This window comes from Diorhabda sublineata, chromosome X (assembly GCF_026230105.1).
Source record: "Diorhabda sublineata isolate icDioSubl1.1 chromosome X, icDioSubl1.1, whole genome shotgun sequence".
Lineage (NCBI taxonomy): Eukaryota > Metazoa > Arthropoda > Insecta > Coleoptera > Chrysomelidae > Diorhabda > Diorhabda sublineata.
Window position 1 is genome coordinate 10,279,152 of NC_079485.1, and position 576,716 is coordinate 10,855,867.

A 576,716-nucleotide genomic window follows, 5' to 3' on the forward strand; every position below is an offset into this window, starting at 1 on the left:
AATTTAAAAAATAGTATGAAATTGAAAAAATATACAGAAAACCTATCGTTACATCTCATTTGGATCTAGCTAATAAAAAAATTATACCAATAAACCACTGGTTTTCGCATTTTTCGTGTACTGACACTGCCAACATTTTAAAGACTTTCAAAACAATTGTTTATTATCTAGTATTCCAAACTTTACCAGATGAAAGGTTGATCCTATAATAATAAGAAACTATAATTCGTATTTATTCATAAATTGACACACTCATTCGGTTATCTATTGTATCATCTCAAATCCTGATCCACAGGATGGAAAAGGAACTCCTAAATAGAATTAATACTAGAAATGTTGACATCTTGAGACCGATAAGTCTTTCGACAAAATATCTTGCAGGCTAAGAGCTAGAGAAGCGGACAGAAGAAGAATTGCGCTGTTGAAAAATTTAATAACGCAGTTTAACCAGTTAACAACTCACCTGTTCGGTAATGTTGCCAAAGTTCGAACGGCCAAAATCCGCCTATTAAATGAGAATAAGACACAAAAATTCTTGGTTCATCTGAATAATTGATTACGGTAATAATTTTACATAAATGTAACTTTTCATTCAATAATTACCCCACAAATACTCCCAAAAAAAATGATGTATTAGAAAAGAACAGTAAATTTGGGAAAAGAAACTTTGTGTTTTAAATTCAATGTTTCATCGATTATGGCTTCTTATAGAGAAAAATTATCTAAATAATATAATTTTATAATGGTTCTAATAAAAACGGGTGAATCATAGAAGATATAAACATTAGACCCAATTTATAATACTAAATTGAAAATATATGCCCAATACAAATCACGAAATGTATTTTTTCAAATTTTAAAAATAAAACAACTTTTAATTAGCCTCCATTGCCATTTATATATTTTGTAAAGTCTTATAATACCAATCTCAATAGTCACCACTTGACTAAAAATTTGAAAAACTTCAACGGTCTAATTACGTGTCTAATTCGTTGGTACCTACTCATTGTAGTATCAAGGATTTTACAAACAATCAAAAAGTTACATTTTAAATTTGTGGTCTAATATCATCTACATGTACCATGGGTAAAGTTCTTGAGAAGATAATTAACAAAAGACTTCTATAGCATCTGGAATCAGAAAAATTAATAATACCCGAACAGTGTGGCTTCCGGAAAAATCGGTCATACACGAGGTTTTTACAATAAAATAACACTGCATCAGAATATTTTTTGATATTCGTAAAGCATACGATACAGTCTGGAAATACTCAATAATTAAAACACTCTACAACTGGTCTATACGAGGCAACAAATTGAAATACATCTCTAACTTCCTAGAACATCGCCAGTATCAAGTGCGAGTAGATGGAATATACTCCCAGTTGAAGACACAAGAAAATGGTATACTACAAGTGTCGAATCTCAGTACAACATTATTTCTCATAACGATAAATTCGATTATTGCAAACTGTAAATCACCAGTAAAATGCAGATTATAAGCAGTAATTTATTGCGGAGGAAAAAATATGACAACAACGCATAAGAGCATTGAACCAACAATAGCCACAATAGACCATTGGTCAAAAACAAGTGGGTGGCGATTCAATACATCGAAAACAAAAGTGATATGTTTCTCAAGAAGAACTCAACTCCAGCCCTAAACTTTATGTTTATGAAGAAAAGTTAGAATATGTCAAAGAAGTAAACACCTAGGAAGGATACTTGATCAAAAATTAACATGGGAAACACATATTCTAACATTGCAGAAAAAATTCCAGCCTGCAATTAACCTACTAAGGTCACTAGCACTCAAAAACTGGGGTGCAGACTACTCAAGTTTACTACATATATACAAATCATTGATAAAATCCAAACTTGACTACGAAGTAATCGTATACAACTCTGCTAGAAAAACTGTTCTACAGTCACTGGAAGTTATTCAGAATACAGCACTCCGCGTTTCTTTGGGTGCCCATCGTACAAGTCCCATACAAAGTTTAATCAAAGAAACTGGGGAGCTACCACTTTCTTACCGAAGACAATATCTGAGCATCTCGTACGGTCACTGTATTATCAAATACTAGAAATCCTTCTCAACCTTCTCAACCAACTCAACTACTCCTCCTTTTTATCACATATATCTATCCAATATGAATCTGCAACTTCCAAATATCTATGATATATCATCAATAAATGCTAACCCCCCCCCCCCCCCCATGGGCAATACCCCTCCCTACAACAAACGTAATAAAACAAGGATTCCTAAAAACCTTGAGTAAATATGACAACTTTTATAAAGTATACACAGATGCTTTAAAAAATTAGAATGAAGCAGAAGCCGCTTTCTACTCCGAAAACCTGTCGAAATCCTTTATACTGTTTGCCGTTCTAGAAGCACTCGAGGAATTTCAGAAAATTGGATTCAAGAATATCCTCATAATAACAGATTCTCAAAGTTCACTAACGGCAATCTATGAACTACCTGAAAGACTGCAAACTAAATAGTAAGATTTTTACAGAGTAATAACACTTGAAATAAATTACGTGGAGGTAAACTTTTGGTGAGCTGTATATATTTTTGATTCATATCATGCAAACATATTGTTCACGTTTTTAAATTGATTATTATTCTATATTATTTGCATATATATTATTTAATAAAATTTAATAAACTCCTGGTCGTTTCTTGGATGGACAGTATAATTCGCTTCTAATATTAATGAATATGAATATAACAAATATTTAGTAATATAAATATAGTGAGAGAAATTGTGAGAAAAAAAATCCCTGGAACTGCAATTGTACTTAAATAGGTTCCAAAATATACCTATCGATTGAATACATCTTAATTATGTAGAAAAGTATCGCAGAAAAGGATACTATGCTTTAAGTTGAAACTGCTGAACTGTTTCTTGTTTTTATCCCTAATTTTGGAGATGCAATTTTTTTCAATTTTCAAAGTTTAACACTGCAACTATTTGTACTTACATTCTAGTGTTTACTACCTTAGAATATGCGGAACAATTCGTGTACAATGCCGGAAAACCTTTCATATTTCTATTTTTTAGAACAGTAACCAAGCTAAGTTGAAATAGTTATCTGGCCGTTAGATACCAGTACCAGTAATATATTGTCCTAATATATAAATGTTTAATAAATGTCTGTGTGTAGCTTCTAGAAGCAGCAGTCAATGTGCCTTGTGTATTAAAAAACTTTTCGCCTTATTTTTATTTTCTCAGATCTTACAAAATTTCAGAATCACTTTCACTTAAAAATTAAGCAATTCAAATCAGATTTAACTTTATTTAATTTTCGTATAGCCAAAGAAATTTCAAATTTTCATATGATATTTTCATAGAAGTCGTCGTAATAATATACCTACATGTATTATGTAAACTGAAAATAGTGGACTGTATTGTTTTCACATGAAAGCGTACCTATATATGAAAATTAAATATATTCTAAATAGTAACAAATGTATTTATTCATCTGAATATCTAAATCTTTGAAAACTAGAGTTAATTGTTGATCTAAATTTGTACTTATCTTGACTGAATCTAAAACATGTAGTTTTTTGCATTTAAGCAAGCTTTGAACTATTTCAAGATTTGCTCAGATTTTAATTATAACAATTTATACATGAGCGGGTCAATAACAAAATGAAAAACAGCTTTTGCGCAAAAAATTCTCTTTCGAGCTCTTTGTCTGTTTCTGAAAAAAATAATATTTATCAAGGTCATCAAAATGTGTGATATCATCTACATAGCCTGCAAAGTTCTGTTTAAACAGTCAATTTTAAGCAAATGCGAAACCCATCTTCAATACACCCAGCCATGTAATATGTCATGGCTTCCACAACCTCTCACATTTTCAATCTCCGATCGGTCAATTTGTTTCAGGTATAGAGACACCAAGTGATATATCTAGACTAGAGCGTTCAGTATCTTCCCTGCTTGACCGACCATAATTATATTCAATAAACTAAGTACTTTATCACTATTAAAATTGATGCTGCAGATTTCCCATAGTATTTATCATGCTTAGCTTTGAGTGATGGTTTTTGCCGCAACAAATAACGTTTAATAAGTTTACGAATTTCACTTTTTCTAGCTTGTTCAAAATTTTGGCAGGAATTAAATGAGTGATATTTGTTGACTGATGCAGTGTTGTCCTTTCAGTTCAGAGGCAGTAAAGTCGCGTACTTATTGACCCGCCCTAATATAAAAAATAGTTTTCTCAAAATATCGAATTTAAACTTGTCCATCGTTTAAAGGGCTCTTAAAAGTAAAGTCTAAGCAAATAAAATCGTAAATGACATAGATAGTTAACATTTTAGGCAGTTATATCTATAAATGATGAGTTATTTCACAGAAACTGGTCGAAAATTTTTTTTTGATAATGATTTTTCTAGCTAATACAACTTATAAGTAAGAATTATCCTAATAGAATGATAATCTAATTTTGTTAGATGAATATGTAATTAATAAATTTTCATAGTTGTACTTTGAACAATCCCATGCATCAGTAAATTAGTAAAATCAGTAAAAAGCAATTGAGTGCTGAGAGAGTTTAAATTTGCATTCTATATTAATGTAATATTTTTTTAATATGTAAAGCCCTACAAACACGGCGTTAATTCCAATATTTATTAATTCCAAATTAGTAGAACAAATGAAGTCATGCGTCTTATAGCGGTTCCTTACTCTACATTTCCTTGGAAAAGGAGAATTCAACACATTCAGTAACTTAAAATCGAACATTTATTTATTACACACTTAATAGTCACCCAACTACAGACACTATTTTATTTAAAAATTTTCTTTGAATCTAGTCTCTAGTAAAAAAATACAGAAATATATTTTTGAACGATTTGTATCATAAGAACCTAAAATTTAATTTTTGATATATGTATTTATATGGGAAAAATTTACCTTTTCAGGCCCTATTATCTGTAGATAAGTTTAAATTTGAACTACTTAAACGAAAGGTATATATTACATATGTATTTTATTAGTGAATAAAAATTCTTAAAAGTATATCTGGAAAAAAATATGGAACTAAAGTGTTTTAACGGGTCAATATTACATTGGACCAAACTATTTCTATTGTACCCTTAATATGCGGCCTTAAAATAAAATTTACAGACGCTCAAATCTATACAACTTATTTTTATGGCCTTAAAATATATTCTATGTGGTGAATTAGTAGATAAATAAATTTTTAATATATTTCTTCTTATAATAAAATTTTATTTGTAAATTACCAAAAATTTTGATATAAACGATGAAATAAGTAATGTATAAAAAGTGACTTAGTTCATCGAACAAAAAAAAATTATTATGTCAAGACACCAGATGCAGTAACGTGAAGTTATTATTCGAGTAATATAGTACAGTTCTGTTCTTTGAATATATTTACTTTCGTTAAGGGATCTTCACCAAAACCTAGACGTCACAATGACTTTCTAAAACACACATAATTAAGAGCATAGTCTGTTTTACGGATAACAATATTTTGATTCATAAGGAATCTAAATCTGGAACATGAAGGATGAAATGTAAATTGCAACAAAATTTTGAAATCATTCATATAGGCCGAGAAATGAAAGTAAAAAAGAAAAAACTATTATTATGAAACATTTCAAACACGTGAAATGAGCTGAGTAACCTTAAAATTGTTTAAATTCGTAATTTTTTTAAAAGGGAAGTGTTCCTGATTATAAAAGATTAGATTAATGAACGGACCGCCACTATCTTTTTCAAAACTTACTGAATATCTACGTTTTTTGTTTGATTCTTTTCTGGCGCGTCACAGATCCTTCTTTATTGTTCTAAAATAACATTCTTTGAATATTTTTCTAAATTAATGTATTGATCCTTTTTGCTTTTTATTATTTCTTATAATAGTGCAGGGCATAGTGGCGCTAAATAGATTTGAAAAATGTTGTTTTTTATATGTTTTATTCAGAGTATAACAATATGCTTCCTTCACACATACACTTTGACACGATTAACCTTGATCGTCATTGCCCGTCAGCGCATGAACTATGATCGTTCTTCCTCGTTAGTTCCAATCTTTTGACTGTTATAACTCACTGAGTAAAACTCAGTGACTATGATGATCTCTCTCGCCTAAATGATAGTACAGTTGAAAACTACTTGTAATAATCAAACGGTTCCGGTGGTAATCTGAATTTGGCAAAAAATTGGACTCGTTTTTCCCCGTTGCTCTTCATATGTATAGGAACAAACAGATTACCACACGCTAGAATACTTCATTATTAGGAGCAACCGAATAATAAATCAAAAGCATAAATAATCTAATAATATTCCGTAAATTTGATTTGCTTCTGGAAATTCTGATTATCAATAAAATTGTATTTAGGTCAGTGGATGAATCTTAATCAAATATAATAAATAAATATAATAAAAATATAATAAAAAAATAATAAAATTTTTGGTAAAATGCAAAAAACTAACAAATACTTTCGTTTCATATTCTAGGCCAGGTTTCAGATGGAACAAAAATATATGTAAATGCTATTTTCAATTTACTTCGTTTTTGTCCCATCCAATTAAAAACAAGTGTCTAGTGATAAATCGAAGAGAACCAAACTAATATGAATAATATATTCAAACCGAATTGTTGACTTTATTAAATAGGTATATGTATATTTTGTGATCTAAATTGTCTACTCAATGCATATGTAGAAATCTTATTTGTTGTCCAATAAAACTTTAACCATACTCGTTACGTTAATGTGAGAAAACACATCTATGGTGTGTTAAAATAACCATGTAAGTGTCAATGTCCATAACAGCCGTTAAGGCATCTTATTTGTTAAAATGACTAGTTATTTATAACTGTTATTAGTTAATGTATAATTCTATATGCATGTGATGTAATATTGATGTTGATTAAATATTATACTGTAACTATTGTTATTAATAGTAAAATATCCCAACCCGTAATCAAAAAAGTTTTAAATCGACATAAAAAAGTCAGCAGTGCTCATTAAATGAAATATTCAACATATAAAGTATATTCAAGGGTGATAATCGAGAGAGAAGGCCAATATTAGTTACAATAAATGTATTAATAAGAAAAAACTGGAGCAATTAAATACAGAAAATATGAAAATCTCAATAATAAAAATATTTAGTAACCCTCTAATCTTATTTTCAACAGTACAGAAGACAGCATACGTAAACTACAAGAAATGAGAATATACCAAAACCAATTTCTTGCAAAACATAACAAATTTATAAAATTCAAACGAAATTCAATATAACCACCAATCAAAAGATGATATCTTATGGAAAAACCCTGTATTCAGAAGGGATGGGATAGTGGTAACACATAAATATTGATTGTAATGTCTTATAGTCACTCCCAAATATGAGCTCCATAATTAAAAGCGTTTGGCAGATATTAAAACATTCTCGCTAACTCCCTAAAAGGATTTGATCTCCATTATAATTCAGATTATAAAAAATGTGTATATAAAGCCCTTACTTATGAACGTTCTATCCGCTCTAGAATAGGACATAATTCTGTACCAAATTTTATCTAGGAGCAGTTAATATAACGAGTAAATATTTTTCACAATACCTAACCTTAGCATGGTGTGTATCCGAACAAATTTAAATATCTTGTCTTTACAAGATAACAAATATCACCATGAAAAAACTCCTTATATTCTGCAAAATTAAACTCCCAAAAAGTTTAATGCATTACTTATCCATCCAAAAAAGTAACTGTAATTGGAAGTAATGTGAGAAAAACAATTGATTTTGTACAGAAAATCTTGAACTAGATTTTTATGTTATACACATCCATTGAATTCCTCTAGTTTCATATTATATAATAAAAAACTTTTTGGCACTAATTTTCATGAACCTTTTTCTATTTGGGCGTACTCAAGATCAGGTAAATATTCCATTACCTGAACATTTTATTACACTGAATACACTATCTGGTCCTTTTTCAGGATGTTAAAGGAATGCTTGAAAAATCAGACAGTGTTAATGCGAATGTTGGTGTAGTAGTTCTAAACAAAGTATTCAAAATTGAAGGTGCCAGAAATTTAATTTTACATTCCAAATTAAATTGATTTTGAGCTCTGGCGTGATAATAACAAAATTTTAGCAACTTTAGAATCACTATAGAGAGTAGCTGGTTGACAAATTACGAAAATTGAATTTATTTCAAATTAGGTAGGAAACAAAGTATTAATACAACACTTTTTAAGAAATATTAATAAATAGGTTGAAGTAAAACACTCAAACAACTATAATTCTTTAATAAAATAAAAATATAATTTTTAGTTACTGTAAAAAGTGGTACATATTTTATAAATAAAGTTACATAAATATGTTTATTACAATATACATTTAATGAATTATTATAAATTAAAAATATTTGATTTGACTTATAATTTAAATTATAAAACTATCCGTATAAAAATGTAATATTATACAGGGTGTTTCATCAGAAATGGACATAAAGATAAACCAATTTGATGTTTCCAAATATCCTATATTCAATACATCTTCTACACTTTGTGACTGATATATACTAAATTTAGCAAAGTTCATTTTAACTTCCGAATTACCCTATATATTATTTCAAAATTGGACACAATAAAAAGAAAAAAAACATTTTAAAATTGCTCTTCCTAATAACACGATTCTGTAAATTATTTTTGCACAAACAATCTTCTGCCCTTCTTAATAAAACACCCAAAAAGTAACCATTTGAGAAGAGAAACTTCTTAAATGAGATCAAGTCATTTTGAATAAGAGACTAGTCAAATATAAAGAGAAATATTCCATATATACATCAAATACTAATAATAGAAGCTTTATTATTGAGATGTACAACCCGAATGTTCAATCCATACTTTGTTTTAATAATTCCAGAAGATCATATTTCTCTTGTTCTTTTTCAATCTGTTCTTGTAACAAACTTTCCGACATATCTTGGAATCTCTGTCTTAGCGCCAAATTTTCTATATTTTCAATTTTTGTTTCCTGTTGTTGTCTCTTATCTTTCAAGTCTGCTATTTCTAATTCTATTTCGTCAAGTCTGGCTTGAACGCTCACTAAAAAAAATTAATTCAATTTCCATCCTGACAAGAAAAACTAGTAAATAAAATTTAATAGTATAATAGAAAAATATCAATTGAAAATGGCACTGGAAGTTGAATATAAGTTATTTATCAATTTTTTTGCTAAATGTGAAACACAGTATAAGTGTAATTTCATATTTTCAATTGTATATGTTGAGGTAGGTTATTTATTGATATTCGAGATCTCTATAAAATTAGTCATAAATCTCAGTTATAGCAAATTGTACTGTTGCATGAATAATTACTAGATTATTCATTTGGGACATCATGATGTTCAAATTGAATACATTTGATTCTTTCTCAAACCACATGAGAATCATTGAAAGACACAAGAATATGACAGTTTCTAAACTTTCAAAACATAACATGGAATTTAAGATCATTGCCTAAAGAGGATGAAAGGCAAATATTGAAAAAAGTTTTATCAGTCAAATATTTGAGACAAGATAAGCATTAAAGCAAAAGGAACATTGAGAGCTATCATATTTATGTTTACCAGTTGGCATCACCTCATCACCCTCAAATTTACAATATAAACAGGAAATATGATACATTTTATTTTTGACAAGAAGCCCTGAAAAGATTTGAAATCAAGATCAAAACAATGTATTTATTTATTATTCATTTGTATTTTAAACTCTAATTTACAACTATAAGCCCCGTTCTTTGACCAAACAATTGACAAAAAAAAAAGACTCACTGAATTATTGCATTTAGTAACTTTTGTCATTAATTTAATATGCTGAAACACAATATTACCTCTAAGATTCCCTTTGTTCTCAGGTGCTCTCAAGTATGCATCCGAATATGAGTTGCTTGAAGATGATTGTGGATAATAATCCATTTCTTGCATTAAATTTGGAGATTGATCAATCTCTCTAAACATATCACTAGTAAATTCTGTTGGTAGCTTAGATTCTGCTGAATTATTCTAAAAAATATCATGAGCTAGAAATTTATTCATTAAACTTGTCCCTAAGATAGATAATGAACATAATAAATTATCCATATTACAAAGAAGTAACAGTATTTGTGGGTAGGAGTTTCTAATTGAAAATAGTACATACCAGAACTGAATTAGAATCTGTAAGATGGCTGTCTTCTCCTGAATTTTGACTATTTTCATCCAAAACATCTAGTACATTAAGATGTGCATCTTCATCTTCTGAGTCACTAACAGCACCTCCAAATATTTCATGTTCGGCAACATTTTTTATGGGTTCTGATGGATCTTTCTTTACAACAGTCCCTTTATTTACTTTGTTTTCATCTTCTTCATTTATTACTTCCCATTTTACACTTACCTGTGAACAAATAATATGGAATATTATATTGTCAAATTATCTGGTGCTGAAATAAAAAAGAAATTCGGAAGATTTTAATGAAAATTCCCAATCAGCTTATATCCTTGACAGACATACAAATGCAGAATATTTTCTGCTGACACAATTTGAAAAAAACATCTTCCAACACTCTACGAAACTGTTTTGCAAATGGCTGACTAGAAAAATTTACAGAAGACTCAACAAATTGGCCAATTTTTTGTTTATATAAGAAAACTGATGTATCATTGTTGAATAAACTAACATTATACCAAATTCCTTACAATTATCTTTCTTGGTATATTTATTTTCAAATTAATTTTCTGTTTTTAGAAGAATAGATCAACTGTATCAATTTTAAATAATTATCCTTACCGCATCATTATCACTTCTTAAAAGTCTTTTAACCTCTTTTTCAATTTCAGGTGCTTCTACATATTTTTTCTTTAATGTTTTTCTAAAACGCCGTTTTCGTACATTTTTAACAGGAGGTGTTATCCCATGTGGCCACAAATATTTCTTATCAACTTTATTGGAATCTTTTTTCTTTTTCTGAGGTGAGTCCTCATCTGTGGTTGTCTGGTCATCATCTTCTTTACAAATAAGCATCTGACATATATCAGCAGTTTTATAAAAACCTTTTCCATCAATAGTTTTTAAGGATTCAACTATTGTCGGCAAATCCACCACTTTGGCAGACATCAGCCAATGATCTACTCTGACTTCACCATGACGCATGTCATGTTCAATATTGATAGTAACTCTATCTTCTAATGAACTATTGTTTCGAATGGCTTCACGTAAAACTCTTGAAGGTTCCTGGAACATTTTTAAGGAAGCAATAAGATGAATGTAACTAAATCTACCTGCAGCTAATTGTACAAGATTCAATTATTTAAGTGCTAATTTGATAGGAGAATTAGACTAGCTATAAAAACTAATAGTTGATTCATAAGAAGTCATTTACAACGTAGGGTTGAGTGGGGTAAATGTAAACAGGGGTAATTGTAAACAATATCAGATTTCAGTTTCGGCCAAATCGCCGACTTCCACTGTTAAATTTCGGTTTGTCCCTTCTGTCAATGAATACAAACGAATTTGCTTCTTAGACGCTTTACAGTCTGCTGTGATTATTAGCCTAAGGTGCTGCAAAAATTACGTTTTTCTCTTTTGAAGGTTATGTGAGATTAGTGTGCAGTTTTGTTTTTTTAAAGGTATGTATTGCTGTTTGTTTATTTATTGTGAAAAAAATGTCTTTTTAGCCGATTCTGCTTGTACAAACATTATATAAACAAGATTTTATTTTGTTGTTTACATTTACCCCATAAAATAGGGTGATGGGGTAATTGTAAACTATTTTGGGGTAAATGTAAACCAATAAGATATCTGATAATATCAAAGATAATATATTATTTTTCAATATTAATATATTTATTATTGTTTCAGATGCCCCGAAAATATGTGCCAAAAACCAGTGGAGTGGCTTATACCAAAGAAGATCTCGCAAATGCTGTTTCTGATGTGAGAAATAAAAATATGACCCATCGAGTTGTAGCTGAATTCTACCATGTACCAATTGCTGTCATCTCGCAACGAATCAATGGAAGAAAGACTTCAATTGAGGCAAACCGGGGGCGTAAGACTGTTTTTAACCAAGAAACTGAAAACAAAATTGTGGATTATTTGTTGTCTCGAGCCAACGCTAGATATCCGTGTGACAAGGATGAACTCCTTAATCTAATTCAGGAGTACGTAAAATCAAATATTCTGCAAACCCCATTTACTGATCCTAGGCCAAGAAGTGACTGGTATTATACTGTTATTAAGCGACACAAAGATCTTAGTTCCCTCAAAAAGCCGCAACACCTCCAAAAATGCAGACAAGATGCAAGAAGGCCATATGTTATTTATGATTTTTATAAAGAGCTAAAAAATACTTTGACTCGTCTTCATCTTTACACAGAGGATAAAACTTGCTTCATATTTAACACTGATGAATCAGGTTTTAAAAGCGACCCCAGTCCCTATTGGTGTAAAGGGAAAAGCCTTACAAAGGGTTTCTGGAGGATCAGGACGAGAATCAACAACCGTCCTCGCTTGCATGGGAACTGACGGATCAACTCTTCCACCATTAATAGTATTCAAGGGAGCTGCGGTACAGGCAAGGTGGACATCGGAGAAGACGTTTCCAGAAACTCTTTATGCAGCCTCGCAGAACGGATGGATTTAGGAACCCCAATTTCATACATGGTTCATTAAGTTCATTACTCGTGTTAAAAAAATCCGTGAAAAAACATCACATCCCCAGCAAGCAGCTGTTCTCATTTATGACGGCCACTCCAGTCACATAAGTATTAGCATTATTGAAGATGCAATTTCCAACAATATAACTCTCATTAAACTCCCCAGTCATCTTACCAACTTGCTGCAGCCACTAGACAAATGTGTTTGTGGGCCAGTTAAAACATTCTGGGAAAAGAAGCTTATTAAGTTTTGGCAAAAAAAAATATGGGAAAAGATACTGGTCGTCTTACAAGATCGCAATTTGTAGAAATGCTTGGAGATGTTTGGTCACAAGCCTTAAAGAAGTCAAACATAATTTCCCGTAGATGAATCAAAATTCCCAACAAGTTCATTTAAAAAAGGGCAGTTGGATGCTTATTTATAAATAATATCCAAAACAGCAAAAGATAATGCTGCAGAAGTAATATATAATGAAGAAGATGACACAAGATCTTGTCAGTATCTAACTACTGAAACGTGTACGACCAACTTTCAGAAAAATAATCCCGAAATGGCGAGTGAACCCAAACCAGGAATATCCAATGTAAACAAAATACCGGAAGCAAATGACGGCTTCGAAAAAGACATTAACCAGGATGCGATCTCCTAAGAATCCTCTTTGCAAAAGCTTTTTTTCAAGTCTCCATAAAACAAAGAAAATGTATCAACAATAGAGGAAACTAATTCACCTCCAAAGAAATTAGTTATTCCAAGGCTAAAACAAATGTCATATGGCGAGGTTTTGACAACAAAAGAAGATTTGAAGAGGCTTAAAGAGGCTCGGGAAAAAAATCTTTAAAAGCTCCACCCAAAACAAAGCAGAAAACAGTCAAAAGAAAAGTGGAAAATCAGGGAACATCAGAAATGAAAAATAATCAGAACAGAAAAAGGAATAAGCAAAATACATACCTTGAGAGTTCAAGCGATGAACAAAGTGAAGGTTCTCTATGCTTAAGCAATGATGACAGTCCATTAGAAGGAGATGTTCCTGATGAAGATCCAATTTCGATAACAAAAATCCCAGTTTTAGATTTAAAATGTGGAAGTTTTGCACTTGTGTAATTGAAGGGTGGTAAAAGAAAGATAACTACCTACAAATATGTATGCTCTAATGAAAATATTGTTGACAGAGAAGTAGAGGTAGTAGGATTAAAAAGTAAGCAAAAGCAAAATTTTGCAAAAATTCAGTCAAATGATGTGTTTCATTGGTGAAGACCAGATTATAGGAGTATTACCCTTTCCCACCATTAAAATGAAGGGGAAACGAATATATTACAACTTTGAAAAAATAGTCCCCATTTTGGAAAATTAACAGTTTTATGTTGCTTTTAATATTATAATGATTTCCCTGTTTCATATTTTAATAACATTGTATCTTTTTATAAATATTTGAATAAAAGAGTAAAAAAAGCTAGTTTATTGCATTTTTAGGGGTAAATGTAAACATTGGTTTAATTTAGTATGCACTGCTTAAAATATACCCTCGAATAAACCTAAGTTTCAAATGTTTACAATTAGTCCATTTCCCAATATGTAGTATGTATGGCACAACTGATAAATGTTTACAATTGCCCCAAAGGTGTGGGGGTAAATGTAAACATACATTTTTGTTGAAAATTTTGGTTGTTTACTAATTTTTTATTTTTGGTATTTTTGCTCAGGGTACCATAAAATGAAGATGTCCATTATTATGATGCCATGGTTTCAGATCCAAAAAATCTTATAACAAACTTTTACCATAAAGATAAAAAAGAAAAAAAAGTAACTTGTCAAAATCGTTTACGTTTACACCACTCGACCTTAAAAATGTAATATTTGATAAGACTAGCATCCTTATGACCATACAAAATAGTACATATATTGCATCAACAAAATAAGCTATTTTGAAAATGTGATTTAAATATAATACTCATTTTAATAATGATGTAAAAATTTTACAAAATAACCATAAATTGAAAATTGTGACAATAATTTGAAGGGAAGAGAGTATCTAAGGTTGTAAGTAGTTCAATGAGAAAATCTTATAGATCATAAACCATTTTAAAATTGAAATAAATCAGAAGAAAACTTAACAATTTCTGGAGATATTAAGCCAATATGAATAAAAAATACTTTTTTATTTCTGCTTTTTGGGCAGTAACTGTAGTTGGTAGATTACTTTTTACTGTTGACATTATTTTACTTCAACATAATCAAGTACATACCAATGGTAGACGGAGTATAATTTGTGATTCCAGTTCAAGAGGCGCTTCTGTTTCTCCCTTGTCTCCTCTATCTGATTTATGCATGTCTGTTTACTAATTTTCAATGAATTAATATATTTTTCCAAAATTTCTGAAATCCAAGACATCAATAAATGAATCCGTAACAGTACTAAGTCTTCTATATAAACATTATATTTACTATGTGTTATCATTCTTAACATCAATGACAAGAGACAGCGTTTCTAGATAAGTTCTTCTTTTCTAAATGTGCTGGTTGATCTACAAACAAATGAAATATTCTATATTTGGAAAATGTAGCCTTGTGGAGCTTATTCTTATTTTTTCCATAAAATATTTATTTCAGCTGGATCTTACAACTTCTGACACGCGTTTTTTTTGGTTTTATGAAGATCTGCTTCAGGAATAGTTGACTTTTGACTTGTTAGTTTTATTTGTTCAGGTGATTTTATTATTATTTGATTTGATTCTCTACAAAAAGTACAGCTCTCAAAAGAAAGGTAACTTCATAGTTTTTAGTAGTTATTGAAAATAATCAAATATAACATTATTACAAGATGATTTACCATTATGCTTTTATTGCCAATCTAATTTTGGCAAATAATTTCATTCACATGTTTGGATTTTAATAATAATGAATAGCTTGTTTTTATCGAAATAACGTAATAGAGTAGGGTCATTTATATTCTATAGTTCTAAAATAGCTAACTATGGAATCGAATGTAAGTGACATACACCAATTGACAATTTCTCATTAAACAAATGGGACATATTCTGACAAGTGACATGTGTATTATCAGATACACTCGGCTTTATCAATTACAATGTAGAGCTAACGAACGCGTTTTATTATATTAACGTAAAAGCAGAAGTATAATATAATGTGTAGTAGTGAAAAGAACAAGAACGTTAGTTTTAAGCTGTTTGCTGCAAGCAGGCTATAAATTTAAAATGGCGTTGTCAACAATGAGCAGGAAGATTTTGTTATAGTATTCATAAACTATTAAAACTAGTTATAACTAAATAATACATAGTTATCTATTTAATTGAAAAAAATGAACGGTTTAAGTTTGAGTGAATTGTGCTGCTTATTTTGTTGTCCACCTTGTCCAAGCAAAATATCTGCTAAACTAGCCTTCTTACCTCCTGAACCAACATATGAATTTGTTTCTGATGAAAATGGAAAGTATAGTTTTGCACTGACTGAGCGGGCAGAATGGCAATTTTCAGAAAGAGAAAAAGAAAATATAGAAGTATTTTTCACTAGAACAATCAGAGGAAATCGAATTGCTTGTTTATTTGTTAGATGCACTAGTAATGCTAGGTTTACAATTTTATTTTCCCATGGAAATGCAGTAGATTTGGGACAGATGAGCAGTTTTTATTTGAGTTTGGGCTCTCGTATTAATTGTAATATATTTAGTTATGACTACTCGGGTTATGGTGTAAGTGCAGGGAAACCTTCTGAAAAAAATTTATATGCAGATATTGATGCTGCATGGCAAGCACTAAGGACTAGATATGGTATTAGCCCTGAAAATATTATCCTTTATGGCCAAAGTATTGGCACAGTACCTACAGTTGATTTAGCTGCAAGATATGAAGTTGGAGCTGTGATATTGCATTCTCCTCTCATGTCCGGAATGAGAGTCGCCTTTCCGAATACAAAAAGAACTTGGTTTTTTGATGCCTTTCCCAGGTTAGTAACTTATTCTATTATTACTCATAATATGTATATAAATTTGTACACAAAATAATTCATTCCTATGGGTAGGATACTTTAACAAAACAACAATAAATAAGGACTTAGCCATTATGACAATGATTTTCATTTTGAGAAAACTGATGTATTATTATTCTAAGTACTATTTATGATTGAAAAATAGACCTCCACTAACTCATGTTTTGTACCTTAGGTATGTATATATAGTCTAATAATCTTCACTTTAGTTTTTAAAATGCACAGCTTATGGAAGACATTCTTATTCTTTTGCGATATAGACTTATTAACTTTTGTTTTGTGTTATTTCAGTTTGTGTTTTTCAATAATTTGAATGAAATTTGTATATGTAATTATTGTTACCACATCATTGACTCACCAGTTGAGTTGATAATATGAATAGAAAATTATTCATAAAAAAAGATAATTTCTTGAAATTTCATGTTAAAAGAATAAGTTATATTAGTTCACAAAAGTGAATACATCCTTGTTGTTAACAAGAGATTGAAGCTAACAAATAAAATCTTATCATTGTTTAGAATGAAATTTTCATCAATCTTTATTTAGATTGTTTTAAATTTGTTACAAAATACAGTTGTTAAGGCTAACATAACAGAACATGATTGACTATTATGTGACCAGCAAACTATCCAATTTCATTGTTTTTATTTTCAACATTTATTTTATTGTCAAGTACATATTCAGGTATTATTGAGCTTTATAAGTAGCCAGATATTAAAATTTTTACTCATTTTTGAGTAGCTTCTCTTTGCTTGCTGTAATTTCTTTGGATAAACCGTCCATATAGTACTAAATATAGATTAACTAATTTATTGAAGTTTTTATCTTTAAGTAATGGTAGATATTCATAGGAGGAAACAAAGTATCAAACTAAGAATATAGATTTTGTTAAATTTTTTAAAATTCTACTAACTGGATATGTCATTATATTATTAATAAATTGGTTTGTATAGTGGAAAAATATATTATGCAAAGAGAAGGCAGGTCTGATAGTTAAATTAAGAGATAAAGCATAATAAATTACAGATAAAATATAAGACTACTTTATTAGCGAGACATATTAGATGTCTAATAATAATAAAGATCCCCAGAGTACTATATCACATTTGACATATATTTAAACAAAAATTGTTGTTTTTGCATTTTTATTTTACCATTTTGGTAATCATGGAATTTATGTATTCTTCTTTCATCAAACTCATTCTTTTGGGAATGTCTATACTGTGATAATTTTCCTGATATTCGCATCTCTTTTACTGTTTCATTTTACTAAAATCAATTGTAACATTATAGCACTTCTCTTTCTTGAATAATATTAACTAAACTATATTCCATGCTTATTTTTTAAAGACAAATTCTATTTTCAATGTTCATCAAATAAATATTCAATAAGTTATGTTATTACCATTTAAAATTAATTAACCATATAAAAAAAGGATGCCTATAATATTTGGAATTTTGTTTTCATAATAATCTGCCACTGCAGTTTCATCCACAAGCTTTTCTTATCACAGTTTTCTCCACAAACATTTCTTTCTGCAGTTCTATCCACAATCTTTCAGTTCTGTTGTGTTCAAATCATCTGCTGAATAAGATTTTTGCACAATTTTGATATATATTTGGTATGGTTGTCTTGTTGAAATGTAAATTTTGAATAATATTGATGAATTTGAGAATTTACTCTCCAGTAGCATTCCATTTATCTGCAACCAAAAAATAGTCTTTTCTTACTTCTACTTTATTCTTAAATTACAAAAAATTATTGAGAAAACATAGAGATCCCTCATAAAAATTTATAAAATGTCGTTAAACCCAATTATCACAAATCACATTATTGTTGACATAACTAAATCAGTTGGCTAGATTTTTATCCAAACTATATTCTCTCAAGAGTCACATAGTTAAAAATAAAAACAATTTAATGCTAGTAACATATCATCAGATGGGAGGTTTTCTAATAATACATTTCAATCCTCATTACTACAGTTTAAATGCTCATTTCATCTATTCACACTTTCAACAGCTAGTAATTAAACAATACCTACTCATCAGATTGTTTTCTTCTGAATCAACATCTAAAAAGAAGTTCCTTAAATAAATATACGTCATAATTGCATATATGTCCACTATTAAAGTTTTCTAACAGACTAATGTTTTCGATGATCCATCTTTATATCTCTAATGACATGAGGTGTTATCAGAAGATATGGTGAATTATTTTAGAAAAAACAAAGTAAGAAGTAAACATATAATATTAATTAATTTCTTCCAAAGTACTACTCTTGGCTAGCAATGCATTTATCCTAATGTTGAATTTATGAGCATTTTTTGATAACTTCTTTCAAAATTGCTTTTATCTGCTTAAACTGACTCATTTCTACCTTTAAATATCTCATCCACTTGTGAACAGTCATCAAAGTTGCTATAATTCACTATAAATTGTAAGTACTGTATAGTTTCAATAAGCTTTTGTAAGTTTTCCAGATTTCAAAGTTAAAACTATATGCAATAGCCAATGAATTTTTATCTCTCATTTTTTTAGAAAAAATTTTTTTTCTATCACAAGTTACTAATTGACCCTTGTGAAGTTATCAACGGATTTCTGCCACCAATGATTTTTTACAAAGTAAACCAAAATTTTGCGAAAAATATTCCAATAGAGGAGGCATAATAGGCTACATAATTTTACTACCAAAAATTGAAGATTAAGTGAATAAAAATTTTTTCAATATATGTTTTTGAACAATTCTGAATTGCAGGCACCAAAAATGGAGAAAAACTATTTAACTATTACAAAGTTCACGCAATTAGAAAATAATTAACCAAAAATTTTGTTGTAAGTATTTTTTATAACGCCAAAATAAATTCATACAGTTTTCGCGCATCGTTCGTTTTAAATTCGGAGCCACAAAATTTTTCGAAATCTCCTTCAGCTCTTGCGAAGGATACTTAATAAATATTCTATGAACAAAAAATTGTGATATAAGTATTTCGTTTAACGTCAAAAAAATTTCATCAAGTTTACACTTGAGCGCTGACGCGCATTGCTCATTTTAAAATCAAAACCCCAAAATTTTTTCAAATTTCCTTCAACTATTGCAAAGGATACTCAAAAAGCAACTCATTAACAAAAAATTGCGCTTAAACATAAACTTTATGAATTTTTGGACGTTATAAAAAATATTTAAATCACAATTTTTGGTTATGTCTTTTGCAATGGTTGAAGAAAATTTGGGAAAATTTTGGGACTTCGATATCAAAACGAACGGATAATTTTTTTCTGATTGTGTTAACTTTGTAATAGTTAAATAATTTTTCATCATTTTTGGGATCTGCAATTCAGAATTGTACAATAATACATGTTTAAAAATTCTTTATCCACTTAATCTTAATTTTTTGTAGTAAAATTAAGTAGTCTATTATAATGCCATTATATCTCTTCTCTACCGACATATTTTCAATTCATTTTGTAAAAAAATATTCGTGATAGAAATCCATTGATAACTTCACATGAGTTGTTAATTGTACTTTAGACAACAAATTCTCTTCTCATTCAACGGCACTAATCTAGAACAGAGCTCATTTTTCTGATACATGAATATTTCCTTTAATGAGAGTGTAAGCTATTTTTTAAATTTTCATTTAGATTTTAATAGTGTTGAAATCCAAATGATAAATATTCAAATACAGTTGATGTGTATATAATATTATTATATTTGACTTCATTATTGTATCAAAACAATTTCAAGTAAAAATAAATTAGTGACTGAATAACAATCAACAATTTATAAATATATTTTCTGAGATTAATGCAGTATTAAAGTGTGTACACATCCTATATTAACTACTCTATTCGGTGGATGCAATGTTTTGTGATTCTGTTGTCTGTGTATTTTTAAGATTTTAAGAATGCTTGTCTTATATAAATAGCAGCTGAATGTGTACACAAGCTATAGGATGTAAAATGTCTTTAGTACTGTTATGAAAGTATTGCAACATGTATGAAAGCCAGAAAAACATATGCTTACTTTAGTTGAACACTTTCTATACAGAATACTTATTTCGTTTATTTAAGCTTACATCTTTGAACCCAACTATTTTATAGGTTGATCTATGCAAGAGAAATATAATGTGGGGGAGAAGTGTGAAATCTCGTTATCAAAACAAGATAGTTCGAATTGTATATTGGGAAAAGAAATATCATCATTAGTCTTAAATCAAGTGCAAACCATATTGGAAGTTAGAATTTTTTATAAATCTTGTAAATTGAATTGTTAGTCTTCATGATAAGAAGTGAATATAGTATTCTAATGATAGAGGGTGCAGTAATAAAAAAATATATTGTAGTATGCAATTCATTCAAAAATACGCACTTTCCCAAACCACCTCATGATGCACGAAAAACGAAGAATCCTTAATAACTTTTTTGATGAAGTAATTTTCACTGCACTGGATTCAGGGGCTAACCTCAATAACCCCAAACTAAAATCTATAGTCAATACTCAGTTATTGAGTCATATTATAGGTTTCAGGACTCGCGTTGAAATGAAGCTTTTCAGCTCATTACTTATGCAGAGTATAGTAAAGTTAATGTCAACAACTTCATCATATATATCCGTGTCAGATATGTTAAAGAAAATTACGCAACAGACAAATACAAACAATCTCACTGCAGTACGATAATTCGATACCGAATGCCGTCCCTGTACTATACCTGATCTAGTGGATTTTGTATCAATGCGGCACAGATCCCTCCCACGTGGCTTTTGCAGCAATGCGGCACAGATCCCTCCCACGTGGCTTTTTAGTTGTGGTATATAATGGTGGCTCCGATGTGGACCAATAACGATGCCGTGCCCCGTTTCGCCTCGGATGTTCACGGGATAATCATGCACTGATCATTGTTTTGGTTCAGTATTTTTCTTCGATAAATAGACTTTGATCGTCCAAGTTTTTCATTGAACACTTGATGAACTAACCATGTCTTTTCTGCCACTAAGCGTATAACTTCATTTCAATTGTCTAAAACGCATAGCTTCTCTTCATGTCAAGCTCTTGAATCTTTATTGTTAATGTGGTATCGGAGCATTAGCTTATACTGATTTTGAGAATATTTCTTATTCCTCCAGATGAAAAATAAATTGTGAGGTCAACGATTTCCTACACCTGAAGAAGCGGTTGATGCGAAATAAGATCGAAAAACTTAGCGGTATTGAATTTCTACCACATTTAACATTTAGTCCGGATCTTGCACCGTCAGATTACGATTAATTCATATCCATGGCAAAATTTTTGCCAAGGATATGAATTGAATCCATAGATGGGGAAAAGGGAGTGCGACAATAGTTTGCATCTTAGCCTAAATAATGGTTTTATCAAGGTCTCTCAGAGATTGCTGAACGTTGGGTTGAAAAACCACGGAATTCGATATTGAGGATACCTTTTTGTATGATTATTTAATAAACAAAGTGAATATAGGAAATCGACATTATTTATGAGACACCCTCTATGTATACCGATCAGGAGATCAAATTATGATAGATGTACCTCCAACTTCCCCTTAAGGCGACTCTTCGGTGTAAGTTTGAACGTTCGCGAGCGAGAATTGTTGGATGGGTGTAGATACTACATTCTGACGTATTGCACATTTTTTGGTTATAATTTTTTCCTATTTCTTCTCTTAACCTCTTTTTCATTATCAGTTCAAACCTAATGTTAATAGACTGTACTCGAACTGTCCGTCAAAATATAGGAAAGTTGTCTAATAAGCTGGTAATATCTTAACTGAAAGGGCAACACTGTTCCTGTCAGGTGCCGTTGTCATTTGACCCCTTTCAACATTTGAACAGGCTGCGTCATTTACTTGAAAAATAAATGATGTTTTAATCAAAAACTTATTTAGTGCTGATATACAATTATATTCAAAAGTTCTCTTTCCTAGTCTCAAATTTCACGCGATTATACATAAAGTTGTGAAATTTGAAAACTGGTGATGGTAAATTACGTATTCGTAAAAAATGACGTCATAAGGTGATTAAACCAGTAATTCTAAAAGGAATCATATGGCAACCTCTATCTACGAGGGTAGGTCAAACATAAACCGGAATTTTTGAATAAACGCGCGAAAAATTTAATGTCGAGAAAGTGGCTGTATTGGATGTTATTAGATTTGTATTCGTGTACTTATAGTCATGAGCGAGGGTGTACCAGTGTCTGTTCCGCAAGGCATCATTATTTGTATTTTTGATCAAAGATAATGTAAAATTCACGAAAATTTGTAGAATATTCGGGAATGAGTGCCTCTTCAATACTGAAGTGCCCCAGAAACAAGTGTTGCTGATGAGAAAGTCAGCGTTGTAGAAAAACTCATTTTGGGTTTCTTGCAGCGGTGTGAAGAGGAAAGAGTAAATTTATTGCCCCAAATATTCACAGCAAACGAGAATTGGGTACACCACTATATACCGGAGAATAAACGTGCTTCTATGGAGTGGAGGAAGAAAGACGAAAAAGCCAGTTAAAGCAAAGATTACACTGTCAGCGGGGAGGGTGTTTTATACCGTGTCTCACTGAACAACGAACTGTGAAGACGCAGTATTATAGTAGTTCCCTAGAAAACACGGAGACTATCTAGAAAACCTCTGAAAAATTTCAGTTCTATATCTTAATAATAAAATCTTTTATAGTAAAATTCCGGTTAATATTTGAACCACCCTCGTATTTTAAAAGTATTGATAAAACCTTCTCAATGACACTAATCTTGTTTGTATTTTGTCAACTATCTATAAAAATCATTCTGTTATGAATTAAATCAGTTTTTATTAAAATTGAAGCTTCGCGGATCTGTAGTTGTCAAATAATCTAACTTTATTGTAAGAGTTTCTAATTTGACGTTTTTGTAGTTGTCTACCTGTAAGTTCTTGAACTTTTTTAATTTGTGTATTGTTGATCGACAGTTCAACTGTTTTATTAGCTTTTGGTAATTTAAGAATTTTTGCACATTTGAAAATTTGTCGATAAGATTTGAAAAGTGAAATGGTACCTGCTTTAGATAATAACGTAATGGCTAAAGTAATAGTAATTCCCACTTGTCAAAAAACACAATTTGCATCTACCTGGGAAGTCAGTCATAATACAATACACGGAGTGTTGAAAAAAAAATCAAAATAATTTTTAATAAGCATTTTAAATAAACATCTTTCCATTTTCTCTTTAAAGAACGAGGTAACTGTCAACACGAATTAAATGACGCAGCTTGTACACATTTTGACCCGGATAAAGTGACAAACTCTTATTGCCCTTATTATTCACGGATTTTTAAATTCGTAGTTGGTTTCTCACACACACATTTTTTCAATTTCTCCTAATATTCTTGGAAATATTCAGTTAATCTCAGAAAAAAGTAGAATCTGTTTTTGCTACAACTCCTATTTTTACAGTAATATAAATTCACTTGCTACTTCATTAGTTATTTCTAAATTCTTTTTTTCGCTTTGCTTCGTATCTTGTTTGTGAGTGTATCATAGACACAATCCTTTTCAAACATAAAACACTTATTAAAATGGATGTATTTTTTGTTCCTGATTATTCTATTTTGATTAAAAAATGTTCACTTTAGCTACAATAATCAATTAAAATAAGCACGGATATACAATTGAGATTTTATATTAAGTCTTTTACATTTGATACTCAATATACAGAGTGAGTTTTATGTATGGAACGCCTCAATTATCTTGGAAACGGCTTGTACGTTTTTTTGTGTCAAGGATCTTGTGATACGGCTGGTATTATGGTGGTATTTACATTTTTGTCAGATATTTCCTTCTTCCGGAAAAATAATGACCTTTGTTATTTCAAATGGACCACCCTGTATATTTTTCGCTTTTCGAAATTTTTAAGAAATACTTATTATTTCTCATCTGATGTTCCCTATACCTAAATGTCATAATTTAGGAGTTATAGCTACATTTGCGTTATCTCTGCCGAAGTTAAAATAACACGTTTGAATGGCTATGACTGCTACAATAACAAATTTGACGTATCAATAAATTATTATTGTTTATTGAAAGTTACAATGGATCGTTTATCTGGAGAAGAACGAATTGATAATTTAATGATATTAGGATATGGTGATAGGCGTAGAAGTCAACAAGACACATGTGATATCTTTAATAATTTATATCCTAACCAAAATCCCATAACAAGATCTACTGTCAGTGAATTAGTAAAAAAGTTCAACGAAACTGGTTCTGTAAAGGATTTATCCAAATCAGGGCGTATAAAAACTGCATCAACTGAAAACAAATCATTCGATGTTTGTTACATTTAAAAAAAACTTCATTATAAGTAATTTTCAGACAATAACAATTTTCAAAACTACAATATTTGGCTACAACAAGATGGTGCCCCACCTCACTACGCGTGTGTGATGAGGAAATACCTAAATAATGTGCTTCCCAAAAGATGGATTAGAAGGCGTGGTTTTATCGAATGGCCCCCGCGATCACCCGACTTGAATCCTCTAGACTATTTCCTGTGCGGTCACTTAAAAAACATCGTTTATAAAACAAAACCTGCCAATATTCAGGAATTACCACAGAGATAAAAAGAATTGAGCGGTCAGGGATGTTGCAAAAAGATTTAAAAATCGCATGGCTTGTTGTATTGAAGTAAATGGATACCATTTTCAGTTATGTTTTCTAAAATTCGTGATTTTTCTATTTTACAAATGTGGATCTACTTCTAACATGACACAGACATTTAAAAATTTATTTTTCTTCAGTTGTTTTAGGTTTTTCGGGCCATGATTTGGATAAATATACTACTGCACCAGTTTCGTTGAATTTTTTTACTAATTTACTGACACTAGACCTTGTTACGAGATTTGTATTAACACACAAATTATTAAAGAATATTGAAATTAAACGAGTTGATTCAATATTAGGCTCCTAAATGTACAATATTTATTATAACTTTGGTGGAGCTATAATGTAGAAATGATGGCATTTAGATTTAGAGTATTTCTTAAGGATTTCTAAAAATACAAAATATATAGGGTAGCCCATTTGAAATAACGAAAGTTCATTATTTTTCCGGAAAAAAGAAAGATCTGACAACAATGTAGATACCATCGTAATACCTACCGTATCACAAGACCCTTGTGTACAAAAATTTATAAAAATCGTAGTTTCCGAGATAATTGAGGCATTCCATATATAAGACTCACTCTGTATCACTGTATATCATATATTCAGAATTAATTTATCTTAGATATTTATCCTTTTCCTTAAATTTAATTTAATTTTCTTATAAGTACGAAAAAAATATTTCATAATTAGCAATAAAAGCATACAATGAAACTTTTTCATAACTGGCTATTAAATGTAAACAACAATAAAAAATTCCTGATTTTTTTCTAATTATGTTCAAACAGAGAAGTGATATGAGTTAAGTTGGCTATTCTGTAGCTCGATTAGAATTATTTATTATCGTAATAAAAAATCATCAATACATTTTCTAACAATATAAAGGGAAAATTCAATCTATTCAACTAACGTATTGAGAGAAGAAAATGTTTGAAAAATTCATTTTTATATGGTATTAAATGTAAGATAAAAATATATCTGTATAACCAAATTGAATTTCAATTCAATTTGTATAATGTTGTTTTTTTTTTCTGTGAACAAAGTTGTGTCATACCTAAAAAGTATAAATAATTATTGAAATATGGTTGGATCAAATGGGCCGGAAAAAGACAGTACTGTTATTTCGACATCCTAATCTGTTATTATTTTGAAGCTCTCGAAAATATTGTTTCCGCCTTTTGCTGATATTCAGATCTATATTAAAATGTACTTCCTTTTTCCGTCAGTCTATGAAATTTCTAAAGATATAATATATTATAATATATTTCGTTAAATAACAAGTGTTAAAATTAGGTTACCTTTAATATCGATTGAAATAATATCATTACTATTCCGTAACAATAATTATTGCTTAATTTTGACCTCGAGTAAATACAAATAATTATTCGTGGACATTGAAAGAATGTTACCAAAATTAAAGATACATTTCAACATAATAGATTAAACCTTGAATCTTCGAAATCAAATTTATTATTTTTTCCACTAAACACAAGGCGAAGAAAAACTTTTTTTTCAATACGACGGCCGGTCGATACGTCCATTTCAAAGTAAACATGTTTTTGAAATAAAAAACCATTATAGCTTTCAACGTATTATCATCTTAGCTATATACTTATTCAACCTTTCTCCATTATCTTTTGTCGATGTAATCAAAATAGCTGTTTGTTTGGGAGGTGGAAATAGAGACAGGACTGAATCCGGACAGTAGGTTGAACAATTCTTAGCCTAAAACATTAATTGACATATTAGCCATTGATTGTTTTACTATTTTAAAACTAGTTGATATCCTTAAAATTGCTCGCCATTTCTTTATTGGCTGACAAATCCACTTTGGCTTTCTTTGGAGTTGTTTCACGTTATTTGTTCTAACCAAATTGGGGATCTGAATATGAACTACTAATATAACATCCTTCATAAAATACTGGTACAGTAGAAACTCGATTATCCGGCCCTCAGTTATACGGATTCGCGATTATCTGGACTATCAACTGCGACCAATTAAATAATTGAGTAATATTGAGCCAATTTATGAAATATAAGATATCAAAGAGTGGGTCACTAGTGATAGTGTCGATCAAGATCAAGATCTCATGATGAAGCCCTTCAGACTTTGGAAACAGCTCTCAAATTGTTGGAAAAACAAACAAAAAGTGATACTGTGAGATTACAACAGCTGAAACGAATTCGTGATATAGCAGCAATGAAGAGAAAAAGTATCTTACGTCAAATGCCAATTACCAAATATCTTAAACTTATTATTAAATTATTATTATTTTTGAATAATAATATCATTATTTATTAATAGATATTACTATCATTAAACTTATTTTATTTCACAAAACCCGCTTTTCTTCATACAGTTGATTATCCGTAATTTCGACTATTCGGACTTTCGATTATCCGAATCCCTAACGACAACAATTCCGGTTAATCCAGTTTCCACTGTAATTCGAAATTTATTAATTTAAATTTGATGGTACTTCAGACTGTTATTCCCAGTAAATTTTCAAATTTATGTTTTTGTTTATATTTCTGAAATATTGTAGTATCCAGGACTTTAAGTGAGGTCCCGGAAGTCCCTAAAAGTCTTTTTTTATTTTAGGTCCGTAAGTATTTCTTTTTTGCAAATTGGTCCCCGAGTCCTTTTTTTTTAATTTTGCATCAAAGATTATATATATATATATATATATATATATATATAAACAAATAAATATATATTTACCACATTGCCGCATACTTTTAATTTGACGATCGTGTTCAGAAATACTTTTTTTTCATTTGTTTATGACTGCCAGATGAAATTAAATATAAGTTATATTAGTTCGGGAGGTAGCGTTGCAATTTTTCTGGTGATTTTACTTCGATTGAACAATATATTAAATGAAAAAAAGGGTCAGCAGAATATTCGTCAGGGATACAATTTTCGGCAAGAAGAATAATAGTATGTGGAGTATAGGTACGCTAAAAGTGAAAATAAAAATGAATATTTTCATAACTAAATCAGGCCGCTTGAAATTAATAATGGAAGTTATTTCAACAATATATTGAATGAAAATAAGGGTCAGCAGAATATTTGTCAGGGATTGTCAGTTTTCAGCTGAATAATTTATTTGGTTGTTTTTCACCATAGTTAAATACCTGTTTTGCGCTTTCAATTGCCCTGCTGACGATTTCCCCACCGGCGGACTATCTGCTGATTTTTTTACCTTATTTTTTAACCTAAATAATGATCTGTCAAAGTTTCATTTGACGTAAGATAAAATGAAGTGAATTTTTTTTCCAGGCCTATGTAGTCTGATAACATATAATCCACTATTATTAATCCTGCTGATTATTGTTTCAATAATTATCATTATGTAAATAATCGTTGGATAAATTTTTAATTGGCGTAAAAACATTTCTGGAAATTTTTTTTCCACAACTCTCTCCCCTATTTATTTTTTGGATGTATCTAAACAATTAATTTTACTGATAATCAATCGGAGTAAAATGATTATGTGATTTGCAACGCTGTCTCCCGGACTATATGATTGGAAGTGGAAAATTATCACATTTAGCTACTTTTTTTCTTAAACAACTCTCAGTGGTTACAATCGTCATTTATTCATCTTGTCATTACAAAGATATGCGTTACTAATACTTTCCTTGACCTCAATTCCCAAGGAAATGTGTGGATATCCTTAATAGACCAATATTAGACACTTTCAATCTGAAGCAGAAATAAAGACAACCGTCATTGAAACCTGGGACTTGGTACTGCCCTCCAGTTATGGATACATTATATTCCAAATTATATACAAACTTTGCGAATGTATTGACTATTAACAGTAGTGACTTTATTTCGAAACTGATCAGACAAGATATAGAATAATCTACATAAAAATATGGAAATCTTCCATTCTACATAAGCTTTTTAATACATTTTATGAATATTGTGTTATCAAATACATCAATTAACTGTAAATGTAAAATATTATATCTTCACTGCTTGATTTCAGGTATTCTCTTAGCCGGTTTACACTTGGTAAGGGATTATATATAAAAATATACTCATTTATATATCATTGATATTTAAGAGTAAATGATATGTCCCTAAAAGTCCTTTTTTTTATTTTTGTCCCTAAAGTTCCTTTTTTTAAAGTTGTGTACTTAAAGCCCTGGGTATCACAAAAAATGAAATTTTTAGAACTATTTAAACCAAAAATGAATTTGGAAAATTATTAGTTGTAAGGTATCAGGTTAAAAATATTGAAGTTATTATTAAGTTCTGAGGATTTGGAAACAAACGAATTACATTTATAGATTCACATTGATTATTTATTTATTTATTGAAACGCATTTTAAAAACAAGCAACTCTATAATCAGAAAAACACACGAAGACAAACACTACAATAATGAATCATAAGAGAAACAGTGCATACCAAATTATCCAGATTTGTGTCAATTTCGCAAACTTCATATCTACTTTTGCTAGGAAATCCATCTAGGGCTCTAAACTTTGATTAGTAAATTGTTTTACCCCTGGGTCAATTGTGTGAATAAAATAAGTGGAGCTGTGTTGCTTTCCAAGTAAAACGAAAAATTCCAAAATGCACGGATATATGACATGCCCTCGTATTTTAGTTGTTGATTATTTTCCTCAGAGTTGCTTTGATTGAATGTAACCACACATTGTGAATCCTAGAATGATATTATTAAGGAATTCAGTGATGATCTATTAGTCAATAAAAAAAGGTTTGTCCTTAATATCAATTCTGATGTAATCACAACTACGCAGTTTGTCTGAAATCGTATAAAAAGAATAAAACCGTAATCCTTATAATGAAACACTATTCTCATCGATTTTTATTTATGACGCAGTATGCCAGTGTAGGATTTTCAATTGGGGTTTCCCAAATCCATCTTCGACAGCTCTTAGTTAATTCTCCGCGCAACCTTCTTTATACAATGTGTCTGTCTTTTGTTCAAAAAATATTTGACTTTGAAAAGATCGAATTTAGGTCAAAACAAAATCTTTTATATAAAAAAGTACGTTATCTAAAAATAGATCTAAAATTAAGAATGGATTATACGGTATTGAAAACATTTTCATGGAAAATAGGAATTTCCATAGAACACCGCAAGATATTGTAAATTTAACTGTTCTACTGGATTTCCACTCTTTGGGTATCCTACTACTATTAAAATCGAAATCCAAATGTGATTTAACTTGGTTGGTCCTTTTGACATAATAGTGAAATAAAGTATATACTAAAAATACAAATATAAGGGTAATTAAAAATTAAAACAATAATTTTTAAAAATGAATTGAATAAGAGAAATGATAAACAAAATCTATTCTAATAAAGGCACAAATATTCTACCTTTATCAATCGAACAATTTCAAAGATATTTTACAAATATAGTCTTCATATATCTCAGCTGTAATTCTACTACAGAGTAAGATTTAATTTCAAGTCATGTCGATAAGCAGATAAGCATCTGTATCAATAACCCCAAAGAAAAATGATTTGTAGAAAAGTCTGATGATTTAGGAGGCCACTTGATCGCACTACGTGAAGGCATTATCCAATTGTGACAACACTCAAAGTTACTCGAACCAAATCATTTGTGTATTTATAATTTATCAGAAAAATATCAGTTTTTCAGTCATTCACGCCTAAAATCGTTTCAGTATTTTTGTTTTACCAAATTGTCACTCCTCCGTTAAATTCTGTTAGTACCTCATTGTTATCATCTTCTATTTTCGTGAAGTCACCGTTAGAAGTTAGTTGATTACTGAATCGTGTAAAATGTCACACAAATGTGTTTATTCTCCCGACTTATTTTGTTATATTTGTGGCGAATATACACCAAAAAGCGAAAAAAGCTATTACACCTTCAGTTAAGAAATGCTGTCGTGCATATTTCAACCAGGATATTGACAACCTGGAAATATTGGGTGCCATACATCAGCTATATCTCATGCCACAGAAATTTTAAGGGTTGGTTTAATGGACAATACTTTTGGTAAACCAGTGATATGGTGCGAATCTGCCCATCATACAAGCGACTTTTTTATGACCAGTATCAAAGGCTTTTCGAGGAAATCGAAGCATATGGTAAAATACGCGGAGGTGTATTCTGTAACAAAAACTCCCTCATTCGGAAGAAGTTCCTGTGTCTTCTCCAATTTATGGTGTTGAAGAAAGTTCAAGAAGCTCCGAAAACGAAGCAATTGAAACAAGCACCGCATTTTATTAAACTATAATTGGAACTTAAAGATCTCATAAGAGATTTAGATTAAAAAAGCTGTAACGTGGAATCTGCTGAAGACGGGAATTAAAGTTACCCCGTACCCCGTTAGAAATGGAGACTTTTCATTGTTTCCTTATAGTTAAGTCTTAAGGCCGTACTGCTCCACAATGGAAATGAATTTCCAACACTACCTTTAGCCTACGGAGCTCATTCCAAAGAAACATACGACATATAACTAGTGTTAAAAAAGATAGTACACAGCAAACACCAATGGGAAATCTGTGCAAATTTGGAAGTTTTTGTTCTGTTTTAGGGGCTACACAAAATACTGTTGCTTTTAATGCAAGTGGAACAGCCGAAAGAGAAATGAACATTATGTAAGAGCAATATGGCAGCCAAGAACTGTTCTTCGGCAAAAAATGTGAAACATGAACCTCTAGTAAAACCCAAAAAAATGATACCATCTTTGCATGTCAAATTAGGGCCAATTAAAATTTTTCTTAAAGCCTTGGAAAATTATGGAATTGGTTTCAAATGTTTAAAATAAAAGTTTTGTTTTCTGTGTGACGGTAAAATAAAAGAAGGAGTATTTGTTGAACCCGACGTCAAAAAATTAATTATCTTTTTGAGTAACTACAGATCTCCTCTATATTCTGACTTTATCAAAAAAATGCTCAATGCATTTTATAAATTGGGATGTAATATGTCCTTGAAAAGACTTTTTACATTCCCACCTGAAGTTTTCTCCGGAAAATATGGGCGCTTTAAGTGACTAGCATGTAGAGCGCTTTCATCAAGGTATCGCCACAAATGAAAAGCGCTACCAAGAAAAATGGGAACCAGAAATGCTTGCAGACCACTGTTGGTCTTTAATTAGAAATCTGGACTCTGAATATGGGAGACATGTGAAATAGTCTAAGAAAATATGTTCCATTAGTACTTACGATTTGTCAATGTAACGTGATTCAAATTTTTTGTCAGTTTTCTTATTTATGTTTTATGAGAATCCGAACCACATAATCTTAGCAACGAGGATAAAAATAAGAATTTTTTTGTTGCCTAGTGTTATTGATGGTAGTTTTGAATGCTGCGAACAGGGTATCTGTCTAGATGGAACCAAATCTCATCAATATTAATCGAAAGTGATAAAGAAATATTTCGATTTTGTATAAGCTACAAACCTAATTTTTTGTGATTTTTAGTCTGTACAGGAATGCCCAGGTATTTATGTTTTCCGAGATGAATGTCTCACGGCAGGCGGATTATATCTATACGCACTGGAAACGTACTTTTCAATGTATGTTGAATTACTTGTTTCTGGTAGAAATATTTTTCCTTATTTCACTGCTAGCTATGAGAGGAGCTATGCAGTTCCGATTCCCTCAAAGACGTTGGAAGGTGTAGGAGTAGGACGCCACAGTTTTCAAGCGATAAAATCAGCGATCCATTGCTATGTGGAATAAGAAGGGAGGAACATATTGTTCAATTTCTATCTTCACAGACAGCCAAGTAGCACTGAAGTCACTGGGTTCGTAGAGATTAATTCTTAAGTTGATATGGGAATGTGTGTGTATTCTCTAAAAATGCTGGGTCACTATAGTAAAGTAAGGGCAACCTGGATATGGGACACAATGATCATAAGGGCAATGAAATTGCTAGACAAGATGCGCCAATAGCATTCGTTGGACCTAAACCTTCTGTGGTGTTGCAGAACAACTCAAGCGGCAACGAAAAATGAGAGGACTACAACGCTATAGTTGAAGAATTCCAGCCAGGGCAAAGACAAGCGAAACAGTTCATACTAGAACAATTCAAGGCAGAACTCGTGCTTAAAAATAAGAAAATACTCAAAACTGTTGTGAATCTGTTAACAGAGCATCATCAACTCAATAAACATGGATGGGTTTGACATTTGGAATCCTTGTGTAGGTTCTGTCGATCAGAGAATGAAACTGCAGCACATACGAAGATATATTGAAAAATTCTTAGCCTACTATAGAACTAAAAAAAATTTCAATGTCAAAATATTTTATTACTCAACATATTCTCCTCTTAATTGGATACAGTTATTACAGCGAACCTGCAACGTCTCTAGATCTTTAAAAAAAATGTTTCTTCTTGCTCTGTAAACCAGATCTCCACAGCTTTTATTACCTCCTCGTTGGAAGAAAATTTACGACCTTTTAAACTTTTTTTCAGTTGAGGAAAGAGATGATAGTCGGACGGACGGGCAAATCTGATGAATAAGGAAGGTGTTGTAGTAATTCAAACCCCAAATCACGAATTCTTTGCATGGCAACATGAGATTTGTGTGCAAGGGCGTTGTCCTGTAAAAAAAAACACCTTTTTGGATAACTTTTCACGAATTTTCTCTTTAATTTTTTCCCGTAGAGAGGGCAATAATGTCAAATAGTAATCTCCAGTTATTGTTCTACCCTTATCGAAAAAATCAATCATGATTACTCCATAGCAATCCCAAGAAACTGAAGCAAGAACTTTTCCAGCAGATTTTTGGACACGAAACTTCTCAAGTCTTGGAGAACCAGAGTATCGCCATTCTATAGTAGAAATGTACCCAAGTCTCATCCATAGTAACAATTCGGTTTAAGAAGTCTACATCTTTTTCAAATCGAGCACAGATCGAACGCGATGCTTCAACTCTTGCACGCTTTTGGTCAATATTCAAACATTTGGGGATCCATTTGAACTAAATGATTAACGCGTTCGTATGAAATATTCAGTGTTTCAGATATCCGTTTTAGCCCAATTCGACGGTCTGATAAAATCATGTCATAAACTGTATCGATATCTTCGGGGACTCAGGGGACACAGAAACTAGTCTGAGCGATTGGTCATCATCTTTAATGGTAAATTTACCTCTTTTGAAGCTTGCAGTCCAATTTTTCACTGTCTCATACGAAGTACATTGATCACCAAGGGTATTAAGCATATCTTCGTAAATCTGCTTACCTCTTAACTCTTTTAAATACAGGTACTTGATGATTGCTCGATTTTCACAATTTCGGTGGACATCTTTTCTCTTTTAATTTGTTGCGTAACTCTGGTTTATTTTTTTGACGTCAAACTTTACACTGACACTTCTTCAATAAGTTATTGTTCGTTGCTATGGTAACACAATATTTTGTTTATGCATGGAACCGGTGTAGGCTAACTAGATAAAAATACATCCTCGTACTATGTCACTACAATAATTTAAGGAGCGTGTGGTTCGCGGTACTAGGCTTAGGAAAACCAGTGGAAGTGTAGAGAAGCATAAACCAAAATAATGTAATCTAGATCTAAAGGATTAATATAGACCTGATAAGTTTGTGATTGAATATGTCACAAGCCACTTCATATGAGTCGCCCTCAAAATACTTCAATCTATACCCTCTCGTCTTTTGTGAATTTATTTAAAAATTAAATTATCCTAACTTAAGGCGCAATTAACGAACAAAATCGAGTCTCACTCACGCATTCCCACTTATTGCATTGGGAATATAGTGGAACAGTTGAATTTATTATATTTCTACGTGACGTTCATTGAAATTTACATCGGTACGATGAGACTGAGTCGGTTGAAATTTTTGCATTAAAATTTTTATTTTGCGTAACATTTTTTCAATATTTCATATAACTGAAACTGAAACATTAGGTCATGAAACAAAAAGTTGAATGTAGTATCTATAGGGTGACAAAATTGGACAATATGAGAAATGGAGAAATTCGAAAAAAATGAACATGAAGCCACTAATATAGACGACATATTGTGGTTTATTTATGTTTCTAAATCTTCTTGATTTTAAGTCTCTTCTGTTTCAAAATTAGTTTTTTGCAATAATTTTTGAAAGATAGATAAAATTGACGTTTTGACTTTTCTTTAAGTCTTATCACCTTCATTATTAGTATCAGAATAAGAATAAAATCAAACTAGTTCTAATAAATTAATTAATTTTTCCCTAGTCCTTACATCTCAAATATTAAATTATTTGTAGTTTTATTAGATTTTACAAAATAAAGCTATACATTTTACTTAAATTTAGGTCTTTTTTATCATTAATAGCTTTATATATATATATATATATATATATATATATATGTGTGTGTGTGTGTGTGTGTGTGTGTGTGTGTTTTCGATAACGATATTCCTATTTTTGTTCTAGCTATTGGGTCCGTTCCCTTACGGAATAACCCAATCCATTTTCTAGTTTAAGTAATTCATAATAGATATGTCCCTTATCAACCGTTTTCAGTCCCGTAGAAATCAAGTTAATTTTCCCTGGAGAACCAGTGAAAACAGTCACACAACTTACATGTTCAGGAAAGTGAGTTCGTTGTAGGAAATGAAAATAATAGTTGCAATTAAGAGATGCGTCATTGATATTGTATTAATGAACACAAATATTTTCTAATTTTTCTAATTTAAAAATTTATTGAGAAACCAAGGGAATATCTCTCCAATTGTTTGCTAAGTGTATTCACCCATTTCGGCACTAATATCTTTTGTGTTTTTATCGAATAAAAGGTTTCTATTACTTGAAAACCTCTAATATTATACTGATACGTTTTCTATTGTTTACAAATAGATTATGATAAATCATATCAAAGTTATTTTACGAAATATTGATCAATGCGCCAGATACTCTACACTATGGCAATAATAATTTTTTTTAATGCATGGCCTAGTACTCTGCGGTTTATTTTGTTTCATATATTATACTTTATATATTTATATTTTGAGTATAGAAATGGATGATCTATTTTCATTACATATAAGCAGATTTCAAACATTATTATCTACTATAAGTGCTCGTTGATCACCCGTCAGCTTTCTCAGTTAAAGAGTCGTGGATATAATTGTACAGGTCAAATTCACACTTCATTACATCACGATTATCACAATAATTACTACTAACACTTTAGTAACCAAAACTTCATTTTAGATTTCAATTCTTTACCGCCCGGATTGTTTGCTTGTATCGTTCGCCGCGTATCAAGATTCAGCTCACTACTCTATTTTGAGCTTCTGTCTTATATATGCTCTTGCACTTATTCTAGAATATTGTAAAAACTTCTTCCAGAAATATCTAAAACAATAGTTACTCAATGAAGATCGAGGTACCCACCATCATTTATCGTTTTCATTACGGCTGTGTATTCGTCACTTTATACTCTGTTTCCTAATGTGAGATATATATTCGAATTTATTTCACAATTGGAAGATAAACTGAGTAAAAGCAAAGACAATTCATCTATCTGTGTTATAGAATAACGCAAATTCACATATTTTGTAGGTATTTCACGATAGTTGTAACGAAAGTTAATTCTCCAAAATTATTAATGATAATAAATTGATTGTCCAAAGTTTTTTATACAGAAAACTTTATTTATGGCCCTTCTATACGTTAATTTTGTTATTTAACGCCCCTCTTTTGCAAAACAATGTATTGTCAGTGCTTCTACTTTGTCCTTAATGTGTTATATTATTAGATGGATATGATTAACTAGTATTCGTTTTGCAATATACTTTTTCGTAGTAAATTTCATTTTGTGAAACTTGTATAGGATATTATTATATTTATACACTATGTTCATAAAATAGCGTAAATTTATAATATTTCAATTTTTGTTAGAAGTGTTGAATGAAATATTATTCCAATAAATCATGATATCAAAGTTATACTATTTTGAAATTCCATTATTAGAATTTTATGTCAAAAAGTAGTATGTTTTTCTGTCGTCCAACTATTTAAATGTCATGTATTATTTCTCATTGTCATTAGTGAAAGGTGTTTGTAATTAGGTATATTCACTAACCAAATGAATAAAACTGCAGTTTGGAGAATAGTAAACCCTTGGAGTTCATGGACAGTTTTGTATAAAATAATTGTGTACCCATTCGGAAAAAAGAATAAGTATAAAGTAACGCTAATATAATAGTTATCTGAAGATGATCATGACCACAAAATGCAATTTTATAACACCATACGGCCATAGGTGAATGCAAAACCTCATTTACAAGTAAGAAAACACGTTTAAGTTCAATGGTATAGTTAATCGCCACAATTGTTGATATTGTAGTAATATAGATTCTAGATAGAAAATAGAAAACAAATGTATTCGAAAGTTAATATTTGGGCATATATTATCAACACTACTTTTATTAGACCATGCTTTGTCGAAGGCAATATGATCGTTAAGAAATGAAATAATTCACGCAATAAGAACTGCAGTTGTTAACACTTAACATTGTGCACAAGAGTGAACCTGATCATCGAAATGAACTTAAAATATTTATACCAATTTGTCAAAAACAAATCCTCAATTGCGGAATTTCATATCAGCTTCTTATGATAGATCTGGCTACTGTCAAACAGAAGAAGGCCTTTTCAACTTAATTAACAAAGTTATGTGTTCCTATTAATCATTTTTGTAAGAAAAATGTTCCAATAAATTTTCTTCAATAACAGTTGAATAAACTTTAAACCTGTTCATTTTTCAGAGTTGAAAGTTATTATGTATATATAACTAACTATTAGAACCAATTCTAGAATCGCGATGTATTGGTTACCCAACTTTGTATAAAATCATCTATATCATTTTGTATTTCAAAATTATACCGTTTAATGATTAATTAATTAATCAATATCGCTTTTTGAGGTAGATCCAATCTTTTAGAAGTCATAAGGTTTAATATGCCTTTTTGGCTCATTTTTTGGGTATTTTCATAGTTGTCACAAATGGTATGAAGCATTTTCCGTAACAATGACTGAATTGACAGGTACATTAGGTAGGAGTTAAAATTATATGAATTATCCTCCCACACATACCGAGCTATGATTGTCCAACCAAGTCTTATTGAGATAAACTATAAGTCTTTTTGATTCATGAAATTCCTTAATCAGGCGTACCTATTTGTTTATACTTAAATCCACGAACAATGAAAATATACTTTACCTTTAGATTTATAAATAGACTTCAGGAATTTTAATTATTTTCCTTGAATAATTCCCAAAGTCGGAACTTTATCTGTTTGTATGAATCATAAATCTGTCTGAAAATTAATTCTTTCGCTTTATATATGCAAATTCTTATTTTTAAATTCCCACGAGTCGTGATTTTGCTTTTCATTTAAAACTTTAATACAGTTTCTTCAAAAAGTCTCCAATACGCTAGAATAATAAATTAAACAATTGACACCATTTCTTCACGCAAAAATACCATTAAAAATTATTTATATGCTAAATCTCCAATCGCTCAAACAAGTGTTTGATTTAGCATTAAGAAGAGAAAATAATGGATCGATTTACAAACTGAATATCGACTTCTGGTTCATAAGTCTCTTTTCGCCTAACTTTCAATAAAGTAAAACACTTGAAATTTGAATTATTCTCCTACCAAAGTACTGTCCTTTCTTAGCAATGTACCAACGTTGAATCCTTCTTTTGGAATGGCGTTCATCTGCTCTGTCGTGACTTTCTCAATGTCAAAACGTTTCGAAGGCGAACGTGGAAACGGAGGGAGACTTTTACCGGCCAAAAACAGCGCGTTCTCATAAATAAGAAACTCGTTAGACACTTTCTGCAAATATTTCCAGGACCAATCAACTGTTTGAACGAAAAAATTTGTCCAGTTTTACATATTTTCACTTAGCTTTGGTATTGATCGTTCATCACCATTAACTGAATCATTTTCATTGTAAAATCGCTCATCCCAATTGTTAACATCCTAAAAGGTGTCTTAACATCACCAAAACTTGCACATGAAATTTGGAGTCGCACTAGTTGAGATATATACAGGTAACTGCTATAAAAATTCAGGTCCCGTGCTGTTTTATCGCACCTCGTATATTTTCATTTTCTAAAATTATGAACTCAGTTGATAAGCTTTGTCATCATGAGAAGTGACTCACCTTAAAAACTGGTTGTATTAGGTCATTTTATTCATGCTCATTGGTTTGTGATTCACGAGAGGCAAAGTTTTTATTTCATCAAATCATAGGAATGTTTTTATTTTTACTATTTACATACTGATTGATATTTATAGTTGGTTCGCAAAATTTCTGTTAACTCTACCATATTTCCGAGATCTTCTATAAAACCTAATTGATGTACAGCATTTCAAAAAATTATTTGAATATCCTCAGGTCAGGCTTCACTATTTTAGGATTACGAACTAGATTTTTAAAACATACAAGGGGTCTCAATTTGAGAATTACCGTCCCCTTATATTTTATTCCAGTAAATATTATTACAAATGGAGAAAAACAGAACAAGAAGGTAATGAATATATGTAGCCTTCGTGGTTCAGTCCAGTAGGAGAGGTAGATGTCATCCCTTAAGGAGCTTAACGTGGCGAGGGATCAACAGGCACATAATTTTAATGACTTAATAGAAGTTATATTGACTCTTCTTTTAATAAAGGAATAAGTCTAGTCTATATTCGTGGTGTTTTAATTATTCATTTTTCTTTTACAAAAAACTGTACTTGTGGCTGAAAGTGCACACGATCTAAAACACAATGTAAACCTCAACAACTAATTTTATTGAAGGCGCGAAATTTAAATATTATTTCACATTAGTTCACACCGCTACCTCACAACAAGCAATAAATTTACTAATTCGTGCTCAAAAAATGTCTTCAAATTGCATATTATTAAGTATATTATGTGTAATTAAAATATACATAAAATGTTGTTGACACCTACATTTAGAATGGTGTATAGTCAACAACTATCTCATCAAACGTTTCATATCTTTATGAGGATATAGGAATAAATATATGACGTTAGTCGACTTTCATTGTAAAACATATTTATTCACAAACTTCACCTAACAAATTATCACTGTAATCAGTTGAATAATTTATTCCGAAAGGTATAAATAACACAAACACAATGATCATGAATCAAAAACCAGAACCAAAATGCACTGCCAATATAAAATTATTTACTTTTGCGTCATTTTTGCAAACTTGATTTCTATTTATGGTATCAAACCCATCTAGGGTTTATGATTGATTCTGTTCTAGAGCCTATTACATAATATATAATGAATACGAAACGTTTTATTAATGTTTTATAAATGTGCAAAATTATTTTATGGTATAAAATACAATTAAATAAGACAACAATATTAATTGATATAAAAATGTTTCAATAGTAACTTAGCATTAATTTTTCAATTGCTGCACTAAACGTCTTCCTTAAACATGTTAGCAATTACGGGAGAGTATTTTTATTCGGTGTAGTTACATCTGCCATCCCTTGAATAATAAATATTTAACAAATACATTCCCGAAATAGACTAACAGTAAATGTATAAAAACCTCAACATTCTTATTTTCTATTAATTGACTAAGGTGTGAATAGCCTGTGTTTAAATTGATGAAACTTCTGCATCTGTAGCTTTGGATACAGGTACACTTATTCTATTTAGCTTAAATATAAATTCTCTGCACTACTTTGTATTTTTATATACAGAGTGGATTAAAATCTGGAAGCTACAAATTATTTCGAAATACACTAAAATTTTATTGATAATTTCTTAAATATTTGGAAATTACTTGATTTCTAGTTCAACTTATATATAAAACATTCCAAATCCAAAATGGACAAGATGAGGCTAAAATGTAACCTTCAGAAATTTGCAGTAAAGAGATAGAATATAATTGAAATTAAAAAATGTTAATTTAACTATAGATTATATCTATGAAGATATGGAAGATTGTAGAAATTTTTCACATGAGAATTGAACGGAAGATATGATTTGTTTGATAGAAGAATAAATAGTGTTATAAATAATGATTACAAATAATATTTTTATAGTAGTTTTTGACATGCAATTGAATTTAAACTACTCATTAGATATTATCAAAGCTAATCAATATCGTCAGAAACCTTTTATTGTGAAAGGACTAAATTTTCCTCAGTTATTTTTTTATTCGGGTATTAAATGTAGTATCTTAATATGTGGGGTTTTAATTAAAGAATTGTCAAAAAATTGATAAATTCAGGAAAATAATTTCTCTGAACAGATATTGAATGAATATTGTATTTTATAAAATTAAAATTAGACTTAGGTACTGTGAAAGTTTGAAACATTTTATGTAATTTTGTTGTTTTATCAACTATTGTTTTTCGATGTTATAGAAATATTTGAAAATTTGATCTATCCAACTATCACATCCTGAATTTAGATGCTTAGCTATTCAAAAAGCAAAAACTGCATTGAAAGAAAATAATTATCAGGAAAAAATGATGAATAACATATTCAAGAAAAGGATAAACAGATATTACAATCAATTTAAAAACAAAACATAAAACATTTTTCCTTACCATATGTACAAGGACTTTCCCAACAATTATCGAATTATTTCAATACATATAATATTAGTATAAGTCATAGAGGACATAATACATTATCCAAATATTTCACTAAATTAAAATCTAAAACACCAAAAAACAAAAGAATTAATATTATATATCAAGTGCCTTGTACTAATTGTGACGCTGTCTACATAGGGCAAACATATCAGTATTTAGAAAATAGACTAAGAGGTCATCAATACGATAAAAAAATAGAACTGCATTAACGAACCATGAAATATCAAAAAAACATAAATTCAATTATAAAGATTCAAAAATTCTTGAAACGGAATCCAATACACGAAAAAAAGAATTTTTAGAAATGGTTCACATTCATAAGAACGAAAAAGCTATAATTGATAAAAAATATTTAAATAATTTAAGTAAAATTTGTATCATCATTTTGTAAATTCTAATAAATTTAATATATTTGAGTTGTGGAAACCAAGGAAAAATTAATTTTTCTTATTGGAACAAAGTTGATTTTATCCTTATTTTGATATTCACGATGAAGGTGATCTATAGATCAATATAAATAAGTAATTGTCAGTGTCAATATCATATTTTGATAAAGACTTAAAGAAAAGTCGAAACGTCAAAATTTATCTTTCTTTTAAAAACTATCAAAAAAATTAATTTTAAAACAGAAGAGGCCTAAAATCAAGAACATTTAGATGCATTAATATTTGAAAATATACATAAATTCACAAAAAACAAAAATCAATAAATGTGATCAAATATTTCGTGTTATTTATACATTTTATCTTTTCAACTTAATAATATTTATTTTTTCTTTTCAGTATTGATAAAGTTCCCAAGGTAATGTCACCTACGTTAATTATTCATGGGACTGAAGATGAGGTTATAGACTTTTCTCATGGGCTTACCATTTTTGAAAAATGCCCTAAAGCCGTAGAGCCCTTATGGGTAGAAGTACGTATATTATATTTTAATTTAATCTTCTCTTATACGAAAATAAGTTGTGGGTAATATTACCATGAAAGATACAAGTTGTGATTATTTTATTGATGGAAATGGAAATTCAATAAGAAAATTTGAATTAATAGTATTCAAAGTACCGCCCTTTACTAGCAATGCAATTATCGCAACGGTAAATCCATGACTGGAATCATTTCCAGAATAATTCTTCTTGAAGACTTCCATATACTATTTTTTTGGTTTTTCCGAAGTTAGAAATAGTTCATTCGGCACATTTTTTTGTTTTCTGGAGAAACCTGAATTCGCATGATGCTGTATCTAGTAAGGCAGATGTGGACTTGAAGATGATCTTCCAATTCCTTACAAATTGTAAGTCTCCAAACAAATTTAGCCTTCATTCATCTCATTGTCAATACTCAATCTTCTTTTATCACACCTCATATGACAATTATAATTTAAGCCAATAGTATTCTAGTCTAGTGGTTTAATATCATTGAACGTTGCTGTTAGTTCATAAATAAAACGATAACTAACGAATATTCTTCAGAGCTGTTGGAAAGATTCGTTATTAATTTGAAATTGAAACGACTACAACTAGAGAAGAAAAGTTACACGATTACATACACCACGTATAGACACTATGATAAGAATTCATCAATTGTGATATAAACTGCATCCAGCATATCCAAAAATTTTATTCCCCTGTGAATATTCTATCCTGAAGAAAATATCTGGGTGGTAAGACATTTGGGCCGATAATTAACTAATACATCTAATTGTAATTGCCTTCGTAGTACTTTTTAATTGAATTGAACTGTAGCTTTTGTAATATTATGAATGCAAATATTAACATTATATTACAAAAATTTTCATACGTTTTTTAATACGTCCATCTATTTGAAATTTCACTTGATATAACAAACCATATCAAAAAAATAATGTATAAAATGTCAGTTACCTTAAATGAATATTTAAGATAATATATTGATATAGACCTTTCACAATATCTGGTGACACATTCAGAAATATGGAGTTAGTCGGGAGAAACATACTTTTACCATATATTATGTAGAGTCTCTCAAGGAGGATATCATGTGGCTACAAAAAAAGTGTTAACTTCTCTTCATTAATTGTTTACAGTTTACATTTGATTTTTGAAATTTTTTCATGATGCAATTAACTACTATCAATCATTCGACTGGTATTAGCTATCAATTTAATGATTCGTATAAAATGGTGCACCCTGTATAATATGTTTCCAAATGCAATAAGTGATTTCCAAACTACATAAATAACCAATGGAAACGACACAATATGCGACAATGTTGTCATTCAATTTTTAATGACGTATGACATAATGAGGTAAAAATTTGTACCAATTTCATAAATTTCGAGTATTTTAACTGAAATGAGTACCTACAACATAATCTAATATGTATGTATAAATTCAAATACAGTCACATTGTATTATCTCCAAGGACAGAAAAAATTATTTTTCAATTTTGAATTTTTAGAAAAAAATTGGTTAATTATTTTCGATAAATAATAAATTAAATTGGTTGGTCAAATCTCATGTGCGTGTGGATTGTAAATGATTAGAATTTTATGTGTGATAATAATACATTGTATCAACTGTACCAAATAACAATAACTAAAAAGTTTTAAAATCAGAAAACAAATTGTGGAAATACACATTTTGTAAGAATTAATTTAGAAAATCATTGAATGAATTAAAAAAGCAAGTCTGCAAGAATCTTGCAGACTGGTCTTGGTCTTGCAAGCCTTTCTTTAGCTGGTCTAGCATAAGTCTCTTGGTATTGGTCTTGCAAACCTTTAGCTGGTCTTGGTCTTGCATTTTTTTGCACCAGTCCCGCTCATCACTACTTTTCCTAATAGAAAAACAGAACGACATGTAGATGGAGTGTAGGAAGATGACATTATTGACACTGTTACTTGAACCCTATAATAACTAGACAAGTAAGTCGTAAATCAAAAACCTCAATCAAAAGTGAGTAGAGTTTTACAAAAAAATCATCTGTACCTCTATCATATTCAAATGGTTCAATGACTACATCCTTGAGATGATATCCATAGGTTGGAATTTTCTAGATGGATTTTACAATCATCGATCAATGCTGTACAGGACACTATTTGCCGATGGAGCCCAATTATAAGAGACGGGATAAATAATTCCCTTAATACACTTGCGTGAGTAGAAGAAAGTCCCTATTCCATTCGAGATTGTCGTTTCAAGCCAAGGTTTTCTCTTAACATGTGGATTGGTATCATACGTGAAGACAAATCACTTTCTTGATGGTCCTTTAGGAGGACAGGTCTATTTGAAGTTTCAACACAATATTTTGCCGAATTTGCTTGCTAACTCGAATATTGTTATGGGAGGGATGTATTTTCAGCATAATGGGGTGTCCCCCCACTTTTTACTGGCAGTGAGACAACATCTAAATAATGTTAATGGCAACAGGTGGATAGGAGGTAAAGGTCCTATATCATGGGCTTCAAGATTGCATGATTTCAATCCCGTTTATTACCATATTTGGGGGCCATTGAAGCAACTAGTTTACACCGAAAATAATGATAAACGACAACAATTCATTGATAGAATTGTACTTTTGTATAATATTATTAGAAACGATCCCCAAAGTATCCGTAAATTTAATGCGAAAATTAACAATTCGGCAACAAAAATGTGTAGAAGCTACTGGGTTCCATTTCTGGAATCTACTATAAATTAGATTTATTTTGTTGCAATATTTCCCTTTTTTCCGTTATTATTTATGCGTCTTAACTTCATACTTTTAGTTATTGTTTTAAAATTGTTGCTCGATGTTGTTAGTTACTATTTTTTGTTGGTTGGTATTTACCGTTATTGTAATTTGATTCAATTTATGCATTTAAACAAAATATTGTACAGGGTGCAATATTCAATATGAATCCCTAAATTGGTTTTTCTAAAGCCGGTCCTTGAATTTCTTATATTAGCAAATGCTTGATAGTAGTGTATTGAATAATGAAAAAATTTGAAAAATCAAATTAGCGGCTTGAACACTATAACCAATTAAAACTTATGATAAATTTCACAAATCACTCTGTAAATTTATAAAGATAAGGAGTTGATACTTTTTTGTAGCCACATTATATCTTTCTTGAGGTATGGTAAAAGTATTTAAAGTACCTCATGATTTACTCTGTATAATCAAGTATTGACTAAGTGTGTTGAATGTAAGGTAATAATTATAGATTGAGCAAGATAAGAATGGCAGAAGTGGGATTCAAATTTCCTATGAGAGCGAGAAGTATGCTACATTTATTTTACTGCTTTCTCTAACCTTTTTAATTTCTCCAGAGCAGCATTTGTGATATTTCAGCGGAATTGGTCGTAAAGATGGACCCTTTGGGAGTAAACGGTTGTTGACATATATATTCTATAAACTTCAATAGAAGTTGATGTCAATTCCAACAGCCTATTTGACACGCGATCATATTTATCCAACGAGAGCAATAGAACCCATTCAAATTTGCATAATTAGCATCGGAAGCCTAGCTGATGTTATAGTGAGATGTAGATTCAAAAAATGAAGTTCATGTACAATTTTTTGATCACCAAAAATATAATATTAAGATGAGATGTTTGAATAATCTGTTTTATATATATAAATCCATACAGTAACATAAACGCAAAAGGTAGCATTATAATAATTTAATTCAAAAACTGTATATCTAAGGTCGTGAAAGTAGATTAGATAAAAGTTTGGCATCAAGTTTTGTGTCTGTAAAAATTTACAATAGGTGTTCTTCATGAATGAAATTAATTATAACAAAAATAATTTTAAACAAATCTGAATTTTCTGTTTTGGTTAAAATTCTAAATATCTTTGTGAATTTGTCTATGTTTATAGAATTTATTTCTTTGTGATCATTTTTTGAACTTTTATTCAAAAGTGTTACTCTTCCTATTCTGTTCCTGCTACCAAATCAATAATTATTTTTAGATAAAATTCTTCTATCATAGAATTCATACTTTTTGCCTAGTTTTAGCTTTATGATCTGATCTTTTAGAAAATAAACACATTTTATTTTTCTAAATGTGATATATCAAATCAGAATGCTCATAAAATTATTGTGTTTGGATAATATCAGTGTTTGTATAAAAGTATTATATTCAATCAGCCTGTAATATAAATAGAGAGAAAATCATCTTTTTAAGGACATTTGATTCTTTGTATACTTTTTCAATTTTTATTTTCAATTTTCAATTGGTCATTTAGAATACTAATGATTTTGCACAATCATAAGTGTTTCAGTTACCACCATTTGTTCAGTTTTACTATAATGTTTGTCAGTATCTAATTACACCATACTCAACAATAACTTTCACTTAAGGGTTATTTTTTGTCTACCATATGAAAAACATCATTTGCATACTGGGATATATTCAAACAGTAAGAGCCAAATTGCACAGATTGTTCAAATGGTGCAAATATCATATAACTTTCACTTAATGGTAACTAATTGACCATCATATGAAAAAACTCACTTGTATGCTAGGGTATATTCCAAAGGTAAGATAAATGAATTGCTTAATTGGTTCGAATATAGAAGCCAGGAAAAATATAAACTGGAATTTACACGGTCGGAAAAAAGAGGTCGACATTAAAAGTTGTGAAAAATGCTTGTGGGGATTTTTTAATTTGGTGTGAAAAGTACCATATTATGTCTAATATTTATAATTGTGTTTTTTGTAGGGTGCTGGCCATAACGACGTGGAAATGTATTCAGTATACTTAGACAGGCTTAGGCAATTTGTGATGGTTGAATTAGATGATAACTGACAGTTGCTAGCAGGAGAAGATGTGACTTTTAGTTCAGGTACATCTAGTTCGGTAGGTGAAAAACTACTTTAGCCAGTCGATGCAGGATCGGCAAGGACCGCCAATTCACCAGAGCCGATTTCCTGCAAAACAATCAACTTTCCATTAGTATCTCCTAAAAAATGCTGCAGTCCGTCAGTGTCGCAGCGCCTGACTGCATGTCATTGTATATTACTTGAGACAACTTGCTAGCCCATAATCTGCATTTTTTACTGTAAATGTATATATATATATATATATATATATATATATATATATATATATATATATATATATATATATATATATATATATATATTGTTAACTGTGGACTTTTTAACTACTGTGAATATTTGAAGACAATCTGTCAAGTGATGCAATATTAGAAAAATCTGTATTACATGAAAACTTAAGTTTTCTTGTCTGTTCATATCGTTGTATTGTAAGTTATTTATTTTTTAAATTCTAGGAACCACAACTTCATAAAATACAGGAACCCATTCTTCATTCATATACTAATAACTTACATTTTCAATTGATTTCTATATTCATTAATATATTTAATGCAAAGTTTTGTATTCAATAATATAATAAATATATTTTCTTCAATTATGAAAACTTCCTGGGAAATATGCTCTCGAATAGTTTTAATTAACACTTCTGGTACTTCCAGCTGCTATTAAGCTGGTATATAATTCAAAGTAATTCTTCGTTTATGGAGAAGATTTACTAACTTTTTGAGAGAAAAACCAATCTATATCTTGCTTTCCATGTGAATATTTTCATAAGCTTCATAATATATATATACATCTTTTGGAAATGGAAAATTTTCAGTTTATCGATGCAAATTGAATTAAAGTTCATAATAAAAATGTCCAACATAAACATCAAATTTACTGACCTTAAAACCTACCATTTATAAATATTGATTTCTAAATTCAGGAGTCTATGTGCAAAAACTTTCATTTTGAACGCCTTAATATTTTCAATTTTATAATTGATTCATTTATGATTAATTATACATTGATTGATTAATCTAAGACAAAAATTATTCTAATTGCACTTAAATTTTCTAGACATGATAGAAAGCTCAGAATATACCCAATAAACTTGGTCAAGCACTTCAATAGTTATTTTTCTGAAAATACAATGTATTGATTCTGAATTATATAAAATGGGTAAAGACAGGCATTGTTTGTGGTATTTGTATTTTTGCAGTATTGGAACTGGGATTAGTTTTTTGTTAAATTTATTATTTTGTTCACTGATATAATGGATATTAAGTATTGAGGTAATCCTCATATGCCAAATGAATAATACATTGAAGTAGCACGATAAAACTAGAATCTGTAATGCTACAGTTCCATTTGATATTGAAATTCTGTTAGGTTTAAGACCAGACTCAGAGATTGCACACATGTGCCATTTGTACTTACAAGAAATATTTTCCAATCGAAGCAGAAGCTGCAGCATCCTCTTTGGGATAGGTAATAATTTTAATTGATAAGAATTGAAAAATAGCTTTTATCAGTTAGAAATATTAAGGAGCAAACTAAGCCAGTGAAATAAACTTGGGGTTTTCATTAGTTTTAACCAAATAACAAATTATGCGTTAATAATGCTGGGGAGTGTATATTGTTGCATTATTTGTAATTTTAGTAGTTCTACATTATATTTTATTTGAGAGAAAATGCATTCTCGTGATTAATTTTCTCATTTAATTGAATAACTTTTTACAAATAAAAATCTTTTTTACAGTCAACTTGATAAAATTTGACATGTTTGGATTATGGAATTTAATATTATTAATTAGATTTAGCTTATTTTTGCAACAATAAATGCTAAATGCATGAAGTTCTGGTTCAAAAAAATGATTCTTTTGTTATTGAAGTAGTATTCTTATGAATTATTTTCATTCTGCGTTAATCTATATTTGCTAAACTTTTTTTTATACTTAATGGGGTATTCTGGTTTAGAAGCCTAAATTTTAGGCATTTTAGAAACTAACGTAAAAAAAATGAAAAACATTTTTACTATCCATTTTTTATGATATTTATTGACTTTTTAAGAATACAAAAAAATATAGAAAAGAAAACAGAATTTCAATAAATTAGAGGCCGGCTAAGTGGTGGCTCCAAAAAATCGGTGCACCCTTATTGATATGATTCCAGCCTTTGTACTGATCTAGAACAACAAAATTTTGAAAATTTTCAATCTGTAAAGATGTCGCTTGACCTTAGCCAAAAAAAATTTTTTGACCTTTTCGAATTTTCTAAAAATAATCCGTATTGAATTTTTCTAAAATACAAAGCAGACGCAATAGAGAGGTATATAAAAAAGATTCCCACCAAATTTTAAAGGAATTGGTCGGGTAGAACTTGAGATATCATATCAACCACTCCAAAAAAAGTAGTTTTGAGAAAAATGCGCTTGAAGTTTGAGAAACAATTCCAGTAGAATAACTCGTTCCAGGCCGACTTGGACACTACGTCACAAAAACTACTGTATCTCCGGAAATAAGGCGTTCAAAACTATGCAAAAAAATCGATTTTTCCAAACTTCTAGACCAGAATACCCCCTTAATCATTGATCAATACTAATTTTAGAACTTTTTCTTTACTAACGTATTCCTAGTTTACATACTGCCTCAATATAAATTTATTTAATATTAAAAGCTGGAATACCGCTACTAGTATTTCATCTTAACCTCCGTTAGTCTGGTGTTAGAAGTCTGTGTGTGATATAATTGAATTGATTCTGGTGCCATTTTAAGAATATCTACACAATATATTCAATTAAAATTGTGAATCCGAGCTAGTAAATATTTTTTGAAATAAATATTGCCACGTTAACAATACCTATACTGACCAAGTATTTCTAAAATTCATTAAATTGCTTAACTTGATTCAAAGTCACTTAGTTTGAAACTTCTGAATGGAATAAACAAGTAAAATAAATAATTAAGGTTGCACAATCGAACTTTACAAAACCACACATCAACATTGTCAATTATAATCACTGGTTATTTGAAACGAGTATGAAGGGGCCTATAGAAATCCCAAAGAACCAGATATAATTGTGAGTGGTAGTGAAACAATGAGTTCAGAATGAATATCACCAATGGCTCTAGAAATTCCGACTCAGTTATATGTTATTTTGTCATTACCTAAATAATTATTCAGATAGATAGATAATTTTTGTTAAAGTAATTGATGGAGAGAGAGTAGAACTTCTACAAATCTAAAATCCTTCTTACCACACTAACAAGGGGTTAAATGTACTTAATTTTGGAAACTAATGGTTTTTCAAGAAATTTGGATATTATAAATAGTATACTTGAGTTCCCTGTGATAAGTTATCTTAATTCTATCAAATATTCTTTGACCTGTATATTTTACGTTCAGAATTCTATCAAATCCAAATTTGCAATAATATATAGACTATTCCATTTAAAACTAAACTTAATAAAAAAAGTGTTTATAATATTGTTGGTTTCTTCTTCGGAATACTACATTCATTGAAATAAGAACAAGAATCGTGATTTTTTGTTTTGTATTAATATTTTTTAAGTGTATAACTTGGAAAATATAATCAAAAGATATTTAAATAAATCAATGCTAGTTTTAACTTTTTGTGTAATATCATTTTTGTTTTTAATACAGGAATTTGACTTTTCTATGAGCCAAATTGAGCAGTTAAAATATTAATTTAATATGATTTATTGGGAAATGAATTTATAGTAGATGTGTTGAGGTGGTATACAATATTTAATGAGGAGGTTTATCAATTTTGTACATTTTTTAAATCAAACATGAAAACTTGTTTAATTCTATTGCAGTATCCATTAACATATTAAATGAAGATCTCGTTCTGCTTCAAAATCCAATCTTGAAATTATTAAGCAGGATTCAAAACGAAACCACATATAGAGTATTGGAAAATATTTACCTGAACATAGAAATTTCATTGTAAATACTAACCAACTTACTACCATTTTACTAGTATAGTCACTATAAATTATAATAAACCTAACTTCTACACTAGATCTCCACTCGTTAGAGTAGAATTATGAGAAACGAAATTAATCAAAACAAGAGCGGGAAGTGCACATACAATCCATAAGAATGAGAAACCTAATATTAGTGGAATTCTCTTAAGGTCAAATAAATAAATAAACAATTTGTTGATATGAGTAACCCCCAAAATACCATTTCAATATCCATATTTTCACTTCATTTTCATTATTTACTTCAACTGCTTATGGACAAAAATATCAAAATCAACTAAATCCTGAAACTCCCCTAAGAACTTGACTCCTATAATCCCATTTCTGAGGCTTCGCTGGGTTGTATTGTTTCAAGTCATGATGAATTTTTGTAGGGATTATCCGTTCATCAACTGCTAGATATTCCTCTTTAGGTACTAGTAAAAGTTGCTGCCTAATGCCATCTAAAAGTGAGCACACTTTAAATAGCTTATGACATAGACTGCCCAACGAGATATAATTATTGTTGTCATTGGAGTGTATTTTTTTTATTATTTCAAATCTATTGCATCTCATAGTTTTTATAAATTTGTGGCTGCCCTAAAATCTTGTTCCAGTAATATCATGAGGCAGGTAATTTAACTATAGACATGAATATTACCATGCATAAATTCCTCCATATCTTGTTTGGTTATGTTAGCCCATTTGTTTATGTTATCTTGTGTGGGTTTTGAATTACGTTGATTTATTGTAGTTTGTATAAAATCCTCAGAAAATAAAAACAAGAAAAAATTTACTGGTGTTTTTCAATAAACTCCTGGTAACTGCGTTGGTTCCAATAAATTCAAAATTATTTGCATCCAAAGCCTTTGATTTTTTTTATTCCAATTTTATTGCAATCATCTATTTCGGGCATAACAAGAGATCGTCTATGACGTTGAAATTGTCTCCTCCTCTTTCCATTATCCTCCATAGGATGAATTGACACCATTTACATATATTTGAATCAGCAGTCGTTTTCATGCTTGCTTTTCCTGTGCAATCTTTTCGGCATGATGCAGACTCATATTTATTAATGGTTTTGCTTGGTCTACCCATCTAGTTGGAGATCTGCCTCTTGAGCGTTTGCGTTTTTCTTTCTCTTCTATAAATAATCGTTCCATTGTTCCTGATCTTCTAGCTATATGTCCCAGGTAATGCAGAATGCAGATACATGTGGTTTATTCTGGTTTGGTGTTCTGTCCATGAACTATTTCATCACTAAGCGGGCTGTCCCCAGGTATAGTATTAACATGCTTCTGAGACCCATAAAATGAACAGGATCCATTCTGCAAGCAAGGAAAAACGATCTCATGCCATTCGGTCAAAAATTAATAGCGCATACGAAACCATATATGGTACCGCTAAAAAATTATTAAGTTAGGTTAGAATGCATAAGAAATCATATATGGTTTCATAAAAAAGCTCCCCAATATGATAGAAATATCCAAGAAAGTAACCATTAAAAAACAGATATATTAAATAGTACAATAACAGCACCGTGTTTTCTTTTTTATCAACTTTCTTATTTAGAAAATTGTTTTCACGGACACTGAGTTGAACTTCACGCAAGCGCTTAGAAAAGTGAGGTTATAACCAAAATGACGTTAGACCATAGACAACAAAAAATATTTTCGTATTGCCAACATAACAATTAAAGTTTCCACCATGCGTATTATTATTGCTTGTGCAATATAACGTGAAAAAAAATATATTAAAACTGGTGAACCATGTATGGGTTTATATGCAGTAGAGTGTTAGAGATTTTACATTGAAATTCTTATTCTCTATAAAATATTTTAATTAATACGCGCCTACTAACTCATTGGGCTAATTTGCAATTCCCGCAAAATATGTTCCAGAATTATATAACAATCTAAGATTGATTATGAGATCGATAAGAAATCTTGAATCTGCATAGCAATGCATAAAATTGAATTGTAGCCACTTGGAGCAACTGTTATAGTTATTTAGTTTATTTGGAAGTTATATATTTTGGTTTCTAGTTTCAGTTTTTTATCGCCTTATCGTAATATTCAGAAATTTGACATGTTGCTTTTTTCGTATTTAAAAAGAACACAAATTCAACATCACACTAAAGGCCTTTCGTGTTTCCACCAATATTGGGTTTAATCAAATCCAAATGTATTTTAATATTTGGTTGTCTTTAATCATACATATCAATTTTACTCTTTAGAGGAGAAAAATGATTGTGAATTTTGCAAATGTTTATAGTGATTATTATTTATTATAACCAACAAAATTAATAAATCACTCTTTATTTTGGTTATATAGAATGATTAAGCATTACCATTTTACGATGTATAACTATACACACTGATAAGTTGGCGAGAGATTAGCAAATAGTTTGCAGTATCAATCAGACTGTTATCCAATGCAATTGTCCAAAATATTTTAATAAATTCGTTTCGCATTTAATAGCGCCATCTATTAAAACCCTTTGGGATTGAACTATTGCATTAGCCGATTTTTACTAGGAAGACTTCTGTGATCATATCTGAAAGACTTATGCGGACTAATAATTTTTAATGAATATACTAATTCTTTAAAGTAATTCATCAGTATTTATATAATGAAAAAATCATTTTCGACAATAGAACTATTTTTAGTTGAATTAAATGGTATTGCAAGAAATAACAATACTGCACAATTACCATTTGATATTCGCGAAAATTAAGAAGTGGACGACATCTGCTAATTTCTTTTAAACATCAATAGAGGTGATCAACAAAGCCAGAATACGACTAATTTTTTATTTGATAATCAATAAAAAGTGTTATTTAAAATTTTAGTCTAAATAGTAAAATAATATACCTGTTTATAGTACTTTTCTGAGATAAAAACAACCACACATCCATAAGGTTCACAAAACAATAAAAACAAGGTAAAAGTTGTAATTTTACAAATTTAATAGTTGTTAAAATCCTATTCTAGTGGCCAGTAAAACTCTTGTCCACCTTTTTGATAGTTAGTTGATAGAACAATTAAATTTCCAATTTTTAACTACTTATTATCTCCAATTTATTATATGATGTTAAAAAGGGTTACTTCAAATTTCATCATTTTCAGATTGATTCTTAAACACAACTTTTTGTTCTAACCATGCAAACATACAAGAAAAAATGAAGAAAATGCTACCACAATCACTAAAAACGCATAAAAAATAAATAGCACCAAACCCCCTTACAGATTATAATGTTGTTCACCGCTATAGAAGACAAATTCAACGCCATCTACTGACACGTGATTTTCGCCAACAATTATTAAAAATTCTGTTAGAGTGACGTGTGTAGTCACAGTTATAAATTATTGATAAGTTTAATAAACCACAACGTTGACTCACTATTTTATTATATTGATTTTATTGTGTCAAATTCGAAACATTTTATTTTGAGGATTAAATTTCCATTATTGATGTCTCTTGGTGATTAGCGACATATATGATGAAAATTCTAACATATCATATTTTGGTAACATACTTGATAACAAATACAATGTTTTTGACATTTGGTCTTGTACTGAAATGTATAAGCACACTGGTGACAATTTTAAGGAAATTATTTAGTATATCCAATGTGTTTGAAAAAACGTAAACTATAGAATGATTGAGTTTGTTTCAGGATTCTTTTTCCTAATGGTTAAACCTATGTAAACATCTCATTTGAGACACATTTATTATATTATTTTCAAGTGCATTAATTTGCCTTTGAAACTATCATACCTTAAAAAAGTTGAACAATATACGAGGCATATTTTTTAAGTACCGTTTTGGAATTAAAAAAAGAAGTGCAAAGATATCGCAATAATTTTTTTTTTTTTTCATAAAACCCGTACCTTAATCTACTTTTCTACATAACTTTCGTGAATATTGAGGCACTGTACCAAAACTGTTTTGACTTCGTTATCGTCTTGAAGACGCTGACCGCCCAGGTATTTCTTCAAGTGCAGGAACAAATAGTAGTCGCTGGGCGCCAGATCAGGGTTCTAGGGAGGATGATCTAGAATTTCACATTGAAAAATTTGATAAGATCTTTGGTCCGATTAGCCATATGTGGACGGGCATTGTCATGCAGCAAAACGATACCCTTACTCAACTTGCCACGTCTTTTGTTCTGGATTGCACGACGCAGATTTTTCAATGTCTCACAATAAGAAGCTGCATTAATTGTCTCATTACGAGGCCGAAACTCCACTAGCAATACTCCTTTTCTGTCCCAAAAAACTGTGCACATGATTTTCCGGGCAGAAATTGTTTGCTTAAACTTTACTTTTTTGGGTGATGATGAATGTCGTCATTCCATGGATTGTTGTTTCGATTCTGGTGTGACGTAGGCCACCCATGTTTCGTCACCAGTAACAATTTGGTCTACATTCATTGTGGTACCGCTCAAGGAAAGTCAATGCACTACCTAAACGTTGGGTTTTGTGCAAATCCGTCAACATTTTAGGAACCCAACATGAATACAATTTCCGGTAGTTCTCGGTAACAATGCGATACAAAACACTGTTTTCTCTCACGTTTTCGTCCACTTTCTGCACCAAATCTTCATTAACGACCGAAGGACGCGCACTCCCTTCTTCATCATCACATTTGTGCGGTCATCTTTAAATGCTCTCACCCATTTCCTTACCATTCCATCACTCATAATATTTTGTCCGTAAACTTCATGGATCTCACGACGAATATCGATCGTTTTTACGCCTTTGGCACTAAGAAATCGTATAACTTCACATTCGGCGGGACTCACGATTGTCGGAGGCACCTTAAACACTTAGTAAACAACGTACACAATGAAGAATCAGACTGTAATGGCGTCAGTGCGTAGACAAGAGATGTAGGTAACCAGCGCGCATGTACGGAACGCCGACCTTGGGGTTGCGGCGGCGGAATCGCAAAACGGTACTTACTTAAAAAATATGCCTCGTATTGTAATGCTCATATATATTCATTTCATCGGTTTTCTAACAAGTAGAAGCTTCTTTATAAGATTTTCAAAAAATTCTTTGTTTATGGCCCAGTGTAAACTACTTTTTATATCAATTGTCAATATATTTGTTATATTTTTTAGAAGTTACGTATTATTCTTTTCAGTACAATGGACTTAAATGAACTAAGTACTGGTTCATTTCTTGATCATTTTAGCAACTGTTGGAACTGTTATTGAGTTTTTTAAACAATTCACGCTAATCAGTCAACTCCATTCCATTTAAAATGGTGGTCGTTTCAGAACCTCATTCACTCGCAAAATCAGATGGAAAACCGTTAAGTTCGTGTATTGAGTCTTGCGTTTCCAGTTGGAGTACGGCTTATATGGAAAGGTTTCAACAATTAAATTTTCAAATGAAAAAATTATTAATGTTTTTAGTGATTTCTATTTCTAGCTGTTTCAACGAAGTTTATTAATTTATTAATTTGTTAGTGACCAAAGTATTGAAACTCTCTGCTGTAATAAAGCTTATTATTCAAGTTTTATATAATTTAAGTATGTTTGCAACTTTGAATTTGTCACATATGGATATAAAAACAATTTAGACTATATTTGTGGGAAATTAATATTTCTTTCATGAATCTTATTGAATAGATTAAGATTTTCCGTTGAAACTACTCAAAAAGTATTAATTATATTTTACATTACATATAAGTAGTTATGATAAAGTATCCAAATTTCATCTATTATTGAAAATAGTTTTATGTTTAATCCAATTATTAGTAGTTAGTAGTTAAGTATTTATCTTTTCGGTGCAATTTTCTGAATGTGTGTGATATTTTTTTACAGAAGCTTAAGTTTTCATGTAACTTAAAACAGGATAAGTATAACACATATTCTTATATTTATAATAAGTGTGAATTTTGTATTAATGTATTTTGTTGGATCAAATTGCAATCTATCACGTTTATACCATCATAAATGAAAATATTGTGTATCAACTGACTTTCCTTAACATCTTTATATTAAAAAATACATATGAACTTAAAGTAAATCATTATTGGTAGAAACATATTTGAGAAATGGGGCATCTCCGGTGATGCTACAATTATGAAATATGATTATATTGCTACTTTTCCATGAAGATGAAACAGTTATATTGGTTTTATACCTTGAAAAAATCTTCATTAATCTATTCCATTTTGTTAAATAATGAAAAATTTTAGTCAAAACTGTCAATATCATCTAAAAGTCTAAAATATCCTTTATGATAAGGGTGTTTGGGATGTGGACACGTGCGATTTTTTATTCGTATGCACTCGTACGATTCGTTGTCGGACAGGTGCATGATTACATAAACGCAAATTATATTTTCTAGAAAATTCCTCCTTGAAATATATTCATTTTTTATTGTTTTCAACATTTAAATATTCACTTAGTAACATTGAGCAGAAATTAATTAATACCCTAACTTGATCGGAGAGAAAAAAATCACCTTAATACTTCAGTAAGTACCGAAGCTTTCAATTAAGTTTTTCACTTAATATTAAACTTTGAAATTATGAAGCAGCATTAAAGTAGTATTCTGAATTGAACAATGTATTTAGCTTTGGATATTCCACTGTAGGTCAGAGATGTTTCATATGGTCTGAATAGTTTTTTGTTCTGATAATAACCAGACTGCTCAATATCTAACCCCATCCGCATAATATCTACAAGTGATAGAGCTGATAATATTAAAATCTTTTAATTCATATTTATTTTTGTTCCTGTGCTCAATTCTTATCTTTCTAGTAGCAGAATATTCACTTTTTCCTTTTTTTCTGTTTATTTATTTATTTGAATACTCTAGTAGATTAATATAGCCGTAAACGGTAGTTCAAAGTAAATATCTAATTTTTTTAAATTTCTGCCACTAGCTCCAGATCGACTTAATTCCAATTTTGCCTGCCCTTGGCTACTTGGCAATGATGTATCATTTGGAAACTAATTTAATGGTAGAAGGATGACTCAAAAACAAGAAATTTTAAACTACCGACTGTAAAGGAGAATTGTCGAATATGCTTTCGGAACAGGAAATTACAAATGGACAATTCTGATAAATCAAATAGCGTCATCTAAACAAATGTTTTATAATAATTACATAGGTTTGCCCCCTTCATAATTCTTCCATTGGTAAGAAAAAACTTTTTGAACATAACTTCAATATCAATTCTGAAAAACAAGTTTCCCCTTAAGCTAAAAATCTTGGAATAAATTTAAGAGCTACTTATAGAATATGATTTAAAGATATTTTTTAAGAGAAAAATAAAAATATTTCACTTATTGCTTTCTATATTTGTCTTACCACTTCCATAAATTTTACACAATTTTCCGTTATGAAAATCCTTTAATTATTGACCTTTGAATCGGCATAAAAACATGAAATTACTTCTCTAGTTAACTCATAAACAAAAAAATTGACCTCTAGATCGTACGACAAGTGACGTAAAAATGAAATTTTTGTTTTCATCCGACTAAAAAATCGAACACATCATCATCCAGTGTAACCTTACGCTTAGAAAATTGACATATTTTAGTATGAAGTGAATTAAGACTGACAGTAATTTGATATCTTGAAACTTGGTGCTTCAACACGAGTCGTTTGGACAACAAAAACTTAAGTACACCATCAAAGTTTACCCAACTTTGTACTGTGCTAAAAATCCACATTTTTTTAATAAATCAAAATCCGTTTTATGAACATGTTTATGGGTTAATATTTAAAATTTTGTTAAGAAAGTTAACATGCCATTTATATTTAACACTTATTTCTCTGCCACGATACTGCTTCTTGATGGTATCATTATGTTTTTTTAATAAAAATTCTATTTTCTTTTGTTCTGATATAATATTTAAATAAAACGTTTAACAAGGTTTATTTATATGTCCACATCTTCACTGCCAAAAAGTAGAATTAAGATTAACAACTAATACTAATTTCAAAATTTTCCAATTTTTAATTCGTATATTTCATAAAATGTGTTCATTCTAAAGTATGTGAAAAATGTGTATAGTCGTTACAGTGAGCAAGTTTTCCAAAATCCCGAAATGCCTATTCAACAATATTCTATATCTACCGCATTATTATATACTGGATATAGATATAGTGTATCATCTATCATTATATATATATATATAGGAAGTAAACGTGAAAATATATAAACATAGGAAGTACGAGGAGTATGGCATATCTGGCTAGTTTTACATTTATTTATAAAAACTTACTCAACAAAAACTTATTTATTTTACTCAATAATATAAAATATCACTGTGAATCTTCCAAATTCATTTGATTCCAACTTAAATCTACCCGTCTCTCTAAATTAGTAACTATTTTATTTTTCACTTTTAATATAATTGCAAATTGACATGAGTCTTCATGATGGGTTCCAACTAATAGTTTATAATTAAATTTGAAGTTATATGAAGTCTACCTATTGCAAGACACTTTTTACAAGGTAACATAAAACGTTAAACATTTTTGTTATATAATTTTTATTTTTTACTATATATAGATACAGTCTTTTGATGTTGTTTTTGTATCTCTTAAATCATGTTCACATCAAATATACATAGTTTATTAAAAAGTAGAAATCCCAAAAATTATGCGTCATGTGAATAGAATTTATATTTGGTTTCTACTTATTAATTTGGATTTGGACCAACGAATTGTAACAAAATAAGTCACATTCAAAAGAGCCTAAAAGAAACAATTATATTAACTATAAAACCATTCCGTATAGATCAATTGTTGATGGCTCAGACTGATTTTGGAAAATAAAGGTTTTATTTATGAAACATGTTCGATAGAAATTCCTAATTATTGTGAATTACAACGAATTCTAAAATCAAAATAGCGTAAACCTCGCTCTATTATATTTTGTCTATTGATATAAGTAAAAACGAATTAACAAATATGGCTGACCCTGTAACCTAACCTAACCTAACAGGGTACGTCACCTGGTACTGATGAGGGGACGGGTAGCAAATTAATATGTAAACCCTGGTATCCTGGGATATCTCCTGACGACTCGCCAATCGAACTGGTTACTCGCTATCTTGGTTAAAGTCAGTTTTTTCACGTCGGCTTCACCAATACTGTCCGAGACAGTTGTGGCCTCTTAATTCGGGATCGCGTAAATTTCCACCCATTGTTTAAAATAATCCATCACAACTATTATGTATTTACCATTACTTTCTGTCGTCGGAAAAGGTCCAGCGATATCTAAAGCATTCGAAATGACTTCCAACATTATACTGCTTCATGCTTTCTCTTACGATGTGGTCCATTACTCGTAGCACAAGTCGTACATTTCTTACGCCAGTCCTTCACATCGTCGGAACTGTTCATCCAATAAAATCTTTCACGGCTTTCGTCACTTTCAGATGACCTCCCGATGGACTGTAGTGTAACTTCTTCGACTACTCTCGTTCTTCGAATGACTAGCTATATTCTCAAAATCATCATCGTTCTCAAGGACTCTTTTTAAAAGACCCTCTTCCGGAACAAGGTAGTCCCACTGAGCACAATATGCATTTATTGCCGGTGAAAATCTTGACACTTCTTGCCAGGACCTCATTACCGCCAAAAGTTGTCTTCTCGTGACGCAGTAGTCCGTTCTGGTGTAGACAGAACTTCACTAAAGTATCCCGGCACTCTTTCTTGTCCTCCCAGTGGAGAGCTCTTGCTTCTTCTGTGAGTCGAGTTAGTGGCTTGGCAATATCTCCAAATTTTTTTATGAATCTTCGATAGTACGTGAAAAAAGGAAACTCCTAACTTAATGTTTATCGCCTGGTTTTGGCCTTCGCTGTATGGAGGCACTTTTCTCTGGATCCACTGCCACTCCTTCATTGCTCAGTATATGGCCTAGATAGTTGACTCGGTTTTGGAATAACTGGTACTTATTTGGGTTTAGCATGAGCTGGGCAGTTTGAAGTCGCTTGAATACGTCTTCTAAATTCTTAAGATGTTCCTTAAATGTCGTTCCCAATACCACGATGTCATTCAAATGAACCAGGTATTTTTTATAAGAAATCCTCTCAAGACGTTTTCCATAAATCGTTCAAATGTCGTGGGCGCATTACAAAGTCCGAATGGCATAACGTTAAATTGCCATAGTCCAGATCCGGTCGAAAAAGCATTTTTCTCCTTATCCTCTGGGGCCATCTCTACTCGCCAATATCCAGACTTCAGGTTCAAGGTAGAAAACACCTTGCTACTTGCTAAAGTATCCACTGTATCGTCAATTCGGGGTAGGGGATAATTGTCTTTCTTCGTGACGTTGTTTAACTGACGATAGTCCACACAGAACCTTGTAGCTCCATCCCTTTTCTTGGCGAACACTACTAGAGACACCCATGGACTAGTAAAGGGTTCTATTAGTTTCTCCTCTTCCTTCTCTCGAATTATTCTTTCAGCTTCCTCTCTATTTTCTCTTGATAGTCTGCGAGTTGATTATCTGATTGGCTTGGCATCGCCAGTATCGATTTTGTGTTTGACGGCTGATGTTCTACCAGTCTTCCTTGCTTTCGGTAAAAATAGGTCTCGGATCCTTGGCTTCTTCTCAACCATACCTTTCATCAAATATACGATTTGGTCAAGTTTGCTCTTATCACCCTCTTCATGTATGGTTCTACCCAAACATGCCATCAAGTTCTCTGGTGCTAATGGATAAGCGAATCGGAGAAGTCAGGCAATTTCTACCTCGTACTCTTAAAGAGTTTATGTCAGCGGCAGTGTCTGTTATCAATGATAAAATTTCGGCAGAAATGTCGCTCTTCATGGTCGAGATGTCGTCTTTCATGTTCGAAATCTCCACATTAGTAGAAACTGACGAGATCAAGGAAGACTCGTTCGGCTTTGATTTCTGTTACTTTCAGGTCACCTAGTCTCTTAGTCATGTTTATGTCACTATTTATTCACAATACTTCACACCTGACACCAATATAATGTTGTTCTTATTTATTTACACTCTTTCTATTCGTGGGATAAATTTATGAACACTGTATTTTACTCACTCGATTTATTTAAACATTTTATACTACACTTAACTAACGTATATCATAAATAACTTATCATTAATACTTAACTAACTTATATAATTTATTTAAACTCTCTGTTTCATTCTGTTACTATGCCTATTTATTATCAACTAACTCACTCCGCTAAACAAACTCGTTCATATAACCAAAAAGAAATTCTCAAAAATTCTAGAAAATAAACAAACAACCACTAAATAACAAGACCTTCCTAGAAATTATATCAAAAGAAACAAAGTAAATAAATCGCCGGTTATGATAAAAATAAAAATCAAACGAATCCCGTGTATATCAAACGTGTCACGACTTCGACGAATTCCAGAAATCCACTACAACCGGATAGGACGGGCTCCAGGGCCGATATCGCGGACTTGTTCGTAGCATTATGATACAGGCCAACAAATGGTACCCATAATTTTTCAACTTTATCAGATCAATTTTTGAGGTGTTCTAATTACAGGAAAGTTACCTAAAAAGTACTCAAATCAATTTCTATCTCGATTTGAAGATTTCACTAGTTCTTCATCAGATCCAACTTAATATGTGGATTAGAAGAGTCGATTCGGTTATATAAACCTTAGAAACAGCTCGACTTGAAGATCTATTTTTCAACACCGTACTATACCGACACTTCACTATCTTTATTGGTGAAACGTCATTACTTGTTCTGACTTTAGGAGATAACTGGCAAGGCAATGTCCCGTGATCATGCACGTTACTTTCTTCAGTTCTAATTTATTTAGTGATAGAGCTTTTTTAGTGCAGCTCGTCAAGTAGAAAACAAATTACTTACCAATACCTTCACTGCCATCGCTGGATGGCTGGTTTAGAAAACCAGAATGGCTTTGGTCCAATGAAGGGGGCTATTCCTCCCTCTCTTTTGCTATTGATCTGCTAATCCATTGCCATGTACACTAAAATAACAAGGTACCTATACTAAATTTGACTATACTGGGAATTCCAGCAGTTGTACTGTTGTCCCACTGCGAAGTGCCCTTCCATATAGCAACGATTTTAGGTTGAAATATGAATGGTAACAAGCTTATTGGGAAGTTTAATTGGAATAAGGGACCGACTCTGATTGGTCCGTGGGGAGTTTTCCATCAATCGATGTAAAACACCATAGAGCCTGAGGGGAAAACTATTGGTCCATTCATTTCTAATATGCAAACGGGAGGGGTGATATTTTTAATTCTGTTTTGTTAACTTCCAATTAATTTCCAACTCTTCTGCCTCAAAGTTATAAGGATATTATTCAAGTAATTTTACCGTTTAATCAAGAAAAATTGCCCATTAATCTACTTTTAATTTTTTTCAAAACTAGTGCAATTGTTCTATATTCTTCTTCATTATAGTAGAATGACCAATAGAAATTGAATCATATTTGTTATTGAACAATAAAATGGTACCAATCATCTGAAGTCTGTCGAGATATATTTGTTCCTTTATTTTTGGCTAGTTTAGAAAATAAAATCTGTACCTCAAAAACTAGAGCCGATAAATAAAATCTGGTGGCATTTTTTGTAACATCGTTACAGTGAAATAATTACATGAGTTATTAGATTTTCGGCGCTATTTTTTGTCATTTTGTTGGCTTGTGTTATTTTAAATCTCTGCATGATATGATGATTTTCAAATTGTATAAAGACTTTTTTTATTGAAAATTAACCTTACGTGTAAAACACCAAAATAATCAAATTCTAAAAACCTAGTTTTAAGACAACTTATCCTGCATTTAAGCTCATTATTTTAAATTATAAATTTTGTACAAATCTATTAAATATTTGTTTTGATAAATATGTGTAGTTATGTTTTATTCCAGTCATAGATATCAATTATTTATATCCAGATGATTTGCTGAGATAATGGTCACATCTTGATGACAATATCATTTTGTTGTAGCTAACACGGTAAGTTTATATTTTTTAAAATAGTAGAGAGGAGTTATTGCATTCTCCTTATTTCTTTAAAATTTTTATATAGTGTTATATACCCTGTATATATCGGCCACTCAGATATTCTTTAACACATTCCTTGATAGATCAATAAAACACTCGTATACTTCGCTAGTCGTCCACAAGTTCTCGCTTCTATCATTCCCGAATGACTAACTTGTGTTCGATAATCTTTATTCTTATTTCACAAACATGATTATACAACAACTTTATAACAAATAATTAGTAATATACAAAGCGATAGTCACATATCTCCTTTTTTTTCCAATACAACAATATATAATAAAACAAATAATGTATATAAATCTAAATGCTAAAACTAGTACTAAATTAAACTAGAAACTTCAACTCTATGACATGGAAATCATATTTAAACCAAAGTGACTAACAGTATACCTAATTACTTACTACTTAGTTTAATTACAAAACAAAATATATACTAATGTAATAAATAAAAGACTTTATATAAAATGTTAATACTAATCTAACTAGAAAACTTTAAACCTACAACATAGTATCATATTTGAAACAAAGTAACTATTTGTATAATCAAAACTCGTATTTATTATTTTCCTCCAAACCTGAAATAAAGTACATATTTTGTTTAGAATAATTATGGTCTCCTTACAATATTTTCATATACACTAAGATACATAAGCCCATAAATCCCGGCATCCCACAGTTATGTTTAATTAAAAATTATTTTTTTCGGCTATTATTATTATTTAATTATTATTCTTAGTCTTCTGAGTTTTCTTTATTTGTTACTTGCCACTGACCTTCCACTTTCTTTAAGTGGACTATATTCCTTCTTTTTTCTTGTCCAGTTTCATTATCTTTTATAAGGATGTCTCCTCCCTTCTTATTAATTACAGTGTGAGCGGCTAAATCAAAATTAGGGGTGACCTTGTTTGATTTTATAAAATATTTTTAATATACTTTATCTCCGATATTAATATCTGTATTTTCTGATGCTTTTCGTTTTAAGTTCTCGCAGTACCTTGCTTTTTCTTTTTGTGTTTGGTCTCTGTCAACTGTGTCATCATCTAAATGCTGTGTTGTGTATCGGTACTACTGGGAAGCTATCTCGAAATTGGCGCCGAAAGAACAGTTCACTTGGAGTTTTTCCAGTTGTCGTATGAGGAGTACTGTTATACATCATTAAGTAATTAATAAGTTCTTCATGCCAATTAGTTTTAAGTGCCATACTGATCTTCAGTCGCTTCAGGATATCACGATTTTGACGTTCCACCTCACCATTCATTTGTGGCCAGTAAGGAATAGAATAATAAATTTTTATGCTATTTTCATTACAAAATGATTTGGTTTCCTCGCTGGTAAATTGCCTTTCATTGTCGCAGGTAATAGAGGCTGAAAAACCTAACCTTGAAAATATTTCTTCAAGTGCATTGATGGTATTTGCTGCTGTTATACTTTTCATGATTTTAATTTCCTTGTATCAACTAAAGTAGTCGACTACTACAAAGAGGTGATCTCCGCTCGGTAAAGGCCCCATAAAATCCACAGCGACATCTATCCATGGTCCTCTAGGGATCTCTCTTCTTTTCATTGGATAAGAAGTAGTTGGTGCTAATACTAACGTACAGTCTTTATAAGCTTTTCTGCTTGTTCATCTATTTTGGGCCACCAAACTTTTGTTCGTAACCGGCTTTTCATGACCACAATTCCAGGGTGACCCTCATGAGCGGCTTCTAAAACTCGTTGTCTTAGCTTCTGTGGAATTATAATCCGCGTACCCCTTAACAAAATTCCCTCAAATGTTTGTTTTCTAATGCCATTGTATTATTAATATATATACATGTATTTTTTTTATTATTAAAAATATATTTGTTATTTCCTATTTATGTAGGTACTTACATATTTAAATTGTTAATCCTCGTCGCCACTTTGTTATGTACCCTGTATATATCGGTCACTCAGGTATTCTTTAACACATTCCTTGATAGAAATAAAACGTATACTTTGCTAGTCGTCCACAAGTTCTCCCTTCTACCATTCCCGAATGACTAACTTGTGTTCGATAATCTTTATTCTTATTTCACCAACATGATTATGCAACAACTTGGTAACAAATAATTAGTAATATACAAAGCGATACGTCATATATAGAACTACTTCTTATTTTTGTTTTATTATTACCATATGATAAATATAATGGTTAAAATAAAAATCTATGAACTAGAGTAACTTTCCTAAGACATTGGATCGACTAAATGTATGTTAATGGATAATACTGAAAGTGTAATGTCTAGGATAGTGCTTATCTTTTTTAAAAAAAATTGTAAACTAAGGAATATTGAACAGGCTCTGAGACAGATCCATAAAAATTTTAAATTAACCTGTGTTGAATGTCTATTTTTATGGATCTATCTTGGACTTAAATGTATATCCATATAAGTCTGACAAGTTGGATTAAAGTTTATGACTATATTAAATATTTGTTTGTTGGTCGCTAATGAAAGATGTGCAAATTGATAGGAATATTCCATTGTTGTTTTGATAAGATTACAAATATTCTCACTATGAAATCAAAGGCACAATGACAAAATTAAATTTGAACTATTCTATTTTTCCAATATTCATCGAAAAATAACAAACAAATGTGGAATAAATATTTCGAATAGTCACAAAAAGTTGTTCACTAGATCTTAATCCTTTAAATTTTTTCTTCGGGCGTTTCTTGAATGAAAAGCATATTTCCGAAAGATCGGAAAATAGGAATATTCAAAATCTAAGTCATCTACATAAACAAATACGTTTACAAGATCTAAAAATTATTATATTAATTTCGAAACCAAGGAAATTCTTAATATGTTTAAGAATGAGAGTCACATATCTCAAAAAATCTACTTTCAACTTATAAAAAGAGACGTTCAAGATAAGATTAGATCTAAGGCAAAAAATTTCACCTTACGTTTAATTTAGTTCTCTATTAAATGATTCTTAGTGAGCGAAGGCGACAGGAGATCTAGCCATCCACACTCTCGATTTATATTGGGACTTATTTTCTCTGAATCTTCGTTGAGAACTGTTTTTATGATATTACATTACAAAACCAACATAGCTTGATTAGATTACAGATTTTTTTCTATTTTCATAACAGGATTCACCTTTAAAAATTTTAAAAAATGGGCACTTCTCTGCTCTTAATTGATTTTTTTTGAGAAACAGCGATGGTTTCACAGAAAATTCATTTTTTTTTATTTTTCCCCACTTTTCTGCTCTCAATAAATTCTTTTCGGAGAAATTACCTGTGTAATTGCACAAGTAAGAATTATCCTAATAGAATGATAATCTAATTTTGTTAGATGAATATGTAATTAATAAATTTTCATAGTTGTTGCATTCTATATTAATGTAAAAGGTTACTTTATAATCAACACATCAATAATTTACGAAGAATCAACAATCCGATTTTATTCTTATATTCATATAAATATTTTACCATTACGTTGTCATTTTTATTTTCTTATATAAACATATTGATAGTTGAATAATTTTAAAACTTCCGCCAAAATGTTTCAGAATATTCTAGAAGAGGTTTGGTTAGACTGACGTGTCAATTTTTTGACCTATGATATGCTGTAAATTGTTTATTACCAATTGACATATGACAGTTAACTTATGTTCGTTATGATGAAATTCAGTGTCACAACTAAATTTTTATTAATCGTTTTGTAAACCTATTTGTGTAAAAATAGTGTCGAATAAGTTTATATCTAAATCTGAAAATTACGGTGAAGATCTGGGATTGCCAATAAAGTGTAAGGAAAAGAATTTTTATAGTTACAAAATTAACTAGTCATTCCAGGTAAAACATGGCTGACGATGTTCCGGTAAATAACGAAAAATCTAATAATGAACCCAACGAAGCTCTAGATAATACTTCATCAACAAAAATTACAGTACATGTTAAAACTCCTAAAGACAAAGAATCATTTCAAGTCGAAGAGGATTGCAGTGTGAAAGAAGTATGTGGAAATCGTCGCACCTAACCTCATTTTAGTCTCTTTTGAATAAATTTAGTTTTTAATATATCTAGTATTTATAGTCATCACTAACATTAGTATTTATTACTCATGTATCATTATATGAATATTACATTGTTCTAATTCTCTTTAAAACTAACTTACAATGTGAGTTCCTCAATAATTCATATTTATTTATCTGAAACTTCAATCCAAGTTGAGATTAATATTTCTTATACTATTTCAGTTTAAAGAGGTCATTCGAAAGAAATTTACGGCCGAACCAGATCAACTGTGCTTGATATTTGCAGGAAAAATTATGAAAGATCAAGAGACTTTGAAACAACATAATATCAAAGATGGTCTCACTATTCATTTGGTTATTAGAGCGGCACAAAGATCTACACCTAATACTACGACTACCACTGAACCCACCTCAACTCGTGCACCAGGTAGTTTGATTTTAGTTAATTTTTGAGAAACCCATTCTTTACACATTAGAAAAGTTTTTTCATGTTAGTTGTGCACTAAATTGAGAATTTTACTAGTTACATCTATATGATGTAGCAAAAGTTTTGGTAGTTTGAAATTCATTTTTAATTGAGTGTGAGGAAATTTTATTAGGCAAGTCAAAATTTATGATTTACCTAAAAACGGTATACATTCAAATTGCTATGTTTTTGTTCACATGGAGAATATTAATTTCCATTAATCTGTCAGAAATCCATTTTCCCCTGACCCAAAATAGCCTGTCTTGTCTAGGTTATGTGCATTATTTTTGGTAATCTGCACTTCTGACAAAAGCTTACAGAGGTTAATAAACTCATTTTTATTTCCAATTTTATATGTATATATAATATATAATACTATGGAAATGATAAATAGTGATGAAAGTACTGAATACACTGTTTACACCAAAACTCACAATTACACTGTCTGACGTGTGTTTCGATAACCAAGTTATTGACTTCAGAGACTGAAGGTAAACTAAAATCTAATCGAGTTTCCTTTCTGTCTATATTTCAAATGAGCTGTGTGCTCTTTAAACCGGACAATAACGGATCTCTTGTCTGCCCAAGGCCAGTCGCAATCATGACATAAATATTAATAATGTAAAATTGAAAAATATATACAATGATAAATTCTTGGATGCATTTGAGAGCAGTGAAAGTGCTAGATGTAAAACTAGCTTAAATAGGGACAAAGAGCCAATTCCTCACAGCCCACTCTATACTTTAGTAGTCAAAGAATGAACATAAATATTCCAGCCAAGGAGTTTTTTCCCACTGAAATTAATTTTTGTGGGAGAGGTTGGTGGGGAAATTTAGTATAAAAAAGGTCAAGTTATTAGATTTTAGTTTACCTTCAGTCTCTGAAGATGATATCTTGGTTATTCCAATTTAGTAGTGATGAAAGTATACAAATTATTCACATCTTCCACTCTCTATGCATTTATTATTTCTTTTTCATTTAGAATTCAGTATTTATTTTGGGTTGTATTCTGTTACATCTCTAATCAGTAATTTCATATTGTAGTTAGCTCAAGTTTTTCATATTGTAGTTAGCTCAAGCTTTTCATATTGTAGTTAGCTCAAGTTTTTCATATTGTAGTTAGCTCAAGTTTTTCATATTGTAGTTAGCTCAAGTTTTTCATAACTTCCGGCTCAAAAATGTCAATTTGTCCTTCGTATTTCTGCAGCTTGTCCTTGATTAATAATTTTTCTGAATTTCCTTTCAATTTTTATTTTATTTGTTTTCTCAGATATGAACTTTTAAACAACATTGATCTTGTTCAGACACTTGGGCACTCATCCAAACTATTCTTTGGTTATCAACTTATTTCAATAATTGTTTCTTTAGTAATTTCTGCATTCTTTAACTACAATAATTGATGTTATTTTATTATTAGACTGGATCGATACCTACTATTGACTTTTTGTTGTTACCATTTACAGTAATCCCAACTCAGTACTCTTATAATGCATTTTCATACATTTTATTTGTATAACACTTGCCCCCTCTCCAAAGGTGTAGAAATGTCGTTTCTAAAATTTCTATTTTAAATCTTCAACATTAAACGCCTGCCAGACATTTTATTCATTCCAATTTTGTTATTAGTTTAGCAGTATCAAGATAACTGCAACTGGTACTCGGTGATGTCTGAATTTGGTCATGCCATGTCTAGTATAGGACCATTTGCACTTTTAAGTAAAAAAATGCATATCCAAAATGAGGCTCCTGACAATTTCTAATTATATCAGTTAGTTTAACCTAATAGCTCTGCTTTGAATTTGAAAAATATTTTTTAGTTTTCTATTCAAAATTAGTTTTTTAAAGAAATATCCTCACTAAAATGTATGCTACTAGTGCTCTTACCTTCCATAGTTTATTTTCATTTCCTATACACTGCCTTAAAACCATTCTTTTTATAATAACATGTGACTCTCCTGTTGTCTTGTTTTTTATAACAAAATTTCAACTTCTTAACATTTTCACAGTTTTATTCCTTTATTATTTTTTAGTTTTCTATTCAAAATTAGTTTTTTAAAGAAATATCCTCACTAAAATGTATGCTACTAGTGCTCTTACCTTCCATATTTTATTTTCATTTCCTATACACTGCCTTAAAACCATTCTTTTTATAATAACATGTGACTCTCCTGTTGTTTTTTTTTTATAACAAAATTTCAACTTCTTAACATTTTAATAACAACTTGATATTTATGAATTAATAAATGGGACTGAAAATTTAGATGAGGAAGACCTTGTACAATTAGTTGATACATCTTATGCATTATAAGAACTAGTGATGAAGAAAGCTCCATGCAGATAATTGATAAAGTAGGCGAAAGTTTATTTAGTCAAATTTTAATGAATACAGGCAAACGTGAAAATATGCTCTTAAGTAAAGAAAATAATAAAAATTCGAAAGGTAAAACTATTGAACATTCTACTAAAAAAAGATGTCCGTGGAACATTATTTCAGATAGCTCCAATAGCGAAAACACATGTATGAAAATGCTTTTGGAATTACATATTTGATCTATGAGTTAACTGTATTTTAGTTACATATGTATAAGTTTCTTATTGAAAATGTTCTTAGTTTGATTTTGGAACACATAGTTTTTCCTTAATACATAACTCGTTATATGAGGTCATAGGAGCACTGTTATAAGAAAATACTCTTACATGTTTTTCTACAACACGAAACTCATATACCATGTTATTAGGGGATTATTTATATAGATGTTTTATTTCTTTACAGATCCTGCTCCAAATCCATTTGGAAATTTTGGTGGTTTAGGAGGCTTGGGTAGCTTACCAAGACTGGATCAATTAGGACTAGGTACCAATATGGCAGATTTACAATCCAGAATGCAGAATGAAATACTACAAAATCCAGATATGATAAGAAACATTTTAGACAACCCACTAGTACAGAGAATAATGAATGATCCCGAAAATATGCGAACTTTATTGACAAGAAATCCTCAGATGCAAGAACTAATGGAGCGCAATCCTGAAATCAGTCACATGCTCAACAATCCAGAACTTTTAAGGCAAACTATGGAATTGGCAAGAAATCCTTCAATGTTACAGGAATTGATGAGAACCCATGACAGAGCTATTAGTAATTTGGAAAGTATTCCTGGAGGTTATAATGCTCTACAAAGAATGTATCGAGATATTCAAGAACCTATGCTTTCAGCTACTGCAGATCAATTTGTTAGAAATCCTTTTGCAGGGTTAGTGGACAATACTTCTACAAATAATCCCCAACAAGGAAGAGAAAACACAGAACCTTTACCAAATCCTTGGAACCCTCAAAGATCTAATACCAATACTTCAAATAACACCAATACTAATAGATCGACTCCTCCCTCAATATCTAGTCTACTTCAAAATTTGGGAGGTACTGGAGGTACAGAAGCTACACCTGATCCTACTAACATGCAGCCGTTCATGGAGACCATGCAGCCATTTTTGGATGCAGTGGCACAAGATGTTGGCTTAGTTGAAAATATTATTAGCAGCAATCCATTGCTACAAGATAATCCTGAAATAAGACAACAATTGAGGACTGTGATGCCACAGATTATGCAACAGTTGCAAAATCCAGAGATGATGAATTTGATGACAAATAGTAATGCTATGAATGCAGTTATGCAAATTCAGCAAGGATTAGATACACTTAGACAGACTGCTCCTGGATTAATGGGTAATCTTGTTCCTGGAATAGTACCATCTACTAATTCCGGCTCTAACAATACTTCTCAAAATAGTACTACCAGTCCAACTACTGGAACTACCACTACCACTACTACTTCGCAGCTACAAACAAATGCATTTTCAGAGGTACTAATTTAAATTTTAATTAGGATTAGATTCTAGGTATTTGTTATAATTTTCTGTTTTTGATGTTCTTTGTACGATTCTATACTTAATTATTTAGAATGGTTTGAAATAATTCTAGGCATATATCTCATGATTCGTTTTTGATTTCTATAGTTTTCTTTTATTCAATGTGAATAATAAGGTATGTTCCATGAAATTTGCAATGGTTACTTTTAGAACTACTGAAGAAGTTTTTCCAGAAATTGCTCGATGCTATGACTGGAGTATAGTCATTATTTGTCTCATCATTGTTAAGACATCTAACATAGATTGTTTTGGTAGCTTTCCCAATTTTTCTCATATTATAGCTTTTCCAATTTTTCTCATATTATAGCTTTTTGTGGATTATTTGTTATGTCTTATACGTAATATACTTTATGGGTGTGTCTACAATAAATTCTTTAACTAGAGTTTGACTATTTAATATTGAGATTGATTATCTACATTGCTGTTGTAATGTTTATTATTAATCATGCACATGCAAGATATTTATATGTTATGTATTGTTTTTAAAATATTCTTTTGCAGATGTTGGCTATGATGGGAGGACGTCAGGATAGTGTAGTACCACCAGAACAGAGATATCAGAGGCAACTTGAACAACTTACCGCAATGGGCTTTATGAATAGAGAAGCAAATTTACAGGCCTTAATCGCCACCTTTGGGGACGTCAATGCTGCAGTAGAACGACTACTGGCACTAGGTCAGCTAACTATGAGCTAACCTTTTTGAAATAAATTTCCAAATGTTTTATCATATATTCCCTTTACATTATTTTTCATTTGATAGTTTATTATTGTTTTTAAACTTTTGATTAGATTACCTAATCTAAACATCTTGATTTGTTTCGTTTTTATCTATCTGCATTTCTATCATCTTCATATGATCTCTAGTATACATTCAAGGTTTTACATTTACGAGCTTCTGCCTACTGCTTCAGCTACATTCATTATTAAGTGTTAAGGTAATTAACTTAATAGTTTCAATTTTATTAACCAGCATCATTAGCCACTTATTATTTCATGATTTTGCAAAATATATAACTAACGATTCCACTTAAAATACGAGCTAAATTAAGGCATCCTAAGATGTTCTATTTAAAACATTGTTAATATTGAGTAACATGGCAAAAAGAAACAAACCAAGATGGAATAAATGTCAACATTCTGAAAAAGTCAGTAGTAATTCTGGTATATTTACATTTATATTTCAAAAAAAATGTAAATTATCAAATTATACAGATGTAGTGAACTAAGACTGGTTAATTCATAAGTTGAACCATTTAATACAAAATTAGATATGCCTCATTTATCTTCGGCCTTAAACATGGACGATGAGCAAGCAAAAACGCCTTTGACATTCTGTGGAATTGCTTGATGTTAAAGGATTTATCCATAAAATTATACGCATTTCAAGAAACTTGTATTTATGTAACACAACAAGTTAAGCATAATCAGTTGAAAGTGTAGTCAGCAGAAATTTTTATCAAAATTGTTCTTTCAAGTAAATGGAACTAAATTCATTCTATATCAGAACAATACATTGTGGATGCCTACTATCTTGTTGGCTTTTGTCTATTTTTTGAAATTTAGCAATAAATGATTGTATACCATTGACAATTTTATTCCTTATAGAAATAATGGTATCTAGTGGTTTCATAACTTTAGTCTAATTGGTGTTTTATATCACCATGTATAACAATACAGGTTTCATTTGAACGTATGGCTATGTTCAATCAATGAAATTTTGATGTTGCACAATCTTCCATTGTAAATTGTGCGATACAATGTGTATATATGAAACTTTCAAAATTGATCATTGGTTTTCATAACATTTAATCTTAATGATTTTGAAGTAGTTTGGCAACTTATTTTCCATTTGACATTTTTTATTGTAACAATATTGAAATCAGTGTGCCAAAAGATGAAACAGTCAAATATATAATTAGCCATTTATTCACTTTATTGAATGTCCAATACTTTCAGTGTATATACCAAAAATTACAGTATCAATCCTTGAAACATCATTTTTAACGAGTGTTGATATTTAATTTTTCCGACGACCTAAAAGATATTTCGCTCTATTACCTAATGCAGAAAGCTCTGCAATTTGAATCAGTATGAAATGATATTTTCTTTCCTTGCTAGTTAATAGGGCAAAACATTAAGTATTTCATTGTTGGAAAAGTATAGTGTAAAATACGTGTCATTTTGTCTACTTGTATGAAATATCCAGTTTCTATACGTGTTTTACACTATACTATTTTTAATTAACGTTAACGATTATATAGCAATTTTGTAAATTATCCATAGTCATGTTGGGGTTTTTAAAATGCACCACTTAACGAAAATATTTTATTTTCTGCTAATGTTATTTTTCAATTTTTGTTTCATTATAATCTTGGCCAATCTAAAACTTCAAACAAAATCAAAGTTACCATTCGTATATATAGCTCCAGTTTAATAAATGAAATGAGTAAATTTTTATGAGGGATTTAATAATAGTTATGCTCAGTAATGAAATGTGGGTAATCTAACTGTTTTATATTTTATAATTGAAGTGTTAATAAATAAAAAGTGTAAAAGTTATCAGAACTAGTAATTAAAGTTCTTTAATAATTATATTGTAATTCCATATTAAAATGTATTAGTTTAAAAGTCTTTCCAAAAAATGCTGCGAGGGAGGAAATTATTGGCCAAAGTGTCTAAATAAATTGTTTTATTTTAATTAATAAATTTCAGTATTAGTACTAAGTGGAAAAATATTTTTCAGACTCTCAATGAGGCATGTAAAGGTGATACAATGGGTGTTTAAAAGGCCTGTTTTGTAATTATCCTTAGTTAATCATTGTTATGTATACTTGAACTTTCCAGTAGTAGCAAAAATCGAAATATGGTACTGTTAAAATATGTTAGATTACAATATATTTCTAAATTCAATGTAAATTGGTATATTTATATGAAATTATTAGATTCCTTTTTGAAATGAAGATGATATAAGTGGTTTAGAAATATGTATTGTACCATTTTACCCTTTCCCATTAATTTCCATTTTTGAATTACTATTTTAATTGTTTTGTCTTTTTAGAAAATTTTATTGATTTGAATGTAAAATGGCGCAATTCTATTATTTATTTTCAAATAAAAACAACTGAATGTTGATAAAGAATAATTTATTTCAATTTAGTATGAACAGCTGTATAAACCACCAGTCTTCCCAATCCCCCATTCCTCGAACTAAAGTGATAAGTAAGAATTATTGAAAACAAAATATTTTTTCAAACATTGCACCCAGTCCATACTTTGCTAATATTAGTTTAAGATCCTAATATAACACGACCTTCGCGGAGATGTTTATTTGGTAAAACGTAGTTTATACATTTATATAACATTTTTCACTGGTCTGAATATTGAATTAAAGTTAAATGAAAATGAAGATTGTTTCATTATGAACGATGGTATAGGGTTGCCTGCGAAAAATCAGTTCCGAATCCGGGTTGTCGAAGTTTGAAGTGAAATATTGATATGATGACATTATTGACAAATATATATGATTAAACATTTCAATGGGTAAAGCTGCGTCTAAAGAAATCCTGATTAAATAAGCCTATAAAACGAAACAAAATCTGCAATTCTAAATGTATGACTAAAGTCCTCGTTACCAAAGACAAGAACAAGCAAGTATTATTGAAAATGGAACGAGACGTATTTGGACCACTTTTGGAAATTGGCCTAAACAAAATAATTAATCTCTAATATTGCCTGACTTTGCCACTAACGCCATTGCATTTTTCATTTACTGTAGAGATGATAAAAACAAAACAAATAGTTGAGCCAATACATATCAACATTGAAATAATATATAGTTTTTACTACTTGCACCTAATCGGATCTTCTATAGCTCAAACTTGATAATATTGCTGAGTAAATAGCCATAAAAATATGTTTAACAAACGCAACAGATATACATTTAATTTTTGATAGCTACTTATCACGTAAATAAAAGATTCCGAATGTGAAAGAACCTCAACAAATCAAAACAAAAAAAATTTTGCAAAGCCTTGGAAATTATCGTTTTAAAGAGGCTTTGGTGCTGATTCATGGGAAAACGATCATTTTAAAACAATAATCCAAAACAAAAAATCTTATTAAGCTCAGGAAAATTTCTGTAAGAAACCTACTATGAATGTCATTACAAAGAGGCAGATACAAGGATTATATTTCATGCTTCTAAAGCGGAAGTAGTCTCAAGAATTTTAATTAACGCCTCAGATACTGATGTATTACGAAATATGCGCAAACTTATTGAATCGGAATTTTGGCTTGCCAGTTCAGTAACAAAAAAATCTAATTATCAACCTATCATTGCATGAATTGCAATTATTTATCGTTCAAAAATAAAATGTATTTCTGTTGCGTTTGTTAAACATATTTTCATGGCCCTTGATTCAGCAATTTTAACAAGTTTGATCTACAGAAGATCCTATTAGGTGCAAGTAGTGAAAACATCTATTATTTCAACCATTGACACCATTTCAGTTTTGGATTTCAAAATCTTTGCTAATGTTGATTTTGAAGTTTTTATCATCTCTCCAGTAAATGAAAACAGAGCAAGTGGCAATGGTGCTAGTGGAAAAGTCTGTCAATATTCGAGATTAGTTTTTTGTTCAGACTAATTTCCAAAAGTCTCCCAAATACGTCTCGTTCCATTTTCAATAATGCTTTGTTCTTGTGTTTGGTAATGAGAACTGACTCATACATTGAGAAGCAAAATTGCAGATTTTGTTTCATTTTATAGGTTTATTGAATCGGGAGTTGAAGAGTTTCAGAGATTGAATTTAATTTTTGTTCATAGTCTGCTGTTTTCGTGTTAAGCAGGATATCAGCTACTTCTATAGACGCAGCTTTATCCCTTGAACATTTGCATATAGTATGGGATTCATACTTTCGATTATTATGGAATTTGTCTGATAATAAAACCAGTGAAATGTTTAGCAAAATTTTCTTTTATTTATTAATTAATCATATTCTGGACTGAAATTTGTATGCATCCCCTATACAATATATTTATTGACATCAAATTGAATATAAAATACGTTTCACTAGATAAACATCTCGGAGAAGGTTGTTTTATATGGGTATCATATAATATATAATTTTGTCCTACAAAACATTTTATTGACATAAGCAAAAAATAGGGTAATTATTTAGTTTAGGTGCATACGCCCGAAATTTTAGTATGTTATACAGTTTTTTATGCGGAAAAAGAAGATTATATATATATATATATATATATATATATATATATATATATATATATATATAGAGAGAAAACATTTCTTCACATAGTTTTTATGGTTTGAACATTGGAAAATGTACACTATCTTGAATAGTTGATATTTTGCAAATTTTGATGTTCCTCTCCAACATTAAATATAATTAGTTACCATTAATGTAATGACACAAATCATTTTGTAACAATTTATTTACACGTACAAATAATCATCAATTTCTATTGGGACACATTTGTGACATTTCTTCAATAAATGCTTCAATTCTATTTGAATATGAGTAATGTCTTTTAAATAAATTCCCCAAAATACTGACGATAATGAGATCTAGTTCTTCCATAACGAGGTATGTTATCACGAATACCTCGCCAAAGTCGTTCAATATGAAGTATGAGCCTAACCTAACTTAACGTAATGTAGAATAATTTCCGCGTCCAACATATATATCTTCTTTTTCACCATAAGAAACTGTATAACATACTAAAATTTCAAGGAAACGGGCGTATGCAACCTAATCTAAATAATTACCAATAATAGTACTTTTTCTATCTATGATGATGGTTTAATTTGAGAACCTATTCTTATTGTACTTATTGAAAAATCTAAAAATGATCTGGCTGAATTATTGAAAATTTAAGAAAGAAAAACATATTGTATTTTTATGTATATTTATTGACAAAATCAATACAATGGAATGTAATGTATAAATCTACTTAATATGACAGAATTACTTGTTACAAATATTACAATGCTACTAAAGAGTATTTTGAATGTTTAAACATAGACGAAATTAACCAATCATTCACGATCTTTTCAGATGTGACCGATATCTATTACATGGTACATAGTTACACACTATTTTAAAATTACTGTAAATGATAGTCAGCAATTACCGCCATAAAATAAACAAGTAAAACCGCGGCGTATGGCGGTTGTCTGGATGTTGATTTGTACATGAAAAGAGTCGGTCCAATAAGAAAAGAACCTCTTCCACTAAGAAAAACAATTTTTGAGAAAGTCACAGCCAAACAGAAGTTATTTGAAAATTACAAACTGAAAAATATGTACATGTAATATTTATGCAGAGCTTATCTAACTCTATTAACAACAAAAATATTTGCAAATTACTATAAATATAAAACGTGCTAGAAGCAACTATATATAATTATTCGAATTTCAGAACAGCGATATACAAAAATATTTGATCATAGAAGTGGTCTTGAGAAATTTTTATTCATTAAATAATATAAACTATGGATCTTAACACTTACATTTTTATGTGCGAAGAATAAAATTTGTTTATATAAAATCTATTAATATCTAATAAACTTAACCTTATAGACAGAATTAATAGAAATGTACACCCTTGTGTATCCTATCATTGAAGAATTGGAAAATATTTACACAATATGTAAAACGAATCGATTGAACATATTCTCACAAATACTGATAAACCATTGTATTCAAAAATATATTATATCAAACAGGGTATTTCAAAATAGGAAACTTTCCCTTTAAATGTAAGCAAAGATATTTTTAACTATTGAAGATTAATAAAAAAGTTTTTAGCCATTTCTTAATGTTTTAAGTTATATTTTTTATTTTGAAATATCTTTGGTTTAAATTGATAAATCCTTGCAATGACAGAATTACTTAATACTATTTTGAGATTCTTTTTACTTATGTCTAAGTGTGACCTCCTGATAAATATCTATGATATATCCGTACATAATAAAATGAAAAAGATTCTGTTTAAATATCCTAACACAACCCTTTTATCATATAGATTTCTTATAATTACAATTTCTCATTTGCTAAATATTACACACAAGGATACAAATTCGCAACCCAAAAATAAAACAACTGAAGAGCAGAAATTATATTAAAAATATTCATTTAATATTGAGACACGGTGTTTGCTGGGAATAGAAATAAAATTACAGAGATTACTTGAATAAGTTCAACTCTTCCAGTTCTTATATTAGCTTACTTGAACCAATACCCAGATTTATCAACAATAGAGTGTCTAATACCCAGATTTATCAACAGTAGTGTATAATATTCCTTTACACCATTAATTGGAGTTTTGAGCACAGATTAGGCACCATATTTTCATTAATTGCAGATTACATTTATGAAAATCTTTCATTCCACTTGTCACTTTTTTCCGATTTAAATAAATTCATATTTTAGATATATCTATATGACAGGATTAAATATATTTTAATAATAAATTTTCATTTTATTATATAAGAATTTTGTATTTTATCACATATATATCTAATTTACCAAACCATTACAGGCTATATACAAAAAAACTTCCAAGAAACGGACTAAAGAAATGTAATATTTAACTCAACATCGTAACAATAATTCAGCAATATTTATTTTACATTATTGCTTTATTTATGCTGTACTAAATAGATTTCTATTATATATAATAATACAGACTGGATACTTTCTGCTAAATTATTTTATAATATATATAACAGGTTTCATTATGTGTAGCTACTAATGGTTGATGCGTATTGTTTGTCGGATTAGGAAAAGAAATTCAAAGGTTTAATATTAACTAGTATCTTTTGTTAAAACACAACAACAGTTTGAAGAAAAAATTAAATGATTTCCTATTTTACTGCACTGCCCATATTTTAACTCTGATGTTTCAAAATGTGGAAGTATAGGCGTTCCACTTCGTGAAATATTCTAGTCTGTATATGACTAATAAAGCGACAAAGTGAAATTGACTTCGGGAATTCTGAACGTGATGGTACTACAATTTTTTTTCTATGGAAACCTGAGGAAACTAATTGATTATTGCACCTCAAAGGATCTACAAAAAGACGAGAACTGTGATTGTCCAGCAATCTACTGAAATTTTATAGTGAAGAAGCACACTATAATATAATCAAGACTTACTCTATGTATGAAGATACTAGTGTACAAAGTTTTATTTTAATGATCAGTATACAAAAAAGGTTCTTTAAAGTAGCCGTTTTTGGAAGCTTATTTTTAATTATTCTTTTAAAGATTAAAGGTATATTTGAGTCTAGAATTTTGTTTATCTATTAGCTACAGTCATCAGTATTGATTAAGGGGGTTTATAAATTATCATTATAGATTAAAATTTGGAGCTTGTGTTACCTATCTTATTAAAATTATATATACATTGAGTACGAATGTTTTGATTAATCAAAACAATGTGGAGCAAAATATTTAAATACTTTTTCATCAAGGATTGTAACCCAAAATTTCAACATTCACACAATATATTTATGTTGCAACTGAAAATATTAAATTACTTAAACCTATGAATTATACTGTATTTACTCGTTAACTCTTATTGTGCAATGGGAATAGAGTTGAAAATTCCCAAAATATAGGGGGAAAAATTTTTGTCTATAAATTTACAAGTTATATCTAATGATAAATGAAAGAATATTTTTATTATTTGAGATTTCACCAACAACCATCAAGTTTCCTTGACTAAATGAGAAGTTATAGTTTCTGTCTTAGAGTAATAAGTTATTCCAGTCAATAAGAGGATAACAAAAATGTCAGATTTCAGTTTGTTTTAATTTTGGGAAATATTCCTTATGATAGAAAAAGTATTGAATCTGTATGTGACAGATAATGATGAATTACGCAGTCTATGAAAAATAGCAGGTACAACAAAAACTATCAAGCATAAGATCCCACTTTCTAAATTTCTTAACGAAAAATTCTTATTATGCTAAGCATATGAATCAAAATTATTTTGAGGAAAAACAGCTGATTCTAGTACTGTGGACGAAAGTGGGATTTTTAATCTTAAATGTATGTTTTCTTTATCTTCTGAAGAGTTCCTTCATTTGTGATATTCAGGTTTTTTAGAGAACCTAAATTGTCTTTTTTTGGCGGTAGTGAATCCGTTGATACATTCAACACGTCTAAGTTAACGGTCTTCGTCCTCGGAGCTAAAAAACTAGTCTGGTTCACAGTGAGCCTGGAAATCAAAATATTTTGTTTAATAAATAATGAATTGCATGTAATCTTGAGATGATAGCAATAAGCAAGCTTTGTTTATCATTTTAAAATAATTATTTTGATCTATACATATGTAAACTGGATAAATAGCCATTGTGTGTGGTTTAATGGGAAGTATACTAATACTCTACACAAAGACTTTTCTAACTGGGATTACAATAACCAAACTTTGAATTTGTAGCAGACCAGACCCAAAATAAAATTAACAGAAATGATAATGTTAATAAACAAATGATGAAAATGACATACCTGAGAAAAGTCGCTGAAAAAAACTTATTGGGATAGTATTAACATGACTAGAATAATAAAAACAACTTAAGTTATATTGAGACCTATACTGTGAATATGTAGAAAACATGAGATAAGAATGAAACAAAGGAAACAATTAATTTCCCAAAACAGAGACAAGAAAACTGGAGAAGGTTAACTAATATTTTGGACATGAGAAATCTTCAAATTAGAAATTATAGTCAACTAGAAGTAACTTTGTTAGATATAGTTTCTAGCAATGTATCATTATTTTTGTACCTGTATGAACATAGTAATTAAAAAAATGAAGAATCTAGAAATTGAAACCTAAAATTGATACTCACTGAGTATGCAGTACTGTAACATTTGAGTGAAACCTATTTCATTTGTTCTATCTTTATTTAGTTATTTTTGTTTGTTTTTTAGTTTTAACAAGCTTTTGTATACAAATTGTAACAATTTTTTAACAATAAAGCATTTCTCCCTCTCTCTCTCTCTCTCCCTTATTTTAAGCCATTATAATAGTAATGCATTACGGAAATAGAATATAAACATTTAAAGATAAACATATAACAATAGCCAAAGGTACATAGATATAAGCTTTTAGCATTTAATATAGTTACAGTTAAGCAATGATCAAAGTGAATTCAGGTAAGAAACCGAGTTTCTAATTAAACACAGAATTTCAGTTAGTCCAAATCCATAATATATCCAGATAGCTTTACTTATTTACAGAAATTGATTTAAGATTTGACTATTCATTATTCACAATTACAAGTGATTTATATTTATCATAATTCTATAATTTATCAGTCAATTCAAGGCAATTGTGGAGTGGTCACCATAAGTATTATATATTGTTTTATCATGGATGTTTGACAACAGGCCTAGAACTTTTTTGTGCACTATATATATATTTATTAAGCTATAAACTCATAAAGTGACAATTATATTTACTTTCTACAGTTATGTCTGTTTTTATTTCTTTTTAATAAGTTGTGTTCTTTTATTTCGTTTTATTTTTTATAGTTAATGCAAACTCATGACTTATTGTTCTGTATTGTTGCTAACTCACTATTATTTTCAACTTATCAACATTTCTATATCTTGCTAATAACACTTGAATGCTACAGAAAATACACTTTTATATACACTAACAAAATAGAAGATGTGACAGACATAGAAGAGTAAGGAACAATGATGATAACATGGTGAATATAGCATTGCCGAATATAAATTTTTTTAAAGCATAATAATTGAAGACTTATTATTTTACCATGACAATGTCTTTTCTCAATCAATCACTATGACTTCCTTTACAACACATAGAGTCAACATTATAGACACCTACCTTACTCTTTGGAACTCTCGCATTGTTTCATTTCTGGTTCATAAGTAGTTTCACTCTGGTATTGAATATTGAGGCTTAGCGAAACATACTCTGGTATACTGTGAAAGCTTGAATATTTGTTTTCTTTAGGAGATATACTGCAAAAAATATATGCAGATGGTGACTTAGCCTGTAGTACACCAGTGAATATAGATAGATCAATGTGACTCCAAAAGAATAAAAGTAAATTGTTTCATTGCATATGATAAACAGGGTAAAACGTCATCTTCATTTATTTATTGAAGTTTGATTTTCGTAAGCTCTTTCTATTTCCAACATAGAATTATGTGAACATCGATACTAAAGATTGGATAGTGTTATTTTGACAAGAAAATCAAAATGCATTGCTAGCTGGGTACTGGAATAGATGAATTCTTCCACAAGTCCAAAAAATTGCATTTGAAATAAGCTTTTATTTTTTTATTTTTATGGTATTTGTTCTATGAAAACAGCATAGTTTCATTAGTAATTAAGTACAGATGGGGCATCAAATCACAATATATTAAATTCGGTGATCTATATTGTATGAAAACAGTAGTTTTTAAACCAATCAAAATGAATGTTTGAAACACTCACTCAAAGATACATTTTTATTTCAATGGAATGAAGATTTAATATTCATGATTGATTTGGATGGATTTAAAACATATTGGTGATCCACTGCCTTTAATGATTTAGTAGCTGAATTTACTACTATTTATAGAAAAAATAGCTTGGAATAGTTTTAGTGTCGAAAATTTTGTACCAAAACATACAATACCTCATTTAAATGAAGTCTAATTCATACAATTAGTAGTCTAGAGTGACTACAATCTAATACAGTACAATCCAAAAAAATATATTGCAGAAATTACCTTATAATAATATTAAATAATCAACAATAAAGGTTCTGTTACTCAACTACTAGACACTAAACAACTGAAAACAATAGAACAGAAAAGTAAATGTGAAGGTTTTAGTGAATGTCACTAAAGATAAATTTGTAGCTTTTGAAAATATTATTTGTATTTTGATTTTTAGAGATATTGAATTATTTTAAATAAGTAGGTACAGTAAGTCACAGTCGTCCGTGTTTTGCAATCAAAGATGCTTTTTGACACCCGTTTAATAAGATGCATTCCAAAATTTACCACAGATGACTAATTAATCTGTTAACTTTTATACTTGAAAGAAAGTAACAAATTTAGAAGTGTGTTTTTTTGGGACATTACAATAAACCTTTATTATGTGCAACTGTGCGAAGTTCTAATTGGGGCCTCCCTAATGCGATTATATGTGTATATTAGACCAATCTATGTCAATGGCCAAAAATAAATTAATATCGTAGAATGTTTTTGAATGGTGCGTATTATAATTTAGGTATTGTCCAGACCATGTTACTTTTGTATATATATATATTTTTAACGTGTGGTAAATGTTTCAAATGTATTAAGGAAAGATTAAGCTTTTACAGTATACTCTTTTCGATGTATTAATAATGCAAATTTCATTCATGGTTAAATTGAGAATTTTTTTAGATTATTAATTTAGTATATATGTTATCATGAAGGTGTTATTAAGAGTAATCAACATAGTCGGTACTTACCTATCTAAATGGTTGTGCTGTTCAATAAACGGTGGATTAGGGTATTGCGAATGCACATGAAATCGCCGAGAGACTAGATACCCACACAAAAAACCAACGCATAAACCTGCTACACATGCAACTGCCACAATGATGTGTAAATATTCAGAAGTGTAAAATGTGAGTTTACTTTGAGAAGCACATCCTGTAGCTTTATCTCCATCAACTTCATTGCAATCTGTAGATTCCCCTTCAATCAATAAAGGATCATTTGGTTCTTTGCTTTCATTTAATGAGTTGGTATTAATTGAATTCGTGTCATATTCTTTGGTAGGATTCACATTATCTGTAAAATATTAAGATGAATCTTAGAATTCATGTTGTGATATATTTACTACACAATTTTTATAGATTTTGACCATATGTCAACAAATAACAATCATAATTCAATCAATGTGAATAAGATATTATTAAAAAATGGCAACGTACCTAATGACGTAGCTCTGCACTTGATGGCACTTCCATTTTTAATATCTTGAATTAAATATCTAAATGATGTTACAGCATCAACGCTAACACACGCTCCTTTAAGGGAATCCCAAGCACAATGAGGATCACGTAACTCCAGGCATTCACTGAAATGTTATCAATATATAGTCACAATATTGTAAAATTATGTTATCAAATACACTATCAAACTTCCTAGTTTCAGACTGGAAAATGGGAAAATATTTTGAAGCCGAGCTGTCAAATGGAAAATATAAAACAAATTTTAATAATTGTAAATTCATCTTTAAAAGTTTGTTATCACATATTTCATTATATTTAGCTAACAAGATAACTTCTAAGTTGGAATTTCTTGATCTGTAGTGTACAGACTGTTTACAGTATACTAACGTTCACAATTACATTGTCAGAATGTGAAATTGTGAGTGTTGGCATAGTGGTAGTGAAAACAGTGCGTTCAGAACAAAATAACTTGGTTAACTAAATGTCTATCATATGGTGAAAATTGTTGGAGTAGTTTCCTAAATCTTAATACAAATCAATGTTATAGAATTTTTGAAAAATATTATTAATACAATGTAGCACAAACCTGCAGCGTGAAATGTGTTCACAATGGTTCAATGTAACCAATTTCACCTCGTTATTGCTAATAGCAATGACTTTACCATATCCGGGAGCAATTTTCAGTTGTTTCACAGGAATTTTCGAAAATACTTCGTTTTCTGATATAACAACAGCTTCGGGCGGAGAGTGAGCACTTGGTATGTTTACTACTTTCAACACTTTGCCTTCATCTAAAGTAAAATATATAATACTTATCATAATGTCAGTTGATAATACCAATTGTAAATAGAAGATTATTTAGGAAGATATAAAAAAGCTATTAGTTTAAAAAGCCGTAAAGAAACAAATAAACAATGTTAGTAAAAGAACTTGATTATAGAGAGTCTTTTTAGAACAAGAATAGCTACTGGTTTGTCTTGAGGACTCTTAAATTTTGTCTTGCGGCTATAGTTAGACAGATTTTAATATTTCGCAAGTTTCTTTGACACCCTTCCCAAATTAAAAGAAAACTTAATACGTTGTTGAAGCTCCATGTGTCACGACAACGTTTAATGTGTTGTTATAGCTCCATATTTCACGACAAACAATGCAAATCCGATGTCACTAAATAAAGCAGAATGATAAGCCTGTACGAGCTCAAACTTGTCACTACTTGTTTTAACACAGAGATAGTATTAAATGCTCTATTCCTGTATTGTAAATGAATTTTAGATTGTTTTTTGATTTTTAAGAAACCTACTATGTAATAAAAAACTTAATTTATACCTGTTCCAACATAAATAACATCATATTTTTCATCTATTTCGTGATTGACCGTCCTAACTTGAGAATCTACAGTGATAGCAGTAAATCTATAATTTAAGCTGACCCTAATTAGCAAGGGTTGTCCAAAAAGAGGAGGAACAGCTTTTTCCATGAGCGGATGTGTTTTAACAAAAGTAACATATTTATCAGCTAACACTCTACTATCTTGTACGCATTCTCCAGGCCTTGGTGTTGGAACACTAGATTCAGGTAGCGGAAGCCAATTTCTATTAAATCCTTCTTGGTGTTTAAATGGACCTTTAAAAACATTTTGAACATCTTCCATGCCGAAAATGCATACAGCTGAACCAGCTATTGCATTGTCTGGAGTTGTCATAGTACTATAGATTATTTTTGTATTAGATTCGCTACCATAATTTCCTTCTACAATATCGCTTGTAGATTCTAAAAGAAAAGAGAAGTCAATCAAAGCATTCTTGATTTAGTTAAAGGTTTACTTACGTATTTCATCAAAATAAAAGGGATACTCCCCAGGTACAGAACAATTCAGTCTTGCTTTGAGGAAAGTGGTCCAACGAGGCACGTGAAGTCCTCCTTTATCATGTTTACACACCCTCGCTACTCTTGAATATATTGCTTTACCACAATTCATATACTCTATAGCTGTTTCTCGGAAAAAGAAATATATATAATCCCCATATATTAGAGAACTGACAAAATTTGGAGCTAAAATAAAAATGAACCATTTATTTCAAAATCAACAATCAAAACTACAAATTTGATTTTTTATTGCATCAATTTCATATACATTTATTTGGAAACAATTACATACCATTCAGTTGTGAAAGATCAGAAAGTTCAGTACTAAGAGGTTCTTTGTAAATCAGAGGATCTAATCCTGAGAAATCGGCTACTGTAGCTGAAAATAAGTAACCATTGCTGTAAATAGATGTGCTGTTATGATCTGGATTATAAGGACACCAGCCTACACCACCCATTTCCTTTTCAACAATCATTTGACCGTTCTGTAAACAAAAAATTTAAACATGAATATTTAGTTTAAGAAATTATGAAATTAAAGTAAGCAGAATAAAGAATGTAAATCATCATTTGAGGAATTACTAAGATAATGTTTAAAACAGAAAACAGAAAAAATATGCAAGTTGAACAAACAAAATATTCAAATTTACTTTAAAGCTGTACATAAGAAGTTTTAAAATACATTTAGTGATCAATATTGAGTATTATCTAATACAAATACAGAATTTGATGTAATTTATGAATTTTGTAAACAAAAGAAATATAAAACTGTTGAGCAAACTTCTTTTTTAACAAAGAATTCCTATGTATTAGTCTACAGAGGTACATAATAGTTCTAGAAAATTTCTAATCCTTTTGCTATACAAGGGTATTGCCAAAGTGAAGCAATAATAATGATTGTCTAAAAATATTCTGAGAAATATTTAAAGGAAATAGTTTCTTATCAAGATGAATAAATACATTTAGGCGCGACCTATGTGGCATAGTAGAGTTGAATAAGCATAAATAGGTACAACAAATTTCGCTATAAATTAGTTATACCGAAACGTCATATATACAATTTAATCTCAAAATTTTCTACTAGTAGTATGTGTTTTCATTTATTTAACTTGGAGCCTCATAAAGACGAAAAATGTCGACGCATCAATTACAATGATTTGAATATGTTATTTATTAATGAATCGTAGAATTGCAGAAAGCTTGCCAAACAGCAGGATATATTTTTAGTTATTCGGGTAGAAAAAAATACTTCCACTTTTATCCATGAATACGTTGTAATATTTTTGAAACTTGACATCTGGCATCTTATTTTTATTGAAGTACTAATAATGTTTACATATCATCATACTTCACAATGCTTATATAAATATGACATATATAGTTCATAATACACTGATGCAAATAGTCACGATTTATCGATTGAAAAATAACTAAATTCACGTTAAGTAGCAAAAAGTGCTGCTAGACAAATTTAGTTCTTACGGATTAACATTGAAAAACTTGAGAAGCGTTTACTCAAAAATGGATTGGTTTACAACGATTTCCCCCACATGTCATTTTATTATGTTGTTTTAATTTTGAGTAGTGCCAGCCATCGCAAGTGTGGAATTCTCTCATGTTTTCCCCATTACCAGTGTTTTTCACAATCAGCTATTTTGGCAGTTGTACGGAATGATGTAAATTATTAATCTCCAGTTATTCATGTATTGATATAGTAGGCATACACGTTTTTAAACTAAGGTATTAGGTTGTTCTTTTCAATATGGGTCCATAAAGGATATCGTCTCCATTTAATTATAGTTTTAATACATCTATTTAGTGAAGTTGAACGTTCTAGAATCCCTTTCTCAAATAAATATTACTAGTATATTATTTTAACGAATGAAGAATAAACGATTGCATAGTTTCGTAAATTTAGTAACATATTAAGGATGTATAAAAAAACTACATCGTTGTATAATGCCAGATGTCACAAGCAAATATGTAAACATCTCATAGACACATTACATAATTATGTCATATCACTAAGCAGTGATTTATTTCTTGTGACCAATTATACCAGTATATATTAAAAAATAATTATTCAATGAAGCAAAGTAGGAGTAATTTAGAGAGTGTGAGTGCTGAGAAAACCGCGTAAAATAAGCGTGGTCATAACAAAAAAACAAAAATACAAGTTGTAAAATGTATGAATAATTTTCATTTAATAAGAAGAATTAAATAAGTTGCCAGGAAAGAATGTCAATAAATAGTATGTGACGTGTGCTTAGTACATCTATATTTATTCGTGTTGGATAACATTTTCATCATAGATCATTGTTGTAACATACAAATGACAAAGAACCCCTTTTAATAACGTCTGTTTATTTACAGAATGTAAATATAAGGTTTCAAAATAGAAAGAGGGAATAGGACATTTTCAATACATTAGATGAATTTTTTAGGAAACAAATAAAACTGTTAACATATAAGTGAAGTTCATTTGAAAATTTATTATTACAGCAGAAACATATAAACCAAAATTAAACATTTATTCTATTTTAAAACGATTAGTTACAGGCCTCTCCGATATTTATCGAATAAAACTTGAAAGAAAACCATATTTATTATAAGAAGACGTATCACAATACCTAAATGCATTCAAATTCTTAATAAAATCAGAATCAGCATTGGAATATCAAAAATAATAAATTCTTGGAACTTGCTTATCTTCTTCCTATGCCTATTGTTTAGAAAAAATATGCTCTATCAAGGTCATAGAGGTCCTAAATAGATAAAAAAGCTAAACATATAAGAGATTTGTAATGCACTGAGATCTAACATGCCCTGCTAGAGCTGGGCACGAATGCCTACAACTTCTCATATAGTCCCATAACATAGTGAATGGATCTTTTGATAACGATAACGCTAATACACGAACACGGGTGTTTACTACCTCAGCATTTTTATTCTTTCAAGGTGTTTATTTAAGAGACACTCATCTGTTAAGAATCTTATTCCGGTGAAGGGTTTTAGCCCTCTTTCTCACCATATTATAGGCTTGCTTGTTCCCCTGTATCCCCCATGTACTGACTCTTTAATTGGTAGAACATTGACTAGTTCGTTTAGTATATGTTAGTTAGTTGATCGCTCTTAAAGCTGCTCGATTTCACTTCCTTTTCCATATATATGGAACAACTGAGGTTTTATCAGAGTTGAGAGTCAGTCCCACAACTTTGCAATATTAAGATATAGCGTGTCTATAAACTTCGTGATGATGTACTACAGTACATCATAATACCTTTATATTTTTCAGTTTTTATTTTGTGCGTTTGAGGAATGTAGTAGGAAATTTAAGACTATTTAATTAACGAAATTATACGTTATGTGACCAACTAGTTAAAAGCCAACTTCCTAGCGTTCTTACCAAGAGCCTAAAAAATGGAAATTCATTCCAGCAAATTTAAACATATTTTGTTCAAAGCATTCTAGGAGTTGACAGTTTATTTACAATAAATGAGAGTACTTTTTAAAATTGATTGATAAAATATTAACATTGAACAGAACGAGAGAGCTTGATCGGTTATAAACAGTCTTGTTTCTTTTATCTTGGTAACGTATTTTACCATATTAGGAATTTTCAAATATGGCTCGATAAATCATTTATTATACATACAAACAATGGAAATGAACGTTTTAATGCACATTTAGTAAAAATTTTAATCAAAAACAGTATGTTTGACATTGAGGTAATAGCTTAACGTTGTTTACATTAAGTAACAGATATTAATATATAGCGATAATAATTTCACGTTGTACTCGTATTTATATATTTTTTACTGGTGGCAATGTTTTTTTGGTTGGGGAAGTCTGGTGTAAATAGGAAACACAGAATCTAATAACGCTGCCTTGATGAATTCCTGAATCGATAAAACTAGGTTGTTGTTCTAATATGTATTTCAAGCCCGGAGGAAATTGTAAAAAATATCACAAAAAATTGGTATTAAAAAAATTTTAATTTGAAACGTCAATACACGGCATTGAAAACTATACTTTCCATTTTCCAGAAAGTAGTGGAGTCTGTTGGATCAATTTTGGATTGACTTCATTCCATATGTGTCGATTTCGTTTATTATTAAACTGTTTCACGAAAAACATCACAATATACAAATATGTTCTTTTTAACTGTACACACTTAGTCCAGCGAGCTCTCACACCGTCCCAAAGTTACGCAAAGGACGCTTTTGTCTTTACTACCACTTCTTTTTTTGTATTAAATCGGTTACCATTATGGAAGTATGAAAGCAGAGAACAAGCACTTGAACCGTAGAGAGTAGCCTGAAGTATGGTTAATTTATGGTACGATATAATAGAACGTATTAATTTGATACAGTGAATTAATTTTTATAGTAGTTATTACCTATAAGCCATCTAGTTCAATTAGTAACGGTTTTTGGCCAAATCGCAACATATTTGTTACCGTTTTGACTTGAGTTGAAAACAGGACCAAAGAAGTTTATGAAATCTTAAAATCGATCTATAGACATAATGAAGTAATTATTTACAAGTATTATGAGCAATTTAAAAGTGAAAATGAGTCAGTTAAAAACAATGAACGTCCTCCAATTCTTGAAAATAAAGAAAATGTGCAAAAAGCGAATAACTTTTTCCAGCTATCTATTTCATAATGACAACGCTCTGTCACTTTTGTTTCACAATTTTGGCCTCTAAAAGTCTTCCTTAATTCATACTCGCCAGATTTAGCACCAAGTAGCTTTTGTTTTTTATAGCCCTATAGAAATGCTTCCAGTGATACATTCAACGTTAAGAGCAATGTTGGCAAAAGACATTATTTTGGAGGAGATTATCCCAAATTTCACGATATTTATCTACTTTCTTTTTATAAGTTAACATATTTTTTGATCATAAAAATAAAAACGTTAGATTTTATTTCGTTTCCGATACTGCTGAGAATTATTTTTATGAAAATTTTTCAATTATCAACATACACTTTTGTATTAAGCTGTACCTAAGAACAGTCTCCATATTATTATAAAATAAAATAAGATTATAAAATTTCATAAATTGAAATTAGATTCATTTTTTGTAACGTAGATATTTTAAATTTATATTTAAATTAATGAATATACTCGTGGTTCATGTAGTGAAACGAATAATTTCTTCGCGGGAGAAACAGTTCTCCACTATTGCCCTAATCAAATCACATTAAAATTAATTTTTTGTCATTTTATTACTTAGTGTAATTTATTATTACAATGAAACTAATGCTGTCTTTCCCGTGTAAAAAAACTAATTAAAATAATTGAAAATTGAAGTACTGTTGTTAGACAATAATTAAAGTCAACTACAGACTTAAACAAAGTTAATAATAACCTTCTACATAGTTCTTGTAACATAACTTTTGTTTTAACACACCAAGCACTTTATTTTTTGCAGCAATGAAGATATTGTGTTTAATGGCATATAATTATTAGAAGCACAACAAACTGCCGTATAAATAAATCCTTATGGAATATTAGAAGCAGTCGATACATAATTTCCCGATATACGAATATAAAAAATTATTTCAGATTTTATTAAAATTGTTGTCATTGCCTTTGGTGTAGTGGAATTTAAAATCGTATTCTACCATGTAAATTGTTAGAAAGTTAGAGTGTTAGAATTTTACCAGAACCTTTTGTAACATTTGTAAATAATTTTTTCTATAACAAAATATGAAAATCTAATTTCAAGTTTTTACTTTTTACTCATTTGATTAACTGGTTGAAAACATCATGATTACAAAAACTAAAAATGGAATCTAATTGCAGATATGTTGTTTTGTTTCTGGTAATGGTGATATTATTGAAAAAAGTCAATGGTTTTCAGAAATTTAAAATGGCAATGATTCAAAATATTTAGTTAATATACAGTAAATTATATAATATACGTATATCAAGTTTCGTAAGAACTGCAGCTGTGAAAACTTTCGTAATAAAATAAATATTATAAGGGCGGGTTAATAAGTCCATAACTTTTGGAATGAAACATAACTTTTTGGAATAAAAAGTTTTTTCAACTCCTTTGAGCTGTATACATATTGCCCGATATTTTTGGAATATTTTTATCCCTTCTAAAAAATGCAGATCGAGGTTATTGGGATATTTTGTTTAAGATCATTTCATGATTGTCGTTGAATTTGTTCAGATTTGAAAACAAGAAATATGTACTAGGCGAATTTTTGTCTTGGAAACTGCACATTTGTCACCGTCAGATTGTCCCGGTGCAAAAAAGTTTCTGTACCAAATGCGGTCGATTTTTGTAAATCCTTATTAAGTCGACCAATTAATTAGCATAATATTTACCACGACTTTATGTTTTACCAAAAATTTAAGTGGATCATTTAAAATTGAAAAAAATGGGGATTCTACAATCTACAAAGGTATCTTCCAATTTTGTACAACCTCAACGAAATTTAAGAAACCAATTTTTTATCATTGAAATTGATGTAGAGTTCTCATAATATTTATGTAAGTATGTAAGTTTAGCTTTGATTCGGGCGAGAGTTTTTCTCGCAAAAATTATGCATAATAGACAAAAAGCATTTACTTTTTCGTCTTCTCAAATGACGAAATAGTCTGTTACCAATGGCTGTCTATCACATACTTAATGATGCAGATAGTTCAAATTATGATAAGAGTCAAAATAACAGATGCTTCTTGGAAGGACTAGCGTTGCCTGATCAATTAAGAGGCGTATTTATAAAAGAGTCATGGACTTACCTTATAATAAATAATGTTTAAAAAATGATAATAATATGATATTATGAAATAAACATTGGCCATACCAACATTTCTAATTGTAACTATAGTTAATTATCTAACACTATAATTATCTAGAAAAGTACTAGTAGTTTATTCACCACTTTTCATGGGTAATGAAACTTATATCCATTTGTCATTCAATAACATTCAATAATATTTTATCAATACTTTAATGGCCACTAAGTAATATACATTTTTCATATTGGGAGGTAAGTTTTCAAAATGGTTATAGAATTTATCAAAAATTGGCGTTGAATGAATTGTGTGAGTCATTTTAAGAACTGAACGAGAGCAGATTAAAAAAACTATGTGATTAATAAACAATCAACAAACAAGCCGTGGGCGTTGAATGTTAAATCGTTCTCCGACTCTACCTCCTACCTAGATTTTTTAGCAAAATAAATGTAGGTTGATATACAAATAATCGCTTCAATTGTAATAGGTCATTCATTGTTCTGAACTTAAGTGAGATTGGTCGATTTCAACATGACAATTTGGTATTTGAAAATAAAGCAATTATATAAATCATTTATATCAAAAAAATCCCTTGGTAATGCACCATAGCTCATACTAATTTCATGATGTTAATAATCTCATATAGATCACATATATTTTTCCAAAGTTACATTATTGTTACAATAAATAATTGTTTATATTTTTGATGACGGAATTATGTTATTTCGTAAGTGCGAAATAGCTATCACTAAATAATAGCTGTAAGTATCCCAAAGTAATGTTTTGCTTTTTAATTTTTGCTAAAATTAATGAGAAATGATCTAAACAGAAATAAAACTTATTTAATGGTATATTAAATCATATAATTTCCATTCATTGATATTTATATACCTTCTAGAGAAGTCATTAAACATAATTAGGTTTACGTGTTCACTTTATTATGTTATGTCTATAAATCGCTAGTTAATCATAACATAATTTTGCACTTTTAAAATCCACACAGTCCATTATTTTGAATTTGGTCCTTTTCACACCCCAAGCACATTAAAAATTATAATAGAACCGTCTGGTTCATTAATATTGAGTTATTTTTATGACATCAAAAAATTGATTCGTACTGACTCATTTTATCACTAGATCTGAAACTTAGCAATGATAAGTATTGACCATGAAACATGTACTATTTTTCATAACAGTTAAAAAATAGAGATACTTTTTTTTCTATTCAACTTTAAAAGTGAAAATACGTCTTCCGCCTAGGTTTAGATAGTCAATGGATTAATTTTTATATTTGATTCCTTTATTTTATACAATTTTTTTCATATTTATAAATACTTCTTAATTGAGATGGGCGTGGGTGAGTATATGTGTATCGGGTGAGTATATTCAAAAATAAATTGGTTTAATACACTTAAAAGGAGAATGAATTGTTGGTGAAGCTCAACAAACCTTCTAGAATAACTTCTGTATTTTCCTGAAACGATCAAGGCATATATTTTCAATCTATAGGAGGTTTCCTGATCATACTGAGAAATGTTGAGTTGAATGGAGTCTTCGTTGACATAAGTGTATTATTAAGAAGGAAATCTTCTCTGAGGCGAAGCAATGAATTTGAGATTTGTGTATGAAACCATCTAATTATTGGGAAACGGCTTGTATATTTCTTATACATTTTGGTTTAGAAGATTTGTATATGACTAATATTATAGTGATGTTTATATCGTCGGATCTTTCGTTTTCTAATGAATATAATGAACTTAGTTATTTCAAATTGAATCTCAGCAAACTATTCATTTTTATCGAAATCACAACTCTTGAACTAAATTTCCTTTGTAAGTAGTAGCTTGTGAAATTTTAATCACTGATGTTCCTTGGAAATATCTTCAGATTCATTTTCACTTGATTCAGTTTTTCTATGCTTTGATTTTAATAAATCTTCAAAGTCACCGTTTTGGTTAAACTTTTTTCCAACTTACAGTAGATCTTGTTATAGTTCTCCAAATCCGTACAAGCCGCCAACTGAATCGTTTCAGATTTAAAACTCGCTTTGTATAATATTTTAAAATAGATTGCACATATTACTTGGTTGGTTTTTTCCCACAAAAATGAACTTTCAAATGGAAGATTTATGTTATAGCTCCTTTAAAATAATATAGGTATGTATACGAGTATACAAGTATAAACCACGAGAATATTATTCTGTATTTTTGAATCGCAGCCTCAAGATAAAAACGGAAGAACAATAATTCAAAGCTTTATTCTTAGCTGACGGATTTATACTTATCATCTATACATCTTCTGAACAGTTACTATTTTCTTCGTTAGAGCAGAGAAAATTTTTATAGCCTATTAATGTACAGATATAAAAAGTGACGTGGGCGTGTGTACCACGTAAAAACGGTCTAATTAACCACTAATTATCTGTTAAATAAAAAAAAACTAATGACCATAATAAAAAGTGAGTTGCAATTAAACTAAAAATTGCACTAGATGTAGTTGTTACAGAGACTGCATTAAGATAAATTGCGTAACAATATACAAGGTGAACAAAATAGTTTAAACATAATTATAACCGTAAAAAAGGTTTTTTTGTTACTATCGGAACCAAACTACTTGCTGCTGAGAAACATTTTATTCGTCATATGAAATAATGGGAGTTCTGCTTAGCAAATTGATACAAAATGTATTAAAATTCTTACGGTGAAGAAATTTGACGTTTTCAGTTAAGAGATAATACCATATTGACACTATATGTTACATTTTTGTAAGAAAATGTTTCTATTTTTTCCATTATTACTCGGTGTAAGCTTTCCTGATAACCATTCCTGAAATCACGTTGGGTTGATGTGAGCAGTACATATTTTGAATCTGCTTAATGGATTCATGTCGCGGTTCAATCAAAATATCTTAATTTTGATGGCTACTACACTATTTCGATATTCAAGACGGAATAATTAATATTTTTTTCGTCTGAGATATAGTGAATTTTGAATTAATAAGAGCATCGATTATTCAATTAACTCGTTTCTCGAACCATATTTGTAATTTTAAATGGAACAATTTCGCAACGAAAAAGAGTTTGTTACATTTTTTTTATGAAAATTGCCGTGACAAATTACTTATTAAAAGTGACCATGACATGAACTATAGACAATGAAGTCGATCAACCTACCCATCAAAAAGATATATATATATATATATATATATATATATATATATATATATATATATATATATATATATATATATATAATAATGGTATAGGATGGGTACTATTATCCTTTCATTATTGTGAAATTATAATAAGCAAGCAAAGAAGCCTCGGCCAATGTTCGCTAAACGTTTATATACATTTTATACATTCATAGGCAATGAGGAAAATAAAGGGATTACTAAGTCATGATATTCCAATATTTAATGCCATTTAAAACGAAGATGAGTATGAATTGCGTTAATGGTGCTTTTTAATGTCAGCGATGACTGTAAGCTATGTGTAATGTTTTTTCTAATAACGCATCACGAAAAGATTATTTTGTTTAATCTACAGGTGAGGTTCTTGACGTCTTTTAATTTTACATGTTTATCTTCAGCATTTATTCGCTATAGGTGGTATAAAACTCATTTTAAATTTTTAATTGAACGAAAAACAATTACATAATCTTCACTTACTTCAAATGGTGGAACATATACATTATGTCATCACCACAACTCTTTCTCTCTAGGTATCTAATAGTTTGCTCATTAAGCATTATTTTAATCGCAACTGTAGACATGTGTCCTAGTTAAATATTAGAAAGGTGAAAACGGGTCCTTTTCTGTTGGAATAATAGAACAAGATTTATATATACATAAACCAAAACGTAATGAAGGAAAATTTCTGTAAAACCGAAAAATTGTTTTAAATATATCTTTTAATTGATTACCAAAGTTTATAAAAACTGTCAAATCAATGTTTACAGTGGCTATTTTCACTAATAAATATATGTAGTCATGCATCTTGGCCAACAAAAGGAACAAATACAGAAAGAACTAAAGAAAAACGAAGTGTTGCACTCTGCTTTTACTATGAGACAGTAAAATATATACAAATATTTGAATAATTATAATTCTGAATGAAACCATGATTTGTAAATATTCCATATTTCATTTGAATTAATATAACTGATAAATTACGCAATTTTGGTAAATACATAAATTGTAAACAACCTAATCAACACTTAAAGATTTATGTTCTTTTGTATAGTAAATTAATAAAAATAAATAGAAGGACAAATGTAAACCCAAGTGGGGAAGACGGCATTCCTTAAATACCTAGCAAAATACCTTGTAATCCTAATCGTAAGTCACCATATTTCAATTCTTTGACTTTCTCTAATCTAATTTGAAAAATATTTCTTATTGTTTGAATGAACATATGGAATGGAATATAATCATAGATTGAATATTTATCGGAAAACAATTCGGATGAAATTGAATATAAAACTGTTCAGGCATAGCATTTGAATTAATAGTTGGTGAAAATGTTGAAGACTGAAGTGAGAGTATTATAAAATATATAAAGATATCATTGGAAGCCAAAATAGTTGAAATTTTATAGGTTTACAATCAGATCACTTGTTTTATTGAGGCTATTTATAATTCATTTTCTTAAAACAATTCAAAATCGCATAGGTTCTGAAACAGTTTTGTTTTGGCAACGATTATTCTTTCTCATAATGTCCGTATCTTCTGAAGTTTATTTTTGTTCAAAAGAATATTGCAACTTATTTTACTGGGTACCTCACTATAAGTTATCGTCCATTTACCTTATAAGTGACATATAAAAATGTCTCATACAAAAGTAGCCCGAAATCAACTAAATCAAAAAATTTCACACAATAAAATACAAACAAATATGATTTATACTTAATACATGCAAGTAAGTGTGATTGCATATAAATGAAGGGTATCCACTAAAAACATTGCTTGAGATATCCACCATTATTTATAATACAGAATTCATATTCGTTTCTCAAGTTGGGAAAGTATTATTATGGTTCTCATTTCAATTCAACACTTTCATTATTATTGAGTAAGTCATTTTGTCTAAGATATGGCCTTTAAACCGTAACAACAAATTTTTCATTTAAATTTTCTTGAATTTCCAATTTAAATTAAGTTTACTCGTTGAACGGCAATCAAAAACACAGGTTTATGGTAAATGAGCTCGAAGTTTGTCTGTAACGATTTGTTGAAATATGCTGAGCAAACATTATTTTCAAAACGCGTTAGCTTTCTTATAAGGTATTTTCGGTGAAGGTAAATTAGGTAATAGGACATAAAATCACGTTTTGTATCTGTAGTTTTCGTTTAGCAGGAGATTTTCTGATCACTAAATATAAATAAAAGATTGGTTCTCTTATCGAAAAGTGCAAAACACACCTACGTCAAAGAACAAATAATAATAAAAGATGGAATAGAGAAATAGGTTAGAAAATTTCATAAATTAAAAGCCCAATTTTGACTACACCTCTTGATATAATGAATCAAAAATTTTAATACATGAACAAGAAACATTCAAAAGAAATGAACTAGATGTTTCAGAATTGAATTGAGCGTGTCTACTTTCCACAAATAATACTTAGAAGAGTCATTTATGGATAATGAAAGGAGTACATGATATTACTGTATAATTTCCGAGAGCAAAATCTTCATCTAGTTATGAACGAATAAAATATATCTAATAAGAATTAAGAAGAGGAGTTTAGCTGGTCACATTGAATAGTGATTAAATTATAGCTACAAACTAGTTACCAAGTTAAAATTTCTGTAATTGGGAGTCTTCAGGCACCGCAGTTTTCGTTGGATAGGTAATAAACAGTGTGATCAGTAATTACATATATTATTCAAGATATTACTTAGAAAGGTGTGAATTTATTCATATTATTTTTTTACTGTTTACTAGCTTTTTATACTACTTTATTAAATTTGCTGATATCCTATAAATCAGAACACATTTTCCTTGGATTTAGCTGTAAACAAATGAAGATACCTCTGCTTATTCAATCCGTCATCATTAAAGCGATACCCGTTCATTTATAGTACATAAATTAGTCTACTCACGTCATTGCATCGGTACTTTAAAAAGGTATTTAAGCCATTTTATTCAAGCAGTAGTCGGAGGTTGTTTACAATGAGCAAAAACTACAAAGGAGAATGAACTACAGTCTAACAAACTACAAATGAAATTAATCAGATACATCTCTACATTTTATTTAAGCGCCAGCGATGGACTGAACGCAATTTTTAGTTTATGTTACAAGCTACGAAAGGTAGGTGCTGTTTGGTTTACGATTGCTTCATATTCTGATATTTGTTTGTATTTTTTTTTTGAGTTCCAGTTTTGTTTAGATATTGAAGAAATAAAGGCAATAATTATATTTAATAGAAGTTGAATACTTATATCAACAGAGAAAACCACAAAGCCAATAAAGTAGGGATGATAAAGATACATAGAAAACATTTATGAACATCCACTATTTATATAATTGTAGGACACTTTTACGAGAATAAAAATCTGTTGAATTTTTGAGGTGACTACAAAACACGCAGTACATCATTTTATTTTTATTCCACCTGTCAACAGAATATTTTCTGCAATCAGACAACACAAGTCGTTAAACTAGCGAAAAACAAGTACACAAAATTAACTTCGCACTTGATAAGCATAATAGGGCATCGAAATCGGTAACAAGACTGGAAATAATCATAATCAAGGAGACGTTACAGATGATTCTGACCGTCCATTAAGTATTAGTGTGAATGAGGAAACTGTAGGTATTCACCCAGCAAATTTTATATGCCAATTCCACCATGTAGAAATTGTGTGCCAAATTAGTAATTATTCCGCTATTATCTGTCAAGTGATTTTTAGCAAAGTACGGCATCTCATTATAACGCCACTTTGTGCCATACGATTTCTATCTGTTTAGAAGTCTTTCAAGAGCTGACAGAAGACTTCCAGCATTATTACAAACAATGCGAATTCAAAATAAAATGCCAACAAGATTTTCTAATGGTTATTGAACCAATTGTTATTCTTGCTGGGACCAATAATAGTAGAAACGATAGTAAACAGTTCCATATTAACAGAAGCGGACTCAATCGTTTTTATGAGGTACCTTCAATCATAGCTTCGCAATAAAATTTTGCACTCATATATTATCAAACACATTGATGTATAAAATCCAACAGTACCAATATTTCAAATTATAATTATATTAAAATATTATGAATAACTTAGATCAACTTCACCTTTGATATTCGAATTCGAATGTTTTTATATAACTATAATGTATCGGACGAATTTCTTGTTCAGTTTGTTATACTAGTAATATATTTTCTACAAATTGCAGTGCAAGAGTATGAAGAGGATTGATCATTCTTATTGCACCAAATTTGCAGATTAAGGGTAATGAATTCGTTCAACAATTGCTATCGACATCACCGTAAAAATCCTAAAATTACAAAATAAGTTGTCTTGCTTCTTTGAAATTCTACTATTGCATTCGAGATAAATAGTAAATCTATTTCTTTAATTTGAAACCACAAAATAATAAATTACGTAAGTTTGGGATTAGAAGTATAGTCAACAAACGAATTGATGTTGTCACTTTTTATTTAGGTATAGACATCTGTTTGCTCATTTTTAGTAAGTTATCAATTAAGTAGAATAAAAGCATGCAATGTACCTATCAGAATAAATGCACCTTTACATTAAGAAAGGCAGAAACATATGATGAACTAATAAACCTGAAGAATATTCAATACTACTGTCTGATTTAGACTTTGTAAACATACGAAAAATCAAACAAAGTAATTGCGATCAAAATGTTTGTGTATTATGTCTATTTAACGTCTTTGAATGTCTACCAATAAATTTGGTACTTCAGTTTCGGACAATATCCTCAAAAATTCTTGTAGACCTAAGTTTTTTGTGAATCCCTCTGTTATAGCAAAGAACCAAAAATGTAAGACATCTACAGTCATATAAGAGATTATATGAAGCAGTAGGTAATCAGATTTAAAAATGATGTAATACACGAGACTAAATATATAGACAATAATCTTCATTTATGGAGATAAGTAATAGAGTAAACACTAAAGAATCATGCTAAGAAGAAAACAAATTATAAATCAATATTTAAAAGGACGAATAAGATAAAATTATGGAGAAACAAGGTATGTATAGTTGGAAAGTAATATATCGGAATATGGAAATATAAACTTGAATTTAAAATTATAAGCATTGATATTGAAAAAAGAATATCTTTAATCCGATCAAACTAAAAAAAAATAATGCGAAACTCAGAAATAATATTGAGACAACAAAGAAAAATGAATGCCCCTTGCAAGCCATTGAAATGAAAATGACAGGAATAGAGTAAAAATTAAATAAGAAAATGAGAAGTAATGTAGAAAATCAACAAGTGTTTCGAAAGAATGATAATAGATGATAACATTGTTATAAGAGTGAAAGAGACAGTGAAAAGAAACAAAAAGGTAGATATCTAACAACTTGGTTAATACTGAAAGGGAAAGAGTTTAAGTCAATAAAACACCATATTAGAATACAAACGAATGTATATAATGGTTATTATTGTATATTAAGAACGTACTTCGTTTGATTATAGTAAAATCAGTTTTTCTCCACAAATAAATTATTTATTTATAAAAAAAAACTTATTATAATTTAAAAGTAAAAATGACTACGTTTGTATAATTTTGAAAAAAATTATAACTATAGTCTATTTCAGTACGGTATAGAGTAATAAAATGGGGAATTCCGTCCAGTTCGGTTCAATTTCGTCGTCAGCCATAGGCGTAGGTCTTAAGTATATTTGTTTAGTTTAATGCATCAATTAAGCCGTAAATAGTGTTCACAGTATTATCAGATTAGTAATAAAATGGCGACATTTACACCAACGAAAAGATGTTCCAATAATTCTCCACTATCAGTGAATGAAAAATTTATTATTTTAAATGTACACGATTACATAAAATACGATTACCCTAAATTTACTGTAGAAGAAACTGTCGACCTATGTTCCCGAATAACTGGAGTTGGAAAGTTCACCGTTTTTAAATTATTGCGGGGGAGAAAGATAGCAGGCCAGGTGGAACCTCCCAAGAAAAGTCCAGGCAGACCAGTAAAAGTCCTTGATGAAGACACCAAAAGTGTAATTCGAAGAAAAGTTCACCCTTTTTATTTAAAAAAAAAATACCCACCCTAGATAAGATTTTAATGGAGCTTGGCCAGGATGACAGTATTCCGTTGATAACTAAAAAATTTTTATGGACAACTTTGAGAAATATGGATTTTGCCTGGGAAAAGCATAACCGTAAAGCACTTTTACTGGAAAGCGATGAAATTGTTTACTGGTGACGAAAATACTTAATCTTTAATTAATGGATTAATGAACGTTGTAAGTACCAAAAATGTGGCAAGACAAAAATATAACCAGTGCTCGCCAAGATTACATGGAAGGCCTGTCAACGGGTATGAAGGTGCCTTCAGGTAAAGGGAAGAGAATAATAATCGTCCATATTGGAAGCGAAGAGGGATTTTTAAAAGAAGGTTTGCTAACCTTTCAGTCGTGCCATACGGGAGATTACCACGAGGACATGCATTCGGATGTTTTTGAAGACTGTTTTGGTAAAATGATGAAATATCTTCTGGCTGATTCAGTAGTAGTTATGGATAACGCAAATTATCATTCTCGACGCATACAGAAGACTCCAACTTCATCTTGGAGAAAACAAGAAACTATCGACTGGTTAAACACCAAAAGTATTGAATTTGAAGATAATTTGATAAAAAAATAACTATTGGCTATAGCAAATTTACACAAACATAGTGTAACTGTGCAGCGCACACCGCCATATCATTGCGACTCCTATAGAACTTATATGGGCGCAAGTGAAAGGATTTGTAGCAAGACACAACACGACATTCAAAATGAAAGACATTAAGCTACTGTTCGATCTAGCCATTAAAGAGGTGACACCAGAGAACTGGCAAAAAGCAGTCCAGCATATCATTAAAGAAGAGGAGAAAATGTGGGATCTTGACTACTTGATCGATCTGACCGTCGACCCGTTAATTATAACGTCAAGAGGAGATGACAGTTCCTCAGATGTCAAAAAATATTATCATATTTTATAATTTAATTTCTGTATCATGTTCAATAAAAAATAAGTGTACCTAATATTATGTACATAATGCCTAATTTTTATTCTGTTAAAATAAAATTCTTTCCTTTTTACAAGTATCCTCCCGGCACGCCTTTGGCACACTATTTTCGATGTTTGTGAATGGATAACAAATGGCTAAACCCATATATTCACCCCAACCCGGGTGATAATACCTGCACTTGATAAAAAGAAAGAAATTTACAATGAAATCAATGCCAAACTATGAAAGTGGCTTAAGTATTCGTTGGGTCACTCTGTGGTCCCTTGGCATACCTAATGAGATTTTATTACACTATACCTTTCTGAAATAAACTATAATAGTACCGCACTGTGGTTTTTATCCATAATACATTATCTAAGTACTTTCTACAACTGCAAATTATTGTAAAATTGTGACAGTGATAGGTCTTTTATTATTAAATTATGTACGGTATAATAAAAAAGTATAAATCAACGTATTGAGCATTTTGATGTAAAATGATTGAGTAATGATTATAAGAAAATAATCCATGACTCAGCTATTGGAAAACCAATTTGCTGTAATAGTTACAACTGACAGGGGGGTATGTAAAATAGCTGCCAATTGAAAAAATACTGGATGGTCAGTTATTAATATGGAATTTATGAAAATTATGAATTGTTATTTTTCGAAGCGTTCAAAATGATTTATAATTAATTTAGAATTCAATTTGTTTGGGTAATCAGATGTGCACAAGAAAAAAAATAAGATTTATCCTTTCATATAAATTAATTGTGTAATTACATACTTATTTCTATTTCAGATACCAATAAAATCAATTCAATGACTCGAGAATAAAACTGACGTGTATATAAAACTTTGAATTTAAACGTATATGTGATCGATTATAATGTACCTGATGAAAAAGAAATTAAAATAGTCATCCATTACGAATTTTCTACAGGTCGACGCAATATCTCAAGATGAATTTGAACTTGTATTCACAAAGCTACTAGGTGCGTCAAATAAAATATGATTGATTATTCAAATAAACCATGTCTGCTCTTTCATTATTTGTAGTTGCTTGCTTATTAACACGCTTTTTATTACAAGCTAGTCCTCAGTGTTTGTAACATGTAATAATAATATCTTCCTGTTAATTTACAGTTATCTTCCTCTTCACTCAACTGCCGATTACAGCTTGGGTATTATTCTCGGTGCTTTTCTTTAAAACTATCAACAGTTTGCGAATAGTAAAGTAAATAGTAACAATAGGTTTAGTTATGTCTGTAACGCTAAAAAGATCAAATCGGCAGAATCATTCGTTTTATAGATCAAAACTTAGTGCTGAAAATAGAAATTTGGAGCTGTTACAGGTGGACCAAAAATGAGAACACTGCTTTTAACTAATCTAGCAGTGTACCGCTCGTGACCGCACTATGAGACAATTGCAGCGAGAAGCACATGAACTAATAATTTAGTGCTGCCTTCATAAGTTAAATAATTGTTTTAAAAAGACTTTTTTCGGTTTTTAATCGTTATTCTTAGACAGCTAAAATTGTAAGTTTGTCTTGTTTACTTCTATGGTTGTATGGATCTTTGTTTTGTCTGTGACTAACATGTACTTTCCGTACAACGTATTTCCAAATTTCTTTATTCTTTCATGTTCTCAGTTGCTTAAGATAGACTTGATACGGAATAAAGTAGTGAGTAATTGCCTTTAATACCAAGCTTGAGATGCTCATTCATAGTGTAATGAACAAATCCGTGATATGGATTATGGAACTGGAAGCGTGACGAAACGCTTCAAGAAAACGAGGTAGACATTCACTGATTTTTCGGATTCGCTTATCCATCAGCACCAGAGAACATGATGAAATGTTTGGGTATCCAGGCATCCACTGATGGCCTGCGTGACTATCATATTCGGAGGACGCTTACATTAACCCATCCCAAAAACCTTAGTAGATGTCCTCACTGCTGCTCTTGAATATGAACCAGTCACGACGGCTTCAACAAAATCAGAACCATACATGAAGAGGGTGACTATATTTTAGAGTGTAGTACTGATATTTGATATAAATACCCGATGTTTATCGAAGTCAAGACGGAAGAATATTGGAACAAACTAGATCAATACTTAAACAATATGTTTCGTTCTTTATTTGTGAAAAACTTCATAAAAACGAATGACTGAAAAGAGTTTGGAGAATTGGGTTTTTGATTTCTAGTTCAGTAAAAAAACCCGCGATACGTTTACACAAACAATGGTTGCTTTACCAACTATCGTATCGCAATCGGGTGTATTTATTCGATAAGATATACGTATAGTGTAGTAGAAAGTTGTGTTAGTCAGATGACCGACAAAATTTGTAACTTATATATCCATGTTTTTATTTGTTAATCACATAATGCAATTAATCCTGCTGATCTGGCGAAAATTGGAAGGGATTGAAACTCTGTAATCACTTGTTCATTTCAGTTTTTCAGCTCTTAATATTTTTTTGTCAAGACTAGTGCACTGGTTCCCGGTACCTAGTTTTTCATTTCTTTGTTTTTTGTTAGCCTATATATTTCGATAACAGATTCATGATTTATTGTTTCTGAAATATTTTCCATTGAACTTGCTTTATTGATAATTTTATATATATATATATATATATATATATATATATATATATATATATATATATATATATATATAATATTATCAATAAAGCAAGTTCAATGGAAAATATTTCATAATATATATTACTTTATTGTAAATTCTCTGACTATTCCTAGACATTTTTACAGATGGTTACGGAAATACCGGAAAAATTGAATTTCACAGTCACGTAAGATTCATAAATATTCAGTTTTTCTCTCAACTCAAAATATTCCAAACTCATTTAGCGTGTAATATTCATTAGTAAACCCCAGTGATTCATTCACGAGTTGGAATTTTAAATGTATTTTGTATCAAGTGTTATCTACTTACCAGAAAATTGAATTTTGTTGAAAAGAAAATGTCCGTCAGTTTGTTAGTTCTTATTAATGATGTGTGAGTGAGGTAGCAGATTTTTTGAATTTATAATGCATTCCTGTGTTCAATACTTACACCCTTAACTGGTACTATATGACTCTAAGCTGGCATTTTTCTATTTTATTATTATTATTATATATTTATACATAAAAACCACAAATTTTATTATTAAAGATATAAAGGTATAACAAAAATTGAAATATTTATATTCAAATAAAGTTCTAAGCAATGAGAAAGACATAATTTGAACAAACCTATTATAACTACTCACAGAAAACTGTACTTCTAATCAGTTTCTCTTATGCGAAAATATTATAAAAAAAATTGAAAATAAATAGAAAGGACATCAAAACATTTCTGGTTTTTTAAAATTAGAGCGCTTAACAGGTCTGTCAAGTCAGCGGGCCAACTTATAAGACAATAAATTCAGACAAGATCAAAAACAACCGTTTTTGCCATGAAATTCCCAAAATTTGCCGTTAATTCCTTTTAAAAATAATGGGGTAGCGCGCTAACTTGGATTACGAGATAGCGGGCTACCACCAGAAATATTGCTTTCTTTAGTATAACACTGCACAAGAAATATTGATAATTGCCTTTTCAGTTCGCTAGTTCGAAAACATACCATACCCAAAAGGAAATAAAGGTGTTTCTCTTGCTTAACTCTTGCGTAACTTTTCATATATGTAGTGGATATACAGAAACAATAACTTCCTCATTTTTATCATGCCTTCTCCCTGTTCCTCCCCATATATCAGCATGCCCCGACATCGGGATTCGTATGTTCTTGAATGGCAATTGAAGCGACAATTATCTATGCTTTGCGTTTAAATTTCTTTACAGAAGCAATATTCCAGGAAGTGGCTAGCTAACTTAACTATCAATGTAGCGAGCCACACCCGCAATATTGCTTCCCTATGTAAGGAAATTGCGGCGAAATTGCGAAAATGCGGCCCGGTGTCGGCAATGTTTTCTTGGACGGCAACTATCTATGTAATTAGTTTCAGTTTTTGCAAAAAGGAGAGCCATATTCTACGGAGTGGCCCGCTATCTTGATACTAAAGTTGCGGGCTACACCACTACTTTTAAAATTTCACGGTAAAAAACTACATAAAAATGGCAGTTTTTGAGCTTGTTAAAATTTATTTTTTTATAAGTTGGCCTGCTATCTTGACAGACCCGCAATTAAAAGCAGTTTATCTTCTAACCACTCGTCTATCAGTTTAGGAATGGAATTTGCGGATTTGGGTGATAAGATTTCGTATGTCATCTGTAATTTTTGCAGATTACTATGATACGATGCATATTCAATGTAAAAATTGCAAATATATTGACACATTTATGGATAATAGCTGAAGGCCAATCAATAACGTATTCATATCAGGACCATTGGCATTACTGGGATAAATGGAAGAAATCATTAATACAGTGGTTCCCCTACTGGTCTCGTTTTAAAAGGAAGAAATTATGAATATGTATATCACTTTTGTGTCTCCAGTATTACAACGCGAGTAACGCTTTTCTTCAATGAGTATGCTACGACGAAAACCTGTTTTATCTGTGGTTGTATTTCTGGCGGATGCATATAAGGATTTTATCGAACATGAAACGACTTGAAATGGCTTAACAATTACTTTCTTTGTTACCTAGAATGAAACTATCATTTCTAAAATATATAAAGACGTTGTATAAATAACACATAAAGCATTTTTCTGCCAGTGTTCAGGATTCTCGAATACTAGAGGAGTAATTATTGCCCAAAATCGCTAAAATGACATAAAATCCGTTCCTTCGCCATTTGTAGTAAACAGATTGTGGACATCTACGATATCATTTGACATTTGACATGAGTACAGGGGTGTAGAGCAATAATCCCAAAAACGCATGTAATCTTATCTACATCTACTTACTCTGAAGTACTCTTTTTCTTTTATATTTATCTTACAAACATTCTGGTTTTAATAGAACGATGTGTCGCTGGAAGGTATACAATTTGATATTGCGCAAAATATATTAACCCTTCTTTGGTATTTTGAAATTTGCTTCCTAGCTCCAAATGTTTTTTTGAGTAACCATTTGTTGGTAAAAGATATCCTTTTCAGAGTCATGGTTACAAAGTATAAAATTTCTTCCTTCTCAGATTCACATCACTAATCGTTTCGTTAAATCATTCATTACAAATTTGTATCTGAAATATTGAGGGATTTTGAAGAACTAGCGATAATTGTTATTTCAATCTATTACATTAAATCTCAGTCTTTAAGGGTCGGAACTCAGTTACCCAAAACTTAACAATAACCGATTTTTAAGGACTCAAATGAAGCAAATGAATCTTATAGATCCCGTGACCAAACTTAACGGTTAATAAGAATTGTTATTGAGATGAATGGAAATATCTTAAGTTTCCTTGAAATCATTAAAAAAAAAGAAAATACAATACAATTACAAAAAATCAATCTAGAATCAATATTATTTCAACAAAAAGAAGTTAGCGAAGATAAAAGATTAATTTACTCGTGTAAATTTTGATAAAAAAATGAAAATACAGTACTAAACGATACTCATGATCTATTTGAGATACATAGCTTTGACAACTATTTTTAATATATTCAAATAATGATCATAGTATTTTCGAATATAAAAACTTTTACAATGTCCTATCCTAAGGCGTTCACCTGTCATGATACTTAAATCAATACATCAATAAATAATCCGTCGAGAAAGTAGACAATAATTAATTAATTACATTACAAAACACAACTGAATTTTGATCTATTTTTTAAGAAATTTATGTATACCTGTTCAACATACAGAGTGAATGAATAAATAAATAAATAATGACGACAAAAGTGATCTATATTTCCGAAAATAGAGAGTTCATAAGTTTTATTATGACTGATGCTCTCAAATATGTATATAAATTATATTATGGGTTCAGATGTTAGAGTTCACTGAAAAATGTATCGAAGTGGATACAACTTATGTAATTTGATATTCAGCAGTAGGGTTAGAAGAATGTGTACCAATTTTGGCGTAACCATTTCTATTTCTTGGCTATTTAACGATTCGCGCTTCAACAGGAGACATACCATATTCAGTAGATTCGAAAATCAATATGGTTAATTGCGGTCTAGATATGAATACTATTTCATTTAGTCTCTACTCCGTGTATATATTATGTACATTAGCATACTATCCATAAAAGCAAATAAAGGACATGCTTTCGTCAAAGAAATGAAATAGCTACCAATCGGTTAAACTCAAAATTATTTCATAGAACAGTTACAGTTTAGGTTTAATTTCATTGGATTTTATACGCATGTAATATTAATTACCAGCTTCGAACTGGTTTGGGTGGGTCGGACAAGTGAACTGGATCGTAAACATGAATATTGGCCATGAGTAAAGAGATTGTTATATATAAAATAATATATGACTAACTAATAAACTCTCGCCAGAACGATTTCCGGTGAAGCAAGCAATCACAGTCACTTTTTTAGTACTTAAATTGTCATTACAACTTTTAAAATGAATATATTGCAATACCATAATATGCAGTAATCGTTTCGCAAATAGGTAAAGCCAAAATAATGTAGCAGAGTTTCATCCAAAATTCACTGTTCCTTCCACTGAGAAAATTTTTCAAATTAAATATTGCTAGTTACTGCTTTATAATACGTTCTGCTTTGTGAAGATTTATAGATCAGCAAAGTATGTATTATAACGATAGCGGTTGTTTTGCATTCACAATAGCTTTGGATGATTAAATGTTTTTATAAAGATATTTACGGTACAATACTTAGCGGACCGATATGTGAAATTAGAATTCTCAATTTTCCATCAAAAGTTTAAAAAACTGTATGAGAAATGCGAAAATAACTCTTCAAATGTTTTTCTCATTTAATATCTTCTTCAGTCAGACATTAACATCATAATAAGAATAAACATACTAGATGCATACACAATATAGGCCGGTTCAGATAGAAGATTCCGATTTCCGAAGTCGTTCAGTTGGTTTCTGGATTTATTAAGTGGGTCGATGAAAATACTCATGAATGTGAGACTCGCCAAAAACAACTTCACTTTGCATTTGTAGTAAATAAAAGGCAAAGAAAAATTTGTTCAATGACAATTTTTCTATGGACAATTCATTCATACAAATGATTTCTTGTTATTCAACAACTTTTGCACATTTTTATAATACTTATGTAACAAATACGTAGAATTATTTTAGCTATCGGACCTATGTGCACCTCAAAACATTCATATATTAAATTAGTATATGACTTATCAAATCGAAAATACCAAGTACCACATGAAAAGATTTATTGATATTACGATGTTTCGTATTGAATAACACAATTTTCATTGTTATAGTATATCAGTCATCAACTTGTTGGTGTATAGATTTTAATTTGTCCGATTTCATACCGGTTTTACCCGTCTCTCCGCTAAATTATAGAGTCTGAAAGTGCTATTTCATACAAAGTTACCTGCTTAAAAATACATCAGTCCAGTCAAATTTAACTTGATCTTATCAAAGCTACTTATTATATATAATATATTAATCAAATTTATAATTGTCTATTATTTTATTACCTTGAATATCTAATTGGGACGAATTATGGATAATTGTGATGGGTTAAAAACAATTCAAATATTTTCATTATAACATGGTTTTTTCTATATAAATATAATTTTAGAACAATAACTTATTGAAGTTAACTTTTAAATTTATTATTTGTAACGAAAATTAATTTTCGAACTGAGAGAAACATTTGGAATTTGTATTTGTGGCCCTTACTAATATTTTTTCCATTTCGGTGTCATTTTTTAAAATTAGATTTTAATTGTCAATCCATGCCCTGATTTCCCCTCGATTACATTAATTGAGAAGATATGGAATCTTCCAAAAGAGAAAACAATGAAAAAAAAAAGATAAAGAGGATATTTTTGAAGGGCAATTGGAGGAATGGTCAATTTTATTATTTCAATAGAAAATCAAAGTTTACATCGCAGGATAAGGTAATGTCTCTATTTAAAAAGTCATACTATTTTATCGAGCCTTCGAATACAGCTAAAATAAGATAATACATTAAAGGCCTCAAGTTTTTTTGTTTATTTATGAATTCATTGTCTAAACTAATACTCAAACTATTTTAAAGAGAAAGTTTAATGTACCCATTTTTATTCTTATAAGAATTCCTCTTCACGTAATTGATTATCCTGCCAACCGTTTTTTTAGTGTGATAGATAAACATTGTCAAGAAACTCTTCTGGAATACATTTGAAGGAAATTATAATTTATGTTGTCGGTTAGCTCATCGAACTAACCTCAATTTAACAGTGGCGTTTTATTTCTAGTCGTATATATGAAAAACAGATTACTACAAAGGCGATCCTCCATAACAAAGCAAATACAAAAAATTTTGCGATTCAAGTTATTGAAAAAGAGTATTCAAAATGGCATAATTTATAGATGTTGAATTTACCTTTCAGAAAAATCTTGCCATAATGTGTAAACACATTCTTTTTGTCTCATTTGCTGCCGATATGAAGTACATGCAGAAAGACAAATTTCAATTCAATTGCAGTATTATGTCCAAAAACTGGACATAATACTGCAGTTAGATCAGCTCAACTCTTATACAAAATAATTAATAAAACAGTAAAATCTAATACAATATTAATCAAATAATATTCATTGCCTTGTCACTAGGTCTTAATGTCACGCATAACACTTGACTGTAAGTTTAAATAATAAATACCTGACTATATGGTAATAAAGAAAACTATGAGTTATTTATAAGAAAACTAAATTACACTTAGACATAACTTATTCATACGATAACTGTAAAATAATTTAGGCATTGTCGAGGCCAGTGTTTTAAGCACAGATTAGAAAATTGTATTCAATTTTTATATTGAAAAAGTTTAAAAAACTATTGCTTCAAGAATATATCAGCATAGTTCCCAAATAATTTCTGTTCTTTTTTACAATCTTTCAAGTTGTTATACAATAATGTGTAGATAATACATTATTCAGTACTGCACATAATTTATTATTAAGACGTTTTGTTTAATTTAATTTTGTAACTCTTTACAGTTACAAACCATTGTTTCATAAGTACTGTGAAAATAAACTAAACGTTAAGTAAATAATCTTGAGGTTAGTAAATCTGTAATTGCTGGTTATAAATGAAGTGGAATTGTTTCAGACTTAAGGTATATATTATATATATATATATATATATATATATATATATATATATATATATATATATATATATATATATATTCAACTCATTTTATCTAAGAAGTACTGAACTTTTTTATCAATGAAAGACGTCTTTAATTGTTTTACACAATGAACTTTAACAATTATATTTATTTAATACTACATATTCAACATATTTACTTCACAGCGCCATTGCAATAGGAAATCATAAATTTTTTAAGGTTAATCATAATAAAATCTGAGCGTAAATAATTGTAACCATTTAAAAAAAGTTTTTTAGAGGTTATTCAATAGCAATTAAAATTATGACACCTGAAACCATATGCTAAGAATATCATGTTAAAAATTTGAGTCGGTTACGAGGTCACAATAGTTAATATTTCATATATAATTATCTTATTTCATGCCTTGGCTATTGAAACCTTAAAGTTACGAAATGAAAATATGCGAGCTTTCAACTTCAAATCGGTACTCGATATGTTTTTAATTGAAATAACAATTTATCGTAATGCAACGTGATTTAATTTACATATTTTGCACGAACACATATACATTCAATTTTTTTGTTAATTCAGTTAATATATTACACATATTATATTAGTCGATTTTACTCAAAACTTTTATGAATGGATTATTCGAAAAGAAGTCATGCGTAATTTTTTAAAATAAAACGTAATTCAAATGATCTATTTCTCTAAAAAATAACTTTGAACATTTTTAGAAGAATTTTTGTCATTTATTATATTTTGACCTCTAATTATTATTCTAAATTATTCACTTCTTGACTTCCCAATTTGAATAAAAAGCAAAATGGTTGTTAAAACATAGATATTTTTTATTTACATTCTTAAAATCAACAAATATTTTATAGGAATTTAAAAGGTAACTACATTCTCGAGCCGAATCAGTTTTCCCGACAAACCCACTTTTTTTGTATTTTTATAAAAATGCTAGATAGATAATAATAAATGCTAATGACTTTTGTGTCTACAACTTTTTTCGAGTAATGGGTTTCCCGCCTAAATTTAAAACAGAAAAATGGAAGACTTAGACGGCGAGGATGTTCCTCTAATAAATTTTTTGAGTCTTCTTTTTGACGCTTTTCTTCGTTATGCGTTGTGTTAAATTATATCCAAAGCATTCTTTGTGTCGATTATTTTGGCATTTGTGCCACCTTCTAGACATATTTCTTCCAAATTACGATGAGATAAATTGAGAACACAATTCAAATGAGAAATTACTAGTACCGGTGTTCCTTAATAGCGACAAATCACACCGAAAGCTATAGGGAAATGGGACGTGATATAAAAATTGGTTTCTAAGATCCAGTCGCTTGGTACTTTCACCAAAAGAAGGGGATTGGATATTCCATCAATAGCTTAATAAGTCGTTTTGGAGTCGTTTGGCATCTGCCGATATTATTATTTTTATAAAGCAAAAATATTTTATTCATTTACCAGAAAAGCAAAAGAACAAAAAAATAAACGAATTATGAAGTTTGTAAAATGTGCTGCTTCAAATTGAATATAAAAGACCACACAATGTTCAACCACAAATCAATTATGGAGCGAAAAAAAAAGAGAAGAACTAGATACCTGCAACCTACATAATTCAATGGAATAGATGTGTATTGATTCTGAGAATAACTTTCCTTGAAAATATTTTTGTATCATGAGCTATTTATCATTATTTATTTAAATTTAAATACGAAAAATATTCAGGACAATATTGAAAACACACATTACAGTTTTGAATTTTAAAATAATTTAGGAGTGAATGACAGAGTACCACATAAGTTTTCATTGACTTATTTTATTAACGAACTACGCCTTAAACAAGCAAATGATACTGTAAAAGGAATCGTTCTATTATGCAAAGACAGATTATACAACCCACACTGATCTAGTAAATCCCATAAAAGATGTATTCATCTAAGAGGTGTATTTATATTCATCTGGTTTGCCGTTGCATTACAAGACGATTAGGATAAATTAGCAATATAATTACCCAAATCGTTTATCAACTCATTTTTTACAAAATACATTTTATCGTGGATAATAAGAGTGTGATAAAGTGGGGAGAAATAATAAAGTTAAAACTATTGCCTATACATCTATCTTATATTAGTACATTCCTAGTTCCAATGGAAATGTGGTCCGTGAAAACTACTTTTAGATCATTCTTTTAATTCGAATTGACCATTGGATAAGAGCAAACAATTCCCTTATACGTATAATAACTAAAAAGGCGCGATCAAGTCCCTTTCCCTATGCTAGCACCATTGATACTATTGAGTTAAAGCTAGTAACAAATTTACCATCGAAATATATGAATGCTTCAAGAGAACATGTGCGCGCGCGCGTGTGTGTGTGTGCGTGCGTGTGTGACCTACCACCGCAGTTTGACAAAAACTCTGCAAAGAGGAAGTTTAAACGACGTTGGCAAAATACCAAATCACCTGAAAGCAAACGTAACTTAAATGAACTAACTAAGGAACTGAAGGATCTAATCAGAAACGTCAACAATTTGGAAATATCCAGTCCAAATGAAATAAATGAAAAATCTTTATGGAAAGCTAATAAAAACTTTGACCAGCCTATTCGACAACCTAATGGAGATTGGGCAAAGAGCTGCCAGATGTAGCTATGAAATTCATTACTCTCATTCTCAATGCTATTCTAAGACTGAACTACATTCCGTCGCAAAGTAGCACAAATCATACTCATTCGTAAACCTGGCAGACCGCTCGACAACACACATCGACCAATCAGTCTGCGGCCAGTTTTGTCAAACATACTTGACTACCAGTTTGGATTTGGTCACTAACACTCAACAATACAACAAGTACTAGACTAAATGAAAAAAAAAAAAAAAATAGGAATAGCCTGAAATACAAACGTTACTGTTCGGCTGCTAATACTTAAGCCTTATTTAACAAATAGGATCTATCGAGTTAGTTATCAAGATGAATTTCATCGCTACATTTTATAACAACTGGTGTGCAACATGGTAATGTGCTGATCCGCGTGCTATGACTGATCCACACATACGATCTCCCTTATAACTGCCCACACAACAGTTGCTATTTGTGCCGATCACACTGTAATATTCTCATCCCAGTCATGGCCTCAACATATCTGCAACACCATGTATACATAATCCAACATTGACTAGAAACATGGTGCATAAAAGTCAATGAATCTGAATTTATCCACGTAACCTTTTCACTGAGAATACCATGAATTAGGTTGAACTCCTAAACGATTGGTGATATCCGTAGTAAAAGGATATCAACCATATTGAGAACTACACTGTTTGACGAGAGTTTTGATAACGACTTATAGTCTTCAGAGACCGAAGGTAAACTGAGAATGATAAGTTGATTATCGAAATGCACGTCAGACAGATTCACCCGATGCCAATATTATTGATGGAATTGATTCATACGATATACATAAAAAAAATTGTATTTACTCAAATTGGATTATCATTACTATATTGAAAATCACAAGACATAGCAAGACGATTAAGTTAAAAAAAATAAATAAAACACAATTTTGAGTATCGTTTGTGTTATAATCACCTTTCCTTCAAAGAATCGAAAATTGAAGTATTCTAGAATTATGAACTAATATAGGATACATCGTTTATACGAACTTATATATTAAAAATGACAAACGGGAATAAAATGAGTAATTCGGTAGTCCACATTTAAATTTTTCGCAAATGGAAAAACAAAAAGTTATGTATGCTTTTCGAAATTCGATATGAATAAAAATGACACATAAGACTGGTGAGGAATTTCGAAATAATTCAGAATAACACTCCTAGAATTCATTATTTTATTCTAAGGCGACAAATAAATGGTAATAAGAAGTGGCGGCAAATCAAAATCTGTTCACAAGACCACAAAAAATCCTAAGATCAAACTATGAACTAATATCAAATAGCAACAAGTTTAAATAAGTATAATATTTAATTGAAGATGTCTCATAAAGTTCTAACTGTACTTTATGTAACTTAAACTTTTTTATTCTTTAATAAGCACATTAGTTTGAGGATCATATTTCGGATTTAGTAAGACATTAACTGTTTATGAAGAGTCTACTTTTTGTATTATCGGCAATATACAATTTCGAAGAAGCCACATTTGCAAAAAATAACAATAACAACTACTTATATATTACATAACAATTTTTGATGAATTTTGAAAAATATATATCTGATTACTTCAACATAACATTCTATTTGTTTGTCCTGTAACGAATGGTTAGGTTTTTGATAAATAAGTAACTTATTCATAAATGTATTTCAATTCTTAGACCATTTAATAATATCCAAAAGGAAATACACTTACATAATTATACATAAAATTACCTAATTGTCTACCTAAAATAACTTGTTACAAAAATCATTTAGCGTGAAATTTCTATTGTTAAAAAATGTCAATTTCCATGTAGTTTATTATATAGTCAATTCGAAAAGTGAAGTTTAAGGACATTTCAAGGATTTTCATAAAAAAGTAAATGTTTTTCAAGGAAAAGTTCTGCGAATGAATTACTTACGTTTTCGAGGAACAATTTTCCAGGCGTTCAAAGATCGCTTGATATATCATTACTAATTCTAAGCATCAACTAAAAAACTCACCTTTTCTTGTATAATCCTGCACATCGGTTTGTAGGAGTTAGTTCCGCACACAAGATATTTTCCAGGAGCTGTGGGGACCAATATCCTGATATAATTTTGGCAATCATCTTCTGTCTTCCCCTTTAAAATACAGAGTTGATTGTAGGCCTCTGAGGACGGCCAGTATATTGTATTGTCTGTACGTTGTGTAAAATCGTACAGTGACAAATTGTAAACTTGGTTCCTTCCTCCTAATAAAATAGTACTTTCGTCTTGATACAAGACAGTAAAGTGATCGACTTGCGATGTATTACCCCTAAATGATATACTAGATAGTTTGTTGGCATTATTGACCAATTTTGTGCTTGTGTTTGGCAACCATCCATGACCAATTTTGATAAAATATATTAGTATTAAAGATAAAATTTTTAGATGGATTTTTGAAAGGCACGTGAAGGCACTAGACGACATTTTGGTATTGACTGATTGTGTTCACTTTTGTAGCGTCATTTTTCCACCATTCTGGTCCTGAAAAGAACAATGATATTAATATTATGTTGATGTTTCTACACGATATAAAATATTAATATATATCAATATGCAATACAGATTCGGTGAAATTTATCAACACTTTTCTAGATACTTTGTATTCTTGGAAATAGTTTTTAATTAGAAGTTCATTCCTAACATTCACAACATGTATTAATTTTCTAGGAAAATTATCTAAAATTAAATTCGTTTATGTATTCAAAAATATCCAACCATAAATGTTTACTTTGGCCAAATGTAAACGCGAGTACTAATTTTTAAAACTATAAAGATATATTAAACATTTTGAAATAAACTACTTTTATAGATTCCAAAGTATCTTTGTCCTATCGTTTCATACAACAAAAATTGTCAGTATTAGAAATTTTTAACTTTCTGAACACACAAAATCGTAGTTTTATTCAGACTCATGAACCGTATAAAGTAGAAACTTTTCACTAGTGGATAAGTAATTCAAGTTCCGTTTCAATTCTCATGCTTGCTAAAATTTTACTCAAAATATGTTTAAAAACGATTATTATCTTTTTTTAAATTGAAAAATGAGGATAACAATATTAAACGTTGGAAAATATGTTTATATAAAGATAAAAATTTGACGTTTCGAATTTATGATATTGACACGTAGCAGTCATCAATTAAATTATTTGTAGTTGTATTAGATTTTACAAAATAGAGCTGTAAAGGTTTTTCTATCATTTATAGCTTTTTCGTTTTGATGAACGTGAATCATTTCTAAAAATTCTCTTTTTCGTGTATTAGATTCCCTTCCAAGAATTTTTGAATCTATGTGTTTTTGATATTTTGTGGTTAGTTAATGCAATTTTATTTTTTATCATATGGATGGAAGTTCAAGTCTTTTACGATTAAAGGATGATGACGACGATGTATTTAGAGAAGGGAAAACAAAAGTGAAACAGATACAAATAGGATACAGAAATAGTTGGAACCTTTTAATGTGTTTTTGTCGACGATTCAGTCTTATTCTCTAAAAATAAAGAAGAATTGTAACATATTTATTAAGATGTAAACAAGTATTAAATTTGAAAAAGATAAATATAAATATAGAAAAGACAGTGGGAAAACAAGAAGAAGACCTCAAAATTGAAATAGATGGAATACAGCAAGAAGTGAAGAGTTTCAAATATTTAGGCGTGGTCATATAGAGCAATGGAAATCAAGAAGCAAAAGTGAATGAAAGAATACGCGTACCAATCAAACTTTATTATGCGTTAAACAGAAATTTTCTGGGAAGAAAAGAAATAATAAAAACCATCAAAATGGCCGTGTATAAATCAATAATATATGTCCTTATATATAGTAGCGAAACTTGCTGCTTAGGAGAATAAAAATATATCTTGAAGAGAAACTATGCAAAAATGCCAATTTTTCATAAAAAAACATTAGAATACTTTTTTATGAAAACTCATATCATCCATATCTTTTAAAACGAGTTTGTATAATTCGTCTGACATTGACATTAATATTGAATCATCATTTTTAAACGTCCTTTCTATAACATTTCTATTCCACATATTTATACACATTTACCATATATAAAATCAGTTACCCCTAAACTTTCTGGAATCTTTAAACAACACAATATTAAAATAGCATACAGTAAAACACTTAATATTCAATCCATTTTTACTAAAGTAAAAGTGTTTAAATTGTGAAAAAAAGTACATTAGTCAGTCGAAAACATCACTAATCAGTCGGATAACTTCCCTCAAGGGTGATAGCTAGCAGATTATATCCTGATAGTTGTTCATTAGCGACTCAATACAGGACACAATATGAATTATGAATCTGCCAAAGTTTTGACAACCGAAAAAAACTACAAAAAACGTTTATTTTCAGAAACAACATATATTGCCCAAAATGATCAATGCATTAATAAGAAAACTGATTTAAATAACCTTAGTGTAATTTATAAATATCTTTTAGATTTCGAAAAAACATTTTCTATAAAAAATCAATGCTATTAACAACCAACTAACCTCACCTAACCTATAAATTTCAACTCCACTTATAACGACCTAACCTATAAAATTTATTGTCATTTATATTCTAGCCAATGAATATTCAACTGCATTCATAACGACCTAACCTATTGAAATTTAATATTATCCATAAATATCCCAATCAATATTAAACATCATCTACTTATCCTTATCTAACCTATAAAAATTCGTCATTCATAATCTAACCAATTAAAAATTAATGAAAACTCCTATAGTAACCAGAATCAATAATTCAATTAATCAATATTTCTATCAACGTCAATTTGAATATTGAATTTTGAATTCTATAAGTTTAAAAATTTTTACAAGCTTTAATAATATCAAAAATCACCGGCAACCTTACTTAATTATTGAAAGTAAAATTATATTATTGTTATACATATTACTTATATTGTATTTGACCATAATTTCAGTCCCAGACTATGAATACTTAAGTATTCAAAAGCTCGGAAAATATATTAAACTTAGTCCACTTTGGTGTTTCATTACCACATTCCCAATAAGAAACCGCTTCTAAACATCTTTGATTTTAGGACTTTTCTGTTTTAAAATTAGTTTTTTAAAAGGTTTATAAAAAATTGGCGTTTCGACTTAACTTCAATCTTTATCAAAATATGATACTTTGGCTCGTTGGTCAAAGATTTCCAGCAATGAATAGGTGATATACATATTTTATTCCAAAATTTTTGCGTTTTCTTTGTTGGTTGGTACTTCTAGGGCCATCCTCGTATTTTAATGTGATAGGTACCACTTGAAGTCTATACAGGTGACAGTCGGAATAGAGTCTCTAAATGAGATTTTCTATGGAACAGAAGGGTTATTCTAGCATCCACTATAGTTTGAGGGTCGGTGACGGTTGTACACTTCATACTTCAATACTGATAGATATTTAATCATTTTTAGGGAATGCCATGATGGAAGAAACTTTGTACTCGTGGGAGGATTCTATATTTCAGCAAGACGGGGATGGGTGCCATACGTCAATAAAAGACAGAGTCAAGAATAACTTTTAGAATGGGTTTCAACCAGCTCTATCGCCCATAGAAACTCTATGGCTTAAACTGAAAAAATACTTACGTCCAGCAAGATCAGTGATAATTGAAAGCTAGGCTTCGAGAAATATGCGATGGAATCATAGGACAACATGACAAGAACTTGAAAACACATTATTCAGGAGAGAATCCATGACGTTATCAAAGCTAAAGGCAATTTAATGCAAAGGTAACGTTTCGTTAATGTTTGTGAAAGGTTGTTCGTTTAAACTTTACTTTTCTATAATTATTATTCCTTTGAAATAAGTTGTAAACTAATTTAAAACTGTTAGCAAAATGATGAAAAATAAATTTTTCACGTATTTACAGAATTTCTACTTTTTAAATATTATTCTATAAAAATATTAGAGTTGAACTTCTCTCCCCACCGTCAATGTCGTTTAAGGAGGTGACAATTGCTGCCAGAACATATTATCGCATCATTTTTTTACACGAAATTCGTGCAATTCTGATTTCAAACGATAGTAAATGAAACGTTCTATTGCATGTATGTTTTAAATCTTATTCACTTAAGAAAATTAAACATTCTTGCGCGAATGAAGTTAATTAACGGTGCATAAAACTGTTACTGACGCTGTAGCTTAACTGAGTTGGCTATAATTAAGACTCAATTCATATTTTGAAATGACCACCTCATCTTTTTTGCATATTACAATACAATTTGAAAATTTGTGTAACTTTTTAACCATAATTTAGTATCATTTCATTAATATTTCTTACAATATTAATGCTTATTTTCTTGTAGCTTAACTGAGTTGGCTATAATTAAGACTCAATTCATATTTTGAAATGACCACCTCATCTTTTTTGCATATTACAATACAATTTGAAAATTTGTGTAACTTTTTAACCATAATTTAGTATCATTTCATTAATATTTCTTACAATATTAATGCTTATTTTCTTGCAATTTGTCCAAGTTTCAGTTAAACTGACGTCTTTGGATTTAATCTAGTATCTCTATATAATGTCATACGATCCATATCTACTATATTACTAAATATCATTCAATGACGTATATTCAAACTATTAGTTTCGGGTGTTTTACTGCTTCAATCTCGAATCGTCTTATTTGTGTGCTTTGATATTTTTTACTCTATCACGGCTACCAATGACTTGATTTTTTTTATCTCTCATAACTTTTTGTGTTTTTTTTTTCCTTTGAAATATTTTATATCTTTAGCAACAATACCGAGGTGATCGGCATCTTTCATTATTATTTCTACTATCAAACAGTGTAAATTAAAATCAAATATTTAGGTAAGTCCAACGAAGTTAATATAAACATCGATGGTTTTTTAGTCATTTCTGAAAATGGAATATGCTTCCTTCGCACTTGTCAGGTATCCCTACCATTGTTTATCCTATGTTATTTAATACTTAAAGTCAATAATATTTATCAACTAACGTTTCTAAAAGCACATAACAAAATACTTTTAAAAGTTAGATTTCCTGTTCACTTTTTACAGTGTTTTTTTTTTGAGAACACGGTTTTCACTTCGTTCGTTTATTTATGTAATTTACATACCATTTACATGAATTTCCTACTTAATAAATCCATAACAATAAGCAACAAAAAGAAATATGAATAGATAAGTAGGTGTATGAAAAGAAATTCTGATCTGTTATTTCGCATTTTTTCTATATCTTAAATACAACCCTGTAAAAATAAACGGCATATTATATCTGAGATCTCCAGTTACAACGATTTTGCTTTCAACTACAGACAAGTGTTTCCCAAATTTAAGCAAGATGTTCACCATTTCTTTAAAAGTTATTTTAAAATTTAATAAGCCAAAAGGCTCTTTGTGAGGTATCTGGACCTAAAATAGATAAATTTATTAAAAGGCCAGTCTCACAGAATTTGAAACATATTTCGCATTTGAAAACTAAATCTTGTTTTCCCACGGTAGGAAAAAATATCGTTACTAGTCATTCAACTGCTGTGAGGGTGGTTATTGAAAGTTCTTAGACGGTTCAGGGCGATTGAAAAGGCAAAACGCTAAGAAAATTGGTTCCGTGAAGAAAGGCGGATTGTGATTCGATTTTTATGGGTACAGTCGGCATCGTTTCTGATTTTCAATGGCGTATTTCCGCTAGGTTATCCGATGAGCCTTGTGCTGCACGAATAATGTGGATTCTGATGGGCAGCGCACAGATCACATCATTTCCGGAGACCAAAATAGGTTTTATAACTTCAGCCCCACGAAGAGTGAAATAAAGAATGGAAACACGTAAGACAAAGGAATTTAAGGCTACATCCTTTGCCGGTAAGTTACAACAACCATATTTCGAATTCATACGGTGTTATCCGGATTAATTACTTGAAACATGACCAGACAATTAACTCGTTATTGACTACGCAAGTCTATTCCAAAAGGCCGAATATGTGGTGTGAAGGTGTCACTCTTGTACATGACAATGACAGACTCCAGCAACACAGGAATTATTGTGACGGTTCAGGTAAAAATCTAGTGTTACCTCCCATATAGCCCAGATTTGGAACTCAATGACTATTTCCTGTTACCGAGGTTGAAGCAGCACCTTTCCAATGCAAATAATATGGGAAAATTCATCGAGTACTGGCTCAATACACAAGAACCTGATTTTCACCAAGACAGTTCCTTCTTTTATTTTTTTGTCTATTGTTAACAAATATTTCTCTATTCCAATCGTTACCTTTTCTTCTGCCTATCTTTTTGCTCATCCAAGATTAGTACTTTTTCTTACAACAAACATTTTTGCAATTCTGAATGATATCGAGGGCATGGGATTGAGAGGAATGGAAAACCCTCAGTTTTCAAAACAAATGAGACCATAACGTTATTTCTATCATAGGAACGGTCTTTGGATATCTACATAATATGGACGCCTAGTATATTATTGCATGTTTCATCTATTATGATATATTTGCACTTAGTCTTAATTTACCATTTACATGGCTTCAAATTTCTTCAGAAGAAAGGACCGCAGTTCAATGATTTAGTGCATTTCAATAGTAGGAAACAATGTAATACATTTTTGAGCCACACAGATGAACAAAATGTGATAATACAAACAACCTACATACAGACATAAATTAGGCAATGTACACTATAGAATGCTGATCGTACTCGTATAGTTTTTACATAAAATAAACATAGCGGAACATAATCTACCATAGGGGTTTTAAATTATGATGTGACTTTTCTTTCTTTTATAACAACAATTATGTTCTAATCTTGAATAAAAACGAGAATAACCACGTAACATTTTAAAAATAAACTAAAGATCAGATTTACACTCATTAATAAACATTTCAGTTTGCAATCTTTTTGAGAAGAAGAAATTAGATACGAAAGAATCGTAAAGATACAGAAAAAACCTTTCAGACTGATATAAGTGAAGGAGCTCTTATAAGTTTCTGTTCATGTTTTGCACTTCACATAAAACGAAGGCAGCACAGAAAAAGACGAAGAGAGGCAGGTGCATACATAACTTAGAACTTAAATTTCTTGTAGCCGGAAACCACTAAATAAGTGTACGCAGCGCAGTGACTTGTTTGTAGGTGACTCCTGGATCTTTTGAAAAATTCTCTGAAAAATTTTAGTTACTATGTTTGAGAATTTTATATTTGTAGTATTAGGGAGAGAACTCGGAGTTCGTTTCGCAGGACTACATTCCATCAATACTTTGTTCAACTTTGAGAGTTTCATGACATTTTGTATTCATTTATTTGCTCGTAATTAGGATTTTTTCACTTGATTAATATAGTTTGTTCTGACGATGCAGAAGGAAAGTTATATTGAGACAAAATTTTTAAATAAATTATTTGCATTATCATTGCATGTTCACATTACATCATGACATTAAAAATAATCACATTAAGCACTTGAAAAAGTCAGTGACACCTTTACTCACAATAAACGTAATTTTTACAAACACTTCAGTCGTACCGTTGATTTAATCCACAACAGAACACGTTCGAGAACACTTCACTATAACAACATCAACTGTATATACTTAAAACTTCATTCTAAAAAAACAAAACGACGCACGTTTACAACATACATTTTGAAACAAAAGTCTTGATAACAAATCCGTTAATAGACCATAGCGAAATGGTGTTGTCACGATTACTGAACAGTAAAAAATCTGCCAACAAAAAAAATATCAAAATAATTACTTTCTAATGTCATATTGTTGAGTATTGTGAAAAAACGTTCTATAAGAGTAGTTATAATATTATTTATTATGTAACATATGATTATAATAAGCCACCTCTGTCAAATTACATATGCTGGATCCTACAAATTGAAATTATAAGTTTTTTTCGAGTTAATAGTTTCCACTCCCTATGTGGCTTAGGATGTGTTTTAAAATAGTTCATTGTCTTCGACCGTTCAGTAATATATGATCAGTTATGTGTTTTCATTAATTTATAATTTGAAGCTTCTTTCAACGATCTTATATTTCTTGACTGATCGCAATTTCCGATACGGCGCAAATCATAATAAAAATAAAGTATGCTTCAATTATTTTTGCTATGAACATTATTTTTAAAAGGCGTACATTATCTCAAAACTATCATTTATATATTATATAGTGTGGAAATTATAAAATAAATTATTTCTATCTTTATTTTAGGAAATTTTGAAAAACGTCAAGAGAGGTGACCTTCAAATTTAAAGCGTGCACCACTAAAGAGTAGAATAGTCTTTACACTACTTTTAATCAAACATTCTGTATATTTTCATATTTTTGGAATCTCCTTAACAACCTGCTTTCAATGAACTATGTTATGTAAGATCAATTGACAGTAATAACGGGCGACTTAAACACAATTTGGTTTCCGGAATGAATTGGGACGCGTGAAGCATAGTTCACAACTCATATGAACCACGACATTGTGGTGTGTGTGCTATCGATTTTAAAAACGTTAAATAGAATAAGATATGATAAGATGCTAGAAATTCTGAAGAAGTCATCTATATATGATGAAGATATACGCGTTATTGCTTATCCCTACTGGCATCAGCCCGCTAGCGTTCTCTTAGATCACCAAAGGTACCCAGAAGTTGAAATGAGAAAAGTAGTACGATAAGGGTGCGTTCTATATCTATTGCTCTTTAATTTATACTCTAAAGAAATATTTGATGACGCTTTAGAGAACGCTGATGAAGGTGTCTTGGTTATGCTGATGATAATCTTTTAATAGCCAGCTCGTTTAAAAAACTATAGAGGTTAATAAACCATCTTGTTCTACAGATTAAAGCTTAACACAAAGAAGACTGAATGTTCAAATATATCAAGTAGAAAAATTCAACAAATCTCGTACAAAGTTACACTAGTGAAACTACATAACCGTTACAATTGCTTCACAAAAAAGAAAAGCTCCTTCGTAATACGGCAAAAAATTCAAATCAGGGGAGTGTCGTTGCACTTATATCATCGCGTGACGATTTTTTGAGCCCATGATACGCACATCACGTGTGTTCGCTTGTCTATTAAGATGGTTTAAAGGATTTAAAGTCAAAACAGTTACAAACTATAATGACGTAGTTGCAAGCATCTCCTTAAACTCTCCAAAAAGTCGTTATAGAAATAGCTTATTCACGATTTGTCTTCCGAAAGGATTTCTTCGTGTGAACACCTCTGGCACTCGCTAAACATTTTTCCCAACTTTTTCCTCTACAAATTAAAGCCAAATATCTTAGAACCATTTGATAAAGTTATTATTACAAGGACTACGACCAAACTTATGTCATATATTTTCAATATTCCTCACCCTCGGGATACGTTTTACTTCTTAATTTATTTTCAAGTAGACTATATTATCCATTGAAGTTGCAAAAGCTTCATGGATTATTGTACTTGAAGTTTTTCAATATCTAGTGACTTGCGATGTGAGAATTGTTTAAATCTCTTTAGAATGAAGTTCATTTTTTGACTTTTCTTGTATTGTGTCTTTTCGAAATAATACAGTCACTCTAACCAAGAATCTATTCATCGAAGCTCTTTTAGAAGCATTCTTACGAATCAATTCGAATTCTATTTAAATTAGCTAGAAGGTGTTTCGAAAGTGTTAAAAATGTAAGTGCTATAAGAGTGGACAATTTAATCATCATAAAAGGGAAGAGGCAGATAATGTGTTAATCAGTTAAGGAGTACGCCACTGCCTGTTTCAATTCAAATAGCCGATTCACAAAAATATGTTTTAAAAAATATAAAATCCTGAAAAATTTGGAGTACAGTAAAAGATGAAGCAATATTCATTCTTTAATACCAATAAAATCATAATTAGATACCTATTCGTTAAGACCCAACATCAATAAAAAAAATCTATATTTATTGATCGGATCAATATTTTTGTTCTTTTTAGGCACCTTGTATATGGAATCTATGGCCGAAATATTTTTTACTTGGAATCTATTATTTCGTACTTGTTTTTCTGAACGAAAAGTATATTTGTTGGTATTACAGGTAATGGGATGAGATAACTTCCGTAGAAACTAGGGTATGTCGGAGACAGAAAGATTCAGGTAGTCAAATAGTTTATTTACTGAATACAAAATCCAAAAATTGATAGGAGATCACGTTTTTCTGTTACTATTATAAAAAAACCTACCCAAAAAATTTCTTAAAGATTTGTTTTTATAAATTCAAGTTTACTTATGGAAGTACTAGAAACAAAAGGGTATAAGTATGGTGCATGTACCATGTGTCCACTCAAGTTCGAAACCATATGGAAAACTTTTTCTTTATTAATTTTAGAAAAAGTTTTTTTACATAAAAAGTGTGGATTGCAATTTTTCGGTTGTATCAGTTATTTTAAAAACTGAATTATGCTCGAAACTAAATTACCATCATTTTTCATAACATCGAAAATCGTTAAAAAGAAAATTATGTTCAAATATACACCAATATCTAAAAGATGTTTGAAAGGATGATTATAAATATTTTTCTATTGTCTACTCTACCACAGTAATAATTGTACCTATAGTACATTTTTAAATAATTTGTCATGATATTGAACGTCAAATACGTAAAAATTACAATAAATTCAAATAAAGATGTCAGATACAAATTGTTGTGGCTAAAAATTATAGAACGTTTCGGAAAGGAGCTTAAATATAACGTTAAGGGAAAAATAGCCCTAATACAAAATACTGAGAATTATGGTAATATTCAAAGTATGCTGAAGTATTCCCGATTAATAATAGTATCTGAAAAAGTGAATGGAATTAACAATAGAAGGGATTGAGAATGAAAAAAAATTATGAAGCACGGTAAGCAGTTCAAAAAAGGAGCAATGAAAATAGGAAATTATAAATTTGAAGAAGTATCGTACTTAAAATATTTGACAATGGTAACCAGTAATTGGCATAGAAGATTAGAAACAAAATATATTGGCACCTGTTAGATCTTATTATGTAAATCAGATCTTGAAAAACAAAATATTAAATAAAAATAAACAAAACGAATATTTATAAAGATCGATACTAATGTAGGGCGCAGAAACAATGAGAAGAAAAGTAGTGAAGAGTAACGGAAAGAGAGATAATAAGAATAATATTGGGCCAGGTCAGGATTAATGAAAATAAATACAAGCAACGTATGAATATGAAATAGATGAGGAACTTGAAGGGTAAGATATAGTTGAAAAAATAAAAATTCAAAGAATAAAATGGGGCATCTGTGGTGAGAAGGCGAAGACACAGTAGCTTTGTTAATACTACAGTAAGATTTAGAACGACGTAAGTAGAATGGTAATCAAGCGATGGAAATATAAGACCAAGGACAGAATCGCATGGAAAATAATTAGCGACGGTAACTGGCAAGACGGCAACTTGATTGAAGGCGAGACAATATTCGAACAGTTAGATCACTACTCCTCTAAATTATTTCTTTTGGAATTACTAGACGAACAATAGCCGTTTACAAAATCTAACATTTGGAAATCATTATCACGGTAACCATTCAAAATGTATTCTACAGCATTATTAAAAATGTTTAAAAATAATCGAATTATTAACAGCTAATCGCATAATTATTATTTAGAAACTTCACATATGCTAAAATGTACATTAAATAATTTTTTACGTGTATCAGTTATTTTAAAATATCAACACAGATGTTGGGAAACACAAAGCTTATGAAATGTGTGATAAAAAATCATTCAATTGTTCATTTGATACTAGTTTACAGTTTCCTAGACAAAAATTTTCGATTAAAAAAAATACTAATTAATATTTTTGAAATTACCTTATATATTTAAATCGACCGGCTACATTATAGGTATTACATAAAGCAACTTTATTCATCATTAATAAAATATAATAAAAGTTTCAAACATTTAATATTAATAACTTCTGTAGAAATGAGCTAAACAGATCTGGGACCGTTGATGTTGAACTGAACGCAATTCACAAGTCTACTTCGACAATATCAACACCTTGATCTATGAAGACAAATACGATAATATTTTTAACGAAACGTGCGTCACATCATGATAAACTGTTAATGTTTGTGTGTTGGAACGTTATAAAAATATATTACTCAATATTATTGTCTACTGATTTATGAATAATTACTAATTACTACTTGTAACAGAGTAGCTAATAACAAGTATAGTATCGAAATTGTTATTTCATAAAACACATTCTATTGGCACATTAAATCCTATTAAATGAAAAAAAATCAAGTGACTAATCCAGAATTTGTGAGCCATAATAGGGTCGTTGACTAATTGGTGGGAGAGCTTTTATCTGATAGATCGTATTTAAGCAAAAAAATAATTTATGGATGGATGTAATTCACTCCAATAAAAAAATACGTACATTATAATAGATTATAATTCCCATAAATTTCGTGTACTCTCAAAATTTACCGATCTTTATTGAATTCTTAAGTATACGTTTAATAAAAACCGTAAAGTTAATTTAAATGGTGTTCAGGGGCGATATGCAAAAATATGTCAATCAAAAAACCACAAAAACTTTTCATAAATGTTCAAGTGTGATGTAAATTCAAATATTTTCTACTGAACATACCGAACGTATCCTAGAGCCTCATCACCATAGAATTTTTTTTCTTATTAAAATAAGGAATGGGTGAAAATATACTGCTAAAACTTCGTATCAGATTGTGAGTTGATACTTAACATAATGTTCACGCTATCACTACACCAACACTTCGCCATAATCGACTGAATCTAGTGAGGATTTTTGCTGGGTGCTTGAGAGTCCAAACTGTGCTGCGTAAGTCTATGTATCGAAGAAAAATAGTAAATCAAAACAATGATCAGTGCACTATGCGTGAAAATATTTTGGTTTACTATTTTTCTTCGATAAATAGTATTTTGTTCCCTGTTGTTGAAGATGGAGGGTGAACCTGACAGTTTTGCGGAACTGAAATAATTTAGAAAGGTTCCCGGTATAGTATTCTTGTCTTGACAATTAGATCTTTTATTTGAAGACCTTTTTTATATCGTTGGATTCTTTCGTTTTAAATGTTTGACGTTAATACTTATTTTACTACCATTAATGCCAATATGTCATTGGAACAAGTTACAGTAAAGAAGAAAGTTGCGGACAACGCTCGTGTATACATTGTACTAGAGGCTGAAGCGAGAAGATGCTTCGAAACTCGGAAATTCTCAAAGAGATAAGTTGTCCGCAATTGTTCATATTTTATGAAAAATAAGTTGAATACGTGCATCTTTTGTCAGTTTTAGTCACAAAATTAATTAGGGTCAACTTATAGTGGGAAACACAAAGTATATCGCTGTAAAATTAGAGGAATTCATAAAGACTTATCTTAACTTATCAACTTAACATGTAAATGAAAATAATTCCTGTTACTTAATAGGTTTTGTTCGTGTTCGCTAGACAATGCATAGCAAAAACAGACGAGCCTTCCGTTCCATTCCATTTACAAAATCGATGGAGCATTTATTCCAAGTACAACCAGTTTCTTTTGGAATAATATTATTTACAGCTAGATGAGAGTATTAAATCAGTTTTCGTTATGGTAAACATAACATTAATTGATGAAAAACTTGTAGCTTCGTTGGTTACTTATAATAAATAAAATAAGCAGTATTTATCTATATTTAGCAAGTTAATGCTTATTCAAAAAGATATATTGAAATATGACTAAAAAATCAAAGTAAAAGAAGATTGTGAGAAAAAACATACCTTATAGAAACAAATAAACATGGTGTCAAAGAAATATTAATTTATAATATTAAAAGTAATCAGAATGAAATTTTTATTTGAGCAGTTCAGTTAGATGATTTAAACATCATGCTTGTTTCCAGACCCTGCCAAATAGAGCAAACTTTTGGAAATTTTTCACAAATTCTTTCGTACCAGTAGTAATAAATGCCGTTTTCCAATACATTTGTGAATTTACTTATTTACATAAAACAAACGAATTACGAGTACTCATTGTGATTCTTATTGAGGCTGTTTTTGATTAATCCATGTGGAACTTATTTTTCAAAGGTTTAGATGGTATGAATTAATTACCAATACAAATACTTCAAGTTTGTTGCAAGCTCTTATTGCGTTATATAAAGATTTCTAACCAATTTAAACAAACTCAAATTGTAAAAACCGACTATCATACTTATACTTTTTTAGTAAATAAACCCCCATCGGATAATCGTTTGATGAAAAAATTATTGTGCTACTTTTTTCAATCCAATTATCTTAGTAAAATAAGAATTTACGTATTCCTTACTATATCTAAGTAATGTTAAATATTATCTAGAAACAAGCTTCGGAAATAAAATGCATTTCCATATTGTTCACTTACAATCTCTCCACCGCCATGGATGGTGGAGAGATTAAGATGCCACGAATAAAGAGAGACAGGCAGTCATATCTTTTAATATGATGATATAAACATCGAACAAATGATGGGATTTGAAAATTGATGTAAAAGTCCAAGAGTCCATGAATAGATCAACAACGTCACGTGAATAGCAGCATGCTTTAATCATTTAATTTGGTGGAATGAGCACATGGAAGCGAAACCGATAATCATGCATACCACCGAAACAACACCAGACGAGAAGACTTTTGAGAATCACTGTAAAGACATTAAATGATAGGAAGCGAAAAAGAAGAGCATGTAAGATGAATTATGTGGATATATGGATACTGATCGATTAAATCAAGGATATGAACCGACGTAAATGGAGAAGAAAGAATAATCAAAGGTACATTGAGATCAAATGGAACAATTTTTATGTCTTAGAGGCTAAGTACGACATAGCTAAGATTACAAATCTAATAACACACTTTAGTATTTTAATAAGAAATTATATTAGTCGATAATAACCAGTATTGGTTTATGCGAATTATATTCTGATACCAGAATATGTATGAAGGCGAAGAAGGAATAGGCATCATTGCGTGAGAGGAACAAGTTTGATATCTACTATCTACGACATAGCCATGATTAAAAATTTAACATCTCAATTTAGTAGCCATGTAAGAACTCATTCTTGTCCATAATAACCAGTTTTGGTTTATGAATTGTCATAATAATAATAAAAAATCTTATTTTTAATTAATTAATTACAATCAGTATTGAGCTACTCGAATCATACGTAAGTTCCCAGTTTTAAACGGCATAATACTGTTTTCAATACATTAAGAGACAATATGTAGGAAGTGTTATATGAGAAAGTTCGACAATACTAGAATAAAAATTGAGTAGGTTTTCTTCATCAAATAGAAATAGATTATTCTCATTGTTGAATTATATCGCTAATTATAAATAAATTAGATAACGTACGCTTTGAGGTGCGTAGAAAGAACAAAAAATTAGATTTTTGAAGATTTGAAATTATTGTAACAATGATAGTTTTTATCATAAAGCAATATTTGAATAATAGAATTTAGAAGTTTTAAGAAAAATATTATGAATTTGAAATACATATAAATCTAGATTTAATATTTGAAACAAAGAACGAGAAGGCAGAAAAATAGTCAAGAAAAGGAACATGCTGGAAAATTGAACTTTTGATCTATAGTAGACTAAAATCAACTTTGGGCAATTGATTCGACATCTAGCATAAGTTGGTTGTCTTCGTTATATGATTAAGAACTGCATTTGTTCATATGCAATTAATAATTGAAAAAATTCAAAATCTACCTAGAATCTTATGTGCACAATTGTATCTTAATTATTTTCTTGTTTATAGGATTTTATTATTATATCTATTCTAATTTTTTCTCTAATATAAAGCTTAATTCAATTGTAGCTATTGGGAAATGATAATAAAGATTATTCCTTTTTATTATATTAGATTAAATGGAATGGTAGAAAATTTTCAATAACATATCGCGAGAAATTGAAGACCATAATGCTAAAAGGTGTTAATTCACTTTTCTAAGAATTCTAGATTTTTTTTTGTAAAAAGATGTCTTTTGTTGCTTAGTAAAAATCTTAGTATCTTAGTAGGTAATAGAAGTGGACAATTCCCAGTCCCAAATCGGTAAAGGTTAAGTGTTACATTCACAAAAATCTGTTAAGACTGATCTGTTAAGTTGATACTAGATAAAACTGAAATTCCAAGAATAAACAATAATTTAATGAAAATTAGAAACATTATTAAACAAAATCTTGATATAATCAGGGCTCAAATAATCCACCACTTTCATCTAAACAATATATACAGAAATAGTTATAATACACGAAATCGAAAAGGAGTTAATTATGTTAATAACAGGCGAACATTGCTTTGGTATTTTCACACTCTATTCACATGTAAACTTATTGTTTTCTACTGCTGAAACATTAAAATTCGAATCGTGACTCGATAACTGATATAAGAGATTCACAGCTTTTTAATGAAAAAGAAAAATTTGTTGTGAATCATGAGAAAAGCGAGCAGGAAGCTTCTTTATGTCTTTATACCATAAAGATAAACCTTTAAACAATTAAAATACCGTTTTCTTCGTTCTATATTTCATGTATATGTTCAAGAATTTATCCAGCATTTATTACATCCTAAAATTATATGCTTGGATTAATTAGTGACGTATACAGTGGCATTACTAATAACGATAAGTTTATCAACTACAATATAAATGTGTAACGTGAATTAATTTTATCTATTTGGAAAAATAAGTGATAATAGGGTAAGAATTCATATGTTTGCTAGGTTAGTAGAAATGCTCACTATATTCTGCCACGTAGCTCTAAGATAAGACGTTTGAGTACAGTCGTATTCAATTCTTCCTCCCAAAAATATTATCGATGGCCAAACTTATTTTTAAAAAACTTTACTAAGTTGTCCGACTTCTATTTGATCCCTAATGAGGTTACTGCTACATGCCAACAGAAAATGTTTCTAGAATACAGTATTTTCCAAGCCAACCTGATGAAATTTCTCTCCTAGTTGGACATCAGATTGCACTGCAACTCTATTTGTAAATATTGACACTGGGCAGGCAAGTTAACCCTATTTTATCTTCATCCTCTGATGCCATGTCCGTGACAGGACTTGAATGAATTCTCACTTCTAACTATGCTGTGCTCTCTCTTTACAACAGATAGAAGGAACCTACAGTGTAACGACGATTTCGAAAGTCTGTTATAGATCTAGGTATTATACTGATGGAGGTTTGCCATTGCATTACGACAGGTGGCCCCCGAGTTTACAATTTTAGATGCTGTCCAGACTTACTTAGCAGGTAGTGTGATCTTCCTAAACTATGACGACCACCTTTGTTTAAGGCCATATAAATTCGAAAATAAAAAGGTTGGGTTTGTTTATTTTCAAAGTATATTTTCTTTAGATAGAATTGTAATCTAGTTATTACATACCGTGTATAATTGAAAAATATTAACTTAGAATCACCTGTAATAGTAAAAAAACTATAAATGTTTGTCTAAACAAGTTATCCAAGATATTGAATTTTAAGAACAATAAATCTCTTTCCTAAAGTTTAATAATAGATAATTCACAAGTGTCTCAATGTTATGCCTAATTTATTGAATCTGAATCGAATCTAAAGAAAAATACTAAAATCATGGTATGAATACATTTAAATGCAATAAAATGAACTTAACCTCTAGAATAATATCATCACCTTAAATTGTTATCCTTACGACCCACATTATCTATATCTCATAAATTTGAAGTTTATTCTGTTAAATACTAATTATTTTGCAATCTTTAGTTGGAAATATCAAATAACGCTTGGTAAATTGAGTTTTTAACTTATGTTAGTGGTAAAATGAAGGTATTTTGTTAGCATTAAGATAAGTATTATTTGTACCTAGACAGAACTGGTTACCGTATCGATTGAAATTTGTGATTATTTAAGCGTTTCATAGGTTTTTTTAATATAAATGAATTGTTAAAAAGTGAGTGAATGTTAAGCTATCAACGAATAGATAGTTATACCTACTTCTTTAGCTGGAATAAGAAAAGCATTAGTTGACATATCGAATATATCTAAATACTTAATAGTTGGTCAGTTGTGTCTGTTGTGGTCAAAATATTCTACTCGCATATAATGGCTATTGTTAACTCAAATGATTTTACAATAGTAGTTGCTCGTGTTATAAATTTCATCTTCGTGAATACAATTATATGCACGTATAATAATACGCGGGGCTCCAACGAAAAGTTCTCTTCCTAGATAACTGATAAAAAATGTTTAAATATGCCGACCTTGATTTTATGTGCGACACCAATATTTCTATACGTAACGACACCGCTCTACCCAGATATAAGAAACAATAAAAAGTTCTATGGGTAATATAGGTGCTATTGTATTCATCATAATTATCATATTACACAGCACAACTTAAGAGGTGTTAATAAAAAATTTTATTAAAAGCAAAGTGAAACATAAAAGTGGAATTAATCTCTTTAGAGTATTGATTTTTACTAGCAGAGCACGTAACCTAGCGTTGGACCTCTGAAACATTTCTGGAAGAATTTCATCTGCTCTGACGTGACCTACTAATGTCATGAACGATGTAAAAATTTTTACTTATTCAATGCATTTTAAATATTATGGGAAAGAAGCCAGAAGCCGCATTGTTCTAAATTTATCGAGTAAGGGAGATGTGGATGGACTGATTTTTAGCGGCCAATCAAAAGCGACTTATCGCACGGCGCATTGTCATGATGTAGAAGAAATCCGTTGACTTTTTTACATATCTATTAGTTTATAGTTGTTCCCCTTTGGCTGTTTTTGAGATACTCTTCCTTAACTCATTTATTTCTACCGTTAAATTATCCATGCCCCTCGTAAACTGTCCCCAAAGTTATATATTATCATCAAAGACAGATTTTAACATTTTTCGAGCATTTTTGTACTTGAAATACAACTAAATATATATAATATACAAACTTTTCAGTGCTAATCTCTACAGATGTAAGTAACTGTGGCTATAAACATTCATTCATCATATTTTTCTTGCACACCTCGTATTCATAAAAAGTTCCAATGAAACAACTCGCAGTTATAAATAGCCCAATAAACATGTTCAAGGCCTTTTTCGATCATAGCCCTTTAATTTATTATCAAATTTCTTCCATTTGACTGTTACACACCGTATATATTTTCTTATTTCCCCTGGTCAATCCATTTGGTTGACGTGGTTGTATATACCCTTGAATGGATGACTAACACGCGTGTTTAGTTCGTATATATTTGATTGCCTGTGAATCATTTTTCAGGTTGGCGAATTTGATGGAAAGATAAAGTTCGAGGTTGGGCATTATAGACTTTTTGAAGACTCATCACAGTCAAATTTTCTTTCATTAGATGAAAAAAACGACTATCGTATAAAGTAAATTCAGCTACGTTACTTATTTAAGAAATTTTCTGTATTATTCTCATTTGCCAGAAACTCATTTAATTTAGTACCAATGATACCAACCGCCTCATGCACTTTACTATTAAAGGTCTTCTTCCATTAAATGTATATACACGTTCCAGCATTTTCAGCAAGCATACTTTGAAATTGAAAATAATATATGTATAAATTTTCTTCATCTCAATTTCATATCCGACAAAAGAAGGTAATTTTACTGAATAGTAATTTTGTTTCAGTAGGTAGTATTTTGAAGGCCAGTAAGGTAATAATTCTATTAAATTTTAAATTAACAATTTAACAAGAATTTGAAAAAATACTAACCATTATTTATATCAAAATAAAACTATTTGCCTCATATTTCGATCTCATTTATGACGGATGGTCTAATTTTGAGATCCCAAATTAGAGCTCAATTTTCGAAAAGATATTATAGTCAGAATAATAACTCCACAACCCCAACAGCCGTTTGCAGCTGTCCAATTATTTCTATTGAGAACTATCAGAAATCCTTCAAGTATAATGATGAATCGAAATATCTGGTAGAAATAAGGCATCATATTTAATCGTGAATTGTAATATTGTTTATTTTATAATGCTATTTATTTTATAAACTAATTTTTCTTTCTATATTATGTTAAAAACATTCAAATAATTTGATCAATCAAATAATGAGAGAAGCAAATACTGATTTGAGTAGTTTGACCTAGACCACCTCCCTGTTAATGCAAAACTTAAATTTCATAATGACCTTGATGGAAACAAGACATTAATGTGTTTTCGTAGAAAACTTCTGTGACATTTTCAGTTATATTTGAATATTTTCATATCTTTCAGTTTAGATATTGTAGCACTGGATAATTCAATACTCTTTTGCTCCTTTGACTGAGATATTATTGCATCGCGTTTTATTTCTGCTTAAGGATATTAATTTCTGCACAGTATTGTAAGTAAGAAAATTTCTTTATCGATTTACAAGGCAGATGAAAATTATTATTACCTGTATCCAAAAAAACAAATAAACTACTTAAATATTACGATATATTTAGGAACCACTGTACAAAATACTTTATATATAGAATTGGTTAACTAAGTTATCATTACTAATAACCTCAGATCGTTTTTTTTCTAACCGCAGTGTATATCGGAAGGACTGTTCCAATAGTTGTTTCGGATTAAATCATGAGATATGAATGATAACAACATACATTTTCAAGACATTTTACAAAAAATAATGAGACACAAACGGTTGTAGATATAGGATGTTGGGATCGGTAATCAAATGGTTAGAAACATAAATTATGGCTAAGATTACCAGCAACGACAACGCGACTCAACAGTTAACATAGCGGTCAAACAGTAGCCTTCGCCAACGAATACGTGAACTGGAGAGCAGCTAATTATACTTGGATCTTGTTCTCTAAAAAGTCAAGATTTATTCTTTCAACAAATGACGGTCTTGTGAAAGTTGGATGCGAATGCAGGAGGAAGTTTATGGTTTGGAGAAAAATGATCTGAGAGGTACATTACTGATATATTACAAGAATATGTGATTCCCTTTGCCCTACAGAATTCAGCAAAAACTACACAATACATGCAAACTAGAACTGGAACACAGATTTTGTTTGCAACAGAGTGCAATATATTTTTACAAAAGGATCCCAAATAATATGTCTAATATAGAAAAATATTAAAATACTACACAAAGTATCTGTTGATATTATACAGAATTCTCTTGGTTTGATGGCCTTTTACGTAATAGTATCCAATCTTTTATCAGGTGCTATTTCAGCAGATAATTTGTTTTAGCTTTCGATATCCAAAGAAAGTTTTTCAACTAATTCTACTTCTTACTGTTCAATGTACCTTATCATAAGAATTAAAATTAGGTTTACTTTACTTTTGACACACTCTTTTTCTAGTCATTTTGTGAAATTATTGGAACAAGTGCAAATGTTAATCTCTTTCGAAGTTATTTCAACTAGAAACTACTTCATCATGTGAACGCCTGTGCAAACTCTCACAGAAGGTAATATCGGTAGAACTGTAGAAACTATGTAAATGAAAGTTAGTTTCAGAAATGCTATGACAAATATTCACAAAACTCTTCATTTCTTCTTGCTCTACAACGATAATTCATCAAATGATATTGTAGTTTGAATACTAGATTTTTTGATAAATACGGATAATAGGATCTCGATAATTAAATAAGCATCTTTCATTATCTGAATAATGTATGTATGTATCGAAACTTCCTCACATTATGAAAGGTATATAAATAACGGTAAAAAATATGTAGGCGTTTTTATTATGAACGGTAATTTGAATATGAGGTTCTAGACCTACCGTAATCCTCTGATAATTGTTTACATAATGTGTCCTAATTATATTTAGATTCTATATATTCACTAAGGTTGGTAACCATATTTTGAAAAGTATTACTACTGTTATAAGTGCATAAAATACTTTTCAATTAATTTCTCTTTCTTGAACTTGCCACTTTAATGGTTATACCTAAAGAGGTATATTACGATGTTAAATTATCAGTTGTTTTCTCATTTTAATAACTAATATAATGCATTTATCAGAACTTTGCAGATTGCGTATGATAAAAACTAGTGTAAAAAGCTGTAGATGTTATGTAATGTTGCAAATGAGAATTTTTATTTCTTCTCAACTTCTAAGGAAAAGCAATTAGCAAAATGACTGTTGATGTGTTCTTCCTCGATATGTAATTTTATGTTTTATTTATTCACTTTTACGGGGAAAAAATATTTCATGATTACTACTAGTATCTAGTTACATTACATAATGGCAGCAAAATAAATTTTCTCAAAGTGGTACTACGTCTCATATAGATCGGTCAATCCATTCGTATATTCTCAGTGGTACATTGTACAATGATTTTCGATGGTGTAAAACTTTAACAAAACCCGAAAAAGTGTGTGACAATCTGCTACATTTGAAAGTAGTGATAAAAGTCTTTAAGACAATCCACGTTAAAAAGACATCCATTGTCAGAAAAAATGGCAAAGATAAAGAATATGGTTATGCATAATCGTCGTTTATCCAAGAAAAATTTAGTAGAAGCCCCGTGTAAAGATAAAATGGGTGCGCATTCGCTACCATCGGAACTTGAAAATGCCCCAAACAAAATTTGGGACGTTTTAGGAAAGATAAAAAGGATTTTGTCCGTCGCTTTGTATTTCTTGATGAGATTTGGGTCTAGCACCTTGATCCCAAAACAAAAGAAGAGGCTAAGAAGTAGTGAAAAATTGATATTTCAACTTCAAAACGAGTTTTTTCATCAAGATAACGCACGCTACGAAATTTTGAGAAGCCATCGTGAAAATTAAAGTACGAACATTTGGAACATCCATCATATTCCTCACACTTGAATCCATCTGACTCCTTACTGTTATCACATAACACGTGAAAAATATATCCATAGAACGAAAAGGCGTGGAGGTTGTATTTCGACAGTCTGCCAGTTTTTGGTAGGCCGTGGATAATTTCTGATGTAAAATTTTTGTGGGAGTTCCCACGTGTTTGATTAATTATGGGATTTTTTCGTACATGATTAAAAACACGTGAATTGTGAATAATTGAAGTATTTGAAAAATTTAATATTAAAATGATAAATATTTTTTTCCGAACAACTTGTTATGTGGATATTCACAGTAGAATTTTTATTATATCAACAATCACAAAGTTTTATGCAAACTTGTATACATTTCATATATAATAGTTTGTTAGTTATCTATTCAGCAAGTTAGTTTGGAAATTAATTTCAAAACGATAAAAGCCTTGACTCAAACATTTTTAATACAACAGTTCAAAAGAGAAAATAGCCGTTTAGTATCAAGAAACATCTGCAAGTAAATTAATTATGTAAGTAAGAATTTTTACCATTTATTTATATGACTAAGAAGATTCTGAAATTACATTAGTCATCTTATAGTACTAACAGAAGTATTTCCGCAACCAGCACAGTAACAAAAAATTTGTGGGTAGCACATAAATAACATATTATATTTAATGATTACAGAGTGTCAAAATCTCTATAAAATTCAAGAATATGCAATCGATGTCACGCTCATTTTTAAAAAAATTGATTAAAATTAACTTATTTTATAATTTTTTTTTTGGTTCTAACGTTATAAGGAATGGTAAAGTCTGCACTCAAACTTCTCTCAATTTTACATGCCTCCATAAGCAATCTGAGAGCGCTAAGTCAAGCGATTATGATGAATTAATTCTATTACTTCTCTTCGACTAATATATCAGCCACTTTCTAACCGAAAGATAGTGATGTGGTGGAAGATCTTGAAAAATCATGTTACCACCCGCATCTCTTATTTTTTGAAGCAAATTTAAGTAGAGCTCACCTCTTACATATTCTTCAATGAATAAAAGAGAATAATACTTTTTTTAGAATACTAGCCAGAAATTTATCGATTTTGATACTGTGTATGACTTTCCCTGAAAATTCTTATATTTTCAACACTTCAGTCCGTTTTTCACAAAATTCAATCCTTTTGTCGAAATTAAAATACTGTTAAAGAATTTGCATCTAAATTGGGATCGGGTAAATAGATATTTCCTTATTATTTCAGGAAATATTTCTGCTTACAATTATTACGTGGATACTTTTCAATTACTATAGCATTCAAAAAAATTGATAAACCCACAATCTCACAGAACTATATATAAAAAGTAGGAAATGTTGAAAAAATTTTTCTATATTATAACGCATACAACTACATACTACTGCGATTTTCAGTCAAGCCCCCTTTTTATTCAAAGTTTTAGGGCTAATGTACCCCCTAGAGCGTCAATATAATTAAGTTGAAATCTATCCTACAAACTGCTCCCTTCAAAATAAATGTGCCATAGTTTTGCACACTTTTGAATTTTCTGCAAATTATGATTTCAAATTGACACAAGAAATGTACTACATCCCATTTTAATAAGGAAGTTAACGAACTAAAAACAAAATAAACTTATAATGTATCTTTTACCCATATACTGTAGTTCCTATGTTTGATTATTTTTATTATTTGATTTTTTATTTTGTCACACTTCATGAAACCGTTAAGAGCGCACTTGGAGATTATAAACTGCGAACTTCAAGAAATGTCAGTTTGGTGGCAAGAGGCAGAGCTAGATTTATTTTTATAAAAAATGAAGGATAAATTAAACGTCACACAATTGAGTGCAGTAGAGTACCTATGAATTTTCTTCTGTATCGGAAAAGAGATTGCTAATATCTACGGTGTAGTCTTCAGAAATATTCAAAATCAACCAGGGATGGTTTCAAATATTTAGTATTTCATGGACACAAATTGAGTGGATTAATTATCCGTTTTACGATTGGCAGCGTTACTTGACATATTGTACGCACTTAAGACCTTTGTTCTTTTGATGAAGAATAAAAGAATCCATATCCTCAGCGTAATACATATAATATATTCATGGTCCAAATAGGACTGTAAGAGTAAACATAAAAGAGCAAATCAGATTTAGAAATTTTAAAATCGTTATTGAGAGGAAGAAATTTTAGATCTACAGAAACTACTTCCTGTGCCAGAAGCGAATGATAGTGAAATTTATTATAAGCAGAAGCTAACTGTTTATAATTTTATTATTTTTGATACATGAAATTCGAACGGGCACTGTTTTTTTGGGATTGGACTCATGATTATAAAATGAATAATAATAGTTTGATACACTAAAAAATACGCTTCAATGGCAAACTCCACTAAAAATTAAGAAAAAAAAATGAACACTTCAAATAACAGTAAAAAAATCGTGCTGGATGCCCATTAATATAAATACTTTATGTTGATAGGTATAAGTGGTCATTATAAAATTATCTTAGAAAGCACCCAACTTTTTTCACATGAAAATTATATTTTTTACAAATCACTTTACGCTTATTTGTAGAGAAATTATTTTCTAATTTTTAGTTTGTGTTTTTTCAGTTTCTTAAACTATTTATTTTTATCAAAGTTGTTCCTTCATAGTTGGTGCAAAGCACTACCAGAAATCGAATATAGAAAAATCTCTAATCCTAATCAGGGTCATGGCACGAATTTATGAAATTATTGTCAGTCATCGAACTTTAATAAGTGTGAACTTTCAAATAAATCCGACGTTTTGGAGTGCTCAAAATTCGAATTCAAATATTCATGCATACCTACTAAGCAAATATAAACGTATTAAAAAGTGCAGAAATTGCAAGTCGTATCTTAAAATATATAAATTACTACGTGGCTATGTATTCAGATTCATGCAGTACAAACAAAACCGAAGTACGACAAAATGAATATCATTTTACCATCATTTACCTCCTAAATAATATTCATTCTGTGCTTGCTACAAAATGGAGAGCTTGGCGTCAGAAACTGTATTATACACGTGAAAGTGTTCTAATTCGCTTAAGAATAAAACCGAGTTCACACTGTATATAACCTAGAATATTACAATATTTTCGATTTATAAAAAGTTCTGAATGATAGTATTGGTAATACAATTGCTTGAAGTTGGATGACTCAATTTAGAATGAATGATAATCCTAAAAGACAAATTTCACATTAAGTATCCAAAGTATAATTTTTCCGATGAATAATTTCTTGAGATCCATGTGTCAGAAAAACAGAAATCCGGAAAGAGGAAAAAGTAGTAGACGGCAACTTCTAGAAAAAATATCTTCTCTATTTGTTGTCAAATTAAAATATAATGATTACGTTGTTTATTGAAAAAATTCCCGACCACCAATTGGAAACAGTTATAGTTCTTCCAATATCAATTGCAGAATACAGTTATGCGAGGAACAATCAATATTTCATAAATAAGCACGGCACTCATACCAAATTAAGAAATGAAAAATAATATTTACTCCCCGTATAAAACTCAATAAATATCTAACAAACGGTCAGTCCACGCGGACTCTGCTTATCAAAATTTATTTAATTCATAAATTTCTTTAAATAAATAGAAACACAGCGTTCTTTAGACCATGGGCGAATGAAGACAATGAAATTGCACAGTGTAGTAAGAATAAAGACAGGTTTGAAATTAATAATGAAGATTTAGATATACAAACACGGCAAGTTATTTTAATTATATTCGAATGTTTAAAAAAGGAGAATATTCAACAATCTGATAATGCAATCATAATAAGAACTGCTGAATTAACTAGAGTAAATAAATTTTCCATTTATCGAGTAGTCACGAAAGGGGTTGCTGTGGATCATTCACAGAACCGAAAAAAATGTAAAGTAAAACTGAAATCAGTTAACAAAGCTATCAAGATTTTATACGTAGGACAATTTATAGTTTAAGGAGAATAGGGTTTCGACATTAGAAATAATACAACGAAAGGTAGCAGATTATCCAGAATACAATTACACCAGTTTAGAAACATTGCGTCAAGTTTTGTCAGTATGTGGTTTTAATCACAAAAAAACTGAATAAACGGATGGTAATAACCGAATCATCAAGGATAATTCGATGGCGACAAGATTATTTGTGCCAGATAAAACACTACCGAAGTTCTAATAGACAGACACATATAGACAAGAGCTTTGGAAAAACTATGTTGAACATGTTATCAAAGAAGAAGATGAGTATTGTGGTATCGCCCTCTTTACAACCCATAATAATTCAATCAGTTGATGACTCTAGTTCAGACGATTCTGACTACCATTATTATTTATAAAGATACTTTGGAATTGAAATGTTTTATTTGCAAAGAATTCATTTTCCTTTGTGGTTTTTGCTTTGAAATTTCGTTTTCCAGAAAAAAGCAACGAATGGGGTACAAAAAGGGCTCAGTTCACGTCTTGTACCCTGTTTAAACGAAACACCCTTACTGGCAGGTACATGTTACTCGTTTATTTACGTTTTATAATGTAATATTCATTTGTAGCAATTTAAGGAGGTATAATAATAATTTATTACTAAGTTCCAAGTACTACTACTACATAACGGCGTATAATGCCGTCCAATTAATAATGATTCGATTGCTTTTTAACGAATACTTTCTCGCATAAAATATACATATTTTTAAAAATATTTAAAAAAATAATAAATTTTTAAAATGAGGTATCTACACCCATGGTAGGTCAAACAAAATTGTCGGCAAGGGTTTTTATATAAGTTTTTATAATCTGTAAGGGATATTGGAAGAACTATACCTAACTAAAGTAGAACTTGATGAATAACATTTCATTTAAAATTGGTTTACTATTTTATAATCATTAGAGCTTGGAATGACAAATGTGGTTAGTGCTACAGGCAAATATTGATTCAGAATAACCAATCGGAGCGTCAAAATGATAGTTTTTTTTTATGTTAATACGGTTATTAAGTGCATCTGTTTCTCGAGAGACAATAATTGGATCAAAAATCATAACTTTTATAAATTAATACTAATAGAAATCAAACGTTGCTGATTCACATGAAACTATACTTAGAAGCGGCTATCCTTAAAGTTTTAACATTTTTAGTATTCAACTTTGATGCACAGTAAATATTATCCAAAATGATCATCGACTTAGTTTCACATTTGTTCTTTTCATTGTACCTTTAGAAGAAAGCTGTCAATTCTACACAAGTTTGTAGTTTTCAAATTTTATTCAAATAGTAAACGTTCGGCATATGGATATTTCAAATGACTCCCATTATGTATTACAATGTAAGGTGTCTGAGGTCTTTAGTTAAAATCGATCATGTCTTTTTCTTGACCTCCTTACATGATTAATTTGTTGAATAGTTGTACAGGCAACAATAATAATTGTAACTAGATATTATGAGAATAAAAATCTCACATATTGACTGTACTAATCCACAAATATTTTTTTATGGTGGTTGAAGCAAATAACTAAATTTATAAGCTGGCATTTTGTCTGTCTGAACTAATACTTAGCAAGTTAAAAATCTAGTAGAACTTTTAGTTATATAGATAAGACTCGGTCCTATTTGCTAAAGCACACTAAATTGCTTAGCAAACATTAAACACGTGTAGCCAGAGCTTTTAGTTGTTTATCAGGTAGTGTTAAAAAGTACATAAATCAAGCTTTTAGTCACGTTGAAATAAAAACACGTCCAATAAGAACTCAAAACGCAATGGGGATAGTAGAAATTGCAAATAAAATACTTGAGGTCAACTTATTCCCACCCAAAATGATAATGATAGGAAAAAATTTTATCTACATTTTCTTACATTATCCAAACTTATTAATGGCATCAAATATCTGTTACATACTCTTCTGTCAGTGATTTCATTATTTGCTTCAACGCTAAAATGTTATGATTGTTGATTTGTAACTCTTATTGTGTAGAAAAAAGTTACCATATCAAGCAACCTTTAGGTACCTAATTTCATCCAATACAAACTTTCATGCCTCTCTCCATGTGATTAGAAATAATTTATTAGAATATTATCTTAGAATAAAAATTTTGACACCTGGTAAATCATTTGAAGAACAACTTGAGCAAGAAGTTGAGCTCGAGAAGGCGTTGCACATTTCATTAATCATTCCATAACTTCAAATCAGGCGTGATTTATAGATAAAGTTAATAAGAGAGCTATGATATGAGGCCTTTGTAAAAAGTTGAGTTCAGCAAGTTGCACATTCTTATACGAGTATTATGAGATTTCTAAATATAAAATTATTCAATACAATTAATTCATATTTTATATTACGTAAACAAAACTGGGTTTGCTTTATCAGTTGTTTAAAGAAATATAGTTGATAACAAACAAAATATTGGCGCGTTTAGTAATATCGATATTCATTTTAGAGAAAATTCTTAATATCAGGTGAGCTTTTACATTTAGCAAAAATATCTATATACCAGATTTCCTTCTACTAAGTACTACTTCCCATTCTCCAATATCATAAAATCGGTGGCGTAGTTACCTGGTTTCTGAGTGTTCTAAAAACAATGTCCCGGGACCCTCAGGTCTTGGGTTATCTGCAACTACTTTGCTACTTTGATGGTGAAATCCATCAAAGTTGTTACACTAATGCAGTCTATAGAAAAACGTGTCCCATAACTATTGTTTTTGAATACTTATTTCGATACAAGCTCCACTTTTTTCATATGTACATGTGTTTAAGCAGCTTTCTCAAATAATATTAACTTCTGAAACTAGAACAGAAACTACCGAAGCAATGTCTTTAGAAAATAAATTCGAGCAAATCGAAATAGTTTAGATTTCATTATTTAAAGGTATATTTGGAAAAAGTAGTGGGTATCTAAACTTTTCCAGAATGAGGGGTGAAATATTGAGCAATCATACAACCTTTATCAGAAAATATAAAACAAATCCATGAAGAATTTAAAATAAACTGAAAGCTATTGAATCTTTCGCCTAAAAATTTTTTTAAGAAACGTCTAACCACATTTTATTATTATTATTTTTGAAAATTAAGTTGGTCAACACTAGATATTGCCAATTTTGTAAATTCTAAAGTAGGGGAAAATTATAAATGCTCTTTCAACTGTAACTACAAAAATTTGAATTAGTTAGTTAAATACGTAGTTATTTTACGTATTTTATTACGTTATATTAAGTTTTTTATTATACGTATTTTTTACTGAATTATTGTAATATACTAGTTATACAGATAACTTCTCTCAATGGTGAATTTTGGAACAATGACCCGCGGCGACGACACTACAATGAAAAAATCTGACGTTTTTTCTTAATTTACTTCCGTAGACTTTGGTATGTCCTTCGTTAAAATAAAGAATATGATTTAATCTAAGATGATACGAACCGAAAAATATGAAGGCATGTCTCTGAGTAATTGGATATTGTAGTTTTCTTTCAGTTAATTATTATTAATGTGACAATAATGAACTATAAATATATTTATCTAATTTTATAATTATTCTGGTATAAGATAAGAACTAATATATAAAGAAGCCTGTGAAACTAATATTTTGTTCAATCAACTGATATTCGTCTAGTACGCCAGTTAGATTGTTGTAACTATTTGTAACTTTAAATTATTAAATTCTCAGTTTGCTAAATAAATTGTTTTTAAAAAAGCAAGTTGGTGAATTGAGTTATTTAACTGGCGCAGTCTCAGTAGGATCCCAGAAAATTGTTCCTGAAACCTGTGCAAGTCTTGTTTTCAATCACAGTTTGATTGAACAATAAATTACTTCACGTTATCATATTAATAAGCCTTTTGCCCATCAAATAAATATAAAACCAAAGATTATGCATCAACAACCCAGGGAACATACATCACATCCTTCTCATTACTATCCCCGCACTCAATTGCATAACAATTATTTCAGTCAAATAAACCATAATACTAATCTAGAAACACCTTCAAGATTCTCAAGCCAACCAATAAATATTCAGTCAAGACCCGTAAACCAGCATTTCCTTACAAATCAACAAGTATTCGGAAGACCAAAAAATGGATTTTCTCCAGAAAATTCCCATAAACCCACTAGTGAACCTGTACCAATGTTTACAACTAGTAGAATACCTTCTCTTTAGACAAAAAACTTCCCTAGACAAAATCCATTTTTCGCTAACCCCCATATAATTAAAACTTAATAATAATATAGAAATATAGACCTAAACAATAGTTATTTAATTAGCCCTACAATCAGAATACCTCTTTACTATAGAAAAGATTTTAACTTACGAAAAATTGAAATTCCCGCTAACTCCGTAGTTTTAAAAAGAATCAATACCGATTAAGAAGAAAACACCAAATTCTTTATGCCTTATATAAATAATCAAATTATTGAAATCTTACCTGGCTTATTACAAGTAAAAAATAAAACAGTACCTTTAGAAATAAAAAACCTTACAAATGAATACGTAATTGTACCTTTTTATCCTGACTCCCTAAGACAAAAAGCTGAATTATTTCGAGCCGAAATATTCAACATAGAACAAATATTGAATGTAAGAATAGAACCAGAATTCGATTTAAATAACATAAATTCTGCCGATATCACTTATAATTATGACTTCTCTTTAATCAGATCAGATCATCTCAATCGGGAAGAAAAAATGGAATTCAGAAAACTTATTTCTCAATTTCCAGAAGTATTACATAGGCCTAACGAAAAATGAACTTTCACTAATAGTGTCAAACATGAAATAAAAACGAAAGATGAAATACCGATTCATACAAAATTATATAGGTATCCCTACATACACGTGTTTACATATTCAAATGACAACAAAAATCAGAAAAGAAAAAATTTTTGATAATCAAAGATCATATATATTTTTATCCAATGATCCCTCTGAAAACGACTTTGCAAAATAATTAAAGAAAACTTCATTCCAAAATCGACTTATTGCATGTATTTAAAAAATAAAAATCTCGAACCTCTAATATTGGAAGATGTAACAGACAATAACATCCGACAAGAAAAAATAAAGTTTTATCATGAAACTAAAATTTCTCATAGTGGTATAACAGAAAATATTGCTTCCCTTAAAAAGGTCTATTATTGGCCAAATTTAGAGAAGAATATGAAAACTTATGTCAACATTTGCGAGATTTGTCAGAAATCAAAATACGAGAGACAACCAAACAAATTAGTATTTAAACCTACTCCTATAGGCTATGAACCCTTCGATCATATTTCATTGACACCTTCAAACACATAACACTTATTTTTTATCAATCATTGATAGTTTTTCTAAGTTAGGTCAAACTTATCCCTTAAATACTCAAACGGGCACCGAAATAATAGATAAATAATATAATTTAATTATTACGGCATACCAAGAAAAATAACATCAGATAACGGTATAACATTCAAAAACGAAAATCTACAAAGTTTATGTTCCTTACACAATATTGAAATGCATTACTGTACACTTTGAAATCCCAACTCTAATAGTCCTATCGAAAGATTTCACTCCACCGTTTATTGAATAAACGAAACATAAATAGAAGCGAAAATATTACTATCGAACCCGATAAACCTTTATACGAAAAGAAATTCTCTCAAAACATCAAAACGTTAAACAAGTATGAGAAAATCCCTACTCCTATCGAGGAAAACAATAATGTTATAGTCTAAAATAAAAGAAAAATTCATAAAAATAATATTAAGCCGCAACGTTTCCTTCTTCCAGATGACAAAAATCTTTCTTCTATTCTTAACGCTTCAAATAGCGACTACAATTTAAATCAAGGAAATTCAAAACCCAATTCTTCCCGCTTCCCTAGGTCCCACGTACGTAACTAATACTCAACATACATTTTCATACCATATTAATATTAACAATATAGAGTTATGTTTGGAGCAGTTTAGTAAACATTGGTAAACAGAAGTAAAGTTGGTGAATTGAATTATTTAATTCTAGCACGAACATACAAAAATATTCACCACAAATCTATTTGATTTTATACGTGATACCTTGTATTTTCTTTTGGATGGCTAATAAAGTGAATTTGATTCATAGATATTATTTTCTAGAACCATTTTTTTTGTTGATTTAGTTAAAATAATTATTCTAATTATAAGTTTTTCCATCACCAGCTGTCCTAAATATAAAATTATAAAAAGATACGTAATTCAATATAATACCTGATATTATTATTTAAAAAGATAATTCATTAATAGAACATATTTGTAAGTTTCAAGATCTAAATTGAGACTCTCCTTAGGAAAACGTTTCTGTATACAATGTTCCGTGTACTACAATTTGGGTTATAATAAAACAGTCGTGTTTTTTTTTTATATAAATCATGGTTAAAAAACTACTAAATGATGTCAAAGGCGACATAGGAATAACATTTATTATGAAGCAAATACATTAGGAATGTAGTTATTAGTATGTGGTAATTATTATCAGTTCCCATTAGGCTTTCTAATACTAAATGTAAATTGCCAGGCGCTTAGCATAAAATAAAAATGGTGTACCTATGTAAAGCAACACAGGAGTGCTACTTCCGAATGTTAATGAAAATAATATAAAATAAGCGGATTATTTTAACGTTAGTAATCTACTCATTAAATTTCCAAAATCCGCATTATAAACTAATTCATTCAAACTTTTTATCAAGAAACTTGTTGTACAATGTGGGAAAATATTTCAAAATTTAATTCTAACAGTTTTCAAAATTCCAAAAACTCTATTTACACTATCACATAATAATAATTTGCTTTTGTATTATCAACACTGTATATATGTGCTTTGAAATACCTGTTTGGGGAATGCATAATTTGTTTATTTCACATTTTTCAGTCACACTCACGAACTGGAAAAAGTTTATTCCAACCTTCACTAGTGTCTGTCAACAACTTATTTTATTTAAGTATCCAATTTGTATATACACATTTTGAAATTTTTGTTCACCGTTTCACCCGGCATTTCTCCTATTTGTATATAAATTGAGAATTTGAACTAATTTACTTTCTTAGTTTTCATAGGATCACTAAATACTGTACGCATATTTCCCGATACCGCTTCACAACTTTCAACATTAGTACACCGCTAATACTACGAACTAAACACTACATCAACAGACAATCTTACAAAGGGACAAAAACCACTCCAACAGAAACGAAGTATATCGTGTTGTGTTCGTATACGATCGGGTCCTGACCAAGCAAGACAGAGTGGAATAAAGTCAAGACGGTGAAACATAGAGGCGCACGACAGTATCACTGAGGATTTTTGTTTTAAAATTATATAAGCACTTTGTTGATATGCAGTAGTAATAGATTTTATTTTCGCAATTGTTGGGTTAAAATCGGTGTTAATTGACTATTTGAATTAAACAAAAATTAATATTGACTACCTATTAAATCTTCATGAAAATTATCAACGCAATCTTTTACTACTGATACTGAACGTACAAATTATAAATAATGAATTGACGTGTTTTTTAATGATCAAAACATGGCTATGATTATATGACCCAGAAGCGTTTTATAGGACATGTGATAATTCCGTTATAAAATATTGATTTTTATCAAAACTTGTTTTGAAGGTGCACGTTTCTAATAATAGTTAGAAAATCTTATACACACGAGCAGGTATAAAGATACCTTTTCTTTAAACTTACCTCGCGCACACAAGGTGTCCACAAAGGACAATTTCTATTTACATATTACTACCTACCTAACATGGTTATAATATAACTTATTTTTCAATTTTAAGTATACTTTATCAACTTCAAGTTGAGAGTGACTCGGCGTAAGTTTAATGTGTTTATTGGCATCGCTATTAAAATAAAAAATTGGTCAGTATATACCTGTATCAGTCATTGTATGTATACTTCACTAGATCTATAAAATTATCAGTCGACGAAATACTCCTAAAAAATATATGCAAAATGAATATTATCAGTTTTAACTGGTTCGGTTTGAAGGTACCCAACGTTGTGGCAGGAAAATTCCATAACCACATGATGAGATGAGGTTATATGAATACAAACATATACTATAAATATTCCGATTCTAATAATATATGCCATATGATCTGTGACAAAAAATGTATTATCAGATCAAAAACTAAGTGGAAACGTATCAAAATTTGAAATAATCTCCTGCCTTGGTTAGCAGTGTCCTTATCCCAACATGGAATCCATGACTGTGAGTATTTCTGAAAAACTTTTATCGGAATGATTTTAATTTGCTTTGACGCGACTTTCTCTACGTCAAGAATGCATATTTTTTACTTTCGGAAAGAGGTGCTACACCTGGTGATTAAGGTGAATGTGGTTAATGGGGAAAACTTTGAGCCGTAAAAACTCTCAAATCATCGCAAGCTGTATTCTCATGATGAACAAGTAAGCTGCTGGTCCTTTTTTGTTTTTTCTTAGCACATAGTTTTGCGAACGTTTCAGTACCCCAAATAGATGCAGCTTGCTGTTATAAAAACTTATTAAGAGTACTTTTAATCATAACTCGTATATACAAAAATCTAGACTGGTTATTGTTTGTTCTTTGACAAAATGCTTTTTAAATATCACAACAGATATTATTTTTAAAATAATTTCAATTAACTATATAGTAATGCAAGAACGTTAGAAAAACTTGTGCCTCTAAGATTGTTTTCAAGTTCTACTTATTCAACGCATGAATAGACTTCAATAAAATGAGTTTGAGAACGGAAAGTGCTTCATTGAGACTATGAGATATTTATACAATGCAACAACTAATCCCAACACCATCAACCAGACTGATAACATCGCTCATTTTGGCATTGCTCTTCTCTTCATTACGCGTTCTATTGAATATCTGCGCATGTGTTGAATGGCCACTCTACTAGGTATGTGGCCTACGTCCATCAATTTTTTTTGTGTTTGTTATTACTTCATCTTTGTTTTTTTGTCCTATCTATAAACATATTTCAAACCTTATATACAGGTAATTTACATGAAATAACATCTCTTACCCGTAGCCCTTCTTTACTTTATAGAGGTTTTGTCTTCTCGTTCCGTAAAATCGTCATTGATGGATTGTTCATTAGAATTCTAGCAGAAACATAAATAGACACTTAGCGATGCTTTTAACATACAATTGCCACAATTTGTCTTCCATTACTAGAAATTTCAGTTTCAAAATTATTAATTCTGATTAGGAAAGGTAACACATTAATGCTATCTATGAAATTTCGACACAGCTCATATTCATTCTAATAAATAAATAGACTTCTGAACGTTGCGTTATTCAAATATAGCGGTACTTTATTCAAATTTTATGCTTGACAAGAAGGTGAACTGTGTTTCCTGTTTCAATTTTCAAGACTCGAAAATGATAACTATTGCTTTAAAAGCTTTTTATTTCAAGACAAATCCATTATTTCAAAGCTGAAATAATCTATAATAGTTTTTAAGGTTATGAAATTATAGTGATTTGAGATGTGACTTATTGAAAGTATGAGCAATGAGACAAGAGCATTTCTATCTAATGTCATTTATGTTAATGATTTTATAATTTCAAATTTATAGATGCAACCACAGAACTTACGTACTAAAATGAATGGATATAATATTCATCGCACGGTAACGAATTACACTGATAGTAATATTTGTTGTAAAAGAACGAGTTCCTCAATGTTCTGACCTATTTTACAGCTGCTGATACCGTATCAAATTTTTTAAAACCTATCAATCGGACGTCTTGTTTCAAGTTTCTGGTTCTTTACCCACTTCCTTGGCCAATCTGATCCTCATCCATTACTTCAATTGCTTAGTCTTTCCACTGATGGCATACCCCGTCTGACTATATCCAGTCCACTTTTCTCCTTAGTACTACTAGAGGAGTACTAGACGATATCTACTCCTTATTTCCTTATTGTCTCCATATTCATTTTTCTATTTGTTGCTGTTTTACCATGTAATATTCTAGCTGCTCTATTTACCTGTTTGTATATGTATGCGACATACTGAAAATTTGCATATTTACTCTTTGTGTCGTGGTGTTGGCCATATATAGAAGGCGTTAAAGATCATTTTCGGTTATTAGAACAGCGTCATCTGCACAATACAGGCTTCTCAGGCAGATAATTTCTTTTGATTACAGTATTAGCGTGCCTGCTAGTTGAGTAGTGTATTACTCAGTGACATCTAACCCCTAAACACTCGGTGAAAATTATAATATTTCGGCAATATTTGGCATAAATATATGTAGGTGATGATAATTTTACACTAGTCGGGTAAAGATAATCTGAGTATCTGCTCATTCTATTTTAGTTTTGAAGTCCCAAACATTCCTTAATGCAATATCTCATTCGCCATCTCTATCTATTGCCAAAAGGTCATTCTAGTTTTAGCACGACTCAGTAAAATTCTTAACCTTCAACGTATTATGCCCCACACATGTTCAATCATCAAGGTAAGTAGATGAATGGCATTCCAAACATAATATAACATTCGCTGTAAATACCCCTCAACAAATAATTCAGGGTTGACTTCGCCTCGCATTGTCGTGGTGGAGAATGATTGGTTTTCTGCGATTGGTTGCCTTGATTTTTTCCAACACTTCTGGCAAATAATGCTAATGTACCATTCAGAGTTGACCATTCTACGTTGTTCTAATAAGAGCGACATGTCCAGTTTCGGGTTCATAAGTAAAGATCTATGATTTGTGACCCATCACGATCTTATATACGTCTTTTGAAGCACTGCCATGGAATTTTTTCAGCATTTATTTGCACCAATCGCCTCGGGCATTTTTTGAGCAATTGTCTAATTATGCGGTATTTAACGCGAACAAATCTTTTTGACAACCAAATGTTCATGTAATATTGAATGTATGCGAGTGTAATTAATGCCCAAGTATGCCTAAATCTCACGATATGTCATATAACGATCTCGGAAAACCAGCGAAATACTCGACTCGAGTGACTCCAGATGGCGCTTCATCAATAAAAGTCCAACAATTATGTTGGTTTAATCCACGTCGAAAGTCAAGGAAAATAATTGCACGAAAATGTTCTCAATTTAATTCTATTTTTTGATTAAGTTTGACAACACGTTCTGAGTAGGTTCACTATTAAAAATTTCGGATTTGACATGTTCACATCAGTCTTGCCATATCTCAAAACTTAATTAGCAACCTTCGTATTACAGACAGTAGCGTAGTATTTTCGATGTAAAATGATTCATTGGAGTCAACACCATTGCCATCATTTTAAAATTTATTACGCAGAAATAGATTCATAGATAACAAATCTAATTCAACCATAACGCGAATACCATGTAATTAAAAAAATTTATAAAACGTTCCGCATGATATGTTAGATTCATCAAGCACTGTATTATAACAATAAGTAACTGATGAGTGCTGGAAATATGGGCTATTTCAAAAATAAACTATAATATTACTCACTCTTCATTATCAATTATATTGAACGCCGATCATTAAACTCGGTTGAAAGAGATAAAATTGCTAGTATTACAAACACAGTAATGAGAATTATTATATAAATATGAGGTAAACATTTCAAAGGTTTTGTATGATTTATCTACATCTAATAAACGGCACATTCAGTGAAAATAAGCAAATATATCGGTTTACGACACAATATTCAACAATACTCACCTACTATAAGAGTTTCTGTAAGATCTCTTAAAATTCAGTTAATTTTTAACATCTATGTGATGGAATAATTGAACATGTTTTTTACCTACTTCAAATTAAGTTCACACTTCGCACACTTATCAAGGACCGATAACTATAAAATAATTTTGTTAATTTGTCACATTGTCCTGATCAGGATTAATATTTATACCATACCTGAAAACATCGTACGGAAGTGACTGCACGTAGTGTGTTAAGTCAAGCTTATTGTTCGTCATTATGAAATTATTTTCGTTTAGAACTATAAAAACGAAAATAAATAATGGTATAAGAAATTGTTGTTCGAAAAAGACTAATAAAATATGTTTTTGTAGAACATAATTTTTAATGTATAAATAGAAATGACAAGAAAATTGTTGTTAGTGTTTTGAGAGGGTGAGCTATTCAATATTAATCCTGTTATTGACAAGTATGTAGAATTGTGAATTTACATTATTATTATTTAAAAATGTTCAAACTAGATAGTCTGAAGTGAGATAATATGAAATAATGGTTCATTTAATATATATTATACATTTCTAGAGCCTTTTCGGTTAAAAATATCATCTAATAATCTTGCTCTACTGGAAAAACTACAACTATTTAGTTCTGATTCGATCCTCCATTTGATTGCGTCTCTATCATTTTGATACCCTCTCCCAAGTTCTACCCCTAACTTCAATGTAGGAATCTGTTGGAGAAATCACCTCGAATCTCATTTTCTTTCAATAGGTAAAAGTTATTGAACGTTTATTTTGAAAAATAGGGTAGAAGCAAAAGTCATATCTCATTCAAGTGAGCATTTTGTAGAAATCTGCTAATAGATATGCTGAACGCATATCGTGACAATTTTCCATTTTCTTTGTAAGACAGCTGACTATAGCAGAGATCGTATAGATTTTGTTGATTTCATGAAATTCTCATCCAGATTTACTGGAATTTTCAGTGAAATTTGATTATTTCTATGGTTTTCTTCACTATTCTGTATAACGGAAATTCCCAATTATTGAAAAGGTTTTCGAAGTGTACAAATATTTGATTAATGATAAATTATTCAGTACCCTCTCATTTTTGTTTCTTGAAGTAGGTATGTTTTTCCAGCGTATCTTTAGTGTCTCTTGAGGTATAGAAGAGAATAATAATTTACCAAAAGGCCAATAATCAACATCAATACCTTTATATTATCTATAATTAAAATTTTAGTTTTCTACATTGAAGCCTCAATCTACATTATTACCAAGAAATGTTCTATATATTCTTTGATATTTGACAATATTGCTTTGAATATTATAAATCAAATGTGATTGCGTCTTTTGTGTTTCTAATCCAATTATTAATTTTATCATACACAACGTAATGACAATCAACCAAATATGAGAAAAAATTAACACTTATCACGTCCTTAATTCAATATTAAACGAATATTTAAGAATTCAATCAATCAATTGTTTACTTTTAATGATATTATGGGAAAATATTCATTGTTTCGATTTTATGTCAATATTTGATAGATGCAGGATGCATTCTTGGCGCCTACTTAATCAGCACAAAAAATATTTCTTATTCCTACCTGTTGAGGGATTGTACATTAACTTGTAATGACAAAAAAAGTGAGAACAGAATTGAAAATTGTAAGTAATTTACTACCACTACCAAATTAAGTACGATGGTTTTCCAACATAGTTCCCTTTTGAGTCTACATACTAACTTTCTAATCTTCTGAACTCTTCCAAATAATAGTTGCCGTCTAACCTATGCAATAACTACTTTGGCTAATGAAAATCTCTCCTAATGGCCTCTTTTAGCGCGTTAACTTTTGTTAACAACAGGTTCCTCTCTTCCCCGCAACCCCCTCGCCCGGCATCCTGCTACACAGAGCGCGCCAGTGGCCCATCAACAAATTACAGCAGCAGACGAAACATGTGGAGACAGAGTATTTTTGTTTATTTTAATGATGGAAAGTGAATGGAATCAGGAGCAAGTGATTAATTTGATAGATCTGTATCGAGAGCGCCCAGTGTTGTGGGACACAAGTAATGCTAACTTCAAAGACAGAAACTTAAAAAAACAATGCTTGGACAGAAATTGGCCAAGTTCTACGCATGACGAAAGTTGAAGTTAAGAACAAGATGACAAAAGTGATAGGCGAGAACCATGTCATCCTCTCGCACCATTGTCTCACCTAGAACTGCTGGCTGTGCATGAGCGTTGATAATGGCGGAGTTTTTAACTTTTTTTGATAACAAAACTAGCAGCCAAAAGAAAATGTTATTAACATATGTTAATGACTTTTGTTATTAACATCAGTTAATAACAAAAATGTTAAAAACTTGTGTTATTAACTCCGGTGTAAACGCGGCTTTACCTATGCACAATTATTCAGTCAGTGTATGAGTTTTTTTTATATGCCAATAGCCTCTGAAATATGTTTACCTTCAATCTCAGTTAGTCCTCTACTATTTGGTCAACTTTTTCGGTAATATCGTTGTTTGTCGCAGTTTTTGAATTCAGCTGCGCAAAATTTTACTATCATAAATGTTGATACAGAGTTTCCGTATACAGTGTCTACTCTTCTTGCCTTTCAAAAACAAATAGTTGATGACAAGTCAGTACTCAATTTTTTCCCATATTCAGAAAAACCTAGACAACGAATACGATTAACCAAAATGGCTGAAATTTTGGCGAGAGTCTCTAAACGCATGCACAAATATATTGCTCAAATTATATTGGCAAGTGGCGACATCTTCAGGTTGATGCCAGAACTATTTCAGAGAACCCTTGTACAACTTTCCCAAGTGAATAACAAATAGTTGTTGAGCAAACGACGTTTTCATAAAGAAAAAGTCTACAAATCGAGAAAAAAGAAAAGTTTCTAAAAATATTATGTTGCAATTTTGTTGCAATGATAAATATTTCGAGAAATTTATAAAAGCATTACTGATTACATAAATTATATGCTATGAAAATTGAATATTGTTAAGGTCAGTGAAACTACGTAACTCGAATTAACCTCCTCAAGTAGCATGGATATGTTCGCTCTCACTGTACCAGTCTAGTAATCGGTCAGAGACTGCCATTGAAATTTGCGAAACAATTTTTGAATTTGTTGAAAAAACAATAACACTTATTAATTGGAATATGTTAAAAACGATATTATATATTGCCTGTTCGGAAAATATGATTCCATTAGACAATTTCTCATTGGATTAGATTTAAATATAACGAGACAAAGTTTTCATCAACGAAAGTTTTTATATATATTTCAACTTGCACTTTTTGTACTTAAACATCACGAGTTTCAAGTGACATAGACTTCGTAAATGCTTATTAGATTTTGTGTTGAAATAATCAATTAGCGAGCTATTCAACGAAATAAGTATAAGAATCAATTTTGAGGTACTACTAATCATGATTGATGAAACCGTCGAAAAGAGAAAATAACCGTTTACTATTAAGAAACATCTGTAACTAAAAAAATTATTTAAGTAAGAATTGTTATCAATGTATTTAAATGACTAAGAAAAATCTGAAATTACCATTAGTCACTATATAATGTGTGTGTTACTTAATGGCCATGGTTAATGAACCAACAGGCCGGTCTAAGGTAGTAAATATTTAGAGACTCACATTCTGAGTATTTCATACATTTAGTTTTCAGATATGTTGTTGACAAATTTTCATTGTTGCTGCATTATTTTAAAAATTCCTCAATTTGAAGTACATAAGTATATTTTTTTTGTTTTTCTATATATAAAAAGTCTCAACACACGCTTACCTTACAAAAATGACCTAATAAATTTAACCTAACTCCAAAATTGGATAGTTTGGGAGCTATGCGGCTTCTGGAAAGAAAGCGGACGCTTCTGCAACCACTAATTATAGAACCCAGCATATTCCCCGAAATGTACCTGGGTTTTTGTCGCATCTTCAATGATCAATCAGAATCTGATTTAACATTTGGCAACACTATTTTGTGTATAAAATAATATAATTGTGTTTTATTATTTAATAACTTGTGTGATGCTATAATAATAATTTTAGTATTATTCAAAAATATATTGATATATAATATATATATAACTGACTTTGACTAACTTTCAAGTTAAGGTAAGTATATTTGACTTATGTGTCCAATGCCATGCGAATAAACCTGTAAGTAAAAAAATCTACTTAGACGACACCCCTGCAATCGCAAGTAACTGACAAAAAATCTGAACATGAAAATGTATTCTTCTTAGTAAATTCTTAAAGCTAATGGTGCTTCCAAGTGATAAAATATTGTAATATTTCTTGTTGTCATAGTCCAACAATATGTTATGATCGTTTATATGTTTTTTATAATAGCCCTAATTAAGGGTAATTGATCCTTATAAAAGATAATCTACCTGACCCATCACTACCAGTTAGCCATCAAACGTCAACCTATATACATATTAGTTAACAACAAACAAGAATTCTTTCTAAAACTTGAACGCCAAAAGTAATAAAGCCGCTGAAGCGGTCACCCTATTGCGATGAAATCAGAATCAGTGCTAGTGCGCTGAACATGGGTCAGTCTGCTGTTTGTAGAGTTTACCGTAGTAGACTAGCAACTTTCATCGAAGACGCAGTTCTGAAAGAAAAAAGTGCACATCCGAGAAAGATGACCGATTCATTGTCAGCACATCGCTGAGAAATCGGGTCCTCGCTGGTGTCCAACAAGAGCTCGAAGAAACGCAAGGAGAGGTTCTGAGTGGCTGGACAGACTTGATGGAGCTAACGTTGAGCCACAAACCAACACCAGCTCATCGAGCAGTAGCCCGTCTATAATTTGCTAGAAAACGTCAAACAATGGGACTGTCGGTTGGAATTGTTGTAATCCTGTTAATCTTCGTTGGGTAATAACGGGAGCCATCTACTTCCATTTTTTGACGATGACCTCCAAAGCGTGGAAGACACATGTGTTATATGCACGATGGAGCTTCAATACATTTTGATATTTGTCAACTACAATTTTATATTAACACTTTTAGTTACGTTCCAAAGTAGTTGTTTTAATTCTATAAAGTTGATTGCAACTTATTTTAATGCTGCTTAATTTTACTAAAACCAAACGAAATCTTCATTGATGTAGTTTTATTAATTAAAAACCGTCCAACCATTCATATATTGTTTTGTGAGACATTGTCCCGACATTATTCCAGTGGGACTTCTTATAAATGTTTTATTAATTTCTTTATCAAACGAAGGTTTGAGTATTTTTGGTAGGAATTTTCTTTGAATTTGCTTGTTTATGTCGGCAATTGAAAGTTTTTTTAGTTTTTCTTTGACAGGTAGCAGTTTGCGAAATCATCCACGATTTTGTTTTGCAATATACCACTATAACCTCTGATTGATACTTTTCTGACCTTAATATCTAGATTTACTGAGTTTAAAAATTTACCTAATATTTTAAACAATATGATGTGAATTTGCACTAGGAAAGTTATCTTCATGTTTATTACTGCTATACAGCTCTCACTAAAGATTAACAATTTGTTTCTGTATTCGTTACTAAGAATTATTAAATTCTGGTTTGGTTATATATATTGAGACTAAAATAGATGATTTATATATTTTTGAATATTTCTCATTTCATAATAATAATAGGAGCATCCTAACATTGTTTTTCAAACATGAATTATTTGAGAGAATTAGCATTTTTCTGCCACGTTTTTCAAAATAGTGCCTTCTCTACCTCAAGTGTTTTCAAATAGTTTGTGTACGTAACTTTTGTTATATTCAGACAACAATTTCAAGGCATTATGGAGAAGGAGAATTTGTGTGCATATTATAAATAACACATTCTATTTAAAATCAATGCTCCTGAATACGGTTATTTGAAAAACCTAACACGTTAAAAAACAAAATAAACTTTCAATGCATCTTTTTCCTGTGCATTTTAGTTGATGTGTTTAATTATGTGACAGTTTATTATTTCTCAACACTTTGTCACACTTCATGAAACTGTTAAGAGCATCTGGTTATTCTAAACTGTGATCTATTAAATGTTAGTTTGGTGGCAAGAGTCAGCTATAATTATTTTTATACAAAAAAATTATAGCTGAGATAAACTAATAAACTAATATAAATTACCGTAAATACTTAAAATCGGCTTACCTGTTTCCAAATTCCCACAAAAATTGTACGATTTAATGTTGGCGCACAATAAATTTGACATTATTTCTTTTCAATGTACCGATAGAAGAAGGTATTGCAAGAAAAAATAATAAAATCAGATCTTAGTTATACATAAGTTTATAATTTTGATTTTGATTCCTATAGTATTTCAACATGGTTTCGAAATATGCATACAACTAACTTTGCAACTAAAATTTTATATACTTTCCTCTACAAAATTGACCAAGGATATTTATTTGAAGTAGAAAGACATTCCAACAATTACAAGATTTTTAGTATAGAATGAAGGTAGCATGGAGTATATTTGAAAAGATTCCGTTTCTGATTTCTAATAAATTTTGTTGATTTTACCGAGAACTTCTGGTATTCGTTGTGTTTTTTTACAGCGCAGGCAGTCTCTCAATTTTAGTGCATAATCACACCTAGCGATTCGATCAATTCTCAATATTCAGTTGAACATAATAAATAATTCACGTCTATAATATATTGTTTTCAAATTATTAAGAATTATTTTCTCTAATTGGTTGCGTGTACAGATGATAACTAGTTTGGATATAGCATGTGTTGCATTGTTGATGTGGTTGGTCCCCTCTATATAAAAGTTTGTCAATTTTATATCACCTTTACTTATTAAATAATAATCTCTCGTATAGAATATTGTTGATTTTTTATAGAAAATGTAGGATTGTTGGATGAAACTTTATGAGCGATAACTGTTTTTTTTTATAAATATAGATTAATTTATTTTAACTCCCGGCTCTTAATGATAGTTTGAATTTGAGATATTGTTCGTAATGCTTACTGCCCAATTAGCTAGATGATAAAATGTAAAAACAATTGCGCGAAATGTGTATGATGCTTACGTGCAGCCTAGTTTCAAAATGCAAAAATCACAAAACTGCTAACAGCTTTTACAATACAGAAAAGGCGATTCAATTATTAAACCTGCGAATAAGTTACTAGAAAAGACGATAGAAATCGACAAGGCAGTTAACCATGTTTTTAGGAGTATAATTCATTTAATTCACCTTAATAAGCAAATGTCAATAATGACACGATTCTAAGACTTGATAAAGACGAAAAGTTATCAATAATGAAAAGAATAACATCATGAAAAATTTCATATGAACCATGAAACAGCGGATCTAACAGAAAAAAAATAAATTAAAAATGATACCGTGAAAATTATTTGGAAAATTTACAGTATAGTGAAAAGAAGAGAGGAAGAAACGAAGAAATTAATGAATTATAAAATTGTAAGGAAAAATAATAGAAAACGCAGAATGACATTCATAAAAGCTTGCGGACTGATATTGTAGAGACACATTTACAAAAAACTAGTAATGTACACTGGGAATAATAATAAGGTGAAAATCAGTAGTAGACAGAGCAAAGGAAAGAAAAGATTGATACATGTTCAAAGAGTATTAATATTAATGAAGAGAAGATAGTTAGTTATGGAGAAAACTAGTGGGAAAAAACTTAATCGCATTGATAAGAAAACCCTTTGGGGTGTAACTACAATTCCTATGGGAATGTATAGTCATCATATAAATGAAATATATTTCGTCATTCATATCTGTTTCTTATTTTAATAAAAATCAATAATTAAATCAGTAGTTGAACATCATTTACTTGCAAAGAAAATAAATTTTCATATTTATATATTACGGTAGTCACTATACCTGGTAAATTAATTGGCGAACAACAGTGATTGAGTAGCAGAGCTGACTGAGCTTGTTTTCAATTTATCAAATCATCTCATAACTTTAAATCCAGCGTAACTGATGATGTTAATAAAAACAGGATATGAGGTCTTTGTGAAATAAAAAAGTTCAGTCCAGCAATATGCATGAAATGTTTCGTATATGAGATTACATGTACAACTATTCAAAACAATTAAGCCATATTTTCTGTTATGTAAACAAATCTGGGTTTGTTTTATCACATGTTCATAGATATACACAACTGATTACATGGACAAGACATTTCTATTGTTCAGTAGAATCGATATTTTATTTTCATGTGATGTTTACACATCGCGAAAACTTCTACCAACTTTCGATGTACTATTACTTGCAAAAATATGACAATTATTTAGACTATGGAAGATTTTTCAATGTGAGGAAGGTCGGAAAATTTTTTTTTCATTTCAAATTAGATTATTTACAAAACTCTATTTTATCCCTACAATAATCAACTGAGAAATTGTAAATGAACACTATGATGAATGATGACAAAAGCTTTCGGAAAAATATGCAAGTATATATGAGGTGTGATGAAAAATTCAGGTGAATGAATTTCTATATTGCAACTATTTTAACTAGTATAATCCCATTCACTCTTGTGTTTGAACCTATTCCAGCTTGTCACTCTGCTACTTCAGCTTCTTCAGTGATATCATATTTGTAGCGAAATATAGATCTTGAATAACACATGAGTTTTGTTTTTAGTTTAAAATAGGACCAAGGAAACTCACGAAATAATCAAATTCGTCTATAGTGGTAATGTTGTCTGTTTACTTGTGGTTTGAGATATTGCTTTTAATCTGCCGTTTGTTAGCTGCTTCCCGTCGAAATTTGCCTCGATTACCAGATTTAGTACCATGCTCTTACTGGTTCTTCCCGATAATGAAAAAATGGGATGAAAGGAAACGTTTTAATATGATTCGTGAGATTAAGAACATTCTGCTTCCAGTTACGAACTCACCGTTGAGTTATGTGCATTACTAGCATGCAGTAGTCTGAAGAATATTAATTAAAATTTTATGTTTTTATTTCGTTTTTTACCAAATAATTCACGGTAATTTTGAACACAGCTCTTAATATACCATATTGTATTCTCATAATTTCAACAATTGAATAAGTACGAGTTGATGAGAAATGAATGAATTTACCTTATATAATAATTCAAAAATATTAGTGATTCTCTAAAAATCTTATTTTTATACCGAATGCTTCGAAAACCATTTATAAAATATAGATTGAATTGGATTTTTCATTACCTCCTACCTCTAATGTAGAAAAATCAAAATATAGGTATTTCAATGCCATCTTTGTGATTATTATTTAATTAAAAATTCATAAATTTATATTTAGGACTTCAAGAATAGATTTTGAAATAGAAAATTAAGTTAAGGAACCCCCTAATATTCAGGAAAATGTCTCTTGTTCTTGTTTGTACTAATTTAATAGAAGATCAACTGTCTGTGGAGATTTTATTGAATCAATGAATACTTAATGTGTCTGGAACCAATAAGTTCTTGGATTATGACATTATACTCAAACATAAACTTGTTTTAACCATATTTCATATGAATGGAGTTTTCAGTATTTGGTAATTATTAGAAGGCTTTCTGAAATTGAATGTGAAGTACAGAAACAGAATTAGGCAAATTACTGAACAGAAGTTGAAATCATTCCAACTGGCTTCTATACATTTTATCATACCCAGAAAAATTTTAAATTGGAGCAAAGAGGGTTACAAGAATTTTAGTAGAGAGACAAAAACTAAGGTGTAACTAAAATGGGAAATTCAAATATAAAATAAGTTTTATGAAATACCTTTATATTGCGGGAGGCATAATTGGTTTAAATATCACATCTTTGTGTTGCACGCACAAAAAAAACTGTTAAAAGTTTTCTACCCCACTGGTATTTGTCAATAACTTATTTAATTAAAATATTAAATTTACACATATACATCTTGAACTATCTGTTGATTAAGTGCGATTACCTCACGCGGCATATCACCCGTCTGTATACAAAATGTGCGTGGCGTACGATTTACAATTTCTCAGTTTACACAAGATCACCAATCACCTCACGTTACTTCGCCTCAACAGTCGACGTTACCACCTCACCTATACTTCTATGAACTAACCACTAAACTTTTACAAAGGGACTAAAATCCACTCCAACCGAACCGAAGCGTTCCGTATTCTACTCGTATTCGATGATCGGGTCATAACCAAGCAAGACACTGAGGAAACAAGCCATGGCAATGAAAGATAGACACGCATGATAGAATTAAATAACTCAATTCACCAACTTGCTTTTTTAAAAACAATTTATTTAGCAAACTGATAATTGAATAATTTAAAGTTACAAATAGTTACACTAATCTGACTAACGTACTAGACGAATATCAGTTAAATGAACAAAATATTAGTAACATAATATTAGGTTTCTTTATATATTAGTTCTTATCTTATACCAAAATAATTATAAAATTAGATAAATATATTTATGGTTCATTATTCTCACATTAACAATAATTAACTGAAGACGATACTTCAATGGGGTTGAAATGGAATCTATAAAACTTACAGACAGACTAAACATATTCATAATAATAAATAAGTAATTAATTATGATGCGCCGCTGTGAAGAGGGTTGTTTTGGATAACTTAACTATAGTATTACTCAGGATTTTTTTTATTATTTATATACCTTGTGATATGTAGTCGTAATAGATTTTATTTCGGAAATAATAGGGTAGAATCTACGTTATCATTTGAACCACATTTTATTTTGAATAGTAGAAAAATATAGTTTTCACAAGATTAGTGATGTACAAAAAATTCATTTCTTCAATTGCACGTAGAATCTTAGAATACAACGTACAACTAAAAATGGAATTATGTGGATTAAGGATCAAAGTCTGACTAAATATACGACGCCGAGGTATCACTTGAATGTTATACATATTTCAGTTGTATATGGGTTTTTGTCAAAACTTCTTTTGAGGAAGGGCGTTTCTAATAATAAATGAAATCTTGTACTCTTATGATCAGTTTTTAATACGAAGAGCTCGATTTATAGTTGTTCAAATATAAACGGAATATTTGAATAAATCCGTGAAAAATTTGCAAAGGAAAAAGCTAAACGCCAAATCGATACTAGAAAAAGTTGAAACCCTAAAGTGAAATGATATGGCTAAAAAATATTTGGAATATAAGAACACACGATAAAAAGTCCAGATGAAGACCACCAACCACATGAGACTACTATATAGAGAATATTATCCCAGTCAAAACAAACGGAGGAATGTACGTTTCTCCTATAGTTTACACAAATTGCTCCATTGAATTTCAGGCTGAAACTAGTGGAAATTCTTACAAACTATAAGTCTATTTAAAGAAAAATTTTATTGAACGAGTCATATTCAGCATTTTACGGTAAATGATCAACAGCTAGAAAAACGGCTATAAGGTTTTCAATATATAACTAGCAACAATTTTATCAATTTCAAATGAAAACAAGATGATAAATGAACTGTTCCGATCATATACAGTCAGTCGCTTTAATTGCGTAGTTGGTAAGTCTCAAGACAATCCTCCCCATCACAAAAAAAAATTCACTCTCCCTCCGAGGTCTAATGGTTTGTTAGTAAATTCTTAGATAATTCTTCTATTTTCGGAAATAATTCACCTTCTTGGGCGCAAAACTCAATCTAACAAAAGAAACTTCATTTTGCACTAATACTTTCAATAATCTATCATCACTCTCTAGTGCAGTTCCTTTGTAAACCCAAACTGTGAGCTTGGAGACACATCCTCAATAGTTTACATCTGAGAAGAAGCTATATTCTCTTCTAAAGATCTAATATCTTTCCCGAAGAAAAATAACCTACATCCAACTCTAGCACTTGACATATCACCAGTAATAATAACTATTATATTAACGGCGCGAACTCTTCTTTCAACCACCAGAAATGTGGACCAATCCATAATCGCATATCTACGATGATTCGGATTTTCACAACCCGAATCTTACTATCAACAAGCACTGAAAAACACTCACATTACCTTCAATCTCTGAAGACGATAACTTGGTTATCGAAACGCGCGTCAGACAGTATAATTATGGGTGTTGGTGTGGTGGTGGTGCAAACAGTGTATTCAGTATGAAGATCGCCAATGGTTCCAGAAATTCCAACTTACTTGATATGTCATATAATAACAATGTAATTGTAATTGGTGAGATGAATGATGGGATACGAAGGAATAATTATGGCATAGATGAATGGCTAGATAAACAAACAAATACAAAAGTGATGGAAGAAAAGAAAAATGTAACTAATGAAATTCAAATTGTTTTTTTATTTGGATACTCGGGACTATCCCCATCACAAATCAATGTGACAAACTATTCATCAGAGTCCCTACACGAATTATCAGACTAAGAATAGAATCCGATCAATTAAGAGGATAAACATAACAACAACGCGAGCCCCATTTTCTTTATATACACAGTCATGAAAATAAAAAATAACTATCCGAATTTCGCGAAATCAATATTAATAAGTTGTCTATAATGTTGAAATATGACCAGCAGAAGATGTGAGAGTTGGAAGACCTATAAATAGAAGCATGCTAAATTGATAAAAACTAGCAGGAAAATGTATATTTTTAGTAAATTGCATACGGGTATTCAGATTACAATAAATAATACCTCGATGGGAAGGGAAGCATCTACATAATTTCCTATATAACGGTATTCCATTCTTAAACATTTATATATAATAATAAATTATGTTTGTTTTGCAATTTGTGTTTAATACTACAAAATAATTAGAGATACGAATTTTATAAGATACCTATTGACGTTCAGAAAATGTACATTCATTGTTTCAAATTTAAAAATTGATTGTATATGTGGTTGTCGAAATGGTGATCTTTCTTAAGACCCATTCAAATTTGTTGTATACGTTTAACTACTATACTATTTTTTTTGTTTCTTCTTCTATAGTTTCAGCTTTTCTTATTTTGAGTCAACTTTACTTTTTTTATTACTTCTTAAACAAATTTCACCAAAATTTTATTTTTCATTGCATTTACTGCATTCTGCTTATAAATCTCTCCATCTCTTCAGGTGCAAGAGCCGATAAATTTATAATAGTGAATTTATCAGAAGTTTTGACAAAATTTTTGAAGTGTTCCATATATTTTTAATTTCATATCAAATATATTGCTTCTGCGAATATTCACCACTTCCCGCTTACAAAAAATATGAATTCTGGAGTATTTTTTCATTGAATCTAATTTTAACTTATTATAAAATTGCTATTATTAACAGTACATAATCCAAAATATGTTAAACGCATAATTCACAATTTCCGATCTATATGGCCATAGCATAGTTGCGATTGTGCAACGGCAACTATTTCATTTGCTTACAATGGTTCTGTACAACGAATAGAACGTAACGAACTTTGTATAGTATGTAATCAGTAGCAACATCTTATTTAATTCTTTTAGTTACTCTGGTATGAAACCTATGAACTTGTCGGGTTATCAAGATTAATAAGCAATCGAAACACTTCAAATTGCTTTGAAATCTAATTAATAGTAACATTATTTAATCAGCATCGTTTGTTTGAAGATGAAAAATTATAATTTTGATAAAATTTATCATTTGTATTGAATGTTCCAAATAGACTGTACCTACATCAATTTCCTTATGAAAAATGCATGATATATTTCGATAAACTGAATCACTGTTTATATAAAGATAAAGCTATTTCATAAACGTCCGGGAAACTACATTTTCCATATTTTACATATGGATATTGATAATTTTATCGTTTTCTCTGAACGAATGGCTATTTTTGCTAATGTGCAACATTTTTTATTAGATAATAATGGGGAATAAGCAATTGAGTGACAATATTATCATTAACTGTCCTAATGATATTGGACTCAGAAGCTTAAGAGATCTTCATTCCTATTATCAACTTAATTCTATATTCTCAAATTGTATCTAACTAATAAAATCTTCCAAATAAAAGTCAACGAAGAATAGTCTGATTATTTAACAATTGCATCAGGGGTACCACGGGGAAACGTACATTATCCTATACTTTATATATTGTATACGTCAGGTATACCGGAAACACAATATACAACAACAGGAATATCTGCTGATGACACTACCATCCTTTCTACTTATGAAAGCCCACAAATAGTATCTGGAATCCAAGATTACTTAAGTGGATTAAAACAATTGCTACAAAAATGGAGGATGAAAGATAATTAAAGCAAATCAAAACACATACAATTCACGTTTTCAAGCATACATGTCCAATAGTCACATCTAACAATAAACAAATACCAGTCTCAAATACCTAGGATTCCACTAGAATAAAAGACTCCATTGGAAGCAGCATGTCAGTAAAAAAATCAACTTGACAAAAAACCAAAAGGACTGCGCTGGCTGATAAGTAGAAAATGTGAAGTATCCTTAGAAAGAGAAGAAAGAAGTAGTAATTTAGGAAAAAGATCATTGAACCTATATGGACTCATGGAGTCGAACTATGGGGCTAAGCAACAAAATCAAAGTACAAATCATCAAGATATTTGATTCTAAGGTACTCTGACAAATAATGGATGCCCCATTGTATGTATCGAATATAGGTATAGGTGTACCAACAATACAAGTTATTAAAGAAAAAATGATAAAACTATAGAAACTCATCCAAATTAGTTATTAGAAAAACTGCTATTAGCAAGGCACAACAAACAACGTGGTCAATAGACCTAACATAAGGTGTTAGAGGAAATGTAAATCACACCAAGACATTACAATGGCTAGAGAATCTAACAAGGGTGAACAAAATGTAATTAAATATTTTGATTATTAATAACTTATTTTTTTAAATACATGTGTATTTGATTCCATTTTCATTAAATGTACCCAATACGTAGGAATAATCTTGCTTGTTTTATTAGGTAGTCAATTTGGATTATACTAGTGCATCCTAAAAACGGTTTTCTTTGTACCCCGAGAAACTCACTGTTTTCACTGCCATTTGGTCTCTGATATGTTGTGGTTGATACAAGTTCCGTTTACGATTACAAAACAGCACAAAATCTTGTACACCAGACACAAAAATGTCAGAGGATTGACCAAGTGATCATTGAATATTGATATGAGGTCAACAATAGACAAGAAGTCAATTGTTTGTAAAGACCTCAATTGAATGTTCAGAAAATTTGGAATCTTCCATGTTTGTACGGCCATAACAAAATAAAGTAAACTGTATTGTCTCATATATCAAATTAGATGTTAGTTTGAGAGATGGTTTTATCTTTTTGGAAAATAATGCTTACGAAAAATGACGCATTATGTCAGCAGTGTTGCCTTTTCAGTTAAGGGGCAGATAATTCAAATTCACGTACTACTCGTTAATCAGTCCTTGTATAGGAATAAAAAAACAGATTCTAACAACAAAAACACTTCAACAGACAAAATAGTCACGGAGAAAAGTAGCAATTTCCATTCTAACAAATGGATCCAATACATAAACCGTGATTTGGAGTGGAAAAAGTAGAAGAGAAAGCGTTGAAATGCAATTCTGGCGAAAAATAGATAACAACACTATAAAATACTCCAAATGTATAACCAACACAATTTGAATTGGAATAAAGAATGCTAAGGTAGTTTCTTCACGTATATGGATTTGAAAAATATGGGCACTAACAATATGAGATAAAGGACAATCAAAAGCAAGAAATAAAAACCGAGAAGGAACTAGACAGAAGTAAAGAACATGACAGGAGAAGACACATAATTAAATCGTACCGTGAGTCAACAACAATAAAGAAATTGTTGATATATAACAAAATCATCGGTGAAACCGGGCTGATATAGCTTAATATCGTCACAGAGTGGCAGTAAAGGTGTATTTTTTTATAACAGATGTTTCACTATAATTTGTCCCTCACGTTAATTTTGATTAAGAAGATAAATCAATTTTCTAAATCATACCATAAAAAACGAAATATATAGGGTGCACAACTTTGGAAATGCAGCTTTTTCAAAATGTGTGTATCTCTATGTCTCCTGATCTCAGGTGTTTCCAATTTGAAGAGCCACCTATAATCAGTGTGAGAGGCTTGGATAAAATAAAAAACTGCATTGGTAACTACTTAGCACACGTTTAATATTCAATACAATTAATTATTAATCAACCAAATATAACACAAATGCTCATTATTTGAAATATTATTTTCTGTGAATAACAGTAAAAACAGAAAGTAGCGTACATTTCCAGGTAAAAATACTTTTCTAAATAGATAGGTATAACTGTGTGAAACTTTCTAGAAGTTTTAGACGAATCAAGTGTGTTTTTAAAAAAAATATATTTATGTATGTCTATTTGTAATAAGGTGAAAGGGTGAATATATAGAGGAAAAGCCTGTACAAGATTTTGCCATACCTACAAATTAACTACCAATTTAAAAAAAAGTACACGAGTACATTTTTTGATATTCTATTAACAACAGTTACGATATTCTAAACTTACGTAATTGTAGATCATTCAAATCCGTCTAATTCAAGACACAAGGAATTTATTTTTATATATAATATAATAATATAATTTATTATACTCCAAGATCATTCGATTTAAGCTGCCCTAATTTAAAATTCTTAAACACTAGAAAAATACTAAAATATTGTTCTTCGTGTGATTAAAACTCTGGAAATATTAGACCTCGTTGGCCGTTTGTATTTATAAAAGAATTTTACCGCTGTAATCAATTTGAGGTTATGATGTTAAATAACGTTTGAATTTCCGATCACGGCTGATAGTTTTGATGGAAAATAAGCTTTGTTCATGCAGTAAAGGAATGAAAAACGCTACATCAATAATGTATACACTATTTAGTATGCTGTTATAGGTTGTAGCCACTGTCAACACGTTTGTTAAGGACCACTAGGCACGTATCAAAATAAGAACTCTTATCACGTTACAAAGACATGCAATCAACAGAATCAACCAGGTTTATGTACATTTATTAATTGATAATGGTCAGTTGTAATTGCTTATAAATAAATAACCACTGGTTGTCATTTTTTATATTATCTCCTTGAAAATAATTCAGAGCGCATTTTGTGTGAAAGAATAATAATTTTATTCCAGCAGCAAACCGGTTCTAGACCTCTGTAATTTAGTCAATTCTTAATGTAACATAAAGAGTAATTGTAAATTCTCAGCTTACTGAATACATTAAACCCTATACGTATAAATACATATAAAGTTATACATACATACATTTTTAGGAAATATAAATTTCAATTATTATAAATTTAGATGAGAATCTTTTTACTTCTGAGCGTAAATCTTCCGCGAGATGTTGAAGATGTATATTATGTAATTTAGTTTTTCAAGGTTGTATTTTCATCATACGAAATAGTTTTTTTTTTCAGTTTCTTCTTCAAATACTCAACTACTCTCCATCAGACATTACAGATGAATCAAGATTAATTTGGATCGTATACTTTGAAGAGAGATTGTCGGTTTTGATTATGATTTTTCGTGGCTAGGCTCTTTTCAACTTATGGAAGTAATGTGCGGATAATTGAGTAGCTGACGTCATTAATTAATGTTTCTTCAGCTCACAAATTTTATTTTTGATTGAAATTAAATCAAAAGCGAAAGACTAACTAACAACTTTCCAAACACCATAATTTCTCTACTTAGCAATAATTGTAACCACCACAAACTTAATCAAATATCTAAAAGACACTCAACTGTATCGTAAATTGTGAACAACTGACATATCGCTAATAACTTTTGAAGTTGATGCGACAATAAATATAAAAAAAATATTATTTCTCGAGTATACTCTATAATTTTCAAGTTACTACTCTATATATATATATGGTTAATTCGACAATGTTTTAAACAGATGCTGGAGAAATTTAAAGAGTAAAAGCAGTCGATGATAGGTGGCTAGATAAATTCAAAAAGCGGTTTGTTAGCCATATCGACAAATCTGTAGTGGTTTTAGCATTTTTAAGATAATATAGAGGAATTGGGTTTCCTTCCTGACTGAATCTACGAATGAAGCTCTGTTTCAACAGAATTTACCCAATCATCATGGAAACAGCTATGACCTCCAATCGAGAAACAACTACATATAATAGTAAGCCGGATACAGTATTTACTTAATCCAATACCAATGTAGTATCTTTAAAATATATTCTGCAAAACATGCGGGATGAGCTTCTTAAACAAGTACAAGTACTATGCAATATGTATCAGCCAAATGAAATAAATTCGATACGAAATAATATCGTGGGTATATAACAGAAGAATATAAGACTAATCCACTTTTCCTTGAAATACCTCTGATTTTTTTGATCCTTGGTTTCTAAAGTATATGTACAAAAGCTAGGCATCAAAAGTTGTAAGTATTGTCGAAGCGGGACTCACAATAGAAACATTCAGTTTCATGTTGATATTTAATAAATTTTGAGTTCAAAACGTTGAGAATAGTCTTTAATATTTTTCTTCGTTATGGGTATTCTAGTGGTTTATCTGATTTTATCTTTCCAAAGCATGAGTTGAAGCAGTGTATTTCCAATTTAGAGAGAATTGGTTATTGTGTAGAAGAAAGTAGATATGTCGTTTGGAAATATACTAAACTGTTTTTACCACATGAATTTTTATTTCATACCTCACACTAGGTATGTGATATAAAGAATAATTGGATTAAATTCATGGTAATTTAATAATCTAAAACGTATTCTTTAATTTATGGATATGGACTATGGTATTATTCTTTGTAAAATTAATTTTTTTTCAGACAATCAGATGAAATTTAACTTTCAATCAATTGATACAGTTTAGTAGCTAAAAGAATGTTTGGAATGAAACATACAGATTATATGCTATAGCTTTCTTAAACAATTTTTAATTAGTCTCATTTATATTGAAAGTGACTCTCATTCAGTCATGCATATCATACAATTATTTGTTTTTTCACAAGTTATAATTAATCGTTTTACATGTTTAACTGAATAAGTAGTTCATAAACATACGACAAGAGTTAAAAACTAAACGCCAACAATCATATTACATTACAAATCTGGTTCTATTTTTTTTAACACACAAGAAATATTAGCTGAATCAAGTGATTAATGATGAACTTTCATAGCTCCTTCAACATCATGGAAATTTACGCCTCGTGCACATGAGTTGTAAAGTGATAAGGACTCAGTCCCGCTTATTAGATAACTATTGGGAGTGAGTTTACATGTCGTCCTTTAAATCTCTCATGTCAGGCACGGTGTTCATTATAGTGAAATTCCTTGTATAGGATTGATCGAAGAAGTCCTGTTTATTATATAAGTACATTTTAGAGAATGAATCTGGAAGAATATACTGACTTCATCCATTTAACCAAGTGAGATGTATAAAAGATGATCAATACTATTGAAATCATGAAAGAAGTAGACAAAAGATGGAAAAAACATAGGAGATGGGCAGAAATCTCCGTCAAATCTGATAATTATCGCGATAGCCCGAGGGTTTCCGTGGCTATCAGCGTTTCATACGCATTGCTCTATTACTGTCGATGTACTTCTGCCTGTCCTATAAACAATCTTTGCGTTCCATTATTTTGCAGCTTATGACGATGAAATGTTTGGAAATTAACAAGAGGACGTCATGACAACGCAGCATTTAGTGGAAAAGATCGTAAGAATATTAGCTAGATACATCACCATTAACTGATAGTATTGAGTCCAGATTAATCCATTCTAATTTAAAATTGCTTCTTCTTTAGATAGAGGGTGTGATCAAAAAAATACGGTGAATGTTTGAACTAGTTCCGGCTTGACCCTTTGTTACTCGAGACGCTTTAATAACAGTTTATCGTGAAATATGGTTCTTGAAGGACATACGGAATTTTCTTTACTTTCATTGAAGTACTTTAAATCAGTTTTATATAACTCCTTATATTTCTTTGCTCTATTTGGATCAACTATAGAGAGATTTTAATGTTTTAATTTCATTTTTAACTACTGGTTAGTTTGTGAAAATATGGGAGTTCGCTCACTATGGTTTTGAATGAACTTAGTTGCTCACCTGTTCAAAGGAACATTCTCTGATTGCTTGCCGTTGTTTGGATTAATTTCACAATATTTAATAGGTTCGTTCCGGCCCATCAAAAAACCGTCTTTGGTACAGTGACGATTCTGCGCAATAGAGATTAAGTGTTTCAACTGAGCAGTTACCATTATATGAATGATTCTGTTTTGCGTTTCAACCGACTTAGGTATCGTTCGTGGATCGTATTCGGGAAGGTATTTTCCATACTTAATTGGTAACAAGAACTGTTACAAGAGCCGTGCATAGCCGGATATTGCGCAGAAAATATCTATAAACGCTTCCAATAACCGTTCGACCAAGACAAGCAGGTTGGAACAAACCTAATATATTTAACATCAAAATCACTATCATCATACGACTATATCTACTTTCAATAATATCGCCAGGTACATTATTACTACTTTACTCATACGAAGATTGAGTGCCCCGCTCAGTAAAATTCGCGTTTTTTTCTTGGAAATTATCAGAGGCAGCTTCAAAATCAACTGAAAGACATTTATGGTCAAAACTCTGAGACACCAAACGAAAGACAATTAACCTAGAGTGATCACGAACTAATCACAAGACATTCATTATTCCCAAAAAAATTTTTCCAACCAAACGTTACGCATTTAAAATTCATCGGTTATTTCACAAATGACTTGTAAAAGCATGTTAGAATATTTTGATATTATTTATGACAACTAGGTAAAATTTAGTTTAATAAGGTTCAATAAACCCAATGGAAATAATCACTTACAATTAGTCAGAATATCAGCTATTCAATTAATTTAAGAATTAAGACGACGGAGGAGAACAATTTTTTTTCGTTCGTTCGTTCGTTGATTAGGGAAACTTTTTACTATAACTAAACCAGAATTGAATATACGTATACATGTTTTTGAATAATTACCATCTTAAATAAAAAAAAATAATTATTTTTCCTACTATACTAAGTCAATTGTTTTTTAAATGAAGTCGAAAATGATTTTTTTCTACATTAATATCCTGTTAATTGTTTTCATAGAAAAAAAAATATCATAATCTGAGCTGTTTCTGATAATTGCCTGTTTTATGAATTCATAGTAAAAATAACTATTGTGTAATTATTGGTATTCAAACACTTTGATATATGGATTAAAATGTCTAATAAGATAACTTAGAAACTTTTGAGGAGTTATCTGTATATGATTATGAATAATTAGAGGAATTGAAATTTTTGGGTCTCACACATTGTCCCAACGTTATTATTTGCGCGAAACGTGCTTGAGAGTTGATTCTGGTATACCTGTGAGTAAATTCTCGAATAAGAACAGAATGCCTCACAACCTGCTGACTGATGATTGATTGTATTTCTGGTGTCTACATTAGTTTTAAATCAGTAAAACTACCCAACCTCACAAGTTTTTTTTTTCGTGGGAGGTGGTAAATCGTTTACTTCCCATATATAAGTACAAAGACGTTGTCAATGTGTGTCCTTAACACAAAAAAATTCTTTAAAAAATGGCTTAGAACTTTAATACGTTTAGTGTGAGAAGTATTATGTTGTTTGGTTGATATGGGCGTATAAATTTTTCATCTTGTCGATATCAATATTAACAGTTACTTATATTTTTTCAGAACTTTGAAAAGTTTTTTTATAACCATTTTTCGCATAGATTTTTGTTTTAAATTTCAATCAATTTATTCCAATAGTAGAGTAACATTAATTTTGGTATATACTTGAAGAATTAATACTTACAGACACGTACTGCCTGTACTGTTTTCCTCAATCAGGAGTATGCTTTGCGTGTTGTTATATTTTATATTGTGTAGATATTGAATAATATATTACATTATTATATTTCAATAATAATAAAATTCGAAGAACTAGAGACGATGAATAAGAAAAACAACTACATTGGAATAAATGTAAGGAATGCGACATTGAAGTAGACACGAAGTGGACCAGCATAACCCGGAACCATTAATAAACACACAGACAGACAGGAAGATACTAGCAAACAAACCAGACTCAATAATAAACGATAAGAAAAGAAGACAACGCCTATTTATAGATGTAGTGATCTCATCGGACTACAATATAACACTAAAAGAAGCTGAGAAGCTACTGAAATATATAAATCTGCTGATAGAAATACAGAGAATGTGGAATCTTATAACCAAAGTAATACCTATTATCATAGCAGCAACTGGGTTAATATCCAATGTTACTTCCAGCACCCTCAAAGAAGTCCCGGAATAATACAACCTCCTCCAAATGCGAAAAACAGTGATACTGAGTACGGCACACATAGTACGAAAAGTGTTGTGGAATTACAGAATACTCATCCAATCAAGTAATACCCTAGGTGTAAGGTGTGTACTCGATGTTACAAGACCAAAGCAACCTTAGCACAAGCGCTAAGTGGAAGAAATAGTAATAAGATTCGAAGAACTAGAGACGATTCATAAACAAAATAATATATTAGAGCGAGACAATTCGCACTTGAGGAATAGTATACAAAAAGGACGAAACTTTTGAGTATAATTGTTTAGTTTAGAAGTATGAAATTTTAAATTTTTGCAATTTCGTTATTTACCTGAGGTGTATTGGTAAGTGTATAAAATATTATGGAGCATAGGATGCATATGCATATGATCTTTGACTTACTGTTTTTTGAAAAGTGACTCATGAATTTTCATATTAGTTATTGATCTAGTTAATCGGGTATTTTTAGTGTTGAATTTCTCCTCGTAATTTATTGGTACTATACATTGGTAAGCAAAGAGTAGATTTATGTTAAGTATATTTCATTCATTATATAATTTTTCAGTTGAGAATACTCCCTCTCCATGCTACTATACAATATCTCAATAAAAATTCTGCTAAAATTAAGATAGAAAGAACATGAGCTCGTTTTCTATTTACTTTTTTATGATTAAGATTTGAATACTATTCAAGTTATTAACAATTACTTATTTTTAATTTGTCTTCAAGGCTAATATTTGCCTATAATTTTTTCATAAAATACATTTTTTTAAATAAATTGACTTTTTGAGAAATGGTAGTTATATTAACAATAGCTTATACAAAATAATCAAAAAACACATTTGGGGTACGCGTGACAATAAAAACAATTTTTAAGATTCCTATTAAAAGGGCTATTCAAATGATGAATTCTCAGTAACTAACTGAATGTATGTAGTTACCATTCGCAGTTTGGAAGATAATACATTTTGTTTGCCATCAGCCAATATTTGCGAATTATATAGTATATAATTAAATTGAATAACAATACCTTTACCCTGCCATTAAATAGCATTTGTTCATAAAGATTATATTACCTTGCAGTTGCAGAGTTAATACGACACAAGTACTTAACTCCATGAGTATAATAAATTTGAGTTGAAAACAAATATATTAAAGAATATTCCCCGAATAGGTATTGCACCAAATACTAAATGTAACAAAATATGTGTGGTTAATAACCAATTTTTTTGTCGTAAATCCGATTATATTATTGATATTTGAAGAATGGGAAATTATAACTGTTTCAATCGATGCTAATATCAAATAAAAAATAAATCATCGAAGATATTAGATAAAATCATCAAATTTAACAAATATAATCACATTAGATCTGTACTATAGTGCTTTTGGGATAAAATTAGGAAAGTCATTTTTCATTAAATATGAAAGGATATGACGAAACATGCATAGTAGACTTTAGGAATGTCGCCAATAATATTCTTGGTCATTTATATATGAATGTTCCTATAAAGGGTAATTGTTATAGATTAAAAAGAGCTTAGAAAGACTATCCATGAACTTACTCAGAACGTGTTATCATATGAGTGCTATTTGAGTTGTTCCCAGACTTGAAACATTTATTTTCGTCAACAAATGGAATTAACATTTTTGTGCGATGATTTTCTATGACTTTCGACGTGGATTAAGCCAACAGCAATGTGCCGATCAACTCGCTTCGCTTTTGGAGATGAAGCACCATACCGAGCCATAGTGTTTCGCTAATTTTCCAAATTCAATAGTAGTCGTACTTTGCTTCAAGATGAATTTCTTGGAGGTTGTCCAAAATCGGCTGTTGTACCAGAAAACATGCTGTGAGTAAACTGATATTACAAGATTGTCATGTGACATACCGTCAGATTGAGGCATACTTGGGCATTAGTTCCACTTGCATACATTCAATATTGCATGAATATTTGGCTGTCAAAAACATTTGTTCGCGTTGAATTGAATTTGTTGATTATGTAGAATTGCTTGCGATATAGCAGAGGAAAATGTACTAAACTGGATATTAAATTTAAGTTTGAGAAACAATTACTTAACATTCTGAACTATCAATTTCTTAAATAATAAGATGTATTCCAATAACACCAAACAAACAATGGACATATTAGATCTGACCCAGTTACACTGTATTGTTTCCATCTTTATACACAGTTATTATCACAATATAAACAATTCTTTGACTATTGTTTATTGTGTGTTTTAAGTATTATTTTAAGACAAGTTGGTGTTTTAGATTTTAATTTAGTGAAATATTTGGATAATGTATTATGTCCTCTATGACTGACTTATACTAATATTATATTTATTGAAATAATTCGATAATTGTTAGGAGTCCTTTTCTATATGGTAAGGTAAAATGTTTTATGTTTTGATGTTTCGTTTCAGTTTTATTTTTTAATTGATTGTAGTCTGTTTATCCTTTTCTTGAATATGTCATTTGAAAGAAGTTGTTAGTAGAGGGTACAGATAACAATGAATATTTCCAAAATTTGAATTTTTAAAATCTAAAAGATATGCATGGATTGCACTAAGGTTATTTAAATCAATTTTTTTTTATTAATAACTGATAATTTGGAACAATTTATGGTAGTTCTGAAAGCATGCATTTTTTTGTAGTTATTTTCATTTGTACAGTAAATTTAGCAGAATTATAATTCGTATAATAGAAACGTGGTCGGCAAGGGAGCTTCTGTCAGGGTATAGTTTGCTGTTACTTTTGCGAGAGGTAATCCGATTAGAATGAGCGATATATCTTTCATCACAATAATTTAAACAAGGAATTGCATAAATCATGTTAAGTGATTTGTTGGTTGGTTTCCATTTTACTTTTAATAAAGCCACATCGAATTGTGAAGTTTTGTCTGAATGCAATCTTATTGTTGTTTGTAGAGTCTAAAAAGTTTGGGAGTAACTGATTTTATATACATATAGTAAAGATGTATAAATAGGTAACATATTATTGTCAGAATCAGTCACTAGACATTAAATCTCGCTTGATGTCAAATATATATGATATAAAATTCGTTTCAAAAGATGTGACATATATGATTTTTCATAAAAAATTTTGAACACTATCAAATCATAAAAACGTGATAAACTTACATTGACAGATTTCACTAATCTAACATATCTTTGAAAAGAACCACATCTTTTAATGAATATTTATTGTAGAGTATCTGATTTGATATTTATTTATTAATTATATTACAATATTCTCATTAGTTTAATCGACAGCTGATGAAGAGAGAAAATTTAAATATATCTAATTACAATTTTGATTTAATTTATATTTACTTCATTGATCGAATCTCTTACGTAAATGTCACTTGCTATTAATTATTGGTTTTAAGCTCGGCGTAACTACGTAAATAAACGAGAGGATTAAATTCAAGGCAGTGATAGTGAATATCATACCATATCATAAAAAATTAACATATGCAGTCGGTAAACATTGTTTCTCATACTTCGAAGGTAAATAAGACATTTGTAATTCCATAAAAATTTTATGTACCTACCAGTCTACAAAAACAGACGTAGAAAGATGTTACATGTTAAACAATGTGGGTTTGAGATGAGTAATGATACTTTTCACATTCAAAAATTGTTTATCAAACGAATTATGGTGGTTATCTAGAATTGGTGCTCCAAACCAAAACTGTTTCTAAATTTTAATAAGAAAATATACAGAATTTCACTAAAGACTCAATGAAGCGAACCAAATAGAAAACATAGTGTATCCATCAGACGAAAACGAATTAATTAGTGATACAGGGTAGATAACAAGAATAAAATAGTGGAAGAAAAGTTAATATATAATTATTACCTACGAAACAAAACGACCTAATAATATTCAATAATAATTGAGAGATAAAAGCAAAAACATGGAAAGTAGCCGACCGTAGAGTAAAATAATCAAATAATTAAATTTCAATATAAATTAATTATATTCACATTATACTGGGTACTTGCGCTTACATAGATTTGTACAGAAACGTCATATATGCTGTGTCTACGGGGCTATATATGCTTAAACAGTTGGGGTAATATTTGGTCTAATAGTCACGAAATGGTCGAAAAAAACTGATAAAAAAATTAAATCAAAAGAGGTTATGCCGAAGTATATTACTTATATCCATTCCTACTCAAGTCTACTGGGGATCTGGATATTTGAAAAAATATCTGTTGGGCACAAAAAAAAATGGTAACCAGTACATACGTGTATTGTTCGCAAATGATGACAACGAATATATTTTATCTTAATGCCACAGGTGTGTAGAAGCAAGGCGCTAATAAGGAAAACAATAAAGTTAACTTCGATTCCAAGAAACATAATAGAATCCGGGGCTTACAACCAAGATGGGGGATAGATATCAAGCGATCAGGTCTATAAATCAGAGAAAGCAAGGGAAGAGAGTCAATATTAATAATATATTTTATTATACATATTTGATCCAATCTGAATAATATGGTGCACTATAATCAAAAAAGTAACATTTCAATACAGTATTTGTTCAATATCAAAACCATTCTTAATTTAGAGGTCAATTTCTAACAGAAACTCATAATACCCCACTTATTTATATCTGCTTGCGTATAATCTGTGTGAAAAAACGTGTTCCCTTTCCATGGAAGCAACTGTGCTGGTTTGTCATATAAGACTCTGGAATTTGTTAGCTAAATTGTGAGCTTGAGTTCTAGAGTACGATTGATAGATTTAAGCACTACTCTTCTGTAGAGCCTATATAATAATTATGATACAAGTGCTCGAAGTTATACTTCTTTGCAACGAGTGTGCAAGAGTACTTCAGGTACGAGTATTTTATCTTCGATCACAATGATAAATACTTTTCCTTAAATATATATTACATATAGTCGGCTCAATTCTAGCACTTCGCAACTTACAAATAGAAAATTTTACAAAAGAGCCAAAAATCATATAAAAGTGATTCTGAAAAGGGCATTATGTAAATCATATAGCTGAACGGTAAGACTAGAAAATAATGTGTTGAAAACATATTTATAAACATATATTTGTGACAAAATTTTACAACTTAAGTTACATTACCTAACAATCTAACATGAAAACTGATTTAATTACTCAAATTAATATTTAAAGTGAAATTGTTAATGATATTAATTTTTACATTTGGTAATTTTTTTCTTTCACTGTAACCTCGCTACACAAAATTTGTGACGTCATAATTTCTCTTTTTGAGGTTGAAGGCGCCCTAGTATCGAGAAAATTGATTTGGGCCCTGGCTCCTCTAGTGCAGAAATTTTTATTCTGGGCATATCTTCAAATTCTTGGCTTTCGACATTAAAAATTTTTTTACCCGTTTCTTTTTTATTTTCAAGAGAATTTTCGATGTAGCTTTCTGCGAAGATCGAAGATTTCTACCCGCCGCCGTGTCATTCAACTGCTAATATGTCTACTCCCGAATCTTCCCAATCTGGTTGTTTGGTACATTTATTCTTGTGATATATATAAAATAAAGTTTATTAATCAATTCTGAAGGTCGCAAAGACATATATTTTTTGGAAATATCTTGGTTTATGTCGTTTTATGAAAGTTGTATGTTTATGGAATTTACTTATAAATTCTAGGGGTACTAATACTGCTGCAGCCCTGTTTTTTGTTTTTTAGATATTTTATGATGGTATAATTACTCTGCTGCTTATTACGTGAACATAATGTACATAATTTATTATAGAGTATAAAAATAAATAGAAGTACAATTTATAAACAATATTCAATAATAATTCACCAGAAAATGAACTGTATGTTTATAGATCCTTAATACATATTCGACTGCTAAACAAACCATATATTGTTCTTTGGGCCATTAAGTTTCATAGAAACTCTTATATTTCAGTTTTATTTACACAGGCCAAACTAAATAATTAGGGGAGGAAAAAATTCTTCAGCATCTGTCAACTGTCTGTGGTTCTCTTTTATGGTTACGGCCCTTTGTAAACGTGGAGTACAAGCAGACTCAACTTGAAGAACCCATATTTTTTCAACGCTTGATATATTAATCATTATCAGAGAAATTTGACACCAGGGCAGCGCAACTGGCTTGTAGGGTTCGAAAAAATTCTCATATTCATTATAGATTGTTCATTTATTAAGTGTATGTAGTTATTAAGAATGTTTTTAAACCTTTCTTAATAATACTTACATATTATACGTTCTGGTTGATGTGAATACAAATACAAGTGAAATTTAATGTTATTCATAAATTAACCAATCAATATTAAACATTCACTTCAGCTTATCCTTATTTAACCTATAAAAATTCATAATCTAACCAATTAAAAATTGATAAAAATTCCTATAGTAACCAGAATCAATATTTTTATCAACGTCAATTTGAATTGAATTTTGAAACTTATGAATTTAAAATTTTTACAAGAATTAATACGATTCAAAATCACCGACAATCTTAATTTATTAATGTAATTAAAAATTTTTTATTTTTATATATATTTCTTATATTGTATTTGACCATAATGTCAATATATTGAAGTTTCCAATATATTTAACGAATTTTTTGATTTATTTCAGTTACTTTCAACGGCCACACATTTTAACTTATGATATTCTTCACAATGGTGTTTTGTACCTTTTTTTATTTCCCCCAATTATGATGCTATTTCATATGATACCGTTTTTCGCCTTACTGTCCGATATAACTTCAATTATATCAATCAGTAAAATAGTTTGATAGTATGTTTCACAACAGACATACTGCGAGAACAGCTCATCTTCGCAAAGAAAAAAAGTTGCGCTGGTTCAGAAACGATACTCTATATTTTCATAGAAATAATTGTCCCTAGATTCAGGTTCAAATTTGTCTTCGTCGAGCCATAAACCCTACAATGATGACAGGTAGCTTCACCGTTCAATTGCCTGCAAAGGGGCCTTTTGCTTATGGTGTTTCATTTTTATGGATGTCTTTTTATGCAAACATGTGTTTCTCTAAATGTTAAAAAAGAAGCTTAATGTCTTATCAAATTAAAATCACGTGAGTTTTAAACAAATTATTCCAGATTCATACAGTGTTGAAAAATAATCAAATAGATCAAAAGCGAAATTTTTTCAACATATATTAACCAGAGTACAGACCCAAATTATTCACTACAAATATATTTAAATTGTTGACGACTGTGAGTTTTAAAACAGTAATTTGTAATACATCAGAAGTAGCGTAGAATTGAAAAATGAAAAATGTCTAATGAAAATTGTTTCATTTCATTTAATTTTTAGTACAGGTGAGCTAGTATTTTATTACTTTACATTAGTCATTATATATCTAGATCATTGCAATGTTCTAAATAAAAAAGTTCTTCTTTAAAAACGTATTCCTCACAACACACAAAGGATGCATTACTATAGAGAAAAATAGCTGTTAATTAAATTTGCGTCAAGTTCGTAGAAGCAAATTTTACATCTGACGTTTCTAATTAGCAGATTATAAGCGGCAAACTTCGAGCACCAATGCTGCAATAAAATTGAAAGTATAAATACAAATTTACTGTTTTCTCGAGAAGCAAGAGATTTTATACATAACAATATGTACCCTTGAAAAGTTTCATTTGTGATTTTGAGAAATCATTAACGTTCAAATAGAAAGACGGCCAAAAAAGTGCATTACTCAAATTGAAAATTCGACGAATAAACATCGTGAAGTTACAATAATCAAATGTTGAATGCTATTTTATTTGGATACAGCCCAAAATCTTCATAGAAATTTCTTTAAAATATCCGTTAAATAAGTCGAAGGAAACATCATGTGAGCCTGAAATAGGTTGTTAACTGCCATAAAAATTACTACCATCATAGACGACTAAAACGCTTGAAATTGACTCCATAATCTGCAAAGACTGGGGAAAGAATCTAAGTTAATCCTTTATAACTTGAACGATGAGTCACCGTTCCTCCAAAAGTAATTTTTATCTTATTAAGAACAGGTAAGCTCGCTTCTATAATTTTGATTTTACGTTATACACATGGCAAACCCCATTCAAGATTACCTTAATTTATTCAAACGGGAGTTTTTCCTTTATCTGCTCTATCATTCGATTTTGCAACTAGATATTGCAGGTGCCCGAATTCTATAATTAAGGAATTTCAAAACTATGATTAATACCTCAATTTGTTGGGTCACTATGTAGATAAGTATAATTTCATTACTTTTTAAGATGTGTATGTACATCATAAATTTGTATTCATGTACTTTGTTGTTTTAATTGCAAAGGGTTTAATACTTTTTGAATAGCCGTTGTATATTTGAGCATACAATGGTTTTGATATAATGCTTGTGCTCGATAATTATATTTTACAAAATATTGATTCACTGATAAAATTAAATTACTATTAAGTTACTACATTATTTTATTGGTTGGTTTGTAATGTATTTATTTAATATACTTTATTGATAAGTAAATATTTGAGGTTTCCTTGAATTATATTATGTTTTTATTGAAAAATATCTTCTGGACGAAATTAACGTATTGGATTATTCATACATATAATTAACAATTAATTGTTATATAAATAAATAGTTGTGAAATAATAAAAGCAAGTTAGATCGGGCATGCTACATTCTTAACATTAATTCATATTATTAACACACCCTTGTAAATCAGGTATTTTCAAAGAAGCTATTAATATAAATATCAAATATAGCAAACATTATTATACCAATCAATTTATCTCACTACCGCCTACGTTTTTACAAATTATTGTTTTTAAAAAAAAAGTGATTCCTTGGTACTTCATTGACAGCGAATTCTTTTTAAGTTTGCAACATAAATTGGAATTTCCTTCACGTAATGGTTACTGGAAATTAGTCTAATGTAACAAAGATGAATTGGGGTAATTTGTTTCTTTAGTTGAAAATTATATGGAGATAAACTACTTTGATGTGTCTAATAATTTTTTTGAGTCATTAAGATATTTCTTATCAATCTACCTGCATTGAGGTAGAAGTTGTAAACTCTAAACAATAGCTTTGCGCCAGATTAATTAATTTTTGCACTAATCATTAATTACACATTATTAATCTCTTAAAAGGCAAAAATAGAATGGTTTTAAACAGGAAACCAATAAAGGAGCTAATTTTTGAGATCGTAGTTATGCGCAATCGGAAATTAAGTTGTACCATTGCAGTAATTAAATTCCATTTTATCCAGACCACATGCTTAAAATTACATGTCGCATAATAAGGGTGTTTTTTGGATAAATGGTGAGTTGTCTCATCAATCGAAGGACTCGTTTGGTATAAGAATAAAGTCTTTAGAGTGGAATAGCTTCAGAATGGATAAAAAGAAGAAAAAGAAGATTGCCAACGTAGAAAGAAAGAATGTTATTATTTATCATTGTAAAATTATGCCAAAAGCCCATAAGAAAGCATAAGATGTTATTGATTAGGTAAAATGTCGAATGATAACAATTTTCATTTTAGTATTGTACAATAAGTGAAAAATACGATTTTATATCTTATAATTAAGTATGTGATGAGGAATGTAGAACTGGATATTGTAACAAATTTAAAAATTGCTTACATAGATTTTCATTTTTTCTTGAAAATAACGTTATGCTGACGCCTATTGCCTATTTATGGTTAGTATATAAGAATATTATTATATAAAGACACTATTAAAATATTATTTAGTTATATTGTTGTTCATAACAAAAAAAACCGAATGAAAGCAGCTTAAACAAATTGTCACAATTAGTGGAAACCTAGAATCATTCTCCACCATGTTCGAATTTTTTATGTATCGATAAGGTATCTGATCAATTTCACTTTTAGTTGTTTAAGCTGTAGTTGAAATATAATCATTTAAATTAAACTGAGCAGCAATCAATTAATTACGTTTTGTTTTTTTTTTCTAGAAAAACTTCTATTAGGGTTTGTACACATCCTTAAACCACCACCATTAAAAAGTCTGATTGCTGTTTAGTCGAACATAATGGGCAATTATTTTTTTTAATTTCAGCTCATGTAGCCCGAAAGCTATGGTCATTAGCACCAAACAATAAGGTTACATAATTCATGATGTATCTAAATTATAGACCAATATTATTAATTTTTAAGGTTAACGTCCTTGCGAAATTGTATCAGTTAGGTGAATTCACAAGAGATTTTTAAGACGTGTTCTGGTAATGGCTTCTAGTTTGTTCTTTGGACAGCGTTGTACCGGAGAACTTTAACATAGTTTTAACAACTAGGGTATAAGAAGGCAGTTTACGCGATCAAATGAACCTCAAATAAGTAATGGAGAAGGCTTCATCATTATTACCGAGTTGTACTGTCGTTCGATTTCATGGTTTTGAAAAATTTTATTATTTAATATAAGGTTTCTGAGTTAATGCACTCGTTCCAATAGGTTACAAATTAATAATTATTATTTATTAAGTAAGAGTTTGGATGACTGCAGAGATACGCTTCCACGTTGACTATTTTGCAGTTTGGCAAATAGAGTGTGTGTTGAAGGTAACATTTTAATTTCACTGATAGTAATTTGAGTGTCACAGCGTACGTTGTATTGATGAAAAGTTATGTTAACTAGCTCTCGAATTGTTACATCCACTTGACTCAAGAGATTATACTAATAGTAGTATAGTACGAGCATTAATATTTTAACCATATTACTGACATCATCTTGTTCGATTCTGAATTCTAGTTCGCCTTGGATTCGAACTATCGGGTCCATCCTTAGCCTCTTGTTTTGATTCGGGATCAGTGTGGTAGATCCAAATATCATCTACAGTTAACAAACAAAATCATTTTTCTCCTTTAGAAAAAGCTTGAAATGTTATTTTTATTCCGATATTAGCGAATGCGGCACCAGTTTTGCACAGATCTTTCTGGTACCGAGTACTCCATACATATTGCTCATACTATTGAATAAAGCGCCTTATGCTTCTACTTATTTTTTTTTTGGTTAATCGACGATCTCCACCATCATAGTCTGTAGTTTCTAGACGTGGAACGTCTTGAACAATTTTCTATTGTTCGAATTGAGGGTAAAGAATCCTTATACACATTCAAGACAGAATTTGTTTGGGTGCTACTGCATTGTGTTGAGTTAAGGTTTCTGGAATCGTTGGTGATATTCATATTGAACACAATGTTTACGTTACTAATACACAAACATTCACATATACACTATTTACCTTCAGTATCTGAAAACGATAACTTAGTGATAGAAACGCGCGCCAGAGAATTTAATTGTGTTGGTGTTATAGTAGCGTAAATAGTGTATTTAGTACTGCATTGTACAATAATACTGTGAATCATTGGAGGCATACTATTGAGTAGACCGATATACGTGAGTTTCTTTTACTTTAACTAAATCCAAAGCACTAATGCCTCATAGAATTAATGATAATCTGTTTCACATCCTGGGCGAATGCAGATTATATTGGATCATATTAAAAGCAACTCCATACCTGATCTATTATAATGAAATTGTAACGGCTGAAAGTCAAGAATAGATTTCATGTATTTTTTTACAGATGTGGAATTTTACCACACGCATCAGTCTTTAAATACTCTACAGCTTCACTCTAATTCATAAAAGACACATCCTACTTATTGTAGTAGAATAATATACAAAATTGATTTCTACATGAACTTTTTTTAATGACAATATTATCATGGATCTATTATTAGTTTTTGATTAATTTGTTTTGGTACAGAAGTTTATTTTTCGAATAGGAATAATACACTTTAATAAAAATATTGGAAGAAATAGCTTTGGCTTTTTCAACTTTGTAATTACCATTTGTAATTCTATTTTCAGTTTCGGGTACTGACCACATAGGTACTTACTACATAGAGTGGTAGCAATGAGATTGTTTTTAGATATATTGTTTCGCATCAGAATGTCTGTTCTGTACCAAAATTTCATTACAGCAGTAGTACATAGAATTTTTTTCGAAAAGCTTCGATTACACTAAACTAGTAATAAGCTACAAAAAGGAATTGATCAAATAAGTACCTGAAACTATAAATTTGTGATTGATGCAAAGTTTATTAACTATCATTTATTTCAAGTTAATTAGAAATATCATTTATATAAGAAATATCTATAAAATATGGGTGGAGATACATACAGGGTAATAATACAATATACTGTTTTTAAATAACGACCTTCGACTGCCTAGTCCGAATATTCATGAATTTGCATGATTACCGATTGATTGTGGATTGTACTTAAAACTTCAAAGACAGCTTCCGACATAATTAGCTTAAGTACCCCGTAAAGAGCCTTGAAAATATATAGAATAAAAAAGAATATCTTTTTCATCTTTGGTAATTTTTAGGAATAAATGTATTGGCTGGACTGTAGCAGAAATTAACATCAGACAACACCTTATGTAAAGTTAGAGCCTAAAAATACAAAATAGAAAAGTGAGCAAGATTTGATAGAAATGAAATACTTGAGAGACGTTAACGACAAAATAAATATTTAGGAGGCTTTATAAGGAGTGAAAAGTTCTCAATCTGATATCAAAATATCTGAAGTAGATTAGTATTACACCGAATAAATATGAAAGGTAGTAAATTCTGTTAGAGGTAGAGAGAGGAGAAAAAAAAAGAATGGGTGCGGAAAAGCCAAATAAAGAAAGGAGAAAATAGGAAATATCGATTTGTCCTGCCGCAAACGAATGTGAGCATTATGAATAAATTTATAAGCGAAGTGTTTTTAACAGCACAAAGAGCTAAGGAAACATTTGATAGCCCAAAAAATATAAATATCCTCCACTATGACAAATATGGCGACATTTAAATACATTAAATAATGTAATTGTTTCAATTCATCAGATTTACTCGTATTAATTTGCTTCAATATAACATCAGTTGTGGATGTAGAGCCAAAACAAAACAACAATAAAACTATTTTAAACGTTGAATGTATAATTTTCCAAACGTGATGTTTAACTAATAAGTACTAAACTAATCTGTCTGAGGTCACACAAAGTCTTTCTTTGTTTTCTCCACGAATATAGAGTCACTGACTGTATTCTTCCAATACAAAAAATTGTTTAATTACACATGAAATAACCTTCAATCACTTCACTTTTCTATAGAAATACAGTGTCTTGACGTTCAATTACTGAGAGGAAAATAAGTACTATGATATATATATTTCATAATTATAACAATATAGCAATATACCGAGTGGGATACAAAAGTGGAGAAGCAGCATTTAATTCAACTAATATATATATATATATATATATATATATATATATATATATATATATATATATACATATATATATATATATATATATATCATACCCCCATTTTGCATTGTATGTCATGATAGATGGATCTGGGACATCGCATTAACATTAAGTTTTTTTTTCAAAATCAAAAAAAATCTAGAAAAGCTTAAGAAATATTTAAATTTGTCTATGGTGATAATATAGTACCTTAAAGTTCACAAGTGGTATGAGTGGTTTAAAAGTGAAATGGGTCAGTTAAGAACAAAGAATGGTTGATACCTTCTTCGAAACAATTATAAACTACAAATGTTACAAGGGTATATTAAGGCATTTATAAAACGATGCGCGAAGATAAAAAACTCAAAAAAGTGTTAACAGCCTCCATTTCTACAATGCCAACACGCCATGCCACAAATCGCTTTTGATTCGCGAGTTTTTGGCCGATGGAAGTCCCCTTATAAGTTCACAGCCGCCATATTCACAAGAATTTGCATTATGCAAGTTTTGAATCTTTCGAAAGATAAATAATGTGCCGAAAGGGAACTGTTCTGCTACCATTCATGACAAACAGAAGGCTACAAAATATAAAAATGATTCTATCTGAATATGACTAATTCGCATATTTGTTATTGCATTAAATTCAATTTTTCCAAATTCATTCCACTTGCTCATGAAATAACATTTACAATTAGAATGAAGTACTTAGCTTCTGCCCTGTAACTACCTTTTTCGTGCAATCCAATTCCTGAAGTCTATTTTTAAACTTTTGATTTATTCAACATTTTATGTATACTCAGAAATTTAATTAGCCTTTGCATGAGGGACAATTCTTTGATAGCAAACTTCCTGCGAAAGGACTATTGTTAATTTGTTAGCTGCCAAAGTAGAAGATACAATGTTCAGGATGGTATCATAACATTGGAATAAATAGTAATTGGAACACTAAAAATGGGATGTAACATGCGAATCGGTAACAATTGTAAACCAAAGATAATTTTTGCATAGAGAACCGAAAATCATTTCAATAGAAAAAGACTCGCACATTAATTATTCTTTTTGTTTCAAATTCAACTCTATCTTTATTATCAGTTTTGATCGAATAGATGATCTAATAATTTTTGACATGCAGGTAATTACGTCAATAGAAAAATGAATACCTACCTACAGAGGATAAAATAGTACCTGAAATGAGATAAATGTTTTCGTTGTGAGAATTTTTTTTAATTTCTACTTATTCGTTAGATGTATCTATTTTTGATAATCTCAACTCACTTTTAACGTGCAGCTAATTATGTAAATTATGCAGATTTCTTATCGGTTTTTATACAATATGCATCGATTGCGAAAGTAGATTGTTCACCCTGAATAAGCCTTTAAAGGAACGGGTTTCTTCTTTAAAATAGGGACATAAAACTCTACCACAATAGACCAACCATTATATCAGGTTGAGAAGCGAGACGAGGGCTTCATAATAAACGAGAAGTACAATGTAATCGGAGACGGTGCCACTGATGATAAAATGAACTGACTGCCTCAGGAAAATTTTTTAGATTGCGTAAAATTTATGAAGAACAGACAATAATTCAAATGACTCCTACCGTGAGTTTCGTAGATACTTATTAGGAATATAGAATGAATTTTACTAGTAAGCTATAATGTAATAATTGTATAGGACATTCAAATTATATATATCAACAATTCATCTATTGTTACAATAAACAAAATCAACTTAAGTTTAAAATTAGCATTGAAGTTTTAATGAAGATCTTTGGAAATATATTTTTCGTAGTAGACGCAATTCTACGAACGAGAATTAATACTCGGTGGGTTTAGTGGATTTGCAGGTGTGCTACAGTCGCACAAACTGAGCCATGCCCAGACAAATCAATACCCTCCTACATACAGTGCTTTTCAGATAAAAGTATCCACCTTTAATAACTTTTGTAATACTGGTATTTAGAAAAAATCCAAAAACATGTCAATTTATGTTGGAAGGGGCAAGCATTATGGCTTATTTAAACTTACTGGAAAAGCCACCCCCTCACCCCTAGCAGCATCCCCTTTATTTTTTTAAATTACTTTTCATATTTTTTATGTAAAATTTGGATACTCCTCTTTGAGCTGATTTCAAAAATGTATAATACTTGTAGGTTAAAGTGGTTAGTTTATGAGATAAACAATTTTTCTTTTAAGAGCACAAATTTTACTTATTATTTACTTTCACCTTATTTGCCTGTACTAAAATGGGTTGTACAACAGTTAAAACTCTTTAATCTTTTTAACTGTGCTATTTATTATGAAGTTACAATAAGTGTTCAAAATGAGTACCATTCACTTCCATACAATGGTATGATCTATTTTGAAATGCCTCTCTGACATTGCTTAATACGGCTGGATTTAATTGTCGACATTCATTTTCTATCCTCTCTCGTAAATCATCCAGAGATTCTGGTTGGGTAGCATAAACTTTTGTTTTTGAATACCCCCATAAAAAGAAGTCTAGGGGTGTTAAATCCGGTGACCTAGGTGGCCACTCCATCATCTGCCCCCTTCTACCTATCCAACGAGCGGGGAATGTTTCGTTTAAAAATTGTCGGACAGGCATAGTATGGTGTGGGGGAGCTCCGTCTTGTTGAAATACCAGTAAATCTTCGGAAAGGTTATCATCATTTTCTATTATTGTTGTAATACGTGGGTCAACCCCTTCCCTGAGTAACTCAAGATATGATTCATCATTTAAATTTCCGTTGATGAAGAAAGGTCCGACAATGTGGTCACCTAGGATACCACACCAAACGTTTAACTTTTGGGGATGTTGTGTATGGAATTCACGCATAATATGTGGATCACTTTCAGCCCAATATCTACAATTATGCCTACTTACTAAGCCATTTAATGACCATGAGCATTCATCAGAAAAGCAAATATTGTTTAACAATTGTGGATTGTTATTGATAATTTGCGTCATTGATTCGCAAAACTCTAGACGACGATCAAAATCATCTTCATTCAACTCGTACACCAACTTAACTTTGTATGGGTGGTACTTGAATTTATGTAGAACTCGGAAAACTGTAGAAGATGAAACACCGATCGCTCTACTTATTGTTGACAACGATTGGGGTTGTTGAGCCTCTAAGCTGACTTGCCCTAAAATTGCCACTTGGATTGCTTCGTTATTTACGAGTCCCTCTCGCTTATGCACTTTATTGCAAACAGACCCTGTTGTGGTAAATTTCTCCATCAGTTGAATTACATACTTATGAGTTGCATGTCTTCCGTCATGTAATTCGTTAAATATTCTAGCAGCAGCTCTTGCACAATTATTATTTTGGTAGTATAAATCTACAATTTCAATTCTTTCTTGCAAAGAGTAAACTATTTCAGAAAAACAAAATAAATAATGTATCAAATTACACTATCAATAGTGACTACAAATTCTAGTTGACAATGTCAAACTTTAATAAAAAGTAGAGTTTTTTGTTGTTTGGATTTTTTAAGTAGAATAAATAGCACAGTTAAAAAGATTAAAGAGTTTGAACTGTTGTACAACCCATTTTAGTACAGGCAAATAAGGTGAAAGTAAATAATAAGTAAAATTTGTGCTCTTAAAAGAAAAATTGTTTATCTCATAAACTAACCACTTTAACCTACAAGTATTATACATTTTTGAAATCAGCTCAAAGAGGAGTATCCAAATTTTACATAAAAAATATGAAAAGTAATTTAAAAAAATAAAGGGGTTGCTGCTAGGGGTGAGGGGGTGGCTTTTCCAGTAAGTTTAAATAAGCCATAATGCTTGCCCCTTCCAACATAAATTGACGTGTTTTTGGATTTTTTCTAAATACCAGTATTACAAAAGTTATTAAAGGTGGATACTTTTATATGAAAAGCACTGTATAATCAGTGATATTGGTGCTACTTCCAATAGTAATTATTTTTCGATCTTGATTTTTTGGATAAAGGGATAGGCTCATGCCAATAATGAAATTATAACATTTGTAACATATTTTATCAACATTTACTTAGGATAAAATTCTGTTTGGCAACGCCTCACTAAATACATCTGTACATGGATCGGCATAAGGAGGGGGCGGTGTGTGCTTGTGGCATCTCAATCGAAGGTTCTGCATCTTCATGCATTAACTATGCATTGTGTCTATGGAGTGTGACGTAAATTGAACAATCCTCCCCATCATATTCCACGCATATTCAAATGAATTTAAATCTGGTGACTAACGTAGTCATGACAAAACATTAACGCTAGCTTCTTGGAGAATCTTCAATACAAATGACGGTCTTCATGTCCATCTAGACAGAATCGCGATTCATCTCTGAATTCCATATTACGCTAGTCCCAACCACTCATCGTTACAATGCGAATAGAGACCAAGGGCTCGAATGCAGCGATATAGTCTACGCTCTACTCTCCAAATCATTCGTCAGCAATTACACATGAATTTATTAGCAAAACAGAACTTATGGTAAGTCTCGGTTGATCAGTTGATATAACAACAGTGATTGTCACTAGGCGACTCAAATATATTCATCATAACTACATGTTTAATTTTTATGCTTCGATGAAATAATCAAGTATTATCTTCATTTTTGGTTTTACAAATATGCTTCTCGCAAGCATACACATTCAATGTACGAAATACAGATTGTATTTGAAGCATTTTCCTGGGATGCGCATTCCATAGAAGGCAAGTTCGTTAGCACCTCTGTGAATAGGTTAGAAAGCACTTGTAAAAACGTTATTATTGAATTATTGAATTCAATTATTATTGAATAGAGAACTTTTTCAATTTTGCAGAATCGGTTGAAGCTGTACGACATGAATTCTGGATAAAGATCAGTGGTAATTATTTAATTGAAATAACATCCTTCTGCCTTAGAAATGGTCGTTACGAAACTAATGTTAACTTATTCTTTGCCGTGGTGGTTCATATAGTGCAAATGTGACTTCACCACCTGACATAAGAATAAAGATTGCACATGCAATTACAATACAAACACTAAACAAAGTTTGGGACCTGTGAGTTGCAATTTGTGACTAGAGCTGCTCGAGTTAAGTCTCCGAAACGTTCAATGTTATTGTTTGTTTGAGAGGCTTTAATGCATAATCCTCTGGGTTGAAATATTCTTGAAAATATGCGAGTATTTTGACGATATGTAATTGTCCTTACTAATCGCTACCAACCAAAGTTAAGAAACTTTTGCCTTCGGAAATTTATTTATCGAACAAAACTGCACAAAACTATGTTATTCTGGATAATTTCTCTTTTATGTTCATATGAAATAATTTGTATTTAAACTCTGTTTACATGCTTGATTATCAAATTTGTACAATTATAGTTGATGTTAACAACATAAGTTTTGATATATTGATAAAAAAATATATAAACATATTTATTCGAAAGTTCTAATAAAAAAGTTATCGGAATGTATGATGTATTTACATTTATTGTTTATGTTAATTTATTATATTTATGTAGGACAACTTTTGGGACTACATAAACTCTGCTGTCTGAAAGTTTCTTTAAAAAATGATATATAGAATTCGATTAGTATAATTTACATACTGGTTCTTGTAAAATATTAATAAGTTAGTTTAACCAGCAGTTTTTTATATTCATGACCTAGTGTACCTATATATTGAGAAATAAGAGAATGTATCTATATAATCTAATTATTTTGGAATTCACAAAAGGGATGACGTAACATATTGTAAACCTTCTAAAGGAAACTGTATATCCTAACAAATGAAATTAGAGAATTGTTAATAACATGAATATTTCTTTATTAGTGTAGGTGATCACTACAAATTGAAAAAATATCTCTCGATACTTGGAAATATTGTGTACTACTATTAGGTTTGGCTTAAAAATATCAATTATTTTGCTTTTTGGTAACAACAGAAAACATTATCTATTCAAAATAGATTCGGTTGGGTTTTGTGTTAAAAGAAGACTTAAGACACATGAATGAATTTAAGAGTTGACCTTCACTTCTATATTTTTCAAATTTATGTTTTTTCAATTTTTCGAGCTACCTGAAACTGACGGAATACAATTGAAAATTGAATAAAGTTCAGTAAGTCTCTAGATTAGATTTTTATCGGGCAATTTGGCGATTGCCTGGTAAAGGAATCAAAATGTCTCTTGTCCTGCCTCCATGTAATCATGAATAATGATGATTAATTGCAAGATCAAGGCCAAGACTAACCTGTTCTTGGTTTTAGTCTTGCAACCAGACTCTTTGCACTTTTTCGGTAGATTGTCAATGGAGGCAATTTTTCGAAGAAATTTGGGAATAAAGAGTTTCTTAAGTCACTTAAAGCAAATAAAGCATTAATACAAGTTTTTTTAAATCTGTAAAAAAGTAACCAAAATTTATAATTCAAGTGGTGTTTAATTGCATATTTGTAGGATTATTGTTACAAATACGCATGTTAAATTCTCGACTATATTATATGGGTACAAACAGAAATTCAATAATTATCCAACAGTTTTTATCTTAAATACATACATTCCTATTTTTTTCGAACATTTATGTGTAGAGCTCCGACTCCGATGATGCTTTCAATTATTAGTTTACAACGTTCAAAGGAAATTTTTCCTCTATATTTCGAATCAAATATTTTGGTTTGAAAATTTGAAATATTTGAAAATTGCGAAAACAACCACGTTTTGGTCTTTCGGACCAAAAATTTTCCATTGGAATATATATAAATAAATTTTTATTTTTGAATATTAGTTGGTTTGTGTTTTGGGTGTCAGAGGTGTACATGAAAAATAAATAAATAATATTTTTTTCATAGTTCCGGGCAGACTGCAAGCTATATTCAAAAATATTCAAATATTTTTTTATTTTGCGCTTCTTTTATATTACGAATAAGAATTTACCAAACTATCAATGCTGGTTTCCATAATACTTCTTTTTTTATTATTGTGGATGTGCGATTTGATGTTTAGTGTATTAGTGATAATTTTGTGAAACTTTTTGTTATTATTTCTTATTATTTATCAAGTAAATATAGCTACGAGTACATGCTGTATCCAGCACAAACAATTCTTTTTGAGCCAAATGTTTATGCAATATTGAATGTATGCGAATGGAACTAATACTCAAGTATATCTCATATATCTCAATCTCACGGTATGTCACATGACGATCTTGCCATATCAGTTTACGTAGAGCTTCGATTTTTTCTGGCACAACAACGATTTTGGACAACCTTCACGAAATTCATTCTGTAGCGAAATGCGACCACATTTGAATTCGGAAAACCAGCGAAATATGGTGGCTCGAGATGGTGCTTCATCACCAAAAGTAGAAGGGTGTTGATCGGTACACTATTGTTGGTTCCATCCACGTCGAAAGTCATAAAAAATCCTCGCACGATTTAATACCATTTTTTGGCCGAGATGAATGTTTCAAGTATCTGTAAGCAACTTAAATAGCACTCATACGACAAGACATTCTGAGTTCACCGTTAAAAATGTCAAAATTTATGATGGCAATGTCAGATTTGACATATTCACATCATTGTTGCCATATATCAAAACTTAAGTAGCAGCCTTCGTCTAATACAACTGTATTCCAATAGGCAAACTCAAAATACCTTCATCCGTAAAACTATCGACGTCATTTTATTTTTTCTTATTTGACAACAGCGGAAAAGTGGTATTTTCAGAACATAGATTTTTCATGCATAAATAAATATATTTACTCCGGTCCTGAAACGATCGCTTTAGAAATTTAGGAGAATACCAGATGATATTGGTTGAATGGTAGATACGAGCGAAGCCGAATACAACCAATCGAGTAATTTCGTAGGACAGGTGCTCCAACCTTGATTTTTAATTCTTTATCTATTGTTAAATCTAAATAGACAGAAGCGAAATCCAGTTTTTTCCTTCCTCTACAGAGCAGAGGTGTAGTAGGAAGTAACAATTGAACGAAATTTAGAAAAATATTGCTTCATTTGAGTGATATATAACATTAACGTATAAGACAATAAGGCTTAACTATAGTTGTATATCATAAAATAATATCAATATCTTCCAGTTGAGCGTAGGCTTCAAAATTTGCCAAAATATTCAAAAGTTCACTTTTTTACAAGTTTTATATTAATTTCTTAATTTACTTTCTTCAACGTCTCATAAATGTAGCATTTAGTTTTGGATGAATGAACAGTGTGACTTCATATTCTTTCCTTCACATTGCTTTCGTTGTTTGTTTTGTTTATGAGTGAATCCGCAATCTCGGGACACAAATTTGATTTGAGTTTCGAGGTAACGAAACACCTCTTATCCTTCTCAATCGTAAAAGTGAAATAATTGAAGTATTAAAAGAAAATAATATTAAGATAATTCGTTTTTATCGTGTTATTTACGCTGAGGATACGTTAAGTGCTTCCGATCGTACAATGACCCCATTGCTATAGATTCCTGTGACATGATGGGTGGTAACAGAATCTACACGCTCTTTCTTTGAAAAGCTAAAGTATTTAAACAACAGTAGGTTTAGTTTATAACAAGAAACTTACTTTTATAAAGAATAGATTCAAATAAATAGTCCACGGTTGTCGCACAGTTCTATTGTTGTAGCCGAGGATGCTCTGATTTGTTAGTGAAGTTGAACATGTATGACCTGGTAAGTAGATCCATACACACTATTTTCGTGACGAGCTTGTTCTACAGCTTGCATATGAACTGGAAATGCTCCAATCGTGTATTAAGTTATTGTCGAGGTGTGATTTAATGGTTATTGATTTCACAACAACAACGGGGGGAAGATAATTTACAATTCTACCATTTGATTGTTTCTGAGTAATCTTGTACATTAAAATCGTGATCTTATACACACACACACACAGGAAAAATAATGTAGCCAGCTTAAAGAACGAACTTTTAACTGATCAATTTCAAAATGTTATGCCCACAACTTTAAAGAATAAAAAACATGGTAAGAGGTCAAAACGGAATGGGGAGAAATGAAGGAAGTGACTAAAAAACAGCTTGAGATGGTACGTAATAAAGAGAACAAATAATTAATGTTTTGATGAAGATTGCAGACAAGCATTGAGAGGAAGGAACAGGGTAAGAGAATTGATGTTAAACAATCCGACTTATGAAAGAAAAGTATACAGATAAAAGGAAAAACACAAAAAAAATTACAGAAGTGAGAAACGGGAAAATTTAGAAAAACAATTGAAAGTAATGGAATATTATATAAATAAAGACATAAGAAATTTCTACCAAGATGCAAAAAGAAGCAAGCGATTAGTCGTAATTGGGCTGAGATATCATCGAAGTAAAAACGGATGTCTAATAGAAAGCAGAAAAGAAAAACTGGATAGGTGGAGGCCATACTTTGATGAACGCTAAATGAAAAAATAGAGGAAAACGGAAAAGATCAGTCTCAGGAAGAGGAGGAACAGAACCACCAAACCCCTATAGTAGAAGCACCAACGGAAATTGAGATAAAAGAGGTAATGAACAATATTAAAACTAATAAAACTGCCAGAATAAATTTAATGCTAATAGAAGTAATAAAGTGTAGGGTAAAGGCTGAGCAAAACCGGATATTCAATACATTAAAGAAAATTCGGGAACTAGAAGAGATGCTAAGGAATTGGGACGAAGGAATTATTTGCCCCATATTTAAGAAAGCAGACTGACTGCGGTAATTAAAGGGGCATTACCTTACTGGATGTTGTGCATAAAGTTCTAGCGATAATCATACGAAGCAAGTTAAACAAATACTTGGATGAACAAGTATGGGAGTATGAAGGCGGGCTTAAAAAAGGAAGATCGACCAGCGATCAAATACAGAATGATAGGCTATGAGCAGGGACTGAATTTGAAGATATTATTTATCGACTTTAAGCAGGGCGACTCATTATCAACAGTGTTGTTTAATTTCCTATTAGAGGTGATTCTCACTGGTAATGGATTACGATCCCAAGTAATGATCTATAATATCAAAAGGTAAGTCCTGGAATTACAGTGCTCATAACCAGAACACAACAGGACCTACAAAAACTTTTTTTACTATTAGAAAAGACAACAAAAAGATATGGCCTACGTATCAAAGAACATAGAGGAAAACTGTTAATATAGAAAGATATCTCAAGGGTAACGAAGCTAAGAATTTACAGCACAGTTATACAACCTACGGTGTTATATGGTAGTGAATGCTGGGTCATAAATAAAAACGAGGAACAGAAGCTAAACGCATGGGAGACAGGAGTGTTACGAAAAATTTTTGGAGGGATACGAGTGTAACAATATGAATGGAGAAGAAAAACGTATGCAGAGATTAAAAGGTTATATGGTCAGACAGAAATCGACTATAGAGTAAGGGCAAAAATACTGCATTTGTTGGAGCATATAGCAAGAATGGAAGAAGAAGGTGCCCACGACGAAAATGGCTAGATGTATGAAAGGAAGACTTACAGAAGCTAGGGATAGTGAACTGACGCAATACAGTCCTGCACAAATAGAGTTTGAGAAAAGCAGTACAGAGACTTCAAGCCATGAGTTGCTATTTTATATATACAGTATGGTACAAATGAAAGGAATAAATTCGTTATTTCGTAAGCCGGCGACTTTAAGGAAAAATCCCGAAACCCGTCGATTTTTATTTTTAAACAGGCTATTCGTAAAGATACCTTTTTATTTTTGACGTCATCTCTATGAGCATGATGACGTCATCGCTAAAATTTTTAAATGGAAATGTGGGTGTTGTAATACATTATTTAAAAGGTCTTTTAAATACCTATTCAGCCATATCAATATGTACAGTACAGGAAAAATCAATGCTAAATATTGCTTTATTTCATTCAATTCACGATATTGCGTAGGTAACTTCCTCTCTGGAACATGTTTTAAACATTTACTCATACATATCTTACAGAACTCGCTTTTTTCTCAATTAATGCGCTCAAAAAGTCGGCCGATAGATAAATTAAATTGATGGTTCAACTTGTTCCACACTTGTATTTACCGTTTTCGAACGCAGTATGTGTAGGATGGTGAGATGACCAGTATTTATTCAGTACTGTAAGAAAGGAAAGGAAAAATGGCGTTGAATGTAAAATATCCTACAACAAGCTATCGTAGCGATCTTTAAGAACGAGTCGTCACTATTATTTTGTTCAATATGCTCGATTTAATTACTAAACTGTATTAATGTATTGCAACAGAAAAACATTTCTAAATTACATAAGGAATTCAAAAAAAATCTTGAAAACTAACAATCGTATTAGAAGACTTATTTGTTGCCAAAATGTACCAAATAAATTTCAGTATCAATCAAAATGACACAAAAACTAATACTCGTAATTCTCAAGGAGCACACTGGTGATAAAATAATTAATATCTGTGAAATTTTGATGCGAACACAACAATCTTAAATGGAAAAGATGGTTAATCTTAAAAGTCGATCGACTACATTTTTTTAGCAATCCACCACAAATCTAAATAAATATTCTTTTAACAATTATTACTAGGAAGAGTGTGATTTATTAAACTAGAAATTTTTGTAGTCGTGCAAGTTAGTCACAAGAAAAAAAAAAGGCCTAGGTATAGCATTTTTAAGATTAATTATAGAAAACCAGAACCTTCTGCTCCATATAAACGTTACTCGTGAGTCTATGTTCTTTTTTAATCGGCATGTTCAAAACTGTTGCCACTGTAACGATGAAAATTCGCAATTGTCTTAGTAAAGTTCACACACTTACATTATCCAAAGTGAATGTTGGGTCTGGTGTATTTGGGAATAGTATTATTGGGCTTTTTTTTCAGTGAAAAAAATCTCAATGAGGAAATTAAATTCGCTGCAAGCAAACAACCAATTTGGAATATGAAATTGATGCGACAGGTAATTTGTGAAATCTCATTCATTCCCAACAATATGAAACACAATACTCTTTCAATAATAAGAAAATTTGTTTTCCAAGTTACCAATGCATTCCTTGGATTACAGATACAAAATATCACTTGATATAGACAGAAGTATAGTCAATGCAACAAAATAAGAACGGTGGATTATATGAGAAAATGCCTAAAACTCGCAAGAAACGAAAAAAAAGAGTTGCAGAAATATGGCAACGAATGGGAGGATAATGCTTAAAAAAAGGAAATTAGAAAACAGAGCAAATTAATGGTATGGTCACGTCCAAAGAATGCCAGAGCATAGGTGGCGAAAACGAATACTGGAATAGGAGAGGGCATAGTGGGACTGTGGAGAATACGAACGACGATACAGAAGAAGTTAGAGAGTGACTAAATGACAGATATCTTGGCAGATAGATTAGTCAAAGAGTTTGGTCAAATAGAATGACCACTACGATCGCTCTATGGGGGCATCGAACATAGATATTATATAAAGGATAGCCGCGAGATTGGGAAATTTCAGGAGAAGAATAACAAAGGAAGAAGATATCTGTAGAATAGAAAGCATTTTTTGCCGAATCATAGATAGAGGTTGGCTTCAGTGAAGCATAACCAGTAGGATTGTTAATTTTTAGGAGAGGAAATCGTTATACCAATGTTGATACAAACAGAATACCATATTTTACTATATCTATATTATTTTTTGAACGTAAAACTGTATTGAACATATAAAAAGATTGTTTAAGGACACAATACTTATTCATATTGAGATCTATATAAAAAATTAAACTTATTAAAAAGTTATGAAATTGAAACCGTAATCTGAATATATTGTTAAATCCCTATAAGAATACCTTTTTCTACGGTACTGATTTCATTCGAGGACCAATTGAGTGGGTTCTATTTCCTCTATATGCTGATACATTTTCCGATTATAGTGGTATTGTTAAAGCGCCCGTTATGTATAAATAAGTCTTGTTTGATACAATTACATTGCATGGATAATTTTTTACAGCAAATTTACTGTGTCAAATCGATCACTTCTATTATTGTCAACCGTTCACTGATACGAATAAATAAGTAAAAAATTGTGGGTATGGAATTTACATTCAATATTATTTACTTTATGAATTATAGTTGATATACAGATCATGGATGCACAATATCATGTTCATAGTTTTTTACATTCATAGCCGATATATTGATAAGAAGTAAATTTTAAAATGTACGTTCCAAGGAGTGATAGTTTAAATGAAATTTGAAAAAGAAAAGTCGATATCTGTAATCAATTAATCAAGGTCATCTTCGTTTGAACCAGAATTAGAAGTTCTTTCTCCACGATGTCACTGTTGTAATAATTCCTTTTTCCGTTAACTCGTATTCTATGCAATATTTGTCGCAATCAACATCGACATTTACATCTCTGTGGTAATATTTTATGGACTTTAACACAAAAATAAGCTAGTTACCTTTTAGAAAATTTTCCCAACTTCCAAAATAGGTTATAACTGAACTACTACCTCTTAGAGAATCTGAATAATTTGCTACACTAGAATACATTATCAAAAAGGGCGGTTGATAAATGAAGACTAACCGTACTATTTGCTTTCAATTTAACAACAATAGGCAATACGCTAAACGAATGGACTATAACTGGAAAAATGAGACTCAAGAGATTACTGAAAACCAATAATTGGTAATCATGCAATGATCCACTTAACTTAACCTAAAAATCAAAAGTCTTCTGGAATCCTTTTAGCAATATAATAATCAAGTGATATTCTCTATTCGTTTTAGAGAAAGAGAAAGATTTTATAAAGACATGACTTCTAGATTTTTATTAACTATTATGCTTATGTATAATTAATCACTGTCTCTATTTTGTAACGTTATTTAGTAAAGACAAAAAATACACGATTTATTTTATAAAAATCTGGCATATAGGGCGACTAATATAAGTATAAGTACATTGTGCTCATAGTTTTAGGTATACGATAGGAAAAATTATTTCTTATTACTTACTTCCACTTATGTGCAGAAAAATAACTCACCTGAAACAATAACATTTTTAGTATACGTTTTACTTAAGTACACATAGCAATTTGTCAATTTTTTAAACCAACTTGATAGTTACTATTACGAATATTTTTTTCAAATACATTCAACACCATAATAACAAGTATAGAAACCTTACACAGTGAGACGTTGGCGATTGTCCATAAGGGGAAGTCTAATTTATTGTCCTTTTATTCCTAATCGCTATAGTCAATAATTTATTTGATGAGAAATTAGAAAGATTGTTCAATTAACATATTTCTTCATTGCATAAAATTGGTAGCGTTACATAGAGTTACATTATTTAAAAATGATCAGAATAAAAAGCTTCCAAACTGGGTAAAAAGGAAATCAGACCGACTGAAATCCAAATACTACGCTTAAAAAATTGAGATCGTATGAAACTGCGAACAGCGAATGTGTCCGCATCTGACATTCAGAGTCAGATCATGAAAGCAGATAACGTATGGTGAAATTATTCAGTCAGGATATCGAAAACCGTTATATAAATATAGCTGCCAGCAAAGTTCGTCAATGAAGGAATCAGCAGATACCTAAATCTGCACGAAATTTCTTCAGAGTTGAAACTTAGCGTGCAGCATATGGTTTCTCATGTGTTGCCATATCCCAAGGTGCGTTATCCATGAATATAAAGCCATATATGAATGGAAATGATCACTTTCCACACATTTTCACTTCATGGATGACAAATTGACAGAGAACGCAACTTGGGTTAAGTCTACACAAGCAAAAAAGCTATAAAGTGGAAACATCCTGGATAACCAAGGTTACACCCTCTGTTCGTGGCCAGATCATCAACGCAGATCGTTATTGTGCTACTTTAACAACTTTACGCAAAGACATCGACACAAACGGAGAAGCATGTTGAGTGAAAATGTTCTCCTGCATTTTATGCCAGACCTCATCCAGCTAAAGCAATGCAGGTATTGTTGCTACCATTCAGCTGGGAAATCTTCCCCTACAGCTCTGATTTGACACCCGGTATTGCCGATATTGAAGGAGCAATTATACAGTTCTTTTAGAAAGGAATATAAAAATGTACAGGGTTTTGGGTGCTAGTGAATGCCTAAATAGATTTAGTAATAATGTCGAAAAGTGCATATACCTTGTAATTCCCTTTTTGTATTGTCTGCCATCTGTTAATGAATTCATTTAGATTATTATTGCCTAAAAGCTAAAATTTTTCTATCTACGTCAAAAGGTATATATTTAGCAAGTGAAAATTTGGCTTAAAGTAGATATTTTTTAGATTATTTAGTCTATAACTTAAACGAAACTTATATATACGTACAAAACATATCATTTATGTAAAAGATCATAATCACTCTTCAAATATAAAATTTGATTTGAGATGTTGATAAAAATAGAACACTCCTTAAAATTGCTATTTGAACTAATTGATAATCTTGAAAAATACACATTTTAACTAAATAGAAATAACTTTGCAGATAACCGCAGGTGCCATAACAAAAAATCCAATAGAAAAATTAGATTATGAAATCAATATTTTTACACTGTAAATAGGACTGAAACTAAGAGAAAACTTTCCAAATTTCATTCATTTTTCTTTTTCAACAGTAGTAACAATCATTTTAGAATATACATAGAATGCCATCTTCTCTTTCATTTAGATTCTTTTCGCTTTTATTATGTTATAAGTAATTAGTGGGAGCTACGCCTATTTCAAATTTAAAATGTTTCGATTAACAACCACAAGATAATTTTATATTAAACCAAAAACAAGTTAAACAAATTTAACGAAATATTATTATAAGCTAAAATGACAAATTGTTAACAGCTGAATTAGGGTGGAACTAACAATCTTATAGCTATTTATTATTTTTAGAGCATCCGGTTACTCCAGAGAATCAAAAAGTTTAGTGTAATGTTTAACAAACACACACGCATTCACAAATGCATACACAGAAAATTTAAAATAATCATTTATCACCATATAACATACAGTTTTTCAGAGAGTTTAATTAAGAGAAATGTTACTATGAATGGAAGTTTATAAATTATTAGTTACCAAGTATCTACAGCATTGGAACCCTTTCTATATATTTATGTTTCTAAATGCTCTTGATAAGAATAAAATCAACTTAGAACTTTGTTCTAATGAGAAAAATTAATTTTTCCTTGGACCTTACATTTCAAATATTAAATTATTTCTAGTTTTATTAAAATTTACAAAATAGAGCTATAAATTTTACTTAAATAATTTAGGTCTTTTTTATCATATATTATTATATCATATATATTTATATATATAAATTATTAAAAAAAACTAATTTTGAAACTAAGAGAAACCTAAAATCAAAAACATTTATATATATATATATATATATATATATATATATATATATATATATATTATACTTTAACATCTTCTTTGCAAGTTTCCGATGACCTACATGATAGCAATCACTTTCCTATTATAACATCCAATCCTTATAATGAAGAAACTGTTGCCAAAAGCTCCTGGCAAATAAAAAATGCAAACTGGCCTGAGTTTACCTCTCTCTCCGAAGCATAGTTATCATCTTTGATCATTTCTACGAATAAAAATGATACGCTAAATATGTTCACTAAAAGCATACTTGCAGCTGCCGAGGCTCACATTGATTGGTAAAACGGTCTTTTCCTCGGCGGCATCTAGGGCTGTTCCATGGTGGAGTCCGGATTGTGCGAATGTCATATGTGAATCAAAACATGCTCTTAATAGGTTGAGACGTCACAAAACACAAGAAAACCTTATTGTACATAAAAGGCTTTAAGCTAAAGCTAAATTTATTGTCAAGCAAAGTAAGAAATCTGCTTGGCAAAGTTATACTTCATCCCTTACCCACAATACAGACCCCAGTCAAGTTTGGAAAAAAATTGCACAAATCCAGGGCAAAAAAATAATATCAAAATTCCTTATTTATTATTTAACGATCTGTTTATCACCGGCAGCCAAAAAATCTCTGACACACTCGCACAACACTTTAAAGAAAATTTCAGCATCCATAATCCGGCATCCTATTTTCATAACTCACATATTCAGCTCTCCTCCACACTCTAGCTAAATCCTTTCGATATTGCGTCTGTCAATGCTCCTTTTCATTTAAATGAACTAAAATTCGCGCTATCGTCTTGTATAAATTCTGCTGCCGGTCCTGATGATGTCCTGTAAATATTTCTCAAAAAAACTATCCGACTCGTCCCTCTCCAAGCTCCTTGACATCTATAACATTATTTGCAATACTCACCAGTTCCCTGATGCATGGCGCAACTCTATAATCATTCCAATTTACAAAGCAGGTAAATCCACATCATCCCCTAACTCTTCTTTAAGTAATATCCCTAAGTAAAATCCCCTCTAAATAATACCAACCTCTCGTTGACCTTTCCACTTTTTTTGCCTTCTTCTCCCCCTTGGATAAAAAATATTCCCATAGTAGAAAGTATTCTTGGAAATTATGCATAAAAAATTCTTCGACCTAATTCTCTATACGGATACCTCCAAAGCTGAATCCGGTGTGGGTTGCGCAGTCACTACAAACTTCGAACTCATAAGTTCTTTCCGCTTACCCTTGACGTGTAGTATTTACACTGGTGAACTATACAGTATCCTTCAAGCTTTCAAATATATTTCTCCTCCCCATAAATATATCGCCATATGTACTGACTCTCTTTCATTCATACAGTCAATCACAACCATATTCACCGACCATCCAATAGTCCAAAACATTCATGACATCTACCATACTCTCATTGCTCTTGTTATAACAGTCTCTATCATCTGGCTACCATCGCACACTGGAATTGCTGGAAACGAATGTGCGGATCGCCATGCCAAAGAAGCCACAAAGATTCATCCTGAAATCCCAGTTCAGCTGGCAAATGATCTGAAGATTAACTTCAAACACCTCATTAAAAAATCTTGACGCGATACATGGAGCAAGAGTACTACAGCACTACATCACATCCACCTATCTACTTCTCACATTTCCCTAAACTTTTTGAATAGGAGAGAAGCTGTGACAATAAGAAGACTGCATCAACCACACGAAACTTACTCACGGCTATTTGATGTCGTCAGAAAGTCGTCCTGTTTACCAAAATTGTCACGTTCCTGTGACTGTTACGCACATTCTCACCGAATGCAGAGAATACTCTACCGCATACCAGCAGTTTGATACGAAAACCAAACTCAAGGAGACACTTAACTACCCGACGGAAATGAGGAAAATCGTGGAGTTTCTTAAAGCCACCAAGCTGTATCAGAAAATATAATTAATTTATGCATTTAATATATTTTGTGACAGTCCTCCATTTAACTTATGATTGTTTTTGTGTGCCAATGACCAGCGCTGTCGAGGCACGTTAATATGAAATAAGAAAAAAAATCTACTTTTGAACATCTGCCTTAAATGACAGAACCCGAATAACGACAATTTTTTATATATGATTTGGATCATTATCTTCAAATTAATGTAACTGATTAACCAATATTTTATTATACAATTTCACACATTATTTTAAAGCATACAGAGAGAGAGTTTCTTCACGTAATGTTTCAAGTATCGCTACTTTGTACCTAGATATTAGGTAAATAATTTAGAATTTATATACTAAAACTACTTGCATTAAATTTGTTTTTTTTTATTTATCTTGTACGATAATAAGTCGATAATTTGTGAAATGAATTTGACATAATATTCGCTGAGCACTTTACAATTGAATAATCTACCTGCTGAATACATTGGATTTTCATATATATTTGTAATTAATTATTTAAATGCTGAGTAACTACTAATATAACAAAATTTCTATCGATTTCTTACACAATATAAAAAATCATTTGATACTATTTATAGTATAATATAACTTTGTTCTTGAATATTATATTGAAGACTGAAATAGAATAGAGACAAAACAAATATATTTATGTGATTGCTTCGTTTTTAATAAGAGATTATCATTCAAATTATTTTCTAACAGTTTCCTTGTTATTAACTAGAAATAATTCCGTTGAAACAACTATCTATTCAGGAACTTCTTTTGCTCGTATTTGCATATATTAAATCCAATTTTTTTCACACTGTTGGTAAACAAGTTCGATCAACTTCACAAGTTTCCCTTTCCTGTCTGATGAAATCGAGTTATCATAAATTGGGACTCTGATACCAGGTTTTTGAACGACTTGCTAATGAGGACAACTTAACTTGGATCAGATACGAAGATTAACGAAGCGACAACAATAAAATCTTCCAATCTATCCATCTTTAAATAAACGGGTTTTAGGAAAGTTACTAATCTCGATAAAATATTTTTCATAAATAATTTTACTAACCAATAATTTATATTAGAGGCTGTGAAACATACTAGCTAATGTTTTATTTACTGCTCACAATCACCATTTTACCCAATGTCTTAAAAAGAAACGAGTGAAATGACATTACCAAAATGTTTTCTAGTTAATATTTCAAATTAAATATATAATATTTTGGCTTTTTTCATACAAAGCGTGGAGAGTTAAGAATGGTACACTAAAATGATCAAGAATTAGGAGACCAGTAACGTTGGATTAGACGTACGATATTTTCATTCACTACAAAAATTGCAAAACACACTTGAGATAAAATAACCGAATTGACATTTCTATGTAATATATAAACAAATTAAATAACAGATGGTGCGTGGGAATAAAAAAACAACTGTGCCAACTTGTAATTAAATTGGCAATCCTTTTAAGCTGTCTTTTCAAATGAACAAATTTCCGGTATTCCTTATTATTCGTATCGAATTATGATATTTGTCTTCCATATTTTCATATTATTTTTGAAAATTCTATGAAAATCTATACATTTCTCAATGAAGATGCTTAAATCTAAAAGTACAGCAATTTTTTCCTGGTTTCTTGAAGTAAAGAGCCTTTTATGTTTGTAGTCAAGTTTAATTATATATCACTTTCAAAACTGGAGGATATCCATTTGTCAATTCCCCACTACAATTCGATTCTATATAATCGAATATTTTTACTATTAGATTTATTTTCGTTTCATAGAGAAGAAAAAATATTTTTTTAAATTATTCTGTGATGACATTTTCTTAGATTTGTTAGTGGATCAAGCTTTTCTAATATAAATTTTTTCTTTGCTTTTCATGTGTAGAGCTTACAAAATATTTTAAAAAAAAATTGTTATCCTACATCGCCATGATGTGGGTCGCCTTATTTATTTTATTTTAACTCATAAAAGCAGCTTTTACGTATTAAAGCTTAAGCCCATTTTCATGCAGACTTTCTCCACTTGTTATTAGTTTCAATTTTAAATTTTTTTGCGCAGCTCTATAGCTGCTAAGTCACGGCCAGGGTTAGACCAACGTCGCGTCGGATCACCAACTTCTAGAATTTCATCAACCCAACCTCCTTCAGTTCCCTTGTCATATCTCTAATTTATTTAAATATAGAGTTGCTGATTCTACCACACAACTTATATTTGGTTTGTTTTATCAATTCGCAGTAAATGCAATATTTTATCAATTTAGTTTATTTCAATTCTTCATAAGGTGTTTTCGGCTTTTGCATTGTTTAATATGTGAATTTCGATTCATAAGAAAGCTGGTTGCCTTCAATTTATTTTTAATTCTTCGCCCTATCTGCGTAACATTTGTATTTATTCTAACTGACGCAGTAAACCAATTCCTGAAAAAGTTTTCTAGATGGACCACTAAGTCATGTATATTCTTAAAATTGATTCAGATAAGGATAACAAGTTTAATATAATGATGATTCATTTAAGTTGAAGGTTATCGTAATGTATTTCTTTAATTCCAAAAGAAAATATATCACACAATATCAAGTATACTAAATGTTTTCATCTTAGTTAAATTGCCTTGCAGGTAACCAGCCTCAAAGTTTCAACGAATGCGTAATGATGACTTGTTTTTATTAGTCTGTGCAAAAGGGACAACGGAAATACCAAAACCGGACACCCTGTAGTAACGATGGCGGAACCGAACAAGTGTTGCGGAGGCAAATACAGGTTCTGTCACCGAATCGTAAACCTGCAAGCGGTTTCTGTGGGCAACAACCATGATTGGTTAAAGTAGATGAAAGCGAATGGTAGCTGGACCGGACTTATTAGTAACACAGTTATTTTTTGAATGGTGTCTAGTAAGATTAAGAAAATTTAAATAATTTAGAGTATAACTATATTTTGTTAAGTTATTCTTGATCTGTTATAGTAATATAACCAAACACACTATTTAACAAATGCCACCATTAATATTTTAGTAGTTATTTACTAATTTTTTTCAGAAATGAAATTTGTTGAGTTACCATAAATACTCTAATCTATAACCAAAATAGATTATTGTTTTATCTGGTCGAAAATGATGAAAATTATTTTCTGGTGTTTTGGTAATGGTTAAATGCAATAAAAAATATAAGAAACAATGGATGATGAAGAAACCGTCACCTTCATATAACATAAAATAATAATTAATTATTGTATAGATTATATTTCAACTATTTCCAATTGATCTGATGGAAGCTAACTCGATTCATCCATATCAATAGTGACCTGCATTGAGTGACAATTAGCAAAAAACAATTCAGTCCTAGTATCTCAAATTTGGGAAACATAGTTTTTCAGACAGTAGTATAGATTTCTTTTTGCCACAACTTGTACTTGCGTTATAAGACAATCAATCAGAATGTGAAAAATGAAGGGATCATGAGAGATAAAAGGTTATTTGACAGATTTGATATATTAGATTGACATAAAATACATTAATGATATCAACAAATTGATAGAAGCACTTAATAAAATATGTCAAAAAGAAATAATGATGACACTCACTCTACACACTTTATACAGCAAGTTTTCAGTTTATTCAAACCATTCAAAGAGTGATCTTGCGCGTTTTTCTTTGCTATCGCCTCTTCATATGTGTGAAATCGGCTCCCACCAAACATTTTTTCCAGTTTGTGAACAAGTCAGAGAAAGCCAGATCAGCTAATTACAACAGAAATTTGGTTTAGGTCGCCATAAGAACGGGTGGGGAAACTAGCATAATATTCGTCAGTTATCGCTCCCCCTTTTTATGCATAATAAAAAAGATTACATGTTTGAAATACAAAATAGTTAATAACGGTGTACACAAGTTACGAGTACATCTACTGATCAAAATTCTTAAGCAAATATTGCATTGAATTATTTACTTAATCATCTACCTCACGTATTTTTATTCGAATATCGTATAATAATCGTATATAACCATTTCTGGAGTATTTTCAGAAAAAATGGCGGTTCTGGACGTTCAGCACCATCCGTGTTCAATTGGTCACGTAAAAAATACTATTCAATGAACAATCTAAATCGTCTTTTTTCATATTTGCTGAATAAGAAAAAATATTATATTTTTCATATTGACACTAATCTGTCTGTTAGTTGTATGTAAAGACAATCAGATGATTGAAAAGAATCAAAGTAAACTATGCTGAACGTAAAATGATAAAAAAACTGAAGCAGTGGACATTTCGCACTGATTGATGTTGGAATCAAAATTAAACTGTACACGAGTTCAATTTCAAGCTCCAATATATTACCAGAATTTTATGAGACATTTTATACGATATTTAACTATCGAGTGAGGTGTAGTCTCATTAGGCCCTTATTTATATTTCATACATATAATTATATTAAAACTATGACGAACACATTTCGAATGAATAAAATCTACTTAAGGAGTAAGCGTTCCTAGTTCGAGGAATGTCTATAAAAACAGAGCGCGCTGCAATCAGATTAATAAAATTTCTATTTTTTTTGGGGTTGCTTTTAACCTCTAACGCAGTTAAAAATCACACAGAATGAAAAAAGCAGATAAAGTCACAAGAAAAAACTTAATTTAACAATTCGAGCAATCAAAGGCAAACTAGAAATCAAATATTTCAGATAACTGCGTAAAAATATTTCTGTCTCGTTGTAATCTGCGGTATTTTATCAAGCAATTGATCCATTATATTAATGTTTTTCTTCATATAAATCTGTGGCTAATCCACATCTGTATAATACATGGCCTGTTTTTTATTCATGATTACGTTATTGTTTGATTTGAAGGCCACAAATTGTTACATGTTTGGAATAATCGTGTTAAGTATTTACCACGGCTTAGCTGCGACATGATATGGAGAAATATCACATCGTGCCGTAATTGATTCCGTTGAAGGATCAAGAGTGTCATTAATTACTAACTGCATGTAGCTATGGATACCATTAAATTTAACAAATGCAAAATCTTCGTATTCATTCAATAAAATGAAAACTTATAAAATTTATGCAAATTTCTTATTCCGGAGACTATAGAACTTTATTTACAACTCTACCAACCCCAATAACGTTTTGTTAACGATCACTACAAACGTTTTTCACGAAATTGTTAATCATCACTCGATATAAACTGTTTATTCGTCCTATTATATTTATTTATAAAAATCATTCGGATTATCAAAAATAAAAATGTTCCTAAATCATCCTCAAGTATAGTTCAATCTGTCTTCGGTCGTATATTTGTAAATAACTTTAAAATATATTGAGAAGTGATATATAAATAAATAGAGATTTGTGTCCACAGAAATTTAGCTTTGACTGCAATATAAACATTGCAGTTGTTCTTTCAAATATTCATGGAGTGACCAATGGTGGTCTTAAAATAATTCAAGTGGCCACCTTGTAGTGAATGGGGAAACAATTAAGTAATCAATGAATTAACTTTATTCGAAGAAAAACTGTGTGCATATTTATGATAACGAGATATCCTTGTATTTATCTGGAAGCTACTGACATTTTTAAGTATCAATAAAAACGAATTCTGCACATTAACGTGTATTTCTTAACTGTAAAATCATTGCTCAATTTATATTGCAATATATCTGCAGTTGTTAAAAGGCTATTCATTGACGGATGTGTTTCTAAGAAAATAATATTGCGTATAAATTGATTCAATAGAAACATTTTTTGTTGTGACTACAATTATTGACAGTTAAATCTCCTTGCAGCACATGAATTTCATTGTTGATTTTTATTGGAGTGCTGCGTTAATTTAATTATTACAATTACCCCATTAAATCTGTGGAATTAGTTGAAAGAAATTAAGCTTGGGAAACCCTTGGGAAAGGTTTATTATACATACAAAATAAAAATTGTTTGACTTCATCAATGATTAAAGGCCATAATCTATTTGTATATTTAATCACCTTGAACGATTTTTTCTGGGTTCAGTTCACTCAAATGACTACTGCTGCTTTGATTTCAGTGTATAGTGTATCCAGGTTCCCTTTATAGCTACATACACACCAAATTCGTTTTATTTTGCTACAGGTTCGAACAGCGTTCTAAATAATTAATCCATAGATGTTTGAGTTTCATTGTGAGAAAACGTGGCACCAAGTTGGTAAGAAACTAAATGATGCTCAACACTATTTTGCTGTGGGTGTTGAGTTGCCGTCAATTGGTAGTGTAGTACGGATGAGAGTTGGGACTAAATGCGTATGAATCATGCATAACTACCATTCATCCATAAGAGGGTCATTGTTCGAGAGGTGTTCAGCAGGACTGGCAAAACGGATTGCAGCCATGTAAAACTTTCATTGCTGACTTGACTCATGATTAACGTATTTTGTTTAGTAACTAGGCACATTTTCCACATTTTTGTATACGCTAGCCAAATTCAATACCATTTGATTTTTTCTATGAGGCTGGCTACCTCAAAAGAAAACTCTATAAACACCGAACCAGTACCCTAAAAGCCATAGACGCTCTATGACGTACATCAATTTTTATAATATATAAACTATATGTATTATAATATAATTATCCGTTAACAATATGATCCCCTTGAAAGTAATTACCTTCTGCACTAATATATCGACTCCAGCAAATTCACCAGACGTTGTAGAAATAGTGGAAGTATTTGTAGAGTTGAATTGAATTTGAAGTAGAGCCTCCGACAGCAATCGTCACAGTTGTTTGGAAGTCTTTAATCAATTCAACATGCTTTCCTTTTGTGACTTTTTTTAATTTATGGTAGAGTAAGAAGTAGGAAGGCGTGGTAACATCTTACGCCTATGGTATATAGCAAATACCATAGGAATATATTCCACAATAATAATTTATTACTCTATGACTTTAGGAAACATAAAATAGAAAATATTTAATTTTTTACATAAAACAAAAAAAATGGTTATTAACTAACTTTAGAAAGAAATTGGCACTGATATCAGTGTCAGAAAAAATTATTTTAGTGGACGGATGTAAATTGGTCGCTTAAGTTAACCCTTTACCTGTATTATGAAAAAAATTTCTACTAGAGCAACATTTGGTTTTCTTTTTGGTTCCGATAAAAAAACTCAGGGGATAACTATAAGGATTAAATGAATCCTTAACTTCCGGCTACCAATTTACATGCCGAATTAGCGGAGCAGGTAATCTTAAGACGAGTTTACAACTGCCTCTTTTAGTGTAACAACATTTTATAATAAAATAAAAACGATTGACACCGTACACTGTACTCTAATGTTTAAAAGTTTGTTAGAAACAACTTTCTGTTATTGAAAACCATCCAATTATTTAGCATTTAAGTATTACCTCCTTATTTCATAATTTGATGAATAATTATTCGATTAGTTTACAACAATTATAATGGAGATTTGTTGGACCCTGTATTATGCACCATTAAAATTCCTATAATGCTTTAAATGAATATTTAGCATATATTAGAACACCTGCTCATTAATATACTATAAATAGTTGTTGTTTACAATGGTTAGATAAATAAAATTATAATATTGTTACAAAAATTAGTTAGTTTATTGGAAAAAATAATATAATAGAATAGACTTTCCTCAGATCACAGACAAACCCACATTAATGCTGTTTATATAATTTAAATAAGACAGTAGAAAATTGAAAAAATTTGGAGGTCTACGTTTCCTTGACATGAAGGATGAAACTAATTAAATAAGAAGGGTTGGTAGGTATTTGACTTGAATTTGAATTGAAAGGTCTTTTTAATACTTATTTAGCCATATCAATATGTTTGAGTAATTGAAGTTTGTGGGTCTAAGAAAGACATGCCGTGTACTCTCGAATCTTCTCTATAACTTCCGCAGTTATTCCTGCAACCTCAATACGTACCCTTTTTTGAATTCAATGATATTCTGTTATCTATTTTGGTCCAATTTATTGTTACTCGGCTACGGAAAACATGACCATTTTTCGAATAAACCTTAATAGGTCGATATTTAGAATTTCTTCAAAACTTCTTGATCTCCGAATTGAACCAGTTGTTTCCAAACAGAAATGATTGAACAATAGAATGGTCGCTAAGGTCACCTGATTTGACTCATCTTATACGTGTACCAATATAGACAAATACAAACATCAATTACTCAGACAATTTGATTTGGCTAAATAGTTATGAGAAATACTTTCTAACCTACATTTCTCTTTAAAAGTTTTAGCGATGACGTCATCACGCTCACCTAGAAGACGTCAAAAACAGGAAGGTATCCTTGAAAACAGCCTGTTTAAAAATAAACATCAACAGGTTCCAGGATTTTTCCTTCAAGTCACCGGTTAACTAAATAACGAATTTATTCCTTCATAAATTCTAAAATCATTACGTTCAAAAAACAACCTTCAAAATGACAATAAAACTTGAGTTTATACTTTTTTAACAAATGTATTACACCGCAATTAATTCACATTTAATTAATTCCTTTACGATGAATACGTAGTTATTCGAAAGACTACATATTAAAGAAAGTATATTTGGGCGTTTAATTGCCACAGTCACACAAATAAACTAGTTAGCAAAGACTTTAATCCAAACATATAGATCTAGGCTTCATCAACTTTACTCGTATATCTATAAACATAATCTGAACACTATTCCAATCTCAAACACAACATAATATGACCTTCGATAAAATACTTCATTAAAGATGAAAAAAAAGGTCCAACTTAGACAGATGAATTAAGATTGACTGATTGCTCGAAATTTCACTCTCTACATAACAAGGTTATGTTTAGTTAGGAAGGTGTATTAGTGGTTGAAGTCTTCAATCAATTCAAATATTTTCTAAAATACTAAGAAACGGTGTAGGAGTAGTTCAACACGAGTTATGAATAACGACTATGAATCAATATACGATGGTCGAGGAAATTCAGATAGTTGACATTGCAGTTTCAATAAGAATCGGTATTATCGGTAATATCGTTAATTATTGTACATTTTAAAACACGTCGTTCTACAATTTTAAGAATCTTTAAGTAGGTTATCCATTTGGATTAATTAAGGACCTACCAATAATAGTGCACGATTCTAATTTGACGCCAGTTTTTAACGAATCATTAACCGTTGTTAATTTGCCTCTAAAATTTGTTGGGCTTTTTTGCGTCTTCGGTCAGATCAATGTCATTGAAAATTTCAGAAAACGAGCTTTTGGTCAGGTCTGCGCAGCACCAATCAATCATAAAATCTGAACATATCTCTTCAGGAAGAAAATGTTATTATCTCTCATTTTTAAATTCTTATTGGGACACCCTGTATTGTAATGATTAAATTACTGTTCCTTTGTCACTAGTTTAATTAAGGAGAGTGAAATTGCTTTTGGATGGTTAATTTAATATCCCACTAGGTGTAAGCCGAGGAACTGTAGCTTTTAAAGCGTTTTAAATGGAATGATTTCTTGCATATCTTAACAATGTAATCTTCAGTGCAAAAAAATTGGTAATAACTATTCAGGATACTAAATTTTCACATTGAAAAAAATTTTTCAAACAGAAATATCAGTGACTTGTTGTTTGTTGATTGAAAACAGGCAATTGATAAAAAGAATTAATTATTAACAAATTGCTAGTGAACTAATATAATCCGTACGACATTAACCTTGGATCTACTATCTGAGTAGTGTTAGATTGAATTATTAAGGAATCCAGAATGTGTCGGTGCCGTAATGTCTGATGTGAATGGGTGATGTAATGTAGGAAATATAAATCATTTTATTTCTAGTTAATTTGGATCAATTTTAAGATCACTTGTTAACTAAAATTGTTGTTCATTTTATTTTTTCTTGTAGTTACGTAACATATAACTAATTTAATAAATAGGTGGGAAGAATAACAATGATAATAAATTCGAAAAATTATATTATAGCTACATAAAACGTTGAATATATACGGGTTGATTTATAAGTAATGAGTGAAATTTTATTTTTCGACATAATGGCTTGGGTATGAAATAATTTCAATGAGGACAAATAGGAAGGATTTGAGTTACCTCATCAAAGTACACCATATGGATTAGATGTATATTGTAGAATCAGCTACAAATTTTTTGTTACTTATTAATTTAGAGCTCACTGAATTCTGCTGATTGACTATATGGTTGTCGTTCCATTTAATTGCTAAGCCTAATGTTACTCCATCTGTAGAAGAAAATAAATTGTTCATAAATCAATAGTGATAATAAATAGGCTTTGTATGCTGATAGAATGTGAAGATATTTTTGGAATGGAGTCCATTCACAGAGTTCCAATTTCTACTGTTTCAGTTTGCTATCGAGATGAAACGCTTGCTCAAGCTGCTCCTACTTGAACTTGACCAGTACAGTGTAATCCTGGAAGCGTATGGGCGCGTATTACGTGCTCAAGAAATTTGATGAGTATTGAACCTGGGACGATGAAAAAGATGGTGAACAGCACACTATCTATTACCGCTTCAATTGAATGGTATATTGAACTACCTGCTTCTCTCCTACGTCATAAGCGGATGACCGCGCATGCGGACAACCAGGCCAGACACTAAATTCGCGTCTCTAGATGTCTTAGTCGTTTATCCCGAAGCGGTATATGAAATTTTAACCGGTGTAGTTCTTCAGACGATTCGTACCTTCATTTGAGCAACCTTCATAAGTGACGTAAAAGTTCTTTTATTTGAGTTCAAAAAGAAGCTCAAAGTATATAAAAACAGACGCAATCATCATGTAAAAACGTTGTAAAAGGTACCCTAATAGAAGACAGTAAAATATACAGCAATTAACATCTAAATATATAATGATCCTTAATATACAATATTTTTTGCAAAGGTATTTTTTAACATAGTTCAGATAAGTGAATTTTCGATTTTATTTTGAAATAAGTAATTCTACGTACATCTCCTGACAAGCTCAGATAAATGACCATGCTGACAGAAGGAAGGAAGCAATACTATATAATGCTAACAATGAATAATTGCAAATATACCTATATATTCTTCTAAAATATTTGTTAAGAGTCAAAGTTCAAAACTTTTTACTATTACTTCACGATTAGGATGTATTTGATTAAAATCGTTACAAGCTGTGAAAGTGAAATTTATAACCCGGCTTAACATATTTCATAATTTAGTGTCAATTCCATATTACGAAGTATGTCAAAAGTGAGTGAATATTAATTTGCACTGTTATCTAAATTGGCTATTATACCAGGTGTATCCGAATCGATTCAAATACTGTGATCATTCAATATAAGTCGAAAGGTTCTTATAATTATGTGTGATAAGTTTTGGTTAAGTTGAAAATATACGTATATTTACAATTGAATGATTGAATCTAATATGATCGAAAAAAAGTGCTGTGTAAAATATAATAACCTTATATGATTAGATTATGAAGAACTATCTCTTAAGTTTAAGATTGGGTTGGTGAAAAAGCCATTCCGAATACTTTCATTTACCAAAAGATGCAAGTGGATTATTAATTGTAGACATTATATATAGATAATAATTGAGTTATAAATAATAACAGATAATATTCCCCTTTATTTTATGATAAAGGAAAATAAGATGTAGACGAGGTAAGGTTAGGTTGTGTTAAGTTAGAGCTTGTACAAGGTATCCTATTTATAAACACTTAATGTTGATGTCGATGATAGTGGAAGCAGATAAACATCAAGAAATTTATTTTTTAATCTCATTTAGAAGATAGCATCGTTGTATAGTATGAAATTTAGGCGAGTAGGGATTGCTGAATTGCAAGAATATAGAAAATAAAAAATGTTAAACAATGAGAGAGGAAAATGACAAATTTCACACGACTGTTTCACTTTTTATCAGTTACGGTATTTTTTCTGATAAACTGCACTTATTTTTCAATATATATTAGTCTTTAATTTCACACAAACTAAATTGTAACTCTTTTTCTCCCACTTTTATATAAAAGTTTTTGTACAGTTTGTCTGAAAAAGTATGATGGCAGATATGGCCAGTATTAAATAATGAAATGTGTAGTGAAAATTTCTTTGGGGTAAAGCTTGATGATGTTGATGAGAATTATCTAAAAGGGAGATCTTAATCAATATTTAAAAATTTCGTATTTCTAGGTTATATTCTTGACGTTACTCAGGGCCCTAATTGTTTTTATTTATATAAAGGGTACTCATAAAATTTTGGACTGATAGTTTTTTAACAACTCCCAATTGATTTTCTGAATTTAAATGAACTATTATATGGACGTAATTATGATTATTTATAATATGTCAACCAAAAAAAAATACTAAAAATTCATAATAATAATAATAATCTAAAGTTTATAACTTCCTTAGATAGCTCAAGACAGATAGGAATCATTGCTTTTTCATAAATGAGAAATTTTCCTTATAAATTGAATATTCTTAATTGGTTAATTCTAATTGGTGAAACCTTAAGACGAATTTGTAAAATGTGTGAATAATGCAAGTATCTTCCAAGGTGCATATTCATCTTTTTTCTCGGTTCATACACGTTTCCTCATAGGTGTGGAAATTTTTATCCACGCGGGTGAAATTTAGAGTTTTCTAACGATGCAAGTTGTATGAAATTAAACAATTTTTTATGTTATCGTAGGAAAATATATTTATTATTATCATTAGTAGTAAGTAGATTCATTTTCTTTAAACTTATTTTTAACTTATATTTAATATACAGAAACAAAAAGAAAGAAAAATCGTTTTTGATACAATTTCATAACGGCATTAGAAATTGTTGTTAATTATGTGTTAGTAGTTACAAAAGTAACTGTCCATAAACACAACCATGCTGTACACGTGTACTGGGCAACATGTATTGAATACATTATACGATATTAAGAGTACGTAGAATTGATAAAAAAATTCGTAACATAAAAAAGCACACTATTATAGTAATGTATAGATATAGATAGCTTATATAAACGTGAAAAATTGTTTAATTTCGCAATACGAGTTTAACAATTTGATATCGGTATATTCTCAGCTATATCGTTTTTTTTTCAATATATAAATTTGTAAAAATTTCTCCGTTTAAAGCGGTAATGTCAATAAAATAGGTATATCAAACCCATAATATAGGATATTCGTTCAGAACCAAAGAGTGCTTAACCAATTATTTGTTTAATACAAAAATATATAAATTGGCTTTTATATGTTCATTTATCATTTTTTTTATATGATTGATTTATATGATTTTTTCGTAAGACTCTACTCACTTCTGATTGAGTAACATTAAGTTTTCCACTTATTTGTCTAGTGCTTAGTGTAGGGTTCATAGTAGCAGCGTCAATAAAGTCACATTCCTGCGCTCTATCTACATGTCGTTTTGTTCTTCTACTAAGAAAAGTGCCATTTTCTCGCAAATAATTAAAAACTGATCCAAATATTGGATGAAATAACATTAAATATAAATCCATCAACATAAATTACCGATAAAGCACTTATTTGACCAATCAAATTAGTTTACTTAGTGTAATTATACAACACTAAGTAGTTTAATGAACTTAGATGTTAAATGAATTTGGTTGTTTGTTTTGTAGTTTCATTTTATATAGCAATAATACCGAACAATATGAGCAGATTCATTGATGATACATGCTTTTAAGCACACAATTTCCTGAATTAAATTATAACATAATTGATACCAACAATATTTATATATATATATATATATATATATATATATATATATATATATATATATAATTTCCATGGAAATGTAATTTTGAATGATTTTAATAGGCTTGTATCAAAAATGTCCAGTGTTGGATTAAGTATATTATTGAGATTTCGAAAATGAAGTTTGGCTATCATCATGTGTTTTTTTGTTGTGTATGAGGCAAAAACACAACAAAATAACCATTTCTAGCTTTCTAGGTGAAGTTTATGCAGGCCATTTTGGATTTATTTAAGAGATTAGGATGATTCTTGGCCTTTAGAATTCCTTATGTAAAAAATGTCTTGAATATTAGCGACAGTTGACGATGGAGAAAAGTTGCTGTTAATTTTGGGAATAATGCGAAATTATTCTACTATTATTTTCTAGTTAATATTAAAGATATAAATAGCTACTACAGCTACAACAGAACATATGCTGATTCAGATTCTGCAAGAAGATCTATACTGCGTACTGTAGAAATACCTGTTCCTATTTTCATTGGTCTTCTTGAACACCCAAAAGATATTGAGGAACATCGTCGGATGATGTTCACATAATTCATTCTGTGGACAGCAACGACATTTAAGAACAAAGATCGCATAAGAAGAAGAAAAAAATCTATTAAAATTTTTGCATTCAGAATAGAAGAAAATACTTCCATCATAAAAAATATAAGGAACTGGAATAATTCTACATATAATGATAAACTATATCGTATGAATATTCTATTACACTAGAAAAGAAAAAGAAACAGTATAGTCTAGTCTAGTAAAGTTAACGGATTTCTAATAATAATCTATTATAACGTTAAAAACAGCGGAAAAAATTCCGTTTTCACAGAAATTTTAGTTGGTATACCTTCTCCATGGTGAGTTCAGGTCGGGTCAGTTCACCTCTTAAGAGGTTAGTTGGAAATTAGAACCAATTCAAAATATTGCATACGTTATTAGAGAGAGTAGAGGTGAAATCTGAATAAATTATGAATAATTTTTATACGGGCGTCCTTAATGGTCTAAATTTCAAACAAAACATTCAAACTTAGCAATCACATTGATCATTACTAAATATAGCTTTTAATTTGTCTCCATTAAACATGACTAAATTATAAAAAGTTGTTTTTTTTCATTTAGATAATGCGAGTCCGTTCACGATCTCAATATAGATCTTTTTGATTCAATTGAAATGAATTTCATAAAAAATAAGGCAATAAAACATTACCTTTGTGAATTTGAAAGTATTACTATTATTAATGATTAAAAAATTCCATTACGTCAGAATCTTGTGGAAATAAGTAGTTAGCATATTTTTTCATAGAAATTCAATTCGAGTTTATAATTATGATATAACATTAACTTAATCTACTTGTAACAGTTTGTTGCCCTATTAATTCAATAAACTTCAACGAAGTTCAGTCACTATACCCCATAAACGCAACAATCATTTATTTTCCATTCCATAAAGTCAAATTTTAGGCAGCGGTGGATCACCCAACAAATTTGAATTTATTACAAGATAGACATTATTTGTTTTTGCAATTTTGATTTTGAGTTCAGATTCTAAGCTACTAATTAATAACTTTCAAAAGAATTGGGGCATTTTGTTCAATCAAATGTCAGTAGAAGTGGTACCTTCGATTAAAAAAAATTGTTTTGTATAAGTATTTATTATTAGTAAATATACTAAGAAAATCGTGAAAACCTCTTTAAGAAAAAGACACTTTATTTAAAATGCATTGAAAAAAATTGGTTGAATGGATGAATGGATGGACGTCCATAAAGTGTTGGGCGTTTGGGTGTGTGTTCGGGAGCAGTGGAATGAAATTTAAAATGTTCACACATTATGGTGTTACTATAGAACTGTTCAGAGATTGTAACCCGGGTTCTGATAGATCAGCCATCAGCTGATTGCGGATTCTATCCTTGAACGAGATTCAAAACACAATTTTCAAACGTCGCGTTCAATTTTCGAATTTCAGATTAAAAACCAGATCTACAAGAACATCTCATTTTCATTACTTTTTTGAGTTAATTCTTCCAGGATATTTATTTGATTGTATAATAGGTTTCAAATGTTTAATAATATAATCAAAAAAAAAAAAATAAAATCAATGGTACCAAGATTTACGCACAAAATATGTGGTTATTTAATTATTTTTACTTAATTGTTTTATTCAAGACTATAATTATTTCAAGAGTATTCTAAAAAAAATTGTCCTTTTTTTACGTCTCTAATCAAATTCGATCATAGCAATGGAACCCGTGTTTACGAACCATGAGTTATCGAAGCTATTTTGCATTTGAAACCGGGTACGATGGGTCTATGTGTTCAACGGCCCCTTGGCCATCTACAATGTAACTATGAACTATGTATAAACATTTAAAACCTCAATTGGCTAGAGAAGATGATTTATTTCAGAAAAAATCGTTGAAATTTATAAAAATACTATTTTTGAAAGAACTGCAAAACATGACAATCTGTTTCATATAAAAAGTAAATTCATGGAATATTTCACCTTATTTTTAGTGAGTCATGTATTATCATCATGAGCGAGAGAGTATATATGCGAAATTCCACATCAGTGGGTCAGCAAAATTTTTTTTAAAAAATTCTATGTAAACATACAAACAAAGTGAGCTAAGTGTGGTGAATATTGAAGTGAATCATTAAAAAACCTAGTCACTAAACACAACTAATTGCCAAATTTTAAGATGTGGTGGATCGTCTAACATATATAGAGGTATAAATCACATCGAACCGATCATAAGATTTATAATTCGTCCTCATCATAACCTGCAACCGTTCAACATATTGGATGATAAGGCAGCTACGTTATATTGATTAAGAAGCAGTCGTTAAATTTCGTGAATAAGTTTTCCGCATCAATTTCACTTATCATAAGCTAACAGAAGAATAAATAGTTACATTGAAAAATTACTTCAATGCGTCATTAAATCGTCAGGGATTTTTAACGCAACAACAAAAAATTGAGGAAAACAATTTTGCGAATAAACTTCATTGTTAAAAATTAATTAAACTTTTGGTTTATGGTATACTTAAGATCATAATCATTATCTTATTTAACAATCTTCCCTTAACATTTTTGATTTATTATTAATAAACTTGCCGAAAAGTGTATGGCCAAATACGACAACATTAAAATAAACGTGAAGAGAATATTAGCGAGTCACCAGTGTTAGAAATAGTCACTCTATATAGCTATACATATATTTTAAGACGAGTTTGATTCATAGGAAGACATCTAGAAAGTTTAGATCTGTTAAGAATGTGGATAGAAAATTCATTCACAACACCTTCTTTTTTGCCAGAAACTGTTTGACAATTTGGTTGTAAGAGGGTGAGAACAGAGAACGTATTGGAGTCGTATCTTGCGTAAACTTGGAATAAATCAAAATTTTTATGTACATTGCTGCATTCATCATCGTTCTGGTAGGTAGAAATTATTTGTGGATCTAACTATCAAAAAGTATGATTCTTATGATCAATCAAGTGATTTTCCTGTCTCAGGTGATAACCAATGCATTTATCGAGCTCTTGGCAAAAACGAGTCTCACACAGAGCACAAACGTGGCTTAAACTAACAGCTTTGGAGGGCAGATGATCAACATCTGCTGTTAAGCAGATACGGCATTTTGATTTGTCAGTTTTACTCAGAAATGCTTCAAGTTCACAAAATTTCTGAAGAACTTTTTAAATACCCCTAGTAGTTAAATAAAATAAAAAAATCATTTTATACAAAGGCGTATTTATACTTAACAATCTGAGTGGAATGCACCTGCAGGTTTTTAATATTTGTATATTTTCAAGCAACGCAACTTTGAACATGCAACTTTAAATGCCCTTATTACAATTAATGTTGGTATGCAAAACTAATCGTGAGAATTTTTCACTATGAGCATTATTTTTAATGTTATTAAATTTTAGGTCTTTATTTTTCAACCCCATGTTTTGTTTTTCCTGTCTTCCGTAAGTTAATTGTTTCATTTACCACACTTAAAGATTGTATAAAGGGTTATAGTCTAGTCAACAGGTTCCCAAAACGTGAAAAAAAGAGATAAAGGTCCAAAAATATGAGAGATAGCTCATTCTATTCGTAATCACTTCTAGAAAAATGTTTTCGGAGGATTTTGGTGCAAGTAAAAAATGGTATTTAGTTTTTCATTAATAACTCGACAAAGATTAATATTTAAGCGTTTACGTTGAAAATAGGGCCCACGTGTCAGTTATGGTATGCGCGTTTTGCCGCTAAAGAGAATTCATAAAAAAATGATTTTATCATAACATTAAATGTCATTTAAAAAATTTGAAAAATTTGGCATAAAGAACAGGATGAAAAGTATAAATAATTGGCCTTTTTGTGTATATTATTTAAAATTGTTCACGTTATATACTAAATAGTTTAATAGACTTTTAGTCAAGATTCTACTTTTTTTTTCTAATTTTTAACCGAAATTTCTTATTCTATACTATTTTATTAATCTATTAGAAAAATAACTTTTTTTGATCAAAGTAAAGACTTGAATATTCTTTATTGTATCTTTAATGGTTTAAAAGATATATCAACTTTTCAATTGACAATACAGGTAGGCACGTACCGTATCGTATGATATCCGAAATAAAAGTATTATAATACTTTTTCACTAATAGTTTTTCAGTTAACAATTGAATAACTTTTTTAAAAATATTGATAAATTTTTTTTCTATGGGACTCGATTCTTTTAAGTGTTAAGAAGACACTAGAATTTTCAAATTTTTGAAATGACATTTTATGTTATAAATATTTTTTAGTGAACTCTCGTTAGCGGCGGCGCTCGCAAACCGTGATAGCCGCGAGGAGCCTTATTTTCAAAGTTAAATTAAGTTCCAGGAGTTAGAGCTTTATGGGAAATTGCTCAATTGCTTAACTATTAATATTTTTCGAGTTATTAACGAAAAACTAAGTAATTTTTTTCATCTTATTTTGTTAATAATCAATGTAAAGTTTTACCTGCAAAAACATTTTTCTGGAGGTGTTACCGATTAGAATGTTCATATTTTTAGGACCTATATCTACATTTTTCACATTTTTGAACTATTTGACTAGACTAATAGCTTAAGTCATGTTCATAAATGATACATTATTATTTGAACGATCTATCTCATTTTATACGGGTTCTATTTCTTCTCTAGATTTATGTATATTAATAATTAAGGAGCCCGAGGACATAATAGTGTGTAGCTGTTAAACATGTTCAATACACTTCAAACTATTTACCGTTGCATATTCACTAAAAATCTTAATGATGAATCTTCGCTGAGGCCGAAAAAAAAATAAAATGGAGTTTTTTTGTTTTGGTTACATAAGAGAATGTTGAGAATCTACACGGTATCTCAGAATGTAGTTTACAATTTATTTAACTGGCAGTGTGAACGCTTCGAATGTTAGTGGATTATAATCAGAAGAGCATGGTCCTCCTCAATTCGATCGGTGAGGAGCCAACTGCGCAACGGGAGTACAAATTTCCACGTTCGTTGTTTTGATCCTTATATCACGCGCCAGGCATCCCTCTCATTCGAAAATGAATCGAAAAATTTGTCGAGTCAACAGGAAAAAAGCAAAATTCAGGCGTCAAAGTTATCAAGAACTTCATAAAGTCTTGTTTTTAGATGAAACCTAAAATACTATTCGCTCTAAAATTTACCGCGGTCATTTTCACTAAATCTCCAATGATTTGGTCTCGTAAATGTCAAGAAAAAATAAATGTCAATTATAATTAAACCAAAGGAGGGGTGGACACTTCCGATCAACTTTCGTAGTAATCGGGGAACATGAAGATGGCCATTATGCAGGTTTTACGAAATGGAGTATCAATTCATATGTTATATGTTACTACAATACATGTAAGAGGGAAGACAAACCTTTACAGTGCAAATAAATGGATGGAGCACAGAAAAAACATTCCAAGTTTGCGTAGAAATCATCGCCAAAATATTTGCGAAATACTGAAGGTAGATGCGGTTCTTCACGAGAAAAAACGTACAATTCGTTTTTATTGCCCAAGTATACTAAGGAGCACCTATTCTGTACAGTGTAAAAATGCAATGTTCGGAATTTATCGCGGAAATTACTGCACTGAATGCGCCTTAAGTCAAAAACAAATTGTATAATAATATTTTTTATGTTACTGAATATGTTAGTAAAGGATTTTTGATTATATACCTCTTTAACAATAAAAATGCATTTTTTACATTATGGTTTTTCAAACTCGTAAAATTTATTACAGTATAGTAATTACGTGTATCAAAATCACTTTAGTATTCTAGGGTTAAGCAAAACTGTCGCCATCATATCATCGAATCATTGGCGCTGATCAATAGCTAACTCGCAATAAAAATTCAAATGAACGTTTTGATATGTTCAAACGTAATCCAATTCGAAATTGTACAGTAGATGAAACTTGGGTAGACCATTATATCCTAGACACAGAAAAACAGTCAAAACAATGGACCGGAACTTGCTTGCCAGAAAACAGAAATAGCCAAGGGTGGGAATTCCAAAGGTGTAACTTACAATGATTCAATAGAAAAAAGAAAAAATGAAAACTGGCCAATATTATGCTGATATATTGACCCGTTTTAATGCTTGATTTAAAAAAGCGACGGCATTTAATAAAGAACATAGTTTATTTCAATCAAAATGTTTTTCCCATTCTTCCGCAAATGATGCACAAAAATTGTTCTACAATTTATTACTTCATCTGATCTGGCTGCCATTTATTAGTTTCTGTTCCTAAAAGTTAAAAATTGATTCGGTGGAAAGAAAGTTTAGACAAATGAAGATGTTATGGTAGAGACAAACACGTATTGCCGATATAACGAAAGATTGTTTTTGGTTGGTTTGAAAACTCGCTGAAGTAAGTGTGTAGAAATAAAAAGAGCATAACTTTTTTGTGATATTCTACGTGGTACAACCCACAACCGGCCCTTCAGATACTCTCCAGAAAAATGCACCACTTAGTTTAAAATGCCATAAAAAGACGTTTAGAGTAATTTTTTTTATTTTAAAGTTTTTGTATTAATTTTTACAATCTAAAATTCTATGGAGCTTAAAATACATATTAGAACAACAACCTAGTTTTATCGATCCAGGAATTCATCAAGGCAGCGTTTTAGATTCAGTATTTCCTATTTATTCTAGACTTCCCCAACCACAAAAACATTGCCACCAGTAAAATATATATAAATACGAGTACAACGTGAAATTATTATCACTATATATTAATATCTGTTACTTAATGTAATCAACGTTAAGCTATTATTTCAATGTCAAACATTCTATATAAGTGAATTTTTACCGTCATACCGGGCTCGTATATAATATATAGGGTGGAAAAAATCAAGGATGACAGAAATTCAAGTTCAGTAATAAATTTCTATGAATTGACACAGTAATAAATGTTAAAAAAAGAACTCAGAAACGGTTTGTTGGTGGCAAAGCAATAGAAATTCCTATAGAGTTATAGTTAAATCAAAATAATTCCGTAAACATGTTCACATCATCAAAATTAACAGGAAAGTGATAATAACAGAGGTCAGATGACACAATTGATTCGACTGACTCAATAAATCAGTAAATTTTTTTGAAGCTTGAGAAACTGTCCCTTTTAAAACTTCTTTTGGAACATAATCTGATTTTAGAAATAGATTAATTTACTAAAATGGTGAAGTTTGTATATCTGCCTGTTGTTTGACATTGCATAACTCCACACATTTAAATTTTTTAATTTTGCCGCAGAAGGTCACTAATTATATAGATGACGCTAACAGTTTTTTATTGCTCTTCCATTTAATATGTGGTATTGTGACCTAGTAATGTAACAAATCTTCAAGGATTTGAAACTATAGACCATTCTCGAACACATCGTAACACACAAATTCCTAATAATTTATTATTTTAAACTTAAAACTAAGCTACAACAATGATATGCCCTGACCCCTGTAGATCAATTAATGACCTGCAGTACTCTGTTTTACATTACAACTAATTATTCGCTGTAATTAAACAAAAACAATGGAACATTAATAAATAGTTAAAGTACTCTACTTCCCACTAAGTTGAATGGAAGTTGCATTTGCCACAGTTGACTTTTATTCAATTAGTTTAAGTCAAGCCGCCCATAGGCGTACTATTAAACCTCTATAAACACATGGTATTTCATTAATTGCATATTACGTTCTGTTTCAAGAATTTCATTCGTTTATGTGAATCTAAGGAATCCCATTTAGCGGTAGTACGTTATTAATAATGATGATCGTAATATAATAATATTTTTTGTGTTTGTTGAAATTTTGCATTGAATTGAAATATAGAATAATAATTCAATTCGTATTGTATATTGTTTCTTTAATGCGATCTTGACTGTCATACAATATAGGCCCGGATAACGAAATATTTTGATCTTTTCTTAAAACTTCATCATTCTAAAATTTACATGTAAACATAATTTTTACTGAAGCAACCGATTACTACATCAAAATTAATTAAAACATGTGGGGATTTAAATTGACGAAATCAGCAGAAATTCTGAGAATCCGCTATTAAAATCTGTACTTTCACTTGGGAGTGACTCATTGTCCATCATGTTAACAAACCGGGGTATATTTTCAGAGTAATAATTAATAAATATTCAAGTTTTCTAAATAAAATTGTAAGTACAACTTTATTTTAGGGGTGAATTAGAGCACATGAATACATTGAACGTTACCTAATATAAACATAATAAATAATTACTCTATATAAAATCAGAAATATTAAGGGGTCATTTTTTTTCAAAGTTACTTCTCAAATACTGAGGAATATTAGTGTTACACTCAGGAATAATGATTTTTTGAGAATGTATATATATATATATATATATATATATATATATATATATATATATATATATATATGTATGTATGGATGTTGGGGTATCCTATACACTGCGATCCAAAGGATCTATTCTGTTTCTCGAAATTGGGATGGCTTTAGTTGCGAGAGATCTTCGTCTTCTATTTCATATCTTCCCTGCACGTCGCATTATATGCTAAGTCCCCCGATAGAACTCCTGTTAGTATTCGTAGATTGTGTTAGGTTCCTACATTCAGCAGATCTTCTCTGATTATAGTTCCCCAGAAAAGTCTTTGCCTGTCCCAATGTCCCCTGTAGGTTGTCCCAATAATAATTGGTTTTGCTCCTATCTACCTTTTTCCAGTTCTTTTGTATAGCTGATACCACAGAAGGGTTCGGTTAGGGGTTTGTATACAACAAAATTAATAAGGTATTTAGCGTCTCCATAGATGTATAGGTCTAGTAATTGACAAAAGGGGATAATTGATACCTCATTTTAAGTAAAGTCGTGGAACAAATTCAGATTTCACAGTGTCCTCTCCATCTTATCCCATACACGTTTGATGGTATCTAGTAATCGGGGTAACTATGGCAAATCAATAGCACCAGCTTCTTGGAGATCTCCATATTGTGACGTGCCATATGTGGACGTGCATTTTTTTGCTGAGAAAGGACTGATTAATGCCTATTTTGATCAAGCAGTAAAGTGCTTGGACCTTGTTAACAAACCGCTTGTGATTTGACCCGTAGTAGTAATATGGTATCGCAGACCTAATTGCCTGAGGAGTATGACGATCAACGCAATTTCGAGGTAGCATAAATCTACAACTCAATATGCTACAATTTTCCCTCTTTTATAATTGCTAGCTTATTAATATTTTTGATGGGTTCAAAATTAAGGCAGTGATTGTTGGAGGAACGATAACTAATAATACCTGTACTATTCGGTTTTCGTCAATAGGCTTCTTTCGAGAAAAATTAAACGATCGTTTTTGTAACTATGGTCAAAAATGAAATTTTGCTTTTGATATAGCCCATATGACGTTGTTACTGTTCTTAATATGGTCCAGTTGTTATCAAGAAATTATTCTTTCTGTGTATACCAATTCCTATGCCACAAAGTATATAGTTTACAATTCAAAAGCGACAATAGTGAATATTTTCTTCCGTGATGAGATTAATATGAATCTCAGGTATTTAAAGTTATTGATAATCAATTTGTATTTGGGATATAATATGTTACAGACTTGTGAGTGTTCATATAAAAATTATCAATAGGAAATACTTGATGGATATTCTATTTTAATTTTTCAGTTTGTTAATTCCAATTACAAAATCTCAATATTATAATTTATGTTACTTCTTCTGGTCGTATTTTTTTCATCCAATATTTCATTACCCTGTCATATTGAATCATCGTATCTTGAACCCTCCAGGTACAAGCGATCATTTACATATACGTCTAAATTCGTAACGCTTTGTCATCATCATAATTTGACTTCAAGGTACTTGATTCTTACAGGGTTTCTCTTCTAAATTCAAACTACAGATTGCAGATGTGATTTCATATCCTTCTGAACTAATTAGCTCCTGTCTAAAGGCTCCCGCTAAGGGAATTTTTCAATTGCTATGTTTATCGCGCGGAAAGGAAAACGGATCATTTTTAATGGTAAAGGTAAACATCGTTTAGTAGTAAAATAATGATATTGAATATAAAAAATACAACAAATGAATTTTGTTTGAAAACCGTATAATTCGAATTAAAAATATTTTTAGGTAAAATTTATTTGTTGTCTTCTTCTTCTTTGAACGTAACAAACAATTTGTGACTGCAGGTATATACAAGGTATATACTATGTGATGTTTTTTGGGATATGCTTGGACAATTGACTAAACCACGTCAAATTCGAAGGGCTAGCTCATTTGGAAGGAACTGTTGGATAAAATTGAAATAGGTCTGGTATCTGCCCAAGTTGTCTTGGGTCTTTTGTTGTCTCGTGGTTACCATGTTGTAATTTTTTTGGTCCGGTCCATCTATTATCCTCCTTGACAAGTGTCCTGCCCATTGCGACTTAAGAGATTTAATTCTGTGGATAACGTCTATTACCTGGGTCTTTGCCGTATCACTTCTATTCTGTTACGATCCCTTTTTTTACACCTATTGCGTTGTAGTCATCTTTAGGTAATCTGGAGTATCTTAGTAAATTCGGTGTTGAGTGTGAAAGTCTCGCATTGTATATCAAGACTGGTAATATCCATTTGTAGCGAACTCTTTTTTGTAAATAAAGTGGCATTCTAGATTTGAATATTAATGAGTTTCTCCCATATGCACTTCATGCCAATTTAATTTCTGGTCTTAGTGATCTGGAGCTGTGTATTAATTGCCCCAGTTATATAAATTCTTCTAATATTTTCAGTGTAGTATTAATTATTAGGATGTCCTGTCTATCTACCAGCTCATTGTACAGCACCTTGGTTATAGGTAGGTTTATTTTTAGGCGTACTCTATTGGTAGCTTTGTTGAGCTCATTTATTTGTTCTTTTAGATCTTCGGAGTTATTAACAACTAGGCCGATATCATCAGCGAATCTTGGATGGTTAACGTATTGTTCCATTCTAATTTATGGAATATTTCTTCCAATGTTGCTGTGAAGAGTTTCGTAGATATTGAGTCTTCTTGCCTTACTCCTCTGCTGGTCACGAAATCAGAAGTTCTATTATATATCATGACTCTAGCTTTAGCTTCCTTTTGTATGCTGGCGAGAGTTTCTATATATGATTTACTGACATCTGGATTTGTTGGGCTTCTATAAAAGGTCGATTGACATCGCGCTCTTCAGAGGAGTTGTAATTCAATGTTCGTCGAGGCATTAACCCGGAAAGTAGTTGTTTTCTCCTTTGAAAAACGGCAGAATATATTTTCGAAATATCGAATTTCGAAATTGTTTCAGATGTGAATAGTAGTAATCTTTTATTTCGATACATTTTACACATCTCATTTCAAGTTTTTACAAGAATTAATACAATTTAAAGCCACCGCAAAACTTAATTAATTATTTCTCAGACGATTAATACATAGGTATTCGAATATATATTAAAGTTAGTCTACTTTGGTGTTTCATTGCTACGTTCTCGATAAGAAAACGTTTATATATATATATATATATATATATGTGTGTGTTGTTGATTTTAGGTCTCTTCTGTTTAATAATTTTTGGAAATCATTAAATTTTTGGAAGATAAAATTTGACGTTTCGACTTTTCTTTAAGTCTTTATCAAAATATGATATAGACACTGACAATTTGCGTATTTATATTAATCAATAGATCACCTACATCATGATCATCAAAATAAGAATATATTTGTATCTTTACAATTGAATTTAAGTTTTTTTTGATATTTCAAGGTTCGTTAATGCAGTTTTATTTTTTTTTATCGTATTGATGACCTTTTAGTCTATTAAAAATTCTGCCCTATGTGGACAGCGTCACAATTCAAATACATCGCTAAGATGGGATAGAGTTTGAAACCTATCAATAACAAAAATGATTTACTGTGCTTAGTTTGTTGAATTTAACAGCGACGTATTGGTTTTTACGCAGCTTTAGCAAAAATATTGCCGAAGGACAGTATTATAAAGAGAGGCGTTGATCCTCAAATCTCGAACTATACCAGAAAAGATGTTTCATATTACATGCGAATGTTGTTTATTATTCTAATATTTACTCGACAAAAATATCTTTTAAAATATGAGTATAATATAAACAGTATAATAAAGTGGATATAACCAGTATCCACTTTCATTTTAGTATACTTCCGAGAATAGATTCGTTTGTCTGAAGGTTAATATGATAAATATTTTCTTGGGAAAATAAGTCGAAAACAAATATTTAGATACATTTAGTTTTTCCTATTTGAATAGAAATTACTATAAGTCGTAACTTTTAAATACAATTGCAAATACGAGCTTTATTCGTAGAGTATGCTCGGTTGTCCTTATTCTCCGCGGAAAGCAGTTGCGCGCATATGCACCAGTCACCAGAACAATCAGTGATGCCAACGTCGGAAATTTTTCCTTTGCTTTACAGTTTTTTTAGTAGTATAGAGAAAAGATAAATTTTACCTGATATCCAGGAATTATTCAACTTTAAACTAATGGTACTGTTTAGTTCAATTAATATAATTTTATCTAATTTCAGTATTAAATAGTTCCAATGACAAAAATCTAAAGAACTCGTATCATAAGTTAGGGTTTACACTAAGTAACTCTTAAAAAATTGTCTTCTACTGCTCTGACGTAATGAGAACTTCGGAGAATTACCAGCGGATTAGACGCACAAAGTGGAATTTTGTCTATTTTGTCAAACAAACCGCGTCCGCCCATGGCTTTTAGAGTTTTCTTTATATTGTTAGATCGATCTTCTTCACTGGATTCTTCCATTTGATCCTGTCTGGTGCCTCTTCTTCCTATCTTCTTGTACCAAAGTGTCTATTTTCACCTCTTCTATCCATTTCTTCCTTGACCTCCTTTTTTCTCCTTCCCTCTCCCTTCGCTCTCAATACTTTTTTGGTATTCCGCAATTATTCATTCGGGAGACGTTTCCCACCATCCAACTCGTTGTGCCCTTAATACCCTTATTTCTTGTTCTTCTTCCCCAGACACCTCCATCAGATTGAATTCTTTCAAAAATTTTTTGGTCTATTTTGATAATATCCATACTTCGGAGCTGCAGTTTTATGCACTCTAGTTTTTTCTATCTTGACATATAATCAACACTGCTTTTATGGCACCTGCTGCCTTGCTGCCCTTTCCACCTCTTGAATTCTTCTATTTTTATTTGTTATTTTGTCACCTAAGCAGACATGAACTAGATGCCAGTTGTTATTTTCCATTTTAGGTACAATTGGTGTATGTTTAATTAGTCTTTTCACTGAAAGTTACTGCACCCAATTTTGGCTAACGAAAATCATTTCAATGAAAGAAGGAAACCTTAATAAAAAGATTCGATGCTTTTTGGAGATAAGAACAACTAGATAGGTATTTATTTTATTTATTTATGATAGATATTATTGCTATAACGTTTTTATTGTCTGTCTGTGATAATAAACATGGATGTTACAATACCTTATTTTGATTTTGTTACTTGTGTCCAAATGTTCACGTATACTTCTCTCATCAGATTTAGCACCTTGTGCTAATAGGGAAACATTTTGATACCATTCCTTAGATATGGGTGGGTGATGGTTATTCTTGAAATTTGCATTGCCAGCCATGGGCAGTACTTGGAAGGATATTAATTAAAATCTTAGCTTACCTTCTTACTTTCGTTTGATAAAATAATATACCGCAATTTTTAACACATTTCGTAAATGTAATATAACAACATTCCGCGATAAAAGAGATAAGAGTAGAGCTGGTATGAGTGCTGTCTTTCAAAATGTAGATTAAGAATCATTTTGTGTTGATAATAAAAAATTATTGAGACAAATAATAATGAAGAATAGTAGTACAATCGTGTAAATTGGGAAGATTCTAAAGAAAGAATCTTCTAAATTTTATCATGTTGAGACAAAAATAAGTATGCTTTTACGAATATTAAGAATTGACTAAACATGATTACAATCTTCGATAAATTCTCATAAACAGTTATAAGGAAATTTGTATTTACTATAAATGACAGCGAACATTAACTATGGGGTGAAATAAAGACAGATGTTTATCATTTAAATTCGTCCAAATATTGGTAGGTTTTAGAAAATACATACACAGCGTACTCATTTTATAGACGTTTCACACAAACGACCCAAGGTTAAATCAATTCACCAATTAAAGTTCAGACCCCTATTTGGATTTCCCAGCATAAGTAAATATCAATTTTGCGAAATTGACACAAAACTGGTTAATTCAATATTGGTATAAATTGTAATTTCTCTTGATAATTCATTATCGTGGTGTTGTTCTAGTGTTTTATGTTTATAGTGTTAGTAGTAGTTTTTGAAATGACTTCCAATAGATGTTGTCTATTATATTACGAATGTATTAATGTAATACATTGGTTCCGAAATCCTCATAAAGAAGGTTTAATAGACAGCTGCTGGCTATGAACAATACTAAATTAAATGTAAGAGATTTATTAAGAAGTTCAAGTAATAAAAATTATTAAAATTGTGTTCAATTATTTAACTTTTGGAGATAATATGAACTGAAACATAAATTTTGTTAGTTGTTGTGAGGTAGGATAGAGTTGTATTGAGTAATAAAATTCGAATTTAGTATTAGTTTAGGTTCAGACCTTTAGTCTATGTCATTTTTGTTAGAACAAATATCATTGTCGTAAACCATCTATTCCGTTATTCATATCTTCAAATTTTATTCAATATAAATAAACATGCGTAATTAGTAATACGAGGTCTGGCTATTAAATAACAGGAGTGTGCGCCTAGAGGGCGCCCTAGACGGGTGGTGTAAAAAACGAGTAGTGCATTAATTATCTAAATATCTTGTCTATGTACGTGCCAAAACACGTTTCCGTCACTATTATAGTATTTGTACAGTAGCGGTTTGAAACGAACGTGTTTTTATCTCGTGCCGAAAACCATGTGTGACGAAAAACAGGTCGCTTGTGACTGTTTCAACTCCGGAAATAGTGAACAAAATCAACCAAATTGTGCGTGCAGATCGTCCAATGAGCATCTGGATGATTGCCGAGGCTGTAAGCGCCGATAAAGAAACGGTTAGAAAAATTTTACTCGAGGAATTAGACATGACAAAAGTTTGTTGCGAAGTTGGTGCTAAAAAGCAAAAAACGGCAGAGCTGCTAAAGGCCCTCATCAAGGAAGACTTCCAGCACTGCTTAGATCAATGGAAAAAACGATCAAAAAGGTATGTGGCGAGGGGAGGGGAGTATATTGAAGGAGAGCATTCGAATGTAGAATAATTTTTATAATAAAACCCTTTTTCGTTATTTAATAGCCAGACCTCGTAGAGTAACTAATCTCATACTACATATCTGCATGGGAATGTATAACTCAAAGATATGATACAATGTAAATCACGATAATAACTGACTTTGAATTTCTCCTTCATTTTTTCACTGTTATTGTAGTCATATTATTCAAGTAAAGTATTTTAATGTATAATATATATTTTGAACTTGACAATCTAACAATTTGTTCAAGTGTAAGACCTTTTACTTTGTTTTTTATAAAACATTAGTTTCCTTTGTAATATATATCCAAATATGCTACGATAAACGTTCCAGCTTTCTACTTGTTTTACTTTTGTATAACTTTCCTCTTCTTCGCTTTCTACTATATTAAGTTATATAACCAAGTCCTTAGACTGGATTTTTTAACAATTTTATTTATGAAAACTGGGTAGAACAACTGAACAAGGTACTTACCGACAACATAATACTGATTAGATACATACAAATTATTTAATTTATTGCTGTAATGGAATTTATTATTTCACAATGTTTTTAAATTTTTGACTCGGAAACATTTAGTCCCTCGAGTTGTACGCCTATGGTTCGTTGTCTTGCGGTTAGAACTCGAGGTTCACCACCGGATGTCTGAAATGAAGCTTTTCCTATGGCTACTCCGACAGCACCGAAGAGCAAAATCTTCTTACTTGTTTCTGAATGATTGGTTGTGTTAATGATTAATTATTAGGTCTCATGATATTAATCAAATCATTGAGAATCTCTGTAATGTCTTCCTAAGTGATGTAATTTAATTATAGTGTATTCAAGTATAATTTGTATCGATTCTTGAAAAATAGACACTTAATTGTTCTGTTGAGGATAATTAGTCTTGATTTGAGTATTGTTAGAGAGTAACATTCATGTATAATTATAATAATACTGTAAAAAAGAGTAAATTTAATGATAAATGATTTACTATGGATGTGAAACAAGGACATGATCTTAAGAGAAGTCGTATGGAATATAATTTACCATAGGAAATCATAGAAGTTTTATCTAAACTCAAATATATAACAAATTTTAGTTTTGAAAACATCAATTACAATTACAATTAACAAATTGATTAATGCCTAATTTTTGATTGTTGTTTATCTTATTTGTAAAAATCACTGTTCATCTGGTAAAATACTTTGTTTGACAAATGATTTGCCAGTCGTTTTGTGTTTAAGTTGTTTAGCCATTTTTTATGTTACAAAATAATCTCAAATTGTTAAAATTTTTTTACCAGAATAATGGCTTTTTTCGCGAAGCACAGTTTATATACGCTGAATGATAGTCTAAACATGAAAGAGTCACATTGTCTATGTGTCGGAATAATTGGTCTACAGGTCTTCGAAAATAAGATAAATGTTACAGCTAATTGTAGACGCTATAGAGATATATGTGTGTCAATCAAGGTTATGCGATCAAGCTGATTCAGATTTTTTTCTTTGAGGCTAATTCAAGTTACTTGTGTACTAACCAATAAATCTTATTATTCATATTTTTTAGAACGTGGTCATATTTTAGAGCTACGACACATCCACATTCTTGGAATAGTTAGATCAAGCTATCGTACTGTCTCTTGGTGATTGTCGTTTGGTTGGTGAACATTCTTGGACAATTTTGGCTTGCCATGCATTTGCCATGCTGTTCATATTTTTACTCCAGTCCGTAATACATCTGACTCATATAGTAACATCATCCACGTCACAAATTTGTCTTATGTCGTTATTTCTCTGGTAATATGCTCTGGTATTATCCGTACTCCGTAGTATTCAAATTTCAACCACTACTGAGCTGAAAGAAGCTCAGTCATTAACTTGTTGAATGAAACATTTCAATCTAACATATAGAAAGTTGAATATTAATATAGATCAGATTTATTTGGAATTTTTCTAAACCATTTGAGTGACTTATATTTATCCTAACCAAGCTGTAAAAGTGAGGTGATTTGTTATATGCCGATAATAATAGAATAATAATATAAACTATAGAGTTTATGACGAGCAGTTGTTACTAATAGTCATTCATCGGATTCATTCAAAAGGCCTATTCAATTTTTGGATATTAAAAGATGTGAACTAAAATAAACCATTCATGATAGTAATAATCTCTAAAAATGATTTTAGTTAAGTTATACAGAAAAAGGTTGGGATCGCGTGATAATTTTACCTAAATTTGGATTTGTTAACTCAATGTGTGACATATACCGTGTTTGGGTGAAATTATGTATATCGCAAGGACGACCTTTTATTATCAAATACAGACAAATGTTGAGTATCTAACAATTTATAAAAGTAGGTTAACGAATTCACCTGATATTAGTCACAAAACAAGTAACATACGACAATTTTAATAAATGAAATTTGAATTTACCTTGAAGTTCAATTTGAATGAAATAAAAAACAGGTTATTTCTCAAAATTATTATGAAGCAGCTTTTAATCTCTGTTGAGGAAGTTTTATTTTATCTAGTTCAAGAAATTTTAATTTGTATATTTAAGCCTATTTCATCCTTTTCTAATCTATTATCTTGTTATTTCACCATATTTTCCAAAATATTTCCAATAAACCTATCAAATGTGTGACTGTTCAAGGCACGTAAAGGTTATGAGCTAATTTTTCAATACGTATTCAGTTTCTTAAACGAATGATGTATGAAAGTAATAATAATGAACTGCAAGGTATGTGATCCATCAATTGTAAAATTAAGTCGCAAAGTTTCCTTTGTTTTGTTACCTGCGACTTTTTAATACAAAAATGTTAGAATATTGAAATTTTCTTGAAATTCACATATTTATGATACCATACTTTTAACATTTTGATCTTAATATTTTTGTAAATACTTTTATTGAAGTGAAACCTGGTCATTGGTCAAAAATGATTAAGAACTTTTATTAATATAAAAGTAAAAAATCCAGTATATATGAACTGCAGACAATGTTCAACTAGTCTACTCAAAATTTTTTATTCAACTCAACTTGGCTGACTCTCATTCAGATGTGATATAAAGCTTTTTTGGAAAACGTAGTTTTAAATTGACATTTTTCATTTTTAACTCACAAGTCAACAAGCAACTTTACAGTTTTTCAACGGAGCATTCTTGGCAATTTGATCATGTACCATTGCCTGAATTGCCCTCTGGGCTAATCGATAATTTTAAAAACTTCTCTATAGAGGTGTAAGTGAGGATATGTTCATTTACCCTGAAGCGGATTAAGAGTATATGTAGGAAAATATTTTGTGTTGTAAATATTCATAATTTACATCACTTTACGCAAACAAGTGTGCAATTATTTTTTCATACGATTTTTTTATTCAGGTGCATGTGAAAGCTATGACCATTATTACGTGTAATAGTTTGCTACAATACTGGTTGATAATGGTTATTTACGTGGTTATATGAGGTGCAATTACATCAACTAAAATGACAGTATCTTTTAGGTAAGATGAAAAACGGTGAAATCAATTATTTTCCTGTATGCCGTAGGAAACAGATTTTATTGTTACAATTTAGACAATGCATTGAATTTATCAGCAAGTTAGTTACGAATTAACAATGTTCTAAATCGAGAACAAAACAATTTTCTTTGTTTTGTTTATTTTTTTAACGTCCGTGTCACTAAACAGACGAATTTAGTTTGTACATGAATCCGTTAGCTCAAGAAATGTAAGATAGTGTAAGGCTGGAAATATACCAAGACTCGATTGAAAATAGCTAGACTGGTCTAGCGTCTGGTATCGTAATACATAATTATTTTATATTTTTGGAGAGGCAGTTTCAACAGACCACTACTAGTGAACTCGATCTTAAAATAAACATCAATATATTTTTCACAGTTATACCAATTCAAAAAATTTATTTTTATTTTAATTTTAAAAATAGGTTTCTTCAAGAGGGTATAAGAATGCTCTTCGAGTCTTAGTTGATTTTTAGTTTCTAAATATAATGATTTAATGTTTTCATTTCTCAAGTGTTTTATGTACTATAACATCTGTATATACCGTGAAATTGAATTGATTTTAATTCGGTTTCCAGTAGTAGTAATGTACTGTGTTATCACCAGCACCATTAAATTCCGAAGTTTACATACTCGTTTAAAAGACTGATGAATTTTAAACTATTGGATACAGTGTGAGGATCACAGATGTGTTTTCTAAATTAATACGGGAATTCAGAAAATCTATTCTTATGTCTATCTTACCGAATAAAAAACTCGAAACTTCAAACACTCTCATATGAAATTATTCAAGAAAATGCTCTAAAATGATTTCTCAGGATTAATGTACTAAAAACAAGGTTTTGAAATGGAATTTGATTTGTAATTTCCATTGCAATGCAATTTATCTTTTTAACATTGATTTAATTACAACTATAGTCTATTTCAGAAAGGTATAGAGTAATAAAATCCCATTAGGTATGCAAAGGGACCACAGAGTGCCCCACGAATATTTAAGCCACTTTCATAGTTTGGCATTGATTTCATTGGAAAAAAAATTTTTTTATCAAGTGCAGGTAGTACCACCCGGGTTGGGGTCAAAATATGGGTTTAGCCTATTGTTATCCATCCACAAACATAGAAAAATATTGTGCCAAAGGCGTGCCGGTAGGATACTCGTAAAAAGGAAAGAATTTTATTTTAACACAATAAAAATTAGGCATTATGTACATAGTATTAGGTACACTTATTTTTTATTGAACATTATATCATAATATTCTTCGTCATCTGAGGAACTGTCATCTCCTCTTGAAGTTATAATTATATATATATATATATATATATATATATATATATATATATATATATATATATATATATACATAAAAGGTGTAACAGACAAAATCTTCAAACCTCACGGTATTCGCACAATCTTCAAACCCAATCAGAACCCTCCAACCTAATCAGATCCGTCGAGGATAAAATAACCAATGAACACCATGGAGTGTATTGGCTAGAAAAATTGACGTATTTTCGTCAGAGCTAAGGAGCACTTGTTGTCTGCGACTAATTCCGATATTTCCTCCACCGTTTTCCAACATCGTGTCCATACCAGACACACAATCGACTTCAATAGAACCAAAACCATTGCCCCACTCCGCTCCTTCAAGTCCAGGATTATTCGAGAAGCTATCGAAATAGAGAAACGTCCAAACTGTGTGAACACAAAGGACGATAGCCAAAGATTACCGATAACTTGGAAACACCTTCTTCATTCACTTCACTCTAATACCACTTCGGCCAACAACATTTCCTTCAAATCCCCCGTAAAGCTGATCTCCACACATTTATCACACTTTCCGCCAAAAATATACTTTCCACGCGCACCAAAACCCCAAAACCCGCCAATAGGTCCCCTATAATTACAAGATGCATGCAACTAGTCTACCAGTTAGACCAAGACTAGCAGTGATTGTGTTAGTGTCAACAGTGTTCTCAATGGTAAGCATATTATTTTTATTTTCTATTTTAATTATTTTATATGTTTTTGTTGCAGCTTTTAATTTTCTCGGTGAAATTACAAGTAGACAGATTAAGACCGTGGAATCAACCAAGAAAAGGGGCGATTCGTCATGTGGAGTAGGTAGATTAAGACCTCGTAATTGGATCACTTCTTACTAATGAACGAATAACCACCCTATCCTCCCCACCCTTCTCTTAATGAAGGTTTCAAAGCGGTAGCCGAAACGTCGAGAATTTTTAAAATTCCAAAATGTGGTACACCAAAGTAGACTAACTTTAATATATATTTTGGGCTTTCGAATACTTATGTATTCATCGTCTGGGAAATAATTAATTGAGATTTGCAGCGGTTTGAAATTTTGTTAATTCTTGTAATTCCAGTTTGTTCCGACAGTTAGTGCTGTCACTGCATGCATTGTAGCCACAATCTATTTTGGTTCGGTGAAGAAGTAGAAGAGTTGCTGTTACTGTTTAAGAAGTATAGATACAATATAGATCAATATATTTTCAGTAGATTCCAGATATACCGGATAACTATTCTTATTCGACCACCCGGTACACTCAACAGTAAATTTTAGCTTTAGGCACAGAGAAAAACGAATGGAAATTATAGTTAGAGATTAATAGCCCATATGACTGCATAAAATGTTTTAAGTATCTCACTAAGGAAAAGAAAACAAAAAGCGATTATAAAATATCTAAAAATACTTCAAGAAAGTTTTTATTCCCATAACAATCAGAGTACAGAGGTAAATTACAGCACACAGTCGTGTTACGAGAAGTAATAATCATATATTATTGTGATCATTTTCTTCCCTACAGAGTAATTCAAAAATAACTGTGAATATTTGCTAATGCATCCTAATCACCAAATATTTCGCAAAATTTATAGATATTGGATATTCGATACTCAAACCAGACGTGGGACCGAAACGTATTCCAATTTATTATAAAGTGATCAAAATCTTTATCTGAGCAAATCTTCAACAATACCATTTCACATGAGTTCAGACTTAATTACTAAAATATCTTACATCAAGAGTGAAAAATGGTAATTCTCACTTTGTCAAAAATATTATTTTCCTCCTTTAAATTCGTGGCCAATCAACCACAGAATTAGGAGATCTTTCAGCAAAACGATAGACGAACTGATCGAGTGTATAAAGGTCACCTTGAACATTTATAGTTTTTTTTTTCGTATTATTTTAAATTGTTGAATCCATAATTTAGGCTACTAAAACGGTTTATAAGTTTTGTGCTATTCAAAATAGGTTCTATTACCTTGATTTTATAGCTGAATTTGTTATAATTCAACATTTATTTATAAATTCAATCTTATAACAAATTAATGCTACTTCGAGACATACCTTTGATTTGAGCACACACGACTTTGCAGCCCCATGTTTAACTATTAACTAAATATTTCGCATAATCTTTTCTAAAGTAAAGTATGTTATGTAAATGAAAAGTATTGTGGAATTGAATTCTACTATAATATAAATTTCATCAATGGCGTATAATGTAAGAAGTAAAAAATGCCCCTTTATCCCTTTAGTATGTCTTTACTAGTTACCGCAACTAATTTAGTTTCATAAATCCTCTAGCATCTTTGATAGAATATCCAATAGTTCTTAAGAAACGAGCAAAACCAATTTTCATATTTTGACTTAGTAATATCAGAGCTGAGCTACATTTTTTTTTAGATGTTTTATATTAAAACATCATATTTTATGCTCAGAGTTTTCTGCTGAAAATATTTATCCTTATTATTACCAACATGTATATTCGGATATAATTATGATACTTCAAGATAATGAATTGCGTATATTTTAATAGCAATAAATTTTTTTCGTTTATTATATATTTCAAGACTGAGGATGAAATATCACTAAGTTTCGAATGTGAATATAATTCACAGAATCTTGTATCAAAAATATTCCAAAATGCTGCATTTCCTAGTTTTCAGTTTTTTAAATATTCTGTTTTATTCAAAATAATAATAATTTGACATTTGACCGGAAATCCTTTCATTCTTACACTATTGTATACTTTTCAAGGTTTTCACTTGGTAATGGTCACGTAGTGTGCGTAGGCACATAGAATTATAAATTGAATTTTGTAATCCACATAAATTCTCGCGAAATCCCACCAGGTAGACGTAATAAGTAGTTTCCCCGCATAGAGCAAATATAGGTGTACCTATGAGCCGATTATTTTTTCATATACACTTTATCTACACGATATTGGTAAAAGAGGCAATTGAGAGTTTGCCACATTATATCAATGAAATAATTAAACATTTACTCTCATTATTTCTATGTTTGTTTAGTATACAAAAAAAAAATAAGTAATAAACCATCGATAAACTATGATTAATGGTTTTTCGACAGATTTATAACCCCTCTAGGGAAAAGAGATACCTTATTATTACCCATATTGGTAACGATTTGTTGAGGAGGTTCAAAAGTATTTGGTTCCAACGAGACTGACGATTATCCTAAATATTATGAAACATTGTTTTCGGAAATATTTTTCAAATTTAATCACGATCTGTTATTGTTCTGAATATAATGCTCCACAACATGAATAATGCTGCATAGCACAAGCGGAGAGAACACCGAATGGCGAGCTAAATGAATGTGTGGGCGCTAGCAATATACACTACATAAAAATATTTACAACGAAACATTAAACTACGTCTCTGGAAACGGTGTAGCTTCGCTGAGACCTCGGCGTTCGAGATCTGATCGCTTCGCTGTCTCGAGATCGAAAGGATTTTTTCCTCGATTCCAAACGCCTCGCCTGGGTTCGTGTAAGTATGGAATAAAGAGCAGGAAGATGGTTTTGGTTACTCCCAAGTCAGGTATATCGAGGAGGATAATTTAATTGTATGCTAATTGAGCATTAAGAAGGACACTTGGAATTTCCTGAGTCAGGTATCGGTCAGTCAGGTTTGGACGGATTATCGTTTTACTGATGGAGTTTGTTCGAAGAAATGTCTACCTGTATTAATATATACAGGCTCACGTGGCATGGTCGCCACAAATTAATTTTAGAAACCGAGCTATATTCACAGTCGTCTTCTAATATAGTATAAGACAAGACAAAGACCATTTTCTTGAATATTATTGAATAATGAGTTGTAGATCCTTACTATGTTTTAAAGACCAAAATGCAGAGTAGTATAAGCGCTTATTACGCGAATTTAGTCTCAACATTACAGGTGTTGCAAGAAAAATACCGCGGAAAATTAAGAAAAGGTGTTCTCTTCAATCGGGATAACGCAGCCGGTCACGGAACCGCAATTGCTTATTCAGGTTTCCAGCGATTGCCGACTGTTTTCAAGACTGAGAGATACTTGCGTGGTAAACGATTTTTTTCGGATAATGGAGTAAATCAATGGTTTGCCAAGGGTTGAACAATATTTGTTTCAAGACTCAATAGAAGTGCTAAAACATCGATGGGAAATGTGTTAACTTCAATGGAGACTAAATGAAAAATAGAATGAGGCAATTTTATTTTTTGTGGGTCAGGGACGGAACAAAAGTATCAGCTCTAGTATATTGTAAATGCTTATTATTATATATGTTTATTGAAAAGAGTACTGATAATTATATTTTTTGGACTTGGTCGATTTTTTCCTCAAACGTATGAAAGCCGAGCTATTTGAACAGAATATCTACTAATACTTCTAGACGATAATTTTCAGATACCATTTCATCTATTCAGGCAATGCTAAAGTTGAATGAGGTTGATGATTAATCATAGTGAAGTATAGTTGTATACTACTATTGTGTTATTTTCAACTAACCTTTTAACAGAAAGAAATTAGCACAATAACTTTAATACAAATTATCCAAACAAATTATTGTTTCGCAGTTTTTTTCAGCAGCATATTTCTTGCTTTATTCAATTTATAACTATTGTTGTAGTAAAATCACCAAGGTGACTTTCAAAGGCAATTTGAAACTCATTTGTACATTGATTTTATTACAAAATCAAATATACTGCATAAAAAGAAATATGAATATAATTGCGGTTTACTAACATTAAAAATATAGTTCAAGGGTATCATTTGTTACTGAGATTGTGCAACAAATAATATTAGATACCGTAAAATAATTTACCCTCCATCGGGTCGTTCCTAATTTACAGGAATTATACGCCATAATTCATAAATATATTCGTAAATATATTGATAATAATATGAACAAAATTATTTTGTATTATACTGGTATTTACAGCTCTTTCCCAAGCTGCTTGTAGAGTACTTGCGTTTAAAATCTGGGAATTGCAGATTGTAGAAATACTCATATTTCGTAATTTTCGATTGAAATATCGTGAATTTTTCCAAAGTGGCCATTTGGGTGGGACATTTACACATATCATGAAAAAATCTGTGTTCAAATGAACGGTGGGAATTGTGCCAAAATTGTTGAAAGTATAAAAAGAAACAAATTGAGTATTTCGAAAAGTTGTGCATCACTAAGGTGGCTTCTAAAATTCATGTGACTCACAAATCAATTCGTATAATTTCAATTGTATGGGGATGATAGTAATTGAACATATTACAAGGTTATCTTTGTGAAAGACTTTATGGCCAACATATCAACAAATCTTATGGAGTAACTGCCATGTTTTCCTGATATAGAAAACTTTATCATTCTAAATCCAATTCCATTCTATAGTTTAAGTTTGAGATTATTCCTGACGAGTTCTGGATATGAAAATACGTTTGAAAAATGTTGTGATAGGGGAATTACTGGTTGCTGTAAGTAATTTGTTTCGGAATAGCTTTATTTTCAAGACAATAAAAGCAGTTTGGATGATTAATTTTTATAGTACATTCACTAATTTTCTGAATTTTTTAAATATAGTTTGATTCTAGCACAAAACTACAATAAATTAGTGTGTATTGTATGTGTAGTGAATTAATAGGTAAGAAATATTTTTATAGACAAAATAAACAAAATTAATTTTACAAATTATCTCGTGAGTAATATTTATTCCAGTTGCTAGTCATTTTTCAACAAGTATAATCTATAATTTTAAATTTTGAAAAATTGTCAATAGTTTCGACAATACCCCGTAGATGTAAAAATGGATGAACGTTTATATAATTAAAAAAATTTTATCACACCAACATTTCCAGTGATTCCAAATCATTCACAGCCTGAACTTTTGACATCGATTTGATTATTCAATTCGAATTATTTGTTTCTGTTTGAAACGAGAAAAGCGACAATAAATTTATTATAGTTGGATATTTGAATTAATCCTAAATTGCCAGTGACTCATGTATGATTACAAGGTATATCATTGTGAAATAATTTTACTAAAAATTAAAGTCATGAAAAGTGAGTCAAATACAATGACAGTGACTCAATATGACCTTAAGGAAGTATCATTTAACCTTATGACATTAATTAATGCTTTCAAGACTAATAGACGTATTAAAATGTAGAGAAATAGATTTATATATTGATAAAATAATATTCTTAATAAAATGTTCCTAATGACTGGGGGAGCTTCTTGGAAACATCAATAAAGTAAATCCAGTTCTCGATCTTAAACTGGTTAGTGTCTGCAGTGGATTAGAGTGGAGATCGACGTAATGTAACGTTATTTTTTAGTAATGACTAATATTAACCGATTTTTGGTGTTACGAGACAATTATATATCAAATTTTTTATTTTGGACCATACAAAGACTCCTCATGAAATAAACGAGTCAACTAGAAGTTATCAGAAGAATGGTAACAATATGAAAAACTGAAAAATAATATAAAAAACAAGCGACGAGAATTTACTTTGAATTATCACTCCTTTAATTTCAAAAATAAACGACATAAATAAAACTAGTCAAATCCATCCAAAAACTGAAATTCTAACCTTCAACCTGTATTGAAAAATTAAATTTTGTCAATAATTAAAATGATAGTAACTTCTAACCATACGGACAAATGCTGACAAGAGTTTAATAGAAACTATAGGAAAGAAACTGTTGAACAGCTGGATAAACTGAAAGAAAGAGATAGTCAAGTTGTATAGATAGCAATAATGAAACAAAGCAGCGTATTTCAAAGAGTAGCAAGAACGATAGATAAAAAAATTGAGGGAAGGAGAGGAGAATATGCAAAAATTATTATTAAGTCGTTGGCGAAAAGTTCGACAAACGTAGACAGGTGAGGTAAAAGTAATCGATATCCAATCTGAATATCATTGTAGAAGACATAGAAGATAAGTGGAAATTGGAGAAATATAGTCATTTCCGGATCTACACATTATTGGTTCTTAGACAAAAAATAGTAACTTATTAGTTCCGTATAATGTACCATAATACGCAGCAAACCAGACTGGAGCTTCCTTGGCGAATGAGACGCCAAATATATACATACTTTCAACTAAGATTTGGAAAAAATAGACTCAATCAACAAATTTGGGGCAAATATTAAAGAAAGATTAGTGTAATAACAATAGATGTATTTATTATCAATAATATCTTCTTCTTGCCCTATATTTTAACACAATTGCATTGGCTTAATTTCGTTTTCGTTGTGCTATCTGCAAGGCGTGTGGCGTGATTCCTTAATGTTAACGAAAAGCTCGCTAACATAAAAAATCGAAACGAATGTTTGGATATATTCAAAGTAATATAAGTGAAGTTTACCGTCGATTGATTACAATAGATGAAAATACAGTCGAAACAATGGACTTTATTTTAATGGTGCTGTTGAATAGAAATTAGTTGAACTGCGTTACGATTTATTGCCTCATTTATCATATTCACCTGATCTGGCTCCCCCCGATTACTTTCTGACCCTAAACTTACTCGACGAAAGACGATTTCTGACAAATAAAGAGACGATGACAGAGACGACCGCCATTTTCTAGACATATTTCAATAGGTTTCAATAAATTGGAACCTGGCTGGACTAAGTGTGTAGAATTAGAAGTCCTTATATGGTGAAATCACCCTTTTATTTCCTGCACCTACTCTTTTGGTTAATCTTTTTCTATCTTACATCATTTTAATGGGCCTATTTCGTTTTGAATTTGATTAACTATTTTAATACAATATATTTAGTGATTGCAACAAATAAAAATAGTTTGGAAAAGTGAATATTTGATTTTAATTTTTTAATCCAAGTGGATGAGTGAGTGTACTTATAAACAGTGGTCTGATATTAGCATCATATCTACAAGAATCAATGGCTTTTACACACATTTTACATTTATTCAGACTCTATGGATATTGTCGGTATTGATTTTTTCGGGATGTAAAAATAAATGCTTAGATGTAACAAAGCTTTTAAATACAAGAGAAAATTTTTATAAAAGGCAATCATGTGACAGAAAACAACATCAATACCTATATCTCTTTTCAATAAGTTTTACAAAGCGCTAATTAAAGAGACTTTTAAGTTACTAGTTTAAATAACAATCTCAACTCTAACTGTTCAACTACCGACAGTTTTTTATTATTATAATATGCGGTCACGAGGGGTATTAATCTTAAATTCGAAACATCACATTTCTTAATGAATAATACGGGAAATCCATGTTGTACAACCGATTTTTCTTCCTTTAACGCTCCATTAAGGAACTGGATTTGACCAGATGGTTAATTAATTTACCTCGTAATCAATTATATGGTGCCCAAAAACAATTCAAAAGGTTAAAATAGCATAAATTAAGTGATAAAAGTTATTAATGTAAAATAGTTTCTTAGATCTGAACCCGACACCTGAGAAATTCAGGTTCAAGATCTAAAAAGAAATAATAAGAAAATAGGCAATTATTCATTGCTATTGTCGACTATGATGTAATAAATGACTAATTTTATGGAGTAAATATAATCAGTGATATTAGTTTTACACCCAAAAGGAATAATTCCTCAACCTTGATTTTGACAACATCGTGACGATATTGAGAACAATCACAACTTTTCATTTGGGATCATGTTCACAAAAACAAATTTTTTCTTTGAATTTTCCTATGAAGAACCTTTTTAACAGAAGCCAAATAATAAAGATATTCTAAATTCCTCTACTTTTGTTACGCGTCACAAAAAGACTCAAGTTGTGTTATTTCCATGTTAGTAATTTTGACAGAGGTAGAATTACAAATAGCTTTTGCAGACCGTTTTGCTACTACCCCTCAAATTGCTGACCAATAGTTTGAAGAAGAAAGTAGACATCATATTATTATTTGGACGCCATATGGCTGCATCTGAACCCTTGTTTTTTTTTTAAATACTGTATACCATTAGTGCTTCGTTTTACTGGCAACCAGAGTAATTTGATCTAATGCAGAGAACAGCAGCAATAGAGGACTGACCAATTTGCACTAACTTCCACAGACTTTGGCTTAGTTAATTGTAGAAGATAAAGTTGCTTCTTTTGTTTTACTGCGTAAACGTGTATAGAACTGTATTTTATACATGTTAATTAAATTCTAGATGCGAGGCTATCAAATTATCTAAAACTCAATAAATTAACCCTTCTACCTACATAATCTTAATAACATGAAACATAACCTAAAAAGTTTTTTTTCGCTTGAATTGAAACTGATTACCAACTTGTAGGTTATGTATAATTTACGTTTTATATAAAGATGTTTTAAATGTGTTGGAGCAAGTCAAAAATAAATCAAATTAAATATATAAGAACAATGAACATATTCGTGTTATGAAATATTTGCAAACGTTTTTTTCCCACACATATACTTAATAAACCGTGGGTAAAGGAGCATACTCAGAAATATTTAATGCTAATTTATCAAAACAGCTATTAAGGATGTTCTTATTAAAATATTTAAAACGTTTTATTTTAGTGTTTAGTTGTCAAGATAATGTCTAGTCACGTTTTAAATCATTTCTTTCTACACCCATAACTCATCACTTTTCCCAACAGTAGCAGAGTCGAAGATACTGGAAAAGCTAAGACAACGTTATTCTATTCTTCATACGTAATTATTTGCAATTAGAGGAAAAACCAAAACTTTAGCATAAAATATTACGTCGCCTGATTAGTTCTCTATTTAATGACCCCACTCAAATATTGACTTAAGTTTTAATAACCAATATGAAATAGAGAGCGAAGAGTTTGTTAGCTAGAGCTATCCCACATTCTGAATTCTCTAAAAGGAGTGGGATTATAGATCAGCTATAATCACTGAGAAGCAAGAAAAAGGGAAACAATAGATCCCTTGGGTCGCAGAGTTTATCACCCTGAATATTTTCCCAAAGAGCCAATTATAATCATAAATATAAATAAAGTAAAATTGTTGAAAAATGTATCCAATAATAAATTGTTGGATGCAAGTGTTTGGTTTACCTGCTGTCTCTTCTAAAAACGGTGGAGAGCTAAGTGGACAGCTTCCTTCCAAAGCAAAGAGAAGCTCATGATTATAGCGTTTTTATTTTATGAGACTTTATGTAAGTCACTACGTTGAAAGAATTATTTTATAGAACTTTCGTGTTAATCCGATCAAGTTTTGAAACTAACCCAAATCGCGTTCACTGTTGTTAGGAAACAGATAGAGGTAATGGTCTTAGTCATATGAAGTTATCCTTTGTACCATAGTAGACCAGAGGGTAAATTTATACGATCAGCGAATTATTTCGTTTGTTAATGTTTATTTGAACTGAAACTGAAAAATTATGAATTCCTCTTATACGGTTATCTATGATCAATTATCATATGCAGCATAGTAGATAGATCACTGAGGCTTGCGGTTTTTATATTTTTGGCATTTCAACATAAAAATAGCTCATTGGTATCAAACTTGTGGAAAATGTGGATAATTTCGATCAATAACAATTATTAATCTATAATATATGATATAAACTGAATGTTGGAAAAATTAACGTACGAAAAAATAGAAATGAAATAAAAACTTCTGTTTCCGAAAAGCACTTACGTAACCTTGTCAGATAGTCCCAAAACGCCATACGCCAATATCAGACAATATTGTACGCCACTGAATACTCTGCGCACAACCTAATTGAATATTACTTGATTATAATTTATATAATTTATTAGCCTTGAAATGTTTTCTAATAGTTTAATAATGCGATTGTGAAAGAAAGATGCGACATCTTATGTCATGATTATAATATAACAGTGATTTTGTTGTGTATAACAAATTATAAAAAAATTGTTTACATTGTTACTTCAAAAAATCAACTTCCTGAAAATAAATATATATACCAGTTCCATGCATAAACAAAATATTGCGTTACCATAGCAACGAGCAATAAAATTGGAGTATCGAGTCATCATCAAGTACCTGTATTTAAAAGGGTTAAGAGGTAAGCAGATTTACGAAGATATGCTTAATACCCTTGGTGATCAATGTCCTTCGTATGCGACCGTGATATATTGGACTTCAAGCTTCAAAAGAGGTGAATTTTCCATTGAAGATGATGACCGATCGGGAAGGCCAATTTTGTGTTAATCCCCGAAAATATCGATGCAGTTCATGACATGATTTTATCAGACCGTCGAATTGGGCTAAAACGGATATCTGAAGCACTGAATATTTCATACGAACGCGTTTATCATATAGTTCACGATAAAAAGCCCTAATTCAAGAAAAAATTATGGACTATTTAACAATTGGTTCCCCATGAATATAATGCAACATTTTAAAAATTGTGGCAGTCGTTCAGTTTGAGGTATCCCATAAACGGTGACAACACAATAGGTAAAAGATAGAATATCTACATAATAAACTTCATATCATAGCGCAAAGTGACAGAATATAGGTGGTAAGTTCATTTTTATTGCTTTTTTACCAAAAACATATACATATATAAACATAAGAGCATTATGATTCATTTCTCATATCTTCGACTTTAAATTCTGTTAGAAGTTTTTAGAATAATGCCCTTTTAGTTTAAAGCTTTCTGTTTTTTTGAAAAGCTGCTTGCTTAATTAGATAAAAAAAACTCACATATTTCTTCAAATTTACTGAAAAAATTCAAACAAACGCTACCCGGAAATGTACTAGTAAGTTCTTGATGGTATTTAACGTTTATGTGTATACTTAAGTAAACAGTGAAGTGCATAGAAGAAATTGAAAAATTAGTGAAAGTTCAGAGCAGAACTAAAGAACAAAAATTATAGTATGAGAAATGAAGAAAAAGGAGAAGGAATGAAAAAACTGTTAAGATAATTAAAAAATGTTATTACCAGTGATGATAAAACAAGAAAGACACAAGAAACTGAGGAAGTAGAAATTATGAATCGGCGGAAACAAATAGATATGACGTTTTTCAATATTAGGAAGAACTAAATATGGATTATCTACCCTTACTTATTTTGAATTATAGTTCACTACAAAACTTGAGGCGAGGGGAAAACTGGAACGTGAGAATTTTCCTCGTGAATTGGGAATTCATTTCCAAAAAAGAGACTGACTCGTCTCCGTACTTTTTTCAGAGTGGTGTAGAGTGACTAGTGGACTGTTTCTTCAACGTTAGTTACATATCCCGGCAGATAATTAGAAGTATTCGTTATCTGGTACCTGGAGAATAACGTTAACCAGGATAACTACGAGTTAACAAAACGGTTATAGATTGGACTCCCAAATAAACGACTTCCCTGCGGATCTCTATGTTATTTTACCGTAAAACAAAAACGGTTTGAGTTTTTTGAGTGTTGAGAGCTACTCTCAATTTCTGACACTAATTCGGGAAAGGAGATTGCGGGATCGAATCGGAATCAATGTCAGGGGATGGAAGTGATGAGTAGTGTATAGTCCGTCTATATTTGCCCGGTGTGCTAAACTATCTGAATATCCACGAACATATTTGGTTTGGCATTGTGGCTTAATTGATCTCTCCTAAATCCAAATTGGCAATTTGGAATGATATTGTACTGAAATTTACTAAAAAAGGTTGACAATCCATATTCTGCTTCACTATTTTCGAATTCAACTGTATCTGAAATAAATATTAATTGAATGGTATTTGAATAATTAAACAAAAAATAATAATATACGTGATAAGTTTATCAAGATTCAAAATTTATTCATATATAGAAAAGGCAACTCATATACTATTAATGCTACCAATTTGTAAATTCAACATCAAAATGCATAATAAAATGACAATAAGACTACCTTGCAACGTTCAGTTGTGAAAAACAGGAAGTTCGAATTATCAATTAGTGTAATGAGGTGTATGCAAAATTCCTAGACGTTTTATTTTGTCAAAGTCACGCCTTCATTGGTAATGATACAGTAATTAATTATTTACTATATTTCAGCCTTCCGCCAGGTATTCTAGGTTGCCTTCCTGTATCTACAAAATAATCAACGGAATAGGTAGTTAATGTATAGTCAGTCAACTGGAAACCTAAAAATGATCATTCTAATTTGAATTCAGTGAATTCATAAACCGATTAAATTATAGTCAAGATAGTTTTAAAGTGTTTTCATATAATAATACATTCAAAAACAAATACCAACAGATCTTCTCGATCTATTATTAACTATTATTGTTATATATTTGGAAAAACGAAAAATATGAGGAAATATAAGAAAAATGCAGTAACGCGACAAATTTGAGGGATCAAGATAAAAATATAGTAGACGAATGTCAGTATTAAAAAACATTAAAAGAAGTACAAGACCTATAAAGTTATAAAATCAACGAATACGTAAACTATTATTTTTATTCTAAATGGATCAAAATGTTGACGTTTATTAATATTCTCATTTAAATATATTCGTTATGACACAGGATGATTCTATTTTAATACAAATCGGTAGGTAAGACTTAAGACATTTCAACATGTAAGCGTATTGAACTTGTTTTCAATGTTTCTTCATGTTTGATCCCCAAAATCAACAGATCTATTTTAAGCCGAAATATTTTTTCATAGGAGGTTAATTTTTAGAACATTGATAAATATCTTCAAAAATAGAGAACAATCAAAGAGAAACTACTATTTCTGAAATACATCAGTGTTGGTAATTATAGATGACTTACAATTTGTTAGTTTATAAACGATGTAACTATAAATTGAAGAATTCTGCCATTAAATTGCATAGTGGGAGTAATGATTTGAAAAATATTATCGTTTGAATCGGCAATAATTGCCAAACCAAGATTCCAGAAATTACAACTCAGTGATGTGATCTCCAAGGCTTTAGTTGTTTGCTCTACGTCTCCAAATCCTGAAATCTCGATCCCTAGGTATTTGAATTTCCTTACTTGGTGAATTATCTGGTCGTCTACGACTAGCTTACATCTTATCGGAATTTTGGATGTGGTCATACACTTTATTTTGGACGCAGATATTATCATATTGAAAGATTTAGCTGTGCAGTTAAACACATGTAAAATCTTTTTAATATCGTAACATAATATTGTAATATTTCATATCAAGATTGTTCTGAACCAACCTTCCAGATGATAGGATTACCGATGTAATGCTGTGCTCGACGATAATGATGCATATGAAAAGTGAAGGAGAAGCGTAGGATACAGGTATAAATTTTGAATAATTTGAAGATAGTTGTAAAATAGGTGTGTATATATCGGTGTAAATAAAATACTAGAACATTTTTAGGTTGCTATTCAGTGATAGAACGAACAACCTCCTGCCCAATATTATGACGATTCACAACTTTCTTCCAATTTTTTCGCTATGTTCTTTTCTTCGTTTCAGTTTCATCCTTTCCTGCCTCATATTTCCTTTGGTCTTCGCTTTTATTTACTCTTCATACAACATTCTATCTGTATTTGTTCAATAAATTCTAATATTAGTTTTATTTTCTTATCGTTATATTTATTTTATCTACTTTTGGAACTGGTTAGACTTTCATTGAATACTTAATATCTTTATCTAGCATCTTACTTTGTCGTCTTGGTTTAATATCCAAGATTCACAGTCGAAACATTGATGTATGCATTATTTCGCAGACATTTAATTTTGGTCTCGCCGGGAATTCTTTTCTATTTAATGAAGGTATTAGGTACTATGCTTTAACGTAGTTTCGTTCATTTTTCTAGGCTTTCAGCTTCGTGTGTTTTTATCTCGTTGATTTCTACTTGTACTGAGTATTGTAATGTTCTTGATCTCATATCTTTATATTTTCATATCTGTTACCTCCTATTCTCATTATTTTGGTTTCATTGTTTGTCAATCGAAATTTTTTTAATAATTCGTTCTATATTTCTATGTACTGTTTCTGTTCTGTTCTCAATAAAACAGAACAAGTTAAATAAACCAAATCCACCAATTCAGTAAGTAATTTGTCACTCGTTATTTTTTAATTTTTTGTAATTATTTAAGATTATATTATTATTATATATAATTATTATTTAATTTAATTTAAGTTTTTAATTTGTCACTTTTTAAATTTTTATTAAGTACAAATTATCTTACACGAATAAATATATTGAGTAGGTAAACTCTAATTAAAACATCAAAAATTTTGTTACTTCAACAAATTACTTAACGTAAAATTGCAGGCAAGCGCTCAATGATTCGGTGGTAGAAATTGCAGGAAGCAAAAAGTACTATGTGTCAAAAAATAGTGAAATCCGTTGCTGATGCCCTAATATGTTAAAGAGTCTAAGTAACTTTTATTATTTTATGCTCTACATGTGTTTTCTATCAAACCCGCAGTCTTACTTGTATTCGCACAGAAATGTTTTTCTCTCCAGGAGATTGTTGGTAATGGAATTTATTTCTGGTATTTCATATTATTTATTTTTCATTTGTTTTATTTATTCTGTGAAAATTTGTAAAATGACAGAAATAAAATTTTTCTTATAAATATTTATACTACCGAAAGTAATTTCCTAAAATTATATGATCAATACTTTAAGAAATAAATCTTATTTCTTATCCTCTCATCCTGTGGCAAGTTTCATTATTTCTAGCCACCTAAAATTATTTATTGGCTTTTCCTTCATTAGGTATTAAACGATAAGATTGTAAATGCCCAAGTACTATTTGGTCCCATAGTCCAAATTACCTAAATAATTTTTCTGGAAATGGTTCTAAATAATGGGATTGAGTGAATAAAATTATTCGAGATGACAATATTCATCAAATAGAGAATAAAAAGCTTTATTATTCTCTTTTTAGGACGCTAGAGTCCTATTTATGTTGATAAAAAATATTGCATTTAATACATGTTGCTTCAACGAATGTTTTGCACGTACGAAACGTGTTGTTTTTTTCAATAAAACCTTTGTTTTTCATTGTGGTTATCTACCTACTTCTCGCAGAAAAAGCAAGACCAAGACCGAGCAATTTGAGACTTACGCAAGACAAAAACCTAGCTCCGCAAGATTTACACAAGACCAAGACCAAGACCGTAAATGCAAGACTTGTGCAAGACCAAAACCTAGCATTACAAGATTTACACAAGACCAATTGAAGTATTTCCTTTAAACGTTTCTCAAAAATTCAGCATCATCCTCTTCACACAAAAGATGTTCGAATAGAATAGGAATGCAGATATGAGTTCTTATAGTTGAACGAAAACGTTGCATTGATATGCTAGTTCAATTCAATTTCAGTAAAGAATTAATATGAAATTTATAATAAATTCATATTTTTTCATTTTTGACAACAATAAAACATAACAAGGAATAATTATTATAATATAAACTAAAGAATTCAACAGTTGTCCTTATCTTGGCGTATGCTCCTAAGCTGTGTAATTTGGTTGGTGTTTTCTAATTAACAAAAGTAGTCCCTAAAATGTGTTTTGTTTTTGGACTTAATGCTCCTGTCTTGAAACTTTGTATCAAATTATACAATTTAATATTCTAAGAGCCTCCTCTTTAAAAAATACTTCCATCAAAGTTCAAAGACTTGAAACCTGACAAAAGCCCTGTTAACATAGAAACTGTTAAAATCTATAAAAAAGTGAACGATCATATTTTTTTCAAATTACACAAAAGAGATCTTAGAGTCATCTTATATAACACAGTTTATTTGCATATACTTAGATTTTGGGCACAAAATCAAGACCAAGACCAACTAACCTTGTTTTGGTCTTGCATTAGTGTTAGAGGGATACATCAACGACAATTAGTTCAATTGAGTCAACTTGATATATGTTGGACAGATGGCAATTGAGGTTACATATTTATGAAAAGTTTTATTTGTAAACGTTTCAGATAAAAATTAGAAACGTTTAAAATGAATTAAATTTCTGGAATTCTGGAAAAGTTATATGAATGGCCAAATGCTATAAAATATCTTTTTTCTGAATGTCAAGTTATTTTTTTTGCAATTTTGGTAATACTCCAACAAAGATGTGTCTTGACATTCAAATTCTAAATGAAATTTTGTGTTCGAAAGGGTTAATATAAACTAAAAACAAATGTATAGTATTGTGAAATCGGAATCTGTTGGAAAGTTTGTCTGGTTCTGGTAGGTGATAAATTTCTTTAAGTGACTTTAACTATTCGAGAAAAATAGCTGCTAAAATTTTGTGTTTTGCCAATAAGTATCATATTTAACTTTTGTTTGGGCATTAAAATGAAGCACCATCTTACACAAACTATAATTTTCAACGAACTCTTGAGCAATACACTGTACCAAAAACTCTGTATCTGAATTTGTATGAATAATAAATATTAATTATTTTCAAACAACTGAATATAAATTTTAATCTAGTTTGGCTTCTTCCAATTATAAACAGACTTTGAATAGAGGCGTTTCTGCTAGTTTAGGTAAACATGCATTCACTGGAAGGTTACAGAGACAAAAATCCAAGAAAATGCGATTCTTTAAGTTTTTCTTTCAATAACTCATTTGTCTGTTGACACGTTTTTATTGAAAACAACTGTTTAGTTATATTGAATCTCAACCACCTACGTCAATATAATTACCATAATTTATCTACATCGTGATTGGCATCAATTCACATACTTATGAAAGTTCTGATTAAGTGAATTTCCCAATTACTACTTGTTTCAGATGGGTCAAATCACCCGACTGTGGGTTATTCAAAATAGTTTTTGGCAAATAGCAAGGCCAATGACGTCAATCCATTGAAGTGTTTTGAAACAAAGCGGTTTGTACAAATCTGCATAGTGGTCTAAATACTTAATTGATTATAGTAGTCTGAATATTTTATAATAGACCGACGTATCATTGGGTTTCATTTCTTGCCAGGATTTTTAACGTGGTAAATAATGTTGTCAGAAATAGATAAAAAATTTATATTAGTAGAGAAACATACTTCCAGAAAAAAAGTAGAAAAAACATTGTTATTAATAATTGCATCCATAGTTGACCATCATGTACGACGGTATATATACAAAAAAAGTTTTATTATCAAAAGTAAGGTACAATACGTCATATCTGTGCGCAAGGCTTGCAATATAATTTTCATAAAATATAGCCGATAATGATTGAAAGTGAGTTGTGACAGTTTCCTTGAGATCCACGTCAGTTTGTCAGCTCCGCTCTCTAAGCCACTGCTTCAGTTCAGAAAAAAAAATGTAAATAACTCCGTTCTAGTTCGGGATTGTACGATGTATGTCCCATTGACATTGATGAAGGAGTTGTTAGGTTACACAAGCGCTGGCGCTGTAGGGACGGGTATTGTCGTTGATCAGAGCAATTCCAGAAGTTAGCATGTCTTTTCTTTCATTTGGAATAGCTCTCCGAGAGTAATATAAAGTTTCATAATATGAATCTGCATCAAATGTTGTTTCAGACTGTATGAATTCCATGAACACACATTTTTTTGATCCCAAAGCACAGTTGCCCAAAAAAGATGATCATATATGTTATGGGTAAAGGCAAGCAGAGGTATGTACATTTTATGTACCTGACATAGCAATTTTTGACGAATACGAGGGTTTTTATCAATATAAGTTGGGAAATATATTTGCGCATGCGTTTAGAGACTCACTAAAAATTTTCAGTTATTTTAGGAGATTATTTTCTGTTTGAAAATCGTATACTTGAATCGTTCTGAGAGTTTTTTTGAAAATGGGAAAATTGAATATCGAGCAGTCATTGAATATTTGTTATTAAAGGCAATACAATCTGTTTCTTTGTTAGGTTGCAAACTTCTCCGATAACTCTCATATATTTACACCGTATACACAATAGAATAGAGAAAAATGCCTCTAACGTATAACTTACGGCCTTGGCAGAATTTAACATTATTAACGCGAAAACTTCAAACTTTATACCACTACTGATAAAATTCTCATTCATTGAAATGAAAACCAAAATAAGAGAACTTCCTCCTCACATGAATATTCATTCAATCAATTCAACAAGAGGAGCTGTGTTTTAATTTGAGTTTCTTAAAAACAGTTAACCGAAGTCATATCAGAGATATATTTTGGTTGTTTACGACAACAATTATTTGAAGCGGTACAAATCTATTAAAGAGACGTAAACATTGCAGCGGTTTTCGTTTCCAAACTTAAGCCACGATTATATTTCTTATTACTTACTTTAGTTACTTCACTACAATAAAAGCAGAGTCTTTAAAATATATCCGTGCTACAAAATCTGTTTTTTTCTTGCAACTCCCATATGGTAATAATTTTGTAAACGCAGCTCATTATCTGGTGCAATTACTTAAGAATTATTTATATAATTGGTTCATTTTGAATACGTATGTATTAAATCTATTTAGTGAAGAAAAAGTTGTGTTAAGAATCTGTTTTAAATGCAAAATTTTTTCACATTTTCAACTACACACGATAAACTACCTACTCTATTTGGTATATCTAATTACATGCAAGCATGGTATACTACAAAAATATAAGACATGAAAAATCTTGTTTGAGATTATTATTCCTGATTTTCCATACTTACACAGGGCGAAACATACTAAGATTATCATTTAAAAATTATTAATTGCACTGGTTTTTCAACTTTTGATATTATTTTCTTGATTGAAGTTTTCTTTGAATATACTTTGATGACTAAACTAGCTATAATAGCTATTTAATTTAAGAATGAAAGTTGTTATAAATATGTGTAATAAGTCTTGTCGGTAATGTATTACGGGATATTGAATTTTTTAACAGACTTTGGAAGTGGAATGTATTTAGATAATTTTTTAGTGCCGGTACCCACTTGTTTTCAAAAGTTATGAAAAACCTCCTGTTTATTCTTTTGGAATATTGATACTTATCATGTCAAAACTACACGCAATTCTCAACCGACGTAAAAACCATACAAATACATTTTCTCCTATTTTATAATAGAAAAATGGGAACAGTGAGATTCAATTATTTTCATTATAAAATAAGATTTTTTTAATTAATATTGATAATTTTGACACATCTTGTACATTCTAGAACCATTTTATGATAACTGTTTATCGTCGTATATTTGTGCGTGAATGAATTGCTACGTTTGTAATAGTTGGTAATGTCGAGATTCCTGTTCTCGACTATTAAACTGGAGACCAAAAGACTAGACCAAAAGGCGTACTAGTTACCCTTCATCACGTGACTGTAATCATGATACGCCGATTGTGCATTTCCCTATTAACTATGATTTTACATTGTTTCGAAATATATTTTTGTAATTGCAAATATTATACCAATTTATGAAAAATTTCCCATAAATTTTTTAGAATACAAACATAATTGTAATTACAGCAATATCAGTATTTTAATCACTAGTAATTACTGATTGTTTACATATCTCGAGAATGTAGTAGTTATGAAGAACGAATTTTTGGCTGAAAAATCATCGATCGATCAACTTTTGGATCGTTTTTGAAGTTTATGAAGTAATATAAATCGATAAGCCATTAATAATTTCCAAGTGCGCGGAAGAATTGTTTCCATTTTTTGCATAACAATTCTTCGGTTGTATTGGACACCGTGAATTTCATCGCAGATTTCCTGGTCGTTCGATACCAACTGGACTAACACTGCCGTTCTGCTGAGGGTATCGCTGCTGTTGCCCAAGACGTCGAAGACATCGACCAGATAATGTGGTACGCTATTGGGCATTAGTCGGCAGCCACTACGCAGAATTCTAGTGGATGATCTGAAGTAGTTTTCTTATTAAGTGCATCAGCTCTTAGCTGTTGACCGCATTTAACCTACGCTCAAGCCTTCCTGAAATTCAACGAAGAGGTGGAAAACAAAATAATTGTTTCTGAGTCACCTAAACTCCATGTATCACCACGAAAGGGGATGGCGCGCACTACACAGCCCTGATTACCAAATTTTTTCTTCCTCAATTGGATGAATTTTGGTAATTTGCATTGGCCGCTCAAATCACCTGATTTAACCGTTCCAGACTTCTTTTTATGGTTTTCTGAAGTCTCAGGAGAATATTCGTCAAAAATGCGAGAGCCTGTCGCCCGTTCGATAAATACCATAAAACGACTTCAACTCTCGCGGCAGTCACTTTCCGATGTCATTTTCTCAAATTAAAGGAATAAATTCTAATGAATAAAAGCCGATTTCATTAAAAACATTTTTTTTACCCCACATAGTAGTTTAGTTTCAGCTAGCCTTTAGTTCCTAAAAGCCGGTTCCTTTCTCGTATAAATATTTTGCTTGCAATCATCAACTATAAAAAAACTTATTATTTACATTGTCAATTCAATATTCTAAAATCATAGTATAGTCGTAGTAATAACACAGTCATCAGTGTGTGACAAGACTCCAACACACACTCGTACAACTGCACAGTCGTTTATTTAACGGACCGATGAAAAATTGATAGCTGATATTTAAAATTTCAAAATAAGTACTGTTATCCAACAGTTTTTACAACTTCTATGACTCTTCAAAAACTCAGTACTACTATTGATACGCAGTATGCAGTAGCTTACACACCAAAACTACTTTTTTGTTACGTTTATTACAATGTGATGTAAAAAGTACAAACAGTACATATAAATTCAGAGAATAATTCACATAATCAAAGCATTTTTGTATTGTCATCAAAATAGATGAATAATAACAATCAAATAATTGATTCAGTGTTTTATTGGCATTCGTCAACAACTAGACTGTTAGAAGATATAAGGGATGTGCACTTGCACTGCCTTCTGAAAAATCTATTGTCCTTTGGCTAGAGATACGCTGCACATGTATGCTACAGTCCGTTAACACTAAAGTCATCTTGAAAGGATTAAGTTGTATTACTTGTGATGATTTTGACAACTAAGTATGTAACAAATAAAAAGCATTACTATGAAATTCTTTAAGAATTTGTATTTCGCAGGGTTAATCATTTGATAATGCAATAAAGACCCCAAAGTAATACAGTGACGATACAAATACATTGAATTGTTGTGGTGATAATTAGTACCAAAATCCAAATCCATAGTGTGTAATGTTTGATGATTTGAGGAAGATATTTTACAAAGCGAAAGTATAAATTTTTGTGGCGAAGCTCAGGTACCACAGATACATTCACAAGGACAAAAACCTATTAGATTTGATGAGATCAAGAAGACAAAAGCTACATAATTTTTAATATGAAATTATAACTGTTGATAAAATATTTGCTGCGATTAAAGACAACGACATAATTACTAACATGATTTGCGCAAACCACTACACAAATATAGTTTTATTTTTATTAACGGTAACAAACAAAATCGGCATTGATAAAAAATAGGAAATAATAATTTCTTCACGAAACTATCTGCCTCCGTAAAGTGGCAGAACATATGGATAAATGCTGGACATACGGCTGCAATAGTATTTATTGACACAAAAATCACAAGCAATCGGAAAGTCTGACACCAACAGGAAAAAGAAAGTAGCTTTTAGTAATCTCATATAAAAAGTGGTTTTATTCCGTCTTTTAACGTGAGGATGGGACGTTTTATTGTAATGCATAACACTATAATAGTCGTCGGAGCGAACGTATTCGTATTTCAACCATTCTAAAAGCTGAAATGAAAAAGGAATTGAATACTGTAATTAAAGCAGTGAATTGGCAACCATCAAACTACATCAAGCCACTTCTGTTCAAGTAAATAGCTCGAGAATTTACTACTGCTACGGAATCATTGCGAGTAAAACCCTATTGAACTTAGTCGCACAGCAATGTAATATTTGAAAATTTAGACGTGCTACGTACTGGAATAAATGGAGTTACCTTATGCATGGAAGAATTCTATAAATGAAAATTTTCTAGTGAAAACTGTCATTGTAACCAATGATAGTAGTAAAGGTGATAACATTTCCATTTCAACTTTAGAGGACCAAATCATTTCATTGAGGCACTTTATTATATATATATATATATATATATATATATATATATATATATATATAATTCATAATCGGTAACATTGTCATGGAGCTCTGTCAGTCGAGCAAAGGGCACTTGTCGGTGTTTCGGCAGCTGTTGTAAAATTATGAGGTCGCAATCCCATTCGTCGTTTTATGGGCTTCATCCTATTTTGTTAACGAAAACACTCCATTTCTTTTTATTTTTGTCTATTTCTGTAGTTTCTTTCCATATTAAGTTTACCCGTTGTAATTATTTCTCGAGAGTTCTGGTATCATATATTACATGCTTGTTGCTGGTTTCCGTAGTGTATGACCTATTCATCTCCATTTTCGCTTCGTACTCGTTACGTCTATTATATCTATCATAGGGGCCTACCGATGAAAGTTTGAATTTTCGGTAACACTTTTGTATTATATGTCAAAGTTTCGGCCCCTTATAACAGATCAGATTTTACATTGGCATTAATTTTGTTGTTCTTGAGATACTTGTTGAAGATCGTATTTTATACAATGACTCAAAAGCATTTTGCGCCTGGCCTAATTCTTCTTTCGAAACCATTTTCAGTACCTTCTTGTGAACTTATTATGCTGCAAAATCGTTCGACTTGCTCTATTTTTGTTTCTAATAAGTATATAGCGCTTTCGCACAAGTAACATAGCTAACTCGTTTATCACCGAATTGTTTTAGAAATATTGTGTAACTGCTGGGTGAAGAATGTTATGTTAATAACATAATATTAAGCTCGCATTACATAGTTCTTGTTGTCTAAGGGTTAGGTTAGGTAGGGAACAAAATTCGTAGCCATATTCTTTAGATATAAAGTAATTTCCAATGATGGTACAAATAAAAATGTTTGTTAATTTTCATATTATTTTCAAGATAGTATTTTTTTACTTGATCAGAACTAGTCAATTTTGAGAAAATTTGTCACTGATGCTGATGAAAGTCATTAACAGTATAAAAAGTTTTTTGGGATTATCTTAGACAGGTTTCATAATAATAATCTAATAACGTGTCATGATCAATATTATATATTCTACAGACGTCATGATGAAACTGATTAAGAAAAGTTCTGGAATATTATATTATTCACCTAACATGCACCTTATATTGCTTTTAAACTGGCAACTCTTTCAAATGATAGGTAAAGAGCGGTAAAATAGAATTTTATTTACTGATATAATATAATTAGTAGCTTAAGAGAATAGCAAAATCGTTATATAGTTGTTGTAAAATGATCCTATTTGAATGCATAAGAGATATTTAAATAATTTATAAACGTGTTTTTAGCTATTTTGAGAACCATTCAGCTTCCGAAATAAATGTGTATGTAAACGGTTATTATTAATTAATAAAATTAGTTATGCTACCTCGGCGATATCGGTTTTGCTGAGTGTAATATCTTTGCATTATTACTACATAATCAAAATTCTATATTCGTCGAATATAAAATACAGAAGTAATGTATAAAAGAAACACAACCAATATTTGAAATTATAATTACTATATAGGAACATTATAAATAATTCAGATCCCTCCGCCTGGCGCTTAAAATCGAATGTTTTTATGATGCACCGATAGCTGACTAATACCATTTTCAGATTATATACATATTTTTATATTCACTAAAACTCATTCATCTAAAGTTCTTCAATGAAAATTTCCAGTCTGACTTTTTTCAGTGAATAATTGCATACTGCGAATAGTAACAGTTTTACGATTGTTAAAAATTTGACTGACATATATTCAAACAAAAGCATCTTAATCGTCGAAAAATACGTGACGATACAAAGAAACTTGATGCCCAATTTCCGAATGCAGGTAAACTCCGGTTCCCAATCATTATCACTACAGAGTTTTTTCAACCAAAAGTTTACCTTTGTTTGTCATGTACGTTGACTTTTCGACGTAAAAACACGTTTTGAAAGATATTAATGGGATTTCTCCGCACGGTAACACAGTATCACTTGGTTTTATTAACTCAGTATAAACTCATCTGTATGCAAGTGGCAAGAAACTAGTTTCAAGAATATTTGCTTGAAGGTACAACCACCATAATCAAGCAATTTAGTTGAAGGACTTAAAATATAAAAGGTAAGTATGGCGAGACACATGCATAGCAATTTCCCAAGTCAAAGATAATTCCTTGGAACGTTCAATAAGTTTTGATCAAAATATTATTTATATAATATGTGCAAATATTTTAGTATCGAGAAATTCGATATTTAATTGTGTGGCGAGGGAGTCTGTTCAATAAGGTTATTTTTTATACGATTGACATTATAATTAGCAACAATTCCTAGAGCATGATTTTCTACTTCAAATACTCTTTTTTTTTGTAGTATAATTTAAACAAATTTTCCAGAACATAAGCAAATCGTTATTATCTTCATACAAATCCAAGTTATTACCGAAATATTAGGGTCATTTTTACGCGATATACCAGTGAAAATATGAAGATGAAGATTAAATGAACACAAAAATTGGATGTGGATACGAAGTGTATTCAAGTTAAGAGAACATATTCCACACAATTCAAAAATCAGATCCAAAATACAATTATGGAAATTAAAAAGAACAAATAGTAGTACTGAAGAAGTTAAGAGCACTAGATAATTAGAAATATAAATTATAATAAAAATATACAATAAGGAATATAAAAATCAGTAACTATGGCAATAACTGTTTGCAGATTAACACAAATGTCCAAGATAAAATGATTACTGCTCAACCAGTAACGCTGAAACATGTGACTTGATTTTACGTTGGACGTCTTTAAAAATGTCTACTCGGCAGGTTTTCAGGCAATAGTAAAGACCGTCAATGAAATTTGGAATAGCCTCAGCTAGCTTGTTACTTTGTTTCAAATTTTAGACAAAGCACTATTTTGGGCTAATAAAACCGTTCCTGCAGAGAGGCAATGTCCAATTTTTTAAGTTCGTCTAAAACATGTAGCTTTCCACTTCTGGGTAATTCCTTCACCAGTGAAATGTAGTTTTAGACATATTTTGCATTAAATAAAGATCTCATTTTGACTTAACATTATATCCTGACATACCTACAATACCATTTTTGTTTAACACATTAAATAAACAAAGATGTTTCAATCTAATTGTACACACTCCATTCACTTTGAAGTCAATTTCTAAGATGATTAAAATTCTGCCCAACATAAAATAAATTCTCGTCTTTCAGAATTTTTTAAGTTACTAATTGAACAGTAATAATCTCATTACCGAGCCCGCACAGAATTGTTGACAAGAAGGAATGAAATAACTACAGGAAGCTTCGACGTTCACCACAAAGGAGAAAATATCAAATGTGATATTCCAAAGAAGAATAAGTGGGTTTACATGTAGAGGAGCAATACATTTATAATAGAAGACAGAAAAATAAAAAGAAACATTGATTGCTTCTCTATATATCTATATCTTATGAAAGACGTGTCAAGATATAAACTATACGAATATTGGAGGACATAAAAGTTACCAATTATTCAAACAGAGCAATCCCCTTGAGATCTTTTAATATTTTATACGCATAGCAGACACATAAGTGCGTAGGTGATCAACCAACAATCAAGTTTCTACTAACCATGAACACAATAATAAACGGACTGGAAAAATTCCAAATTCTAAAAATTGATTGCTTCAAATTAATTATTACTAACATGTGTACGCTATTATGTTTTCTATTTATAATAATACAAAACAAATACATTTCCATAGCGGTAAAATAACTAAGTATTAATTAAAGAATGCCATGAATTTCGAAGATATCCATGAAGTACTTTTACGTAAAGGTAGGATAGAAATTCTTTACAAAGAATTTGTTCCAGAAGAATTTTTATGATACATGAATAATGTTGGCAGTTTTACATATGACAATTATAAATTCAAAAAGTATAATACTGAAAATTTCACGGATTATTCATGTTTTAATGATTAGTACACAAAAGTCATGTGACACATCAGTTAATGATTTCCGGGACTAACTAACAACTTTAGACAAAACTACCAAGAGTAAGTAATACTATTAACCCAGATTTCTACAGTTCTGCTCTTCTTGAACTAATCAATCAACAAAATTACATGTGCATTCCAAAATGCGTTGATCGTAATTTGGCCAGCTGGCGTATGAGTTTTAGATGGTCTTCAATGGCAGGCGTTGACTCAGTAACGATATTTTTTATGCATACGTGTTATGATGCAGACATTTTCCATCCATTGTCATAAGTCGACTTAAAAAAATGAGTTTATATCATTTTAACAGCTCTAAATAGTGTTCTGAATCATTGATGCGTTGTTTTTAATCGATCACGGGTTAATACGACAGACACTTTGGACACGTGTTTCTCATAGACCAATATCATAGTAAAATTATTAATACATTTGATGTATTTCTCACAATATCAGGCAACTGCGATTTAAGACTTGTATAAAATTTTTAACGTTTTCTGGAGTAACTTCCACATTCCAGAAATATGATGTCCAACGTAATCTATGTTAGTTAGAACACGTTTATATTCAGCATACCTTATAATCGAATAAGCCTCAATGATTATATTTCTCATTTCGTGCATTTTACAATAAATACATTTTTTCCATTCAAGACGCAAGTCATGGTGTCGAACCCTGTGTGATCAAGTGGTAAGTATATGAGAGCTCTTTTAGCGTCCAGAATGTAGCTGGAGAAGATGTTACCTAACGTCGTCAGTGTAATATGCGGAAGTTTTAACACTCACCAACGGTCTCAAAAACTCCAACTTATGTCTAACACACATTCTCAATGATTCTGAGATAACCTTTCTCAATCACTCTGGTGATACTTTTAATGGAAATCAGATCGAGTTGTTATCCTTAATTCCTATCGCCACATCGAATTTAGAAGTTCTTTGATGAGTAATTATATTTCTATGGTGAATGAATTTTAGTAAAACCCATTCTGTTCTTATGTTATATATGGTATATTTAATAGAGTACAGTATTTTAAGGTCTTTTAATGAAATATTGGAATAGATATTTCAAAGACTCTATTTTTTATCTGTTTGATTATTGATTGATGAAATTTTCTTGTTTTTGTTTCTAATAAATTTTGTCTTGAAAAAAGTTGATGAATGTTTACTATTCTCTCTTTCTATAGTAAATTGTATATGAGGATTGAGCTATTCAAGTTAAATAGTAAGTTATAAATTTCATCAAATGAAAGGGATAAAATTCACACACGATTTGATGAAGAATTACTTAGATGGCGAAACAGATATATTCCCTTATTTCTAATTAAAAAAACCCAGAAATCGCAAATGAGGTCTCCAGATCTCATTGTGTTTATCAACTTTCATATGTTCACTATTACTAGCAAATTACGGAAGCACTATCCCCAATAAAAAACGATCAATGGAAAGATTGGGGAGCATATTACAACTAATATTCAATATAATATTAATCTTTGACCTTTAACATAAATAAATAATTGATAATCGTAGCCAAACAAAACTTAATCCGAATTGAATATTTACTAGAATCTAACCTATAATTGGTCCCAGGGTAAAAGTTTAACAATTTGTGCCTATATCGTGAAAACGCGTTTAAAAAATTTTTTAAGCTATTTTCGGAACTACTTCTGGATATAAAAACACAGGATAAGCTATATATCAGAAGCCATTTTTATAACTTCTCATCAATTATTAGAAAAACTCTACTATCGTAATACTCTTTGAAAAAAAAATTTTTGGTATTAGATTTGTATGATAAAAGGTCACATGCTATTACATAGAAGTTGCGTTTAGTATGAAAAATTGGAATAGGTAGGATGGTAACACATTACCACAAGGCCTCAAATCACTTCCTATATACCTCAATATATAATATTTGTGATTGAACAAAATCTATTTTAAAATATAATTTACCAAGAAATAACGATTTTTATTTTGCCAAGAATCATTAACGGCCCTTTGTTCTCAGTAACAATCAAACATTTTAAAATAGAAATAGAATTATTTCCAAAACATATTGCTGCTAAAATTAATTACTGTGTATCGTTTACTATTTTTAGAATATTGTTTTTAAAACAAGACTTAAATCAATAACTATACATTGAACATATAATAAATTTTGATATTGCTATTACTAATAGCGCTAAAGATAAAAAGACACATTGCCATTTGTTGAAAATATACATATGATAATGATGGTACACCAAAATATAATGAAGCAGAGGAGAGTAGTGGAAATCATAAATTGGTAGGTATTCTCAAACAAAATGGTAACAAAATACCTTAGGAAAACAAGATCCTATGAATATGTATCAAAAGTAATAACGATTCGATTATACGAGGAGTAACCAATTATTCCACCGACATAGGTGGAATATTAACAATTTATAATGTCATAGCCTCTGAAATGTTAGAGCTAGCAAAAGTACATAAACGCGACAGATCTCTTCGACCAATTTTTGATTATTCGAATCATTCTCACCTCACCTCATTGATTTAAAAAGTATCCATCTAGAAATTACCAAGAAAGAAACAACAAACATGAAAAATTTATACAAGCTGTAGAATTACATTTCTTCCAACATATTTTGAGTTTGAGGATTACCTACGAGGGTTGTCTAAAAGGTTTCGGACTTTAACAGCCATTTTAGACGTTTAGTTTCTGTTTGACATATGAAAAAAAAGAGTATCGATCTGTCATTGGGTATTTGTTTTTGAAAGGCAGTATGCCCATGAAAATGAAAGCGGAGAAACAGTACCGTAGCAGCTTGACTGACTACGAGCTTCATAAAAAAATTGCTGGACGACTGCTGCCGGATTAAGATAAAAAAGGCTATCGGCATATCAAAAGAAACCATCGGCCATAATAGTGACTGAAGAATTATGTATGCATAGGCTATCCGCTCGTTGGTTGTCGCGTTTGTTTGCTTTGATCAAAACAATTATGCGCATTCGAATGAGCATCACCTAGGCCTTATGGATGCGGATGCCGGATCTTTTACATCGATTCCTAACTGCAGATGAAACCTGGATTCAAATCTACAATCCTATCTACAATCCTGAAACGAAAAAACAGTCAAGCAAGTGGACTGCAAAAGGCGAACCCGAAATGGGATTTGATTAATTAACTATCTTCACAAGAGAGTATAGACTGGACTATATATAGCAAAATGTCCAATGTTTGTAAATTCTCAACTTTTGCTATATGTGTAGTTTATGCACACTAAAAAAGGCAATCACACCATAATTAAGAAGTTTTAATATCCATCCAAATTAATACTAGACTAGACACTTTTGTTGTCTCACCTACCATGTAATTTAAGGAGGAATACAAAAGAAATAGTATTGTTTGAGTAGATGCGACTATAACATATACTGCATAATTTTTGATTCATTTAATTTCAACAACTTAAGTTTAAGTTCATATACGAGGTCGTAGTATTGATAAATAATGCTGTTAATTTCATATCATCCTGAGAAGGGCTGCAATACTGCCGAACCGTTGATGATTTTTCTATAAAAACTGATTTTTTTTATAGTTCAGAAATCTTGGATAAATAATTTAATCACTAAAATATATTATATGAGAAAGTTCGAGAAAAAAATAAAACTTCAAGACAGATTTATCTCAAATTCGTTCGTTCTCCATTCTTCCTCATGTCTTGACAAAAAAGCATCCACTTTCAATAGCAATTAAAAAAAAAAAGTACACAAGTCACCCACGACAATATATTAAATGCCCTATATGGCAAATAATTACAAATTCAATTAAGTACGTGTATCTCGATGTAAGACAATTTTTTCTTATCAGAATAAACCTGTAATTTTGAATATTAATTTATATAGTTAATTATAATTAAATCAGTATTTTAAATGTGCATGTAGGGACGTACAGTACAGAAATGCTCTGGTTTCTTTTACATTGAATAATATATGGCAATTAAAATCTAAGTATATTTTGTTACGTTATTCGCATTTCATATCTATGACTTAATCAGATAATTGTGATACAATTCATTTTCATGAGAAAAAATATCAAGGTTAAGTAATTATCTGATATATTTGTTTATTGCGAAATATTTTCAAAGAACAAAGTGAAAAGGCCACTTTACAACAGAGTATGAGAACTTAACAAAGAAGATAAAACTGTTTCTAACTGAAGGCAAGTCATTTGATCTTATCAATTATAGTTGTCGTTAGCCAAATTATATCATTATGGGTTGGGTGCATGCTTTATAGACTAAGGAAGAACTATTTTAAACGGAGAGCGAAGCTAGAAAAGTGCAGTGTCAAAGCACCCATGACAGTGTTATGGTTTTTATTAAACTTTTGCATTGTTTGAAAAGGTTGTAGAATTTAAACAATGGATAAAAAAACTAGTGAATGTACTTTAATTCGAATTTTTAACAAAATACAATACATCAAGCAAAATAAAATCAAATAAATAGGCTCCGCAACCAAATTAAGGCATCATTTTTTATTATATTTTACAGTTAGTAAAACTAATGGATATCGTTGTATATTTTATTATATTGAGTTTAATCAATACAAAACTATGAAGATATAATAATGACCACGAGGCAAATAAAAATTCAGAGACTTATTATTATATTATTATAAATTTAAATATATGATAAACAACTAACTGTATTCATTCAAATTGAGCTATTATAATTTATAATTTGTTATTGTTAACCCCTATGAAAATTTAAATCGCTCCTCCCTATATACATACATACATACATACATACATACATACATACATACATATATATATATATATATATATATATATATATATATATATACAGTTATAATTTCATAAATATGTATTGTATAAATAAAAATAATGAATTCTTCCTTGAAGATTGTTGAAACGGTCCTGTTGGACTCCACCTCAATTTATGAAAACAAAATAAATAAACTAGGTATTATCCAAGTTTTTCTTCTACGAAACTGCCTCGTTTCGAGAATATTTATGAACTTAATACTTCTAGGGTTTGTCTAGTGATTCATTAACAAAAGAAACTCTTTCCGTTTTATCTAAAATTCCAATTTCGTTTGAGTAAAGTATACGTGGGTAGTATTCTATTATGGACAAAAGACTACACTTACACTTACACATATATTCAACAAGAAAAAGCAACAAGGACTTAGACTCCAAGATATTCTCTAGGTAATTGATAGAAAATCATATCTATCATTAACAAATAAAAGTTTAGTATATAAAATCATAAAAACTATTTTTCATAACATGTTCAAGTAATGACACATACTTTTGTCTTGCATAGCAGTTGCGTAATTTGATTTTCACAGAAAAAAAAACACATGCTACGTATATATATTTATTTGCAAAACCACTATTGTATGGAGTCCCACAAAAACTAAGAAAACACATAAACTAGATTTGTGTTCACTGCCAACATACAGCCGACTTTTATATTCGTTTCAAACCATTTTTAACTCTAGGTGGTCCTAAAAAGCACACCGATACTTAGGTGGTCAAATAGTTTGTTACGGGAGCAAGCTGAAAGTTTGTTTATTATAATCTCCATTCCTCTACTCGATTTTAAATATATAATGAAAATAATTCTCGGAAATCAAATATACGATTCCCATTATTACAGCAGAGCAACAATTTTTAGAATAAATTAAGAACAGGCCAAGGCAGAATCGTAGGAGAATTACGATTGAATAACAGAATCGCTTTCTGTGCCACATTGCTAGAGCAACTTATGGAGTGTACAAAAAAATGTTCTTCTCTAAGATTATATATGGTCCACATGTCTACACTTGCTTTGAATCTCATCGAAGGATAGTATTTAGAATCTAACACAACATAGTTAGGCGGCATCATCATAATATGAAAAAAAATTCCTAAAAAAAGGTAATTTCTGATGAAATTCAAAAATAGGACTAGGTTGAAAAAGAAATTAATAGAATGCTCAATATTAATCTTGCTGGTTATTTTAATATGAATAAAACACCATCCAATTTAATTTCGTAAATATGTTATTTAGATTGTAGGTTTTTTTTCATTGAAAGTATTTGATATAAAGCGCAAATCTATTATGACAAATAGGAAAAATAATACATATTTTATATGTATTGAAAATAATAGGGATTGTATATATCGTATCGTACCCAAAAATTTTTTTCGAAACGAAAGTGTTAGGAAAGTGAACACAATTTTTCAAATATGTTCATGGGATATGTTGTAAAGTCTATAGACGTAACGTGTTTCTTTCGACGCTATTGAATCAATCATGCCAAGACTAATTAGGCTCTATCAAAAGACAGCACACCTCTCCTTCAAAATGTTTTCTCACCAGAAAGATTAAGTAGTCAATATGAGTAATAATTAATTCTGTCCGCTATAAATAATTCTACACCCACTGTTTCTTTCTTTGTTAACCATTATCCCCATTACCCTTCATGTCGGTCATCTAAGCGTGAAGAGAATATACCTACTGTTCGCTAGTTCTTCTAACCTTTACTTATTCCAATTTCTTTTTGTATTTATTCAACAGAATGTGTGGGTTTATTTCCGGCCTTTGTCACCGATCCCCTAAATAGTACTTGAAAATAAATATCTGTAAATGTAAATGGAAAAAAAAATTGAATAACGTAATTTAAACAATTTTTACAGTTTATTCAAATTTTTTTAGGTCAGGTTAGGATTCCCTAATCTCATACTTTCTTTGTTACGTTGCGTGAATTTCACGGTGATTCAATTAGTGTATAAAAATTTCTCTTATGTTAATGATAAAAGTAATAATACAATTGATAATATGATTTTTTATCAACCCGAAACTTGGGTCTCATTTTTATTTTAAATACGACGAAAACATGAGTAAAATAAAAAATAATACAGAAAATATAAATTCAATTTTTTATGACGAAAATAGGGTGGCCACAAACATATAACGATAATTATTTTAAAGCACTCCCAAATAAAGGACTGCATAGAAAACTAGTTAATCTGAATATTTATAGGTATAGGAGAATAGATCCATCATATCAAGTCACTATTTATTTTTATTCTCAAAACTTCAACAACCAAATTATTACCATAATTGGTAATAGAAAATAATTTAAACTCAAAACTATAAATACCCAAGAATAATGAATCAACAAGTAAAACAGGCATCATCAATGCACTAACAATATCAATTTCACTTTTTTGTCATCTTTGACGCCTACAGCAGGGATGTTTTCTGGCACAACAGCCAATTTTGGACGACCTTCACGAAATTTGTCCTGCAACAAATAACGACCACTATTAAATTCGGAAAACCAGCGAAACACGGCGGCTCAATATGGTGCTTTATCAGCAATAATTTTAACGGCCCATGAATATTTCAAGTATCCGTAAACAACTCAAACAACATTCATTCAACAAGACGTTCACCATTAAAAATGTCAAACTTTAGATGGCAATGTCAGATTTGATATATTCTCATCAGTGTTGCCGTATCTCAGAACTTAAGTAACATCCCTTGTATAAAATTTAAGAAGCACAGAGCTTGTGCAAACAAGATTCGGAACTTGTAGTACGCAACCTTAAAACGCCATAAAGAATTTTTAATGTTTAGACTTCCATATGACAGACATCATAATTTTAACTAATTAGCACAGAGTATGTAAACGATGATGAAAACATTAAATCCCTTTACACGAAGATGGAGTTGGACGTGATACGAAAAAGATATGCAATTATTCAAAAGCTGGTAGAAAAATACTATGTATGAATGTCGATGCTCGTGAATTATGAACATGTAATATTATGTGATCTTTAAGTTATGTTAATAGAAACATTTTTTGTTCGGTATCATTTATTTATTCAACATTTTCGAGCGACAGTCTCCCGCCAGAATAATTTTCCAGTATTGTGTGAAGACCCAATAATGTGCCTACAAATTGATATTTTACAATTTGATCTCCGTTGTATTTAATGAGGATTAAAATTTTAGATTTGGCAGTTGTGTACAACTTTATACATACCAAAAAATCACATTATTTCTATTTGATATAATCAACTATAAAATCATATCTCTAAATTGTGATACTCTGTGGACCTTATTATTGGATGTAAAAATCATGATTGGAGATACAAACCAATGAAACAAAGTATTTTTCAAACAAAAGTTTTTCAACTAATGAGTATAACCAAAATCACAGACTCGTATTGTATATATTTCAATTTATGAAATCTGATTTTCTTACGATGTAGTAGAAACTCATAAAAATTTTACATTCACACATTTCATATAAATCACATTTTTATATCTATGCACTATAAAACATAAAAACTTGTGATTCAAATGATTTAAATTGTTTTTATGTGATTATAATTTTTATGGCGGATGTTTGAATTATACTCACGGGTGTAGATAACAAAAAGAATGTTCTTTGCTTCTTGTAATATCACGCCCTCATAAAAATTATATTATAAAGTGGATCGGATAATTTAGAGACACTGGAACAATTAATGAATCTATATGTGTGCCTTTATTCTCAATATGTTTTGTTCATCAATAAAATATAAAACAATATAATCTACTTGCGACATCGTCCACGTTGACTTTAAAATTTGGTCCTAAGAGTAATCAAATATAAGTAACATAATAGCAATCCATCAATGCGCTGCGTTCATTGTGTATTTCCGAGTTGTTTCCGAGACGCTGTTGTTATCCTAAATAATTATATATTAAACTTGTTTCTGCAATATTGGATGTAAAGTCAATTAAAACCGTTTTTTGTTCGCGATACAAACTCTTTATGCAGATCTTTATTGTGAATAACTGGATCAATCTTTAATCGAAAAGTATCTTGCGATTGTTAACAGAGAAGACGTTATTCTACCGCGCCGCGATGAAGACCGCAATGTTGGAAAAATGAATGGATTTGGGTGGCGGGTACTACCTCGACCCATATCGCACCCTAGAATTTCCATTTGTTTTGGTTGTTATGGATATGTATTAGCAGAAGTTGTGGAAAACTTTAAAACAGCATATGTGCCGTTTTTAGCTACGTAGAGAAAAAGGTATTTTCAATATGAAGGTTAAGAGGAAAAATTTGCTTAGGGAAGAAGTTATAGGATAAAAGGAAAGGAGCATGCACGAGTACGACGGATGTGACTGGTTGCAATAGATTCAGTTATCAGGTAGGATTTCAATCCGATCAAACATCATACAAAACTTGTTACTATCAATATATATGATGCTTGTATCTTGGAAAGATAAAATTCAAACTGAACAAAGACGACGATGACTGTGAGATAAATTTCATCCGAATTTGTCAGTAGATTTTGTGGTATTGTAGTATGACTTATCTATTTTATGGAAGTGAATTTAAAAAAGTTGGGGCAAATATCTACTTTTTTTATCCCTAATTGTTTCCTAGTATTATGAAGAATATTCAATAGAATTTTTCTTACATCAAAATATATATTTATTAACAATAGTTCAATTTCCAGGATTTAACAGAACATCTAATATCACAACTCAATTGTTGAATAGAACTGTTACGTTTATAACAAGAAGAAATCCATTAGTTAATTTGAATAAATAATAAAATTCGTAGCAAAGTAGTCACACTACATGGAGGCTGTCATAATTGGTCTTATAGTGAAAAAACTATAGATTTATTTCGGCATTCTTACGGGTAAAGAATATCATATATGCTTCCTAGTTACACACAACGATATAGCTATTATTTACTATTGGTACAATAAACTCTCAATAGATGCCTAAAACAACCACCAGAAGATCAATTGCTTAGCCATATTGCAGAAAACGAATGAGGTTTAGTGTGAGGTCGGTTCACCATGTGTTGAGACGCGAACTACTGCTTCCAATTCTTTTTGATAATAACATTTTTCAAACCAGATTTTTTCCGTGTAAAAAACAATTACCCTCCAACTATTGGGATGAATATTGAATTACATTTCCATTGGAAATCGGACAAAATCTGAATTGGAAAACTGCTAAAACTGGAGGATGAGCAAGTAGAAATTCAGGAGATCAATAGGATGCAGTTCAAAACTTGTGATCTATATTTAGACATAATGTTGAAAAGAAAAACATTAAAATTGTTATTATGAATAATGATGAAATCTCTTATTGGAAAAAGTTCGAGATTAAACAAGTTAAATTATAATTTTGAATTGTCAATTTTATTGATTTAAATATTTAAACTTTTCTTATATGAAAAAATACCTGAAAAATAATGAGAGAGGTCACATGAACAGTGTTAATTGAAAATTCATATAAATTACTACTCAAATATTTTTGCTGACAATTAAATTATTACCTATATTTTGCATTTAATGAAGATATGAAATAAGAAAAAACTTTGATTGTATTTTGAAATGCTTACGTTTTACATACAATGACCAGCGGATAACTAATAACACCACAATAGATTACATATAAATAATGGTGCTTTATTGTCAAAGGAAAAAACAAATAAATATCTATTGACTAACGGTCGTGTCAGCAGAATATATTATTTTGTTAACATTACGGAAATGAATGGAAGATTTAAACTTTTAATAATTAATATATGATTTAATTTACACTCGATAGATATAGAATTTATATATATATATATATATATATATATATATATATATATATATTCTGTTTCAAAATTAGTTTTTTCAACAACTTTTAAAAGATAAAATTTGACGTTTTGACTTTTTCATTTAGAAACATAAACATATCAAAAGGTCTAAGAAATTAAAGAAATTTATATATACATATATATATATATATATATATATATATATATATATATATATATATATATATATATATATATATATATATATATATATATATATATATATATATTATAATATGTAAAATTTTGTGCATTGGAGTGTGTACAATAATATATTGAAGAAGTATTTTTATTTCATTTTTAACGTCCCACCTAAAATCTAAACATATCTAATAATATTATCTTTAAATTAAATTGACATATTTTAATGTAAAAAGAAACTATTAATCCAAATTATTCATAATTACATTGGAAGGAATTTTTTTGTTTCGAGGTCTGCGAACAAATTCTCTATTTTCTATATGTTACTATATCTCAAGAATCTTTGAATTTTTATTAGTAATTGTATGTTTTTTGCTGTTACATAGTATTGATGATTCCTTAATCTATTCTAAATATGAAGAAATCTGTCCAACCTAACCAGCATTACTACTTTTATTTTTTGGTATTTTATATTTTTTACTACTGAAATATTTTGATTGTGTTATGTATGTATTTTTCAAATATATTAGCAATTTTAACGTAATTCGTGATTACTTTTGATTTAACCAATTCTAATTCGAAAAACCAAAAGAAATTAACAACATAGCCCAAAATCTATAACTTTTTCAATGTCATTTGGATTTATATGCGTACAAAATTTATCTATGCTAAACTTACTGATTTTACATTGCGATGTTCTTACCACTGCCATTCCAAGTTTCTGCTTCTTATATTTTTGGCATGTAAAATTGTTACTCCAAAACCATATGTTTTCCAAAAGGCATTGGACAAATGAGGAAAACGTCAATGAAGATACAAATTTTTCTTCATCATGACCATCACACCGTTGCCGAAACAATTGAATTTTTAAGCAAGGGAGAAGATTGAGTTCTTCTCCATACAGCCCTGATTTGGCACCCAATTAACTTTTATTCCCAGTTATCAAAAACAAACTACATGGTGAACGATTTTCAACTCCAGAAGAAGCCGTTTTTGAACTCATATCGCAAGTGCTACGAAAATTGGTTGAAGCCCATCGAAAGTTAAGCCAGAAATGTAAATAGCAGCCCTTATATTTATTATTCGAATAATATAAGCTTTTCTATGTTTCTCTTTATTGTATTGAACATAATATTTACAGAGGAATATATACTATAATTCTATCAATTTAGGTAAATCGTCTCCCGTTTCTGAAGTTTCAACATCCCATTCGATGAAACCAAACATAATGAAAATATGTTAGTATGTATATTGTGTTTTCGTGATGCTATTTTGTACATTACATAATGGTGTTAAAACTGACATTTAAAACGAAGAAGACACTCTCAGAGACAACTTAGAAAGTCGTTGCGGTTAACAGATAAAAATTAAGAACAATAAGTACATAATTATAGATAAATTTAGTTTTATGATTTTAAACTCTCAGCGGCAAACAAAAAATTGTATTTAGTAGGATTTAGACTAACATTCATAGCTGACGTTTGTTATGGTGACGAATTTAATACATCATTTGGAAAGAATACTTCAGTTATTTAGGGATCATTACTTGCAGTATTGAATTTTACCACATCTTTTAAAAATTCAAAATGTGTGGTGGCAATAAAACCGTCATAGATGCTTAACAAAAGTTGATAATTTATTTATTATTGAGGTTATTTCATATATATACTGTTGATTATTTTATTTTAACAGTTACACTACTCGACGGGATATGAAGGTTATGCAATTATACCGATAACTATATTCTATATATTCTATAATTTTCTATCAAATCTTACATATTTTTGTGAATTTTAGTGTTTTATTTTTTATGTAATTTGTACAATTATGACTTCAAGCATCTCATGTTACGCTGAAGTAGTCAATAAATGCATTTCTGTCTATGAGAAGACGGTTTGTGCATCAGATGTCCGGTGTGGTAACAGTAGACATAAAACGAGTTGCTGATTTAAAGAGTTGTTCCGCCTGTTTTCTTCATTAAACCGGGAACTTATCAGCAGGTGTGAGATTTATTCAGTTTAGGTAGAACAATATCACAATTTCAGTTCATAAACCAAATACAAATCACAGTGGTTCGTTTTGAAATATTTATGTCAAGAAAACTTACTGAACTAAAGATGTTGTTGCTAGATTTTTTGCGAGTAAATACTTTTTCCCTTCATTTTTGTAAGATGTAATCAAATACATCGGTTTACTTTAAATTTTAATTAAAAATACTATACTAATTATACCCCTTGATAAATTTTATAGAAAACTCTAAGCGATTGTGAATAGATTTCGAAGGCCACTCGATCCTCCTTGAAAATTAAAATTTTTAACGGGTTGATGGTGTGAGTTAAATGAGTACTTTTACGAATGTAAGTATTATGGTAAAATGTGTTCCCATTGAAATCAAGGTCGACACATTTAACAACTTTTCCTGAAAGTTATTACCTCCGCAGTTATTTAAGTTAGTAGTTTTTGTTGAGGCCCTCTCGACAAATTAGTTTGTTTTTAGGATTCTTGTGGTTCTTGAGCCCTAGTCAACGCCAAAGTATGAAGAACTATGAAATGGGATTTACATATAATATATTCGCATAGTATATACTATTGAATAAAATAAGTAAAAACAACTTAAATAGTTTTATTTGAAAAAAAGATAATTTTGATGTATTCTGTGAACCAAAAACTAGGAAATAATTAGTTAAGTCCTAGGTGGCAGTTATTGCACCACTCCCACTATCAATTTAGGGATTCATTAAACTAAATAATAAAATTTTCGGGCATACTAACATTTAATGAATATGTAAATAGAAGTTAATATGTATGAGCGTTTGATTGTTGATAGTAATTTCACGCGCCCCACGATTTTATTTTTAATCAATCAATGTCCCAGATTGATTAGGTGAATGATGTGATGGATAACTTTAGTTCAACATAGGTATCTTGACAGCGGTTGTCATTGGCACAGGAACAATAATTACAAATGTTTAGAAATATTCACAATAACCTCTATTACTATAATTATTCTTAAATTATATTTTGTGCTAGAGCTTGGGGAATTGTAACACTTTATTAATGTTAGTGGAGCAGTTGAGTGTTTCCTAAAGGTTAGGCAATTAGAGGTCTTCTGATTTCATATATTCTCTTTTACTCAGAAAGTTCATATGGAAATAATAAGTAAATGAATGGATATTGTGAATGCTGTCGTACTGGACGGTGGTTTTAGGGTTTTGTTAGAGTCAGGTTCTTTGACATATTTCATGGTCATTGTTTCCAGTGCGAGGTGAAAGCCAAATGAGAGATAGGATTCATAGTTGTGGTAGAAATGGCTTATTACCTTCAACAATAGGTCTAAAGACATTAAGATATCAAGGCGGAGATGGATCTATTGGATTTCGGGGTAGACATGTATACTAAGCATCATAATCAAAGCTTAGGACGGATTAGATTTCTGCAAACTCTTAGTAATAGAACCCCAATAAAGGTAAATAGGGGTTTAATTGTACTAAATCTCTTTAGCAATTGCCTTTGAGCTCATGGGTATAGTGTTTCCAATTGAGTCGAAACTCGGAAGTCATATCGAGTTCTTGTTATTCATATTTCAATTTGATGATTTTCCTTTTGTTATTATTTATATTGTCAACGGAATAAAAGATGTGTGCCAAATTTCAGATCAATATATCATCAGGAATGGGGTTGAATTATAATTGATGAATTTGGACTGAAAAATATCAACAGCAGCTAGTGAAATCGTTAAAGTTACTGAATATCTGTATTAACCTAAAAGTTGGAAACTCCCGCCAATGAATAATCGATTAATTGAAAATGCATATCAACAATACTTTTATCATTTGTATTATTCATGTTTTTGAGATTTTGGTAATGTTTATTTTCAAACACTCTGTATTGAAATTCAATTTAGTCTTTGAAAATCCACAAAAAGCATGCCGACATTCAAAGAAGTTTGTTTTACTTCTGTGTTCTATAAAACTTCAAAGTGCCGCTGGAATGAGTATTGATTAGTTGGAAAATATAGGGTGGTAATGAAAAAAAAAGGGCTTGACTGACTTGCAAAGGAAGACCCTATTTGGCATTATTGACATTAATGCTATATGCATTTATAATCATCAACGAAAAGCATTCATTCGCGTTAATGAGAAAGCAGGGGTTTCCAGAAAGTAATATAATATTTATGTAGAGTTAAAACCCTGGGACATCCGATATAAGGTCTCAAGTTTATGAATTTTTCATGTCCTATTACACTAGGCGTCTGTATACATGTTATTAAGAATTCACCCCTTCTATTTTGTATTACTCACATGTCGTGATCGCAAACGTTTAGGGAGACCTTTGTTTAAGGGTTAACAATCTACTCGTATACCAGTCATTTACAAAGAGCGGGTACTTTATAAAGCTTCTCGATATTCTTTAATTAATTATATACATGAATAATTGGGGGTATTTGAATGTAAATATAAACCAATGTCCGACTGTAAATAACGTCAAATCATCTGAATAAGTTCTACAACTGCCAATCCTGACGCTGACACGATCTGAATTTAAAATTGGAATTAACAACATATTGTGATATTATTTTCATCTTTGCTATCCTAATAAGTGGGAAAAATTTATACAAACGATATAATTTTTTACTTATAATTTAGTCTCACTTCACTAATCATTATTTACAAGTATCTAATTATTATATTAATCACATTACACAAGTTCTCGATTCTCCCATCGCTACAAATTATATACTGAGAGTATTTTTCTAACTCTCAGTCGTCCATATATTAACTCTCTCAAAAAGGTTCTATTTTGAGAAAAACCGTGCGCAACCCCCAAAATGATCCATAGGAAACATTTTCTGTGTATTTGATTTTATATTATAAGTATCGTTTTTAAGATAAGTTGCATATATATATATGTACAATAAAAATTGCAAATTTTGAGTTATCTCTCCAAATATCCCAATTGTTCCACAAATTCAGTTTATCTGAAAATTATTTGACTATAAAAAATAGTTCAAGCAAAGCAACATAATATTAACTTCGTGTTGTCATGAATGTTAACTGTTTAAATATGACATATCTGGTGTCGTGTCCCGACGACAAAAATTGTCAATTTGCCAAGAGAAACTTAACCTATGTGATGTTATCCGCTGATTACCACCACGAATATTTTTTTATAAAATACTGAACTTTTGCGAAAATATGTCAGTAGAGGAGACAGATAATGACATTATAATAGGCTACAAAATTTCACTACCAAAGATTAGATGGATAAAACATTTTTAAACATATATATAAATTTCGCGATTCTAAACCGAAGAATTAACAGATAAAGGAAAATTCTTGAACTATTACAAATTTCACCCAATTAGGAATCAATTAACCAAAAATTGTGATGTAAGTACTTTTTATAACGCCAAAAAAAATTCATAAAGTTTACGTTTAAGCGCCGACGCACATCGTTCGTTTTGATATCGAATCCTCAAAATTTTTCCAAATTTCCTTTAACTATTATTGTATTTTTATCCAAATTTAATTATTACATAATTCACATATATGTGTACACAACCTCACATCTTTGATATTTGCACATATGTAGTGATTATACCTGATACAAGAAACACATTTTATGTTTTGGTCACCATAGTATAGGCATTTTTTGACATATCCGTGCTGGAATGGATGATGTATATCAAGTATTGGCGGTAGTCATTCGGGCTAAAATATATATACACAATAATATTTTCAATAATAATTCCAGTGTAAAATACTATATACACTCAACAATTCCGGGCATCTTTTTGAATGGGACAATTAAAATGTCATTACTTCTAAATTTATGATATCTCCCGTTTGTCGCACATATGCTATTATCCTTTCATAGTAATATTTTTCCTTTTTACTACAATTCACCAAAGGGTCAATTAAATTAACTACATTTTCTTCCAGATTCCAGATAAAAATAAAATTTTTGTTAATAGGCTCCTTATTGAGTGTCCTTTGCAATAGTTGAAGAAAATTTGGAAAAATTTTGGGGATTCGATATCAAAACCAAGGATTGCGTCAGCTCTCAAACGTAAACGTAAACTTTTCTAGATTCTATATTGAGTATCCTCCGCAATAGTTAAATAAAATTTGAAGAAATTTGGGGCTTCGACTTCAAAACGAACATACGTGTCAACTCTCAAATGATTTTTTTTTGAAGTTGTTAAAAATACTTACCTTACAATTTCTTGTTAATAGATTCTATATTGAGTATCCTTCGCATTAGTTAAATAAAATTTGAAAAAATTTGGGACTTCGACTTCAAAACGAACGATGGTTCATCCCAGCGCTCCAACGTAAACTTAATGACTTTTTTGGTGTTATAAAAAATAGTTACATCACAATTTTTGATTAATTGTTTTCTAATTAGGTGAACTTCGTAATAGTTAAATAATTTTTTTGAGTTTCAAAATCGTGAAATGTGTACAAAAACACATGGTTAAAGAAAATTTTATCCACTTAATTCTCAATTTTTGGTAGTGAAATGATGTAGCCTATTATAATGTCTTTATACGTATGTCTCCTCTATCGACAGCAAAAGATCAGATTATTTTGTAAAAAAATATTGGTGCTAGAAATCCGTGGGTAACTTCACACGGGTGGAACTTAAGGTGATTATAAATTTATTAGAAATACTTGAAAGTACACTGCGTTCCGACATCTATAACTTAGCCACTAGAGATAACATAAACTTCTCCGAAATCTTCTGTCAACTCCTCTGACTGTTGTATTATATATTATATATTATTATATATTATATTTTTATGTGAAATTAATGCGCTCAGTTGCTAAGCATTAAGGCGACAGGTGTGTGAGAGAATTTTTTTCACCATTTTGCTTCCATGAAGAAACTGTTTATTACAGCCAGCGAAAAATCTAATGTGGAACTAAAAATGAGTGGTTTCAATCTGGAATTCGATCTAATATGCCTGTTTTGTCGATATTTGAAGTTTTAAAAACTGTTTCTATTGTTTGCGTTACTTTTCACAACTTTCTCCACCTTTTATATTTCCTATTATAAAGAAAAGTTATTGTCAATAATCTTCGGAATCGATAGGCTGCTGAAAATTTTTATTACTACCACCATTGTGAAGACCTTTAAAGAATACTCATTGTTTATCGATATTGAATAGATTATCGTGGAAAATGTAATTATACCCCCCTAGAACCCTTAAACCATTCATTATTGCCTCAAAATCTAACCAAGTAGAATCTACTTGTAAAGCACTGAGTGGTTATACAGTGTGTTCATAAAGAACCGTAGCTTGTTAATATTTCGATTTATGTTGATTAAAAGCTTTGGAGGCGATTAGTAGTATATCGGGTGCACCAACAAACAAGTAGTAGATTTTTTTGTCATAATTTGTGTTTAAATATTATGCATTATTTTTCAATGCTAATAATCAAAAGTGTTCATTATATTATGGTACTTTTAACTATGTGTACCCAACGGGAGATAGCTCACTTATTCAATGATAGGTATCCAAATTACCAAAAGTGCAGTTTAATGATTGTGAAACTTATAAAGAATTGGTTTAAACTAATAATCGACATAAACTGAACGACCAAAGAGCGTAACTAATGATGAAAAATCATTGGAAGTTATGGCAAGTTTTTTTATAAAATATTTGTACATACATTCGGAATTGCCTTACAATATGATGTAAGTATAGGATCCATCTGTAAGATTATTTACTACGTTAACTGTAGAATGAATAGCTGAAATTATGCAGTTTTGTCGTTTTTATTTGTAATTTAACAGGTTATGGAAAACTGAAAATATGTACAGAGTGTATTATTTATGGCAACTTTCTATCAGTGTTTAGTTTGAATGAAACATTGATTTAATAATTGATTAAGTAATACTTCAGATTAAATAATTATTCTAAAAATGTGAATACTGTTTTTGCCATAATTAATTTGTACATTTCCGGTACATTTGATATGATAAAAACGACAGGAAACGTTAAATGACCTCCTCAAGCAGGAAATGATAAATTTGTCAACAAGTACCTAAGAGCATTTAGCTAATATATCATAGGTAAGATTATAAAGATTTTACAGGTACAGGTGTGTTCGAAGAACGATATAATTTTATTCTTTATTTTTGTGTAACCATTCATTGCTTGTAAGTGATATTTGGAATGATCAAAAAATTCATAAAAAGCTGATAAACTCAATATAAATCGAAAGATGGTTATTGGAATGAATTGTTTCTTGACTGGTGCTGAAGAACCAATATTTTACCAAACCACCAATTCAGGTTTAAACTACAACATAGTATCATCGAACTAGTACATATGGTAGTGAACACTATAAATCGTGTTTTTGGGGGCAAAAACGTTTATAATAAACTCTACTTGAACATACTTGACAGCTACCCGTACGAGATACAGTGAATTTACTTGACAACAGTGAACAAACAAAATAAGCTGACATATTGGATTTGTATCCTTTTTGTATATATATATATATATATATATATATATATATATATATATATATATATATATATATATATATCAGTTCCTACATACACATACAAATTATCAAAGAAAACAGTGAGGAATTCTGTCACTGGACATCAGTCCTAACATTCTTATCATCATATCCACAAACAACCAACCATTACCATGTGGTAATAAATAGGACAAAAAGTACGTTTGGGATATGATACTTTCGCCTTTTCATTTCTTATTCTTCAAAAACAACTGAATGTTTTTCACTAAGTGAAATTCATTCAACTTGAATGAGTCGACGCCATGACATATGGAAGTTTGTGGAGTTGATAAAGTTCATTCAGTAAAATTAATTTTAAACCCGCTTATAGTAGCTTTACCTGTATGTAGGTTGTGAGCTTGTTTGTTTGCTTATAAATCATCTTTGGACTGAGAGCACATGGCTTCGATCACCGTACTGGAAATTAAGCACTTCAACAACCTTACCAACTACACCTTTTAAGACTGGATACTAGTTTCGACTAGAGGTAGGTAAATAAGCAGCGAGTTTCATTCATTATTATCTTAAGTTTATTGTGCTTTGAAAGCATGCTTCATAGTTTTTAAAAACTAAAAAAGCTCTCATAAATATTTTATTGCTGTTATATTTTATATTATGACCTTACTACTAATAAAAAAACTGTTCTTATACTTCGGTTAAACTCTTGTAGACTGGTCGATTCGTTAAGGTTCAATGAAGTAAATAATAAGCCTATTTTTTCAAGGCACATTTTTTTAAGGTAGGATAATTGTTCTTTCCATTAGTTTCGTTTAGTCAAAGCAGTAGTTACTTTGTAAATAAAACACATTGTGGAAACATGTAGCGAAATTGCTAAATACAGATATATATATATATATATATATATATATATATATATATATATATATATATATATATATATATATTATATCTGTATATATATATATATATATTATATCTGTATATATATATATATATACAGATACAGATGGTGTCTTTGAGTAATTTCGGTTTTCATATGTGAAAACTTCTACATCGTAACTTGATATGACTGATAATTCTATAACAGCTCCACTTTCTGATAAATATTTTTTCTTTGCTTATTAACGACACAGTACGTTTTTGAAATAAATAGTATGGAATGCGATAAAAATGAAATTCGTGTATTGTTAAGACATTATTGGAAGGAAGAGTTTAAAGCAGTTGTGAAGTTAGGGGAAATATATGAAATTGAAGGGGAAAACACAGTTAACAAGTTGGTTCAATCGCGTTAATAGTGGAGATTTGGTGCTTGAATATGGTTTGTTCGTTGAATTCATCTAAGCAGCTCGAACTTGGAAAATCAGTGGTCCGGATATCAATGCCGAGGTATATAGTGGACAGCTAATGCGAACGTATGAGATTTTATCGGAAAAATATCCAGATTTAGTTAACCGAAAGCGGGCAATGCTAAACCACATACTGCGAAAGCTACACAAAATAAAATCGAAGAACTTAATGGGTATGGAACTCATACCGCATCCAGCATTTAGTTCGGACCTTTGCCACTGAATCCAAAGGAGATTTGGAAATGCATTGCGGCAATTTTTAGCTTCTAATCCAAAAGTATGGTTTTTTCCAAGGCCCATTAGCAATATTTCGGATATTAGGGCTTTGTTTTTGAATGATAATACAATAAATAAAGTGAATTGAAATCTGACATTAATTATGAGACACCCTTTATATCTAATCTAGACTCGTGTCATATACACACAGGGACACTGTTTCCGCCGATCATCGGCTATTTTACTAGCAAACAGTGATATTTCACAATTAATGTGACAAAATATGGGAAAAAATTATCCAGAATACGCTGAATCAGAAAATAGACCTAGTATTCCTTAGAAGCCTAAAATTATAATAAAGGATCATCTTTTATATTTGTTCAAATGCTTATCATGATGTTAATTATTTAAAATAGTTCGTAGTAACCAGTAAGTAGAGACATACAATACAAACACATTTGAATTAGTTTATTTAGACCGTCAGGTTTAAAAGTTTCAAGTTTCAAAGCGAATTGCCACTTCATTTGTTTTGAACAGTAACTGTTACCTTCAAGCAATAATGTATCACTTTTCGCTTTTAATGCAGAAATAACGATGAAAGACATATCAGATATGTTCAAAATATATTCGAAAATAAAATTTGTATAAATATGACCCATTCCGATATCAAAATACAGAATTCATTTTCTTATAATGATTTCTAACGTTGTCTACTAAAAGTTCACAAAAGAATTGAGTTCAGTTACATCAAGAACGAGCGAGGATGAGGAACAGAGGGGGTAAAAGACGTATCCCCCATTTTTTTGTTATAGTACGTGGTTGCATCGATATATGCAAGAAATATTAAAACTATCTGATTCCTTACCTCAGAATATTTCATATTTAGCAAGATAAAATCTTGGACCATCCTCAAACTCATCTCTAACCAACCAACATTCACCAAATTTGTCCTCAATTTAACTTTTTTTGGGACGTAATCGGTAGAAGCTTCAAACATTTTCAGCGTTCTTCTCAAACTGCCATAAATCTCTACAGGTTGGTAGAGACGAATTAGGGATTGTAAAAGAAATCCTCAAACTTCAAATTATTAAATTGGTGAACATTTCACATTTATATAGCTGAAAACTGTTTTGATACCTTAAAAACTCTATGTATAATCTAAAATCTGAAATTTTATGATTGAGAAAAATAATTTTTCAGTGTCAATTAAGTTTAATACTGCTTTTATGTAAATTAATGCAAAATGTAGGAAAAATGACAAATTGAACATATATCTAACGTAAGGGTTTGCGCTAAAATAATGGCGTAATTTGCTGAATATATTAGTAGGTGGTACAGTTGATTATTCAGACGCAAAATATAAATAAAACTAACCTACTTATTTCTGCAACATGTCTTTAACATAGATTATATCGCGATGTCTGCTTTGAATCGGTTAAGTAATCTATCAGTGATAACTATCTGGTTTAATTATAATCTAGGACACATCTATTCGCGCAAGATTTGTAAATATTTGTAACTGTTTGTTACTAACCATAACATTTAGAAAACAATAGTATTTCCCTATCTCATTTTCATTATTTAGTGATGAAAATCAGACACTTTTTTAATCGAACACCAGAATTCCAACAAATCGAAGTTAAAATTGCTCCAAATTAAATTTAATATATTTGTTTAAACTTTAACACTTCTCTCTCTCTCTCTCTCAAATTAAAGAGGTTCTGTGCACATAAAATGTTTTTGTCCCGTGAAAATGTCATTCTATCGATCTGTATGTTCATTTGGTTCATCCCGTGGATTTTAACGGCCATGAAATCGTTATTTGCGCCAAAATAATTAGCCATTGCAGGGGAATCGATCTGTCTAAAGAACCAAAGCAAATCAAGTCTTTGTCGTCAAAATAGCACTTTAGCCAGTAGCATTTTGCTAAACCGACCGGCCGCTCTCCTACACAATCGGCGCTGATGACGTAGTACTTATTTAGAACGGATCTCGAGCGGTTTAAAATATATCCAAACTTCTAAACTTTATAAGTTTTTTAATATTAATCTTATCGACCTGAAATAAACACCATCATTCTTTTCAAATTTAGTTTTATTCATTTTCGTTAAAATAGACTTTTTTTTTAAATTTTTCAAAGCCCAGGGGAGTTATTAAAGAAAATTTAGGTATACAGAGTGAATGTAGTTCTAGAAAGATTGATCAGTTTTGGAGGATACATAATGCTCTTTTTCTTGAGCTTATGAATGAACTTATTCCTAATAAGCTGCCCCGTCAATTTCTCAAGGTTTCTTCTTTATGGCTTCTTCACAGGTTCCACAATTGATACGTTAATGGTAATTTCTCCAATTCCTTGTGTATTGGCCCATTTTGCACTTAGACTTCGTATGGGTTGGATGCTCATGCCTGCATAATACACATTTAGTATAATTATTGGCTCCTTAGAATTTCATTAAATTAAAACTTGTAGTTGATGACGTTTCTCTCGCAAAATTTCAAAACTTACAGAGTTAGTTGCTGCTTGACTTCTAGGAGTAATAACCAGAATTCGAATGAACTATTCCATTTGCTAGTGAAGATCAACCTTATTTTTATTGCTTTTACTCAGATAAAATTTCCTCGTAATTCAAATGAATTAACTACACCTTTCATTTATTTCCAAAACAACAATAAATATAATGAACAAAATAATCAACTGAGCGTCATTATTTTCGAACGACAAATGTTGCTATCTAAAAAACAGGTTATTATGATTCAATTCTATTGTCTGTATTACGATTAACATTTACAATGAACTAGCAAATAGAGAATCACAGTTTTTATGTTCCCATAAGAAAGACTCGTAAATTATAAACTATAAAAAGTGTTTAACACCTGCTGTTGGTGTGTGGGTTTTCCTGTTATTAACTAACGTGATTTTTGCATAATTTTGGCATATTCATTTGAATAATAGACTCTTTTCAATTCAATGAATGGAGAATCACGAGGTTTGTTCAAATTAAATTAATTTTGTATACACACCAATGTATATATGTTTGTATCTTTGAGGATCTCATATACACTGTGACACAAAGGATCTATTGTGTCCCCCTTTCTTGCTGGGATATTGGGGAAAATAGTGTTTACAGCTAATCTGTTAGTCCCACTCCTTCGTCTTCTATTTCATACGCTCCCAGGTATGGGTAATGCTCTGTAGTTACGTAGTGTTTCACGATTCGAGAGAATGTGGATATTGAGGCGACAGTCGATACATTCAGCAGGTCTTCTCTGGATCTAGTTTCCCAGGAGAATATTTGACTGAATCAGCCCCCGTAGATTGTTCTAATAATTGGTTTTGCACCTATCTAACTTCTTTTTCAATCCTTTTTCTATTGTTCTGTAGCTGATACTTCAGAAGGGTTCAGCTATTTCATTTCATATAAAAGAGTTTGGATTTTATAATATTGAAGCAAAAAAGCACGAATGGCTGCTTGGCTATCGGACAGGATGATGATCTCCTCTTTGCGATAGTTTCTCTGTAGATTGGACTGGACATATTTTTCAAGTACCTAAATTAAAAAATAATTAGATTGTTACCCACGGTTTCAAAGTATTTGGTTCTGAGCCCATACACTCATATTCCAGTTCTGTCGTCTGCTGCTTTAGATCCGTCTATATACCATTTAATGGCATTTCTGTTCATTTTTTGTATGGTATTTTGTTGCATATACACTTATTGTTGCAATTTTTTCTCAAAGCTGAAATTTTCGATGCATCACTCTGAGACATGTTCCAAGTTTGCTCATTATTTATGGACGGTTTTTTGGTGATTCCGCCTCTGAACATTCTAAGTGATGTTTCATCTGCCTTGCTTTCCAGTACTATGTCTTTGTACCTTCGAGAGATTGTTCCTCGTGGTATTCAGATTAGATCTATTGCCTCAAACCACTGCCCCATATATGAAAATTGGTCTCAAAATTGCCGTGCACATCCACAGTAGGATTTTTGTGTTACAGCCACAACTCCCCCCTGCGAAGTTTCTGCACACCATCAGAGCTTTGGTGGCTTGAGTGATTATCTCCTTTTCGTGTTTGTTCCAGGAAAGTTTACTATCTAGTGTGAGTCCCAGATATACCCTGTTTTCCACTCAATGACTTGCCCGTCTATCTTGATGGGCTTGAGTTTTTTGTTCCTCGTGAAATGAAGATAGGTTTTATCCTGGTTGACGTTTAGTATCCACTTGCGTAGATGATTATGACTCCTACATATCCTTAACATGATATGCCGATTTCAATCAGCCCGAATAAGAGTTCGGGCTGATTGAATAAGAATTCGGGGTGCGGACATGTGGACATCCTCTGTTAGCAGTAATGGTGTCTTGTCCTACTTTCATTTCAGCTGCTCTAGTAGATAGTAGTGGTGCCATCCATCTGGAGGTTGTCCTATCTACTCCTCTCGCGTCTAATGCTCTTTAGACAACCTCGTGTGGGGCATAGTCACTGGCACCTTCTTTGTCTCAGAAGGCACATACTACGTTTTCTTTGTTCATCAGAGCATTTAGAATTTCCGTATACTAATACACCAATACTAATACTAATACATCAATGGAAAGAATTCTAAGGAACATAGGAATTTCAAACTATTCCAATGGATTCTACTCCACACATACACACAAGAATTTTTATCCATAATTTATTGAATGGGCTTCTTGAAAATTTTATTGTTACAATATACCACAAAATAAGTATTTTTGTTTTCGAATCGTGAAGAACTAAAAATTTTGATAAGCAGTCCACAATTCCATTATGAGTTTCATCATGACATCACTTAACCTGGAAACAAGCCTCAGATATAACTGTAAAATAAATAAGTGAAAAATATCTTCCGATTTTCCAACACTTAATTTTGATTTCTAATATATTCAATTTAAAAAAAAAGTAATTATAATTACTGTGTAGTCTCAGAATGTAAAAATGCATTTATCAAGACTCCAGAAAGAAATATTCGAAACCCCTGACGATACCTAACTACATTAAAAAGATCTAACATATTTATCTAGTAAAGCTTCAATATATATTTTTCCCGCAATTCCATCGATTCAGAATTATTTCCCATAAGTCTACTTTCTTGCAGCGTAAGCAGATTAGGTCATTTAAGCATACATTTTTCCCAAATATTACTATAGTTTTTTGAAATCCACTTCCTTTTCCTCAGAATCTATTAACCTTTTTTGTTTTGGAATATGAAGAGAATTGAGTTTTGGAAGGTTCAAAGGTTTGGTTCAAACATATAATATCAATGAACAAAATTGTTTGACTGAAGTTTTAAATAGACCCATCAACAGGATCCCTTCATATTTTGCAGAATTGTAAAACTTTATGACGGCTCTGTATAAAATTGAATCTTCTAATGAAAATTATTTCTTTCAAAAGGTATTTATTAATTTAATTGTCTGGAATTCAACACAATCTGGTTAGTAATAATGAAAATAGACCTGCTCCAAGTGTAATGTTGGAACACCAAAAAAGGGACAAGAATAAAAGTGATTTATAAATTTTATTCTAGATAAGATAATAAAAATATTTCAAGAATTCTTTATTAGACTTTAATACGATGTTCAAAAACTCATTTATACTGACCATTAAAAAATAATAATGCTATAAGTTATATGAACGAATTTTATTGCAACAATCGAAAGTTAAATACTTGCGATAAACATAAACAATAAACACCCACATAAATCATATTTTCAGATATTTTCATAATTATATCTACGGCAATAAAAGCTCAGGAAACATGTATTACTTTTATTTTGATTTTTACAGAAATACTTTTCAATTGGTTTAATCAGGTACAGGTAAATTATTATGTCGAAGAAACATTTGTTTTTGCACAAAATTTTGTAGAAATGCTAGTTTGATTTAATTTGTCCACAGTCATTGAGAATACAATGATTCTACTCATGAAGGCTATGCCATTTTACTTCTCCTCAACGAGTTGAATCAAAAAGACGAGACACGAGACAGCTAAAAAAATTGTCACAACTGGTTACATAATAGATTTTTAGTTCAAGGTGTCTTCCTTCATGTCAAGCAGCCCAAGTCGAATACTCTGACCAAAGACTTCCACTAAATTTTGTTTGTTGTTTAACTATAGAAGATTGCAGATCAGCGTTATACATTATTGTAATTTTTTATTCTTCTTCGGCCATTCTTTCGTAGGATTATGAGTATTCTTATGATCGGAAAATTTTCCTATAACATTAGCAGGAGGTTCAGCATGTGAAAAATTGCAACTGAAGCTACGTTATGAAATAATGATTTCAGAATTTTATAATAACATCATATCTACATATATAGAGCCAGCACCGCAAGTTTTAAGTTTCAAGTTTCTCAGTCATAAGATTCGTAATATACAGCAATGACTATTTCAGTGGTAAAAAATATGTACAAGAAGAATAAATATTTAAAGAAAAAGTTAGCAGAGAATATTACAAAATAGATTGTATGTATCGAAAGTAGTAACCCGAATGAGATCACAAAGAACAATAAGTAGTAGGCATTTGAATCCGTTCTTCAAATTGTTTTACTACACATTTATGTTACATTTTTGCATAATTTCTAAGTAATTATTTATTTATTCCAATATTATCGCCACGATTAAAGTGATTACTTAAACTTCCTGTATGCGAGGGCGGCATCAGTTACACTATCATGGAAACTGAAGATAATAGTAAAAATATATTCAGCACAACTGAAATAACTTTTTCATTGACGTTTATTCATCAATTTCAATACATTAAATGATAATACTTTTAAGCTTCTGTGATAAAATTATAATTGCGTAGTCGTTACTATTGAGGCCAATCTTAATATCGCGTGGGAATTAATTAGAATTTCTAATAAGGTAAATAACTAGAAGTAGTCAATAAAGATGTGACATAATGTATACAAACACTCGAAATTTGAAAATATAGGTTTAATATTGTTTTCAAGTAATGAAGTGGCTTCTCACATATTTTAAGACAATCATTCCTTATGCACATATTTAAAATGTCGATAAAACTGAAGTAATAGACGAGTTGACAGTTAACGTTTTGAAATGAAGTACCGGTAAGTAAAATAAACCTCTAGTCAAAATGAGCAAATAAATAACAATAGAATGGTTCGGCTTAGGTGATATACGAGGTGTAATCGAAAAGTACAATGAATGAATGTTGATAGCAGCAATCACCATTGGTAATATGGCTGCTTTAATGAAAAATAATTGTTATGGGGAATTTAAAAATGAAAACGAGTCAGTTAACGTTAAAGTTAACTACTTTACATTGATTTTCTCTGCTTTTACTAGGTGAAATTCCAAGGATGTAGATAATTTATCACATTCTATTTAAAAATATGCAGAACTTTTTGTATTCTAAAACTTTCATTACTCAGAACCTCATCAAATCAAACTTACATTGAATTACCTTGTAGCCTGGTATTCGTCATTTGAGGTATTATCAAAAGTTTACAAGTTGTATTAGATTGGTACTTACCAATGTAAAATTAAATAAAAAGTCAAATCAGTCCTTTAGGGAACTGATTTTTATAGTAAACAGCCATTTAATCGAAAAATTCGCTAAGAACAACCCAGTAAACAAAGCTCACGTCAAATGCAACTTTTAGTACGGTGAGTTATTTAAGTTACGTCGATTATATCTTTTTTCTACGATTACTACTGTAAATTTGAAGACACTATTACGTAGGTTTTGTAGTTGGTCTTGTGAAGAAGATAATCGATCTCTCTATGTTGTTATGTTTGATTTCTATTGATAGAAGAAAATAAGATGTTGAAAATATATGTTCGATGAATCGTAGATTGAGTCATGTGAAGGTAGACCCCCACGTTTTCTAAAATGATGAGCACAATACAAAATTCTATTCTTACCGAAAATGAAACAGGTGTTTGCAGGAGCAAGTTTTAAAACCATTCCCGACATTGAAAAAATAATAAGTTTATGAAAATCGTTCCAAAAAAGAAATGCTTCCAGTCATGGATTCAACCAGAACATAGTACTATGAGTTAATCCAAATTCAATTTTATTTCCAATAAAATGATATTTTAATCACAACTAAGTGAATTACACACAATATGCTGCTTATAAGACCGTTGCTATACTAGAAATATTTAGTTATCTTTCATTTGCTCCGACTTGTTTAATTATATAAATATAATAGACTATAGTGCCTAAATTTAAAAAAGTTTTATAAATCTTCATCGTTCTAATTATCATTTCGAAATCCAGTTATTGGTTCCCACCATAAAAAATAATTTCCTACGAAGAAATAAATTGTAAGTCAGGCGTTAATAAGAGAGATAAAGAGACGCTATTATTGATTATTTTTGACACCACTCTAAAATCAACTCTTGTATTTCTATTTATAGTTAGCGTTTGTTTTGTTTTATGTCAAAAAAAGTAATTGAGCGCTGATTTATGTCTTCAGTTTTCGAGTGGTTATTAGTATGTTGTGTTTAAAAAAATTGAATATACCCCATATTTATAATTCTGAAACAAATATTTCCTTAACATAGGGTTAACTAGAATCAATGAAGATCTCTTTATGGATATTGTAAAAATATACAACTTCACTGATGAATTGGCAAAAATTGTATCTTCTCTTTTTCTACACTTTTCCCATTATCAATAAGACCAGGATCGATAATTTTTTAAACAAGAAAAATAAGAAAGAAAAAAATAGTAGTAGGATGAAAAAATGGAGAGAATATAACAAAAATGAAAGCAAAAATAATTTACGGGGGTTTTAAGATCGGAAAGTGGAAGATCTACAACTTTTGTATATATGTATACACTTTTTTCACCTAATTTTGAAATTGAAACAACCAATTTTTTGGTTTTTTATTTTTATATATTAAAAAAATATTTTTTCACGAAATAATTTGGTAAAAACTAACCTTTCCATCTCCCAAACATGATTCAAAATATTTAAGTTTTTACCTTATTTTGACGTGATATTGAAAAAACACCCTAATTTCCAATCGAAAATTCTCAGGTTGAAATCTTTTCTTTCTGATGGTGTAAAGAATATTCATTACGATGGTATGTTTTATCGGCAAATGCAAAATAATACTCAAATCCGAAAAAGATTTCTTAATCATTCTGTATAATTTTTAGCTATATTAAAAATGAAAAAAATGGTTATTTGAGTTTTTTTACATAAATTTTAAGGTTATCTGACACTTAGAGTATTTCTATTAAGGATTTCTTTAACAGGTTTATAATTGTTCAGTTTTCTTGTATCCAAAACATGATTCTATTCCTCCGTGTATATTTTGTTGTATTGAGCTTGGAAACGACATTTGGATTATTATATTGTAGTAGGGGACGCAGTTTAGCAATTTCTTTGGTTTCTTTAAGATTGATAGTTACTTTACTATTAATTATCAAAATTCGGACAAATACGTTCATCAACGACGATAACCTAGCTAGAGAATTAGTTTATGTATCTTTTGAAATGTGTGCTCAAAATATTTGATATGAATATTGTATTTTACCAAAAAGGACAAATAAGACAGTAGCTGCACCAAATAAAGTATTCATCAGTGTGCCAAAAGGAGTGAAAATAAGGAAACAGTGGTGTAATGCAATGGAGTGGGACAATATCATAAACAAACTTTTTTCGAGTATAAATAGTCGGTTTTGTTCTGAATATTATTTCGATATACGATAATTTTTAATTAATTAAGGTACCTCATACATAGTTTTAATTATACTAATACACGTGCTAAGTTAAACGTCGACGCTTCCAAGAATGCAATAGCATGCTTGCAGCCTCTGGCACTAGCAGCACAATGACATTGGACACATTTAACCATGTTTTCGTTTCAAATTAGAGTAATGTGATATGGTGTCTGCGAACCTTATCCGGGCTTTTACTGTGCATATTTCACTTTCTCATATTTTACACATTTATCTCATATAATGATATTGCACAGTGAAAAATGTATGGTTTAAAATGTATACGACAAAAAAGAAGTATTATTATTAATAGTAAAAAATGTCTTAAAAATAAATGTTAAACAATTAGAACTTAAATCCTTGATGCTTTTATGCCACGTATATTACCACTTGTTATTTGTACCAAAATAACTGAACATTGCAAGAGAATATATTTGGAGCAAGTTGTTTAATTGACCACGATCAAACCCCTGCTCTATTTTTCTCAGAAAATCAACATTTTAACTCGCAAATCAACTCTTTGTCGTCAAAATAGCCAGTAGTCACTATAGCCAGTAGCATTTTGTAAAAAAGGTCGTCCGCTCTTCTATGCAATCGGCGCTGATGACGTAGGACCTATTTGGAATGGATCCCGAACGAATCCTTGGACCATAATTCTTAAAAAATTAATTTGTATTTATTCTCGTAAAAATAGAATATACTGTTTTGAAATTTTCCAAGCCCATTCATCTAGCTTTGATTACAAATTTAAAATTAATTCACGTCATATAAGTACTTTTTGCAATAACATTTCTCTCATCTGCAAATATGATAAATAGATTGAAAGTAGGAAAAGTTCTTATAAAACAATATTCTATTTAAATGTACTAAAAAGAATTATATAAACGTTTTCCATACAAATTCAATGTTGATTTACAACGTCTTTATGCAATTTATATGATATAAAAGCTTGTTACGGGATTTATAATATGTATAGGTACTCACTCTATTTAAAAAAAAATCAATCGGATGGAGTTATTTCGTTCACCGATTTATCAACACAAGTAAATCTCGCATTTATTTAATATAAATGTAATAACCTTAATAGTTTCAAGGAAAATGTAGCATTATTTTAAGTACATTTGAATAAATCTTGTTGCTCGAAAAGTTTTCCATTTTCAATTTATCTTCCACTTTTATTAATCACTGGACAGGTTTCTCAGTATGTTTTATATTTCATATCCATATTATATTAGTGCATCAGAAATAACTAGTCCCCCATCTTGGGTGTTCTTCCACGTTCTTCCTGTCAGTATTAATCGTGTAATCATCTCATAATCATTCTATATTTTATTTTGGCGAGTGGAATAGCATTTATTGAGTTTATAAATTATATTCATAGAAATCTTACGTTTATTCCACTGTTTTCGAAATTTGTTTGACATATAATTTTATGAAACTAATGCAAACCAATTAAAGCTTTTTTTCAATGACCAATGATCAAGAGCATTCGAAGTATTTTCATTTCATTAGTCTGTTTGGTCTTATAAGTTCCGATTCCAAGAGTTCTTCGTTTTCCGGGTCTTCCATATATCTTGAAATTGCAAACGAGCTAGTACAATTAATTGAATCAAACGCAGTAGTCAAACAGTCCATAATCACTTGCACATATCAATGTGTAAATGAATTCTTGCGGGAATCATCAACATATCTTACAATTACGAATGGGGTGGTAGAGGTTAATCGATACTCAATAATTAAACTGAGCACTGCTGTAGCCAGAAAGTCTTGTGGACAATAACTAATCACTTACAGTGTGTAAATGGGTCTTTTAGTGACCAATGTTACTCACCTTCATTTGATTTACGACTTTTTTAGAATATTAAGTTAGAGATTAACCAAAATTATTATATTTTTGATTAAAGCTAACTTTTTTTAGGCCCCTTTGACACCAAACGAATCCGAATCAATCTAGATCACTCCGAGAATCAAGTTGAATCTGATTCGTCATCTCCACTCTTTCACACCAGCTGAATCAACCTGAATCTATAATCTTTATAATATTTAACTTTTAAAATTAATAACTCCACGTCCATCTCGTATGGTTGTTGATTCAAGACTGACCGGACGAGGAATCTGACAGGTTGAATCAAGTGCGACCTCGAATCAAACCTAATTGAACCAGATTTGTCCGGTCTGAAGGCGGGAAAAGAGTCCCTTCACATTTAAACGGAGCGCTCGAAGCCGAATCTTGGTCAATCAGATTCAACTTGATTCGGAGTGATTCTGATTGATTCGGATTCGTTTGGTGTGAAAGGGCCCTTAGTATTATTTGATTCATTCAATCATATTATAGGGTTCAACTAATATATCAGAACGATATTTATCTAAGTACATATTAATTTTGTTTTTATTATTTGGATAGAAAGTACTTTTAATATGAAAGTCAATACCCATGAAGTGGAATTAAGATTCGTTTAAGAGGTTATTATATTATAAGATTTATCGATTGTTACTAGGAAGGACGGCGCCAACAATTCTTAGTATGTCAAATTATATTGATGATGCAGATGGTTTTAGTATTTTTTTTGCTTACTATTTATTATGTTTTTAAATTAATTATTCTCGAAAAAGTGTGCAATATCATAAGCATAATTTAGGGATTAATTTGCAAAAAAAATCCAAACTCTTTCAACATTTTACTTCTTGGACCTTTTTTATGTTTTCTCAATAAATCGTCTTGATTGTAGTCTCTTTTTATAAAAAATTACTTTAAGAAACATATATAAATTGAAGTTTCCACCTATTTCGGTTAGCAGCTATCAATTAAGTTATTTCTAGTTGCATTAAAATTTATAAAAATATATATTTTAATCAAATTGTTCAGGTCTTTTTTATCATTGACATTTTTCTCGTTCCTATCTACGGGAATAATTTCTAAATATTCTCTTTTTTTATTTGACTCGGATTCAAGAAGTTTTGAATTGTTATAAATGAATGTGTGTTTTTTTCAGATATCATTGTTTGTTAATGTAGTTTTATTTTTCTATCATATTGATGAAAGCGTCACAATCATTATAAGGTACTTTATATACAATATTACCCTTTTATGGTATTTTATTGAAACAATTCGTCAGTTGTTGGGAAAGTCCTTGTACATATGGAAAGGAAAATTATGTTTTGATTTGTTTGTTTTGTGCCTTAATTGATTATAATAATGTTTATCCTTTTCTTGAATACGTTTTTATTCATTTTTTTATAATAATCATTTTTTTTAATGCAATTTTTGCTTTTTGAATAACTAATTAATAGGGTTCACGCCAGCATGGCGACATAGCGACAATTGTCGCCAAATCATCAAGAAATGTCGCCAAAATCATACACATCGACGACAAATTTGTCGCCCAAAATATTTTTAAAAAAACCCGTTATATTTTTGGACCACTAAATTTTCATTGCTAGTGTGAACCCTACTAATTAACTAATTTCAGGACAGTGGGTAAGCTCCTCTATCAGCTAAATTTATAATCTATGATCCTATGCATAGGATGACATGACCTGAACAATATCTTGAGAATTCAGTTGGTTTCGTTTTTATGTTATTATTAATTTCATATAATGTGACATCAAGAAAATTGATTTTATTATTTTGTTTGATTTCAATTGTGAATTAAAATTTTTCACTTATTTTACTTAGGGCAGATATCTCAGTATTTAGAATATAGGTTAAAAGTTCAATAATAAAAATTCGAAAATTTTTGAAACCGAATCAAATACAAGAAAAACAAGGAAGATGTCAAATGATAAAAAAGACCTAAATAATTGGCGTAAAATTTCTATTTCTATTTATTTTCCCATTAATTACGTGAATAAAAAACTCAAATTTAAAAAAAAACTTGTAAATTTTCACTCGAAAATGATTTGTCTTAAAAATCAACTAGAAAGATTAAAATAAACGGATTAAGTTGCAATAACCTTTTAAAGACCACTCTTAATTTAAAATACATTAAAAAATAATAACTAAAAAAATTTTCAGTATGATTAACTAATAAATGTTCATGATGACAAAGTTGTAAACATATAGGTACAGAAATGTGTTAATCATAATATTTCAATCAACAAATTGCAGTACAAATCGGCAAAATTGATAAATGTTTTACGTCTACCACAAATTAAAAACCAATGATTTGTTTTGAAAATTATCTAAGGGAACCGAAAAGATAAATAATAAATTAGTGTAGATTAAGTTCGCCTCAAGTAATTAGAACTCTTCAAAAGGAATTTCGATCACGTTTAGATAATGTCAATGGACAATATTGTGAGCACATGCTTAATTGAAATACTTCAATTACTTGTTTCTCATAATTTTATTACCTTGCGATTGATAAGACATCTTAAAAAAACAATAGTATTTTAACTGATGAATTTATTCTTCTTCCTCTCTCTCATGTTACAGGAAGCAATTGACTGAATGGCGGATACCTGAATATGAATTGCTGAAGTATTCTAATCAAGTTTCTGACTGAATATGAATTTAATATATAGTATACAAATTAAAGTAACTGGCCTATTCTGCGACAAGTTGATTGCGTCTGGTTTTTGCATTAACACTTTTGATTGCAACATGATAAAACATTAATCAGCAAATATACTTGAACTAACTATAACTAATACTGCGAATTTAGCGTTTCATTATAAACGTGAACAGGTTCTTCTCTTTTAATATTTAGATAATTTTTTAACAATTTCATTGGATTTCAATATATTCAAGTCGTAAATGAGCATTTAACAGTTTTAATACCAATAAACCAATCTTCTTTAAGTGATAGTACGATAGACACTTATCAAAGTAAAAGCAATAATTTTGTTTTTTTTTTTATATTCATACCCATAATATACCTCGTATATTCCTCAAAAATTATTCAAAACATACAAGCTAACCTTACAACATACACTAAGTGAGGATGTTAATAACTTTGTTCGCGGTAGTTAATTTGCACATATAAATTCTGAATACCTTCTGAACGTTTGAATTGCGCTTTGTTTGTACGCCTAGCTGGACATTTTTATGCTCTATGACCATGGTCTTACATACAGGTCTTGAAACCTAGACCGATTTCTACAGAGTGGCATGGTTCTTATGTTCTTAAATTATAAAAGTTTTATAAAAAAATAACATTTACAGTCATAAACAAATTACAAAAAGAGATGAGTCAAATGGAAGTCTGGTCAGTTTTGTTTACATTCACGAGACCACATGACAGGAGAGAGAGAGAAAGGACACAGAGTTCTCTCTCTTACACATGGATGTTATAGCTCGAGTCCAGACTTTTCAATACAGGGATTTTAGGTTAGAGATGAAAATTTGACATTTAGCATAAACTAAAACATCAACAGGAAAATATTGAAACACAACAAAAATTAAAACATAGAGAAGAAGAACATAAAACTAAAATTTGAGTTTTGAAACTTCAATACCAAAAGCTAATAAAAGAGCTTCAAGCAAATTCAATATATCCCACTTTATATGGAAATATTACTTTAGTAAATAAATGATTTATTTGATGATATATTTTGCATTAATCTTGGTGAAGTTAAGAAATTTCTGTTCTAACAAGAGATAGTGAAAATATCTTAACCATGAAAACATCAAATTACAAAGCTCTTATAAATCGAAATTTAGGCATTTATGCTACTTAAAATACGAACACGAAGCCTTTTATAACAAACATACTGATTAATATCGAATAATTGAAAAAAGTATATAATTGTCTCAAATATATTTCTTGCAGTAACTACTGTCGTTGAAGATTTAAAATTATGAGACGATCAAATTAAACATTATCGAGCCTAATATATCTTTATCTCAATAGCAAGTATATAATTACCTAATCTAAGCACATGTTCTTTATTTACAAACACGGAGGAGGAAAACTGGTGAAGTTATTAACTTTTGATTACAGTTCTCACACCTCGTTACCTCAAACTTCAAATATTTACATTAACTGTAAATCTCCAAACAACAAAAAAAACGGCCAAATTGATTTTAACCTTCAATCTACCAAACGAATGTGAACAACTGGTTATTTAAATTTTTTACATCTATTTATCTGTGCGTAATTTTCAAATTAAATTAATTTATTAAAATTATTTAAATTACTTCCTTAAAAGAAGACCTTTAAAATTTTACTTAATACGAGTTATTTGGGTCATCTTTAAATTCAATCAAAGAGAATATTGGTAGATAGAAGATAGAACTTAATCATTTAAATAACGCGGCATTATCACCTTACTAGGGGACAAAAATTTACGACTTACATCTAATACGTCAATTTGAAAATCTAATTTGAAGAAAAACCTATCATTGACAAAATCATTGAAATATTTGCAAGTTACAAGTATTTGTAGCATGCGACGTGTTGTTATGTGGACGCGTTTTTATAGCTAAAAATATTCATACAGAAAGTGATCAGTTTCTGTAACAATGCCGTTATATCTACTATTTAAAGATATACGAAAGGTAATCACAAATATTTGCCAACAAATAAGATACAGACTGTTTCGTTCAAAGAAACATAACTTTGCTATGGTACACTATTACAAACCCCCCCCCCCTTTCTATAAATAATTTTACAATATGCAGCTATATTTGTGAATTACTTTTAGATATATTTTAATAACAACAGAAATGGGCTTTGTCATAGAAATCGATTAATTAATATTTTTATATAAATGTGTGACATTTTAGTCACAAAAATGCTGACAATGTGTTGCAGCCCCCAGCTATAGCAAACGTGCCACAAATAGTTGCAATAAATCATAATCCATAATGTTAATCTTTCGTGCGCTTCTTCATTATATGCGACATCAATATACAGTATAGCATCAACAATGTAGGAGATTTCTTGATAACAAATAAATCATAAGCAGTGGATTTATATATTGATCATAATCAATTTTTTAAGGATCATAAAATATTGTAGAAACACTACTCACAACGTTTTCAGAAAGAGATGAGCCGGAAAGAATGCAAATTTGACAGGAAACCACTATTATCTACATGAAATGGATATTACTTACTGACACACGCGTTTATGAAGTTTGTGATCAGTACCATTAAATCAAGCACTTTTTTCCACAATTTTAATGACAAGAAACGTTTTCCATTCATTCAGCTGGTACGGATTTCAAGATTTTATCGAATCGTGAAAAATGTCGAGCTCCTCAGGAGCACTACAACCATCGTAGTCGCCTGATATAGCCCAAGTCGACTTTTTTCATCTCCAATGAACAAATCAACGTAAGACTCCGTTTAGTTGATATAAGATAAAAGACAATTCAAAATGAATACTAAAGTCAGCTGTTGCAAAGAGATTAAAATAATGTTTTGATGAATCGATTGTTAATTTATATTATTTTAACACAATAAAATCTAATCAATATCAAAACTGACAGTTGTCGTTTTTATTAATTAATCAAGATTACACCTTTGAAATCCCAAATTGCTGTGGCCATGATCTTATGGAGGAAAAAACAGTTTTTGCTTTCTTGACAGCACATTATTCAGACGAACTCATTGTTTGGGCCATATTTTTTGTTTGTTTGTAGGGTATAATGATAAACGCATGTTTCATCGTCTGTGACATATCGAAGAAAAAATTCACTTTTACTAACGAGCTTTTAATCAGTATTACGCAATAGCGGCACCCATCTCTCATGTTAAATACTAAATATCTGTTCGCTGGAAATATCAATCTATAAATTAAACATGTTTCGGGATTTTTTATAATTATGTGCTGTAATAATAAGCTTTTCCATACTGTATATAATTTACCAGGAACTCTTGAATAATGTTCGAAAAATGGAATGAAATATTCTTACTATATGAACAGATTGTATCGTTATACTACACTGTCATACCTATTAAAATAATGCGTTCTACTCCCAAGTATTTATTATCCTATGACATGTTTGTTAACTATTTGTTTTTACTGTTTTATTTATAGAACAATATCAATACCTAAACAATATCATACGCAATTAACAGCAGGGCAAATACTTCGAGAAATTTGCATTTGAGAGGAAAACTAGTTTATATTAACAGGGAAAGTATATAAATGACACTTAATATTTTAAACAATGTAAATACACATGAGCACTTACATTCCTACTCAAGTAAGTAGGTAGATATTTTATTATCCTGTAAATAGCTTCATTGTATCATATCAACGAGATAAAATTACATAATTAATATGTGTGGGCCCTGACAATAATTTAATAATGGGTATAATCTATAAAATAAAATGTTAGTAAATTAGTATAATGACAATGTCTTGTCTATCTAAATTGATGAACATCTGACATTATTCAAAATTCTCATACACATCAAAAACGTACCTGAACGCAATGAATAAATATAACCAGAATTCGTTGGGAGACACAGGCATCTTTCAAAAACAATTTCACGTTCCCTATAAATACGTCAACAAAACTTCTTGAAAGTTCACTTAAACTATATCAGTATACCACAATTAAGCACTAGTATCAACAAAACTGTTCAAAACAGTCACTCTAATTGATAATTTGATAGTTTTATATCTTTTAAATTGGATATTTCAAAATGTCAAAGCGTGTTTTTATAAACAATACACCGTACGTGGATCCCGAGTTTACCAGTGCAGTCTACTGTTAGTTGGCCGTTTTCTTTAGTCGTGTACACTCGACAATATTCGGATCATTCAAACATTCATAAAGTTTGTATAGCTTGATCGTTGCGCCTACCTGGGTTTACCTGTTGTCTGGACAAAACTAAATTAAAAAAGATGGGAAAAAGATGAATGTGATATACAACCAACTTAGGTACAGATATGTGAGAAGGCACCAACTTCTTGATAATTATATAAATTGGACGTAAGAAGAGCACTTGGTTTTATAAAAATAATGTTTGGAACAAATAATTTTTAATTAAAAACCTTAGTAATTGTGTAGATACGAGGGTTGTTTGGAAAGTTTTAGATCTAACAAAGAAACAAGACATTTTTATTCTTCAACAAAGTTTCACTGTATATCTTTAGAGTCCAACGATGCTGGGAACAGGAAAGAGTCGTCGAGGGGCAAATCTGGTGAATATGGTAGGTGGTCAACCAATTCAAAATTCAATTCGTGAATTTCAGTAATGGCGATTAGTGAAGTGTAAAGAAGTGCGTTATTCTAACGGAAAAGCGGTTTTTCCTGAGACGCGGTCGTTGCTTTTTCGAAATTTCTCCCTATGTATTATTAACTAGAGATTCGTAATACTCCCTTTTTATTATTTTACCTTTTTGAAAATGGTTGATCGATACAATCCCATGACTACCAAAAACGGTCACCATCACTTGCCAACAGCCGATGAAACCGACTTTCCTCGGTAAGAGTAAATTTGCCCTTTGCAATTAACTATCTTAAGTGTCTTTTCATCTCCAGAGTGTAGTGGTGGATCCAGGCTTCACCTACAATTATGAATCGACGTAAACTATCTGAGTAAACGCTGTACCCCACGCCGGATAGCTTAAGCATGCATAATGTAAGTACATGACAAAAGCGCTCTTTTGATATTCTTATAGCTTCTTCTATCTTTTTAACAATAATTCGACGGTGTTCAAGGACCATTTAATGAACTTTTTCGGTTATATCGCTGGCTTATGCAATTTTTGGACGTCATGAAAGCTCGTCATTAGTTGGGACTGATCAAGCCACGTTTGAATTTAGTTGACCAAAGTTTTACAGGCGTAAATGATGGTTCAGAGTTTCCTTACACTAACACCACTTTTATTTACGCGAGCGTGTTGCCTTTCAAAGACAAATATCTAATGACAGCTCCATATTTAATTTTTTTCAATTTCAGAAAAATCCTCATAACGACTCACTTCTACGATTGCTTAACAGAAACAAAGCGTCCAATATGGCTGAAGTCTTCAGGTTTAGGTCGTAAAATTGTAAGACAATCCTCATATATGCTTAAATGGCCAAAGTAACGCTATTGAAAGAACTACCATCACTATTTTAATGTTTTATCTTGTCCCTATATGTGATTAACATACGTTGTCCTTGGCACGTATATCAAAACATCTTTGTAGTTCCCTCTAAAAATTGTGGTTACGATGACGTTGTTCATCGATTTATTTTCCGCAAATCAGGGGAGATTACAAAGATCTGTCCGGTTTATGTTCCGCAATTATTACCGATTCTATTATTAATTGCAGATTATAATGTGGCAATCTGGGCAATTCCAGCGAATTTAAGAATTCCGTTATATAGACAGAATCGTTTTGGTGTGAATAATCGTTTGTATGTTATCAATAGACTACGTTAGAGTCACACACACATAGATCTTAACGTCAAACCATAAATGTAATAGTCATATAAGGACAGTTTTTGTAAGTGGAAGGTGCTCCGACTAAGTAAGTTATTATTTTGTCACTACTGATATTTCACAGAATTTTCAAGCATGCGCAGTATAGATAAAGTGTCTCGAACGAGAGACACGTTTTCTCCTATAAGAACTGTCCATATATGCGTCAAACACAGTCATTGTTAGCGTAGGTCAGGAATCACTTTCCAAACAAAGTTTTAACTGCGTTGACGATCGTATATATGTTTAGTGATTTGTGATTTTTTCGGATTTTCTTTGATAAATTTTCCAACAAAATATCTTCTGGTTTAAAACACATTACCATCTTACACAACAGTGAACTAATTAAACACTTTTTAAATAACTTTAAAGAACACACAGTACCTCATAACTTTGTTTGGAAAGTGAGCTATAACAATATGACCGTCGTGACGTCACGTCCGGTTGTCTATTGGCCAATTGTTTACAGCAATTACAATTTAACTTGTTCGATGAACCAAACATAATTTTTGAAATTTGGAACAATTACCTCAATGACTTCGGGCTTTCATTCAGTAAAGTGACGATAATTGGTAGTCAACAGCCAATATGGAACAGTTGTATGGAAAAAACTTCTCCATATTGATCGCAATTTGCGTCTTATGTTATTTAATTTGGGCTATTGAACGTATTTACATAGGACTGACGAATTAAAACATTAATATCATTGGCAGTGTTGAACATTGTATTACTGTTTGCCACTGAAATCAATGCATCATTGGTATACATACAATCGCTGATCAAAAACTATTAATCTGCATTGCTGCAACACTTTTATCATTACAGAATGCCTCCAAGTCTTTTTATAAATATATCTACCTTATGTAAGTCTATAAAAATACTACCATACCTAACCTGACCTAACCTAAGATTAAATTGAGCTTTTTATATTCTTTGGGATTGAACCAATGATGATAAACAAGTACTTCCTAAAACACACACTGCACAATTCAATCGACTGTGAAAATACTGTTAGAATTGATAAATTAATTACCTTAATAATACAATTCGACGATGTCAAATCCTTGGCAGTTGCGTAAAACGTCGTAAGGTTATTTTAGAAAATGTCATTGTCAAAAGCACTAAATAGGTTCTAGTAGAAAAGTTAACATGGTCGTAAGTTTTCTCAATTTGTTATTCAATAAGAGCCTTCTCCTGACAATAAACCATAAAGAATTAGCGAAGTTGGTCCAGCACAATACCAGCACAATACCGTGACCAAGGGAAGTAGGGATTCATTTTTATATAGATGGATGTACCTAATTGTATTGCTAGACGGTATACGAAGAGGTACTTGATCGTAACGGTGCATATATATTCGCCCGCCTCACTTGTAAATAATTTCCAAAATAATCTAAAGATTTAGAAGTAGATGAACATGAGTATTTTTTTGTAAATTAAAATATAATGCGAAATTCTTGGGGAACCTAAGAAATGAAAATCAGTCAACAGACGCTAACCAAATATTGTTGGAGAAATAATTGGACGATATACGGTGAGAATATGAACGAGATTGTGAGTATTTAGTTTGTATAATAAATAATAACATAATCTAAACCAGCTTCTTTCAAAAATAAGAGTTTGTATGATAAAGATAGATAATGTGTATGTATATGTCTAAAGTTGTCAGGGACGAAGAGAGAATGCGAGTATTCTAAAATTCAAGTGTCTATAATCTCCAAACACATAAATGAAACTTTGTTTCATTACTTTTATAGATAAGAGGGTGAATGGACTTATTTAATATCCAAATGGTTCTATGTTGATCGTATAAGAATAGCAGCTAAAATAACGGAATATTTTAGAATAAAGACCTTTATTGACCTGACCCAGACACGTTTCTGACAAACAGTTAACATATATCCTTGTAGCCAAGTTCTAGGTGTTGAAGCACTGGTAGCTACATATAGTTGTGATGTAACGAAACTCGTGAATACCATCGTCACAAAGTACTTGGATTTATAGATATAATTTTAAAAGAAAATGTCAAGTAGCAATTCTGATGTTTCAATACGAGAAGAAGCCAACAAAAGTGGTGGTAGTTATGTCTCTCCTTTGTGTTTTCCTATCCAGAACGAATAATTATTTTCACATTACGATTAATGCTAGCGATCACATACGCTAGTACTATTCATGCTGAATGGTTTGGATAATGTTAGATTAGATTACGTTGAGAGAAAATGGCTTATATATGTCCTCTACCACTGCAAACTTGACAGATTTATTGTGTTGTCACCTATTTAGTTTTAAAGTGCCGTATCCATTCTTTATAACTAGACTTCATAATCATGATACTGGCCTCTCTATGTAAGATTCCAGTTATGGCTTTACCTCACCTAGTTTATTGAATTTGGGCCTACGTAGTACTTCACACTGCCATCACACGTTTGCGGCTGTTTCTTCTATTTTTTACTATTTGTACGGATGGCTCAGTTTTTATCCAAATTCAGCAAAACTTCAAAAAAGTTCAAGTTCAACTTGATTGAACTTTGTGGTGAAAGTGGCTCTTCGATAAGATTAGAGATATATTGACAATTACAGCTTTCTGACATAATACATTATCGTTTGAAATTATACTATCGATTTGTTAGTCATAATGATTCTAGCAACCATTTATTTCAGAGTTTAATGACAACTTTAGTCACAGAGACAAATTTTCCATCAAAAGTTCGCTTTTCAATTCATTGTACTCATTCATAAGAACGTGTTTTTGGTAAAGCTCATTAATCACTTATGACTTGTGCATTTGCTGCATTTCCGAACAAAAAATCTTAATTGTAATGGACAATTTGGGAGAGATCTGTGCGACAGCGAGTAAGTATTCTAAAGTTATGATATACAAAACACCCTTGAACCAAACACTAGCTTAGACGCTATGAAATGTTTTTCCGAAGTAATAATAGGTACAGCACTGTTATTTTCTTTTTCTTTAAAAATAAAGATAATTACAGCCTGCGTATTGTTAAGTACATTAAGAGAAATTTATGGACGCGACGAGCGTCGAATTATCAAAACGGTTTAATAGAGAAAAAATCTAACCATTATAGGAAATTGTGATATTACGACAACTTACAAGAAAGGATTGATTCATGTTTTATTGAAAAATTGAGAAAAGAATTGGAAAATGAAGCAGAAAGAACCTTCAGCTCATACAATGATTATACGAGGGCTGATCCCTATGTTCTGCCCTTGACCCATTTACATTAATAAATTGACAGAAATATCATTTTTACTCCAGTTTAATCAACTTTGTTTGTTTGTCCATTTAAATGGAGTTTCCCAATCACGTTTTAATCAATTTCGCTTACTTTCTCACTTTTGATAACATTGCATGATTCACTAAAAAATTGGTCAAATATTTGATAATATCACGTGAATAATTTGGATTTGAGATTTGAACTTTTTTTAAATTTCACTAACACAGGATGCTACAAGAAATGAAGATTACGCCAGGCTTATGAGCGTTGCCAGACTTATGAGCGTTGCCGGACTTATGCTGATTTTTCGAGAGCGTTGCCTAACTTATACAGCCCTCTCTATATTTAATATTCCATAAAAAATTAGGAAAAAAGCATCTCTACACATCTAGTATATCATAATCAGTTATATATGCAACGTAAACAAATCAAATATTCTATTTCTAAAGAAAAAAAAAACTATTTAAAATGAAACCATTGGTTAAAAATCAAGAATATTTTACTTTAAATATCAATTGATTCAATATTAGTTGATAAATTATTCTTTATAGTGTAATAACCTACCAATAAGCAATAATTTAAATATTTTCATTTATTTTTCTGTTAATATTATGACGACAGTGTTGAAATTTCTAGAGTAATACTTGTCGCTGCAACATATTTTTATTACATTGTTTAGAAGTAGCCCAGTAAGCAAAATATAATTGGTGCAGTGGAAGAATACTTTAATTGTTTCAGCAATTTCATCATAGTTTCATGAAAAATAAGATGAAGCAATTATATCCAAGTCTGAGAAGAAAACAATTAAAGCCTTGAATTACCGCTAGAGCTGCTGGTTTTATGAAATGCAAGATAGGTATTTCATTTGTCAAATTAGATTAACAAAAATAATTTTATTATTGCAAAAAGTAATAGATTTTATAAATATCTTCTAGCTACTATTATACATTGTATAATTGTGGTATATACATTAGTTTAAGTATTTGACAGATATGAACATTCTAATGAGAAAAATTAATTTTTCCTTGGTATCTAAATCTCAAATATACAGCAGTTATCAATTAAATTATTTCTAGTTTTATTAGAATTTACAAAATAGAGCTATAAATTTTACTTAAATTATTTAGATCTGTTTTATCATTTAAAGCTTTTTCGTTCTTATAAATGTGAACCATTTCTAAAACTTCCCTTTTTATTAATTTTAATAAAAAATAATTTTTAATTGGACTCGTTGTATGACCAGAAATGCTATGTTTTCATTTGGTATATAGTTTACAGAACAGTTGAAAAAAAATATATGAATAAAAAAAATGATTTTGTATAAAAACCATGTAGGACTACTGAATATAGTACGTAACAGCAGGCTTACTAATCTGATCAAAGTTTAAAAATGATTTATTTTCATCATATCATTTATTTATGATAGAATTAAATAACTCAATTCACCAACTTGCTTTTTTAAAAATAATTTATTTAGAAAACTGAGAATTTAATAATTTAAAGTTACAAATAATTACATATATTTATAGTTCATTATTGTCACATTAATAATAATTAACTGAATCTATAAAACTTACAGACAGACTAAACATTCAAAATTTATAGCAAGATACGTTAAAGAGGTTAGAGTTCATAATAATAAAATAAGTAATTAATTATGATGCGCCGCTGTGAAGAGGGTTATTTTGGATAACTTAACTATAGTGCTTTATTTTTATTTCTGTATAATAAAATTTAGGCAAAATAAAATAATTTTTGGTAAATTAAATTGCTAACGGCGCTGCTGACTAATAGGCTACGCCTTCGCGCATAGGAAATTATATTAGCGGACCATTCTCAAGTTTGTAGAACTTTTGGATTAAAGATAGGTGTTACTTAGACAGCTACTACAAGTCGATTCAGATTTAATATAATGACATCTGTTATCTATACAGAGTCGTACTCGCATTTCACAAGACACCAAATACAGTTGAACATCGTAAATCCGGACTTCTAAAACGCGGACTGTATTTGACACTAGATGGCGACACCATACATAACGATAGCATGAGAAATATGTTTTAAAAGTGATTATTATTATTTTATAAATGTGTTTGTGTGCAGTATTATATTTTATGCATACCTCTCCCTCTGCTTACATGTTATGTAATGCGATCTGATTTCTCGTTAGCGCGATAGATAGAGCCACCATAAATGCTTTCAAATGTTTATATGATCTAAAATATGGAAAAATCTAAAATCCGGAACGAATCCTTTCCCAGTTATTTCGGATTTACGAAGTTGTACTGTAGATCATCGTTAGATTCCAATGTGTACTGGATATCCAAATAAAAATGGCTTGCAGTTGTATTTGAGGATCCGTCCATGGTACATAACTGTATTTATTTTAAAACAAAACTATCTTCTCCCAAAAATTGATTAAGAATTAGTTCAAAACTTTCAATGATACAATCACAAGACGATTTCACTGTCACTACCTGAAATGGTTTTTCTCCTAATTTCTTTCTCTGTATTCACTTTATATGATACATATTTTAAGACAAGCAGTAACAACAAGTGTAACCCGTACCTGCTTGTCAGTCTGCTACCACAGCCGATTCAACGACATCTTGTTTGTAGTACTCGTATATGGTGTAAAACTTGAATCTCATTAAATGATTAGGTTTTGGTTTAAGTTCAAAGATAATGCCAGAGAAATTCAAGAAATATGCAAAAGTGGATAAACCTGTTTGTTCAAACTGAAGGATTGACGAGAGTTTAGAGAATCTCATACGGGTCCAAGTAAAACATTTTAACAAGTGATTTTCAATTCGGGTGTATGCCAAATTTGTTCCAAGGGTTTCAAGACAACACACCGTGTCATAAGTCCCTAAAATTGTAACAGGAAAACGTTTCAACCCTATTCCTTATACGACAGAGCGGATTGAACGCTTCCACAAATACTTCCACTCATAGATTCGAGGTTGGAATAAGGGAATTGCTATCCAAGAACGATATGTTGAAAGAGAATAATTAAAATATTATATAACTTTGTTCTTAATAAAATAATTTTTCGATCTCTCATCTTGTATATTCGCGCCACACCTTGTAGTTGTTATTGAGTAGACTTTTACAGATTTCAGGTTCAAGTAAGACGTTAAGTTTTTGCCATCTTTAGAGCATTCTAATACCTTGCATGACTTCCTTCCAGTGGTTTTGATTTTAAATTATCAACTACAACTGTAAAATTAAACAGGCGGCGACAAAATAATTCCCTACTAATATATGAAATTTAGCGAAGGAAAACTTCAATTGACTTTAGTTCAATTGTTAATTTATTGGGGAATGTATTAGATAAAAGGCTAATTGAAATACTTAACATTTTAATATTTTATTTATATTGAAATGACAGATGATGATTGACATTGAGTTCAACAAACTATCGAATTACGTCATGTTGTGTTTTTCAATGACAAATTTCATTATTAGCATCAGTTATTATAATAATAACAATGAGCACATGAATACTGTGAATAATTGTGAACCATTTTGGTATTGTCTAAAAATCTAATACTTAATTGCTTGTATATCACCATTTTTGATATTCTAAAAAGAATTTAGTAGCCAACAAAATTGCGAAACCAGAGCATTCAATCCGGCTTTTATGGATGATTAACTAAACAATTCAATTTTATTAATTATAAGCAAATACAATTGGAGCTTGAATAGAAAGTATACACGTATTTTCACGAAAAGAGATAATTTGATTAGTATTCTAAATCTGCAATGTTGCTCAGAATATTTTCATGTTTTATTTAGAATATATTCGTGTCAAGCATAAATTTTAATGAAAAAACACATATGAATAGAAAAGAATTTTCAAATTAATAAATAAAATAACAGAGAAAGTTTATACTTGACAAGTTGTCTATACTATGTGTTTCTGTTCATACGCTATTGGTCATTTCGATTTATCTTACGTTAGTCCAAACATATCTTTTCCAACATTTTACCCTCAAAGAACGACGGCTTTTATCAATATTTATTTATCAGGCTTCAGAATATTTGTCATTCTTCAAGTAACAACGCTCTAGATTTTTTCGAAATAAAGTATAAAATAATGACAATTGGGGAGACAGAACAGAATAATTTCACTAAAATGAATTTGCTGCATTCGAAGTAGATGTATCATACTTAAAATGAATTATAATTACTTAATTATTGATAATAGATCATAAGAAATTCCCGCTTTTGTTTCTAAATTTGAACCTCATTATATAAACTTATGTAGGGTTCAAAAGTTATGTATCAATTAGTTATTCCCCATTGCCTCACATCAACGTATTTTACTTAAATCAAATTCGCTGCAATAGAGGAAAAGGTGATTGTATACCATATGATAGTTTGTGATGTCTCAAAAATTAATAAGCACCTGTTTCAACAATTATTTGGATACCATGATAGTGTTGCCACTCGACTCTTTCCTAAGAATTTGAGTCTTCCGCAAAAATTCTAGTCTAAATTTTGCTGTACACTTGTTAAAACGATTCGTTCCCGACTTCAGATTCATTTCTTGACGAAACGTGAGTTTACAGGTTACTCATATTAACCAAACAACAAGCTTCAGAATATCTCCATCAAACTGAGTCTAAGCTAAAAAGAGTCATTAATAAAAAAAAAACAATTTTATAAGTCGTCTTTGGGAGAGAGAGCAAAGGTGAGAAATTGTATCTCTCCCACACGATCAAAAATTTCCCACAAGGGTTTGAGTAACTGATAATTACTTAAGTATTTTACCATACCTAAATTTCAAAAAATATAAAATATTATTTTTCGCGCTGAAAACAGCAGTTGTCATTAGTAATTTCGGCAAAATGTCTATCTAAGAACAATAAACAAATTTAAAAATTACTCAAAAACAACCAGTCCGATAATACACATTTGTTGATTTTGATAAAAATAAGATAAATGCAGTACACATAAAATCAAAACCAAAATTGACGTTTTTATATTTACAATTTTACATGGAACTCAAGTACTAGTAAGTTTTACCTTAATTTTTTAAAAAATAGCTGTAACAACTAATTTGTAGCAATGTTTGTAGCCTTGATAAAAAAATTAAACAATTTCGAAATATTGGCATAGTAAAAAAGAGTAAGGAGTCTTTAAAAACCCTATTACATGTCGAATCAAAATAATTAAATTTAAACTTCACCCCGAGCGAAAAACTCCTTCTTTATTAACTGTACATTCTCTCTGATTCAGTGGAACTGCGATGGATCATCGACTAGAAAGAATTCAGAAAATCATTTCCTCGCACAAACCTGACTTTCTTTGTCTTCAAGAAACCAACTTCAAAATTCATCATCAACGCAATTTGAGAAACTTTGAAGGATATTATAACATCTGTACCAACTGCGACATATACTCATCTCAACTCTTACAAACAACAAACCTTAAAGTAGTAGCTATCATTACTTGGTGCCCCAATAAACTTATCTTTTGCAGTAAGCACATTTCACCAGATCATCCCCTTGATGAATAAAAGTTAATAGACTTAATTCTTCAGCTTCCCCAACCATACATCTTTGTTGGAGACTTTAATTCATATCACACAATGTGTGCTACTAAAACTTGCACTAGAGGCAACACAAAAGTCATAAATTCAACTGGTATCTGTTTGTTAAATACTGGATCGAAAACTCACTTTAACATCTTCTCAGGTTCCTTGTTTGCTATTGACCTCAGCTTCTGTGACCCTAAAACTGCACTTTGTCTTTCCAATGACCTACATGATAACAACCACTTCCCTATTATAACATCCAATCTCTATTATGAAGAAACTGTTGCCAAAAACTTCTGGCAAATAAAAAATGCAAACTGGTCTGAGTTTATTTCTCTCTCCGAAGCCTACTTATCATCTTTGACCATTTCTACGAATATAAATGATACGCTAAATATGCTCACTAAAAGCATACTTGCAGCTGCCGAGACTCTTCGGCATGTAAAACTGTTTCATGGTTGAATCCTGATGTTGAAAATGCCATATGTGAATCAAAGAGTGCGTTTAATGGGTGAAGGCATCACAAAACATAAGAAAACCTTATTATACATAAAATGCTTAAAGCTAAAGCTAAATTTATTATCAAGCAAAGTAAGAATCTTCCAATTCTTCTAATCCTGTTCATTGGCAACTTACCACCACGTCCTACCTACTAACTCACGAATAATTGTAAATTCTATCCATAAATTGCTTGCACCTCTACTCCAAAATACTAACCTTTCCTTGACCTGCCCACTTCTTTTGCCTTTTTCTCCCCCTTAGACTAAAAATATTTCCATAGTAGACACCTCCCTTACCGTTACAATAAACATTAATTCCCTAGCGTCCTTGTAGAAAAAGCATTCCTAGAAATTCTTCATAAAAAATCCTTCGATCTAATTCTCTATACGGATGCCTCCAAAGCTGAATCCGGTGTCAGTTGCGCCGTCACTACAAACCACTAACTCATAAGTTCTTTCCGTTTACCTTCGTCGTGCAGTGTTTACACTGGTGAATTATACAATATCTTTCAAGCTTTCAAATTTATCTCTCCTCCCCAAAAATATGTCGCCATATGTACGGACTCTCTTTGATCCATACAGTCAATCAAAACCATAATCACGAACCATCCAATAGTCCAAACCATTCACGACATCTACCAAACTCTCATTACTCTATCTTATCTGACTTCCATCACACACTGGAATCGCTGGAAACGAATCTGCAGATCACCATGCCAAAGAAGCCGCAAAGAATTCTCCTGAAATCCTAGTTCAGCTTAATGAAGACTTCAAAAACCTCATTCAAGAATCTTGGTGTGATATATAGAGAAAAAGTAATACAGCATCACATAACATCCACCCATCTACTTCTCACCTGCCCTTAAACTTTTTGAGTAGGAGAGAAGCTGCGACAATAAGAAGACTCACTACTCACGGCTATTTGATGTCGTCAGAAAGTCGTCCTGTCTACCAAAGTTGTCACCTTCCTGTGACTGTTACGCACATTCTCACCGACTGCAGAGAATATTCTACCACATATCAACAGTTTGATATGAAAACTAAACTCAAGGAGACACTTAACTACCCGACAGAAATGAAGAAAAACCTAGAGTTACTTAAAGCCACCAAGCTGTATCAGAAAATATAATTAATTTATGTATTGTAATAAATTTTGTAACAGTGATTTATTTCACTTATGTATCATTGTTTTTGTGTGCCAATGACCAGCGCTGTCCAGGCACGTTAATATGAAATAAAAAATACTGTCGGCTACAAGAAAATCAACATCCCAAATGACTATTTTGTTGAAAATCCATAAACATATAATTACAATAATTATCCTCTATATTTTTTTCATGTCATTTAATAGAAGACTGTTAAATTCGGAATATTTCTCGGAAACAATTCATTGTATTGTGCCTGACAGACGTGAAATGGTAGTACAAGTTCATGGATCTATTTATGAGAACCACATGGGAATCTCCTGTCTAGCGTAAATAAGTAATAATGAATTTTATTTTTAAACACGTACTATATTTAGATGTATAATTGATTCGATAATAATAAGCTAAACAGCTATTTTTTCCGTAAGGAAAAAATAATTGCTCATGACATATTATCCCTTTGTATGATTACATTTAAATGTGAAATGCTTCCAAAAAATTTTAAAATATCTAAGATGAAATATAGATGAAAAAAATTAAGGATTTCAAGACATTTAATAAATTTTAAATATATATATATTAAAAAAATACACTTAGGAAATATTTAAAACATACACAATGTCTTGAAGTCTTTAATTTTTTTCATTTATATTTCAACTTGGATATCTTCGAATTTTTTAGAAACATTTTACATTTAAATGTAATCATTCAAAGGGATAATATTTCATGAGCAATTATTCTTTCCTGTATCATAATTGTCGGTTGAAAAATAGGCATTTTTGAGTTTTTTGCCATGCCCCAAAAAATTGAAGATCCATACTGAGGTACGTGAAAATAACAAATATTGTGAGCATATGCTAATTCTGGGAAATAAATAATTATAAGTATCATAATCTAGAATGTATGTGTGGTCTTATAACAGGTACAGTAATATTTTTGAATAGCTTGATTTCCGACTACTCTAAAGCCTGATTGTGGTTAATCTATGGTTTGGACTTAAGGTATAAAGATAAGTAAAATCGAACAGCCAGAGCCCGCATGTATGTGGTTTCATATAATAAATTATACAATCACTCAACCATGGTACATAGATAGTTAGAAAAAATGATACATATGGACATTTTATTTTTTCTAAATAAAAAACAACCGCATACCCACGACAATACAGAGTATTATTCCACTAATAAATTGTCTCTCAATGTGATAACTGAAGTAATTATATAATTTGAAATGCGATTCGCATGGATAAGATGAAATAATGTATAAACTGCCACTCTGCTGCCACCTGCTCAACTCGCTCCACAGTTAATATATCATACTGAAGATTTCGTTATTCATAGTAATAAACTACTTTACTAGATGGCAACATAAATGTATTAAAAACAATTTTTACCGTTGTGAACTCATAAAATACATCAACAAATGAGTATTGTTCATAATAATAACTTCAGTGCCATCAGTCCGTTTTATTCTGAAGTTATTTTAGAATAATAGATTCCGCGTTTCATAGTACTAAAATATTTTACTGGATGGAGAGGAGTGTATAGAAGAGTCAGAAAAATTAATAGTTCAAATACCATTATATATAATAAGTTGATAATAAGTTAAAGGTATTACATAGTACATACCCTTTGTTAGGTGATAACACTGTTATCTTGACGGCTATTTTTGTAGAGTGTATGAAGTTGTAAATAACTGACAAATATTAAACTTTTATTCTTTACCGATTAGTAATATAATATTTAAACGTCGGTATTTTATATGACAATATCCTGAAAGCGATCAAAATATGTTATGCTCCTAGCACTTGCCGATTTGGTCTAAAAAAACTAATGAAATAAATATTAAAACAAGTTCAAAGAATTCAGATCTGCGGATCTCGGTGCCTATTCAATAGGTCCCCTTCGACCTATCCATCTACCTGGAAATTAGGAATCATGATACTAAATGGCTTTCTTAAAACCAGTGTAAATTCCTCTAATGAAAGTAGTTACTAAGAGCTTTTAAAATAGATTTTATGACTAATTTCATATCAACATTCATAGGTCATAAATTTTATAGTTTTTATCAGCTGTCTGTGATAAATTGATATGTAATACTATAACTTTGCTTATAACAATTTCATGCAGATTTCCTGGTTTTTATACAAATTAGTTCTTTTCTTGGTAAGGTATGAAGTTAGTTGGTGACATAGTGACTTTGGTATCAATCATTCCTCCTCAACTTAAGGATTTCAAACAGATTTAAACAATTATTATCATTTATATGGGCAGATATGATTATTTAAGTTATTTTCAAAATTTGTATTGGCATATTTTATATGTTTACCGTTGTTAATATCATCTGCTGTTTAAGTTCAAAAATTGCCTATTTTCGGATGTACCAAATAAGTTGTTACGTATGTAGTAATAAATTTTATTAGTTTGTTCACCGCTGGTTCTTTTTATCATAGTAGACAAGACAAGGAAGTCTAGAGGAAGACCGAGAAGACTCATAGAAGCTAGAGCTGAAGATCAAGTCGATATCATCATGTCTATTATCGTTCCTAACATGTTGTACGTATCTGTAGAGTAGTACTAAAACAGCAGTAAGAAGCTCTAATCCCAGTAGAACATTCTCTTGAAGACGACATATCGTACATTGTACACGAGAGCTGATAGACCACACCAGGCAAACGAGATTGAAAAAATAGCTGGACCAAGGGTAACTGTGAGGATACAAATAAGAACAAGGAAAGAAAGGATTAGAAAGTATCCTAACCCATAAAGATTGGCAAAATCTTGACGAGGGACAACTTCCGCAAGTGAATCCACAATCATTAAAGCCGTTTTTAGTAGAAACTGCACGACTAAAAATTTACGCCTTCTAGAAGTTGCTAAAAAACACACCCAGTGGGAACATCGAAATTGAAAAATAAGGTGCATGGTACTACCCAGAGGAAAGAAGAGGATAGCCGGACGTGGCAGTATGAAGTAGGGCAAATAGTGCAAAAAGCGAAGAAGAATTACGACCTAATCAGCCGAGATGCGGGTAGTACGAAGTTCTTACCGAAGGGGTGGGTTTGGTCGAGTATGTGTGTGTCACGACATGGCATGGTATTGGACAAATATAAATCCTAGGAGATACTAAACAATATTTCAGCTAAAATATTATCTGGAAAATTATTTCGTTTAAGTTATAAATGCATGATCCCTAATGAAAGAAATTAGTTTTTTTATTGCATGCTTTTATTATTAAATTGTTTAGTAATTTTATAAACATAAAATAAACAGCAATAAAGATCAGTCTACGCATGAAATGTAATATTGCGACGGTAGATGAGCTGTCAAAAGCTTTATGATTTTAAAATATATACATTTTTTGTTCTATATTTCCTTTATTTATTATCATTATTTTATTTTGCTGCATATTTACTAATTAATCAAATATATACAATGCATATTTTAAATTCAAAATTTTACAATTATATTATTTTGTTCACTCTGAAGGTAGACTGGTCTCCTTCAGTCTCTGAAGGCGATAACTTGGTTATTGAAACGCGTGTCAGACAGTGTAATTGTGAGTTTTGGTGTCGGGGTAGCATAAATTGTGTGTTCAGTATGAATATCACCAACGATTCCAAAAATTCAAATTTAGTTGTTTACTTTTGATTAAATACTTTTCATTGGTTTCGGTTCACTTATAACTGTAGAATACGTAAAATAGTAATATTATCTTAGTGTATTATTTTCGGGAAATTCGTCTATATATATACCATTCAAATTTGGATTGAAAATAAAATGTGTGCGTGGCGACACATGAGCATCAATGAATTAAAAATTAACAATGAATCACCCAACGCATTATAATTACGATAGTGAGAGTCACTGAGGTATGGTACCTTGTCAGGTACTCAGCTTAGTACGCATGTGCTTTGGTTTGAAGTAACGACTTATCTTGCTTTACCTGTCAGGTGGAGCGCGAGTGTAGTTTCTCGATTCGTGTCGTATAAAGTTTATATTTATTTGGATGGATTGTTCGGTTTAAATTGTCAAAACCCGAGTGAATTGTTTGTTTTCTAAAAAAATTTATGTAAAATGGATTATTGATATATTATTGTTTGTAACCAGGTTAGTAAAACGTATTTTGTTAATTTCATATTTAACTGTTTTCGTTTATACCGTATTCCTTTTAATGTACGCCACCGTGGCTTAAGTTTATATTCTACAGATGTCTTCGTAAAAGTTACCGTTTTTTCTTGCAAAATAACAATGTTAATAATTAATATATTATTAGTCGTAATAATGTGAGTTTTTATGCGTTTCACTAGAATGACAAATTTTCCCTTATTTCTCTTGATTTCTATTTATTTTGATTCAATAGGATCTCATGTAAAACTATCGTTCTTGATTATATGTAGGATTCTTTAAGCAGGTATAGGTGTATGTACATAAATTTATGCTTAGCTCCATAGTAGACGTTCTTACCTCATTCCACGCATTCCGATCGGTATATTGTTAAAGGTGTGGCAAAACCTCAACTAAATATTTTTAATAAAAAAAATCTCGCGTAAATACCAAAATTTTTGTTGATGGAGTAACCTGTTTTCCTTCTTTAATATAAGTACATTGATTGTTCCAATAAATATCTAGCTATTTTTTCATATTAAACGGCGTTAAAAATTCGTGAAGATGTTTCCAAATTGTGTATTGTATATTTACAAATAATTTGGGGGCAGAAAAGGTCCCTATTTGGTCATAGAACACCATAACTCAATGCCATCAATTTGCAAGTAGGTGTATGCAATAACATGAATGAAATAGCATAATTAGAAATATTTATGCACAGGTGTTGATGGTACGCAATTCAGAAGAACTTCGGTAATATTAGTCACTTCCAATCACTTTATGAGAGATACATACAGCATGTCTAAATATTATTATTACTTCGCAGCTTTTGGTCCATATTTTTTTGTTAACTCAACTACTTAAGAGGTTTGATAGTATATGAATTGTTCTTGTGATTACTTAGAATTAGGGCCGTATAACTAACTCCTTCTGAATATATTTGTTAGAATTGTCATCTATTCAAATTATATATATAATATAATATTTACCAGTATTATGAGGTTATATATAGAGGTATGATAGAAAATAGAGTCAATTATTCTACTACAAACAAAGTGAAATAGTAACATACCATTTAAATTAATTTAATTTAATTGGGAATGGTTATCATTTATTCTTTTCAATGTTAGAAATCGTCTAATGACGTTTTTCTTTTGGCATTTTTTTTTAATTTTCATGAAAAGCTAGAATTCACATGTCATAACGACTAGGAACAGATAATTTTATTTATTCTACCTAAAGAATTTATTTAAATCTGGTGACTAAATCGGATGTAGATGGTCTAGACCCCATCATAAAATTCGAGGATTGCATTTGTTCTCCTTGGAAAGAGCTGTGATTGCACTTTACTATGGAGGGTAGAGATGAGAAGAACCATCTCGGTGTATCGAAAAGTGTATGTTGAAAGAAAGCAAATTTAGGTGGCGCTATAGTAGCAAGTGGAAGAATTTTAAAAAGATATTAGATATGGATAGTAAATTCTTTTTTGAAAGTCATAACTATTTCAAAGAAACTATTAATATACAAATTCATTAGAAAATTATACATAAAATATATAACTGCTAAATTCATATCATTTCCACTTAGTACACTAGTGCTATTTTGGCGAGTCTTCGTATTATAATTTGCTATTTACAGCTGAACACTTTTTCAACTAATACCCCATACAAGACGATTCTCCTTACCTCTACCCTCCGTACACTGAACTCATACACGCGAAGAACGCTATACCTATAATCTTTATGCTCCAGTTTTATTGGCGGGTTTTTTTAGAGCACGTCAAGTCACGGGTTTTCGTTGGGAATACTTTTCAGATCGGTTGAGTTAAAATATTGAATACGCGCTCGATATAAAATACATAATAATTATATTTAAAATGCAATATTTAAAAAAATACTAAATAATAAATATGCACATATATTTTTGACTCTCTTGTTTCTTCATCTGACGATCTATTATCTCCCGGGAGACTTCTACTATTTATAATTACTGTCTCTATTACTCACCTTGATACGCTTTGTAATTCCTATTACCGATGTTGTACGATCCAAATTATCTATTTCATTCATTTCTTATTGGCTACCTCTTGTTATCTATCGTATCTATTCCACTTTGGATCAGTCATTTTCCTGGAGTGCTTCTTTTCATTCTAATAATTTCACTTTCTGATTAAGCACTACTACATAATGATTTATTAGGTGTGATAAAAAATATGGTGAATTTTTTTATTGTAGCAATCTCTTAAACTACATATATTTCAATTAGTATGTCTCATACTCTAACGTATTAAGACATGCGATTTTGAACCTGTTCCTGCTTGTCAGTATGCTACCATAGCCGCTTTAGTGAGATCATGTTTGAAGTTGCCAACATCTTCCACAACGCATCAACATTAAGTGTTTCAAATTGTGTCAAGTGTCAAACAGGCTCATGAAATGTTGAAATCTGTTTATTGTGATAATATAGTAATGTTGAAGTTTGTTAAAAAGTGGCGTCGAAAATATCTGTTAATGTTAATCATTGCTAAACATCAAGGTCATGGTCATTGCTTTCTTCAATTATGAGGGCATATTGCGATCAGAGTTCAACACGATATGCGAAAAACGTGTTGACTGAGATGGCTTTCTTCTCATCACAGGAACGCGTCGTTGCACAAGTATTTTATTATTCGCGAGGTACCTGGTCGATAAAGGCCGAAAATAAAAAAAAAATGTGCTAAAAGAGAAACGTTTTCATACCTCTTCGTGTTTGTGGCTTATTGGAATTTTTGAATCTTTTGTAAACTCATTTCTTCTAAACATTGTTACTTTTTCCAGGGTACTAACTTATTGTTTTTTTGTCAGATATCTTGAATATTTCACAATATTTCATTTTTTTTAGAATTGTATTGTCGATCCCTATTGTATCACTCGTTCTTCAACTTCTTTTCTATTAATTAAAAATATGAATGCGTGTATAAATATTTGTTTTTTATTTTTTGACGTTTCATTGTGCATTTTCTATTAGAACTATTATTTTATATAGTTTAATTTCAACTCTTTGATTCATCCTATACAAAAATTTGAAACAAAAAAAAACATTGAAGCCCTTATTAAAAACAGAATATCAAAATTTCAATTAATCAATATTTTTATCAACGTCACTTTGAATATTGAATTTTGAATCCTATGAATTTAAAAATTTCACAAGAATTTATACAACTTAAAGCCTCCACAAATCTCAATTAATTATTTGCCAGACTTACATAAGTATTCGAAAGTTAGTCTACTTTGGTGTTTTACAATTCATATATGTGTTAACTAGTGACTATTGTAACGAAGTCTTTGCCAGCTATATTATGAGCGGGTTCTTATTGGGAACGTGGCAAGGAAACACCAAAGTGGACTAACTTTAATATATTTTCCGAGCTTCCGAATACTTACGTATTCATCGTCTGGGACTGAAATTATGGCCAAATGCAATATAAGAAATATGTATAAATGTATAACAATAATAACATTTAACTTACAATAATTAATTAAGATTTCCGGTGATTTTTGATATTATTAAAGCTTTTAAACTCATAGAATTCAATATTCAAATTGACGTTACTATAAGAATTTTCATTAATTTTTGATTGGTTAGATTATGAATGACGATGAATTTTTATAGGTTAGATAAGGATAAGTTTTAGTGAATGATGTTTATTATTATTATTATTATTATTATTATTATTATTATATTATATTATATTATAAATTTATGGATAACATTAAATTTCAATAGGTTAGGTCGTTATGAATGTAGTTGATTATTCATTTATTGTCATTAATATTCTAGCCAATGAATATTACAAAAATGCTGTTAACTAGTGACTATCTGAGGGTACTAGTAAGACTTCATTCGATATAAGGGATATTAAGACATTCCAAGATAACAGGAACATCAGACAACTCTATATAAAATGATTTTTGATATAATATGTACGCAGGTCACATGTATGAGGACAACAGTAGGTGATCTAGCCCCTATACACATTCTAAACTTTCAGTTGAACTTCCATAAAAACGAGAAATCTTCAAAAATATATCAATATATATATATATATATATATATATATATATATATATATATATATAGATATATATATAGATATATATATATTGCAAGCGAATCTAAAAATAGTTTGTTATGAATAATAAATATTTTTTCGAGTGAATTAAAACATTTTTTAAACGTGTTTCTTTATCAAATACAAGCATAATTTCTTATTTTGTTTTTGGCATACCGGTTTTTATCGCTAAAATAAAAATACCTCAAATAATGGAATAGCATTTTTAGTCAAATGAATTTTAATGCCTTAGGCCACATTGACTTTGTTTAATATGTGGTCATCGACTCACAAACTTGTAACACTACGATTTGTACAAAATCTATCACTTAAGAAATCATCATATTAAGTCATCACTTTCTATTTTAGTAGAACTCATTTATCACTCGCTAATTGATTGAATATAGGCTTTATAATTTAAAATCGACAACCGCTACCCGCACTTCAGTACTTATTTTCACATTTTGTTCATCTGAAATTAATCTTAATAATATAGAAAACAGTACAAAAAGCGATGTCTTACTGAAAAAAAAAGAGAGAGCGAAAAGTAAGGAAATTGCAGATAAAAGAATGATAACAGAAAATAAAAGACGTAATGGGTTATGAAAGCCTAAGAGACGAATCAAATTCTTTTGATGGGTAAATGAATGGAAAAAAAGAGGAAAAACATAATTTGAATCTCAAAAACCAAATTTCTCCAAAATTTGGTATGTCAAATCAATTTTAATATTAAATTTTAACAGCAGCAAATTGTATTTTACATGATATGATAATGGACTTCTGATTAGTCACGTGATGCAACGCAACCCATGCATGCTTTTAAACAATGAATTCGGCATTGTACGTGTGTCAAGACTTGGTGCATGTTTTTTGTTTGGAAATTTGGATCAATTGGGAATACTTTAAAACTTCCATATTTCCATAATATTAATGTGGGTTGTATTTATCATATATTATATTTATGACTACGTTTGTTTCCATATATATTCCGAATAAGGAAATTATTGAAACAATCACTTAAAAACACAGATGTTCAGAGATTTTTAAAATTTTCAAGTTTTTGTACCTTATCATCAAATTTTGTATAATTATTCATACTTTAATTTGAAATACATGTTTTTAGATGCAAGCTCATCTAATTTGTTTATATTATACTAACAATAATTAAAATAAATAGTGCTAATACAAATACATAATTAACTTTTTTACTTGTGTGAAATAATATTTGTAATGGAGTAAATTTGCAATGGTCTAAATTAATTCTCATTTCAATTGGGAATACTTTAAAACTTCCATATTTCCATAATATTAATGTGAGTTATATTTATCATATATTATATTTATAATTTACGTTTGTTTCCATATATATTCCGAATAAGGGAAAGTTAGACATATAATGTTCCTATTTATTCAAATAAAAAAATCAGAAACTTATGAATTTGAACTAATGATTATAGTAATCTCTGAATCAACTATTTTAGATGTTACCGCTCCAGTAATGTCAATTTTTTTTATCCGAAGTTATCAGTGGTCATACGAGACAGAATGGTTTGTGGGGTTGTACTACACTTGTACGATCCACTAAAACCCTCTTTAGTTAACCCTTAGGTTTTCATCCTGGACCTGCGTCACCATTCCACAGAATGAATCTTCTTCGCTCTATTTATGTTTGTTCTATTTATTCGTCGTTCTTTTATCTCTGTAGCTGTTGCTTCACGTGGTTTGGTTATCGACTAGTTTTTCGCGTTGAAGTTCCAATGACTGCATATGAAGAATGTATGCTCTGCGTTATCCATAGCTTGTCCTACAGCGAGACTCTCTTCTTTTCCTCGTTTAAATAGGTAGGATCGAAAGTACCCGTGTCCAGGCAGTAGTTAGGTCCTGTACATGTTCACCTCCCCGTGACTTCTCTTTATCCAGCCTTTGACTTGTGGTAAGTGGCGATCACCTACCTCGTTGATCCCTATCATATCTCTCCTACCAATAGTTCATGGCCACGACTCTTTTTTTCGTTTGTGATTCTGATTTTGTTGGTGATTTGATCGACCTTTTCCGCGCTACATATTCTCTTGCATATATTCCTGCGTTCGAGTACTAACAGATCTATTGTTTTGATACAGAGTGAGAGAGTATGCACTACATACTCGAAGAGCAGCTCTGCGTTGAACCCTGCGTTGTACCAAGCGAAGTGAGAGGAAACAGTGTACATACTTATATCTTTAGAGTTTTTTTAAAATTTCTTAGTGCCGTTTATGTCAATTATTATATTATCAAAATTGTTTTTGCCGCTTATATAACTCTGATTTTCTCCCACCGAATATATTCTAAAATATCTTTGTAACAATATTTTTCGTTTCTTCCGTTGCACTGTTTTTAGCATTTAGTTACCTGTTTTTTATGATATAAGCTTTTAACTAGCTGCTAATCTCATTTTAATCCGCTTAATTATATCGATCACAAAATCTTAATCGTCATTAAATCGTGTGTTTTTAGTTGTATTTATACATCAATTTGTTTTTTTTTTGACCACTTAAATTATCAAAAAATCAGTAATTCAACTTTTGTTTAAACATATATACGTAGAATTCAAATGTAGCAATAATTAATTTAAAAACTTGCAAAAATGCTTATAATTAAATGGAATAATTTTTTCGTTAAAAAAATGACTTTCTAATAAGTTTTCAACAAAGTCACGTTTCTGTTGCTTCTGGTAAACATGAAGTATGATAAGTTTTTATTGTGTATTAGTCAGGTGTCTTTTGTTCAGTAAATATTTGCAATTTGTGACTTTTTTAAAAATATGTATATGCACGTACCCATCCCACCCTATATTGTGATTAAATTCATAATAGCATAAGCCAACAGAACTTTCCACTACATGATTTTCTGCTTCATCGTTATTAGTTGATTTCGTAGTTGATTGTTTCTCTCCATACTATATTTTACCAAAAATTACATGTTTCCAATAATTAATCTTATCAAGTTAGATTAATTATATTTGAAGTGGATATAGTCAAAAACATAATTAAAGGCAAAGGAACTAAGTATTGATCTTAGGAACCGTGACGACGTCTTAGAAGCAGAATGAAAGTTTTATTTAAGTAAGTAATATGATCTCCATGTTTTTAGTTTTTAAACATATTCAATGTTTCATATGACTTGGAATTATTATTGAATCCTAGTATCCTTCATTTTTATCTATCAATTGCGTGCATCTCTATCGATATGATAACAAATAAGCTGGTAGAAATTGAATTGATTCAATAGCATCAGTACTGTATGAATAGTGTACTGTGCTCACAACTGTGCCCGTTAGACATTCGCTATTTTTTTATCTAAAGGTAATTTTTTGTAGTTTTGTAGAAATTATGTTGAAAATTTAGTTATAATACATATTATTGTTTACTTGGAAATGAACATTTTCAATATATTTTCTCATATTTTTAATAATGAGTTTTAGTATAAACGTTCCAGTTTACTATGTAGTTTTGTTTAAGGTTCTTCAGTTGTAATAATTGTTTTTAATAGATTTATTAGTTAACATAAGTTGTAGATATCCGTGAAACTAATTATTATTCAACAAAGGAAAAAAGTGGGAAAATGCAAAATGGTAAACGAAAACGGTATTTTTGAGCCTGTTAATATTTATACATATATTGACTTCAAGTTATTATCTGAAATAACAACTACATTTTGAATCATCTATCAATTAAAAAATTGACATTCATAAGAAACAGCAATACACAAAACAAATTATATGAGAAAAATGAAACAATGCTATTATTAGGAATGATAACGGTGAGATTAACAAGAGAATAATTGTAGCCAGTGAGATTTCGATAGATAGATTCCTACCAAAGTTATTCTTATTATCTACATACATCTTTACATTCGTCTCTACCTTGATTGACGAAAAATGAATTTAACCGTTATTTTAGTTAGTTAACTCTATGTACATATTTCCTCTCTAAAGATCCTTGATATGTTTATATAAAGGCATATCCGTTCATTTCATCTGTAATATCCACGTATACCCCCGTTATCGTAGTCGCCAATTCCACGTTCCACTGTCGCACAAAACAGGCATATCATTTGTTTTAGGGCTTTTCTCCCATATGACTGGTGCTGCATTGCGGTTTTGTAACATTTTGTAACATTAACTCGTTTTTTTATTATGGATTCATTGATTAAGCCATGATTTGTTGGGCGTTTAGAGTCAAAAAAAGGAGCAATCGCGTTTGTCTTGTTACAAAAATGTTGTTTGGGGTCCGCATAAATACCAAAACACGTACCAAGTAGTCAAAGATCGATTTTAATCCCAGGGATATATAGTTTTGGTCCAGGGATATCGAGACTTTTGAAGGTTCGTAATTGTATTTTTTTTCATATATTCACTTTAAATGCTCAAATTATCGAGTTATAAGAAATAGAGGTAAATTAGAGGTCAAATATAATTTCAAAACAACATCTGACATAAACATTAAATTTAAATTATTTGTTTTGATACAAACATATCACCACCGCAGAATTATATTTTGTGTAATATTAGTGTATATTCAGTTAGTTATTGCAAAGATTTGCATACGCGGTCTGACTATTAAATAACGAGAATGCGCGCCTAGAGGGCGTCCTAGACGGCTGGAGTAAAAAAACGAGTAGTGCGTTGGGTATCTAGATATCTTGTCTATGCACTTTCCGCCACTATTATAGTAGTTATGCAGTAGCGGTATGAAACGAACGTGTGTTTTCAATGTCTCAATATCAAATTTCTCGTTAAATTGAAAAAAAAACTCCGACTGATTAATTGTTGCCTGTGGGGACAAATCTCTGTCGTGCGCGTGTTTTTGAGTTGTGCAAGCGCTTTAGTGAGGACAGAGAGAGCAAATCAAAATTCAAGGCAATGTTGATCGTTTTTTTTGACATTAACAGTATGACTGAATGGGTTCCAGAGGGTCAGACTGTCAACCAGACTTACTATTTGTCAGTTTTGGCAACATTGCGAGAACGAGTTCGTAAAAAGCAGCCCGATTTTGCACCAGGATAACGCACCCACCCATAAGGCGCTATCTGTGAAGCAGTATTTGGCCAGTAAGCGCACTCCAGTACTCGAACACCCGCCGTACTCACCACATTTGGCACCGTGTGACTTTTTTTGCTTCCGAAGATAAAATCTGCTTTGAAAAGGATCAGATTTGAGTCGATGGAAGTGATAAATTGAAAAACGGTAGAGCTCCTAAAGGCCCTCACCAAAGAAGACTTCCACCACTGCTTCGATCAATGGAAAATACGTATGGAAAGGTGTGCGGCGAGTGCAGGGGAGTATATTGAAGTGAAGCATTCGAACGTAGAATAATTTTTATAATAAAACCCTTTTTCGTAACCAGTCTCGTTATTTAATAGCTGGACCTCGTATAGTGATGCGTAACAATGAGAAACGGGGCCGAATTTCGCCTGATGAACCTACATTAAAGCTGAAAATATGAGCTGAAAAAAGATGAACAATTAAAAAAAATTCGTGTGCCATATTTTATTCGAAAAAGCCATAAGAAATATAGGGAAACATGAGAATTGTAACGAGCCATCTTCACTGTGATATGTCGTTTAGCGAGTGAATTTGATAAATATATAAATGCTAATATTGATGTTGTCTTGAATGCGATAAACTAGTTTTCACCATGAAGGTACATGAAAAATATGTAATATATGAAAAATGTGTATTACCTTATATTTCAGTTGACATTTTCCTTTTCCCTACTAACTTAAACTTAGGTTTTATGTTAGTACGAAGGCGGATGAATAAATCATTGTCTTTTGGAATATTCCGCCTATTAAGTGAAAGGGTGAACCTGCTGATGATAATAGGAATCTGTCATCTGATTCATGATAAATTGGAAAACAGCTGGGTCAATGATTTCGTGTTTGACAGTCATTGCAATTAGACTACTTTATCATTTGAGGTGAAATTGGAAAAACGTGATTTTGTGTGGATATTAAGCATTCTTTTTTGCGAAAAAACCATCATTCTAATCCCTAAGCTTGATAAATACTATAGGAACTGTACAATGAATTCAAAACAACTCACAGTCTGATGTTGACCAATGGATAATTGAGAATGCAAGAACTTGTTAAAGCTGTCTCACATTGCTGAATGTTCACAATTTTGAATAATGACTTGGGTACAAGAAAGTTCGCAATTTTTAGTCTTGAATTGCTCCTTCATCCGCGTCATTTTGAAGATTTATCACCGAAGTCTTAGAAAACCAAACTAAATTTTCACCCAAAAATCCGTGGTTCATTGAAACAACTTATTTATCTGTCCCCGCAATATAGGGATTCAAAATTTAGTTCAATCAATTTTCAAAAAATTATGTCTGGTTCGTTATATCTGTCAATAAAATTCATCCCTTAACTATGCACTTGCTTTTTTTCTTAGTAGTTCTAGTTCTTGAATTCTAAATAATATTATTCTGACTATTTCCTTCGAAAAATTTAAGCCAACCAAAAAGCTGTAATATTTTATGTTTACCTAGCAACGATCAAATTTCAGCGATAATACTGCACTAGTGCAAATTATTGATAATTTGCACTAGTGCCAAATTTTCGTCTAGGATTAATAAACATCATTTGGTTTTAATTTTATATTTTAAGAAAAGGAACAATTATTGTTTATTTTAAATTAAATTTTTCTCAGGAAATAGTCTGCCAAAATGCCCTCTCGTGCATGTCAAATTGTCTCATAATTTCCTCTCGTGCGCATTCGCGCACTCGAGAAAATTAAATTATCGACAATTTGACATGCACTCGGGACATTAATATTGATAATCCTACATTACTCATAAGGAATTCTTGACTATCAAATGCAGTTTCGTACTGACATAAAAAAATAGCTGTTAAGTTTAAAATTAAAATTTCTTACATATCTTACTATACACTATACATATCTGATTTTTGTGTAAAATTATTGTTGTTCATTGTTTTCCTACCTAATTTAAACGTGATACACAAAGATTGATGTACTTCATGCAAGTAGAATTAACGGTTTTTTCCATAAAAAGATTTGATTTTTACATTATCAATACATTGCATTGAATATGTAAATGTACGTTTCCTGGCAGTAAATAATATCTCGACCTTCCTCTTGATAATTTTTTCAATTGTTTTATGTATTCGATACGACTAAGTTGATAGTCGTGATTTTTAAATCATAATTTTAATTATCTTTCTATTTTGTTATCACAAATTGGAAAACGATTTTTTTTAATCTTCATACACCTTTCACTAGGAGCCTTTGTAGCATAGAAATAATATCCGCATCTTTGAGTTAGTAGATATATAATTGCAGTATCAGTGTGTGTGGTTTTTGATTTTTATTCCCGTAATTATTCTGAAAGGATATTGAGTCAACTTTGTTTCTTTTCACCTTGGATAACTTTATGGTCGTTTCAAATCATCTCACGTACTTGCCCAAGAATCACCGGTTTTTGCTTGGTTGTTGTTAGGATTACTTAAATTGGTTGTGAAAACATGGTCAATATATCATTCTTCTTGGTATTTAGATGTATTGATTTCAGATATTTCAAAACTCTATAGTTGTACTTAAAATTGTTTGTATAAATCTCTCAACTTTTCAATAATTAAACGAAATTATTTATTCTATGTATAAAAATGTATACGCCTCAAAGAGCTCATTCAGCCTAAACTTTTATTAGTTTCAACTGTATGTCTCTATGTTTGTAACTATTTCTTCCAATAATTGAGGACAAGTAAGATTTAAGAAACAAAATCACGCTTTTAGAAATAATTAAACTAAAAAGTAAATAGGTAAATGAGTACAATTCATTTACCGGATCGTTCGAATTGTTTCAGTTACCAAAAATTACTGACTAATTAGATCTTCCCTTTCCTCTATTTTCCATTTCTCCATTCACTTAATTCGCTCAGATTGGTGATATCAAAAATTACGACTCCTTATAATTTTTTACTAGTTTCATTCTGACACACATAGTGAGCATAGATATGAGTGCAATTCTTAGTTCGGAGACTGACGCAATGATTTTTTCGATTACTGAAAATTAAAAATGTCACAAAAAGTAGCCCACGCTTTTATTTTATAATAGTGACATTAATTTTCTCATCTTTGATTTTCAGCTTTTGAACGCCCATGAGATTTCTGATTAAATTTAATTCATTAAGTCCCAAATCGCTATATATTTTTTATTCTATGCATATGCAGCAAAACTGGGGGAATATTTACAGTGTGAGCTATCCCTATGTTTCTGCCTGTTCTATTTTTATCAGTAAAGATTATTTCCCAATTTTATCTTCCAGTTGTATAAATAACTGTTTTTACAGGATTCAAGACAACTAACAATGGCGTATCGAAATGGTTATTCTGGAGACGATCGTGAATTAGACAGGGATGCCAGGATGAATGACGGTGTAGGAAAACCAGTGCATATTATTGAACATTTGGCCACTTTTACGGTTACCAAAGAAACAGGCATCATGTACCCAGCTGATGGAATGAGGCGATTGCTGCAGTTGGAAAAAACAAATGGAATTTGGTCACAAAAAATGCAGTTATGTTTAGATAATTCCTGGGTTCTTATCATGGATTATGAAACAGGGGTAAGTATTTATTTCACATCGCAAATCATGAGTGAGTTTCCCATCCATAAATTTATGGATCGGTGCAGTGTTTAATGGTTCGCTGGCTGAACGTATAAAATAAACATTTGCATGTTTCAATATTATCTTGCTTCTTAAATTTTGGATTCGATATACTTGACTTCTAGGTACTAGATACATTTCAACTGTTAACACATGTGTTTATAAAAAACATATGTTCAAATGAGATGAAGAGTAACCATTCAAGAAATATGGTTTGATTACTTTTTACTGCTATCCTATAGGTCATTCCTATTGCTTGAATACCTTATATCGCTCTCCCTTCTGGTCGTGTTTTCTGCCAGCTGCATTCCGTATCTTTTTTTCTACTTTTCTATTTTAATTGTGTATACACCTTGATGGATTACAAGAGATTTTGTTATCAATATACTTCAAAATTCAATTCATTTGCTCCAATGATGTTCTAATTCATGGATTTTATCCCTAGAAAACTATCGTTCGATGGAAATCGTTCTACGCAGGATTTGTTTGAGATAAGAATTATGAGAAATCTGTCGAATATTTATATATATATATATATATATATATATATATATATATATATATATATATATATATATATATATATTAAAATTTACAGATTTTGAGTTTTATCAGAGGCTGAGCTATCATGATTGAAAATAATTTCTTTATTATGTAAACCGACCATTTGCACAAATTTTTACATTCAGATGACCCAAAATTTTGTAATAATATTCTGTTGTAAGGAATACAGATTTCTTATATAATGCCAACAACTTCTCCGATTTTTGGAGTATAACTCGCTTTGGAACCGAAGTACCTAGTGCGTGCTACTCCTTAGTTTTCATTCAGGATCATGCTCATAGACCTAAATATTATCTATGGTTACAAAACGACAAATAAATCTTGTATAATGAGGTGCGTAGGGATTCTACTAAAGATTAATTGACAATCACAATAATGATATTGAGATGACAAGAATTTGTGTGAAAAACTCCACACGTGTTCTATAGACGTAAAACTACCTTAGGTAAGCCAAAACGAAGAGCCTATTAGTACGATATCTTCTTTAAGAATGAAATAAAAATTAATGATTCGTTAAACATCACGTACAGTGTTGAATTGTACCCAAATAACGAAAACAGTGACTCCCAGACTCCCATAAGAATTGATAAATGATTTTGACTGGCTCTAAACGGCCACATAAAACAGCACTAGTTTACGGCGGTACATTACAAGAATTACTATGTGGTGAGCTTACTATTCAGTAGACAATGGCCATGAAAAACCGCAGCTAGGTCTTAATTTTTGAAATTAGTAACAAGTACAAAAAAGTTCTACAGGACCGTATATACCATGCTTAATTTAAAGCATGTCAAGAACATTAAATATAACCGTTGAATACGTTTCATAATAAAGCATTTACCTCCGGTAATTATCTAGAGAAATTTCTAAATATAGGTGTTCCCTTATCTATAAATATTTGTAGTTGTCTCCCTTAAATTAATAATCCATAATAAAACGTATTCTATAAGCCGTTTTGTATTTGCCAGGCAGTAGGGAGCCAAAATATGGTGGAAACCAATCTACTCATAGTGTGTTTCTTAGTATGGTTAGTTTAACTATGTTTACACTCACTCTGGCAAAGAGTGGTTTGCAGAACTAAACAGTAACTTCCATTCCAAGCTGGAATCTTATAATTCCTATATAAAAATTACAGGCCAAATGGCATTAGAATAACCAAATCCTAATCCATATTTCGATCTACTCCTCCATTAATAATTTCTTCATTTCATTTCATCATTAATACAAGTTATTACTTCTACAAATGTTGAGATACTTTCGATTTTTTGACTTAATTAAAAAAAAACTAGTTTATTTTCTTTCTACTGTCTACGTATCAAGTCTTCTTTCCAGTAAATGATATGGGACATTTTAAATTACTTTTTGATTAGTGCCTTCAGAAAATTGGATTTCTTAACTTCTAGGAGTAAATAGGAATTTCAAATTCACTAGAAAGAAATTTCGGAGAAAGTCAGATCACATCGACGTGATGCAATTCATTGCGATAATTGGTTAAGGTGTGACCAAAGAAAAATATCTTACACAATTTAAACCGACAATTCAACTATTTCGATGCTGCCAATATAATTATACGAGATCTCCGAACGTCGTTTTGTTAGAAAAGTAACAGATCTTCGTGCAAAAGTACATTATCTTCTCCATAATTTTCCAACTCATGAGTCTTTGAGCAGTAATAGATTTTTCAAATTTTCATATTACCATCAAGATTTCTTAGAAGAAAAAAGGAATGATAGCATTTTTAGGGATACTAAAGCAATTAAGACCTTTGCATTTTGATATTCATGTAGATTATTAATTTATATATGAGATTTGGTAATGTGAGGTAATATTTTGAGAAAGGCCAAATTCAGGCCTTACCAACAAAATTACCTCTACGAAGAAAAAAAATCGCTCTTCATTAAAATAGACTTAAAATCAAAGATAAATATGAAAAGAAGTGAGAAAATGAATACATATATCATGGAAATAAGCTTTTTAACGCATGAGATAACTAAGTATTTTTAGGTATATCGTCATATTTATTATATTTGGTTAATTACAATAGAATTAAGATTAGATATACTGACAAGTGAGTCGACGCAGTCAATTTATTCATCATGTCCTAATCCGATCCATTTTCATATAACATAAAATACAATCATTTTACTTGTAACATAGAAAATTAGTCATTACCGTAGGTTACCTCCCTCGATTATTTTGTGGTTACAGGAAAGTACTACTCAGTATATTCTAAGGATTGAGGTTATTTATTGCTCACTATAAAATCATCAATAACAAGGGCTTACCGGATTGTCAGATAGTTATAATACATGTTTAAATTTTCACTTACATATTTGCAAAACTAAAATTACATTCAAATACAACCTTGTGAGAAGTTAAGTTAAGTTTATATCATTTATTTGGTGTATCAGATTCGAGTGAATGCTTATAACCATAATTCTTAATGACACATGCACGTTTACATTGTTATAACTCATGTGGCTGCATTATATACAAATATATACAACTAAAAGCTGTAACGGAGTATATAGCTTTTTGGTCTTAAAGAGGGCTCCAAGTTTTTTGTGAAGCTACCTTGGCCAATTCGGCCACGTGGTTATGCCAGAACATATTGTTCCAAACCTCAACATCCAACTAGAAAATTTGCGGAGCTGGTGATATTTGATGCCCAGACAGGACCAAATCCTGAGTTGCAGTGTCAGCATTCTTTATAAAACCAGCAGACGGGTCTTTACTGCATCAAACAGCAGCAGATTGCTGCCACCTCACTCCAGAATATTCTCAAGATCGGTATTGATGGTGATAATCTTTGCTGCCTACGGATTTGGGTGTTAGCCGAGTTTATTGGGGTGGTTCATTTGAACGGCGACATCAGTGTGCTATGGTCGGAGAAGCTATAGATTGGATTCGCAGTTTTGTCGAGTAGATCGTTGATGTTGAGGAGAAAGAGAGTAGGTGACCAGATGAATCCTTTCTGAGATATGTTCATCGATAGTGACCTGTATGGATTTATTTAGAAGCTTGGCATACCAGACCTTGTCAAAAGTTTTCGATATATCCAGTGCGATTCCTCGGAATTCCTCATATTTCTCTATAGCTTCAGTCCATTGTGTACATTTTGTTTATTGCGCTTTATATGAATAAATTACATGTTTTTTCGCTTTATATGAATAAATTACATGTTTTTTATAATCTGATATACTTTAATTTCAAGCAAATGATCTTTCATGTGTACTAATCCATTTGATTCCATTATTTCTTAAGAATTTTCGTATTTACTTTTCTAATGTATCTGCAACAATTCAGCGTTATTTAAGGTGTTCTGAAAAGTCTTAGGTAGAAATGATACAATATATTAAAATGAAATCAGAACGTACTAAACATAACACAACGTATATTCGATGAAAAATAAGCAAACCTTGTTTTTGTAGTTTTACAGTGCCGTTTGCAAATGGATGGATAATACGATTAACATATTTATATATTTGCACCTGAAAATATGTCAAAGTAGACAATATAATTATATTTTGGATATAAAGAAAGAGTCATTGGTCCTAAAAATTTCATTCCAATAATTGCAATGTTCGTGATGTATGTATATCCATAGCTTGTAATCGAGATTTGAATTTTCAAGTATCTGTAGTAACGTACTTGTGTGGAAAGTGATATTTAGCACATAGTACCACAAAAACTAGACAAGGCATTAAACAAGATGCCAAACCAGACACGCTTAACATTACGAAGTTAATAAAAAATGAAAAAAAATTCTCCCATTTAATAAACCTAGTAGTTACCATTTACTGCATCTACTTTTGGGATGATTCTTAATATACGAGTATGCTATACATTGTGTTTTTAGTTTAGGGTTACTTTAAAAATTCCGTTTTTAGAAGATTTTCGTAACCAGTCATATATTAAAGTGAATTTAATACCGAATATCTTTTAACAACTTTTGTTTCGTGATTTTCCGAGGATGATTCTTGAATTCTAGGATAAATAATTTTGCATAAGCAGTAATTATATACATTTTTATTTTATAACCCCTAACGCTCCTCTCTAAATGTTAAACTAAACAATTGCGATGATAAACTATAATAATTGTTTGACTAACGGTACATATTAATCACTGACAGTTAGTAGAAGGCGACAGAAATTGCATAACACACTATAGTTCACATTAAAAATTATTATATTTATAATTGGTATATATACTCGTAGAATGTATTAAGTATTAAATATATATTTATTAATAATATATATTGACACGCTTAGTTGTTTATTTAATCCAAATTGTAGATTCTGTGCATTTATAGTGTTGATGGGTGAATAATGAGATTGATTTGTAAATAAATTGTCTTTGTTTCCGCTGAATAAATACATACAACACTGTAGGTACTTTCCACTCTTACAAAAATCTAGCTTTTCTTAGTAATGAACGCATCTGGCTTGAATATATAATTAACTAAATGTAATTATAATTTATATTAGTAAAATAACTCGTTTTCATGCTTATCTGCGTGTAAGAGTATAAGTAGCGTTCCTTATTCTATTCACTTTCGTACTCAATATAAGTATGCATTATGCACTCTTTCGAATCCCTTGTTGGCATATTGTCTGCCTGTGTTTTGTGATAAGTAGCGGTTTTTATATAGTCACAATATTTGGGAACAAGTTATTTTGAAGTTTTTCAGCTGGCCATCTTTGAGAATAAATCAATGTAAGACACCTTGATCGACTTTGTTCAATGATATTTTGTAGGTGTCCTTGACTATTTTCTGAATATTTAAGAAGCAGCATTTTGAAAACTGATAAAATTCGTGTAGAAAAAATTAATTGCTTATTTCAAATAAAAAAGGTAGTTTGAACTTGTTTTTATATTAAACTCTAATCGAAAGATATCAATTTCAGTTTTCTGGCAAACTTCTAACTGAAAATGCAGTATATCAGCTATTTTGACAAAGTATTTTGGAGCGACACATTTTCTACTACTGTTTTCTTTCACTATTCTACTTTTTGTAGTTTTTTTCCTGACCTAAACCTTTATGAAGTTTGTGGTCATTGGAAGAAAAATCTGGACAGATTTGCTTTTCAAAATGACTCATGGACAGTTCAGCCAAAAAACGGTGAAGACTTTTAGCAGAATATGAAAAATATGTACAACTGAGTTTTGTCTCAAAAAACTATAACATACCTTGCATTTTTGTGTCGTTTTCTTTTCCATTTTTTAGGCTCACTTGGGTTTTTTTCGTGCTATTTTTGGTTATGAAAGTACCACATTAATATACATTTTTGCACATTAGTTAAACAATGAAATCTTTTTGCAATAAAACCTTCAAATTTTTCATAAATTACTAAAATAATGTGAATAACACGGAATCCCACAAGACACTTATAATCACGTGATGTTGAATTAAGAATTTTCATTGGGTAATTGGATAAGGCGTGTTTTGGAATGACATTGTACGTGGAAAATGCCTGTTTTGGTTTGAGTAGCGATACATAACTATATATAATATACAGGACATAGTTAGTTTTGGTCGGTTTTGCGATGCAAGCTGCATAGGTATTGGGACGAAGAATAATATAGAGCACCAAACTATATTTCCACAAAAATAGATATAGCGACTTTTGATATGGGACGCCTCAAATTTAGGTTTAAAAATTTTGCTCATACAAGCTAGTAAAACATTTAATAAAATACCCCAGAATATTATACTATAGGTTGTTCATAAGACACTTATATACGAAGGCTCCTACTTTAGTTTTGACATATGGTAATACTGATGTGAATATGTCAAATCTGAAATTGCCATCATAAAGGTTGACATTTTTAATGACAAACGTACTCAGAACGTATTGTCATACGAGTGTTATTTGAGTTATTTACAGATACTTGAAACATTCATCTTTGTAAAACAATGGAATTAAAACGCGAACATTTTCGTGCGATGATTTTCTAGGACTCGCATCAACTTTAGGTGACGAAGCACCATCTCGAGCCACCGTTCCATTAGAGCAACGTAGAATGGTCGATTCTGAATAGTACACGAGCATTTGTTTGGCGGAAGTGTTATAAAAAACAGGGAAACCAATCTCAGTAGACGAATCATTCTCCACCTCAACAATCTCATAAATCAGTTCAAACAGAAACGTTTTTGAACAGTCAAAACATCGAATTGATGGGTCATCCGTATCCAACATGTTTATTTATTTCAATAATAATAAGGTTGAATGGAAACTTCATTAACCGTGAAAAATAACACATCTGACTATACAAATTTAATTCATGCAGTATAACACATCAAGTCCGCATCAAATGGTAGTTGTTCCTAATTGCCGTAGATAAATTTTACCAGTTGTTATCAATATTGAAAAAAAAAATAATGACATAGTTAAAAATTATCTACGTAGCTGCGAAAAACATTCTTATGAAGGGGACTGTAAGTTTCAACTTTCTGAATGTCTGGAAAAAAATAGTTATCGATTTTCATAAAGTTAATATAAAAAACATTTAAACAAAAGTATGATATGGATTCTACTGTGTTAGAAATATCAAATCTCACCAAGACGAATTCATAATAAAATGGATTTTAGATGGAGAAAACAAAGCAATCGAAGATATTTTATTGGAAATCACTGAAATGAGGGACATAGGAATAAAATATTTGAGACAAATTAAAATTTAAGGGATCAAAATAGGCCTAATCCATTTATTGACGAGACCTACGTTCACAGCTGTTATACATCTGTAAAGTTGATCTAACAATTCTAGGAAAGGGTTGTTTATGAACATTTCATGAGTACAACAATCGATTATTAATTTATACAGGAGGTCATATGGGATTTATTTTTAAGTCAGCTACCAGTTATTAACATTCTGAATTTAGTTCAGTGAGCTACGGCAAATAGTTACCAGAAAAACTGATATCAAATCTACCTATAGTTCTTCCAATATCAATTGCAGATTATAAAAACCCTTGCCGACAATTTTGTTTGATCTACCATAGGCGTAGATACCTCATATTATAGATTTATTAATTTTATAAATACTTTTAAAAATATGTACATCTTAAGCGAGAAAGTATTTGTTAAAAGGCAATCGAATCGTTATAAATTGGACGGCATTATACGCCCTTATTTAGACAGATGAACTTAATTGTAGTCCTACCTGGAACTTAGAAGAAAATCATTATTATACCTCGATAACTTGCTACAACTCAATATTAAATTATAAAACGTAAATAGACGAGTAAAATGTACCTACCTGTAAGGGAGTTTGGTTTAAAAAGGTCTGATCTGAGCCCATTTTGTACCCCTTTCGTCTATTAGAATTTCGATGGTCTTTTATCTGACGCAAATAATCTTGTCGCCATCAAACTATCCTTGACGATTCGGTTATTGCCATCCATTGCAACCAAGTTCTCCTTATATAAACTATCCTACGTATAAAATCTTGGGTAGCTTTTTTAACTTATTTCAGTTTTTCTTTACATGTTTTTCGATTATTTTTAATAATGATAATGATAAAGGCAAGTTTCATCACTACACAGAATATTTGAAATCACAAAGAAAACGATACATGTTCTTTTTGGTGCATTGTCAAATTTTCATGACTAAAAGTTTTAAAATCAAACTAAAGGACCATTATTATATTTGTGTTGTCCAAATATTTATTCCAATGAAATTTTAATGAGCAGTAAAGGAATATATTTAGTTGTCCTTATAATTGGTAGTTCTTTCTAAATTATTCCACAGAATGTGATTCAGAGCTATTCCAATTGTTCCAGGATTGGATAAAATTCAAATTTAGATGTCATTGACCGATATTATTTGAACAATCTGGATATGAATTAGACTGGCTTGACATGGATATCAGTTAGTATAGTATAAATCATATTCAGCTGCCCAGGTTTGGTTGACTCGTGCACAGACTACAGTTGACTAAACATTGACAAATTGAGTCTATAACTCAAATTAATGCGGTCTCAATCCGAGGCTCTAGATAAGCATTATCCACATTATTTGAGGACATGTCAAAATGAACAGATTAGACTTAAATCACGATACTAAATTTGTACTTTATGACTATTAAATTGGAATCTGCCTGAAAAAGTTATTTCCTGAAAGCATTAACTAAAAACAGTAAACCTCAATTATATTTACCAATCTTCTATCATCCATACAGTCACTAACAACATTAAAAATAACTGAATATAATTGTGCCTCCGGCCAACTAATGATTATCGGTATTGCACTTAGCCATTAGTAACTATCAGTATAAGTCCATTTTTTGTCGAAATTGAACGTCCTATCTCTGGATTAAGCTGTTTTTATTTTACTATATTTTCAATATCTACCCTCTATAACTGCGTGAAATACACTAAAATATCTTTTTACACAATTGGTAAAATAAATTTGGTTACATCAAATGGCCTTAGGAAAATCGAAATTTGATGAAAAATATCAACTTTCAAATAACTTAATGATATTCACTGTAATATTAACATTATACGGATATTTTTTGTGTAGCGTTTTAAAAGTCGATAATTTTTTTAAAAAGAATAACATGTTTAGTTTTTGTCGTCGTTGTCCCAATTTACTGATAAATGACATCAAGTCAACTGAAATTTTACCTCAGATCGCATACTGGCAATATTTTGTCTTCGCCTATTGATGAGAAATACCACCTTAATGTACAAGAAAATATTAATCAAGTTTTTCATAATAATTCCACTATTTTATTTCAATTAATTTTCGTTGGTTTTTATCTTTATGTTCATATTTTATAGAAATACTTTAAAACAAGAAACTATTATTATTAAAAAAAAAACATGGCGGTCAACTTTTAGAAACTTACACAAAGCCTTTATAGATTATCTTAATGAGCGAGCACATGTCATAAATTTATATTTTACATGAATAAATTGCTAATTTAACATCTGAAACCAACGACCTTGATATTTTCTTACAATTTCAACAAATAAAAAATGTAAATAAAACAAGCCCGACAGCGAATAGGTATGCCTTTTTTATTTACCAGTATTTATATTTGCATAATCATTCCAATGGAATGATTTAACTAAATAGACTAATAAAGTAGTTGATTAAATTTAAAAACATCTTGTAGTGATTTTCACAATTAGTATTATATTTGATATCAAAATATAACACAAAACAGCATACGTGAACCACAAGAGAATTGAAAGTTTCAATTAAAGACATAGAGGGAAAAGTGAAAGTCTATTTAAATATAGCATCCCTTTCAAAGAATATAATAGTAATATTGAATGAACCAGGCATTATTTTGAGAAATTATTGGAAGAAGAATGGCCTTAGAAATATGAACGGTCAAGTATGTTATTGTTTTCATTTGCTGGACTCGTACTGTAAAATCCAAATTTGCAACCTTTAAAAAGGTCAAAAACGATGGAATCATCTGCGATAAGTTTAATAGCATATTACGTAACAAGAGTTGTAAGTGAAATTTTCATGCGTAATAGGCTTACAACTCGTGAAACTTACTATACTTTTTCTACGCCCATTCATAGCCCCATACTTGAAAGAAATTGTATAATATGCTACCTACATTTAGGGGCATCACTCTTTCAAACCGAAATATATCTCCCTAATGCTAAAAGTTTTTATGTTTTTTTATTGACTAAATTTGTGTAAATAGACCAAATAAAGTCTTACGTAAATAAAAATTTGATTGTAAATTAATTAAATCAAGAAGTTTAAGTTTTCTTCTCAAAATGCACGTGTTATGATATCTCATTACGTGCATGTTATTGTTAAGGGAATGTTGACAGTGCGATTTTCGACGTTTACAGACATGAGCGTAAAAAATATTTTTCCATCAATATTATGCTTGAATCATACGAATAGAAGAACATATTTCAGAACTCAATCAAGAATATTCGTTTTTGATAAAAAGTTTCTGCATTTCTATTTTAGTAGATGAGAAAGTGGACGCTCCTACCCACTCACCTTGAAATTATAATGATTACCTTCATTCTAAACTACATTAATTTCCCATAAAAATATCGCATTCATCAAAGAATGAACACATTCCTAAAAACATAAATTTATTGATTTGAATTTTATTGATATCGTTATAATGAGAAGAAGTCATCAAGTTTTTATTCATCCATACTGATTTCAGTTAATTAAGACTAATTATTTATGGCTTAATTATTTGTGTTTGTATTGAAACTTTAAAATTGTAAAGTGTTGAGAGGGGTAACGAAAGCTTGTAACTAAATTGTGTTGGGTTTATACACATTTATGTAAAAACATGCATTAAGTCAAAATATACAATCATAATATTTACAAATCAGCTTTAACATTATATGGCTAACTTGAAATCTATTTGCTAGAGATTCAGCTAATCAAAGATATTTCATAAGATGAGTATGAAGAATTACCTACGTTCAAAAAATATATAATTTTAGAATTTTTGTCAAATTACATTTCCGAGTATTAGCCATGCCATAACTATGCTCTTCTAGTTAATCTTTTTATTTCATGTACACCAATTGTTTTGAATTCACATCTCAAGATTCTGATTCTTTTGTCTTGATTTGATTTCAATATAATATTTCTATTTCGTTTTAAACTTAAATATAACAACCTCACTAATAAACTATTATTTTTTTACGTACCCATTCTTTTCATGCACTCGTTCTAATACCTATACGTTATCAAAAGGTTTATGATACAATGGTATTCTCCATCCTTCGTATAGCTTTCTAATAGACTTTCGATAGACGGTATTCCAGTTTCTATACTTTCAAATGCCTTTTTTTTGTTCACGTATTTAACGAAAATAAATACTATATCTTCGTATTGCGGTTCAAGTGAGCCAAATAATAATTGTGATGTTCTATTCATGCCCTTTATATCAAATTCAGAAGTGATTACAAGAAAATATTAATAGTCTAATTAATTGGATTTCAATGTCCCTACACAAATTTGGATTAAATCCATTAATGGATATTACGATAATTATCTTTATGTTGTTTAATGGTAACATATGATTTGTCATTGGTATTCCGATAAATTCTTTATTTTCTATTATATCTTTTCTATATTCATATTTCAAATGGCTCTTCTTCTGTTCCTTACACATGTCTCATCGTCGAAATTCCTCATTCCATTTCTTCTTATCACTATTTCCATTCACCCTGAAAAATCAATGTCCATAGCACGTATTTATACTTGTCTGTCAATTACTTGGTTCTTCGAAGGTCTCTTTAGTAAATTTATTGTTAAATATGTTTTTTTATATAAATTCTTTTGTTCATATTTCGTGTTTCACATAAGATTTTCAAGCATTCTTCTTATTTTCTCCTCAGTGAGTTTACCTTCTCGCTACATTACAAATAAATTTTGATTTCGATTTGAGCCTATTCACTTCCATTCTCTCGATTTTTTGCTATGTATACATTTCTTATTTCTGTATTAAATTTCTACATATCAATGATTTACCTATATTTTCTCTAAACAAGAATTCACGAACTTCTTTTGCTATGTAATTTTATGATAATTAAATCATTTAAAGTTAGCTGGAGAGAGATCAACGATGTATCTATTTAATTGTGAGAAGAATTTGAAATAAATAATAATACTATTTCAAAGGAAATACATCATTATTTTTGGTTATTAATGGACTATTACTTGAAATGTTTGTAACTGATAATTAATTTATTGTAATGCATATCAAAGGCGCCGGCATTTTTTATTTTGTAATGGGTTTTCACGATTAGTACAAACAAGATCATGGATTAATCGATTAGCGTTTTTAGTATCCTTTGAATTTGCCGCTGAGAGTGACAATTACTTTGTTGTCGAAACTTGCTTGCTTTCAGATTTTACGAAAATACGTTACATTAATGATCTCAGTGAAATTTGAAAACGTACCACCCTATGAATTTCAGTCCCTATGTGAATAATACAGTTAATAATATTTATAATATTTTTCTTTTCGATTATAAATTGTTTAAAAAATTGAATCCTTCAGTCAAAATCCTCAACAAAAAGCTGAATGTCAATTTGCAAGTGAGATTAATTCAACTTTATTGCTTTTCTTAATGTGCCTTAAGACATGTCACACTGCAAAATTATGTGAAGGGTTCTGTAGTAAAGGTACCTCAAATGATGCCTCGGATATTTTTCAAGGGTTTACTTCCGAATAGCATCCCAAACCTATCATCATGAAACTCCGTATAAACTTTTATTTTATTTGAGAATTTAATGAATCAAGACAATATCAAGATAATACGTTTTAATAACAAAGACTTAACAATAGTTTTCTTGAGGAACAACTTATATGTTGGAGAAATCATTTAATTGTTTGACAGCTTATGATTGGTACTGATTTTCGCACTATGTCATTGAACTTGTGTAATCGCGCTTCATTATAATTCGGCGGCGTTGTTCGGAAGTACAGTTTCTTTTACTAAACATTGTTGACATCCTTCTTAAACATTCTCCATATTTTCCATAAGTAAAAAAAATATTGTTTAAATAAAATAAAAACACGCTTTTAGCAATAATTAAAAAAAATAAAATGTAAAAAATTATTCTTGGCATAAGAATAAAATTACGGATGAAAAAGTTTATGTTATTATCATAAAATCTAGGGGTGCTACGTATGACATTTTAAAACTAATTTTGCGTTTTTTAGATCTGAGTTTAATTCCCAGTCCCAGGACTGTCCAAATTATTTTTTCGATTATTGAAAATTATTCACTGAGAGTATTCACATTTATTTTCCATTGTTCCTTTCTTTTCCCATTTTCTTAATGAACTCGAAATAGCTCTCTACCGTAAGTTGAACGGTAGCATTTCTCGATGGGGTTTCTTATGTAGGTGACGTGTATCTAGTATAATTTTAATGGTACAGCTTCTAGCGGATAACAAAAATCTGGGGTCGATTCCTATTTCCTTTATTCTACAATTTTCCATTTACCAAAGTGGTGATAAGTTTTTACTAGCCTCATTACGACACATAGATTTAGCTTAAAAATATCATAGAAAGAACCCCACGCTTTTATAATAATTACATTAGTTGTCTCATCCGTAATTTTCTTATTTTTTTACTTTTTAGTTAAGTTATTGCCATTTTTTTTAGATTGTTTAAACTATAACTTTTAGTATAACTAAATTTACTTTTTAAAATAACTAACTCTAAAAGCGTGTTTCGCAGTGTTTTTAAACTGCATTTTATTTATAATAAACTATAATTAATAAAGGATACCAAAAGGAATTTATGAATCCTAGCGAATGTAATCAGGATAGTTAAATATTTTTTTCAAATTACTGCATTGTTTGTCAGTAATTGACAAGTGTGCAAAGTTTAAATTAAGTATGTTCCCTGAAAGTAGGGCAAAATCGAGGCCAAAAAGTCAGTTTCAAACGTACAGGTGAAACTGATAATAAAAGCGTGGAATAATAACTTCAGCTCTTTGTCGAAACCTAAACACCATATAAATAAATAAACGCTCAATATTTAACGCAAAACACTGATGTTACAATAAAATAATTTTGGTTAGGTTAGGTTAGGTCAGGTTAAGTTAGGACCTGTAGGAATAACAAAATTCTAGATTAGATAAATTTCATTCTTTTTCAAAATAAATTTGAAATTTCCTTATTAATTTAATTTGTTTGGTAATAGAAAATCGATAGTATGTAACACGACTTCATTTTAATGCATAAAAATAAAGAGTCTGAGCTTTTTCTCAATGCCCAATATCAAAAGTTTATTTAACAATAACTTATTAGCGAAAATTTGCTTTTTACTATTTATTAAATTCATATTTATCACTTTCGATTCGATTTCTGAAACTTCATATAATGTTTTTACAAAAACATTCTATTTGATATACTATTGTTCACGCTTTCATAGTCAATTCTAATTATAATTAGATCGATTTTATTATTTAATGTTAAACAGTTATATAACTATATAACAACATATGTTTCAATGAGATGCACAATATTTATAATCTTACTACAAATAACTCTTCGACAACTAACTTATATTGTCTTATAATGATAAATAAATTTCTCCTATATTCGGGGCTACCGCTAATTTAAATGAAATCTACAATTAATACCATCTGTTTTTAATTTAATTATTGAATCCCCAAAATTAAATTCTCAAATAACGTTTGTTAGATTATTTTCCCACTACAACACTCCAGTCTAAATTACAAATGAAATACTTTTAATTAGTTAATTGTTATCGAGTGATAGTAAATTTCACTTTTATGTTTTTCTATGTTAATATTTACTATGTGTAAAGTCTCTCTCTGTTTTATCTTCCAAGTACTTTTGGTCAATCTTTTTGTACGTATTAGGGTGTTATGTACAGTGCGACCCAAAAGATATATTGTGTCCCCTTTTCTGGTTGTGTCAATAGGGATCGGTGTTTCAACTGGTCTATTAATCCCACTCCTCTAAAAAAGTTCAGAAATTGTCATTCCCTCAAACTGCAAGAGATCTCTGTTTTCTATTTCATACGCTCCTGGGTGTAATGCTCTGGAGTAGCCTGATAGCTCCAGAGAATACATAATAGTATCTGTACATTGCATTCTCTGCTAAACCTAGCGTCTTCAGGTGTCCATTGAGGAACACAATGCCTTAGCAAGACTCCTTTCAGTAATCGTGAGCTGGTCTTACCTAAGTTCATACCGTCAACAGATCTTCCCTGGTTATAGTTTTCCAGGATGTCTTTGCCTGTCTTAACCCCTGTAGATTGTTTCAGTATCTGGTTTTACCCCCATCTACCTCATGTTCCAATGCTTTTTCTATTATTCTCTAGCTCATACCACAAAAAGATTCAAGTCCTATGAAGGGTTTATCCGTCCATATTTTGAAGAATCTGTAAGCTATTTCGTTTCCCTCCACTCTGTAGTATCCCGAAAATTGTAAGATAAGTTTGTTCTGTTTCTCTAGCTCATTCAACTTGTCCAGACATTCCCAACCTAGCTTGGATTTTATGATATTGGAGCTTAAAGCTTGGCTATTGGACTATATTACGATTTCTTTTTTGCGATCATTCCTTTCTAGGTTAAACTGGATATATTTGCCAATTGTATATATTTCTGCTTGAAAAATACTTGGTGCTTTGCCCAGAATTTCAGAGTTCTTAGTTCTAGGCCCGTACACTCCTATTCCACTTACGTCTGCTGTTTTGGAGCCATCCCTATATCATTTGGTACCATTTCTTTTAATTTCCAATATGGTGTTTTGGATCCCATTTACTTCTACAGCTTAGTTTCAAGAAGAAATGTTTCTTAAAACTAAACTCTTTTGGTATCTCATTCTGAAGCATATCCCATATTTATTCATTTTTTGAGGACGGTGTATACTTATTGATTTCTTCTCTAAACATTCAGAGCCACGCTATCCAATACTATATGGAGATGTGGGAGATTTAGAATCACGTCTAGTGTATCTGTTGGACATTATCTCATGGCCCCGGCTGCACATATGCAAACCAGTCTATTGGTCTCACAATTGCCACAGTAGAATATTTGGGTTACAACTCGAATTCCTTTAGGGTTTTCGTGGCTTTAGTGATTATCTCGAGTTTGTTCCAGAGAAGTTTACTATCTAGTGTGAGACTCAGATATTTTTCTTCTGTTTTTCTTTCAATGGCTTGTCCGTCTAGCTTGATAGGCTTGAGATTGAGTTCCCTCGTATTCGTATAATATATAATATATATAATATATATAATATATATATATATATGTATATATATATATATATATATATATATATATATATATATATTCGTATAAGAGTTCGTCTACTACTAGCTCCACATAAGTGGAGGAAAGTAATTTACATTTATTACGTAATTTGCGAATGTCATCTCTTGAAATTAATAAAAATCTTTTCTGGGAGTAAAATCACAATCTTGCTAATTTAGTTTCTTTCATTTCAGAGCGTAATGGAGCGATTTCCTGCAAATTCGATTCAAGAACCGAGCGCATTCATGAGTCAAGATCCCATGGATATGTATAACAATATTTTAGTCTTCATTGTTACAAACTCAAATCAGTCACACCCTCCAGAGATGCATATATTTCAGGTAAGTTTTTGAATAATACATGCATTGATGGAACGTATTTAAAATTATTCGAAAAACAAATCATTGCAAGAATTTGTATTAAGAAATTATTTTTTCAAAAAGAACGATGCTTGAAGCTACGATGAGATAAGAATTTACACTTTTTGTGTTTACTGGTTCATTTTTGGAAAATAATTTTAGTTATTTCTGACGAATGAATGTGAAGAATGTGAGATATATTATTTACAGGTACCTCAAGGGAAATGTTCATGTTTGGTCTTCGCAAATATTTGTCAACTAAAAATTATTATCAATAGATATGAAGCTAAAAAATGTTATGTAGTTATTTATTCTAAACTAGAATAGTAAATGACCGGATTGCTGGTCATTGTCAATTCCAGTATTCGATTGAATTTATTTGCCTTGGATATGTTTACTAATTAATGTATCACTTCAATCTAAATATGTTTCATATATTTTATACCTATATTAATTATTCACTAATTCAAAAAATTATCACAAAATAATTTTGTTGTAAAAGAACTAGCAGATAAAAACGGCATTAATTTTAAAGTATCTCGATCTGATCATTATAAACGGAAACAATCATGAAATTTTAAATTATGAGAAAAAATAAATAAGGTCTCGTTCATAAATTAATATTAAATTCTTATGAACTAATGAATGATGTTAGTTAGATGTTAGTGAAATTTTGTTATTTAATTATAAAGTTTTCTTAATGTGTCCAATCATTGTCGAGGTACTAGAGGTACGCAACGCGTGTAAAAAGGTTAGAAACCACTAACCTAATAGCTGAACGCTTCTGCTGTGGAAAGTAGTTTTTTTATAAAATGAAATACAAAAATTTGTAACTGTTTCAGGAAGTAATGATTTTTATTAATTAAAAGTACGGTGTATATTCGTTAACAGTTAGTTGAATAATGATTTTCCACTACTTAAATGATACTCTTACTTCATGACAATTACTTCCTACTTTTAGAGCTTATAAAATTATACAACAATAAGGCTTTAGTGAGAATACTTTTATGTTATAGTACTAATGCAAGTCTTGGAAAACAGTAGATAAGATAAATGTCGCAATTGAATTAATTTTTATTAGATATTTGAAAGATGATATCACAGAATACTCTCATTGAGATAACTCTTGATGATATCTGTCAATATTTTAATATTCACACAATATTATTTTTTAACATTACCTCGAGTGTAAACAATTTATCAATAATGAATAATTGATTAAAAAATTTGCATTGTATTGTATAAAAATGCATATTATTCCCTAACTAAATAAATAACTTTTATTATAAGAGCAGCTCTAATAATTACAATTTCAAAAAAAGCTGTTTTTATAAGTAAACAAAATTTCGTTATCACGCAGATTAAAATATAGAATTGAATATAGAATATTCGGTAATTTTCTACTTTCGCGATCCCCTTGTTTATTGGCTGTAGAAAATCGAAAAATCACCTAATTTCGATGAAATATTTTTTAAAATCTTCGTTTTTACGGAGGATTTATAAAAAAAATATGGGAAATATCTCACCTGGAGATTTCATATGTTTTTATCACTTTAAATGTGATCATAAACGCACTTCTTCGCATATAATCGTTCATAACTTTTTTACAAAGCATCAAACGCAGTTCATTTATTTTTTTGTTAATCTACACAAAAAAAAGAACATTTTATCTGTAACCTTAGTAAGGTACCATATTTTTAATGGTGAAAATTTTCAATTTTTCAAAGTTAATTTTTAATATTGTACACTTGATTACAATAAGTGATTTTATGAATGTTTCTGTTCATATAACTTGAATGATTACTTAATAAAAAAGGTACAAACGATTATATGTAAGAAAAGGTCATTTTTAAGAGAAATTATTATTATTTTTAATTGTAAGAACATGATAAATCAACATTTTTGTATAAGTTTTTTTTCAATTTGTTCATTTTTTGTGTAGATTATGAAAAAAAATATAACAACTTCATTTGATTATTTGGAAAAAAGTTATCGACAATTATACGTGAACGAGTGTATTTTCATGAACCGATATAAGTTTTAATTTTTTCTTATTCCCTTAATTTTTTTCATCCGTCGTAAAAACTAAGATTAAAAAAAATTCATCGAAATTGGATGATTTTTCGATGATTTTCCAGAGCGAAAGTATAAAAATACCGAATATTCTTCCATGCCTAAGAATTTATCAAATTAATCTCTTGTTGTTTGAGGGGATTGAGAGAAGAGATTCATCAAAATTTAATTTTTTTGTGGTAGAACAAAGTTTTTAATAATAAAAATCAAAATAAGTTATATACTTCTCCGAAAGAATATTGTACAAACACTTAAATAAATATTTCTCTCACATTCAAAACTATTCCGTGGCTATTAAGCTTACATTCTCACGTCCTCTTAATGAACGTTTGATGAATCTATTAAGAATAATGGCCTGCTTTTTATTAATAATTTTTTTAATTATAATTTTATAACTTTATTTAAATTCCATAACTGCTATTTATTTTTCAGTGCCAAAGTATTTCAGCTCAAGATTTGGTCGAAGATTTGAAAGAGCTACGAATGGGTAAAGCATTGACAAGAAGTCGTAAAAGCAGTATCCCTCCCCCGACTCATAAACCTCCTCAAAGTGTTATTAGTCCATCTAGAGATGTAACACGGGATTATCACGGATCAGATTCTGAACTTACCGCAAATAATGATGATTCGAGTTCAACAACTAGTGAAAAATACGAGAGAGATGTTACTATCCTTAATCACTGTTTCGATGATATTGAAAAGTTTATAGCGAGACTTCAACATGCAGCTGCAGCTGCCAGAGAACTTGAACGTCGAAGAAAAACAAGGAAAAGTAAGAAAAGAGACATGGGTGATGGAATGTTGACAATGAGAACAAAGCCTCCACCAGAAAAAGAATTTGTTGATATTTTCCAGAAATTCAAACTTTCGTTCAACTTGTTAGCTAAATTGAAAGCACATATCCATGATCCAAATGCTCCAGAATTGGTTCATTTTCTCTTCACACCTCTAGCTTTGATTGTTGAAGCTTCGCATGATACCTATTTTGATCAGCATATACCACACAACGTAATTTCTCCTTTGCTAACGAGAGAAGCTGTTAACTTATTAATGAATTGTGTTACAAGTAAAGAAACAGAATTGTGGCATTCACTGGGAAGCGCATGGCTGATACCAAGGTAAGTTTATTAAACTTTTATAATAGTATCAATATTTACATATATACATAGTTTCAATAGTTTTATTCCAAATATATGCAATTTTTAATATCGGTTGCAATTTTATATATTTTTGGGAGTTTCACTAATAAAGATGTTAAAAATTTAACTCCGTTTTCCTATTTTTTTGTCACCTTACAACTGTTAAGGCTTACTTGCTTTCAACTATATATGTAATACTTCTATAGGGACAGTTTCTATAAGTGGAAGCTGTTCCGACTAAGGAAGACAGAATAGCAATGATTTCTCTATCTTCCGAGGTTCCAGCTCGGTTCTGCGCATTCTCAAGCATGTGCAGTATAGATAAAGTGTCTCGAACTAAAGAGAAAATGAGTATTATCGGCACCGTAACGTAGGGATGTTTTTTCTCATACTAATTATAGTAATATTACATATATGCTTTTAACCACGTATCGAAAAGACCGTCCTGGAAACGGTTCACAAACGATACGTAAGTCGATTAGAACACAAAACAGAATCGTTCGTATAACGATAACATCGTTACCGTACCAAGGACGGTTTTTTGATGGGTTGGAACAAACCTAATACCACCGAAATGTAATGAAATACATTCATCGTCTTCCTTATTTCATCTATAAAAAAGTGGTTTTATGGAAACATTATTTAATAATTTATCAATTATTTCATTATTGACGCCTATGTAACGTAACAATTAAAACAATTTCTTCGTAAATTAATTTTTTTCAATTTGCTTTCAAAAACTTGGTATGTACTCGTACATATCTCATAACAGAGACTTGAAATTTGTTTTTCGAACACTTCAAAACGTCGGACATTTATTGAGGACCGATGACAATTCCCTTTAATAAATTCTTACCATTATCCTTGTCTGGTAGACTAGGAAAGTATGTGACGAATGTGGACTCCATTTTTTCCACTTTTAGCGATCAGATAAATCGGAAGTTTCGCATAATTTTCAATGACTAGTGACAATACACCAAGTTAATAATTTTGTCACATATTCCTAATTAGTGGCTTAGTAAATATTTACTGTCGTATGATGGCGTGGAATTATTAGAAACATTTATCGATTGGAAATTGTCATTCTGAGTTATCGTCGACTGTTCATAAAATGCAAGGCTCTGCGGTTGATCGTGCTGTTCTTGATCCTGCTATTGGACATGCTTACGTAGTAACATTTATACGAGTACTTCTTTATATGGCAAATAAACGCAATTGCTAAAAATCGACAGAGTCCCGTGTAACGATTAGATTAGATAGAAATGATTAATATAATATAATATAATAAAATAAATCACGAGAAAATTAATCCCACTTTTTCAAAAGCGTGGTATGCTTAATATTAATCGTTATAATTTCTTACAATCTGTATTTCGTAATGCAGAGTTAGTTGAAAAAATCTCGTGCCAAGTACTTCACGCTTTTAGAACATTGAGAATACTAATTTCATCATTATCATTTTATTCCCATATTTTTCACTTTTTAGTTGTCTACAAAGGCCTATTTTTTTATTTTTTGCAAACTATAATGTATATGGTCAATGTTTAGAAATAAGCAATTGATAGAAAGATTAACTTTTGTAGAGATCAATACAAGGGTAACGTAATAGCCTATCATCCGGTTTTTATGGATGGATGGTCACCAGAATATCCGGTCGTGGATGAAACGGAGATCAAATCTTATCAACATGATCAGTATAGCGGAGAGTATGGAGATTATCCCTCTTCAAGTCAAGATGTGTACGAGAGAAGTAATTCTCATCAAAAAGATATAACAACAACACTAGGTAATGTGTTCATATGAAAAATTTACCCTTTATAAGTGACGAAATTTTGAAATTTTTTGTTACATTCAAATTAACCCTTTCTTAAAATTTAAAAAACCTTTATTTTATTTGTAATACTTGTACAGTAATAAAAAAATCAATTTCCCATATGTCAATTATCAACCGAGTTCTTTAAACAAAAAAGCATGAATTTATGATTATTGCAACTAAAAATATTTCAGTTGATATCTCAATATTATTTAATGATTAACATTAAATTATGAGGTGTATGAAATCTTGTCTGGGTTGAAATACTAGCAAAGAAATATCATTTCTGAACACATACATGCTGAAGCCAGGTAGAAGATCAACCTGAGATTGTTTTAATATGTACAGAACTTGTGATTTTGTGAAAAAGTCAGCAATGAAATTTGCCTATTTTTAGGTGAAAGTACACGAAGTGACATTTCGGTGGACTCAATTGAGAGAAATGGGGAAGAAAGGGGCTTTGGAAGGAACCAAGAAAGCTTTTTGGAAGACCTTCAAAATAGAGGGGCAACCATTGTCCAAGTTACATATCCACGAACAGCTAATAACGATAAAGAATTAACTGTCGTTAGAGGAGAGTTTTTAGAGGTATGAAATCGCTGGAAATTTGTTTTAAGTTTATGTCATATTCGATTTTTCAAATTACGTATTTTGTAGTAATAATATGGTTTATTTTAATTTTAGATTTTAGACGACAGTAGAAAATGGTGGAAAGCCAGAAATAGTAGAGGACAAGTTGCTCACGTTCCACATACAATAGTCACTCCTTATGTTTTCAATAACCCCTTGTATACCCATAATTACAGAAGGACTGTGAGTACTTAATTATAAAAATATTTATTACATTATACGCATTCCGAAAGTCATACACAACGGAGTTAAATAAATTCGATTTTTTTTAAATTGTTAATTCATTAAAAAAATCACTTAGCACAGTCAAGGATAAATTAGACTAAAATTTAAATCCTGAAATAATTATAACCAGTACTAGTGCCTATTTGAACATCATCTGGTGGATGATGTTGCATAAACAGAAGTTATATGTTGAATGGTCTCTGATATTTGTTGGCACTTTCTACATTTATCAGATTGAGTGAGTGAGTGAGTGAGATCTAAATAACATGTTTGTAGTTATTCGTATTAATAACTTGATCCTTAATAGCCATGGTTGGTTGAGGTCGTGATGATGTCCACCGTGTAGTGCCTTTTATGACCATTGTTCCAGCTTCTCGGTGTCTATTATTGTTACTGTTATTTTATTTTTCGTTGCCCATTAGCATTTTATTGTCCATTTTATCTTTAATAATTAGTTTAATAACATACATAAGTCATCAGATTTCCTCAAATATAATAAAATTATTTTTGTTTTTTTTAGGATTCTCCAGTAGAGAGATTTTCCAGAGACCATAGCACGCAAGATCATTCCCCTACATCAAAAACTAATACAGATTGGATTAGAAATGAAAGGATCGGTAAGAAAGGAGAATTCCGCTATTTCTGAGAGTGCAGCTTTCATAGCATTTTGTTTGCTTTTTATGTCTATTTCTTTTGTGTTTGTTTGATTCTTCAAGCTAAATGGGGCTGTTTACGATAAGTTACAATTCATTTTGTTGTTTTACACTAAGATCTTAATGTATATCTTTATCGCAGTAGTGGGAAAAGCTTATAAATTCACTTTGAATCTAAAAACTGCCAGTACCTCATGAAAATAATTTTAATAATTTTTTTATAATAATTATAGAGACTAATATCATATAAATTATATCAACAAAGTACATTCAGATTTAGTGTTGTATATCATTCAACATTAATAATAACATAGAAGTTTCACTCTCACATTCGATTTTGGTCGGATTTCTTATCTTTATTCGTAAAACAATAAATCCAAGTATCTTCTAATTCTCCAGGTTGTTTATTTTCTTATTCATTATTGCATTTCATATAGTATACACGTTGAATATAGAATAATTCATGTTAACAATTACAAGCAATATCATGGTAGAAATTTCTGAAGAAATCTCTCAACATAAAACTTCATATTAGTTATTATTAGGTATTTGTAATCTTTTTAATACATGTACTAAGGCTTCCAAAGTATTTAGCGAATATTCTAAACATTATTTACATCTAGATCTAATTAATTGCCAAGTAATTTTGTTTCATAATTGGTATTATCCTTCAATAGTCTTTTTCATATTATCCTAGAAAAATTCCATGCTTTCATCATATTTTAAAATCATTCCAATCATCACAGCTTGTTCATAATAAATAGAGGAAGTATATCCAATAGATTATTTCTGAAGTTACTTCCTTTAGAACAGAACTTCTGCTTTAATTCTTGAATGTATTAAATCAAATATCCGTTTCTTGTTTAATGTAGGTTGCTTGTAAGGTTCAAAGTAGTTGCTCTGCTTGAACCTTAGACTATAAGGAATTATCCTGTTCAATTGCAACTATTTGTGATTCAGGCCTGATGTCTGTTGGACAGATTTTTTACTACCACCACACAAACACTCAAACGAACGCACTTTGATGCTGGCCTAACCAAGTTATCTTTTTCAGAAACGTCTGCTAGACAGTGAGTGTTAGTGTGGTGTTATTACAAGTCCTGTTTAGAATGAATATTTCAGAAATTACAATTTAGTAGTAATTTATATTGCAATAAATTTTTTCGATTACTGAATCGGTTGTCTATTAAGCAGAGGTACTCACAATGTCAAAAAAGCAACAAAATTAAAGTTATTTCAAACAAATACAATAATGGATTCACTGTTCACATTAATTGGTGAATACAAGTTATGAACATTGCTCACCACAGAAAGAATCATTGTTTCATTACATGAATAAGTTATGTAATTTTTTAGTCTAGGTGTATTATGAAATTCCACTTATGTATGTATATATTTTGATTATTTTTTAATATTTGTCTTTGTATGAATTTTTGTACTAACTCAAAGTAATACGTAAATATCAATTTGTATACAATATATTATACAAATGAATAAATTTATTTACCAATATATTGTTTATTTCATCATTTCTGTAGATATTATATATAATTGCATTTTTTTGTAAAATTCTAAGAAAAACCAACTCATCTTATATTTGGTTCAAAGTATAGTTGTTGGCTTTAATCTAACTTCTTATTATAATCCGTCCATTGTCGTTTTGAAACTGAACAGTGATCCTGATTACTTTTTGTACATATATGATCGTATTAATCCAATCATAGTTTCCGGATAGCCTCAATGTATACTTTTAAAAACATAGCCAATGTCAATAATATAATTTCCTAGAATTTTATAACGGAATTTGTGGATCTTTTTTTAATGTGCCATTAATACTAAGGGAAGTTGCCTATATGTTTACCTAACTGGGTGAGATAATTTCCGCTCGGAGATAAATAAATAAAATTTAATTTACTAGTTTTTTGCCATTAACAATAAATTTTAAATATGATCTATAATATATTATGTAATAAAAAGTACATAAAATGTGTTGTAGCAAAATTAGTACACATCTACATTGTAGAAACAATTTAGTTTGAGATAGAAAATGCAAAAATTTTAATTTAACAAAAAATACATTTATTACAAACTTTTTGGATTTTCAATAGTACTTAAATAGATTTTACTACAACAAAGGTTACAATAAAGATCTTACTATACAAAAGTCGTGAAAAACATGTGTTCTGTTATTTTATAATATCTCATCTGCTGATTAAGCATGTCGGCCGGCAACCGTCTTCTGTTTCCTCATGCTTACATTTCTATATTGAAAACTTATTCATTCATGACTAATCCAAGCTCTCGATATGAAGCAGTTTTGTGTATTTACTGAATTTTGCAAAAACGTAATGCAGTTTTATCCATATTTTTTCAAGATTCTCACAGTTGTATTTAAACAATTAAAAATAATAGTTTAGAATTTTAGATGCTTCCGTGGTATAGCTGATCAAAAGCAAGATGCATATTAATCAGTAATTGAATATTAGTATTCGATTTTATTCCTTGTACTTAACTATTTAAGAATAATGAGTGGATCTTAGAATGTTATTGGATATAAATGACGGGCTGTTAAAAGCGAAGCTATTAAAACTTGATCACGTTAATGAGTTATTAACTCTAAGTGCGATTTGTGATTAATTAATTGGTAAGGGAACATATGGGAAACATTCAGCTTAAATTATTTAGATTAACATCGATACGGCTCTTAAAATTGCTGCTTATTCAATTTATTTTCAATAAATAATTAAAAGGTCTTTTTTTGACTCGATCACATTACACTGAGAGCAACAATATGCCACCTAAACCTTGTATTGCTTAAATTATTTGTGGACTTTTTCCAACCACATAGTTTATATTATCAAGATACTTGAAAAGTTACTGGAAAACGATTCTTTTATTTCTGATTAACTTTGAAATTTCGTATTTGGTTTATTTGATCCATCTTGCACATTCTAAATTGTTAGGTCTTAATTGGTTTTATTAGCAGTAATTACTGTATTCTAACGCACTACAAAATTTATTTCTTCAACTTGAAAACATCATTCTTATTTACAGCCTCACCTTAAATCATCTTCTAACTGAAGGATGCCTCAAAAACAGAGTCTCATAAAAAATAATGAATTTGCTAATGCCACAAATACATTAAAATGGTGTGTGAACAACACCAAATCAGTCAATATATTTACTACCAGCTAAAGTTGTTGGATGGGAAGCAAACAAGTTTTTGTTCCGTTCATAATACTTCCCCAAAACAAATCCTTCATTATTTTTGGAATATATCTCTGGAATTTTCAGTTTAAGTATTTAAGATACCAAATTAGCCGGTCGATTTCATTTTACCTCAAAAAACCTTCGAAACTGTCTTGTGCTGTACAATCTTCCAATATATTTTTTTTTTCGAATTGCTAGTTTTCGCTCTAATATTCCCTATCACAAAGCGATTCTGTTACATAAATTATAGCTTTGCCTTTGTCCGTTTTTAAGGGCTCCTAACTTCAAATACCTTTTACACAATTTTGATACGTATACTGAGAAACGCTTACTTTGTCTAGTACGTTGCTTTGTTTTTAGTCGTAAATATATCGTAATTTTAAATATGTTTGGGTTCATATTTACATATTTAAGCTTATACAACGCTGATCATTTTAAAATTTACCATTTAATCTCAGAAACGTATTTCTAACAAATGTTTTTTTAATGCAAGAGTTTGGATGAATGCACGATTCAATAGCAACAATTAGACTTCAGCTGGTAGGAAAATGTGCAATAGTCCGTAGCACATAAACTTGAAAAAATTACAATTATTTAGTGTAAATATGTTTCTGAGCTCTCATAAATACATCTATTATTGAACATGTAATATGACTTCAATAAATACAACCATAAATGCAGTTATTTGTGCTTGTGTGTGTGTGTTACCAAATAGCTTAATTTGGGAAACCTCCAGAAAAATACGTTGTGCTAATAGAATTATTTCTGCAGATAGTCCAATTGCTCCTCCTCCACCACCACCTCCCCCTCCTGCTCCCCTTCCCACTGCACCTGCTACACCTACTTCTATAAAGAGAACACAATCCAGGCAGTCATTAATGTCCACGATGTCCAATGACTTGCAAGAAGAATTGACCAGTGTATTAACTTTGGTTCGAGACAGAAATAAACAAAGATATTTAGACATCAAGCAAACTCCAGAAACATATATCAACCAAAAATCTAATCCATCTGAGGTAAGAGGTTTTAAATAATTGTGTACATGAAGAAAATCATATGGCATGAAAATTCTCAAAGACAATAAAATTTACTTACATAATCAGTTTACTAACTTGCTGAATGGGTATATAAATTTTCCTATAGGTGCAAGATTGGTTAGAAGCTAAAGGTTTTAACGAAAATATTAGGAACAAATTTAAAGGGGTCAATGGTCATCATCTATTCGAAGTTAAAAAAGCCGAACTTGAAAGAATATGTGGAAAAAATGAAGGGAAACGTTTGTTCTCTCAGATTAGTATCCAAAAATCCACAAGTGGAGTAAGTATCATTAATACTACATTATCTCCTCAATCATAAAATGATAACAGAAAAATGTTTTTTCAATAATGATCAACATATTTATAGATTAAATATATTTTAGTGCTTTGTGAAGCAGCATTGTTTGTTGTCTAACTGGTGGAGTTAGATATGATTTCTCAAACCCCACATGAACCGTTCGGAATGCTACATTATTAAGTAAAAAATGTCGGTAGCATACGTGATGTAAATATTATATTTGAGTTTCAAACCAGTTTGATATTTGTAGTTTTTTCGGTCTCTGTTTGGTTTCACTTTACAGCGTTGCTTTTCTATATCTGTCAGAGATATATATTTATCATTAAATTTTCTAAGCAGAATCATCAAAAAATATATAAATTGAATTTTTAGATTGGATATCCAAATTACGAGAGATTCGATGAATAAAAATTTGCCAATAATCGTGCTCATTAGTCGTCTTCAAAAGACCTTCCATACTGATAAGAACTTTTCGGAAATTATGATCCAGGATATTTTTATCACAGCTTCCGAACGTTGTTTTATCATGTCTCGTTTAATTTTTAGTGAAAATTTTAAATTTAAAACTCAACCTACAAAAACATTTGATTGGTATTGCTTCAATTTAATGTGTTAATTTTTGTTATTTCACGTTGATACCTCTACAGTTTTTCGTATCTGTAGACATTTATTTAGTTGTATTATAAATTCAACTGTTCAATAAGTTATGTTAATATTGAAAAACCATAAAGTATAAAACCCGCAAGCCTTTATAATAGACTACCATATAAGGAAAATTGATAATTTTTGAAATTCAAGAGACTTAAATAGGGTAGATTCTTTTCCAAACATACAGGTCATGATTAGGCTAACAAAGTTTTCGAAAAGCCCTATAGTTTCTTATCTTAGAAACCTAATCAGAATTTGACAATTTTGCTTCTATACGCTGAAAACTAAGCTAAACAATAAGTGAAAAACTTAAATTTTCACCAATCGATGATGATCACGTCGGCAGCAGATGACGTTCGAAGTTATGTATCCGAAACATTAATTACATAAAAATACATTGTATTGATGGATATAGGAAGTATTGATGAGCATTCATCACTAACATGCTCTTAAAAAGATCTATAACGCAACTTTTTTATTTTCCAAGATTAATTTATTAAATGTACTAGCTTTTGCCAGCGGCTTAGCTCGCATTGAAGCCATTATAGTATTAGAGATCATTACAATAGAGTTAAATCAATCAATATAATAACTATATTTTATTGCTTGGCTGGGATTATCAATTTTCAAAAATTACAACATACCATGAAGTTTCAAAAACTTAGAACTTTATTAAAATGTTACAACAAACGTTAAGACATATTTCTCTGTAACAAAAATAAATAATATTGAATTTTAACAATTTCAAAAGATATAAATGCAGAGTATTAATCTACGAAATTCAGTGGGAATAATTGGAATCATAATGAATAGCATCTAACCAAAAAATGACACCTAACCTCAAAAGTTGAAATAGATTTATTCGCAAAAATTACGAAGTGGGCGACATCTGTTATCACATCCATAATATGCATTTCGAAAACAATAAAAACGTGGTAAAAATTGTAGTGTTACAAACGTTCAATTCTAATGGCCAATAAAACTCTTGTGTCCCTTTTTGGTAGTTTCGTCTCGATATGCAAGTCTCTTTCTACCGTACATACATGAACAAATACATTTCCAATATTTAACTACATCATTCAGATTAATTGTTATCTCATAGGGCTGGGAAGTTAGACCTGACTTCTGTAGACCATGATATATCTGCCCTTGTACAGTAAAAGTTGGTGAAAATCCGGGCATTCTTATCTCTTTATAAACTCCAAACAATGTCATTTGAAATCAAGAGTTATAGTTTCTTATTTTGCTCAAAAATTGCTTCGACTCATCTGTAATACTTAACAATAAAGTTTTTAAAGGCTTTTTTGGTTCACCAAGTAATGGAAGTGAAACTTTACCACTGAAACAGGACATGCCAACAGTTTCATTTTTCTATTCCAGAGCATCGCAATAGTGACATTAACAATTGAGGGATCATATTGAAACCCAGTACCATTGAATACCGACCAATCCTTACGGCGCGTGGTCTGCATTTCTGTATTATGAATTCTTCTCACCTGCGATTGTCCTGGTGTTTCTATCGCTCTTCTAGCTACCTGCAGCGTGGCTTGTCCTTCTGAACGAAATCGTGCCTAAAGAGGAGTTTAAGCTGCTCTCAAAACACCTTGTCGCTCTGCTTGCTGCTGTCTTCTGCGTGATTTCGTGCAACTTTTGCTGCACGAGCCCGCGACGAATTTTTGGATAGATCATATTTCCGCTTTCGAGGCATAAAGAAGAACAAAGTAAGAATTAAAACCAAAGAGTAAGATCTAAAACAAAGAATAGTATCTAACCTCAAAAATGACATCTAACCTAAAAAATTCAAAAAGTTTTATACTGCATACACAATGACAGAACAAAATAACAATAAATATAGAAAAATTACAAACAGCTGAAACTATAGTCAATTGGATTGGATATTGACGTGACCGTCGGTAATACAGTGCAACGGTATTACAGTACTCAGGATTGAAAATTCATTACTGGACTGCTAGATTGCAAATAATTTTTTTGTCTTTCGTGAAAAATAATTTTTTTCATAAAAAATATCCTACCGTTACTTATAATACCCCCAAGAATGTGTGTACAAAATTTCATGATGATCGGTTAAGTAGTTTTCGCGTGAAAGCATAACAAACAAACTTACATTCACATTTATAATATTAGTAAGGATTTGTAAATCATGTTTCAGTATCAAACAGTACGAACAACAGAGCTGCAAGCTATTCTGGCAAAAGCAAGACAGAAGATTGAAAACTCAAAGAAAGACACATTTGAAGAATTGTGATTTTATTTACTATTGTTTACACTAATTGTAGCTCCGTTATTAATTGTTGACTATCGAGGTACATTTGTCACAATCTCCAAGAAAAAATTATACATTCTCAACAAATGAATAGATGCATTCTAGAAAGAAAATATTACAACACACGCTTACCTTGCAACATAAATTGTAGTAATAAGTTATTTATTTGGTATAAACGATTTGTTTAACTGCTCTGAAATACAAGGCCATTGACAAATGTTCCAAGATATTGTAGAAGTATATATAACATATCAAATATTATATCAACTTTATACTCGCCATTGATCAGACTTAACATGGGTTGTATCTATTTCACGTGGAAAATATATTTAAATTTGATTAAATACTGTTTTGAATCTATTGTTTTATTCCATTTACCTTTCCCACCCTTTACTAGGATTTGTATTAAGTTCTCATTTTAAACAAGTAAATTTTCAAAATACCACGCCTGTAGGCGTGTCATTGAACTTTGAGGAACAGTTTATGCTATGGGATGATGATAATGTGGATTCGCGGCAGTTACAACAAAATTGTACAATTAATAATTTATTTATGAATGTAGCAAATAAAGTTTCTACAGCGATATATGCTTTAGCAATGGTTTCAAATATTTATTAACAACGTTCTTTTTATACTAAAAACAAAACAATTTCAGCAGTGGGACTCTACTGCTAAAATCTACTGGTCTATATAAATAGTTGAACAGAATTTAAAGTGTGAGATAATGAATTTTGACGGATGTACATTATTTTACAAATATGTAATTTAGTACTGAAAAAATTGGTCCTGATAAAAAATTTATAGATTCATTACTCTAGTAGACTATCAGAAAGGATAATTCGTTTTAATAAAAATGTTTTACGTAATATTTATAGCAAAGCTGTACAATTCACGACAAATTCAAATAAAAATTATCAGCCGAATAGGCCTAATAATATGTCGTTGCCCATCAATGACCAAACGATAATATTTCATCGTACTTACAACTATCAATCGCACAGAATTTTAGCAACTGTGTACGTGATAAGTACTATTGTCGCAGGTGACTATGCTATTTCAAAAATGTCAATTTAGGCGGCAAGAGCAAAAACATCACCGTTTTTCTCTTTCTATTCCTTTTTTATGTCATTTATTGAGAAAAGTAAGTGTTGGTTCATGGTAGAAGTTAGTGAAATATATATATTAAGCAATATTAGTCAAGGTTTTGTTGTAGTGAAAACCAAAAGAATAGCTTGAAATGGGTGGTATCGCATCTTCCAAAGAACTATTGAGGGATCAATGCATGCTCATTATATTCGTCAAGTCAAGCAAACATTTAAAAAAATATATTTTTATTCTATACAGTAACGTCTATTTCAAGTGATAAAATTATAATATTTGTTACTAGGGAGTTGCATTTTTATCTCAACTTCACGGCTAATCTTATTTTCAAATGTGTTCTAAGTATTTCTTTGACACCAAATTATTTTTTATCCCTCTCTTTCGACTAAAAGAAATGAAATTAGTTTTATTTTCATTTGAGAACCGCGAATGCATATGAATATCTTTTGGTCTAAGATCCAGCTGCATCATTAGTACGCTCATTGGTTTTTTGCTAAAACCCAAATTTTTATGCATAATTAGGAGAATATATATTTATCAGGTTGTCTATCTTAATTTGACCTCTTTTACTTTTAATTTGTTTTTGAGAAAAAATTTCGTTCAATTTTTTTTAAATAAAATCTCGTCTACACCACGGCAATTTATATAAAGATTCGAAAACATCACGGTTGCCCTTAGGCATCTGGCCGCAGCTCTTCGCAGCCAATAGGTATGATTTCGATACATTTATAAGTTTATAAAGTACATTTATTAATCATATAATAAATTAAAGTTAATTTTATTATAATATATGGTGGCCTAATTAAATCCGGTCGCAAATAAGGGTTACTAGCTGCTAAAGATGATAAATATTTAAGTTAGAGTAAAAGAGAGTTGGGTTTTAAGGTTTTAGAAAAAAACCGAAGAGCGCACTAATCCTGCAGATGGATATCGTACTATTTAGAAATCAAAAGAATATCCTTCGTTTTTACATTTCATCAAAAAAAGTATACCGCTTTTAACCTTTTATCTCATATTACACTATCACCAAGCACAGCCTTTTTGATAATCTACCTTCATTGGTATGGATTCAAGTGTATTTTATTATAAACATTAAATTTCATTACGTCCATAAGTAAATCCCAGTGCTGATTATAATTTGTGTAATATGGTTACAGATATGACGACTTTGTACAGGTACGAAAATGATAATACTATATTAATGAATCTGGAATCTTAATAACATTATTGTTTCTATTATGTGGTGGTTGTAAAAGATCACAGAATTGTAGTAAAGCTTCTCTCAATGGTCTCGACACTTGAGTGGAGGAAGTTGTTGTACATTCCACTAGATATGGGTAGAGATTTATGAGTTGTTCCCAAGCTTTATTGTCTTCTGAAGCAAAAATTTAATAATGAAACATTATGAATATGCAATAAAAATTTTATAGCTATTCAGAAATAAAAGGAAATTCAAGATGTGAAACTGTTAAGACCAATAACAATTCAAGATGGGAAACTGTTATGATAAGAAACAATTCAAGATGTGAAACTGTCATTCTATTCTCTATTTAGTTGATAAACTTCACATAAATACGTCTAAATCTTAAGATTTTCCATTTGATCAATTGGTGTATAAAACACATCTACATAATAAATATAGATTTACAGTTTGTGCCAAAACTTCCAATTGCCATTTAATAAGTTATGGTTTAGCTACATCAATGAATCTTTTATCCAATCCTATGAACTTTTCCCTTCAAATCAACGATTTGAAGAAACCAATTAAAGAGAACAAAAACCATCAAAGTGATTTGTTATACTTATCCCTAGTTTTACAAATAGTGACAGTCCAAGAAGAAAAATATTTGTATGCTTGAGCTCCTGTTTGGTATACATTTTTGAAACTTTCAAAAAGCTGAACATTGAACATTTGAAATGAATAACTTTATTTATATTATTATATTCAAATAATTTTATACGTTAATAAATCATGAACAATTCATGAAATGGAAAAAAAATAATCTTGATAATGAGAAAGAAGAATATGAATTACTATGACAAAAATATATAATCTCTGTAAATTTATCAGCGCAATTAATATTCATTTTCAATACAGATGTATACATGTAAAAGGTGGACATTGAATTCAAAATCTCTAAATATAAGTAGTTAAAAATCATCAAATAGTACAGAAAATTAAACTGAAAAATTGAAGCGCTTGGACCATACCATGAAAGGGAAGCTTTAAATGATAATGAAAACGTTGATATGACTGAACTCAATAGAAGTTTATGCAGTTGAATAATATCATTAGAAAAGAGAGTCGTTTGGAGTAATAAGTTGTGAATTATATGAAGATATGTAATTTAACGGCAATTCACTAACATTTTTATAGGACTTTTTTTTCGAACATGTGGAAAAATCCAGAACAGTTGCCATAATAGAATACTTGCATGGTTTGAATTTTGGATAGTTTATATACAACTTTTATTATATATTTTTGTTCATTTTTTGATCAATTATTTATAGAGAAAAGAATTATTGAAATTTCAAAAATTTTGTAATTAGTTTAAACATTTCAGTAAGGCCGACATATTGTGTGACGTCATAGGTATAAAATAAACCTTGAACATATGATACAAAGTAAATACGACAATTATTCTCTTAGTTATTTTTGAATAAGCGTTATCATTAAACTTTGATTAATCTGAAAAATGGTATATAAATCGTGTTTTGTGCCAGGATATAAAAATACCACGACTAAAACACCTGACAAAGTTTTTGTATGATGCTAAGAAATTCGAATATACAAAAAAATGGTCTGTTAATTGTTGGTCGCTTTGACGATACTGTGAGATATGATTCTTTTGTTGCCAGGATCAATGTAATGTAAGTAAGATTCAAATTTAACTTATTTTATAGCAATTAAGTTTGATTTGCTTTCAATTTTTAAAGTGATTGTAACATGCAAGAACTTAACCTATAAATGGTTTATTCACTTTATTCTTACATAGAGAAAAACATTTTATTTATACGTAACTAATAAATATTATTTGTATTATAACATCACATGTTATATTGCCGGCAACGATAACCTCATAATCATCAAGCAAACAACTGCTCAATGTTTTTATTAAACTTATGACGTTACAACTGAAAACCCATAAGAATTGTTTTCTTATGTAGTTTAAAATTTGAAATTTTTGCGATTTTCAATCAAATATTTAGATATCAATTTTTCATTTTTAGTAAAATATTTTATTTTCTGACATTATTTCATATAAAGAACTTATAAAATAAACAAAAAAATAAATACTTTTAAATAAATGCAAGTACCCTATTGTTACTAAAATAAATATAATTCTTTCTGAGAATCTCCCAATAATTAATTTTCTAAAATGACATTTCAAAATTTTAATATGATTCAGAAAAATATACATACCTTTCACAGTGGTTGCCTTTTTCATAGAAACTATTAGAGTTGTTAGGGCTTTCAGTACAAAAGATATCTCGGATAGTCGATATCTGCAAATTTAATATAATGTCTATTAACTAGAAAAATTTAAAGACAAACTAATGTTTTGTAGCTATATTTGTAATAAAATAACTGATCATTTCTGATTTGAACCAATTTATACATATATTGAAGAATGTCACTATCATTGAGTCATTTTCAATCTGGCTTTGTAGATTTTATTGTAGAATCCCTTTAGGATAGCCAGGATGACAGTATCTATTGTGAATATATATATATATATATATATATATATATATATATATATATATATATGAGCGGTTTTTTATTGGGAACGTGGCAAGGAAACATCAAAGTGGACTAACTTTAATATATTTTCCGGGCTTTCGAATACTTATGTATTCATCGTCTGGGACTGAAACTATGGTCAAATACAATATAAGAAATATGTATAACAATAATAAAATTTTACTTACGAAAATTAATTAAGATCTCCTGCGATTTTTGATATTGTTAATGCTTGCAAAAATTTTTAAACTCATAGAATTCAATATTCAAATTGACGTTGATAGAAATATTGATTAATTGAATTATTGATTCTGGTTACTATAGGAATTTTCATTAGATTATGAATGACTTTGAATTTTTATAGGTTAGAAAAGGATAAGTTTCAGTGAATGATGTTTAATATTGATTTGTAAATTTATGGATAACATTAAATTTCAATAGGTTAGGTCGTTCTGGATGTAGTTTAATATTCATTAGTTTGAATATAAATGACAATAAAGTTTATAGGTTAGGTCGTTAAGTGAAGTTGAAAGTTGTAGGTTAGGTGAGGTTAGTTGGTTGTTAATGGCGTTGAATTTTAATAGAATTTGTTTTTTCAAAATCTAAGGGATATGCATAAATTAAATAACAATTGATGAATGAAAATTTACCGTGGCAGTGGACATTTTCCACTAAGTTTTTCATCTTCGATGTATTTTTTTAAAACTTCTTGAAACCGATGTAATAAAGATGTAACAGCCAAATGTCCAGCAACACCATTGTTTTTATCATCACTACTAGTTAAGAGTCCATTGTTTGCTCCATCAATCAAAGAAAATTGAAGTAATGTTTCAAAACACGTTTTTGCAAATTCTTCTCTGAGCGTTAGTTCAATATCGCCATCAGTTTTGACATTTGTAGCAGAATGGATGGATCCTTTATTTAAAAGAATCACAACTTGCATAATAAAGTCTTTTGGAATATTTTTGGAATAAGGTAAGACTTCAGTACGTAATAAATCTATTATTTGACAATCTGTTGCCTCGTCAGAAACCATTTCATCTAAGCCTTTTTCTCCCGGAGCGCATCTATAAATTAGATGAACTTTTTCCTTACTAATCATAAATAAATGAAAATATACTCACGTGGTTGGAAATAAAAAGTCATTGAGTGTATTGTAAAGTTCGTTCCACATAGTTGCAAATTGATTTCCATGACCTCTAGCGACTTTAAGCCCAACTTTAAGTACTGTCAACAGGCTATTAGCCGCTAATTTCCATATACTGTTTGATACACAATTGTACTTAAGAGCTAAAGGAGTATGGAGCGTTACAATAATGTCTTTCAATATATTTGTTGTAATTACTTCAGGGTTTTCAGCAGTCTTTTCATACAGTTTTACAACCATAGATATAGCTTTTTCTCCAAATGGCACATAGTTCATTGTCACCCAATCTGCCATTTTATTATGTTTATTTTCTACTTTAGAACAAGTTGGAGGAGAGCAAGTGAACTTTGAAAATGACAATAGTAAGGTGAATATTTCAGGTATCATTTTTGAATTATTTTTCAGTAGAGCTTCCTTCTGCAATAATTCCATAACATGCAAAACTCCATCATGTAACGGTGTTAAAGTAATATCTGAGGAAGTGGAGATTATGTATGGAGTTTCTCCAAACACAGGAATGCCTACAGCGTTTAAAAGGACAGCACCTAACTGTTTTAAATCTTCTAAAGTAAATGTGATTTTTACATGCTGAAATACATTTGGAAATATTTGTACTAAAGCTGTAAGAAACGTCTGACTTGGAATATAAAAATCTTCTTGTGTCTCTTGCTCTATTAATGGTACAGTAATCTCTGTACCAATTTTTACCCAAATTTTCCACGCAACAACCCAAATATCTTTATCATCGCATGATATTTTATTGTCACCATTTTGATTTTTGTTAAGAAATAAAATTTCTTGAAAGGATTTGAGAGCTGCTATGGACACTTCATTATTTTTACTTAAAGCTGCATTTTCTATGAATTCTAGTAGAATAGACCAGGCTCTAGGAAAATCTCCTAAAGCTTGGAGGAGTTGTCTCTTGGTATTAAATACTCTAGCTACTCCTGACAATGTAAGCACTTGAGTTTCAGCCCACTGTTTTTGAGCAGTATTCCTTGTATGGTGAATCAAAATATTGCCTCCGGCATCTACTTTTTCACTACTAGCAGAATTAGAAAGGCTTCTAACTTTATCTAATAGAGGAAACAAGACCTGCCAAAGCAAAACCTGCCATGTTGACTGTTTTAATAAACTACCATGAGCAGATATTGTTGAGAATAAGGTTTGGCCAGCCGATTTCCTGACGGCAGGTCTGCTATCTACACATAAGTCCCCTAACCTTGCATACAGACACATCCAAAGTTTGTCAAAACTTGGCATGTTAAGTGTTCCTGGAAAGTCTGGCAAAACGGTGTTGTCTTCATTAGAAGCTTGACTGAGTTTTCCTTGGTTCTGGTGAAAATAATCTGATATATTCCACTGAAATGAAAAAAAAAATGAAAATTGGAATTTTTTTTTTCATATCTAATATTGAAATAAATATGTAGAATACAATATATGATACTATCAAATTGTAACTATTTACGCCTATAAAAATTATGCTTTTGTTGTTAAATTGTTTTAATTTTAGATCTCTTCTGATTAAAAATAAAACTATTTTGATAAAAACCCAAATACATCAAAACGTTAATTTTTCACATGTTTTAAAATCTTTAAAAAATTGTTGATTAGAAGAGACCCAAAATCAAGACAATTTAGCAAAAAACATATAAGATTTTCAGATTTAATCTAATTTTTTTTGGTGTTGTGTAAAAAAATAATAACCAAAAAACAAAATTCTTTACCTATGGTTACGACAATACTTCAATTGATTAATGAACTTTGGGATCGTTCCTATCCCTCACTACTTTTTTTCAGGTACTTACTTAACCTAGTTCTATGTTTGCTCTCATTAGATATTTTTCTGTTAGACAAATGTTTTTTGAAGATATAATATTTTATAATAATAGCAAAAAATTGGTAATTTTTATGCCTCTAAATGTTCTTAATTTTAAGCCTCTTCTGATTTCTTTTAGTCTTCATCAAAATATGATATGATATAAAATATGATAAAATCAGAATAGAAATTTGTTTCAACAAGAAATATTAATTTTTCCTTAGTTTTTACATTTCAAATACGTAATGTATGTAATTTTTTATCTGGTATATCTTGCTGTTTTATGCTGTGTGATATTTTTGTTGTTACAGAATATATTTTGTACAACTAGAAGTATCTAGAACAAGATTTATAGTTCTTCTACAATTTAAGTTGGTACATTCTAAAGGGTACTATCAACAAGTTTACTGAAATTTTACTAGTTGGTTGTTAGTTATAATATTCGTACTTACTGTTAAAAAAATGGAAACTCCCTAACTACATATAATCGGTTGACAGTACTTTGGTAATAAATAAATCTAGTAGGTTCACAATTTTGTTACTATATGTTGGCTTAGAAATTGTATTTCCCATAATAATATGATTTAATAACTCGCAAAAGTTTGTTTTCTTTGGTAGTTACACTTCTTGAAACAAGGGCACAGTTAACTCTACTACAAATATGAATTAAGATCCTAGTAATTGTAATTAAATAATCCATGTTTTTAAATTGTACTGTAATCAGACCTAGATATCAGAAACAAGACCAGAAACATCAAAAATGAAACAACTCTTGGAGTTGGAAAGAGGTGGAGTGACAATCTAGAGCCAGAATGAGGAAAGATATCGAAAAAGAAACATTCATTAGACCTATTATGAAAGAAAGAAGAAGAAATTGTGCTTGGGATGAGAGTATACAACTTCCATTTTTGTATTTTGACATAATCTCGATGATTACAGATACATTTGGTTTTAAAATATTGTTGATTTTCAAAGTGATCTGTATTGTCTTTTGCTTGCTATTCCTTTTATCTATACTTAATTTGTAAAATGTATTTTCGCAATAATAAGATATCAATATTGTCAGTTGTTAACGCCTTCAAAGACGCTAGTTTTGTAAAATTTGTTGGTGTCTTATCTTAAACTTCTAATAGCAGTAGATGTAGTTAATATTTACTTATACTTTTTTCTATATTATTCTAATAATAAGTTTAGGTCAGTTAATTAGTGTAACAGATGTTGAATCAGAATTTTTGGGCTTGATTTTATTTACACATTTATTGAAAAAATTAGATGAAAATTAATGGTTACTAACAATATTAGTTTAAATAATCTACATTACCATCAAACCAACTGCTGTTAAAGATATGTTCAATTCTTGTGTCTGAGAACCAAATTTAGAGACAGTATCTACACACAAAGGTAAACATCTCCATGGCATCACAGGTAAAAAATCTGTTATAACTAGCTGGAGACACTGGAATGCTATACGAATGAGGTTTTCCCTGAAAGTGCAAAGTTGCTTTAATATTTATAGGTAAAAACATGGTTTTGTTAACTTCTATCATTTTTTTTGTACAACTAATTTCCTGTTTTAATGGATGAAAATATATTACTTTAACACATGCCATTCAGTTGTTACGTTTTTATTCAAACATTTTGGATGTTTGAATGTTCCTTTGTTTACGAATTGTGGCACAGGAGTCAGTTCTGATTCCCGGAATTCCATAGATAAGTCCCAGTCTTATCTTTAATATACATATATATATATATATATATATATATATATATATATATATATATACAGTGCTTTTCAGATAAAAGTATCCAACTTTAATAACTTTTGTAATACCGGTATTTAGAAAAAATCCAAAAACACGTCAATTAATATTGGAAGGGGCAAGCATTATGGCTTATTTAAACTTACTGGAAAAGCCACCCCCTCACCCCTAGCAGCATCCCCTTTATTTTTTTAAATTACTTTTCATATTTTTTATGTAAAATTTGGATACTCCTCTTTGAGCTGATTTCAAAAATGTATAATACTTGTAGGTTAAAGTGGTTAGTTTATGAGATAAACAATTTTTCTTTTAAGAGCACAAATTTTACTTATTATTTACTTTCACCTTATTTGCCTGTACTAAAATGGGTTGTACAACAGTTCAAACTCTTTAATCTTTTTAACTGTGCTATTTATTATGAAGTTACAATAAGTGTTCAAAATGAGTAGGGCTGCTAGGGGTGAGGGGGTGGCTTTTCCAGTAAGTTTAAATAAGCCATAATGCTTGCCCCTTCCAACATAAATTGACGTGTTTTTGGATTTTTTCTGAATACCATTATTACAAAAGTTATTAAAGGTGGATACTTTTATCTGAAAAGCACTGTATATATATATATATATATATATATATATATATATATATATATATATATATATATATATATATATATATATATATATAACGTAACAAGCCGAATGGCATGTTATAACTTCTTCATACTTATTCGAAAATTAATATTTTTTAAAACTGTTTTGCTTAACTTTTCAGAATCGAAGTTTGAAAGTTTCAATGGATTTACATTGGAATATGTTTGGTATAATCACACACTTTTAACAATTATGGCCTAGCTTCCACGATACACATACACCGTTATGCTGAATAGTCAGCTCAATGTGATATACCTTGCGCATAACGTTATGCTGGAATCCGAATGCTTTATTGGCCATTGAGATTAGGGTTGGAGTTGTACGTATTTACTGGGTTTTTGATATTTTTTGTGTTCAGCATAGAGTTGAACTAACTGTTATTATGTTCTTTTAAAGATTGTACTTTCTATTATGAGATCATAATATCATCGCTACATGCAAAAACACTAATTTAAATACCAAAGACACAAAAAAAGACTTGGAGAAAGCAGTGGGTAGGATCCTGTGGTTGGGAGTATAAAATAAATTAAAAATATAGTGAATGAATGTCGTAAATCACAAAATAACACATGCAATTCCTATTTTTTCCAATAATTATACTTATGTTGTTTTCGATTCACTTGTGAAATTATAGACCAAAACGGTTTCAGTCTGGTTGGAAATATTTAGATATGATACCCCTTTTCTATGTGGTATTTATTTTAGCGCGTGTTTGTTCTATTCATTTCAAAGAAAGTAGTTCCATATAATGTAAGTGTCTAGGTTTAAAACATTTTTTTATTTACCTACATATTATTAGCTCAAAGAAATAAATAAAGTATATCAAAAACAATATTATTAAATTGAATACTTTCATAATTTTTCTAATCATATTTTGAATAGATCTTTTTTCACGGAACAGGCAGGAAATTATATTATATGACATTGTGCGAGAGAGAACACGCATGTCTGCGCATAGGCATACCGCTGTGTGTGTATCATGCTATTTTATTACTATTTTTATTGGATAATCAAAAACTTGCAAGTTTTTTTAAAAGCTGTGGACGGAGTTTAGATATGGTTTTGCAAATAATACAAACTTACCCATGTTGGTCATTTACAGCTCCAATAATACCCAGAACTAGAGGCCAACCATGTGACAGTGTCTCTCCATTAGTATGTAAAATTTGTAACACACATTCCAATTGCTTTTGTCTAACATCTCCATGGGGCACTGAAGATAATTCATACAAGGGTCCCAAAAGCAATGTTTGAAGTTTCTGGTTTTCCCTTAGGGGTATAGCGTGATTATAGTGTAGAGCAGACTTTACTAAATATGTTATAGCTTCTACTCCCCAACCACGCATTCTAATATGAGGGTGATGGCAAACCTCTAGAAGATGATTTGTTAGAGGTCGCCAAAGTACCTCAATTCTTGACATATTTACTAACCCTGTTTCTAAAAGCTTAGCAACAGCAAATAATGATGGTTCTCTATTTGAATAAGCAAGTTCCATAGCTTCTTGTGACAGTTTACACAAAGCACTTATCAAATGATGTAGGGCTACATCATCTAAATATTGACTAGATTCGAACAATTTACTCAGCATTGTTGACAAAACGGGCAAGTTGTCCATAACAGAACTGGTAATAACAGCATTAGTATCTGCTGTAGGTCGACCAGCCTTCAAACTGCCACCAGTTGACGGTTTTAAGCCCAATATCCACACAAGATGTTGCAAAGTAGTTAAAACTAAATGCCAAGATGTACCTAAAATACCTCCATGACAATGTGCTAAGCTTAGCAATGCTCTCATTGACTGTAAATTTTTTGCTGTTAACATCACAGGTCCTTGTTGAGTACCTGCTGGAATTGATGACGTTGGAAGAGGAGTACCAACTGCTACAACTTGTTGACGATATTCTGTTTCACCATACTGGACTACCATAGGAAGATTTATATCCTGACTATCTCTATGCGCTAGAAATGTATGAAAATGATAATTTGTTTATCTATTCAAACACTAATGCATTGTTTATGTTATATCTGGACCAATCACCTTCGAATTTTACGATATACTAGGATAAAATTCAATCAAATTCTAACCACTGAATTAAAATTTTCGAAATTATTGAAATTTTAACAAATTTTTCATTTTACAATTTATGAATATGTTTAACAGTCCATTTTAAAGTACCACCTAACTTTTACATATACATTATTTTTTTAGTTCTATATTTTCAGTAACTCTGTTTTTGTATATTCTATTACAATAATTTTCAATTGATTGAAAGTATTGATACACTTACCTTGTCTAAGGTTTACACCAGAAGTAACAGCATTCAAAACAGTTAGTGCGTAATGTGGTGGTAATGAAGATTTGCAGATTGCAGTTATAAAAGCATCTCTTGGAGTGTGTAAGTCAAGCATTCCGCACAAGGAAGTGTAAGTCTGAATAGCTTTTAAAACGTTCTCAGATACAGATTCTTCAGTACTAGCATCAACAAGTGGACTTAAAGCAGCCAACAATCCACACCAACTGGAGTTGATAAGCTGACAATTCAACTCTTTACTATTTTCTTTCTTAGGCACCACAGGTTCCTCTGGAAGATGTTGAGGATTTATGGTAATTTGAAGAGATCTGATGATTTCCATCAAACATGCGTAAGCTACTGATATGCCATAACCATCTGGAACTATGGGGGGTTCTATTTTATCCAGCATTTCCAAACTAAAATAGAATCATATTGCTATGTCAATATTTATATACACAAGTGAAATTGGGTTTTTGAAATTTTTTATTTCGTGATAAATGGAAAAAATCATATATGTTTTCACGATAATTCAAAAGTTGTTTCAAAATTGAATTTTTTGAATTCAGTACCAACAGCTCCCAAACAAGATAACAAACGTGAAGATCATTTCGATGTAAGTATTTATTAACAATATTGTTATTAATTATTATTTATGTATGTATACACGTCAAATAATTATTATATACTTAAGTAAAGTTCAGTGAATAAATTTTTTTAACTAAACTCATATCATTTAAAATCATAGAATTGAATGGCCATAGGTTCGCCATCACTGATCTATATGGTTTGTTCAAGTTTTGTGTGAGTTGGTTGACATTTGACAATAATTATTATAAGGTGAGAAAACGTCAAGTCACCTTGTAGCTTTTATCGAAATGGTTGCAGAATCCCTTAGAAATATAACAAAATACATAGTGGGATATTTCTCTCACATAGATCTAAAGGAGTCTATGATAGCATGATAGCTTAGTGAATATTCTTTCTATCTTCTTAAAAATAGTCACATACAATCCAATGATTGGAAAACTATAGAGTTCATAGATAGTTGTTGAAGAAATCTACCGTACCACAACACAATTAAAGATCGAGTAATAGAATCAGAAAAAAATTTTTTCTCAAATACATAACAACTTAAATTATGAAGAAATGTATTCAATTGCTTTAGATGAGAGTAATGATTTAAATGGTTATGCACAATTAGCTGTTTTTGCTCGGTATAAGTCAGGAAATATAATGAAAGAAGAGTTAATAAAACTAGTAACATTGAAAGGGAAGTGTAGCGGCCTGAAAATTTTTTAAAGAATTTGATACTGTATTCAAAGAAATGGATACTGACCTAAAGAAAATGGTTCCTGTAACAACGGATGATGCACCTTGTATTGTAGGAAAAACATTGGATTTATTAAGTATCTTATGCAAAACATTTGACATTCTCTGATTGAATTTAATTGTATAATACACCAGCAAGTTTTATGAGCGAAGCAAGATTTAAAAACTTTTTCTAATGCAATGTCAATTGTAACAAAACTTATCAACTTTATAAACGCTAGAACTCTTAATAAATGACAATTTGCACAATTCTTAGAAGAAATTGAATGTCAGTATTCAGGGATCTTAACATACAACAATGTTCAATTGCTTAGTTTCGGTCAAGTTCTTAATCGCTTTGTAACATTATTAGCAGAAATTAAGCTTTTTTAATTGAAAAAGACAACAGTTTTGATGAATTTTCCAATATACATTGGTTAAATGATTTAATGAACATTTTTAATCAGCATTTTAATGAACTGAATACAAAACTTCATACCCATGGACTAATTGTTTGAAAATATTAAAATATTTATGATGAAACTTGATATCTTTACCAAAGATTTGGAAATGAAAGTCATGAAATAGTTTCCTTCAATTACAAAACTATTTGTGTCATGCGAATAAACAGTTAAACAATAAAACCGTTTAATTATAAACTTTTTAAGAAACAAATTGTTGTAATACTCACTAAGTAGATTTTGTTTGTCCAGTGGGGAATGTAGCTACAATAGGTAACCATACTCCTCTCAAAAGAAAGCCTGGTTGGGGAGAAACTCCGGGCCCTGCTGGTAAGCCTCCAAGGTACACAGGAGGCTGACCTTGTACTACTGGAACTAAAAGAAATTAGAAAATTTACGATATTAAGTTGAATTTGGTTTAAAAATGTTTTCATTAATTGTATGAATATTTTATATATATAAATTTAATGGAGTGAAAAAACTATCATCATGAAATAAAATTATATACTTACTGCCTGCTCCCATCTGCAATTGTGGGCTAACAAATAAAGATTGTACATAGGCACCTAAAGAATTCACAATATCTTGGAAAATGCTTGTTGTATGTACATTCAAATCATAACATTCACAAAATGAGTTCAACAGTTCCGGCTGGATAGTCATTTTATGTAAAACTTCTAGTGCAAGTGACCTTTGCCAAGTAGGTTTGTCAGGATCCAGAAATTTTACAATTAAAGACAAGAATATTTCACATTCCGTCACCTACAAAAAATATTAATACAAATTGTAATCATAAGACAATTCAAGATTGAGTTAATTAATTTCATGTTCAGAATAATGTAAAGCTGTACATTACAATAAGTCATGATCATGCTCTGATAACTCTGTTAACTGTGAGATTTTGAGAAGTGATTCCTGTAATATTGGACAACAATCATCAAGAATTGAAAATGCCATTAAGTATTCAAACCAAACACTCTTTTTTAAATATATTTATATAAAGATGGAATACTTTTTTATCACTATGATTAATGAATTGAATCTAACAATAATGAGCTTGGAAACGACATTTGAATTATTATGTTTCAGAAAGGGACAAATTTAAATTTTGCAATTCACATAGAAGATATATTACGCCTTTGCTATACTATCTGTTTTTTGAAATTTCTGCTCGAAATATTCGATATAAATATTGTGCCAAACTGTATAAATACGATAATAACTACACCAAATAAAGTATTCATTAGTGTACCAAAAGGAGAGAAAATACAGAAATAGTGGTGTAATGCCTTAAAGAGGAACAATAACATAAAAAAAAGTTCTTTCGAATATATGTAATCGGTATTGTGAAGATAATTTCGAAGTAGCAACTAGTCACTCTAGCCAGTATCATTTTGTAAAACAGGTTGGTCGCTTTCATACACAATTGGCGCTGATGATGTAGGACCTATTTGGTATGGATCTAGGGCGGAAGTCTAAACTTTATAAGTTTGTTAATACTAAGTACTGATTTTCTGATTTCTCTCACAATATAAATTACATCTTTCATGCATTAGGTTGATTTTTAAAACTTACCAGTAAGCTATGGTACTTTTGGATAAGAACGGATACCACTCTTAGTAGTCTCATACTAATTGGAAAGTATGGTTTTTCAAATGGAGTAGCCTGCTGAATACTGCTTGGTACATTGCTTCTGTATTTAATATTTGGGGAAAATAATTTTATGACTAAAGCACATACTCTCTCCTTAAGAAGGAAGCTGAATTCAACATTCTATAAATAAGTAACAGTTATTACATAGATTAGTACTAAGAACCTAAAAATCTATACTCTTTTGTAAATAACATATGCTATTTGTTTTATTTATTATGAAAGTGTGAAAAATTACATTAAAAAATATGTTTAACAAATTAAAGGTCAGTGGTATTTGTTATTATTATTATTATTAAAAGAGCACCTATTGGAAAAGAAAGCACAAATAAAACAATTTGTATGATTTCTTCCATAAAATCGAAATATATGAAAAATGTGATATAAAAACTCACACTCCAGAACGCTTAGTACTTTGTATTATATTTTACTTGAAAGTCTAATTTACCTTATAAAATACTAAAGAAAATTGTGTTAATACTGATTCCAGTAACTCTAGGCCAAATGTTCTTGTCATTTCTGTCATGCCAATTAACCAAAAAGGTTGGTCTGCATTTACTAATTGTACTAAATCTTGAAATAGTAAAAACGCATCTCCAGCACATGGTGGTAAGCCTGTAACAGTTGGAATATTAGAAGTTCAATATAATTTTAAATCTAGTAAAGTAAGACCCCACTTGACGCTTTCTCGTTTAGCGCTGTTTTATTTCAACCCGAGGATTCCCCGAAATTGTGCGCAGCGCTAGGTTTACAAATATGTCCGAAGCACTTTAGTTGTGCTATTTGATATGGTGCTGTACGAATGCATTTCTATCCCATGACGAGAAACGAGCCCCAGGATTTAAAACTGCAAAAGATCTACTGTGTGTAACACAAGCGGAGATTTCAAATGAAAACCACTATAAGTTTATCACTCCAAAAACCCAATAGCGATGGAGACATATCTAAATCAACATTATCTCTGACTTGAGAGTCTAATAAAAAATCATGGATAACTATGAATATTTTCCAGGATTGGTTCACTGAACATTTCTCCTCATCTGATAAACGTTATGTGAAATTAGAAAACTTTAACAAAAAAAGCACTACTATTCATTGATAATGCTCCATGCCACCCAACAAATGTATAAGACTTAACAATATGTATTCCAGTCAAAGTGGTTTTCTTGCTGTCTAAAATAACTGCCCTAATCCAACCAATGGACTAAGGAGTTATATTCAATTTTAAGGCTTATTACATGAACATGAACATTTAAACAGATAACAGTGATTTCAAAGAAGAGAAATAAGAATTTTCAATGGCATTTGTAAAAAGGAGTTCGATCACTATAACTGAAATTATGGACCAATTCAAAATCAAGGCGGGGTTTTATAAATGCTTTATCAACAATTTCTAACAGAACGCAAAATGTGACAGCAAACTGCATCTTAACAAAAAGGCAGAAAATTAGAAACAAAATAGACTTAATGATTTGTATGGCTTGGAATTTTATTTGTTTTTATAAGTATATTTGTTTATATTTTTTTTACTTTTGTAAGATAAATAGTTAATTATTAAAAGCCATAATTCCTAATTTAAATACATAACTAATTTTCTATCCATCTTACCCCAACCCCATTAAGTGGGGTCTTACTGTACAATGACGCTAACCTGAAATGGACAAAGGAGTGAATAATAGAGTAATTACATAAACATTTGTTATATAGATCTAATCTTGAATAGTAATATTTATCTTATTTATCTAAATATAAACCGGACACAACCAACAATTATTATATTATTTACTACATAAAAACATAAAATGTGCAAATAGATATGTTGCAATTACTAACAGCAAACATTAAAGCAGATATGACCAAATCAATAATGAACTAAATGATTAAGCTTGAAATGTCGCAATAAAGAAATGTCATTGCATATTTAAAACTGAAATTTAGTATTTTACTGAGATGTATTTCTGAAATTTATTATAATTTGCAAACGAAACAAAGATTGATTTAGTGAATAACATAATTACTACATTTTAGTGCAGATAGTCATGAGACTGTAAAGGGCTTTTCCGCATTTTCTAAGTAAACCACCCAGCTTATTCCTTAGGTTTATATTTCTATAATTAGTTAATGTTATGAACTTTCTCTTGTTACTGCAAAATAAGAAATCAGCCTTACATAATCTATCATTATTTCAATTTTCTATTTATATCAGCTGGTCCAAAGTACAATTAAGTTTGCTATTTTGTTATGCAGTAAACAATTAGGTAATAAAAGTATGTTTGGTTAATTGTATCAATTCAAAATGTTCCAAGTACAAATGGATAACTATAATTTGTATATTTATTTCCTTACCTTTTGGTGGATTCCCACTAGGAACTTTCAAATCTTCAAAGTTGATAGGTATTCTCTGAGGCAAATTTTCAGCTTTCGAAAATTGTTCATGTTCAGATACAACTCTTTCAAATACAAGATATACCAATTGCCTTACAGTTGCACCAGCTGTATTTATAGTTGTTGAATTTTTTGCAAAGTGGAGTCGAAAACATAGTACTAAAGTCTATAAAAATATAGATTAAATTGATAGTTAAACAGGTTTTTTGTGAAAAATGAGTCTACTCCATTAATAGATATTGAAATGTGATCATTATACACCACCCAAATAGTATTGTATTGTTTTATCAACAATACAATATGTCATTTTATAATTAAAGGACATATTGAAATAGTTTTTTCAACATATTCATTTGGGCACAAATTCTCTAAGCTGAATTACTTATGTTTAGCATCTCAGTGTCTAAATATCCTTTCTAAATTCAAGTTTCCAATAGGTATCTATTAAATATAAAAACTAAATGAAGAGAAAGCTCAAATGTATTTAGTGAGTCAAGGCATACACACATTTTGAAAACAAACCACTGTGATCAATGAACTATTATTTCAATAGGAAAAAATGCTTTTACTTACCCTTGCCAAAGTTTCACCATGAACTACAGTGTTTGTTGTCAATAGTAGAGTAACGGTTTGCAATATTTTGACCTCTTCTATACCCAGTTCCATAAGAGCCCATAATGTATCAGTAATGTATAAAGCACCTTTTTGATCCACTAATTGATGAGTTATCAGTTTTTGCATTATTTGTAAACATAGCTACAAGACATAATCCTTTCTATATTGAAACTTATATATTCAAAACACTTACTCTTATCAGTTTAACATCCTTCGTTTCACAACCTTGAGAAAGGGGGTAGATAATTTGGTTGACAACATAATATATTGACGTTTGTGGTGAAGATTGAGTACTTTTTAACTTATTAATAGCTTCCTCGCAAGCCTACAACGTAAAATAATTGTAATGTATATTTCAATAACAAAATAAGTTTTACCTCTTTCACTTGGGGATATTTCTTTTTGGATTCTGAAGAGAGACTTTTAAAATCACTCTGTAAAGTTTCAATAAAGGCCGGAGAAAGCTCTACATTATGTGTACTTCCCTCATAAGCCATTCTTTTGCAATTATTTCATCACAATAAAGATAAATCTTCATAAACACAGATGAGCTGGCACTTGTCAGTTGTCCGTAATTTAATTTAGCTTCAATACGAAATATGTTTAATATTGCAATATAAACACCTCCATTCCAGTTAAGAAATTCTAATGTCACAAAACATAATTAAAACTGACTAAATCTTCACAGTTAGTTGATTTCTGTATTTAGATCTTTCCATTTGACTAATTTGACATTTATAAAAATACATTCATGAAGTTAGAAACTAACCTAAACCCCACCTCTACGATTCTTCTTTTCTATAAATAATATAATATAATGTATTTTTTATCTGATAGTGTGTTATTGAATGCAATTAAACCCCATACAATTCGACTTGGCATAAACTTTTTTTGATACATAATTGAAATGTTTATTAAAAAGACCACATAATTGAAAGTTTCATGTACTTGAAAGTAGATGGCTACACTGATACTATTTTTGAATTTAAAGAGTCAATTTAAATATTTGTTAAAATATTAGTAGTAAACTAATTATTTGTATATAAAATGATTAATTTTCAGCAATAATTAATAGATTAACAAGTATAGTGAGTCGGCAGCGCAATACAAATTCAAAAACATTTCAATACATGTCTATGTGAAGTTCATAGTATAAATAAAAAAATTGTTACAATTAAATTATGAGTAAATATTTGGAAATAGATATTGAATAATATCCAGATCCAATTTGACAGTAAACTAATTCCAATTATAAAAACATACCTATATAACTTGAGAACTTAGCTAATGTTGCCATTCTGATTAGATTCCTAGATTACCTTTTATATTTTCGATTCTTGATAATTATGCTTAAAATAAAATTTTACATTAAATTCAAATCGTGGATATTGACAATGTAAATTATTTTCTAACAATTATCTTTTTAACATTTAAGTACTGCATTTTTTAACCATACAAATCCTTAACAGTAACAAGACCATTCCAAGGCTTTTTTATTATTTGATTTTGTTATAATTGCCTTTGTTAGCTTATGTTTCACAAATCCAATTATCGAATTTTGTGAGGACAACGATATTTCTATAATTACTACAAATGTACAATAAGCATTATGAGAGTATCAGGGGATGAGTGAATAAAGGTTTTTAGAGAAAAATATATGCTAAAAATGAATTAGCTTTAATATAATATTCATAATACATCATCATTGATAGAAGTTTTATTAAGTTAAATAGTTCGAATTTATCCAGAATTGATTTGTTGATATTGGGAGTGTTAATCCAATGTATATTCATTGTTATAGAAAAGTACAAAGTGGTGAATAGAAATGCAGACATTTTTTATATCTGCTTATTTAAGAATAGAATTTCATAAGTTGATTAAACCACACTATTGTTAAAGCATCATCAAGAGCTTTGACCTATCACAGGTAAGACAGTTTCCACGATGAAGGATCGAAAAGCACTTTCATTCTCTGTCTCTTCTTCATTTTGAGGAGTAGCTGTTAGTTCTGCCCCCTCATTCATTTTAGATCTTGTTTGGGACAACACTAATTCTTCTTTACTATGTAAAACACTATCTACTACTTTCGTTAACCTACACAATATATGTTAGAGAACAAAAGTCTCGATTTTCTGATTTTTATATAGGTGATAACATGTTATCGGCATTTGCAATGTGGAATTTTATCAACATCACGAACTACAATAACATGATTCTACATCTTAATAGTCTTAAAATACCTATTTAGAAAATCTGTTTTCAGCCAGACCATGTAGACATACAAAATGTAATTGATCATAAGTTCATATAGTGACTAGAAAGTGGAGCGAACAAAATTTTATAATTGGTATGCAACAAATTCTGAAAATAAAAAGAATTTTTGACAAATCAGACTCGCAAAATCAAAATTTCTGTATAATACCTTATTTAAAACAGAAAAATGTAGTAGATCAAATTTAAAAACTATATCAGAAGAAGAATAAGTGAATATTATTTAATCTGAAAAGTCCATTTCTCTACTTTTTTTATATAGAGTTCTACGAGGTGTATAAATTAACTAATAATACTGGGTTTTCCAATGTTTCCATTGGAATTACTGTACCCTCAAAATAACTTCTTTGTTAAACCACACAGCTCTGGTGAATATTTTTTCCCATTCCTCGTAGTAGTGCCTATGAGCCTTTAGCTTTCTGTGTTATTCTCAAGTGAATTTCCTTGAGGTGAGTTTTCAATTTCGAGAAAATGAAGGAGTCACAAGGACTACATTCGGTTGAATAACGAGCTTGATGAGCCAAAGGAACGTTTTTACTGACCGCAAATCCATTCCTTTTAAGTGACACCCAAGTGTTCTTGATATTAAAAATTCTGTAAATATTGTTTTCGTTGGAGGGTTTTCGACTCGTGGCTCATTTTCCATTGGTTGTTTTTCTTTTAAATATAATTTAAGCCACCGATAAACCCGGAAAAAAGGTTTCGGTAAGCTGACTACAGTTTAGCGAAAGTGCTTCTGATACTGATCCCAATTTTGGAACAAATCCTAATAGCACACTGTTTATCGAAATTTATGTCTCTGGTTTTTAGAATATATTAAAAAAATTATGGATAACTATATGATTCTACGAAGTACTAAGGTTATGATTATTTCATTTTTTTCAAATTTTTATGTTATTTGATAACATGGCTCTCGGTAACCAAAATCAATTCCTCCCAATGTGCCTAAACGGAAATTTATTTCACGGTTAAAATAATATTGCTTACTATGAATATTACACGTTGTTTGACATCAAGCAAGAATTTTGTCATTGCGTCATGATTGACAACAGCAAAAACTAATACTTTTCTTTCCTACATGGCTATCAACCCTGAACAATTAAAAGTGGAGTAAATAAACACCAAAAAGAAAAATAGAGAGCCAACAAGGTTAGATTTACTACAGCAGACTGAGAAGTTAGTTTCTTAGTAACTAAATTTGTCCCTTAAATTGCAATAGAAATGGTATTAAACTAATAAAGTTGTAGTTGCGAAAGCTTGCATGAAGCAATCAGCTCAGCTTCATCCTCGCATTATTTTTATTGAGATACATTGCGTCTTGCATTGAATTGTAGGTTGTTTTGTTACATATTAAGCGGTCTTTATTGGAAGCATATGATCACCAGTCGCTTCTCCAAGTTCCGCATCCCGTTTATCTAAACAGAACGTTACGTTACTCTCATATTTCTGGAGCGATTATACTAATAAGTGTAATTTCCAAACTGTCTTCTAGTGATGGTGTCATAATTGATGCAACAGGGTCATAGTATTCGATATTTTCTAATGAGAGCAAACGGAGCCTTACAAACGTGATTAGAAGGCGATCTAACCATTTTGGGGAGTTAATTAGGAGTTGGCTATGAGTGTTTACATAAAATTTGACAATTTCTACACTCCTTTGAACATGACGCTATAGATTAACAGTGTAAAACTTTCTTATTTTATAAACCCTTTTTTAAATATTACACAATGTTTTTTTGTGAGTAATCACGCGATTAGGAAACCACCTCCTTCGATACTCTTCCACGCTTCTTTTACAGTTTCCTTCACAAAAACCTAACACCAATAACATTTGATTGTAATTTTCACTAACTAATCCCCCTTCCTACTTACTATTACTTAATGCGCTTCCCAGGCTCATACAATGTACCAAATTTGGTAATTTTAAGTTAAAGGGTTGAAAAAATTTTATTTATTTCGAAATTTAGAGCCCTACATTGAGGCCCTATAACTCCTTATGGGTTCTCTCATATCATCAGTTCTTATGCGGAACACCTTACCCTGTATAAATAAGTAGAAATTGAATCTAAACTGTGTATTTGTAATAAAACTAACTAGCCAAGGCCTTGTGCTATTTTTAATGAATTTTTAGACAAGCTCTGGTTGAGAAGAATATAAATATATTCTTCCCTTCGATTCATATTTACTGTAAGCTTTTTGTCCAGTGATTTCCTCTTAAATTATATAAACTTCAATTGTAATAGTTAAATAACTTCGATCTAAGTCAATGAAGATGCAATTTCCGTAATTCCGAATGTGTTGGATTGGTAAAAAGTATCCAAAATTAACATTTATGTGTTATTACTACATGTTATGCTCCTTTTTTTTTCATTTGTCATTATTATTTTTATAGAAATATGTCTCTCCGTATCAGTCTTTCTAATTATTATGAAATATTCCATATTAAATATCTGGAATCTAAATTGTTTGGCTATTAATTATTATTGTTATAACTAATGTATATAATTAACAAAACAAAACTATAAACACTTTGTGATTTACGGATACAAATGGTTAATCACGCTGGTTCATTTAAAACCTATAAAATTAATAATATTTCAAGTTTATTATCTGCAGAGTATTTCCTTTTCTTTCTAAAAACTAATCTTATTAATTTTATTGCTGTTTCATTACTAGAAATTTGTGAATGGACTGGACAAATTCAATTATTATTTTAATTTTGATTAAGACTCATTTTACAATCTTTCTTTAATCGCATCCCGTAATTTAATATTTTATGACCAAAAATCAATCTGTTATTAGTTAATTGTTATGTACGAGGTGCATAAGATCCAAAAAATGTTCACCAAAATTGCTGGGAGCAATATTAATGGAAACCAAATCAACAACAGCTTGGGAGGATTTTGTTTTCATTTTTGGTTATATATAGGTTATGAGTGATTGAAATATGATAATACTCAATTCTGTAGAAAAAAATCCATAATATTAAGTATTGGAAATTATGAAAACAAGAGGAATGAATCTAGGGTTATACCTATAGTACAACCTAATAGGTACTGTATATTTAATCATGATGAATGAATAGAAATGATGTTGTAAGATAAAAGAATGAAAGTGAAGTCCCACTAACTTACATGTACTCAATATCTTCTTATTGTTGATGTTTGTGGGTACCACAACAAATGAATGATTTTATAAAATAATTTGGATAATATTTTATTACCATCCAACTAAAATCTTTATAACAATACCCAAAATAAGCGTACATTGCTCTTATACTAAATTCCTATGATAAAATATGGAAAATAATGATTTTAAATCAAAATTTTTCTTGCGATTAGCATTAAAAATTTGGGATTACTAACATTATCAAGTTGAATAGCTTTTTTCAGTAGCATCATTTCTTTCTATATAATTTCTCTATTTTCATTATAATTCCATTTGAGACCAGTCAGAAGTGCGAATCTTCAATTAACCTAAAATTCAACCAATAAAATTTTTGTTTTTTTCATGCTTTGATTTAATTATATACCTATATCATTAATATTATTCGATATAAACTGGTTAATTTCAGGAATCTGTGATATAATGGATGAGTGCATTTCAACTTGAGACAATCAGTACAATATTCTTCGCTTGTAAAAATATCCACTGTCCGAGTATAATTAATGTGTCTCATTGTACAGTTGAACATGTACTTTTAATGCACTATGTTCATGATTAGAGATATGCATGATACACATGCACATTTTATATATTAAAAACTTGTCAGGATAGACAGGGTACTTTGTTCTTGCATGTTATCTTGCTCTTTTCTAATTTATAACCGGTACATTGTAACAATGTAATTAAAACAGTTGTGATATAAATTAATCTGTGATGAAGAGTTAGATAACAAACATTTATGTTTCCAATGATGAAAAATATAAACAAAATATTCTGTTCATAATGTAATGTCTTCATTTGAGCACGGGGTCAACAAAATTTTTTCCGTACTGAATATGCTCTTGTAAGCGAAAAAAATATATGTTGAGATTTTTTCAATTCTCGGGACGTCAATCGAAATTATGAATAGTAGGATGCGATTCTTTCAGCTTTTTATAACAACAAAAACGTATAGATGCGTGACCTTCGGTAATCAAAATTGAATAATTGAATCAAGTGGATACGTTGTCAAATCAAGGAAACAATATATTGAATAAACTCTAACAAAACCTTCAAAATCATTGAAAGCAGCTAAAACAATTTTTGGACAAATTCATGTACCAATGAAACCTACACTTGGTACGCGCTTCATTACCCACAGGCCTATATTTTTTATATATGAATACTGTTCTTTTCATATTATTTGATTGGTTTTAACTCCATCATATCTGCATTCCACTTTCTTTAAATTATTAACATAAAGTGGATGATTTGTGTGCTCCTCTTTTCTATTACTTAGTACGATAACTACTTCCATGTCATACCTAGAAACTTTTTCACTATAGTCTATGTTATACCCATAAGACTTCTTTTAGTAGACCAATATGATAATTTATACTTCGAGTATTTTTGTATGATATACTATTTGTATAAATATTTTGAATATATCTGGTGTACACTCATATTTTCATCTAATTAACCTGCTTATAACTTCCAAACAGTTAAAGATGAAAAGTGTAATTTTTCTAAAATGCTTTATATTTCATTGTGTCATACTGGTTACACAGAAGTTGGTATAAGTCAGATAACAAATTTGCATTGAAAGAAAAAAATGCAGCGTCAAAATGAATTTATTGAAAAAAATTACAAATGGAATTCGAAAAAGAATTACTATAAGTGTTCAAATTTATGCCATTTTGATCAATGCATTTACGGCAACGTTTCTCAACAGGTCCGGCGAATCATGTCAATATCTCCACGAAGAATTTCAAATTCTTTTTCAATTACAGTTTAGAGGTCAGGAAGGATGCGTGGCCCTCTTGCAAAAACGCAGTCTTTGAGAAGGCCCCACAGGAAGAAATCACATGACCGTGCGGGTTACGAATCCTCGTCTGTCTATTCATTCTCTCCAAAATGCATAAGTAGGCAGATACGAAGTAACAAAAAAACTCTTTCTTGAAGGGTAAACTTTTTCGATTTTTCGTAGGTATAATGACTTTTCCAGCGAAAACCTTTTTATTTTAAAAGTTTCCATAGTGTGTTCCAGTTCAGTTCAAGGTAATCCTTATCATCTCGAACCGTGACAATGACTTTGTCTACTGTCGGAAATTCTTTTCTAAAGAGAAGAACACATGTTCGATGTGTTATATAGTACCACTAAGAATCTGCAACTTCCAAATATCTATGATATATCAACAATAAATGATATCCCTCCATGGATAATACCCCTCCCTATTATAGACCTAGAGCTCGCCCACCTCAATAAATCAGATGCTTCGAAAAATCAGAATGAAGCAGGAGCCGCCTTCTACTCCGAAAACCTGTCGAAATCCTTTATACTCCCTCCTTTTACATCTATCCACTCTGTTGAACTGTTCGCCATACTAGAAGCACTTAAGGAATTTCAGAAAATTGGATCCAAGAATATCCTTATAATAACAGATTCTCTAAGTTCACTAACGACAATCTGTCAGCAATATCTCAACCATCCTCTTGCCATTCATATTAAGAAGGAGCTACTCACTTGCCGAAACAAATATATGAATTTTAATTTCATGTAGGTTCCATCTCATACGGGAATAGAGAGAAACGAAAAGTAGATGGATTAGTAAAAAATGCATACAACAATTTGGAATCAATAAAGAGTAACTATATAGTACATACCGATTTCAGAGCATTTTTCAAGAAGAAAATCCAAGAAAAATGGCAAGAAAAAGCAAATCAGAACCAACACGAACCTTCACGAACGAAACCCTCAAAAAATATCACAACTATAACTCCATAAACAGAAGAGAACAAGTGACTCTCTCCTGCCTAAGAATCGGACATACTCGTATTACACATGACTACCTATTAGCGGGAAATCACTAACCAAGGTGCGAGTTGTGCAATAGTGAATTAACAGTGAAACGCCTCCTAATGGACTGTTTAAAATATGACAACGAACGAAAAATGACTACCATATTCACTGTAGAAGCTATTTCAAGAAGACCCAAAGAAAATTATGAACTACCTGAAATACTGCAAACTAAATAATAAAATCTAGATTTAACGATCGAATGTATCAAACCTTAATTACTCGCTAATAACCCTGCGTCGTTGATGCGTATATAAAAAAGTTTCCTAGTCCAAATTTTTATCTATTGTTCTTTATAGCTTATGGTTATGAAAGACCAATAAAAGCCCGAAAACTTGAATAAGCTCAGATACATTTACGAAGTTTTTGGGAAATATTTAGATTATTCTGTAATAATATTTAAAATGACCTACCATGTTTTAAATTAGTAAGTAGGTTGGTTAGGTTACTTTCTTGCAAATAAAAATAAACTATAAATGGAGTGGTTTTTATGTGATAAAAGCTCAGGTCATATACTAATCCGTTTTTTCACACAGAAAGGTTCTTTGAAGAGTTGGCTTAGATTTCACTCATTGTTATATATTCCACTATTTTTATTTGAAAGGAAAGTACATTCACGTATAATTTTAATTCAAGTCTAGAAATTTATATTTTTCAACAAAATTTTTTTCATTATATGAAACGTTCCAAAGCTTATCCTTATTGATAGGTCATTTCCACACTGATCTTCAAGTGAAGATACTGCTGCTCTGAATCTAGATCATAGCTGTGAACTTATGATTTATTATCAGTACCTAATAATATAGCTAGATTTCCCAATATTAAAGCAAAATTTGATACAAGTTCGTTGATTTAATTTTTCCATCAAAATGAGATGAAAGAAAATAAGACACAGTAAAAAACTCACACCGTTCAAGAGCTTATGTGTCCAATTGGTACTGTTGACTTCAACGAGGTTTCGAAAATGTATAGGCAACTTCAATAATTATTTCCAATAATTAACAGTGGTTGATTGGAAGTTTTTCGCGGTGATATAAAGGTAGGTCTGTGGTCTAGAGCTTTCAACATTTATTTTAATAATGTGTAACTAATGTTGATGATCGCATTGTTACTGTATTAGAAATATTTAATTTTCATTAAATTCGATTTTTCTTAGCCATAAATCAACGTAACTGATTATATGCGTAAATTTACTTTCTTTGAAATACCATTGTGTATAAACATGATTACGGAATTATTTACTTCATATTCTCCCGGTGCAGCTATTGACATTTTTAGGCGACATTAAAATTTTTTATTTTCTTCATTAGAGGATGCATTGCATATGTCCAAAGTTAGATAGATAAGTAGATGGAACTAGTAAAAAGGGATATTACAAACCCTATATTATACTCCACAATTTACGATTTTAATGAATTGAAACTCATATGAAAAATTGAAAGTAATAAAAAATAATGCTTTCAAAAATTGCCACTCTACTGAACAAACATAATCAGTTTAAATTTGAAATTGGTCAATTTAACTTAATGCCTTCGAGTTAGGAATGTGTATATTTGATGTTTCGTTATATTTGTGAGTGAAAAAGTAGATAAAGCTTACAACTTACACCGCAGATTAATTTAAAATGTCGTTTGGTTCAAAATTTATTAGCGTACACAAATTGTTGAGCATTCAATTTTTTTTAATTAACGCTAGATATGAATATGGATCGTCCAAACTTTACACAGATGAAATCTTCTACTCACGTATAAACAGCATCATGAGTAATTTGTAATTTTTTGTTGAGACGAGTCAGTGTCTAGTAACATTGATTTGTAAATATGAAAGCTCATTTTTGGTTTTCCGCATACCAAAAATCTATACGTAAACACTCCATGAAGTTCAGATTTTTCAGGCGTGTTATACTGATTTTACATTCTAGATTAAGAAATCCTTGGCTTCTAGTTACTTGATAACTTTTTGTAAATGATATGAAGTTTTCTAAGAGGACTATATTGGTGATTGGTAGGCTCGATAGTCCTAAAAATATATCAATGCAATATGTTTATTATCTCAACTACTAATTTTTTAATTTAAAATAACTAAATGATGCGTTGAGAAATTTGAGAATTCACGTCAGCAAATGACAGTGCTTTGTAGCTGTTAAAGCACTACGTGGAAATGGTATCGTTTGACATATGGTTACAGATACCTACATTTAGACGACAGTAGTGCTGTTATAATATATTTCTTCAATTTTCCCTTATACCTTACGACTAGCCTTCTGAAATTGATCCCCTATGCTACCATTACCAATGTTCATCAGTTCATTATAAATTCCTACATTTCTTGTACCATTTTATCATTACCATTGGGCATTTCCATTTAAAAATTTTTGAAATATATCTGATAAATATTATATTAATGCTTTTCACATGTCTGTGACATATTTTATACTTCCTCATAAATTTCAGGCTTATTGTTCTGGAAGTTTCTCCAGTTTTTATCAAAATTTTAGATTTTCTGTTATATTCTAATTGAGCAGCCTCACTTTCATACTCTTCCTTATAGTTACAAAATTTTTAATAATTAAAAAAATCACTACAGTTGGTTGTGATTTGTTATAGTTATGAACCAAATTGCGCGAGATGTTTTAATATTGTGGGGATGTAGGTTATACAACTGTCATATTTGGTGGACCTAGGGTGAGATCGCATGCATTTCTATCCCTAGCTTCGGCATCGGCTTATGCTAATTTGTGAACTGAATGCGATGTTCTATGAATCACAGGTACCTATTAATTCTGTAAGCACACCTGTTCAAAACCATTATATAACCCAGCTTCGATACACTTTGTATTGTTTTATTACTAGAAAGGTGATTTTCAATTTTCCACCCTATGTCGTTATCTAACTCTTATCGCCTTTTATTCAGAAAGCAGGAAAAACATTTCATGTCAGAATGCAACGTTCAATTATAACGTTTTTAAAATTATATCAGGAAGTGTGAATGTGTCTTTTATTAAATATTAGGCGTGAATGTGTGAAAGGGGAAATAGTTTCCAACAAATTAAAAATAAAAGATTTTAGACATGGTACAAATATTGTGATGTATAAAAAATTGGAATAGATCTATATAGTACGTTGGCACAAATGTCTTTAACACGGTATCAAATACTATTCGTATTTTCTATTGCAAAAACTAACTATTTCATACTCATATCTCAACATTCGTTCTAGAAAAAGAAATTAGATGACATATTAATATAATTTAACAGATCCAATATATATTCCTTTTGTTATGGAAGAACCAGAAGAATACCTAAATTCCTAACCAGTTTTTTATACCGGAATCTTTTACAATAAAAAGTTGGATAATTTAAAAAAAACAGACATTATTCCAAATAATTTCACAAATTGGACAAGCATTTGAACAAACATTGTTTATATGGAATCTTTGTAACAGATTAATCTGAACTTCTGCACATTTATTTAGGACTGATAACAATACAATAATTTCACAAATTGATACCATTATCTTTGACAGAATCTCGATCAAATGAATTCGAAATTTTGCAAACTAAGCAAGGACTAATAACAATAAATAAAAATATTTCATAAATTATTATTATTATCTTTGAATGTATCACAATGATAGCACGTAAGGAAAGATTTAAATTCAATTTTTTCTCACCCACTTTATATGATCAGATAAGTCGAAAACTGGAGCACTTCAAAAAATGATAGATTATAATATATTAATTAATTTTTTATGTCCTTATTAGGGTGAACTATTTCCTTTTTTAGACAACTAACCATTTTTCATAATCATAATAAAAATTATGATAAGCGTGCTTAAAAAGATGTTTCTTCTGAATATGCCACGCCACTGATAACTTATTTTGTTTATGGTAGAGAGTGCTCCTAAATGAAGGAATGTGAAATACTTTACACTTGCTGTAACATTTTATTCTAAACGTATTTTTCAATCAGTGCTAATAGAACGTTTGCTATAAAACGAAATAATTCCATTAATGCAAACAGAATTTATATGTACTCTGAAATATTTTCATTTTATAAGGATGTTTCTTGACCTCTACAATATATGTATCCTCTTCAAGCACTTTTACTAAAACAAGACGTTCTTAGTTCAATCTTGCGAAAAACTAGTATTGGAGGAAAATCGAATAAAGTAAATCACAATAACGGTTCCTTCAAGGATCTGTATCAATAAACTATGACATAAAACATAAGTAGAAACGGCATCTTGAAGAGATTTTACGATTATGGCTGCTGCGTAACATTTTTGATTTGATATTGAAGTATTTTTTCGCCTACTGAATTAATGTTGGAAACGTCTTTAATGTCTAATATGAATGCAAACGGTCGTCTTTCCTATGGTGCATTGCGTATGGTGTATTCTGTCGTTATGCCTCATAGAATTTCATTAGGTCATCATTGGCAAGCAGAATCAGTCAAGGGGAATGAAACACTGAAAGTTTATTAACGTAGCTCGGATTTTGGGGTAGCTGTATGTATGAAATTTTGGGAATCAGGCATTATCCGGAAGTAAATAACAGGAAATGTTTTTGTTTTAACCGTACAGAAGGTTTGTCGGGTCGTAAAAGCTGGTGGGGCGTTTTTGCTGTTATCGGTCTGTTATTGTTGTAATAAAATGCTAACCTATTTTCAAGGGATATTATTCATAAAAATCAAAATTTTACGAAGAGCATATACAATGTGAATCGATTTACAATTGAATTCAATAAATACAAAGTCATAAAGAATAAATTTCAGAGTGTCTGCTACAACTGAATACCATGTACACTCCATATATCCATTTAGGGAAAAAGCAATTTGGGTCGAGCTTCCATCTTCAGTACATCTGATACGGTTCTCAGTTTTCTTTTTTGTAGTCTAATCCTTTCAATTTTCTACGGGTTCTATGAAAGTTATCTCGTCATCTGGCATCGGGCGTTATCTGCTTACCTCACGCTGATGTTCTCCTAAGCTTCTAGCTTCTTGTGGATCTTTAGTGTATCTCCTAACGCTATAGAGGCTCACAGCATAATCGGTATAATGGAGGCCTTAATTAGGTGAAGATTCCCAACCTCTCCTTCATTGACTCAGCTAAAGCAGAATAAGATGTGTCTCTAAGTAACAGATTGGAGAAAAAGGGAATGTAAGGTGCAAACCTTGTGTTTTATCTTGAGGTAGTTATTTTCTAATAAAGGTAGATTCAAAGAAAGTTCATTGAGGTGGAATTCGAATAAAAGTGAGAGTGAACTTGGTTAATCCTATGAACTCTCTATGAAATATGTGTGAATAAGTGTTTTAATAATAATACCAGACTTTTTTATAGTTACTATTCTAAAATATGTTTTAATATTTGGTAGATTGTCAATAAATGCTTACTACGTGTCACTATTTGTTTATTTAGTGGATTGCTGGTAGCATCATTCTACCAAATTTGTGTAAAAATGAAGGTGGTTAGTCCGTGAATATTCCTGCTGCTCTATATCGTAATATGTTAACGCAATTCTTTCTCTACGACATGTTAATTCAACGTGACGAGACACGTACTATACAGTCCTTGGAAAAATTGAAAAACTACATGAGACATTTTTTGGGTATGTACGCTTGTATACAGAATTCTCAATCAAAAACCTGTGTCTCAATTCGTCCTAAAATCAAAGTTGAACCTCAAGGTTGTGGGTCACGGCATAGTGTGATCATAGCTCATTACAAGGCTTTCCTTCTTCATTACTACTATCCGTCTTGCTATAAGTCACTTTTTATTTGTAAGTTTGCAATCACAAAAATTCTTCCTGTGTCCATATTCGCTGTACTAACCAGATTTAATACCATGCGATTTTTGACCCCATCCTAAAAAAAAACGGTAAACGCTAAGCCAGACCGGATAAAAACAATTCCGAAAGTCTTCCATGTTGGGATAAATATATTTCTAGCCAAATTTCATTTTAACTTTGTTTCTAATAAAATAATTCAATGTATTTATTCCATTAAATATAACGATTCGGTATAAATGATAATTTGGATAATATTTAGAGTTAAGAAATAAAAAAGAGAATCTGTGAAATTGGTGATAAGACTCAATAAGAAAAAGCTAATAAGTAAATCTATTTCTAGAATCTGAAAATAATTGGTACTGTAATAATTTGCATCTCATAATTCAACGTAGCAATATCAAACTATCGAGTTAGTTAATATGAATAATATAAGATCTAGGTTGTAATTGATTCTTTTAAGGTAGTTAGTGATAAAAGTCAGTGAAAATATAAGGAATCCCACCAATCATCACATTATCTTATGAAGTGTTATTCAGTGAGAGTCAAGACAGGTAGCTGGAGAAGTATTCATTACTGTTTGATGGATAACCTTTAGTTATGTCATTGTTTCAGTATCTGGTTCAATGATAATTTTCAGTTTCATTCTCTCAAATCTATTTCATTTTCACATTCTGCGATAATATAAAAAAACGAATTCGGGAAGTTTCCAATTATGAAATAAATTTTTTCACATCTGAAATACTTTCGAGTCGTGCTATATGTCTATTTTTATTATTCTATGTTCGTATCTTTCGACGTATCCTTTATGTGAAAGGAATTATGTATTTTCTTGGTCAAATTTACATTCGCTTCGCAGAGAACAGAGAATTATATTCATAGGAATTTTATTGCCGTAGATATGCAGTCTGTCTTAATTAATTATTTTCCCTTTTACGACTCCTTATCATAAACTTGATATATGGTCTATTCTAATTCAATTTACTAATGTACTTACAGAAAATATTTTCTTGGTATAACTTCATTAATTAACTCGGCTATGAAGAATATTGAATATAAAAACGTTTAAAGAAATGACACAATTCAAATGACTTTTACGAGTTTTAAAACAAAATAGATTTCCACTGGGTGACAAGGCGCTAAATTATTGAATTATTCAAAGTCAATTGCTCTGCGTTTTACGAATTGGAATTCAAATATTTCATTCGATCCAAAACATACAGATCGAATTAGTATTGTTCCATAGTATTAGTTCCATGTCAGATTGATAAAGAGTGCTGCGCTTCGTAGGATTGACTCTATTGCATTCTAAAATTTAAATCATTCAGTAAATTGATATAAACAATTACAATATGGATAGATTATAGTTTAGTCAATTGTAAATAAGAAATATCTTTTTAGTAAGTGGATCATAACACCATTTTCCAGATTCCAGAATTTATATAGAATTCAAATGACAGATTCATGCATGGTATCAGTTAAAAGCTTGAACACTATTATATATTGAGAGATGAACAAAGTAATCAGCTTAAGCAATTTATTTTGGTAATAACTTTTATTGAACTATTATAATAATTAATGAATTGAAGAAGCAGCTTAGAGATTTAGTATGCTGTCATTATTCTCGGGATTCGGAACGATTTTACACTTTAACTCACTCACTCACTTTAACCAGAACAATTCACAAACAACCCAAGAAAAATCAGATATCAAAGCTTTCTCCAGCAGGACCTTTGAAATATACATACAGAAATTACAATATCTATGAAATAAAGTGTATTTACGAGAAACGTAGCAATCTAATTAAAACGTAATTATTCCGTCGTTCCGAAGAGCTTTCTAAAATAGATTATATGACTAAATAGGTTTTTTATAGACATTCGTCTTTGGACTTGGCCTTATTATTTTTTTTGGATAATGGTTTCTAAAAATTAATTATCTAAATAATGATAAATACGATGTGGGATCGGAAAAAACCGTAAATTATTTTGTTAAAAATGAAGTACGATGGAATATGAATAATTAATATATATTATCTAGCAATGCACTCAACCCAATGTTTTATCCACATGGGAAGCATTCATAGATAGTTTCTTGTAAGAATGGTGTCGCAGCATTTTCCATTTAGTATTTCGTTTTTAGTTCAAAAAGGTAGATGTGGACAGACCGAAATAATTCTAACGTCCTAAAACTAGCGAATCTAAAGCGACTTGTAGCATGGCGCTTTGTAATGATGAACAGGAAGACATTGTCCCATTTTTCAAGTCTCTTCCTTCGCACATCGTTTCTCAAATGGTCCAACACCTTCTCACGAAATTCTGTTATTTCTTTTCTATGGATCGAAGTCTGATTGCATTATGTTCTAGTATTCGAAAAAAACTTGGCAACTCTGGGTGATCAGCTAAGAGTCATAGCTTTAGACACAACTTTTACCTTCACCTCACATTTTTGCCAATGAAATCGAGAGCTATACAAAGACGATATTTGAGCTCCATTCAAGTTGAAGCAAGGTTTTTTTTGTTTATCAGGTATTTGAACATATTCATATTTATGAGACGTTTCGACCTTTCCTTGTCTTCATTAAAATCACTAATACCACTTGTAAACAACTTTCAAATTTACTACATTGTCACCATAGATAGATTTTCACATTTCGTGATGTTTATACGTTGTTCCATTATCCTGTTGTGAGACAGGCTATCTAAACACGATCTCACGTATGTTCTACAGTATCAGACTGAACAGACGGGACAGGTCAGTGCATGAGTATCAGTAAAAATAGATGTAACGTAAATAAGTGCTTAATTTTTTCATCACACCTCGTATTTACCTTGAATATTGCAATGAGTAAATAATATGTGAGAGACAATTTATACTAAATTTCCAACCAAATGTCTTTCCTTCCTTGCTCTCGATACCGTTTATACCACAGTGAAAATGTGAACCAATTTAAAGACTATATGGACCCCCGGAGGCAGTTAATAACAACAGAGCGGCGTCAAGTGAAATAACTTAACGAATAGTGAAAGAGAAATATGGGCAATCTTCTTACAAATAAATAAGAATAGAAGTGACTATAGTACCAACTTTAATCAATACGTTCATAAAATACGTATATGTACTTGATACCCTTTTACTATTACAAGTTTCGTCTTTCATGCGAGTATCTGCACCAGCAATAAAATTCTCAAAAAACCGAGATACCATACGTTAACAGAAAACAGTTTATTCAGATCGAAAAAATACGTTAGCATATGAACAACAGCAAGTGAAGTTCCTGAGGGAAAACCAGAATTAAATAAATATTTGTGAAAAAAGTAAACAAACAGATATGGGAACAAAAGCTCAAGTTGAATAAGCAAAAGTAATTCTTGACACATTCAAAATCTGATGAGAGTGAAGATTAAATTTAATTCCATGCATGTTTTAGTCAAAGGTGGGTTTATTTTTATGTCATAAAATATGGACGATTCAACACAAAATATCATTGATCTAATTCTTTTCCATTTCTCCCAGTTTTACGTTAGAATTACGGTAAGCATAAACATATTAGTGAAATATACGAAATATTCGGTTGATAGTAAAACTCGTATATACGAGTAGAATACCTTTCCTTTTAAATGATATAAAAAATGACGCATTGCAAATAAGCCTTTTTAAATGACATATTTCAAAGTTCAAAATAATCGCAATAAGTAATACTTTGTTTGGACTCTCAGCGGTATTGTTTAACATTGCAATTGAAGGCATTATAAGAGAATGTTATGTGGATGGAAGTATCATTAATAAATCAATGCAAGTAATAGCATATGCTGATGATTTAACACTAATAGCAAGAGACCGAAAGAGTCTAGAGAAAACATTAGAGAAAATTGTAAGAGAAGCAGGAAAAAGAGGATTGAAAATAAATCAGAAAAAGATAAAATATATGGAAATTGAAAGAAGGAAGGAAATTCGCAAACAGGAAACAGTGAACATAAATGACCTCATCTTCGAAGTAGTCGACACCTTTAAGTACTTAGGAACAATGATAAGCAAAAAAAATGAAACTTAAAACGAGCCAAAACAAAGAATTCATGGGGGATATACGGCATATAATAAGTACAAAACTATAATGCAGAGCAAAAGAATAAGCAGAGCAACCAAATTGAGAATCTACAAGACTGCGATAAGACCAGTACATACGCCGCTGAAACAATGAGGCTAACAAATATAGACAAAGAACAACTAAGGATATAAGAGAAGAGAATAATTAGGAAAATTCATGGACTAGTAAAAGTTGGAAATAATGACTATATAAGACTGATGAACTATGATATTAAGAACATATTAGAAAATAAGGATATAGTAAATACAATTACTGCAAAAAGAATACAATGCTACGAACATATTTAAATGAAAGGAAAAACGGCTGGATACAAGGAAAATAACAGAATGGAGACCGAGCGAGAAAAGATTCCCTGGTAGACCAAAAAATAGATGGGAAGATCAGATTGTGCAAGATATGGAAAATCTGGGAGTACGTGACTGGAACAAACAGATGCAGGACAGAGAAAAATGGAGAGTAATAGTCGAAGCTGCAAAAATATGTGATAAACTGTTTCTTCAAAAAAATTTGCGTCTCACAATATTTTATTTCATTTATATTATACAGTATGGTGAAAATGGAAGGAATAAATTCGTTATTACGTAAACTGGCGACTTTAAGGGAAAATCCTGAAAACCGTCGATTTTTATTTTTAAACAGGCTATTCGTGCAGATTTCTTTTCATTTTTGACGTCATAACGTAGTAATGTCTTCGCTAAAATTTTTAAATGGAAATATGGGTGTGGTAATACATAATTTGAAAGGTCTTCTGGTATTTGAGATTTTTCAAGTAATGTTTTACATCATTCATATTTCCATTCAGAAAATAGCTTGTTTGAAAATAAAACTCGACGGATTTCAGGATGTTTCCTTGAAGTTGCTGGTTTAATAAAAAACAAATTTACTCCTTTAATTGGCACCATACTCTATATTATTTTAACAGCATGAATAAGAAAATACCAAGCCGTACAAAAAAGTATACACGATTAATATCCTTTATATTACGCAAAAAGGAGCAATTAGTGCCATCCAAATGTAACCAATAATTACTGCATTACGGGTAACTTGTTTATACGTTTGTTTCAATTTTAATAAAAATATATGTTCTATAGTGAAATAAAAAAATAATTCAGAAGATATTGATCTAATTTCTGATTATTGGCTTAGTAGTCACTCTCAACAGAATACGTTGAAATACGCAAAATCCGGTTTGAAAGGAAAGTGAATTTACCGGAAGTTCGAAGTGAAGACTACCGGAAGTCGGAAGTCCTTCGAAGTAGCAACTCCGCCATGGTGAAATGTTAGTGATAATCGCTTTTGCTCTTACGCTACTAAAACTAATGTACTGGGGACGGCAGTAATTATTAATAGGGATTATTTTCTTTCTGGTTTATAAATTATTAATAACCCCTGACTCTATGAAAATATGGCTATAATAATATATTTTTATGCGTCCTACGTTACATATATTTTTATTTCATTTTTGATAAATAACGGTCAAAATAATAATGGTTACTTGTGATTATTTTTTTTTAGATTGAATTGTTCATTGAAATTAGTTTGTGGGCATGGAGATAATTATTTTTATTAGAGATGCACCGAAAAAAATATGTGTCTAATACAGCATTTCTTTCTCATTGTACAATTAAAAATTGAGCAATATGTGCTCTGAAATGAATGAAAAAATTGATGATTTGCTTTATCTACCTGATCCTTCATCATGAAACGTCCACCACGTGAATATTAAAGAATAACTAAAAATCACACATAACCAAATCAGGTCAATAGGTAATTTTCAATAACATTATATTCATGTAAACATTCAATTATCTACTGTACATTGTATGAATATGCATTATCCTGATGCAATATAATCCTGCGGATATTAACTAACTCGCTAACGGGAGGTTAATTTTTTTTGTGGTCAATAAGTTCGCTGTAACTGTAGGTTGATCTTCAAGCTTATTTGCTCTTACTAAGTCTGTACTACGAACATAACTTACTTGACAGACCTTTGATTTTCACCATTGGTAGTGTTGGTGAATCTTTGTGAACAGGGCCTACCAGCACGTGTCTATTTACGTTTATATTAAAATAAGTATTTATTGGAATGTATAATATTCAAGATAAAATTGATAATATAGTTTCTGACATATTGATCTATCACATTTAGAGAAGTCCAGAATGAAAGACGAATTGAAAATTTTTGGGAATGTAGTATGTATTTAGAAAGAATAGTAACGAGATTTGCTACAGGAAACAAAATGAACGAGTCAAACAATAATATATCTATTGAGATAAAGTTTGTAGTTCAAGAAAATAGGAGAGTTGGAGTTTAGTCAATCAATCAATGATAAGAAAATATGGTGTAATTGCCTGGTTTTATTACAAATAACAATAAAAATAAAACAAATATGAGATGATGTTACTTGATATTATGTTTTTATATTTATATCAAAATTCACTATAGAGTTAGCTTGCGAGAGCTGACAATAATTAAAACATTAAGAATTCTTTCTTTTGCAGAGGAGATCTAGATTATAAAATCAGCTTCGCGCTAAGTAAGAAAAGTAACGGAGAACAGTTTCACGTTTAAAACATAATTAACACATCTATGCGTTTTTCTAAGGAGTTCTATCTAGTTTTGAGCTTGTGTTTATTAGACAGAGTAATTGTCGGTTCTATATAAAACTAACCGTACTAACCGTTACCTGTCCGCTTCGCGTAGCATAAAAGATATACCAAGTGGGAGAAATATTAAATTTTGTTATCTAGCCTAATGTACGAATTTTACGAAATGAACACAACCGTAACTACTTAAAGTCTTATCAATTTACATGAGTTAAAATAATAAATAACACAGCTTTACACCACCATGGAGGTATTTCGTCTCACGATACATTCCCATTATTGTACAGGGTGTGATAACCAGTAGGCCTACACCATGAATAGATGCATCAATACCATAAGGTTTAGAATATGTTACACATATTCAATCCATATGAATATAAATTGGATGTGTACAACCTAAACCTAGCCATCAGAGTCGTGCTTAAGAAGAAGGCAGTAATTTGATTCATATCTTCTTTATTAACTTATTCTAAACACACATTAATTATAATTGTGAAAATATGAACTTTTTAGGATTTATGATTTCCTATTTGAGCATAGTTCTTATTTTTAATTTTTTTTATTACTAATTTTGTATATTAAAAAAATTGAAATTCGGTAACTACATTGTTCATTGTTTCAGCTTCACAATAAACTTGTAAATTATTGAAATATATTATTTACTATATCTATGTTTCAGCTGATAAATGTATCGAATTAATTAATACAAAACTGAAAGCTTGATAGGATTTCTTTTGTAACAGTAAAAATTAATTAATAGAATTATATAGATAAAACATTCAATATAATTGACCACTTTAGCGATAGATTCAAACATCTTTTAGAATTTCTACAGATCTAATTTAAAGAAATGATTATTAAAATAATCAAAAATGAAAAATTAAATACTCAAAACTTCTTTATATACAACGTTTTTCGTTTGTCCTATTGGTTTAAGAATAAGCATACCACGTATAGTTGACCATGAGATAAGCATTTCTTAAATCGATACCAGCTATTTTTAAACTCTGCCTTTGTTTTTTATTAATCGTCACGGCATAACAAACTTTGCGGAAATTACAAAACTTTAAATTCGAAGTAGTAATTTGATGGAATATTAGAAATTCTTAAAATGACTACAGTTTCTTCTGGACTTGTTGCCTGGTATCATTACATAATTTTGGCGGATTTGAGGAGGTGTATGAGGTGGATTCAGAACCGGACTTAGGCATGGGCCAACCCGGGCGTGCGCCGGGGGCCCCCCGCTGCGGGGGGCCTCGCGACGAGTCATATAATTGATTTTTAAACATATGAATGCAAGCGAAAAAATACATCCATATCCAATGTTCAGAATTAACATAAATTTTTTTATGCGCAATCATTTTAAAAGTTCCGAAAAATCATCTTGATGTAAGAATTCACGTAAAACGCCCGCCTTACATAGGCCCCTTAAGTATTTTGGCCCGGGGGCCACGATGACTCTAAGTCCGGCTCTGGGTGGATTAGAAGTGTATAGGAATTCAAAAATTGACATGTCCATTTGTTGATATAAGAATGACTTTCTTCTTTAACCATGAATTACAATTACAATATAGAATACCTTTATTCTTCTGTTTACTTCTGGAATTTCGCCATCCCTTATATCAATGAGTATTTTTGAAAAATCTTCTGCTTTTGAGTTGAGACGAAGATGAACACGTATATTGGTAGTCAAAGATAGAGCTTTGACTGAAGGCCATAAAATTGATGACTTGGATAAGGCTTTAATTTCATCTGTACGTTTTCCTCGTAGCATAATAGACAAAGTTTGTCTAAAGTCGCCGGCCAAGAAAACAATTACTCCTCCCATATTTCGGTCACAGCCTCTAATGTCTTGTGTCATAGTGTACTCATCCCAGATAATAATTTTTGTACATGAGCCATATAACTTTGTTTACCAATTTAACAAAATATAGACTCAGAATAACCTAAATTGAGAGATAATTTGAAGGGAGAGTGAGATTTTTTACCTCCGTCTATCAGCTCACAGCAATTCCTGAAGAAGCAGTGGTTATAGCGATGATTTAAAATTCCATTGTAGACTTTTTTTGTTCTAGATTTGATTTGGGTACCTACATTTTCTGCTACATCTTTAGTTAAATAGGAGGTGTCGTAAGCTAATTTATCAATTTAAGCTTACGAAATCCGGTCTAAGTGATTTTTTAAAATCAATAAAATCAGTTTTTTCAAATGTCTATTGTATTATATTTTTATTTTGACACAAAAAAGTGTCAAAACAAATGTCATTTGCTTGAAGAAATTTTTATTGTTAACGCCTTTCTGGATGAAATTAGCAACCCTCGTATATAGATAACTATGTTAAATTTTTTAATAACGTCTATAGATGTTTATTATTATTTATTTGAATTGGAATGTTTTATGAAAATATGAAAATACATAATAACTTAACGATTCCACCTTCTTTGGGATAGATTATATGTTTTTATCATAATGTGTCTCCAATATCAAATTTTGCTCTAAAACATTGGTCTCTATCCCTGTTTAATAAAATAACTAGACTAAATGTTATTTATTGTAATCGTAACTGTACATCGATAAATTATATATGAAGAACATTACATTGGAGGTCAACTCAATTAAAATCACTATAAAATGTGGTTAATTTTATGACAAATCTGTAGTTATTCCAATATTATGATCACAATTGCACTGCTGCAAAGACATTTAATTTATAATCATTATTCCTCGCCATTGTGATGCTTTGTACAATTCAGGACAGGACTCGTAACATGTGTATATAGAAAAATGTAAATTCCACAATTAACAATTTCCATATATTAGTTACTTTTAAATGCATGTAAAAAGATCGTAAATTAAATATGAGTTTGATTTCTTATTTACATGTACTAATCGTTGAATTCTAATAATAACTCATATTCCAAACGTTGAAACATTTACACATGATTTTTAACTATGATCATCTGTCCTAAATAACAAATAACGGAGAGATAATAGGTTTATCTGTGCACCTGTTATCATCAAATCAACCTTACACACTATGTAAGATGGTCTTAAATATCTAATCCAATACTGGTTAATTATATTAATGGCTTCCCACAGCTAGTATTCCAATCGCTCGATAGATACCATTAATTAAGTTCGTTAAATTACATTAATATCCTAATTTACATAGAAGACTTGCTTATTTGCTAAGGTTAATATTCTATTAACGAAGATGGAAACTAATGCTTGATATTGTCTTTGAACGTTTACTAGCATATATTCTTTATGTATCTCTCAAATTGGTATAATTTGTAAGTGGCAATGTAACTAAATTAATTTATAATTTTTCCAAATCACCAACCGAGGACAATATATCCTTAACTTTGTCCTAATACCTTGATATTTATTATTTAATCAAATCATTTACTTATTTTAAATAACACGATTTATTGCAAAATATTGATCAAGTGGGATATAGCCAACAAAATAAGTGAAAACCATCTCTATTAGGTGAGCGTGGACGTATTCAATCTGCATTAATGTCTTTAGGCGTCTCTCGGGGCTTCAGTGCATCACAAACGCATATGCACACGTTCTGAAGCTAAATTCATTGTCCAATTTGTAAATTGAAACGCAATTAAAATAGAAACGTTTTTTGCCACGTTTATTGATATAAAGTGATTTCAGTTGATTAGATTCGTAGCATGAAAGCCGTTCATTGAATGTAGAAAAATATCTGGGTATTCGAAATATTGCATTATAGTAATTTGTAATGAGTGAAAAACTTTTTAAATTTTATCTATACTTTTATATTATCATTATTGATAATGTGTAAAAACGAGAAGAAATATTGATATACAAGCACTCATTCAATCGTTAATAACCTACGAATAGAAGGCAACCAATAATGAATTTGGTAGATATAACAACAAAAACAACAATCCAAGAAAGGCTTACCAAGAAACATATGAACTGATATATTAGACTGATATATAGATAAGATTTCGCAAGTTCTAGAGGTCTAGTAAGAGATAAGTTAACATTTTGCTTAAGGTTTGGACTAGCAAAGAAAGAGGATGTGCGTTCAAAGTAAATGGAGCCTTATAATGGGAATGTTAGGTTGACGTTAGCAAAAGATGTACCATATTTAAGAGATGGGCTGAGATACAGGCTGCATAGGAGAGAAGGAGATATTATCTTCTGAGTCAGAGTGGAGCTCGACCGCAATGCACCCAAACGTAGTCGGCAGTATTATTTACCAAGTTGAGAGCTTTTAGTTGAGATTCATTCGCAGACATGTGAATGAAGCTACCATAATCGAGATTAGAACGGATTAGTGATCTACATACTTTTAGCAGAGAAGTATCCTCTGCGCTCTAATGATAATGAGAAAGAGTTTTAACAATATTAAGCTTCCCAAGACATATTCTAGTTTCTTTTATGTGCTGTTTCTAGGAGAGCTTAGATTCAAATATTAGGAGAATGGGATCTCCTTAAATTTATAACTTTGGATTTAGTTTGGGAGAGTTAGAGACGAACAGAGACGGATTTGATTTGAAAGTCGTTAGATGCTTACTGGAGGATTTTATTAGTGGTGATATTGATTGATAATAATAAAAATATTATTTTTTTCATTCATCCTTTGAAATATATCATCTCAAATTGTCTCCAGTTCCACATGAACACTGGAGAGATATAAAATTATATGAAAATAGTATTCTAGTCACGTGAATATGGAGTAGAGCTTCTGTCAAAATGAAAATATGGAAGAAAGTGGACAGGCGCTGTTTTGCCAAGTAAAAAAAAATTATTCGTTTTAATATCGTCAACACGGAACAATTCGTAAAATGAAAATTTTTGATACTAAACAGACGCTATAAGATTTTTTGATACTTCTCACATTACGTAACTTTTTTTATCGTTAGCCAAGAATAGATTTCAAAATTTCTAAGTCCATAAACTTCACAGTCTGGTTTATGAATAGGTGAGTTACTGAATTGCAAATAAAAACTATACATTGATATACAGTCTAATGAGGATAAAAGATTGAACCAAAAAACCTAATTCCGCATTGACTTAAGATTAACAATCAACTAGAATAGAATTAGACCAAAAAATGATGTAGTCTCAAAAAACCCCGACGCATTCGCCAAAATTCGACATATTATATACATTTGAAATTCATAAATTCATAGAAGTGATTTTAGTTACAAAATACCTGGATAATACCAGACTGACAGGAACAAAGACTCCTTCCTTTCTTGTAATCACGATGCACAATAAGACTTTTCGGCACATTGCTCCACTTAATGTCTGCGAAGTGGCCAATCGACATCGTCTTATCACACTAAATTCGTATTCATTAAAAGTACCGAGGGCAACTTTAGGAAGCATTAAAAGAGCGTCGGTATCATGAAAACAGTTGTTCTGATGTTAGTCTTGATAATTCCACCTAAAGTTATCAATTGTGAAATTTGTAGGATACTTTGGATGAAATTTTTCATGCTTTTGTTCGAATACTGCAGAAATATGAAAAGCAAATAGAGCAATATATATATATATATATATATATATATATATATATATATATATATATATATATATATATATATATATATATATATATATAAAAGAAATTAGAAGTTTTATTCATTGTCAGTTAATAATAGTATAATATAGATCCATGAAAATATACAAACTAGAATAATACTCATTGGAAACTACTAAAAAACGTGTCTCTAATACTTTTATCCACATAACTTCAAAGTTGGATGCTATAAGTTTCGGAAGTTATTGTATAGTAACAGCTAGTAATAAAATGAATGGGAATTTCCTGAAGAATTCTTCCACGACATTTATATTGTTGTTGTTAATTTTTTTTCCTGTTTAGTATAATTTTTTGGCCCCCAGCGCTCCATAAATTAGTTGGGACTTCCATGTCAACCGTCATGAAGTAAAGATGTTAATTTTTCAACAAGGTTCTTTTTATTCTTTTAGACCGTGAGAAACATATATAACATAATAACACTCCCTTTGATACAATGGACTTTATAACGTTGTCATGATAAACATACATAGCGTACAGTTTGTGAATTTAGTGAAGTCTCATCCATAATAACAATTCGCTTTAAAAAGTCTACATCAAATTGAGCACAGATCGAACGCGATGCTTCTACCCTTGTACGCTTTTGGTCAACATTCAAACATTTGGGGATCCATTTTGCAGCAATTTTTCTCATGTCTAAATTGACGTGAACTATATGATGAACGCGTTCATATGAAATATTCAGTGCTTCAGATATCCGTTTTAGCCCAATTCGACGGTCTGATAAAATCATGTCATGAACTGCATCGATATTTTCGGGGACTGACACAGAAACTGGCCTTCCCGATCCGTCATCATTTTCAATTGAAAATTTACCTGTTTTGAAGCTTGCATTCCAATTTTTCACGGTCGCATTTGAAGCACATTGAACACAAAGGGTATTAAGCATATCTTCGTAAATTTGCTTACCTCTAAACCCTTTTAAATACAGCTACTTGATGATAGCTCGATACTCCCATTTTTCGATTTTCCCAATTTTGGTGGACATTCTTTTTTCTTTTAATTTATTGGGTAGCTCTGGTTTACGTTTTTGACGTAACTGTTATGTTTTTTAAATCATTTTCTAATTTTCTTATTAGAGTAGTTGATTCGGTAGTAGATAGTTGTATGACTTTGAAAATTAATCTAGATATAACGTGATTTTGATATTCATGCTGCAGGCGACTATTTGTAAATTTTATATGGTATACGAATCCAACTTGGTCCTCAAGATATTTAAACTTCAATTCGTGTCACCCTATGTCACAAAAAAAATCAGTGATAATAAGTTTGGCTGATAGATCTATCCAACTATCAGATCCTGAATTTAGATGCTTAGCTATTCAAAAAGCAAAAACTGCAACTTGAAAACAAATGAAAATCAGATAAGCACATATGAGTTTTTTTACATTATATTATACATTACCTTTTCGACAAGCACATTTCTTTGATTGACATTTACCCTTACAATTACATTTTTTAAAACCTTGCCCATGTCCTGTCGATTGTGTAGTAGCCATCGATCTAAGAGGGATTTCCCTGTCTTTGGAAACTTCTTCAATTTTCAAAATATTAGCAGGGCACGTACGAAATTCTGAATGTATAGTATTTTGAAATCACTCATTGTTTTGTTCACAAGCGGTAAAACCCATCTTCTGTGGCTTCCAGCAGCTAAAACATCTCCTCTGCCTCGACCGACGTCTGGAACGGGAATTCTTACAGTTGATCCGATTTTCGGTTTTGGATGGGTGCTATTTGATATTACTTTCATTCGTTTTGCCTGTAGCTGTAATCCATCATGAACAGCTTTTCTTACCATTGCTATGTTTCTGTTTCTAGAGCAAGAAATGTAAATATTTTCCAAACATGGATTTCCAACATCGAAACCTTCTTCATTCACGGGATTGAAACAAGTACTGCATATCGGACATGATATTTCTTGACCATTATAATGATTTTCCGCTAATACTCCTTCCAGCTGTTCTTCTATGACCTCTTCTGGTTCTGTAACAATTTCTATCTCTGATTAATGCGATTGCTCGATTTCTGCATTGCCAGAAAAGTCAGCATGAGTGGAATTAATCACATTCTCCTCTCAAAACACTCAACGTTGTTGAAATATCACAAACGGGTTGTTTTCAGATAAAATACTTTGTAAACAACAGCAAAAAGCGGTATAAACGGTCTATGAAATACCATATTTTTCATATATCTAATTTAGACCGTATGTATACGACCTAGGCCATATACATACGGTCTGATTTTATATATGGTATGTATATCTTCATGCGGGGACTATTCAATTGAATATGCAAAGGATTGCGTACAGCGAAGATTGTGTATTCATTATCGAAGACTAAAATTTTGGTCAAAATACAATGTAAAGACACCATATTTCTAAGTAATGTAAGTAATTTTTATAGTTGTTATACTTTCTATCAGTATTTTATTAAAAAATATTTGTTTCATTATTATATTTCATTAGCAATTTTTGCAGTGTATTCTTGATTTTTGGTGGAATTTCTATCATTTTTGAGGAGTGCTCTTAACGTCGGGATATGGGCTCATTTTATCTGATTTCAGACTTCCGTGCAGTCGTCAAACGTCAATAGAGGTCCGATGATAGAATGTCGTAAGAAATAGGAGGCTTTTAGTGTTCGCTATAAGAATCTGCTACCAAATGTTCCCTTAGATAACAATACAAACGCCCCATAAATTCTACTGTATTGATTTTATTGCAAATGAGCGTCACACCCGTTGGCAGAAGTGAACATCTTAAATTTCAATTTCTCTTTTTGATAATATGAATAATATTAATCAATACCCTTAAATTCCAAATTGAAGTAATGTTTCTAATCTATCTTCTTACTTACCTGATATAGTATGCATGCAAAAGAAAACAGTCACAATTACACTGTCTGACGGACGTTTATTGTCTTTAGAAAGTGAAATTAAATTTACTTTACGAAACGTGCGTCAGAGAGTGTAATATTGTGAGTGTAGAGTAGTGCAGTATGTTCAGTATGAATATCACCAACGTTATTCGAAATTTCAACTTAGTAAAAGAAAAGTGAGTGTAGAGGACAAAATCATATGGGATCTCATTAGTATATGTATATATAGATTTGGGGTCTCGTATAGACTGCGACCCAAAGGATATATTGTGTCCCCCTTTCTTGCTGCGACACTGAAGAACCCATTATTTACAGCTGATCCATTAATCCCACTCCGTTTAAAAAGTTTTGAATGTTGGATGGTTGTAGCTGCCAGAGACCTTCGACTTCTATTTCAAGCGCTCCCAGGTGTAGTGATCTGGAGTTCCTTAGTGTTTCATACATCTGCACGCCGCATGTGCTAGGTCTAGCGTCTTCAAGTGTCCAGTGTCCCGATAGCACTCCTGTTAGTACTCGTAGATTGTTCTTACTTAGGTTCATACATTCAGTAGATCTATAATGGTCATAGTTTCCCAGAAGAGTCCCAGTAGGTTATCTCAATGATTGGTTTTGCTCCTATCTACCTTCTTTCCTAGTGCTTTTTCTGTAGCTGATACCACAAAGGATTTTGGGTCCCATGAAGAGCTTGTCTGCCCCCGCTTTAGAGAGTTTATCATTTCCCTTTAGCTCTAGTGTGTCTCCGATTTCATTGTAGGCTTATTTAAGTTTTTCTTGCCTAGCTCTTTTAATTTTTCTAGGCAATCTCAATGAGTTTGGTTTTAATGATATTGGGCTACCCAACTATTGGACAGGATGATAATCACCTGCTTGTGCTAGCTCCTCTCTAGATTGAACTGAAGAAATTTCTCATTTGTATGGATTTCTGCTTGAATAATGCTTGGGGCGATACCCAGGATTTTAGAGTGTTTGGTTCTGGGTCTGTACAATCCTATTTCAGTTTCTTCTGCTGTTTTTGTTCCGTGCGGATACTATTTAATGGCGTTTTTGTTTATTTTTTGTCTGGAATTTTAGTCCCACTTACTTTTACAGTTTATTATTGAAGTTTTCTTAAAGCTAAACTTTTTCGATGCAACGTCTTGGTCATTATTTAGGAAAGGGTTTTCTTTGATGATTCCATCTCTAAAAATTCTAAGTGATGTTTTCTCTATACTATGTGGAGAGGTGGGAGATTCAGAAACACTTCTAGTACAGCTGTTAGGTACTTTAGGATCTTTGGGTTACAGCCCCAATTCCTCCTGCGAAGTTTTTGCATACCATCAGAGCTTTACTATCTAGTCTGCGTCCCAGATATTTCCCCTCCGTTTTCCACTCAATTACTTACCCGTCTAGCTTGATGGGCTCGAGGTTGAATTTTTTCTTCCTAGTAAAGGAAATTAGATAGATCGTAAATGTGCCATCAATCTGGAGGTTGTCCTATCTACTTCTCTCGCATCTTATGCTCTTTTTATAGCGTCGTGTGGAATTTTGTAAAAGGCGCCTTCTATATCTAAGAAGGCAAATACTACGTTTTCTTTTTTCGTTAAAGCGTCCTAAATTCAAATTGTCAATTGTACCAATGCAGTATCCGTAGATTTGCCTGTTTGGAATTGACATATATGGAGAGGTTTCCATTTCAGAATCTGTGTTCTAGTGTAATTGTCGCCAGCTTTTTCTATCGTTTTGATTGGAAACGAGGTGAGGCTTATTGGTCTGTAGGATTTGGGATGTGTGGTGTCCTAAGCTGCTTCTACTGAGACGGATCAAGTGTGGCAAGATATCCTCCTGTCTCCTTTGGAGGAGGGCTGGGAAGATACATTCCACTCCTGACGACTTGAATGGTTGAAAGGTGTTTCACTGCTGCATACTTGTTTTGCCATTTCTTCAGTTACTCTCATAATTTTGCTATGTTCTGCCTTTTAGTGTAGTGAGTCTGGATTACCACTTTCCGGAAAGTGATTCTTCAGCAAGAGCTGTACTCTGTCCTCCTCACTCTCCGTGAAGCTGCTATCCGGTTTCCTCAGTGCCATGGTTGTATTGACTTTGTCGTTCGCCAAGACTTTGTGAAGTCTTGAATCTGCAGGTGTAGAGTCAATATCCTCACAGCATTTTCTGAAGCTTTGCCGCTTTTTGCATTTCTTATTCCTTTGTTGTAAGCAGTGAGTTTTCTGGTGTAGCTCTGCCAGTCTCCTGAAAACTTCGCTCCGTTGAAGAGGTTCCGTGTTTCGGTTCTTAACTTGAGAGATGATTATTCCACACATGAGCATCAGCTACCTTTTTTACTCCAGGCTCATATGGTGTCTAGCCTTATTGGTCTCAATATGCCCTAAGATATAGTGTCTCCAGTTTTTTATCCGTTCTTTTAGGTTCGATATACTCAATGTTATGTCTAAAACTTCTTCCCTTACTCTTATTACAAATGTTGGTATGTTCCCTACATTGTGTATGTAAAGGTTATTAGTTAAAATATATTCTAAGAGACCACCTTTGCGGTTGGTGTCTTAGATCCCCCAAACAGTGGTGTGTGCATTTGCATCGCATTCTAGGAGTTTTGGCAGCTTCTTTATTTGGCAGTACTCTACTAGTTTTTGCAGTTCTGGTGGTGGTACAGGCCCGTTCCCATTGAAGTAGCAGGAGACTATGACAATTTCTTGACGTTTGTGCGAGGTCTCTGATCACAAATTCTGTAGGACAAAGGTGGTTTGTGTAGTTTCTTACCAAGATACATGATCTCGGTATACTACCACTACTTGTGTCATATATTATTTTGGTATTTTTACAGGTGAGTTCCTTGACAAGTTCCCTGTAGACTCAGGATTCCTGGATTAGGACTACGCTAAGGTTTTCTTGAGTGAACGCTCAGGTGATGACTGCTGGTGCCCCTTTTTCGCGAGTAGCGTTCACTTTGGCTATTTTGATGCCCGCCATCACAACTTAGGTTCGTCCGACTCTCTAAGGGTATGTTCCCTTTAGTGATATTCCGCAGCAGTCTCGTTGCTTGCGCATTCCATTTAAATTGGAGTCTCGGAGGTTAATTCTCTGTGGCCCAAGTTTTTTATGGGAAAATGATATGTACCCTACACATCTGCCTTGGCGTCTTCAGTATGTTCTTTGGAGGTGCAGGGAGCGTTTTTGTTTTCCTCCTTTTTCTTTAGGCCGTGATCTGGTATTTTCCCAAACCTGTAGTGAATGGTGTAACCATTGGCCTTGATGGTCAGGTAGGATTGTTCGTCTATACCTACTCTAATGAGCTGACCATTACTGTCGTCGATTTAGGATTTTCCATTGTGAGGTGTGAAGTCCCTCATTCTGCGCTTATATTAGCTGTAGAAGCGTTTTTTCTTCCACTCCTTTACTCATAGGGAGGAACAAAGAGAAGCTGTGTGTTTTCGGGATATCTTCTTCCGCGCACGTAGTTAACTCCGCCCCCTCTAGCCCGTGAGTTGCAGAACTTTCAGCCGACTACTCAGCCGACTGTGGTGTTTCACAGTTTCTCTATTTTTGCGGTGTGTTTTTTTCGTTTTCTTTTACTTTGTCGGTCCATCGCTGTTCTCAAGAGTAGCCACCGAAGGGTTGGTTCATTCTAGCAGAGCCCCGTAAGCCTGAGTAAGGTCTGGATACAATGGGGTGCAAACCAGGGGAAACGTCGAGACAGCAATCACTCTGCCTAACTTGAATTTGGGGGATGTTTATCGACCTCTCGGTCTAGATCAGCTAAATTTAGTTTCAACAGGGTTCCCACGAGAAGGATGCAATTTAAGTCGCATACTCCTAATCGAATTGGGAGTATCTAGCTGTTTTGGTGGCCGGTTTAATGAGATGCAAAGTCCTAAGACTTCCCGTGCACAACTTGACTACCCTGAGATAATCTTCCTTCTGTTCGGCTTTTAATCCGATTGGAAAGATTTCCATAACCTAATGACCCCAACACAGTGGTCATTTTCAAAAAAGAAACAACGGACAAAAAATATATATTTGGTATATGTATATTTGGATCTTGTAACGAAATTTCCGGTGGTGTAATGCCTATCTATCTATCTATCTATCTTTATATATATATATATATATATATATATATATATATATATATATATATATATATATTTAATTTATTATTTCTTAGACCTTTTGATGTTTATGTTTCTAAATGTTCTTGATTTTAGGTATCTTCTGTTTCAAAATTGTTTTTTTAAATAATTTTTTAAATATTTCCATTGCCAATAAGAAATTGATCAATTATTGTTAAAATATCTGTCCACCTAAAATATTATTAATTATTCATATTTACATAAATGTCGTGAGAGTTACATCTGCTCTTAAACTTCACCTATAATAACAGAAAATTTCCATGCCATTCAACGATTTTTATTGAGAAATTTTGTTTATGTTGGATAATAAAATAAAAACGCATATGCGATTCTCAACAATGAGAAATCGTGTAACGGTTCACCGTTCTATTCCACTGATAAAACTATGTACCTAGAATTATTTATTGAAATTTGGTTTGATTGTTAAATCTTAAATTAGTAATCTAATTAAGCACTATTTATGAATAATATGTTCCGGGTAACTAACTGTATCCCTCTACTACGAAATAGTTTAGTTCGTTTAAGTATAAGAAACTAAATATGAATTCAGTCAGCTATCTTATCTATACATAAACATAATCGAAGTCCAGCATCAGTAGCTGAGGGATCTGAACTATTTATAATATTCTAACATAATTTATATTGGATGTGTTTTGTTTAACTGGTATGTTTGATATCTGACGAATTCATTCCGATGTTGAAATAATTATTTGCTATATCTCAGTAAATATGCTTTTTTGATATGGAATTGTTACTATCGTTGATACTATTATCAATTTCCATAAGAATAATGACAGGTTCAGTAAGCGTGTCCATTAGAAAATTTTATTTCCACTTATTATTTTCCTTTTTTGTAACGTTATTAATCGTGTTCTCTCATAGTGATATGATGATATTGATAAATGCAGTACGTAGCTTACGCTCCACATCTTAAGAGTTAATCTTGCAACAATGCACATTGAAATAGCGCGTCTACGAGCCATTTATCAACAACGTATCAATTTAACTAACTCGATGTAGTCTGACAATTGCCATTAATTCTCTTCCAATTGCGATATCGTCGTATCCATTCCTCCTTCCACGTAGCCATGCTGCTTGTAAGATTTTTGACTATGATAGAAAGCGTTATTCACAACAATAATGATCTCCTACATGTTAAAGGACGAGCAATAAGGACATTTCGGAATGATTGCATTCATATTTTGATCATAGTCGTCAGTTCTATTGCCATATTCTTTAATAGTTACTAAAAGCTACTGGTGTTTGAAAAACTGTTAATCAATAAAAACAGATTTGGAATTGTTGTAGGTCAAGTATTTATCCATATCGCGTTCAAATAGTGAGATTTCGAAATTCTGAAACATTATAAAAGTAGTTTTGTCACAAACTATATTTCTCGTCATTGCTTGTACTGTCTTGAGGGTATATATTTATTCAATAAATCCTCTGAAGTTTTTTTCTCCACCTACCAAAAATAGATACGAGAATAACAAAAACAAACGGACGCTGGAGATTTTTCTGTGTTTTCTGTATATTTTAGTTTGTTAACATTTTGCAATAGTTGAGCTATATTTTGGAAAAATATTTGATACATGAACCACATAGCAACATAATGTTTATTGCAAAAACTGAGTTATAGAGTGACCAAATTTATATAACTTATATAATTCCGCTAATTTCTTTGATTGAATTGTTAACTTATATATGTAACTCCATCTTCTTGATCTTCCTTTTCTCTAGAACTCCTTATGCCTTTTCGTTAGAGTACTCCTTCCGATCCTTTACTACTACCTAACCTAACCATTCATCTGCTGTATTGTTTTCCCTTGTCTCTCTCCTTCCTGTGCTACTTGTAGCAGCCAAGCTTTCCTAGGTTTTCCTTTCCTTTTACTTCTGTACTTTCTTTTTACTTCTGTTATTAGGCTTATTACGCTTATTAGGCTTCATGTTGTTCCTCTCTTTATGTGACCGTAGCTACCAGTTTAAACATTTTTCAACTATTTTGGTACTTATTGTTTCCTGTTCGAGCTTCTTTAAAAGCACTTTATTTCTTATCCTTTCCATCATCGTTTTTTTCTGGTATATTTCTCAGTTGCTTCATCTCCGCTGCTACTATTCTACTCTGTATCTTTGTGTTATTACCCAAGTTTCACTTCCATATATTAATTCTTCTTGGTATAAGAATGAAATTACTGATAAGGAAATTAATGTCACCATTAAAAGCGTGGGGTGCTTTGTATGAGTTGTTTTAACTCACTTTGTGTTAGTTAAAAAATCAAATGACATTAATATCATCGGTAATTTTATTCGTATGCCAAGAATTATTTGCTACTTTTTAGTTTGATTCCTAAAAGCGTGTTTTTATGGTTTTTCAACTATAAATAACTCTTAAAGCGTGTTTCTCAGTGTTTTCAAACTGTATTTCAGTTTCAACTTTTTAGTTCAATTTGCTGCTTTGAGCCCACCTTCAATATGTTCAGATTTGTTGATAGTAGCATCTCTATTTTCCGAAAATGTTTTGTGTTCGCTTCAGTACCCCTTGGAAAATCAAATATACATATACAAGTATACAAACATACAGGTGAAATAATTAAAAGCATGTTAATAAAGGAAATAAAACATATCGGCATAGAGAGACTTTGCTTTGTATTTACTATCTACTGTTAAAATTTCAAGCAAAACGATGCAACTTGATGGGAATCTGAGGTAAAAACTGTTGTTCAAAGACTAGTTTCAAAGCAACACATTCATCTGTCTATATTCATTAACTTTATAAAATATTTGGTTGTTGGGATACTGCATAAACATTACAAGTTTATATATTTTCAGTTTTGGTTAGAATATTGCAAGTAACTCCTAAAATATTTTATATTAACTTTTACTACATTTTAGAATAACAATTTTGGAAACAGATACATTCACCCTTTAAATTGAGCATCACGCAAATCCAGTATGTGCATAAAATAATAATCAATCTAACAAAAGACAATCATTTGCATACGGTATAGAGAGACAGAATCCATAGGAAGTAAAGCAAAGTAAGTCATTGGACTATGACACAATAACTTTGGTCAGTGTGAAACAGAGGTCGTCGCGACGGCTGACTGTTGGCGTCGGCGGGCGCCGTATTCCTTTCCATTGTTTCTGGTGCGATTATTCGCTGAGGTCGAGCGTTGAACCGTCAAAAGGTAAGACAATGACGAAGATTTAGAGACAAATGTGTTTGATATATCTATATTTTTCGTCGAACCAGGTCTATGGAGGGATTATGACAGTGATACATGATTTATGAAGTTTTGGTTGGACAAAACTAAGAGAAAGTTTTAGTTTTTGTTTTGAAAATGATTTATTCAAGTGAATATGTTGCGTCGACATTGATTCATCGTATAGAATAGAGATGAATTAAATTCCTAGTATAGAATAATTGATTTTATGTTTATACAAGTATGAATCTTCTCTTCTCCGTGTAGGGCTGACCAAAGATAGTGGTAGTATTATATGTTTTTATCAATTCTACACCAATTCACATAACATACCATGAACAACATTGAAAATTCTGACAGAAATTATACATTTTTTTTAATGTTTTTTTATATAGTTTTAATTTGTCCTTTTCTTCTCACATATCTTGAAATTTATTATTCTCCTGTGGAGCACATATAAATCACATAACACCAAACTTTGTACAATTTTCAATTATCCATTTGTCGAAAATTTCACTTTTTGCAAATTAATTGATAACAAGTAAATTAACCTAGAATTCAACATTCAAAATGAAAAGGGACTAACTTATTTATTCATTATTATTAAGATTATTATTATTAACATCCTTCAACTCGTTAATAACTCGTTGTGGTTGATGCCATAATAAAACAATTTAATCTCTATCAATTCAATATACTAATTCAATTTTTTACAAATCTCTAACTTCAAACGGAATGTTTCCTTGGTTATTTTCTTTTTAAATCTAATTCAACAGAGCTGATTATGTGAAGACAGGGTAAGTGTGGTGCTCTATTCAGATCCAACATACCCTGTTGTCATAACTTCCAGTTTCAATAATTACGAGGCCACGTTGGGGAAGATCATTTACAGTACTTCATTTTTCAGCTTAATTTAATAAATTTCAGCTTAATTAATAAATACATATCACAAGGTGCATTTTTAAAGATTTAAATTACGCTACCGCAGCACCGAGATCGATGTTTAGCGCATGCGCGCCGGGTATCTTCAACTGTTGGCAAGCCACAAATGCCATTGGGGAGCTATCCGATTGAGTCTTATTGACAAACCTGCCGATTGCGAAATGTGTGTTGTAATACGTTTCCTCAGTACTAAAGCGGCTGCCATTCTTCCTGAATCAGTGATGTTTATGTTAAAAACATTATGAGTTCTCGAAGTTCGCAAAATTGGCTTAGTATCTTTTAAATGGCCACACAAACATTCATGATGGCGATTTGGGCGACCTTCAGTCATTACCGATGAAGATAAAATGAAAGATAATAGACAGTTTGTTTTTATCTAAATAACATTTTTTGTCCCTAGAAGTGTTCTTCATAAAATTGTTGGAATAATGTTCTACCGATACGATAAACGCATTAATATCAATGACTAATAAGTAGAAAAGTATGGTGAACTTAAGAATGGTTTTGAAGTGAATAAATTATTTTTAGCAAATATTCACTTGTCTTTTCACTTTAAACGTTACTTACTTCAAAAACACGTTTCTTGCCACGAAATACCACGCATGGTAACAATACTCTAATACTTATAACAGTAATTTGATATTCTGAGAATGTTTTCTATCATGTGCAAACTCTTTTGCAATTTCTCATTTTATTTTGAATTTAGGCGGCATCTAACGACATGTAGAACTCAAATTTGGATTTGTTATTTGTTATTCAATATGAATCTGTAAAAACATCTGTAAACAGAAAAACTGTTCAGAAATAGAAAGGAATTCATTCAGGTATATCCACATTCTTATTAGCATGTCAAGTTGCAAAATTTATCAATGTTAAACGAATTACATATCCCCCAAGCATTCAAATATCTAGTATTATTGTTGCCTCTTTTACCAGTTCACTAAAAAAGTAGAAATCAAGATAAAATCTATGTAGTAGCAAATGGAAAATTATAATGCCAATACTTCTTTCCACACAAACACAAAAATTAGAAAAATATAGTCAGATTTCTTTAATAATTATTCGTGCTACATATATTTTGATTATAATATGCAGTTATCAGATTATTTATACTTTATTTCGTGCCGATTCTTATGTTCGAAATATTAACACCCAATACGAAAAAAATAATGGAAATAACTACTTAGACATCAGATAGTAAGCGCTAATAGGTGGCAAGTTGTAATATGTCGTTTATCACAACACGCAAAGCGTTGTCGTAATCAGCAAACAATAGTAATATAATTTTGGGCAGTCAGCGGCACAAAATACACAATTTCACGGTAATTATTCTAAAACATGAACGCAGGAGTTTCGGTATGGTTATATATGTCGATATTAAGTCGTTTTATAGCTCCAACTGATTTTACGGTGATGGAGGACATTAAATTCAGCAATTTCAACTGGACTTCGCATTAAATGAATTAACGGCCAGTAGATATTTGCTGGTCAGAAAATTCAACTTGACAAAGAGGAGTTTTACTCCGTACCTTTGTCCTTTACGATACGAAAATCCTGCTTAATCTCATTTATGTTTCAGCTATTTCATCATGAAAATTGGACGTGGGTATGTACTTTCCAAGTTACTCCACTTGATACGATACTTTTTTTTATTGGAAGCAGTCTTCATCACTTTTATTATGCTCATATACGGGGTGTTGCTATGGATATACTTTCCATATAATCGGAAAAATCTCTTAAGCTTCTACTAATGGCAGAGGTCGATACAAGCTATTAGGTTTTGCGATAATAATGTGTGTCCACACAATATGTTTAACCCCAATTAGTACGTACTTATTTCTTCGTTCATTTTACTTCTTTACAAGTTTTTTTGAAAGCTATGATCAGGGATTAGCGGCGAAATTGAAGTACATTTTTCAGCTAAAAATGTCACTTCCTAGCTATTCAGATGGAGAATTGACTTTTTACACAACTTAAACAAAAATTTTTAGAAAGAACTGTTGAAAATCTTCATTTTTAGTGGATGTGCTTGCAATTCTAATGAAATTTCACCTTTCAACCAAAACTAATGAGTGTGAAAATGTATCCCATAAAGATTAATAGCATATCATTTAATATTGCAAGATTATTCGCCTATGCAATGAGTGAGTTTGAGGAAAAAGATAATTAAACTTTCATGAGAATCCAACTGTACATATATTATAAAAAATGATATAAAATAAATTAGCAGAGAATTTTATTTTTTAAACTAAGATTATTATTGTTTTAAAGGCACTAGAAACAATTTCTTAATCGATTTTACATCAAAAATGCCAGGCGTTCCTTTACCATAAAGTGGTGTCAAATGTCAAAGATAATTTTTTTTTTCTGGTAAACTCAAATGTATCAATTATTTTAATGATGTTAATATTGGTTGAACCCAATGGAATGGTGAATACTGATTAGTTTGTTTCTATTGAAAAGCATACATGCTAAAGACTCCTAATTACTTTTGTAAATATTCAGTAGAAGTTGCAAATGCCAAATTATATAGTTACCTACTTAAAGGAGTAATGTAGGATTTTACTAATATAATTTTTCTAGAAATTTGGATTGCTTTTCCATATTCTTTAAAACAATTATTTTCTCCGATTTCTCATCATTTTCTTTTTATTTTGTGAAATGTTGAAGTCTTTGTGCTTTTTCTTTTCATATTCCCTACTGCTTCAGCATGCTTCATTTTTAACATCTATATGAACTCCCAAATCAATGGGGTCAAATCTGGTGGCTGTGAAGATAATGAAAAAAAGCTCTTCGATTAGGTATAGTATGGTATCTTGTTTAAAAATAAAGTTCTTTTGTCCATGTTCTTCAATAGCTGTAGAGTATAGAGATAGGACGTACAAGTAAATAAACCTTCCCACTCATTCAATGTGAAAATACATTTTTTAGTTTTGTCCTTAAGATGTACTTCTATTTACTATTAGTTCTTGTTCTAAATACGTTTTTCTCTTTAAAACTAAAAGACTTCACTTTGCCCAATACTTTTAATGTTCGTTCTGTTCTATCATCGTTATTTTCATCTGTGTACATCTTTTGTAAGTATGCCTGAGCCTGTCTTCTTAGTTCTATCTTTAGTTCTTTCAAAATCTTCGTATATTATCATCCATGTGTGTGTATTTATAACAATTCAGGTTCTGAAATTTAAGCACGTTCCCATTTCAACACCTTGGTTATGAAAATAGTTATTTCTAAGACTATACTAAAATATATTATGTTATTAATCGAAAAGTCTAACAAAGTGACTTTTGATATAACGAAATTATCACTTCTCTTCTTTAGTAATTCTCAAAGAACTCTAAACGAAAAATTATTAGTCATTTCCCTACCAAAACATTGTATCTTCTTGTTTTCTAGCTAATATAATCCCTCAGTAAGAATTTAAACGGATTATTATTTCCTTTAGGGTTCAAAAAAGGTTATTGCGTTACCAAAGAATACGTACGTAAAAGCTTAAGTAATTACTAAAATAAAGCTCCTGCGAATTTTTACGATAATCGACTTTATTCCACCATTACTGGTGCTTGCTCTACAACTTATTTTTGGGACATCGTATTCTTTTGATGATGGGTGTAAACACAATATTTTAGTACTAATCGTAAAGAATAAGTTTGTGTTAGCTGTATATTTTAAATTAATATCTTTTATGTTTTAATTCCATTACTTCAGGAAATAGAATAAAAGTCTATTCTATAGGCAGTAAACGAGTAAGTATTTAAGTATAGACGTAAAATCTACTATTTCTTTTCGAATATTTAAAAAAATACTCAAATCAAAATTATTATCACATTTATTTCCCTATATTATTTAAAAATCAGCAAAATATAATATGTGAAGATTTTAAAATCGGCAAGTTTGTTGGTTGTGATGTAGACTCAAAGTCCACGCATTTCCTTATTTGTGTATGACAACTCTTGATTTGATCTAGTGACTCAACTATTAAATTGAACTCTAGTCACATTACTTATCAGTTAAGTATAACTCACGTGGAAGATTCAGTTTAAAAAATAGCATTCATAGCAAATAACTTGGGAAACAATTCGGAAACCTCACTAGTTGTTCAGAAATTTTGTACCTTTTCATCTGACTAATGTTGTAGGTACTGTTATCTTGTACGTGTTCCTCTTTAACGTAAACCTACAAACTAGTGCCGTAGTTTCTAAACTTGAAGCTTTAAATGATTTATACATATTACAACTTTGTTTCTTTCAGAAAATAAACTGTGAACGTAAGATTTATATCTACAGTTTATGGTAATATTACACTCGCTACTTTTATTTCGGATGTTTATAGGAACGAGTCTGTGTATTCAATGTTGGCGCCAACTCGTAACAGAGCATTAAAAGTAAGTGAGCATTGTTTATGTACAAAACTAAGAAGAGTAATAGTGTTCATTAATATTTCCGAAAGAGCTGGTTAGCCATATCAATGTTGTATGTACCGAATCGAATAAACAATTTAATGAAACAAACATGCTGTATATTATAGTATATCATGTTACATGTATTTATACACAAATTTGATTACTTCATAACCTAGTATCTCAGCTTCTACCACTTATATAGTTATAAAGTGGTGCACAAATAAGCTTTACTTTTGCGTAAGTTGGTCTAATCGCTATAAAATATTCAGTGGGTAAGATGGGGTTTCAGGGAGGAATTATTTAAATTTTTTATCTTGCTAACCTGGCACAACTATCCTCTATGCGCGCAGACCTTAAACACATCTGATATCATAACACAATATTCATATTTCGTCACATATTTGAGTTTATCTGATTCAATCACTTCGAAACTATGTTTATATGAAAATTGAAACAAACTGACGTCGCCACATATGTGGTATAAGTCAAAAGATACTCCGACATACTCATCTATCTGTTTGCGGTCTCTATGACAATATATGATAATAAACAGAATACTTGATGATTATCCAATGAATTGGAAACAAAACTACGTTGACTTTTTGTGTTCATTATACAATGCAAATTCAGCCTATGAAGATTAATATATATTACTTCTTTATCTCATGCGAAACCAGCCTCAGCAATAAACAGCACTAGAACAATAAACAATGTAATCAGTATTATGTCATTACAACAATAACATGTGCCTTCTGGATATGAGAAGGGTAAATAAACAAAGTTTTTGCATATCAGTTTTTGGCTCATTTTTTTTAATGAGAATATTCAAATATTGTTAAAACTAAAAATCTCGTCATAATTTGTTCCTTATACATTTTATATTTAAGTTTTGCTATCTTTTACAGTGGAATTTATTCCAAAATACAGGAGACTGCAAACTAAAGTTACTTACAACAACGTGTTTCTAAAGCTAAAATACGAATATAATAACTAAATACAATGATAATAGTAAATATCACTGGCAAAGACAAAATCAATGGTTACTTCCAAGGCACCGATCAGATGTAAGCTTGTGGTGGATAACAAAATAATACACCAGGAAATGAAATTTAAATATCTGGGAATCGAAATATCTGGACACGGGGACGTGGAGACGGAAGTAAGAAACAAAGCTACAAGAGCCTCAAGAGCAGCAGCATACCTAAATGACACAATCTGGCGAAATAAATACATTCGAACTGAAGCAAAAGCCCGCATTTACAAGACCGCAATCAGACCTATATTATCCTATGCAGCAGAGACCCGACCTGAGACCTCTAAAACGAAACGGATATTGGAGACTACAGAAATGAAAATAGTTCGAAGAATAGCGGGAAGAACAGGATAGAGAAAGGAGTGAAAACATAAGACGAACATGCGGAATAGATAATATCAATGACTGGGTACTGGATAGAAAGATAAAATGGAATGAGCACATTGACCGCATGATGGAAGAACGAATTGTGAAAATATCAAGGGACATATCACCAGCAAGACAAAGAAGCATTGGAAGACCTAGGAAAAGATGGAGTGACAACCTCCCAGGTGACTGAGCAGAGGCAATGACGTGAAGAAAAACAGGCAATGATGCCTATACACAGCAAGAAGAAGAAGAAGAATGATAATAGTAATAATTATGTACGCTGGAAAGTTTTGCAGCAAAGTAATATAAAGCAGTATTTTGATTCTTAAGCTAATGACATACCTTGGATACCCGAATTTTTATTCTTCCAAGTTCAGACACGGCCGCAATTACTATTACATTAGTGCCACGTTCTCCTCATGTAACAGAGTCAATAGTATGCTTTCCTTAAGCTGATATTACTTTACCTGGTTTGAAGACTGTTAGAACACCAGTTCCGTCGATGTTCCATATTCTGGAATTTGGGAACTGATACTTGTCCATAACTGTATTTAGCTTGACATGAAATAAACCTTCGTTTATGTTTATCGGCGCATTTATAAGCAAGCCCACGTATATCTGATGGCTTAAACCATGAAATAAAGAAGAAATTTCCATTTCTTTAAATATTTATTCTTGTTCAATTGAATAAACTTGGCGTATGTTTGTGTACTCCTTGAACAAATCAGATTCAGGGTTAACCTTTAACTTATCAATATACCTAGAAAGCGCAGTTCTATCTCTTTTGTTATCTTTAGCAGTTTTGCGGATGCTTGAATCTTTAAAGACTTCCTCAACAGCTTTTTTTTATCAATTCTCTACTAATATTAGCACGTTCCGTTTTTGATTTAGAAATTCGCATCTGAAAATTGAAATGAGATTAACGCAAAAACATTCAAGTGTAGTGGCACGATGTTTTTTTTTACTTTTAGCACTAAACTTCCAGCATCACGTGCTGTCACTCGATACGAACGCCGGTTGGCGACTAATGTAACAGTGACGAGGGTTCCTCAACCCCCGTTTCGTCTTATACTACCCGCTTGTAGGTATCACACACCGTGTGCATGATACTATATTATTTATAAGTTAATAACAAATATTATTTAGTACAAAGCCAAGTACGACGTCAAAGAAATCATAATACTCCAAACTACCTAATTAAATATGTATGAACTTTCCATTACCATAGAAGATCGATTTGGAAAATATTTGGATTGAGGTTACAAACAGAGTTGATTAGGCTCCATTTAAAGCAGTTGTTATCTGCTATGTTCACTTTGAAAAGTCTTGTTTTTTCCTAATACTTCTAAAGGTTCATCCGTCTATCCGCCATTGTGTGTTGATTAGCCCGATTTTTCCAATTTGTCTGAGGTTACCAAGAATATTATTTTTTACATAGCAGAATTTGTAGTAAAATACCTTATTCTTCATACCTCGGTCAAAAGTACGCCTCATTTGCACCTATTTTGAGGCAAAAACTTAAAGATTCGTGTATTGGTAAACCAGCACATGACAGCTCTGAATTGTGATGTTACGACTCGAGTATTATGGCGCGCAGTTCAGAGCTCTCCTGTGCAGCACGAATATTTAGCTTTTCGCATTAAAATATGTGCAAAAACTTTTACGCTGTCATCAGTGAACTTATAGCTTGTTTTCTAATGAAGTAAAGTCTACCTTTTTTTTAATATGAATTAAGTATGAGAGTGATTTGATTCATCTCTCTAAAAGTGTTATTATTAATATATTGAATATAAAACATGTTTTAAGCTATCGATAAAAAAATGAATGTATTAAATGAACAATATTATTTTTATTTACAATAAATCTTTTACTATTGTTATGATTTAATATTTTTACTAGTACGAATCTGTCTTTTATAGGAGGAAGGCGCTGATTCCCTTTACCACACTTCACTTACACGTGCATATAGGCTCTCTTATGCAGGTTCTCTACAACCATGCTCGATTCTCTCCTAGCCTTAAATGTAAAGATTATTTGAAGTGAAGTTTGTTAACTTATTTTTCTCCCAAACTAACTGTGATATTTTGTCATTTGGAGTTGCTACTGCCTTCTCGGGTAACGAGTACTATTTATTTTAATATCGACAAAAAACTTGAACTTCTTCTGAATAACTAAAATAAATTTACTTTTCTAACTTCTTATTTCAGTATAGTAGTTTTCGAGGGTGATGGTGGAACCTGTTTGGTGGGGAGAAAAACAAACCAAATGACATTCAGCATACGTAATTATACTAGACTTTGAAGCATTAGAAAATTCACTTGATGTTATGGTAGCAGGGTTGTGTAAATATTTACATAATGGAAAAGTCTTCCATTGCTGAATATAATAAATTTTTAACAGAACCGAAACTATAGCATCGCCTATAAGTAATCTTTCGGTTTCAGTGCCTCCACTACCAATTTAACGGAATTCTATATTTATACCAAGTTCTGCAACAATTCTTCGTTGTAGGTATAATTCATTTTAGCTAAAGCTTTCTTGATATAATTTTTGAATTTCCGTGTTATTATTGTAGCCCTTGTTTCAACGTGTTTTACGTCCAATACCAATTGCAATTCTTAATCATTTCTTTTTTATGAATTCTTGAACCTCGTTCAAGACACTTGCTAAATGTGAACAAATAGACATTTTCAAATTCGATCGTATCAAGAGAAAATTTTTATTAATGATGTCTGAAACAGCTTAGTAAATGGTCCGATTAATGCAAAATAACATTATAAATTGGCTTTTCCCTTAAAATTTCTGCATAACTGATGTGCCATCTGATATCATGGCCACAAAATGGTTCTTAAAACTCAAAATAGCTTTGCAACCATATCATTTACATCAGGTGCACCAAATTTTCCATCAATAAACACGAGCACTAGGTTAAACACTGTGCAATTTGATGTTCATATAACATCTGTTTTTACACTGATCCATTCATCCACTGTTGAACTGAGCCGTGTATGAGGTTATATCAACATCAAGTGTAATTAACTCTTATCTGCCAATGTACTGAGCCTGTTATCACTACACGTCTTCCATTTGTACAACTGATAACATCAAGAGGGACAAAGTTCATCGCTAGAATAAATATATCTAATAACATAACCTCAATCCACTGGCGAACCTATTTTTTCATAAAATTTTAAGGACTGGCTACTAGAAGTTTGGCAATTAAGTCAATGCTGTTTTTAAAAGCATTTGCTTATTCAGTTTTTTAGGCGTTACATGAAAGGTCGGAAATAGATGTTTAAATAATACCCGGGTCCTACCCTAATTTTCCCTTAAATATAACCCGGGCTGGAAAACTCTTATATACCCGGGTGTATTCGTATTATTTAAGTTGTCTTTCTTATTATTATTCCTTCTATTGGTCTTACCTTTAGATTTTGTTTATGTGTTGCATTTCCAGTTTTACTTCTTCTAGTTTTTCACTTCGTTATTAATTTTGTTTTAGTTTCAGTCTTCATTCACGTTTCTATTTAATATGTGTATATCGGTATCACAATGTTTTTAGAAAAAGTGTTTTAATTTCTTGTTTACCTCTTTTTCCCGAGAAATATGATGTTTCTTATACCAAACATTCTTTTTCTCTGCTGTTCTACATTTTTCAATCTGAAAATCGATAAACTGCAACTACATTTTTTACAATATTGTATAAATATGTATAAAAATCTGTTCCAGACCTACAAAATCTCAACGTAGCTTTTGGTATCATTGATTTATATTATGTTTGAATCCATAATAATCTCATCTTCAATTAATAAATATAATCAATAGAATTAATAGTATTACAGTTATTATAAATTCGGGTGGATTTTCGTATGGTACAGTTATTATTGTTTATTTCACAATTATTATTCTCCCTCGTTCTAACTGGTTATTTTTGTTGTCGTCGATGTAACCTTCGACTACTATGAATTATTTCCACCTTCCTATTTTTTTCACAGCTCTCGGGTCATCAGCCCCGTTCAAACAAATTATTTCCGATGATTGACAAAATGATTAACCCGTATAAAGTTCAAGATCTTTCACCTACTTCACAAACGCATTGTGATATAATTTTGACATGACTTTTGATATGATGATTAAATATTAAATTGACAAGAGTAAAAACTGTTGTAACTTGTGGTTAATATTTTTTTAGTCATCCATACATTATATGTTAGTTGCAGATAACGATAACGATTTATATTTCTTATTTAAAGTATATCTTAACATGCAATGTTTATGTTACGTCGATGAGATATTCTCTTTACGTGATTATCTCATTAGTCATTCAAATGTTTGCATGAGGACCAATTAATATAATTCATTAATTCAATTACCGCTTCTTAATGTCACTAGAGAACAGTTATAAAAGAAACAACAGCACTTGAAGAAAGAACATAATTTCATAATCCCTCCTATTTTAGTATTGCGAATTACAATTAGCGCATTAATTCAAACAAAGGAAAATACATTTTTTGAAGAATTATGTTGAGATTAAGTCGTAACTTCTCTGCTTTTGCTCTTGTAACTGTTTCTATAGCTTATGTACTATCCTCCAAATTGCATAATTATTTTTAATCCTCTTGTAGATATCTGACTTTTTTGAAATTGTTAATCTCTCCCAATATAATATGAAATGTTCTTTCAATATAATTTTTATATTGAAAAGTTTGTGATGATTACAAATTTCTGAAAAAAAAAATTACGGAGGAAGTTTATAATTCTGGCGTGCATTTACACGTGTACGGTGTGGAACAAACAAATGGAATAAATTCGTTAATATATGAAGAAGAGCGTGTTGGATAAAACGCATGGATATGTCGATTTGTATTCTTTAATGGGCATTTTTGTAAAAAAATTATACAGAGTGTGTTATGTAATAGTGGTAAATACCAACTCACTTATTTTAAAAATTTTTATTAAGTCCTCTGTATAATATTAATTTTTGAATTCCTCATAAAATTTTAGACATAATTCATGAACGGTGTTTTCCGTTTTCCTCTTACCTATTTACCACATTAAGAAAGTAAGGAAAAACCATTCTGGTGTTTTTATTTTTGCTGATTGAATTCAAAAAATACAAAAAAAGTTTTGTTTGTTTCTTGTCTCCCTGTATCAGTGTCAGTGCTATGCTTTTGAATTCCATTAACTGAACATAATAATATCAAAAAGATATTTCATTTAACAAAAATCCACAAAATAACCATTCTACAAATGATTGGTTATGGAGATAACCCACGACACAAATTGAAATTGCTCGCTAATAAGAAAAATTTCTACCGCCTATATCCCAAAGAACAATTAGAAAAATAGAAAAGCAGTTTTGTGAGCTTGGTCATGTAAGGCAGATAAAAAAGTAGCTGCCAAGGTACTAATATGATATGATATTAAATATTATGCCTACATAAATCTGGTTAAAAAGTAGCCCCCCAGCTCAGCGTTAGCCACACATCAATTGTTAGAATATTAAGGGAAAATAAAATGCATTCCTATAAAATAATGCAACTCAGGTGCTCATGGATGATGATATAAATAGGGCACCTTATTTTGCGAACAAATTATGGCAATGCTAGATAATAATTTGAGAAATACTCTGGAGAGACTGCACATTTGTGGATTGCCTTGTGAATTGTGAACGGCCTGAATCAACGGCGTTTTCAATAAAGTATGCAGTGAGTTCTTCTATTTTCTTAACGTAACCAGGTACACTCGTACTCATTTCCAAGTATTATCGCGTCTTTTTAATATATTCATTGAGGTAGACATTTGTATAACGAAGAAAACGGAGAAAGTAAAAACATATTCTGAACCTGCTGATTCATTGTGGAGCTGACCTTTCTGATCGATTTATCTAGCTAAGTATTTGAAATCACAACTACCAACAAAAGAAAAATTCATAATTGAACTCTAATAACACTTGTTGGAGAAACCGAATTTAACACGTTTTCAAAGAAACAATACATCCAGATAAAAACTTTAGTATAAGTAATATAAGGAGCGGCAAGTCTACGGTAAGTGCATTGTTCGATGTAGAAAAATAAATTTTTAATTCTTGTGTGGTTATCAACCTTTTTCTGAGGCGCACTTCGTTTTTCCGATACCAAAACGTAATTTCTGTCTGAATATCCCGCGTACTTCAGCTGGGTACTCTATTTTTATATTTCAACGGATATAATATTTTATTTGTATTCAATAAAAATTTATTGTTAGCACTTTGTAATAGAGCTTGGATCGATGTGTCCATACATATTACCTACTTCAACCAAGTATTAAGGCATAGTTTCCGCATGATTAATACACATACATTGAATCTGCACAAATTCCATATTGATTCGATATATAACTAACATATTACTGAGATGACCCTGTTTGTTGTAATTATTAACATGTCAATACCATACATACAAACCTTTGTGTTAGGAACAAGCTGACCATTTTGGTGTAATGTACGTTCTATGCACACATGACACGATTAAAATACAAAGTGGCATGAAATAACAACAATATTTTGCATTAAATAGCAGCTTCGGTTTTATAATTTTAGAAAAACAAACTATTTTTTGTTTAACTAGTTTAACTATCAACCTACAAGCTTATTTCACGATTTCCTGACCAATAGAATGGTATCGTAGTTTATTTGAAATTAAAGAAAATACCATTGGTGAAGTTCGATATTATATGGAATGAGGATGTTAGTTAAGCTCTAGCGCAAAAATTGGTTAGTTGGGAGTGAAATCTGTAAAAATAACTTCACCTATTGCTATTAAACCGCAGTGAAACGTTTTTGAGTAAAAACACATACATCAAAATGAAAGTATATGAAATCTAAGTTTTTATTGGAAGAAATGTTCAGATTTAATCACGAAATGAAAGTGACATGTTTCAAAGTATATACCTCCACAATAAGCAACTTTAACTGAACAAAAATAGAATGTTTCATCAACTGAAACGATCAATCAACTGAGCTAATTGATAATTCCTGAATAAGCTAACAATTGATTTTGATCAATTTAATCATGATCGTATGTTGCTTAAACTCTGTCTTCTTTCACTAGGCAAATAAGTAGATATGCTGCTACTTATACTGCAATATAATATGAATGCTATTAAATGTATATATTAACATCATCCTCATCAAGGTTCATGTAAATTAGAGCCGTGGTGGGGCGAATGGCAGAGGTGGAATAACTATTGAAAATCTGTATAAATGGGAAATCATGATACAACTTCTTTGCCGCTCTCCTTGCAGAGTACTTCCGCAGTCGCCGAAGAATAATATCAGTGCATTTATACAAGGTTTGGTGAAAAATACGTTGAAATTTATTAAAAACAAGTCTTCTAGAACTGGCTTTCATCTGTTTAAGGCGTTTTCCCATTTTAGAACCTCTTTTTGGCATATCGTTTAATAAATTTTCTAGTGCCCCTTGTAAAATTCGGGTTCACATTTTTGTGGTCGAAGGACTGATCAATTTTCTCTTTTAAATTGCTCAAACCGTTTGTAAACTGTTTTAAAGAACAGATTTTTATGTATTGTGAGTATTTTTGGTACTTTTTTTCTCAGCATGAAACATGATCTAATGTTAATGCGTTGTTCTGGACCCATGTTTCCCGTCGTACAATGCAAACACAATCTCACTTAAGTGGCTACAGTAGCAGACTGATAAATTAGACGATGCTCAACAGTTTAGTTATATAAACATATATTTATTATATAATCCAATTCCGATACTAATTTTTTTTTCAAACAATTAAGTACCATCAACTTTTCTTTCATACCTTGAAGAAGACTAACAAGCCAGAATCGGTTCAAATTTGTCATTTTTAGTCTCACAGAATATGAAACATACTAGGAGTTCACCTAAATACATGTAGTGTAAGTATTGTCTCTATAAAAATCCATTAACTGTTTTCTTTGTACCCCCATATGTCATATCTATATTTCCCAACTATAACAAAACGTTTGATCAAAATACTTATTAAAGTTATTTTGAAAATATTTCATTTCATATGAACACCTTCGGAAAATGTATAAATATTTTCTTTATCCACTCTAGGAAAAACTACAAAACAATAACTCAAAGTTATCATGAAAATACTCATAATTCTATCTAGCATATATTTCCATAAAATTTGATTGAATTTGGAAGGAACGATCATTATTAGATTTGTCGATTACAAAACAAATAGGATAATTCTTTGAGAAGACACAATAAAAACATATAAAAATTCAAAGAAGTAATTTTAGCTTTTCGTGGACGTGATGATTCCGTGAATTGACGTTTAGATTCTTATCACGTTGAGACCACGAAACTTTTAGTAGATATCACCTCTAGTGGTTTTTCTTAGTAATTTTAAATCGCAATAATTCGATGCAGACATTCTTGGAAACTTGCTAGGTCTTCGAATTGATTCTATAGTTATAATAAGATATTGTGGAAGGTTAGTGTTTAAAGAGTTGGAAATAAGTATAATTAAGCTTTTATAGTTAAAATTTGCAGATGTTTTTAGATGAAGTTTGTAACTAGAATTTTGTATTGTTTTCTGAATTATCTATTCAATTTACTTGTTTCATTATACCAGCTTTTGTTGATTCAGAATACAGCTAGAAAAGATGTTAGTCTATATTATCCTAATTCTGAAGAAAACTAGAGTTTCTGATAAAGAGCAAGGCAAGTAAAAATGAATTTATCAATAGCCCTTCAATAATAAAATTGTAACGTCTAAGTTTTGAGGATCATTTGTAACGACCTTCTTAAAAAATAAGCCACTTGTCAATTTTCATCTAAAACATTTCTTATACTCGTTTTTGCCTCAGTTTAAGGTCAAATGGAATGAATGACAGAAACAATGTCAATTTGATTCTAGAAAATAAATAAAAAATTTGAAAGAATTAGATAATATGAAATTATTTTTTAAATCTTCAGGGGCGACGAAAAATATTTGGAATTGTATTTTATTCTACAATTTTTTTACGAATGGTTACTACCATACTGAGACATTAAAACACACTCTCAACACACAGTCAGCGACGATCTCAAATAAATTCCATAAATTACCCCTCTTATCGGTCGTAATTTCAGCGAGACATTCTGCAAACTTGAAAATCCTTCGTAAATTTCCTTGTGAAGCGCAATACTCTTTACAGTTTTAATAAAAATAAAGTGTTTGAATTTCGATTACGGCCAAATTGCCGGATGCCTTTCGTTATTGTATTTTTTACGAGGCATCTTCTTAGATTAGGGACTGTGTTTGGTTCCCTTGGGATGGGAAGTCTAAAAAATTCACGCAATCTAATATTATACCTCATATTTGCATATCTGCTACTTCGAGTTGAATCTTAAATACTTATCAAAGTTTTCGCCTTTGTCGATTTATGTTCGAGACATTTTTTGTCCCTTTGTATCGTGATGCATATCATCCTCATGCTCGCGTTATTATAGGTTTCAGCTCATAACTATATACGTATCTTTCGTTCCGATCTTTTATCCATTTCTCCATGGTATTGCTTTTTGTATATTTCTTTTAATCAAAATCGTACAATATATAATTCTATTCTGAAGAAGTGGCCGAGATAAAATAAAGCAACGTTTGATTTCAATTAAAAGACAAATTGAAGAAAAATATTTTCAACATAGTATCAGGCAATATATATTTAATTAGTTTCTGAACTAGTTACGCAGTTTTTTAATAATTCTTTGAGAGAATAGTTTTCGTTTTACTCAGTCTTTTCAAATACCAGATTACGGATAAACATTTATGTTTTACCGAAGAGTAGACTAGTGAAGAGAAAAAAGTGTATTGCAAAAAAGATCTTGACTGTGGATATATTTGCTGTGATGTTTTACATCAAGGAGCTCGGCACATTAATTCTTCATTCAAAGACTTTGAACTGAAAGGGCTTTTGTAGTATATTGCATTAGAAAACTGTCCAAATTAAAAATGCGTCAATTAGTTTGTGGTAGGTATTGGAGGTGAAAATGACAAAACATGAATTTTCATGCTAATAAATATTATTTTTGCCGAAAAATATCTCATGCACAGAAAACTGTGGACAACGCTAGAACAAATAAACACCACAAATGGGTTAATAAAAGCAGTCCAAAGTACATACGAAAATTATATAACAAAAATTGAAGTAACCTGGGATTTGTCAAATAGATTTATTGGCACGAAAGACTTAAACAAGGATGTGTCTTTTCCCCAAGACGATTTAAGATTTACTTGGAGCAGGCACTCAAGATTAAATGAAAATATTACGCAGCATCACTCAAAAAATGGAGCTTCCTTCCTGTGAGAAATACTAGTACCTAGAAATAAATATACATGAGAGAAAAGCTATATCTATGATGAATGGAAGATTTTGGGACCAAAGAATATCAAAATTCAATAAAAACGAGTATAGAAGACGATGCTCTAAAGTATTGTAATATAGGGCAGCGAAGTGTGTCAGATAAAGCAATCTACGGAAAAAATGCTAATGACAACCGAAATGGACTTCTGAAAAAGAACATCGAACAAATCCAGGAGAAAGAGAATGAGAAATGACAGGCACACATTGATCGATTACATCAAAACCAAACAACTAATCTGGTTTGGTCATATATGTACAAAGTATGTCAGGTAGAGACCACCTGAACAGGTCATAGAGTGGACACCAAAAGTGAAAAGGAGAAAAAAAACTACGTAGAAGTTAGAGAGAGGGCATAGATAAGGAAACGAAGGAGAGAGAACTAATAGAAGACCTATTGTAGGATAAATATAGCGGTTAGAATTCGGGAGACGTCCTGCATCCAAAATTTCTTTAAATTTATTTTATTTTGGTCGAAATTACGAAACAACCAAATATTCCAGACACTCCTTTGAGGTCTCCACAATATGTCATATGCTCAATGGTCTCAATTTTCATTGATGAAATGGGTATGATAAAGCTTTTCCCAAGATGAGTGCCTCGTGTTCTCACACTTCACCTCGAACACAATCCTATTATTTAACCGGAATATGGACGAGTTTTTGCGCCGTTTAACTTGGATTCCAACCATAAGCACTAGAGACGAATTGTAATCAAGACCTTGTTTTCAGGATTAAGCTTCGAATTGATATTTTTGGTTTTTAAATCTGAATAAACTGGTCGGCGGAAATACCCATTTTGATGACCTTGATAAATTTTTTTAAGGGTATGAATAAACGTTGAACTAAGTTCAGAGGAGACTGTATTGAAGAATGAAATCATTGATCCAAGTACAAATAACCTCTGAGCTATTTCACTCAATATACGAATATTCACGTATTTCCTAATTCTCAAAGAATAGTGAGATTCAATATTATCTTAGTTCTGCTAATATTAGAAATTGTGCTTGCAATCTCCACACATTCTACTAACAAAATATTGGCATAGACATATGGCATTGCCAGCTTTTCCTATTTTATTCCATTTCTAGATTGAATTAATTTAATCGCGAGTATCAATTAATGTGAATTATTAATATACCATTAGGTACAATTTACCGTTTGGATGGTAAGTCAAATATTTGCAGTAATCTGAACTACCAGTAATATATATATTGTGCTACATGTTAATGTAAATAAGGGACCCTCACTACGCCTACAGTTGTAATTAGATGATTCTAACACAAATAAACAATTATTTACTATGTTGTTACTTACATGTTCACCAATTCTGATTGATAATATATTGGTGTTAAACGATATAACGAAGTATTTTAAAATGACATTTGATTCTTTATTAGTACATATATTTCGTAAAATTTGAAATAAAGTTATGGGAGAAGAGCTCAACTTCTTTGCTGTTGTAGTTGGAAAAAAATTGCGCTTCATGAAAAACTACTGAAAGTTACAGCATACGACAAGATGTGTTTGTTCAGCAGTATTCAAGATTCTGTGATAAAAATAAAATCAATTCAGAAGAAGAGAGTTTTATTTTGTAATAGTTCCAACTAACATGCGGCTTTCCTTCATTGGTTACGGTTACGACTCTCCATTACATTTTATATCAATTCCAGAAAAAAATTATAATTTTGGTAAGCAAAAGGGTTTCTCAGAATATCCAGGATTTATCCGAAGCTTTTTTCGTGAATACTTTTTAATAACAATTATTTTTCTATACTTTATTAAAATATACAATTTATGTGTTAACCAAAATTGTTTTTGATTAAAAGTCAAAATACTATGATACTAAAAGCAAACATATATTTGTATGTGTCTTATTTGCATAAATGAAACCGCTGCGAAAGCCGTTGTTTTTAATTCAATCATCAGTGTTGGTGCAACGATATGAACCACAGTATTCCATTTCATATCCAATTCAAAAAATAATTTCAATTTTAAAAAGGACCACGTATCGCAGACAACAGCAATCTGGATTGAATCGTTTTAATTTCCAACGGCATTACTTTTAAATTCGGACTAATTGACAACGATACTCCGTACAACTAGGGGGATAGATTGAAAATTAATCCCATATTTACTTTAGGTCGCCACTGAAATGATGTAATTGTTCAGTAATATTCTGATAAAATCAATTTCTACACTTCATGATTGCTTCAGTATGTAGCATTTGAATTAAAATATCTAAAATTGTATTGTAAATATTATGGTTTAAGTGAATAATAACTAGTTTAAGCTTGAGCTGATTAATTGCTTTTGAGAAATTCTTTTCCTTAGTTCTGGCTTCTAAATAAAATATAGCAAATATAACAACTTTCAGGTGATACCCAACAATTTTTAAAAGTGAAAAACGTAGAGCAATTGTGTACACAGTACATAAACTAGTTTGTAACGCGGACAGTACAGAAAACGACTCAGTTTGTAAAATAAGGATAAAATATTTCTACAATGAAGTTAATATACTGCAGCCGTGCAAAGTGAAACTGTTAGCTCAAAATAGTGGATATATCAGAGAAAGAACCTCAAATCCTAGCCTTCTCAAAGCATTTATTCTTGCATTTGTAATTTGTATTTATAATTTTGTGTGTCGCAAAATCCTCCAAAATCGGAAATTTGTTCATCGGTCGTCGAGTAGATTCACTATTAGAGGGTGGTTTAACAGAAGACTGATTTAACTATGAAAAAGCTATTTTTTTCTCTAATTTCCAGTCCATCAAGTTTCCCTTTTTTTCAAACCATAAAAAATGCTTTTTATTATTACAGAAAAACAGAAAGTAATTAGAGGGATCTAGATCAGGTGGATGAAGAAATAAATTATAAGGCAATTTCGTGACTTTTTCCGTAAAAATAGCGGACGAATGATCAAGCGCATTGTCGTGATGGAGCAGCTCCTTTCTTGAACAAATGTGTTTTCTCTCAAGTTCGACATCAAAACGTGTCAGCAAATCACGATAATACTGATCTGTTATATAAATAATTAATATTACACTTTTGACTGTCCTAATTAGGGGAAAAAGTCGTTTTTACTTTCTTGGGAGTACATTCCTCCACTCCATACCTACGTTTCTCCTTAAGTTTTAAGATATCCAAACATTGGTTTGAATTTTAATGCGAGCTAGATTTTTATTAACAAGAACTAAAAGTAATAGAAACGGTTTGTTTTGAAATAGAATGTCGTATGAATTATTTCTGTAATATAACAATGAATGAAGATGAGTTTCTGAACCGACGCTTTGAAAAGATCCTTAAGAGACAACGCGACAACACCGTGAGAAGAAAAAAATTGGATTTGTCATGTACTTCTCCTGCAATTGCGCAGATAGCTTTTCATTTGTAAACTATTATATACCTATTCGGCTAAAATATTTCATTTTATCAAGTATTTTTGGACTGATTATAGTAAATGATATCCCTGGACGATGATTGAAAAAGGTTATCACCACTTCTGATGGTAGACAGAAATACTGCGAATAATAATTCAAGATTCAAGATGCTTTTTAGAAGTAAAGTTCAAATGACAAATAGTTCAATACACACTTCCATCTTATGTTTCACACTACATAGTTAGGATTTTTCTTAAAAATAGCCAACAAACAATAAAAATAAGCCACTTACGGATTTTCAACACGCTTATACTAGTTTCACCTGTATGTAGTTGTGTTTATTTGTTTGAATTTTTCCTTTGGACTAAGAGCAAGTAGCACATTTAATGAAAATTTTAGTTTGAGAGAGGATTCAAATTGTAAAGTTGAAAATGATTTTCAACTTTTTAGTTTTCTGTGCTTTAAAAGCTTGTTTTTTAGTTCTTTTTAAACTATATTTTTATTTACAAAATTATTTAAAATTCAAGCATTACGCTAATCGACAACTACACGAATAATTTTGATAAGCTAAAGGTAATCAATCAACCAATTAAAAAATTTAGAAATTTATATTATAGATATTATTTAAGAAAAGCTGGATTCTTGGATGTAAGTAGAAGTACACAATTAGGTGACGGTAATATCATACAATACATTTGATATTTTCAAAATTAAAAATTTTTATTACAAGACTCCATACCAATTTCATTCTCATTAAAATGGAGAAAACTAATAATTTGGTATCTCATGTTACCAATATTATTATTCACACACTCCATTTAGGACCGCCAATTCTGGTTTCGTATTTAATCCCAAAGGATTTAGCCCTTATGTTTCTTCTCAACAAAAAACATCGAATACGCTTTGACACATACTTTTTCGGTGTTTTTAGGCACGAAACAAAATTAACTTAATGAGGTGTATTTAGGTGAATAAGTGGAGTGCCTTTTTTGTTAGACGGATGCATGATTCTCGCAACCCTCCGATTGACAAGGTCTGGCACATATCTTCGTTTCTACAGTGACATTTGACACTACTTTTTACTCAGTATTAGGTAGCTGGTTTGATATTTTCCACATTAACGGAATTACTCTCTCCTTTTACTAATGGAAACGTACAAATTGAAAGTTACTTATATTGAATTTATTAGTTGATAGGCAACTTAGGTGACGTTTGAAGTACATACAAGGGATATTATTATGTATTGTTTAGAAAATTGAAGAAAATAATGTTAATAAATTTTGGACTTGACTAAATTCTATAACATTTGTACACATGCAAAGTCGATAGTAAATATTACTAAGTTAATGCAATGAAACCTGGGCCTGGATATAAGTATTTTATCATATCATAAATAAAACTAATGACATGTGATGGTTTGGATAACAACCTAATGCAAACTTTGAATATTAAAAATACGAAGTGAGAATTCAGTCATAACATCAAACATCACACTCCCTAGTAAACAAAAGTATTCTGAAACGATTATAGCATCATGAGCGTCATTTAATAGGGACAAATAAACATAAAAAATTATGTTCATGCGTCTGTATTCGAATGGCACGTTTGGGTCTATTAAATATTGATAATTCTAAATGACCATTAACGGAAACAATGGGTGATTGTTACTTTGCGTGATTGTGAAGTGAGAGGGCCCTTAATAAAGTACCAGCCAGTACTAGGTATGTAACTGTGTAGTAAAATAGCTCTTATCACTGTTACTGTCATGGTTCAAAATTGGTATGAACATTACTTTTATCAGAGGCGGATTTATTGGAAAGAAAACAAAAGAAATTTTCCGAACAGTATAATATCACTGATTTTTCAAAAAATAATTTTCACATTGTGAAAAGTATAAAAACCATCGTTAAAATATAATTATGGCTTTAAGGCAGAAACAATGTTATTAAACCTATAGTTAATGGAGATAATTTTTGTGTTTGATTTTTCTTCATATTCTTATTAAGATTCCATAATTTATGAGTACAGGGTTTTGAAAATATAATTAGTGTCTTCTATATCGATAAATTACTTAGAATGGGTGAACAGAACACAAAGTATGTTTCAATAATTGAAATCAATTGTATTTTTTTCAAAGTATACTCATTACAAAATGATTTTTATTTAATCAACAAATTTGCTTGTTCATACGCATCTTCAGAAGTCTAATTTAGAATTCACTACCAATAAAATTATTGCCATTTAGTAGAGAGTTTGAGATAAAAACATCTCTATTCATATTAAGGTATTATTTTTGGAAGGGGTTTATCGAGGATTAAGCCAAAAATGATGATTTGTCATGTTGTCTAAACAGGAAGGAAATGGAAGGAAATAATTTCGTAAAACAGAAACTGAGACGATGATCTCATTTACTTAAGCGATATTCAAATCATATGGCGATGTTAATGATCTCCTAATTCGCATAACATCTCGTGACGCTTTTGATGCTTCTTATACTTATTATGCGTTTATTGACCTTGAAATATTCACGTAAAAAAGACAATTGAAAATTCTCTCTACAATGAAACAATGAATCAAATTTCCTAGTCGTATTATATTAAAATAAGAAAAAAAGTCACTTTATTTAAGTATATTTTATTTTGTCTCAGTATAAAAAAAATCAAAACGCTTATTCATACAGTTAATTGATGCTATGCATATAGTTTTCATTAAGATTATTATAGTCATCGGCATTCTTATTACGGTCCTGAATTTATTATACTGTAGTAGGATTCATTCAGTTAACAATAATTCACATTTTTGTGCGGTTTAGAATCTATTACTTACTAATATCTCAATAAATAAAGCGTGTTTATTCAGTTGTGAATGTAAATAAAAGACATAATGCAAATAAGGTAATTCTATATCTGTCATTCAATCATATTTCAAGAAACTTTCGAACAAACCAGAATTATTATACAATTACTGTGTAGTACGTTTATTTATAAAAGTCGATATTTAGATATATAAGAAGAAAATGAAATAGTAGTACGAAAATTCTACAATATTTTATAAATGAATTATTTTAGTATAGAATTTGTTAATCGCAATTTTTAGTGAAAAATATGAATTGAATGAATATGAATCTAACTTAAAACTGAATGGTTTGATTGAGTAAACTTAGTTTAAATATAGAGGAAACTGTCAATACACGATTCCAATAGCTGGAAAAAGTATTAGAAAGAGTAACTAAGTTTTAGTAGATAACCATGTACTTCATAATTTAGTACAAGAGCTGTCTTGACTCAGACTGTAGAAATGGAACTGGAGTAGGGAGACAAGTAGTCTAATTGGACTGAAGTAACAATTGAGAAATTTGTGCAAGAATATCAAGGCCAACCGTATCTGTGGAGGGCAAAAATTTTAATCCACAAAACAAGTATTCAAGAGATGGGGCTCTTAAAATGATACGTGGTAATATGTGAATTGAATGTATTGGGTTGAATAAACAAAATAAAATTACCGGGATTCCTAGAAAGTATCTAGGTGCTAAATACAAAATGGTATATTGAAATTAACAGTTTTTTGAACAATTTAGTTGAAAATAAAATAAAAAATACAAGCTTTCTTGACTGGTATGTGTTACAAGATATGATAGTGCAATTTCTAATTGAATTTTTGTTGGAATAGCAAGTGTTATTTGAAAATAATAGGGGACTTTTGGTGTAATACACTGAAGTGAACTTTTTCATCTGCATTTTGCTTTGACATTTTTTCAATAACCCTAACCGCTAATTGAAGTAAAATCTCCACGATTTATCCATATTAATCATCGAACTCAACACTTCAACAAAAACTATTTTATTTCAGTTATAAGTCGACCAGAACTATTAAGAATTGGATGTGGGCGAAAGCTGATAGATGCAAATATGCGGGTGGAAACAAAGTAACTAATTAATTGTATACATCCCATAACTGTACACACTTTTGATTAAACACTTTAAATTTTTTTTTTGTAAAATACTTGGAAACGAATGGTGTTAGTTAGTTAGTACCCCCTCTATAAGACGAAGGGGGATAACTAGTTTCAAAGGATAATGTTAAATTTCAATATTATTTTTATGATTTGAAAAAATATTTTACATGATTTCACATTTAAAGTAAAACTAAATACAGGTTTTTATTTTAATTATATAAGAATATTCATCTATTCATTCTTTACAGAAGATTTACAGTACTGGGGGATATTTTCCAAAAAATTATCTAGAAATCAGTAGTGCAATGTATTTATGATAATTTGGATACGACGGTGTAATTTGTAAACATAATATACATTAGATTGAAACACCACTCGACTGTGAAGATAAATCTTCTCAAAAAACCACTTGATTCAGACAAGACACAGCTCGATCTTATTCCAATTACAATTTATATAATTGTTCAATCCTCTGGATTTAGTATCTTCATCACCAATCAAAATATAATGCTTGTACTTACCTGAATCTCTAGTACTACTCACTAAAATCACAATGAAACACTTGAACTAATAATTATATAAATTTTCAGTAAAATAAAGAGCAGTTACTGGAACCGGATAAATTCCTCTTTAGGGATGCAGTCTTTTGTGACGTGATTACTATATCTCTGATAAATGTATGCATATGACAAGTTATTCAATGGAATTAATAATCTTCCAGCTAAAATAGTACATGCAAAGTTTCTCAAATGAATATTTGACTTTTATTTTGAAAATTTATAGCTCGTAATTTATTGAAAAAAGAGAATGGACGAGTTGTAAAAATTCTAGGTATATTTAAAATGCTCAAGGTTTATTATCTTTCTAAAGTCCACATTATGATCGTCATTAATAAAAAAGTTTTTCAACATTATTTATAAGTAATATTTCAAGCGTAATCCTATACAATTCTACTTAATTTTTCCTAATGAGTTGATAACATGGCATGGCATTTTTACAGCCCTATATTCCCTTTACCCTTGATTCAGAATCTGGTTCAGAATTACTTTTACTTCCAAGAATTACATTTAGACTCTAATTTGTTTTTGCTTCTCTACTAAATTTATTTACAGCATGATATTCTCTTCACGAGACGAATTTACTTTGTTTTGCGAAAAAAATTCACTCATGATACGGATATATGGTGGTGAAATATCATCATTGGTCACCTTCTTGTAGATCATTTTTACTCCAATTTGACTCGTCAGAATAGAGTATAATGATTTCCGTTTTCTTTTCGGAGCCCGTGAAAACGTTTTTTGAATTAATGTGCATTTTTTATAGCAACAGAACAGATGAACATATGTTACTGTTTTCGGAACATATGCTAGGAGAGAATCATTTTTGTAAATCTATAAACACCACAAAGTAGAAATATTTGAAGAAATAAAGGTTAATGTAAGCTCTCTTCCATTGTTCTAGTGTCAAGTCCACTTAATATAGTAGAATTATTCTTCGTTATAACCAATTTCATTACTATCCATTACTATTACTACCTATATGAAAAGGTTCATTACGGTTTTAGTCTGGTACATAGCCACTGGGTTCGTCAACCTTGAATGTTAGACGACTCATTCCCGTTTTGAACAATAGGAAAACCGTTTCCTACACAAATAAATGTTTCAAATTGGCTTGAGCACGGTTGAGTCAGACAAATGCAGCAGATTTTGGCAAGATTAGCGACACATTTGAATCTTACCATTTCAAGGTTTTGAGCAGATTGTGAATAATAGAAACATATCAGATATATACACGAACAAATGCCAGTTGATTAGATTTTTTATTTTTACAAGCTTTTGTAACAATTTTTTGACAATAAAGCATTTTCCTCTTAAGTAAATGAAATATAGAATCATTTTATTGAGACTTTACCAACACTTGTTCATACGGGCTTTTTTTTTAATTAATTAAAAAAGTAACATGAATTTCCTGTAATCATTTCAATTTTCAATAAAAAATATTGAGTTAAGAATGTGCAATTGAGACATAAGGAAGAACTATTTCAAAGGCTGTTTACGCAGAATTTTTGAAAAATTTATTATTAATTGAATATTCAATCTGTAATAATAGTCGGTATTTGTATAAATTATGTATTCCAAGGATTTTTGCTTTGTTCATGGATACGATTGTTGATTCGTAAAATGATATCCCAAAAGGTTAAAAAACGCATCACATTTCGAATTATTATGCTATTTTTATGGGTATAATCACACTAGAATTTCTGAATGCACGTAATTATGTTGCAGTAACTAACAATTATTACACGTACAACTGATTTTAATTGCACATGAATATATAGCGTCGAATTAACAGAAATATGAACACCAATTTTTTATTATCATTTATCATTCTCTGGAAGGGTAATTTTAAAAATGGATTGACCATTGTAGGGTTGCGAAAAACAAATCCCTCACAATATTTGACATAACTGATTGATTGCGAGAGAATTCAGAATGAAGTCCTATAAACGAAGCATATTAAATTGCTAAAAATTGAAAACTTATTAAATGCAATTTGAGATTTTACCCTCAGCGAGCTGGACGAGTCGGTTCATTTTAATGAAGTTAAGGGCCACCAGACCAGGAATTAATTCTGACATTTTCCCTCTAATATATGATGGTTTCCATTTTTTTGTAAACTATCCCTAATTATAGTCAATCCCATTTGGGAGCTGCTTTCCCCTAATTGGTTCGCCATCATGGGCAGCAAAATATATTTATATAGTATATAATCTTTTTCAATGCTTGGTGGAATTCTTTATAGAAATATGTATGGTGAGTATAGTAATAAATTTGATGCTCATCATTTTCTCAATAGAACAAATGAGCTACGATTCCATCAATTTAGTGAGTGAATTTTCATTATGGAGAGACTAATCATAAAAATGTGTGATTATCATTTCAATCCTATAACCATAATCAGTCTCATTATGTCACTAATGATAACGCATAATTTTTGCAAAATACTGTTTGAATGTCAATGTCTGAATTAATAATGCTAAGTTTTTAGAAACTATTTATATCTACATTTTCTACTGACCCCTCTACTCAATGATATCTTATGTTTTCTGTTACCAACTTTTTGGTGCATACTTTATTTGCATTATTTGGAGAACTTTTGATCAATTGATGACCATTTGTAAATATCGAGATGAAAAATATTTATTTAAACTGATAATTTGTATATTTTGAGGACACAAAATAAAAAAAAAAGAAAAATAGGAAGTCTTACCGGAAGTAAATAATATAGAATGTTGAGTAATGTAGGTAAATTTAAAATATAGTGAGTCCACTTCAAAGTAGGATGCCAGTCACATTCATAATTTGAGTATTGTGTAAATACACGATTCTTCTGATTGGTAAGAAGTTAATCTAAAGCTACTATAAATTATTGTACAAAGTATTTAACGAAAATCCAAAACCGAATTTCATAAATGTTTACAATAGCATGCATTCAAATCTTATGAGAACAGAAACATAAGCCATCGGTCACTTTCCAGAATGCGTATAAACAATATTAAAAACATTTATGACGGAACCTGATTTTTCAAATATATTCCTAATTACTGTCAATTTTATCTCAGCCCTAGCCAGATTTTACTTTTATTGTATCAGTGAGATCGTTGACAAAGCTATTTCCTTTGATATGTCAATTATGTAAATGAGGGGCAAAGTTTCTTTGAGAGTTCGAAATTGTCTGTAGGATCGTCCAGAAGTCACGATCGCCTTATCACATATATTATATCTTGAACGCTGACGTAATTTCAACAAATTTTTATTGTTCTTATTTAGTTACAAACGAATTTGAATATAATTCAAATGTCTGCGTGACTATTTGAAATGAGTGTATTTTCATAATATCCCTAATGTACAAGAATTCTCACTTGGAAAGGAAAGAAATTCATCACTATACATTGAAAACAAAAACTGCGTATGGTTTGACTCCATATATTTTATAATTGGTGTAAATACTTTACAAAAATATATATTGGTGAAAATTTAGCGGAAAAGCAATATAAATATCATCCTAATTTTAATTTCAAAGTTTGATGTGAAGATATAGCTATATACTCACCCACATCTATGGCAAGAGAGATTTTTTTTAATAGTTCATGGTATGCTCCCACGATAAAAATTATTTAGTTTGTTACTTTTCCTATGTATTTTCTTGAATAAATTCTGGTTTATTGGTAGTTAAGCTTCGGGAGTTTCAGGTTATAGCACAATTAGAAATGGTATATCTTAGGAAACTTCTTTCTCAAACTTAATAGTCCACATTTTTTCTGTTCATTATGCAAAAATGTAATTGAAAATATGAACCAAATATTTGATGATTGTCATGAATACTCGAAAATTTAGATTAGACAAAATAATTTGATTTATTTTCTTGATGTCACACTATATAAAATTAACAGTGATAAGAAAACAGAACCTTACACTAACTTAAAATCAACTTTGTGCTCGACATATTTAAACTTCATTTACTGGAATATTCATCTTTGTAATAAGTAAAGCCTTTGAAAAACGCTTGGGTCTACTTCACAAAATCAGAAAATTCCTTTTTTAAATTATTTCCACATTCTTAAATCCTACCTCGAACATCGGTACATCAAATCAACGCAGGTAGCGTTTTGGGTCTTCTATATCTTCTCTACTTAGAAGATTTATCCACATCAGACAATACATTGATTGCAACATATGCCAATGAAACTGTTTTAGTAGCATTACACCGAGATCCTCAAACTGCATTTGGACAGGCTACAGCAATGACAAAGATATTGTTCATACGTCACTATAAATGAGTGTCAAATTTCACCGAGGGAGGAGGCCAAACATCTTGGAATCCACCTTGATAGAAGACTTCCTTGGAAGAAACTGTTAAATTACGAATTGGTACTGCGAATACCAACTATGTGCAAATAACTTGTCCTTGTCCGGAAATAATGACGAAATTGAGTGGTTTTTTCATCTCGTTATACCCAAAATCCATTGTATGTTAGTAGAAAGGTTTGAAATGTCTTTCAGTATTTCAAATTTAAATTTTAAATAACAACTGAGATATTTTGTAGTAATGTTTTTAATTTTTTAAATATGAAGTTTTCTATTACGAATGAGTTAAAGTTCGGTTACCGATCGTTTATGGAAAATTAGGACACCCTTTATTCTCAATATTTGTGATTACAATGATTCACGCGACGCGTCGGCATGTACAACCAAAGAAATAACAGTCGTAAATGAAAGCATAATCTTGAAAATATAATGCCGACGTCGTCATTTGGAAACATCATAAAGATCTTCAATTTAACATGCCTGTATTTTGTAGTGCATTTTTATTAGTCAGTATTCAATAAAACACACTTTAAACGACTTCAATCATTCAAAAAGCGGAATAAGTTTCTTTGTTTTGGGTTTGAAGCTCTAAAGCAATATGTTATTGCTGTAGGATTCTATAAAAGCAGCTTTACAGTCATATTTTATTGATATTATTTCTGGAATAAGTAACACTCATATTAAATTAGATTGTTTTTCTCATCGGAAATCCAAAGGGAGATAAGTTTTATATCTCGCTTATACCAGTTTCTTACATACAGTTTGTCCTAAATTGTTCTTTTTTAACTTACAATTTAAACATTGAGATTTCAGTGAAGAATAAAGTATTAGCGAAATTTAAACAAACATTTACATTTAGTACCTAAATTTTAAGCAAGTGAATTTGAATTGGAACTTGTTAAAATTATGTTGTACATAATTCAGGAGATAGTATAAAGTTTGTTTTTTCTTACCACTACTCTACATTTGGGTCGTCGTAAAAAATTGAATTTCTTGCAACGCTCCCTAAAAAGATTTTTAATAAAAAACACTGGGAAATATTTTTTTAATTCAAAACAACACCTGCCTCTACACGATCTAAGTTAATTTTTCAGTATTATTTTTGTTGAGAATTTTCAGGAAAAATAATTTTATGGGAATTTATAGAAATAACAATATTTGATCAAAATAACAATAAACAAAAATCTAAATTAAAATATTTTTTTCGTTGATTTAGCCTATTAAATAAAAAAATTGAAGATATTCGAATTGATATTTTTATTTTAAAAAAATATTGGTACAAACGTTAATTTAATATTCAGATTTCTTCACTCAAAGCATCAATTAAGCTTAATTCTTCCGAATTTTGAATGCCTCCTCTTCTATAACCATCTAAGATTTGGATGAGGAATTGTTTTCGTCCTTCATCTTTTGTAAACAAACGGTTGTACTCTTGCATTAGTTCAACGTTTAATTAAATTACATCGTGTGGAGGCACGTGTTGTTTTGAATAAAAAAAATTCCCAGTGTTTTTTCATCAAAAAAAAGCTATTTAGATGGCGTTGCAAAAAATTTAATTTTTAACGACCACCCTAGTCTACATCTGCCGGATGATTTAAAAAAAATAATTTTTAAAATTATAATCGAAATGTTGGAATGCATTATCTCAAAAGCTGCTTGTAATATTTTGGTTGGGATCATAGTAGTTATGTAAGAGTACATTGTTGTCAAATCAGCTCTTACCCAAATAATTGAGGCATTCTTTACTTAAAATTGATACAAAGATCTAGAGGTAGTGAAAATTTGTATAAAAAAATAAAATAACTGATATTTGATATCTATTTGACTATTAGTACAATACAACTTTTTGGTGTAATTTAAATCGTATAACAGAGCTACCGAACGATAATCTACTTAGATAAAACATAGAACGACACCCATGATACACCCAGTAAAGGATGGGTTGGTGGTTCAAAAACATGTTACACGAAAGCTCCGTCTATTAAAAGTAGAAGAATAACTAATCGGATCAGAAGAAGGATGGATGCCAGAATGTCTGTTTGTAGCAGCTAAGAATATTTCGAATTTCTCTGGATTATCAATGCGAATCAACCGCGGTAGTTTTCGAAGATTGGTTTCAAATTAAATGATTGCCGAATATACCACTGAATAGCTGTATTGTGATGAATAATCCACAGTCGCCAAAATAATAAGATACCAGTTTCCAATAATAGAAAAAGTGAAATGCAAAACTTTTTGTGCGTACGTAATATATATTTCCACGAAAGTAATAACGTTCAACAATTGTTGGAAAGTGTGAAAACTTATTATTTTTCAAAGAAATACGTTTGTGATAAAATTGCGAAGGAAGCAGGTCACGAAGTAATTCAACTTATTCAACTATATTAGTGTATTTTTAATCCGATTGAGCTGATATGGCATAAATTAAAGTCTAATATGCGTCCTCACAATAATACACCTAATTTGAACAGTAGTGTGATTCAGTTGATAAAGACGGAAAATCAAGATGTAACTGCTGAGAATTGGAAAAACTGAAAATAATTGAGAACCCATAAAGATTTATGTACACAAATATATATAGCTTAGAACCCGTAAAAAATATTATGGATTTGCAAGATAGTAGCAATAGCAAATATACTCTGTATTAAAATAGAATAAATTTTATAAAATTCAAATTTCTTTCTAAGCAAGTAGGTGATATTATAATAGTGCGACCTTGCAGAAGGTCCTCTCAATAAATAGCCATAAATTCACGACTTTAGGGTAACATAACTAAAAAAAATATAATTATAATTTTATTTGATTGAGCTTTGAATGGCAGTATATGACATCCTAAATAAAAAATTCTGAATTTCTTCCAATCACTTTTTGTTTTTCTAGTTTTGGGACACCCTTTATATGAAAATATAGCGCATGCACATGTGAAATTATATTTTTTATCGGCCACTAGAATTTAAAGCCGAAGGTTTTTGTTGACGAGAAAGAGTCATGAAGCGTAGAAAATTGGTTTTGTAGTAAGTGTGAACGACATGGTGCTGGATCGCCAGATATGTCCTTGTCCAGATATATACCCGTCACCCTTCAAATGTCATTATAATAGAAATTCCCTATTGAATGGTCAACACATCTAAGAAAATAATAAATGGGCGACTCTAGTCTCCTTTTCACCACGACAATTCAATTTTTTCGGTGATAGATCTTTACATAATGTGATATTGATATGATGCGTACAGAATTTTTTTTATATTGTGATTTAACACATTTTGGAATTCAGGTCCATTCAGTGCTCTCCCTGGTCGATTGGAATTTAAATTTGATTCTCCCTTTTTTGTACGCTGTCTCTGGCGGTGACAACTGTAGGAATATGTATATACGAATTTCACAGCTAATTTGTCTGCCAATGACAATCGAAAGATTTAGCTTGGTAAGATGAATAAAAAAGTTGATGATACACGTTTTGCAATGGTATGAAGTGAGATAAAAAATGTTGTATGTATGTATATAACTTCGATATTACGTATTAATATTCAGTTTCTACAAAACTAAATTGGAAGATTTGAGAGTTAGAAACCAACTATTTTCTAGACGTTTTACACAGATGATCCAAGATGGAATCAGTTTTGTAATCAAAGTTCAGAGCCCCAGATGCATCTGCCTGCGTAAGTAGATATTAAGCTGGCAAATTTGACACAAAACTGGATTTAGTGTTAGTATAAATCGTACATGAATATTTACGATTCATTATTGTTGTGGTGTGCTCTCGTTTATGTGTCCTTTTCATTATGTGTAGGGTTTTCCAAATCCTCATAAGAACTGATTATAAACAATACTAAATTAACAGTAAGGGATTTATTAGGAAGTTCAAGTGATAAAATTTATTGCAATTAGATCTAATTACTTGATTTGCAATATTTTATTTAAAAATATATATTTTCTTCAAGTTCTATTCTCACCTTAATAATAAGTAATAACAGGTTTTGTTCAGGTTATTTATATAAACAAAGGATTATTATTTTACCATCAAAACCTGCTTTGGTTATATTTCATTTGAGTAAGAAAGGGTTCTTACAATAACTTGAATATCTTTATCTTAATAAAATTGCAACTAGTAAATTGCTCAATACATTTTTTCTCGTGCTCTGTCATTATTAAAAATATTATACACAGAAACATAAATTTGAAAGTTTATTAGTTCAGAGGTAGTAGTATGAACTACCTACAAATAACTTAAATTATTCGCCAATGGTAGTATTTATTGAGGTTCAGAACCCTGAGTTGATATCAATTTGGTTAAAACAAATAACATTGTCAAGATCCATCTGAATATGATGATCTGTGGATTGAGTGCGCTATGTACAATCCCACTGAGGTGTATATTAATTACATTTTTAAGAATAAGTCGTGTACAAGAATTATCAATGGAGGCAATGTTCAATGATGTGAGTGGTTTCAGACGATATCAAAATCATTCATTTTGAATAATGTCACATTTTTAAATAAACATTTCTTCTAATTTTCCCAAAAATTTAATGTTACCTCGAGTTAATTAACATCGCATTGTTTGATATGGGAAAGTAAAAATTAAAGTGAGCTTTGAAAATAACAGGTGTAGAATCATTTGTATTATTCAACGATATGCTCTGAACACAGTAACAAAGTTAATACATTTATCAAGATTTATTTATAAAATTCACATGTGAATTGATAATAACCAACAATATTTTTAATAAATGATTAATATCGTCTATTTATTAAATAGAGTAAATTAATAAATATGACACATATTATGAAATTTACAAACCGTACGACATGAGATATTGCCGCATGAGAACTTTATAATTAATTATCTTTATTCAAACTCTTTTTAGGCCATATTTGTCTTATTCTAATAGCGAGATTAGTACACTTTGATACTTTTTTCCTTTTCGTCTAAAGCATTATTGTAATTATCCAATGTAATGTCCAGAACAATGTTCATCATCAACAAAATGACGCAGAATATATTGCTGTTTCATTTTTTAGCAAACTTTATCAAATCAAAACCGGCCATAATTCTCCAACTCTATATTTTGTTTGATTTTGAATTGCCATTATCATGGGAGAAAAAATTACTGGAATATTTCGCAAGTATTGTATGCTGCGATTTCCTTGATAACATTCTAATTTTAAAATAAATGAAACAGGAAATATTACGATAGATGCTTAGCTCGTCCAAAATACGATCATCAGAAACTATTTACGAATCTAAGCAATAAAACAAGGAATACATGATCGCACCTCTTGAACAAACAGAATTTACGCCTTCTGTATGATTCAAAAGTAAAGCTAAACTTTATTTTAGGAGAATGTAACATCAAATATTCTACAATAATAATTCTAGCTACACATTCAAGATTCATGCAAATAGGTTACTATCTTCATTTTCCAGTAACAATTCAAACGTCCCCGCAGCCACTCTACAAACCAAAAGGTTATCGAATAAAATATAAATCTGTGGTGCATAAAATGTGTAATTTTAATTTATTGTAGTTGAATATAGTTTGAAGCGGTCAAACATGGTTTGATAATGTTTGAACTATTTGTTTATGTATCAATGTATACACAGATTGTGAACTGAGATTTCGTTTCAATAACTTTTTTCATAGTTTACTTGAAACACAGCTTTACAGTTCCCTTTATTCAAAAAATTTCCGTTTACATCTGTAGTACAATCAATTTGAAATTGGATTGTTTAGGACTACTCTTCACATGCATGTGAATAGATGTGAATAGATTAGGATTATAGGCAACTACCGCTGGCCCTCGAAGTAGTAAAATTCGGATAGTAAAAATAAGTCATGATTTACGTGCACTTTATTCAAACTGAAGTCGTATAAAGTTTTATAGCTTATAACGAATTTGAGTTAAGGGTTGCCTGATTTTTTTACTGTACGGCAGCTTGCAGATTTTGATTTACAAGTCGATATTTCGTATTGACAGTGAGTAAAAACGTTATATGAGCTTACTATGTTGTATTCATTGCTATTCATGTAGGGCAATTGTTAAAATTTATGTTTTTATTTAATGTTTTATTTTGATATAACCCGCTTCTGATCAACAATGTACCGTGAGAATAAAAAAGTGTAAATCATAACGTAATCAATGTCTGTTAACTTTTTTAATGATCTATACAATACGGTTTCAATTTATAATACCGGGAGAGAGGCGCACCATATGCATTCGAATTAAGGTTCGTTAAAGGCTATTAATACTCTTTATGTGTTTTAATAGCAAAAAATGTGGGTTTTGTCACAGGTAAATGTAGATTATCGGAGTAGGGCTGCAATATAATTCTCGTATCATTTCAGATTTCTAGTCTATAACTAAGTATCTATCATAATATTAAACATTTCAATTATAAAATTAATCCTGTTTTTACAGTATCCACTTCTTAGCGTCAGTATAATGGAAAAATCGCTGAATCATGATCTGTTACGAGGAGCTGAATTTGAAATTGATTCGTAATACTTATATCAGAAACGAACCAAAAATATACCTGATTTTAGCCTACTCTGTTAATATACTTATGTAAATAATTATCATAAAGTGTATTTAATTAGCTCTTTGTCAAGTTCACATAGATAATAACCAGATTTTGAAAATAAAATTTACAAAACTCTACCATTTGAATTGTTTTAAATCCTTTAGTTTAAGAACAAAAAATAACGAATTATTTGTATGTAGCGTCATCAGCAAGCAGATATGTATCCAAAGAATACTTCTCACCGATTAATTGCTCACTGGCATTTTTGTATATGAATACCCCTGTAGCATCAGTTATGTCGTTATTTAACAACATCATGTGGTAAACTTTGTTGATAACATAAATTCAGTAAATTCCCTGTTTTTAACTCATATTTTTATCTATATATTTACATGGATAAGAATATGTAATAAATATGATTTTTTTGAAATATTATTATGAAATATATTCGAATTATGTCTATTTTGATATTGTAATTCCGGTTTGCGTTAAGATCATTTGAGTTAATGATGTTATTCGTAAAAAACAAGAGTTTTCGATTCAAATAAACTAGGAGGGCTATCAATAACAAGCGGGAAAACATCAGCAGTAAGAATGTCATCAAATATTCATGCATCGTGCAGCCGTTTATAATGTTCCACTTTTTCAGACGTCAGACGATTTATTTCAAGGAAAGCAGTACAAAAACGTCAATTTTTTGTCCAGCACCATTAAGATATTGGATATCGGTGCTTGAGATTTATTACTCTCATAGTCAAATAAAAGGACGCCCTTTAAATTATAATATTTTGTTTTGGAGATATTTATGGCCCCTATATCGCTCTGGTTTTATATCTATTAATCTTATATTTAGTCAAGGGAGTTGCAATTACCTGGGATGTTTTCTTATAAACAGGCAACCTAGATAAATGAATTAGAAAAAAAGTAATTTATCCTACTGGATAACAGAGAAGAGATAAGTCGATGAAAAGTGAAAAGCTCAATGGAATTTTGTTTGGCTAGCTAGCTCAAGACTAGCGGTGAGTGGGTTAGTTTCAACAGTGTTTTTTTCATTTTCCATTTCAATCATTTTATCTTTTTTTGTTTAAGCTTTCCATTTACTCGGTGAAGTTCCAAGAAGAAGGCAGATTGAGGCCTTAGAATCAACCAAAGAAAGGGTGATTCGTTGCGTGAAGTAGGCAGATTGAATAACGAAAACAGATCACTTCTTACCAATGGACAGATAATCCGAAACGTCGATAATTTTCAAACTTTCAATGCTGTCCAATCCATAAACCTGGTTCTTTTGTTCATAATTCTGACCATGGAAACCATACAAACATGGCTATATTTACTCTGAATATAGTAAATGTTACTAAGCTTATTCTATTTCTACATATTTATGATGTAGTTTCCAAAGTTCTGTGAGCGATATATGCTTTTTTATTCATAAATTACATTACCTTTCACTCAACGAAGCACTTCATCTGCTGCCCTCTCCACACCACAAAAAGCATTTTAAATGAAAATATAAGCAATCTAACATTTTAAATTGATGGTTATAATATCTAGGCTTTACTTTCATGGGTGAATCTTTTGCAAGAGCGGTCGACGAAGTACGTCGTTAACTAACTTTGGAAACTTTTGTAGAAAATGTTGAAATGGTATCAGGGTTTGTCAGATAGAAGAATCATATGTGCAATGAAAGGAAGTATTTCAATTTGGTTATCCTAATGCATTTCAAAATTTATATCTGCTAGTGATTTTAGCTCTAGATTTTGTCTGGTTTCATCAGAGAAATCATGTTTAGTGAGGATGTATTGATGTTAATATAAGAGGATTGGTGCTATTACTTTTATGAATACTTTTAAATTAGATAGATGTGGTGGAAAATTTTTATTATGATAAAATTAAAATATCTTTCGCTTGTTTAGCGAATTAAATAGAGAAATACATACCATTCAGAAGGAGCTTTAGGTATTTCTATCTGTTTCTTACCATTCCATCAAAGGTTCTTCATTGGTTATTCGGATTTCTAAAGGCATCGAAATTTTCGTTTCAAAATATAGGTTTGATCTATAATTGTAGATAAGATATTCCTTTTGTGTATGAAACGTTAAAGAATTTATAATTGCTATATAAATTTAATATTTTGGTAAATTGAGCAACTATAGCTTAATGTGGTTAACGCAAATTAGATATTGTAATCAATCGAATCCCAGTAAAACGTCTTAGTGTCTACGCTCTTGTGCTTACAGTCGGATTGTTGAACTTATAAAGAATATATGATTAAAAAATACGCTCGACAAAGAACATTGATGTAATTTCCTGGAAAACTTAAATTATTCGTTCATAAATCCTATACTTTTCTTGTGAATTTTCATCATTGAATGAGTATTAATTCTTGTAGAAACCATTAAAATGATTAAAAGATTTCCGGAGCAAAAATTCTAATCTGCATAATTGTCGTGTAAAAATCGGGGAAGTTCTTTCGCCCAACCAATTTTACTCGAATTTGACTGCTGAACAGTAAAAATGAAGAATAGTCTAAGATAAAAAAAAGGACAAAATACCTTTGTATAGATTTCAATGGTCTCGAGGCAGGATTTCATTTCAATTTTTAATCTCTCTCTGGAGATTTTGTATCCTTTGTCTAGTAGTAGAGTCCTTCAATTAGTTCCAAAAATCCCCTTACTATTAAATCTTGCATCAAAGAAACACCTTCATTTCATGAATATCATCCGAATAGAGTAGATGAGAAGAGGTTTGCTATTAAAAATTATATTTTTATCATTCACATAATGTGAAATATTTATGTGATGCATGTTTAATAAAAATATTCCTTGAATGTCAGACTTGTGTCAGATACGGATCAGCTCAATTTAATTATCATATCCTACCACTTGATAAGTAGTTCTTGAAGTTTAAAACTCTATAGCGAGACAGACCAACATATGCATATATACTCATTGACATTAGACATCTCAGATTCAGAAACAATACCACATTTAGTGCATATGATTTACAATATCAATATTCTTCTTTAACGAGGCCTGCAACAAATTTTTCTTTTCAATTTGTCTTCGAAGAAACCTATTTAATAGAATCAAATAGCTATGTTAAGCACAACAAAATATCTCAAGATCGAAGATGTGAATATGATCACTTTGTTAGCGATTTGGACAGACGTAGAAATGTAGCCTAGCAAAATTTTTATTCAACCTATTGCCTATAGCGTCAACTGCCTAATAATGTTAATTTATTATTTTTTATTGCTATTTTTTACATCTCTAATAGGTACAATATACAAAATCAGCTAGAGTGTGATCTATGATCCATATGACACTTCGTGAGTTTTGGAATATTAAAGTTCAGTTCCACGTTCCTGGCAAATTAACTTTTATTAATATTATTCGTATTTGAATTACTGGATATCCCCATTTGTACGTGGTGCGTTAGAACGAATATACAGAGTGAGTTTTATATATGGAACGCTTCAATTATCTCGAAAACGGCTTGCACGATTTTCATAAATTTTTGTGTGCAAGGGTCTTGTGATACGACCGGTATTATGGCATTATGGCATTATAGTATTATGGCATGTGACATTGTTGTCCGATCTTTTCTTTTTCCGAAAAAATAATTAACTTTGTTATTTTAAATAGTTCACCCTATATATTTTGTGTTTTTCGAAGTCCTTAACAAGTATTTAGCTACATTTACAGTACCTTCTCCAAAGGTAGAATAAATATTGTACATTTAGATGGCTACAATTGAACAAACTTGTTTAATTTGAATATTATTCAATAATTTATACTAATACAAGGCTAGTGTCATAAGTTGGGAAAAAGTTTACCGAAACTGGCGTAGTAAAATATTTATCCAAATCATGGCGCAGAAAACTTATAACAACTGAAGACAAATCTTTAAATCTTTATCTCATGTTAGTAGTAAATCTACATTTGTGAAGTAGAAAAATTACAAATTTTACAAAACATACATTAAGGGCGATTACAGCAGATGTTCAAAATATTGTTCATTTACTTCAATACAACCAGCCATGCGATTTTTAAAACTTTGCAGTACATTTTGCGAAATCCCTGACTGCACAATTATTCTTATCTTTGTGGTAATCCCGTCTTTTAACTCCTGAATATTGGCAGGTTTTTACTAATTTACTGACAGTAGATCCTGTTATTGGATTTTTTGTTGTCTTCTACGCCTATCACCATATCCTAAAATCATTAAAATATCAATTCGTTCTTTTTAGATAAATGATTCATTGTGACTTTCAATAAACTTCAACAATAATAATTTATTGAAACGTCAAATATAGGTATAGGGAACATCAGATGAGAAATAATAAGTTTTCTTAAGGACTTCAAAAAGAGAAAAATATACAGGGTGATCCATTTGAAATAACGAAGTTCATTATTTATCCGGAAATAAGAAAGTTCTGACAACAATCTGAATACCACTATAATACCGGCCGTATCACAAGACCCTTGTACGCAAAAATTTCCAAAAAAACGTACAAGCCGTTTCCGAGATAATTGAGGCGTTCCATACAGAAAACTCACTCTGTATTCACTACTTTCACTTTATTTCATAGGCGAATTTGCCATGATTGTAATTTAGACAAAAAGTGTTTAGTGATTCAGAGCAGAATCAAATTGAGTGGAAAATAGACGATTTAGAAATAGCATTATTCATATAATAGGACGACGAATAACAAAAAAATCGTTTGGAAGATATGTGTGATGATTAATAATCGTAATGCTAATATGTCACCGCTACCCTCAAAAGAATGGTCAACAACTTACAACTATGACTACCGTCATGCAACAGACATCACTGCTATTCGACGTTACACTGATACTCTAGGAAACCTACTTCGATGGGTTGTGTACATAGCCTTTTGGTTTATTACGGCAGTTACATATCGTCAGAACTTCTCTAGAAAACCTTAGAGGGAACAAACCGTTTATCTAGGAATCCTTAGCGTAAGCGTTCTGTTTGAACAGTGAAATTCAATATTTAAGGTAATCCAAGATCGACTTATATTTTTATCAGTACCTGAGATATAACTATAATATGGTTATATTCTGATTAGTGGTTAAAATATAAAATTAAATATCGGTTCATAATCAGAATAACATTTTTTTTAAAAAGAACGACTTTAATTGCCTCCTCTAATACAGATTGTCATGGAATTCATCAGAAACCGCAAAATGTATGTCAAATTAATAATAATTTCTCACAGCCAGCTTTTTTTGGTGTATAAGTTAGAAAGTATTACTTATTAATAACAATTTATTTGGCGGACAAAGCTTATTTCCATAGATACAAATTACCCTCACTTTTTATGCAAAATTACCAATTCATACCTTTGTACGTACTTAGTTTGGGCTTAGAAAGATACTAATTTTCAAATATCATGCTACGCTATATTATTGAATGATGAAAAGGTGCCAAAAATATCTCTCATATCTCCTTTTGTGAGAAAATACGAATATCCTGCTAATATTAACTGTGGAAATCAGTTATTACTATAGCCAATGCCAATGATAATTGGCTCACTTGATTCAGTGTATCATTATTTATCAACCGGTTTCACAAAAAGGCTTGATAGTTTAGATAAATTTTGAGCATTCTATTGCATTTTTTATGTAGTCCTTGGAAAAAATTAATCGATGTAATAATTCTGTTATAGTCAATTTACTTCTTGCCATTTGCAAAAATAAATCAGTTTTTTCAACGGTAACAATACATGATTTCAATCAATAAAAAGAATAATTTTCCATAATCATCAATTTAACTAGCCACTGGATATTTTATTACATTATTCTTATGAAGGGCCAAATGATTCAGTAATTGCTCACGGGTTGTCTCGTTACGGTTGAGTTGCGCCCACACTTAACCCCAAGGCGGAAAAAGATTCAGATTTAGACGCCTACTGAAATTTTCATGTTTGCAGTTACTATTGCATTATTTGGTTATGTCTTTAACATACATCACTGGTGGATAGTATCTATTTAAACAATAGAATGTTGGTAGATATTGATAGTAGGTAATTGACAGTACGCAAACAACGAAACTTTTATTAGCTTAGAGGGTTTGTTTTAGATGGCTAAAATAAGTTTGGTAGATGAATCATCATTAGGGTAAGAAGTATATTTTCTCAAGTGAAAAATCAATTCACTGGTTATCCTGTGCATACCTTCAAGTTTAAATGAATAGTTTATACCTGTCATTTCAAACCAATCAGATGCATTAACTTTGACTATAACAACAATCTGAATTTTTCAAAAATTTTTTCGCTCGTGTGACCTAACTGCAAAATTAATAAGTTATAATTCATGGAAATTATAGCTTATCAATTTTGCAGTGACAGCCGTCACGTGTGAATGTCATAATATCAAAGGCATAACTTATTATTAATACATATATATTTTTATCTGAAATACAGAAACATACGCAGTGCGGTCATAAATAAAAAAAAGCTGTTATTATTTTTCAATATACTCTTCCTTCATTTCCACACAGTTCTCTTAACGTCTGAGTAAAGCTTCTATGCCACTATAATTATAAGATGCATCTTTACAGTCAAAAGGTTCGTACACCGCATGTTTAAATTTATCACCGTCGGCGTCGTTGAATAATTTACCTCTTAGTTCGGCCTTCATATCAAGGATATATGGTGTGTGTTCAATCTCTGTGAAGCCACATTAGTGTACAGTAGCCTTGGAAAGTGGAGTATTGTAGACTGAAGTATTGTCGTGAAGCAAACGTACACCTTAACTGATTTGGCTACGCCTTTTTTCGATTATTTTTCTACGCAACTGTCTTAGTAAGTGAGAGTAATATGCCGTGTGCGCGGTTTAATTGATGCGCAATGAAGTCAAACAAAAGAGGATACCCTCACAGAGCCATAATATCTTAATATTTTAGCCATCACTTTCTTGGTATTTTTCGTGCCCTTTTTTTGTAAGGTCTCTCCCTCCGATTTCAATCTCTAGAATTCTTTTTGCATGTCGGATCATATTGAAAGACTCTAGTTTCAACACCATTTACAATTTATCGGATTACAGTTTTTTGGTCCTAGCGGCAGACTTCTAAAACTCGCTTACAATATTCTACTAGACGCTGCTTTTGCACTATGCTGAGAATTCGAGGCACTCACTCATATTTAAATGCTCATGTAGGACTAGTCACCGCTGCAGGATATCCCGCACGTGGGTTAACTTATAATGAATCTCGTCCCCAGCAAAATAATGGGCACAAGTCATCGTATACAGTCTCCATTCTATGTTTGATTTATGCTGGAGTTAATACTTCTTTGGCCAAAAATTTTATAATAGTACGAATTTATTTTGAGACATTTTTCAAAACAACTTGGCTGAGTAACAGTACAGTAGATGACGGTCTGGGATGTTCACCATCGAAGGTTTTTATATGACCACTTTTCAAAGTAGAGAACCAATTTTTACGTAACTTCTCCTTAATTCCTTTAATTGTTTGTTCAAAAAAAAAATATTCAATTTTTGATATATGAAATAAAAAAAATGACAATAACTGAAACTCTAACCACCTAAACGAAAGTGTTTTCAGAATTTGAGGAAAAATATGAAATTTAGACCTGGATATAAAGAAATGAAACAGTATAATGTTGGAAGCCTTTTAAGGATTTTATTTTACAAAGTGGGTGGAAATTTAGGCTATCACGAATCAACAGGCCACTACTGTCGTGGAAATATGGGTGAAAGAATTCATCAGCCGACTTGGTGTGCTCTTAAAAGTCAACAGCGATCAAGGAAGCAACTTATAGAGCCTTGTGTTTCAGGAGATTTGTGACCAGGTAGGAATAAAGAAGGACGACAGCATTACATCCTCAATCAGAAACTGGTCGAGAGAATGAACAGGACCATTGGCATATATCTCTTCAAAGTAGTTTCCAGTCACCAGAGAGATTAGGATCAGTACCTATCCCTATTTGCAATGGCTTATTGATCAGTTTAGATGTGGAATTAGGCTTCTTTGTGACCTATAATTTGGCTGTTGGCCTGGAGAAAACCTAGTGGGTGATGATTATCTTATCGAATTAAGAAGAAGAATTAAATACATACACAAATTGGTTTGATCAAATCTTCAAGTTTCCAGCGATACATTTGAAAATAATATGATACGGAATCCACAGACGGCGTTATTGGAGAGAAATATGGTTGCACAACCCGAAGAGAAGATAGGGATTTTCTCCATACTCAATAAAGAAAAGTATTAAAGTCATCTATCACATAAGCAATATTCCCAAAGGAAAATCGGAAGAAATCCAAAAAAATCGACTGCGCCGTACAAAGGACACTATGACATAGAGAAAGGAGTGAACTTTGGAAGAAAAGCCTAACCCTGCATTCAATGAATTTATGGGTGCGCACGGAGGTACCGGCAAAGTTAGAAAAGGAGTCGCTATAGAACAGTATCAAGAATGTTGGCAAGGGTTGGCAACAGTGTACTCGAAGAAGTTTGGTCAATTAGAAAAACTCGAAGAGCAGACTTTAGTCCCCGGAAAGACACTGAGAATCAAACACAATAGACAGCTTAAGTCTGATGTCACCGAGACGGGCGGAGCTTATACCGACTCCAAACCACGCTTTTTACAGTTCGCTTCTTAAAAAAGGTGGTTTATTAGACTAATGAACTTTCTGCAAGAAAACGCATACCTTTTTTCTGGTGATTTTATCTTAAACTTCTTCTGAATATTGAAATCAAATAAAGTTGGCCCATTTTTTTTTCTTTATTTAAAAAGTGATAATCGCATACTTTTGCAAATTCACTTGGATCTCTATCTTTTCTTCTGTAAATAAATAAATTAAACAGTCTGGAACAAACCAATTACCCATTCTGAAGCAGTCCTAAATCTTAAAAACCTGAAAATAAATTTATTTATACTCGAAAACTCATGACTATAAGTAGATGACAGAGATTAACAAAAATAAAATAGACATAACCTCAACAAGTTTTGAAGCAGAATTAATATGTTAAATTAACTCACTTGGAAAAAAACTAATAAAATCTCTTAAATAGTACGTTCCTTCAACAATATATTCAACTGAAAAGTCTTATTTTATCACATTAACCACGAAAGCACTAAATGAAAAATTACTTATTTACCATTATCAACAAAATTGTTTGGAGTCGGTATAAGCTCCGCCCGTCTCTATGGAGTCAAGACTTGAGCTGTCTATTCGCGGTACATCTTCTACCTAGTAACCAAAGCGAATTTCGAGATCGATACATCTTTCGGGATGTGTGGGAAACGCTTCAAAGCCTCCGCTACCATGTGTTGAAAGCAAGTGAAGAAACTGGCTTAGACCAAGATAGGGAGTAACCAGTTGGATTGGCAAGTCGTCAGGGATATGGTAGAGGTGCAATTCAAAGATACCGGTGCTGACATATTAATTTGAAGCTATACACTCCGTCATAAACACATAATGAAGACGTTGCCCTGTTATTTGCATATGATTGGAAAGTGCAGGTGATATAAACATCCAGTCGTGGTTATACACAGGTTCCAGGAGGAACTTCCTTCTGAGGAGCCCACGATACAGACCGTGAAGCCGATCCTATTCGGTTATGATGGAAGAGTCTAGAGTTTAGCGTATACGACGGTTTTTCACATTCACAAATTATTGCTTGCTTAGCAGCCAGAAGTCATTATATAATTGAATGTTATAGTGAGCGGATCAAAGCAGTAAAAGTAACCGGTGAATTTAATTAAAATACATTAAGTCTAGTTTGAGTGTTTAAATAAGTAAGAGATAGCGTGTATACATTCACCTCACCGTTAATAAAAATTATTTCGAAAAATCTCTAAACATCTTTAAGATATTCAAATATTTGTTGTGGAGCTTCTAAGTTATATATATAAATTTACCATTTTTTGATATGTTCGAATATATTAAATATATTATTTATCATCACATCAAACTTAATTACCAAACAGGCTATTTGAAGAAATATATTGTGAAGCTTTCAGGAAAAAAATTGGTAACTGTTAAAAATGTAGTATCATTAGAGCTGAACAAACAAGACACAAAAAAGGAAAAATTAAAGCCATTGTATAAATGCGTCAATTTGTCCGAGTCCTTTTTATACGAAAGAAATAAGTGAAGATAGTGGCTGTTGTATAATATGACATAAAAAACGTGATAATTCGGAATCAGGAATGGAAGAGGGCTAATGCCAACGATAAATTTTCCGTCAACAACGAAACAACGATAGGCAATTGGTGTGAAATTCATTTGTTCCCCCCAAAAGTCTTAATCAATCCTCATAACACAAAGATAAAAGTTCTCGATCTAAGAGAGTTATAGTCTCGTCCGGACAAAAGTCAAACCGAGAGAAAAGCTGATTGGATCTAAAAGAATACACTACTTTACAAAGGAGGTGAATCGAGATGACAAATGGTTGAGATTACGACGGCAGAGCGCGTTCGACAACAGCGAACGACGCCGGCCGTCGGGACGGGAAGCTATCCATCATTCAGCACGTAACACTCTTTTAGTGAGCCACCTACACCATAAATTTTCACACATTTCAATCTCGACCACTACGTCAAAACTTTTTGTTTTGGTTTAATAACTTTGTGTGAACTGAAACGTTCTAAGTCGAATCAAACCTATTTTCACATGAGAAATTCTTTACATTTTCCTGAAACTGTGTATCCCTAACTATTGAAAAAGAATACCTTAATTTTCTTATATAATTAATCAATTAATCACTTAATCACTTAATCAACTTTCCTCTCGATTCTATTTACCAATTTTTATTTGTTATTGTACGAACATCAAGTGAAATATTATATGATGATAATACGATGACAATACAATTTTATCTGTGGTAAATGTTCCAAAAAAGGCACCAAGTTATTTAAAAAAAAAACTAAGTTTGTAGCTATTGTTCAAGTTACTCTCATATGGTAATTTTAGAGATAATGTATTTTTCAACGTTTTCACAACATTTTCATGAGGGTTACAGCTACTTTTATATAAAAATTACGAATTAAGCATATTAAATAGATATATAAACGAGTCAATGGCATCGAAACGCAACTTGCAGCTTTCACTTGAAATGCGTGGAACACCATCATAGGAACCAAATCTAAATTATATTTCTTCAATTTCTTCTTTCTTAGACCTTTTAATATGTTTATATTTCTAAATGTTCTCGATTTTAGGTGTTCATCTTTAAAAAAATATAAAAGATACTAATTTTCTAATCAAGAAAGACCTAAAATCAGGAACATTTAAAAGCATAAACTATTGCATATATAGAGTGTGTCTCATGAATAATGTCGATTTCCAATGTTCACTTTATTTATAAAGTAATCAAACAAAAACAAATCCTTAATATTCAAGCAATAATTTTATGGCTTTAACCCAACGTGCAGCAAGCTCTTTCAGACCTTAGTAATATTATTCTTTGAGCTTAGATGCAACAAATTATGGCACTGCATTTTTAACATCTCTTTTGGATTTAAATTTTCGTCATGGATCTGAATAAATAGTAATCTGAAAGAATGGGATTTGGATTAAATGCTGGATGTGATGGAGTTCAATACTATCAAGTTTCGGTTGAATAAACCTGAATATTTCTACCATGAAACCTCAAACATTTTCATCAGCTGTCCATTATATATCTTGTCATTGATAGCTCGACCACCTGGAATGATTTCGAAGTATACTAAACCTCCACCAGAAATAAAACAAGACTTCTCTTCGTGATGGGTTCTGGTAATTGTCCTTTGGGTAAACACTGATTTTTCATGTTCGGATCCATTTTCTTCTCGCAATATGCAATGCATCTAATGACATGATCATCTTTTGGCAGGGCACACCTCTAGTAGACGCTTCACTTGAATCTTGTTTGATTCGTGTGACGACAACTTTTATAGATGGTACTAGATTGGTTCTCTACTGCTTCCCTTGTAACCTCAATATCCCTCGTAGGCGGACGACCTGAGTGCGAATCATCTTCAAGCGTCTAATCTCCACTATTAAAACGATGTGCCTTTACCGTGTTAACGTGTGTTAACCGTGTTTTCTCTTTCGGTATCACATATTTTCCTTGCGACCACGTTGATTTTAACTTTTGTTCTCAATAATGTCTTAACAATACTCTAATTTCAAAAACGTACTGCGTCGTCAATAAACAAATATAGATACTGTCCATAGAATGTGGAATTCTTCCTCAATAAGGTATATTTGGTTTAGATTCCGCCAACTAAGACATAATAACAGAAATTGAACTTGAGATTTGTTAAATTTAATATATTATCCGAATATTTTAATTAAATTCGGATTTCTGGAACTATTGTAGATAGTAATTATCTGCAGATTGTTCACTACAACACAGCAGCACACACCAATTAGAAAGTCTGACGTCCGTTTCGATCTTCGAAGAACGAAACAGTTAACCTGAAATCTTTGAAAACTATACCTTCTGATTGTAATGGTGTAGTTGTGCTGGTAGTCAATATGTATATAGTGTTTATAATAATTTATATAAAAGTATAAATTAAGATAAAATTCAATTATACAAGACAAACGAGAGAGAAATTGGTGAAATATGGGTTTTTATTTGCTTCTATTTATTAATCAAACACTAGAATTAATTCGAATAAAAATGATATTTTTCAATTAAATCATAATTACAAAATAAGAAATACAAATACGAGTAGTATCAAGCAAAATCAAATTACTTATTCTATAAATAGTGTTAATTACGTAAATAGAAAGTAATGAGGATCAGTCCTGGAAAAACAAAAGTATACAACTTTTATTGGCAACACTAATGCTTTTCACCCACGTGTATCACATCGGAAAAATTGCACAATCGATAAAATGGCCACAAAAAGATAAACACATCAGACACAGCCAATATTTACAATGGACTAGGTATTAAGGCTGAAGACGTGACGAGAATAATGTGGGCATGTGTGCTCCAATCTTGTCACGAATTTCCTCTCAATAACAGAAACAATACACGCACGGATTTTGAAGCGAGTGGACCTATTAGTCTAGGAACCACTTTGAATTTTGAGCGTATCATTCTTTATTAAGAGAAATGAGGCTACAATTACTTCTTATTCTGTCTTGTTGTCCATTTAATATAGTATCTAATTTTTTCATTAAGATTTCAATGCTTATTCTATTTTTTTACTTTTATCAACAGGTCGTTGGTTCATATTCTACTCATTGTAGGTTTTGTAAGAGGTAGATATGATATTATTAGAAAATATTACGGAAATTAATTTCTAAGTAGTTTTTCATTTCTAATTCCTTTTCTATAGAAGTATATTTCCTTCACTCCATCTGGTTGATAGTAAAGAGCTGTACGTAAGTGGTCACTGCCCTGGTACAATTAACCGGCCCATGCGCATTATGATAATGACATTTTTTTTATCTTTTTTCAATATTCATTTAATCTAACCAAATATTTATATAAGCAGACCAATTATCAGCGAATGCTTCTAGTTCGCGCATAGGTGGAATTTTACATTTTTTCCATGAATGAGGTGCTAAAATTTTTCATTGAGCTTGAAAAACTTTACCCCTAAATACCCTTAAAAATTTCTAATCCTGTCCAATTAATGAGAGCATTGACCTTTTATGACCAATTTATTACCTTTCAGGTGGTATAATTGATGAATCGAAATTCCACACATGGGGTGCTAAGACCGCGGAACCAGACAAGATCATTGATTTATCCAATATATTGGATTTTGAATATTTTCTAATTCTAATTGTATCTTAGAAAATTATGGATATATGAAAATATACCTAATTGAAATAATTTAACGCAAACTTATGAATTACATTTAGAATAAATCAATTCCAAGATCAGTTTCTGTTTTTTTGACATTCATGAACTCCATTTTTGGAATATATTCTTTCATACAATATACCTGACTATCCACCCTACGAGGGGCAAAAAATACGCACGGATTCCTTTACTGCCGGCCATATCGAGAATTCCAGTAATCCTATATCTGGAGACGATTGAGTTACATTTTCGAGCCCGCCGAAACGGATACCAAATAAACGAAAAATGTCATTAGGCCTCTGGCATTCAATTAGATTAGGTCACACTGTCATGTTAGAAAATTTGTTGCCAAGACTACCCATACTTTATATAGACCAGGAATTTTTGTAGAAAGATATAATTTTATCGAAATTGTAGATTAAGTTAAGCAATAGAAAAACAAACGATTGCAGAAATAATTAGGAATGTTACGAGTAGGTATTTTTTTAATCATTTAATAATATTTTTGTTCAGTGATGTCCGATATTGGCTAATTTGCTGTAGCTACGATCTCTTCACACGATCATCACTTCAACGTATATAGATATTCAAAAAAAAGATGATTGTACACAGAAATTTATTATATAAGACTGAAATTTTTCAATAATGTTTAATTCTCCGAGAGAAAATTTTTCATCTCTCTATTGTGTAATTCTAGAAATCCAATTATATTTATATTTTCCCTTCGTTGACACTGATTTAGAAAAAACCTTGGTAGGTGATATTTTTGTCAAACTTAAAACTAATACAAAACAATCATTTGAGGTCTATAGTAAGAACTGTGTCTTAATAAAAATGTTTACACCATCGTACATTACCCTGTATATCACTATATTATTACTATGGTAATGAGGACATTTTTCTTTCTTAATGTCTCACATCTATAATAAGCCTATCTATCTGTATCTTTGTGATAGACGTTTTCGTTTAAGCACTTTTAGGAATGATGTAAACAAATTATAGCTACAAATTAGATGTCGTCAAATAGCACATGTTTTTATTCCCAGATCTCATCTTCTTATTAATAGATACTTTTTTTCATACCATGTTCTATAAGGAAATTAGTTATTAAAGTTATTTTAGATAATCATTTTAGATAATCATAAGAATTTTGGAAATTAATAGGCTCAAATAAATATTCATATGGGAAATGACCGACTAAACCAACACACTTTGATTTAAAATTGTTGAGACTGAAGATATCGAGTTTTAATAATGACAAAATCTATACTTATGGAATTATACAAAGAGTGAGAAATATACATGATACGGCAGAGATTATCAAAATGAAAAAATTAACAGGAAAGTATGGAAGAGATACAAAAAATTGAATCAGCTTTAGTAAGAGGTGTGAAGCTTCAGATTTTGAATAATTATTAAATGCTTTTGCTGATAAAACATGGAGATTTACTTCCGACCTACTTTGGAATGTTCACTTGCAGCTTGATAATTTGTTTCACTTACTCAATTTTCAACGATTATTTGAGCGTCTTGTTTTTCGTGATTTTTTCTTCCTATTTAACGATTATATAAGTCTACGCTGCTGCACCTACATTCTGAAAACAATTTTGGCTACGGCATAATCCATCCATTCGTTGTGAACTTTGTTCAAATCAAAACAGCATGTTTTCCATTCTATATTAACGAATTGGTTGCTTAATTAGTGATTGTACATAGAAGGAGTAGCTGGAATCTTCCCGATGCTTACCTGATTCATAAAAGACACTTTAAAGTCTAGTGGAGAGAAATATTTTATCTTAGGGACGAAATTATCAAGCGTGTGGAAAATATATATTTTCAATTGTGTATAATGAAAAACGTTAAACAAATTGTACTAAACGTATCGTTTTTACATAGTTGACGATTATTTCCAGATTAAACTCAAACGTAATGTAATATGATTCTATAAATACCAAACTATATTATAAATTGTTATTTCAAACTTTTTGCTTGGTCTAATACAGTGACTGTCTTTCACTTTCCGAAAATGTGCCTGTTACTCAATGTAACAGGACAAATAAGGAAAAACCGATCTGATAACAAACAAGATTAATGATCACAGAGTCTCTCGACCATCTGAAATGTTTTCTCTTATAGGCTTAATAAAAGTTTTTCTTTACTTTTCATTAAAGGCTATTCGCTTTTATGCTGCACATGTCCGAAATGATTGATTCTACTTCGCTTTTAAAATAAATGACGCGATATACATCCATGTGTATTCAGTTTTACAGAGAACCACAATCTGAAATTTAAAGACTGGTACATAAACAAGAAATATTTACTATTAAAATTAGAACACCCCTAGTCTGGAAAAATATATAGTGAGATCCATGAAAGAAATAAAATAAAAATATACGAGTACGAACAAGGGTAAAAAGGAATTGGTGAAGAACCAACGACAGAAGTGATCCTGGAAGCGTTAAAGAACAGAAACATTGAGAAGCTCCAGGGCTGGAATAAATGAGTGCAGAGATATTAAAATGGGAGAGAGAACAGCTGCATGAAGAGTTATGTCAGTTGCTGTAGATAATATGGCGACAAGAATATATGCCAATGAAATGGAGAGAGAAGTTAATAGTAAAAATACCGAAAAAAGAAGACAGAAGAGAATGCAGGAACCACAGGAGAATAGCCCTGATAGATTTAGGATACAAAATATGAACAACAATATTCCAAACATACTAAGCACAGTGGACAGAAAAGATAAGATCGACTTTTGTTCCCATACACAAGTATATATATATATATATATATATATATATATATATATATATATATATATATATATATATATATATATATGTTTATGATTTTGGGTCTCTTCTGTTAAAATTAGTTTTTCTTCTAAAAGAAAGATAAAATTTGACGTTCCGACTTTTCTTTAAGTCTTTATAAAAATATTTTGATTGACGTAAAACTACTACCATTGTCTTGCATGGGTCCATACTTTAATTTCAACTCTTTCTGATTGAGATAAATGAAAAAATTGTATTATGTTTTATTCACCACTTCATTTCAAAGTATGGCTTCGAAATATCTTGATGCTAGTACTAATATTGCCATCACTATTCCACTAGTTGCTTATATTACTATAAACTATACTATAAACTTTGCGTATACATTTTTTGATAATAATTTCCGAGTAATAGAATAATATATTTATTCTAAATAATATGACGCTAGGATATATTGTCATATGGATTAAAATCTCTTATTTCAGTCCCCAATCATTATCTTCTTCTTTAGTATTTATTGCATTCAGTTGCACACCATTTTTCATTACTGAATAATGTATAATGATATATCACTGAATATTAGTGTATCTGTTATATTGTTTTATATTATCCTTTTAATATATCCATCCAAAAGTATCTGAGATGTTCTTCTAATTAATTGCATTTTTTATTACACAAAGCAGACTCTTATAGCCATAGTAGACATTAAAATCAAAGAGACGAGGTGCTTGACTCTTAATTTTTTTCATCAATAATAAAACAAGCGATTCAATATTACTAAAAGCTCCATAATTTCAAGCATTCAGACATTGCTAATTAATTTATATGCATGATGCCAGAAACACACCCAACCATACAATGACAACAAATCAGACAAGGAAAATTATACACATCGACCGCATTTTTTACATGATATAATTTGCCAAGATTGTGAAATCAAATTAGAAAATCAAATAATGAGTGTAGTGCAAAGTATGACACCTGCACCTTGGTAAATGCCCGACTTTTATCGCATATAAGTTTTAAGTGTATATTAACACGCAAATATGTAAGGGTTAAGAATTACTTACTCCAATAATAACTATATGCTGTTCACACCTGTGTTTTCCCAGCCTGAAGTTTTTTGGTGGGAACATGGTCACACACCTTACATATACCGTGCTTTAACGAGCAGTTCGTATTTATTGGATTTTGTATACATTTTGAGCATAGCGAAGGAATTTCTCGATTCAATAATCCCATTATGGTTAGGAGCTTTTTAAAATCACTTTATAAAGAGTCAATAATAATTGAGGTGTTCATGAAAAAATATTCCCACGAGAGCATACATAGATCACGAGATGTGGAAGTTAATAACGGAGAAGCAATGAACTGACAACATATAGCGATATCAATTCTGTCACAAAGAGAGCATGTTGGACACCTTCATATGGCGGAAAAACAACGGCCAATGTTTTCAGCAATAAAAATCAACAAGGCACGAATTGAAGCACTCATTCAAAATTTTTGACAGGTAATATCGTTAAAACTATGGTAGCGTACACCCTCTGCTCATAAAGATATGACAACCATATTATGGGATTCATATTTTATTTTATCCAGATTGATTCCCGAAAGTTGGCCAGACTCTCAAGGAATATCACTAATATGCAAGGTGTGAGAGATTGTGTCATTTTCCCCAATGATAATACTGCTATAGCAACGCAGGAAATGTGCGACGACTGACGTGGAAAATCTGAGGTTACTATTTGGCTCTCAGTGACAATTTTAACAAGTTAAATCTTGTGAAATTGGTGAAGAAAATACTCACGATTGAACATAAAGATAGAGAATATTTTTTCACTGATATTTTGTATACTATAGAGAATAATCCTAAGTCTTTGAAAAGAACAATAACTAGTGACTAATTGTGGTTTGTATGAAAAAAGACCATCGATGCTGTGAAGAAGGAAGCGACTAAAAAGCTTATATATATATATATATATATATATATATATATATATATATATATATATATGAATTTAAAAAAAGTCATTGCCAGCTATATTATGAGCGGTATGACTAAGCAAAGCAAAGTCGCCAATATAAGAGTACATTAGTAAATTATAATGGAAAGCTGGTAACTAAAGAAAATATCTTGAAAATGTTTAGACATTGTTCAATCCCCTCACATCAGGTCCGTGATTTAGGATATATTGGTTTCGGTTTTTCATCATATGCTCGAGAAAATATGAAAAAAATGTTCGATGGTATAGACAGTTACCTAAATTTTTTATGGCAGTTATTGAATTTAAAATATTTCTGTGTATTTTCATGATAATAAGCAGGATCGTGTTTTTTCCTTGTGAGATTTATTATTCAAATTAAAATATCAGTAGTACGTATTATTCCTTGACAGTATTGAACTGCACTGGTAATATGTTTAATGATCTGTGAATATACCAATTTTTAGTAAATTTAAATAATAGATTTAGACTCCGCGTGACGCATTACTTTCATTATTTTAAATCATCTTTCGTTCTGTACATGTTCTTCCATTCTTGCAGAGAGGTTAAATGAAATGAAAACTCGTTGCGAACAATTTTCTGCTTTGTCATCTGGTATTTTTAGATATTTATGATCTCTTTACTCTTTACCGACATAATAGATGGATCTTTTGAACAATAGTATTTTCAATCATATTCACTAATTTCAATTTTAGACCAATGAGTTTTTCTTTAAAAAATACACATACCACTGGAATAAAACTTTATTTTCATATAATTAGTGAATCGTGAAAGATATAAATTAAATATCTCGATATTATCGATATTGTTAGTTTAAAACCAATTATGATTGATTTCAAAATTTGAAACGGGATACATTCGCTTCCGTAATACCAATCACACTCCATCATCAGAAAACTAGAAGAATTACTCTTCAATTGTTCCATGTGGGTGACCGAGAGTAGTAAGGCTTAATGTGAATAATTATAAGCAAATTCCTAGTCTGTAGAATTGACAACCATAAAGCGACAATATTCTTTGTATTATCATGAAAAATGATTGAATTTTAATGTGTTCACTTCTGTTTTTGTTTGTTCTATCAATACTATTTTATACGAAATATAAAGTTTCATTCATAAACCAGAATCTGAAAGATGATTCTAAGTAACTAATTCTGATACGTGCTCAAGCTGCCATTTATGAACGGTCATCTAGAGGTATCACAAATGATAAGTGGAATGTAATTTATCTTTTTTGTGATTATATGTACTTGAGAAATTAATTAGATTTAATTTTATTCACTATTCCATCAATTTTCGATATTTTTCCTTCAATGAGAACCTTGTGTCTTGAGTTAAAATGTTACTATCTACTGATAATGTCGCTAAAGACTATCTAATCTAATCTAAAGCGTCTTTGGAATAGATGAGAATCACATCTATTTTGGAGCAGTATCATACTTTACAAAATTATTGCTATCAAAGTTCATTGCTACTGTGTTTCATTAAACGACTTATTGTTATCTGACATATTTTTTATCTCATCAACTATAATCATTTTTAGGAAATTTTCCCAAATAAAGTATGTTCACACGCCATTAAATCTTAAGCGTAACTATCAAGAATCCTGTAACGTTCCATGTTATGGGTGTTGAAAATCTTAGCAAGAGCAAAAATATATGAAGTATAATACCATGAATTTTATTTATACGAAATTTTCTAGAGCTCATCTTTGTTCTTGAACTTACTTTTTGATATTAGTTAGTCTTAGTTGGATATAAAGCTGTTTGTTCCACATGGTTGCATGTTTAATTGGATAGAACAAATAATATCATCTTTATTCGTTACTTAAGCACTTTCTGGTTATCTACTTTATTCTCCCTTCAAGAATGTTCATATTCAGTGCCGTAGAAAGCATCGATAGTTCAACAATTATTGTAGCAACGATTATAATATAAAAAGCTTGTGGTAAGTAAGCCTAACAGAAGTTTACTTATACCGCACCTAATATATACGAGGATATATTGAAAAATTCTTAGCCTACTATAGAACAAAACAAAATTTCAATGTCAAAATATTTTATTACTCAACATATTCTCCTCTTAATTGCATACATTCATTACAGCGAACCTGTAACGTCTATAGACCTTAAAAAAAATAATTCTTCTTGCTCTGCAAACCAGACCTCCACAGCTTTTATTATCTCCTCGTTGGAAGAACATTTTCGACCTTTAAACTTTTTTCAGTTGAGGAAAGAGATGATTATCGGACGGAGCCAAATCTGGTGAATAAGGGGGGAGTTACAGTAATTCAAACTCTAAATCACGAATTTTTTGCATGGCAACATGAGATTTGTGTGCGGGGACGCTGTCTTGCAAAAACAAAACACCTTTGGATAGCTTTCCGCGTCTTTTCTTTTGAATTTTTTCCCGCAGAGTGTTCAGTAGTGTCGAATAGTAATCTGCAGTTATTGTTCTACCCTTATCCAAAAAATCAATCATGATTACTCCATGGCAATCCCAAGAAACTGAAGCAAGAACTTTTCCACCACATTTTTGGACACGAAACTTCTTAGGTCTTGGAGAAATAGAGTTTTGCTTTGTTTCTGGATCGTAGAAATGTACCCAAGTCTCATCCATAGTAACAATTCGGTTTAAGAAGTCTACATCGTTTTCAAATCGAGCACAAATCGAACGCGATGCTTCTACCCTTGCCCGCTTTTGGTCAACATTCAAACATGTGGGGATCCATTTTGCAGCAACCTTTCTCATGTCCAAATTGACATGAACTATATGATAAACGCGTTCGTATGAAATATTCAGTGCTTCAGATATTCGTTTTAGCCCAATTTGACGGTCTGATAAAATCATGTTATGAACTGCATCGATATTTTCGGGGACTGACACAGAAACTGACCTTCCCGATCGGTAATCATCTTCAATGGAAAATTTACCTCTTTTGAAGCTTGCAGTCCAATTTTTCACGGTCTCATACGAAGGACATTGATCACCAAGGGTATTAAGCATAACTTCGTAAATCTGATTACCTCTAAACCTTTTTAAATACAGGTACTTGATGATGGCTCGATACTCCAATTTTTCGATTTTCACAATTGCGGTAGACATCTTTTTCTTTCAATTTATTGCGTAACTCTGGTTTACTTTTTTGACGTCAAACTTTACACTGACACTAATAAGTTATTGTTCGTTGCTATATATATTCAAAAGAAATTAGACTTTTATTTTATTTGTTATCAAGATGTTATAAGATTAGTGTATTACCAGCTTTGAAAAGACTAAATTACAACAATTTCATAAACCAAACACACGTTTTCTAGTTTTCAATAATGTTAATTAATAATTACACACAAACGCCACTGGTAATTTATTGTTCTTACAAAATTTAATAATATCGAACTGAGACTATGATTTCTTCTATGAAATGAGACATTCATCATTTTGTGTCGTTGATCAAATCCGCCACTTTTAGTGTCTAACATCAAATCCATCAGATTTCGACGTACTTGCGGAAGCACAAAATGATGAATGATTTCTTTTGTTACTGAAATCTACTTGATCGAGGAAAATATCCCCTCAATTTTCTCTACAAGATATATTACTGTAAGTAGAATCTCATACATTCATACCAAAACACAGTGAATTTGTTACACATAGTGATATCAATTTTACACCAGTTTGGAAAATAATTCGCAAAAAAAACCAGCTCTTATCAATTTAATATGAAGTGGCTTGTTCCAAAACAGGTCCGTACTCTCGAATCAAAGCGGAAATATTTCTGAAACTAATAATGTCAAATACAAATGTTGGGACGTCTGACTACAGAAGCTCTCAGAATACAAACCCTATAAAAACATACTCATCTGCACTTAGTCAACCACAATTTCCTACTAAACATCAAGCAATCGTTTGTCCAGCTGTTGATAACCTGAAAATTCAATATTACCTTATATCACTTGGAGAGCTAATCGATCCAAAAAATATTCTATTCGCATCAAGGCTGTCAAACAATAGAATATGCATGTACCTCGCAAATGAAGATATTGTAGAACGCTACATGACATATCATGAAGATCTATCAAAAGTAGATGGCACTAAACTCAAGAAGGAACTGTTTTCTCACCTACAATTAAACATATCAGAAACAGAACTCTCATGGACCTTACATCTATTCTACATTGGAATATCAATGGCTTTTATAACAATTTACCAATGTTGCAAACCATCCTAACCAAACACAAGTGCGAAGTTATTTCTTCTTTAAGAAAAATTTCATCTTCAAGAAACCAATTTCAAATACAATAACAACGAACCGTTCAGGTAATTTAACAGCTTCTGCAAGAAGCGAATAAATACTGGAATAGCTAGCGGAGGAATAGCAATATATGTGGAAAAATCTCTCCACGCTGTACAAATTACGATCCTTACAAACCTAGAAGCCGTAGCTATCTAACTACATACTAATCCAAAAGTAAATCTCTACAATGTATATATTCCTCCAGCATATCAAGTAGATACTAAAGAATTAGATGAATTATTGAAACAAATTCCTCAATCTAGAATAATAGTTGGGGACTTCAAGGCCTATAACATCATTTATTAGGACGCATATCTCTCTATTTTAAATGATGGAAGACAAACTAGATTTAACATACAGTCAGGGCAGGTTACATGTATTAATCTCACTATCTGAGACCCAACTGTGATTCCGGCTCTTTCCTGGGATCGACTGGACTATACCTACAACAGTGACCACTATCCAATCGTTATTCATAACAACAAAAAACTAAATCACAATCACGACCTATATCCCAAATGGAACTTGAAAAAAGCAGACTGGGCTTTTCAAAATAATTATTTCGAATAGTTTGACAGCTTATATAATTCCAACAGATATAGACGAAGCTTTGGAAAACCTTATTAGCATCTTTCAGCGAGCAGCAAACATAACAAACTACGCGCCTGAAATGACGCAATCCTGTGCCGTGGTGGAATAGCGACTGCGAATCAGCAATTAAGAGCAAGAAAAAAGCTTTAAATAGATATAAAAGATACAATACACCAGCAAACAAAATCGAATTCTTGAAAACTTGAGCCGAAGCTAGACGTACAATCAAAAATGCCAAGCGCGAATCCTGGATAGAATACGTCTCTAAAATAAATTATGAAACACCCATGACGGAGGTATGGGAAAGAGTGTTAAAAATATCAGGACTTTATAATCACTCTAATATACAAATGCTAGAGAAAGACGGATGCACAACCACGGATAACTCCAAAATAGTCTCAATACTAGCTAGCACTCACATGTAATTACGATTATACTGTTATTACCCATAAGAGAGAAAGAAAGGGTGAGATAATGATACTGTTCGATGAAAACGAACCCATAAATTTACCCATTACCACACAAGAAAATGAGGAGGCTCTTTCAAGACTGAAAGAAACGTCACCAGGACCAGATGAAATACCAGTTGTCTTCTTGAAACATCTCCCCGTAATTGCTCACGAATATATCCTTAACCTGTTTCAATACCATTTGGATGCAGCATAACTTTTCTGAAAAATGGCATAAATCCATAATAATTCTAATACTAAAACCACAAAACCACAAACCATTAGAACTCATTCTGAATCCTATCGAATTCTATCTCTCACATGTGCTATGTGCAAACTAATGGAAAAATTATAAAAAACCGTTTGTCTGGACTCTAGAAAAACGAAACCTTATTATATCGGAAGGAACAAAGCGGATTTAGACAACATAGATCAGCCCTGGATAATATCATAGGCTTGTAAAGTGAAATCAACGAAGCGTTCGCCCTAAAAACAGCTTTTTAGCTATTTTGACATTGTATGTCATGATAACATCATAAAAAATTATACGAATTCATTATACAAGGTCACTGCATGGTTTTTATCAAAAACTTCCTGAAAAAATGAACATTTAAAGTTAAAACCAACGGCATCAGCTCCGAAAAAACATATTTCGAAAATGGTATACCTCAAGGATCAATCATAAGTCCCACACTCTTTATCATCGCATTTACCGTAACGGAAAAAATATTAAAAACCTCTTCTCACAAAGTCAGGCTTTTATCCAAAACTTAGAACTGTGGTCACAAAAAACTGGTTTTACTTTTACAACTACAAAGACACGCTACATTCTTTTCTCAAGACAAAAAAACATACCAAACGTACCGGTATTGAAACTTTATAATAAAGACATCAAAAAAAATTCTCGGTATACTATTTGACCACACACTAAGCTGGAACCATCATATAAGAAATCTTCTCCTAGCTTGCGACAAACAATTAAGCTTACTGAAAACAAAGAATGGGGTGCAGATCGATAGACATTACTAACACTAACGAACACTTATTCGATCAAAGCTAGACTATGGATCAATTGTATATACAACAGATAACGAATCGCTTCTGTAAAAACTCGACAGGTTCCACAATTCGTAATAAATTTCCACTGCATATTTTTCGAGTAAGATTCAAGCCATGAAAATTTATAAATAATTTTAAAATTTTTATTGTTACAATTATAAAGAAAAATGCAATTGGCCAAATAATTATGGTGGTTTCCAATTAAAACAAATGACTAATACAGATTGAATTTTCTTCCTAATTAAAAAATATTTTGAGAACAAAGCTTCCCAGTTAAAATTTAGTCCTTCAGTTCATTTTCTTTTGATGAACTAACTACATTAAAACTGGAAAATGTTCAAGAACGTTTTATGGAATAACAACATTTTTAGTTTTCAAAGTTAATTAGCCTACTTATACATGTGGTTAGTTTATGACTATACTTCAAACATCCTTGACATTTTCACGAAGATGCACTTCTAGGAAAACAAAAACAAACCGAAATAAAAGCTATTCTCTTCACTTGTTGAGCTCTTTTCTTCTAGGCCAGTATTTTAGCTTAACTAATACATTCTTGGATATATGAGTTTTAAATTTTCATAAAAAATTCCTTGTATTGGAGATGATAGCAGGTTATATTTTGCATTAGGTTCCCAGCAAGTTACGTCCTATTAGGAAAAAAGAGCTATGACAAGTGGAAGCACTATGAAGACGGGTCAACAATTTCGTGAATTTTGAAACACAGGTTTTGTGATCAAACAAACATTTTATTTTAATTTTTTCTTTTTTTGAGTTCTCTAAGCTTTAACCGATTTCTTTATCCTTTCCAAAAAATAAGATTTGTTGATATCATCAAAATAGGTAGAAGGGTTGCTACTTAGGTTTTGAGATATACAAATAAAAACAAGTATTTAGAATTGGATATGGCTTTATTGTTTTTCACTATATTCTGCATTGAGATCAATACACTTTATCATACGTTTGAACCAATTGTCCAAGTATTTTTGAGGTACCTCCAAAACATGTGATTTGAACGCATCAACCGCTTCTTCAGATGAAGAAAAACGATGAGCTTGCAATTATTATCAGCGGGAATGAGAATAAATCATTGGGTGCTGAACATGGACTGTACGGCGGGTGACCCATTAATTCGATGTTTTGACTGTTTTTGTTTCAACTAATGTGGCACTGTCGTGGTGGAGAATAATTCGTCTTCTGCCATTAATTTCCCTGATTTTTTCTAACATTTCTGTCAAGTAATTGCTGATGTACCATTAAGAATCAACCGTTCTACGTTACTCTAATGGAACGGTGGCGACATGTCCGCTTATTTGAAGAAACAGGCAACCGTTTGCTTCGATTGGATTCGTGTACAAATATCTTTTGTTGAGTTTGGCTCGTCTTGAAAGACCCATTCAGTCGATTGTTGTTTAGTTTGTATGAAAGATCCAGGATTCATCACCTGTCACGATCTTATATAGGTCTTTTGAAGTACTGTGATTGAATTTTTCTTAGAATTTCTTTGCACCAATCGACACGAGCCGTTTTTGAACGATTGTTAAATTATGCAGTAATATCTAACGCGAACAAATATTTTTGACAGCCAATTGTTCATGCAATATTCAATGTATGCAATTGGAACTAATGCCCAAGTATATCTCATTCTCACGGTGTGTCACATGAAGATTTTGTAATATCAGTTTATCCACAGCAGAGATGTTATCTGGCAAAACATCTGATTTTTGACGACCTTCATAAATTCATCTTCTGGTGAAGTGTGACCACGAAGTACGGTGGTTCGAGATAGTGCTTCATCACCAAATTCGAAGCGAATTGATCGGCACACTACTGTTGGTTTGAGTCAAGCCGAAAATCATAGGAAATCGTGAAAATGATTGCGATTTAATTCCATTTGTTGACCAAGATGAATGTTTCAAGTATCTATTAATAACTCAAATAGCACTTGTATGACAACACGTTCTGAGTACGTTCATCATTAAAAATGTTAAACTTTATGATGGAAAAGTCAAATTTGACATATTCACATAACATCTCAAAACTTAAGTAGCAACCATCATATTTGTTTGTAAGATAATCCATCTTTGTGTCGAGTCATTGTCCTAGCACAAGTGAACTTTTGACATGATTAAATCGAAATAATATGTTTTCATAATATTTTCCTTTAACTTTTCCTCACTTTTGATGAAGCTCAGTATAGATTTTGAATTGTGGATCTCGACAAAACAACTTTATTGGCTGAAAAAGCTTGGCTCCTTTTGGCGCCTATTCAACTTGAGAAGTCGACGATTTTAACTGCTGTGTGGTTCCAAAAATTGACCACTATTGTGTTTGTGGCCGATTTTCAGCAAATGCGGCACCTTTCTGGAGGAAAGCTCACCATGTGACAAACCGAAGGCTTCCACAATATCTACGCTTCTGATGTAGATTCCTCACCTAGGTGCTGTAACATTTTTTACCATTTATCCTGGGAATTCTAAATTCCTATAGTATTTATCGACTCTAGTTTTTGTTTCCTTCAATTTCCTTTATTTTTAGATAAATCGAAATCGAGCTGTAAAATCACTGAGATCCTTGAATGATACGCAGATGAAAATATAATACAGTACTAATATAAAGAAATGCTCGTTTAATCCTTCCTGTATGAAACCATTGATTTTTCTCTGTGCTCTAGAAACGTAGAAGTTTATTTGTCTGGCAATTTTTTCAAGGTTAAATCTGCAGTTAAAATAAAGTTTTCCCTTAATTGCATATTTCTGTTATGCTCCATAGTTGCAGTCATATGAAGTACAGTAAATGGACGCTTCTCGGGGACTACGTTATAGCACGCTACATAGGCGGGTGTGTGGAATTTCGAGCATTTGAATTAGAAATCTAAAAAGTTGAAAAACATGAAAAAAATGACGTAGCCAAGTCATAGAAAAATAGAAAAAGTTTATTAATTGTTAAGAAATGAATTTACGTGAGTAAATACTTGAACCAATTTTATTGGATATTATTATCGCTACAAAGAAAAGTTAATCAGTCAAAAAATCAATTCAATAATGCTTCGTTGCATAGTTACTATCTATTTTTTTTGTATAATTACCAAACTGACTACTACTCATACGACGAATTTTTTCAAATTAAAGTGTTCTATAATCCGGGAGTAAGGGAGTTACAATACTGTGATATCAATTGAAGGGGTATTATGTGTAATTAAATTATAAATTTACAATATATCTTTTTGTTACAGTTGAACAGGAAAATATTTTAATGCGTACATATTCAACAAAATGACAGTATTAGTATTTAGTTCGTAATCTATTTTTATAATATTGTATTTATTCTTTTATGCTAGTTAGCTATCACGACTCCCTTTTGAAATGTGCCATCTATGCTTTTATGATTTTCATGGACACTCTAGTACTTGCAAGGATATAATATAAGTAATACAGTTATGACCTTCGGTTGCACATGGGAGCCATTTAGAGCAAATCTAATGTTGTTTTGCGAGTAAACATGTACAATATGCATTTAAAATCGTTTCATTCAGAAGCATGTTGATATTATGAAGTATCTGAGAACGAGGTCAAGCTACAATATTTGCTTTTAACCTTCAGAAGTAAAACAAAGGGTTTTTATGGGAATAAGTATTGAGCGTATATTTTCTTAAAACCGTTCTTGTATCAACAATAATATTCCTATTATATACTAACGAACATTTTGGTGAAGCAGTTTGCAATTAATCAATTTTGAATTGTTCATATATTTTTGGATTGCAACTGTTTTGTACAGTTTTTGAAAATTGTATAAAATTTGGTGAACATCTGATTATGGACTCAATGGTATGGTTTTCATTTTACTCTCTTTTTTCCCCTATTTCTATCAAGAAAAGTTCTGAAAGCGAAAATTCTACCATCGAAAAAATTAAAATTGGACATTGATCTGCGTAGATTTAGTTTGTCTAGGCGATGTGTTGCGCATATAAAAATTTTTCATGACACTCTCATAAAATATTGCATGAATACATTTTGAGTTGAAGTTCTTTCAATAAATAATAGCTTCAATACAAGTTTAATCGTTACATGTTCTAATGATTGAACTGATACTGAATCATCAGAAAAGTTTGTTCATTTATTTCGGAGTTACCGTTATCACTTTATAGAATGAATTGTTATGAGAATGTTCCACTTGATTGTCATCAAAACAGAAAGGTCCGTGGATGTAGAAAGTTATAGGTGGAACGCACACCTTGAACGCTGTGTGCTTATGAAATGGCGACTTGGTGGATGCCACCGGGATTTATGTTCGGTGTTTTAACCTAGCGTTGGTGATTTATGGTATTAATCACGAAGTATAGATATAAGGAGTGTGAACGTAATGTTAAACTAGTGGTCACAATATAGGGGACAGATTTTTTTGCCGGTAGAGTGCGCCATTTTTCAAGAAGCATTCAAGTTCTTACGTGGGAAGTCTTGTTGCTATTGACACCTCTCTGAAAAAAAAATATTCCAGGAAACTAAATAGATAACATATTTCTAAAAATTACCAAATATTGCCTATTCTTTTCAGTAATATGATAAACATAATGGATAAAAAAAATAATTAAAAAATTATTGTCAAACATGTTATTTATTGAGATAGTATAAGATGCAAAGAAAACATGTTAAATATTCAAAAACCCAATTAAATATTTATATAAAAGTGATAAATAATTTTTATTATTAATATAATTGCCCTAATGTGTTTCAAATGATCAGGTGTGTATTCCCCAAGATCTACAAAACCTTTCAATAGTAACGTTTATGTTTTTAAGTTTAAAATATCTGAAAGGAATAGAAATAGATCAAAGCGTATCCAATTCTAATAAAGTTTATACTACTGGTAAGAGAATGTTAGATATAATATAAAGATGTAAAATATAATTTAAATTAGTAGCGGGTTAATTTTTATAGCAACAACATTTACTCATCAAATATTAGTAATGTTTATGTTATTTTTAATAAATTTTTATTAGTAGATGTGTACTGTAAGTGGTTAAATAACTCCCCAGCAGTAAGTGTTGTATATTAAAGTACCCCTTTTTTATTAATAGTCAAACGTGAGCCTTTGAGTTTGAGAGTGTCAAAAATTGCTTTAGGAAACCCAAAAGCGCCATCGAGTTTTTTTATGTATTTCATCAAAGTTTTTTTACATAGTAACCATTCTACGGAATACCGGCGTTGTTTTGCAGTCTTTGCTTTAGCAGCCAATAAACAATTTTTAACTGCTTCTTGCTGTAAAGTAATCAATTGATGAGATATTCACATTCATATTTATAACGATGTTTGTTTTAGCATTGATTACCTATAACAAAAGAAAAATTTTATGTTACTATTTAAATAATCATTTCCATTTAAAGTTCTTACCGTTACTATCAAATCTTTATCAATTTTAATGAACTAATTCCAGCTTTGAACTTATATAGGATAACGAAATAAAAGTATGTTTTATGACTGTCCAACTCCAATTTTTACGTAGGGGCTGAGCTTCTAAAATTCTTTCTATTGAATGAAAAGAAAACTTATCAGGCTCATTTATGGCCTGCGAATTGTCATCAGCAATAACGATATTTGTATCCTCAGAAAAATTTGTGTTTGCAAGATTTACTATTTCAGGCTGTACTGTTTCATTGATAGTTTCTGTCTCAATAGAATTGAAGCTGTAGTCATCGATTATCGTATCGCCATTTATATCAGAGAGTTGTAGCATCATTATTTGTTAGTAAGCTACAATTGTTTTCATTGTCGTCATGAGTAACATGTGATTTTCATTCAGCTTTCTTCTTTCTGAACTTTTTCATATTCATACACATATACATTGCCATCTTTCAAAATCTCTCTATCAGTTTTAATTACATGCTCTGAATTAAAGTGTAATTCACAAATAAAACTGGTAGATTTTAATTCTTGTCCCAGAGCAGAGGTCCATCTATTACGCTATTCAATGTCCTTAAAAAAATTGAATTTTTATATTCCACCAGATAAATAAAAATACATAAATTTTAAAATTATTTGTTAATTGTTTTAACATTCGCGAGCTAGCGCATGTTTACATGTATAATAATAAAATAATAATAATAATAATAATAATAATAATAATAATAATAATAATAATAATAATAATAATAATAATAATAATAATAATAATAATAACGGTACGTCCTGGATACTTGCGCAGCCAGTGGCAGAAAAGAGAACAATGATTTGGGTTTATTTTTGTGTACATGAATATTATGAAAAACCCGATATCACTCAGACTCCTTATATCTAGACTTCGTGGTATTAATTATTAATTGAGATCCGAAATGGTTCATAAATTCAAATCCATAGATGCTCATTCCAAAATTCTAAATTAGTCTAGGAATTCTCAATAATACATGGGTAAGACGAGTAGCATGCATTCACGATTGTATTGTATCATTTGTTCGTAGCAATAAATTAAGCTAAACATTGATATCATAATTAAAAATAATGTCATTCTGAAACTTCATACAATCTTGGAAACTCTATGTAGCGATGTTGAACTAACAAGTACGTAAAGCTATGTTAAATTTTGTGCTATAGCGATCAGTTTATATCATATTTTATAGCCACGTATAGTATGTTATGAGTAGAAGTTGGTCCATTTCCCAAGTTTACAATGCAGTAATGTTTGTGAATAAAAGCAGTTGAAAGCGTTTACGAACGATATTATATTTCGTTTTGAATCATACTTCTCGTAAGCTTGAAACTTCCCAGGAAGCAAATTATGTGTGACCATTAAAATACCTTACAAGGCATAGGAAATTAATCACTAGTGGAAAGTATGCTTAAATCCATTTTTTGCTACATATAATATATAGGAAAATGGATTAGTTAAATTTGGTGGTTAAGTTAATTGAAACACATCTCACGCGTTTCATAATTTAATGTTAATGGGTTCCTTTTCCTCAACACAGTTTCGATTATTATTATTACTAGTCATTCAGAAAAGTACAGAATTTCAATCAGTTAAGAACAACTGCCTCACTTCTTGTGGATGGTAAATGGTCACTACTAAATCCACTTTGAACTTTGAACAACTTATTCTATTTAATTTATTCCTTTGATCGGAGAATTATCGTTTTGTAGTATTCTCTTTGTTACTGGTGAGAGGAGCATAAAATTTTGATAGGGGTTTCGACTATTATCATTATTTGCCGTTACTATGAATTTTTTACAGTAGACATTAAATCAGTGGTATGAATGGAAATAACAAAAGCTCTACAATGACACCTTATATTAAAGTATTATAGCTAGACCTCATCATATTGTTTCACATATTTCTGAGATATAGAGATTTTACGAATAATAGTGTTTTTTCAGAATAATCATATTATTTTAATCTACTACACAATAATATTTCGATAATTGTATCTGAAAAACAAGAAGAAATGTCTTTTCTTTATGTTTTAAAACGTATTGAATGAGGTATTTTACATTCATCAAAGGAATAAGAAATGAAATTATGAATCTAATTAAAATTTGAACTCTAATTCAGTCAAAGTTTGGTTGTCCTTTTAACTGATTGATTATATTTACAGACAAAACATCTCTTCGCGTACAAAAGTAGAAAACATATTTTACACGAAAGCTTCCGTCTCGCTGTTAAAAATAAATAAACAAAAACAAAGTTTGCATGTGTTACAATAAAAGTGGATGCATGAGGAAGAAGGAAGGTCTCTAGAGAGAAGTGAAATTTTAAAATTCAAATCAAAAAGCTAAATAACAAGAAAACGAGGTTGGCAAACAAGCATCCATCATGTCATACAAAACACCCACTTTAAATTCGGAATAAAAACAATTTCGGCCAAACATATTTAAAAGCAATGCCTTCAGCGATGCTGATGTTTTCAGGGCCGGTATTAAGGTTTCTACTACGAATACAAGAAAGAGATAGTATACAGTGTATTGACTTGAATTGGAATACTATGGAAACATTTATTAACAAACAATTTCGATAAAAATTTATTTTCCGCGTGGCTTAAAATTCAAAATAGTTTCGAGATGGCCTTTTACATTGAAGGTTTCTCCAATGTTATAAATCGGGTTCAACGAAAAAAATTTGTTTGACAATATCAAGTGAGTTTACTTCGCATTCAAATTAGGTATTCTTTACAATTCTCAATAACGATGGAATTGCATGTAATTCAGGAATAGAAGAAGTAATCAACTCGAAAATAGAAGTAAATATGAAATATTTGATATAATAATAAATAGTAATAGTAAATCCACACCATAGAAACACAATAATTTTAATCTGCTTAAGCAGCAGAGCTATCACACAAGCCATAAAGGCTTAAACAGTGTGTTCTTGACTTGTGCTAGAGTGTGAAAAAGGACTACAAGAACGATATTGGCCTTTGGTAGTTTCAAGTGGGCACGATGCGACAGGGCTATCCAAAGGCATATGTACTCAACGGTCTTTGACCGCCCACAATCTAACTATGTACTATGAATAATATTTTCAAAATGGCTAAAAATTGGCTGACGCCAACGATACCGATGTTATGATGGTGTTGCCCATGTATATCTAAAAATAAAATTGGGCAAATAGAATCTACGGTACAGAATTTTACAGCAAGGAAAGAAATATTGGCAATTTTTTTAAACGAGATGAACATGTGATATCGATTAAAATGGAAAACGTTAGTCTAGACTGGACAAATTCTATTTTATATAATTTTTTAATAGAAAACCAAATAAAATTATGAGTGGTCGTAATAAGAAAAGAGATTACGTTAATAATCAATGAATATTTCATTGTTTCTATGTATCATTAATTGAAAATTTATGAATAATCTAGTAAAAGGTATTACAGATTAAGTCTATAACTTTACAGAAAGAACCCTGATACAGGTTTACAGAAAATGTAATTTCAATATTACACTTTAGAAATAACAATCATATCTAATAGGTTTCAATTAACAATACCATTCCGAAATAAATTTAAAAGTGATACCGATTTGTTTAGAACCATTGCTAAGAAAAGCCAAAAATGTTAGCTTGAATTAGGTGCCCACATCATTTTCAGTAAATATATGTACAGGAGCACAGTGAGTGCTTTTTAAATCATATACAATTTAGGAAAAGATGGACTGTCGAACGAAATACCACACTGTATTAAAATTTAGAAATTACCGACTATATTGAAGTTTGATATGCGCTACCATATTATCCAGATTCGCTTTAAAAATCAGTTATCAATTCACGCAGTTGATAGATGACTTCTTGATACGTTCTAAATGATGCATTAATAATGCATTGAAGGAATAAATGTGCGTATTGGAAAGAATATCGGCGCTGTGAACGTTTGGGAGAACGTTCAATTTATCCACTTGTCGTCGGTCGTAGAAATTTAGGCTTTGTCAATTCAATACGTTGAAAATGTTGAGCTAGTATATTGGCCTATGGTTATATAAGATCCAGCTGCTGCTGGAATTAAACCAGTTTGTTAATGTGCAAAAGTGTCTTAATGAAGAGGAACAAATCTACAATCGATTATACAGACTTCATAACATCTAATAAAATGTATTATTTGGTACAGTTTACCATGTTCACGAACTGAACTCTTATAAATCTTTTAAAAGCCTATCCTGAGATTTACATCTAGGAGTTGGAATGATTGACAAGGGGTTGATGCGGACTTCTGCATCCATGCAATATTCGAATGTGAGGTAGAGAGACGTAACATGCCTATGAATCAATATGTGGATACACACAACGGATAGGGTGAACGCCAACTGTCACAAAACTGATTTAAAAGCATTCACAATTCAGATTACACAATTCTTTTTTATGTTGAGAATTCGACGGATAAAAACTGAAGAAAATTATCAAAAATATATTTTAAATTGATAATTTCCGGATCTGTGATTAACTAATACTTATAGAAGCATGAAATTTCTCCAAAAGAAGCGTGATTAGTACAATTATCAAGATCATTAGAGCACCCCACATTAACTGTCATTTTTATTTAATCATGCGAAGTTTGAAAATGTTATTTAATTTGACTATAGTGAAAATAGATACTCGAAGTAGTAAGTTAAGTTTTGAATAAAGTCGACCGGGGCCATATTCAAGATTTTTGCTTTCAGAATTATAGCCTCATGAAATTAAAAATTCTACCAAGCGATTTCTAATTTCAGCCTTCATTTTTCGTATTAATATTTTCTCCACTTTAGCTATGCTGCATTGACTCAAAGACAAATGCTACTGCTTGTCAAAACCGTTCGCTAAGTCGGCAAAATTTGCCTACTTCAAATCTATTCATTTAGTTTGTAAGCCACTCAATTCTTCCAATGGCCTAATTTCATTTACGTCTGCGAAAATTGAAATCATATATTGCTGCTAAATATTCATGTTCTTCAACGAAATCAAACGAGCTTTTACCGGAATTTTACAACTCGCATCTGAAGCAAATCCTTCACTATTTTGATCGGTTTTAAATACACTGCACCACTCACATTTTTTATGAGTGACAAACTTTCAGTTCAATGTTACATTTTTAGTGTGTCATCGCCAAAAATCATCTGCTATTTATAAATAAACTTGAACAAATTTGGCGCTGTGTATAAACTAATTAAAAATATAATATAATAAATATTTCTAAAAAATAACATGCCTTGGACTATATAACTAGCTAGGGATCGGTCATATATACATGTTTTCATAGTATAATTTTTATTTTCGGTAGTGGAATGATAACATCATCATTTAATACCAAGGTAGGTCTGGAACGGCATCAGTAATCCTGCCGGTTGTCAAGCTAGCTCAGTAATTTGGTTTTGAATGCAAAAAAAGTTCGACCTGATGCAATTAATCGGTAGTTTGTTGAAATTCATGGTAAATATTCGATGGATGATAAAAATGCGAAAAGGATAGACAAATGCTTAAGAAAGTTCTGGATAACTTAGTGTAATGATCGAAGATTTGAGAAAAAGGCTGAAGAGGTAATTCGCAGCATTAGACTTTCATCCATTCCGAATCCTAAGGAATTTATTAAAATAAGATCTGGTGCCACAACTTGACAAATATTTAAATGTTGATGGTGATAATGTTCAAAAGTGGAGAAATATTGTTTATATTTTTGTATGTAATACAATTTACGTTCATAACTAAATTTTCTCTTACCCCATTACAAAACGGTTCCCACTTAACAATGACCCTCGTATTTACTTATTAAAATCAACTTGAAGAATCACCGACTCATTGTTCAGTCGTATGGGTATGAAAATAAATCTCAACATTTGAAAACGATGGGGTATTAAATCAATGTGCACCAATCCACTCGTAGATCATATAAGAGAAATATAAATGGGTGAGATAGCGAAATGGGGTGAGAAACAACTTGAAAATAACGTGTCGTATCTAAAGATCTAGCGACAGATTCTTTTAAGACGGCATGCGTACACATTTCGGATTATTTTGATAAATGGAACGTATCTTTGATTTATACTGTAATACCAATATCTAATCCCGCAGAATAAGTATATCTTTTTCAAAATTATTGTCGTTAATTGGAATAACATTCAAATTGTACATCAACTTATCAGAATCTGTTTTATACGACAAGTGAACAAGAAATACGGCCAATTATTTTATTGAAAGCATAATAAAAAAGGAACATGACATGAATTAATCTACTTGCAATAGTTCCATTAGCTAGCAATGTACTTTTTTCAATTCCCGACAGGAAACATTTCTTGAAGGCTTCTTTTGGCATGGTTTTCATATAAAATATCACAAATGATTATCATTTAAGAAATTTTCTATTTAAAATCCAGAACTCGCATGGTACTGAATCTGAATATTAAGGGAATGTGGATAGACAGAACATCAAAAGTGACTTGTGATATAAGGCGTTGTCATAGTCGAGAAGAAAGCCATTGTCCCATTTATCAGATCTCGTTCTTGTTCAATGCTTGTATGGATGAACAAACACCCCAATTTTTACACATTTATTTCTGATTTCAAGATTGAAGAACGTCCCGATTAACTCAATCTTACTTTAAAATTACTTATATTACTTGTAAACAATCATCAAAGTTACTACCTCATGACCAAAGGCAGATTTCAACATCTCACTATAAAAATTTGATCAACATATTTAAACCACATCTCAATTGTTTCCAGATTCACCCTAACTAATTCAAGTAAGATTCGAAAACTATTAAATAGAATATAAAAAACGTTGTGGATTAGTTTATTGCTCAAAAGTGCTGCGATATATAATGGGAGAGTACATGGGTTCCGTTTATAGATAAAATATGTGACTATAATGGACAAATTAAGGATGTTAATATATTTAACCTATAAATAACAAATATGTAAATAATGCTGCTTCCCGCTAGTAGTGACTATCTTATAAATATTGTTTCCTCTGAATTCTCATTAACCGGAATGATAGAATCGTATAACAGCAGCATTATTTTATAATGAAACATCCATGAACACTAGCCATAATTGCAACGATAAGAAAATGGTCATTTTAAAATGTAGTTGACTATTATTAGTTACAGTCTTCCATAATGCATAAAAATATGTATAGTTATGAAAGTATTCAGAGGTGTATTCACAACATGAAGTATTTTACAACTACAAACTTCTGCCTAATGTATTTAAACTGTGTACATCTCTGGATGAAATATTATTCCATGTACCAGAAGTGCACTCTATTCTAAAGTCGATCGATACTAAATAATATGATTTTAGCTCGTGATAGAATTATATGAAACGTACATTCTTTTAGATTAATAACTATAATCAATCACTCCTATATATTTTCCATTTAAACGAACAGGCATAAAATTTAGTGAAAAATTCAATTTAAACTAGTAAAAACTTAAGTTTTTATCATCCTATTTGTTGAGTATAAATAAAAAACATTGGTATGTAGTGTCACTAGTCGCTTTCCTCATTCAATATAGCGAACGATATATTTCATGTCTTAATTTTTCTAGACGACCAATAGTTACTTAGAAACAATTGGCGAAATGAAAAAACAATAATTTTTATTCTCATGAAGTATTATGTAATTAAAATGTAAAGCGGGGGAAATAATCACGATTTTCCGGGTTATTTTGTATCATAAACAAACTGAAGTCGTTTTACATTTACAAAGAAAATTGCATGCAAATTAGAAAATATTCTATAAATAAGAATGCGGTGTGAACTAAATTTGTAATATAACAACTAAATAATCTAGACAATGATTTTAATTTCATACAGCTTGAAAAAAGTTTGTAAACTTTCATGTCGCTTTTTTGGCTACCTGAGCTTTTCCTTGTCCTTCAAGATCGGCACATCACTCTTCGCATAAAAATGAAATAGAGAAACATTTTTTATATGGAACAACTGATTCAAACATTGTATTATTGGACCCTAAAAATTATTTGGAGCTCCAATAATAAATCTAATGGTGAAAGAATCAGAAGCATCAGAAGCTCATGTACGGTGGACAGTAGGAGAAATTAACGACTCTATTTTTCATCGTTTTACGAATTTTCCTAATGCTTGTTTGATTTTTGCAAAATGTTGCTCCAAAATCTCAATCCAGAGAGAAATGCATGAACAATTCGAAATATTATATAAGGATATTCTGAAACTGTAGATTTTTTTAAATTTTATTCGCTTCCAACTGGTCCATAGATATTCAAAATTAAAATTCACGTAATTTTCATCAACCTGTACCTTAATTAAGTATATAAATAAAAGCTCTCATGGAATCAATATATTAATATAAATCAAATTCAAGCTTCTGCTTTGAATAGGATTTAGTTGGGTAAGTCCAGGCCTGCGAATAACCACTACTTACTATCAGTTCACAATAATATTACTGTCATTCGGTCAAATTTTTCATTCTTTGTATTAATGGTTGAAAGAACTTGCTTGATTATTGTGATTACATTTTTCTATAATTCTCCAGTAAAGTGATGACCATTAACATTTTTTCCCATCAACTTAATGATTCTGCAAAATGCACTTTTAACTTAATAACCAATGTGTAAACGACTGAAAATTGTGGAGATGATGAAAAATTTCTCTTTATCTCCACTGGAATGACTTTTTGTGATAAAGGTCATGAGAAAATGTATGTATTTGAAATCATTCGATATATTTACAGTGATTAACTCTGAATAATAGGTGAGATCTGTTTTATTATCTACATGATAAAATATATTCAAAGAATAGGTTAAACTGCATATTATGTTGTGGTCATGTGATGTTCCATAAAATATGGCAGTAAATATTCATTTATACAAATTGAGGCTTATGACACATGACATCAAACTATTCTCATAAACTAAATTATGCATTTCCTTGGAAGTATAGCTCTAAATAACGTAGAAGTCGGTGCACCAAACTCTCTCTACCTAGAAGTCGGTGCATCCAACTCTCTTTCCAGTCACCCTGATAAGAAGAAAGATAATATCTGGTTTTTGAAATGAAACACTATAAGAGTTTTGGCATGAGAGTAAACTCGTGGAGCTAACAAATCTGTTAAACTTATTGTCTTTTTCTAATTTCTGTTCGATTAATCGGAGTGAAAGAGGCGGAAAAAGTATACGAAGATCCGCACAAAAAGGAGACGCCAAGAATAATCGCCAGGCATGATTTATTGATGGTGATCACTTATTGAGAGTTTATCAATATAGATTCAGCAAGCAGTATTTACGTTATTCATTCCATATAGACTTTTGGGCTAGTTTAAACTGTAAAATTTGCGTAGTAGGGTAAATAAGTCACAGTTTATCAGAGTGATTTTTTGTAAATAGTTTTATCGTATTCATTGAAGTATTACCTTTTGTAATTTAAAATTATTTGAATGGACAAAAAATTTCAATTGCAGACGTATTTTGTCTTATTTCATTTTTTTAACTCAATCATCTCATTTTATAATTCGATTAATGATAAAAGTAAAATTAATTAAAAACCATTGGAACAATTTCAAAGAATTTATTTGTGCAGAAGAAGTATGCGATATATAAATTTTGAAATTATAAAAACGGTTAAAAATGAAAATATACAGATCATCCGAAATTTATTACTACGAAAATTTCATTTGAAATTATGAGACCGGCAATCATACGCTAAAATTTACTTTTCTTAATATGTATTCTAGGCTTTTGATTGTACGTATTTATCATTAGGGATTGAAATTATGTTCCATGTTTAACATTATATATATTTATATATGAAGATATTAAGAAATTCAAAAACTACTTACCTTTTTTATACGATAATTGAGGTGAAATACATTTTTCATAAAATTTTGAAAAACTCAATTAATTAATTAATGATATAAATATGAAATTTCATGATTTTGTTTGCTACTCAATTATTTTTTTGAAATTGATATCTGCCTAATTGATTGTTAGTTTATGTCGTTAGGCCTGATATTGAATTTTGATAGATTATACCGTTACCAATGTCATATCACCCACGTAATACTAAGAATCATTCAATGAAACAGATAAAAAATAGAGTTCGCAAAATTTCTATTCCAATATTTCATTAAAAGGACCATAAATTACTATACAAAGTTTTTAATGAAAATACGTATCCTTCATACCGTTTGAAAGGAATTCTATATAATACATCTCATATTGCTTTTGACATTAGACAAAGAATAATAATTCTGGCAATACTATCTTACCTATTTATACAACTTTATCGTATATAAAAACATTTACTCCTAAACTGTCCGGAACCTTTAATCAACTTAATATTAAGATAGGATACAGCCAAATCCTTAATATTTTTACTATAATAAAAGACACCAACTAAGAAATTGGTTGAGGTTGCTCACCAATTGCATAAGCTCTCACAAATTTATATCCGAATAGATGCTTGCTGGAATCACAGGTTGACAACTGAGAATAACTACAAAGATCTTCTATGTTCAGAAGCAACATATACTGCCCAAAATGATGACTGATTTAAATCACCTTGGTTTGATCAATTTATATCTAGATTTTGAAAAAAAAAAACGAATTCTATAGAAGAAAATTAATCGCCATCAGTAACCAACCAACCTTACCTAACCTATTACATTCAATTTGAAAAACGACCAGAATAAATAGACTCCAAATCTATGTCATAAGAATATATTGCAATATATAGTCTTTGCCAAATAGATTATGAGCGTTTTCGTAGTGGGAATGTGGCAAAATCAAAGTGTACTTACTCTATGATAAGCTTTTCAACTCTTATGTATTCATAGTCTGGGAAAAAATTAGTTAAGAATTGCTGTTTGATAAATTTTGTAATAACTTTAAAAAAATCATTCGATTCATTAACTTCAAAATTCAATGCTAATAATGAAATAAATTTAATTTATTGGACATTGAAAAAAAAACTGAGAAATATAAAAATAATATAAAAAGCAACAAAAGCACTGATCATTTAAATGTCATCTTAATTAACTTGATAGAAATCTTTTATTAATATGAAATATTAACTAATGACATTGAGAGTAAAATATCAAATAACTGTGATAAATGGGATTAAAATACTGCTCTTGGAATAATCATACACCCATTTCAACTGAAGAAAAAGTCATATGACTTGAAAATAATAATGTGATTATTGATGGAACGATGATTTCATTTTACTCATTGGTAGAAAGAAAATTAAAAAATCAGAAATTGATTTAAATATTGGATGTTTTGCGCGTGTGTTATAATAGCGTGAATTTCTACAACTAATTTGAACTAATTTTGCATACTTGTCATTGGAGTCAGCTGTACCAGCGGCATTAATACACATTTTTTACTGGACGATGTCGTTAAATTAATATAAACCGATTGAAAATTTTCATTCTGATTTGAGCCTCGACTGACCACAAGATGCAATAGAGTATGAGTGATCATGCTGTTTTTATATAGAGTCTCTGCTGTTTGCTTCTGGATAAACTTATGTAGTAGAACAACTTCCTTGCTGAAACGTAACGAGTCCCACGTGAAGGTGAAGCATTATATAGAATAATTAGATTGCGTTATGTTTCATAAGAAGTCCTAAAATTTTGTACAAATATGATTTAACGAATAAATTATGATTGAAAACACCATTTTATGATTAATTGAACAAAAAATGGAATATAGATTAAAAAACAATATCTAAAGAACACAATTTTCTAATTAATCAAACTAAACAATAATAAATAATTCTGAATGTTAGGATAAAATCACTATCGAGAAGATTATGTTTACTTTTTTAAGAGCATGTTGAGAATAAAACTAGTGAGAAATAATGAAGATTAATATTGACCACCCCATACGTTATCAACTTTATGTTATAGGGCTGGTTCAATAGTGCTCATAATTCCAAATGATAGCCGAAGCTAGTGAGGCGAAAACGTGGAACCATTCCAAATAAGTGTTTTAAATCTTGATAACTACAATTAATGAGGTACAAGATTTGCTTGATAAATATTGTTAGCTTCAAGTCTAATGTCGGTTTTCGTTTAGGCGTCTGGCAGTCGATTTGTTATATTGTACGATATAATCAGCATGTCTTATTCTATTATTTCATTTCAATTCAGGATACACTTAGATTGAATAGTTAGATACTATATAGTTTGCAATTCGATAGCTATCAAAGCAATATACTACAATTGTTGATATATTTGTCGCTGCAAGTCCGGTAGCATTGTAAAAACATTAAGATATTTACGTGTCTACAATCAAGACATGTATATTGGTTTTATTCTCATGATAAAATATCCAGTATACAGGATGCTTATATTTCATTATCAGTATTGAAATAATAATAATTATGTATTATAAAATAAATAAACAAACCAACGAAATAAACTGATATAATTATGTTACATTACATTTTGTGTCAAATTCAACTCTTACTTCCAATGTAAGGTAACTTGCAAGGATTGCCTTTTTTACAATCGAGCAACAGTTGGCGTTAATGAAAGCTATTATTATATTTGAGAAAATTGACGTTTATTACAGCGAAACCAGAGGCTATTTAGAATAGGTTATCCAGATATTTCATTAAATCAAAATCTGAAAAACCAAAGAAGTAAAATATTTGTACTAATTGTGACTCTGTCTACATAGAGCAGACTTCTCAATATTTACAAAATACACTAAAAGATCTTTAACACGATAAAAAAGAATAAAACTGCACTAACGAACCAAGAAATTCAATTATAAAGATTCATAAATTCTTGGAACGGAATCTAATACACGAAAAAGAGAATTTTTAGAAATGGTAAACGAAAAAATTATTAAAAAAACTAATTTTAAAACAGGAGAGAACATTTAGAAGCATTATTATTTTTATGTTATATATATATATATATATATATATATATATATATATATATATATATATATATATATATATCTAAATGTTCTTGATTTTAGGTTAGGTTAGATTAGGTATTTCCAATATTTAGATAAAGACTTAAAGAAAAGTCGACTCGTCCAAATTCACCTTTCTTTTAAAAATTACCAAAAAACAACTAGAGACCTAAAATCAAGAACATTTATATATATTATTATATCAAAAGGTCTAAGAAATAAGAAATTAAAGATTTATTATATATATATATATATATATATATATATATATATATATATATATATATATATATAACGTACCAAGTCCGAAAAGTAAATATCTCTGATAGATCGATAAGACGACACCTTTAGAATGCTGGTTTATACAGCAGAAAAGCTCTCCAGGCACCTTTGCTAACCAGGCAGCATCGTGTTGCTATACTAAGATTTGTAAGGCAACCTTTAGATTGGAATTTAGAAAAGTGCCAAGTTGTTTTATTTACTGATGAGACCAGAATCAGTCGAAGACGGCGAGGAGAAAGATTTGTCTAGTATCATTCCCAGGGAGCCTTTCCAAGGAGGGTCTATCATGTTTTGGGGAGGAATTTGCTTTTATGCCCGCACAGAATTAGTGTCTCTTCCTAGACTTGCCCTTAATGCAGCAAAATACATAACTGACATTCTTGGAAATCACGTCGTTCCGTTTGGGCCATTTATTGGTGATGATTTCCATTCAATGCATGATAATGCTGGACCACACGTTGCGGTAGATGTTCTGAATTACCTAAACGAAGTGGACTGGCCACCAAGAAGTCCATATATGACTCCTATCGAGCAAGTCTGAGAAATTTTAAAACGCCGCATTCGTCGAAATCCATCTCCTAAAAATTTAAATGAGCTTGAACAAGCGGCATGAGAGGAATGGGAGAACATACATCAAGAAGTGATACAGCGCCTAATTGAAAGCATGCCCAGGAGAATGTTAGTATCAATTACATCCAGAGGAGGAAATATACACTACTAGCGTTTATAAAAAACAGTTTAGAATACAAGTTTTTATTTTTAAGAAAATTTGTTTTATTGCGATGTTTTTATTTTTTTACTCATTAAAAATAACTCAAAATTACTACACATTTATTATTGCGTCAAAATGATTGAAAAGAAGTTAAGCAATAGCAATATTAATTTAAATTTATTAAACAAAAAAATATTTTCAGAAATCGGGGTGGGGCGTTATTTTTGACCACGAGTAAATATATAATAATCACCAATCTTAAATAGAGAGCTCTGACTATAATTGAACCGCTGTTATTACAGAGTAAATAATAATAGTAATAATAATACGATTAGGCATCGAAATACAAATTTGTCATAGAGGTGTAATTCCTTCACGAGCAACTGTGTTTCTCTGGTATAGCGAGTTTAAAAGAGGTTGAATAACGCTTGGGGTTAGATTTTCTGTTGAGGAGACTATGGCCCAACAAAGAATACACAAAAATTTTGAGTTTTATGAAATTACTACTCCCATTTTTATATTCACGTACCATCTAGGGTTAACAGTGCAGTATTTTTATGTTCTTGTCCTTTTTTATACTCTGTTTCCATCAATTTTTGAGGCCATTACTCAACAGCTTAACTAGGATTCCGGTTTTATTAATACATTATTAGGTATAGAAGCGCTCAAATTAAAAGAAAATATTTTTTGAAAAATTGAAATTAATTAAATACTCAATTTGAGAGTGGAGTGAAGAAATTCAAAATCAAAATAAATACAGTAGTTAATTACCTATAAATTACCAATAAATCATGATTATTTAGGAAATTTGTTATTTGACTCACACATTAGTATTGTCATCATATTGAAGCAAGTGTACTGAATTCTAAAGTGTTTTAAAAAACAACCGTAAAGGTTTCTGACTAATGCCGCTAGTTGAGAAAATCAAAATCGTCTTTTGAAATTATCAATTTGAGTTGAGGAATAAATAAAAATTATTAAAGAAGAGAAAACATGTATTCTGCCTCTTCCATTCGCGTAGATTTAGGTAGAGTATGGTAGGAACTACTACTATACATGAAGTTGAAGACAATATTCAAAAATTAGTAACTTACATCTTGTTTCATTAGACAATGTTGTTTTAACTGCGAACGAAAGTTTTATACTAGCATCATGATGAACGAAATAATTTTTAATTTGTGTCTTAAGGATGTAGTTATCTTGCGTTAAACTCTCTAGCCATTTTGTACCTTTTCGCCTGTAAATTTGTTTTGTCTTTCAACTAAAATAAAGGTATTATTATATTTTCTCGATTATCTTTTATTGTTAATTTTATTTTCTATCGTAAAATCGTTTATGAGCTTGGACCATCCATTACAATAGCTCGTACATTATCAAAAAAATCAATAAAAACTTAAAGCGCTTTTATTTTGGTTATTTCATGCCTGTATACAAGCAATAAAGAAAATGGTTTGCTGATCAAAATATAATGATTTATTATACTGCAAAAATAATTGCAGTTTTAAGCACGTGTTAAACCGATTTCGAAATGAAATTAACTGAGTATGAAGGGACAAAAAAGAGAAAAATGTTCAGTGACGGAGAAAGGACAATTCTCAATTGATCATAAAATTATTGTTGAAATTAAAAAAGTAGTTAACACAAAGTAATGCAATCAAGTTTTATGTTTATTCTTTGAAACTACAAAACAAGGAACGAATAATAAACCTTTTATTCCTCCGACTGAAGTAATTTAATGATACAAATTTAGTTGGAATATTTTGTATTTAATATTTTCAAGTTTTTTATTTGGTATCCTATACTATCTCTTATTCTCTCCTTATTTTTTTCTTGTTGATCCTAAATTTTGAATTAACCCTCTTCAGTGTCTCTTTCTGTAGAATCATTATTATTAATTGTTGCATCGATTTTGAATTCAAGTTTATACCTTCCATCAAAAGTTGTTCAATTTGTAAAAAGTACAAATTCGTCCTTTTGTGGTGTGTATCTTCTGACTCCACTTTTGTTTATTTTTGGTAAGTTAGATTTATAAAAACATGGATCATGGATTCGACGTTGAAATAAATGCATTTCTAGACAGTTAATTTAATTTACCTTTTTTACTTTGATTTGAATAAAATAATTACACCTCATAGGTCAAAAAAATTTTCCTCAACAATGAAAACTGCTGCATGGAGACAAGTATGAAGTATGAATTAGAAGAAAATATTTCTTATGGAGGGAAGAGAGTATTAGTCAAAATAAAATCAACTTTCTAATTTGCTCGAATCATCCATAGGACTTTTCGAAAACTATAACCCGGATTCGGATAAATCACTGAGTATAAGGCATCATATCATAAGGCTAATTTCCGAACATTAAGATCATGATGGGTTATCCCGATCATAGTTTCCGCGAAGCCCTCATGTAGGCAATCACTTGTTTTTTTTTATGTTTTGTGCTTACACATATAGAAGATATTTTGAAACCGAAAAGACATGTCGTTTTTATGTCGATATTTGATTGTCATTTGTCAGCTCGGCGTCAGGTCAAAGACATTCTAAGGTTATTGTGACTTGTTCATCCATAAATAATCAAATATTAGACTTATTCCTCCAATTTTAGGGTATGGCTAGTCAAAAGCATAGCCAGTATCATATGCTTCTTCTCTTTCCCAAAAGTAACAACAAAACAGTTACGATCAAAAACATTTATGATGTTCGTAAATATTAAATATGCTTCTATCTATTAGAAAGACCAATATCATGTAACAACGATATGCTAAGAAGGGAAGTGAAAGCAGAACCATGTCAGAAAATCGAGATTTCGAGAAACTCTCAAACACCTTCAATTAACTTTGGTGGATCATCCAAGGATATTCGCAGCACTCTGGAAAAATATGCAGAGAAAACTAACCTATCCATCACATACAACGTATTGCTTCTACGGCTCCACACAGAACCGTATTTTTTGGAAAATGGATCCTACATGATAATCCAAATCGCAAAAGGCAATGGCGAGTGATGCGAAGGCCGGGTTATCATTCAAAAAAGCTTTTTCTGTGTGTTTGGTAGAGTATACGCGGTATTGTTCACGCTGAAGTGCGGAAACTTTGCAAAACCGTAAGACAGAGATTCATTGTAAACAATTGGAACAATTGAACCAATTAAGTGTTTAGCGATTGTCAACAGGAATTATCTGCAATACTAGAATGTAAGAGCCTTGTAAAATTATTGAATTGTGGTGATAAGTATTGCCTCATCTACAATACTCGCCCGAAATTGCAGCCTCAGTTTTTATTCATTCCGATTGTTACATTTTCTCTGTAGTAGAGATTTGAATGATGTCTTTGAATTATTGACTTCTGAAAACTATAAGGAAATTATTTCTTATTTTAAAGAATATATAAATGAACAATAATTTCTCGACGTTTTCTGTACAAAAGTATCCACTAGGTCATGGAAATTGTATGGAGTGACTCATTCCTTTTATTTTCTCCCTTTCTAGAAACTAAACCTATAAAAAAATAAATGCGTACTAAACAAAAATTGTACTTTCGTTTTAATCGGGCCTCTCTGTACCTAACCGTTTTTCTGCCTTCACGGTAAACATTTTCATGCTATCAGTGTGAAAATACATTATTACTTTAATTCGAAAAACTTGTCTCATAAACTTTAGTGAATCATGGTAAAAATAAATTCTACTATCATCATGGGTGGGTAGTAATAATAATAAATAAAATTGGAGGTACAATCTTCCATTCAATTGATGGAAAATAACGGGGGTGTCGTACAAATCTCGTTTCTTATCTGGACAGTATCTTACTTCCAGTAGCAAATTACATTATTTATAAAGCCCATGTGAAGGATTGTACGCCGAGGGACCGTAGATAAGTTAGGAGATATGGTTTTTTTAGTTTATTTTCGAAGTTGATTATTTTCGGAAACTATGAGTACATAATTCTTTTGTATATATTGTAATAATAAGTTTTGGCCGTATTTCGCAATGTAATGCGATGGATAGAAAATAATAAAGACTGAATAACTCATATTTGAACTATATGGATTCATTTTCCCCGATTTTTAGAATGTGTACTACATAGTGTTGATACAATCGAAGGGAAGATGAATTAAAATCTCGTACTTCAGAAAAATTCAATTTTAGATGTAATATCTCATTTATTATTTACCTAAAGTTCAAGTTGTGAATGTAAACTGTATTAAAGGAGAATCAGGATAAATGAAAATAAAAAAATTCAGTGCACGAGATTTTTTAGTGAAAAGAAGGTTGGAACTCCTTAAAAACAAAATATCTTTGTGTAGAATATCTAAAAGTGGAGACTATAGTAAAATAGATGTCATCGGTCATTTTAGTGTTTGAAGTGTGTTGTAGTAGCCGAAGAAGTGGGGACTTGTGATGCAGTAGAACTTTCAAGTGTAGTGGCCTCTTGAAATTATAAGAGAGACTGGCAAACTCTGAATGGGTAGAAAATAACTCACAGCGTCTTAGAGTGAGCAACATTAGGGTAATTTACAGTAAGATAAAGCATAGCCGGGGACTACAATATATTACTAAAATGTAAGCAAACGTCTAAAAATAGGTCCAATTTGTGCTCAATCTTGATTTCCCACACACAATGGATGTGATATGCGGGATTATCAGGATAAGGAGAAGGTTTAAGTGGCTCGGTAACTTTGTGAGTACTACACCGAAAACGCCTAATTGCCCCAATTCGTATAGCTAAAGACGTCATTATCAAAGCTTCCTCGACAGTAGTATTATTGCACAAAGATATTTGTAAGTTTAAGAATATACAGAATTAGTTGCAATGTCTTTAAATGTAAGTAACTTAGTTGTTCATAGAAATTGTATGGAATAAATTTAGTGGAGAATATAAAAATGTGTATAAAAACATAATCAAATAAAGTTATTATTCCACCATTAGTTTATTTCTTAAAAACTGTTTTTCAAAAAATTTTGTTCCTGTTTTTTTTTAATATGTTATAGTTATAGGAATACTTTTGCTGATAAATCGTCTTGATTTCAGGTCTCTTTCAATTGTAATCGTTATTTAACAAATATAAATCATGATGTTTCAACCTAACTCTCTTTATTAAAATATATCGAGTTAGATCTGAAAATTAACAAAATTATGACTATATTGAAGTATAAGTTGATATTAACTTCAATGAAATCAGTGCTATCTATTCAATCTTTCCATACAATATATTGAAATATGAAATTTTTCTTCAAAATTGAAATTATTGTAACATAATAAACATTGTAGTATAATTACAGTATAAGTAAAATTTACATAAAAAGATCGTAACATCTAATATAAATAAATTTTCCCAATTGTCTGAAAAGTACACATATATTCCAAACCAATGGTAATTGAAAAAAATTACCAAATTATGAGTGAAAACAGTGTTTGTTATTGTATGAGCAGAACCAATAAGATAAATAAATCAAAAGATGTCATTTAGAATAACTTTAAAGGATGCGAGTTTTTGACAGCCTGATTCACATATTCAGTAATAATAGTTTTTCAATTTTTATTTATCGATATTAGAGTGGAGAGTTATAGTCCATATTCTCTTCTGATTTATCACTTTACCTGTACTTAAATCAGTGCTATACATATCACAAACAGAATATGAGCCAGGTCCTCTCATTAAATCTCTTGAGTCGTTACACATATTTTTCGACCTTAGGCAATATTTCTCGCATTTCATATATCCGAAGGATTTTCGCATTGGATAGTTTTTGATCTCGAAAGTTCTTTTGAAATAGATCTAGTAATTAAAAAATTTCCATATCTATTAATAGCACGTGAAAGCAAAGTACGCAATCAATTACCATAACAAATAAGCCAAAAGAAAATTAGTTAATTAATTTGTAGAAGACATAAAAATCTGGTAATGTATCTTTTATAACTCCAAATATGTTTAATGGTCTCGATAATGATGTATATTAATCTTGAGCTTGTCGTGTTTTAATCACTTAAGTCTCTGAACTCGGTTTCTTCAAAATGAATGTGAACGAGGGAACAACTTTAATATATTTCCAGTCACAAATACTTCAAGGGGAAACGGCATTGTTCTAATTATGAGAAAACCGAAGCAGAAACAAAGAAAGATGTAAAAATAAAACTTCATAAATCACTGCGTTCAAAATGATTGTATCAATATTTCTCAAATAGTAGCAGTAGTAGAACGTAAAAGCTTCTTTCTATACCTTTTTCCGATTTTTTAACAATATGTGAATATAGGGTCAAACAACTGTGTAAAATTTTAATAACGTGCGTTATTAAATCAATGAAGATTAACATATATATTAGTTGAAATTTATTTATTATAATTTAATTATGTCGAATGAGGATTAATCTTATCTCTTACGACAATATCTATAAAGTAACAAATATTACGTTAGATTTGTTCTGGAAGATTATCTGTATCTACATTATTTTGCGTGATATGAAAATTGCGAAGTATCAAGTTAAATTAGTGAACAGACAGCGTAAAGTTCCAACAACAAACTGAACTTGTCCAGTACTAGTTCGAGACGAGCAAAAATGTATTATATAAAGTTTGGAACATCTGGATTCGCGCATGTCAACACATCTCTTAAATCGTGTATCGTGTTTTATTAGTTTGTAAAATATTTTTATAATGGAGATAGACTATTAAGTCGGTAGTGTAGTAACTGTGGTAAAGGTGGTTTTCCAGCAGTCATGCATAGTGCACCAAAGTTCGATATATGCTCAGAGTATACTGCTGAAACATACCCTGTGTGATAAGCTTTCGGTTTGACTACATTCAAATTTTAGACTCGCTCAGGTTTGTTCGAACTTTAAAATCTAAAAAGTTTTTCAAATAATGCGTATTACTTAGCTGAATATTGTTTGTTATCTGGATAAAAGACTATTGACGTAAAAGTTTACCTTGAAAAGAATTATGGTGTCTCTTGTTCAAATGTAGCCGTACATCGATGATGCTCATGAAGCTGGCGGTCACACTAGAAAACGTAAGAAAGGTCATAAAAACCACGAAGCGAAATCAAGATGAGAGACTAGATGTCACAAAGATATTAGTAGTTGACCATAAAAAATTTTGTTTTCAAAGAATTGCAGCGTTTGCTCACAATGAAACAAAGGCAACCGCAAATTGATGATTCAGAGTGCCCTTTGAAGATATGAAAGCAATATGAAAATAATATTTGAGGTGATGCAAGCATGTAAAATCGAAACAATCTGGAGGGAAGTTTAGGACCTATGTATTTTTAGATACACACCATTTATTGACCATTAAGAATTTGAAGGAAAAAAACTATTAATGGTAATAATGTACATTATTGGATGGATTGAAGAAATAAATCGTGAAGAAACTGTCCAATATGCATAAGAAAAAAATTGTGCTACACTGTGTAAAGAAATTTTAAGAAAGTCAGTATACATTTCTTTTAAAATAAAAAAAAATTCATATCGACGAATAACCCCGTATATTGTATTAGCGAATCCATATCTAATATTTTAGCGAAAGAGGCATTTATCCTATTTATCTGACCCTACTTTTTCGACAAAATAAAATTACATTGTCGAGGTCTTTTTATAAAAATATTGCCTTTGTTTTTGTTAAATTGAGGATTAGATGCGTTACAAGGGAAACGCATTCAATCAAATCAATCCAACTCGGTAAGAGGATCTGGTTTGTATTTTCTGATAATATCAAAGTCCAGTATGTATGCAGGTTTCCTGCAAAATTATCCGGCGAAAGATAAATTGTTTGATTATTTAACAAATGACGAAGTTAAATTGAAGAAAGTATAAGTATCATTAATAAACCATTTTATTACGTTATTAAATCTTGCAACTAAACATTTATATATAACTATATATAAATATTTATACAAAAAAAATATTTCACCGTACATAAATATTCCGCCCAAGACAACCTTATGTCTAGCATAACTTTATAAATCAGAAGAATAAAAACAACTACTAAATAATATTACTTAATAAAAGTTAAACACGCATCAATATACCTTCCGTGGCAACCACACTAGCACATCACTGAGACATTGATTCAATTAGAGTTGAGATTCTTAATTGAAAAATATTTTGCTATGATCTCTCCAATCAAGTAGTTTCACTTTTCGAGTTGTCAATCAAATTCTTGACACTCCAAAAGACTACTGAAGAAGCTTCGATCGGTGTTTCTGATGCTTACCCTGTTAAAAAATCTATTCTCTTGACATATTTTGAGGAGCTTAAGGCAGCATTACTTCCATTATAATATCTCCATAATTTGTAGAGGCTATCGTACCTACAATTGTGAAGATTGCGTTTCTAAGAAAATGCGCTCTGAAGCACTACCTCCGTCATGTTTCAAGTTAGTGTTGAATACCATGAATTGTATCTTATACCTTTTGGACTAATCTTTTACCATTTTCATCATTTCCAAATAAGTTATTTTGGATTCGCTTGAAAATAACACTTTATTCCAATGTTCAATCGTCAAGTGTTTATATTTTTTTGCGAAATCCAATTTACTCTTCCAATTTTTCTTACTAATGATGGCAGGCATCCTTTTTAAGTTTATTAGCTCGAGCAGTTCTTTTTCTAGGTCTCCTAGGATTGCCTTCAGGTTCTAAAGTACTTGTGGTATTAAATTCAGTAATTATATCGTTAACAGTGGATTTAAAGGCATCTTGACTAAGATATTGAGGAACTAGTTCAGTTACTAGAGTTAGTAGAAATTGAATTGTTATTTTTCTTCTTTTTACATCGTCTTCATCCCAAACTGTCATATTTGAACGGTTTTAAGACTGTTTTTCAGTTGTTGATAGTAGAAAGTTTCAGATAGAATTGGTTACAAGGCACTTCATTCACTGTATTCGTGATTTCTCTCGACATTGTACTCGTAAAATACTACATTTGAAGACAATAGTATAATTCTTTTCTAAAATTGGAAATTAATAAAATGGATTGTTTTCTTTGTATACGATCTACCTAATTTCTTGAGAACAATAATATTTAAACACCACTTATTTGATTTTCAAGGTAAAACTTTAACACCGTCTCTCCTGTGTATGCATGGTTACGTATTTTCTTTTTTTTTAAGCAGTTTATTTGGTTTATGGCTGATTCATTTCCGGATGTATATATACCGATTGATCTAATTAACACATCAATATTAGTATATTTTTAAATGTAATGATAACTGTGACTGTGACTAAAGTCTAATCACATATTCTTTATAAATGTATGTGATTAACGTTAACTTAATTAGCCATAAAAGTTTACCATAGATTGCCTTATTAACATTTTTTATGTTCCGGAAATATCATTTCACGTCTAATTGGATCATTGCAAAGAAGAAAGACATAAAGTGCTTGGGAACTGCATCTTTGTATAAAATTAATTCTATGCAAAATATGTAACTAGGACACTATTTTCTAGACATTTCCACACAGTAGGTACCACTCGACCTACTCGAGTATAATAGGGTTCACCCTCTTGTGATTCCTTTTTATATAAAAAAGAGTAGTGAGAAAATAGGTTTGTGATTGAATTTGATGATATTAAAGGTTCAACAGGTGAAAAATAATAAATTGAACGTGGTGTTCTCTCAATTTAAAGAAGGATATCAATACTAAAAATAAAACAGAACATACTGAAAATTGATAACTTCCATCAGCATACCCTAAATCTGAAGCTCTTACCATGGATACAAGCTACTAGCAGCACAAAAATTCCTGTTAACACATCAAGGTTCCATATTCACGTTTTACCATTTCAATATCCGTCAGGCAACTATTTATATTATATTTTTATTACAACATGACGAGACTGTATCACCTCTCTCTCGACATCGATTCTAAGAATCTACTGCACGTTATTTAGTGAAATATAAAGAACCGAAAATATTTTATTTTGAAGAATGAATTGGGCTTTTTATGTATGTATTTGTAAATATCATTTATAGGAATTGTAGATTTAAAAATAGATAGTTAAATTAAATTGGACTCGAAATATTAGCCTGCCATATCATATGTCAAATTAAACCCGAAAATAACCATATAAATGCCGATTTATTTTCCAGATAGCATTAATTATACCATAAAATAAAAGACCACGTCACTTATGGGAAGGAAGATTTAATCAGTGATTTGAATAAAAGTAACAAATTTTTTTATTGTTTTTTTGTTTACCTCAATTAAAAAAGCAATATATTTCTTCAAGTCTACTATTATAGTGTTCCGAATTGTTCAACCTCATATATTTTCTGAAAATGTAAATGAATATAACGAGCTTACTCAAGTACTCATGTTGATTGAATAAATATCTGTGATTTGCAAGTATCTACACTAAATAAATAAAAGTTTGGTTATATACCAGTAATAGATAACAATGGCCTTCAAATGCGAACCTATTATGATTCCGAAAATACTGAAAAAATTAGAAGACGCAAGGTAATATTAATACAACAAATAAAAAAATCAAAGCTCATGATCGCATCAGAAAACAATACATAATTACAAGTTTTCGGTTTTCATTCGATGGGTTCCAAATTATACTGGTAACACACAGGTATATAACTGGTTACAGTGGCAAATGGTTATTAAAATTAGAATCCCGATATTTTTAATCACTGGAATGCTGTTACTCCGTGATATCTGTTTTACAACTATATCTATATTAGACTCATATTCTCTTAGTTTATAGAATGGTACCATAAATTTCAATATAATCATGATACATACCAAATATAAATTTAAAATATTAACTAGTATATGTAAGAATTAATAAATCCTAGGTTTATACTGAATTTAACTTTTTAGTTTGAAAAAATACGTAAATTCGTCATTTTCAAGTTGAGTTATATATTGCTAAGAAGCAAGCTTCAAACTACCATTGATATTTGTTGACCCTTTCAAAAATTCATATTTTGTCAATCTCAACTTCCTATTCTTAGACTAAGCTTCTTTTTATAAGATCCGGACTGGTAAATTTCCCGTTCTAGATAGTTAAGTTCAGAAATTTAGTTGCATAGACAAAAGTATTATGTTCCTTTTGCTTCGTCCCTAGAATTTGTTGCAAATTCACTTTTTCTCTCCTTCACTGAAAATTCACCCTTAAAAATGGTGAGGATAAACTAATTTTAGGAAAGTAGAAGTTGATCAGTGTTATTTCAGGAAAATAAGTTTCTCGACAGAAATTGTCTAGATATTACTTTGTAAGCTAATTATTAGTGTATTGCTCTAAATTATGTACTAAAGAATTAACAATTATTAGATTCTTCAAATTGTATCATTGTTTTGATGTCATCATACATCAACTAGAAAAATTCTGTGACGTTTAGTAGCTTCTAGGAAACGATGATAGAACAGATGCCGACAGAACAGCCGTTGTAGTTATCATATTGTTAAGGACCTCAAATTATCGACCAGATGGAGAGTCCGGACAATTGGTACGATTTGGTGAAATACTTGAAGATGCCTTATAAATTGCATCAGCAGCTATTTGTCGAATGTTGTTTCTGGGGCCACCAAAATGCGCGTGTAACACACTAAGACAAAAGTTATTTTTTGGTGTGGTTTTTGCACTTGCTGTCATTTTGACCTTATTTTTTCGAAAAAGCAGTGGAATAAACCACCACAGTGAACGTCTAGCACTACAGGGCCATCCTGAATGATTCTGTTCTAACTTTAGTGTACTACTTAGGACTGAAAAAAATGTGGTTTCGATAAGATGGATCAACGGCACATTCTACACGATCTACAACCGAAATTATGAGAGCTGCATTTCTGGGTTACATTGTTGCCTGCATTAGCCAGCAAATCGCCGAATTTAACCATTCAAACTCCTTATGTTACCGTTCCTTGAAGTAATAAGTCTACATCAACAAGCTTAAGACACATCACCTGATACTCAAAAAAAATACATTTTAGTATTGAGGGTGAAGAAATATGCTATAAATCAGGACTGTATTTTGATCTATTCTTCTTTGCAAATCCGATGTTCTAGATAGAGATAATCATCTCTATCATCACTAATTATAGTGAGTGTGATGTAGTCAAGAAGGCAGAGGTAAATAAAATGTAAATATCGTAGTCAAGACGTTTTCATGTTAATTATAATAAAAATTAGTAATATAACTAAAAGATACTAAATTCAGTTTGCAATATAGTATCCGAAGACAATGAATAAAACCAGGATCAAACGTTGTCTCAATAAATAATAAACAAATAGATTTTAAATGAAAATGTTTTCATATATTATGTGACGTTTTCGTTTATTACAAATGATAAATATTACATTCTTAGCATATGTGGATAAATTGCGTAAAATAATTATTTCCTTCATCTTATATTCATCACTCATAATATATAATATTTCTTAGAAATAAATTCATAGAAATATACAATACCAATAGTATACAAAATTAGCTGTAATCCTCTTAGAATAATCGAAGAAACCAAAAATAAACCACCTGGGCTCTTGCAATCAAAAGATAACGCGGATAATCTAGAAAGTTATAATTATGTTGTAACAAAACATGTTCAACATTATTTAGTCGCAGGATACGTATTAAATTAAAAATATATGTATCTCAGTGTGATGAGTCATGTGCAATCTACAACGAGAAGTAATTACGGAAATTAACTTTTTTTTTCCGAATCATTATCTGATTTTAGTATGCAACTTTGTTCATAATGCTGAAATAAACTTGCATTTGAGCAGATACAGACAGTCAGATATTTAATTCGCAATATTTATTTTCATTGTAATTGTAATTATACTATGAGTGGTGAAATAACTTTTTCACAGTTTAATATTTTATATTGAATGATTTTGAAAAGTAAATAATTAATATTTATGGTCATTATCATGAAAATGATTGGAAACGGAGTGAATTATATTTATAGAAATAAATATATATACAGATAAACCAATATTATAAAAGATTAATTGAAAATTATTTTTTGATTCAGATCAGAATCACCCCATATACAGTGTGACCCATTCAAATTGACACCTCTGTGATTTTAATCATTATTTTCTGAATGGTCAAATAGCAAACATTAATTGCGGAACAACATTTTATAATGTCCAAATCAAAAATATTGTTTATTTGTAACAAAGTTATGATAATTTTCACATCCATTGTAGATGTCCATGAAAAATATGTTCCATTTTTTAATAATCCTTAGGATAATATACCAGTTTAGTGAATAAAATTTGCAGTAACATTAATATTGAATAGGCTTTATTTAAAACGGGCAAAATTAAGTAATAATAGTTCAATAGAAAACCGGCCTGTATAAAAAAATATCTAGATATTAGATCCTAGTTTTCCCTACTGTTATCGATTAAATTTAAAACGATTACGTTTCTCAGGTATTGATAAATAATTTTTGAACAATTCTGTCAAATTTTTGCATAAAAATTTCATTTATGTTTATTGTATATATATTTTGAGGGCTTAGTCCTCAGATAAAGTGTTAGATCTGGAGATCTCGGTGGCCAATCTAATTCACAGACTTCCACGGCCTATTCACTGTTAGACACTGCTTCAAAGCTTTGATTTAACGAACTGAACACTTACCTAACTGTAGCAGTAGACTGGACATTCTTTTCTTACAATCCGTTCGTTGAATGAAATGAATACGCCTTCTACTTGGTTAAAAAATTTATTGAGAATTCTGTATTATTATATGAAATAAGTCTGGTTATAGTACAAATAGAATCTCAACTAAAATATCAGTTAATAAGTATGGAATTACATACAACATAATTACGCATGTACACATTATTCACGATAGCAAATTTAGCCTACTTAATTTTTGCATTTGAACATAATTATTAAGAAATCAGGTGTTTTTGACTGTTGTTTACTAGGAACTAAATTCAGATTTAATGGCAATCCCTTAGTATTTGAATTGATAGCAAAACTGACAGCATTGACAATCTGACATTATTCTATGCTATTGTTATATATTGCAAGATATTTTCTCGAGGTCGAAAGAACATTCAATTGATTTCAAAGAAAAGAAAAGATTGATCCTTTCTATCAAGCCTCAAAACTATGTGTTTGTGCTAAAATATTAATTTTCATGTGGAAATTAAAGTGCTTATTTTAATTAGTTACTGTGACTAGAGTTAGAGCTTTGATCAGAATAGAATATTTTAAACAAAAAATATATCCATACCTCAAAATTCAAATAAAAATCGTGTCACGTGATTCCGGAAATAACGGAAAATAAAAGTGAAGTGAGAATGTGATAACGCCAATACTAAATTTAGAAATTGAGAAAAAGTAACTACCCTTTTTGGCTCTTCGAAATGCTTGCCTTCATTTACGGAACTTGTAATAGGGATACAGTTGAAAATAAAAAGCTTTGCATGATGCCTAATGCAATCATCTATATAAAAACGAGCCTAACCCATTATATATATATATATATATATATATATATATATATATATATATATATATATAGTTTGTTGAAAAAGAGTATATATTTTTGTGTAACCTTTGAGGATAAATGATTGTACACGATAACTGATCCGACATTTGATTCTCTTGTTATTGGATGGGTGGAATCACCCTTTTATATATTTTCAAATTCAATAATAAATAGATTCTATTTACTGCAATACCCATTCATTTCTATTGTGTTAATTTTGCAGTAAAATAATTCCAGTCAATTGTAAACATAAAATGATTTTAAAATGTCATCTAACTTATCCTGGTTGAAAGACAAATTGCGAATCGATAAATAATGCATTTATCTGTATAAAATCATTCAGATAGAAATCAGTAGAAATTTATCGCTCGAGTCGTTCCTAACCAACAATGGTCAAATACTTTATCGTTTTTTATTATCGATGACACATCTTGCCTAAATTCACCACCTAAACCCCTAAATGGCTTTAAACAGCATCACCCTAAGATTTTTGTCTGAACTCAACGCAGCAATCACATTCAATATTGATAGTTGGGGTGACACTTGTAGTAAAAAGTGGCAGTTGTTCTACGTAGATCAATTATCACCACCCTTATGCTACTATTATGAATGTATTCATTGGCGTCTTTAAAGGGTCTAAAATCAGGTAGAGCATTAGAGTAATAAAAAAATTCTTTCATTTTTATGACTCTCTAATATAAACAGTCGTCATTATTCATTTGACTATCTTCAGCTGCCTGCTAATACTTTGTTGTTGTCGCATACATTCCTTAAGGTTTATCTTTATGAAGAATTTAAAATCAATAGCTGTTTTACTCAACAATTCTTAGAAATGTATAAAAATGTATCAAATTTCTTTTTAACTTGTTGTTTCTTAGAATTTTTTGAATGTTCTTCGTGATGATTTGTTTTTATTTTTGGTCAAAATTTTTATAAAAACGGATCTAGGTCGGAACATGCTAGTTTAAACTGCTTTTCATGGAAAGAAGAACTAAAATCAAGAAAAATCATAAGAAAAAAATATATCACACTAGTTACATTATATAAGATTCCAAAAGCTTCGCATATTGTTTTGGACGACTTTGTTCTATTTTGTTTATGAGTTCTTCTTGCCAGACTGTATCAAATGCTTAGGCTATATCTGAAAATCAAGCAGATCATATTTCTTTATCTTCATAGACTTCTTTGTGATTTGTGATCCTGTGTACTTGATCTATTGTCGAATATTTCACGGAATCCGAACTGATGGTTTTATTCAGCATATTTTCTTATTTCAATAGTTTAATGGTTTTTCGAAACGGCTTTTTGATACTATAGGCAGCAGGGACATTGACCTGTAAGATTTAGCTCGATACACAATTTGAAAAGTATAATTTCTTCATAAACTAAAGGGAAATAGTTCGCTAAAACGCAGAATGAACATATATAATCAGTGCAACGAACTGAATTGAATAGAAATGAAAGTAGGAAAGCCTTAGCGTAGCATTCTTGTATCAAAGTATTACTAGTTATTAAAAATGCAACTAAAAATGTATTTTGTAAAGTGTGTATATCAATGAAAATGGTATTCACGTCTGACGGAAAATAATATAATCCCTCCAAGAGTTTTCTAACCATTGCTGAGTGGCGTCTGAAAAATAGTTTTAGAATCGGAAAGAGCTATAATAGTAGTAGCAAACCATGAGTTGAGCTATACTATTAAAAAATGAAAGTTCAAGTAAATGTGCCAGAAGATAACGTCACAAAGTTTACATTTTGATAATAAACTTTAATAATATATGTACATATCTACTCACTATTCTTTTAACTAAGGTAAAGATTTATATATTATCTACTTTTTTAATAAAAATATTAAAATATCTTCTCAATTTGTCTACCTTATATTCATATTATGAAAACGATGAAAAATAGTTATGCTTCATTTGTTTCATAAATTAGTTGGTTGAATTTTGGCTTTTCTGTGCTGCTTTCCTTTTCTTTCCCTCTGTAATAATCAACACAAATATTTACTCTGTAGTGTCTTACGTAGTGTGGTTTCTATAAGAATAGATCATATTCAAATTAATGTTCAATCTCTATTATGCCCTACTCACGTCCCCTGGTGGTCAAGCTGCAAAGCAGTCCAATCTATTTCAAAATTATCCAGCTGATTTGTCACGTAATTTGTAGTTCCACACTACTGTTTCATTTTAACTCCACTTAATAGTTCACGTAACTTTATTTATTTATAATCAAATTTTGTTTCTTATTATACTTGCTTCAATAGATTGGATTAATTTGATTGCTTTCAGTTTATGCAATATGATTTTAAATGAATAATGGCACTCTTGTCGAGTAGTTTTAAGGCGCCATGCGGCTACTATATATATAAAACTTTTAAATGCCAAGCTGACCCATAATAATGCAAAAATACGAAGAACGTGTGAAAAAACATAAATTATTGAAAAAATGTAATTCTCGCGTGCTCATTCCTCTTTGTCGGCATATTTATTTTATTCAGAGGTATCTTAAAAATGTGTGTTATTCTCTTTTAAAATTTTATATATAGTTTATACTGTCTAGTTCTATAAGTAAATCATAGCATTATTACAGAATAAAGTTGAAGGAATCCTCATTTTCTAATTCCAGGAGTATTGGAAAAGTAATCATGAAATTTGAAAATAAAAACGAATGTCAAAATTTCCTTAGGGACGCAATGAATGTGTGTAGATGAAAAAGGCATATTCGTTCTTAGTTTGGTGATACCAACATCAAAGACGTTTCCCTTTATATTGCTATTACAGTCAATCGACATGTAAAATTTAATCCCAAAGCGGTATGTAGTCCCCGTGGAGTGGATGCCTTTCAATCACCCAATGTTCGTTCTTTGGATTAGAACAAACGAATAAGCAAACCTTTAAAGTAAACAGTAGAATACAAGAATACTGAATACAGTGGCGGAAAGTTGAATACAATAATAAATATTAATTTCATTTCGATGTTTTTTTGCATTTTGTAATATTATTTGTGGAAAAAACTGATCAATTATTTGGCACAACAAGAAAATTGTGTTGCAAAAATAAGATCAGAAAACATTGCAGAATAACCTATTTCAGCATTATAATCACTAACTATCGTCCAGTGAAAAACGCTAACAAATAGAATTTATTGGGAAAACCTATCAACAAAAGATGCTATTTCTCCTTTGACATTCTAAATTTCATCAAAATTTAGATAAGGTTATATGTAGGAATTGATAAGGCCTGTATCACATGCAGCTTATCATAGACTTGGAAAACGTAAATTTTAGAGTATAAAATAAGGAACAGTACGTTTCCGTAGATGATACGGTTGGTATGACAATAATCAGAGAACAGTATTCGGGTCCGTATTCAAAATTTTAACTCGGAAAACTGCAAATGATATAGTAATTTTGAGCAGAGATGGGAATTGGAGTGATTTAGAACAAATAGTAATAAGATATTTGAGAAAGATAAGTTTTAATAAGAGAGATCCAAGAAAATTATATTTACTAAACCTCATTTCTTACTCTAGTTTCTTGTCTGCCATAGATTCCCTGCAAATCAAAACACTATCAAATATTGATTGAGATTGAGAGGTAGACAACTTTAATGGAATGAACACATAATATTATGGCACCATTAGGAACTTTAGTTAAGAAATTTACATTCTTATGCAAAATATTAGGTCTTAACCTACTTCAAATTGTTTATCCTTTATCAGTAGTTGTTTGGTTTCACAAGAGAATTTCCCTAGCCAATTCTTGCGAATTAAATGAAATATTTGATAGTCATATATATTTCTATAAGTATCGAACAAAAAATAGATATCTTCAACTACTGACGACAAAAAAGCAAATGCTTGTTATGGTACAATCGGACTAAAGGTTTCAAATATATCTGTACTAGAATGTAAAATTTCTTGCAATTAGAAATATGGTAATATTCTTCTTATTTATATAAACAGCGGTGGAGTGAATGTATACAGAGCAATTCATTTTCAAACTAACACTATTCACTAACACATATTACTAAACTATTCACTAACACAGATCTCACTAATTTATTCAAATACACCGTTTTTTTACTTTTCACTATCACGATGTGTTCACTTTGACATCAAATTGTTTACTTAAATCTTACGGATGATAGAGCCTCAATTGGATAGTATTATCAAATTCCGGAATTTTTTATTACTCGAGATCCATAGTTTGCCGCCAACAAACAAAAAAACTTCACGGTGTATATCAGTGGACGAATTCATAACAATACTAAACAACTCATACAAGTCATTCATGTTCTTTTTTACAATTCACATTGGAACTTATTTGTTTATATACATATGCATACAAATAAATACGAATAACGAATTTCTATGAGGCCTTGCACTGTAGCAGGACGGGTTTTGCGGGTTAACATAATTTATTCGCAGTGTTACATTCTTATTATAGAATAAATTTATATTTATTTCTTCATTTTTCTTATATCAAAAGTCTATTCTAATTAACTTGAATTAAAACTGTTATAATCGGAGCAAAATGACTTCGTATGCCACAGTGATCTTTTTTGAACGTGAACTATTGAAATACACATCACTTTTCATTCCACAAGTATGATTTCACAATTAAAAAATTATTACATCTCAACTTGTTCTATTATAAGCATATACTGAATAATTATAGAACACTTTTTTTTACAAAATAATATCAACCTACAATAGGATAGTTAACAAAACGTAGTTGTGTGTTTAACAAACAATTGATTTATTACAAATTTTACATTTACGTATAAAATTTCCTTGAAGCACCGCCAATGAATAATTGTCAATGTGATGAACTGAAGGAGAAGTTATTCAAATATGCTTTTGTTGGAGATCACAGGTTCCGCTGCGAAGCATCGCAAGGTAGTTCTTTTAATAAGATGATATTTTTTATTTGGTTTTACTTTGTGAAATTACTTTTAATGGAAATTTTCCCTAGCAACAGAGAAAGGAAATGAGATAAATTAATAATCCACATATGAGAGTTTCGAGACACAAATATTAGACTGAAGCGGTATCAAAAGAATTACTCTCACTGGAATAAGACTGACGAGTTTGGTTGGGATTTATAAAAGAACTGGAAGATTACAAATAGAGCTTGAAAAGCTCATGAAAGTATTTATTTCTTCGTATAGTAGGAACAAAAATAATTTTAAATCATACAAAATTATATTTTTCAGGATATGTAGGTTTCTAATAATGGTTTCTCACCTTCTAATTATTAAAAGTCATGGTAACCTTTGTGCATAATAAGTTAACTATATTGTACTAATATTTTTTTTAAGTCGTGAAAGTAGTAAAATATGAATTATCACTAACAGAATCTAAGTGGATAATGTATAAACAAATAGACGACAAGAATAATTGGAAAGAGAAAATTATATGAAAGGAATTCACTGCAGACGATTAATGAAATGGAAAAGGTACGAGCCTTGAACATTGTTCCAAATAATAAAAAATGAAGTTAAGACCAAGAATACATCAAAGAATAATAAAACGTCTGCTAGGGATTCGAGGAATGTATGATACAATAGAATGTATAACTACTATGACAATGACTTAATTCTATGACAATAACTAAATTCAATAAATAATTCAATTCATACAGCTTACTCTCTATCGTATAGAGAACAAATCAATTTCAAACTGCCATTACTGAATGATCGACAATAATTACAAATCTAATGTAAAATTAGAATCAGAGTTTTCGTGAGTGAATTCACCTGATATAAAATCTGTGTCAAAATAGTCCTATTATGAGACCAAGAGATATATGTATAAAATAACATTTATTCATATTTGCTTAGATTAAATTAAATTAAAAATAACGACTTATATTTCTTTTGGGGAAAGGCAAATCAATTGGGAAAAATTGAATATATCATCAAAAGAATTTTTTATATTTGTTAGCAGTTTTTGATAATTACTATATATATTTCGTTATGGGTATTTATGAACAAGCTAAGTTGAGCGCATATCACATGGTGAGAATGAAAGTGATCTACTGCTACTGTTGATTTTTATATGAATAAATAATTTTTATGTGTCCCATAGAGCCTTAATCACCTCAATGTGAATTTCCACGTAAGTGTCGCTAAAAAATATCTATACTATTGATTTATAATTATGAAAATGATTCCTGTGATTAGTTTACTCATATTTTATTGAAAAAGTTTGTTCATAATGAATATAATTGCGATTTTCCAGAATTTTATATTAAATTGATTTCGTTCTTAACTTATTGGGCTGATAGGAAAGCGACTATTTTCACATGTGTGCTTCTATGCTAAATTTGCGTTCTATGTGTGAAGAGTGAATATAAAAATATGTAAAACATATAAAAACATGTAAATATCATGTAAAATGTTCTTAAGAGGGGAATTCACTTAAAACTTCGCTCATATTTTTTCTGCGAATATACATATTAAAAGTATCCGATGATTCCGATTTAATTGTTATATTGAAACGGTAATAATATAGAAAATATATGAAGAGAGTTTATGTAGCATCAGAAATTAATTGTTTAGTTTTCTATCAACAGAATATTCTGCTTGATTGTATACTTTCCAAATAATTTGATCAAATAATTCATTTGCGTTAAATACTACTAAATAGAAAACCGTTTTATATTTCACGTATTTACCGATTGCTGTTGAATGAATGGAATATCTGCATGTAACGGCAATCTCTATTTTCGTAATATGTGGGAAATTATCCAATCCGACACCGTTGGTAAATCAAAACGTTAAAATCAAGTATCTACTTTCAGTGGATATTATAGACCGACTTTCAAGTCTTTTCAAGATCAATGTAGAGTTTCTATCCGGAATCCAGTGGATAATTTTTATTATCCATGCTCAGAAGCAATTACAAAAGAAGAATATATTAATTAAAAAATTCCCAATGTTAGTTCACGATAAGATAAAATATTAGTAAGTTTTACGCATCTTTAATAGAATACAATTGGTAAAGACAAAGTGGCATTTATTTTTCAACAAAACGATCTCAGAAACAGAAAAAAATTAGATTGTAATAGAAATTTCACTACAGCTGTTGCTTGGATTCATATCTGTTTTCATTAATGCAGCATTTAAATCTTTTCAAAATTAATTTTTTTCTATAATATGAGTTACAGTGCCCAGGTAGATCCAGCTATTCTTTTTTGTGGAGTTGAAGCCATGGTTATTGACCAACTCTGACGTCCTGCAATACAGTTTGTTTTTCAGGTGTTTAGCTAACTGACAAAAATAAATGAATTCTTTTTCACCTGAAACTATTGCACTTATTTCACCTGCAAAACCAAATGAAACTGACAGAGATTCTTCAAGCAGCGACGATGAAAATATTTCTTTAAATAATGTAAAATATAATTTCAATAATTACGATGATTTTTTTCCAATTATATATAGTTTTGTTACCTTTTTATGTGATATCATTTACAGTACCTACATAAAAACTAACAAATGCCCGTATGAGGGACGTAGATGATTTAAAAACCAGAATCAAAGTATTTTTTAGTACAGAAGAGATTTAAGTAGCTAGCACAAAAAATGAGAATTGCATCTATGGTTGTGGATATAAATTTTAACATTTAACTACTGTAGTGAAAGTAATATTGTATTTCAATTCTTTTTGTTTTGCTGCTAAGTTTGTTTTTCAAATCAAAAACATAAAAAATTGTTATTGTTTCTAAGTACCTACTACAAAGAGTGCGTCCTCAATTTATCAAAAAATGACACTTCACCTGAAATATCATGTGTCAAAATAGCTGTTTGATGAGTAATACCACCCCAAACTCCAATAAGAATACAACTACTTTTCAAGATATACTTACCCAAACCTCGTGGGACACCGTGTATAGACTCAGTTAAGAAATCATTTTTTATTATTCTATACATTTTTCGCACCTGAAGTACACTGTCACTTTAAATACGTGACTAAACGAAATGAAGTCATAAAAACATGCAATTTCTGTGGCGACTAAATAATTACATAGTGCATAATTTGGCAAAAAACATTAGGCTAAAGGCTGAAAATTTGTAAATTATCAAAAATATTAGAAAACAAATACTATTATGATATATTGACACTTACGTTCACTCGTATTTATTTATTCGCAAGAAGCCAACGCTTTTTCTTTTTATAGGGTATTTCATATTCTTTTCTGTTTATATATTTCGATTCATCACACTATATTTAAAAATATATTCCAACAATAAAATTATTTTACTATGAAAATAATGCATTCGAATGGACCAGATATATTTTACGTGCACTTTAGATATCAAATTTTAGGTAATAAAATGACATCTCGATATTTTTACGAGCACTTTATACTCTCTACTCACACTAGTAGATCCAATTGTGGCCGGGACAATGGTTTATCAAACAAAGGGAATCCGCATGTTGAGTCGATCCACTGAGAGCTCAATAATGTCAATAAGATATTCACTTTATTTGTTTACATTCACTATACTTTTATTATATCGGAAGAGATAATGTATATAATGTACTTGAGTTGATACACGCATGGGACTCTGAGAATTAAACTATATAAACAATATATTTTCGTGAACTCAATTATTTTCACATATTTAGGGAACCGAATTTACAGGAGATTCTTCATTTTTATATAAGGTAAGTATTTGTAACAAAAATTAAACTGAGTTATATATAATAGCACAAATTATTTCCTATTAATAACAAAAATGCGGTCATGAAAGCTGAACATGTGAATAGAGAACATTAAAGAAAAATAAATACGAAGAATGTTAACGAGAACAGTTTTTCACATAAAAGAATAAAAACGATAAGAAACAATTTAGTGTAGCATGGTATATTGTATGCAAGTAAAATAGTGCTACGATCATTTTTTGTTCAATGTATGTATTGTGTATTTGTTCTGCCTCCTCCAGTTTCTTTTACTTAATGACTCAAAGGTATTGTCTAAGTCAATAAATAATGTAACCAATAACGTCTAGTGAAAATATCAAACTATTGAATGTTCCTAATTGATTTTTTTCGATAATCCCGTCTTATTATGTAATTTTATAAATATCCATATATTTTGAGGAAATATGCTGGGAATCCGGCGTGTTAGATCTATTTTACATTCCTCAGGAAGCCGCTTCATATTAATTCTGAAGTATTATCATTCAGTGGATGTGGAAAGTCTGGAATTAAAAATCCGTCGGTGAATCCTAATTAAGGATTTACTACGTGAGTAGTTCGCTCTACACGATTACGTCGAATGAGGTAAATCAATTAGATTTCGAATCGTGATTAAAGTACGCCAGTTACACCCATACTTATAATGAACGGCTAAAAGACTCTAGTTAACTAATTCCAGGTTTTTGAGTAAATCTCCATTTTCATATGATGTTTTAATTTACATTACATGGTTTAATTAGCGAAAGACTCTTTATTCAAAATTCAATTAGAGAAAGTCATTTATTTAAACATGCAACTTCTTTCAATTGAAATGTATTAGAATAATGTCGAGTTTTTCTCCAACGGCATTCTTCACATCTTCATTGTACATTAATACATCTCTTTGCTCTTGTCTCTGCCCATTAAACAACATTGAGAGTTCTATTTGTGAAGTATTTAATTTTATTTCTTGACTCTTGACATTTTTCAGGTCGATAACACTGACCACTCCTCCTCCTAATTTGATTCATAAGAAAAAAGAGTCAGGCTGAAATACTTGTTTCAGTTTGTTATATAGTTCATGAAAAAAACACTGCTCTAAAATTCTATAAGATCATATTTTTTTTTCATGGTCACTCTTCTTTCGCATAAAATTCCCACAAGATGAGAAGGCATACAATTGTATTAGTATTTTGTATTGCTATTTTTTCTAATAAAATAGAAGCATATATGGAAGGTTTATTTCGTAAAGACTTCTGTTCTTCTGTTCTTAATGTTATAAAAGATATTTTATTGAATAATTTTCGTCTCCAAATTGAAAGTGATGTTTGGTACACAGCATTGTGAGGATGAAGAAGAGCCTATTGGTCTATTTTCAGGTCTTTTCCTATGCATATCGATTAGCAATCGTTTAATTACACTATTCTAGAATTCTATGATAAGTATTGCTCCTTGGAGCAAACTTTGAGTGCACCATGCTCCCAAAATCGAAGAAAACACTAACCATGATTTGATACTTGATTTTATCAGACCGGATTCCATGGGGAGTGTTGAGTCACCTGTTTGCATTGAGAGCTCCAAATCACATATTATATTTTAAAATATTTTACAAGAACACGTATGAGTTTTTCATTCATAATCAATTCCCAAATAGACAATAGCCTGTGCCTGGCCCATAAAATATATGGCAAATAAAATCTATTCAAAGAGACTAGAGGCATATAAATTAAAAAAATGGAGTGAAAACAACATATATATATATATCCTGCAAATTGTTGGGTTAATTTTATTGCGGTACAAAAAAAAACATTGACATTTTCGGTTTTTTTATTTTATCAGTCTAAAGACTAATTTTTGATCTCAGGATTCGCCTTCTTTCTTTCAAACTTTGACATCATTATTTGGTTATTGAATATCTACATCCCATTTTATTGCGATTTTCACAATGTAATGATGATACATCATTTCAATCAATAAAAATCGACTATTTTCATTATGCAACAGGTGATTTTCATAACGATATACTATGTTATTCAATGGAATCAAGTTAATTCTACAAAAGTGACATATTTCTATCGTTCTCAAGTTAAATGAACGCAACTAAAAACCTATTCTGAATTACATACTTTCGATATTTAGCGACAGTAAAAGTAAAATGAAAATGCAATCAACTCCATCAGATATTACAAAATAAGAAACAGCTAGTAATTTTTTATCAAGAAATCGCAGGAAATTATGAAGATTACTACATTTTATAAAATGGTGACTTGGTAAGAACACAAAATGTTATAATGGTATTTTCTTGTACAGAAAAATTACTGTTCGCTAGTTGTTTTCACTAGTTATAATGCATTTTAATGAATCAAAATTATGTAACTCACTGCATAATTATTGAAATCATAATTTATTAAATTCAGTTCACAATACTTGATAATCGAAAAGGCAGTAATAATTGCTTGCATACATATTAACAATACTGTGCCAACTATGTATTCATTTATTCAATTGATATTGAGCTTAACAAAAGGCAAAATCTTAATCGTAATGGATAACTGAGAATGAATAAAGCCATGATAATCTAATTTTTTTTGTATTATTTAATAACACTCAAGATAAGCTGCTTATAAATGCGGTCATTTTCAAGACTGCATAATAAATAGCACCAGTATAGGGCACAACAATACACGTTTTGGTTAAGCCCTGGCAACTGAAAGAATTAAACAGGGTAACCAACTGTCTATTTTAATATCGTATTTTATCGGTAACGGAAGTCAATTATATTTAATAGCAGTAGAAATTTCTACGATAAATCTAAGCCAATTCTGAGATCTTACAGAAGTACCAAATCATGTCAGTCTGATTAATAGTTGAAAATTGCATTTAATGTGCAAAGTCTGAATTTGTTCATCTAATACAGAAGGTTTTGTTAGATTCTAACCAAGAAGTGAATAAATAATGATCAATTCTGATTCCGAATTTGTACTCTTATTGAAGAAAATATCCAGCTTACGTATACATACATATAAATACCAATCAAATTATTCTAAAATTTGATGAAACTCAGTCAAATGGTAGTGGTTATTTTCGATGCACTTATACTCAATTATAGTTACAACCTCTTTTATATATGTTTTCACACTATCTCTTACGTGAATTGAAAGTGATAAACGCTCAAATATCAACCATGTGTTACGCAATTAGTCAAATAAAAGGAGAAGTAACAAACGGTTACATTGTGATCATTCGAGACCACAAGTCGCCATTAGTAATGGATGTCTGTAACAAAGCATTGGAGATGGGGTTCCAGTGACATCTAAAAGAAGTAACTGAATTTAATTCCGCCCCCACTTGTCGAATTCACTCTGCCGTAAACAAAATCGCATTGATATTATTTCACATTTTAAATTTAAGGGGTAAGTGACACATGCCCACATGCATTACTGCAATGAAATTTTTAAATTCATTTTGAAGGAAGTTCAGTTTGATGTGTATTGTTGACATTATCACGACATCTGCCAGGATATCCGACAACTCTCGCGTTCTTCATTCAATTTAATTACCCTTTTAATTCTGAATCTCAGTCATGGTTTGTCACTAATCCAATGTTTAGAATCATATCCGAAGTATGTAAGTTGTTTGATCCACCCTTCATATTTTAAAATTTATAAATTTCTTGATATGATTCACTATTATATGATATTTCTCATTTCAGGTTTACCAGTTTCAGTTGTAGGACTACGATTGTTCTCAATCTACATTCACTGAAAGAAACTCAAATGTTGTGAATTACCTCTGTTTTTAACAGAAATTAATAAACAAAAATTGAGAATATTAAGGCAAGGCTAGTATTCGAAAGTAAGAGGAGCTAGAATACAACAGAAAGAAAACATATTACAATTTGTAGAGTATTGAAGCTCTTAAAAAAGGAAATCAATAATTAAATATGAAAGACTTTCAGTCCAGCATATTTCAAAGGTAGGCATATAATTGTTGCTTCAGAAATCATTGAGAAGGGCTTGAATATCACCGTGAATGAGGTATGAACATCAGTGAATGAATTTATTGATTATAGTACAAATTATTATGGTGCACTAATATATCTCATATGACACGCTTGGACGTTTAGGCAAATTTAGAGCGAATTTGTTTGCGATATCTGAGGAGAAACGTGGATCATAAACAATGAATTACCGTTGAGTTTTGTTTCATATAAAAAAAAACGCGAAAATAAGTCACGAAATGTGACAAAATGCCCGTCAAACGAAGTAGAATTTGAGATCGTAGTTCATTCGTAGAGGAATTACGAATTTTTTAAAGAATATTACAACATTTATGATATGAAGACAGTAAATAAAGGGTTTTTGGCATTCTCCTCCGTGAGTGCATGAGGACAATAATTGAAATTTTTTTCAACCTTTCCGTTTGTTGTTAATAATATTCGCCGTATTCTTCTTATTACACCTCGAATTTTTTCCATGATTGAATATATTGTACATTGATCACATTCACAAACTTGCCCTACATGCATTACAAATAGAGCATAGTGTAGATGATACTGTTCAAATAAATTTCATTCGGAATACAGCAAAAGTATAAGTGATCTAGATTTGCGACTTCAAGAGTAAGTGTGAGATAATGTTTGATAAACGTTATAAAAGGCGAAATTTAATCGAATAACTGAGTCAAAAATGTATCTGAACTCTGTACATTTTTATAATAAATTTCTCAGTATAGGTATATTTTAAAGGCACACTATACCAATGTAAATCTTGTAAATCACATTATTATTTATTTGTTTGGAAGTGAATAAACGTGAACCAAAATTAGTTTTTCACAAGCAAACGTGATGAGTTAATTGCAGTTGTTTTTCCTCTACGTTATTATTGAAATCTGAGAAAATTCACTTAAAAATTACAATTAAAAAGTTTATAGATCATTTTGACATCGATGTCATCAATAATTACAAGGACTGACTTTTTTTGGACATATCACTTGTTAAACATGGTGAATGAAAAAATTAACTATATTTTTTACATGAATATATAAACACACTGTAGTACAATCTAGAATTTGTTAATTTCTAGCTGTTGTTAGATAAATATAAAAAATCTGAGATTGGAGCGTTATCATCAAAAGTTGATAAGTGAATGATTGAAATTTTCAAGGGGTCGCTCAAATTTCAAATTCAATATTATTATTTAAAGAGTTATTCTCCTAAAACCAGGCTGCAGCCAATTTAAGCCAACAATTTTTCATCGGAAGAATTCTTGTCAGTGAAATATTACGAAATGTCGAAATAAGTAAAAATGTTTGTCAGACTGGGGGTTGGTTGTAAATCCTGTTGACAAATTCTTGGAATTCTTTAGTACATCGTGGCTTCTATTCTCACTGAAGCGACGTAAACGAAGAAATTTGCTGATCACCAATTTACCTCACAGATGGTCTTAACGTGTGTCACAATAAATTTCACACAGCTCCAATAAGGGTAAAATTCCAGAGCTACTTCCATTAATTAGGAAATAAAATTAAAACGGTTGAGTGCAAGTGAATTGATGTGGATAACAAGCGTTTTTATTTTATTATAAACTCATTCCTATTCTTTCAATGTAAATATAAGTTCTATCATGAAATTCCTCAGTAAATGAAATTGGAATTTCAATATTTTATTACGTGAAAATATATATCCCAAGTAAAAATACTGTATTGTATAATATTTCAAAAGAGATGAAAAAATAAATTGGAGGAATCGCCAATGATTAAATATGAGAATATTGACATGATTTGAGGAACAATAAAAATAACATTTGTTATTTGTAGATGTGAAAAATCAAGATTAGTTATCCAAAATTTGCTTATTTCAGTTGACGATGAAAGTAAAATGAAAAACAATAAGCTTAAAGTAAAAATATTTGCAAAGGACTTTGAAAATAGATTTAACACAGGAGAACAAGTAATATGAAACCGTGACAATATGGAAGTAACTGTCACTACATTATACAGAATGTTCCGGGATTTATATTTAAGTATATTTTCTAAATTATAGATACATTTGAACATTATGAATTTTCAATGGATGATTACCTATGTCCAAAATAAACAATTCTACACTACTATCTGAAGCCCAGCAGTGACTAATGCTCAATGGTTAAGAATCCGTAACTTTTATAGACACAATTTGTACCATCTAAAATTATAAAAAATGAATTTTTCAAACGATTTTTCAACAAAAATATACTTTTTGTTTGAATCGATAAAATGTATGTTTTAGGAAATATATAGATTTTTAGATCGTTGTACCGGTCACCATGAAGAGACATTCTGGAGTCTAAGTAAGATATTCATTTGAGCATAGAAGAACACTCAAAATTCTGCCTTGTAGCGTCACAATGGAGCCCCTTCCCACTTTCTAAATGATGTCCCGAAATACCCTGTAGATATATTCATAGCAATTAGAAAAATATGGACCTCAAAAAAGTTTCTACGTATGATTTATCTAATTACAAGTCACATTTAATCGACCCATTTTAAATTGTATACTCAAGGATTTAATGAGTTCCCACCAAAAGGAAAGTCGTGAAAGTTATAATAGTTCCTAAGTAAGGTTACTATCTAATTGTGTAACAAGTATCAAATCACAGCTCCACGGAATTAAGTCATGCACTTTGTTGGTCCACGCAACATTTAGTGTCTGTTGTGTACACTTATATCTTTATTATTATATTTTTAAAGAAAAGGAGAGGACAAATCCTGATATTCAGAACGTGGTTATGATAGTTAGGAGATACAAATATTTCACATGGTTTCACCAAAAAAAACATTGTAACAGAGGTGAAAATATAACAGGATTATAACAGGAACCGTCTGACAAGGTAATCAAAAAATCGACATGAATTTCAACATGTGTCGTGATACCTCGCATTTATTTCTGAAACTAAAATTTACCTTTGTTAAGCATAACATGAAATGTGTACAGTAATTTATCGTGTGGCGACGAAACTGTTGCACTTAAATGGTAAAAATTCGTGAACAAATCGAAAAGTTCACAACTTGATAAACGTTTGGAAAAATATTGGTTTAAACAAATATCACAAGTAATCAGTACTAACTCATACAGAAAATGACAGTGGATTTACTATAAATAGCATGATTTTACACAAATCAAATCCCTGTGCCTGGAATATAGTCAATTAATTTCGTCTTTAGTTTGTTATACTATAGTAAACACCGTAACCAGACACATTTTAATAGACAAGATACATATTTAATAACCGTTGCTGTCCAAGCTTTTTAGTCGTTGGTAAACTGTAATATTCCCGGACCATTATAATGATTAGGGTGTCGTAAAACAAAAGAAGAGGAAATATCAAAATAAATAAAAGTTGCACATGGTGTTTTTCCCAACTAATAAATAAAAATTTATCAAGATCGAATGGATTTTACGTGTTAGGCAACTATTTGTCCCTGCAGAAGTCATAGTAATACTTTACATGAATTGATGGATTCATTGAAAAATGAGCTTTTATCAATTATACACAGCCCTTATAAAAAAATATTGTTGGAAGACAAAAATAGTGAATGGCATTTGATGGGTTCAAAATTCTCGATTAAAAATTTTGGTACAAATAATTATGGCGAATCGCAAAAAAGAACATCACATTCTCAATAGATTTTTTTAAGCAATGTTATATGTTTTTATAATTGAACCAAAAATATGAGAGTTTATGTTGATGATCTCCATTCAAATTAGAAAAGAGATACATTTACGTATTTATAAGTAGAGTACTTGTTTAATGACTTGCAAATAACCGCATCCTACAGATAAACAGCTTAATGATTTTAAATTACTATGGTTCCTTTTTTTGGCAGCCGACACATATATTAGGTATGAATATAACCCCATTGATTTTGACATTAAAAGGTCATCATGAAGCAACCACAAGAAAGTATTATACAACTTAAAAGATATCTTCATCTGTTCAACTGTCAGTAAAAGAGAATAAAACATTTTTATGAACAAATTGTCCTTCTTGAGAGCATTGTGTTAATGATGATTAAGTTGATTTGTGCAATTGTGCGAAACATGAGAAACCTCAGTTTAGTGATATAAGTTTGTTTTTACATTCCAACTGTAATTATAAAAAACATTCTGATAAGAATAATTATTATCATTGGATTTTTTGTTTTCCACCACAGTAAAATTTTATTCGAAAATCACGAAAGTTGGAGATATTCGGTATTCAGATCAAATTTGATTTGCAAATACTGAAAAGGAACGTCAGATCCTGATGCTGGAACACCACAGATGTCATCGGAAGCATATATTAGATGTCGGAAAACTGTAAAAAAAATAAATTATGCCTCTTGGTGTACAAAATGTGGTACTTCATCACACAATAATTGCTTAAAAGAGGCAATGCTTTACAGTCATAAACATTATCATGGGACAAATTTTGAAACTGCTGTCGACCTACAGGATTTGAAGGATAATGTGAAAAATAAGGTGCTCAATGCTATGATTGTGTAACTAAATTCGCGTCAAATTAGTGCTTATTCATAATTCAAATTTCGGTGTCTGTCAACGAAATGGACAGCATTCTTTGAAATAATATATGGCCAGAGAATGAAACGCTAAATCAAGTTAACGACTCAATACAAACTTTCTGTGAACGCGATTATATTTCCATTAATAAGTTGCTCTTTGGAAAATTTGAGTACTCCGTATTTGATGTCCAAATAAAGTAAATAATCTGACTGTATTTTTGATATACTCTGCATCATTGACTATTGCCTCGATATAGGTTGTTTAAAGAGTATCCATTTTAGTGCTTAATAATCAATAAGGAAAATCTCATATTAAAAACAACGATAATTTACATTTTATTGGATTTTTATAATTAAATATTTTACTCGGTTAAAAACTAGTAGAGTGATTTCGGGTTTGTTTGGATATTGAACAAAAGAGGATCCTTCGTTAGCACATTATTCAAGCTGAATCAGAAACAAAAAAAGAAACAAAATACGTGACACGGTATTTATACTTTCAACTTTTGTTCTGAGAATATACTTTTATTTCCATTATATCTTATTACATCTACATTGAGCGTTGAAACCAACTCCATTCAAGTCTGTTTTATTATTCATAATTTTATCAGACCCGTCAATTTTAACAGTCTGCCATTTATTTCACAAAGGTCAGTAATTTAAAAAGCTTAACGTGTTAGATAATGGAAGTATCCAGTATGTAGTAAAGCATATAATACCCGTACTTAACAACATACAAAATATTATTTATTAAGTGGTTGTGCATGCTCTTTATCGCCAAAATAAAGATCTTTTAATAGTTTTGTTAATGTATTCGGAACGTCCGAGTAGTAATAAGAAAATATGGTAAATAAATTATTTTAGCAGTATTCATTCGGGCCGCAACAATATCAATTATGTCATACTCTTATCTATTGAGACAAGCAATGACAAGTTTGAATTTGCACTGGCTTGTTAATCGGCTAGTATTACCATTTTAGGTATATTGTGTTTGTATTGTCGTGGGGTTCTTAAACGTTTGTGAAACGATTTGTGGAAACCAAAACTTGATAAATAGGCTTAATTTTTTATCACGAGAACGCGACTTGCATCAAATCGTTTTTATTGGCGTGTTTTTGTTTGGTGAAAGTATTTTGTCAGTCCAACCTTTATAATTAAAAATACTAAATTTGGTGTACTGCGTAAAACTGTTATTCTGGGAGATTCATTAGTTTCTTATCTGTCAGTTGATTCAAAATATTCTCGCATACCCATTTGTACAGGGCGTTCTTGATTAACACTATAAAATTTTTTGCTTCGGAATCTCGTATTCTAACATTAGAAAATCTTTTTCTGTGAGAAATCACGCACTTAGAAAACCTCCTCCGATATTCTTCCACGTCTCTTCTGCAGTTTTCTTAGCAAAAACCTAATACCAATAACATATTCACTTGTTCGCTAAATGAGCGTTTTCCACTCATTCAAAAAACTCAATTACTAGCATTGCAGCTTGTCAAATTTGATGTATAAATTTAAAGCAAACCATTGACTTTTTTGTAAATTTTTAATTAACATTGTTGAAAACATGTCTTTAGTTATTCGACTTTTAAAAAAAGTTTTAGAATCAAATTATCCATGGCATGAAGATATAGTTTTATAAAACAACAGACGGATAAAAAAACTAACATTTAAATGCTCCTAATTAATCCCCCAAAATTATTCGATCACCTTCTATTTACATTTACTAAATGTCCTTAATAGTCTTATAGAGTATTTATATTTAGTATACTCATAAGTTAAAGGTTGCAAATAAATTATTATTTTTTTAAATTTTGGGTGGTACTTTACCCCCAATCCTCATATTTTGTGCTCCTCTATACGCATCTGCTCGGTTCTTACGAAGTTAGGGGTTTTCTGAATATTTCGTGAATACACTATACAAAATGAAATTATCAAACTCGATACACAACTACTAGAGACGTTCCATGTAATATTACTATTCAATAATGTCTATACGTGATATACCTAATTATATTCTAATTTCACAAAAGTTTTGGATATTTTGTCAGTGAAATAGTCGACAATAGGTTAACCGCCAAAATTGAATAGAAAATCTCACTACCCTTTATGCATGTTAAACAAAGTTGTCAATAAAGCAAACCAAATTACCTGACTCTGTAAATGATTTAAATGAGTTTTAACAATATGCAGTTATTTAATAACGTGATTAAAACATGTCGCCTGCCATTTAACCCTTCGACAAAGAGCATCCGCTGTGCATTCATCACGTTTGTACAAAGAATGGACAAATTAAAAAATGATGCTACAACAATAAAATATCCATATTGGCTTCTAGAAAGTATTTATTAACAATAATAAATAGTAGATACCAGGTGTCCTTTTGGTAATGGAATATATTTTTAAAATATTGCTCTTTAGGTCAGACAGTGTTCAAATGAATACGGTTAAAGAGTAGTTAAAGGGTTCCAGAGAACAAAACTTGTTCTATATGGAACAATACTATCATAGATCAATTGTGATTCAATAGATTCTCATATAAAAGACATTTACTAGTAAATGAACAGTTGTTTCAACTATGTAGTTGCTATTTTGTTATCTCATAGATATAAGTTTTTTCATTTTTTCTCAAGTATTATTTATCAAACTTAGTTGAGAGACTTCACTTTCCAAAAACTAACAATCTCTACAGAAATATATACAGTGTGTCTACTTAAGTTGGAACCATACGGAAAACTTTTTTATAAGTAGTTTTATGAAAAAAAGTTACTTTTTTTTAAATTCAGAAAAATGTTATAAAGTAAAGTTGTTTTGGTTTTGTGATTATTTACTAATCATTCCGTATTAATTATTCCGGCTGGATAAAATTTAACGCCATCTAGGATGCCCTGACATGAAGTATGTGACAGTGAATGTCAGAGTAAGTTCTTGTTTATAACATTACAATAAAAATGGCAAATTTACCAAATCATGAAGAAAAAAATAGAATTTGTGTTAATTGTTGGAGACAATTACAGAGCACATAGAGAGGCCGCAAATATTTTTAATTATAGACATCCGCATAGAAACATTAGCCATTCAACAGTTACAAAAATTTTAAATAAATTTAAGGCTAGTGGAAGTATAGAAAGTCATGGGTACTCCCGCAATTTTTACACACGTTACTACCAAGGGATTACGATATTCGTTTTGAATTCAGCGCTCTGATCCAAGGAAAGTTGGATAAAGACCCGTTTTTTCCAAAACTATATTATTTTTCGATGAGGCAACATTTTCTTCAAACGGAACCATCTCATCACAAAATTGTCGCTGGTGGTCTAACAGTAATCCAAACTAGGAACCAATATTCTTTTAAAACGAACGTATGATGTGGTGTGTACATAAATAAATTAGTGGGACCCTTTTTTCGACCTTCCATAAATGCCGCACAATTATTAGAAAATCAAGTAAGTGATTCTTTGCACGATCTTTCGTTAAAAGAACGTATGACAATTTGGTTCCAACAAGACGGTATTGCGATCCATACTGCATTAAACTTTAGAGTACTCCCTTTGACTGTTTTTATGGGGCTACTTAAAACAGCAGGTTTATCAGCGAGGACCAATTGAAGATGTAGACCATTTGGAGAGGATTATTTCTGAATAATGTTAAAAAATTACTCCAAATATGATACGGAAAGTAATACAAGAGTTTGACAGAAGAACAATTGAATGTTTACAAAGAGAAGGTGGATATGTCGAACCTGTAGGACATTGAATTAAAATTTAAATTATGTTTGTTTGTGTCCAACAAATATTCTTTGTATGGATTTTTCAAATTTTACAATAAATATTACTATGCATTCATTACGTATGTAAATTGCAAGGTTCCAAGGTTAATACGGAATGATTAGTAAATAATTACAAAACCTGAATTTTCCTAATAAATGGCTGTAATTGCATATTTGAATATAACTTGTAATCCAAAAAAAAATTTATAACATTTTCGTGAATTGTGAAAAATAAAGATACTTTATTCTTGTACATAATTCAAGTTTTTTGACAAACCTGGTATACTGCTTTAAAAAAATAATATCTGATGGCTGAATTTTAACTTTTGAACCATGCACAACTTTTTATCAAGAATAAGTTTTCATAAAACCACTAATAAAAAAGTTTTCCATATGGTACCAGCTTAAGTAGACATACTGTATAATACGACCATATGCTATTACAACTAATTTTCTTGTTATATAGATTTTAATTATATCCACATACATTATAACCGAAACAAATTACTAATAGTGTAGTATAAGCTGTTTGTTTTGAGCACTTGACAAATTGCAACGTACAGTAGTTTAAGAAGGCAAACCGGACAAATACCCTAAGCCATAGAATTGAGAGGCAGCTAAATAAAGAGTGGTGACTCGTTAAACAAGTCCCAAAATTTGTTTATTTATAAAAATTTCCCAAGAACAAAGTATTACTTCCTTTTAATTATGTGAGTCCTAAATGGATCAACATCTTGGTATTATAATTATCTTTATGTTGTTAATTTTTAAAAATTTTCGATTCATGAACAAACTCCTACATTCTCTTGTTGGAAGAGAGAGATGGAAATTTTCATTCCTATACTCGTTGTGTTGAATTATTAGTTGTGATTCGTATAGTTTGACGTACAGCGAGATATTTTCAATTTATCGGAATTTATCGGAGCTTCTTCCTTTGGAGAAGTGCAAACTTGCAGAAGTTCGAGATCCACCACAGGCGTCTCCACATGACAGGCACCCCTCGATCTACGCAAGTGTAAACGTTTCAAACAAAAATAAACAAATTAAAATAAAGACAGAGTTTTTAGTAGAACGTATGACTAAACTATTGAAGTGATTGTGATCAGATTGAAAACAAAAGAATCTTCATCATTCATATACGAAGGATGTTTTTCATTGCAAACTGGCTAGGATTTGCATCAGAAATGAGTTTACTTTGAGTTGATCTGTGTGTATTCGGCCTTAGAGATCTTGCGCTAATTCACACATTTAATTATGAACGTACCATGCTTTCGGCTATATTGTTATTCTGTGAAAAAATAAACTAAAAGAGATAATGTTGGCATTTATTCAAGTGATTTGTTTTGGAATTTTTTTTATTGGATTGATATTCGGTAATCCAAATTTTTATTCCGGAAACTTTAAACCATTGTGCAGTATGAATCGGCGCGTTATCCGACCAAAAAATCACGCATTCTTCTTCCAACAGAAAATAGAAACTCTATCATATCTTTTTGATACAAAGCTGCATTCATTTTCCAGGAACGATGCGATTTGTGGTTTCGTCTTTTTATTAAGAGCTCACACCATAACTCCGGCATTTTTGTTCTTTTCTAACGTCATGCCAGTAATAATTTGAACCATCTGGATTATCAATGTGTCAAACATTTTAGAGTTATTGGCTATTTTTGGAATTATTTTCAGTGAAATTCAGTCGTCGTTGCGAATGGTTGTCATAGAGGTTTTCGCATTACCTTGCAATATTTTGAGATTTGTGATTCCCTGATTAAGCCATCACACAATAGATTGAATCGCCTCGCAATCGGAGGATGCTCCTGCTTTTGAGATTTTTCTCAAATCTGCCCTTTTCCCTTGTTCACAAAATTATGGAAGTCTTCTGCTTCTTTTACTTTCCCCCTAATCGTCTGCCCCGGGTTTGAATAAGTTTTTGACCACTCCTTAGAAGCGGTTTAGCTCACGAGTAATTTGTCTTTGGTTCAGCCCACCTCTTCTTAAAAAAAGATTAATTCATACGAACCGTTACGGTATAAAAATCAAATACATAAAACTGAGGTTGTAATAATTATCTAATACACCTGAAAATAAATATTGAGTGGTCGAACTTGGTTTGTTTACAAAATCTGAAGAGTATAAATTATCAAACAGATCAAAGGCTGTTTAAAGCTTCTTGTCAATCTAATAACATTAAAAATATCTTCAGATATTATTGTGTGATCGACGCATTTTTAAATTTTATAAATACGATTTCATAAGTCGGGTTCATATTTTTTTTACAAGACGTATGTCGCTCAGTATTTCTTCCGGCCTTTTAAAAAGTAGAAATTAACCTTTTCTTTCAATCAACTTCAGAAGAAAAAACCAAAAGTACTCATATCTGTTGATCTGGGAGGTAATCAAACTGGTCTTTTTCAATGACAAATTGGCGATGAACTTTGAATTTAATAATATTCTCTCCTCACTTGCCACTATAATTTGCAGAAGTATTATCATGTTCGACAAATAACTCAATCTAGTTGCTATAATTCTATTCTCAGCTCATTATTCAGTCTCTTCTACACGTTACTTCCATACACTTTTTGATAATATCACGTTTTATTCAACTATTATGTGTTCATTCAGTCGACTTAAGCTCATCAATTAACATTAATTACGTAGCATATTACAATACACAACTTTATTTCCTAGAATGGGTCTAATATTACTGTATCTGTTATGATAAGAGCTCGTAACTCTGAATCTGCTACCTGAATAAAACACAATCATTGTACTTTACTACTGATTTCAAATCTTGTGCTGAAGGAATCGACATGGGTCAGCTGGTTTTTTAAAGTTGATTCGATTTTTATATTAAATAATTTGAGTAATTTTATTTTTTCTCGAGTACATATAAGTATTTTACAGTGAAAAATTTTCTATTTTCTAATAAAATGGTCAGACTGTTAAAATAAAAAGCTCGCGTTTAATCTGAGAAAGTTCTAGCAAGTCAGGACGATATTTTTTTAATCAAAAACTTTCAGAGCTATTTTACGTCGAACTTGGAGTGAAGCAATTTAATAAAGTTTGTTTCCGTTCGTAAGTGCCGTTGAATTATCCAGTCTGAATCATAGGTGGAAGTGCAAGCTGGAATAAAGGAAGTATTGATTCTAATACTAAATGTTAGTAAGAAAAATATGTGAATATACAAATAATTAGTATCTAATCTTCACAAGTGAATTTTGGAAAAAAAGTGAGGCACTGCTTAAAACATAAACTATATAAAATACAGACAGTCTCTGAAGCAATAAAAAAAGGCTTAACTGTGCCTAGTATTTATTGATTTTAAATTAGTTCATAACACGATAGCTAGAGTGAAAATTCAAAAATACCTATAATTAATACAGCATATGAGAAGTACAGACATAATAGTGAGGGCGAGAGTACCTATTAGAGAGCAAAAATCAAATAAGTACACAATGAGGAGAGGAATAAAAGAAGGGGAGAGTTTCAGCCCAATACTGTTCATACAGTTTCTGGATAAAAAAATAATACTAAGAAACAAAAATATGGATATGGAGTGTAGAAATAAAAATATATAACGAAATAGCCGTACGAAGCATAACATAAGTGGGACTGGAAAATATACAAGAAATTAATGAATAGGCGTGGACATACCGAAGAATGAGGGTAGAGTGTTTAACGAGAAAAATAATGAATACTGGAAATTCCTAAGATACGGAATTAATAGATCAGATAAAGGGATTGCAACCAGCAGATAAATTAGGGGTGATCTCGAAGCCAGCAAACTGTGGAAGAGATTACTGTTTCCAAAAAAACAACTAACTTTATAACATCTTTTGCAAGATAAAAATCATAAGTTTATTAACTGTCGAATGGTTAATATCCATAATACAATTTTGTGACTATTGCGAATATATATTAATCAGAATCCTAAAATAAGTGAGAATGTTTTTGATGTCTGGTACTGAATTATAATTGGTTTTACCTTATACTCATCAACTATTCAACCATTTCAAGTTTAAACTAAAATACTGTAAATTATTTATAATTGTTAAATGAAAGAACTAAATATTGAAGATAGGATCTTGGTAAGCAGATTAAATCGAAATAAGTAAGCTATATATTAAGATTTTTTAAACTATTTATGATTATATCGAGGACGCCTATGTTCACAACTGGAAGCAATGTTCTTCTTCTATGACCAGGACCGTTTTATGTGGAACAATCACTCGCATGGTCCATTTAAATCGTTATTAAGTGAACATATCGTTTTCCGGGTCTGGGTGGTGTCTCCTTTTACACACATCGGATAAGATCTCTTTGTCACCTTCATTGACACTTAACTCCCCAAGAGAGATAATTTCAATCGTTCGTTTTCTAAGAAGTAGAATATAATGGCAGAATTTTGTCCCGACGCTAACGAGTTCTTTACGAGATTAATTTTATTAGCAATAAAGATTTTTTCGAATACAATATATAGTGAAGATGAAAAAAAAGCTGACAGGCAAATTTAATTATACACAACCTAAAGAATGTATGCAAAGGCATTTCATAGTCAAACCGAAACCGCTTCAAACTTGTTTATAAAGTGATAAATTTCAAGAGGTAATAAAATGACAATTATGCTCATTGTTCGATTTTTCGTTTCTCTCAGATAAACTGTGCAGTTTTGAAAAGTATGTGGTGTAAAATATAAAGACATAATCACAAATGAGGATGTTATAAATGCTGCCAACAATGTTATCAGCGAACTTTGAGAAGTTCAAAATCTAAATTTGGTAGAAATATGTTGGTCAAATTTTCATGGATTAATATATTAACAGATATATTGTTTGTTTTATCTAAATATTTCACGGCAACTGAGGAAGGTTTTGTTGAAAAATTCTAAATCAGGATACCCCTGATTTAGAATCATCAACTAGAGAAATGATATTATTTTCGAGTATTTTCCAATTTTTCAATTTGTTTCTACGTAATATTTATCTGCAGTATTTCAGCGTTAAATGCTTTCATTTCTTTTGTGAAGAGGTGTTCCACAATGTTCGTCTATTGGATAATTTATAAGTTTGAGACGCATAACAAAATTCAAACTTTTCCACAAATGTACATAAAGCACCTATTTGTGAATAACCCTTTTGCAAAACCATTCAGAACAAGAAGTTTCTTGCATCTCCTCTTACAACTTGGAAACAGTTCACATTCTGCTTAAGAAACGAATTGAATAATTGAATTAATGAGTTTTAGGGAAATCTGAAAGATCTAACTACTTATTGATAAAGATATTATAAAATACTTGGAATATGGTCCAATAAGTTTCCTGTTTCAAATCAAATGTAAACTGTAAATTATCATAAATTTGACAAAATATGCCACCAAACTTGAATAATACGTCTAAATATTTGGGTATAATGAAATAAGCAAAAAAAAATTATGTTATCCGTGCCCAGAAAATCACATTTTTTTCCTTTTCTCGAGAGTAACAACTCAACAGCTTACAGAATATTGAGCTTTAAAGTGATAGGTGTACGAATAATTGATGTTGTTTTCTAGTGCTCATTTAAATTTTGTAAATATCCTCAAATAACGTAACCACAGCTTTACACTGCCTGTAATAACTATTTGCAATCAATCGCCGTCACTTGGTGATGTCCAAAAGTTGAGAAAATGGATCAAATGAAACATCCACACACACAATCATCATTCTGCTTCTCTATCGTCAAAACCAAGTGAAGGGAAATTGTGAAGTTTAGACCTAGCTTAGAGAGAAAAAGAACCCGCGTTTATTAATCGGTAGATTGATCGGCAATTGTTCATCGCGATAGATTACGACTGATTACAACAAGACACACTACGAAAAACTTTTCCATTTGGGATTGGGAGCTCTTTCACAAGCTAGATATTCTCCAAATTTGGCCTTATCCGATCATCATGGTGCATCGACCGAAGTTATTGAATGAAAAACACAAGAATTTTGCATTGGAGATATTAAGACTCATTTAACATAAATGGTGGAAACAAAACTATATTCTTAATGAGAATACGTTACTGGATAGCTGGATAGATTATAGGGGATAGTTAGAGATGTGAATGAAACTATTACTTTCACCATATTTACTATGGCAACTTGTGGCATAAATCACTTCACAGTAGTTTTGTTTTCATCTGGTATTTCTTCTTAGGGAATATTCGTGGAAATTTGGGGTATATGAAAGCCGTAAGCGTACTGATGACTCACTCTTATTAATAAAATTGTATTTCTCATATGTTTTTATTTCCTCAATAATGTCACGAAATACGACATAATTCGTCAAGCCAGAAAGTTCATCAAATGATATAAGATACCACTAATAAAGACGTTAATAAGTTTCGACAAATTAATCAAATATACCTTGGAGAATATTATTGGTTTATGTCTTTTTCCTCCAATATATAAACTGGCATTTATTGTGAGCAAAATGGTCAGATATAAAAATAAGTTCTGTCATTTTCTTATTTTCCGCTCAGTGATTATCAGAAAATTGGAAAAGAATATTCTTTTGAATGCGTCAATTTGTTCTTTATTAGGAATGGAAATATCGTGCTTGAAAATTTATTATATAAATTAAAATATAGATGCTGTTGAATAATACATTGTGTTGAAAAAATAATTATCAATATACTTTGCCTCACAACATTTTTAAGGTTAGACTTTTCAGATAGTTACAATACTTACATATCTATTAGTAAATAGAGGATTGCCCAATTTAAGAAAAAATATGATGGCAACAAAATTGCTCTCTAAAATTACCCCTTCGAACGCGCCCTTAAAAGCATTTAACTGATATTACTATAATCATTCCTTTTTACGATAATAACAAGTTCAAAGTTTTTATATGCAAGTCATGATATAGACGGAAAGTATTGTCACCGTATTAAAAATGAAACATTAAATGGCATTTAACGACGAAAGTCGTAAAACAAAACTTTTTGGGCAATTAACCAATACGTCCGTTCAGAATAACAGGCGTTCCCCTAGGTGTCGATAATATTTTTTTCTTGACAATCTTACCCTTAATATGGAGCTGTGTGAATTATATTGACATGAACGGTTTTATATGGCCATATTATTTTTTAGATAATCTCTTTCTTATCTGCACATTATTTTGAGTGCGTTAGTTGGAATTTTGATGATTGTTTTCTGCTAAAACAACTGAATTTCTAACAAATAATATTCCAATTTATTCAATCTATAGTTCATTGCGACCTACTGTACCTATTTGGTTTTTAGAACAACAGAATGAACTCTTGAACCCCATTAAGTGGTTCTTCACCCCGTTCGCGTTAGTAATACAATTATGCATTATTTTCGTTTCTTTTTCTTTTTACTCAGATAAACCGTAGATGTCAGGATTTATTATATTTGAAGCAATTATTTATACTTGTCGTTTATTATGCAATAAAATGGAAAATAAGTTGATTATGTATTATTTTTATTATACAGGGTCTATGGTTAGGAAGAAAACTATTAGATCAAATGTTCTAACGCGCCAATTGGTGATTACAATCAGAATTATTTACACACATGTAGACAGAGCGTCCGAATTTAGAGAAATGATGTAATCGTTGATGTTGTTATATGACATTTTTATGGATATTTTCATACTTGCTTTATATAGTTATACTCTATTTATTCGAATTATTTCAACTGAGCAAATGCTTTTAATTCCGTACTTTCATTGTTTGATGATATCCGAAATGCAATCGAAATTCCTTTTAAGAATATGTAAAAATTGAGGTAGACCGAAATGCACACATTTTCTAACTAGCCGACCATAGTTCGTCGTCCGTAAATATGGTCTCTCCATTGTCGGCGTCTTGCTCTTACCCATCTAACGACATCTTGTACTCCCAGTTCTCTTAAGGTATCTGTGTTGGGTATTCTATCGTGGAGTGTGGTACCCTTTATTGTTCGTAATATCTTCATCTCTGCTGTTCTCATTTTTCTCTTTATTTGTTTTGTGTCTGCCCTTGTTTCTGCGGCATAGGTTAGTATGGGTCTGATACAGGTCTTGTAGATTCGCGTCTTACTTTCTATGCTCTATATATTTATTTCTCCATATAATGTCCCGTAAATATCCCGATATTCTAGTTGCTTTCTTGATCTGCTTATCTACCTCGTCCGTTATGTTTCTGCTGCTCGTTGTTTCTACGCCCATTTAGTTGAAATTCATTACTTGCTCTATAATGCGCTCATTTACTACCAACTTGCATCTTATTGGGTCTTTGGATATTACCATGCTTTGTGTTTTCTCGCATGAGACTTCCATGCTAAGTCTCTGTGCCGTCAGGTTAAATTTATGAAGGAGGCGTTGTAGATCGTCTTCATTTTCAGCTATAAGTATAGCGTCATCTGCGTAGCAAAGGATTCTCAGGCGACGGTTATTTATTTCGAATCCTGCATTAACTTCGTTTACGCTCTCAATTATTTGGTCCATTATTACGTTGAAAAGGCATGGGCTGAGGCTATCTCCCTGTCTTATGCCGGATGAGACTTTGAGTTCCCTTGTTAGCCCACAGTCTGTTTTTATTCTTGTTTTGGTGTTGATGTTAAGTTGCCTTACTAGATTTGTATAATGCTTCTTGACGCCTTTTTGGTTTAGTCGGTGGATTACAGCGTTGAGTTTTACTCTATCGAATACTTGCTTTAGATCTACGAAACATGTGTACATGGGTTTATTGTATTCTCCGCCTAGGGTGGTTGATGGGTGGTTTGAGTAGCCCATTGACTATCACTGCCGGTCCCAAACCCGGATAAAGGAGGAGGGTTAAGGGGTGAGGCCAGCAACCTGCCCCTCGTAAAAAGAAAAAACGCTCACAGAACTGTCACATTAGCCTCGGAAACTGTCAGAGTAATTTCTATATTACAAAAACTTGTGTGCGCTATACAGCTGGGTATTTGAGTCATTTGAATCAACATAACATAAAATTTCTCATTTAAATTTTGTTAATTCTTGTAAAAACATTAAATTCATTGGTGTCAATATTCAAAATGACGTTTGAAAGAAATATTGATTCTGGTTACCTCTGAATCTGGTTATTTTATCAAATGACCTATTTGTCTGGAGACACCACATCGAGATACTAAGATCTTACGAAATGATCGAGCGCATCATCTTGTTGGAACTAGATATGTCTATTGTATAGGGTTAGAAAACAAATTGAGCAATTGCACCACTAATTCTTCATACAAGAATTCCAAATATCATACACCACTCAGAGTTTTGTCGCGGAATCATTCTATAATTCGATTTCCTGCAAGCCCTGCCGACAGAGTAACTTTTTTGGGCATAGAGTAGGGCGATCCTCCAAAACAATAGTGTTGTTCTCGACCACCGAATTAATTTTTTGTTCAGAAAACTGCATTAATGTGTCAGAGCAATTTTTCAGCAGTTTTCAGATGGCTGTGAGTTTGTAGGAATGCAATTCAGGCGCTTCAAGAATGCAAGCTCCTACCGATTGGACAATTTCAACATCTTAAAATATCTGCTAGCTAGAAATATCAGAATTTTTAAACATATATTTATGAACTGCTCATCTTTGATATACTAAAACTACAGAAAAACCATATTTTTGTAATATCTAGATTGCTGGTTTCTCATAAAATGAAAATGTATACAATTTATTCGAATATCAATACATTTTCTATTTTCATTCGTCTTGTAATTGGTGAGAAATTGCGTACAACTAACTTCATAAATCCTATAAAAACATTTATCAAATCTAACCATGACATAAATGTGCGTATTGGAAAACCCTGTATACATTTTGTGAGAAATTCCAATTGGTAATACTAATCAACGATTCTAAGTATATTCTAAATAAAGAGAAATTATTATTCGATTATTAAATTTATTAAAAATTCTAAAATAATTTTATTGAGAAATAATGAAAATATATTGAAATTTAGAATCTACAGTAATGATCAGATATATTAACTACATTCAACGTAGTTACTCCAACAATAGCTCATCAATTGAGGATGATATCAAAATAAGAAGATCTACTTATTCATGTGCCATGTAATTTGATCTGTTTTTTGTCAATGAAGTCTTCATTAATAAAATTTGAATTTGAATTTGAATAGTTATAACCTTCTCCTTAATTAAAGTTGACAGCAATGATAATTTTTCAAATTTTGTGTTTTTCAATTGATGAGATCAAAATAGTTCTGTTAATCGTCTTAATTTCAATCTTCAGTTTATGGTATGTCCAATTTTTTAAGTAATAATATATGAAATTTCTGGCACGTGAGTTGTGACTTGACCGAAGATTATTCCAAGAAGAAAATAAAATGAACAACTCAGATATGGTCCATAATATGGTGGAAGCAGTTAAAGGGCAATAATATGAGGTACACCTATTAGGCTAGAGTCAATTATAGCGAAGGATATTAATAATTTTATAACCCAGTACGGAAGAGATAAAGAACCATAACTTAGTCGAGCTTATAGATAAGAACAGATATTAAAACAAGAAATAAAAGTAGAAACGAATTAGAAATATAATGTCGATTTAAAATAGTTCTGATTCTATACTCTTCATCACATTTATTGTATTTCTCATTTATAATAAATACAATATAATCAATTAATTTTTGTTTTGGCCCCGAGACTAATCAGAAGAGAAATTCCATCTTGTAGCAATTCCTAAGAAAACTCCTTCTAGATCTTCAAAGAACGGATGATTATCCCGTAGCGCAAGAGGTAAACGGTACACTCGGTGAAGCCCACTGTGGCCAAAAAGAAGAATTAATTATCGATAATTACATCATTCCCGATTGTGACAGATACCCCCAACAAAATAGCGTCGATGAAGTGACATTCGAAATGCACAAGGCTTTAGCGGAATATTAGTGGAATTTGAAGGCACAAACCAAACAATACAACCAAAAATACCAACGTAGATCTAATAATGAGATTGCAGGAGTATTATTATCATTAATAGAGTACCTCTGTAACACTACAATAAGCTCGAGCGCCTTCATTTGCTTTTTTATTGTAAAGCTGTTGCAGAACTTCCAGAATATCAATAACATTTGCGAGAGTATATTGATTTAAAGTGAAATCAAAGCATTTATCGAGATGCATTAAGTGACAAAGGAGAAGCAACAGAATAAAATTTTTCATAACAACCCAAAAAGATTCTACAAAAATTGCCCGATAATAACACCAACGTACTTATACCATCGAAGCAAACGTTGGAACAGTAATGAACCCATTACGGTCAACGCTCAAAACCCACAACAGAAATACCGACTGGATAGAAGCCGAAGAGAAGTGGTTGAACACTGTTCCGATGTAGTTTGATCATTTCACACTACTGAAAATTACTGATGTAGTCCAAAATGTTAACAAGTGAAAAGCACAGTTCATAATGTCCAAAATTTCTGGTATAAGAAATTCCCAAGCGTACACATATACCTATTGCTTTCGTGGATTACAAGAAGGCGTATGCCTCATTATTGACTTGTGGAGGTGTTGCAAGTCCACTCAACTATTTTAAACCTTTTTTCAACAACGTTGGAAGGATAGCGAACAAAGTTATATTTGTAGATTGGTCCATCAATACTGATACCCATTCGTAGGGAAGTATGCTAGAATGACTCCGTGAGCCCATTTTGATTCAGCCTTTTAACGAGTCCCCTATTCATTATGCTCAATGATACGGCTTTAACATCAACTATACCATTTCCCATCTTCTCCACATGTATGAAATCATGCTATACGCAGCAAAGAAGCGTTAAATCAATAACTTTCTCGATTTAACACCTCGATTCTCCACTCACATAACATACGTATGGAGTTGGGACTCTCTAAGTGCAAGATCTCACACATCAAGAAAGGCATTGTCATAGACGTAAATGTTCAACTACCCAACGAAGATATCATAAAGGAAATAGAGAAAGGGGAGCCTCGCCTCACCAGATTCTGACTTCAAGTTAGTATTAGATACTGAGGAGCTGACGCAATGGTCAAAAAAGGTATTACACGGCAAATATTATCATGACCTCAATCAGCTTATAGAGGGCTTACTAGCGGAACCCTTTTTACAGCGATCGGAGCCTTGATGATGGCTTGTTAAGATCAAGTTATCAAAACTAATATCTGCTTTTGGTGTGTTAGCTAATACTGACTATCTCCACCGATATAATCAAGTATGTAGCCTTGTTCATCAGAAACTCTTCGCTCTCTCAATAACTATACACCGTATCACAAGTTATTCGACAATTTTAGACTTTACGATAGGTACATTATCGCCGATAGACATGTGACGAATAACAGATCTGACATAGTTTTGGTTGATACAAGAATCAATTTAGTCTCGTTTTATTGAATAATTATTATTCTACAAAATAAACATTTCGAAAGAAATTGTGATATTTTTTTTTTATTTCAAGCTAATCCGCTTCCACCCAAGGTGATTAGCGGGGTGTATAACAATATACAATATTAGATTTTGTTTAGTAGATTAATGTCCTTTAGGAATCCCAACAATTTATCAACTGGGCAGTTTACACCTAAGAGTATATTTAAGTCTGTTGGTAGTCTATATTTTAGCCGGTACGTGTCGAACTTAGTGCAATTGATCAGGACATGTTTCACTGTTAAGTGTTCTTGACATGGATCACATATAGGAGCATTGTCATTATTGAAAAGATAAGTGTGCGTAAATTTGCAATGCCCTATTCTAAGTCTAGTAATAGTCACTTGTGCTCTGCGTGATATTTTTGGAAGCTTCCACGGTGTCACTGTTGATTTAAATTCGTTTGTCTTGCGATCGCTGCCAGTCTTGTTGCCAGTGGTTGTGACCTTTTTCCCGAATAAGTGTTCTCACGTCACTCACCACGCACTTTGTTATGAGTTCAGCATTAACGTTTACGATTGCGTTACGCGCACATAGGTCCGCTTTTTCGTTGCCTCTGATGCCAATGTGAGCAGGAATCCAAATGAAATCGACAGATTTCTTGTCGTTCTGGATATTGTGAAGCAGTGATTTGATTGATTGTAATATTGGTATATATTACAGATGTAAGAGGTTTTTTGGCTGGTGATTTTTACTACAAGGGCTTCGATATCTGAGTTTACATGGAAGTGATCTGCTTGTAAAGATTTGCTTATTAAAGTTACCACTCCTCCACTAGCACGTTTGGTATTATTACGAGTTTTGGGGAAGAATTGAAATTGACTGTTTGAATAGCTGCTATCTGGTTTAAGATTGGATTCTTGAAGGCATATGATGTCCGGGGAGTATTCTTTAATAATAGCTTGTAGCATACCAAGTCGATGGTAGAAACCATCTATGTTCCATTGAAGAATTGAGTTGAATTTTGGACTAATTTGAGAGGGTTATGTGCGACAAATCAGTTGTTAGTAGATGAATTAGATTCAGAGTTAATTAAGTCTTGGCCAAGATGAGTAAATATCTTTTTTTTTAAGTTTGGTGATTCTCGTTTTTGTTGTCGTCATTTATGTAGGGATATATTCGGATAACATAGTAGTAAGCGCAAGGAGGTCAGAAGTGAAATCTAGAGCTATATTTACAGGTTGGAGTGAGCCGGTTACATTATCTAGTAGAACAATTAATTGGTCGTAGTCCAGAATGAAAGGTGGCGAATGATTTTCGATGAACTCCTTGCAGGATATTGTTGATTGTTTCTTGCTCGATTTATTCTTTTTTAGTATTGGTTTTGGCTTAGGGAATAATTTTTCGGGCGTTATGTTATTATCGCTATCGGGTGTGGGGGTGTCTTCCATAGGCCTTTTGTTTGTGATTTTGGGAATATCTGTTGCATCCGTTTCTGCTTCCATATTCGTTGAAGTTGCGGGCGTCTCTTGATTAAGTGAAGAGTCTTCTGTTGTTGGATAAGAAGTCAATTTTTGTGTATTGATGTTATTTGTTGACGAATATGGTGGAAGAGTTTGGATTTGGGTTTTAAGAAGAGTTTGGGAAGTCGAAAGCGGTTGAATATTTGATGTTGAACTATATGTATTAGGTTCTGATTGGCTGGAGTTATTGATACATTGTGAGGCTATATGACCATCAGCTTTGCATTTGTAGCATGTTAGTCCATCTTTTTGGAGGAATACTCGGTAGTTGGTTTGTTCGAATTCAATCAGTATGGAGTCTGGAAGCTGTTGCGTATAGGGGCTTACGTAAATCTGTCTTCTGAAGCTTAGGATATGACTATACTCAGGTAATGTTGCACCGATTTTTAGAAACGTCATGGGAGAAACTGGATTTAGACCTAATTTTAATATTTCATCTGTTAGCAGTTGAAGAGGGATGGTTGGACTTACATTGGAAAGTATGATTCTATCAGCCGGAGTTATGAGTCGACGAGCTACTAGTTTTCGCCGTTGACGGTTATGGAGCCATATTTGTTCATGAAGTTGTCAACAACTGATTTGTTTGCCAAGTACATACAGACACGATTGTTCGAAAGCCTTGATGAAAAAATAATAATTTTTGGTTGAATGATTGATCTTAATGGGATAAGGTAGTCCTGTAATTTGGCATTGTTGATAGCGGAAAAAACGATTGCTTGTTGTTTGCTTGGAAAAACAGCTTGGTTAACTGCTGATGAATAGCTTTTGATGACTGTTGTAGGAGTGTCTGACTGTGTATTATTGATTGAAGACATCATTGATATTTGATTTTATTTGGCCGGAATTTGGAATATGGCCCTGGCCGCTATTTGTAAATGGTAGCATGCGAAATTGGTTTGCTGCTTTTATAGGAGATGTACTAATCGAATTGACTGTGTTTATGATGTGTAATTCACTAAGTTTAGATAACTTGGAGAACAATATAAGTAAGTTGAACAGTTTCTGAAACTACTTCTCACTGGACAAAACTGTGTTAATGGTCCGCCACTGGTGAAAACCAGATTCTTTTACTATTCACAACACCGTAAAAACTGGTATACATTTAATTGCCCATCTAGACGACCGGTAAACAATCGATATTCACTCGTTGACAGCCCAAATAGGACTCCCAAATTGTGATATTGTGAGCTTAAAAACTGTTATTATATCTGGCTCTCGTTAATTGATTATAACAATTTGATTGGTGAATAAGGAATGAAAACTAAGAATTAGACTTGTTACTGGCCGTCGTTCAAAAATATAAGTAGTATACTAATATAAACTACGTGTCTTGCAAAATCTCAAAATCGTCATCAAGTAATAAATATAGCCCCCAAAACAGATTTTTTTCGTCTGAAAATCATGGATTTCTGAAAAAATTTCAAATATTCTAAATTACTGGCGCGCTTTGATAACAATGGTTTCATTATAGGGTTTTAGAAACAATAGTGCAATGAACAATATCTCTTTATGTAAATCAAAACTTATTGAGTATATACTTAACAGTCAATAAGTAGTAAGACTACTATGGCCTAACCGCTCAACAAGAGTCTCTAATAGTTCAAAATAATTCATTGAACGAGGTTCCTTTTAATTAACGTTTAATAAACGGTTCTTGATGATTTCGAAAATTTGTAAGAAAGTATAAAAATATATATTTCTCATTGTAGTAACTTTTATAGTTAGACATTAAAGTTATACGAGATGTGATTAAAAAAATACGGCGAATAAACTCGTATGTTTCATAACCTCTTTTATTGATACTACTAGACTAGATTGAAATATAAGCGGTTTGTATTTGTATTAACCATTAACTATTGCATCCCGCGCTGGAAATGTATAATACCGTTCTCCTTACATTCCCATTGATGAATGCTATTATTGGAAACGGATTTAAGGATGCTAGTTACCAGTTTTCGATCTTAGTTGACCTAAATACCTGGCCAAAGGTACTTGCAGTCTTGTTGCTTATGGAATTAGATGTTTTGGGTTTTTTTCCTTTTCTCCACAAAAACTGCAATCCCCGGTGATTTTAATATTTATTGTCTCAATGGATATATTGAAATGACCCTTAAGGGACACTGTAAGTATGGTAAGTTGCTTCTTTTGTGTATGTGTAGGCAAAGAGTATTAAGTTTCAACTAGTTATGGTTTTACAATCTCCTACTATAGCCTACTATAGTTGAGATGTTTGCACTGCCTGTTGTTGAACATGTATCTTGAACAACGCATCCAATTTTGTTAAACGTCGGAAAAAAGTTCTACGAATGCAACCGTACGGGTCCGTGCAAAATATTTCAATACAATCTTTGCATTCAAACAATAAACTACGTAAGTTTCCTAGAATATTTGTGTTGATTATTATATTCATAAAGTAACTTGAAATTTATTTAATCATGGAATAACAATACTTGTCATTATTCTTAGCGAGATATAGAATGTATATTGTCCAATCAGATGAAAATTCTTGTAATAAGTCCACTTTTTTATAACATTCATTTCATTAATGTGGATCTTTTGATAAAATATTTTATGGGGTCATTTTTTGTTTCAAAGTGGATTGCGGTAGTAACACCGTTTTATTTCCAGACATAAACATTTTTTATTGTACATTTTATGTTTACTCAAGTGAATAAGAAATTACCAGAATCATAAATACATAGAAATCGAATATAAGAGTAATGATTCATCGAATACCTTCAACTGTCCATATTTAACGAGTGAGTGAAGATGCTGTAAGACAATAGAAAGCCAAAATATCAGGGTCTATATATTTTACAGACAATAAAATTTATTCAAAATTAAAGCCTATCAAATTATATAATTTTTTATGATGTCTAAAAGCACGTGAGAGGATTATTTGTAAAATGAAATCAACAGATTTGTAATTAATATTTTTGACAAATTAATTATATGATATTCATTGCCCTAGATGTTACTTGAATACTTATATTTTTTTCTTTTTCACTTTTAGTATGGCATTAAACAAACTTTTTGCCTTGTAAATCATATGGGTAGAAGTATAAAAAGAAACACGTTACATCAAGAACAATTTGTTAATCAAAAGGTCCAAATACGTTCCAAGTGAAAATAGATAGTTGCTTATTGAACTTCATATTAAAAAAAATTGTGTGCCTCAAGGATATGTTAGTTGAAACAACAGAAGAAAAAATATTCCACCAGAGCTACGATCTATTTAATAATTCGAAATGCTCTCATCTTTGATCTTCAATATCTCTGTAATGATAAATGAATAGAAAACAACGGCTTTCTGATTTACGAAGAATGCTAAATTGGGAATTTTTAATCTCCATACCGTACATCATTCATTTTTAAATAGAAATTATCATGAAATAGGGATATTTAACTCACACACTGCGTAGATTTGATTCATTCATTTGTACTGTTGTTTTAAATAACTTTGAATTTTACAAATCAGAGATACAGATTAAAAATTTCTCATTTCTCACCCACAATTCATTTACAGTTCTACAAGTAGAAAAATAGTTCCAACTATAAAAATGATGTTAACAAAACTCAGATAAAGCTTTCTGCAATCAATTATTTCTGTAATTTTAAATTGAGGTTATGTTAAAAGAAACATTATCCAATTTTATGGCTTTTGATGTGACGACTTAAAAATGCGTTATGAATATAATCTGTTGATAAGTGCCTATCCAAATGGTTTTTAAAGATGTTTACGTAATATTTTCCACAGAATTAAGTATAAAACGTGTCTAGCAAAAGTTATTAAATATTGAAACATTCTTCATAAGCTAATAGGATGAACATATTCTACTAAAAGCATATTGCGGGATTATGTAATATTGTGAATATATGAAAGAAGCTTAAATGAAAAGTCCTCTTCAATATAGAAGAGAGAGCACAAAAAATATATTTCTATTAGGAATTTAGTTTTATAGGGGAAAGCACATTTGAAATTCAAGCAATTTGATAAATGAAATTGTAGAAATTTAATTGCATATCAATCAAAGAAAATATTTTTGTTTCTAAATTCAATTTTGTTTTACATATAATACTGCTTGTTTCAGAAAAAAATTACATTGCCAAAAAAATTATGTTTCAAATGTTGAAATGAGAAATCTCACGATATATTTGGTAACTGCTCTATAAAATCCCAAAAATTACCATTTCATACTTAAAATGAAAAAAAATCAAAAGCTATGGAAATAACTTTTGAATTAATACAAGTGTGCACTTTTCATTATGGAGAGTTTGATCTTTAATCTTACTGTGTAATATAGATTCAGCAGTATAGATCAGATGGGGAAATTTTTTCATCCGAATATATCTCAAAGGTTTGCTGGATTTGATTAATGGAATGAGCATAGGTCCAAGTACACTAAAAATTATGAGAATATGATTCAATCACGCTACTAGAGAGTTTATCTTTATTAATAGATCTTTTAATATATATATTTTTTTCCTGTTCTTGCCTAAATTACGTATTTTCTATATGTTGTCTCAACTTCAGCGAGATATGCGGGATATAATAAAAAATATTATAGCCCATCACTTAAAAATGGAAAGTAATAATCTTAACTTCCATAAAATCTTAATCTCATCTTTGGATTTTAGCAAGGGGCGACCCCAGCGTACTATCAAACATTACTCTGTACGCTGCTTGATGGCCATCATTTCGTTTTGTTTTAATTGCTCATCAAATTTTGATTACAGGAAGGATCTTTATATCCTAACCAGTTATCGTTCACTTCTTGCATTTGTTTATGTTACTTTTTGACTCATACTATGTTTTAACTTGATAAAATTACCGTTCCCTGCGTTCTGATAATTTCGACAATATGGGAAGTGTTTGTTCTTATAATCTTCTTTGGTGAGAAAATACTTATGTAAAATCTTTTCAAGATATCCAATTACAAAATTGTTCCCAATGACCCTACCACTTATCTGGAAAAGACAACAAAAAGCCTTAACAACTCTAAACTTTTTTCTGACATTAAAGCCAAACCCATACCTCGAGAAAAATCATTCCATATTCCTCGTTTATACAATCTCCCGAAAATCTTTAAACCCGTCTTCCACTACGTCCATTGTCCGAGCATTCTATTGTCCCACCCAACTACTGGCCAAACATCCTGCTGAAAGTCAGCTAATTGCTGAACACTCCCAATTCTACGTCAAAAACTCACGCCATTTCATCGACCCACCCAAAGGTTTCAATATTTCTTTCACAGATATTCTGGTTATCTTTAATATTATCTCATTATTATCGATGAAACTCTTAGACACTAGTCATCACATTGCCCTAGATTATCTTTAGCTCATCAAATACTGTTTGTTCAACACCTACTTCATATTCCAAAGGAATTTCCACCGGCAACTCAAAAGTGCCCCCATGGCATCTCCTCTCTTACGTCAAAGCCAACATTTTCATTGACCATTTTGGAAATAAATCAATATCCTCTTCTCCCCTCCAATCAAACTGTTGGCTACGATATGTTAATAAGACTCTTGGCATTTGGCCCCATGGAAGAGATACTTTAGATTCCTTTTTGTTCTATCTAAATGGCGTACATCTCTGTATAAAGTTCACGATAGAGGTGTAGAAAGAATTGTTTATCACTCCTCTGGCTAATATACTTCCCACGCGCGCCAAAGAAACAAGAACCGCCAATAGGTCCCCTATAATTACAAGATCAGGAGGCTAGCTCACTAGTTAGCTCAAGTTCAGCAGTGATAGTGTCCGCGGTGTTCTCGTTGGTAACCATATTACTTTTTATTTCTATTTCAATCATTTTGCATTTTTTTGCTTCAGCTTTTAATTTCTTGGTGAATTCCAAGAAGTAGGCAGACTGATGCCTTGGGATCGACCAAGAAAAGGGCGATTCGCTATGTGGAGTAGGCAGATTGAGATGAGTGGGTGCCAAAACGACGAGAATTGTTAAAATTCCAATGCAGTTTAACTCATTAATGTAGTTATTTTGATCATAATACTGACCCTGACCCTTTTGTGGGCAGATTTATAAAAAATCGGATTGTTTTATTATTAAATGGCAGCAAGTATTATTATTTATTAGACAATATCCAGTATAATAAGGGTGCTTCTCTTCGCTCTGATTAGCAATGATGTAGTTATTCGATTTTACTCTTCAATCTCCAAACAAAATGGAAATAATTACCTTGCTTCATATAGCACTTAGAATCATGAAATGTGAATAGAAAAATTTTTAGGAAAATATAGAATTCAAATATATTATGCACAGATAAAAAAAGTTTGATATGAAAAGGACATTCTGGTCGTAACTATGTTGATAACTATACACCACGTGAACCGAATTTTGATGGAATCGACTATATTGGCTTTTATGAAGTGCGATTTGATGTTTGATGCGTCATTTAGCCGAAAAACTAATTGATGGAATTCAGAAGGGAATTTACATGCAGTACTCTTAATAATTTCAATTGTTCCGTCTATCTTTACAAAATGCAATATAAAGTATGGATTTTCTTAAGAATATGCGCCTATAGGTTTTTAGTCTAGTTTAAAACCGTGAAAAATAGAGTAAAAATATCAGCGATAGCACATTCGATCCGGAATCACCTCTAGAAAAATATTTTAAAACGATTTTGATGCAGTAAAACATTGTAATTGTTATTAACAAAATGAGATGAAAAAATGGTATCCAAATTTTCGTTAATAACTAGAAAAATATCAAGTTTATATTTATTTTTTATTAGCTACTACATGTATTAGTTTATAAAAATACAGTATATTTTTCATTTTTTCGTATATTTTGTGACATATATAAATTATAGAGATACGAGTACATCAATAAACCTAACCATATTTGTTATAAATCGATTTGCATATATAAGGGGCCCGTTATAAGAAAAATGTGAGTAGTAAAATCTATCGATGAATGACCTCGTTACGTTTTTGGTGCGCACCTTATGATGCGCAACTTTCTAATTTGTCAGTGTCGACATACTTATATTGCTGTTTTTATTATAAATATCAATAATTAATATTGTTTTTGTGAAGTTTTAATTTTTATCATTGTGTTCCGCTAAAGTGAACTGAAAGTATTTTCAAATAACTATGGCAGAAAGAGGTGTAGATGATATTGCCGGAACATCTAACAAACACGTGGTTGCAAGGTACGTTATAATTCATGTATTATATGTATGAGCATGTGCAATTTGTATTTATTAAATATTTTAATAATTATCGATGTAGTTCATATAAATATATATTTGAAAACAACACATAAAATTAGATAATCAACCCAATATGAATTATCGAGATTATTGACTATTGTAAAAAGTTTAATGTAAAGTATTTCGTCGATTAGTTATAATAAATGTATAAATGTATATGAAATGAATAAATTGAATAAATATATATTTATATATGTATATTATTTTCATTAATTAACAAATTTACCCTTTTATACAGTATCAATCTTTTTTAAGTTAAATAAACTCTTTTTGCGTCTGGATTTTTTAATTGACAAGTCAACAATTACCGTATCGTATGATATTAGAAAGTTTTACGATTTTTTTTGCATTTTAATATATAGCTGTTTTTATATTTTTTGCTTCAGAAAAAAATATGACCTTAGTCAATAATTTTTTTCTGCTACACTTTTTAAAAGTGTGAATTATGATTTTTAAAAGCAAAATTATTTCCTAACAATCTAAATATGAAAAAATCGGATTTAAGCAATTAAAAATTCTTATTAAATCATAATTTTCTCTAGACAACAAAAAGGCAAGAAAATTTTCTAAGAATATCGAATATCGAATTTCTATATGTGTTTAAGACAAATTAGGAGAAAAATTCATAACCTATGTTAATTACTGATATTTTTCAAAGTTAAAAAAGCCATAGCAAAATATTAATTGAAAAAAAAATTATGAATATTGTCTAGATTTTTAATTCTGCAATAGTTATAAGAAATCATAATTAAAAAAGTGATAAACTTTTATGAACATTCATAGCAGGATTTCATGATATATACCAAAAGGGCTCCACGAAGTTTGAAATTTATTTATAACTTTCGTCCCTTTATTTATGCTCACGAATATTAGGAGAATATTGGTTAGTTATCAATAATAATTTTTTGAAAAATACTGATTAAACATTTTTTTTACGGGGCTCGATTTATCCAAGTGTTAAGAAGTAACTAGAATTCTTTTGAAATTTTTAAAATAACATTCCATTATTTTTTTATAAACTCTCTTTAGCGGCGGCGCCTGCACACCGCAGCCACACAGAGGCCTATTTTTAACGTCAAATTAAAATTATAAATAATGGAGATAAAGTTCTAGTAGTTAGGACTTAAATAGTTTTCGAGTTATTAACGAAAATATAGATACAATTTTTTTAAACCTTATTTTGTAAATAAAAAATTGCAATTTTTGACTTGCACCAAAATCCTTCAAAACCATTTTTCTAGACTTGTTTTCGAATCGAATTTTTAGGACATTTATCTCTATTTTTCACGCTTTCGAACTTGTTGACCAGGCTATTTGATGCGGAATAAATTTTTCAGTTCACAGTCAAAGAAATATTCAGATATCAAATTCTTTTCGAAATTTAGTGGAATAATAGTTTTATGATGTAAGCTCTAATCTCGAAATGACTTCTAACAATTCACTTGCATTATCTGCCTTCATCTCACAAATTACTAACCAAGCTGAAACTATTACAGTGTTTATAGCACACGGTATTAATATCACAATATAAACCTTTTGATATTCTGTTTTATGTGAATTTTGATCTTCGCATTGTATTACAGATTTTAATACCTTTAGGGGTGTATGAAAATGAGAAACAAGAGCATTTCACTAAATGACAAGAAGTTAAACGTATTATGGCTTTGATGTTAAATTTTTTAAAAAGACACCCCTCTAATAAAACGGTTTGTGTTTTACTGTCGAACCCAAGTTTAATGCCATTAAATTTTCAGCTGAGAACAACTAACTAACAACGTTTCGCTTTATTCACCTATTACGAGAAATTCACTTGGCAAATAGACACACAAGATCGTAAAAGTCATTTAGCTGTGGTATTTACTGACTAAAGGTAGATAAGATATATGTTTCATATTGAACTATTGTCAGATATTCCTTTGTTTACTGTTTTTAAGTCTTCGGTGGCATTCTCGATTTTTTACCTTCTTTTTTTTGATCTGCTCAATTCACATCGTTTAAACTATTATTCATTCTATTATTTCTATTAATTCATAACTAGTATAAACCATGGGCATGCACGTATTTTGTTAATGTTTTACTACAAAAATTATCATTGTTATATTGTTATCATTGAAGATATTCGAAGCTACTAGGCAACAGAAATTCTACTGCAAAAAATATGAGATAAATATTGGCCATGATTTCTATTACAACTATAGTTCGGTTAATCACGATATAAATATTTTACAACGGAAGCTTTGGAATTTTTTGAGTTTGTGCTTATTACAAATCTTCCGACATTTTCTATCATTTCAATATTTATCATGATGAATTTCTATAATGACTTTATAGGATCTTCAACCTACATCTGCTTCCAGCATATCAATAAATTAATTTACGTAAATTTGATTTATTTTCATAATCTCCTTATTGGTTTACTAGCTCTTCGAATATTTCTTGGAATTATCCATAATTTGATCTTCATTATTCATTATCATTTCATTTATATTTTTCTTTGTATTTGTTTGTTCATAACAAAACACTGTTTGGATTTTTGAGTACTTATTGGAAATGTTGTGGTTGGCATGGTAGTAATTTTTTATCTTGTGTCTAAGCTGGTTCTAAAACACGTATTCTGTTACTTTTTCTAAATTCCATAATTTAGCTAAATACCGTTTGTTTCTTAATCATATTGTCTGAATATAAAATTTCTTCTTAAATTTCCATTCATTAATTGAGATGTAAATTATTCAGTTAACATTCCGAACTTGTTATTCTATGTATTTAACCATAAAAAATAATTTATGAAAACTGATAATCTGTGGTTCTTAACCAGGGCAGTTAAGGTTTCAAATAACTTTTTCCTCGGAATACGGTCATAATTTTTTATTTTTGAACCGACTGAGGGGTAAGTCTATATTCCCATCTCTACATTCAAGGTATTCAACAGTTTCCACCTCCATGGTATGAATAATTTTCAAATCTATTAGCTCACAATAAAAATATTTCGAAATACGAGTAATGAATAAGTGATAGCGAAATGAAATGTAAACAAAAAAATCGCAGATATCTATAATAATAGCAATAAATTGTTTCTCTATCTGGAACAGTAGTCATTAAGATAAGTGCAAGTCAATATAAAAACGTACCAGGACGTAGATATACGATCGAATTGAATTAATCACTTTTTTATTATATTTTTTTAGATAAAGACCCAATTTTGTCGAATCATTTTTTTATTATTGTTGAATATTGAATATAGATTACTTGTTATCCGAACTCCAATAACTAGCTAGGAGTTTGGCGTGGTACCTAATAGGACTTTTCCGTAAATATAACCCGGTTTCAGGTAGACCAGCAATAAGTTGATTGCGGATTCTAACCCAGAACGAGATTTAGATTAAAATTTCTGAAAGTCGCTTTCAATTTTCGGTGAAAACTCCAAATTTAAAACATGATATACAAGATCTTAAGTTAGAAAAATTAGTAAGAAAGTTTGAGACGACGATAAAAATCGATTCTCTGTAGATGAGAATTGACCTGTTTTAGCATTTTCTCATAGTAACAAAAACTTGTGTATCTTTGAAGGTTTTGGATGTGTTTTTTTTTAAATAAATAACTTTGTTATAAGATGGTTGAAAGAGAAGAGATATTAAAGAAAGATCGCGATGAAACGACAATAAATGGCGTTTGATTTATGACAAAAGTATTCAACAGTATAATCTATCACATATGTAATTGCATTCCATATATTGGTTTTCAGAATGTTGGAAGCATTACGCCAATTACATTTCGTTGCCTCCAGTTCATCGTATTTATACAATACTGTTAATATATGGTAGCTGTTTTTCAATATCCCCAAAAATTATGACAATACAGCTTAATATGTGGTTGTGACAGCGCACCAATTACGATAACAGCATAATATTTTTCACTTTTGTTAGGTTGTTTGCATATCCCATAATTTGAGAAATCTCCATTCAGTATAACAAACGGGTCATTAAATTCAATAAAAATGATGATGACCATTTGATGGAAAAGTACAGTAGCGGTGCACTATAATTTTCTGGTTTCTATACACAGCATAGAATCTTTTAATATAGAAATCTGCGTAACACAAGCTGCATATTTTTTTTGAAGTTGGTAATTTCTTCTTGGGCAGATTGTTTATTTAATTTGGAGTACCATGGTGTCTAAAGACAAAACATTTTTCGTCATCGCTTTCTTTGAATGTCATTAACCCATGTTGGGTTGACGGGAAACTGAATAATATTGCGGTGACAATATTTTTTGGTATAGCTAGGTCTCATTTATGCACAATGTATAAAACGAGACAACGTATTCTACCTTCTGGAACTTCAGACTTAAATGGGTCGCAATTTATAACTTTTTAGATGAAATGGCAGTATAAGGAAATATGAATATGTAATTTAAATTAGAGATCTCTGAGCCAGACTCTGTCGAAAACATACCATATAGCAAAAACACGTTAATTTTGCTTTGTTGTGAACGAAATCCAAACTTATGTTATTATTAAGTCTAGCTAAATAAATTATTTATAGAGTTTTTGACGTTGTTAGGAGCATGTTCATCAGTGTATAAGATTTCACGTCAATTGATGGTTTATCTCATTCAGATACTAGTATAATTGTCCGTAATGGAAATTATCCAATTTTTAGAGCTGCGTTGAACAGCGAGAAAAAAAATTTAAAGTACAGTGAATCCTAGAATGCTTTAATTGCCTTTCCAAATATTTCTTATATTGCAATTTTCTTTATTCAGCAGAGACATAAGTTCACTATGACCTTAGTTATCTATTATTTCCTGTCGTTTGATTGAGTGCTAAATATCAAAACCGTTTTTCTAATTCTATCAAATAATATATCGACTGCATCAAATACATTTCTTATTTCAAACATTATCAGTTTGCATATGTTATGGAATGTACGTATTACAAAATATGTAAAAAGTTCTTCTGGAAATTCGGGAAATAAAGCTTATACTTATTATATTATTAAAGATAGCAGTATCAAGATAAAAATTTAGCAAACTTTACCTCCAATGAAAATATGTGGAAACACCCTTTTCACTACACCAATGATGTTTATTGAATGTCTGATTATGTGAATTTGAGAAATAAGGCAAACAAATGAGCTAACTCGGACAACGAAAAGTAAAAAATAAATGACATAATATCCTGGTGTATAGAAACCTTCGGGATAACATATTAATACTGTCCGAGGGAAATATTGAAATCAGAGGGTGCATATGTATTTTTAGATCGTTGTAATGAGTATAATTCTTCGTGGTATTTCCTGTAGGGCGGTTGATTTGACAGGATATTGGGACACTAATCTCTGTCTACATACAATATACGGTTTATTACCCCATTCTTTGGCGAAAAAATTTTAATTGGAAGCCGCCATGTACTGACTGGGGTTAAATGACAAAGTTTTATTGTGATCATCAAGACTTCATTTTTATCTGGTTCCAAAGTATCTAACAGTGAGCAAGTGATTGATTCCAATAACCAATATCAAAAATAGTACTACACTCTTGAAGTTTATGTATATTAAAATATACTTAAATTGAGAGGTAAGTGGAAGGTGAGATTATGCTATATAAATAGGATCATAACTTACATCTTCAATACATAATGCATTTTGTTAACACATCTTAATCTCTCGGAAATATATATATATATATATATATATATATATATATATATATATATATATATATATATATATGATATTGACACTGACAATTTGCGTATATATATTGATCAATGTCAAGGTTAGTTGTCACTCACTTTTATCCCCCTATTTTTTACGCCACTGGAGGTAATTCTCTTTTTAATTTTGTTTTAAATTGCCTGATAATTTTTAGTTGAAAAACTAATAACCTTTTATGGAGTTAAAATGAACGGTGATGTAGAAATTTGCCTCTAAACACAAGTCTGCAAGCACGTAAAGTCATTTACAAATTAATTATTCATTTAATTTCGAATAATGATTTAGCGTAAGTAGTTCGAAACAAATAAATATTATTCACAATCTCAATTTCAAACAAAAATATATTACAATCATAACAAAATTGGCAATGAAAATAAAAATAATAATAGCACAAATTAAAGCATGAGCACCGCTCATTTTAACTCCATAAAAGGATATCAGTTTTTCAACTAAAAATAATCACGCAATATAAAACAAAATTAGGAAAAGAATTTGCTCCAGTGGCGTAAAACATAGGGGGATAAAAGTGACCACTAACCCTGACAGCGCGCCACTGTTTGAATTTTGTTTATGTCAAAATATTACTTTATCAAGGAGCATATTGGTCACCAAACTTGAAAAAAAAATTAGAGGCGTTCATGATTTATGTCAAATTTTTTATTTTGATTTAAAATTTTGAACACCCTATATCTTAGCAGCTAAGCCCCATAAGGGTTCATATTCCTATATCAAAATGAATCATTTATTGAGATCTCTCTGTGGTAGACCGTTGTCGGTCGAATATAGAAGCGCCCTGTATATATGTATATATAATCATTTTTTTTATAATCTTTTCATGTATTTTAGATGCTCAATAATGTGTTTGCGATTGTGATTAAGTGCACTATATCATCTTGAGGTATTTCATTTCAAATATTTCAAAACTTCAGATTTTATCTGCTTCTGAAAAATTATAATAAATAACTGATTTTTGAAACCTTAGGGTGATTTTTATTTGGATTCAATTTTATCTTGACGTTTTGATTCTGACTAGAAGTATTCAAAAGACTTATAATTAAAAATGATTAAAAATAATTGGAAAATTTAATATAAAATCCATAAAATCTGAAATAGAATTTTTGTTGTAATTATTTGCTTAAAAATGTCACAGTTATGTCATAATGTGGAAGAAAAGAATAATATTAAATATCAGTTTACGTACATTAGATACTTAACGATATATAAGTTTGAAAATTCAATTGTAAATGTAATGATTTCTTAGATGCTTCTAATATATTCAACCCTAAAATCCAATTAACTATAGATAATATATAACATTTTCTTGATATGACACTCATTAAAACCAATGATAATAAAATTAAAGCTTAATCATATACTAAAGAAACATGGTCTGGACCATACCTAAATTATAATTCACACGATCCGAAAACACAAAAAAAAGAGTCATTATAGGATCAGCAGATAGAACTATAAAACTAAGTTCACCGGAATTCGGAATATCACTCTGAACTAATTGAAAACCTTAAAACTACCTTAGTAAATAATCAATATCCTTTTAAACAAATTAATAAAATTTTTGAACAACGTTTATATAAATTGCATAATAATAATAACGTAAATCCACTTACACAAACAAATCGAAACCAAACAAAAGAATAATGCATATACTTTACTTTACACAAATCAGTTATCTAAAAAACAAATATATTCTATCCAAACACAACATCAATGTATGTCATAAATCGGAAAATACACTGTCTCCATTATATACAAAATTCAATGGCAAAACTACAAATACAAAAATTGAATGATAGTTATTCTATAGCATGTTTAAATTGTCTAAGAAATTATATAGGCATGACTATGCAATATCTGGAAAATAGGATAAATGTTCACAAATATACTGAGAACGCATCAACCGCATTACATAAACATGAATAAAATGAAAATTATCTTTATAAAACAAAATAAATTATCAGGTTTATGAAGGGTTTTCAATTTTATCCCATTTATTTATCACATTTATCGACAGACATTAGAAAAACAGAAATTAATTTTTAAATATTCAATTTTCATGAAAATTATTGATGCTGTCGAATACTAGAAAGTGTGATGCAATTAATAATATTTATTGAAAGTTCTGAACACATTGATTTCTTGGATAAGATTCTACTGCAATTGAATATAATGAGATGATAAGCCCCATGCAATACAATTTGGAAGGAATCTATCCGCCAATTTTTATTTTTAAAAAGGCTATTCGTAAGAATACATTATTTGAAAAGTCTTGTAAATACCTATAATTGATATTTGTATTTTTTTAAGAAATTAATAAGATTATATTAAAGAAATTAAGATCTCAAATTGTTTACCTTCAGCTAAAATATAATGAGAAAGACGTGCGCGAACTTTTCTCGAACCTTCCCTATAACTATAGGCGGTATATTACGCTCATATATACAAAAATAAATAGGTATCCTTACGAATAGAAATCGACGGGTTCCAGGATTATTCCTTAAAGTCGCTGACTTACGAATTTACTCCTTTCATTTGCACTATACTAAAATGTTGTAATTTTTGACTTACGCGGAATTAGAACTTCCTAATGTAGATATAGAGTAGAAAGCTAGAGGTGAAATGAATGATTATGAAATATTTTTTCTCCCATGAATGAAATTAAAATCTTTCGGGAATAACTTATTTTGTTAATATTTTGAGGGCATGTATTTATTAGAAATATATTCATTCAAAACACAATGATACTTACCTTTAACTGTTTTAAAATCTACTACAAGAAAATCAAAAAGAAGTATCACTATTATTCAAAGAGTGAAATAAAAGTCTAAAAGTTCCTATATTTATTTATTACTTGCCTTAATACAATCGAATTTTATTGGTACAAACATAATTGTGAATAAAACTGTCTGAATCCTTTCAATTATGGAATAGACGGTACAATCCAATGACAATAAGTAAGACAGATATAAATGCGAACAATCTTATGACATCCCATCTGATTTCTGGAGCGATGGAATATGCATCTTCTTCATATTCTATAGTGGAGTCAGTTTTAACCATGGGCACTCCTGCTTTAACTTCCATCAGACTAATATTCCCTTCTTTATCATCATTCATAGTATTTATGAATTTTTTATTATTGAATTGACTCAGGAAAACATAATCTTCAAATTTATAATGCATTCTAAAATCGAATTAAAAAAATATATTGATATGAATAGCAAAAGGGACAAACGCAGACTGATGTGAAAAAGCACTGTAGAACGAATCATATACGGAGGTTAATCGATTTCAATGTGTGACTAATATTTTGATAATAATAAGAGTAAACTATTCCTTTTGCTATCACTCAAAGAATTTTAATTGAGCAAAGTTATCTTGGATAACACAATAACGTGATAAATAGGTCGTACGGAAGTTCTAATAATAATAATAATAGTTAATAGGATGTTTTCTTGAGCTATATTGTCAAAATATTAATGACATGGGAAAATAATGGAAGTGATACCAATCATCATTCAATTTACAGATATCTTTTCCACAGAGTAGCAACTTCAAGGGAAACAGTCATAAAAACTTTGATAGCAGTGAATATGAAAACATGCCGAACAGTTCGTTTGAATTTATTAATTTTGAGCCTATTACTGTTTTCTCGCTATATTACATATTTATATATTATATAAATCATCGAGTTATCGAATGATTCCGAAAAACCGTACAGATGCTTATAAGATTATAGAGTGGTCATAAGAAGCCCTATATAGAAAAAATTATAATAAATCCAACCACCTGTAAACCGATAAAAGAGAATGAACTTTCTAGGCAAATAACATCGAGTACAGAATGAATTACATAACATCGTACGTAATGAATTAGAATTAGTCAGCACGTAAACTCTCTAGTACTATTGCCGTTCTAGATTTAGCTGATTTTATAGTCAAAAGAGTTAAATAGACATTTTTTCATAAACAATGTTTCCAGTAACAAACAGATTAATAATAGCTTGACACAATCACGCCATCGAAATCAGCATCAATAAATTATACGTTATTAAAGACTCGCATACTTCAGACTACTCAGACCAGAACGTTAAGATGTCCACCCAGGTTTAAACAATCACTTTTACACTCAAATTTACATCTGAACCAGGCTCTTAATTTTAATTGGTTACCACTTTCCATTGTAAGTACCATACAAAGATTCCCGACCCTTCCAAAAAATCTTTCAAGCGATCAGTTTTATATTTCTGAAGATGTATCAATAAAAAACTGATTTAAATAACCTTAGTGTGATATATGCGCATAACCTAACCTAACCCAATCTTCGTGTAATCTATGCGTATCTTTTAGATTTTGAGAAACATATTGTAGAGAGATTCAATCAATTAATATAACTTTATTTTTTTAAGTTTTATGGCAGACCAGTTATTTACAATAAATCATTCCATCAAATTCAAAATGAGCACTAAGCCCTTAATTTAATACTTATAATTACTAAGAATATTTCAATTAATACTACGTTATCTAATATTTATTACATGTTCTCTTTCATACAAAATAAACTAAGAAGAAATATCACATAGCTAAAATAACAATTTTAACTAACCATAAAAGCATGAACCTAAACAATCTTGAGTTATCCGAGACTTATACCAGTCAATACCAATCGATGAAATAAAAACAGGAATTGAGAAAAAGGGTCATAGAGTAAGCAACATTACAAATATCAGACACAGAATAAGTAGGGAGCCACTACCTTTATTTTTCCTCCATCGTAAACCCCAAAATAATAATAAACAGATATTTGAACTTCAATATATACAACATTGTAAGATAAGAGTAGAACCACCAAGAAATATACCACAATGCACACGATGCCAATATTTTGGTCATACTAGATCACATAATAGAAAAGACTGCAGAATCCAAAAAACACACCAGCAAGTTGTACACACTGTAACGGAGACTATCCTTCCAATAACAGAGGATGTTCTGTTTATCGTGATCTCATAAACACCAGATACAATGGAATTACAGAACAAAGAACGACTCAAAATCTAGTTACCAATCTTAATTTAAACATACCTACCCAACAAACTCCTAATATAAATATAGATAGTTATAGAGGAGCCACCATCGGAAAGACAAATGCGATTAACAATAATAATCATAATAATAATAATATAGTAGTATGTTAGCTAATACGGACCATCTACACCGGCATATCCAAGTGTGCAACATCATCCACCAGAAACTGGCCAACAATGTTCGGTCTTCTCAATACATATACACCGTATTACAAGTACCAGCCGCAGAAGGTGCTCTAAAATGACAATTTTAGACTCTACTACGATAGGTACATTATCACCGATAGACAGGTGACGAATAACAGACCTGACATCGTGATGGTTGAAAGAAGAATCAATTCAGTACTTCTTGTCGATGTAGCTATACCGAACACTCATAACGTTCTCAATAAACACCAGGAGAAACTGGCCAAATATGCGGATCTCGCAATTGAGATTAAACAGATGTGGCACAGCGAAAATGTGGAAATAGTCCCAGTTATTATGTCAGCAACTGGCGTCGTGTTTAAGACCCTGCATGATAGCATTGCCAAACTGGGATTATCACCTTCGCCGACATCCAGAAGGCTGTGATATTGAATACTTGCCAAACGGTGCGCAGCTTCATTATGTGAACCGAGCATAATCCTTTTAATACTTTGTATCCGGGATAGGTAAATAATACCGGCTCTAAGCTGAGCAATGCATAAGTCGTTCGCATAATAATAATAAACCCCGTGTGGGTGAGCGGGATCTCTTTGTAGAATACTCTCTACTTGTCTTGTACGTGTCGCAAAAGGCGACTAAACTGGGATTTTATCCTTAGATCCTTACTTTGTTTCACTGGTCTCTCCAACAACTCCATTTGGAAAGCTACAAAAAATTTAAACGACAGACAGTAATCAACTCACTACTAAAGTCAGATACGACATGGGTTCGTACAAACTTAGAAAAAGCCACAGTTTTTACAGAACACCTTTCAAACGAACTCATACTACAGCACCAATTCGGTTTCAGATGTGAACACCCCATAATTCAACAATACCACAGGAGAATTAACATATTAAAACAACCCTCGAAAAAAAAAATGTGCGCTGGAATGTTTTTCGACATACAACAGGCGTTCGACCCAGTCTGGCATGATGGTCTCCTCTACAAACTGAAACTACATTCAACGAAACAACTATACTTCTATTTTAAAATCTTATATCACCGACCGCTACTTTCAAACCGAAGTTGAAGATACTTACTCAAATTACCATACGATAGAATCTGTACCTCAGGGAAGTGTTCTAGGTCCATTTCTGTATCTGATATTCGCAACAGACGTTTCAAACACCAACGATACCTTCATAGCAATATAATAAATATTTAGATGCCGTTTCCAAGCAGTTCAATTAATTATCAATATTTTTTTTATATTCAAAATTCTAAAGCTATGTTTTTTTAGGAATCTACACTCTACTATGCTTTTGATTAATATGTAATAAAAGCTTCATATACTTCATTACGGTTTTAGTTAGACAAATAATACATAATAATTACTGTACGGGTTTTTATGGATTTCCAAAACTAAAGTTTCCACAAAATTATATTACTTAAGTATATTCACCCTCCTTGAATAAGAGAAACATTTACTCACATGCATTAGATGTGGAAAAATATTTTAATGTGAGAATTGAACACATCAATGTACTGACTAAACCGAATGTCCATTCTTATGATTGGATTATGATGCGTCAAGGTTAGAGAAACAATTTTATAATATTTGTAATATATTTTTAATGATTCATTCTAAGAAAACTATATTACATTATACAATTCTGGAATTAATAAAATCCTCAAAAATTTATTACTACTATTCTGAATAGTATTGATTTTATTGGATTTGATTTTATTTATGATAAAAATTTCAAGGAGAACTACAAATATTTTTATATGGTGTTAATTAAACATTGGTATGAACACAACCGAATTAATTCGACAAATGATAATAGTGAAGGGTTATCCTTCTACTCCAATGATTGCAGCCCTAAAAGTTACATTCACATCTGTTGAATAAAATATGATTAGAAGGTTCAAACACAATTGTGTATTTAACCATATGCGGATTAACTGCATTATTAATATCTAATACTATTCGAATTTCTGTGAACGCTCGTTCGCACACATCTGGTATCGTAGTTCAATTGCATGATAAATCGCTGTATATATGTTATGTAATCGTTTAATATATAAAATGCCTCGATTTAATCCGATTTTTGTATGCAATTCGTTAAACTTTGAAGTGAAAAATTAAAACACGGAA

General features: G+C 30.6%; 6 protein-coding genes, 1 long non-coding RNA gene and 1 pseudogene across 12 annotated transcripts; 4 read left to right on the top strand and 4 right to left on the bottom strand.

The window, feature by feature from the left end:
• Positions 1–8,288: 8,288 nt before the first annotated feature.
• Positions 8,289–15,179, bottom strand: LOC130450831 (transcription initiation factor TFIID subunit 7). The gene is made up of 5 exons (XM_056789481.1): positions 14,942–15,179; positions 10,830–11,273; positions 10,200–10,436; positions 9,892–10,063; positions 8,289–9,105 (listed from the first exon to the last, which is right to left on the bottom strand). The coding sequence occupies exons 1-5, from the start codon at positions 15,023–15,025 to the stop codon at positions 8,894–8,896; spliced, it is 1,149 nt and encodes a 382-aa protein (XP_056645459.1). The 5' UTR covers positions 15,026–15,179; the 3' UTR covers positions 8,289–8,893.
• A 588-nt stretch (positions 15,180–15,767) lies between these two features.
• Positions 15,768–59,049, top strand: LOC130450629 (alpha/beta hydrolase domain-containing protein 17B). The gene is made up of 3 exons (XM_056789128.1): positions 15,768–16,658; positions 42,747–42,879; positions 47,649–59,049. Exons 1-3 carry the CDS (start codon positions 16,015–16,017, stop codon positions 47,733–47,735), a joined length of 864 nt encoding a protein of 287 aa, XP_056645106.1. The 5' UTR covers positions 15,768–16,014; the 3' UTR covers positions 47,736–59,049.
• A 9,318-nt stretch (positions 59,050–68,367) lies between these two features.
• LOC130450630 (ubiquilin-1) lies at positions 68,368–76,311 on the top strand. The gene is made up of 5 exons (XM_056789129.1): positions 68,368–68,547; positions 68,595–68,754; positions 68,999–69,203; positions 72,017–73,107; positions 73,675–76,311. Exons 2-5 carry the CDS (start codon positions 68,602–68,604, stop codon positions 73,867–73,869), a joined length of 1,644 nt encoding a protein of 547 aa, XP_056645107.1. The 5' UTR covers positions 68,368–68,547; positions 68,595–68,601; the 3' UTR covers positions 73,870–76,311.
• A 2,188-nt stretch (positions 76,312–78,499) lies between these two features.
• Positions 78,500–311,697, bottom strand: LOC130451201 (semaphorin-1A-like). 3 transcript variants are annotated; one of them, XM_056790066.1, is made up of 12 exons: positions 157,591–157,653; positions 157,396–157,528; positions 154,745–154,892; positions 152,546–154,686; positions 118,902–119,408; positions 88,334–88,526; positions 88,003–88,227; positions 87,502–87,945; positions 86,762–86,966; positions 86,155–86,300; positions 85,687–86,011; positions 78,501–82,421 (listed from the first exon to the last, which is right to left on the bottom strand). In XM_056790066.1, the coding sequence occupies exons 5-12, from the start codon at positions 119,349–119,351 to the stop codon at positions 82,247–82,249; spliced, it is 2,163 nt and encodes a 720-aa protein (XP_056646044.1). In that variant the 5' UTR covers positions 119,352–119,408; positions 152,546–154,686; positions 154,745–154,892; positions 157,396–157,528; positions 157,591–157,653; the 3' UTR covers positions 78,501–82,246. The 3 variants fall into 3 exon arrangements, with proteins under 3 accessions (XP_056646045.1, XP_056646046.1, XP_056646044.1); XM_056790067.1 differs by lacking the exons at positions 152,546–154,686; positions 154,745–154,892; positions 157,396–157,528; positions 157,591–157,653 and adding an exon at positions 311,413–311,697 and having other exon boundaries at positions 78,500–82,421; XM_056790068.1 differs by lacking the exons at positions 152,546–154,686; positions 154,745–154,892; positions 157,396–157,528; positions 157,591–157,653 and adding an exon at positions 167,136–167,472 and having other exon boundaries at positions 78,500–82,421.
• A 15,975-nt stretch (positions 311,698–327,672) lies between these two features.
• On the top strand, positions 327,673–371,741 carry LOC130451761 (epidermal growth factor receptor kinase substrate 8-like). 3 transcript variants are annotated; one of them, XM_056790985.1, is made up of 11 exons: positions 327,673–327,937; positions 340,377–340,652; positions 357,211–357,357; positions 359,881–360,566; positions 362,171–362,373; positions 362,798–362,988; positions 363,085–363,213; positions 363,776–363,872; positions 367,890–368,134; positions 368,262–368,435; positions 371,272–371,741. In XM_056790985.1, exons 2-11 carry the CDS (start codon positions 340,395–340,397, stop codon positions 371,365–371,367), a joined length of 2,226 nt encoding a protein of 741 aa, XP_056646963.1. In that variant the 5' UTR covers positions 327,673–327,937; positions 340,377–340,394; the 3' UTR covers positions 371,368–371,741. The 3 variants fall into 3 exon arrangements, with proteins under 3 accessions (XP_056646963.1, XP_056646962.1, XP_056646964.1); XM_056790984.1 differs by lacking the exon at positions 327,673–327,937 and adding an exon at positions 334,903–335,125; XM_056790986.1 differs by lacking the exon at positions 327,673–327,937 and adding an exon at positions 335,267–335,365.
• Positions 371,742–373,153: 1,412 nt separating this feature from the next.
• On the bottom strand, positions 373,154–391,101 carry LOC130451759 (protein MON2 homolog). Of its 2 annotated transcripts, none has more exons than XM_056790982.1 (15): positions 390,696–391,101; positions 390,512–390,643; positions 390,277–390,459; positions 389,665–389,869; positions 387,767–387,933; positions 387,244–387,441; positions 386,181–386,430; positions 385,899–386,043; positions 383,894–384,315; positions 382,688–383,564; positions 380,519–380,681; positions 377,356–378,740; positions 376,882–377,298; positions 375,911–375,993; positions 373,154–373,861 (listed from the first exon to the last, which is right to left on the bottom strand). In XM_056790982.1, the coding sequence occupies exons 1-15, from the start codon at positions 390,813–390,815 to the stop codon at positions 373,680–373,682; spliced, it is 4,929 nt and encodes a 1,642-aa protein (XP_056646960.1). In that variant the 5' UTR covers positions 390,816–391,101; the 3' UTR covers positions 373,154–373,679. The 2 variants fall into 2 exon arrangements, with proteins under 2 accessions (XP_056646960.1, XP_056646961.1); XM_056790983.1 differs by having other exon boundaries at positions 385,899–386,037; positions 390,696–391,082.
• A 26,973-nt stretch (positions 391,102–418,074) lies between these two features.
• LOC130451861 (uncharacterized) lies at positions 418,075–421,619 on the bottom strand (annotated as a pseudogene).
• Positions 421,620–450,249: 28,630 nt separating this feature from the next.
• Positions 450,250–462,838, top strand: LOC130451400 (uncharacterized). Its single transcript, XR_008910720.1, has 3 exons — positions 450,250–450,283; positions 451,239–451,314; positions 462,633–462,838. It is a non-coding gene; the product is annotated as an uncharacterized LOC130451400 (long non-coding RNA).
• The last annotated feature ends 113,878 nt before the right edge of the window (positions 462,839–576,716 follow it).

Bases quoted from the DNA above. Each gene is read 5' to 3' on its own strand.
- LOC130451761 (XM_056790985.1), top strand. From the start codon at position 340,395: ATGGCGTATCGAAATGGTTATTCTGGAGACGATCGTGAATTAGACAGG. The intron at 362,989-363,084 runs GTATGAAATCGC...TTTTAATTTTAG, and splicing joins TTAGAGGAGAGTTTTTAGAG to ATTTTAGACGACAGTAGAAA. The intron at 363,873-367,889 runs GTAAGAAAGGAG...TTATTTCTGCAG, and splicing joins GATTAGAAATGAAAGGATCG to ATAGTCCAATTGCTCCTCCT.
- LOC130451201 (XM_056790067.1), bottom strand. From the start codon at position 119,351: ATGTCGTCTAGTGCCTTCACGTGCCTTTCAAAAATCCATCTAAAAATT. The intron at 88,228-88,333 runs GTATGTAATTGT...TTTTTATTTTAG, and splicing joins TGATCTTTCACAACTGAATG to CTCCAAATTTTGTCAGTTCT. The intron at 87,946-88,002 runs GTAAGTAAACCT...CTTTTCTTTTAG, and splicing joins CTTTTATTTTGATGAAATAC to AATCTACAAGCGATATTGTA.
- LOC130450630 (XM_056789129.1), top strand. From the start codon at position 68,602: ATGGCTGACGATGTTCCGGTAAATAACGAAAAATCTAATAATGAACCC. The intron at 68,755-68,998 runs GTATGTGGAAAT...ATACTATTTCAG, and splicing joins AGGATTGCAGTGTGAAAGAA to TTTAAAGAGGTCATTCGAAA. The intron at 69,204-72,016 runs GTAGTTTGATTT...ATTTCTTTACAG, and splicing joins CACCTCAACTCGTGCACCAG to ATCCTGCTCCAAATCCATTT.
- LOC130450629 (XM_056789128.1), top strand. From the start codon at position 16,015: ATGAACGGTTTAAGTTTGAGTGAATTGTGCTGCTTATTTTGTTGTCCA. The intron at 16,659-42,746 runs GTTAGTAACTTA...TTTTCTTTTCAG, and splicing joins TTTTTTGATGCCTTTCCCAG to TATTGATAAAGTTCCCAAGG. The intron at 42,880-47,648 runs GTACGTATATTA...TGTTTTTTGTAG, and splicing joins TAGAGCCCTTATGGGTAGAA to GGTGCTGGCCATAACGACGT.
- LOC130450831 (XM_056789481.1), bottom strand. From the start codon at position 15,025: ATGCATAAATCAGATAGAGGAGACAAGGGAGAAACAGAAGCGCCTCTT. The intron at 10,437-10,829 runs GTAAGGATAATT...ATTTGTTCACAG, and splicing joins TAAGAAGTGATAATGATGCG to GTAAGTGTAAAATGGGAAGT. The intron at 10,064-10,199 runs GTATGTACTATT...GATATTTTTTAG, and splicing joins CAGATTCTAATTCAGTTCTG to AATAATTCAGCAGAATCTAA.
- LOC130451759 (XM_056790982.1), bottom strand. From the start codon at position 390,815: ATGGCTTATGAGGGAAGTACACATAATGTAGAGCTTTCTCCGGCCTTT. The intron at 389,870-390,276 runs GTAAGTAAAAGC...ATATTTTTATAG, and splicing joins ATGGTGAAACTTTGGCAAGG to ACTTTAGTACTATGTTTTCG. The intron at 373,862-375,910 runs GTATGTATATTT...TTTTTGCTTCAG, and splicing joins AAAGGCAACCACTGTGAAAG to AAGACAATAAAGCTTGGGAA.